Source organism: Copidosoma floridanum, unplaced genomic scaffold, assembly GCF_036245765.1.
Source record: "Copidosoma floridanum isolate Cflo_tuat_1 unplaced genomic scaffold, Cflo_Japanese_pri ptg000004l, whole genome shotgun sequence".
Classification (NCBI taxonomy): Eukaryota; Metazoa; Arthropoda; class Insecta; order Hymenoptera; family Encyrtidae; genus Copidosoma; species Copidosoma floridanum.
In genome coordinates this window covers 18,726,940-19,181,570 of record NW_028321881.1, presented here as the reverse complement: position 1 = coordinate 19,181,570, position 454,631 = coordinate 18,726,940, and the positions used below count along the sequence as shown (strand labels likewise).

The 454,631-nt window shown below is 33.6% G+C and overlaps 1 protein-coding gene and 1 non-coding gene across 3 annotated transcripts; one reads left to right on the top strand and one right to left on the bottom strand.

Moving 5' to 3' along the window:
* The first annotated feature begins 116,292 nt into the window (after positions 1–116,292).
* Positions 116,293–426,991, top strand: ProRS-m (prolyl-tRNA synthetase 2-like protein, mitochondrial). 2 transcript variants are annotated; one of them, XM_014352307.2, is made up of 5 exons: positions 116,293–116,703; positions 250,146–250,397; positions 343,234–343,677; positions 373,449–373,664; positions 426,390–426,991. In XM_014352307.2, exons 1-5 carry the CDS (start codon positions 116,533–116,535, stop codon positions 426,687–426,689), a joined length of 1,383 nt encoding a protein of 460 aa, XP_014207793.2. In that variant the 5' UTR covers positions 116,293–116,532; the 3' UTR covers positions 426,690–426,991. The 2 variants fall into 2 exon arrangements, with proteins under 2 accessions (XP_014207793.2, XP_014207794.2); XM_014352308.2 differs by lacking the exon at positions 373,449–373,664.
* On the bottom strand, positions 172,652–172,724 carry TRNAT-AGU (transfer RNA threonine (anticodon AGU)). The gene has a single exon. It is a non-coding gene; the product is annotated as a tRNA-Thr (tRNA).
* Positions 426,992–454,631: the final 27,640 nt, after the last annotated feature.

Here is a 454,631-nt window from a genome sequence, read left to right as displayed (position 1 = left end):
ATATTTAGTTTTCATACGTCTAGGAATACGAGGACAACTTTAAGAGGGTAAAAGTATTATTAGGTATTATTACCTTGGACTATATTTAGAATTGAATTAAAAGTTAAGAGTTCTACTAGACCAAAAGCGTTATCATATGCTGGTGACAACTTGATAGTTAGAAAATATTATAGTTGAAACAGATAATGTACCTAATACACTAAGTGTCGTAATGAATCGTTTTAAAAGATTTGTCAATGACCAATATTACATGAGTATCAATTAAGTATACATTTATGGGGCATTCTTTTTTGTATGCTGCCCCCTCTCCCCCCCTAAAGAAAAGAAAGACGTACAGACAGTTCAAATTCAAGTTACAATAAGGTGGTACTAATGTGTCCTCAAAAAGCTGGGAAAATAGCTGCAGGACGTGAAATTGGTTCATTTTGTTGTTTTCAAATCGTTTTTGGAAAACAGAAAAATATTTATTTGAGCACCAGTTTTAATTATAAGACCAGACTATATATATAAACCTAATACATTACCACAAGTACGATTGACCAACGCTAACGTCCAAAATATTTGAAATAAAGTGATTTTATAGGGTTATAAGTCCACAGGGTATTTTTGGAATAGTATTAAATATAACGACCATCGAAGTTTTAGCCACAAAAACAATTAACCAACCCTAACTTTAAAAATATGAAGAACTAGCAGCCTCCCGTCTCGGCTTCGATCAAGATTCACTGAACGAAACACCGCAGTGTGTTGACACGTAATGTAAAATATTTTCAGTTAAAAATTTTACATCTATTCCTAATACTTCTCGGAATAAAAACTTCTTCCTTAAAGTACCGAGGTTTCCTTACGCCACAAAATGATTCTTGGCCCAAAAGGGCCGTAGATTTGTCCTTTCTTACATTATAATACATAAAAAGGGCTTCTTGTTAAAACTGTAAGATTTAAAACTGACGAAAAATATGCAATTGAAAAAACATTGTTTTCCCATCTAACAACTTTGTTGCCAGAGTAACAAAGTTCTAGAGCGTCATCTCTCTATTTTTTATCACCCCAATAAATACAAATACATATTATTCTACCTTTTTAAAAAATTGAAAGATTTAAGTGATTACTGTCAGGGTTAATTATAATGAAAAGATATAAAGCAGATAGTGTTTTGGTTAGACGTCTCCTGGTATTACACTAGAGATGCAAGTGTTCAAAATTCCTTTTTATGCAGTGTCAGTGAACGACTCAGGTATTCAGAATTTTCTCGGGGATATTATAAACAGACTCACTTAATTCTATTGCAGGTAGCTTCAATTTTACTTCAATGCCACCGAGCGGATTCTACTAAACTAACTTAAAATGCTAACATATTTTTGCAAAACTTTGAGCTTATTTATTGCTATTGTTAGTAACTTTTTTAAGATAAAAACTATACTAAAACTATCTAGGAAGTTTCAAGAATCAGTAAAAAAAATTTCGGCAAGATCGGTTAAATATTTTTTGGGGTTAGGAACTACAACGATTTTTGCGACTTTGTTTTGTAAATGAGTCAGATAAAGCGACTTCATGCGGTTATGAGTCAGCGGGGTGCTTCTAAAAGTTAAGTTAAAGATCACCGTTGAACTACGATTATAACTTGACAGACTGATAGTCGAAGCTTTGACCACAGAAATTATTAACTAGCTCTACCCTCCAAAAATGTAACAATAAAGCGACTTTTCTGGTTTTGAGTCTGTGGGGGGGATGGTGCACCATTATTTTTATCTTTATACACTATTTGATCGTATGCTCCTATGCACAATGTTAGTAATGTAGCGCAATTTTGAAGAATTTTTGTATTAAATCAAAGAGATTTTTCAAAACTTTTCTAGGAATGCTTTCTGATTGTAATGAGCTTAAAAAATAACTCACGTTTCACAAATCAATTTGTTTATTTTTTTTATTATTTCGTTGTTTAATACATTTATATTATAACAAAAATTAACTGATTTCTTTTAATAATTCAGTCCTGTAAGTTTTGTCAATATGCATTATTTCTATCATAGTTTTTAATACTGATTCGGCAGCCGTCTAATAAGAGCTTATGTCAAACACGATTCTTAGTCATGTTATTTCTCAATATTTGATAATGTTACACATGCTTACAAAAAATATAGATGGATTCAGAATAGTCTAAATATTACTATTCTTAATTTTCATAAGATTCTGTTATTCTTTTATGTAAGTAAGCAACGTTCTCAAGTATCAAAAAAATGCATAAGTATATCGTGCTTTAAAAGTTAGTAAACTCAATGAGGCCAATTTAAGTATTTTTAATGTAGATATTTTTCAAAGTAATCAAAGTTTTATCTACCCATTAAATAATAAATGGTTCAATTTCTTTAATCGACAGCTATTTTTTTCAAATTTCGAGAAGTTTTGATATTCTATGGAAATTATTCTCTTAACTGTACCTGTATAGGTATGTACGATTACTATTTATAAATATGTAGACAAACTAAGATTAGTGAGATTCTAGGGAGTGAGCAGCACAACCGCCGCTATTTGTTACAAAATCTACAATACGTTTATATCTATAAATATATTTTGTAATAAACAACGAGTAGAATCCTGTGTTAATCTTATGGGTTGTGACAGCCAAACAGCTACCGTACCGTGTTTTGCTGCTCACTCCCTTAAAGCTCACTAACTAGGATGTCTAGGTTAGGCCGAGCTCTTTCCCTGTAACATTCCGTCACCATCTTACGCAACGCATTTGCCACACGGGGACTAATGTGTACTAGCTAGGATGCTAACGTAGAAAATTTCTGTTCAAAGTTTTTTGATATTTTTCTAGCACATAAGGTAAATTAAGGTGTATCGGGACAAGTTGAGTAAGTACGAAATTTCATCTTAAAAAAAAAAAAAAAAATTTTTTTTTATTTGGACAAAACAATAATGTTTTTAATGAACTTGCAAAAAAATACCGTTAGGATTCTGTAGCAAAAAAAAATTTATTACAAACATCTGATTAAGCTGTATCGAGACAGGCTTGCAAGCGATTTATGGTTAATGTGGACACCGATTAAGCTGTACCGGGACAAACGAAAATTTTGTATCCTTATTTAATTACGTGGATAGAATCGTAGTAAAGTAACTGGTAAGTACTTAGAAATCTTTTATTAATAAGTAATGAGTATCTGTACAAACATTTGTACTTTTATAAAAAATATTTATGAAACAATGTCATTTAATTATCCACTTACTACATTTTCATTGCTTATTGACCTTATTTTAGTAGGTTACATTTCTTCTTGTTTAATCTTGAGTTTCTTCTGTAATATTTCCATTTCATGCAAGTGCAAAGAACGATTGACCTCTTTGAGCTGACGATCCAGATATTTCAGATTTTCGTTTAATTTGATTTGATTTTGCTTATCCGTTCCTGATTTCACTAACTTTTTGTCTGTTTTATTTGATCAATGATTTTTTTTTTTACTTGCAGTTAACTGCTTCTTTTTTTCTTGAAAACTTTTATTAATTCCCTTTCCCTCAGTTGAACTTTTTTTCTTTGAAGTAAATTTTGGAACAGTTAAAATGTCTTTTATACTTTAAGAAACATCTATACTGCATGAATCTAAAATACATTTTTTATTAAATTTTTTTTTGAATTACTTAAATCGTTAAACTTAATCATAAGCAAAATTTTTATTTACTGCTAGACCCTTGATTTTTGATAACCCCGTTTTTAGAAGTACTATTTTCGTTAGCATACATATTAGGTACTAAAGACTTATCAGCTAAATCTTGAGATCCATTCAATGAATTGAACTGAACAGGATAGTGAGAAGCTTTTGATGAATCGAGAACATCTACAAAAAATATAGTATGAAGTTTATAATTCTTTAAATAACTTATATAAATATTTGGTATACGAACTGTCTGTTGCATCAGCAAAATTTTGTATACCTTCATGCGATGGTTGAGTTGCTGGATCAAATAAGTTAGGATGAAGTACAGCAATTGCTGGTGAAGTAAAAATTTGTATAGATAAGGCAGCAACTGTCAAATCTGCATCGATATTCTGCGGTGAGAGAACTAAAGTTAAAGTAGATTGTTGGTTGCTCAGCACTGCTATAGTTGCGTCTGGGGCATTCATTGAGGCTGGTGAATACTGAATTCTGACTTCAGTATTGCAGAAGACTTGGTGCTGTGATGACTCAGTGGGTATCTCTTGGGTTGTGGACTCTAACGCAGACTGTGATTGAACGACCGATTCATCCAGGTTATTGATGGGAAATGGCGAATTCTCCGTAGGAGATAAATAAAAAATTGAAAAAATGTTTTTACTCAGTTTGAATATTTGCTCATTTCAATATTTAAAGTTGTACCTGTGTACGTCATTCCAATGTGAGCTGCATACTCACTTTCCATACTACCTGGACGTATTTCTACTACTTCTGCCTCAATAACATTTCCCAATTCGTCTGAAAATTCATATTTTTGAGTTTGCTGTACTTCCATGTCTGCTGCTGAAAGATCTTATTATGTATTTATAAATTCGTATTCATCTTCAATGTTGTTAACTAACGACTGCACAGTTGAATTTTTATGACTGATATTTTTTATGATGCTTTGTTCAGGTTGCCCATTTAACAAGCGAGTGTCAACATTATTTGAAGTATTGCAATTAACAGTAGTTTCTTGTACATTTTCTAATAAGTAGATAAAATAATTTTAATATTTTATTCTTAAAAAGTTATAAAAATGATACCTCAAAACTTTTTTTCTCTGAAAATGTATGAAAATTAGAGTAAAAATTATATCCTAATGAATTTAATAATTATCGTTGTTTGATACAAAAATTTGCCTTAGTTAAAATAATTTTAACAACTAAATATTGATTCTTTAAATACAAGTATGTTTTTTCAGCTTGCTCTAAAAGTTAAACAGGCCCTCTTTATGAGTCTCGCCATGCCAAACATTATTAAAGCCATGTTTGTTGAACATATTTACAAGTTCTATAATAAGAACAGTTCTCTCATAATTATGAAGTAATTCTAAACAAAGTGATTCATTAAAAATACTCTTTTTAGTTCTTTGGTCAGAAATGACGTTTTGACTATCACTACTGTTTTTCGCAATCCTTAAAGTCTTAACACTTTTCTTTAAAACATCATACGGTAGTCAGCATTTAAAGGCCACAATCTAGTGATATTCAAGCTATTAACAATACAATCAGATAAATCTATACTATTCAATGTTAACTGCAGAATTTCAGCAAACATTCATTTCGTTACAGAGACTATATTATTATCTATTCTCCATTTTCTAACAACTTTTTTGTACATAGCTTTTAAAAGACGAAAAACTGCCACGTCGAGTGACTGTATAATATGAGTAGTAGGGGCAACGGGTACAGTTGTTGACCCCCTGATAGTGATTGACCGCCACATGTATTTTTAAATGGAGCCTTTATATATAGATATACAAATTATACAGGGGTCAATCACCACCTTAAGGTGTCAATAACTGTACCGTTTACCCCTACTAGGGTATAAAGCTACTAACTCGATTTTGTTCAGTTGGCAAAATTTAATCACTGGCAATGTAAGATGCGATGCATGCCCATCTACAAATAAAATTACAGGGAATTGACAACCGTTATCTTTTAACCAGGTAAAGAAAACATTTTCAATGTACTTCTGGAAAGTTTCAGAAGTCATCCAGCTTCTCTCTGAATATCCTACTCCCCACTCCTTAGGAATTTTCCGTATAGCACTTTTTTTAGGGGTTTTTTTGCATCAAATAAAATCATGGGGGGTAGTAAGCGTCCAGAATCAGCTGCAGTGAAAAGAACGGCGAAGCATGCTTTGTCGTTGTTACTGACGACTTGCTGAAAAGATCTTGCACCTTTTTTAGTGGTCACTGAGTTATCTTTGGGTACAAGCATGAATGCGGATTCATCCAAATTAAAAACTCGATTTGAAGGAATGTGTAACAAATCTTTGCTTTTAAGGTAATCTCCAACTTTGCTAAACCATTGCCTGAGATTAGTCTCTGTTACACTAGCTTGAGTTGTAGTCAAATTTTGGGTTATCCTTTGACTTAAATTTGAATATCTCTGCATAAAACCTTAAATTAGTAATAACCTGGTCTGTTGTTGTGAAAGATAGTCTTTCTTTGTTCCTTCACTAAAAATCTTTGAAGAACACCTAAAAGTACATCTTTTGTCACAGGGAATCCAGATCCTGCACAGTACAAAATCCACTCCACAGTGTCAGATTCTTCAAATTCAGAAAAAACACTTGGAAAACTTTTCTTATAGTCCAGAGGAGTGTAATTATTTGCCTTTGCAAATAGAGTAGATTTTAGTATGATAAATTGAGAAGAGGCTTCTCTCAAGGTCATTCCTTGGCCAATCTAGTTAAGAGCATTTACCATCTGTTTTGATGTATATTTTTTCCCTTATTTTTTTTGGCTACTTGTTTTCTAGATATCACTGTTTTTTTACATGACCAGTATTTTTTAATTGTTTGATCTGTCTCACTAACATCCTTTTTTGGGCAATTGATTCTACATTTTTTAGCTTTTGCCATTTTTTTTCGTTGACAACTTGTAATTATAATGACCATATGTTGCAACTAAATATTAGTTTGAATCAATCTAATAGTAATTTGACCAAAGAATCAGTTTGTTGCTGATTTCCCAATCGATTTCAGTACTGACCTAATAGTAATTTGAGGTTAAGCTGGTTGTTATAGATTTCGCACGACTCCACGCAAATAAAAATCAACTTTACCGAATATGGATAGCTTAACTCGTCTCAAATCTCACATGCACATCAAAGACAAATCATGTAATTACAGCTTTCATTGAACAGACGAATATAAAACTTTTGTTGACAAACATCGTAGATGCATGTCATGATACAGCTCAACAACCACATTATACTGAGGTAAATCAGACCACCTTGTGCCAATACAGCATAACAAATTAATATCTGAAAGTTAATCGAGACACACATTTTTATGGATAAATAAATTTTTTTAACATAATATTCACAGTAAATACCTTTGAATAATGTCATAGTCAACGTTTAAGAAAAATTTCCTTTAGATTCAATGTCATATGTCAAAGTTCTCAATGGTAATACCGTAGTCATATTTTTCATCAATGTATGCACAATCCATCAAAATTTCACTGTGATTGTTCCGCTCAATGAAACTTATTTTATTTTAAACAAATTTTTATTGTTTAAGATATTCTACTTGCTCAGATATTTATCACAGGCATCTCATTTACTTAATACAATTTTTTTTCTTGCGTGAGATACCTTTATATAGTTACTTGAAGCGTTTTTCAACTGCTGTCCCGATTAACCTTACGGATTTCGCTTTGTCCCGACACACCTTAATTTACCTTATGTTATCTTAAAAACACATACCTCAACTGTTTTATTTTCGAGTTCCTTTTCTAATTTTATTTCTTAATTTTTGCGCTGTTCGATGATGCTAAGAAAAAGAAAGAAAGAGAGAGCGCGCGCTTGCTACCGAATATCACATATACACTACTCTCGCTGTTCGGAGAGCATGCGGTGGTGGGGGGACAAACAGGAACAAAGGGGGCAAAAAAAGGTGTGACGCTTATCCCTATTTTCGTCGTGTTAGGACCCTACATAAGAAGCTTCGCTTTAAAATATGTTTTTCTTTTTCACCCGAAACAATCTCCATTTCACATTTTTATACTAAGAAGATGATTGATTTCAAATGTGTATTTTTATTAGTGAATATTATAGGTAAGAAAAAAGCAATTATTAAATTATGTATATATTTTTATATATTATACGTGCACAAGCTTTGTTGTCTATTTACTAAAGACGAGTTAGCATGGAGTTCGAGTAAATAAAATTGGGAGACCCCAGAAAAATTTTAAATTATAAACAAATTTTTATATTTAAAAATAACTCTGTTAACAAAGAAGAAAGATTCACAAAATGATACAAAAAATAATATTAATTCTAATAATATTTTATCATTTTTTGCAAGCGTAATATGTTAAAAAAGCGATGAAAAAGACCTACCTAAATAAGTCCAATAGAGAGAGCGAGCGCTACAACAGATGATCAATGACTCTTCCTATCTCACTTAATGTTACAGGTGCTTCCAAAATGCATTTTTCATTTTTTTTCTCAACACTTTGTTTCTCGAAACAAAAGTAGAGGTGCTTATTGATAGTAAATTTTACACCCTACACGTTGTTATTTTATTTTTTCCGTATCTTAAAACATTACAGGATAGAAGCAAAAGGAACTTTTAAACACGATTTTAACATTATTTGACCACTTAGAAATAACTATAACTATTTGATTCACAATCAGCGGGCTGGATTACATATAATATAAAAAACGCCGAGCTATCGATCAATTTTCTAAATCAGAAGATTCTCAGTTAGTATACATAGGTAATAAGACCAGAGATTAAATAAGCGCTTTGCGTAGCACAATCGATAAAGTCCCCGACTACCAATCTAAAAATTGGGGGTTTGATTCTCAGAGTCAGTATAATTTGAAATTTTTTTTTCCAACACACACACACATACTTATCTATATATATATATATATATATATATATATATATATAAGTTCATGGTGTAATAAATACATAAGGTGGGCTCTTCAGCCACCAAACCGATCTGCCAATCAGGAGGCTTGGAACAAGCGACCTTCCATATTGGATTTTTCACCAATGAGCATTGAGAGCGTGTTGTTCAACAACTTACACTTTATTGCTAAAAATAAATACAACTTACCTCGAAAAGCAGTATTAAATTAAAAACCTCGTACGTACGATAACGTAAATTAGATTGCCAGAGATGAACGAAAAAAATGATTTCTGATGTTAAAAATTCTCATAAAAGAAAAGAAATTGTGAAATTTGTTTGTTGAAATATTTAATATACTGTGTTCATTGTATATTTCATAAATAATGAGATGATTACATAGAACTATATTTATATATAAAATAGTGCACCTAAAAAATTTCAATAACATTAATTATCGATAAAATTTTACACCTCATACACTTGTTTACGTGTAGAAGTAGTTGAACAACGTGCTCTCAACGCTCATTGGTGGAAAGTCCAATATGGAAGGTCGCTTGTTCCTAGCCTCCTGATTGGCTGATCGGTTCGGTGGCTGAAGAGCACACCTTATGTATTTATTATACCATGTATAAGTTAACGCACGCACGCGCAAACACAGTGTGTTTACTGTGTGTGTCTGCGTGCGCGTGTGTGTATTGGAAAAATAAATTTCAAATTATACTGACTCTGAGAATCAAACCTCCAATTTTTGGATTGGTAGTCGGGGACTTTATTGATTGTGCTACGCAGAACGCTGATTTAATCTCTGGTCTTTTTACCTATGTATACTAACTGAAAATTTTCTGATTTGCAATATATATATATGTATACGGTTAGTACACTTTAATTTAGTAATTAAAAAAAAGCTATATATACAGGAGAATATAGTTATAGTTATCATATGTTAGGTATATATAGATATACGAGTTTTACCACGAGTATATATATTTATATATATATATAAAAACATATAGAGAGAGAGAGAGAGAGGAGTGCCCCGTGGTGAGATGAACAGTAACGAAGGAGCGGACCAGACTTTTTTGCATATTTTCTTTCACGCAGTTGTTCACTGACCACCATAAGATGTTTCATATAAAAAAAATGCTGCAATATTATGACAAGCTTATTCGATCGAAATTTTTCATACATGTGAGCATATCATACATTGTGAGCATCTTTCTTGAATATTCAATATATTTTTAATACAATGTCCATGAATATTACTATACAGTTTTTTATCTGTCTCTATTATCGTAAAAAGTTATGAAGAAATGAGAAGAGAAAAACTTTTGATCACTAACAAAAATGTACTAAAACCGACGCCACACTAGTATGATATATACCACTAGCGTGGCATCAGTCGTGTATTATTGTACTTAATTTTAGTATTAGTAGACGTAAGTGACTATGGCTCCAATAAGCTGTATTTTAAAATCATTAGTTCAAAGTTAACATGTGACGAGAAAGTATCGGCCGGATGCAGCCGTCCCGACATCTTGCCACAAAAACTCTTGTTCACTTCTCATCTTGTCTCCACTCACTGGACTTCTCTCCTCCAAGAAGTCTGCCCCCAGCGTTTGGCTCAGGAATACCAAACACTTCTATAAGAAAATCAAAGAGGGGGGATGTAAGACAGGAATTATAGAATAAGCATAATTACTTTTGTAAATTACTCACACACTGATTCACTCGGATAACCCGGGTACCTCTAGCTTCATACCTGACTCTGTTGTATTATACATAGTGCACCTACCTTTACGATATCCTCACGATCACGCTGCGCTACCGAAAGCTCATCCTAGTCTCGGTGGTGGCTCGGTTACGCAGCTGGCTTCCAGTAATTCATTTTGCGGCAGTAGTCCTTTTGTCTATCTGGCTACTAAATTCCTATTATGTTTCTCGCCTTTTTCTTGATACTATTCTCTACCAATTTTTAATCTCTAATCTCTCTCTGCTGTTTTTAACTGTCTTAACTGTAACTTTCCATATACCTCTCACTATCCTTGCACTCTAGTCTCTTCTTATGCACGCTCTCTCTTTGCTCGATACTTGCTCTCTCTGCTGCCTTATTCAATACTGTCTACATTATAAAGTAGCCTTGAATGGGTGCACGCACTCCTCCCTTTACATCTGAAATCCCCAATGCTTTTAAAAACTGACAAATAATTAGAGGTTTTGAAAAATTAGTTGATGACGTGACAACCCGGGCCTTGATTCATTTCAGACATATCGCAGGCTTCCCCATTTCCCTTTTTCTTGTTACACACCTTTACGATCCAATCATACTTCACAAACATTTAACTTCATGGCTCGTAGTCTACGGCACCGGTAACACACATTAAATAACGTGTCGTAAAGATACACACACACACATATGTTTATACGTAGTGACTTATGTGGACTTTACGTGCTTCTAACATATATATTAATAACATGGTAGAATTATGCGGACGTCCACATAATTCCACTTTTGTCCTCATAATAACCCTTACATACACGTGATTGTCCACATGAGTCACTATTCATAAACATATATATTATACACATAGAAAATATACATATCATTATAGGACTCGGTAACCACCGACGACTTGACTAAAAATATAGATATGTAGTAAGGTGATAGCTTTAGCTACAACGTCACTAACCTAAACATGTTGTTTGATACTACAATATTTTACAATTCATAAATTTAAGGAACATAAAAGTAACATATAGCAGTTACATAGCGTAACTTATTGAGTTTATTTATCCAGCTTACAGTTAAGATAAATATAAATATTTGCTGGACATAATGAAATAAAACGGATGAAATGATGAAAAAAAACTGTTATTACCAAAAACAGTTTCTTTGCAACCCCGATTGTTTTAGGGAGGGTTTTTCTGTTTAACCTTCCTCCAGACTCATTCCAGGGATTTTTCCTTGCCCCACAGGTCTTTGGGCTTGGGTGAATGCAAAACAGTGTTAGGGTTATAACCCTATATATAGGTAGGGATTAGCGGATCCGATTCCAGATGCCAGGCAGGGATCGCCAGACTTACCGTCGAGGAGTAGTCCCTGAAAGATGGAGCTTCTCCGGGGATGCTAATTAGCCTGATCTAATGCTCCGGCAGAGAGTGCCGGCTTAACTGGCGAGGAATGGACATTCTGAAATTTGGAGTATTCTTCAGGGAAAGGCTACACAGTGATGAGTGGACTCGATGCACCAATGATGCAGAGAGTGTCAGCTTAACTGGCAAGGTGTTTCACCGAAGAGACTCACACTGCGCCTATGGTATGCTTAGGTTAGATATCAATTAAGAGTTTGGAAATGGGCGCGGCAATATATCCCCACACATAGCTGATGAGCAGGTGGCATTGGTGACTAGACTAATAAACTGCTACGGTAACCAGGTAAAAAAAAAGAAAAATGTTGAACTAATATTTTTTACGAATCTACCATAATAATTGATAAATTACACAAAAGCTGACAATTTATAAATGTTTTTTAGTCCTTTCATATTCTTAACGGTTTCTCATTTACTCATATATTTGTCCTTATCTGTTACATAATTTCAGTAATTTATTCTTGAAGCAAAACATTCACATTTTTCTCAGTTCATGTTAAAACTGTACTTCTTGAATACTTTCAAAACTTCTAATTTTTACCGAAGTTCCGTAAAATTCTGTGCTACAACTTAAATATTATCTAAAAAAAACTTCAACTTCTGCTGTATCTTGAAATATGCTATCGATTTATTCTTGCCACAGCTATTCTAAAATCTTGCTTATTAAATATAGTACAGCCCGACATATCTGAGAAAAGGTCATCTATAGTAGGTAACAAATGTTTATGTATTTTCAATTGCAGATTTAATGTAACCCTATAATCACCCCATAATCTCAATCAATTGTTTTTCTCAATCACAGGCACTATTAGAGTTGCAAAGTCTGAAGATTCAGTTTTTTTAATACCTTTTCTTTTACTAGTAAATCCATTGTATTGTTTACCAAGGATATTAATTCAATAGATAACGTTCTGGGCTTAAGAAAAACAGGTTCGTTTCTTTCTTTGACGTTAACGTTGCTTGAGGTCGCACTAAAGTTTCGTAAATGTATTTACATAATAATTCTTGAGCTGTTATTTTTTTTGCACGTCAGAAATTTATACTTGTAAAATTAAGCAAAATACTACATCAGTACATGTTTCTTTCAACTTTTTTGTTATTCATTCAGGACCTTATAATAGCACTCGCTCCATATCCGTAATAGATATATATTCCGTACTTTAAACATTTTTTCATTATATTTTTACCGTAATATACCCAATAACATTTATTATTTCCTTACCATAAGTAATGAACTGTAAATTTATTAGAAATACCGGCATTCCAGGGAAAAGTTATTTTGCTTGCTCTCTTCCCAGTAGCGTAACCACTTTTCCCACACCCATTTCGAGGGTGATTTACTTGTTGTTTATATAAAAAGTTGAAAAAAACTTTTTTCGTCCGATTTTCGCTTCGCCAGTTAGTACCCTAATGCAATCCATACACCTATATGCTGTGTCATCTTGTTTCATTGTGTGCAGCGAATTTTTTTTTTTAAGACATGCTTATGCTAAATTTCCTTGTTTACCACAAAAATTTCACTTGATAGTCACGAGAAATATACGTGTATTGGCATAATGATCTACACCACACCAATAATATTTGAAATTCCTTGAATTTGAATCGCTACCCGTAGTCTTGTTATTTCTTACGAGTATAAACTTGCTCACCTTGCTTTGGATCGACTTATGTGGTGACGTACATTGCTTCTAGTTAAGTGTACTTGTCTTGTACAGTTAACTTGTGCTATATCTTGATGTTTGTGTTTGCCTCCTTTTCAGAAAGTTCTGTTGTTAACATTATTTGTAAAGCCTTTGTAAATGTAACCTCTTCAGTTTCTAAAAGTCGATCATGAATTCAGCAACTCACAAGACCCTTACAAACTGATTTCGTAAGGCGATTTCTAGAAAATTTCTGAAATCACATGTAAGACTCATCTTTGTAAGAGTGTTTGTCTATGCAATTTCACCAATATGGAATAAAAAAAGAGGCAATGTTTTTTCTGGTGTTAACTTTATAATTGTAAGAACTTCTTCCAGTCGCTGTAGCCATCTGCCTTATTCTGAATTTCCCAGAACAAAAGGCTCTACGTGTAATGATGGAGACTGTTTGTTCATAATAGCAGATGTAGTTGTAGTTTTATTTGTAGGTATCATAAAATATCCCGTTGTAGTTATTTTGGCTCGTAAGACGAGGTATTTTTAATTCAATTACACTAAAAGAATAAAACAAAATAGCAAACCGTGCGACTGCGAAGATGCATGGCTTAACATAAAAAATTCACCACACTGTGTTAGCACTTTGTGCTGCCACGATACTTGAACTCGTATTTTTACTCTGAATCTCGCGCACTTAACACAATGCCATTCTCGTTGCTATTTTTCGAAGTATTTACTAGGAAAATAAACAAGAGAGTAACACTGTAGATATGTAATCTTTATTTTCGATTTATTTAATACTTCTCATCACATTTATGCGCTAGTAGACAGTTATACACAGATTGATTGCTGTTCACTCGCTTTAAATACTTTTGACCATCAACCTGTACTGTTTGCACTTCTACACTAAAAATTATACAACTGTACAAACCTATACGCACACACTCTTCCGTGCTCGCTTATATGTGTGCGCAAGCATCGACTCTCACCTAATAAGAAGTAAAATATCTTCGTACTTTAATAACCGTAGCAATATTAATATGAGTTTACTATAAAACTTGTAACGAACATTCCTTATTTAAAGCCAATGGCCCTCTATATCTTAATAACGATGCTGCGCTCTTTATTAGGTAGAGGAGCAAAGCCTATAGAATGCGGCTGAGCAGCTCCCAGCTGCTATTTGCTGGCTGCGTAAGCTGCTCCACTGCTCTCTTGCTTTCTTCTAAGTTCGGAATCCGAACAGTGTGGATGTAGAGACGCACCTCCTGCTAGTGTGGCCTTTTTATTTTAGAGTAGTGGCAAAAAAATTGGTGTTAATAAAAATTAATTACTACAATTTAACTGCCAGTGACATGGATCTCTCACGCGTGCCTCTATCCCGATGTTTCACTTGCCTAAACCTATCGCGCTCAGCCCTAGCTAGCACCCCTTCATCACTTACAGTGTAATAAAGTACGAAAGGGTCGCACATTTTATGGTCCTTCGAGGTAAATTTCAGGCAGTCTAGGAGACAACAGACGCGGGGGCAAGGAGGCTTCATACAACGCAGCCACGAGGTTTATTAGTACGCAGGCCATCTTAATTGATATAAGGTTCGAGGGAGTACGCTATCTTGGATACATGAGTTTACATTGTCGTTACGCCAAATGTTCGTCGTTGCTGCTGTGTTTTGTCGTTCATACACATGTACATATTACTCGTTGTTGCTGCTGAGTGCCACCGTTCGTACACATACACGTACGTACTCGTTGTTACTGCCGTGTGCCGTCGTCCATACGCACACACACATATACTCTTGTTAACTGATGTGTGCCATTGCTCACACACACACACGCGCACGCGCACGCACGCACGCACGCACGAACACACATACACATTCACAGAGAAATGCGCGCACACGCATGCACACGTACTCGTTATTGCTGCTGTTTTCCCTTGTTCATAAGCACACACACACACACATACACACACACACATACTATTTCGTTGGTGCTGTAGTGTTACTGCTCATATGTACGCACAAGTATAAACACACCTCTACTGCCTCTACGTCTTGCTGCCTTAATAAACATACATACCCACGTTTTGTGCTGTCATTGTGTCGTCACTACATAGTTTTTCACCCAACGTACAGTGTTTATGTTGCTGCAGTGCCGATACCATGCTTTTCGAGAGCACGCACGCACACGTACGTGCCAACGGCAGTCGTAGAGGTAGGCATCTTTGTACTTAAGGTACATTCGGCACCAAGGTCACACACAATTACACGCATGCAGAGAAGCCACCTCGAACCCACCACATAAAAGAAAGTGGGAATTCTCGTGCTACTGCACCAGTACCCAGCACTTCAGCTTTAGCAGACGGGCTCACATGCCAACTACCTTAAGCGAGTCACTTCTCACGCGTTATCATGCCTGGCAACGGTGACATTTCTGATGCAGGTAACGAAGCTTATCAGGCTCGTCAAAAAACTCCGCCAACATACAAAAAGATTTGTATCGTTAATACAAGGAAATCTAAGGCAATCAAACAGCTCTCAGTTTTTTATTTAAAAAACAGGGTAAAACTTCTTCAAGGTTATTAGAACAAGTTCGAAAGCAGCGACATGAAGCTCTGCTTGTGGGCAGACGACTTAAAAATCAACCTTACCTTAAGGACGAGGTGCTCAGCAAACCCCTCATCACACTGCTTTGCCAATGGATCAAGCAGAGCAGCCAGTCTCTTGAGACTGACAAAATCGAAGATCAACCTAGACTAAAGATAAGTATCAGACTTTCTTAGATTCCACAAAGCATACGGCTGCGCTTTCTACTTCCACTAGCAACACTAAACTGTTGTCCATAGCTATCATATTGCTGACATCGAGTACTGGTTGCTTTGATTAAGCCAGGGCCCTATTGGACTTATACTTAGAAGAGTCGTATCTGTCTGACCATGTTGTCAATACACTCAGTCTAAGGGTCACTTCGACCTGCATTGTAGTCAACAGTCTGGGCAACTCAACCTCAATAGCCAAGGGTTGGGTTAATCTCTCTTTTGAATCTCCGTCTGATGATAGTTTTGATTTGAAGTTTAAGGCTTTAGCGGTGACCAAGCTTCCATCAAAGCTTTCTTCTGGCAATGGCAACCTCAGAAGCTGGAACCACTTCAGGACCTTAAATGTGGCCGATCCTTTCCGCGGCACCCCAAGTCGCATTGACTGCCTGCTAGGTTCTGAAGTTTTTTTTTCTCGATGGAGCATGGAGAGATAGCTGGCAGGTAATCTGGCACTTCTACAGGACTACAATTCGTTCATGAAAGATTATGAGAGTCTTGGACACATGTCACTGGTCCCCGTCGGCCAAGCTGAACAAGAGCCGGTAGCCTACATTCCGCATCACCTAGTGGTTCGTGACGATTTCTACGAAAAATGGACATAGTCTTAAATGCGTCAAGCAAGGATCATCACGGTTATTTGCTCAACAGTTTCATGTTTTCAGGCTCTAATCTTTTCGAGGACATTCGCGTCATCCTAATTAAATGGGGATTGGGACGTTTTACGTTTTCATGCAATATTGTAAGGATGTTTCGTCAATTTCTAGTAGATACCACGACCATAATTGGCAATGAGTTCCATGGTGTGAGTCCCCAGACGTCTCGCCAACTTTCTATAGGCTAAACACTGTCACTTATGGAACTGTTTGGCCTCCATTTCTTGCTAACACTTACATGCTAGAGCTTGCTGTCAGAGCTAAGAAGAAGCCAAATCGCTGCGAAAGATCTCAAGAGCTCAAAAGCGTATTGTTGTCAGCCAGCATGGAATTAGACAAATGGGCATCTCACTCGCCCATGCTGTTAAGCCAATCCAGCTTCAAGACCCTTCTATTTTTTGAGCTTTTTATGACAGAGGATATACGTGCATCAGCTTCAAGCAGACTCTGGAACCCTGGGTTTGACACCTTGCAGTTTAAAGTCACAACTTGTGAAGGCATGAAGCTCATCTCCAAGCGTCATGTGCTATCAAGTGTATCAAGCTAGGCTTTACGGTCCCGTCGGTTGTCTGGCTCCGTTTGTCATCAAGGCAAAGATTTTGCTGCAGAGTCTATGGCTCCGCAGTCTAGACTGGGACCAGCCACTACAGGTGTCCACCACACTGCTCTGGCAAGAGTTCAAGTAGAAACTACCAAGAGTCAGTCAACTACGCATTTCATGATGGCTCCAAGCGGACTGTTCATCTCAGGGGGAGTTACATGGGTTTTGCGATGCTTCTGAAAAGGCTTATGCAACTGTCGTTTATACCGTTGTGCACAACAAGTACTCCTTCCACTCAAGTCTTATTATAGCAAAGTCCCGAGTCGTGCCCCTCAAGACTCTGAGCATAACCGCGTGTACAGTTGTCCGCTGCTCACCTTCTCGCACCACTCATGAAGTTTTTTGAGAACAGCATGTAAAGGATTCCTTCAAGCTTACGTTGCTGGTTCGATTCGGATATCGTCTTGGCCTAGCTTCGCAGCCACCCATCGCGTTAGAAAACCTATGTCGCCAATGGCACTAGCGACATTTATACATTGCTGCCTCAGGCAACCTGGCGTCGATTGGCATACAAAGATAACCCAGCTGATTATGCCTCAAGATTTGCCTGAATCAAAACTTTAGAGGCTTCGGCACGCTGGTGGCTTGGTCTTCGCTGTATTACTTGGTCATCAGACACCTGACCAGCCATGCCCCCCAGCCCCCCTCTTACATAATTGGAAAAAAGAAGCACAGCAGCATTTTTCATTATCAATACTGAGGATCAAATCGACTGGAACGAATGTCTCGGCCGACTTTTTATTTGAGCTAAAAGCTCATCCGCATCTTTTTCTACGTGCTTCGAGTAAAAAAAATGCCCTTAAATCATTAGAACGCCGGTCAACTTGGCTTTATGCCAGAGAGATCATCACGTGCCAAGTTTGTTTATGGCGTTTAGTTTAAAGACTTACCTTCCACGATAGGATTCAATCTCTGAGAAGTTCAAACGAGGTAAAATCGTCGTGTTACCTCAGTTGACTTAACTGATACCTTGATACAGATAGCTTGATCAGAGTAGGCGGTCAACTTCGCGAGGCCATCCTGACAGAAGTCCAGAAACACTTCATCGTGCTGCCTGCAAAACATCATGTTGTTCGCCTGCTCGTCCAAGAAACCCATCGTCAAACCCTTTATACAGGTCTTTTACTGATCCATAGCATGTTGAACCACCAATTTTGGATCTTGTGTGGGAGGAATCTCGTTCGAGGAATAGTTCGAATGTGCAACATATTTGCTCGCTCCAAGGCAAAAACATTGCTTGTTGTGTTGCTGGCGTGTTGCTTTTTGCTGGCCTGCCAATCAAATAGTAGTGCTCTTTTTATGTGTTTGTTCGCCTGTCTCTCATAGCTGATCGGACGCTTGTTGTACAGCTATACCAAGGCTCGAGTTGGCGCAGGGGGAGATACGACCGTACTGCACTACATACAGACACACATATATACATACGAATGCATGTGTACAGGCGGGCAGGCGATATGCGTGCCCTTTTCTCTGTGTGCGTGATGTTACGGTGCAGTTTGCTGTCTCTTTCTCTCTCGTTCTTTTTTCCACTTCGATCAAATGAGTTTTCGATGGATATTAGCGCTAATTAAAATATAGATAGATAAAATCGTAACGTTACGTTTAAAAGTATTTTGAGTTCTTACCTGACTGAATTTCAGTGTTCGACTGAGGATTGCCTGTTTTTGTTTAGTTTTGCGACAGATCGACGCATTAATGAACTTTTATCACATGATACCTGAAGCCAAACAAACAAATCGGACTGGAGAAGTTGAGATGATCAATATGAAGGACGAGATTATATTCATATCTGGTGGTATACGACTGTTCAAAATAGGTGCATCGTAACTAAACAAACTTGGAACTCGTGAGATTGTGTTCACGAGATCCTTTTGATTACTGCCAGTTAAAATACTCATTATCAAGTTATTCAAAATTAAATCCTTCGCCTATTAGTACAATTAATTAATTTTTTTAAATTATCAAATTTGTGTTCAATATAAGTTCGTTTTTTTTATTGTTAAAAAGCTTTGGCTTGTACTGTGGTGCTTATTGAAATGTCTGCTATTTGGAATTTTAACTTTTGCCTATGTTCTCGTGGGGCGACCTAGCGTTAAGGTTTTGGACCACAAGAATACTAAAACGTTGCAGATAATATTTCAGAAAAAAGCCTAGAGAATGAGGTTAACTTTAAAATCTTGAAGAGTGCCATTGAAAATTAAAATGGTGTAATAAAAATTCCTGGAAGTACGGAATCAGGCGAAGACTGGACCGAGAGTTTTGTACGACCCAGACCTGAGTCACTGTTCAGGATCCGATCCACACAAATATGTCGGAAATTAGTATTGAAAACAGTAAAAGTATGATGCGTACAATGACCGCAAAAAATCTGCAATTTGAAAATAATTATTCCGCGTTGGAAACTTTTGAAGTGTCGACAACAAAGTCTGACTTACAAAATTCCATGCAAGTCAAATCTACGGACAAAAATGTGGTAGCTGTTCCGAAAGAAATAAATGTAATTGGCTGAACAAAAATCTGGTCAAGCCTGCATCTGCTGAGTATAGGAGTAGCGATAAGCAGTATTCAAGCATATCTTTATCCAATTTTAATGACTTAAAAAAACGAGTAACAGACCTTGCAAATGAAACTGCTGCTACTCTCTCTGGACTCAGTAAAGAAGAACTTGAATAAGAAAAAGTCAAGGAATGACGTGAAGTTAAAATTTTACATTAAATAAATGGAAAATAACAATTGAAAGAAATTTCTGATGAATTGAAAAACATCAAGAGTAATACGAGAAGTGAGGATCCTATGGTGTTGACAGGATAAGCTTAGCTCAACTCTACCTTTGCAAGTTCTCTTAGGCATCATGAAGACTTGGATTTATGTTAAGAAAAGAACTTGAGAAAGACAGTTTAAATTCTCTTTACTTATCCCCGACAAACTTGACAGCTTCTTAAATCACGAATCAGCTACAAAGTCAACTACATAGAAATCAGCTGAACACGTATAACTATGTGCTGACCCCCAAACTAAATTCGAATTGTTTTATGACCAGCCGGTCTCTGAAAAGGTCTGCTTCGTATCATCGAGCCCTCTGCCATTCTAAACAACTTGATCCAAGATCAATACACATTGGCAGATGATAAAGTCAAGGTGAGGGACATCTTGATAAGACGTCTAGAGGACATATATCAGTTATGCGTATACAATATCAAGGATCCTCTTGTCTTGTTAAAATGATTGAAAGAAAAAAAAAGTTAAACGCTTCTGACAACAACCTCAATCCAGAAAAAGTTATACGAGATGCGCTTTAATCCGAAAAGAATCTGCTGGGCAAATCTTTGAGCGTTTTGAAGATTTGATAAGAAGCTATGACCTCATTGAAAAAAATATTTAAATGACCGAAGAAGAAAAACAAGAAGTTTTTTACCCATCACTGCTTCAAGCGGTCCCGAATATTCAGTCAAGAGACTTCATGGTGCAAAAGATCTTTAAAAAAGGTACAGGTCTGTCACATAATGATTTGAAGAGTTTCGTTATAAAAGGCGATTCTGAAAGGGTGGCGGATGGCGGGCACAAAGCACCCCTTCTGATCGAAAGAAAAACAAAAATTCGCTACTATGAGTACGATGATTATGGTCACGTGTCTGCAAAATGGCCAAGGAAAGGACAAGGCTTAAGGAAACGTTTCGGCTGTTAGAAGTTTGTCAATCTCAAGTCGCACAAGAGCAAGTGTCCCAGCGGAAAAGGCAAAAGAGGGAGAGATGTTAGAGGCAGCCACAACTCTAGAACATGTTACAACAAAAGGAATAACGAAAGAAATGACGGCAGTGAAAATTCTAAGCGACCGAAAAACGATCAGGATCAAAACAAAGGAAATAATAGCGACGGTCAACGTGGTAATCAAGGCAATAAAGGTGAGACCTTGTTTTCTAATGAAAAATTTAATATTCTTTTCTTTTCGTCTTCAAAGCTGTCAAGTGACTTTCAGTGAATCAGACAATGTTATTAACTTCATGGCTGATTTAAGTGCTACATAGCATTTTCTTAAGTCGTATCTGTGTTTTTCAAAACTCAATAACAACAGTAAAGCATAATTAAATGTGCCAATAGTAACGGCTCTGCGTACTTAAGAACTGAGGGAGATAGTGTTATGTTTAGATAAAATAACGGAAACATAATAAGACTGAAAGATATAATTTGCGCCAAAGCTCTCTCTCTCAGGATCTTCTATCAATACGATAGTTCGTAGATATGGGTATGTCTATCTATTTAGATAAAGAACGACTTGATATCTATGACCCTATCTCGAATGAGATCTTCATCTTAAGCATTTACATTTTGGGCAGTAAGTCTTGATATTGTCAAAAGAAATGATTTTAAGCAAGCTCCCTCGTAACACTTCCCGAACCAAGACCAGATGAATTTAATAGTAAAAAATCTACTGAATCCAATAAAATAATTATTTATATCGCTTACCTTGCAAAATTTCGAGATATTATTAATTTAATGTAGCGCTTTCTAATACGTATTCTTATGGTGGAGCTCGCACAAGCGATAAAAACAACTTAAAAACTTGAATAAATCAACAGTTCCCGTAATAAAAGCGCACACGTTTTGTAGAAAAAATCTCCTCTTTCAAATGACGCCTGGCAAAGTGTGTTACCCTGGAAAATTTCAAGATTTTGTGTTAAAAATTAATCAAATCATTGTATTTCCACAGGTTAGCTGTGTTCCTTTGCGCCAGTGATGCCAACTATAACTGAGTTTGCGAGAAAATTCGAGACCTACGACGAGGGTTGGCATTTCTGCACGAGGGAGCCTCCTTAATGAAAACATTCTAAATAACAAAGGTTTTTATTGTTACAATACTGAGAGTATGGGTAAACGGAGATACTCAATGAGAAGAGCTGCGGCGCAACTTAAGAATGTTGAAAAATCAGGACGTGTGACAATTAAGTAGAAACGAAAGAGTGCATGTTCATTCAGTTGAAAGTTCAATCGGTAACGGTGACTCTGCTGTTCATGACATTGATCAGACATCAGATCCCGTTGAAGTTAACGAAAAAGAAAGTCTGTATAACGAAAAGTATAAAAAGTTTGCCAGAAATAACAAACCTGCGTTGTGGCGTGTTAGGATAGGTCATGCTTTAATCCCTTACTTAAAAGAATTACAAAAGAAGTTTCCAAATATTAAAAGTCCGAAAGATGCTATCGTCGATGGATTCATTTTCTCGTGTAAAGTCTGCCTAGTTTCAAAATTTTGTAGACTGACCTTTAAATCCTTGAGAACTTGGGCAACAAAACCACTTGAATAATTTATGTTGTTACCATGGGTATAATAAGTCCGATCTTCTACCCAAATCATTATCGTTTCATCCTAGTTTTCATAGACGATATGTTAAGAAATGCCAAAGCATATCTCATGAAAGCCAAGAGTGAGACTGGTCACTGCGTAGAAGTCTTCAATAAATTTGCAGAAACTTGTTAGGTGAAGACGTCAAAGTTAGTTATTTGAGAAGCGACCAAGGTACTGAATTTACTGGAGGCTACACGAAGGCAGTACTTGGTAAACGTGGAGCAGAGCTGCAACTTGCCAGTCCTTAGGAGTACAATGGTGTGTCTGAATGTTTTATCTAATAATTCAAGATAAAATGTGATCGTATGTGTTTGATTCAGTCTTGCCTGAAAATATGTGAAATTTTGCGCTAAGTACGGCTGTATATGCTTACAATTGCACACTTTACAAGTCAAATGGCATGCAAATACCTCTCAAGTTATTTGCGCCAAAACGAACGTTTGATTTGAAACAAGTCAAAAGATTTGGATGTGTAGCGTACATAAAGGTACATAAAAAGACTGAACCAAAATTCAGCGTTGAAGGTATAAGGGCTGTCCTTGTTGGTTATACGACCACGGAATACCTTCTATTGAAACCTGAAGATGGTAAATTCTACGAAAGTAGAATCATACATTTCAACAAACGGCTCGTATACAAAGATAAATATAGCAGAAACAGTATTAAAGACTGGGAAAGAGTAAAAGTTGACATTAAACAAGACGAGTGGGTTGTGTCAATTGAAAAGGAATCGTCTGAAGGGACTACAAGAACGGAGGAAGAGTCAACTCTCAGAAAGAAAGGGAGACCCCAAAAGAATATAATATCCTTAGATCTTGACGAAGTGCCATCTACTTCAGTAAATGACACTAGATTCTCTGGTGTCGCTTCGTAGCTCAACAAACTGATCACTTCGAGCGATGACCATAAAGAAGAAAAGGACTGTTTGTTGGCTGGAATTGAAGATGAAACTATTCATGCTCCTCTTGCAAACATCAACGAGGACCCGTCTTCATATGCAGAAACCATGGCACCAACATAAAGAATGTCCTAGAAAGGTGCTGTTAATGATGAACTCGAATCCATGGAGAAAAATAGAGTCTGGGTAATCGTAGACCGACCCACTGATCTAACTAACGGTAAAAAGCCGAATGTAACTGACTCTCATTGGGTTCTTTAGAAAAAAATAATTGATAATAAGGATGTGAATTACGGAGCAAGACTATTGATGAGAGGTTTTAAAAACTGAAACATCTATGATCTGCAGAAAATTTACAGTCCTGTATCAACACTAGCCTTGGTTAAAACTTATCTTTCCATTATAAATAAGTACAATCTGAAAACTAGTCAGCTTGACGTAAAAACAGTCTTTCTCAATAAAATTTTAGAGGACGACATCTATGTGGAAGTTCCAGAGGGAGTAGCGTGTTTAGAATGCGACCGGAAAACGAAAGTACGTAATTTGCAAAGAGCCTTGTATGGATTAAAAATCAGTTCCAACCTCTGGTACGAACGTTTTACGAAAGTTGCTGTAAAGATAGGGCTTGTTTCTCACAGTCTAGAATCTTGTCTGTTTACTTGGAATAGTGGTGATAAGTTTCCGATCTTGATCCTTTATAAAGACAACATGCTTGTGGCTAGTAATGATGGAAACAAGCTGATGAGTGTGAAAAGCCAACAAAAAGACTTTGAAATGACTGATATGAAAGATACCTCGACTTTTATTGGTGTAACCATTCAACGAGACCGCAGTAAGAGAATCGTCCAGTTAACTCAAGATGGAGATATCGATAAGACTCTTGTTACCGTTCAGGGTATTATTTTGTAATTAATTGTAATTTTATTAAAATAATCAATGTCTTTAAATTTGATCAATTACATTAATTTGAATTTTCAATCCTCGCGCACCGCTCCAACTTCAAACTTTGTATTTAGTAGTACTATCTACCGCTCACTGGGTGGCCACTGTTAGTTGCAAGTAAGAAAGAAGCAAAGAGTGCATAAGAAAGACTGAGCAGCGACTAAACGAGATCGGTTAGATCATACAAATACGTGTGTTGTATGCATCTCAAACTCTTCCAACTGTTCATAATTCCAAAAAGCAGTGGTAGAGAAATCGTACATATTCAATAAATATCACTGTGTGTAAAAACTCTCTCTCTCTCTCTTTTTTTTCTCACCCATCTTTCTCTCACTTCGTCTTTTCCCGATCTTGGGTGCTCATTACGTCCTTACCTCTCAATCAGGAGTGGAGACAATTGACTCCAGGTCAACGCATTGACGAGTGTCTCTCCCAGGGGTACATCGCTGTCACCTCCCTCGAATTCCTTCCCAGAAAATCTACCCGAGACGTGGCTGTACAATTTTCGGAGGACTTCTTTGAAGTTACCTCCACACATTCTCCGCATCTTATAAGGAGTGACCCTACCCAACAGGTCAGAACCACCCCCACCAACCCGAGTGCCTTTGCACCAAGAACGCCTCCTCCTTCAAATACCCCTTCGCTAGCCACTAGCCCCAAACTGATAGAGGGCCCTAAATTGCTACTACGAAGTGTGGTCCAGGTATTGCCGCCACTACTAGATCCTGAGACATCCAGGCAGCGAGAGGAGCATCGGGCCGAGGTGAAGCGATCCCGTCGAGGTTAAGATGTTGTATGTGTGATTATAAGAAATAAAAAATAAATAAATAAATAAATAAATGAATTTAAAAAAAGTAATAATCACCAAGGTCTTCGAGCTCATTTGTCCGTCAATTCGTCAGTTTCTTCGAAGCCACACATTCAAAACCTACGCAGATTTTCTTACCATGGTAGTCCAGTTAGAAAAAGATGAGGAGGACCTAGCAAAGACTCGTGTCAAGAAACCTGGCATTGAAGCCAAGAAAAACCCAGTTACTACCTCGTCTGGAGAAACTCCTAGCACATGACCACCCAAGTGTGACTTCTGCCTAAACAAGAATATCAGTCCTCTTTAACTCCTCCTCTCAGTTATAGGCAGCCCCCCCTCCTAGAGGCCGCTCTGAACACTCTCAAAAAATTTAGTTTTAGTGAATCACAACCGACTAAAACACCTATGGTGACTAATCAAGTTCTGAATCAGCAGAGAAGACAGAGAGAAGAAAATAGATGTATCTGTGGCTAAAACTCAAACACCTGAGAATGTACCTTATCGTGAAGCTGTTGGTAGCCTCAGCTGTCTTGCTAACACTGCAAGACCTGAAATTGCTCTGGCAGTAAACGTGTTGAGCCGACATTAAGTCGGGCAGAAAAATGAAGACTGGAACATGGTCAAAAGCGTGTTTCGGTACTTAAATGGTACACGAATGAGAGATCTTAAATTTGTTAATTCCAGTAACAAACTGGAAGCTTTTACAGACACAAGCTTTGCAAACTGTAAGGGAGCCAAAACAACGTATGATTTCGTCATTAGACTGCTTGGCAACACTAGTGCTTGCTAAACTCACAAGCAAAACTACGTAGCTTTGTCAACGTGTCAGGCTGAGTATGTTGCAATGAGTGAAGCTTGTCGAGAACTTATGGCTCTAGATAATTCACTCAAGATCATGCTGAACAAGTCTTTCTGTCCTACCAGCCTGTGGTGCAACAATCGTGCTGCAGAAGCTAGTGCCATGACGGGTGTCGGTACTAGACTTAGGCATATAACTGACGTGCACAAACACTGTGTAAAGAAATGTGTAACTTTAAAACAAGTAGAAGTTTACTAGGTGAATCTACAAGAACAACTGGCTGATATTTTTACAAAGCCGCTACCGATTGAACTACACGAAAAATTTGCATGAAAAGTTATAAATGAAATGTGATAAAAGAATGAATCACATATCTACTATGTGCTATAATCTGAGACAGCGCCACCTGCACGGTAAGAAGGAGGCGATGCTGGATAACACGATTACATAGCCCGTTATTGGTTGCCAACATTGTTAATTGTTTTTTATAGTTTTAATGCATTTTTGATACTTAAAGTATTGATTTTTAGTGTCAAGTATTCAGTGTCAAGGAACAGATAACAATTACTGTCTTACAGTTGAAAAAAAAAAAAAAAAAAAAAATACGTAAATAACATAACAAAAACTTGTTTTCTGTTTAATACAAATTCTGAACACTGAAAATCCATACTTTAAGTATAAAAAATGTATTAAAACTACAAAAAATAGTTAACAAAGTTTGCAGCCAATAACAGGCTAAGTAATCATGTTATTCAGCATCACCTCTTTTTTTGTCGTGTAGGTGGTGCTGTTTTAGATTACTGCATACAGCAAATACGACCGAGACAGTAAATATATTTCCACGGATTTTAGGAGGAAAACAGAACTGACCATGAATAACTGATGGATGACTGACCTGTTGATATGTATTTTTTTTATATTGCTTTTCTTCTATTTAACGAAAAGTAATCACTTTCTTGTTATTTTGAATTTGTTCGAGATTTACATCGATGCAATACGGGAGAGAGAGCTGGATATATACAGTTTTACATCATATAACTAGACCTAACAGTCATTTGTATGCTCATACATATATGTGTGTGTATGTGTGTATGTGTCGCTCACGTTGCACTCCCCGCATTGCAAGATACCTAGCCTCAACTGCGCGCCAACCAGATTTACTCGAGCCGCTGACAGTTACTGACGTACGCGCACACACCGATGTATGTAACGAGTGATGATAAAAATACGAGTGTTATTTTGTAATTAACTATTGTGTCTGTGTTCTTTTATTTTAACAATAGTTCCTCCGCACATTCTGCCCACCGTATTATAAATAACAAAACTTTGACGCTATTGTAAAACAGAAAAAGCGTTCGAATCAACATGGTGAATTACTTCAAGATAGTATTCAAGCATATTCTGTGATCCATCCAAATGTGTTCAAACTAAAACAAACAGTCTACTAGCACCAGTTGTAGACCCCAATTGACTGAGATTTAAAAACGTCTATTTGTACTCAGTCGCTTAATCAGCCAAAGTATAAGTTTACAAAAGAACTTTTAGAGCCCGTAGATGACATCCAATTCTTTGCATTCAGTAAATACTAAGCAGTAGTATCTTTAGCTAATACACTATGTAACTTTATTAAGATTTTTGATGACATAGATTGTGACGAGCACGATTTTGTATGAGCTTTCAATTATATGGAAAGACACAAAAATGTGGACTGTTTCTATTTATGATAGTCATAAAAATAAATACCAAAGCACCTTGTGAAAGACAATGTTCATTTTTTGTCGCTATTTCATAATTATAATCTAAATTTAAAAAAAGAGTATGATTACGGAAATTCGAACGTGGCATATACCTAGTTAAAAGATTTCTGCACAAACGGCAACATCAACATGCACATAGGAGAAAAAGACGTACTTTATCAATTAATAAAAGTTGGAAAAGCCGTAAAAGAATCAATAATATTTGGAAAAAATAAGGTGAAAAAGTCCTTAATAAGACATTTGAACCTGTTACTGATCTTCTTCTAAAAATCATTGCTGATACTTGGACAAAAAAACCATTCTGTAATTTATAATAAACTGTATATCACCGAGTCACTACCCATCAAACAAATAAAAAAAGAAAAATACAGTGATGAAAATACGATTTTTGAGTCTGCTGTTAGTCAAACTAAAAATGATCATGAAATGAATGTTCCCGTTTAACTTCATGAACTTGACAATCTACTTGCAAATAAAGAATTTTATTCGATTTGGTTTAGATAATGCAAAAAAAAGGTGGATTATACAAGCTTGGCAATTCATTAAAAAATTTCGAAAATAATCAATTTAAGATGGATGAGTTACACTGTCCAATGAGTGATGGGTTGATTAGGCTACTGGTGAAAAAGCATCCTGACCTTACATGACGGAAAATGATTTGGACAAATATTACATGCTTTTCAATTCTTTAAGCGCCAACAGAACTATAAGAACTATAGCCCCATCAGGACGCATAGTAGTAATAAGCTCAATAAAATTATGGCTCAAAGATTCGATACGACTGCTATCAAAAAGGGTAGATCATTGTTACTTCACTTAAAAACTGCTAAAACAATGCATCAATTACCAGCCGTCATTAGAAAGAATCGTAAAAGGGATTTTGTTGTGAAAGAGCTTCACAAACTAGCTTGTCGTAACTATCTATGAAGAAAGTATGATATCTGAAGTTTGTATAAAAAATGTCAGGCCGATCTTGTAGAAATAATGCCGTATGCTCACAGAAACAGAGATCATAGGTACATTCCGATAGTGATAGATATATTTCAAAATTATGCATAGGCTGTACTTGTTAAAAAAAACTGCTGAAGATGTTACAGCAGCAATGAAATCAGTGTTATGAGATGGTCTAGAACCAAAAAATCTGCTTGTAAATAAAGTCATGCTCCAATAACCAATTTTTTATACTGTGTTATTATTATTATAAATATATTATACTTACGTATTATACAAAACTTCTTCAAGCCACTTTTTCTTCTTCAGCCCTTTTACTCATATCTTCCTAGCGTTTTTCATAGAGTTTTGTAGGGTGAAGATTACTTTATTATAAGGTATAGAACCAGATGCTCATGGAATCCCATGCTAATGGGATTCTAACCATTGATTAGTCTGGCGTTCACCAAGTGATAGCTTTCACCACTTGCAAGGCACTTGAAATTGGTAAACTGTAGGTGTAGCACTTTCTCAGAGTGTCATAATTGCTGCCTCCTTTAAGATAAAAATATTGAAACACCTTTTGAAGTCCTGCAGGTCAACAACGTAGTCCATCGGGCTCGGATTTTTCCTGTGTTGAAGACTTGTTGTTTAGAACTTTAGCTGATTTTCATCTAGAAGACTCTTTCGGTTCGACGACTGGTCGACGAATGACGTCTTTGTAGCTTGCAACCTCCTTATGTAGAGGTTCTTGGTAGTTCCCACCTCTCTCACTCACATGCACATGCCTACATTACTCCCACTCCAGACATACGAGGATATAAGGTAAAGCTGAGCATCGGAGAAGTCATTCTTTGTTTGGAGTCAATCGAAAGCACATCAGCAGTAAACAGATACTATGAGCTTCAAGACGCCTGCGCAGAGGGTCTCCACGATTTCCCACTCCAACTAGACAAAGATGTAAGGCAGCACGAAGCTCGGAGTCATTCTTCGCTTGGTGTTCGTCGGGTCCACATCGACAGTAGCAGAGAGAACGAGACTCAATACGCCTGCACAGTTAGTCTTTTCGGTTTCCCACTTCAGCGAGAGTAGATATCTACGGCTTCTCCACTCTAGCAAGACTGATATAAGGTGTAATTGAGCAGAAGAGCAATCATTATTTGCTTGGTGTTCGTCAGGAGCACATCGGGCACTTTCTAAGAATCATTTCAGCTGAATCCAGAATCTAATATAGCATGGCTTACAATACTTTAAACTGACAGTGAAAATGTTGCTGCAGTCATTAAATTATGCAGCTGGTATGGATGTAAATGATTCAGACTTATGTGAACGGCTGCAATTATCTTCAGAAGCGATTGCTACACTAGAAGACTTACTTACTACGTCAAAATTAACTAGAACAAAAAGTCTCATGTATAGCACTAACAGCTAATTTAGGGTGCCTGTACATGGGCATCTTACAGTCTTAAGCCTGTAAGCCACACCTATGGCGGTTGATTTAATTCAAACTGATGTTAACTGAATACCGACGATAAAAAATGATTTAAACAAGGAAATAGACACTTTATTCATAATAAAACTATGTAACGTGATTAGATTATAAGGTTAGAACGTCTTTAAGGCATCCAATATAAAATTTCTACAATTCATGTTAATACAATAATTTTGTCAACATAACCTCTCTTTTTAACGACTCAGCGTTAGCAAAATTTTTTTTAGTTTTGGTGGCTAAATATCTTTCCAATATTATAATGCAATCACGTAACATAGTTTTGTTACAAACAGGATGCCTATTATCTTGTTTAAAACAATTTATATCAGTATTCAGTTAACGTCAATTCGAATTGAATCACCCGCCATAGGTTTGGCTTACAGTCTTAAGACATTCAGACAGCCATGTACAGGCTCCCTTAGTAAGCATTAAGAATAAGCTAACAAGATTTTCATATAACTGGAGGAGAGTTAAAAGCACAATCGGATCCATAACTAATACCTAGAAATACTGTGCCGTGGAATGATGTTATGTCGGCTTTTGATAAACGTATAAGATCAGGTATTATTGCGAATCTTGTACACCTAGACATTAAATCATTTCTAGATGATGCACAATTTTCATTTAAAAAAAATATTATGACAGCTCTGGTAGAATACAGTGTATTAAAGGTGAACGCTGAGCTCTCAAGTGAATATGTGCTACATAAAAATGACTCTGAGAGTAGTGAAATTAAATACTTTAGTACTAAAAATGCTCTAATTTATAAATCAACAAATCTTAGTGAGTGAGCCATTGAAATAACAGATAGAAGAGTTCGAAGAAAGAGATTCAGGCTTGTCATTGCAACAGATTTTACATTAAGTGATAAATATTAATAAGTTTAAACTGATGAAAAGAAGTTCGTACATTGAATTACCGCATGTTATTTAGAATAAGAGAGCTTGTGTTAATGTAAAGAACAATGATGAGAAGTGTTTTATGTGGGCATCATTGTCTGCTATTCATCCAGCAGAAACGCACAGCGAACATATCAATCAGTACATGCAGTATCAAAATAAACTTAACTTTAATGGTATAAAGTTTCCAGTATCATTGAAAGATATTGTAAAATTTGAAGAAAAAAAATTCTGTATATGTGAACCTATACATCCTTCAAAAACTTGGAAATAATTACAACTTTGCTCCATGCTAAATAACTTCGGTGAAAAAAAAGAAGCATACGAATTTATTACTCAATCAAAATTACTATACTGAAAAAAATGAGGAAGAACATGATGAAGATGCTAGTAAAATGAGTGTTCCAGAACTTAAGATCTACCATGTGTGGATTAAAAATTTATCACGTTTAGTTAGAAGTCAATTAACAAGTCATAAATGTAAGTGCTTCATTTTTGAGGGATGTTTAAATTTCTTTGACACTAAATATAAACTTCAAAAATACGAAATCGACTGTGCAGCAGTTAATAAGTGTCAAGTAAAACTTCTAACTAAAGATCAAAGTGTGCTCCAATTCAATAATTTTAATTATAAAGGAAAAGGTCCTTATGTTAGACATGCTGACTTTGAGAACCTTTGATGATGATCGCAAATTTCAAAAACATCAAGCTTACAGTGTAAGATATTATATTTTGTGCAGTTTTGAGGGTGTACTCTCAATTTATCATAGCTACAGACAAGAGGAAGAAATCAATGGAGCTAATACTTCTGCAGAATAATTTGTGGATAACCTCAAAGCTCTCGCAAATGAACTAAGCCAAATGTATAAGGAACTAAGGACAATGAATCTTACGATAAGCTTCGCATTAACAAGATTATGTCATACTTGTGAAAAAACCTTTTGAAAAAAAGAAAAAAAGTGACAGATCATTGCCATTTATCGAGATAATTAAAAGGAGCCGCTCATTGAAGATGTAACATTAACTATAAAAATTCAAGATATTTACCTGTTGTATTTCATAATCTGACTGGATATGACTCATACTTCATAATACAGAAAATAGCGACAACTGCAGACTTCAAAGGTCGTGTCACACTTATTGCTGAATATAAAGAAAAAAACATATCTTTTACAAAATTTATTGATGGTAGTAATATCAACTTCAGATTCATTGACTCATTCAGATTTATGCTGTCATCGTTGGAAAAGCTAGAATCTTACTTGGATCAATACGATATAACTTTGAGCGCGTTTCTGCAGGATGGTTACACTCAAGAACAAATAGGTTATTATTAAAAAAAGGTATTTTCCCGCATGATTACGTTAGTTCCTCCGAGAAGCTCGAAGATGTTCGATTTCCGAGTAAAGGAGACTTTTATAGCAAACTTACCGAGAGCGACATCTCTGATTATGACGATCACCGTGCTGTATATGTATGGAAAACATTCAGTGTCAAATCTTTTGGTCAAAACCTAGATTAATACTAGAAGACTAACATGTTACTGCTTGCGGATGTTTTCGAAAATTTTTGTACAACTTATATAAACATACGGACTTGATCCTACACACTACCACACGACATCTGGTTTAACATGGGATGCCATGTTGAAATATACACAAGTTAAATTAGAGCTTCTCACCAATACAGGTATGTTATTATTTATCGAGAGAGATATTAGAGGTGGTATAAGTTAATGTTGTAACCGGTTTGCAAAGGCAAACAATAGGTACATGAACGAAATACATAATCTTGTAGAAGAAGAAAAATTCCTTATGTACTACGATGCAAATAATCTCTATGGTTGGACTGACGCAGACTTTACCATGTGGTGGCTTTGAATGGTTGAGTAATCTAAGTAGATTTTATTTTTTCTATGTTTCGGACAATCACTTTTACGGCTATATATTGGAAGTCGACTTGGAGTATCCTTGGAGCTTACACGATGACAACAAAGATTTACCATTATGTCCTGAGCATCTGACACCAACCGGTACAAAGCAGAAGAAACTAATGACCACTTTATACAACAAGGGACATTACATCGTACACTATTGAGCTTTAAAGCAAGCTTTAAAACGTTAATTAATCTTGCGTAAAATAGAGCATTAAAATCCAATCAAAGTACATTGTTAAAGCCCTGTGTTGATTTGAATACTGAGAAGAGAAGGAATTCTAAAAATGAGTTTGAGAAACTCTTACACAAGCTATTAATTAACGTGGTTTACGAGAAGACAATAAAAAACAAACGAAAAAAAGTCAACGTTAAGCTTATTAATAAATGGCATGGGTGCTATAGTGCAAAGACCCTTATTGATAAACCGAACTTTTACAGTAGTACATATTCACTGAAAATCTTGTGGCCATACAACTAACACGAACAGATATCACAACATACGATGGGCAGTGTTTTGCAGATATGTGCAAGTTATCATACACAGACACTGATAGTTTCATTTATGAAATTCAAGATAAAGACATTTATAAAGTAATAGGTAAAAATATCGATAAATTCGATACATCAGAATATGCAGACGATAATCGTTTAAATTTACCTCGAAGAAACAAGAAAGTGATTGGGCTCATGAAAGATAAGTAATGTGGTAAAACTTTGCTCGAATTTATTTGTCTTCGTAGTAGAATGTATAGTATTCGTGTGCAAAACGATAAGTTAATTAAAGAAGCAAAAGGTGTAAAAACATCCGTCGTCAAGACAAAAATAAGATTTGAAGTGTATGAAGATTGGTTATTTAATAAGTCTGAATTGACATGCTTGCAAAATCTCATTCGTTCCAAGCACCATGACGTTAACACTGAAAAACGGGAAAAAAAGCTCTGAGTCTGAAAGATGATAATCGTTATCAGCTGATAAACTCTACTGATACACTGCCTCAGGGGCATGAACTCATAATGGATGAAGAAGATATAGCATTCTTTTAAGTTCTGATACTAAAAGACGAAAAAACAGAAGAAAAAGTCAGAGAGCAACAGCCAATAGAGGATGTTGGAGTGGGAAAAGCTTTTAGAGAGGGAATATCCCTATATCAAGAGTTACCTCAGCCTGTGGAGCTCATTCAAACGCTGGATGAGTCAAAGAGAATATTAGGTCCTTCTCGAAGTAAAAGACAGAATCTAGATCTACATAAAGAGGTGTATCAGCCTGTGAAAGTCATTCTAATTTCAAACGAGCTAGAGAGCACATCAAGTCCTCCTCGAAGCAATATACAAAGATTTTAACTCTTCTCATCTATTAAGAGATTGAATTTAACTTCATCGCTACTTTTACTTAATATACTGCAAACTATAGCACATAATGATTGAATTTTCGATTTGCCATGTTACTATTATTCGAATAGGTCCATTCTGGCTAAAACCCTTTCGATGTGCACTTGCAGTTTCCAAAAGTACATAATACTTACCTAAATCATCTTGAGTGATGCGAGTTATGTCAAGACGTTTTTCTCAAGTAACTCCATCAAATCAACTGTTGTTTGAGATCTTATCTCATTTTACCCTAATTTTATTGTTATCTAAATTTATTGGTGAATTTCCCAACTTCTTCTATTTATCTTATTTTTAAAGCCCATACACCAAATCTAACGAATTTTTTTATTTTTCATTAACTATTTTAAATTATGAGATATTGAAAGTGTTTTCATTATCATCATCTGTCTCATTTCAAATGGTAACATTCATATCACCATCATCAACATTGACATCATCGTTATTCTCACTTTGACTGACAGTAGAGTCATGCATCGTATCTTCATCATCGCTGTATTTTTTCTCCTTTTTTATTCGTTTGATAAGCAGTTTTGGTATAGGAGTATTATTAAAATCATTATTAATCACGGAATGACTCCTTTTATTCCCTTTATTTATTTGCGTCACGATTTGTTGTAGAGGATCGGTGATTAGTTTTCAAATCTCACTTTTTTCAAATCTTACTTTTCAAATCTCAAAGTACTTTTTCAACCTCATCTTTTCGAAATTTTAATAATTTATATTTCTTTTTTACAGCTTGTCTTGCCTTCACTAGCTGATGAAGAACGTTTTTTTCTCTATTGTACATGTTGACGCTTTGACGTCTCAGAGTAGACTGATTAGTTTGCGCTACATAGGTCTTGCATTTATAGCAAAACTGTCGAAACCTTTACTTTAATCCTTTGCCTATCCATGTGAATAACAACAAAACTATATTTATCATCATTCCAACAGCTTGAGCATAGATCTTTAAACTGACAATAGGACATATCAGAATTGACGTGATCATCGTACACATTCTTTAAATTAAGTTCATCTTGACGAAATAGAGATAGAAGATTAACGTTATCTCTTTAATGGTGCTTCAGTACTTGGGCATATGATTGACAGAGAAAAGCAATCGATATTTTTATGTCTTTCTATGCAGTAAAAAGCTTTCATATTATCCTGTTTTTTGCATGCGATATCATCAAAAATTATAATAGAGTTTTGTTGAGCATCATCTGGAAACACTACTGCTTCATGTTCACTAAAAGGAAAGTATTGCACGCCATCTATAGGCTCCAAAAGGTCTTTTAAGAACTTGTATTTTGGTTGGTTCAGCGACTTCAAATACAGATAAATATTTTCAAACTTTAGTCAACTAGAATGTACAATTAGCGCTATTAAACTGTTTGTCTTACCACAATTAGATGGACCGCAGAAAACAGCTCGAATACTATTCGGTAGTAAGTCACTATGTCGACTGATGCGCTTTTCCTATTTTTACAACAGCATCGAAGTAAGGAACGTGCAAATTTACGGAGTACTATTTAAATTTCATGTCTGTACTGTACAACGGTTTGACAGCGATTGACGTCTAGTCTATGAAAATACTGCTTATATACTCTCGTGGTTGCACACTTTCAGGCTAACTGACTATCTATCAATACCACGATTTCCTTCTGTAGAGCTCAGTCGTAATCTAACCTCCGAAGAGTGATGATCATACATGATAAGAGAGGACGTGGTCTCCTGAATAAGATTATAGGCACTTTACCCGTGGAACTTCACATATCAGGCTATCAGTACTGAGGTCCACGTACTAAACTGGTGAAACGTCTTGCTAGAGGTGTACCAGGTATAAGCCCACTAGAGGAAGCGTGCAAGGAGCACGATATAGCTTATTCTCAGAATCAAGATAACATCGAAGCAAGAAGCTCAGCAGATAGAGTATTAGCCGAGAATGCTTGGCAAAGAGTCAAAGCCGGAGATTCAAGTATTGGGGAACAAGCAGCATCTCTAGCTATTGCGAGTAATATTAGGCTTAAAAGTAAATTAGGTATGGGTATAAAAAGTAAGAAGAGACCGTGCACTTCCTTGCGTAGAGTCATTAAGGCTGCATCGTGGAAAATAAATACCAAAAACAAAGATGCACACAAGGTTATTACTTCGGCTTTGAAAGGGGCACGTAGTGCAGTAAAGAAAGCAGGTGGTAATGAAAGTGTAAAAATACCACGTATCTTACCTCTCCTTGCTCGAATTGGCGGTGTACTACCTTTAATACACTTATTTGCTGGTTTGAGTGCAACTAGTGCACTAGCTAATGGTGTAGCTGGAATATTGGAAAGTATAAATGCTAGTAAAGTTGCAAAACAGCAGCTGCAAGCAAGCCAAAGACACGATAAAACTATGGAGACTATTGCACTTAGAAAAGATCTCAAACTTCGACCATATAAGACTGGATTAGGTGTTTACTTAAAGCCATTATGCTAGAAGTGGTTTAAGAAAAAACTCAATTAATTAAAAATTCCTAATCGGGCTTTAACCAACATTGATTTACTTAAATATGCTAAAAAACTGAAAATTCCCATTTTTCGTGGGGCGTCTATGCGGAACAACTTACCTTCAAATGGGCCACGATCTTGTGAAGCTGCTATTGTAAAACTTAACGATAAGGATGGACCTGGAACTCATTAGGTAAGGTATCGAAAATGTGGTGATTTTGTTACATACTTTGACAGCTTTGGTGATCTGGAGCCACCTTTAGATTTAATGCTATACTTAGGAGTCAACAAGGTTAAATATAACTACCAAAAATATCAAGACTTCAATTTTTTGAGTGTGGTCATGGATGCTTGCTATTCTTATCGAGGAAATTGCCAAAAAGTATATAAGGAAGCGTCATAATCAGAAATTATTTATTCGCTCTTCAGCAATCATTGAAGAAACATTGACACTTAGACTGTCTAGTACTTTTTCTGTATTAGAAATGCAGTATTTTCCACCTATTAAACTGTCCAAAAAATATAACTATGTTCTTGGCTTAGTGGAACTCCTAACATATAATTCGATTCCAAATATTGACGACGGTAATAATAAATTTTCCATAGGTAATCAAGTGGTCGTTTTTCCAACAGATAACTACGAAATTCAAGATATCGAGTCATTTTTAGTGGACGCATTACAGCCTAACGATATAGCTATTGATATCAAACTCAACAATAACACTCATAGTGTAATTATCTGTAGCCATACGATTGATTTCAGACCAAAAGATTATATAGGCCGTCTCTTGCGTTTCACTGAAAGAGTTTTAGAAAATAATGTCACTCATAACTTAGACTTACCTGTGGGTTTTCTTAAAGTAAATGCATAATGAGTTGAGTGCAATATAACTACTGGAGTCTATATAAACAAAAAAAAGGTTTGCACAATTCACGAATTTTTTTCAGCCATCCCACCGGCATATAAAATTATTGAAGTTCCTTCACAAATAATTCATTTACCGATCGTTGGGTGCACTATTGATCACATACAATTACGTATACTTGACTAGGATGGAGAATGAGTCAATTTTCGAAGAGAGGTCGTAACGACAAGGTTTTATATAAAACCCTCACAATAATGGGAATCATGTACAATCATAAAAGGTGTATAAGCAGCTCGACATACATTCCTGCGCTCAGTCAACAACGAGCATCCGAACCGTCAACACGTGAACGGAGAAAACTGCTGAAACGTCAAAAGCTAATGCAATCACAGATGATGGCTAATGGCAACGCTAACGCAGTACGAGTCTGGGAAGAGTTCAAGATAGAAATTTTGAAACTCGAATGGCATATGCCCTATGTAGTGATGTCAGATTTTCAAAAAATTTGACTGCTTAATTATTTACAGAAGGATAAGTTCATATCTTTGAGTTTCCGAACTTGGGAGCTCTATGAATATCCACTCTTGACCACAACATCAGAACATATTTGGACAGTCAAAATGTCCAATCAGTCGGAAAAACCACGCTATGTCATTTTAGCTTTTCAGACAAACCGTAAGAATCGAAGAAGGGTTAATGCTAGTGTGCTTGCTCATTGAAACACAAGAAATGTAAAAATCTATTTAAATTCACAACTTTATCACTACGATGATTTTAATCTCGATACAGTAAAAAATCAGTTTTCATTGTTGCATGATTTGTATGCTTATTTTCAGAATTCGTATTATGATAAAGATCATGCTCCGCTGTTAAGTTAAGTCCAATTCCTATCACATTTACCTTCCATCGTCATTGATTGCTCCAAGCAAAATAAGTCGCTTGACAATGCTCCAGTTGATGTACGTTTGGAATTTACATACCACGATAATTTTCCCGCCAACACATTAAAGTTCTGCTTAATTCTGCATCATCACATTGTTTAATACAATCCAATAAGTGGAGATGTAAAGAAATCATGTCAAGTAGTGATGGGGGTAGTTGGTGGTAGAGGAGATAAGACTATAAAGGCTCGTGCCTAGCTCTCTTAACATCATTCGTCTTTTAACCATCACAGAGAAAGGTCACAGCAGCAGCAGCAGCTGGAGCAGAGAAGAAGAGAACAAGCGATGACAAGGAGAGTGGGAAAAGTTCATTGACAGGTATGTGAAGTGCACTGAGCAGAATAAAAATAAAGAATCAGAAAAAATAATGAAGAATAGTGATCCATTAAAGAGGATAGCATCAAAAAAGGTCCTAAGCACTTGAGACTAATAGATTACATAGTTGATAAGCAAGGTTTTAAACAGCCTGTTTACGATTTAGTTCTCAAGGAGACAGCTATACTACCACTTTGTTGATGGTAAACCTATAGTGTTTCTCTTCAAAGAGCTGTTTCCATGGCAACGACTCTAAGACAAATATAGACGAGAAAACTTACGGTTGAGACGCTTTTTTCATGGTATAACATGGGAGGCGGACAATTTTTCGTGCAATACTATAGAAACAATTCTTCGAGAACATCTAGACAACGCAAGGAAATTGCATGTATTTGGCTCATTCAGGTAACAATGGTGGAAAAGATTTAAAGTCATTGTTCATGATATTACTAATTTGGGCTATCCTTCAACTGATAAAATAAAACTAGTCACTGCATGCCTGCATCACAATGGGGCGTACGAGGCCAACTGTGCGCATCATACCGTTAAACTGTACAAAAAGTTTCTCCTAGATTTGTCTGAGTCCATGGAATGAGTACAAATAATATTTATAAAACTAAAATAATTTACTTTTATTTTTAAATATTCTGTTTAGTAAATAATTTTTACTATGGTTCAAATTTTCTTATTAATTTTTTTTCCCATTTAATTATATGCATACATTTATTTTCCAACCTCGACACCCGGAAGCAGCAAGTTCAGCAGTGGAACTGCTGTGCGACAACAGCACCTACGTGCAGTTTGCTGCTACTGCGCAGTGATGTATGCAGAAAAGAGTGGAGGTACAAGAGTGCCACGGTGAAGAGTAATAGGGACCCTAGTAACATGCGCAAAAGAGAGAGGTAGTAGAGTAATGGGACACAACGCAGTAGCACTCTCAACGCAGTAGCATTGCGGACGCCAGGACAATAATCCATTCTAATCGAGTGGAAAGGATAATCTAGTAAGGTAGACCAGATGTGAATCTCAAGACACCCGGCAGAAGTAAAACTTCCAACTCAAATGTAATTAAACTCGGTATAGCAAAAGCTGGGAAAATTAAATTACACCCAATTTCAATGGGTGTTTAAGAATCCAATATTAAAAAAGCAAAAATTTAATTACAATCAAGTATTCGAGCACGCACGTGCAGAAAATACCCATACTTAAAAATACCACTTATATTACACGTGATTCACTCAATCAAAGTACTTTCATATTTGCAATGATATATGTATTAATATATGTACGAATTGTTGGTTATATTATGCAGAACGTAACAAAAATTTTCAACATACAGCGACAAAAAAGTTACTTTTGTCCTATTACGCGGGACAAAAATTTTTTTTATTAGATACTACTATTCGTACATTTGATATGACATTATATGTATACAATCAATTCTTGTTGGAATCACTGTATCCGACAAAAAAAATTTTTTTTTTAATTTTGGCTACCATACAAGTAAAATAATCCACCCTATCTGATTGTTATTAGGTAAAACAATAAACATGTAACTATTTTCTATTGATAAGTTGTAATTTTTTATTAAATTCGTTCTCTATGATTAATCATAATTTCATATGAAAATTTACTCGTGCTTATAACTCATTTTGATTTATTTCAAATTAATAATAAGAATATAGATTTTGGTCACGTGACAATCATTCTTATAATACATGATAGAGAAAGAAAAATAAATGAATTTATAGCTAGGATATGTAGGATGTAGCTTTGCTTTTGAGGTATTACTTATTATTTATAAAGTTATAACAATTGTTTGTATAAATCTGTGTCACATATATTTGTTCACCTTGATAATTATTTTCTATACATAGAATTATTGTTGGTCTATCTGGCTCCCCTTTTGAGATACAACTGTTCTTATAATTTTGAGAGGTTATGTTGTAACCAAATTCTTCGAAGATTTGTCAGCATCCGTATTAATGTTCCAAACATGCTATACTGAATAAAAAAATTTTTTTGACTTAGTCTTTTCAAAATACAGTGGCAAAACGAGAGAATTGAGATTATGATTGTGCATAGTCATAACTTTTTCTATTCGTGCACCTCGATCATGTAGTTCTTTTTTAGAAAGCACGAAAAAATGTTGATTTATGGTCTATGAAGCTTTATTTTTGAGATATGACTGCTTTTTAAATTTCGAGAGGTAACATTGTGACAAAAATTTACCGAAGATTTTGTGAATGTCCATATTAGTGTTTAACACACAATATCGAAAAAAAAAATTCCTTTTTTATTTTTTTTTTTCAAGATACAGTCAAAAAAGGAAATGATTGAGGTTATAATTGTGAAGAACAGAGAGACGCGTGCATAAGAGCGCCTAAACGGTTGATTGAGAGGAAAATGTTAGGGTCGGGGAAGAGAGCTTGGCGGACGTGACCACTCGAATCGCAGACAAGTCGATGCATCCAGGGTGGTCGAGAGTTACAGTGCTGCTAGTTGAGGGGAACGTATCATGTGTATGTGTGTAATCGAAGTACTCAAGTATTCGAAGAGTCGTCTGAGCCTCGGCAGTCAGCGAGGGCCCGTCAGTCCGTTGCAATAAGATAAAGAATGTGTGTGTGTATCCGAAGAGTCGTCTGAGCCTCGGCAGTCAGCGAGGGGCCTTTTGTCTGTTTCAATAGGACTTATTAGAGAGTGTATGTGCGTGCAAGTTTACAGCGTCGTCCGAGACTCGGTGGACCAGCTGGTGAGGCCGACGGTAAGACTTCCTGCGATAATGTGTGTGTGTTTTTACAGCGTCATCTGAGACTCAGCAGATCAGCTGGTGAGGCCAATGGTAGGACTCCCTGCGGACAAATGAGATGATGTACAGTGTGTGCTTTCATCGTCGACTTGATGCGTAAGGTAGCTCGTGATCGAAGGTGTTGCGCGGTGACCGGGTATTGTCACGACCAAGTCAGGTTGTCGTTACCTTAGAGTTGGTCGTTTTCTGGGTCGTATGTGTGAATATGTGTGGATGTGTACAGACTCGAGAATGGAGATAGACGAATGTAGGCAAGTGTGTGTGCAGATGTATGAATGTGGGATGCAGGAGTGCGTATTTAAATCTGCGAATTGCAAGTTAACGCCGTAGGTAGTGTCGAGTCTCTTAAATATTTTTCATCTTATGTAAACGAATAAAATAGTTTTAAAGTGAATCCTGAGTTACGTGTACTTATTCGTATGTGTCTTCAATGTGTATCCTGGTTATTTCCCTTGGAAACTGTCCGCTTCCTGACGGACAGTCGGCGAAAGGGCTTCCTCTAGGTAAAGAGTTTTCATCGGGCGAGCAAAGCTGAGCCAAACAGAAGTATCGAAGAGTGTGTTGGATCAGAGTGTTTCAAAGTTTTAGGTGGTGTGTGATGTGTTTGAAAGTGTTTTAGTGCGTTCCATCAAGACAGATTCTCGTCAACGTGAAAACGTTAACAGGGCTGGAAAAATGCAACGTTACACTGTAAAGCTAATTACTTATTGAAGTGTTTAATCGTAACCTCTTTCTTAAAATTCATCTATCTGATGCATAATAGATTGCTTTATGTTTCAACCATTCATCATTGTCTATGTTAGTTGATCTGAAGACTTTAGCATTCTTAGTGTTAAGATACATCTGACCGATGACTTCAGCAACACTTTTTTGAATAAGGTACACTCTGGTAAGCTCAAAATTAATTTTTAGAGTATTATAATGTTCTAGAGCACTTGTAACTATAAATATATCAATAACTTTTGCATCATCTAGGGAGATAGCAATATTTATCTGCCCACGATTGATTATCACATCAGTTGCTGTACGATTCTTGAATACTAAAGGTAAATCTTTCCACTGCACACTCGACTATCCATACTGTTTTGCTTATCAATATTCTTTTGAGCACTAAGACCATCTGCACTGATTTTTTAACTGTCACTGTTCTGCACATTGTTTTGCCTATCATTATTGCTTAATGCACTAGGATCATTTGCAATGTTGTGTTAATTTTAAACCTTTATCCATCCACCCAACTCTCTAAATAAGTTTTACAGAAAATTTCCTTACTATTTGATGAACAGTCAGCTTCAGAAGGGATTTATTACAAATGAACGTAGCTCTGACTCCCACTTTACTACTTAAAATGACGAAGTACAATGATGACCGTTAGATAACGCTAATAGCTCTACTCTCGTCAATTTTTTTGTACCAGCTGAGCCTTTCTGCGTTTTCTCACGACTTATTATACTCACTACTTACCCTCACTCCTCAAAGTGTTAATGGGGGCGGAATATGAACAGCCTTAACGTAGCTGTGACTCAATTACTGAATCAGATCTACATAGTAGGGGTAAAGAGTGGGAATAATAGATAGAGAGAGAAAGAGAGAGAGAGAGAGCGAGAGAGAGAGAGAGAGAGAGAGAGAGAGAGAGAGTAAGTAGGAGATGAAGAGCTCAGCCAGTTGCTAAATACCGCTGAGGGTACCCTGTCTGCGATCATAAGGTGTATAAGGTGAGATATCAGGTAACTATCTCATGCCAAAAAATCGGCTGAAATCTCAACTGAGATATTTAAAAAAATGTAAGCTCTCTTACCAATGCTCTGTGTTCATGTCATGCTCATGTAGAATACCTTTAATTACTTTGAAGCAGTTCAATCAGCCTATTCAGCACGAATCAAACTGAAAAAGAGTGGAGGAAATTTTTTGAGGCAATCCGCAATTCGCAGCTCTTATCTGCAGACGTGCGATAGCGGCCTACGCGTTAACGATGCACTAAATACTCTTGCAGGATACGAATAGATTGGTGGTAATAGGAAAATTTTTTTTGACAAAATTCACAGCTCTTTTCTGCAGACGTGTGATCGCGGCCCATGTTAACAAATACATAACCTTCGAGATGCGATGTATATATATGGGGAACGAAGCGAGGGTAAGGCTCTGGTAGTAACGAGGTGCCTCCGTGTCCAGGTACGGGAGGAGCACTGGGTCGAAAAAGGAAACTCTCGACAACGGTAACAAAACTTTAATCTCATCAACAAGTACAAAAGGCGTAACGTCCGTCTCAGGGGACGGCACAGGCTAGAAGGAACGATAAAGTAAAATGCGTGAACTCGACGCCGCTGCTGCTTGCTCTGTCTCTTCCTTCTCCCGCAGCTGAGGCGACGAATGGTAGGGTTGGCTTGGCTTATGCTGCTTTGCAGTTAGAAGGAGACACGAGGTGTCAGCAGCTGCTTGCGCCTTGAATGTGCAGCTTGCACACATTGCTGAGTTGCCACATAAGCACATACACACACATATGCACACACATTTATATGTGTATACACACATGTTCTGTTAATTTTCTTTTTGTTTATGCTTATTCATTATTTTTCTTTGTATACACATTAAACAAATTATGAGAAAAAAATTAAACGATTAAAAGCAAAAATTCTGAGAGTGCACAAATTTTAAGAAATAAAAAAATTAGGCTTTGTATACAGTACAGTAAATATGTATCAATATTTATGTACAGGTAATTCTGTCGTAAGTAACACCAATGTTGTGTTCAGAGCTCATGCTACTACAAGAAACTGAAATTGAATCTTCAAATTGCGTAAAGTAATGTTACAAATGATAAACTTTCAAGCTTATGTAGTGACTCCTGAATGAGATAACTGAGAAAATTTCGTCAAAATGTCACTTCCGTACCCTGTTTCAATCTCAATTTTGCACCCAAAAGCTACTAATTGGAAAAAAAGCTCTTTTGACATATTCTTTTATATACATTATCTACAGTTGTTGTATGTTACATTCATGCCATAATAACATTACTTTTCAATCTATAAGTAAGAGTTTCTATTAAATACGATTTGTACTGAATTGTCGGTTATAGCGGAAACCACTATAAAAACTACACTTTTGCATTTCGTAACACCTTTCAATAGTCACTTTTCGAGTCACACATCATAACAAGACAAACGCACAAGCCGAAGCTCTCAAAAACTTTAATCGCTGTAATTCATACTTATTTTAATTTTCAATTTTTGTGAGTACACAAATTGCAGTCACTTCCGTTGACCTCTAGACCCACTACTCTGTTCCTCATACATGTAAGTGAAATTTTTTTCTTGTATTATTTATTAAGGACAGGCAGCATGTTATGTTCCAACCTTGTATTTTGTTTACTAGTTAATTTTAACATTCTTGCAACGTTGTAAGAAATGAACCATAAGACCTTCTTCTTGAATTTAATGGTCGAACTAATCAACTACTTGTACATCTGTTTTCCGTTCTATTTTTTTTAAGATTAATAATTTGTAAAGTTTAACTTGTAAAAATAGGCATCGTTATGATGAACTAGTGGACAGTAGTCAAAGTTGGAATTACGTTTCGGAGTGCATGAAGCACGACTCCTACGCGTGAGAATAAGCCCGTTGTGTCCATGCTTGTTTCCCCTTGTGTCTATTCTTTATGATTTATGTCTAAGTCTGATAAGCCCGTAGCACCTATGTAGGGCTTACCAGGCAAGACCCTTGTCTAAGTCGTCGGATCATTTCTTGTCGAAGGGGTGCACTGTGGGTACACTTCTTTTTGTGATTAGTCGGTCGGTCGATCGGTTGCTCTAGGATGTCTATCTATATACACAGTGAACATAGATATATTATCTTGAGAAATGGAACTGATCCACCGTCGGACCGACCACAAAAAAAACGTACCCATATTGTAATGTTATTAGGTCATAGACTGTAAGCGTAATACGGTAAAACCATCAATAAAATACCTCTGATATAATAACGGTGTAAGATATAACAGGTGGTCCCATTGTTTATATAACCTGCAGTAAATTTTTGCGAACATTTTGTATCATTTTCAGTTTCTCGCACCAAGTGTTGTATAGGAAATAAGAACCGAGCAAACGTCCCCCTAGAGCCAGTAAACATTTTAAATGGGAGAAACAAAAATAATAAATGTGATTGAAAAAATGTATTTCAATTTGTATTGATTGATGTAAACATAAATTAATTAGAATAGACAAAAAATGTTGTGTGAAGGACTGTAAAAGTGGCTCAACATTGCTAAGTGCGTAAAAAAAATGACGAAAGTTTGTTGGAGGTGTTAATATTTCACCTAATTGTCAAATCACCTCATGTATGTCACAATGACTAATATTAAATATTTTGCCTAAAATTTATGTTAGTTTGACAAATATTTATGACATTACGACTAATCAAAAATCTTGTTTCAGCAAGCAAAATTTCAAAACTTTTTTTTGTGACATTTCGCTTAAATACTGTGTCATAATGAATAAGATTGTGACGTTTCGCCTAATTAAGAATTTGTTCAAGTTATTGTAACTTACAAATCCTTTCTCATGACATTTCGCCTAAAAGCTATATCACTTCGACTAAAATTTTGTCGTTTCACCTCATCAAAAGTTTTATTTAAGATATCGAAACTAAAATTTTTCTTCGTGTCATTTCGCCAAGAGGCTTTGTCATTTTGCGTTTTTATATATATACTATGATAGAGTTAGCTTCAAATCGATTGAAATTTTGTGAAATTAATAGTAGCATGAAAAAATTACCATCGCTAGTTTTTTGTATTCATAACAAATTATACTACTTTCAAACACCTAAAAAGTTCAGCATAGGGCCAAAAAAATGGTAAAAGTGGCCAAAACAGGTTTTTTGTGCCTAGAAAAAAAACTAAAAGTCGTACAAAAAAAAATGTGATACAAAAAAGTTGTGCAATTTTAAGGTAAAAAGAATAAAGCGTGTTGAGCTCAAATCGGTTGAGCCGTTTTCTTGAAAATTGCAAAAAATTGTCACTTTTGGCCATTTTTGAGAATTTAATAACTCGCGTTCTAATTAATATTCAGAACTACAATCTCAACACAAGGTAGATATCATAGCCCTAAACATACACACAAAATTTTAGCAAGATTGGTTGGAAACTTTTCACAAACCGCTAAGGAAACTAAAAACAGGTCATTTGTTAAATGGCCATAAAAAAGTTTTGGTGCAATGTAGCTTAATTTTTAAAAATGCTTTTGTTCGTCAAGAGTTCATCTATGAAATCTCCAAATGCCATTTAATTTAACCACGAGCAAGTATGTTAAACATTAATGGTAAAAAAGCGGTCCTTTCGCTCGACGCATTAGGCTGGATAGTGGGGTGTCGGCGGCTCACCCGACTGAGCTGCTTAGTTTAGCCGTGGCATTGTACAAAGACCTTTTTTTAGTTTTTTTAGCAGTTCGCGAAAAGTTTACAACCAATCTTGCTGAAATTTTGTGTGTATGTAAAGGGTTATGATATCTATCTACCTTGTGTCGAGATTTTAGTTCTTAATACTAATTAGAACGCAAGTTATTGAATTTTCAAAAATGGCAAACAATAACAGTTTTTTGCAATTTTCGAGAAAACAGCTTAACCAATAAGAGCTCAACGCGGCTTCTTCTTTTCGTCTTAAAATCGCGTTCTTCTGATTTTTTTGTATACGCGTATTTGCGTATAGGCGGAAAACTCACTGTTTTCCAAGCCTGGCGGCCTTTCACGGCTTGGAAAACTTGCAGGTATCGTGTATAAAACTAATAGAAACACATTCTATTAATTTTCAAGGCGGCACAAGAGCCAAAAAAAAAGTTATGAATTTTTTTCTGATTTTTTCGTATACGCGTATTTGCGTATCGGCGGAAAACTCATCATTTTCCAAGCCTGGCGGCCTGTCACGGCTTAGAAAACTTGCAGGTATCGTGTATAAAACTAATAGAAACACATTTTATTAATTTCCAAGGTGGCACAAGAGCCCAACAAAAAGTTATAAATTTTTTTCTGATTTTTTCGTATACGCGTATTTGCGTATAGGTGGAAAACTCACTGTTTTCCAAGCCTGGCGGCCTTTCACGGTTTGGAAAACTTGTAGGTATCGTGTATAAAAGTGATAGAAAAATATTCGATCAGTTTACAAGGTGGCACAAAAGCCCAAAAAAAAGTTATAAATTTTTTTCTGATTTTTTTGTATACGCGTATTTGCGTATCGGCGGAAAACTCATCATTTTCCAAGCCTGGCGGCCTGTCACGGCTTGGAAAACTTGCAGGTATCGTGTATAAAACTAATAGAAACACATTCTATTAATTTCCAAGGTGGCACAAGAGCCCAACAAAAAGTTATAAATTTTTTTCTGATTTTTTCGTATACGCGTATTTGCGTATAGGCGGAAAACTCACTGTTTTCCAAGCCTGGCGGCCTTTCACGGCTTGGAAAACTTGCAGGTATCGTGTGTAAAACTAATAGAAACACATTTTATTAATTTTCAAGGTGGCACAAGAGCCCAACACAAAGTTATAAATTTTTTTCTGATTTTTTCGTATACGCATATTTGCGTATAGGCGGAAACCTCATCATTTTCCAAGCCTGGCAGCCTTTCACGGCTTGGAAAACTTGCAGGTATCGTGTATAAAACTAATAGAAACACATTCTATTAATTTTCAAGGCGGCACAAGAGCCCAAAAAAAAGTTATAAATTTTTTTCTGATTTTTTCGTATACGCGTATTTGCGTATGGGCGGAAAACTCACTGTTTTCCAAGCCTGGCGGCCTTTCACGGTTTGAAAAACTTGTAGGTATCGTGTATAGAAGTAATAGAAAAATATTCGATCAGTTTACAAGGTGGCACAAAAGCCCAAGAAAAAGTTATAAATTTTTTTCTGATTTTTTTGTATACGCGTATTTGCGTATAGGCGGAAAACTCACTGTTTTCCAAGCCTGGCGGCCTGTCACGGCTTGGAAAACTTGTAGGTATCGTGTATAAAACTAATAGAAACACATTCTATTAATTTTCAAGGCGGCACAAGAGCCCAAAAAAAAGTTATAAATTTTTTTCTGATTTTTTCGTATACGCGTATTTGCGTATTGGCGGAAAACTCACTGTTTTCCAAGCCTGGCGGCCTGTCACGACTTGGAAAACTTGCAGGTATCGTGTATAAAACTAATAGAAACACATTCTATTAATTTCCAAGGTGGCACAAGAGCCCAACAAAAAGTTATAAATTTTTTTCTGATTTTTTTGTATACGCGTATTTGCGTATCGGCGGAAAACTCATCATTTTCCAAGCCTGGCGGCCTGTCACGGCTTGGAAAACTTGCAGGTATCGTGTATAAAACTAATAGAAACACATTTTATTAATTTTCAAGGTGGCACAAGAGCCCAACAAAAAGTTATAAATTTTTTTCTGATTTTTTCGTATACGCATATTTGCGTATAGGCGGAAAACTCACTGTTTTCCAAGCCTGGCGGCCTTTCACGGTTTGGAAAACTTGTAGGTATCGTGTATAGAAGTGATAGAAACATATTCTATCAATTTTTAAGGTGGCACAAGGGCCGAAAAATAAGTTATAAATTTTTTTGTCATTTTTTTGTATACGCGTATTTGAGTAGAGGCGGAAAACTCATCATTTTTTCAAGCCTGGCGGCCTGTCACGGCTTAAAAAACTAATTAGGATCGTATATAAAAGTGATAAAAACATATTCTATCAATTTCCAAGGTGGCACAAGAGCTAAAAAATAAGTTATAAATTTTTTTCTCATTTTTTTGTATACGCGTATTTGAGTATAGGCGGAAAACTCATCATTTTCCAAGCCTGGCGGCCTGTCACGGCTTGGAAAACTAATAAGGATCGTGTATTGAAGTGATAGAAACATATTCGATCAATTTTCGAAGTGGCACAAGAGCTGAAAAAAAAGTTATAAATTTTTTTCTGATTTTTTTGTATACGCGTATTTGCGTATCGGCGGAAAACTCATAATTTTCCCAGCCTGACGACTTTTGACGGCTTTAATAAGTTGCAGGGATTGCGAATGGGAGAATCGCAACTATATGTAGCGTTTTTCGAATGGATCAGGACAAAAAAAAAAAATTTTTAGCCCCGGGGCCCCTGAGGTCTGATTCGTCCTTGGTGAGGCTGCTCCGGCGTGGGGCTAGTTTCAGCTCCATCGTACCCAAGAGCGTAATTTATTATTAATAATACTGAAAAACAGTTGGGTTTTTAATGAACCATGTATGTGTGCCAATAAACTTATTTAATTTATTATTGATACTCTAAAACCATGGGATTTATAATCACTGATGCTTAATCGTCTAATAGCTTATTTTAATTATATTTATAATACTCAGAAAATGCTGCGCTTCTTATATCTATTACTTACTCATCAAAGAACATATTTTTATTGTATAATACTAAAATATTTTTAGTTTCTTACTTCTGATGCATGCACACGTAAGATCGTATTTTATTAATTAATTATACTAAAAAACTATAAGGTTACTAATCGCTGATGCTTACTTGCACAAAAACGTATTTCAATAATTTGCAATACCAAAAAACTACTAGGTCTTTAATTACTGATGCATGCTCGTCGACGACCTTATTTGATTTATTGATAAAACTTAAAAAACTGGTGGATTTTTTTTATTAACGATGCATGCTTGACTTAATGCTAGTTTTGTTTAGAAATAATACTAAAATCTGTTGAGTTCGTTATTGCTCATGCTTACTCGCACAAAAACACTTTTTATTTTTCAATAATACAATGAAACTATTGGATTTTTAATCGCCCATGCTTACTCATCTAAGATCGTACTAAAGTTTTTAATTAACTATACATGCACGCCTAGGAGCTAATGTTATTTATTAGTAATACTAAAAAAACCATGGAGTCTCTAATTACCGATATTTGCTCATCTAATAGCTTATTTTATTATTGATAATATTAAAAAAATTTTGGATTTTTAATTGCTACTGCTTACTTATCTAAGAGCAAATTTTACTTGTTAATAATACTTTAATCTTTTCATTTTCTTACCACTGTTGTATGCACGCATAAGAACTCATTTTGTTTATTAATGATACTCAAATCTATTGGGTTCCTGACCACTGATGCATGCTCGTCTAAGTGCTTATTTTATTTTATAATAATATTAAAAAATCGTTGGGTTTTCAGTTTCCGATTCTTTTGAGCCTAAGATCGTATTTTATTTATGAATAATTATAAAAAACTGTTGGGTTTCTAATCACCGATGCTTAAATGTCTAATAGCGTATTTTATTCATCAATAATAATAAGAAAATGTTTGGATTCTAATTGTTGCTGCTTGCTCGCCTAAGAGCATATTTGACTTATTCATAATACCAAAATTTGTGGGGTTTCTTACCTCCGATGCATGCTAGTCTAAGAGATTATTTTATTTATTTAAAATACCAAGTAACTGTTGGGTTTCTATTTACTGATGCCTGCATGTCTAAGAGCACATTTTAATTATAAATACATTGAATAACTGTTGGATTTTTAATCGTCGCCACTCACTCGCGTTAAGGCATGTTACATTAATACATAATACTAAGAATTAGTTGGGTAGCAAATCGCCGATGCCTGCTCGCCTAAGAACATACTTTGTGGACGAGTTGCGTCATGATTTATAAACTCAAACATATACAAAGAAAAAATTTAAATTTTTTAGAAGGTACAAATAATGGAGTTGCTCAGTTAATCAAGTTATCAATACAATTTACATGCTTATTTAAAAGTTACCATTTTAGGCCATATTTTTATTCTATAATTTTTATTTGTATAATATAACCAATAATTCTACAAAATATTTTCATTATTCTTACAGTTGAAGCTAAGTAGTAAATAGTATGTTCGAAATAATAAAAGAAATATAGAAAAATTATTAAAGAATCGTTAAGAGGCTCAGAGAAAATAAGTTGTGCAAGAAAGATGTCGACAGTCTTGGATAGAAACTAGTAGTAGAGAAAGAGTACACAGAGAACCAAGCCTGCGTCGAACAAGTCAAGCTACATTATCTGCTTTCCCCTACCGTCAAACTTTATTTTCTTGTACGTTCGCTCTCTTCCTACTAACTAGCTTTGCTGTCGCTCTGCTGACAACTTTTCTTCGCTACTCTTGATTCTCTTACATATTCTTCGTCCTCTAAACAACTTTTCTGTTTCTACAGCACGCTATTTTCACTTTCTAATTATCTTACTAAGCTGTGAGAACTATAGAGCCTAAGGAGGTTTAGAAGTATCATTCAGAGGGGTGAGGAACGGGGGGTTTCCCTGGCCCGTGCAGATGTACCCCTTTTACTGCGCACCTCTTCTTGCACTCAACAACCTTCAAACTGTATGACTGTAATTATTTATATTTCTTTTAAATGCCTGGCAAGTCGTGATTTTTTTAGTTCAGCATCTTTTTTTTGTACTAAAATGTCTATGAAAAAAATTTTTTTAATGTAACACATTTATAATGTGCCCTAATTTTTAATTGAAAGGTAACTTAACTATGTTCTCTCATAAAAAAACGTGTAAAACTGTCAATATTTAATACTTATTTTCTCAAAAATCTCCCCTAGTTAAAAATCTGAGAAAATTCATGTGCAGTCCTAATATGCTCAAATATAGCATATATTTTTTGGCACTACTCTACATTTTTAACTTTTCTCCCAAACCTCCTTAAGAGTGTATGAAAGAGAACTTGAGAGTTTTCAGAGAGTGCTAAAAAAAATTCAGGAAAAATTTCGGGAGTATTTTAGGGGGCAGTTTCTTTGTGAAGGCTATGCAATATATACACGAAAGTTAATACCCTACCGACTACTCTACTTTGTAAAAGAACTTATAACTTTTCTTTTTTGATTTGCACTGGATTACAAAAAATTTTAGCTCGACAAGTTCCTAAAAGTGACCAGTTAGCAGCTCTTCTCATTATTTTACGTACTATTTACATTCACATTCAATTTACATATTATGTTACATCCCGAGTTGATATAGACGAATCATATGATAACTAAAAAAAAAAGCTATCCGTTCGTCAAACTCAGACAAGACGTATTATGAATACATAGCAAGCTCATATCACAAGAGGAGCTTATACGTCACTTATATGCGTGTGTGTTATAGCTTTAAGATGAATGTTCAATAATATACTGACATATAATACGGCCAGCCTCTTTGTAAGAATTCACGTATGTTTTGAAATTATACATTATATGTATGAATGCATAAATCGTATTGTATGTACGAATGAATAATTTACTTGCGCATTGATTGTCCACTTCTAATAACGTGTACCAATTTTAAAATTTGTAATTAACACATTATTTCATTTTATTCAAAATTTATTGTAAAATCCCCAAAAGTATTAATTTCAAAATTTGTAACCTTACTGTCACACTTTAACTTGTATTTGGCGTTATTTTATTGCTGATGCGAGCTTTCATCAGCACTGACCCAAAAAAACTTAATCGAGCTTATCAGAAAATGCGATTGGTTCTGTTGTATTGTTATTTCCTAATATATAAAATCATAAAATGTAACATCATCGTGCAAGCCTACTGTTTTGCTGCCAACGCAATCTGCAAGAATATCGCTTATTGGTTGACCTACTTCAACCAAAGGCCTCTTTTACTCGCTCTGACGCTATAAAAACTCACCATCAAGAGGAAAAATCGCTCTTTTTACGTCTGTCACCTGTCTTCTAAGGTTTTAGTCTACTTTTGACTCCCACGACTCTCGAGTACCTTATAAACGTAAGGCACAACGTGTTGGCAGAGGCAACTCGGGTGCAGTTCGAGAGTATCAATAATATTAGACTACGCTAAGGAGCGAGGTACAACGAAAGAGGCCCGCCGAAAGTAATTCCAGCGATAGCAGAGAAAACAGAAACCGCAACCCCTTATAGGCCACGAACTCATTCGTGTAGTAAAAGTAATCACTGGGAATTACTGCACGAAACATTAGGGAACTCTGAAGCAGCAGTTACAACAGTCAGTGATAGATGTAAGTTTTTTATCAGTAAAATAATTAATATCAAAATCTGTGAACACATACAAATACATCAACGTTGCATATCATATATGGTAGATTTTAATAAAGATTAAGGTGGATAGGTATTATTAATGACGATTTCAGAACCAAAAGAAGTTTTTACATCAGGCTCTCTTTCTCTTTCTATTTTTTCTTTGTAATAACTAAAACGTGCACATAGATGCATGAGTCTTTTTTTTTAATAACTTAAAATGACCGACGGAACATTATTTTATGAGTCATTGAATACGACAGTAACTTAATAATGATATGAACCATTACATTGTTAGAATTTACAAGTAGTAACTTTTCTAATGATGCGTTTATTCTTAAAGAAATAAATGTAGCTTGATTTGAGTTCTTCTTTTATTTTCAACAGATAATTGTGTAGTAAATTGTTAACTCCTGCAATAGAACGAATTCACATCATCCTTCGTAAACAATAAAAAATGTCTACCATAGAGTAGGAACGAATATTTTATAGCATCACACGACTAATATAAAAATTAGATCGAACGCTGGATGACTATTTAGAGCTTCCTAATTCATAAACGATACTTAAATTGAGTTGAGTAAAAAGTCTATTTTCAAAGCCGGGAGAAACTAATGATCCAAACTCAGATGTTAATTATTAATTTTTTATTCAACACGTGCTTTTCACAGAAGAATAAAAACTTGTCTAAATTTTGTATACTCCCATTGCAAAGTAAATTTTGCTTAAGTGACCACTAATGCATTCATAGAAATTTTTATAGTCAATATGTATTCTATTTCACAACATCCAATTTTGCCCGTTAAGTTTTTTTCGTGATTGGTCCCAAAAACGTAGTGTGTTACATAATACGATGCAGACAAACAAGACTTAAGTTTTTACACGTTCTTTACATGCCGCATCTGATGATACGTTAATGATGTAATATTAAAATAAATGTTGAGTAGTTAAACTTATTTCGACGGTAACAATTTAATTTGTCAGTCTATTTCATTTGATGACTCATGAAATATACATAAACTATCCATACAAGTTAACGGAAGAAAATTTAAAGTTGAAGTTGAAAATTTAAAGGATTTACTAAATAGTCTCGTAACTATGGCAACTTATTAATTTATTATCCTTTATTTTTATTAGTCGAATTATCGATCCTACTAGGTATTTTTAATTTGTTTAAGATTTTCGTGGATGGGCACAGGATTTGCTGAGAGCTGGTGAGAAAGAAGAAAAACTTCAAGATGCTTAAAATATTGAGCAACAAGGAGTTATGATTGGGTTCCTTACCAGCGTTCTACATTTTGTGTGCCTTTGAAAAAAAATCTTTAACTAATTTATTTCCTATAATATTAATACGCATACATGTACTGATAAATTTGTTGTTGCTTTTATTTATGTATATCGACCTCCAACTAATGACGAGGGATTGGACCACGTCCATCATCATAATCTACGCGACGAGGGTGATGTCTGTCCCAACACTTTCTTCACCATAAGGCTGACTAAATTTTTTATACTACACTGCATTACACCATTATGCATGACTTATTTGTTTTTCTAATTTAGATTCTATTTTTTATCTTTAGGAATAATTAAGAATTGTATTTTACTGTCCGGTACGCTTATAGATGAATAATTAATATTCCAGCATTTGTCGTAATAATTATCCATTTTCTTCACCGAAAATTTACAATCCTGCAAAATAATTCGGACGAGTAAAAATCTATTTTATCCCTACAGGATATTAAAAAGCATCGAGTTTTACCGGCTTCGAAATCGCACCCATGCGGCCAGCCAACTACTAGTGGAGATCATTCACATAGTAGGGCAAGTCAAAAATACTGTTTATTCATAATATTCCTATAAATATATATAAATTTAACTAGATCATGCTGAAATCTAGAGTTTTTATGTTAACAAACAAAATATTAGTTTTTGTGTGCGCAATAATTTATTGTATCGTGACATTTTTTAATTAACGTGATGTTGAGCATAAAGCTTTTTATCTGTTAAAATTTTCACAAGTATTTCAATTTTACCTGTTTAGAATTGTTTCAATTTTCAGTTTTTTTATGAGTTTTTTTTCATAAAAAAATACTTTTGTCCGTTGAAACACAATCTTATGTACAATTTTCAAAATAACATGCAGTTAATAAAAACAGTAAGTTATCAAAGAAATGGATTTTCATTAACACATTTTATATTGAAATTATGCTTAATCAACAGTACAAAAAAAAAACAGTTTCCATTATAAATGTTTTTTTAGTACTTTAGAAATGCTTGAGCAGGTTGTCCCTAAATTTTGTACAGGCATAAGTAGAATAAGCTTGAAGCAATATTTCAGTAGATTGAGTAAGTCGATGCTTCACCATTGTTAGATAAGCCGTGTTGCCATGTGTGCAGCAACCACACGTACAAACACTCACATGTCTGTGGTTTTCTCGCTGCTACTGTCGGTGGAATAGTGGGGGAACTGCTGCATGCAGGGGACTCCGTCGCTTTCTCTGTCTCATTTACTATTACAAGTTGAGTAAAAAATCATCTTTGCAATTTTTTTTCTCAAATTTTTGTGATTGTCCAAACAATTCAAATAGACCAAATCAATGGGAAGTTTTTCGCTCAACACGCTAGTGTTTCTATTTTTACTGTAGCTCTTACCGTCACTGAGATATAAGCAAAATAAAATTTTAACGCGATTTAAACATTAATTCACTACTCAAAAAAATTTTCAACTATTTTGACTATAATCAGCGGGTCAAATTACGTAAAATATAAAAAACGCTTTTTTCTCCAAGAATATTCTAATTTAGATGTTTTTCGGTTGGTCTACACTGCACAGTTCAGGGTTACATGAGGATAGCCATATATACGAGTAAAAAAGTCGCTGAATCTTTAAATTGATATTAAAAAGGACATTTCCACTCTTTAGAAGTAATTAACATCACTGATTGCAGGAAAAATATTAAAAATTTCAAAAAGTATGTCTCTTGACGTCAAATGGCGTCTAAACCTTGTTTCACTAATACATCAAAACGATAAAACATAGGATAAAAATAAATATCTTAGCGTGCAAAGCGGAAATTATTATATCAATAAGGTCTTTTACCTGTATTCAGTTAAAATCAAAACTTAAATTTAAAACAGGTATTTGCGTAATATGCTACGAAAGTGAGAAAAACAGAGCGCAAGGTCTAGCAGACCACGTATGTATCGGTGCAGGGAGAAAAGCAAGAGAAGAGGCAGCAGACAAGCAGGTAAACAAGTTTTTTTTTCGTCTTTTAGGATTTTCCGCTAATCAGGCATGGTCTCAAATTAGGTTTTTTTTTATTTTTTTAACAAAGAAAATCAGGCAAATTAGTTGGTTTTCACGCCTTATAGTAAACTAAAAAAGATGAAATAATAGTTTTAAATTCACACAATACTAAAATGTGGTATTAAAATACTAGTTAACAATTATTCATCATCAATGTACCGCGGAAAACAAAAAAAAATTCCAAAATTTTCTGCAAAGGAAATATATTTTGCGTAAATCAATGTTTTGATTTAAATATCTAGGATATGACTGACAATATAATACTCAGGATGTTCTGTGAAGATATAATAAATGAATAATTGAAACAACAGCATCTGTACAACTGTTGTATTCTTTACCAATCAAGATTACGTTTAGCATACCTTAACGTCATTATTTAGATAAAAAATCATTAGAGTTTTCTTACTTAATTAAGAAAAATATGAAATTTTATTTGTTCTGTAAAGTTAATACTAAATAATTATTTATAAGATTTAAATTTTGTAAAATTACTTGCGTGGCTCGATTACCACCGGCTATTTGCAGCACCTGCAATTTAGATACTAAAATGGGTTCTAAACACATGTAATTGTTTCGATAATGTCGAAAAAGAACAGTTCTCAAATCTGACATTTTTTGGAAGGTATACTAACCATAATAAGTGTTATCATCCGTATGATAAAATAAAATATAAGGGCTTCAAGAATTTGTTGATAATTTTTTTACTTGAAGTAACGAAAAAAAATTATTTTTATTTCTAAATCCTTTGAAATACTTGTTGAATATTGATTGTAGTGGACTGTATTGCGGTTGGCGTGGCTGAGCTTTAAAAGCTCATTACAGTGATCTGGGTAAGGTTTGTGAATAGATGCTCTTCGTGCACTCGAAAGCACACGAAGAAGCAGCAAAAATATGGAGGAAGACTGTGATGTAATAAAACTGTTGGAACTATTTAATTACAGACTATTTTACAGATTGGAAACCGCGGTCTATATGTATATGCAAGGCGTCGAGTCTCGAGCCTCCTTACATATAGCAAGCGAGTACTGTGAGTTGCTTTAGCTGTACGCGCCGAAAGCAGACTGACTCATTAGGCTGCTTCGCAGAGCAGTGCGCGAACAGATATGTATTTGTTAGCATATATGTGTACTGCTACGCAGAGCAGTGGCTCGTGTGAAACTAAAATATTGGAAAACAATAGAAAGAGAAAGAGAACTTAAGAAAACATAAAAATTGTCTGTAACATGGGTAAAAGTCTTTGTTTACATTTGCAGTGTGACTGCTCGCAGAGAAATAAAGATGTACAAGTCAAGGTGAATTTCTAAGAATAGGTTTAATGTATAAACGTGGACTACATTCACTTCAATCCTGAACAATACTTAAAGCCTTTAGTTTTATTAGTGTATGTACCGTTGATTGTATTAAGCAAAACGACTAATTAAGAATCCTTTGAAAAAATTTTTATTAGTAGATAAACTATGGCGGTTCTAGCACAGCTGTGCTAAAACCACCTGGCGGTTCTAGCACATCCCCTCATTCGCTGCCTTAGAGGCCTGATCATTCGGGTACTAGCGTCTGTCACTCATAGCGATGTGAGGGCGCTAAATTTTAAAATTTTGCTGACGTGGAATAGAAAATAAGAGCAAATAATAATGTGATAAATATTGAAAGTTTCAACTGCAAAAGCTTATTAAATGTTGCAGGTGTGGAATTGTAAGTTAAAATGTTAGTGCAAATGATAATGTAATGAATGAGTATTATAAGTTTGAACTGCAAAAATTTAATAGAAAAATTTTTAGCACTGCTTTTTCGCACACAACTTAAATCTGCGGAATCTTGCGCAGCTTGTGCACTTCATGGATATATGGATATATGCATTTTTCTGTAAGCGAGCCCGTTGCATGATAATGTGGGATGTGGAGCGGTAGGAAAAGAAATTGTTAAACATTTTTGTTTTTTTATGTTCAATCAGTATATTCAAACGAAAAAAATGTACAAAATGATTTTGTGAAACATCTTATTCTTGACATACATTTTCCCAGCTCTTTATTACAATCATCATCGTCGTCATTAACATCAACCCATTCCATATTTAAGTAAAATTTTTTATTCGCTTGACATAGATCTGTAGGCACCGTTATGATGAGCACAAGTAGTAACTAATCTTGGGAGTTCAAACGGCAGGTAGTCTGTCATATCAGTGAGTTTAGAGCCAAATCTTTCAAGCCACTTTTGTTTCAAATCTCTAATATCAAGTATCTTTACAGCATTTTCAAGATTTTCCCATAAAATATATCCTATACCCGTGTACTCAATTTTTCTTGAGTCCCCGGTTAGGCCGTGATGGTAAAGTTCAAGGTATAAATTTTCATGTTTATACTTTTGTGGCAATTTTTGCCATTCATTTCAAACTCGATCTTTTTAAACCTGGCATGTCTACAAAATACTTAATTTTTTTCGTATTATAATATTTATTTTTTTATCTTTTCATTACCTTCATTTTTAGGACAAGACCCGTTGTTCGTTAAATACTTATCGATGATGTTTTTCAGCCAAGATTTCTTATTCTTATCATCATAATTGTCCTTAATTGAAAGTTTTTGATAATTAACATGAGAAGTAAAATTGTTTGTACTCGGTTTATGAGACGTATTAATTAAAGTATTATTAAACAAACTGATTCTTTAAACAATTACACAGTCTTAATCTTCCAATTTTCCCACAGATTTTGTTTTTTCAACCTTCACATCTTTCTTTTGGTTTCTCTTTTTATCGTCGTTCAGTTTCTGCTTCTTCTTTACTCCAACTGTTGCTTCAGCCGTTATCCATGATGGCTGAGAATAAACTGATGTTCGCAGAGCCCATGAATCGGCTTTATACAGCTTTACATGAGTTTCTTGACATCCCGACTCATTGGACTGTACTAAACGATACGGTCATGCAAAATTAAGCAATAAGCTAACGTATTGGCAGGGAAATTTTTATGCAACTCAAATTCTAGCCTTACATCTACTGTAGCGTTGTTTAATGACTCGTTTTGATTGGAACAATCGAGAACGATTATAAGTATTCGATTGAGATAGTGATGCTTGCCTAATGTAAGCGTACAATCTTTGCCATAATATGAATTTTGAAAATAAGCATACATATAATATAGCAATGCACACTGATTACGCGTTAGATTAAGATTACGATCACCATAGGGATAATATTGTGAATTTATATAGAGTTTCACATTTCTTATACTGCAGTGATCAAACATACTAGCGCTTACATTATTCTGATTTTTTTGGTTAGTTTAAAAGGCTAAAATAACATAACGTAGCTTTTCCAAATGATCAGATGTTTTAACTTTCCAGATATGTTTTCAGGTGTTTGGTAAAAGGGAATACTCATTAAATTTCCAAGTTCGAAAACTCATACATATAACTTGTCTTTTTGCAGATAATTTAAAAACAAATTTTATGAGAATCTGACATTACCACATAGAGTATAAGCCACTCAAGCTTCAACATTACTATTTTAAAGTCTTCCCAAGTTGCTACTGCCGCAGAATCAGCAGCATTGGCATTAACTGGAGTTTGCAACACGGCATTTATATCGTTTCTTGACCTTGTAAGTATAACCTCATGTTTTACATTAACAACTATCTTACGATAATCTTCAGCAAAACCTAAAATCATATTCAGTGGAAGTATGATATCAAAGTAGCCGTTATTATAAGTCAGACTATCATTTTCTTCGCCAAATCGTCTTTTTCTCCAACGCTAAGCCAACCAGCGTTTATCACAGATTTTGTTTGATCGGGACAAAGCGATAGCCAATTTTTCATAAGGGTTGTTAGTCCAACATTTTTGCACTTGTCTACTTCTATAGCATTTATCTCATATCTTACTTCTTTAAATAAGTGGCAGATGGCGTTGTTTATCAATGCGGTATTTGTTACTGCCGTAATTTCATCTGCTTTGACCAATCTTGCGTAAACATGTAAAGAACTTCTGGATAGTAAAAGACACAAGTCTTGATGTTAAATTGGATTTCATCGCTGTTACCATATGTTGACGATGCATACGGCTGATGAGCATGGATCTCATAGTGCGCAATAGATTTATCAAATACGACTGAAGACTGAATACTTAGAATCTCATCCATTTTGTATATAATAAAAAAGTATCCAATTTAGTTTACACCAGGGCTTTTTATTTTTAGACCGAGACTTTTTATAAACTGTATGTTTTGATGAGTTACTTTTTGATGAGTTGGCTGTTTTCTTGAATATCTCAATGCTTTAATGGACTTTTTACTCTGATGTCTCAACGCTTTAAGAGCTCATCGTTGACTGAGTGCTGGAGTGCATATTGAGCTGCCTATATAATTTGTTTGATTTTAAATGATACCCATTATGAAGAGGGTTTTAAGTGTAATCTTATAGTTATTACTTTTCCACGAAAATTGACTAAATCACTATCCTGATCTACTATGCGTATTTGTATATGATCAATAATGCGCCCAATAATCGGTAAGTAAATTACTTCTAAAGAAACTTCAAGAATTTCGTATCGAGGAGGTACAGCAGGAAAAAATTCATGAATCAAGTGAACTTTGTGGCTGTTTATTTAAGCTCCACTCGTGATGTTACATTCAACTCTTAATGTGTTTATCTTTAAAATAGCTACAGGTAAGTCTAAAACATGAGTGGTATTATTTTTTATTAGCGATAGCTTTCATAGTTTGATTATGCCTCTGACTTTCTGCTAGTTACTTTTTGGCCGACTTAGCAGCCTTAATGCTCTCCGTAATTTCAACTGTTCTATTGGCTATCTTACTAATGTATAAAGCAAAGTCGTTAAAACCGTTGCAATCGCTAATCACGAAAGCTACTGAACCGATTTGACTGAAATTTTACATACCGATTCTTAACACTTCCTAGATGGTTTTAGTATAGTTTTTATCTTAAAAAGGTTGATAACAATAGCAATAAATAAGCTCAGTTTGCCAGCTTTTCAAGTTAGTTCAGTAGAATCCGATAGGATGCGTCGACATAAAATCGAAGCTACCTGCAACAGAATTAAATAAGTGTGGTTATAATACGCCGGAACGTCTCGAAAGCTTCCGCATTCGTCTACTGGCAGTTCATGCATCTGCATCGAAAATGTAAATAAAATTCGAGCATCTGGTTATCCCAGATACCGACGACACTCTTCTCCAATCGGCAAGTCACCTTGGTCTGTTTCCATCCTGATCCTCCAAGATTGACGAACGCCCCCACTAAAAAATAATTCCAATCAATAACGTCTTCGGCACAGTACCACAAGACGTATCTAACCAGTGCACTACCTGCTCCAACACTTCAGAATTATATGACTGGTTCCACCATCTAGCCTGCTGCCGTCAAAGAATTTTTGACTGCAAATAAAAGCCAAGGAAGACAGCCCTGAGGAGCACAGGCAGCTACAACGGCTTTCTTCTCAGTGGTCATCTCAACGTCATACCCACAGAGAAGTTATTCTCTAGGCCCACTTCCCCATCTAACGGTGAACGGTCATCCGAGAAACGACCTGAAGACGAGATATGCTTTGGTTAGTGGCGTACCTTCTTCCTGAACGGTCTCCGTACACAGAGACTCTAGGGGTAAGAGTCAAGCTACCCGCAGCCAGCTCTTCATTATCAAGAATAATAATAGAAAATAGCTTGAAGTTTCACCACTGGCGCTTTTCAGGGCCATTATAAGTATTTATGTTCCCCACTTAACCATCAATCTCTTTTAAGGGCCACCTCAGTTTAAACTACCTTGCCAACAAATACATTTTTACTACCATTTCTGGAAGCGATTCATTGACTAAAAGATTATGTTAACTAAAAACGTCCACTATTAAACTGTGTTAGCCATTCACTGGCAGACGTCACGAGCGGAGTTGTTTGTCGCAAGGCTGGAAACAACGGTGACCGACGACCCTATATTACCCTCTCGACTCTAAGTATTTAACCAATAATCACCGATCCTCTTCAAGGTCTGTGCTGGGTGAACCTATTACAGCTATGAAGAAAAAAAAAACTTGAGCCAACGGGCAAGATCAAGAACCAATCTCCCCATCTTAGATCACCAAAACAACTAAGTCTACAAAAAAAAAGGTGGTTTATACACTAATGTCTTCGACGTTATACCAGGAGACGTTAGGAATGATCTCTACAACTAGCTCTAAAGCTTCGGACTTTGTAATTTTTCTCCTGATCAGTCTAGGGCTCTAACAGCAGACCAGAGAAGATCACTCTGAGGTATCCAGGCAGTCACAATTGCTGTAAACTTCAGTCAAAAGAATTTACTTAGGAGTTCATCGGTCTTTTTTACGGCCATTAGACGTCGAACTACCTTGCCAACATATATATTAGAACTTTAAAAAGTTGACAGATAACAGTCTTCAGGGGTCACAAAAGTCTCAACCTTGCCAAATGTCAAAAGAAGGCGAATTCAAAGGAAAACTTCAAATGTCTGTAATAAATACAATTTTAGGTGTCAAGAAACCAACGCAGAAAACTTATCGAGATTAGAACAGCATCGTGAACATCGACAAATATAGAGTCCATTACGTGAGAGTTCAGCTTTTCTTCGTACCCTTACAGTAATATCTTGAATCTTTCAGATTTTTAAATAAGTAGAAAATGTATTTGTATTTTCGTGGCGATAAAAAAATGTAGAGATTAAGCTCCAGAACTTTGTTGCTCTGGTAATCAAGTGAGATAAGAGAAAGGAGTTTTTTTTTTTAAATATATTTTTTGTGAGTTTTAAATCCTAACAACTCTAAAAAATAGCCCTTTTCGGAAATTATACGGAAAAAACTGCAAATCAACGGCCTCTTATGGCCAACGATTATTTCATAGCATAAGGAACGCACGGTACTTTTCAGCATAATCATATTTATTTTGATTTTTACAGCTCATTATTTGACCAAAAAAGCTGTGTCAATTCCGAATAAATATGTTTGTAATTAGAAAATGTTCGTTTTGAGAAGTGTCAAGAATAGATGTAAAATTTCTAACTGAAAACATTTCACATTACATGTCAACACACTAAGGTATCCCATTTAGTAAGTCTCGGACGAAGCCGTGACGGGGGGGCCACTAGTGTATATATATTACAAAACTTTAACTTTTTGCCAAGCCTCCTGAGCTAAAATTTGAGCTGCGTCGTGTCTGGATTTTAAATCTTGTCGATTTTTTGAGTACGCTATACCATACTCTTTGCATGCTGCGTCCAGCGGATTTACTCTGGGGTCCCCTCTAGCAAGACGTTTAGCAAGCTTAGTACCTGGACCGCAATACCGATAGCCTGGCAAATAAAGTTCTACTGGTAAAGAATTCATGATTCTATTTACAAGACCGTGCCCTCTCTTACAATGTATGATGATGATTAGTCTTCAGAAGTTGGATCATGACTAATCGTTCGAGAAAATGAATAATGAATTTATAGTAGACAAATTCATTGACAAATAAAGAGTTCAAACTATATAAGTGTTGTACTATTTCATTAAAAGATTAGTTGTAACTGATTATTCACACAGTATAGACATTAAGTTCAAAGAGCAATCCATAAAATTAAAAGTGCCTATTTTTGACAATATTATTAAACAAGAAAAGCGTTCGAATCGACAGGGCGAACTACTCCCTGACAGTATTCATGCGGTATTTTGCGGCCCATCTAATTGTGGTAAAACTAGTAGCTCATAAGCTTTAATTGTGCATCCCAATGGAGTTAAGTTCGAAATTGTGTACGTGTATTTAAAATCCCTACATCAACCAAAGCACAATTTTGAAAAGAACTATTGGAGCCTATAAAGGGTGTGAAATACTTACCTTTCAGTGAACACGAAACTATAGTCTCACCAAATGATGTTTTACCAAATTCTATAATGATTTTTGATGATATAGCCTGTGAAAAACAAGATAATGTAAAGGCCTTTTTCTGCATGGGTAGACATAAAAATGTGGACTGCTTCTATGTTTCCCAATCATATGCTCAAGTGCCAAAGCATCTAGTAAGGGATAGTGTTAACTTTTTAGTTTTATTTCGTCAAGATGAAGTTAACTTGAGGCATGTGTATGATAACCATGAAAACTCAGACATGTCATACATCCTATTTAAAAATTTATGCTTTAATTGATGAAATGATGATAAACATAGATTCGTCATTATAAACAAGGATAAGCAAATAAAAAATGGTCGCTACAGAAAAGGCTTTGATAATTTTGCCGTACATTTAGGACATACCTAGCGCAATCGTTATAGCCTGTTGCAAGACATTGCATCATCATCATTATTATATATCAACAAGAGAAAGAGGTTTTACGCCAGTTAGTAAAGGCATGAGACGCAGTAAAAGAAAAGTACAGGCTGTTGAAGTTTGGAAAAAATGAGGCTAAAAAAGTATTTAGTGGGACTGTAAAACCAATAACAGGCCCTTTAATGGAAATTGTTGCCGAAACAAAAAAAACCCAAAAATAAGAGTAATAATTGTGTTACTCGCAACTATAATAAAAACGGAGCGGCGTTGGCTCAGTAGCAAGCGTGCTTGCTGCTGATACAACGCTGTTCTAGGGGTCGTAGGTTCGATTCCCGGTAAGTGCAGATTTTTTCAAAAACTGTTTTCACCGGAAAAAGTTCCTATGTAACCCCGGCTGTTTCGGGGCGGGTTTTTCCGTGAAATTTTCCTTCAGAGTAATTCCAGGGTTTTTTCGTTGCTCCACAGGTCTTCGGGCCTGGGTGAATGCGAAACAGTGTTAGGGCCTAATAGGTAGGGATTAGCCAGCCCGATGCCAGGCAGGGATCGCCGGCCTTACCAGCAAAGAGTGGCCCCTGAAACATGGGGCTTCTCCGGGGATGCTAATTAGCCTGGATCCGATGCTTCGGACCCAGGCTACACATTGGCGAGTTGACCCGATGCACTTCCCCCCGGTGCAGAGAGTGTCAGCTTAACTGACAAGGTATGTTACACCGGAGATACTTCCAATGTGCCCATGGTATGATTTGTATGGTATCAATTAAAAAGAGAGGATTTAATAGGTGTGGCAATACACCCCCACACATAGGTGGTGAGTGGGTGGCTCCGGCGACTGGGCCAATAGGCTGTCGCGGTAACCCGATATAAAAAAAAAAAAAAAAAAAAAAAAAAAAATAAAAAAAACTATAATAAAAACGATGAAGAAAGTAGTAAAGTTGATGAAGTAAATCAACAAAAAAACAGAGAGAAATTCAGTGAAAGCGATTTAACATTTAAGTCTGGCATTAGTGAAAGTGATGATGATGATACCGATTTAAATGATACTGTTCGAGATACATTTTTTTATTCTATTCAAGTCAGTAAAAATTCATCAAATAATTTTTATTTACAAATGTTTAATCAGATTCAGAATGATTAATTAGATTTAAAGCATGTAATACAAAAAGAAAATGAGATGTACAAGCTGGGTGATTCGCGAATGGACTTTGAAATTATCCAATGACTCTTGGATTAATGGAGTTATTAATCAAAAAGCATCCTAATAATCTCTGTTGACACGGGAGGATTTTGAAAAATACTACATAATATTACAAACTTCAAGTGTTCATAGAAAAAGGTTTGAAAAAAACGGAGCTATAAGAACCCATGATAGTTATAAGTAATAGAAGTTTCTAATCTTGAAAATCCTTTTCCATATTTGGTACAAATTTGTTTAATTTCACATTTACTGTGAATTTTTATGTGTCTATTTAAACGTGTTGATCTTTTAAATTTTGTATTACAATGTATGCATGTGAATCTTTTTTCTAAATTGTGTTCCTTTTAATGCCTAACGAAATTTTGGTTACAAAGTAAATAAAATTTTACAAAAATCACAAACGTATAACAATTTTCGATGTGTCTTTTTATGATCTATTAATTTTTCAGGGTTCGAAAATTTTTATGTAATAAGATTATGTATCAAAAACGTAAAAATTCTAAAAATGTATGTAAACAAAATGATTTGGAGAATCAATCAAACTTTGAAAATATTGTATGGCAGGAGATTTTTTATCGTTCACGGATTAATTAACTTTTTGTCAAAGTTTATTCTTTATAATTTTTTCTTTTTTTTTTTCGTAAAAAATTTAGTTTCGAAATAAATTTAAATTCATTTTAAAAATTAGACTTCGAACAAGTGAAAACAAAAAAAAATTACTTATTAATCACGACACTGTATTTTTAAGCAATTAAATTGAAAAAAATAGAAATACTCACACTACAAAAATTTTTGTGTATACTATAACTTTGACCTTTATCTTAAAAATCTGAAAGTTGAAGTAAAAATTAATGTTACAAAATTAAAGAAGAGGACATTCTTCAATTTTGGATTCAAAATTTTACTATTACAAAAATCGTCGTAAATTTCAAACGCAAAATTTATAGTAATAAAAATTTCATAATTTTGTTTTCTGAGACAAACACAACTTTGCTGCTATAAAATTGTTTCTATTTTTGTATAAATAACTTAAGACTTAGTCAATTGTGTAGACCGTGTGATTTTCAAAAATATGAATATTGTGAATCTTATTTTAAATTACTTTTTGTAATCTCATATACAAACAAATTATAGTAATTATAATTTTTAATATTAATGAAAGAATATTTTGATTTATATTCTCATACACACATGTACATTCTGCTATCACAAAAAAGTCTTTATGATAAAATTTCTATCTCCGAATACTTGAACTCTAAATCTATGTTGTATTAACCATATAATAAAATATAATTATACAAAACTATACATTGTATGTATATTTTAAATCAATTAAAAGATTGGCAACATCATCAAGAAAAGTAGAACAAACTAAGTAAAAGAATTTTACAGAGGTAAATAGATAACTTGTTACACGCAAAAAAAATGCTAGCTCTCAAAGCCTGTTTATATACGCTACCAGTGTTCAAGTGACGTTAGGGCTCTTACTGCATGATTATTTGGGTCTGCTTGCGTCAAAGATCACTTCGTACGGGCACAAATAGGTGTTGAGCTGCCATAACACAACGATAAGTATGTTGGAAGATATATTTCGGATGTGTACAGCGCGCCATAGCGGTGAGCTATTAAAGCTTGTTAGAAAGAGCTGCGAAAGCCGGCCGATCGGGCTTCCACAGCACAATGTCAAATTTCAATGTGCAGACTGCTTCTTAAAGCTTCCTAGTGCTTAACTTTGGTCTCTAATATTCATTGTTATTTTTGAAATGTGATTCCTTAAAAGACTTTAAGAATTTTAAAAATTATGTGTTTATGAAAAAATAATATAAACACATAATTGATGATTGCTAAGTCGTGAATTTTTTGATTTATTTAATGAAGAGGCTATAAATTTGGCAATTTTTTTTTAATGAAATTTATCATTATATGAATTTGTAGATTGTAGTAAGCAGGAATTGATATAAAAGCTGGACTAGTTGATTGGATCAACAATGAAATAATTAATAATTTCTATGCATGAAAAATTTTCCATTGAATGTATTTGTATTTGAAATATACATAAATTGTTATTATAAATTTAAACATCGTACCTAGTCGCAACATAAAATTCTTTATTTCTTTCATACAGCAAACAAGGATCTATATTTGGCAAATTCTTTGCACTGTACAATAATTGAGAATTATTATTAAAATTTACTTTATATACATACAGATGATGATGAAAATAGATCGTGTTGACTTCTCTTACTAAGAAATATGCAAAATTATTTAAATTATAAATTTTTTCAATTTTGAAAAAGCATGGACCATTGTCATTGATTTTATGCACAAGAACCGAGTGTATCGAGTGTATTGAGCAGAGTGTATCCGAAGGAACATCAATCAATGCTGTCGAAGTAGCTTGAAGAATGTAACCTAAATAAATGTGTAACGATACAATAAATATGTATAAATGATCTACCTCAAACCTGTAAATAGATTTGTAATGCAATTGGATGGAATGATACAAAATTGAAAATAGTTCAAAGTAAATGATAACAAGAATTTACCGGATAACCCACTTTGTTAATTTGGATTCAGATAACTATACATTTCACCTGAATTTTGTTGACGATCTTGGAGGTGCACTCACACATGAAATGTATACTTGTTTATCTAATGTTGGATGAAATTATACATCCGTAAAAGTGAGAAGGTTGGTAATCAAAGGACAATTGTAATGTATGAAAAAAATTTGGGTTACTTCTAGGTTAAACGATCAAGCACGAAAAACTGTAAGCATTCGTATCTTAAACTATATTATTTTTTGTGAGTTTTAAATCCTAACAACTCTAAAAAATAGCCCTTTTCGGAAATTATACGGAAAAAACTGCAAATCAACGGCCTCTTATGGCCAACGATTATTTCATAGCATAAGGAACGCACGGTACTTTTCAGCATAATCATATTTATTTTGATTTTTACAGCTCATTATTTGACCAAAAAAGCTGTGTCAATTCCGAATAAATATGTTTGTAATTAGAAAATGTTCGTTTTGAGAAGTGTCAAGAATAGATGTAAAATTTCTAACTGAAAACATTTCACATTACATGTCAACACACTAAGGTATCCCATTTAGTAAGTCTCGGACGAAGCCGTGACGGGGGGGCCACTAGTGTATATATATTACAAAACTTTAACTTTTTGCCAAGCCTCCTGAGCTAAAATTTGAGCTGCGTCGTGTCTGGATTTTAAATCTTGTCGATTTTTTGAGTACGCTATACCATACTCTTTGCATGCTGCGTCCAGCGGATTTACTCTGGGGTCCCCTCTAGCAAGACGTTTAGCAAGCTTAGTACCTGGACCGCAATACCGATAGCCTGGCAAATAAAGTTCTACTGGTAAAGAATTCATGATTCTATTTACAAGACCGTGCCCTCTCTTACAATGTATGATGATGATTAGTCTTCAGAAGTTGGATCATGACTAATCGTTCGAGAAAATGAATAATGAATTTATAGTAGACAAATTCATTGACAAATAAAGAGTTCAAACTATATAAGTGTTGTACTATTTCATTAAAAATAGATCGTGTTGACTTCTCTTACTAAGAAATATGCAAAATTATTTAAATTATAAATTTTTTCAATTTTGAAAAAGCATGGACCATTGTCATTGATTTTATGCACAAGAACCGAGTGTATCGAGTGTATTGAGCAGAGTGTATCCGAAGGAACATCAATCAATGCTGTCGAAGTAGCTTGAAGAATGTAACCTAAATAAATGTGTAACGATACAATAAATATGTATAAATGATCTACCTCAAACCTGTAAATAGATTTGTAATGCAATTGGATGGAATGATACAAAATTGAAAATAGTTCAAAGTAAATGATAACAAGAATTTACCGGATAACCCACTTTGTTAATTTGGATTCAGATAACTATACATTTCACCTGAATTTTGTTGACGATCTTGGAGGTGCACTCACACATGAAATGTATACTTGTTTATCTAATGTTGGATGAAATTATACATCCGTAAAAGTGAGAAGGTTGGTAATCAAAGGACAATTGTAATGTATGAAAAAAATTTGGGTTACTTCTAGGTTAAACGATCAAGCACGAAAAACTGTAAGCATTCGTATCTTAAACTATATCATTTATACTATGTAAAATAGTGTGCCGTATGTTTTCTGTTATAAGCTACCAGATCTTAAATACATCAATCCAATACTCATATGATTATATCGATTACTCTTCAACTATTTATACTAAAAACTCCAAGAAAATCCAGAGCAGGGCACATGCTGTGTTGCCAATTGACGTCCGCTGATGCTCACTACTTCCGAGCCTCGACTTTGTGCTGTGGAATCCCGATCGGCCAGCTTTCGCAGCTCTCCCTAACAAGCTTTAATAGCTTACCGCTATGGCGCGCTGTACACATCCGAAACATATCATCCGACATACTTATCGCTGTGTTATGGCAGCTCAGCACCTATTTGTGCCCATACGAAACGATCTTTGACGCAAGCAGACCCAAATAATCATGCAGAAAGAGCCCTAGCGTCACTTGAACACTGGTAGCGTATGCAAACAGGCTTTGAGAGCTAGAATTTTTTTTGCGTGTAGTTATACTCGATTATATAACAAGTCCATTATTCCATAGATTAAGTTAATAAAAGGCTTGGGGGGTTGGCGCGCAGAGCGCACAGGAGGGCAGAGCCCCACGAGTAAATATATATATATATATATGTGTGTGTGTGTGTGTGTGTGTGCGCGCGCGCGCGCGCGCGAGTGCGTGTTTGTGTGTTCAAAAATTGAGTGTTATTTTGGTTATAGTTTGTATATATATGGTCAAAAATTAGGTAGGACCAAATGCGGTAGCGTAGGTCTTCCTGGTATTAGATAGGGGAACGTGCGGCGGAGGTGGGCACCTTTTTTTCATTATTTCACTGTGACAACAATTTTGAGTATTTTATTATTGTCCAAGCGTTATTGACACGGTAAGAACCTTAACTTTACCGTGCCATACTTTGCTAAACTTTAATCTATGTATATAAATTTTTTTATGCTGAAGAACGAGAACATCCAAAACTGCTCACTCGTGCCTCACCATAGGGTACGGGTGAGCAGGGGGTGGGGCGCGGATGGGCACGGATAAATAATGCACCCAGTATGAAAGTGTGTAGGTTTTGAAACTGATCTTAAATCTAAGTTTATTTTGCAGTACTTACAGTATTCGTATTAAAAATATTGTAACAAATAATATAATATACACAATTTTTAAGTATTAATCTCTTGTAATTTTAAATCACATTTTAATCACAATATTATCGCATTTCTTTGGATTGATTCATGCTAATACAACACTCAAAAGTAATATATTTTGAAAAATAATTAAAATAAAGAATGAGATATCGTTTTGAAAAATAATTGGTATATTTTCAATCGAGATGCAATCTTCCTCGATGCAAATATTTAAGTTAAGTACACTATATTCCATTGTTGATGCGTTTAATGGCAATTTCCACATCACCATCAGTCCAAGAACGCTTTGTGCTCTTTGAACAATAGTTTCGAACCATCACTCTTACTTTATAAACTATTTGAAAAACTACATAAAAAATCAACAAAAATAAAAATAAATAGCCTAACCTATAAAGTATGACAGGTAACAGCTAACCACATACAACTGGTATACCTATACCTACAAATAGCAGACGCTCGATGCGGAACTGCTTTCTTGCTCGGGCCCATTTGCGCCCCACCTTGGTGCCCATTCCCACCCTCGCAACACATATTTTTTATTTATTAATAACTCTTTTATTACAAGTAAAAAAAAAATAAAAAAAATAGCCTGTCAAAGTTAAAGATCTAAGCTTTCGAATAATATCATGAATAATTATGTAGGTCATATATAATAAATTTGCCAAGTGATTAAAAATTTTTTTTTTGTAGGTTATCTTCGACTAAGAATTAAATCAGCTCGTAGTAAAAAAAAAAAAGCGTTTAGTCCGGTAAATTTGTTTGGATGGAGAAACTATTGATGTTGTATATGTATATTAAAGAGGATTAAGCTAAAAATATGTTCTTATTTTTAAATATTTGCATGCCCATTTTATCGGCTATGCCCACCTCCGCCCCACGTTCCCCTACAAAGTCACGGCAGATGGACAGTATGACTTAGATAATCAAAGACTGTGCAATGTTGGAACACCAAAACAGCCTCAAGATGCTGTAAATTATGCTTACTTGATTAAAGTAATGAAAAAACTTGAAAAAGAAATAAATAGCTTCAGAATTTTTATGTTCAACCAATGCCAAAAATTCAACATACGTGTCTTAGACGATACTTGGCAAGCAGATCTTATAGAGATGCAACCTTACGCTCGTGAAAACAAATAGTATCGGTAAATGCTCACTGTAATAGATGTTTTCTTTAAGTATGCAGGGGCTGTACCTGTCAAGAAAAAAACTGGTGAAGAAGTAACTGCAGCAATGCACTTAATATTGGAAAAAGGACGGGTGCCAGTTAACATGCAAACTGTTCGTGGCAAAGAATTCTATGATGCAAGCTTCCAAAATCTCATGCAGAAATGTAAAATAAATTTATACTTAACGCAGAGCAATCTCACAGCGTTTATTTGCAACCGATTCAATCATACTATTAAAGATTTGATGTACTAAAAATTCAGTTTGCAAGGAAATTATAAATTGCTGAATTTGTTTTAAACGTAAATTTAATTTTATAACAATAGAAAACATCGAACAATCAGTTTGAAACCAAAAGATGTTGAAGCTGAAAATAAAGCTTAAATTTTGGAGAAGTTAAAAAGAAAATGTGAAAATAGCAGTAAATCTAAGCCTAAATTACAAATTGGTGATAAAGTACAAGTGAGAAAAACCAAACAAGCATTTGAAAAAGGGTATACGCCAAATCGGTCGATGGAAATAGTTGCAATCACACGAGTAGCAACAATAAATCCACCAACGTATAATTTTAAAGATTACCAAGATCAACCTATTTCTGGAGATTTTTACGAGCAGGAGCTGCAGAAAACAAAGCATCCCGATGTTTACCTCGTAGAAAAGGTTCTTCGAAGACGTGGAAATCAAGTTTTTGTTAAATGGTTGGGGTTTGACTCCAGTCATAACAGTTGGATTGATAAAAATAAATTTTGAAAAATATCCAAGTAGAGAAATTTTTTTTTTTTAATATTATGAGAAGAAAAAGATTTTTATTTTTAATAAATAAACATTTTTAATTGTAACATATACAGTTACTTATTTTTCATAATATTTACAAACTTACGCATATGAAAATATACTATGATTACCATTGTTCATTACGAACAATTTAAGCTTATTTACTGCTTCTAATAACTCATTAAAAAACTCTTCATTTTTCAACTAAACAGTACACATCTTGATGGGTAGAAAAATTTGGAATTTATCCGCCAGTTCAGCGACTATCTTCAATCCATACTGTGTTTTCACTTTTTCAAGCTAAGTAACCATTTAATTCTGCTTGGGAATCGTATCACTAACTTTCCTAGTTAGACAAAAGTTATTGCTAGCAATCCTATTCAATGCTGTAAGATCCATCTGTAACATGTATATAAAAAAGAAAAATGATTGGCTAAGACAATGATGCAAGTGTTTTTCGCGAAAGCGTCTGTTTACTAACTTTTGATATTTCGTGGTTTTTAATACAATGATTCACTTGAAGAGACACGTAGTAAACATAATATCAGCTTCTGTTTACTAAGTTCAATCCTATTTTAACCTCTGCTGGCGGGTGAAATAAGCTCGCCTGGTCTGGACTATAATGGGCTATCCCCTCTTTCAGCTGTAATCCATCGGTCGACCCTCACTCTACAATTGTTTGCTGAACTATCTGATTGGATCCCTCCTCTAGCGGTTCTTTCCTCTCATTGGTTGCTTCCACCTCTAGTATGCTAAAATGACCCCACGAGGGTATCTGTATGACTGAGTTGTAAATACCGTTTGTCATCATGCACACTTATAGCGATTTTGTTTCTCTCTCAGTTAGAAGCTGATAGTGGCATGAACTAATATTTTTTGCTGACACGTCAGACTAGTGTTTTCACACAAGCACGTAATATAATCATGAAAAGTTGTCGTAGCTTTCACAACAGAATTTTTAACGACTTCGGCTTTTTTCACTGGATTTTGATCTTGCATCTTCATACTATACATTTTGCTTCGTAATCCTAGGAATTCCAACATAACTTTCTCATCACATTAATCCTTCATTAGACCAACAATTTTTTTATTCACGAGTGGTATATTTAATTCATTCTCTGAATGAAAATCTGAGGTATCGAATTCCTCAATATTTTCTCGCATAACATTATTAAAATCTCGGTTAGTTATTTCATACACAAGACTATCAGGGTCTGAATACAAGAGTTTACAATCATCATTCATTTTACTTCTCATAAAATCAAAACGAAACTTATGTACAAGTGTTTTTGACAAATACAATACACTCAATCCCATATGTATTGGTTTCTTAATACATATATCAGTAAGCAACAAGTGTGTAGCTACAAGATCTGTGTCAAATATGTCGTAACTATAAAAATTCGGTCGTGCAATGTGAGCCTCAGCACCATATCTACTTCTATCTACCAATCTAAATCTACCATTCCTCTTATTGACAAGTTTAACATCAATGCATTTGCGTTCATTTTCCATCGTTTTTCATACACGGCATTCTTGAATAACTTATATAGCATCTTCTTAAACTCATTTTTCGCATTTTCACACTTTTTACTGTTTAAATCCATATGTTTTTTTACCTATGAACTTTGATTTAACTGTAGTGCTCTATGAATTTTTGTTATGCAGAGCCCATGACTTACAGCTTGCTTAAGCGCACAATAATGGATCCCAGAACGTTTTTTATTATACACCGTAGTCGCTAATTTCTTTTGTTTAGAACCTGCAGGTGACATATGCTTGGCACAGAATGGTAAATCCTTGTGAGCATTGTGGAAAGTCTTAGGATATTCAAGATTAACTTCGAGTATATGGGTCATTCTTTTACAAACCGAACGGATTTTGCTGAAAAAAAATCGTTACCTCTCCGATTCAGCTGAAAATTTTTTTCCAATTTCTATATTGAAAAATAAGAGATACGTGTCCAAGAAATTTCTTTTTATCGCCTATTATCGATTTTATAAGTTATAAAAAATTTCATAATAGTTGTTGGAGACTCATTTTAAACTATGTATAGCTCCAAATCCTTAGAGCTGAAAAATTTTTACCAATTGCACTTTTGTAGCTAAAGAGCTTAACTTTTAGTGAAAAAATTGAAAAAAAAAACTTATCAGCAAATTAATATTGTTATTAACAATTTATATGTTTTAATCGATTTTAACAGTTGCCCCCAAAATGAATCGAGTTTTTATTATAACCACCGTATTCTGCGTCGAATTTTACGTAAAAATCATGTTCTTAAAATATAGAGACTTTTCAATTGTTATTGTTAAAATATTAATTTATGTAGCGCGTAATGAAAAAAAAAGTGTTTTTTGAGTATAAAATGATATCTGTACCTCGTATCAAAAAAAGTTAAAACAAAAAGTTGTAGATAATTGAAAGATCTACAACTTTTGTATTTGCCATTTGTCAGTATAACCTCAAAATTTTGTATCATCATGCAAATAAGCGAGAAATCACCATTTTATCATTTATTTAGTATGAATTTTCATTAAAATTGAATCGTGAATGATTTGTTTCCCAATCTAATCTCCTGAATGATGAAAAACGAATTTCTATTAGAGAAAAAAAAAAAATATTAGCCACACGACAAAAAAGTAATAATAACAATGCTCGACGTAACATCAACACGTAAACTGTTTTTTGTTCTTAAAATTTTTTTATTGCTACTTTGTTTTCTGTTGTTTTATTAATTATCTGCTTTTATATAAAAAATAGATTTTTTATCTCTTTGATTTTTAGGAATTGTAAGATTTTGCGGGGAAGCCTGCCTACAGTACAATCAACGATTCAAAGTGTTACCCACGCTGCTCGCGTAGATTCCTTGTACTACGCGTTCGTTGGCTTTTGGATCAGCTGCGCGTTTATTTTGGTCCGCTACCAAGGCATATTCTTACTCGTAATTTAAAGTTAAATAATTTTTACATTACAACAAAAAATTTGTTCTTCTTGCCGCTTGAAGTAAAAAAACGAAAACCATCGTCGAAAAGGTATTTAGAGGAAGAATCAAATCAAATATCGTCCGTAATTAATAAAAAAAATTTTAATTTGAGCCAAGATGATCCAGATGATCTTGAAGCAGATGACGACGAGTCCTCGATAATAAGTGCTTTGCAAGAAAGTTTCAATACTTCGGCCGACCGCGTTCATAAAATAAAAATTTTGACTATTTTTTGATCCTGGTCTTATAAAAAAATTGAGGACACATTTCCTTCCGCAACTCGTCACATGATAGGCATAGCAAAAAATGTTGCTCGAAATAAGGGATTAATTGGGGATTGAAACTCAAAACAACATCCATCTCTAGATGATAATGTTATCGATACAATTCTTAGCTTGTACCAGTCTGACGACTACACTCAATATATGCCTGGAAAAAAAGATTACGTTTCAATAAAAGTAGACGGCAAATCGGTACCAATTCAAAAAAGACTAAATAATCTAAGAGAATTGCATAAAACTTTAACTAAACGTATCCAACTATGAAATGTAGTTTCTCAAAGTTCGCTAGCTTAAGGCCGACATATTGTGTTTTGGCAGATGCTTCTGGTACTCACTCTGATTGTGTATGTCCTATACATGAAAATGTTAGTTTATTAGTGAGTGGTGCCAATTTTAAATCACTAACTTCTGAGCTGTCTTTGATCAATTATAAGGATTGTTTAGATCGTATGGTTTGCAAAAACAAAACGACTGATTGTTATTTGAATTCTTGTAAGAAGTGCCCAGGCGTGACGAATGTTATTGAGCAAATAGAGGAAATTTTTGAAGAAAAATGTATTGAAATTGTTACCTACAAAAATGGGTTACGGTTGAAAGAACCTCATTGCAGACCCTAATATCTACAGTTGATAAATTTTTACAAAAGTTAAGTGAAGGTTTGCAAAAACTGTTGATTCATTCATTTTTGGTTGACAAAGGGATTTTTTCAATGAGATGAAAAATAAACTAAGAGAAAACGAGTGTATCGTAATTTGCAACCTCACAGAAAATTATGGTTTCATAATTTAAAATTCGGTTCAGGGTCTACATTGGAACAACGATCAGGCAACCGTACACCCGTTTTAAGTTTATAATAGGAATGACTTGGATGAATTAAAAATTTCAAGTTTTGTTTGCATTTCTGAATACCTACATAACGACACTATTGCCGTACATCTATCAAAAGCAGTTGATTGAATTTAGTAAAACAAATTTACCGTGTGTTAATAAAATAATATACATGTCTGACGATGCAAGTGGACAGTATAAAAATAAAAAGAACTTCATTAATCTCACTCATCACTTTGAAGACTTTGAAATAGCAGCAGTGTGGCATTTTTTCCCCACTTCACATGAAAAGGGGCATGCGATGGAAAAGGCGGGACTGTAAAACAACTAGCTGCGAGAGAAAGTCTTCAGAGAATTAACAATCCTATTCGAACGCCGTGAGAACTTTTTAAATGGGCCACAGAATCACTGCCAAATATTACTTGTCGTAATTCTACAAATGATGATTACGAAAAAGGAAGAAAATTAGTTTCAGAGAGATTTTTGAGAGCAACGACGATTAAGGAAATGCTAAAATATCATAGTATGGTTCCACTATCTCGTCAAGAATAAGAAGCGAGGCAATTTTCTTAGCACGAAAAAACAAATGTTGTAAAAGTTTTCAAGTGACATAATTTTGTTATGGAACTGTAAAAAAAGTTTGACTTGTACATGAAAATTTTGTTATATCTATAAATAAATATTAAGTAATTATAAAGTTTACTTAGTTTTTTATTACACATTTTCATTAATTAAACAAAATATAATTTCTTCAGTTATTATTGCTCATCTCCGTTTTACGAGTAAAAAATTACTCTTAATAATTAATAAAATGGTGATTTCTCGCTTTTTTGCATAATAATACAAAATTTTGAGGTTATACTGACAAATAGCAAGCAAAAAAATTGTATATCTTTCAATTATCTACAACTTTTTAATTTAACTTATTTTGATACGAGGTACAGATATCATTTTATACTCAAAAAACACTTTTTTTTCATTACGCGCTACATAAATTAATATTTTAACAATAACAATTGAAAAGTCTCTATATTTTAAGAACATGATTTTTACGTAAAATTCGACGCAGAATACGGTGGTTATAATAAAAACTCGATTCATTTTTAGGGCAACTGTTAAAATCGATTAAAACATATAAATTGTTAAAAATAATATTAATTTGCTGATAAGTTTTTTTTTTTAATTTTTTTACTAAAAGTTTAACTCTTTGGCTACAAAAGTGCCATTGATGAAAATTTTGTAGCTCCTAAGGATTTGGAGCTATATCATTGTTTAAAATGAGTCTCCAACCACTATTATAAAATTTTTTTTAACTTATAAAATCGAAAATAGGCGATAAAAAAAAATATCTCGGACACGTATTTCTTATTTTTTATTATAGAAACTGGAAAAAAATTTTCAGCCGAATCGGAGAGGTGACAATTAATTTTTAGCATATCCGTTCGGTTTGTAAAAGAATGATCCATATACACCACAAATCGCCGCGCACGTGTGCAACAAAACGCAGTTGAATTTGCATGGGTAATTGATACTATTGGATAAACACTATACACTTATACAGTACGACTGTAGCAATATGAACTATGTATAGTTTACAGAATACAAATTGACACATAACAAAAAGCTATATACCAATATAGTACGTAGTTACCCATAGTTAAATTTACCTCGGTAGCTCGATACCTGAGTAGTTGAGTACCTGACTTAATAGTTACGTACACCATCAACCCATACATATGCAGCGTTAATCGAAATTCAAATGCACACCATGGTGACTGCGTTGCGGCTGCCGTTAGACAAGGATAGAGTACTTAGGCCATATGCATACCCGCACTACCATACCTCACCGCACTCAGCCGTGCCACCAAGCTACTCTCTCCTTCTCTACCACCGGCTAATACAGAGTGGACTCTCCCTCTCCTTTGACTCCCCTCGCTGACACTTCATTCTCTAGCGCTCACACACGACTCTGCGCGGATTGCCTTGCTTTTAAATGAGAGCGATCTGACGCGAAACCAAAGAATATAGAATACATCCTCTGTAAGTATAGAAGGCCAAAGCGGCCCCAGTTTCTTGATGCTGAAAGCTCACGTCCCTCAGCTGTAGTAAACCCTCCATAAGGCAGGTGGCGTTAGCTTCGATGCAACAGTTACCAATGTTACCATAAAATAACGGTAATTATCATGCTAACTGACAGTATCGATATTAATTTTTGTAATAATAAGAAATACCGAGGGAAACATACTAAAATAATAATCTTCTGTTAAAATGTAATTAAAACAATAAAGTTTGAATAAAAATCTCCAATTTTAACTAAAGCTTTCATAGCTGGTCAAACACTTTATGTATGGCTAAAAAGTCTTCTCCATATTAGTTGTGAGGGGTAGTGATATAACATAAAATTAGTTTCATACAAGTCAATGCAGTTAATAATTCAATAAATAATATTTACACGTGTAATAATAATAATTGTAATAATAATTCGCAATGTACATGGATAACTTTTAGTACCTAAAAGATTGTAATTAATTAAAAGAAAATCTTATATGTTTACAAATATTACGCCCAATAAAATTAAAAAATTTAAGAATAAAAATATAATATAATTAAGAAGGATAATTTTTGTTGGTTTCTTAGGATAGTTTGACGTTTAATTTTTGAAGCTTAGCACACGGTCTTGATGATCTTGATGAAGGAGTACATTTATTACTATCTCAAGCGTCTCTCGAAATCCATTTTAAGTTTTAAAAAATGTGCATTCTAACAAATAGTTTAAGTATGTAATCGCGATGATCAGAACTATCTTGAAAAAAAAATCTTTGTATTTACTTGATATAACAGTTTTAATAGCTAAATGTAGATTAAACGAGATATTTTTTCCGCTAAAAGACTTTTGAATTTAGAATTGAACACCCGATATGCAGTAAGAACAATGCTTTAAAATTTATCTGAAGGCACTTTTAAGTTTCCAAGATCTTTTTCTGGTACATTGTAGGCTTTCCAAAATAGAACAGTATCACTTTGATATTTGTACTTTTGATCACCTCTACTTAAATTTTTTTAACACTTTTCACAATGAAACTTTAATACAGTTTTCTGAATTAAATATCTAGTTACGTATTTCATAGTTGATGTTTCTAACGTTACTTGTATTTCATTCAGATTTCTATATCACTGTTTTCAGAGTCAATACTTTCAAGTTCTTGGTCTTCCGAGTTAATAAATTACTCTAATGCCCACGATCTAATTTTAGTATTATTTTCAGTCATCTGAATTATTATTTTTGTAAAGAATATCTGAAAGATTAAACAAACGTTTAAATTGATCTGGTTCACAATTTGTTCCAGCGGGGGGACACAATAAAGTTATAACAACAGAATGCTGGAAATATTTACGGAATTGTAAAGCGGTTGGATGATGATTCGATCCACACCAAGCTCTAATAAAAGCGAAAAATCTTTCCAGTAAATCTTGATTTAATTTTCCCGTTAATAAATAATATTTGTTTTTCTTTCACAGTACTCCCCATGGTATCAAAAAACTTTTAATTGTTACATGTAAATTAACAAAACAATCGACAACTTTGAATTTATGACTGTCAAAAATAACAATTTTCTTTCTACAGTCAGTAGCTTCGCGTAAGGTTATTTCTACTTTTGGATAGTCATTGCTTAAGCCACGTTTCAAAGGATTTGAATCTTTTGGATGACGCGCATTCAAACAATCAAATATGCTATTCAAAATTTGTAAAAAAATTTCTGTAGCAATACAAAAAGGGTATTTTAATTCCCCAAGGTTCTAACCTGATAGCATTGCTCTGGAAACAGATGAGCTTAATACTTGAACCGCAAGCTCTACATTCATTTTTCAAAATTATTGGGATCTAAGTGTCTGTCCGTCAATTTTGGTGCTGCTTTACAAGATCTTAACCGTTCAAGGTCACATAATTCACGAATGGCGCTCCGAGATATCCTATCTGATTCTACCATGTAATCATTACTTATTAAATTATTTTGCCAACATTTCATTGAGTGTGGAGGGTCACACACAAAAAAAATTTTTCGACGTAGCGCGAATTTTAAGACCCACTTCCTCAACCGCATCAGTCATATCAAGAATAATAAATTTTTACAATTCTCCTGTTATTGACCCACTAGAAAAGAAAAAAGCTATGGCTTGCTTCCACTTGTATGATAATCCCGAAATCATGGCCACAAAAACTGAGCTCGCCATACTGTCAGATCGTCCGAATCTCCCCAAGTCCACGAGTCCTTCTGTGTAATCTTTGCGCACGTTGTACTCTAAGTTAGGTTTAATTGTTATTTCATCCCACACAGTATGCATTCTTTTTCATTTTCTGTCATGGATTCAGATTTTGTTTTAATTAATTTGAAAAGGTCAGAATGTATACCAGGACTCAATGTCAATTGATTTATCCACTCTTACATTAACGAAACAAACGGCAACGCGATTTTTTTTTCGTCACGTAAAAATTTATAGGCTTTCGGGGTTTTCAACACGATCACAATCAGCAATTCTACTTGCATGCGCGCTATTATATTGAACGATGTGTAAGTGAATTTTTTTTTAAGGCAATCCGAGATACCACTTGTTAGTGAAAAGTCATTTAAATGTGTGGAATTCGTTTCTTGCACAAGTGCACGATTAATATTGATAGGAAAAGAGCCATTCTTTAGGACTTTTTTACCAACACCATAAGTCTGAAAATGAGAATTTGCAAAATGTACACTACAATTACGCTTATTATACATTATACGCTTATTTTGCAGTTGGTCCTCATCCAAGCCTTAACTACATCTCCGAAACCATTCTTTCAAGCCATATACAAATAAAATATAATACATATCACTAGATGGAATAAAAAATAACTGCAAGTTGTTTTAGCGAGTCCAAAATGTAAGCATATTCCAAAAATTTTAAACAAGAAGCAGATATAAAAATAGGACAATTATAAAGTAAAAATTAATAAATAAAAGGACGTCTACATATCGAATTCTTAAACACATTTCTCAAATAACTATCTCGAATATTTATTTAAAAATACATAAACCATGAAATAATTTAAAAAACGGTTAGTTGCACACATGTCTTTGTTCAACTTTTTTAAATATATTAAAAAATTTTGAATTAATTGACGTGGACACATAATGCACTACATCTATATTAGTAACAAACGTAAATAAATATTAGCAGTTTAACAGTAATATTGAGTAAAAATTAATTGTCAAACCATTTAAGTCGAGAACCACTTCATTGCACCTAATACCTTAGGCTACAGGATTTTTTTCCTATGGGCTACTATAGGAAATATAGTATACTGTTATCCCATAATACACAACAAGTACAAATGTTATTATAGTAAAAAATTTTCTTATAAGTACTTTACAGCTAACTATTTTCATGCTTCGTAAATTTAGAGTGATGCAGCCCACCATACAATTATTGTCTGCTAAGTTGCCATACCAACAGGCATTGCTTGACATATCGCATCAGAATCGCTGTTCTGCATTTTTTCCTAAAGCAAAAAAGGGTTTTCTGTGCATTGCTACTGAATCAAATGTATCGATCACTTAATCGAAAATAAAATGTAAAAAGCATCCTCATTAAAGTACACCACGTGTTTTGGTAAAAGTAAATAATAATACACTGATATTTTTATCACAAGAACAAATCAATGTACGTAGCCCGTACTGTGGTTGAAATCGTAAAAATTTACTTTCATATAAAAATTACAATTACGAAACTTTGTCCTTAATCGGAAAACGATGAAATGACAGGTCAGGGTTGTTCGTCGTTGAATGCATACAATTCATGTAAGAACAACTTACTTTCGGGATCTTTGCAAATCTTACGTGCCCACCACGGCTCTTACCGATAAAAAAATTACCTCAACTTATAGTAACGAATAATTATTTACTGAATGATAGAGTATACGTCACCTTAAAACGCGCTGAAGCAGCGATAACTCAGTGACTGTTGGCTAATGATTAAAGGGTTATGGTTAACGAGAAAAAAACAAACATCAGCTAACTGACGCGCGAATGTGCGACTTTTTCATTAGCGCATTGCGCAACATTTTAAATGTAGAAAAAAGAAGTCACTTGTGTTTCGACATCCAAAATGTAATATACATACAAAAAGTATTTACACATTTTTACATTAGTTTTTTTATTAGCACTAGCCAAGAGCAGTTTTTTAAATCTTATTATTACAATGAAAAATCGTATAAAATAAATATATATAGAAATACATAAAAAATTATAAAGAAATGAAATGTAATGAAATACATATTATGAAAATATATACCTGCAAAAAAAAGAAAAATAAAATAATACCATCTTTCAGATTCGAAACCCAGAGCCCAAAAACAAATCTTGCGATCTTGATCGCTCGGCCATCGGTGAGATACGAAGAAGGAGATTTATAAGCCATACATAAAGTGTTTGACCAGGTATGAGAACTTTAGTTAAAATTGGTGATTTATATTTAAACTTCGTTGTTTTAATTATTTTTTAAAGGAAGATTATTGTTTTAGTGTGTATTCTTCGGTATTCCTTATTACAAAAATTAATATCGACACCGTCAGTTCGCATCATAATTACCGATATTTTATGGTAACATTGGTAACTGATGCATCGAAGCTAAAGCCACCTGCCTTATGGGGGGGGGGGCTACTACAGCTGGGGGACATGAGCTTTCAGCATCAAGAAACTGGGGCCGCTTTGGCCTTCTATACTCAAAGAGGATATATTCTATTATCTCTGGCGAAACCTAGAATTTTTCCCCATCCAAAATCGTCCAACGCGCCTAAAGAAGTTTTCACTAAAAAAAAGAAGGTATAAGTATAGGTTTTTCTGCACGTGCATGCTTGAATCTGATACGGTTAGTACTTGGATGGGTGATGACCATTCAAGTCTCGCCGTGGACACCCTAGATTGTTCCTCAGTCTCTCCGACATCATAAGCGGGAGGAGTGCCAAATTTCTGCCCCAATGTCTAAGTCTGCAGCTTAGACACTATGGTCAGAAATGAAGCAGATACGCCGGGTTCTTCTAGACCAGGTGTTTTCTACGGAAGATTTCCTGGGGTTTTCCTGATCCACAGGACAATCGTCATAGGCGAATGCGGAGTAGTTATTAGGGCCCTCCCCCATTCCAATCCAAAGTGCTATGTGTTCTAAGTAGTGCCTCTACAAGAGAGCCGGATGCAAAGCACTGTAATATAAAAAAAAAAAGTATGTCATGACTCATGAGGCCTACTTACACAACACTGACCCCCAAAGAATTTAATGAAGAATTTTACAACATATAAAAATTTGTAAACTTGCCTACCTCAAGTAATTGCTTACAAAATCTGCTTCTGCACTCTTGAACGTTTTCTACGTGATAAAAAGGAGATATAAATAATAAAAACTGAAGCCCATCGTAGTAGTGTCAATTCCTTTAAAGACGGGATGTTAAAGAATCAATGTTTTTCATAGACAATTATAGACAAATGAACCAAATGATTGTTTGCTATATCAATCATTACTATCATATATTTTCTTAAAACTAAACTTAGGTTATACTCTATACATGACACCAATGCTACTTTGAAAAAAAAATCTGCCTGCTTCAGTAAACAATTAACTATCAGTCAATAAAATACTGGTATATTTTTTATACGGAAAAAAAATATACAATTATAAAGACAAATCAAAGCTTACTTTCTAAATAGGTGGAGAAAAAACAGACATCTGATTTCTAAATGTAAGACTTTTACTCAAATTTTAAAAGGTAAAATATTAGATTATGTTGTCCTTCACATCTCTAAACAAATATTAAAATTATGAAATTTTAAGCTTAATGATGGTTCTCCATTGATTTGCTTCATTTGTTTTATCTATCACACTAACACATTGTTTTAGAATATCACGGATCATACATTCTTTTTCTAGAGGCACTCGTTGTACTTTATCTTTAAGGTTTACTAATGAGGTAATGAAACAAAATTTGCTTTGGTATTTAAACATTAACATCTACTGTATACAGTAAATTTTAATGATCCTTGCTTATACAAATAACAAAACTTGAACGTAACTTTGTAACCATTAATGACTGATACATTTAGATTAATAATATTCGATCATTTATTTATTTATTTATGTGATTTAAGTGGATAATGTGAATATCCCCGCGATCCCCGCAATGCTCTAAGCCTGATGTAGAAGTAGCCATGTAAAAAATATTGGGATCGGCCCTTGAGATCCTACTCTCGAAACTTCAGAATCCCGCCACAACGCGTAAGGATATGAAAGCTGATGGCGCTGACAGCTGACAGTCACAAGCCTTCTCTCCAATAGAGATATTTTAGATAGAGTCATAGACATATAAGAAATAAACTGGTCGTTCTTAGGCTGCAGCAGCGTTGGGTTAGGCGGATTCATTATCGGAACTTTTTCCCTAGATCGTATATATAGCTGTACGATCTAGGGAGAATGTTCCGTCGAGCAGACAACTCAGCAGTGAAGGGGCATTGCCAAAGACACGCGAAAATTCAAAATTGTAATATTAATAACACAAGTGCCTATCACCCAATGACCCGGGGCGCTAACTGGCCACTCTGTTAAATAAATAATTTTTAATAACACAAGCGCCTATCACCTAATGACCCGGGGCGCTTACTGGCCACTCTTTTAAATAAATAATTATTAATAACACAAGCGCCTATCACCTAATGACCCGGGGCACTTACTGGCCACTCTTTTAAATAAATAATTATTAAAATAACACAAGCGCCTATCACCTAATGACCCGGGGCACTTACTGGCCACTCTTTTAAATAAATAATTATTAAAATAACACAAGCGCCTATCACCTAATGACCCGGGGCACTTACTGGCCACTCTTTTAAATAATTAATTATTACAATAACACAAGCGCCTATCACCTTATGACCCGGGGCGCTTACTGGCTACTATTGAATAATAAATTATCAAGAAATTATAAGAGCGCCATTTAAAAAGATCTTTGTCGTACTAGATAGGCAATCAAAATTGTGATATGTTTACATATGTTATCGATCAACTTTTTATTATTTAATAGTGTTGCAAATAAGTGTCCTGAATCATCAGGAAAAAGGTGCTTGACATATTTATTAATAATTATTTATTTATTAGATTTGCAATTAGCGCCCCAGGTTATACGGTGATAGGCGCTTGTGTTATTTTAATAATTATTTATTTAAAAGAGTGGCCAGTAAGCGCCCCGGGTCATGAGGTGATAGGCGCTTGTGTTATTTTAATAATTATTTATTTAAAAGAGTGGCCAGTAAGCGCCCCGGGTCATTGGGTGATAGGCGCTTGTGTTATTAAAAATTATTTATTTAACAGAGTTGCCAGTAAGCGCCCCGTGTCATGAGGTGATAGGCGCTTGTGTTATTTTAATAATTATTTATTTAACAGAGTGGCCAGTTAGCGCCCCGGGTCATTGGGTGATAGGCACTTGTGTTATTAATATTACAATTTTGAATTTCCGCGTGTTTTTGGCAATGCCCCTTCACTGCTGTGCTGTCTGCTCGACGGAACATTCTCCCTAGATTGCATAGCTATATATACGATCTAGGGAAAAAGTTCCGATATTGAATCCGCCTAACCCAACGCTGGGATGCAGCCACATAGAGCGCAATAGAGCGTGCAGGATAGAATTGTCCCATAAGCGGCTGTGTTAAGTCTGTTGCGCTGCAGCATAGACCTATCGTGCGGCGCAATAGACTTAAGGTGGTTCTTCGCGATGGTGCCGTATCAAAGTGAGTCTCACAAAATAAAAAGTGTTTTCGCGTAGCTTACCAAACCACTATATTATTATGTTTTTTGGGTCGCTGATTCCGAATCCGAGGTCAGACCTGCGTGGCGACTAACGTCCATATGCGTGGCCCGGAACGGCCGGAACTATATCCCATCGCTGATGCACGCTCACCCATGAGCCTTACCCCACCCTCCGTACGGCGGTAGCAGAGATAAATAAGGAGATTGCTGACCAGTGTTGGGTGAGGAGGATATGATTTTGCATTTTAATCACTAGGACCTATATATAGCTACAGATCCTAGTGAGAAAAATGCAAAAACTGAATAGGAGGGGGGAGGAGACCAGTGGTTCTCCACAAATGTGACTGGCAAACTTGTGGAAAATTCAAATTAGTTATGAGGTGCAAGACGCAAATATCCAGATAACTCGATACAATTACATGCACAATAACTTGATGAACTAATCCCAAATTATTTAACCCAATAACCCAATGGGCCTATAAGCAGCCTCATGAGTTTAAATAAATGATAAAATTCATTAACACAGCAAGCGCCAATCCCAACACGACCCAAGGCACTTACTGGTTGCTTTAATTATTTATAATTAATTAAATAATACCGCAAGCGCCTTTCCCTACACAACCAGGGGAGCTTACTGATCGCTTACTTAATTTACTATAAATAAAATAATAACGCAAGCGCCTATCCCCACGCAACTAGGGGAGCTTACTGGTTGCTTCAATTATTTATGATTAATGAAATAATAACGCAAGCGCCTATCCCCACACAACCGGAGGACAGGCGCTTGCGTTATCATTTTATTTATAGTAAATTAAGTAAGCAACCAATAAGCTCCCCCGGTTGTGTGGGGATAGGTGCTTGCGTTACTACTTTATTAATCATAAATAATTAAAGCAACCAGTAAGCTCCCCCGGTTGTGTGGGTATAGGCGCTTGCGTTATTATTTTATTTACAGTAAATTAAGTAAGCAACCAGTAAGCTCCCAAGGTTGTGTGGGGATAGGTGCTTGAGTTACTATTTCATTAATCATAAATAATTAAAGCAACCAGTAAGCTCCCCCAGTTGTGTGAGGATAGGCGCTTGCGTTATTATTTTATTTACAGTAAATTAAGTGAGCAACCAGTAAGCTCCCAAGGTTGTGTGGGGATAGGTGCTTGCGTTACTATTTCATTAATCATAAATAATTAAAGCAACCAGTAAGCTCCCCCAGTTGTGTGGGGATATGCGCTTGCGTCATTATTTTATTTATAGTAAATTAAGTAAGCGACCAGTAAGCTCCCCCGGTTGTGTGGAGATAGGCGCTTGCGTAATTATTTTATTTACAGTAAATTAAGTAAGCAACCAGTAAGCTCCCAAGGTTGTATGGGAATAGGTGCTTGCGTTACTATTTCATTAATCATAAATAATTAAAGCAACCAGTAAGCTCCCCCAGATGTGTGGGGATAGGCGCTTGCGTTATTATTTTATTTACAGTAAATTAAGTAAGCAACCAGTAAGCTCCCAAGGTTGTGTGGGGATAGGTGCTTGCGTTACTATTTCATTAATCATAAATAATTAAAGCAACCAGTAAGCTCCCCCAGTTGTGTGAGGATAGGCGCTTGCGTTATTATTTTATTTACAGTAAATTAAGTAAGCAACCAGTAAGCTCCCAAGGTTGTGTGGGGATAGGTGCTTGCGTTACTATTTCATTAATCATAAATAATTAAAGCAACCAGTAAGCTCCCCCAGTTGTGTGAGGATAGGCGCTTGCGTTATTATTTTATTTACAGTAAATTAAGTGAGCAACCAGTAAGCTCCCAAGGTTGTGTGGGGATAGGTGCTTGCGTTACTATTTCATTAATCATAAATAATTAAAGCAACCAGTAAGCTCCCCCAGTTGTGTGAGGATAGGCGCTTGCGTCATTATTTTATTTATAGTAAATTAAGTAAGCGACCAGTAAGCTCCCCCGGTTGTGTGGGGATGGGCGCTTGCGTTATTATTACATTTATAGTAAATTAAGTAAGCGACCAGTTAGCTCCCCCAGCTGTGTAGGGATAGGCGCTTGCGTTATTATTTTATTTATAGTGAATTAAGTAAGTGACCAGTAAGCTCCCCTGGTTATGTGGGGATAGGCGCTTGCGGTAATTTTTCATTAATTATAAATAATTGAAGCAACCAGTAAGTGCCTTTGGTCGTGTGGGGATTGGTGCTTGCTTTGTTAATTAATAAATTTTATTATTTATTTAAACTCATAAGGCTGCTTATTGGCCCATAGGTTTGTTGGGTTAATTAGCTTGGGATTAATTTATCAAGTTATTATGCATGTAAGTGTGTCGAGTTATCTGGGTATTTGCGTCTTGCACCACATAGCCAATTTGAATTTTCCACAAGTTTGCCAGTCAAATTTGGGGAGAACTACTGGTCTCCTCCCCCCTCCTATTCAGCTTTTGCATTTTTCTCACTAGGATCTGTAGCTATATATAGGTCCTAGTGATAAAAATGCCAAATCATATCCTCCTAACCCAACACTGTTGCTGACTGCCATGCTACGGAGTGTGCCCACTTTTTTTCAGTGGTTCGAGCGCCCCACCACGGCCAAGCGGCCGAACCAGGCGCACATTTTTTTTTTTATTTGAGAAGCACGGTAGGGGTATGAGAAGAGTGGATTCGCGTAAAAATGTCCATACAGGCGCACATTTTGGAGAGGCGTGGAAGGGGTATACCGAATGTGCGCCTACGAGGAGAGGAGTGGAAATGTCGGCTATATAGTGTACTAGCAGCCCCCCGTCTCGGCTTCGCCCGAGACTAACTAAATAAAACACCGTAGTGTGTTGACATCTAATGTAAAACATTTTTAGTTAGAAAATTACACATATTCCCGATACATCTCAGAACAAAAATCTTCTTAATAAAAACATATTTTTTTGGAATCCATATAGTTTATTTGGTCAAATAATAAGGTGTAAAAATTCAAAAAAATAATTATGCTGAAAATTTATGCCATAAAATAATCGATGGCTATAAGAAGTTGTTGATTTAGTTTCTTCTGTGTAATTCACGAAAAGGGCTATTTTTTAAAGCTGTTAAGATTTTAAACCCCCAAAAAATTTGTATAAAAAAAAAAATGTTTTTTCTCATATCTCACAATTTTATTACCAGAGCAACAAAGTCCTGGACCTTAAACCCAACATTTTTATTGCCACAAAAACACAAATACATTTTCTACTCATTAAAAAATCTGAAGTAGGATCTTTAAAGATTTCAGAGATTGCTGTGAGGGTACAATGAAAAGCTGATCTCTCACGTAATGGACTCTTTAGTTGACGATTTTGACGCTGCTGTTTCAATCTCAATAAATTTTCTGCGTCAGTTTCTTGACGCCTCAAATTGTATTCATTAGATACATTTGAGGTTTTCTTTCCAATATACCCTTTTGCGACTATTGGTATGCTTACGACTTTTATGACCCCTAAAGGCTATTTTCAGTCAACTTTGTTAATTTTAATACATTTGTTGGCAAGGTAGTTCGACGTCCAATGGCCCTAAAAAAGACCGGTGAGCTTCTTAAGTTAACTCTTTCTTGACTGCAGTTAACAGCAATTGTGACTGCCTGGATACCTCAGGGTGATCTTCTCTGGCTTACTGTTGAAGACCCAGACTGATTAGGAGAAAAATTACAAAGTCCGAAGCTTTGGGGCTAGTTGTAGTGCTCTTTCCCAACGTCTCTCGGTATAACGTCGAAGACGTTGGTGTCTAAAGCACTTTTTTTTATTTGCAGATTCAGTTGTTTTGGTGATCTTAGATGGGGAGATTGGTTAGTGATACTTTTCCAGTGGAAGCTGTCCCGTTGGCTCAAGTTTTTTTTCCTACATAGCTGTTATAGGTTTGCCCAGTGCAGATCTTGGAGAGGATCAGTGATTCCTGGTTGAATGCTTAGAGTCGAGAGGGTAATATAGAGTCGTCGGTCACCGGGTTTTCCAGCCTTGCGAAGAACAACTCCGCAGGTGACGTCTGCCAGTGAATAGCTGACTTGGTTTAATAGTGCCCGTCTTTAGTTAATATAGTCTTTTAGTCGACGAATCGCTTCCGGAAATGGTAGTAAAAATGTATTTGTTGGCAAGGTAGTTTACACTTAGGTGGCCCCTAAAAAGAACTGATGAAATTGATGGTTAAGTAGGGAACGTAAATACTTATAATGGCCCTAAAAAGCGCCAGTGGTGAAACTTCCAGGCTATTCTTTATTATTATTCCTGATGATGAAGAGCTGGCTACGGGTTGCTTGATTCTTACCCTGGGAGTCTCGATGTACGGAGACTGTGATGGAGGGAGGTACGCCGCTGACCAAATAATATCTCATCTCGGGTCGTTCCCCGGATAACCAACTGCTCAATTGCTCATCTTTAGACGGGAACATGTGGGTAAGCGCGTTGGGGAACGCGACGACCAAGAAGGTAGCCGTTGTGGGGCTTCCCGTGCCCCTCAGAGCTGTTTTCTCTTGCTTACATTTGTAGCCACAAATTCTCTAACTACACCAGGTGGGAAGGTGGGACTGCCACACAACTCTGAAGAGTTGGTGCAGATTGTGCTCTGGCTAGATATGTCTCCTGGTAATTCTGGCAGAGACGGCATCGGTTGGAATTAATTTATTTTTCTTTGATTGCACTCGTCGAGATTCAGAGTGAAGGGACACTTAGGTCCCTGCTCCCTTAGAGAAGAGTGTCGTCCGTAAAACCGGGATATCCAGCTGCGGGAGTATCACCAGCATTCTCTGAACAGCTTGTTGAGCTGCCGAAGCTCGCCTATACCACTATCGATACGCTCCGGCCTATTATAACCACACTTATTTAATTATGTTGCAGGTAGCTTCGATTTTATGTTAACGCCACCTAGCGGATTTTACTGAACTAAAGTGAAAAGCTGGCGTATTTTTGCAAAACTTTGAGCTCATTTTTTGCTATTGTTATTAAATTTTTCAAGATTAAAACTATACTAAAACCATCTAGGAAGTATCATGAATCAGTGTGCAAAATTTCAGCAAAATCGATTCAGTAGTTTTCGCGGTTAGCGATCACAACGGTTTTAGCGACTTTGCTTTATATATTAGTAAGATATATCTGAACGCACAGCCAAAGCAAAAGTGACGATACGAGTTTTTCTTTTTTGAGAGTCCTTTGACTCTGCAACCCAGTACATGCTATGTAGGTAAATCTTATTCAATTAAATTGTGGAACTGAATGCTTATTAATTATATACACAGACTATTGATTTCAATACATTATATTTTAACTCTCTCGTACTCTTAAGATTCCTAAATCCATTTATGTTTTGAAAAAATATGTAGCTTCAACTATTTTTCAAGGTTTTCAGTACAGCTTTAACCATTAATTTATTAATTTTACACATCTTAACTGTTGTAAACTGTAAGACAAGCTCCGGAGGATATCCATGAACATATGTGACTTCGAAAGTGATATCTCTTGTTCTTCGGATAGTTAAGATGGTTAAGGCTTATGCCCCTTATAGATTGTTTTGAACTTAAGGGTTCGAATCTACTTCATGGTAAATATTTTTTTTAATTTTTTTTTAATTTAATTTATCATTTTGCCTTCATTTCTTTTATTTATGTTTCGTTAAAAAAAATGTATATATAATATATATATATGGGTAATTCTTTTACAAATCGAACGGATTTTGATGATAATTAATCGGCACCTCTTCGATTTGGCTGAAACTTTTTTTACGGATTCTATGTCGAAAAAAAAGAGATACGTGTCAAAGGAATTTTGTTTTCTTTGCATATTTTCGATAATAGAAGTGATCGAACATTTGAGAATGGCAAGTTTTTTGGCTCGGAGACTTATTTTCTGAAATTCATAGTTACGAATCTTTAAGAGCTACAAAATTATCACCAATTGCACTTTTGTAGCTGACGGATGAAACTTTAAGAAAAAAATTTTTTTACAAAAAATACTAACAAATTTAAATTGTTATTAACAATTTAATTGTTAAAACCGATTTTTAACAAACGCCCCCAAAAAGAATCAAGTTTTTAGTAGTTTCATCGCATTCTCTGTCAAATTTTACGTCAAAAACATGTTTTTAAAATATGGTACCATTCCAATTATTATTGTTAAAATATTAATTTATGTAGCGCGTAACGGCCAAAAAAACGATTTTTTGTTAATAAATTGAAATCTGTTCATCGTATAAAAAAAAGTTAAATGTAAAAGTTGTAGATAATTGACAGATCTACAACTTTTGTAAGAAATTTTTTTTGACATAACCTCAAAATTTCAAATTAAATTGCAAAAAATGTAAAAAATCAGCTTTGTAATAATTATTTTTTGGCAATTTGTATAGAAAATAATTTATGGAAAATTTATTTTGAATCGAATCTCCTGACATGTTAGAAAACCAATCTTGATTGAAAACAAAATTATTATCTAGCGTTGAAAAAAAATCTATCCAGTGCGTAACTTTGACATGTGGGATTTACTTCATATTTTAAAATTATTTTTGTTTTCGGAACTTCGTTTTTTATCATTCATAACACACATAACAAATTTATATTGTTATTTTGAGACTTCTTGTTAGCAAGGCAATTCCATAATTTTATAATAACAAAATAACTTCTAAGGATTTTAACATAACTCCTTAGAAATTACGAACATCCTTTTCACGACAAAAAAAAGCCGAAAGCAAAAGAAAACTTATACTTTTACTGCGATTATATCAAATATGATCTTTACCAGTAAAGTACAACTTACATCCAATTATACGTGAATATTTATCTACGTACATATATTATATTTTTGAGCTTGTATTTACATTCCTTATTAATACCTTGTGGTTAATGCATTGACAAAATTCGTACTACATATATATATACAAACATGAAAGTAGATTCTTTAGTCTTTATAAATAGTGCGTATTTTAGATTAAAGAGTCTAACAGAAACTGAACAAAGCTTTTTTCATTCAAGACATATAAGTTTCAACCACTTGTAACTCGGAGTATGGATTTTAGAAAAAAAGTTGTATTTTGTACAAACAATTAACCTTTTACCAATTAACTTTTTACCTACAATAAATTGTTATTGTAATTTTTCAGAAATAGTTACCAAAATTTTTTGACAGTGCGTAAATCATATACAGTTAACCAAAATTTTTTCCTCTGTTTTGAAGGTAGCACTATAAATATTTTTATAGATGAATAACTATAAAAAATATCAAAATTTCACAATTTAAATTGCTTTTTTAACTATCACAATCGATCAATTAATTTTATATTTTATGCAACACACAATGATTCGCATAAATTTATTCGATTGTTTGTAGTTAATAAGATAGACCATCAAAAAACATCTCTAGCCATACAACGCAAGGCAGCTAATTTTTTTTTTTTTTTTTTGTAGTTATAGTAACAGTCGTATTATCGGTATCTTTAACCACGCGACATGAGTTGCTTTTATTAAAAAGCTCGCTGAACTCTCACGGCGAGTAGCTTAACTTGAAAATCTTTAAAATGCCTTTTTCATAGCTCCACATACTAATTTTTGAGAATCATAGCTGAATTAATTTATCATAAAGAAGTATGTACTTAAATACAGTAAACAACAATAGTTTGAATACTTCACGATTTTAAGAATAAACTGGAAAACTAGAATAAATAATTGGTCGATTTTTTCAGAAAGCTGTAGATTTTTTAAAGATTTTGCACTACAAATATGTATGTTGATACTATTTTGAGGGGGTTGTCGTGGTACAGTCAATTTCAAAATTGAATTTTCGTGTTAGAAATGTCTTTGATGTGATTATTCTTAACAAAACAGGTAAATAATTCAAAATTTTATGCCCCTTTTATAGATTGTTTTGCACTTAAGGGTTTAAATCCACTTCATGGTAGATCTTTTTTCATTTTTTATTTTATTTAATGTATCATTTTGTCTTCATTTCTTTTATTTATGTTTTGTTAAAAATATATATTTATATGTAAGTAGTCAACATTTTTTTTCGGATACATTAAAAGAAATTAAATTAATATTGTTACTTTGATACAAGGCAATTCTATAATCTTATAATACTAAAATAACTTTTAAGGATTTTAATATAATTTGTGTATTCTAAAACTCCTAAGAAATTGTGAATATCCTATTTATGACAAAAGAAAGCCGCCCGTTTACTGCTATTTATTTAATGTTGAAATTTTAATCAGTAAATAAATTTGATGAACACAATACAAAATAGTTTTGTAAATATTTTAAAATTGTTTGCAAATCTTTATTAAGGTGTGCTACTTTTATTTATTTTTAGACAGCCAGAAGAACAATAATGAATGAAACAGTTCGATGAATAAGTAATGAAATTTATTCGGCAAGATTCTGAGACTAAACATTTTTTATAATACCGCAGTATTTTGTTAAAAGCGAAAAAAAAAAAAGTAATTACCTTCAAGGGTGATGATTAAAATAAACATATTTTTAGGCTGTAGATTATAACGGAAGTTTAATCATTCATCTTGAATGCAGGGAAAGCATCGTAATACTTTTAACAATGATACAATCGGGTGAGTGCAAGAAAGAGTCTTTTTAGAGTAAAAGTCAAGAAAGAGCCTTTTTAAATTTTCGGGCAGAATAAAGTCCTCTTAAACTGAAAGAAAAAGCCTTTTTATACAGAGGTACACTCGCACTGAGGTGTTGGCGTCGATTGGTATGATTGAGCCCAACGAATCATCGCTCAAGATTATTCTTCGACATTTTTGAGATCTTATTTGCTCCTCACCCAGCTTTCGGTTGGTCTCGTACCCCTGTACGAATCCACACATTTATTCTATACTGGAGAGCAAAACGAGGAGTTCAACAAAAAGATATCAATGCCTTTTTAACTAATTTGTTTACTTCTATTTTAAGGTAGTAAGGTATATATTTTTACTGATCAATTATATATATACACACATAAATGTAGTACCAACTTACAATCGGAGAAATAAAAATTAAAGGCTCTTTCTTATATTGAGTTTGAAAAGGCTCTTTTACGCCTATTACTCTAAGAAGACTCTTTATTATGCTAACGTGATTAATTATTTAGAATCAGGAATTGTGAGAACTAAAAAAAATTTTTAACTACAAATTTCTATATTAGTAAAAACTGAGTCTGGGTCTATTTCTGCTAGCAAAAACTTCGATTAAAAGTTAAGGAGGATGTTGTGATATTTCATTGATTTAAGAAATTTTTGAAAAAATTTGTATAGGTATGTTTCAGTATCATTAATAACATATTAAAATTTTAAAGAGCCTAGATTAACCGTTTTGAAGGAATAAAATCGCGAAGTTGGCCACTTATACACTTGCTTTTAAGAAGGACTTGTCGGAAAAAGCACGTTTTTACTCATAACTCTTGAAATTTTTTTAAAAATCTTTTTTAAAATTAATATGTTAGGGTTTATTATAGTTGAAATAAGTATACTAAAATTGGGGGAGCCTAGCTTCACCGTTTTTAAAATATAACAGTTTAAAGTCCAGTTACAACGTTACTAGAATACCTATATAGTGGTACAGTCCGAGGCGAAAGTTAGGTTAATTTGTTGTTTTAACGTTTGTGTTTACTTTCCTGAGCAATTTTCTGATCCATACACCTAATTTTTAAATTATTTACCTGTTTTCTTAAGAATAATCACAACAAAGACATTTCTAACGCGAAAATTCAATTTTGAAATTGACTGTACCACGACATCCTCCTCAAAATAGTATCAACATATACATTTGTAGTGCAAAATCTTTAAAAAATCTACAGTTTTCTGAAAAATCGACCAATTATTTATTCTAGTTTTCCAGTTTATTCTTAAAATCGTGAAGTATTCAAACTATTATTGTTTACTGTATTTAAGTGCATACTTCTTTATGATAAATTAATTCAGCTATGATTCTCAAAAATTAATATGTGGAGCTATGAAAAAGGCATTTTAAAGATTTTGAAGTTAAGCTACTCGCCGTGAGAGTTCAGCGAGCTTTTTAATAAAAGCAACTCATGTCGCGTGGTTAAAGATACCGATAATACGACTGTTACTATAACTACAAAAAAAAAAAAAAATTAGCTGCCTTGGGTTGTGTGGCAAGAGGTGTTTTTTGATGGTTTATCTTATCAACTACAAACAATCGAATAAATTTATGCGAATCATTGTGTGTTGCATACGATGTAAAATTAATTGATCGATTGCGATAGTTAAAAGAGCAATTTCAATTGTGAAATTTTAATATTTTGTTAAGTTATTCATCTATAAAAATATATATCGTGCCATCTTCCAAACAAAGGAAAAAAAAATTTTGTTAACTGTATATGATTTACGCACTGTCAAAAATTTTGGTAACTATTTCTGGAAAATCACAATAACAATTGATTATAGGTAAAAAGATTAATTGTTTACACAGAATACAAATTTTTATTTTCAAACCATACTCTGAGTTACAAGTGGTTAAAACTAGTATGTGTTGAATAAAAAAAGCTTCGTTCAGTCTCTGTAAGACTCTTTAATTTAAAATACGCACTATTTATAAAGACTAAAGAATCTACTTTTATGTTAGTACATATATATGTAGTACGAATTTTGTCAACGCAATAACCACAAGGTATTGATAAGGAATGTAAATATAAGCACAAAAATATAATATATGTACGTAGTTGAATATTAACGTATTATTGGATGTAAGTTGAACTTTATTGGTAATGATCATATTTGATATAATCGTAGTAAAAGTATAAGTTTTCTTCTGCCTTCGCCTTTTTTTTTGTCATAAATAGGATATTCACAATTTCTTAGGAGTTTTAGAATACACAAATTATGCTTAAATCCTTAAAAGTTATTTTAGTATTATAAAATTATAGAATTGCCTTGTATTAAAGTAACAATATTAATTTAATTTCTTTTAATGTATCCGAAAAAAAATGTTGACTACTTACATATAAATATATATTTTTAACGAAACATAAATAAAAGAAATAAAGACAAAATGATACATTAAATAAAATAAAAAATAAAAAAAACCTACCATGAAGTGGATTTGAACCCTTAAGTGCAAAACAATCTATAAAAGGGGCTATAAGCCTTAACCATCTTAGCTATCCGAAGGACGAAAGGTGATTCTTCCGAAGTCACATATGTTCATGGATATCCTCCGGAGCTTGTCCTACAGTTTACAGCAGTTAGGATGTGTTATATTAATAAATTAGTGGTTAATTTTTCGAAAACATAAATGGATTTGGGAATTTTAAGAGTACGGGAAAGTTAAAAAATAACGTATTGATATCAAAATTCTGTGTATATAATTAATGCGCATTTAGTTCCACGATTTAGTAAAATAAGATTTATAGATAACATTGAAGCCAGAGCGAGAGCAAGTCAGTTAAATATATACATAGTACTCGGTTGCAGAGTCAAAAGACTCTCAAAAAAGAAAAACTCGTATCGTCGCTTTTGCTTTGGCTGTGCGTTCAGATATGTACAGCTATATAGCCGACATTTCCGCACCTCTCCTCGTAGGCAGAGATTAGAAGGGAGATTGCCAGCGCCTATGGCCTATGGTAGAGTGTGTCGCTTTTTTTCCACTGTTTTAAGCGCCCCGTCGCGGCAAATCAGCTGAACTATACGCACGTTTCAGCAGCGGAGGAGAAGACCAAATTGTGCGTACGATAGGGTCGATAGGTACCTAGTAGAGGGGGAAGGAATATGTGCGTATACACGGGTATAGCTATATATGTTTTGTATTCTATCTCGGCTGACTCGGCTCCCGGCTCTCGCAGCTCGCAGCTCTCGCATGCATGCGTATACCTATATTTATTCCTGATGTGATGTTCCCTCAAAAGCGGTTTTGAATGTTGGACAATTATATGTCCGGTCATATACTACTCATTAAATGTGTATTAAATACTTGTACAGCTAATAACTGAGTTTTCCTCGTATAAAATAAAAAATTGAGTAATAAAAACGTAAGCCCCGATATTTAATGTAACTTCTTGAAACTTGATCTCTATAATATAATCATTTTTAAAACTTGAATAATTTATGTTTTTATAGATTTATAAAAATTTAGCACATTAAAAATATCAGAATAATATACACACGCTTCACTTTGATTTTTAAGTTTATTCAATAGAGAATGACTTTTTCTGTAATTCAAATGTCATTCTTCAACACATGTAACTTTTCTAATAAGAATAAGTAATTGTGAAAATATTTAGAAAAATAATAATTCTACTTGTAGGTCAAACTTTAACACAATTATCAATATAAAGAAAAAATAAACTAATACTTAAACTTAAACCCTGAAGCTTTACGACAAACATGTGTCACTTTAAGTGCTTAGGGAAACAGTGCGTTGGTAGTCGAGGTAACTAAGTACCGCATCGTGTACTTTTGCTTTGAGCATTCTGGGGGTCAAATCTCGCCCACAGCAGAATTTTTTTTTTTTTTTTTACGATTTCTTTGTTTTTTGTTTTTTTTTGATGGTAGTACAAAACTTTTTTTCGATAATAGTATTTAATTTTTATGTATATGTTGCGTAACGACTACGCTTTGTAAATTCATTCCTTGTAAAGTCGGGTGATTTTGTTGGAAATTTAAATTTTTTAATAAAAATGTAATATCAATGGTGGGGAAAATGCTAATTACCATTTCATCCTTTTTTAGATAATAATAAAACTATTATTGATGACGTTAAAAATCATCCAAAAGTAATTTAATAGAACTAAGTTATTTTACACTATTCTAACAAAATGGTTATGATCTCACTTCGATGAGGATCACACCTTTTACAACCTAATCAATAATTGTGTAAAACTTATTCAAAAAATTTATTAAACTATATTAGAAACCAGGAAAATTTTTGAAAACACTTTTTATCAAATGATTTTTCATTGCTATTCCAAGTTAAACACGAGTTTATTGATAAAACGCTCAGTTAACTGGAGAGTAAAGTATGGCATCGCTTAACATAAAGGAAACCATGAAAACATTAGTAAAATAAAAAGCAAGGTATTAAATATTGAGGACTTAAAAATTTTTTTCCTATTTTAGAACTAAATTTTGCCTATTATATAGATATAACTTATGTTGTACAAGTTCTTAGATTAATTTTGATTATTCAGATCAAAAAATTGTTTTTAAATCCATACGGCATTTACCAAAAAAATTAAATTTACAGTACCTTATAATTTTTTCAGAGCCATAATTGTGCCCACTTATTAATCGTCTATATTTTATTTAAAAAATTTCTAATCTAATAAAAGGGTAGTCTGAGTATGTCTCATGGTGTATACATGTCATAAAATGTATGTAAAAAAACGTATTGCGGAAAAACTGGTTTTTTTTTTGTCCATGATCACTGCACTAAAAATGCTCTCAAAATTTTACGCTTTGATCAAACTTGTCTGATTGTAAACCCTCAGCTGAGACATTCAGCCCAAATCTAACAACAAAATTGCGGCCTATTTAGATCATAACTACTTAAGTTAATCATAAAACTTGATAACATGCATATGCGTCCGCGTTCACAGACAGAGTTCTATTTCTCGTCAAAATTCAACTTTTTTGTACTGTATGTTTTGCTGCAGATAGCAATAAATTTATTTCTGTAACAGATACAAAATCTTTTTTGACTGTTTTTATGTTTATTTTGCATTATAAAGCGTCTGCATTAACTGTTATCTGCAGCAAAACATACAGTACAAAAAAGTTGAATTTTGACGAGAAATAGAACTCTGTCTGTGAACGCGGACGCATATGCATGTTATCAAGTTTTATGATTAACTTAAGTAGTTATGATCTAAATAGGCCGCAATTTTGTTGTTAGATTTGGGCTGAATGTCTCAGCTGAGGGTTTACAATCAGACAAGTTTGATCAAAGCGTAAAATTTTGAGAGCATTTTTAGTGCAGTGATCATGGACAAAAAAAAAACCAGTTTTTCCGCAATACGTTTTTTTACATACATTTTATGACATGTATACACCATGAGACATACTCAGACTACCCTTTTATTAGATTAGAAATTTTTTAAATAAAATATAGACGATTAATAAGTGGGCACAATTATGGCTCTGAAAAAATTATAAGGTACTGTAAATTTAATTTTTTTGGTAAATGCCGTATGGATTTAAAAACAATTTTTTGATCTGAATAATCAAAATTAATCTAAGAACTTGTACAACATAAGTTATATCTATATAATAGGCAAAATTTAGTTCTAAAATAGGAAAAAAATTTTTAAGTCCTCAATATTTAATACCTTGCTTTTTATTTTACTAATGTTTTCATGGTTTCCTTTATGTTAAGCGATGCCATACTTTACTCTCCAGTTAACTGAGCGTTTTATGAATAAACTCGTGTTTAACTTGGAATAGCAATGAAAAATCATTTGATAAAAAGTGTTTTCAAAAATTTTCCTGGTTTCTAATATAGTTTAATAAATTTTTTGAATAAGTTTTACACAATTATTGATTAGGTTGTAAAAGGTGTGATCCTCATCGAAGTGAGATCATAACCATTTTGTTAGAATAGTGTAAAATAACTTAGTTCTATTAAATTACTTTTGGATGATTTTTAACGTCATCAATAATAGTTTTATTATTATCTAAAAAAGGATGAAATGGTAATTAGCATTTTCCCCACCATTGATATTACATTTTTATTAAAAAATTTAAATTTCCAACAAAATCACCCGACTTTACAAGGAATGAATTTACAAAGCGTAGTCGTTACGCAACATATACATAAAAATTAAATACTATTATCGAAAAAAAGTTTTGTACTACCATCAAAAAAAAACAAAAAACAAAGAAATCGTAAAAAAAAAAAAAAAAATTCTGCTGTGGGCGAGATTTGACCCCCAGAATGCTCAAAGCAAAAGTACACGATGCGGTACTTAGTTACCTCGACTACCAACGCACTGTTTCCCTAAGCACTTAAAGTGACACATGTTTGTCGTAAAGCTTCAGGGTTTAAGTTTAAGTATTAGTTTATTTTTTCTTTATATTGATAATTGTGTTAAAGTTTGACCTACAAGTAGAATTATTATTTTTCTAAATATTTTCACAATTACTTATTCTTATTAGAAAAGTTACATGTGTTGAAGAATGACATTTGAATTACAGAAAAAGTCATTCTCTATTGAATAAACTTAAAAATCAAAGTGAAGCGTGTGTATATTATTCTGATATTTTTAATGTGCTAAATTTTTATAAATCTATAAAAACATAAATTATTCAAGTTTTAAAAATGATTATATTATAGAGATCAAGTTTCAAGAAGTTACATTAAATATCGGGGCTTACGTTTTTATTACTCAATTTTTTATTTTATACGAGGAAAACTCAGTTATTAGCTGTACAAGTATTTAATACACATTTAATGAGTAGTATATGACCGGACATATAATTGTCCAACATTCAAAACCGCTTTTGAGGGAACATCACATCAGGAATAAATATAGGTATACGCATGCATGCGAGAGCTGCGAGCTGCGAGAGCCGGGAGCCGAGTCAGCCGAGATAGAATACAAAACATATATAGCTATACCCGTGTATACGCACATATTCCTTCCCCCTCTACTAGGTACCTATCGACCCTATCGTACGCACAATTTGGTCTTCTCCTCCGCTGCTGAAACGTGCGTATAGTTCAGCTGATTTGCCGCGACGGGGCGCACAAAACAGTGGAAAAAAAGCGACACACTCTCTACCATAGGCGCTGGCAATCTCCCTTCTAATCTCTGTCGTAGGCGCACATTCGGTATACCCCTTCCACGCGTCTCCAAAATGAGCGCCTATATGGACATTTCCACGCAAATCCACTCTTCTCATACCCCTACCTTGCTTCGCGAATAAAAAAAAAAATGTGCGCCCGGTTCGGCCGCTTGGCCGCGGCGGGGCGCTCGAACCACTGGAAAAAGTGGGCACACTCCGTAGCATGGCAGTCAGCAATCTCCCTACTAATCTCTGTCTCTGGCGGTCGTAAGTCCAGAGATTATAAGGGAGATTGCCAGCGAAGGCAGAAGAAAACTCATACTTTTACTACGATTATATCAAATATGATCATTACCAGTAAAGTTAAACTTACATCCAATTATACGTGAATATTTAACTACGTACATATATTATATTTTTATTTAATTAATATGGAATTAACAACCTTTTAAAGCTCAATATCTTTTTAAGTGCGAAAAAAAAATAAAAACAAGATTCCTCCTATAAGACCTGTGTTATTTCTCCTCTATATTAGTCATATATATACTGAGGTCACGTGGTAGAGGCATAATCCCAATATCAGCCAATGTACATACATCCATCTAATTTGTTTGACAATCAACAATAGATAAAAAATGTTGTTTCCTATCGATTGTATATTTTGTTTAGACAGTAACTTAAATCTTAAACTATACTCACGGAATTTCAAGTTGGCTAGTTGTACATTAATGCCAGTGATCACCATGAATCCTCGAGCAGTTAACATATATATACTTCAATTTTGGGAAAAGATAGGGTATTACTTCATGTAACTGGAACAAACAGTATCCATCTCTTACTTAACTCATATATTGAGTTACATACTCAGTAAATTTATTCTGAAATATTATTTCAACTGCACAAAAATAATGTTATACTCACAAGATTATTGCTTCCTCAAAATTTCAAATGTTTAATCACCTCTAATTATAAAAATTTTCCATGCATGCCCATTTTTATCTTGTGGACACTGCGTTTCCAATAATTGCAATAATCTAAAACAAAATATACGTACAAAACACAAAGAACCAAAGTTTTAAAAACTATTTTGAAAAGAACGAGGGTTAAAAGACTCATCTGAATATTGAGGGTGACGTTCCTTGGTTGATTTTATCCTGTGAATTATAATATTATAAAGATAAAAAAATACTTCATCCCAACCAGAGCATTGGTGATAGGAATCAGTTCCACGATTCGCTAACCTCTTTTCTAGCAGGTTAGTCGACTATGTATGTTTTCAGCTCTTTTTTCATAAAAAAAATAATCCAAAGCTATTTCCTTTCACAATGATGCTAAATATTTACTTTTAATACACAAAATGATCTTCAACAGATAGATCTCATAAATTAAATGGAGTGAAATCTTTGTTTACAAGTACCTACTTGCAGAAAGTCAAACTAGATAACAGCTGTTACCTAAGTAGGTCGGTAAGGTAGAATAAATGCATGCCTATGAGTTGTGACTGATGCACATTATAATTATATATGTTATTGTTGCATCTAAGAATTGTTGCAGAAAGAAAATTCTGATTTTTTTTTATCATAAATTTTGTATACTATAAAATATTTGTCATTCTATGAACGCGCAGTTCATTTATATAACCGAAGAAGCACATTCCACTATATTTTATTCATCACGATATGCAATTGCAGGAAGTATATATAAAAGTAAGTAATATGCAACATGCTCAATGCGTAACGTATTATTGGATATACGTATAGCATTAATTTAATAATGAATAATAATGATAAGTATTCATTATACTGTCTGCTCCAAGTTCCGACTCCGAGCTCCGAGCACCAGCACACTTCACTTCACCAGTACAGAACATATATCCCTAACAGCACCGAAATATTTTATAAATATTTTAGAAATGTTTTATTTCATTGTGAAATATTTAAAAAATAAATTCAAGCATATTTACAAAATATTTATAAAACATGAAATGTCCTAGGTAAAAAATATTTTGATGAAATGTTCCATAATAATGTTTTAAAATATTATTAAAAATATTTTTTAAATATACATGCAATATTTATAAAATATTTAGTTTAAAAGTTTTAAAATATTTTTCATAAATATATTTATACATATTGTAGAAATATTTTAAAACGTTATTATAATATATTTTATAAAAATGTTTTTTACCTAGGACATTTTATGTTTTATAAATATTTCATAAATATACTTGTAATCAATTTAAAAATATTTCACAATGAAATAAAATATTTCTAAAATATTTCTAAAATATTTTAGTAATGTTTCGTTTCATTGTGAAATATTTTCAAAATGATTTCATGCATATTTTTAAAATACTTATAAAACATGAAATGTTCTAGTTAAAAAATATTTTGATGATGTATATCATGATGTTTAAAAATATTTCAAAAGTATTCCTATAATATACTTAATTATTTATTTATAAAATATTTTTAATATGTTTTCATACCAGGAGAGTACACAAATGTTTTATTGTATTAACCTTTTAAACTTATTTTAAATTATGTGTGAATCTCAAAATGTTTGATGGGATGAGCTATTTCGTAAAAAAAATATTGTTAAACATTTGTAAATTATTTCTAAAATATATTTTAAATGTTCAAAAAGAGTAGTTAAATTTGTTATTACAAGTATAAAATTATTTCATAAAAGTCTATTTTAAAATAATTTTAATATTATTAGGAAATAATTTCGTCGGTCCCTACGAAGAAACACGTTATTCAGATTTTTGAAAAAATGTCATTTTTCTGTGGGACATTCCAGTAAAACCAATAGTTTGAAATAATTTTTGAACAGATATGTTGTTTTTTTAACTCTCAAAGAAGATCCTATGACTACGTTTGAAGAATGAAATGTTTTAAATTTGGTAGCATGGTGCTGAAAAAAATGGCATTTTTTCAAAAACCTGAATAACGTGCTTCTTCGTAGGGGCCGATTTTTATTTAGATTTAGATACTTATGTGACATCTTTAATTACCGTAGCACAGGGTCCAGCGAACACAAAGTCTTAGGGTGCTCCAAGGCAGTGTTTGAGTGTTTCTTATAGTTTTCTTGTTGAATGCGATCCAGTATCAAACACTGTCTGTTTTATATTTGCAAAATATTCTCTCAATAAAAGTATTATATTAAATATTATTTGTATAATTATTGTATTGTTGTAGTCTTTCATTGATAATGATTTATAGTAGGAGATAATAAGGTCTGACAAAATTACATTTGAAGATGATTATTTCAATTGTAACAACAAAGATAAAAATGATTTACACAAAGAAGGCACCAAAAAAGGAAAAATAATTCCAAACATGTTGAATCATCATTATTTTTATAAATCATTTTATTTAGCAAAAAAAAAGTTTTTATTACAAGTATTATATTAATGTTACTGTTAACGACTAAACATTTTTCAAAGTTTTTTAATATCCTTTTTCTTCACGTCTCAATAATCGAAATTATTAATACTTTTAATTTTTTAAATCCGACTAATCATGTAATAATATTAATTGTCCTTAAATAATAGTTCAAATTTAACCATACAGCTTTCCTTACTACTTAGTCGCGAAATTAGAAGATTCTACATAAAACTTATTGTTTTTATGTATCTGTTTTCAGAATTACACGTGTCGTAAAAAAAAATGATTTAAAAAAAAAATCTCCTATGTACTTGTAATGATAACATAAACACATAAAATAGTTTTTTGAAAATCAATCGATTTAATTGTTTTGCAATCCAGTATTCTCGAGCTGAAAAGATGATAAAAAAAATTGATTAATACTTAAATAATATTTTTAACATAACATTTTTTTTTTTAATTCCATGAAAATTTTGCAAATGTTTTACGATGACAGATGAAAGAGCAAAAAAAAAATATAATACATCAATCGACTCTGTTTTAGTGAGCTTCAAGAGAGTAAGCGGCAGAACCGCCGCTATTTGTTGGAAAAGCTACAAGCTTGCAGATCTATAACTAAACTTTGTAATAAACAAACAGACGATATGCTGTGCTAATCTTATGAGGCTCTGACAGCCAATCAGCTACTGTCCTGGTTTCTGCCGCTTATTCCTTTAAAGCTCACTACTCTGTTTGAATAAGAATTTTTTTCTTCTAAACAAAAAATATTTACTAATTTATTCCACTACTCTGATTTTCAAAAATTTTCAATTAGCATTGAAATGTAAGGATACAAAAAATTCACCTTTTTCTTATTTCGATCAATTTTTGCTTTCCGACCAGCCAGCCAAAATCCCATCTGAGCTTTTATGTCAGTTTCAGTGTAATCGTTAGCGCACTGTAACATAGCTTCTGAAAGTTAAAATGAATTACTCACTCTTTGGATAATCCCATTAGATTTTGACGAGTCAACAAGCAAAGGTTTCTATTTTGAATTTAAAAAAACTTAAAGAAGTTGAAAAACTTGATATAAATATTAAAGTGTTTGAACTTGAGATTCTGCCACACAAATCGCAAAATAAATAAAAAACTAATAAAGAAACAATAAAACAATAACTAACCTAATATTGCTTTACCAAGTTCTACAGACATTAATGACTCCTTTCCTTTTTGGCCTTTCGTGCTGAATTTCGAGCCTACATGATCGCTTAGTAAATTTTCCATCATTGTATTGACTTTGATTCTATCATCTTTTCCGCCTAGGCACTTTAGCATAAAAATACATTAAGGGCTTCAGTTCTTTAATACACTATCTCAAATAACAAAAATCATAAAATAACTTACTAATGCATTTTTAAGCTCCGAATCACTTTTAAGTTTTAAATCATAACTTTTTATCTGGTCAACATCATTTAATGGTAAAATGTTTGACCATTCTACTTCATGTGATTTTTGGACTCTATTTTTTGTAGAAATTATTTTCCCATGCTTCAAGGCTTTTTTTATTTCTTCAATTTCAATGCCCTGTTTATTTTGTAAGTAAATAATTTCTTCTAAATAGGCTAATGTGAAGAATTATTAAAAAATTTCATGAAGCTAAGTAAAATGTAACTTTATTAAATTATTTTGGCTGTTACCTATAGTCAGATCGTTGCCGCCATCACTAGTTTTTCGAACTTTTTCCAAACTTTTTTGATGCATTGCATCTATTTTATCATCGACTGTCGATTTTTGCATGTTGACATTATGAAGACCAGTGTCATCTGTGAACTTGATCATTTCCACATCTTCATGCAAGTGATTTGTTGTAGTAGAAGCTGTCTTAATACCTATACATAGTATTTCATATTTTAGTATACGCTAAATCTTGCAGTTCTATGTTAAATGTCAATTGAGTCTATTATAGAATACTGGTCAAGAGGTTTTTAGATCTGCTAATTCAACCAGTAAACATATTGTGACGACTATAGAAATGATTAATTATTCAATAGATGTTTATTAAAGTTTTAAAAATACTAGCCGGCTCTACACGAAAGCCCCAAAACTGAAACGTTTATTTTATTTTATTATTGAGAAAAGGTATACGATTATCTTTTATAAAACTGACAATCTCTTAATATTTATTTACTTTACAATTTAATTTTTCTATTTTTGTTTTAAATCTACTTTTGAATTATCTACAACATTGATTAGAACCATATGATCAGTTTTAATTAATCGTGCAATGAATAAAAAGGCTTTGGTTATGTGACAATAAATATTTTACGACATGGTTCTTCAAAAAATTAGACAATATGAATCACTTGGTCCGTAAAAGAAATAAATGTAAAGGACCGGACTAACATTAAAAAATAATCATAATGGAAATTTAATATACTTTTTTTTAAAATATTTCATAATCCATTAATATGAAATATTTTCTTTAAAGTTTTATAGAATATTTTAAAAATATTTTTTAATATTTTAAAAATATTTTATAACTCAAAATAAAATATTTTTTTGAAACATGTAAGAAATATTTTAAAAATATTTGTGAAAAATATTTAAAAAATTTTTTTAAAGATATTTTTAAAATATTTTAAAAATATTTATAAAACATATTAAAATATTTTAATATTTTAAAATATTTCATGCTGTTAGGGATATAGGTATACATGCGACAATGAGCCAAGACACAGTTACCAACGTAACAACTTTTTTGTTTATTACGTTAGTGCAAACGATGTTTTTTTTATTATTCATTAAAGTCTGGACCTGACGTCGAAATAAAATGATGGAGAAAATTCGAGCAAATCGAGAGGAATTTTTTTAGCCAAAAATCATCACCAGATAAGGTTGCAAGGGGGCACTTCTATTACCTGGAATTTATAATACACGCTTTACATTTATATTTACATTCTTCTATTTATTATATTTTCTTGTAATAAACAATCCGTCTAATAGACAATTCAATAGTACACATTTTTTATACAAACACATATTTCATTTTATAAAAAATTCCTATTTAAAAATTCAAATTTGAACACCGCGCGCGGGGAATGTGCGTCTAGTACGTTAAGAAAACGCTAGAGCGCGTTCACCCAAAGAATGGAAAACCTGCTACTCAAAAGGAAATAATGTTAGCTTAAGAGGCACCAGTGCGCAATGCAAAAAAGAGTTCCTTTTCCAGCGAGCCTGGGACGCGGTATGTCCGTTGCTCACCCAGACCTGGAACTTTCCCGTGCACCGGTACAATACCGCGACGAGCACGAAGGGAGAGAAACAGACAAAGTACGAAGGCCCATAGCTGAAAAGTAAGTGTGTACACCACCAACAAGGTAACACTTCCACTAACCGGTACCTACTTGGACTTTCGGTGCTCGACCGCTTTAAGCGTGGAGACGACGCATCCCCAAGTAGTCGAGGCACTAGGGTTAGCGACCACGTTCTTAGGCGAAGTTCCTGGGTTGACGACTTGAGCGGTGCTCAAGACGCCCAAGGGCCCTGAGAACGACCTAACCTTACGTGACTTGGTCGGATAGGTAGTTACCTAACACTAACTTTCCGCGGTTGTAATAAAAATTCGCATTAGTCTAACCTAACGTGTTTAAGCAGAGATATTAAGGAGGCAAAATTAAAATTGTCATTTATGTAAAATTCTCTATTAAAAAAGCGGATAAATTTTAAGTTAATTATCGAGTATATTATATATTTTTTTTATTATTAACGTAAATAATTGCGATTACTCAAATACAATTAATACATGTAAAAATTGAAGATATAATTTCCTTAGAATCATATGATTGAATACATATAAGATAATTAAGAATGAATTAATTGTACTTATTTAAGCAAACCTTCCCCTCCACGTAAGATTGCGAGTTCCTTTTTATAATATAAGATAAAAACTAGAAAAATAGCTGTTAAGATTTGAAATCGTTTATATAAACTGAGAATATTATCTGGACCCCAAAAAGGGACAGAAATAAATTAAAAAAAAGATATTGGATTAGAAAAATATTGAATAAGTTAAAAAAGATTTTAAATTATTAAATTAATTAAATTAAGGGAATATTCAGGAGAATTAAATAAAGTAGTAATCAATAAGCAACTGCTGTATATGGTGCAGGAATTAATTGATTATTCAACAGATAAATTTTGAAACTTATTTAATAATAATTTTTTTTTTTAGTATTGTATATAATCGGCAATCTGAGCAATTTTGCTCTTTTACACAGGGCAACGAACCCGCCCTCCGACATATAAACACAATCATTGTTTGTTTGTTGGTTCCTAATCTTAGAGTTTCCTCGGTACAGATAATATTCTTAGCCGATTGTTACCACCACCAATTAACCGGGGTTATACTCAAAGAAAGGGAAGTCGTTAGGTATATTTTTAAGTTGTTGTACTTACTACAAGTATCAGGTTTTGTTACTTATATCTTTTTAAATAAAAGAGAGGTAATTATGAGATATCTTTTATTATAAAGAGGAAATGAAAATACGTTGATTTGAGCGATTTTTTAATTTTTTCAACGTAATTGCTTCGGCTGGGGAAGGGAGAGTGACACAGCATCCGACGTGGATATCTGTCTCTCGCACATTCACACCCTTGGCAATTTGCGAGAGAGGTAGATACCCACGTTTAATGTTATGTCTTCTTCTCGTTGTGCTTCAGCACCGCACATAGGAACGAGTAGTCTATTTTTCTTATATGTCTATGACTGCAGCTTAAGACGTAAGCCTAAGCCTAAGCCAAAGAACAGTGTACTTAAGATCAGACCAGCGAATCCAGCGATGGGATATAGTCATAGAGATATTATAGATAGAGTAGGCAAGCCACCGATTCTTCTGTAAGTGGCAGCGTTAACACGATAAAAAGAGATGCAACATTGAGCTACCTTTCCATCTCTCTCTGTGCTCGCTGCTGATTGGCTACAGATGTTTTACGTACATGTGGGCATAGGCAATCAGTAGCGACCACAGAGAGAGATAGAAAGGTAGCTCGATGTTGCATCTCTTTTTAACGTATCAACGCTTGCACTTCCAGGCTTGCTTACTCTATCTATAATATCTCTATGGATATAGTTCCAGCAAAATTTGGGAATTCTCTAGGACCCAACCTCTCTGACGTGGGAAATCACTAGATCAAAAAAAAATAGTACCGAAGGTGACGTGCAAGATTCAAATAAGGTCCAATAACACAAGCATCCATCACCTGACGACCCGGTGTGCTTACTGGCCACTCCGTTGAATACATAATTATTAATAATACAAGCGCCAAACACCCAATAACCCGGGGCGCTTACTGGCCACTCTGTTGAATAAATAATTATTAATAGCACAAGCGCCTATCACCTAATAACCCGGGGCGCTTACTGGCAACTCTGTTAAATAAATAATTATTAATAACACAAGTGCCTATCACCTAATAACCCAAGGGGCCTACTGGCCACTCTGTTAAATAAATAATTATTAATAACACAAGCGCCTATCACCTAATAACCCGGGGCACTTACTGGCCACTCTGTTAAATAATTAATTATTAATAACACAAGCGCCTATCACCCAATGACCCGGGGTGCTTACTGGCCACCCTTTTAACTAAATAATTATTAATAAATAACACAAGCGCCTGTCACCTAATGACCCGGGGTACTTACTGGCTACTATTGAATAATAAATTATTAAGTAATTACGAAAGTGACACTTAAAAAGATCTTTGTCGTACTAGATAGGCTATCAAAATTGTGATATGGTTAATATGTTATCGATTAACATTTTATTATCCAATAGTGTTGCAAACAAGTGTCCTGGATCATCAGGAAAAAGGTGCTTAACGTATTTATAAATAATTCTTTATTTACTAGATTTGGAATTAGCGTCGCAGGTTATACGGTGATAGGTGCTTGTGTTAATAATAATTATTTATTTAAAAAAGTGGCCAGTAAGCGCCACAAGTCACTGAGTTATAGGCGCTTGTGTTACTTATTAATAATTATTTATTTAACAGAGTTGCCAGTAAGCGCCCCGGGTTATTGGGTGATAGGCGCTTGTATTATTAATAATTTTTTTTTTAACAGAGTTGCCAGTAAGCACCCCGGGTCATTGGGTGATAGGCGCTTGTGTTATTTATTAATAATCATTTATTTAAAAGAGTGGCCAGTAAGCGCCCTGGGTCATGAGGTGATAGGCGCTTGTATTATTAATAATTATTTATTTAAAAGAGTGGCCAGTAAGCGTTCTGTGTCATTGTGTAATAGGCGCTTGTGTTATTAATAATTATTCATTTATCAGAGTAGCCAATAAGCGCTCCGGGTTATCGGGTGATAGGCGCTTGCGTTATAAATAATCATTTATTTAAAAGAGTGGCCAGTAAGCGCCCTGGGTCATGAGGTGATAGGCGCTTGTATTATTAATAATTATTTATTTAAAAGAGTGGCCAGTAAGCGTTCTGTGTCATTGGGTGATAGGCGCTTGTGTTATTAATAATTATTCATTTATCAGAGTAGCCAATAAGCGCCCCGGGTTATCGGGTGATAGGCGCTTGCGTTATAAATAATTATTTATTTTACAGAGTGGCCAGTAAGCGCCGGTGATTATCGGGTGATGGGCGCTTGTGTTATTAATAATTATTTATTTAACAGAGTTGCCAGTAAGCGCCCCGGGTCATTGGGTGATAGGCGCTTGTGTTATTTTATAAATTATTTATTTAACAGAGTTGCCAGTAAGCGCCCCGGGTTATTAGGTGATAGGCGCTTGTGTTATTAATAATTATTTTTTTAACAGAGTTGCCAGTAAGCACCCTGGGTCATTGGGTGATAGGCGCTTGTGTTATTTATTAATAATTATTTATTCAAAAGAGTGGCCAGTAAGCGCCCCGGGCTATTACGTGATAGGCGCTTGTGTTATTTTAATAATTATTTATTTAACAGAGTGGCCAGTAAGCGCCTCGGGTTGTTAGGTGATTGGCGCTTGTGTTTTTAATAATTATTTATTTGAAAGAGTGGATAGTAAGCGCCCTGGGTCATCAGGTGATGGATGCTTGTGTTATTGGACCTTATTTGAATCTCGCGCGTCACCTTCGGTACTATTTTTTTTTTTTGATCTAGTGGTTTCCCCATAGAGGTATAAGAATAGAGGGGAAAAGCGCTATACTAGCCCATTAGCGGCAGCGACAGCATAACTAATTGTAACGGGGCATCTGTCCTTGTTGCCAAAGCCACGTTATTGGCTTCTTCTTCGTCCTGAATCCTACAGTTGATTTAATCTCATGTATGACTCGACCAATAACATAACTGCCAGACAAAGACAGATGCCTCGTTACGTAGCGAATTCTGCTGTCGCATATCACGCCCCCTTTTCTCCTCTATTCTTATACCTCTATGGGTTTCCCACATCAGAGAGGTTGTGTCCTAGAGAATTCTCAAATCCGGCCGGAACTATATCCCATCGCTGGATCAGACAGGAGCGGTACCATATAACTCTTTCCGCTATGCGGGCCTATGTTTTAACGTAGGCCCGCAAAGCGAAGGAAAGTTAAATGGTATGGACTCAGGTGGTTGGAAAAAAGTTGGGCGCCCTGCGCCACCGAATACAGTCACGCCGTGCACTCACTTTCTTGGTCGCGCCGCATGCCTGTTTTGGGCGCGCGGCGCACCCAAAGTACCTGGCGCGCGGGACAACTAAAATTTAGATCTAGCAGCAGCGCATCTAAATTTTAGTTGTCCTGCGCGCCAGGTACTTTGGGTGCGCCGCGCGCCCAAAACAGGCATGCGGCGCGACCAAGAAAGTGAGTGCACGGCGTGACTGTATTCGGTGGCGCAGGGCGCCCAACTTTTTTCCAGTGTACGGGTACTACAAAGTACCATCTTTAACGGGTTGCAGTTTTGTAGCAGTACCGATCGCACTCGTCAGATGGCGTATGAGTAGAAAAGTGTGGGGACCCTCTCACACACATTGACACATGTACACTTCAGGCTGAAGCTTTTCGGCTCTCCATCCTTCTCCAACCATCCGGTAGGTGTCTAACCATTTTACTTGACCTTCTCGCAAGTGCCCGGATTTTATGTTGGTCAATATATAAGGGCCTTTAAGATTGAGCTAGGGTATCCCCACCGATATTGGTGTCTAAGGCAGGGAGCACGTCATTAGCCTTACTGATGAATCCTGGATCCTGGCGTGCTCCTGGTCCTGGGACGAAACATCAAACAATCTTTTCTCTCTTTTCATGGCATCACATGATAACCATAAAGGCACAATATATGGATACAAAAACTATATGATATGATCGTAACTCTATTTATTTACAAATCTTACAATTTACTACTGATACGTAGGATAAGATACAATAGAGGCAATAAATTACTGAATTATAAATTAGGTTGAAACCAATTTCAATAATTTTTTTTTCTTTCTACTTTGGTTTAAAACATCTTTATTTCGTATGTTAACATACTGTATCATTTTCATGCTAGTGTAATGATAGATAGATTTAAGTACTGCATCCTCCTTATGTAATCTACAGGGGAACTGAAATTTATTTTGCAAAAGATTTTCAACAACATATTTGTAAACATTGACAAGCTGATTATTTATGGTTTTCCTAAAATATTTTTTTATTTTATAAAAGAGTTTGTAAAAAAGAGTAATTGCATGGATAAGTCCTCCCCTATTTTGTAAGTAAATCAATAATGCTTCTGGTTCAACAGAGTTTCTGGGATTACTATTTAAAGTAGTTTGACATGCGGTGCATTTTTCAAATTTTTTTTGTAGTTTTCGACAAATAAAGCCAGTGACGTAATAAGTATACAACTTATCGTGAACCATATTGTGAGAAATGTTAGAGTTTGTATTTACACTTTGGTGCACCTTTTACGTTACAATTGGTTTCTCGTCTGCTACTGCCATTTCGACACCGATCCTGCTAGTGGTCAACTTTGGTACTGCTAAAAAATTGGAACAGACGAACAGACCGCACAAAGCATAGAAGTGGTACTTCGTAAAATACGCGCACCTCTCTCTCACTCTAGGCCTACGCAGTCAAATTGACATAAGGTGCACAGTGCACAGTGCACAAGAATAACATTGGTTGATATACCTATATACATAATGCACAACGCGTTGTGCTTTACGTTTTCACAGATATAGATATACCAGCTAATGTTATTCTTGTGCACTGTGCACTGTGCACCTTATGTTAATTTGACTGCGTAGGCCTTCTCATGGGCTCAAATGGTTACGCGGCACGCGTTACGCTCTCTATGTGTCCGCGGCCTAAGAGTAACCTATGACTGCACGTACGCGTTACCCTAACACAAGTGGTTACGTTCTGCTAAAAATAATTTTATTCGAAAATCTTTTATTTGAACGAATGCATTAATAACAAGTGATAAATGATCTAAAGAAATAAAATATATTGTATAGGTACTTTTTGACAAACAAGGATGTTACTGTGTGTTATAACAGTTTTAGTAATACCTCATCAAACAACAGTATGATTTTTATTTCTTCAGTGGCTGCTTTATTTAAAAAATTTTATTGTTGGTTTCGTGCTTTCTACACACACTTTATTATGAATTCGGTATCACGTTTGTTCCAACCTTGCCATATTGTTCCCAAAGATAGTTTATTTAAGACATCAGATATTTTATCAAAGAGTGTGAAGGTAACAAATAAGTACTTTTGTTCAGTATTTACATAACGTGTTAAATCTATTGAAGTAGAAGTTAACAGACAATTTTATAAGAATAGTGGCCCTGAAAATTTTGAAGTTTTTTTCTTGTGGTTAAAGAAACTTAAATTTAAAAAAACGTGGTGTATCTCCAAACATGTCAGAAAATGTTCTCATTTCTTTTTATAATTACGTTACGTTATACAGTTCAAATTGAAGTAATAATTTGTGTTAACTGATAAACTCTTGTTTTTTAGCAGGCTTGATACTTCATTACCTCGAATAAAACATTGTATTTAATGACAAAAGATATCACTCAATTTTTTTTTATTTTCTAAAGGTAGTTGTTATTATGGATGGGTAGATAATAAAGCGTTACTTAGAAATTCTCCGCGACTACGCCGAACATAGTTGGAGTCGCTTTATTATTTTGGTTAGAGTAAAATAGAATATAGTTTAGGGGCATTATCCTGTCAGCCTTTTACGTTGTTAAAATAGTAGTAAAAATCAACTGGATTTTTTCTATGAATATTGTGCTTACAATTTTTTGGCGTATTTTTCAAAAATAGCTAAAGATAATTTAATTTTTATTTTTATTTAAAATGTCACTTTTGAAACACTTAATTTAAGCATTATTGAATAAAAATTCCCTCAAATTTATAATTCGACACCTCCAATAGTGATTGTACGAACTGAAATGTAACGGAGAAAAATTTTTAACTGTTGATTCAACTTATAACAACTTTTTTCTACTTTTGCAGGATTTATTTATAATGTATAATATAATACAATAATTATTATATACATTAACTACAATAAAACAAAAAAATGGGTCACAGGACCCATGGAAGAAGCAAAGCTTTGATAAGGTTTTTTATAAAGAAACTGTTTCTTAAATCAGATAATTTTTGTCCATTTAATATTATTTTATCTAAAAAATACAAAATTTAATACTGCTTATTCGTTATTCTATATTAATAAAAATGTATCGCGCGTACTTTTGCCGTCTTGTTTTATATACTTTCAGATTTTTGCGCCGTTTTGGAACGTCACGTTTACATATATTCCCCATCGGAAATTTCAATGAGGCTACCCAACTAAATAATCAGTGACAGAATTCCCTGCATAATTACTTTAGGAAAGCCATACGTCATTCCATGTGGTTTACGTATGGCTTGCCAAAAGTGGGTTTGGATTGTCAGTGCCATATGTAATGCCGTTCGAAAAAACACATGAAATTACAAATTAAAAAAAAAAAAAAATTGTAATCTGCAGAATACTCCAATCGACCATACCTTAAAGTTTGAAGTGTTTTGTTATTATTTGAATTAATAGGGTGAGTTCTGGAGGACGTTGCCTAGTTAATGTGTTTTTGGGAGGTAACTACACTATCGATACCTTGAATAAAATAGATGAGTGTTTCCGCAGATTATCACACACTGGTTTGCAATTCTCACATTCCCATATGATAATCTCTTCATCGGACATGGTCCTCGAACCACATGCCTCTTCACTGATGCTGTTGCTCTCCCAAATTCTCTATAGCCACGGTGCAAGATAAGAAGTAATTCGTACCACCTCTATGTTTTGTGCTGTCTGTCGCAATTTTGTAGCAGTACCAAGTTCTCCACCAGGTGGATTAGTGTCAAAAAGGTGAATATATATATATATATATATATATATATATACATTTGTATATACATATATGTATATATACATGTTGAAACGGTTACATATATATATACATATGTATACGAATACATTCTATATATATATACTACCTTTTCGACACTGATCCATCTGGTGGAAAACTTGGTACTGCTACAAAATTGTAGCTCGGCAGAGGTGGTACTTCCTACCACCTTATCTTACATCGTGTCTATAGCCCAACTCGTCGTTTTTATCCTCGTCACCAATTGTCGTATCCCCACGAGGTGGTTCATAATGAGACCCGAACCCAGAGTATGATCTAGTTCAATTTATTGCTTGTAGAAGTGTATATCCGCTAAGCTCAGGAGACGCGTGTGCTCACAAGCATGTCTGCACGTCGACTGGCTCACTCGCTTGGTACACAGGAGGCAGTTTAATTCATTGAGCTAGAAGTATAAAATTTACTATGAAAGAGGTTATGTGATGGAATCAGCTAATGGGAATCGAATATTTGAATTTCCTGCTCAACGAATTGAACTGCCTGCAGTGAACATATTTTAGCTTACCTGCTTACACGCAGGTGGCGCGATCTTATTGGCTATAACGCAACGCACGTACATCACAATAAGCGTAGCAAAATACGTATCTAATGAGTAATTTTTAAAGGGATTTTAATCATTTTAATGCTGACATCTGTTAAAAGTCTTATCACATGAGTTGGGTTGGTAATATTCATGTATACGTGTGAGTGAGTGTGGCTACTCAGGCGTGTATGTTTGAGATTGGCCCTGTCGTGTGCCAGACTGTCGTGGGTGCTTCTGTGTATGTGTGTGTACATGTGATTGTTGGGTCAAATTTGCAAGGTGGGAAGATCCCTTTTCGATGGAAATAAAAGTAGTAGCTCTGCGAATCCCGAGTCCTACACGCTGCTCGTGATGTAACAATAAGTACTATATATGTTAGACTAAGGTGACGTACCTGTATACCTACATCTGTGCTTAAACAATAAAAACGTAATATATCATTTGGACATGTATATACATATACATAAAGTGATTGCGTTTATTCCACTGTCCAATCCAACCTACTCCACGGAACCTCCTGACCGATATAAATACTTTATTAGGTTATGGGCCCAGTGAAAATCTCAGTGTAAGTTTTTTTTTATAAGACTGGTGAAAAAATTTTTCGTGACAAAATGGCTGATGAAATTAGTATCAAGAACACAATCAAGTTTGACGGAAACTACTTCTAGATTTGGAAATTTTAAGTAAAACAGGTGTTACGAGTGGTGGAAATAGAGGATGTGGTAAATGGAAAAGAAATCCGCCCTGATCCTGAAGAAAAATCCGAGGAAGCAGAGGCATGGGACAAGGTGAACGAGAAGGCCATGGTTGTAATATCCTCAGTTCTGACGATCGAGCAATTGGAAAATCTTCTTACATGTAACACAGCGAAGGAGATTCACAAGCTCTTATTCACAAAGAGAAGTTGAAAAAAAATTAACACTTCTGCAAAAGTTCCACCAGTTAAAGATGTATGCACAAAGAAAAAAGTAAGAGTAATCTTTGAAGGAGAACAAGTTCAAGAAACAAATACTAATGAAACAGTAGCACAGGGATACAAGTGCTACAGGGATATATATTGCTTATCGATAAGAGTCAAAACGTGCGAAGCCAATGTGATTGAAGTTAGTTCGAGAGAAATGCATGAATCTATGGGCCACGTCAACAACAACAAACTGAAAAAATGATAAATTAAAATAAAATCAAAGGAGTAAACAAGATAACAAATGACTTATTTTTAGGTAAATAATATCACCTTGGTAATGCCAGCAGACTCTCGTTTGCCAAGATCTCGGGTTCAGTAAGAAAATATGTATTTGGACAGTGCATGTATGTGGACCTCTGTGGACTAATGTCAGAGTATCTGGGAGATACAAGATATTTCTTTCTTATTAAAGACTACGCATCATCCTATATGTTTGTATATTTTCTTAAGTACAAAAGTGACGCGACTGTAAAGTTCCATGACTTTCTTAACCCGGTAAAAGCAGTCAACAAAAGCGTCAAGTATCTAAGGATTGATAATGGCAAGGAGTTTTGCAACGAGGGCTTTCGGGATCTGCTGAGAGTACATGGAATTCAACTGAGGAATTATGTACCTTACTGCCCTGAACAAAACGGCAGGATAGAACGGGAGAACCGTACAGTGGTGGAATCTGCAAGATCTATGTTGTGTGCACGAGATTTTCCGAAGTTTTTGTGGGAGGAGGCTGTAAACACGGCAGTCTATGCACTAAACATGACTTTGAGAGCGGGTCGAAATGTCACAAGCTACGAGTTGTGGCATGGTCACAAGCTGGATATTTCCCACATGAAGCCATTCGGTTCCGTAAGATACATGCGTACTCCAAATCAATTCAGGAAGAAATTTGGCGTGAAGAGCCAGAAAATAATGCTTGTAGAATATCAAGATGATACACAAAATTATAGAGTATTTAATGAAGAAACAAGAAAAGTGACAGTTGGTCGGAACATAAAATTTATTCAACAGCAAGAAACGAATTTGAGTATCAAGATAGCAAGCCCGGCAGAAGCGAAAATACGATCCCAGACACCACAGATAGAACACCAATAAGAAGAAGGAAATCAAGATCAGCAACAAGAACAAGAGCAGGTGGACGTAGAAGAGGTGCATGAAGAAGAGAGAGGGATGGAAACTGAAGAGCAGGAACAGATACAGCAAAGGGAGGTAATCCGAAAATTAATGAAAAGACCTATCCAGTGAACACTTTATGACATTCTCAATTTAAGGGATAGACCAAGTATAAAGAAGCCGAGAAGATTCATAGAAGCAAATACTGCTGAGGTACTGGAACCGCATAATGTTCAGGAAGCCCTCGAGGGCCCCTACAGACATGAGTGGGCAAAAGCCATCGAAGAAGAGCTTAGTTCTCATCACAAAAACAATACTTAAAGTATCATCCCCAGAAAGAGGGTTAGATTTTTTGACACCAAATAAGTGTTCAAAGTTCAAGAGGACTCAACTAGACAAATAAGGCGTTTTAAAGCAAGACTATGTGTAAGAGGACATAAACAAAGAGAAAGAAAATATCACAAAGAAACCTTTGCCCCAGTTATCAAGTATGAGGTACTGAGGATATTACTGGCGGTAGCAGCATATCAAAACCTTGAAATCATGCAGTTCGATATAAAGACTGCGTTTCTTTATGGTGATCTCGAGGATGAACTGTACATGGAAGCAGGGTGTGGACCGAAGAACAATGATATGCAAGTTTAACAAAGCAATATATAGGCTTAAACAAGCTTCTTATTGCTGGAACAAGAAATTCTTGAAAGTGTTAAATCAGTGTAGTTTCAAAACAAGTGAAAGTGAATTGTAAATATAGACATGTAAGAATAGTGGGGACAACATTTATTTGGCTTTATTTGTAGATGATGGGTTGCTGGTAGGTAGAGACATTGCTGCGTTACAGAATTTTATAAAAATGTTAACGAGACATTTTGAGATAAAATTGGAACCCGGGGGCATGTTTATTGATGTGCAGATTGTCAGAAATAGAAAAATGAGGAGTTTGTTTCTACATCAACAAAAATGTACAAATAAAATCATTGAAAGGTTTAATATGAAAGATGCACACTTATGCGCCATGCTGGTGGATCCCAATAATATTATAGTAAAACCTGTAAAAGATAAACATATCAATTTTCCATTCAGTGAAGTGATAGGTTCATTAATGTTCCTTTCAGTGGTGTCGAGACCAGATATATCTTTCAGTGTAAATATGTTAAGTAGACATATTTCTTATTTTGATAAGTCATGTTGAGGCAGTTAAGTGAATTTTTAAGTACTTAATTAACACTAGTCATTATAGTATAACATATGCGTATGGAGGCGATGAATTTTGTATTAATGCGTACGGTGATTAGGGCTTTGCGGGTGATAGAGACGAAATAAAACCGACTAGTGGGTGTGTGATAAATATAGGTCGGTGCTCTGTTATCTAGTTCTCGAGGAGACAGGCTGTGATAGCAACAAGCTCCACCGAGGCCGAATACATAGCTGCTTGTCTAACATAAAAAGAAATAGTATGGGCTAAAAGATTAGTTAAAGTCCGTACTATACGCAGACTTTGAATGTTTGTTACAACCTGTTAAGCGTGATCATGTTTTTCAAGAGCACAAGGCATTTAGCATTGGATTTTTTATTAAGTGTACTTGTGATAATCGTAAATCACAGTACAAGTGTTACAGACAGAATTGTAAAGAAGATGAAGCACCTGCTATGCGGTTTGTAAAGAGCTTACATGCTTTAGCAATTCAATTATAGTACTTACTCGATAATCCATGCAAAATGATAAATTTGACAAATCAAAAACACGATGAATTTGGTCATGCCTTCTGTGTCATATTTGTAATAAGTCTTTCAAATCAAAAGCAGAGAAGGTTCGAGATTATTGTCACTTTACTGGAAAGTAAATCTCAAACAATTAAATATTACTTTATGGTAATATTTTTATTATGTAGACAATTTATTATGTATAAAATATATTTCAGGTATCGAGGTCCTGCACACAATAAGTGTAACCTGAATTACAAAGACTAAAGAAAAGTACCGTAATCTTTTATAACTTAAGTGGTTATGATTCACATTTGTTTATAAAAGAACTTATAATGAGCTTTCTAGGCCAGGTGCAACTTCTCCCACAAACAAAAGAAAAATAAATATCTTTCACTAAGTGTGTTGAAGGAACCAACATAAATCTTTGTTTTATCGACTCCTTTAAATTCATGGGTTCTTCCTTAGATAAATTATCATCATATCTGGATAATTTTGAAATGTTAGAAAGAATATTCATGAACGATGAAAAATACAGTATTGAGCAAATCGGATTATTAAAGAGGAAAGGTGTACTTCCTTATGACCATGTTTCTTCACTTAAAAAGCTCTTAATAGATAACAGTCTTCCCTCAAAAAATGATTTTTATAGCAGTTTATACGAAGCACATATTTCTGATCAAGAGTATGAACATGCCATAAATATATGGAACATATTCAATATTAAGACAATCGGACAATATTCCGATTTATATTTGAAGACAGATGTTTTTCTACGTGCAGAAGTGTTTGAAAATGTTCGAAACGATTGTCTTGAAGCATATGAATTGGACCCAGCTCATTATAATACTTCACCTGGGTTAACCTGGGATGTAATGTTGAAATATACAAAGGTAGTGATTCTGCTTTTAAATACAAAAATTTTTTATCGATAAATATTATAAATTATGACTTTTTTTCAGATTCAATAGGAATTATTAACAGATATTAAAATGCTTATGTTTATTGAACGAGGTATACGAGGAGGCATTAGTCAATGTAGCAATCGTTATGCCAAATGGTTTGTTAGTATATATCTGTGCCCTCCGGTGAATTTGGAAATTCAAAGTGATCAGTGATCCGTTGGGGGTGAAATGTGAGAAAATAAGTAAATACAAGTAAAGTGTATTAAAATTTTCTTGCGTTGATTTATTAATGCGCAACGTTTCGCTGACAATATGCGTCAGCCTCATCAGGCGCAGGTACGCGAGAATTCGTAAGTTTAGTTGACTTACTCGTCACCTATCGTGCTATCGACTGACAGACCCCCCAACGGATCACTGATCACTTTGAATTTTCGTTATGCCAAAGCTAATAACCAGTATATGAATGAAGGTTATCAACCTAACGAAGATGAGAAATATCTTATGTATTATGACATCAATAATTTATATGGGTGGGCTATAACTCAACCATTACCTTACAGTAGTTTTAAATGGACACAAAATATGAATCCGGTGGGTATGACAAACATGAAAGATGATGCTGAAATTGGTTACATTCTCGAAATAGATCTTGAGTATCCAGAAACGCTACACAATGCACATAAGGACTTACCATTTTGCGCTAAACATAAAACACCTGTAGGATCCAAACAGAAAAAATTAATGACTACTTTATACGAAAAAAATCGCTACGTCATACATTATCGAGCACTTCAACAAGCATTGAAGCATGGTCTCTACTTGAAAAAAATTTATCGAGTATTGGAATTCAAACAAAGTACATGGTTAAAGGAGTATATAGACTTGAATAGTTCAAAACGCCAAAATGCGAAAGACGAATTCGAGAAAAGGTTGTTCAAACTGTTTAACAACGCAGTTTATGGAAAGACGATGGAAAATGAGCAAAAACATATAGATGTAAAACTCGTTAATAAGTGGGAAGGACGATATGGCGCAGAAGCACTTATTGCTAGACCGAACTTTCATAGTTGTGATATCTTTGACAATCAGCTTGTTGCAATAAAGTTGTTACGTACTAATATTTGCATTAAAAAACCTGTTTATGTTGGATTATGTGTCTTAGACTTATCAAAAATAAGTGTTTATAGATTTTACTATGACTTCATGAAAAATTATATAGGGGATCAATCTAAACTACTCTATACTGATACTGATAGTCTTTTATACGAAGTAACTAACACCAATATGCATAAAGTCATGAGTGATGATCTTGAAGAATTCGATGCATGGAATTATGCTGAAAACAATTCATTTAACATTAAACGAGGCAATAATAAAATTGTTGGCCTCATGAAAGATGAATGTAATGGAAATATCATATTTGAATTCGTGTGATTAAGGAGCAAGATGTATAGTATAAAAATACAAAATCAAAAGCCATTAAAAAAAGCAAAAGGTGTAAAAAACAATGTAGTACAGACTACAATCACTTTTGATGATTGTATTAAATGTCTATGTAAAAATACAAGCATCTCTCGAGAGCAGAAAAGTATCCGATCACGTCATCATCAACTCTACTCAGAAAAAGGAAATAAAATAACCTTGAGTGCGTATGACGATAAGCGTTATCTACAGTATGGTCAAACAGATATCCTACCCTGAGGCCACTATAGCATCATCCCAAGACTTCTCAATGAAGAAAAAATCACCTATCAGAGAAGCGAACCTGGAGGAAAACCTACTAATCAACAAGTCGAATTTCTGTCAAACAAAGAAGGGAGAGCCATATATAAGGAGCTGCAACAACCGACTGAGCTTAATCTGTCGACAACTCCAAGGAGGATTAACATTGAAAATTTTACAGACAATACAGTGCGTTCTAGTAGGATTGCACACTCATCTAACTTTGAAGGTTGTGACACCATCTTGAATAAAAAGCTTAAATTAACTGAAGGTTAGTAAAAAATTCAATGTACCTTTTTTGTTAAAATAATGCATGCACTGATAATTCCTTAAACGCTTTAAGCTGCACAGTTAACACACTATCAATTAATTTTTTTATTTTACACAAGCTTTTAAATATTTTGTTTTGTGTTACAGATGAATCTTGATAAATTGAATCGTATTGCGAGTGGTCGATATCTCCCCACTAAAAAACTGATAGAAGTGGAAAATGATCGCGTTTTCATGCTCACAAAACTGAAGAAAGTCAATACGCAGTATGGGATGAAGATTGTTGCCGAATTGGACGATGAATTCCAAATGTTTCTTCCAAAAATGATTGTAGATGCGTTACTAGAAGATGAAAATTATTTAATGAAATTGCAAGTAGATGCGAATAAAATGAGATTATTTATGTGTGTTAAGGGAAGTAAAGTTATATTTTCATGTTCATAATTATGTAATAATTTTAGTGTAAAATAAAAAACAAGTTCAATGTAAATTTGTGTATATTATTTATTTACTTTTGATACAATTAACACTAATTATTTTAATTCTCTGCAAATTTTTTTATATTAATATCAAGTTTTGGAAAAAAACGGGATAAATCTTTTTTATTAATCAAACTATTTTGAATATTGTCGAAACCCAACCATTTAACAAGAACGCAATTTTTTCGACGACTTATAATTTTTTCGACAAGATTAGTATTTGGGTATTTGGTTTTCTGGAGTTCCTGTTTATAGAAACTTTCAGAGATTGGTTGCTCTTGATAATCTTTTAAATGGTAAGTTGGTGGGCTAGTAGGAGCTACTTGTGCTATTGTGATAATTTCAGTAGACCAGTTTGGTGTACATCCTTTTTCAAACATTCGCTTGATATTGCTCACTCGTACTTTATTACCCAACTTAAATTTAGGTTTTTTCCTTTCTAATATTTTTTTAGATATGAACATTTTAATAACATTATTTGAATTAGCAGCTGATACATCCATTTTTATAGCTATCGTTCGGTGCTACCTATCATTGTAGTCTGCCAATAACTTAGGTAAAATATTAATCCACTTATAGCTACCTCAAAAACTGAATTCTCTCCTCATAGCATGCTTCAGTGTACGATTAAATCGCTCACATATGGATGCTTTGAGATTGCTATAAGCAGAGTACAAATTAATTTTGTACTTTTGCATGAGACTTTGAAAATTCGCATTGTCAAACTCTTTACCACGATCTGTTTGTAAATTAGTTGGAACTCTCCCCTCTGTTAATATCGACTTCAAAGCTGCAGTCACATCTTGACCACTTTTACTTTTTACAGGCACAGCCCATGCAAACTTTAAAAATACATCAATGACTGTAAGCATATATTTATAACCTTCATTTTCTTGAGCATAAGGTATCATCTCTATAAGATCAGCTTGTCATGTTTCATCCAAGCCACGGACATCAAACTCTCGACGGAGATAGTTGCGTCTGGCAAGTTTATAAAGTTCTTTCACTACTTCTTCTATCCCTCCTAAATGTCTTCTCGAGTTGTATTAGACGTTTGCGCCACAACTTTCTTAACTGTGTGTATTTAACGCTGCAAATTTAGTACTGTTTCTGAGAATACATCATTAACATTACTCCATAGTTGACTTATTTTCTCTTGTTCATCTAAAATGAAACTTTTTTCCTTCTGTAAAGTAGTGAGATTTACAGCATCGTAAGGTTGAACAGTTGATGCAACATTGCACAATCTTTTATTTTCCGAATCAAATTGACCATCTGTGGCAAGCTTATACCCCAATCCTCGAGGACCTCGATTACCACTTTTCGACTTAGCTGATTCACGTCCGAATACGTCGATGTTCATTTTGATACTGAAGCCAAATTGATAACTAAGCTCGATATATATTATTAGCTTCACGAAGCTCCTCAACGATTGAATTTATTTCATTTATATGACTAAGATTACCAGCTGACTTTTCTGCCACTAGTAATCTAAGTCGATTGACCAGTTCGTTAGGGTCGTCCCAATAAACGTAGTCCAGTTGTGTGTTGAGCTAAGCAATTTTGAACGAAGGTATGGATCCACATTTCTTTTTTACTTGTGTGAAATTAAATAAAGGGGCAATAACATTATTAAATTTGTTACTGTTGTTTGGGTGAATCGTCTCATTTTTGTCAAATTTTCTTTAATGCGTACTCGAAGTTTCCAAGATTTTTTGGTATTGAGCTTAATTATCAGGTGTCATGTACTTTTTAACCAGGTGTTTTTTTCATAAGTAACTCCATTAATCCATCAGTCATTGGGTATCTTATATCTTTTAAGTGAATTTGACTTTTTTTTAAATATGTGGGTGAATTACCAAGTATATGTTGTCCGTCTCTTTCTTTTTTTATCCCATAAATTCGATCCAATTCCGGCTCATTTCTATCAAGAATTTGTGAGTATGGGTTCATGAATAAATTTTCATCGATATGATGCGCTGAATCATCATCACTTTTTTCAACAACGGTATCATAGTTTTTGATAGTATCATCCAACGAAGATGTATCATCTTCATCATTACTATTACTAGTTGCTAACTGGAACGTTGATGTGTCAATATTTTTAATTTTTGGCTTAAAAGGCTTGAAAGGCTCTCCAGGCGGAGATTTGAAGCTTGGTGAAAGGTTTTTTTTATTTTTTTTGTCATAGATAATTTTATCAAGCGGATCAGTAAGTAATAGGCTTGAAAGTCTCCCCTATCTGTTTTTCAAAGTTTTCTCTGCCTGACTTTAATAACGTCTAACAGCTTCTTTTGCTTTTTCAACTTGACGGAGAATGTGTTTTTCCTTACGAAAATCATCCATGTTGTCCGCTTGATGGTTAACAATAGACTAATACACACTTAATCAGCATGAGTAATATTTGTAGTAAAAGCGTCAAAACCTCTTTTGTATCTACCATTATCCACATCTCTTTCCTTGTCTATTGCAATAAACCAATGTTTTCCAACTCACCAACAGCTTACACATAATTTTTTGAATTCATTATACATCATGTCGGTATTAACATGATCATTATAGATGTGCTTCAAATTCATATCATCTTGTCCATATCACTTAGAGATTCAAATTATCTCTGACCAAATGCTTTGGAACTTGAGCATATGATTGACAAAGATAGAAGCAATCAATACTTTTGTGACGTCCCATGCAGAAAAAGGTTTTCACATTATCTTGTTTTTCACAGGAAATGTTGTCGAATATCATTATGGAGTTGGGTAGTGCTTTATCGGGAGATATGACTGATTCATGATCACTAAATAAAAAATACTTTACACCCTTTATAGGCTCCAACAGTTGTTTTAAAAATTTTTACTTTGGCTGATTCAGCGATTTTGAGTATAGTGTTACGTACGATAGCATATAGCTATGCGCGTGCGCCTCTGCTGGCTTGGGCCTGAAAGGTTGCTGAATAGAGAAGAGAGGTGATAAGAAAGGGAGGGAGAAGGGACAGGGAGATCAGCGAGAGACGCGAGAGGGCAAAGACGAAGTCCGTGAGACGAGAATACACGCACAACTTCCCTCAAATATAAGTAATTTTAATAAAGCAGAAGTTGACAACAAGTCACGCTTCTATTTATTCCCGCACCAAGAATCTCACATAACAGCTAGTGTCAGAAACGGGATACAGATAGAAATTTTTAAAGGTCTGTCGCGTGCGCGAAAATCACTTAGTCTTGCGGAACAAGAAAAAAATTTTTTAATTAATTTTTTCTCGACTTAATTGACGTAATAAAATAAAAGAAAATAAAAAATATATTGCTCGTCGCAAAGAAAAAAAAGTGTCAAAAGTGCAAGACGCCAAATTCAGCGTGTTAAGTGCCACAATAGAAAGGAAACAGAAAAGTGAAGGAGAATAGGAAGATATAATCGGATAAATCTTCGATACTGCAAGGATACCAGACAAGAAAGAAACTGCATATCAAGCCAGTGGACCAATATACCAGGACACTAGAGGCAGCTACCGTTCACTAAACACAGGAAAATACAGACAAAGAAAAGAAAGTACAGTACGCCAAGCCCGGACTACAGCCACAGAGGGAATACGGGATACACGGCACAGGAGAAGAGAACAACGAGCGAAGGCAGAAGCTGAGCAACTCCCGGAAGGATCAAGGAAGGGATTCATAAGTATGTACGGGATTATCGTTATGCTGACCACCGTCACGGTGATCTGGTAAGTGAATTTTAATTACTCGTATTTACTATACTCATAACCCCCAAGAGAAATACGCAACTGAAAGAAAAAAAACTTATGTATCGATATTATTTCTAAATTACAACATCCAAAGACCTTAGTGGCAACCCATAATTGCATGCACAAACATATAACTGATATACAAACGACAAACACCCCATACAAAATTATTTTAATTAGTTAATTAATACAAGGAGTAGCTAACCGAAATCAAAAACAAAAAAGACTATCGACTAACTCTCAATAGAGTGCGCGTATCTGTCAAGCTAACACAAAATACACAGAAACGACAGCGTCTTACGATTAGAAAAAACATATATACGAACTAGAAAAGCATAAGACGAACTACAAAAAAAAAGAGACTTAAAAGCAACACTATGAGTGACGTAGAAACAAATAATACACGGGGAAGGGGAATGCGGGAAGTCGTGAGGTGCACAGATATACACGAAACAGGACCAATTAACACAGATTACGAAGTAATACAAATTAACCTAGAAAACAATCCGGAATCATGGACAGAGTGGCAGGCCAGCAAAAATCAGAAGCTTTTTATGATGAAAATGTTAAGGAAATTAACGCCAAGCATAAAACGCGGACAGCTCATAGACAAGACATAAGCGATAATAAAACTGATGCACCATCCCCCACAGAAATACATAGACCCCCCGTACTTGAAAAATCAACTCCCTACACCGAATGTGAAAATGCAAGAACTAACATGAATCGACGAGTCACTAATCCACCTAGCGATAAAAAACGAGCGAAACACGACACAAATCTACACGAAATAATAAAAGAAGTAGAGGCACAAGTGGTGCAACAATATACAAATCAAATACTTACACTTAATCAACCAAAACATCCATTATAACAACAGATGTACGGAGAAGTTACACGGCGTCAAACACAAATGCGAACCCCAGTAGCTCAAGGCGAGCAAGAAATCAAGAACGATGGCATCACTCACAACACAAACCACGACAATAATTATTACAGACAAAACACAGCGGCACCACTCCATTCTGCAGGAAAAGACGAGTCAGGTTGGGTAAATAGAAATTACTTAAACGCCCAAGACCGATTTATAGTACCCCTACGTTACACAGGAAATTTTGATTACGAACGCCCAATTCAGAACACTCTGTCGTCACTAAGTCACCTAGCAGCAAACATACCGATATTTAACGGCGAGAGATATGGACGATCGTGCGCGCAGCCATGAGCAGGCTGAAGTATGCGACACAACTGATAAAAATAAAATAACAGGGGACTATCAATATTGCTCATATTGCAATGAATACGGGGAGCATGCTACAAAAGTATGTATAAAATTAGCAGCAGACGCAGCGAATAAAAAAATTTAAAACCCAAACATAGAAGCAAATGATCCACCAGTGCAGGTGTCACAAGATAAACAAAACGTAAGAGATAAAAATTGCGCTTACTGCAAACTCAGGGAGCACTATACAATTGAATGCCGCACACTAGTAAGAGACGCAGAGAATGGGAGATTAAATCAAAGCGACGGACGCGAACAATTCAACAATGATAACAGGAAAAATACGGAAGGAAATTTTAACTACCAATTATAATTACCCCCCTTATACGTATAGCCAAAACTATAACAACGATTATAGAAGGAACCCATATAAAAATACAGTCTACAACAGATATAATAACTACAGCAGAAACGCTGATTACTCAAGAAATAATAATAACAATTACAACAACCAGTACGGTAACTACAATAATTGTAGAGGAAATTATAATTATAACAGAAATTATAATAGGGATCAAAATTATAATGACAGAGGACCTCCGAATAAAACAAATGATGCACCTGATGAAAAAATATCCACGCGTAGCACGGAACATTTAAACTCGCAGGACGCTTGTCGTGCTTCCTAAGCGCCGAGCAGGCCCCGAGAATAGAGAAGGAAATAAAGCATAAAAAGGAAACGGAGTCAGCTGAAGAAAAGGAGCAATTGGAGTCAAATAAAATACGCATCGGAGGTAAAGCTAGCGAGACATAACGTAAAAAAAAGTATACGAGAAAAGAAACAATTGAAGCATCGCTAGAAATAGACTCCGAACAGGCTCCTCAAACGGCTGAGAAAGCTGACAAAGAAAACAGAATTGAAACGGAATTCATAACTAGTAGCCCTTCAGCTGGCGGAAAAAAAATCTGTGAAAGCATGAACCTACCTCTCCGTAAGGTAAATACATCGAGTACTGGAAGCACACCACCATTAGTAATATTAAATAGCAATCAGCTGCAATCTTATAGCGTAAAATTTTACGCGGATACTGGTGCCTAAGTATCAATTATAAAAGAATGCTGTCTCACGACAGACACACATATAGAAAGCAGAGAAAAAGTCCGAATAATTGGCGTCACACATGGAGCATGCTGCACGTTAGGGACGACTAAAGTACCTCTTAACGGTATAATAATGAATCTGCACGTAGTTCCTGATACCTTTCCAATAGAAACGGAAGGCATTATTGGCTGGGACGCTTTTAAGTTGTATAATGGCCTCATAAGCGCCAAAGAAAATTATTTAGAATTAAAAGGCATCAGAATCCTATTAATAAAACCGAAATACTTTAAAATCCCCGCAAAATAGAGGAAAGTAATATTTGCGCGTATAAAAGATAATAGCAGCCACGTACAAGTCGACTGGGTCCCTCTACAAAATATAAAGGAGGGAATTTTATTTTGAAATTTTATAGGAGAAAATAAAAACTCAAAAACATATGCGGAAATTATAAACATAACAGACAAACAACTTGACGTGCCAGTACCGGAAGTAAATGTTTTCGAATGTGAAACCCGACAAGGGGCGGAACCATTCAGCATCGCTGGGGACGATGCTACAGGGTTAAACAAAGCCATGGATGGGCTATTTAACACTTAAAAGTCAGATGGAAAGGTGAAAAATAATGAAATTATAAAAGAAAGAAATACCGTAATTGGTAAAAATAATGATGATATAAAGAGTAACATTAACAATTTTGAAGATATTAAGAAATCGGATATAGCGGCTAGAGTAAGCAAAATATGGAAATCGTTGATACATCTGGCTGAAACATGGAGGAATTAAACCACATTCATGATCTCGTAGAGTACAATCCGTTCGTATTTGGCCTTGACGGCGAGCCACTAAAGGCTACAAACTTACTTAAGCATCGAATAACAACTGCAACAGAGAAGCCAATAGTTGACAAAAGGGTACGCTATCCAATAAAACTAGGGGAACAAATGCAAGTAGAAATAAATAAACTACTGCAGCAACAAATAATTGAACCATCGACATCCCCATACAACTCAAATATGTGGATTGTCCCGAAAAACGTGGGACCAAACAAAGAAAAACGCTGAAGGGTCGTAATAGATTTCTGGCTATTGAACGGAATAACAGTCGGTACGTGCTATCCACTGCCATTCCAGAATGAAATTTTGGAAAATTTAGCAGCTGCAAAATATATAACCGTGGTAGATCTGAAGAGCGGGTTTTTCCAAGTAGAGATTCACGAGGAGGATGCTCATAAAACGGCGTTTTCAGGACCAAACGGACATGACTAATATAAACGAATGCCGATGAGATGCATAGACTCGCCAAGTACATTCATGCGAGTAATAACAGTAGCCCTAGCAGGCTTACAAGGACGTGAGATAGAGGTATATATGGATGACATCATGGTATTCGCAGAAAACTTGAAACAACACAAGATAAGATTCTAAATGCTCTTAAAACGGCTAGCCGATGCAAACCTCACAATAGAAACAAGAAAACGCCAAACCTTAGAAAGGAAGCTAAAGTGCTCGGTCATATTGTAGGCAACGGCCAGATTAAAGCAAATCCGGAAAAATTTAAAGCAGTAAAAAGTTTTCCTTAACCAACAAATGCGGGGGAAATGAAACAATTCCTCGGGTTGGTGGGGTATTATTGACGCTTCATTAAGGATTACCCAAAAATAGCCCAACCTCTCTCAAAGTTACAAGAAAAACAGCCAAATTCAAATGAGAAGAAGAACAAGAACATGCATTTATAAAACCTAAAAACGCTATGTGCAGTGAGCCAGTGCTGAGGGCTCCAGATATAAACGAACCCTTCATCGTAACAACCGACGCATTCGACTACGCCATCAAAGCAATTTTAAGCCAGGGAGAGATAGGTGAAGATCACCCTTGCGAATATGCATCCAGATGCTTAAAGGCCAGTGAATTACGATATCCGACATATGACAAGGAATAATTGGTGATAGTGTACGCCAAGGAGCAGTTCAGGCCATATTTACAGTCATAACTGACCATGAACCACTCAAACATTTCCACACATCGAAGAAACCGGACTTGAGTTCCACAAGATTGAAAGCAGAACTCCGTGAATATGAGTTCGACGTTGTCTATAGACCTGGGCAGAAAAATAAAACACCGGATGCTCTTTCTCGCAATCCAGTACTCAAAGAAGGGGAAGAAAATCCAGAACCACCACGCCGGGAGCTGTATGAGCTTCCGGAAAAACAGGAAAGGAACAATCACGAAGACATAAATGCACCACCAGCACGAATATATGAAATGTGTACAAGGAGACAGAGGAATCTAATACGAAAGAACAGGAAAATCAAAATAGAAACGTCTGACTCAGACGAGCCAGACGAGAAGGCAATTTAAAAGAAGCCCAGAAAACTTAAAGGAAGCGAACAGTTATTAAGTACCCGCAGCTGCAGTAGTAGAGAGACAGGATTAGAACAAGAAATGACGGAAAAACTAAAAGATAAAGCAGATAAAAACACTCTTACAGCGGTAAACGACAAAGAAAAAATTTTGTCGCAAGGATCAGCGGACAATAAACTGGCGTACTTGTGCAAATAGAAAAATATGGAAAAAGGGGTAAAAACGACGGGCACACCATTAATCAACAAGGGTGTGACAGAGAAAACACAACACAGAACCCGTAAACGGCAGTTGGATACTCTACATAGGAAAATCGCAGATTTTTCTAACACCGCCGAGCAACCGCACAACTCAAAGGAAATTATTATCGCGCATTGTGATACACTGGCAGCAACGCAGAGGGAAACGAAGCAAGAAAAACATTGGGGTTACCAACTAGCGTGGAATAGCAAGGCAGCAAAGAAAGAAAGAGCGGAGAAAGAGAGAGAGAGAGAGCGGAAAGCTAAGAAGGCAATAAGGGAAACGGCAGCAGCAAAACCATCTGACAGAGACAAAGAAAGTGAAGAGAAATCGGAAAATAAAAGAGGGGTACATGACCAGAGAGAGAGTAGAGCTAAAGGTAGACAGCAAGTAGACGAGTGGAGGACAGAAATGACCGAACAAAGCCGAACGGCACTGAACGAACATGAGAGCCAACAACCGCCAGATACACAAGAACCCAACGGCGGAAACAATAAGTATGATAATAACAAAGGCCAAACTACCAATTTAAGGTCAATACTTGACGAATCAACCAATCGATTTTGAGCAAAGGTCTCAATCGATGTTGAGAAGAAAGACATCATAGGAAAAGAGGGCATAAGAATCGATGTATGGGAAAGCGATAACACACCAATCGCAATGAACGAAGAAGAGGATTCAAAAATTTGAGTATCGGGGACCCAATGCACAGAACCTCACAGACAGCTAGTAATGATTGATGTCCCTAGAGACGGAAGTTGTCTGTTCCATTGTCTCAAACTTCTGTACGGTTTGACAGAATCAACAGACGAGCTGAAAGAAATTCTACTTGGGTCAGAATGGATAAATGAATGTAAGGACCCAAAAAGAGCCAAACAAATATTAAATAACAGCCATGAATTCGGCGACAGAGAATGTGCTTTTATATTTTCACAAGAATATGAAGCAAACATATGTATACACCTACAAGTATCATCCGATAAAATAGTATACCAATAATTCATGGGGGGGAAAGACGCAGAATTTAAACACATGCATCTTGGAAACGAACACTATCAAGCCCTTGTAGAAGGAACTAGCAGTGATTACTCACCCAAATATAATAATGAGAATCAAAACGACGATTCCGATACCCAGGAACCTCGAGATAACACAGAAGGAAATTTTGAAGAACTTAGCAACGACCAAGCCGTAAACAAACAAGATGAAGAGAACGATGAAGAGGACGCATGAGATACGGAGAGCGAGGAAAAGAGTGAGAGAGAGAAAGAAAGAGTGTGGGAGCCCAATGAAAAGCGCATAAGGCCCCCACCTGAACCACCAACCCCACCAGACCCTTAAAGCGACTGTAAGCCATTAACTGAAAAGAGTAAAAGGACGATAGTTATAACATATTTATAATGTTAACAATAATAATGATAGTAATATAATAATAATAATAATGACTGAAGCAATACAGAGTGTTAGAGTAATAAAGATAGTATATTGATATAGTATATCGTATAGGAAGACAGGATACACAGAAACGTACGTGTGTAAATATATATAGGAAAAAGCGTTATTTTTTATTAATTTGCGGCCCTCGGACGAGCCGCGAGTGAACAACAAATTATACGAAGAGAAAATATAAAATAATTAATAACTACTTAACTAACAGACATTCAGACAATTTACACCCCCCTTTCCTAAAAGAACAATACTGATAAAATACAAAAAAAAAACTTTTTCTCGTTGTGACCTTTGGACGCACGCGCAAAATAAAGGCGAAGAAATAAAAATAAGAAGAAGAAGAGTATACTTATGTGAAATTTTCTTGGCTGTACAACATCAAACTTATAGAAAAATTGGTATTAGGCTAAAAGATAGAGTTATGATATTTTGCAACCCTTAAAAAGAAAAAGCATTGTTAAAAAAAAAAAAACCAATAAAAAATATTGTTTGTTATAAGAATATTACATGTTTATACTCGATACCATAGAAAAAGTATACTAAGAATAATAATAAATAAGTAATTAATAATAATAATTATTGTTTTTTATAAGGAAAAAAAATCAATCAAAAGAAAAATATTATTAACAATACAAAAAAAAAGGGGATTTATTAACAAAATATTTACAAGTACAATTACGATTCAATGTGACGCACTTTAGAATAGTGTTATGAGTAGATTTTAAAGGACGTGAGACATGCAAAGTTTCAACAACAAAAAAAATCTTATTTTCAAATTATTTTGATTTGAATTTAAAAAAATACAGCTGCAATTGAAAAATGTTTACCAATCGCGCACTCAGCTATAATTTGTCAAGTACTCTATTCATGGTCAATCCTGATATTCCTTACCTATTATCAAAATCAACGGTTATCAGAGGATGACAACAACTGCTGGAAATTCTGAAGATTCGTTTACATAACGAGACTAAAATAAAACCAAACAAGGGAAATACTCACACACATTTGGTTTGGAAGCCATATAAGATAAGGTTTCCTCCACTATGTAAGGGATCAAAATCACACTTAAATCTGAGACAGCATTTCACCATGACAATGACAATAGCATCTCCACGCATAATAATACAACATAGCAGAGCCTGTAGGGGATAGTTCTCAACAAAAAAAAAAAAAAAAAAAAAACATATACATACATTACATATGTACATACATACGTATTTAAATGCGAAAAACCCTATAATACGAGTCATCAGTTTCATAAACGAAGCCAGAACATCCCAAGCAAACACCTGTGATAAAATTCCTCAAAATCTACACTGGACATAAAACATCAATTGCCAGAACAATGGAACAACCCTGCTACTGAACCACTACACAATATTATTAGTGAATGCTAGCACTACCATGGCAGAAGAGATACACAACAGTAAAAAAAAAAAAAAAAAAAAAAAAAACAGCTCGATTATGACAACGTAAAGGGAAGTCAAAAACCTTCGTATCGTCTGACAAGAGTATGTATCCAGTGAAAAAAAAAACCAACAAATTGCCGCCGAAATACCAACAAATTTCCTATAAATTTTTCTTTCAACAACGTACACGGTCACTAATCAGAGAAAGAAACAAATATGTATTATAGCTGAGAAATATTTTAAATTGACATCGGACGAAAAAAACAAAAACAAAAACATTTCATATATGATTGAATCGCATATGCAATCAACATATTCTTCAGAGCTCACTAATGTAAGCAATGAAAAAAAAAAAAAAAAAAATGTTATATTTAATAAGAAAATTAGTATAAACATTTTGTACAAAAAAAAAAAAAAAAAAAAAAAAAGAGTTGTTGAAGAAAAATAAGAATTTAACATGAAGCCAGAAAAATATATGCGTAAAAGGGGTGCAAAAAATAAGTACTTAATGGCAAAATCTATTAGCATATAATAAATATTAAACAAATCATTTTTACCCTGTTATGTTGGATGCAAAGATTCAGCATATTTACTCAACTTGCCTTTTCTTTTTTATCACAATGGTCGAATTTAAGTGCTGTTCCCACGGAGGGCCCCTGCTACTGACTTGTTATAGAATGATTTCAGGTAACAAGCGAAAGAACACCAGTCGGAGAGCCAACAAGACGTCACTGGACAATAGTTGGCATTGAAACCAGCAATAATTTTACAGGAAGATATCAAGACAAATCTAAGTGGCGTACTGATACAAGGGCAATAATTGTCCAAGCAACCAAAACGAAGACAAAATTTATTAATTATAAATTTAATGAACGCAGTAAGACCTTGACCCTCCACATCCTTGACATAAAAAAAAAAAAATATGAAACTGACAATTGTATTAATTATTATCCAATGCAACAATAAATTGTTATTGTAACCCTGTATAGTGCATATGCACATAAATAAAAAGAAATAAGAATTTAGTTAAGCGGTTATATAATATAAGTAACTAAGCGAATTCTAAAATAAATTTTTTTGTACAAGGGAAACGTGCAAACAATAAACAAAACAAAATGTATACACATAAAATACAGCAAATTAAACCAGTAGAGGAAATAGGGATGAAGCGCTTCAAACCACCCTCTTTCCTCTAACCGGAAAATGCTATACAAAACAAACAACATAACACAGACATACACATCAAAAAGAAAATCGCCGCCGAGGACGTCGGCGTTGCGGCCTCGGACGTGTTACGTACGATAGCATATAGCTATGCGCTCGTTTGCCTCTGCTGGCTAGGGCCGGAAAGGTAGGGGAATAGAGAAGAGAAGTGATAGGAAAGGGAGGGATAAGAGACAGGAAGATTAGCGAGAGACGCGAGAGGGTAAGGACGAAGTCCTTAAGACGAGAATGCACGCACAACTTTCCTCAAATATAAGTAATTCTAATAAAGCATAAGTCAACAACAAGTCACGCTATTCCCGCACCGAGAATCCCACATAACACTAGATAAACATTTTTAAATCTCAATCCGTTAGTATAAGTAATTAAAGCAAGTAAACTGTTTGTATAATGTATATATCTTATTCCTGCGTTTGCTGGCTTAAGTGCCTTAGGTGCTATTACTAATGGTGTAACTGGAGTTATCAAGGTATTAATGATGCTAAAGTCGCTCGAAAACACCTAGATGAAAGTGAAAGGCATACTAAAGAAATGAAAGCTCTCTTACTTGGAAAGGGGCTCTCTTTAAAACCATATAAGAACGGCTTAGGACTACATTTTAAAACTGGAAAAGGCTTGAAAGATGGAAAAAAAAAATTTCTATGTAAAACTGCCTTACGGAGCTCTCACAGACCATAATCTCATCAAGTATGCAAAAATTTTTTAAATCCTACATTTTTATGGAGTTTTTCTGAGAAATGCTTTGCCAGCCGATGGCCCACGTTTTTCCGAATCAGCAATAGTCAATCTCGATGATAAAGATGGTCCTGGTACTCACTGGGTTGCCTATAGAAAACGAGGCAATAACGTGACGTATTTCGACAGTTTTGATCTAATGCTTTATCTTGGGGTTAATAATGTCAAATAAAATTATCAGAGGTAACAAGATTTTGGTACATGCAATCGCGGCCATCTTTGCTTAAACTTTCTTTGTGAAAAACTCTATCGTCAGCCGATATAAATGTATCTCAATACTCAAGTAACATTAGTCATTAAAAAACTGCCATGGGAGCATTATTGACATTAAGTTTATCGAGAACATCATCTATTCTTGAAGTGCAATATTTTCCACCTATTGAGATGTCATCAGCACATAAGTACGTTCTTGGTCTAGTAGAACTTCTAACTTTAAATTCAATTCCAAATATTGACGAAGGTGATGATAAATTTTACGTAGGCGATCAAGTGGTTGTTTTTCTAACCGGCAGCTACGAAATTGAAGATATTAAATCATTTCTGATCGATGCATTACAACCTGACGATATAGCTATTAGCATCAAACCAAATATTAATACTCTTCGCAGCGTAATAACGTGTAGTCATACTTTTGATTTCAGACCAAAAGATTCTATAGGCCGTCTTTGAGACCTTACTGAAAGACTTTTTAGAGACACCACTACTCATAACTTGGATTTACCTGTTGCTATTCTTAAGGTTAATATATTGAGAGTTAAGTGCAATATCACTACCCGAGCCTATATAAATGGAGAAAAAGTTCATACCATCCACGAATTTTTTCCAGCTGTACCACCAGGATACAAGATTGTCGAAGTTTCATCGCAAGTAGTTTATTTACCCGTTGCTGTGAAAATAATAAATGATTTTCAAGTGCGCATTATTAATCAGGACGGTAACTTGATTAATTTTTGTGGTAAAGTTATAAATATACAACTACACTTAAAACAACTTAACTAAAAATGGGCATAGTATACAACAACAACAACAACAACAACAACAACAACAAAAGTAAAGTTGGATGAGGTTATAAAAATAAATTAACGAGCGTAAGAACAGTTCGTCATTTACGAGCCACCAAAATTAGACGAAGCTATAAAAGTAAACCAGAGCTCGCGGTGGCTCAGTCGGCTAGGTCGTAGATTGGCACGCGGGAGACCGTGGTTCGATTCCTAGCCAGTGCGACATTTTCGGGCAAGTAACTCTGTGAATTTTCACATGTGTTTTGTCACCACGCAATGCTCCTCGAGGAGGGTTTAGGTGACCTTCTCGCAGCATAATTCCCTAATTTCCCCCTACCCCCCTCCCATCCCCCTTCCCTTCCTTCTCCAAAGTGCTAAGTGCCCTGTGTAATGCCTTTTATAGGAGCCGGACGTAAAGCACTATAATATATATATAAAAAAAAAAAAAAAAGAAAAAATAAACCAAAATGGATAAGACAGAATGCCTAAAGCGTTAATACGTTTAAACGTGCAATTCTTCAAAAACTTGGGCATGAAAGTAAGAGCTCCTGGTGGCAAATAACTTGTGCTTTTTTTTCTGTCTGCAAACAAAAAAATGTCGAGATGAAAGAAATTCTCAGCATTCAGTCTAGTGTCGTATTCGATGAGTCGGTTGCGCACTACGGAATTCATGCAGATTGACCACATATTGCATCAGCATTTTATAACAGTAATGAGATCCGAACCTTGATTCAACGTCAAGATTGATGTCTCTTGCCTTCTTAAAAGTCCTAACGTATTGATGAGCCACAAACGCAGATATCAAGTGTAATGTAATATCATACTTCCGATCTCACTGGTATGGACGTGGTTCACTTACTTGCTAATTTCTACACACTATCGTTGACGGAAGTTGTCCATAGTACGCTTACTTACGTTACTCGATAGAGATGAAAGAATAAACGTGCTCGACTCGATACTGTGATCTCTGATTGTTTTACTATTTGCAACAAATTGCTGTTAATATAATTAATAACTATTTACCATTTATTCACTAGATTAATTTTTTTCGTATAGTAATAACTAATTCGTAGGTTTCAATCGTAAGGATATCATGAGGAAAGGTTACTTAAATGATAATAAAATCTTTAAATTTAATAGATTTATTTGAAATTTAAATAAATATGAAAAAAAATTTATGGCTCTTGTTAGGGCCAATTGTTTTACAGAATATTATTACCTATTTTTAATCATTTCGTAACCTTTTTTTTGGGACATGATCGTATATTTTCAGAATCATAATTTTTTTGACTTCTGGTTGAGATGACTCAACGTGTTTTTCTAAAAGAGGTTTCCGGCTATCTCCATCGTCTTTGGTATGACAACTCTTGCTGCTTTCCTCCGACTTATTCGGTTTATTAAAGTACAGACCCATTTTGATGTTGACTGCTTAATAGATACACTTCAAATGAAGCTTAATATTATTTTATTTATTTGTAAGAAAGTAAATTTCAATTTTGGTTTTATTATTTCACCTCTTTATCAGAGTCAGTGAAATCTTCCCACTCCATACGAAAGTAGAATTTTTTCATTCAATTTACGTTGTGGACAGCACACATGGATCTATATGCACCAGTATGTTGGGGACATGCAGTAGCCAATGTTGGAAGCTCAAATGGTGGGTAATCAGTCATATTAATAACTTGCAACTAACTTGCATTAAGCCTTTTAAGCCACTTTTTCTTCAATTCTCCAATTACAAAAATCTTTTTTGCATCTTTGAGATTTTCACGAAGCACATAACATGTAGTCAATATCACCTGATTTCCAATCTAATCCATGATAGGCCAGCTCAAGCCACAAATTCTCACGTTTGTATTTATCATTTAGTCTGCGTCAAGAAAATGGTGGCTTGAAGAGAAATACTTGTGGCTCATCATCCCCATGGAGTGAAAGAATCGCCAACTCTTTTAGCACATAATCACAGCCAGGTTTCTTAAAGCCCTGCATATCTACCACGTACTCATCATGTTCAAGACTGCGAATATTTTTCAATTTCATGGACGTGATTAAACAAGTTTTCTTACGTCACAACTTATAGGATTGTCCTCTACGATACGATCATGTTGAATAAGACAGTAAGCAGATACATTTTCCCGAGAAATTCTTTCGTGCTTCAAACTCTAAGCGTACGTCCACTGGCGCGCTTTTCAAAGCTTTATTTTGCTTAGAACAGTCAATTACAATGAGAGGCATGCGTGTGATGAAATCTGTTTTATTTAACATAGGTTCTGGTTCTCTCCCATAATAGGCTGCTTGAAAATTCTTATACATATTTTATAATATTGAAAACTGATTTTTATTAATATCAAGATTGAGATTTCCATAAGGATAATAGTGTGAGTTTAAGAAAAGTTTTACATTGCTGATATTACAATGATCAAAAAGACTGGCATTAAAGGCAGGCTCATTTTTTTCGTTTTTTTTGAAAACGCAAAATGACAAAACGAGGCTTTTCCAACTGATTAGACGCTTTGACAATTCAAACATGTCTAGAGGTTTTTGGTAATAGAGGGTACTCATACAACTCCCAATTGTGGAAACTCATAGAAACAGGCTTGTCTTTTGCAATAATATCAAGCAAACGAATTTTTCGTCTATCTGATGCAGTTATTTAAGGCACAAGCCACTCAATCTGAGTCAATGTAAGCTTACACTTTTCGAAATTTTGATTGTTAGCTACTTGTATAACGGCGCTAACATCATCTCTTGATCTTGTAAAAATTACTTCATGTTTTGCATTAACCACAACTTTGCGATAGTTCTCAGCGAAACCAAGCATCACACTTAATGGTATTGACACTTCAAAATAAGAATGATCATTGATAATAGATTTTTTCTCTTCAATGTCAATCTAACCAGCGTTTTCAAGCATCAAACTCTTACTGGGTAAGAAAGATATCCATCCTTTCATTAAAGTTGTTAATCTAACATTTTTACACCTGTCGATTTCTATACCATTTAGTTCATATCGTATTTCTTCAAACATATCGACGGCTCGTACGAAGAAAATCACAGTAAATTTGGCTTCGACAAAGAAAAACACATCTCATTTAGTTGAACGAAAAAAATACCAACTTCAGGTTTTTCACGAAGGCTATGACGGCTTACGAAGTCTGGCGAAGACCAATTTACACACTCGCGCTCCACCGAAGACAATCACGCATAGCAACACTCTTACGAAAGAAAGCATAGTATGCGTAGTCGGACGAAAAATATCACAGCTAAGTGCAATATGACGAAAACAATCACGGCTTACCATACTCCGACGAAGAAAATCACACCTTCTAAAGTCTAACGAAAAATATCAAGACTTACTACGCTTTAACGAAAACTATTACGGATAGCAATATTCTTACGAAATATATCACAGTTCGTAGAGTTAAACAAAAAATATCACTACTAACTGCTATCCAACGAAGACCATCACGGTATCTTTTAGCCAACCGAAAAGCTTTACAACTCGTCTAGTTGAACAAAAAATAGAGCACGTCTTACTACGCTTCAAGGAAGAAAGATATATTAATATTGAAGATATTCTTTGCCATTATTATAAATGTTATGTTAAAAGGGTACAATTAAATGTTGAACATGCCAGTTATTCAATGGGAAATCTACGAATCAACTCGCTAAACAGCACACCCCATAGGTAATCCATTTTTATGCAGAAAACGTTATTTTTACCTAATATCTAGAGGTATACTTACATAAATTTTAAAATATATACAAATATAAGCAACTAAATTAATTTATCGATAAGTAAGTATTAATGCGAGTAATTTAAAATTAAAATAGAAGGTGACATTTTTTTAATTGCTGCGCATGACAATTCTTTGACAAACTAGTCGTTTTAACTAAAAAAATAAAATAAAATAAAGTTGCCTGTGCATATTTGTCTGTTATAGAAATTTTGCTAAATTAAATAACTCACATAGGAACAAAAAAATAATTTTGAAATAATTTTGAGAACCTAGTACAATCAAAATATTTTTTTTACAGAATTACTCTTTCACACTTTCTTCGTTTTACTCTTTCTTCGTTTTCTTTTGGGACATTTTGTTTTTTTTGACAAAGTTTCTTAATCTTTTAAGCTTATTATAAATTCCTACCCCCCTAATTTGTAAAAATTCTTATATTTACTTTACATTAAAATAAGTGGTATAGAGATATAATGATAACAGCTTTTCTAATATTCCATTTTTACTTACCATTTTTTTTATGTTAATAAATTTATGGTAAAAAAAAATTATGTGCCCATGATACAAATAAGGATGGACAAAATTGTTTTATGAACAAGTGTACTGTGTATTTTTGGCTTGACAATATCCTAATTAAATTATTAAAACTATTATATTTTAACTATTAGATATAATCAATAAACGGCAGAGATTGAACTACAAACGTAATTTTTACTAATATACTTAAACATCATTTTATATAGCACGGATCATCTTTACAAGATTCATTTCAAGATTTGTTTATACTCAATATAAAATCTCAAAATCTGTACACGTTTTCTCTCCACGTAAAAGAGTATTCCTGTACAAAAGTATTACGATTTTACTTAGTTCTCAATGTAATTTCAATTAAAGTAATAAATTAAAGATTATAATTTTTCTTAGTATCGTTTGAAGTCTTAAATATGTAACGTATTCTGTACGAAACTAGATTATCTGTGGGATATTCTCTTTAAAGAGTTGATTTGTAGATTTTCCGTTGAATAAGTGCAAGTTCAAAATTGTTAGACTTAATGACAATAACGTTATAAAAACGAGTGACTTACAAAAATATTTAGACGATTTTATTTGAGTAATATTACATTTTTAAGCAAAAATCTACGCCAAGAAATCAATTTGAGATCGAACACTAAGGTAAAAAAGTACTGCATTACTTGACGATTGATGAATCAGCAGGTGCCAATATGAGACCGTCTTCCCGTGTTACAGCATTATTTTTAATCTTCTTGAATAAGTTTCATTTTGTTTTTTATTTTTTTTTCGTAGTGATTTCATGGTCAAGAATAAAAATTTTCTATTTTTGGTACACTCAATAGACTTAAATTTTTAATTTCTCATGCAAAACAATTGCAATAATAATTATATTAAAAAATAAATGTTATATCAATTGAAAATTCAATTCAATTAATAATTGGAAAGTTTTGAATTTGTAAACAAAATTTAATTGATTAAAGTTAGTTTTAATTACGGTTGATTAAAATTATAAATTTATAAGTACTTCGATTAACATCTAAATTTAATCATCTTCTTGTGTACAACTCAAACGACTTTTATTTTTTCACCTATTCGCAATTTCATTAATCTTAAAAAGAATTAATCGTCTGCAGAGTCCAGTAATAATAAATATTCAGTTTAAATTGTCATAATATATATAATAAAAATACTTTATCGATAAGATTTAATCGAACATTTTAATTCACAATTCAATTATTAACTAAAACTAATTTTAATTAACAATAAAATAAAATTCTTAAAGAAAACTATTTAATTTAAACCTGAATTAAATTGCTATTTAAATAACAAGTAAACGAAAAGAAAAGTTAACGTTTTATTGCCATTTACGGATTAAGATTGACTTAAATTATTTGAAACCTTCGGTATAATATAAAACTCGCATCGCCTGCTATTGCATATGTTGACTACTATTGTGTAACGTTTTGCTTTGTGCGAATTATCAAATCTGAAAATCTATACACGTGTGCTTGATATTTGAAAGAGTAATTCTGTAAAAAAAATAATTTGATTGTACTAGGTTCTCAAAATTATTTCAAAATTATTTTTTTGTTCTAATGTGAGTTATTTAATTTAGCAAAATTTCTATAAAAGACAAATATGCACAGGCAACTTTATTTTATTTAATTTTTTTAGTTAAAACGACTAGTTTGTCAAAAAATTTGTCAAACGCGATTGTTTTCGTCATATTGCACTTAGCTGTGATATTTTTTCGTCCGACCACGCATACTATGCTTTCTTTCGCAAGAGTGTTGCTATGCGTGATTGTCTTCGGTGGAGCGCGAGTGTGTAAATTGGTCTTCGCCAGACTTCGTAAACCGTCATAGACTTCGTGAGAAGCTCTTAGATGTTATAGTTTTCGTATATATCTGCAGTGTGATTCTTTTCGTACGAGCCGTCGATATGGCAGATGGCGTTGTTAACTAGTATTGTGTGGGGACCCGATCCTGCTGCGCAACCTTCGGTAAAAGAGTAGGCTCCTTAGCCTTCCTCCGCTTCTCTTTCCCCCGCGTCTCTGCTCGTCGTGCAGGTCGCTGCGCGAGCAGAGAAGTCTCAACCGTCATTGCGAGCACACATTTTGTAGCTTCCTTGAGAAGCCTTTTCTTACTAGTGAATATTAAACCTCTTCTTGTTAATGTTAACAGGCGTTTAATTACTTCACCTTTCTCCTCAACTCCTGGACACGGCAGCCATAAGACTGCCACCTCAAGCCGATTCATAGGCCACACACACATATCCCATAGCTGTTTTTAACAAAGCACCATCTTCTTCATTTGTTATACGTCCAGCAATACTTAAAGAACTTTGAGAAGGTAAGAGGCATAAATCTTGACGTTGAATCAAGGTTCGGATCTCATCACTGTTATGAAATGCTGATGCAATGTTGGGTCGATGTGCATGAATCTCGTAGTGTGCAACCGACTCATCGAATACGACACCTGACTGAATGCTGAGAATCTCTTTCATCTCGACATTTTTTTGTTTGCAGACAGAAAAAAAAGCACAAGTTATTTGCCACCAGGAGCTCTTACTTTCAGGCCCAAGTTTTTTAAGACCTGCACGTTTTGACGTGTTAACGCTATGGGCATTTGTCGACAACTGATCCGTCTCATCCATTTTGGTTGAGTTTTATAGCTTCATTTAATTTTGGTGGCTCGTGAATGACGAACTGTTTTTACGCTCGTCAATTTATTTTCATAACCTCATCCAACTTTACTTTTGTTGTAGTAGTTGTTGTTTTTGTTGTTGTTGTATACTATGCCCATTTTTAGTTAAGTTGTTTTAAGTGTAGTCGTATATTTATAACTTCACCACGAAATTTAATCAAGTTACCGTCCTGATCAATAATGCGCACTTGAAAATCATCTATTATTTTCACAGCAACGGGTAAATAAACTATTTGCGATGAAACTTCGACAATCTTGTATCCTGGTGGTACGGCTGGAAAAAATTCGTGGATGGTATGCACTTTTTCTTCGTTTGTATAGGCTCGGGTAGTGATATTGCACTTAACTCTCAATATATTAACCTTGAGAATAGCAACAGGTGAATCCGAGTTATGAGTAGTGGTGTCTCTAAAAAGTCTTTCAGTAAAGTCTCAAAGGCGGCCTATAGAATCTTTTGGTCTGAAATCAAAAGTATGACTACACGTTATTACGCTGCGAAGAGTATTAATATTTGGTTTGATGCTAATAGCTATATCGTCAGGTTGTAATGCATCGATCAGAAATGATTTAATATCTTCAATTTCGTAGCTGCCGGTTAGAAAAACAACCACTTGATCGCCTACGTAAAATTTATCATCACCTTCGTCAATATTTGGAATTGAATTTAAAGTTAGAAGTTCTACTAGACCAAAAACGTACTTACGTGCTGATGACATCTCAATAGGTGGAAAATATTGCGCTTCAAGAATAGATGATGTTCTCGATAAACTTAATGTCAATAATGCTCCCATGGCGGTTTTTTAATGACTAATGTTACTTGAGTATTGAGATACATTTATATCGGCTGACGATAGAGTTTTTTACAAAGAAAGTTTAAGTTTATAAGCTCTAGTAGTGATATTGCCCTCAATCCTCAAACCTTAGTACCTCTCATAATTATATTTGACATCATTAACACCAAGATATAGCAATTGATCAATTGACGGCTGCAGATGCTACAACTGTTGAAGTACGTCACGTTATTGCCTCGCTTTTTAGGGGCAACCCAGTGACCAGGACCATCCTTATCATCGAGATTGACTGTTGCTGATTTGGAAAAACGTGAGTCGTTAGCTAGCAAAGCATTTCTTATAAAAACTCCACGAAAATGTGGTACTTTCAAAATTTTTGCATATTTGATGAGATCATAGTCTGTGAGAGCTCGGTAAGGCAATTTTACATACAAATTATTTTTTTTTTTAAGTCTTCTGACTCTCTTTCAGGTCCTTAATGTAGACCTAATCCGTTCTGATATGGTTTTAAAAAGAGCCACTTTCCAAGTAAGAGCCCTTTCACTTCTTTATTATGCCTGTCACTCTCATCTGATAGTTTTACAGCCTCATGAATAGCCTTGAAAACTCCAGTAACAATATTAATGATAGCACCTGAAGCACTTAAGCCAGCAAATGCAGGAATAATATATTGTAAAAATCCACCAGTTATTTGCAGTACAGGCAATGTGCGAGGTATTACAAAATTTGTCTTGCTACCAACTTTTTTCACAGCTTCCTGTGTTCCCTACAACGCCGAACTAGTAACTTTCCAAGCACAACTGCGTAGAACCATAGACTTGGAAGTACTTCGAATCAAGCTTTTCAGAATAGTTTTCTTCTTCTTCTTCATTTTATTTTTACTCACTTTACTAGTACTTGTACTACGAAACGATCCCATGCCAAGTTTGGATTTCAATTTTATGGCGTTGGTAATAGTAAAAGCAACAGCTTTTGACCCTAAACTAGCGTCTTTGAATTTGAATCTTCACCATGCCTGTTCAGCGATAATCTTGTCAGCAGTGTTTCTTGCCGCTATGTCTCCTCAATTCTGAGAATACACTGTATCGTGTTGCTTACAAACTTGATCTAATGGGTTGGTACCTGGGTCTCCGCAAGCTAATCTCTTAGCTAATTTAGTGCCTGTTCCGCAAAACTGATATTCTGGTACGTGCAGTTTTACAGGCACTTTGTTGATAAGTGTGTTTATAAGTCAACAGCTTTTGCGATATTGAATGATCATCACTTTTCAAGTGCTTAGCGACGAATGAGCTTGAAAATATGAGTAGAGCACTATTTAGAGTTTTATATTTTAACTGAGTCATTATACTGTCGACGTGAGCTTTGGAGAACAGAATATTAAACTTTTTTTCATCAATTTTAACTAACTGATCAGCAAGATTGAAAAATATGATGACGAATGAGCTTGGAAGTATAAAGGCATACTATTTATAGTATTATGATTCAGTTTCAGTTGTCAGCATTCAGCAAACATGAGCTTCGTAGAACAGAATATTAAATTTCCTGTCATAAATTTCGACACAATTGTTACGCAAGATAAGAAAATAAAACGCCCTGGTGATTTGCTACCCGATACTATAAGAGCTGTTCTTTGTGGTCCATCGAACTGTGGTAAAACAAACAGCTTGGACGCTTTGATTGATCACCTCAACGGATTAAGATTTATGAATGTTTATCTATACTCAAAGTCGCTGAATCAGCCAAAGTATAAATTTCCAGAACAACTGTTAGAGCCTATAGATGGTATAGCGTATTTTTTATTTAGTGATCATAAATCAGTCATATCTGCTGATAAGGCACTACCCAACTCCATAATGATATTCGACAACATTGCCTGTAAAAAACAAGATAATGTAAAAGCCTTTTTCTGCATGGGACATCACAAAAGTGTTGACTTTTATTTTCGTCGATCATATGCTCAAGTTCTAAAGCATTTGATCAGAGATAATTTAAATCTCTTCATAATATTTTGTCGAGGTAATATGAATTTCAAGCCCATTTATAACGATCATGTCATTACTGATATGGCGTATGATAATAAATTTTGAAAATTATGTGTAAACTGTGAAAGGGTTCGAAAACATGGGTTTATTGTAATAGACAAGGAAAGAAATGTGGTTAATGGTATGGACAGAAAATGTGTTGACTCTTTTGCTATAAATTTCACTCATGCTCATTAAGTGTGTATTAGTCTATTTTTAACCATTAGGCGAGCGAATACATCATGCTTTTACGGAACACATAAAGCCTACGTAGAACAAAATGATCACTGGCATGAACATTTACCGATGTGCATGCACTTATACATTTTTTGACAAGATTTCAACAGTCTCCTGCGATTTTCTTGGGCTTCTAACTGATCCACAGTGGAACAGAATAAAAGAATTCGTCTGGAAATTAAATATCTCCAAATAGATACTGGTTAAAGATACTTTTTTTTAAATTAAATAGAAGTCTGAGTAGATTTCGTAAAAACTGTATCCTGTGATAAATAGTGTCACTAAGGGTAGGAATTACCAACGAATTAAAAAATTGTGTAATGATGAAAATTATTTTTCTTTTTGTGAGTATAACTGTTATCTTTAAATGACTGGTAACAAACTAATATCATTAAAAATTATCTAAAAATTATTTTAGTACTCACAAAACGAAAAAAAATTTTTATATCCCTATTTGTGACAATTAAACCTAAAGATATAATGTTCAAGGGTGATTTCTCTCTTACCTGACAATATTTATCACAGGGCAAAGCTTTTACTATTTCACTTTGCTACCCCCAGGGAATCTAACCGTACGTAAACACATACTTATTTTTAATTTTCTTTTCACACTACCAAGAGCCAAATCGATGGACTTTGTGATGGACACGTACTCTGTAACTGATAAACTAGTCATAAAAACAGGAAAGGTTCTAAGGATTTGATATTATAGGATGAAAATGTAAAAGTATTCGTGATGGTCGGTTACTTTCGTACCACTGCCCGTAAAAGTTTAAAATTATTTGAAATTTATTAAAAACTATTGGTCTTTTTAAAATATTGGCATAAGTGTGCATAATTAACATTGTTAAGCTGAGGTGGTTGATCGTTTATATTGTAACGTCAGCAGCCGAATGTTCGAAATTTTTAAATTGTCAGATACACCCACTCTTTTGCACCATCCTTGCTCTCTACTACTCCTATCCATCCGCTCAAACAGCACTAATAGGGAAAGACATTTGACGTTTCTTATCGCCTTTGATAAGAAACTGTTTCAAAAAAGTCATACCCGAATGCAGTGCACCTTTATTGCTCTAGATAAAAATTTCCGTGAGAACCCGAACTCTGCAAACACTCCAACTTATGAAAAAATTCCAAGATATGACAAACACCAAATGTTGTTTTTAGTTAAATAGAAACGAAGCCACACACCTCATCGGCCATTGGTGCCCTCCTTACTCCCGCACTAGAACAAGCAACCCCATGCCACTACCACCCTGTACAACTACACAGCCTCTTTTTTCCCTTTCCCTCCCACTCTCAATAAAATTAACAGTACATTAAAAACATGATTATTCATAAACATAAATAAACGACATAAGAATAATTGCTGATAACATTTATACTTAGGTTGGTGAACAAGACTCACGAAATTACTATCATCAATACTAACGTTGTTACTATTACTATTACGTTTATCATTATTATTATTATTATCATGATTATCATTATTATTATTATTATTATTATTATTATTATTATTGTTATCATTTTTATTATTATCATTGTCACTTGTACGGTTACTATTACCACTATTTTTATTATTAACTATATTTATAGTTATTAATAACTACTACCACTACTGGAAGTATTGTTATTATATTTGCTATTATTTTTTTCATTTTTATTATCACCGCTACTGCTAGAACCATTATTTTTATAACTATTTGTATTACTTCAATTGCTACCATTATTATCATCGTTACCAGTAAATACACTTTCATTTCTTTTCTTCAATAAATAAGTGTACTTGCTCTTTTATTAATAACTAGCACTACTTAAGCAATAACATTAGTTATAAGAAATGCTAGCTGCAAAGAGAGACGGGAGGAAAAAGGGATATTGTCTCCACTCTCTATAGTGTGTTAGATTGGGAAGAGGATTTTCTAAAATTTTGCAAACCATCACGTGCTCCAACCTGAGTGGCGGCCCCGAATTATGCAAGGTCGTGATCTAGAAACCAAGCTTTTCCATTTGATGATCGCTTTCCTAGTTCGCACTCAGTACCTCTTCCCAATACCCCAACTCTTCGTGTACACATGAACGGCACCCCTGATTTGACCCATATGAAACCGTGTACCAGGCTCGAAGCCTCCTACACCAGCTAGTCTCAATCAATCGATCTTACCATCTTTGACTTTCTTTTGGTCGAGGTCCTCTGCTTGACTTGTCTTGGTCAAGTTCCCTATACTGCTGCTCTCAATTGGCGGCACTCTTCTAAATCACCCTTGATTCCTTCAGTCAAAATATCGGTCGATTCGGGTTGCCTTTAGTATTAGCAGACAATAAAATCAGGTAGTCACAAAGAAAACAAAATAATTCTTTTCAAGTTCCGCCTACGCACCCATCCTCACGAGGAACCTTCCCAAACCCCTCGGGCTGATTGTCTTTGTGCAAAGTAGCAAGCAGATTGATCTGCTCACGGGTACCTTTGCACGGTTTCGCGAGAGTGGCTGGCGAAGGGTTCCACTTTCCTTACGTACCTTAATGCCTTGCATCGTGGCCTATGTTCGTCTATCTGACTACCTGAACAGGAGACATAAGCAAAAATAATCCTGAACAACAACCGAAAGCTTAGCTCAAAACCCTATACGTTAGGCCAACGTAACAATATGCTACGATAACACCTGACAAATCTCAAACCTCTTGCGTTGGTTTTTTTTAGCTCTTTCTGTGATTCTCATATTTCTGTCGTCCAATCTAAGTTTTCCACAAGTAAATTTCAAATTTTATTTGTAGATAAGTCCTTTGGCACCCTTGCTCTCCTACAATATTGATGCCCTTAGAAAAAAATTGAACTTAATCACGGGTAATGACTTCCTTTAGCAACCGATCTCGAAGCAGTTGTTGTCAATCGTGAAACTGTAACTTATTTCAGAATCGCATTAAAAGTAACAGTAAAAGAGAATCAATTGAAAGTTGACTTTGTTACCATACTTAACTAAGTAAAAAAGCAAGCTTCTGCAAGGGCAACTGGTCTTATTGATCTGAACCGAAAAAATAACTCGTCCTTGCGTGTAAGATGCGAATCGAAGGAACAAATCTAAATGCTCCGACATTCGTAGTATAAATAGTAGCAAAAATTTTATAATTGATAGAGGAGCGAAAATTTTCGCAATTCCTAAAGTAGAGATTTCTAAATGCCTTAAACGCTTTAACTCCAGGTTTAACGTTCTTAATTGTGAGTTGAAAAATAAGAAACAATTTTTCTTGGTCATCTTATAAATTGAAATGGCTTCAAACCTTGCCAAAACAAAGTACATACTATAATTTATTATTTAAAAAACTTGGATGATGTAAACAACCATCAACTTATGCATTAAGCACTAGATTAAATGAATGAATTAAGTACAAACAAACTTGGTAATAAGGGGAGCAACATTCCTTATTTTTTAACATCCGACGTTTCGTCAAACCTCATCGATCTCTTTAAAGACCAATAAATAATATTAACAGAAGCATTAGTCACAATATTAAGCTGTACTAACCAACAAACAGAGTCACAAATACGTATGCATGCACATACATACTGTTACAAGAAGCGCCTCCCCGACCACTTCATGATGATAACAGTTGTATGTTGACTAACAAATAAAATTTATCATATAATAACATATAGTGATAAGTTTAATAAAAAATCGTCAAAACTCTCATTTGTACATTTACGGTCGTACCGAAAAATCCACAGATCACGACCGCAACTAATGAGGTACATAACACTGACTAAACTGTAAGTGAGAAAAACTGAGGGTCGCTAAAAATACAGTTATTAGGAAATTACGTATGGAAAAACATAAACAGATTCATATATGCATATGAAATATTCAAATCAGGGTTATAAACGAAATTTCTTACGGATATATTGAATGAAATTTTTGTGACAAGCATTAAGATTATTAATTTTGGTTTTATTATTAATATTAGTTTCATACCAAATTATATTCAGTATCTCGAAAAATTCTTGTTCAAACGTTTTTTTTCTCTTTCTAAAATCTCAACTTTTTCAAAATCGAAACAGTGAGAAACCTCACAGCAGTATCTGGCCAAAACAGATTTATCTCTTTTTTCTTTTCTATGTCGCGTTCATGTTCACAGATTTTAGTTATTAAATTACGTGAGGTTTGTTCCGTGTAACTGACATCTCCTTTACAGTTATTCTTATATACAACTCCCGAAGTCAACCTTCTATTAAGTTTGTCCTTACCCAACTTAATGAAAGATTCTGGATATCCATTAGTTCTTAACAGATTTTTTTTAATACTAACTTTTAGGTTGAAATTGTAAATCATATTGTAAAAAAATATTTATCTACTAAACTAAAAATAATAGCCATTTTGACAGAAATGTTTTTATGTGAAAAAAAGTTTAATATTCTATCTGAGGCTGAGCTTTTTCGATGTATAGAAACCATCTCAGCAAATAAAGGACTACAACAACCTTCCGCAGGGCAACCTAAGACCTGCTGAAAAAATTTATCATTAAATTTATAATAAGTAGAATTGACCAAAAAGGAGACACCGTCGAGGAACTTGGCTATTAGACAATTTTTGGGATAAACCTTGTAAAATTAGTTCGGAAGGTAAATTAAAGAACAAAGAGACCACATCAAAGGAAGCCAATATATAACCTGATGGAACACTAATATTCGACGAAGATTCTTTAAATTCCAATGAATTTTTCAAACTAAATTTTATTCTTGTGATCTTTGGTTTCAAAACGTCTGATAGCCATTTGTCGAAGACATAAAAAAAACAAGTTTTGGGATAAAATTGTCAAGGATACTCCAGTTTTTCCACTTATTTTCAAACTTTTTGCAAGCGTTTTTTAGTTTAGATGAAGGGTCTGATTTTAATTGCCTGTAATGTACAGAGTCTGACCGAAGTGTTTTAGTCTTGTCAATATATTCTGCGTGGTACATAATGACTGTACTATTACCTTTGTCAGTTTTAGAAACTACCAATTCCTTACTTTTTAGTTTTTATTTATTTATTAATTCTTAGCCTGTTGGCCCAAAAAACGGACTCTGTTTACAAAAAGCTGATTGACGGCACACTTAAATATTACGTTATCAATACATTATTTAAAATGATATACAGGAGCTTACATACAGATATTTCCACAAATAAAAATTAGTAGACGCTATTCACGCTTCCCACATACACTGTACTTTTTTGTTTACCTTCTTCAATAACTAGAGACCAATACATAACACTGTCGTTAGAGCATTACAAAAATACTAAGTTCGACTAGCATTCCTTATCGTTGTACGAGGCGTATGCATTAGCACACACTAGGCTCGGATAGGGTGATTGGGAAAACACAATAAAATTAAAAGGCATAAAAATAACAACTTTTAATGTCACTCACAGGCCAATAAAACACAGTTAATATTCACAAAAATTGTAAAGGTCAAATTTATACCGGAGAAAATAAATACTGTCTATATTCTTAAAGCAATGAACTATTGAAATATATAAAGGTGAAGAATGTAGAAAGAAAAGAGTCAAGTTGAATAACACGATATGTAAACACTCACTGTCCTTGAGCTCGCAAGAGATTTTGAAAGTTCCTCGAAATAAATGTGAAACTGAAAGCACTGATAGAGTATAACTGATTGAACTATTGAATAACTATAAATCACTGTCTGTTAAAAAATGCACAACTACTGTCTGTGGAAATACACTACAGTTTCACTGAGTCTTGCTGTTGATAATCACTGGTAGTTCGATGAGATTAACTATTTGAGCTGGTCTGCAAATTATGCAATGAGCAACTTAAACAAAGCACTAAGTGCACTGCACTGCACAACTGAGTTTTGTCTACTGTATAGCGAGAGTTAATCAGAAGATTTACACTAGCATTTAAGGTGTTGTATGCACCTTTAAATGCTAGAGTTTGGCAACGTAACTTAAGAGAGTCTTTCTTCAACAAGAGCTGAGTATAATCTGGCGCTTACAGTATACAAAGCTTGCCGCGTGAATACGCACACACACAACTGCAGCGCGCCAAGTCGACCAAGCGCACACGCACAGAGCGTTGAGCCGACAGAGACTACAAGTGTACACAGTGTACACAAAAGCCGGGCCTACTGTCGATCGCTCTCATTTCCAACAATCGTCTTACTTCTCCTTTTCTTTAATTTAGATTCCAATCATTTAAGAGTCTTAGCTTCAAATTTAGTATATCCTATATTACACAATAAGTTTACGATTTCTATACCAGCAAATTCAAGGCTTAACATACATCCATCCTCACAGCTTTCACAACTACCTAACATATGCTCTAGGGTTCCAGAATCTTTTTTGCACAAAGCACACACCCTCTCCTCCTCTTTAAACCAATATTTACCAGACGTTACAAAATTACCACACCTTGCCGTCGCAATATAACTTATATCTACACCTTTTTTACAAAATCTCAAATATTCCGGTACATCAATAGTCGCTATATCACGATACCGCTTGTTATACTTCGGTACATTAATTTTTGCTTCACATTCTTGCTTTTCGATATATTTTTCTTTCACGTAACTTATTACAAATACTTTCACCTCTGCTTCTAATATTTTTCATTTCAACTGCGCTGTATACCAAACTATTAAAAAACCTTTTTCTGTCCACACTCGACTGCAACCTAGACACTCCCTTAGATATTTCCTAAAAGCATAGCTTTATGAGCCTGTCCTCTTCAAGACTGGATACCTTATTTTTCAACTTTACAGCTCTCGTTCCAAAATTAATTTTCAATTTATTAACCCCCGTCTCTTTCAAAATCAAATATCATAGAGTTTTTATCCACACAAAAAGGTCCGCCTTATAGCTCATAACACTTTTTACCAGATAGTTGTACAACATCATTCTTATACCAACGTCCTCTTTATATTTTCTCTTTCCCAGACTCCAAGCTACTTTAGTTGCTTTTACCCCCTTTTTCTTTAATTTATCTATGTGATCCCTGAAATCTACCTTACTGTTAGAAATCAAGCCTAAATATTCAAACTTATCGACTTCCTCTATTTTATCATAATACCAATACCAGTCTCTTTCTTTGTTTCCCATCCTACTGTTAAAGATAACTATTTTAGTTTTAACACAACTCAGTATTAGTTTTCTTTTAACTACAAAGGTTTTTAATCTTCCTATGCACCTTCTCAAGGCCAGTAGTAATATGTACGCAAATAAAGAGGTAGACTCAGTAGACATCCCTGTCTTGGCCCTTTAGTTATCCAAAACTCGTCGGTTGTGCCTTCACTACCCGTTACTCTAACTTTTCTTTCCCCGTATATTCTTTTAATTCTTTCAATTAAATATTTACTTATCCCTACTTTTTCTAACCCATCCCACATAATATCCCTGTCTACAGTATCAAACGCCGCTGTAAAATCAACAAATAGCACGTAGATCTTTTCTTTTTCTATTTTTTATTTATCTTTTTACTATATACTTTATCTACTCATTATCTACTTTATCTACTTTTCACATAACAGTGAAATACCTCTATAATTCTGTTGTTTCTGTCCCGCTTTCTGAAAAGAGGAACCAGAACCGCAATATTCCAATCCTCCGGTATCTCTTCACCCTCCCAGACCTTTAATATAGTTCCCGTCAGTCTTTCAATAATTTCCTCCCCTACATAAATCCATGCTTCGCTTGGTGTTCTATCAAACTCAGCTGCTTTTTTTTAACTTGATTATTGTTATCCTAATCTCCTCTTTACTTAGCGATGCTACGCTTGGTGCTTTAGCTATTATTTCTTCCCTGCTTCCAACCTTTTTTGCTACTTCACCGCCTAACAACAATCTGTAATGTTCCCGTCATGTATCTAAGCCACGAAGTAAGAGAGAAGGAGATGAAACTCTGCCCACTAAATTTTCACAATTAATAGGATGATGTTCTTGGAAAGTGGCAACAAGTAGTGCCCAATGGGCAAAAACTGAAAAAATCTCATTTAATATGTGAGTTGCACTTCAATCGTGACAATATTCCAAAAGAATTTCAGCATATTATACCTGATGGCAGTATACATCGTATACCAAAACAGAAGCCATCATTAAAAAAGGGTGCCGTGCCATGTATTTTTCTAGATGTTCTACATCAAACTGAAGTAGATAACAAATTAAAGTATCTTCAGTGTATGTAATATCGATGAGGGCATGCGTTATTTACAAGTTTTAGCTTTTTGGTCATCTACCTTTTGAAAGTCATCCGTTGTGTCCTACAATAAACATACACAGCCCAAAAGTCAAAAAAAATTTAGTTTAACGTGTCCCCAAATAAATTTTGATTTCCCGTTTATGTAGTACACGATTTTTAAATGTCAACTTTGTTTATTTTTTTTTTTACCACTCTAGGTATTTTTTCTGCATTTTTAAATCATACTATTTCATTTTATATTACTTGGAGTTCAACAACATATTTTTTAAAAATTATATAAGCTTTCTAAACTTTTTGTTCTACAAGATTTCAATGGCAAAAATCGAAGTTTTCTAAGTTGCTTCTTTTAGCTGGTACAAATTGATTGGTAAAGTTATAATAATATTAAATCAACTGTATGATTAACAAATCCAGAAAAAATACCTTGAGTGGTCGAACAAAGTTAACAAAGTTGAAATTAAAATATCCTATGCTATTGAAACAGGAAATCTAAATGTTTCTGGGGGCCCGCGTTTTCTCTAACTTTTTTTGTTTTTTAGGCTATAGTTTTCATTCCAGAGTACAACGAATAATTTGAAAATGATTAATGATCAGAAAGTTGAATTTGGTAAATAACGTCACTCTAATATTGACAACTTTTTTTTTAAATTCATGATATAAGTCCCTTGTACAAAACGGCTAATAAAAGTGATTTCTTTGTTTTGGACTGTACTACAGTTTCCGTTTAGTAACAATCGTTGTTTTAGATGAATCCAATAGTTTGTTGCAAGACGTACTACTCGAAATAGATTCCGTGGAAGGTAACAAGTCTGAAAATTCGGTTACCAATAAAGAACGTCAGTTTGTCGACATTTGTGAGGAGATTCATAAAAACAACGAAATCCTTAAGTTGCCTCCGAACTGAATTCCTCAAGTTATCATGTCGGGCGTTCAATGCATTATGTGGACCCTTTGGAAAGATAAATTTTCAGCCATTAAAAAAAGAGTGGTTCTGTTTTTATGCAGGTGGCGATTACAGTTGTTGGCTGTAGTTTTTACTAAATTTTCATGCCCAAACAAATCGCATAAACAATATTATTAGGCATTAATTTTTGAGTATAGTTGGCATATAATTTATCATACATTGAGTTACAGATATACTTGGAGGAGAAATTTGTCGACATGGGTTTTGAAGCAGTTACTAGCATACATGAAATTACTCAACTCATTGCATACTTGTCTACAAAAGTGATTTCGTGCTCATCACTAGGAGACTACAGTAACAAGTACGATTTCTGCATAACTACTACTTTTTACAATGTTTAACAAAACAAAATATAATTTTTAACATATTTAGTAAGGAGAAGTGTGTGGGATACTTACTAAAAAAGAGTGAGACAATACCAGGTCCCCAGGCACAAAGATGTACATTATGTACAGCGGAACTTGCCGAAGAAAGAAAAAAATCTGATACCAAAAAATATATAGACAGACTAAATGTTAAATGCAAAAAATACGTAGCCATCAATCAAAATTTTAATAGACAAAATCTTCGATTAAAAGTAAAAGTAAATTCTTTTCACATAGTATTATTCATGTAGTCGATCTTGCAGTAACGCATTTTAAAGTAACGAACATCTATTTCTTATCAAGATTAGTAGACTTAAAAAAAAACTCGGACTACTAGAAGCAGAATGCACACAAAGTGATAAGGAAATACTGCAAAGACGTTGCCAAAGTTTACCAGAAGCACAACAAATATCCTTAAAGCATGCTTAGATTCGTCGAAGGTAAAAGATACGCGTGGAGTTCGATATACTAATCAGTGGATGTATAAATGCATACTTTTGCGAATTAAAAGTAAGAATACCTACAATCACTTAAAAACTCACAAGATTCTAGCTTTACCGTCCATAAAAACTTTAAATTCCTACATAAATGGTACTAAAAGCTCTTACGGTTTTCAACACAGTACGTTTGAACTTATTAATAAGAAAACATGTAATATGGATACGCATGATATTCGAGGTATGAGCAGAACTTTCTTGAACTGCGAGTTACTGTCGACAATTAACTGTGTTAACACAAAGAGGATACAAAATTAAAAAACCGAACTTGCCAAGCTTGGGCTGACTGAATATTTTAATTAGTTTTAGTTTTTTCCCGTTGGCTTTAGCTCAAATTTATTGACGTTAAAGATGAGTCATTAATGTTTATATACATAGGTAAATTTTTGTCTTAATTTCAGGTATTCTACTTCTTGATGAAATGGAGTTATCTGCAATGCTACATTTTAGTAAACAAAACTTGCGGGTGGAGGGTTTTACTGATCTACGAATGTATACTCTCAAACATCAGAAAAGGAAAAAAGGAGATCATGCCCTCGTACTTATGTTTCAACCACTTAAAGAAAAATGGGTTCAGACATTAGAATGTTTCTTTAGTAAAGGGAGTACGTCGGGAACCGTGCTGCATCAAATACTTATATAGGACGATGTGGGATTTATTTCGATTGAACGAAGAAACCGTTAGTGTCCAACAAATTGTCGATGAAAACCGTCGTTTGTGATTTTTTTCCGATTTTCCACACTTAATCAAGTGTCATCGAAATTTTTTTAATAAACATAATAAAGAGCATTAAATCTGGGTACATATTACGTTTATTTTTAAAATTTTTTGGTGATTGCTATAAGTACAACAAGTAGTGCCAACGAAAAGTGGCAGTATTTTGCGTTTTGGGAGGTCTGTTACATACCAACGTACCTACGGCAATAATTTAAAGATAATACTTAAAAGTTTGTAATGCAGTAACTCAACATACTGAACAGCACCTATATACTTCATTATGTGCGCTTCGCTCGATTTTTCATATCTTATTCCATTAAATTCTCATAGCGAATACTGACAAGCATATAAGAATAAGTTAATTATAGTATAAAATGTTACGAAGGTACAAACTCAAATTTATTCTTTATTATACTTACTAAACGAATGTAACTCATTCCCATACAATAACACATAGTATTTTTTGTAGACACCAGATGCCTGTGTTTCTTTGAAGTATTGGTATGCACTACTGGATTTTGAAAATCCAAAATCTTTTGGATTGAGGGTCAATCGTAATTTAAGACTGGATCATACAAAATCATAGTTTTATCAAGAAATGAATGTATCTCTAGCATTTCAGGTAAATTGGAAATAAAAATTTTATTGCTGGTTTGAGCAAATTTCTATAGTTCAAATTATTTAGTACAATAACTTGCAAAACGAGTACACTATATACGTATAACTATTTTTTTTTCTGGAAAGCGTAATTTGTTAAAGAACAGTAATAATTGGAAACACGCCTATGGGTCATGACTATTTCCTTCTATGTACAGCTAGGAGTATAAAAACCATTCGTGAACGTGCGAAAATATTTAGGTAATTTATTATTTCAGCTTTCTTTGAAAAATCAAGGAAACAAATGCAAAATTACGATAAGCTTAAATATATGGCACACTCTTTTATTCAAACATTTTTTTCCACAAAAGCTAAAGCAATTCTTTGAAAAATAAGTGAAAGTGCTTCAACCTCATTCTTGAAAAGTTTCAAATGACAATCCTTTCAAAATATACGGCTAATTGAAGTTTGGGCAAAAAACTTTTATTTAAAAGTCCAATATTAATTATAGTACATTCAGAAAAAAGTTACAAGGTGTTTAATATTACTTTTAAAAAATTTCAATCTTATCAAGTGGGCGTTTTTTTACAAATCTTCAAGTAGCCGCATCTTTTGAAGAGATTGGCATTTGAAACTTTTCTGGAGCTCAAATGACGCTTATTGAAAACACTTTCACTAACTATTATAATAATTGATTTAGCTGTTGTAAAAAATGTATAAGTAAAAAAGTATGCTGTAAATTACTGCTTATTGCAATTTTTCAAATATCCCCACAATTTTTCAATAAAAGCTTAAAAGTAAATCACAGTAAAATTTTTGTGTGTTAACAAATTTTCTTACATTCCTTGTAAGTAAAAGAAATAGAATCATGTCCTATATGTATTTCTCAAATTCTTTTTCTCTTAAAAAAAATGGGCTTTCTAATTAAGAAAAAAATGAATAATTGCACAAATGTATATATGAAGTCAATTGTGGAGTGCCATACAACTAATTTTATCAAAGTTTTAACGTTTAAATGGAAAAAAATTATGAAAGCGTGCAAAACAAAATATTTTGTTTATTTCTACAACTTTCTGATAGTACAAAAAACTGCCTTACTTATGTTGAAATTACCTGTTTGTATTATTGATTTGTAAGTATATAGGTATGTCTCTTTGTTCACAGTTTTTTGGTGTTGCTGATGCTATAGAACTATTTAAGGGAATACATCACGATGTAACTGACTGCTCTGAATCCATACAATTTTGTCAAAGAGTTAAATCACTCATAAAGTTTAATGCTTTTTGTAAAAAAATTCTGTAAATAAAAGTAAAACATACTACAATGACGATGATAATAACAGCAATGATAATTGTAATAATAATACATTTACGTAGGCTACACAATATTTCTTACAATATTTATGAGACTGGGAAAATACAGTTAAAAGAAGTAATAAAAAGCCAGAGTTTATAACTCATCAAACATCGTGTGGTTAGAAGGTGTCTTTCCAGGGTGCACTGGAAATATTTCAATTTTCAGTCGAAAAATGTAGTTACAAGTACTTGATGACCACTAGATTAAACAAGAATAGTTTGGAGGTAAACATTTATTTTTCTAATACAATATATAATTAAACATTTTTTTTTGTTAAAATGTACGTGAATTGAACTTATTCCTGTAATCATAGTTTATAATTTTGTAGTGTTTTTTTGGGATGATGCGAAATGTATGCGGTTCAAAGGACCATCCCAATTCATCACTATTTATACAAATGTATAAACTAATTTCCACGTACTCTTTCGTGAAAGATCCAAAAGGTTCTAACGTTTCAAAAGACGATAAGATAAAAGTATTATTAAATATTAATGATATACAGGATTCCGTTGAAAGAAAAAAGCAGTGGACTGCACAGTTGGATATGATACTTGATAAGGGCTTGAAGGTTAAAAATCTTAGCAATGCTGCTACAATTTGGGAACAACATAATTACTTTCAAAATACAACTTCTGACTACGTTTTGACGTACGTTGCCGGTTTTGTTGCTTGCAAAGGAAGTAGATTCGCAAAATTTAAGGATGACAATCGATTTCTAATTAGCGAGTCGTGTCGCTCAAGCCTACACCTACCAGATGATGAAAAAATGACTGAGAAATACCGATTCATCGAATTAAAATCATGAGTCTGAAGCTAGCGGCCAGTTCGTGTAAAGCAGTGGTGCTCATCTTAAAATAGTGTTATCTGACGGCTTACTAAATTCGTAAACGAGTCAATACATACTGAAAGCTGAAAAACAGCTTTCAATAGCTAGTTATAAACAAATTATATACCTTTTCCAATTTGCCAACTCGTACGTTAACTTTTTAAATCTGTAGCCTTCAAAATAAAAGTTTTCTTTATATAAAAACTGTTTTAATACTTGACCCACGAGTCTTACTAGTGGCTCCAAAAATTTAGATAAAAAATGCACTCAGAAAATAATTATAAATTAATCAAGGAGCTTTTTCATCTCGTCGAATCGATCGTTGACTGTTTAAAATTACCGTAGCTCCAAAACCAAGGTTGTTCTTTTTACCAAAGCTAGTAAGATAATTTATGTAGATGCCTCAAGGATATCTACCAAGTTTCAACAAAAGAACATCGTTTGAAAACAGTTATAAATAAATTAAGGAGCTTTTTTATCTCGTCGAATCAGTCGTCGACTGTTTAAAATCACCGTAGCTCCAAAACTAAGGGTGTTATTTACTGACAGAGAAATGAGTAATACAAGTTTTATAAAAATTTAGCAGCATGCACTATTTTACACAAGAAATCTGAGGATAGTTTAGAATTTATGAGCAAAATAACCCATATTAAGAAATCTTTTACCAAAAATCTGGTTGAGTAGTCGTTTGTTAACATACGAGCCTTTTGTTACTTATTAATGACCCTACAGCTGATAACAAGTAGCCTATGTATAAAAAAATATTCTTTTTTATCATTGTAGTAACACTTGTAGATGTTTATCTTCTCTTATCCAAGTAAATATTAGCTATTACAAATAAAGCTCTTCTTTAGTTTTCTTTTTAAAAAAAAAAAAGTTAGAATTTTTTACCAAAATTTCGCTGTTAATGGCCAATAAATGACTTTGTGTGAGTTTACACATGAGAAATGTACGTTTTCTTAGAATAAGTTTGTAGTATTACACAGTTACCTCGTGCACAATTATTTTTTCATTATAAGAGGAGAATTTCCGATACATTTCAAAGGACTGGTCTAAAATGTACGTCAAAGGAAATTAAACTTCTCTCAAAACTTTATTAACATTTCTACGGTTTATTAATACTAGAATATATTTTATAAATAATTTAAAAAGAGTTATTGTTACATGAACTGCTGGTTATTGTCTTATTACATAATTTATTTTAGTACATTGATTAACAAGATAAAGTTTTGGATTCATTCATAAATAACATTATAAATATATATGTCCTGTCGTAATGTTACGTAATTACTATTTAAAGTTTGTATAGCAAACTTCTTTAGCATGCAAGAAAATCAAAAATTGCTGTAGCATTTTCAGGTGATCTTCTCGATATTTTAATTTTTGTAATGTCGACGTCTTGTTATTTTTTTCGTTTAGCTTTCGTGTCTGAATCTTGATTGAAGAAAAAGCTTTCATCGGTAATACTTATTTTAGATGCACTCATGATCGTGTTAAAAATCCACGCTCGTTCTGAAGACATATCCTCTTTGTTGAATATTAAATAGTTGTTAGTAAAAATAATGTATGCCCAAACGCAAACATAAACACCGCAGTTCACTCTTACGACACTATTACGTATTTGGGATGGTACGTCGTCTGGATAGTGAACTGTCCATTCCTTCTAATTAAACAGTACTTTTGTCAGGAATGCGCTTTGGACAAAACCACACAGTCATTTATTTACGTTTTCGTCTTTTCGTGAATGTAAAGAGTCGAAGTATATAATACACTTCAACGGAAACATCACCACTATTAAAGTCTAGTGTTTACCTTGACAGTTTAGTAAAATCCAAATTTTGTACTTCCATGCCTTTTTTTAAGAGCCCATTTGACGAATTCACTTTGGTTGTTGTCACTCAATAACGAAAAAAAATAAGGATTCAATTAGTAAGACCTCTTTGATCGCATGCTAATGCTGTGTTATTTTCAAAAAACCATTGACAACATTGTTGTCAAGCATTTCATTTTCTAAAAGAGTGGTTTTGGTCATCAATAAGCCTGATATATACAAATTTTTTTAATTTTCTAATTCAGAGCAGTTAACAGTTTTAATGGTAACTACAGACCATGGTTTAATAAAATTTATCAAATTAGTTAAGTCGTCAAATTAAAAATTTCTGTTTGTTGCCTGGTTGTCAATGTTGCTTTCTATGCCCATTTTTTCAATATTGTTCTCCGTTATTTTGTTAATACGTTTTTCTTCATTGTATGCTGTTTTCGATAATTCCCAACTTAGGTATGATTTTTCAAATTTTTTAAAACCTCGAATATTTTTGTGACCGTTTCCATGTTTCTTTACATAAATCGAAATTCATGCAATCGTCTTCCATAAATATTTTTGATTTTAATGAGTTGTTTTTGTCTTTTTCTTTTGGTTTTGTTTTTGATTGTTTGTGTGTATTTTTGATGCTATTTTCACTTACTTTGCTAGGTATGTTTTCATTTAATTTTTTAGAAATAGTTTTTTCGTAATTGTCTTCATCGTAAGTTTAATTTAAAAAGTTGTAATTAACAGATGAGATTTTTTGCTGACTAACATTATCTTCTTGTTTTATTTATCGATTTTCTAACGGTCGAGAGGTCAGTTGCATTTGAGTTGCAGTGCATTCCGCAAATTTTTATAAAAATTCCAGACCATAATGCATCATAGGGAAGCATCTCTTTGAGGAGGTGAGTAACAAAATCAGGAGCGTACAAAGGATTAACGTCTTCTCTGCAACTAATACCATCCTTTGATTTTTCTAACGTTTCCATAAAAGTTTGATCACACGGCGATTTTTCTCGTTGCGTAGCATTACGCGCTGATACGAATAAGTTATCACGCATACACTCGTTTTCATCTTCATTAGTCTCATTTTCTACTTCATTATAATCCAAGCTTTCTATATCCTTTAATTTTTTCAGATCAAATTCATGATCATTAGTTTTAAATTTATTATTGAATAGACGATTAGTTAGTAATAAGGCAGTGAGTAATTCTGACGAATGTATAAATAATGCAACAACAGATCTCATGAGATTCTGAGAGATTTTGTCAAGAGAGAAGGTTTTTATGCGTTTTATTGCTGCTTTAATAACATGGCTTGAACAAACACGAATGATCGTCAAATTCATCTTCGCAATTGATTTTGTAAGAATTAAACCATAAACTTCATTTAAACATAAAATAAGGTCCATATTGTTAAAAGATTTGCAAGACGCTTGTATCGTTGCCTCACTGAAATCCGTTTCAATAATATTGACAAACGGCCAAAGTTTTAGGGCGTATATTTTTAACTTTTCAGCTAAAATATCTAGGCATGACTGAATACTTCGGACAGAATGATCATCCGTAATAAACTCTATGACAACAATCGATGGACGCTTTTCATCTCCTTGTAGTACTGTGCAATAGTAAAATACTTTGGTTTCTGACTCTGGAGGAAGGGCAAAAATTGATCCAGTTGTGTCGAAATGAAGGCAAACCTACTTCTCTTTTCTAGAGTCACTTAACAACAATGAAATTTGATCTTCCATAAAAAGTGTTCTGTTGAACGTCGGGAATATAGTTAATCCATGTATGAATCAATTTATATGAGTCCCTTTAAGCTCTTCCTTTTCGTTCGGCTGTTTTTGCAACTTCATCAGGTAAATATAAAAGTTTGAATGTAGATCGTTGCTCTTTTTCCAATCAGATTTTATTTTGTGCAATGTTTGTGCTGAAAGCAAAAATTTTTTCCGACTAGAACAACAGTGGGTGTGTTTGTCAACTCTTTTGCCAGTTCCATTTTGATTTCACCACTAGCGTTACGTCGTTCATATGAGTTTTCACAGTGACTGTAGCAACCAATGTACTAAATACAGACAATATTTTGTATGTTTAACGCTAATAGCGTGGACATCGTGAAATTAAATTTTAAGCTACCTTCAAATTTACAGTGCGCATAAATAGACAAAAAATTCTTGTGCTTTTTTCTGGATGAATATCTAAGTTTGTGAGTATCTATGGACAAAACGCATTTATTATACACCGATTCCAAAAATTTTGTAAATTCAGGTACCCACCCAGGTTTAAATCTTACAGCGTCTCGTGTCAAATATTTTTTCAAAAAATCTTGAGTGAGGATAAAGTTTGTAGGATTTTTGTTATTTAATTCTACTAAACTAGTATTATCAGAAGTGTTGTCTTGTAAACCACTACATTCAATACCATTTTCACATTCGTTTGAAATTTTCTCATCTTCAACAATAGCACGTATGTTTGTTTTAGGATAACTCGATTCTCTTAAAACTTTATCATCATTTTTCATCGTAACTTCACATTTTTTTTGTATTATTTTTTACGTCATTAGTAACTGCATTGCCATAAGATTTATTAAAGAAATAGCAAGCTGTTGAATCTCTATTATTATTAAATGATTTAAACTGTTGCAACTTTTGAGCAATATTATTTTTATTTAATTCAAATTTTCAATACAAAGACAATGAATTTATGTAGCTATTCAATTATTGAGATATTTCACTCCAAACCGGATCGTTACGCTTGCGTAATTCATTATGATCAATATAAATACTTGAGCTGCTTACAGCTAAGAGAACATATTCTTCTGTTACCTTCATATCAGAAGCTTAGAATTTATTTCGTTAAAAAATAATTTAATGCGGTATGAGCATGAACACCATGGGTCAATACGATTATATTAAGGTAAATGCCCCAGTAGTTGGCCACCATAGTAAATCTATACAAAGAATTCCCGTGTACAATTACAAGAGAATGTTTATTTAATAATTTTCTATCTCTTTATGAAATCTGAGGATCCATTCACTTAATGAAATTAATATGAACCCATTTTACAAATTTAATAAATAGTTAACACATATTGTGTTCGTATTTTAAATGTCCCAGTACTTGGCCAAGCAAAATGAAATTCGTCCAGGTGGCCAGAATTTCAGTCCCAGTTCTTGGCCACTCCATTAGCTTTAAAAGACAATTTAGGAGATCGCCGTTTTTAAATAATAATTTAACGAGCGTTGTTGTACTTGAGTTCTAAAGTGTAAAAATTAAGTAAAATATCCTTGTTATTTGGAAAAGTTAAAGCTAAACAAAATACAAAAGAAAGTTGTCAATGATTAAAAAATTCTTATCTAAATTTGACTTTTTCGCAAAAGGCAACTTTGTGTACTTGCACGAACAGAAGGCAAACTCCTAAAGTATACAAAATGCAGATATTATTAAAAGAAGAGATGCATTATAAATAAAATAACAAATATACATATATATATATGTGTATTCATAGAGTGGCAAAGACATGACAACCGTGGCTGTTTAAGATAACTGGAGCGTTGGGCTTGAGTCAAGTGGTGGCAAGACGACCTGGACCGCGGGCGTGAGCTGGAGCGTTGGGCTTGGGTCAGGTGGTAGCCCAACGACCTGGGCCGCGGGCGAGAGCCGGAGCGTTGGACTTGGGAGAGGTGGTGGCACGACGACCTGGGCCGCGGGCGAGAGCTGGAGCGTCAGGCTTGGGTCAGGTGGTGGCACGATGACCTAGGCCGTGGGCAAGAGCTGAAGCGTTGGACTTGGGAGAGGTGGTGGCGCGACGACATAGGTCGGGGGCGAGAGCTAGAGCATCGGACTTGAGAGAGGCGTGCACTGTCGCGATGATGACGCGACACCCTGCACTGTTGGAGATGTGTTAAGTTGGTGGCTTAGACAATATTGTTCTGCTCGCTCTTGTCGAAGTGACTGTACTGTCGTTTTTTCCAGTGGGTCAATATGATGTATATTATTTTCGATAATTGTCTCATTAGCTTCCGGTTCCCTCACGTCTATCTGTAAGTGCGAAGCGTTCTCTTCAGATCCTTGACTCTTTTGTATCAGGTTTAGCCCATTGTGACTATTATTACAGAGTGCAATACCTACATCCATAATAAAAAAGTTTTTAGTAATGCAGTATAAAATAGAAGTATAATCATGCCACAATGAGCCTATTTCAAATTGTATTTTAGTTTTAAAATTATAACAAATAATTATCAAGAAATAAAAATTTTGTTGTAACTTATACGTATACTAAACTTATTTTAACCCTATAAATGCAGCCAATATAAAAACAGGCCCTCATTTTTATCGTCACTTGGTTGAAAAGTTCCATTAGTGACGCATTCTTCAAAATATTCCAGTACTTCTGACTGTAGATAACTATCCAAACTTTTTTGAATTGATAAAAAAAAGTTATTAGAATCACTGGACTCGGTTTCTTGGCCATTTGAAGTCTCTTCATCATTCTGTCTTGGATTAGATTGAATGTTTCGTTCCTTTTTTCTCAAAGGATTCATATTGACTGCATGAATATCAGAAGAATGAAGGCCACGTGATCTGGATCCATTTTGTATAGTAAGAGGTAAATTTTCCACCTGGTCAATCGCCTTTTTCAATAAAGGAGCAAAGTTTTCCCTTTTCATCTTTTGCATTTCGTTTTCGGCCATCCTCCAATTATTAACAGTTTTTTTCCATTTACTTTTTAATGGATGAAAAACAGCCACATCAAGTGGTTGAAGAATGTGTTGCATTTGGGTACAACGATATAAGTTCAATACCGTTTGATGAGCAAAACTGGGCTAAAGGTAACGTTAGATGCGAAGTGTGTCCATCAATGTACAATATAACTGGCAGCTGAATTTGATTTTCTAAAAGCTAGGAGTGGAATTTCTTTGTTATGTAATTAAAAAAAAGCTCACCAGTCATCCAACCCTTTTCTGTATTACCAATAAACCACCCTGATGGTGGCACGACGTGGTATTGGTTACACTTGCTGGGATTCTCTCATACCAGTACAACACCAGTGGTGGAAGCATTGTACCTGCAGCATTCACTGTAAACAACACAGTTATAGATTCTTTTTCGTCACCATGTACTCCCTTGTACACAGCCTTAGAACCTTTTCGTGTCAACACTATGTCAGCTTTGGGTACAAGAAAAAAATCGCTTTCATCCAAATTAAAAATGCGTGATAGGAGTATATTTTTTAATTTTAATTTTTCCAAATGATTACCCACTTCAATAAACTTGTTTGTGAGAGCTTCTTCATTGGCAGCTACTCTGTGGGTATCCCAAGTTTTAAGCTACTCTTTTGCTTATGCTGAGGTGCCGTCGTAAGAAGGCTTCATACCAATGCCTGCCAGGTACATTGTTTTTAAAAGGCGTTTCACGTTCAAGTTTTACAACTAAATTTTGAACTCATTGGATAAGCATGTCTTTCGTTATAAGGAAACCCCTATCAAAACAGTAAAAAATCCAATTAACTGTAGACTTCTCTTCTTCAACAGTAAAAAATGGGCTTGGGTTAATTATTAAATAATATGTAGAGAACGTAAGTACGACAGCCCTGTCACGCACAGCTCAAAGGCCAACTACTGGAACAAAGGGTTATGTTTACGCAAGACCTAGTACTTGGCTGGGTGGCTAGTTACTGGTCGATCTACAAATTCATTTACTATTGATTAGCCACGAAAATTTGAACATAAAAATAATATATTATAATTTGGTGAGTATTACACGTTATTAAGTAAACAGTAAGCTTCCTAAAAATACATAATTTAACAACAATCCAATCTTTCTAAGTAAATTACAACTTAAGAATCACAACGGTCTTCTTAACCAACTAGCTAAGAAACGTAATGCATAAGCGTAGTGCCAGCACGTATTCTCATTTTGGACATTTTTTGACACTATTGTTGATACAATATTGATGAGATTATTTTGATTTGGTCCCTAATTGCACTTCGAATTTGAATCCATAAAAAAATTTGCTTTGGGATCGCAGTAATTGTTATAAATCGTGTTATTTTGTTAGTGGCCAAGTATTGGAATAAAAAACCGGACACTGTTTTACATATTATCCTATCAATATAAGTTCGGCAAAATTTACGCCCTTTGATGTAAGAACCATATTTGAAACAGATCCATCGACTGCAAATGACGCCCTTTTTGAAACGTGTGAGCTAATCGCAGTGCTATATTTGAAACTTCTAAATCTGCTTCATGACTTTTTTGGATCACCATTTTTCTAGGTCAAAAACACTCCTTACACGGTAATTTAGTTTTTTAGTGGCTCGTACGTTGAAGAGTTATTTCACAATATTTTACTACATCGATATACTCATTGATTCACTTTTGAAAAATTCGAGAAGACTTGATTATCGCGTATGGTGCTGATATTAATTCGATAAATTAAACTGATGCTATACTACAATCCTTAAAATGTGTGACTGAACAAAAAGTCAAGGCAACAAATAATGAATAAGAATTCAATACGTCCAGTAGGTATACAAGCGAACGTCGATACACTTTAATCATTGTATCGATAGGCGCATATGTATAGATGGCGGTACTGTTCATACAAGCACTCTCTATTACCATCCATACATGCCCTTTCTCAATATATAAGATATAGAAAATACTTGATAATACAAATCCACATAATTTCATTTTCAAGAAATTTTCCTTTGGAGAAATAATTAAGAACGAGAAAAAATCCTCCCCGGGTGTGGATCGAACACACAACCTCCTGTTTACTAGACAGTTGCTCTACCACTTGAGCTACCGAGGAGCCGTGCATTCACTCGCACCATAAGTTTAGATAAGTTCTCGTTCTCAATTCTTAAGCTGTCTTTCACCTAAGCTCGATATTGTAGGCATGTGACTCTAATGCTTGTCAGTAAATTAGAATTCAATACGTCCAATAGGTATACAAGCGAACGTCGATACACTTTAATCATTGTATCAATAGGCGCATATATATAGATGGCGGTACTCTTCATACAAGCACTCTCTATTATATTGAGAAAGGGCATGTATGGATGGTAATAGAGAGTGCTTGTATGAACAGTACCGCCGTCTATACATATGCGCCTATTGATACAATGATTAAAGTGTATCGACGTTCGCTTGTATACCTATTTGACGTGTTGAAATGTTCTAATTTACCGACAAGCATTAGAGTCACATGCCTAAAATAATGAATAGATAGGAGTACTGGGTATTCACGACATGCTCAGGGCTTGGTCATCAATCTCCTTATACTTGCGTAAAAACATGCAGCAAGGTAGTAAAAATGTGAGCCCTTAGACAAATTTCTTATTGTAACACTGATCCTTCATGGAACTTTTATATGCAGCTACGTAATAAATACTGACCATTCCTGTAATAGCAGTATCTTGTAAATTTTTAAACCAAAAACAATTTAATAACCACGTAAAACTTCATGACTAGATCCATAATAATACGTATAGTAGTTAAGTACCCAGCAATAAACAAGTAAGTAGACCATCTTAGTACAAAACAACAACACATAAAGAGCATAAGCGTATTAATGCAGTGCAAGTGTCAACACTGTCAACACTACAGAGGCTTGTTCGCACACAGGCGTTTGAATTTACATACACAATCTTATAGAAAAAATATTTAAGTTCGCCAGTACAATAAGTACATATATCGCAATATTTTATGTAGTTGTGGTTGGCAGCGCCACCCGTTTACTAAAAGACCGCGCACACTTCTGCGCAGCTACAAGCTAATTAGTGCACGTGATTGCGCGCACTCTAAATACAAGCAAAATATCAACACCTCCTTATCCCAAGTGCACTAAATCTAATTAAATCATCATATCTCTTTAAAAATAAAGTATTTAGCGTAGAAGATATTAAATTAACTCTATCATCTACGACTACAAAATCCCTTATCTTCAATATAATAATTAGTAATTACGATAAACGAAAAAAAGGTGCCTTAATTCTGAATAACCCAGAGCTGTCAAAGATTTTTTTTCCAAATAAAACAAATCAATCATCCAATTCCAAGACACCAAGAGCGCACAAAGAATATATATAACAATCAAACAAAGCGTAAATGTCATTCCAAATAACAGAGCGCATTATAATTGTATTTAGTAATCGAATACAGCAAGCACATCACACGTAACTGAAAGTGCTAGAAGATTTCGTTAATTAATCCCGAGTAACACAGAGCAAGAGACTATTACTTTAACTGGAAAAAAAAATATGTTTGACTAAAAGACTAAGAGCACCCGATGATTTCAGCGCTCTTAGTTACTTATAATAAAAAAGTAACTTAATCATCTATTACTTAAAAAAAAAGTTTTCTCATTATAAATCTTCAAAGGGACCCACACTTGACAAAACTATGAAGATATGTAATAGCTTAATTTGTTTATTAAATTACTCCACAGTCTACTCTGATGCTACCACATTATTTAAACACTTTCTACACTTACATGAATTATGAGACAATTTTAATAAAAAAAAAAAATATAAGATTTCATGCTATCGTGATTTTGAACAGTTTACGGCCAATTTGACGAGACGAAGAAGTTTCTTAATTTATTTATAACTTTTTCCTAAAAAATAATATTTTGTTGAACTTAAGAAGTATCCTCAAGACCCCTACATAAATTATCTGACGACTTTTAGTTAGAATAACACCGTTAGTTTTGGAGCTACAGTTATTTAAATCACTCGACGACCGACTCGATTAGATGAAAAAACTCCTTAATTTATTTATAACTTTTTGTTAAACGATATTCTTTCTTTAAAACTTGCTAGGTACCCTCCAGGCACCTACAGAATTTACATTACAAGTTTTGGTGAGAAGAACACCCTTGGTTTTTGGAGCTTGGAGTAAAAAGTTGACGATCGATTTGGCAAGATAAAAAAGCTCCTTAATTTAATTATTACTTTTTTCTAACAATAATAATTCCTTAAAACTTAGTAGGTACTCTTAAGCAACCTACATAGATAATCTGACTAGTTTTGGTGAAAAGAACACCCTTAGTTTTGGAGCTAAGGTACTTTGAAACAGTTGACGACCGATTCGACGAAACTGAAAAAGTCCTTAATGTATTATAACTTTTTCTTTAACGATGTTCTTTTGTTAAAACTTAGTAGATACCCTAGAAGCACCTACAAAGAATAACTGACAAGTTTTGGTAACAAAAACACCTTTAGTATTAAAGCTACAGTGATTTTAACCAGTCGACGACCGATCTGACATGATAAAAAAGCTCCTCAATTTATTTAAAATTTTTTTTACTCAAGGTTTTTTGTTTGATCTTAGTAGGTACCCTCGTGGCACCTACGTAAATTAACTGACAAGTTTTGGTGAAAAGTACACCCTTACTTTGATGGCTACGGTGATTTTAAATTGTCGATGGCCGATTTGACGAGAATGGAAAGGTCCTTAATTAATTTATAACTTTTTTTTAACAATTTTTTTTTATTATAACTTAGTTGGTACCCTCAACGCACCTGGATAAATTATCTGCAGTTTTTGTTAAAAAGAACACCCTTAGTTTTGGAGCTACAGTAATTTTAAACAGTGGACGACCGATTTGACTAGATAAAAAAGCTGCTTAATTATTTTACAACTTTTTTTTACCAATTCTTTTTTTATTTTAACTTGGTAGGTCCTCTTGAGGCACCTACACAGATAATCCGGCTGGTTTTGGTAAAAAGACCAGCCTTAGTCTTGGAGCTACAGTAATTTCGAATAGTAGACGTCTTATTTAACGAGGTAAAAAGTTCCTTAACACATTTATATTTTTTTTTTAAACAATGTTCTTTTAATTATACTTCTTAGGTACTTTTCAGACACCTACAAAAATTGTGTAACGAAATTTGGTAAGAAAAACATCCTTAATTTTAGAGCTACAGTTATTTCAATCAGTCGACGACCGATTGACGAGGTGAAAAAGCTCCTTAAATTATTTATAATTTCTTTGTAAACACTGTTTTTTTGTTGAAACTCAAAAGATACATTCAAGGAGCCTACGCAAATTATCGAACTAGCGTTGGTAAACAAATCATTCTTTGTTTTGGAGCAACAGTAATTTTAATCATTCGACGAGAAATAAAAAACTCCTCAACGTAATTGTAAGAGTACTTTAAACAACGTTTTATTATTTTAATTTAGTATGTTCCCTTAAGGCACCTACAGGAATTATTTCAAGAGTTCTCGTAAGAAGAACACCCCTAGTTTTGGAGCTACAGTTAATTCAATCAGTTGACGACCGATTGACGAGGTGAAAAAGCTCCTTAATTTATTTTTAACTCTTTTTGCACGAGGTTTTTTAATTAAACTTAGTAGGTACCCTCGTGACATCTACATGAATTATCTAAAGAGTTTTGGTAAAAACTGCACCCTCAGTTTTGTATCTAAGGTGATTTGAAATAGTCGACGGCTGGTTCGACAAAATAAAAAAAATCTTTAATTTATTTATAATTTTTTGCGAAAGATGTTTTATTGTTGAAACGTGAGAAATACCCTCGAAAAACCTCCACAAAGAACCTAACCAGCTATAGTAAACAGATCATCCTTAGATATGGAGCTACAGTAATTTTAAATAGTCGACGGCCAAATCGACAAGGTCAAAAAGCTCCTTCACAAATTTATTATTTTTTTTACAATGTTCTTTTATTTAAACTTTGTTAGTACCCTCCAGGCACCTACAGGAATTAAACGAGTTTTGGTAAGAACACCCTTACTTCTATAGCTACAGTAATTTTAACCAGTTGAAGACCGATTCAAGGAGGTAAAAAAGCTCCTTAATTTCTTTTTAATTATTGTCACACATGGTTTTTTGTTTGAACTTGGTTAGTACTCTTGTGGCACCTACATAAATTATCTGACGAGTTTTCATGAAATGTACACCCTTACTTTAGTAGCTACGGTGATTTCATATTGTCGACGGCCGATTTGACGAGAATAGAAAGCTCCTTAATTAATTAATAACTTTTTTTTAACAATGTTTTTTTTATTTTAACCTTGTAGGTACCCTCGACGCATCTAGATAAATTTTATCTGCAGTTTTTGTTAAAAAGAACACCATTAGTTTCGGAGCTACAGTGATTTTAAACAGTCGACGACCGATTTGACGAGATGAAAAAGCTCCTCGATTTGTTTATATTGTTTTTTAAATAATGTTTTTTTGTTAAGACTAAGAAGGTACCCTTAAGGCACCTACATAAATTAACTGGCTAGTTTTAGTAAAAAAAACATTTTTAGTTTTTGAGTTACAGTGTTTTTAAATAGTTTTTACTTTTTTTGAACGGTATTTTTTTGTTAAAACTTTGTAGGTACCCTCAAGGCACCTACATAAATAATCTGACTAGTTTCGGTTAAAAAATACCCTTATTTTTAGATCTAAGAGGACTTTATACAGTCGATGACTGATTTGACAAAATAAAAAAGCTTCTTCATTTATTGATAACTTTTTTTTAACAATGTTTTTTAATTAAAACTTTGGATGTACCCTTATGGCGCATCCATAAATTATTGGACAAAATTCGATAAAAGTAACACCCTTAGTTTCGGAGCTACAGCGCTTTTAAGCAGTTGACGACCAATTTGACAAGATAAAAAAGTTCTATAATCTGTTTATAACTTTTTTGAGATAATGTTCTCTTGTTAAAACTGATGCGGGTTTCCTTAAGGCGCCAACATGAATTAATTAGCTTGTTTTGGTAAACAATACCTTTAGTTTTGGAGTTACAGTGATTTTAAATAGTCGTAATTTTTTTTTAAACGATGTTCTTTTGTTAAAACTCTGTACATACCCTCAAAGCATCTACATAAATAATCCGACTAGTTTTGATAAAAAGAACACACTAAGTTTTAGAGTAAAGGTGTTTTAAAACAAGCGACGGCTGATTTGACAAAACAAAAAACTCTTCAATTTATTGTCCACTTTTCTTACACGAGGTTTTTGGATTAAACTTGGTAATTGTCGAGGTAAAAAAGCTCCTCTACAAATTAACCATTTTTTTAAATTAAGTTCTTTTATTTAAATTTCGTACTCTCCAGGCACCTACAGAATTTATATTACACGTTTTGGTGAGAAGAACACTCTTAGTTTGGAAGCTACAGTAATTTTATCCAGTTAACGACCGATTCGATAAGATAAAAAAGCTCCTCAATTAAGCTTTAACTTTTTTCACACAAGGTTTTTTGTTTAAACTTGGTAGGTACCCTCGTGGTATCTACATAAATTATCTGTACAGTTTAAGTAAAGAGAAACCCCTTAGTTCTAACGCTAAGGGCATTTAAAACAGTTGACGACCAATCTGACGGAATTAAATAACTCCTTAATGTGTTTGTACTTTTTTTTTAACGATGTTATTTTGATAAAACTTGGTAGGTACCCTCGACTCACCTACATAAATTATCTGACAAAATTTGGTCAGAATAACATTCTACATTTTAGAGCTGAATCGATTTTAACAGTCGACGATCGGTTTGATAAAATAAAAATGCTCCTCTATTAATCTAAAACTTTTTTTTAAGCAATGTTCTTTTGAAAAAACAAAGGAGGTACCCCTAAGTCACCTACATAAATTAACTAGCTAGTTTTGGTAAGAAAAACACCTTTAGTTTTAAAGCTGCAGTGATTTTTAATAGTCGGTAAGCAATTTGAGAACATGAAAAAGCTCTTTAATTTATTTATAATTTTTCTTTATCGGTGTTGTTTTATTTAATCTTAGTAGGTACCCTCGACTTACCTACATGATCCGACGTGTTTTAGTTAAAAGAACACCTTTAGTTTTGGAGCTACAATAATTTGAAACAGTCGACGTCCGACTTAACGGGATAAAAATACTCCTTAATTTATTTGTAATGTTTTTTGTAAACACTGTTTTTTTGTTAAAACTTGGAACATATCCTTGAGAAACCTACACAAGTTATAGAACTAGCGTTGGTAAACAGATCATCTTTAGTTTTTGAGCAATAGTGTTTTTGATCATTCAGTGACCCATTTGACGAGACAAAAAAGCTCCTCAACGTATTTATAACTTTTGTTAAACAAGGTTCTTAATTTAAACTTTATAGGTTTCCTCAAGGCTTTTACAGAAAGTGTATGACTAGTTTTGGTAAAGAGAACTTTTTTAGTTTTGGAGCTTCAGTGATTTTTAATAGTCAACGACCGATTCGACGAGATAAAAAAGCTTCTTAATTTATTTACTTTTTATTCAAACAATGTCATTTTATTAAACTTCGTAGGTACCCTTGAGGCCCCTACACAAATTATGTGATGAGTTATGATAAGACGAACACCTTTAGTTTTGGAGTTACAGTGATTTCAAACAGTCGACGAACGATTCGACGAGATAAAAAAGCTCCTTTATCTAATTTTAACTTCTTTCTAAACTATGTTCCTTTGTTAAGACTTGGGTGGTACCCTTGAAGGACCTACATAAATTATCCAACTAGTGTTAGTCAAACAAACAATACCCCTTTAGTTTTAGAGCTACATTAATTTTGAATAGTCGACAACCGATTCGATGAGGTGAGAGCTACTGAATTCATTTGTCACTTTTTTTCAAACAATGGTCTTTTATTGTAACTTTGTAGGTACCCTCAACTTACTAAAATAAATTATCTGTCAAGTTTAAGTAAGAAAAACACCCTTAGTTCTGGAGCTGCAGCGATTTTAACAGTTGGCGACCGATTTAACAAAATAACATATTTCCTCAATTTATTTATAACTTTATTTATCGATATCTTGTAATTGAAACTTTGTAGGTACTATAAAGGCACGTACATACATTATCTAACGAAATTTAGTAAGAGTAATACCCATAATTCAAGAGCTACAGTGATTTCAAATAGTCGACATCCTTTTCGACAAGATAAAAAAGCTTCTTAATTTGTTTGTAACTTTTTTTTGAATAATGTTCTGCTGTTGAAACTGCGAAGGTACCTTTAAGGCACCTACATATATTAACTGGCTAGTTTTGGTAAAAAAAACACCTTTAGTTTTGGAGTTACAGTGATTTTAAATAGTCGCAGCTTTTTTTATAACGATGTTCTCTTGTTAAAACTCTGTAGGTACCCTGAAGGCACCTAAATAAATATTCCGACTTTTTTTGTTAAAAAGCGCACTCTTAGTTTTGGAGCTACAGTAATTTAAAATGGTCGACGGCCAAATTGACTAGGTGAAAAAGCTCCTTATAAAGTTTATTATTTTTTTTAACAATGTACTTTTATTTAAACTCCGTAGGTACTTTCCAGACACCTACAGAAATTATATAACGAGTTTTGGTGGGACGAACACCCTTAGTTTTGGAGCTACAGTTATTTTTATCAGTCGACAACCGATTCAACGAGGTGAAAAAGCTCCTTAATTTATTTATACTTTTTGTTCAAACAAAATCTTATTCAACATAGTAGGTACCCTTGAGGCACCTACACAAATGATCTGACGAGTTTTGGTAAAAACGGCACCTTTTGTTTTGTAGCCATGGTAATTTTAAATATTAGACGGTCAGTTCGACAAGGTCAATGAGCTTCTTGATTTATACATAATTTTGTTGTGAAGTATGTTTTTTTGTTAAAACTTGGTAAATACTCTCGAGGACCCTACATAAATTATCTAACTAGCGTTAGTAAATAGATTATCCTTAGTTTTGGAGCTACAGTAATTTAAAGTAGTTGATGGCCAATTCGACGTGATTAATAAGTTCCTTACTACATTTATATTTTTTTTTAACAATGTTTTTCCATTCAAACTTTGGAGGAATCTTCTAAGCACAGAAATTGTATAATAAGTTTTTGTACAAAGAACACTCTTAGTTCCCGAGCTACAGTTATTTAAATTAGTCAACAACCGAATTGACGAGGTGAAATAGTATATTACGTACGAGTTTGCAAAGGCTTTGATTTACGAACCGAGAGGTTTACGGCACGAGCCGAAGGTCAGGGCCGTAACGAGGTTAGTCAAGAAGCATTTTCAAACAAGTTTTGTAAACTATTTTTCCCCCTGAGGACCCAAAATTAAGCGGCGAAGGTGCTATTTTGAGGTTAGAAGGCGGAAATAGCTTCTTAAATTATATAAAATTTTTTTGGTGATCGATGTTTTTTTGATAAATTTTGGAAGTTACTCTTCAGTAATCTACTTAAATTATCCAACTAGCGTCAGTAGAAAGATCACTTTTATTTACGAAGCTACAGTGATTTTAAACAGTTGACGATCGATTTGTCGAGATGAAAAATCTTCTTATTTTGTTTATAACTTTTTTTTAACAATGTTCTCTTGTTAACACTGAAAATTTTTCCTTATGACACCTACATAAATTAAATTGCTAGTTTTGGTAAAAAGAACACCCTTAGTTTTTGAGCTAAGTTGATTTAAAACAGTCGATGGCCAATTTGAAAATATAGAAAAGCTCCTCAGTTTATTTTTAACTCCTTCCGCACAAGGCTTTTTGATTAAACTTTGTAGCTACCCTTGTGGCACCTACACAAATTATCTGAAGAGTTTTGGTAAAAATTACACCCTTAGTTTTGTATCTACGGTAATTTAAAATATTCGACGACCGTGGCTGGTTGGACGAAGTGAAAGACCTCCTTAATTTGTGAATAACACAGCCCCACAAAAAAAAATTTTCTGACCTGGGGGTCTCACTATGCTTACTATACGTTTTTGGGGTTACTGAATCCGAATTAAGGTTATATATAGCTTCATTGGGCTTAGGTTTAGCCATAACCTCAAAAAATAGGCCCAAAACTACCTGAAAACATGAAATATCTACTAGTTAAGCATTTGTAACCCAGGTAATCCTTGAATACTCATAACCTCATAGTTCCCATACTCCATACACACTAAAACCCCATAACCTAATAATTCCATACCAGATAACGGTCGAAACCAGATAAGCAACAGAGATTGGGGTTTCGAACTCTAGGAAATCATTGAAAAAAAAAATTTTTGACTTCTGGATCTTACCATGCTTACTTTATGTTTTGGGTTTACTGAATACGAATTAAGGGTCTTTATAGCTCTATCGGATCTAGATTTAGCCATAACCTCAATAAAAAGCCGAAATGGCGGTCAAGGATGCTAACCTCCCAATCAAACTATCCTAACGTATTTGGTGCCGTAAAATCTGTAATGACCTTGTTTTCGATGCATACATTAACTTATCCCATATTTATTTTTTATGTGAATTAAACTTACCATCGGTATTAGCGTTACCCGATGTACACCGCGAAGAGGTTGCGTGATCGGATTTAGTATATAATTTATCCCTGAGAAGGGCTGTTTGATAAAAATGTGGCTACTGTAGCATAAGGGGCTAACTATTTTCTTTCTTACTGCTATAACGTGTTCTTTTGTCTTCAAATGAGCGGTGTTAAGGCCTTTTTTACGTTTTTTGCTACGCTGCGTATCTCTCTTGAGCATTCAACAGAAATCTGCCATCCTGTTTACATTCCATCGACCTTGATAATGAGTTTCCGCTATTTTAAGGTCTTGATGGAAACGTTCCCCCTCATCCTCGGTAAAAAGTCCTAGGTTATCAGGGAATTTATCTATATGGGAGTCGAAGAAGTAAAGTGTTAAGTTCATTAAACAGCCAAGTTTTTTATAGTTTTTTATTAAATCAGTAACGAAATCTTTATAAGCTGGACTTCTCCTGTTTCCAAGAAAATTTTGTACAACTGAACGAAAACTAAGCTATGCTGTTCTTTTGAATACATTTATGTGATTGGTGAAGTGAATATCTTTGAAAATTTTCCTGATTTGGGGTCCATCAAACACTCCTTCTTTTATGTCAGCCTCTGAAAGTTTAGGAAATTTCGTTTGCAAATACTGAAAGCAGTTACCTGTTTTATTTAGAGCTTTGACAAACTGCTTCATCAGACCAAGTTTAATGTGAAGAGGAGGAATTAGGATTTTTGTTGGATCTACAAGGGAATCATGAATGATGTTACATGACCCAGGGTATAATTTCGTTCTTACTAGCCATTTTTTTACGTTGTTATGTCTCTGTCGATCTCTACTATCCCATAAACATAAATAACAAGGGTACTTAGTGAATCCTGACTGTTGCGCCAGTAACATTGAAATGATTTTCAGATCTCCACATACTTGCTATCTTGCATTCTCACCCTGATCAGCCGCTGATACTGGGTTACCGAATTCCTGCATTGTAGTTCTACTTCGTGTGTTTGCCATGACTGCTCAGATGCCGTTATACAGGGTCTCTTCTGGATCACGGAATTACTCCGTTGCCCACTGTGAACCATGTGGAGGTGCCCTGGATTGCTAACACACGAAGAAACACTACATCTACATTGAGATCTGCATATGCATCGAAAACTAGGTCGTTAAAGATTTTAGGGCACTGTATACGTTAGGCTACTTCGATTAAGAAGGTAGCATCCTCGACCGGGAATTAGGCTTTTTATTGAGATTATGGCTAAACCTAGATCCGATGAAGTTATAAAGACCCTTAATTCGTATTCAGTGAACCCGAAAACATAGAGTAAGGATAGTAAGACCAAGTAGTCAGCAATTTTTTTTTTCAATGATTTCCGAGAGTTCGAAACCCCAATCTCTGTTGCTTATCTGGTTTCAAGCTTATGGTATTATTAGGTTATGGGGTTTTAGTGTGTATAGAGTATGGGAATTATGAGGCTATGAGTATTCGGGGTTACCTGGGTAACAAATCTTTACTAGTAGATATTTCATGTTTTTAGGTAGTTTTGGGCCTATTTTTTGAGGTTATGGCTAAACCTAGACCCGATGGAGCTATATAGACCCTCAATTCGGATTCAGCGACCCCGAAAACGTATAGTAAGCATAGTGAGACCCTCAGGTCAGAAAATTTTTTTTTGTGGGGCTGTGTAATTGGTTGTGAATGATGTTAATTTGTTCAAACGTAGTAAATACCCTCGAGGAACCTACATAAATTATGTCGCTAGCGTTAGTAAAAAGACCACCCTTAGTTTTGGAGCAACAGTAAGTTAAATCAGTCGATGGTCAAATTGACGAGGTAAAAAAGTTCCTTTACATATTTATTTATTTTTTTTTTACAATGTTCTTTTATTTGAACTTCGTAGGTACCCACTAGGCACCTACAGAAATCATATAACGAGTTTTGGTAAGAAGAACACCCTTAGTTTTGGAGCTACAGTTATTTCAAGCAGTTGACATCTGAATTGACGAGGTTAAAGAGCTTCTTGATTTATTTCCAATTTTTTTGTCAACACTGTTTTTTTTTTTTAAATTTACCTCGTGGAACCTAGATAAATTATCTAATACTTTTTGGTGGGGAAAACACCCTTAGTTTGAGAGCTTTAGTAATTTTAAACGGTGGATGACCAAATCGACGATATAAAAAAGCCCCTTGATTTATTTATAACTTTTTTTCGAAACAATATTCTTTTATTAAACTTTGTAGGTATCCTTGAGGCACCTACACATATTATTTGCTGAGTTTCGGTAAAACAAATACCTTAACTTTTGGAGATACAGTGATTTTAATCAGTTGACGACTAATTAGACAAGATAAAAAAGCTTTTTTATCTATTTATAACTTTTTTTTAAACAACGTTTTTTTTTGGAGACAAGGTAGGTACCCTTAAGGTACCTCAATTTATGTATAACTTTCTTTTTAATGGTGTTATTTTGTTGAATCTCAGTAGATACCTTCCGACACCTACATAAATTATCTGATGAGTTTTAGTAAAAAAAACGTATTTGCTTTTGGAGCTACAGTAATTTTAAACAGTCGACGACCGATTTAACGTGATAAAAAAACTCCTTAATTTATTTAGAACTTTTTCTTAAATAATGTTTTTTTCTTAAAACTTGTTAGGTACTATTAAGGCACCTACATATATATGTTACGTCGGCGCAACGTATTATTTGAGCCTAAGCTTTCGCTTAATAACTCGGGACTCGCACTGGGCGCGTAGGTGGGACGCGGGGCTAAAGGGTAGTTATTTTTTTTGTCTGAGTATTTGAAAAGGGGCGAGGACGACCGATTTGATTAAATCGACGCGCTTTAAGAGCAATAATGCGATGCACTCGTTTGCGGCGTGCCTCGGATTCATCGAGGATACCTAGTGTGATGTGTCGAACCGTATCCCGTTCGCGATCTAGAGGTTACCAGTACCGTAACGAGCAAAGGTAGTTACACTCTAAAGGTTACGCAAGGGGGTAAAATTGCTTAAGTTTGTGACTGGTCTAGGATCCACCAGTACCATCTGGAGTAAATGTGGTTTCCCTAGACTTTACGTGAGGACTAATTCGTCTATTTAATTTCGTAACGTAGTATTTACCGATACCGAATTTCAAACTCTAACAAAAACACGTCCGCGTTTGAAACTGGGAGAAAAAAAAAGAACTTATTACTTTGTATTTGAATTCGAATTACTTTTATTTGTTGATATACAACGTACAGTGCAGTGAACCAGCGTGAGGTGTCCGAGATCGAGGATTGAAAACCGCACTCGTGGAGGACCGTGAAATAGCACAGGCAGACTCAAGCTACTTAGTCAACCGTTCGAGGGTGAAATTAAACTGTGTTTTTCTGTGCCTTCAGGCCCTTTTTATAAGGAGTAGTGGACCTCGACCACGCGCTGGCTGGAAACTGACGCAGGTAAGCTTGCCGCCGAAAATTTTGGGGGAGAAGACAATAGCCGAAGATCTAATTGGCTGGAGTTGCTTTAGTTTAGTCACTTAAAATTGGCACTCTCCACCTTTGGCTAGCTTTCCTACATGCGTCAAGAGAGGGGAAGGTGATTCACTCACTTGCACCCTTCCTTTCTCTTTTACATCAAGATTTTACAGATTTTCCAATGTTATTTTATATTAACCTTAGGATAACATATTGCTAGAATTTACTTAGACTAAGCATTGTTCGTTTCTTCAATCAAATTTATTGCAAAAAGAGCGGTGAAAATCGCCCAATATTTCATGTAGGTATTGACTGAATAATCATTCACTGCGTTGCTGTATTAATAATAGGGTTAGTAATAATAATTTTTACACATTAATAATTATAACAGTTGATAGAGTTGCCAGATACATTAATCGAACAAGTTGATAGTTGGAAAGCGTAATTGTTAACAGCGGTCCAACCATTCAACTCTGAAGCAGCTGTAGTTGTGGTCCAAACACTAATCAGGTGCTTGTCGTGACCCATTGTTTGTTAACTTAACGAAGCTTGTCGGTCGTTTTAATTTATTGTTAGCTACGAATATATTTTGAAATGTTAGTAGTGGGATCAATTCTCATTTCCTCTTTTGCTTACTCTTTGGAGAGGATGTCGGCACGTGGTGCCCTGGGAACTTGAAAATTCCGCTACTTATATTGGCTCATCGCACGACCTCTCTCTCGACATATCTAAGTCAGGAAAAGCGGAAGGAGCTATTGTTGACTGTTAACTCAACCTCCCGCTTTCCTTTACATATTGAAAAGTAGCAACATTTGTCCGGATTACAATAATTAGGTTTTTGCGACTGGTATAAAAATTCTATGGTGTAAGAGGGTAGCTTGGCAACTCATGTATCAAGAACGAGCGAAAAACTAATAATGTCGCTTTGTTAGGTTTACAGTAGTTAACATTATTATTCATATTGTAATTGCTTATCAACTATTTATTAACTCTATCTTAGTCTACTTGTTTTAGTTCTTATCTACCGGCGCAACTGTTCCTGGCTAGCCTTTTGCATCTGTTAGTTCTTTAAAGTTATTTTATTATTTTACGCTTTGAAAAGTATTTCATTTGATTTCTTTTCCAGTCAGCATGGGCCAGCGTGCATATATGTGAGTCATGCATGGTCGTAGTACCTTAGCTACCAGCAATCTTGTAGGTGATTCACCTCTTTTCAGATCCACATTGGCCCTGCGTTTAGTGTTCTAAGATCGGCACGGAAAGTTTTGAAGAAAGGGGAATAAAATTAATGTGGATACACCGATGTTACAATAATCCGACTAGTTTTGATTAAATGAACACGCTTTGTTTTGAATCTAAGGTGATTTTATATGGTTGACGGCTGATTCGACAAGATAGAAAAGCTCCTCCATTTATTTATAACTCTCTTTTTAATGGTGTTATTTTGTTGAATCTCAGTAGGTACCTTCTGACACCTACATAAATTATCTGATGAGTTTTAGTAAAAAGAACATGTTTGCTTTTGGAGCTTCAGTAATTTTAAACAGTTGACGACCGATTTAACGTGATAAAAAAACTTCCTAATTTATTTATAACTTTTTCTTGAATAATGTTTTTTTCTTAAAACTTGTTAGGTACTATTGTGGCACCTACATAAATAATTCGACTAGTTTTGATTAAATGAACACCCTTTGTTTTGGATCTAGGATGATTTTATATGGTTGACGGCTGATTCGACAAGATAGAAAAGCTCCTCCATTTATTTCCACCTTTTTTTGCACAAGGTTCTTAGTTCTAACCTAAAAGGTACTTTTGTGGCACTTACATAAATTATCTGGTAAGTTTTTGGGAAAAAGACACCCTCAGTTTTGTTGCTACGGTTATTTTAAATGGTCGATAGCCAGTTCAACGAGGTGAAAAAGCTCGTTAATTCATTAGTATTTTTTTTGCAAACGATGTTTTTGTGTAGAAACTTGATCGATACCCTCGAGGAACCTAAAAAAATTATCTATCTAGCGTTGCTAAACAGATCACCCTTAGTTTGAGAGCTACAGTGATTTTAAACCTTTGACAAACGATTTGACGTGGTAGAAAAACTCCTTAGTTTATTTATAACTTTTTTTTTAACAATGTTTTTTTTATTTTAAACTGGGTAGGTCCTCTTGGGGCACTTACATAAATAATCCAACTAGTTTTGGTAAAGAGGACACCCTTGGTTTTTGAGCTAAGGTGATTTGAAACCTCGATGGTCGATTCGACGAGATAAAAAAACTCGTCAATTTATTTTCACCTTTTTCTACACGAAGTTTTTAGTCCAAACTTAGTAGGTGCCCTCGTGGCACCTAAACAGATTATCTGATGAGTTTTAGTAAAAAGTACAACCTTAGGTTTGTAGCCACGGTGATTTTAAATAGTCGACGGCTGGTTCAACAAGGTAAAAAAGCTCTTTAGATGATTAATATTTTTTTTAAAACAATTTTCTTTCATTTAAACTTCGTAGGTATCCTCGTGGCACCTACATACATTATCTGAAAAGTTTTGGTAAAAAGTACACCCTTAGTTTTGTATCTATGGTGATTTTAAATAGTCGATGGCCGGTTCTAACAAGTGAAACAGCACCTAGATAAATTATCTGCAGTTTTTGTTAAACAGAACACCCTTAGTCTCGTATCTACGATAATTTTGAATAGTCGATGGCCCGTTTAATGAAGTGAAAAAGTTCCTTTATTTATTAATAATTCGTTGTAAAGGATGTTTTTTGTTCAAACGCAGTAAATACATTCAAGGAACCTACACGAATCATCTTACTATCGTTAGTAAAAAGATCACCCTTAGTTTTGGAGCTACATGTATTTAAAATAGTCGACGACCAAACTGACGAGGTGAAAAAGATCCCTTTATTTATTTGTAACTTTTTTCTAAACAAAATTTCTTTATTTCAACTTTGTAGGTACCCTCGACTCACCTACATAAATTATCTGACGAGTTTTGGTAAGAAGGACACCCTTACTTTTGGAGCTACAGAAATTTTAATTAATTGGCGACCGGTTTGACGAGATAAACAAGCTTTATAATTTATTTTTTAATTTTTTCCATACGATTTTCTTTGGTCCAAACTTGGTAGGTACTTTTGAGGCAGCTTTATTAATTATCTGACGAAATTTGGTAAGAGGAACACCCTTAGTTTTGAAGTTGAGGTGATTTCAAATAGTCGATGGCCTGAACAATGTAACTTCATTCAATTTTTGTGGGTACTTTTGGGACACCTTTATATTTTCTGACGAGTGTTGGCAAGATCACTTCAAGTTTTGGAGCTACAGTGAGTTTAATTAGTCGACGACTGATTTTCAGGGTGGAAAAGCTTCTAAATTTATTGATATTTTTTTTTTTTTAATATTGTATTTAATTTTTGTAGGTTTTTTCGAGGCACCTACATTAATAATCTGACTAGTTTTAGTAAAAAGAACACCCTTAGTCTTGGAGCTACGGTTATTTTGAACAGTCGACAGCCGATTCGATGAGATACAATAACTTTTCAGTTTTAATGCGAGTAGTTGAATGTATCGACATTTCCCATGAAATACGATATTGCTAAGGTAACTTCTTACTTTACTTTACTTCTTACCGGGAACGTGCGTTACCAATTTCGCCATCGATGTCTCGGTGACTGCTTTTCTCAATCGCTACATTTTTATACTTTTTCGGCGATTTTTCAGTCCAACGCCTTGCCCTTAAGGTATGTAAGAATTTTAGAATTTACTCTAATTTATCGATGGGTAAGTATTAAATGCGAGTAATAGAATTTATTGACATTTTTCATCCAATACGATATTTTCAAGGCAACTCGACTTTTTCAGTTAAAACTACTGTTTGTAGAAAATTGTCATACGTAGCAACTGAAAAAAAGTGCCACTTTAAATTTTTAGTTTATTCATATCCTGTTTTAAAACAACGTTTTTTTCTTAAACAACGTCCCATGGTGGTACTGTCAAATTTTTTATTTATTAAAAAACAAAACGACGTTTCAGTCGTTTTGATAATGGCCTGGCCCTAATCATGTACAAAAATCTATGAATAATAACAAATTCTTCACAATACCAATGTTGGCAAATACAATAGACGCATATTACGTGAAGTGTAGAACATACAAAAGGGATGTAAAATCGTAATGTAGTCAGAGTTTCAAGTTCAGTTGCTTTTATACCTTGCATATACACTAATGACATAGTATACGCACGTAATACAATCAAATAAGAATCGCAAGCAGTTCCTTGAGAAACGTTATTTTGTTTTTCAATAAATACAAAATTTGACAGTACCACCATTGGACGTTTCAAAGTATTCACGAACTGTTATTGGATGTCTTATTTCATTATTTTTGGACGCTGGAGGACGTTGTACGTCTTTTATATTTACATCTGCATATACACTGTGCTGCCATGGAGAACACTAGATAGCAACAACTACTTATCATCCTTACTAGTAGAAAGTTTGAATCGGTTTTAGGGGTGCTTGACTTCATAAGTGCATGCTTCGATAGAAATGAAAATTTTAGTTTTTATAAGCTTAGTTGTGTTCAGAAGCAATTAAAGAGCAGTGAGTTCAAGTGCAAATTTTTGATCAAATGTAGGACTTATAACATTTTTTCAAGACATATCATACAACGTACCAACAAACTTAAATATGTTATCTTTTTTAGTTTCCGATAAGTTAGATAGAAAGTTTAATGCCTTTTTTGTCACATGAAGAATCCAAGCGCAAAGATGCATACGATACACTTCCAGCTACATGTGTCAGTGACCCTGTCCCGGTTTGGTGCCCTGAATTTGTTAGCAATGGAGGCAGAAGTGAAATAAAAGAAAACTGGCTATGTAACCTTTCTAATACACCGCTATCGGATGGTGTCTCAAATATATTAGAGTTGAGCGATGAATTTCATTTTGATTCTAATGTTTGAAATGTGATTGTCATTTTTTTAAGAATATTGATCATTCATTCAAATACTCAGAAGAGTTTAAGACAATTAAAAAAGGACAACTTAATATTATTAGTAACAATAGACATAATGTATCTACTTGTCTTTCTTTAAATGATGGAATTCTCCAAGACAGTTTAAAGCGAACACGAGTCTTCCTTAATATAACAAACATATTTTAATTACTAAAGCAGACAAAGGTAATGTCAATGTTGTCATTGACAAAAAAACTTACATTAATAAAGTAGAAGAATTATTAAGTGATGATGAATATTATTTACAGCTAGAAAATAATCCTTTGAAGCAATTAGTTGAAGATCAAAAAATTTTGTCAGCAAGTGGGATCACAATGGTGTTTTTAATGAATTAAATAAGTTTGATAAAGAAATTCATGGAAAAAAACTTATCTAAATGCTACGAACTGATAAAAATACACAAAAAAGACTTTCCTATCCGTTTCATTATCTCGACACTGAATTCACCTACTTACAGTTTTTCTAACTTTCTTTTTGATTTTTTGTTTAAGAATATTCCGCTGGCGAAATTACACATAAAAAATTTTCAAAAATATCTTATTACATTTATGATTAAGGTTTCACTAGTATTAGTAAATAAACTAACGACATCTAGACTAATAAGAGTGTAACCAGGTTTAGAGGACTGAGGGGCATAGAGGACAGAGTGTCTGATTGACACGTGGAGGTCCCGTATTCATACTTTGGACGATCTACAAAAAATTTTTTCGTAAGACAACCAATATCTTCGTTTTTCCATCATTAGTAGAAGATAATACGTGATTCGTATAAAACATTTAAAAAAATTGCTATTAATCGAGTGATGTCACTGAATGGGCGTGAGAATTTAAAAGTGAAATTAGACTCAAGAAATTCTAAAATTGAACGGGTTGCGTAGAAATTTTTAAGATAGACTATGAAGTCTGTCCGGAAAGTATTGGGCCAACCTTTACAACTTCACGCCGTAGTGTTTGAGCGACCTCTGTGGTGCATAAACGTAAACAGTAAAGCCTTACGAACTTAGAGGTTGTTAGTTGATACCTTTTGGACACATAGTTCAAGTGCGTCTTTGTTTACAAAGTTATTTTTGAGTTTGGTGGATTTCGTGATTGTTGAAAATGACTGAAAAGCAAGATCAACGAATTTGCATTAACGTCGTTCATTACAGTTAGAGGGGAAATGTAGAAAGTGCAGTGAGGGGAGAGCGAGCATGCGACAGCGCCGCTAACTGTTTTCCATGCATTTCTATACCTGTATATAGGCGTCTGACACTGTTTTATTTATTTCATTGCAAAATTAATTTGTCGATCTCTCTGAAAATTGATTATAATACCAGTTTTATGGTATTGCGTCATGCAAAAAAAAATTGGAAAAATTCTACATACCGTTTTCTTATAAATTCCATTTGTATATGACTCCTCCATAAGGTTACGTGTGAAATTGAAGTTTTTTCAACATTTAATATCTAAAAAACGGTGTTGTAAAACGATCTCAAATTTTACATGTGGCTTTCTAACATTATTACGAGCGTCCTAATGAAGTTTTAGGAAGATTGTACCCAAAACGCTTTGTGTAATGAACGTCCTTTAATTTTGCTTTCAGTTTGAAAAAACGAGTTGTGAAACTATTCAGGTGATGCAGAAGACTTTTGAGAATCAGTTTGTAAGCAAAACACGAATAAAAGAGTGGTTTAATCGTTTCAAAGAAGGCCGTACTTCTGTTGATGGTGATCCTTGTTCTGGCCGACCTTCGACAACAAAAACATTGCTTAGAAAGTTTATTACTCATGACAAGTCATGAGTTTATGGTTATGATCCTGAAACGAAGCAACAGTCTCCTCAGTGGAAACACTCTGGATCACTAAAAGCATATCAAAGTCAAAGCAATGTTAAATCAATGTTGATTGTTTTTTTTTTTTTTTTTTTTTTTTTGATTGAGAAAGTGTTGTGCACCACAAATACGCACCAACAGATCAGAAAATCAATAAACAATTTTACATTAAAGTCTAAAAACGTTTACGTAAAGCTGTGAGAAGAAAACGCCTGAACTTTTGGTCAAGTGATGACTGGTTCCTTTATTATGATAATGCGCTAGCGCATTCATCGAATCTTGTCCAATAGTTTTTGACTAAACACAGTGTCGTATTACCGCGACAACCTTCGAGAAGTTCTGACATAGCCACCTGTGACTTTTGGCTGTTTCCAAAACTGGAAAAACCACTTGAAGGACAGCGATTTGATGACTAAACGACGGTTGAGAATAATGCGACGAGAGGACTCAAGGGCATCCGTAAAAGTGAGTTCCAAGACTGTTTTGATAAGTGGAAACATCGCTGGAACCGAGTTGTTCAATCAAATAGAGATTACTTTAAAGGATGCCATGCATCGGATGATCAAGAATAACGCTAGCGTGGAGTTTTAGAGGTGGGCCCGATACCTTGTGGACAGACCTCGTATCAAAAAAATATATTTAACCGTGTAACGTGTTACCAAATTGCTTAAAAATTTGAACAGTTGAAAAACTTTTGCCTTTCAAGTATAACAAGTGCTAATGTTGGTGAGAGTTTAAAAGGAGAAATTTGTCAATGTAAATGTCTCGTGCAAAGAGACAAAGGGGTAATTATTGTAGCTACTTATATATCACCTAATACTTCTGTTAGCAAAATAATTGAATTTATTCACGAACGACTATTTATGTATACAGACCAGGGTTATGTATTACTTACAAAGATTATAATAAGATTCTTATAGTGATAAGTAGAAGTTTTAATGTTAACTTCTTTCCGAAGCTACCGTACAATTCATTCGAGTTCGGAAAGAAAATTCAACTGAACTATAATTAACAATCTATTGCAATCGACCTTTAAATATGGAACAATCATTGATTCCGTCTTTGTTCGTTATTTTGGTAAAGTCAAATCATCGATTTATATTTTATATTTTTTGTTACACAAGCCCATGGTTACTTCTGTTGAATGCTGAAATGAGTTTTCGGTGGCAATGACAGAGTGTAAAGATGAATGAGCATAACAAATTTTGTATTTTTTAAGTAAAATAATGTTTATAAACTATTACCAAAAATTGTAAGTAGATAAACTATAGCAGTTCTAGCACAGCTGTGCTAAAATCGTCTGGCGGTTGTAGCACACCTCCCCCCCCCTTCACTGCCATAGAGGTCTGATCATTCGTGTACTAGCGCTGTGAGCGCGCTCAATTAAAAAATTTGCTGATTTGAAATAGCTAGTCTAAATATAAAAGCAAATAATAATGTAATAAATATTGGAAGTTTCAACTGCAAAAGCTTATTGAATGTTGCAGGTGTGGAACTATAAGTTAAAATGTAAGTGCAAATGATAATGGAATGAATAAGTATTTAAAGTTTAAACTGTAAAAATTTAATAGAAAAATTTTTAGCACTGGTTTTTCGCGCACAACTTGAATGTACGAAATCTTGCGCAGCTTGTACACGAGATGGATGTATGCATTTTTCTGTAAGTGAGTGCGTTGCCTGATAATGTGGGATGTGGAGTGGTAGGAAAAGAAATTGTTTAACATTTTATCTTTATTTTGTTTAATCAGTGTAATGAAACGAAAAAAAATGTACACTTACAAAATTGGACATGTAAAAATACGCATAATTTACGGAAAGATCTTGTCAATCATCATATTTTTGAAGTATAATACATTCATACAGCCCTTTATTAAATAATTATTTTAGTCAAATGAGAGCTTACCACATACATTTTTTTCTTTTGGTCCACTTAGAGCACTCTGGCGTCTTTTTTTCTACTAATACATATCATCTCATTCACAATTTCTGAACTATTATCAAGGATAATGAGCTATGTTGAGCAGGTTGGGGCAGGTGTTGCTATAAGATCCACAACAGGTATTGAGGGGCCAGCGGACGATGTTGAGCAGGTTAGGATAGGGGATGTTATAGATATGGTTACAGTAGGAATCGATAAATCGATGACTGCACCTATCGATGATTCAACTGACTAGTAAATTGGTGAGCCCCATTCGACCGTGCTGAGTGTCTCAAACTCTTGTGTACGTGAAAAAGTTTGAGATGTTGCCAGTGTCCCCGATTCTTTAATAAAAGAAGGATGTGGTGAAGAAATGGTGAACTTATCCTATGGAAAATAATTTTTATTTTGGTTAGAAGTGGAAAAAAACTCTAAGTCCATTAAAATTTTTGAAAGAATACTAACCGAAAAAAGTTTTCATTATTGATGGTGGCAACTCATCAAGTGGCAACAGTGATGGTTATTGTACTTGCCTCTTCGTTTCAGCAGTACACATAGACCATAAGGAGTCAGGGATAAAATCATTCTCAAAATCTAAAAGATATAATAAATCAGGATCATCATAAGTATTTGAGTTTAAATTTAGCTTTTATTTTAATAAACACTTACTCGAAAAGCTAGCCATTTCTGATGGATCGACTGCTGACACTGCTTCCAGAGAATTGGCTTCCACTGCAGTGAGCGTCTCAAACTCTCTTGACTGCGATAAAGCCAAAGATTGGGGCAATTCATCTATAACGGCAACGATAGAGCCATGCGGTTGTGGAGGAAGAGTAAGAAAATTACCCTCAGAATCTAAAAATATTAAAAAATTAGAATTTTTAACTTATGATTTGAATTTTCATTCAAATAAGTACTTAGCAAAGAAGGTAGCTGTATCTAATGGTGGTTGCCCGATTGCTTGCCTTTTCGTTTCATCAGGTATCGAGTCAAACATCGCCGTACACAAAGACGTTGGTGATACAGATGATGAAATGGTTGAAAAATCTTGCCATGGTGATAGCGGAAAATGATCATCTTTATCAGAATCCCGTTCAAACATCACGTTAGTTAAAGAAGGCAAATCCTCCAATTCCAACCATACGGCATTACTCATAGATTCTTCCATCGAATGTGTAGCGCCCCTTTTCAATCGACACTGAGATTTTCACTTGATATATTTAATCACGATAAAACTATTTTTCAAACTGATGTTTTCTGAGCACAACTCGCCGTTGTAAGATGTTGAAATTTCACATAGAGTATGGAGAGAGAAACTGCACTGCGCATACTCCTTCTTACGTTAACTCATATTTTCTCAATATTAGAATAATTGTCTAAACCAATAGAGAGCTCTAAAAAAGGCACAATAACCCTTTCTACCATACCTATTTCTAAACTACATTCTTCCACTCTATTACATTAGTTACTTCAACCATGAAGAAAGTTAGAAAAAGACGACAATAATTTCGGTCCCTCAATCCACTTTATGCAAAGTGAGGAAAATTGAATCCATTCTAGTGCGCATACAGAATATTTTCTGCTGTACGTCAACGACCCCGCCCTTCTTAGCCAATATGATAAGGAGAGTCCCAAAAACTTTACCTCGTGCCATAGTCACACTTTCACATTAGCACCAGTGGAGGATCCAACAAGGAGTACAATGCACCGGTAAACGCTTTCAATTTTCAAGGTATTTCTTAAAATCTTTCGTTTCTGTAATCGGAAATATTTTTCTGTTTTCTCCTCACGAATTTTCATACCATAAATCTTTACTTTAATTCTAATTTCAAGACGCAGCAATGATGTCTTTACTCGAGACGCAGCAATGATGTCAATTGGATTTTTTTTTTTTACTTTTTCCGCAGAAATCATAGAAAGAGTTCTATAATCATTTACTTTTCTTTCATTCCTTTTATTTATTAGTCTCATGTACATTTTCACGCTCTTATAAATCTAGTGTTACACAACTTAATATTTTCAGAAAAACATGGTGGAAAAGAAAACGAAGGGTGATATCAGAAGATACCAGGAACGTCTTCTGCGCAGAGCCTCAAATAATTTTGTTACAAGTTTGGAACCATCAGCACCCGAAATGGATAGCAATGTTATAGCAGTACCAGAAAGTTCTAGAGATTGTATCGTACAGGTAACACCATTAGAACCCGAAACGCTGAATGACACTATGATGGTAGCAGCAGTAGAAAATGGTAAAATTTGAATTTTTCACTTTCGTAAAGTGCATATTTGAATTTCTGATTTTTTTCACATAGTGCATGCAGGATTTAACTTTTTGCTCACCATGCAAGCCGATTATTTTAAATGTGTGGAAGAAAATCGGCTTCTTTCGTGTCACTGCATGTGGGGAAGAAGTCGCTTTCTCCGACATATCCCATGAGAGTAAACGAAAAGTCTATCAAGTCACGTACATATCGCCTCAGGCGTTAACCGGCTGTGATCTGAGACATTCTTTACTTTCCTTTCTTGGTTCAATTTAGTATTTACCTTTATGTAGCGTAAATGAATATATTCATTGCTTTGACAATTTGGCGCGTGTGAAAGAAAATAAAAGAAGCCTGTAAAATTATAGTTATACTGCGCTTGTTTAATTTTCCTATGTGCACCAATGCAGCCACCCCAAAATGAATGGTTAGACTGCAACATTGATTTCTCTGCACCATTTTCACCATCAGTATCATAGCTGCTAGATAAATGGGGTGGATGATTAGAGCCATCACCAAAAGAAGCAGAAATAACTAAAAATTAAAAAGGTATCTACACCAGCTTCAACCTTGAGAGTTGAAAACATACCTCTTCCATTAAATACACCATCAGAAAATAGTTTTTTTTTCTTTATCTAAAAATTTGGATACTTGGTCGGAAGAAAAAAAAATGTAAAGAGTACAAACATTTTAAAAAAAGAAGAAATAAAATCAACAGCCAGGGAGAAAAAAATTCTTAAAGTTTCAAAAACAAAAGGCTCTGAAAAAAAAAAAAAAAAAAAAAAAAAACTGAAGGTGATATGGACAAAAAAAAAGAAAAGTGGAAGACAAAAGAAATAAAGAGCAAAAAGCTGCTTTATTAAAAAGAAAAGAAGGAAATGAAGATCCTACTGAAAAAAGTGTTGAATGTAAGTTCCATAAACGTAAAAATACAGTACCACAGAAATTGCTGATTTTAAGAATCATGTTACGGTACAATGTAAATACGATTTTTAATAACTACCTTTTTGTAGGCTACCTATTGTAATAGAATAAATACATTGAATTAAGTTGTTTTACATGTGCAAAATAATAAAAGAATTTTTCTAACAAATTGTTTGTTTCTGAATTTGTTTGTGAATCAAGACATATTTTGGGCGTACATTAAAATTTTCACAACTCCATTTTATACAAGGTCGTTTGGAGAAATAATGCAACAAGTAAGTTTTTGACAAAGGCTCACTTGGTGATTGAGATAAAAAATTAAAGGTTACAGGGATACGATATAACAACTTTTATTAAAAGTGATCAAACGTCTCAATAATGTGATTTATTTACTCCGTAGCTTTCCTCAAACTTATGTTCAAACTAATACGTTAACTTTTGTTGAACAATTTAAAAAGTGAAATCAAATGTATACAGAAATTATCAAATAACGTTGAACAACATTATTTCTTTGTGTACAATAGTTAAATATAATGATAATTAAAAATTTATTTGTGTGCAAAAATTTTTTTTATTATAAACAAATTTCAATGTTCATTTTGGTATCAATAACGAATGACATTAATTATTAACGTTTATACGAATGAATGGTCCTATATGTAACATTTAAAATTTCGTACTTGGAATTATTTTGGATCCATCTTTTATTGCGACTACATTCTTAACAGCACAGTTTGGGTCTATGTGAAAGCTATGAAATTGACATTGTATGTAGTCACGTGTAAGATTTTCCAGAGATGGACACCCATGCTACTCGATATTGGTAACTCTAAAATAAAATATGCAAGAAATTTAAAATAATACTCAATATATTTTTTATTTGTAAGTGATTTTAAAAGACATACTTGCATGATAATATTCTTTGTAACCAATTTTGCTTTTCATAACCTCTTCAACGTCAACCAGCATGCGTTGAAAATTATCAAGTCTTCCTTTATAAGAAACGTTGTGAAAATTCTATCATATACCATAAAAATTAGCCTCCAATTATTTGTTCAGGCCTTAATTTTTTTTTGATAAACATTCTAACAGATAAGGTGGTTTGATCACTACAACAGGCAAAGCGTCTTTCTTTAACTGGATGAAAGAAATCTCCTTAAACATAAAAATTTTGCCAAAGCTCTGAAAGCCCTGGCAGTCCACGATGTACTTCATTTTAATAAAAAGAAAGTTGACGTTACTCAGTCAAGCACAATCAAACGACTAAATCCTCTAGCTAAAAGACTTCACATCATTTACTTAAAACGTACACGTTCAACTTCTCCCCATCCCATCTCTGTCCAATCAGAAATAAGCCCCTCCTCCCTCCCTCCATATTTCAAAACTTTCAGGATCTTAGGAGTTGTATTAGCTTGAGCAGCTCACTTCTACACAAATGTTATATTAGTAAACTTCCTCGCGAGAGTTTTAATATGGCTTCTATTCAATATTTTAAAGATACGACTCATTGCATTTGGCAATCGTATCAACAAATGATCAACAGTGAAGTTGATACATTTCACATACAAAGACTATTTGACCGTAGCCTTGCAATTCTTAAAGATACTGATTTTTCACTCGAAGAAATAATTTGACAACGTCAGAAAAACAAAAACTACAATCTATTGTGGTCTTACTAAAAAGTTTTATACAGTTACTTTACGATCGTTTAGAAGTAGTAGAGGCAATAAAAATAATTAGGAATAAATCTGAAGTATTTATATCAGACAGTGAGAAAGAAGTGGCAGTGGCAGTCAATGCTTTTAAAAATAAATCAGAATTTATTGTACCAGCGGGTAATCAAAAAGTCGTTCTGGATCAAGGCATAGCCACAGCAGCAGCAGCTGTAGTTCCAAATGTTAAGAACATTGAGTCTATAAATCTAGATGATGTAAATACTGCATTTGAAAATCGTATGATATCGGCTGTGATTGTGAATTTAAAGCATTTGTATGTGAAAAAATTCCTCAAAGATGCTAAACAAAAATTTATTTAGTGGATTCATCAGTCTCTTAAGGTTCATCAAGCATTGAAAGTAAACACAGTGTTAGCAGCTGAATATGTGATGATTAAAGATAATGTTGAGGATGCTGATTTATAAAATATTTTAATGCAAAGTCGTAGGCTATTTACCAGACTACTTATCTAAATGAGTGGTTCGAGATGAATGTGCAACAGCCTATAGAAAAAAATTTAGACGATTTTTAAGATAGAGAATCTAGCTGGTCTCTGCGCTCGATTTTAAATTTAGTTGTAAACATAAATAAACTAAATCCTATAAAAGGCAGCTCTTATATAGACTTACCAGACTATATAAAAAAAAGCATACTTATGTAAGTATAATAAATGCAGATAATCGATGCTTTAAATGGGCTATTTTGTCAACAATACACCCAGTAAAAAAGAAACTCAAATCGTGTCTCTAATTATATTCAATATGAAAAGGAGTTGAATTTTAATGGTATCGAATTTCCTGTGAACCATAGAAAAATTTTTCATTTTGAAAAGCAAAATATCATTTCAGTTAATTTATATTGCTTAAAAAAAAAAGGTAGCACTTATGATGTTTTTTTTAGTCACTTAACAGCTAAGAAAAAAGAAAATCACGACAATCATTTACCTGTCGAAAATTTTCATCTAGATAGAGAAGAAGAAGATAATACAAATAAAATGATAAACAATGATGATATTGAGTACAAACATAATTATGTATGCATAAAAAATTCATCTCGTCTAGTACGTACACAGTTATCTGGACATGAACATGCAGCAAATATATGAGATCGCTGCCTTCACTATTTTTGGTCCAAGGAAAAGTTATAAGCACATGAAATTAATTGTAAAAATTTAAACAAGAGTGAAATTACATTACCTTACAGAAATAATAATGAGCGCATATTTGAGTTTAAAAATCTTCCACACAAAAACCGTGTACCCTTTGTTGTATATGAAGACTTTAAATGCTTATTGTAACCTATTAAAAGTATTTGAGCATATCAATGTCACAAAGCATTTAGAATTGGTTATTTTATTAAGTACTCGTATGAAGATAGTTAATCAGAATATAAAAGCTACAGATAAAATAAAGAAGACAAAAAAACACCTGCTCAGTGGTTTGTTCGGGCTCATTATTTTCTTGCTCTGAAGCTAGACAAATCATATAAAAATCCACTCAAAATGATTGATTAAACTTTTGAAGGAAAAACTAAATATGACAAAGCATCGTCATGTCATATATGTGACCAATCTAGCTTGAATGATGTAAGAGTTCGAGATTATTGTCATTTTACTAAAAAGTAAGTGTAATTAATTATTATTATAATTTTAGCTCGTCATATATAATTTTTTGTATTAAGATATCGTGGTCTTGCCCATAACAAGTGCAATATTAGCTATCAAGACTCAAGAATGATATCTATAATTTTTTATAACTTAAGTGGTAGCCAAGTGTTTTCCCGGAAGAGTTCAGCTTTTACCGCAGACAAAAGAAACATATATTTAGTTTTAAAAATACGTGGGGGTACTAATATAAATTTTTAATTTATTGATTCCTTCAAATTTATGACCTCGTTTCTTGAGAAATTATCATCTTATTTAGACGAACTAAAAATACTAGAAATGTATGTTTTGGAGATGATCAGTATACAATAGTGCAGATAAACTTGTTGAAAAGAAAAGGGGTATACCCGTATGATTATACTTCTTCTCTTGAAAAGTTGAAAGATAATGAGCTTCCGTCAAAACAAAATTTTTACAGCAGCTTATAGAAAACCCACAAAACTGACGAAAAGTATGATCATGTTAAAAATATCTGGAATAATTTTAACATTCATACTCTCGGGAAATACTCTAATTTATATTTAAAGACTGACGTACTGCTTCTTGCTGAAATATTCGCAAATTTTTGTAATGATTCTATTAAGACGTATCAATTAGACCCAGCTCATAACAACACAATACCTGGGTTAACTTGGAACGCTATGCTAAAATATACAAAGGTGAGTAATTGATACTTTTAACTGAAAGCAGTAAATAAATATAAATTGTTTGTAATATACAATGGTGATCACACTGTATTTTCATATGCGTAAGTTTTTAAATATTATGAAAAATAAATAAATATATATTTTACAATTAAAAATGTTGATTTATTCAATATACATATCTTCTTCTCCTTATAATATTGAACAAAAAAAAATTTCTCTACTTGGATATTTTTAATAATTTATTATTATCAATCTAACTGTTATAACTGAAGTCAAACCCCAACCATTTGACAAAAACTTGATTTTCACGTCTTTGAAGAACCTTCTCTACGAGGTAAACATCGGGATGCTTTGTTTTCTGCAGCTCCTGCTCGTAAAAATCTCCAGAAGTAGGTTGATCTTGATAATATTTGAGATAATGTGTTAGTGGATTTGTTGCTGCTACTCGTGTGTTTGTGAATATTTCCGTTGACCAATTTGGTGTACACCTTTTTTTAAATACTTATTTGGTTTTGCTCACTCGTACTTTATAACCAATTTGGAATTTAGGCTAAGACTTGATGCTATTTTCACATTTTCTTTTCAACTTCTCGAAAATTTGTGCTTCATTTTCAGCTACAACATCTTTTGGTTTAAAACCGATTATTCGATATTTTGTATTGTTATAAAATTTAATTAACGTTTGTTACAAATTCAGCTATTTATAATTGCCTTGCAAACTGAATTTTTTCCAGATTAAATCTTTTAAAGTACGATTGGATCGCTCGCACATAGACGCTTTGAGATTGCTCTGCGTTGAGTATAAATTTATTTTATAATTATGCATGAGATTTTGGAAGCTTGCATTATAGAATTCTTTGCCACGATCAGTTTGCATGTTAACGGGCATCCGCCCTTCTTTCAATATCGAATGCAATGCTGCAGTTACTTCTCCACCAGTTTTTTTCTTGACATGTACAGCCCATGCGTACTTGGAGAAAACATCTATTAGAATAAGGTTATACCGATAACCTTTGTTTTCAGGAGCGTGAGGCTGTATCTCTACAAGGTCTGCTTGCCAAGTCTCGTCTAAACCATGTATGTGGAATTTTTGGTGAAGATGGTTATACCTGGCTGCCTTATGGAGTTTCTCAATCATTTTTTCACGTAATAATTGTCTAGGTTAAAGTTTTTTGAATCAGCTTGAAGAAATATACATTTTTTGTGCAAGTTTTACATAAAAATTCGAAAGCTATCTAATTGTTTTCCAAGTCTTCCAATTACTTCAATCAAATAAGCATAATTTACAGCATCCTAAGGCTGTTTTGGTGTTCCAACATTGCACAGTCTTTTATTATCTAAGTCATACTGTCCATTTGCGTTAAGTTTGTATCCAGTACCAAGAGGATCACTGCTACCACCTTCGGTCCTACTCAATTTGTGACCGAATACATCGACACTCATTTTGATACTGAAGCAATAATTACATGCATCAAACTAAATATATCCTCCCTCACGAAGCTCTTCAATAATTGATATAGTTTGATTGCCATGACTTGTATTTCCTGCTGACATTTCAGCTATTCATAAGCGTAAACGATCTGCTAACTCATGAGGATCATTCCAGTGTGTATAATCTACTTGTTGTGTTATTTTAACAGTTTTGTCATAAGGTAGCAACGATCAACCTTTTTTACGAACCGTAAGATTGAAAATTAAAGTAATAATTTCATTAAACTTATAACTACTATGGGTTCTTGTAGCTCCATTTTTTTGAAACCCTTTTCTATGAGCACTTAAAGTTTGTAATATCATGTAGTATTTTTTAAAATCCTCCCGTATCAACAGAGATTCATTAGGATGCTTTTTGATAAGTAGCTCTATGAATCTGGGAATCATTGGATAATTTAAATCGTTCATTTTGATAAGATTTTTTTCAAAGTTTATACGCGAATCACCAAGCTTGTACATCTCATTTTCTGTTCGTACTCCATACTTTGAATCGAAAAAATCATTCTGATTCTGATCAAGTATTTGTAAATAAAAATTATTTGATGAATTCTTACTAACTTGAATAGAATCAAGAGATTTATCTCGAATAGTATCATTCAAATCGGTATCACCATCATCACTTTCACTAATTGCAGACTCAAATGTTAAATCACCTTCACTGAATTTTTCTCTGTTTTTTTGTTCATCCACTTTATCAACGTTATTACTTTCTTCATCGTTTTTATTAGAAAAATAATTATAGGTAACAGAATTATTACTATTATTTTTGTGTTTTTTTGTTTTGCCAACTATTGCCATTAAAAGGTCTGTTATTGGTTTGACAGTTTCACTAAGTATTTTTTCAGCCCCTTTTTTTCCAAACTTCAACAGTGTGTACTTTTCTTTAACCGCTTCTCTTGCCTTTACTAACTGACGTAGAACGTCTTTCTTTTGTTGATACATTATGATGATGATTCAATGTCTTGCAACAGACTGTAACGATTGCGCTAACTATGTCCTATATTTACGGCAAAATTATCAAAGCCTTTTATGTAGCGACCATTATTTATTTGCATATCCTTGTTGATAACGACGAATTCGTGTTTATCATCATTTTAGCAATAAGAGCATACATTTTTAAATTGGATGTATGACATGTCTAAGTTTACATGATCATTGTACACATGCCTCAAGTTAACTTTATCTTGACGAAATAAAACTGAAAAGTTAACATTATCCCTTACGAGATGCTTTGGCACTTGAGCATATGACTGGCAAAGATAGAAGCAGTCCACATTTTTGTGTCCACCCATGCAAAAAAAGCCTTTACATTATTTTTTTTTTACAGGCAATACCATCAAAAATCATTATAGAATTTGATAAAGCATCATTTGGTGAGACTACGCTTCGTGTTTGCTAGAAGGTAAGTATTTTACACCCTCTATAGACTGCAATAGTTCTTATAAAAACTTGAACTTGAGTTGATGTAGCGATTTTGAATACACGTACAAATTTTCGAACCCAACTCCATTGGGATGCACAATTGAAGCTAATAAGCTATTAGTTTTACTACAATTAGATGGACCAAAAAATGCTGCACGAATACTGTCAGGGAGTAGTTCGCCATGTCGATTCGAACGCTCTTCTTGTTTAACAATAGTGTTCAATTTAAGCACTTGTAATTTTATGGACCGCTATTTAATCTGCATGTCCATACTTTGTGAATAATTAGTTTCAACTAATCTTTTAATGAAATAGTACAATGCTTATATAGTTTTAACTCATTATTTGTCAATGAGTTTGTCGACTACAAATTCATTATTTATTTTTCTATAACAATTAGTCATGATCCAACCTCTGAAGACTAATCATCATCATACATTATAAGAGAGGGTACGGTCTTGTAAACAAAATCATAAATTCTTTACCAGTAGAGCTTCATTTGCCAGGCTATCAGTATTACGGTCCAGGTACTAAGCTTTCTCAATGTCTTGCTAGAAGGGACCCTGGAGTAAATATGCTGGACGCATCATGCAAAGATCGAGATATAGCGTACTCAAAAAATTGACAGGATTTAAAAGCCAGACATGACGCAGATAATATTTTAGCTTAAAAGGCTTGGCAAAGAGTTAAAGCTTTGGATTTGAGTATTGGTGAAAGAGCAGCAGCTGCCCTGGTGAACGGCGCTATGAAATTTAAATGTAAATTTGGTACAGGGTTGAAGCAGGAGAAAAAACAAGGTGCTAACAAAAAAAAAAGAAGGATGGGTTGGTAAAAGAAAAAACAATGTAATGCTTTCAGTGCAGTTATTAAGGCTGCCTCGCAAGACATAAATACTGAAAGCAAAAGTGTTCGATACGTCATCAGTGGTGCTTTGGAAGGTGCTCGTAGTGCAGTTAAGAAATCGGGAGGTAAAAAATATGTTACGATTCCGCACATCTTACGCCTTCCTGCTAGGATTAGTGGAGTTTTACCTTTGATTCTCTTGTTTGCTGGTTTGAGTGCAACCGGTGCTATAGCCAGTGGAATAGCCGGAATTATGGAGAGCATTAATGCTGTTAAATTGGCTGAAAAGCAGCAAGCAGAAAGTCAGAGACGTATTTAAACCATGGAAGCTATCGCCCTTAGAAAAGGTCTCTATCTCAAACCGCACAAGACTGAATTAGGAGTCTCTTTAAATCTACACGCTGGAAAAGGTTAAAAAAAAAAAATCTTTAAAAAAAAGTATAAAGTTCGAAGAAATAAAATTACCTGATCGAACTCTAACGAACATAGATTTGATAAAATATTCTAAAATATTTTCCATTTTCGGGAAGTATTCATGAGAAACAATTAATTTGCTGATGGTCCATGGTTTTGTGAAACAGCTATAGTAAATCTTGATGATAGGAATGGACCTGATACTCACTGGGAGGCTTATCGAAAACGTGGTCATAATGTTGTGTACTTGAACAGTTTTGGAGATCTGCATCCATCGACTGACTTAATGGTGTACCTTAAGGTTAGTAAAGTAAAATATAATCATAAGTGATATCAAGAATTAAACTTTCACAACTGCGGTCATTTGTGCTTAAAGTTTCTTTATAACAAATATAACTTTCTTACATGGGGAGAAACTACTTGGTTCCACCTTAACAACCATAGGAGAAACATTAACACTCAGCCTCTCTAGTACTTGTTCTGTTTATGAAGCACAGTTTTTTCCACCGACTAAGTTATCGTCAAAATATAGCTACGTTCTTGGCTTAATAGAACTTTTGTCATTCAAATCGATCCCAAATATCGGTGTATCTAATAAAAGTATCTAGTAAATTTTATGTTGACAATTTAATTATTGTATTACCAATAGTTGTACGATCGAAGATATTAGGTCATTTTTAATTGACGTATTGCAACCTCGCAACATAACTCTCAATATTAAACCAAACAATAATATGCATTGAAGTGTTATCAAGTGCATTCATACTATTGATTTTAGACCTAAAGATTCTATAGGCCATCTATTAGGATTCACTCGAAGAGTTCTAAGCAAATAATACTACTCATATTTCAGACATACCTGTAGCTATTCTATAGATAAACGCGTCATGAGTTAAATGTAACATCACGAGTGGAGCTTGCATAAACAGCCACAAAGTACACACGATTTAATAATATTTTTTTGCTGTACGACATAAACATAAAATTATTAAAGCTCCTTCACAAGTAATTAATTTACCGATTATTGAAAGTATCATTAATCATATACAACTACGCATTTTGGATCAGAATTGTGATTTAGTCAATTTTTTTGGAGAAGTCATAACTATAAGATTGCATATACAACCTGCTACATAATGGGACTTATTTATGATCAAACAAAATATATAAGCAGCTTAATATGCACTACAACACTTAGTCAACAACGAGCTCTCAACCCGTTGAGACGTCAGAGAAAAAATTCCATCAAAGCATCGAAACATCCAAGAAAACGATTGACACGTCAGAAGCTAACTCATGAAAACATTCAGTTTATAAAAGGTCTCAGTCTAACAATAAAAAGTCCTAGTGAAAACAAAATTGAATACTTTTTTGTTGTATAAAAAATGAATGAAATTCTAAGTTTTCAGTCTCCGGAATTAACGAATCTATTGCTCACTGTGAGATTTATGCTCATAAGCCGTATGCATTATCAACATATGGCAACAGAGATGAAATTCAAATTTCAATTCAACATCCAGACTTGTGCCTTTTACCACCCAGGAATTCTTTACATGTTCACGAGAGATTGGTCAAAGCAGATAACAATACAGCAGTAACAAATATCACATTGTTAAACACCATCTGCCACTTATCTAAAGAAATAAGATATGAGATAAATGCTTTGGAAGTAGACAAGTGCGAAAATGTTGGACTAATAACCCCTATGAAAGATTGGCTATTGCTTTGTTCCAATCAACAAAATCTGTGATAAACACAGGTTGGCTTGACGTTGGAGAAAAAGATGAGAGTCTTACTAATAATATTTTTTAAATAATGAATCGTAATTATTTAACTTTATCATCCGGTGAAAGCTGGATGTTTGTGGACTTAAGTTTCACGCTCCCTGACGGTCCGCGGAACCAGCAGTATATCCAACTATTAGGTTGTTTACTTTCCTTAATGTGATGTGATTTTTGGTTTATTTATATGTATGTGTGTGTATTAAAATGATAAAAGATCGAATACCTAGTTTTATTCTCCTTGGTTGTATTATACTTCATTGTTGTCAATCCGTCGTCCGGTGGTTCTTTTCTCCATTTATTAATAGCCACTTCAGGTAAATCAGTTTAATAATTCAAATCGCTTTCACTTTATTCGATTTGTTGTTCATTAATTTATTTCTATTTAATTCAGATACAAATTGATCATACAAATCGATGAGGAGAAAAAAAAAACAGTCAGTCACTTTTTAACAAAAATGATTAGCAAGCTACCTGTTTAATAAAGTACTGCACTCGATAAGCAGCAGCGGGCTACTTACTAAAACGCCGCGCAAAGAAATGCACCTTGCACGAAGTTTTAGTTTAAATATCTTCGTCTTACTTGCTATGGGGCCGGTACTTGCTGACTTCATGTGTTTAGGCTTAGCGGCTCGCTTTGGTTGTCACTTGACACTTCCAAGAGCCACGAAGTACACAGTCAGCTTTGTTGGGCTACGATTTTCGTTAAGTACGACTTTTTTAAGAGTCTTAAAATTTTATCATGGGAACAAATATAATATAAAATGAAATAAAAATATAAAATTTATTTATTTACGCAAGTCGGCACTTAACAATAACGGCTACTTTGATATCATTTTTCCACTGAATATGGTTTTAGGTTCTTCTGAAGACCATCGTAAGATAATTGTTAATGTAAAACATGAGCTTGTACTTACAAGATTAAAAAACGATATAAGTGCCGTGTTACAAACTCCAGTTAATGCCAATGCTGCTGATCCCGTGGCAGTAGCAACTTGGGAAGACTTTATAACAGTAATACTAAAATTTAAATGGCGTATACCCTATGTGGTAATGTCAGATTCTCATAGAATTCGTCTATTAATTTATTTGCGAAAAGACAAAATTATATCTATGAGTTTTCGAACTTGGAAATTATATGAGTGTCCCCTTTTACCAAGCACCTCAAAACATATCTGGATAGTTAAGACATCTAATCAGTAAAAAAAGCCACGTTATGTTATTTTTGTGTTTCAAACTAACTGAAAAAATCAGAAAAATGTAAGCGCTAATATGTTTGATCACTGCAATATGAGAAATGTGAAACTCTATTTTAATTCACAATATTATACCGATGTTGATCTTAATCTTCATATAACGCGTAATCGGTATGCTTTGCTACATAATATGTATGATAATTTTCAAAATTCATACTATGGCAAAGATTTTACATCTTTATTAGGTAAGCATCACTTTCTCAATCGAATACCACTAATCGTCCTCGACTGTTCCAAATCAAACGAGTCATTAAAAAATGCTTTAGTAGATGTGAGGTTAGAATTTGAGTCGCATAATAATTTCCCCGCAAACACATCAGCTTATTGCTTAATTTTGCATGACCGTATCGTTCAGTATAGTCCAATGAGCGGGGATGTCAAGAAACTCATGTAAAGCTATATAAAGCCGATTCATGGGCTCTGCGAGCATCAGTTTATTCTCAGCCATCATGGATAAAGGCCGAAGCAACAGTTAGAGTAAAGACGAAGCAGAAAATAAACGACGACAAAAAGAGTGGGAAAAATTTATGAAGTGACAGGAGCAGATAAATGTGAAGGTTGAAAAAACAAAATCTGTAGGAAAATCTAAAAATAAAGGCTGTGCAATTGTTTAATAAATTAATTTGTTTAATAAGACTTAAATCAGTCTGTCTCATAAACGAAGTACAAGCAATTTTACTACTAATGTAAAGTATCAAAAACTTTCAACCATAGACAATGATGATGATGAAAACAAGATATCTTGGCTAAAAAACTTCGTCGATAAGTATTAAACCAACAAAAGGTCCTGTCCTGAAAATAAAGGTTATGAAAAGATGAAAAAATAAATATTCTAATCGCGATCAAATGTAGTATATTGTGAACATGCAAGGTTTCAAGAAACTGGGTAACAATTTCGTGCTCAAATAATTGGCTATTCCTCCGCTCAGTGCTAATGATGCAGATGTACAAGTATTTTTTTTCAAAGCACCCTTTACCTGGCAAAAATTACTACAAAACTATCAACATGAAAATGTATACCTTGAACTTTATTATCATGGGCTCACCTGGGACTCAGGAAAAATTGAGAACACGGAGATAGGAAACATTTTACGGGAGAATCTTGAAAACACTGCAAAAATACTTGTTCTTGTAGATTTGAAACAAAAGTGGCTTGCATGATTTGGCTTAAAAGTCACCGATGTGACAGACAATCCGCCGTTTGAACCCCCAAGATTAGTTACTACATGTGCTCATCACAACAGTCCCTACAGATCTATGTGTGTTCTTTATAATGTCAAGCGAATAAAAAAGTTGTACTTGAATATAGAATGGGTTGATGTTAATGGCGACGATGAAGATCTTATGCGATTGAAATGTTTAACAATTTCTTTTTCTACCACTCCATATCCTACATTATTATGCAACGGACTCGCTTACAGAAAAATGTATGTATCCATCATGCGCACAAGCTGCACAAGATTTCGCACATTTAAATTGTGCCCAAAAAACCAATGTTATAAATTTTTTCTATTAAATTTTGTAGTTCAAACTTTAAATACTTACTTATTACATTATCATTAGCACTTACATTTAAACTTATAATTCCATACCTGCAACGTTCAATAAGCTTTTGCAGTTAGAACAATCAATATTTATTACATTAATTTTTGCTCTTATATTTGGACTTGCTATTTTACATTAGCAAATTTTGAAACTCAGCGCGCTTACAGCGCTATAAGTGACAAACGCTAGTACCCGAATGATCAGGCCTTTATAGCAGCGAAAGGGGTAATGTACTACAACCGCCTGGCAATTTCAGCACAGCTGTGCTAGAACCGCCATAGTTAATCTACTATTAAACACTATGAATAACGAGTTTCTTTATAAAAAAAACTTCAAGAATTGGGTCCCGTGACCAACAATTTTTTTTATTTTAGTTTTTTTTATTCATTTTCATTTTATATAAAACAGAAAATTTATTTTTAAACTACATTTTTGATTCCCGAATCATTCTAACGTTCAATTTGCATAAAAGTTTTATCTTTATTTTTGCATCTGGATAATGCCACGTACAATTGACAACGAGAGAGTGAAGTTTCCTTAGGTATAAATCTACATTGTGAAACTTTGACTTTGAGATTTATTAATAAATAATTATTAAAAATTTTAAGAGTGGAGGAAACTACTTTTTTGTATAAATTGAACGGTAATGAAGATGTATTTCCTGTATTTAGAGTTAATTTTGGATTAAAATCTTCATGTCCGATTTTTTCTCTAGCTATGATTTCTGCTTTAATAGATTACTATAATGATTTAGTAGGATTTCACCTTGTACTGTTAAAAAAACAATTTTTTAATGCAGTTTGAAGGATAAAATGCCTTTACGAATACTGTTTAGAATTTTAGTAGGAAAGTTTATTTTAATGTTTTCATTAGATCTGTCAATACTTTTATGTGTAACATGATTTATGCTGTACTAAGTTCTTACACCTGCTTTTAAATAGTTCAAAATTTTATTATTTGAAAAGGAATCGTATGTGTGTGTTTACAAAGTGCACCTTTTTCAGTGTTACAATTTTACTTAGAGTAGAGAAGTAGAGTTACAGAGCATAGTATTTTTTTTTGAGGAAAAAAGTACTTTCTAGAATAACTTCTAAATTTTTTCATACATCATGACCTCAATTGTTCTATGAAAATAAAAACTACGCAAAAAATTGTTCTATTTATAAAAAAAGCAGAACTAGCATTTCTTGTGAATTTGAAATAAAGCGTTTTCTTAACCAAGACCCCTGATTTTTATAAAAATTTTTTTCTCATATATTTTTAATGCTATTTTGATCGCAATAATAATTATTATATATTGTGGACCTCGAAACGCTTTTTATAGGTCGAGAGCGTCGTAACGTCGTGAACTAGGAAATACCCTTTCCTTCAGCTAGGAGAGGATACAAAAAGTATACGTTGATCGACGCTGCATTAGTAAGTGGTGACACTAGCATCTCTAACTCAAAAAATCGCGTATGGTACCATGTATCACTTAATAGTTAAATTGAAACTACAAGTAAAACTTGGAAATTAACAGACTAATAAAAACCTTATAAATACATCATAAAACTAACGTAAAAGACGTTAGATTCAGTGTAGAAATAAATACTGATACTTATATAAATAAACTGTATTAAATCTCATTTTGACTACATACACTACGGCTGCAGTTACGTAAATATATTGATAGATACCTTCAACCACAAAAAACTAAGAACCATGGTTAAATTAAAACATAGTATGCTTACGTTGTAAACTAACTTTGAAAATGTCCATAGATAAGTAAAAGATAGACTGGTTATTACAAGCAAGGGGTCCGTGGCCCTAAGCTTTCTAAAAAACGAAGAGGAGTTGAAGGCAAATAGGCAGTACTTGGAAAATTATGTTATGAAGGAGACTGAGTGAGTACCTAACACATAAGTGTAAATGTCTTATTGGAAGAGAGTGACAGAGAATGAAAAGACCTTCCATCATCCCACCTCCAAGTATGGAAACTTTTAAAGTATATCTATATAGAGAGAGAAATCTCATTTGCTCTCACTTTATACTGACAAGACGCGTTTTCAGTTGACTCTCCTACTCTATTAGTAATATCTCTATGGGCACAATACAGGTGGTGCATTTATTATCGACCTCATTGTTAATACAAAATAAAGAAAAAAAAAATTGAAAAAAATTATTACCGCGTAGTAAAAAGTATTATGATAGTGCTGTTATATTTATGCGGTGTATATAATCAAAGCAGTGCATTTTTCATGAGATAGTAAAACAACATTGCATTTTTTGATTATTTTTGGAAAGAGATTATACGAATACTATTGTTCAGTAATGCAACCTTACTTTTACGTATTAATCGCATTAAGGTGTTACTGATTTAAACTTTTCGAGCTTTGTAGGCTTCATAATCTAAAAAATTCATAGAAAAGAAAAAAAAACAGTTAATACGTATACATTAACCTCTTATTAATATTTCTGTAACTATAGCTTAGACCCTCAATAATTGCGACAGGCTAGATAATAGGGTCATTAACCCCATTTGAGCAGGAACTGTCTCATTGCACAGATACATTTTCAATGTAAACATATTCTGATCACCTGAAAAAACATAAAATAACAAATAATTGTAGGGATTGGCGTGTAATGCGCGCAAAAGTGTAGAGCCCCACACTAACCCTCCACATCCCCCTCCTAGTAAATTAGTTGGCCCTTTTACAACCCCCTCACTACCCTCACAAAATTTTAGAATATTTCAAGAAATTTCATGACAATCCTGTTTTTATAAAAATATGTTTAAAAAGGTACATATAAAGTGATTTGCCCATCTCACAGCCTTCCCTCACATCTTCCCACAAAAACTGAGAATGTATTGTAAACATACTTTGTCACAGGGTAATTAATCAATACTTATCTCCTCAGCCCCTCTACACCCCTTAAATTAACTTGTGATTTTTTGTAAGATTACTTTATGATAAAGACAAGAGGATTTGCCACCCCCTTTCATAAAAAAATTGGAATTTTTCGTAGATGTCTGTTATTTTGATATTTGTTGACACCTCACCTCCACTGTACAAAAACTTCAATTTATGTTTCTAGTATTTCATCAGTTTCTGCCTAAACAACAAAAAATTCAACAATAAATAAAAACTTTCCAAACAAAGGTAGTTGACAAGGTAGTTTTGATCTGAAAGTCAAAAGTGTTGCTTCAATTATGAAAATATTATATTTTTGAATGTTTTATCTTGAAATTCAACGCGTTAATAGTTTTAATGAGAATACTTTTTGATAAAAAATTGTTAATGGAATGAAAATGAGAAAAGTTCTAATTGTATTAATCAATTCCAAATTGGAAATGGGGGGTTAGCGTGCAAATTGCGCCGAGAGGCTTATCGCTACTTGTATATGTATGTATACGTGTATGTGTGGGTGTGCGTATTAGTGTGTGTCTAGCTACTTGTGTTGGGCATTTCACATACCCCCCCCCCCATAGCCCCCACAAAAATAAGCTATAATTCAACCGTTTTCACGGTTAAATGACATTTCTCACTTTTTCCTGACACCCTTCACAGCCCCCCCATACAATTTTTTTTGCCCCTTTACAGCCTTTCGACACCATTTTTTTCCCCTTAAAACCTTTTCTATTGAGTATAAATCACCTCTATTTACAATACATTGAATTTTACTTAGTTTTGAAAATAATTATTTTCATCTATTTTTCCACACCGCCGAGAAACCCAAAAGATGAACTTTATACATATGGATGAAACATAAAATCCATGTTCAATTATGTAATAATGTTAATAAATAATTTATTAAAAATCGTAGTATGCTGATCATCAAATTGTTTAAATTAACTAATAAATATACAGTTCTCGATGCACTTAACTTTTCTTGTGTTACTATAATTTTAAAACTATGTCACATTTACTATTTCTTACATGTATATGTATGACATGATAAGTCCTATAAACAATAAATATTAATTTTACTTCGATTTAAAAATAATCATTTTCATCTATTTTTCCACACCGCCAAAGAGGCAAATAGATGGACTTTATACATATGGATGAAACATAAAATCCATGTTCAATTATGTAATAATGTCAATCAATAATTAATTAAAAATCGTAATGTAATGATTATCAAACTGTTAAAATTTATTGATAAGTATAAAGTTCTCGGTGCATTCAACTTTTTGTTTGTTACTATTATTTTAAAATTATGTCATATTTATTATTTTTTACATGTATATGTATGACATGATACAACCACATATACAAATTAAAACGTTACATAATTATAAAATAAGAATAACCGTGGAAGCATCGCCTAATTTAAAAACGCTGAGCGAATAACCAATAAAATTTAGCTGTATCATAACCACGAAGAGACAGAATTCGCCGCACCCAATTGAAAATTAGAATAATATCAATAATCTACATATATAATCCCAATTTAAAGAACCCGTCTGTCTCTTACCTATTCCTTCGACGTGTACGTGTTGTAGAATAATTATTGATGTATTTTAATTGTGTAAATCAATAAATCAAAGTTTAAGTTTGTAACTGCAATTGAAAATATTAATGAAGATAAAATTGACTAAATGTTTTAAAAACAGCTATAATAATTTTTTTTATACGATGTATACTAACCTATTATATTGTAATAAATTTTGTTAAAAATTAGAGATTTTTTAGTCTGAAAAACTCAAAATTAAATTTTTTGAATTAAAAAGTATTATCATGAAAAAAAAAATACATTATGTCACGTATACTGGTTATATGATGAAATATTCATAAATATAATAACTTTTAAATTATTGCCATAAATAATGGCATAAAAATTATCGAGTAAAGTCAATTAGTTATGTAAAAATCTCTTTCCAACTATATGTTCTATTTCTGTAGATAAAGCCACAGACAATTGACCATGAAAAAATGAGGGTTTTCTTAAATTCAAACCTACATTATCGAAATGTTGACCTTGAGATTCGTTTATTGTCATAGCAAATACCACAACCATCAGAAAGTGTTAACGATACAAAATAAAAGGTAATGTTGAGGTGATTCCTGTGTCTAAAGTTAATCTTGGAATGAAGACTATTTTCAACTTTTTCTCCAGTTATTATTTTTTCTTTCTTCGTCATACTGTCATGATTTCGCAATTCGTAAGCGCGTTTCATTACATAGTCCATCTCATTTACTTACATTTCTGAGTAACATCACTATTGTACCAATTTTTCGATATAGTTCGTCAGGTGATAATCCTTCACAATTATTGTTGAACATTTCCACCAGAAAATTGAAAAAAATATTATCGTCTAATTTATCAACTCCTTCATAAGTTGTGTTGTCTTAATTATAGTAAGTTTTAATTCCTCCAGTTAATTTTTTAAGAATTTAATTATTTAAGTAACAGGTGTAATTAATGTTATGTTAGTGTAACACTATTCATCGAAAAGTTATAGAAATAAGAAACTATTTGAGAACATACATATTTAATATCCAATGTTTGGGAATATTAAAAATTTTTATTTTCCCTTTTCTAATTTCCAATAATAATTTTGGAAAATCCTTTATCGTTAGAACGAATATTAATTCCTAGTTTTATAATTTAGAATGAGTTTCATAAAAAAGAAGATTTAAAATTCGTTCAATTATAGTTTTTCTATGACCGTTTTTTATTACTGGGAGAATCTAATGAAAATCACATGAAAACACTTAATTTGTCTCCAAAATTTGTTTTAATATTACATAAATCTCTGAACATTCATTCAATTGTTCCCAATGCTTTTTCTAGAATCATTAAAGCCTTGTCACAAATAATTAAATCAACTTTTCTTAATTTTTTTTTTATATGACTTGAATTTCAAAAAGGTGCACTTTGTATTATTGACTTTTAAAGGAGGTCTAAAAGTTCTATGACTTTCCGTCCCCTTTGGAAGCAAAATTGATGCGATGTCAGTCCATGCTATTAATATAATTTTTTTATTTTGGGAAAATAAAAATAAATTAACGTTTCATATAAATAAGTTCTTCCCGACCCTCCTGGACCATCTGTAAAGAAAATATTATTCCTTTGTTCGCAAATAATATGAAATATTTTTATCTGGTCATTATTTAAACTTTGATACATCCAGTTAAATATTTCTGTACTAAAACGTATTTCTTTATCTATATCTTCTTTTTTATTTTCCATTTTTTTAGTGTAGGTGAGTTAAAGCATTTACGTGATTTATCTTCTGATTCTAAAATTTAGTCAATATGTAAAAGAGCTAAATTATCTTTAGTATCAGGCAAATCCTCCGTAAAAAATTCTTTGTATTTATTCTATATTTTATTGCCTTCAACGTTTTCTGAAATTGAAAATCAAGCAAAAAATTGTTTTAATTGATATGAAAGTATAACAGCAATTTTAAAAATTTTAAGGCTTTTTTAAAAATGTCATTCATTTTTTCATCATAATCTATTATACCCATTGCAATTGCAGTATCTTTGAAAGTCTTATATGTTATTCTTTGATGTGTTCTGATATCTTTTGACGATGTTGAACCGGTTACTTTACGTAATACAAGTATAAAAAAAAACTTTTATGATTTTTTGAAGATACAATGTTAAATCTACCTATTACAGTATTTTTTTTTATATTTTCTTTGCCAAATTTTTAATTTATTATTAAAAATGTAGTACTCTAGAATGTTAACATGCTTTAAGGGTTTTGCAAAGTCATAAGGTTTATTCAATTTGAACCGAGCTGTTAACTGTGATTCGTAGTTTTCTATAACAGTTTTGAGTGAACAGCTAAATTTACAACTGTATGTCTTTAACCAAAAATTAAAAATTCTTGTAATCTCCAAACTGTTTCTATTAGACTTGTTTATTTAGTATCAACGTAACTATTAATTTTATCAAACATTTCTCTGTCTCAGTATTTTAATTCTGGAATTTTGATGTATGCTATGTTACTGACTTTTTGTACTTAGTCATAAATATATTTTATGCTTTAAATAGATGCCCAGAATTCGACGTTGATATGACATTCATATTTCATTAACAAAACGTTATTATACCGTACAACCATTGAAGTATCTACTTAAATGTCTTCTTTTTTCTAAAGTTAATAAACATGTTGTTTGGAAGTATTAGTTTTTCTTCTTCATTCAGGGTAACCATTGGATTGAAATAAAGTTACGTTTGTAAGAAATCGTATAAAATTTTTTGTACATTTTTTATCAGTGACTCAAGAACTTTGTACTGTATAAGGTCTAAAAAGCAAGTGTTTAATTACTAATTTTGTAATATATTTTTCTATATTATATAGTTCTAAGAGCGGAGCTTTCCACACTATCCCTTGGCATCCACCTCGCTGCCCCGCCTCCACCCCCTCCCCCCTATAAAATAAGAGAAAATTTCTGCTGCTATTAACGTTATTTTAACCCATTAAAATAAGAGCCAAAGCCCACTAAGCCCCCCGCAGCCCCCACCACACAATTATTAATCCCTCAAGACCCCCCAGAACCCCCCGAAAAATAAGGGAAAATTCCATTTGTTTAATCGTTATTTTTACCTATTTAAAATCTTTATTACTTTTAGTGACTCCCCCACGCCCCTTCATCACCCCCTGCTTATTTTGAAGTACCCCTCCCCTACCATCCCTCCCACTCCCACTGTATTCGAACCAGTGTTTTCTTTCTTATGTTACATAATTGTATCAACGGGGTCTCCCACTCTTCTGCACCCCCCGCTACCCTCTATAACCCCCCCCCCATCCCGAAAAATAAGGAAATATGGTGTCTATCAATGACATTTAAACCTAATAACTCAATACACCAAAATATTAGCTGGAGCTCACTAAGCCCCTCTGTAACCCCCCGCTTGTATAAGGGGAAATTTCGTTGATATAACCGTTATGTTAATCCATTCAAAATCTTCATTTGGGTTATTGTTAGCAATTGGAGCGACCATCACTGTAGCCAGCAGTCGCAAGTGGCAGTACCTGTTACTCACGATTAACGCTTACTAAGCTGCTTATTATTATCTATTTTTTCCACACTGCCGAGGAGGTAATAGATTGATTTTATACTTATTAACAACGAGTACAAAAAACATTGAATACATTTATTACGTCATATGAATTTTGATAAGTATAACATCCGACGCGCGTTGACCTTTTTCGTTGTTTTTGGTATTATTTATTTCATACATTGAGTTTTAAATAATTATTCGTAATTGTATGACATGATATAATAACACACATTTATTAAATCTCAAGTAGTAAAAAAATAATAGAAACCGTGGTAGTCATCGCCAGGAGCCCTACGAAACCACGAAGAGACAGAACATTTCAAAGCCCGATTCCAAGAACAAAATAATCGCAATCAATTAATACCTTAATATGTGTACTTATTATACTTATTATTAGTTATAATAGTTTATACATAATACTATGCATTTGCTTATTATTGATTTTTTTTTTTCTGTGAAAACGCGTCTGTCAAAATTTGCTTTTTTCAAATTATAGTTCCGAATACGTATACAATGTAATAACGAAAATAAACCAATCCCGCTAAACAAAATTAAAAGAATAACTTCATTTAAAAAAATATTATTAATAGTTATTCTGATTCAAAATTTTAACTTCAAATATTTCTAACAAAACTGTTACGTAATAAAACATCAACGCATTATGTCATATGCTAATACTGAATAATTTTGTTATAATTTATGTGATTGCTTTTGATTTGTTGATGTTTTTTCTTTAAAAAAGGTATATTTTCTATTCCTTGAACAATTTCTTTCCAAACAATATTTTTTAACTCCAAATTATTTTTACGATCACTTTGCATAAAACCTTCTTTAGTTTTTCATCTTAATAACAATACGTATAGTTGTCCATGAGAAAATAAAGGCTTTTTTATGTATAAACCCACTTTATCGAAACTTTGCCTTTCAGATAAGTTAATTTTTATAGTGAATGCTAACACTAAAGGAAAAAGCTTTCTATAAAGTATGAAAGGTAATGACAAAGTATTACCTGTATTTATTGTGATATTAAGTATAAAGACTTTATTTCCCAGTTTTTCTCCTGTGATTATTTCAGCTTCAATATTATACTTAAACAATTTTTTAATCTTTAATCGTGTGCATTTGTACAAACCATCGGCTATACTTCAATTTCTTATTAATGTAACTATTGCCTAAACTTTCAAAAATAGTTCATGGGGTTGCAATTCGTGAAGAATTGCAACCCTATCAACGAATTGTTTAGTATTTTAATAAGAAAATTAAGTAAATGTTATCGTCCGATTTATCGACACCTTCGTATTTAGCATGATTTATGCTATAATAAGTTGTCGTATTTTCTTTTGTTAGATTCCAAACTTTGTTATTTTTTAAAAGTGTGTATTTATTATGCGTGTCAGAATTGCACTGTTTAATAAACATTTGTTATTTTTACTAAATATTTTCAAACATACTTCGTTCACTATTAATTTTCCAGAAATTTTCAGTGATTTTACTTTTCCTCTTTAATTTCTAAAAGTAATTTAGAAAGATTCTTATTAACCGCACAAATGTTTGTATTTAATTTTGAAATTTAAAAAAAACGACGTTTTCAGTAAACTTGCTCGTAACATAGATAAACAAATCTCGTTGTAGTGGCGCCACCAATGCTTCCGTTAACGTTGATTGCGTTAACGGAAGTTTCCAACCTTTTTTGAGTTCAATTCGTATAGAAAATACTAACGGGACTGCGTCAAACAAATTACACGTAATGTGCACAAGCGCCGAGAGAGCATAGTTTACATGTAGTTAAATATAGGTGTAATGACGCACTCGGCTTAACAAAAAAATGGGCATATCTCATTTTCTACAATCCGAGCGTGTTTCTGTATGATTTAATCAGTTGTTTGCTACGCTTGACAATACGTTTTAAACAAAATCTTATAATTTTTATTAAATAAATATCTTTAATTAAAAAATTTTAAGCTTTTGCTACCTGATTTTAGCGTTAAATATATACACGATATACCTTTCCTAATACTACATAAGTAGTTTATAGCCATTAGCATGTTAGGAGTATTATAAAAAATTAAGGATAGACTGCTTAGTCCAATCGTAACATTCGTGAGTATACAGACGACCTCTTCAGTAAAACTTACTCGTACCATGGATAAACAAATCTTGTTGTGGTAGCGCCACCAATGCCATAAGAGTACAAGACCTACCTCCGAATGGAAATTTAAAGAGGTCGAAAACTGGAGCCAAGCTTGGCTGCCATGCCGCTTACGTTAGCCGCAGTTACGCAATTTACCTGGCCTACAAAAGTCGTAATTTAATTAATAAAATAAAGTAGTTATATAAAATCACACAACTCTTATTTCAAGATAGAGTATTGGGGGGTTGGCGCGTGATACGCGCAGGGGGTGAATCCCCACTAGTGTATGTACATATACATCTCCCTATATTATATAGTTATTTGTGTGGGGCATTCCACATATTTCCCACACAGCCTCTTCACAGACCTCCCACAAATAAGCTAAAAATTTGACAGTTTCTACCTTTTAATCGATGTTTCTCATTTTTTCTGAAAACCCCCCACACATTTTTTTGTCCCGCCCTACAGACCCTCACTACATTTTTTTTGTCTCCTAAAGCCTTTCTACACCATTTTTCTTGTCTTTTTACAACTTTTTCTATTAAGTATAAATTACCCCTATTAACAATAAATATTAATATTACTTAATTATGAAAATAATTATTTTCATCTATTTTTCCACACCGCCAAGGATGCAAATAGATAGACTTCATACATGTAGATAAAATATAAAATCCATATTCAATTATGTACTAATGTTAATAAATGATTTATTAAAAATCGTATTATAAGAATAATTAAATTGTTGAAATTCATTGGTAAGTATAAAGTTCTTGGTGCATTCAACTTTTTTTGTGTTACTATTATTTCAAAACAAATTAACATTTATCATTTCTTATATGTACATATATAACATGATACAACTACATATACAAAGTAAAACGTTACATAATTATTAAATAATAATAGCAACCGTGGAAGTATCGCCTAATTTAAGAAGGTAAAGTGAATAACGTATTAAATTTAGCTCTATTATAACGACGAAGAAACAGAACTCCTCACACCCAATCGTTAATTTGGATCATATTTATAATGATACACATGTATACTTGTTTTATGTATATTATAAATTAATACATGTTTTAAATGTATCAATATTTTGTATGTATATTTATATATATTATCTCGATTTGAAGAACCCGACTGTCTCTTACCTATTGCTCCAACGTATACGTGTTATGAAATAATTATTGTTGAATATTAATTTTGTAAATCAATAAATAAAAACTTAACTTTATAACTACCATTTAAAAAATTGATGATGATAAAATTAACTATTTTTTTTTTATAGCTAAAATAATTTTCTTTTAAGATGTATACTAAGCTATTGTATTTTAAAAAATATTGTTGAAAAAATTAGAGATTTTTTATGCCGAAAAATTAAAAATTGAATTTTTTTAACAAAAATTATCATAACAAAAAAATATACATCATGGCCAGTTCACTTGTTGAATGATAAAATATTCATAAATAACTTTTAATTTATCGCCATAAATATTGCCGATTTATACATAAAAATCATCAAGTAAAGTCAATAAATCATATAAAAATCTCTTTCCAAACAATGTTGTCTATTTCTGTATTTTTTTGCCTTTCTACTTAAATAAATAAGTTATTTTTATCTTTGCATCTTGATAAACCCACATATGATTGACCATGAGAAAATAAGGGGTTTTTTTAAATACAAACCTACACTATCGAAACTTTGACCTTGGAATTTGTTTATTGTCATAGCAAATGCCACAACGATTGGAAATTGTTTACGATACAAAATAAAAGGTAATGTGGAGGAGTTTTCTGCTTTAAAAGTTATTCTTGAATTGAAGACTCTATTTCCAATTTTTTTCCAGTTATTATTTCTCCTTCTATATTATACTGTAATAATTTTGTGATTCGTGAACGTGTTCCATTACAGAGTCCATCTTATATACTTAAATTTCTCAGTAACATTACTATTGTACCAATTTTTAGATTTAGTTTTTTAGATTTAGATTTAGGTTGTGATTTTTGACGAATATTGTTTAACATTTCCATTGGAAAATTTAAATAAATATTATTGTCCGATTTGTCAACCCCTTTATAAGTTGCGTCATCTATATTATAGTAAGTTTTAATTCCTCCAGTTAATTTAAAAAAAAATAATTATTTAAATACGAGGTGTATTCGTTATGTGATGTAAGTATAACACTATTTATCGAACAATCGTAGATATTAGAAAATATTTGAGAACATACATGATTAGAGATCCAATTTTTAGGAATGTTGAAAGTTTTTATTTCCCCTTTCCCAATTTGTAATAATAGTTTTGAAAATTCTTTATCGTTGGAAAAAGTATTGATTTCTAATTTTGCAATTTGAAATGAGTTCCATGAAAACAAAAATTTCATAGTTTGTTCAATTATAATTTTTCTATTACCGTTTTTTATCACTGGGGAAATCTGACAAAAATCACCTCCCATAATAATTAATTCATTTCCACAATATTTTTCGGTATTAGATACATCTCTTAACGTTCTACTATTTCCAATGCTCTATTGGGAATCATTGAAGCCTTATCCCAAATAATTAAATCAACTTCTCTTTATTTTTTTTATCCGACTCGAATTCGAAAATGCACTCTCTATATTATTAAGATTTAAAGAAGTTCTAAGAGTTCTATGACTGGTCATCCCCTTTTGAAGCAAAATTTATGCTATGCTAGTCCATGCCATTGGCATAATTTTTTCATTTTAAGAAATAGAAAAAGAAATTAACGTTTTATATAAATAAAATTTTTCCGACTCTTCGGGACCATCTATAAAGAAAATATTTTTTTTTGTTTGCAAATAATATAAAATATATTTTTCTGGTCATTGTTCAAACTTTTACACATTGAGTTAAACATTTCTTTACTGAATCGTATTTTATCAGCTATACCTCATTTTTTACTTTCCATTTTTTAGGTGTAGGTAAACTAAAGCATTTACATGATATGTCTTCTGATTCTAAAATCTGGTTAATATGTAAAAGAGCTAAATTACTTTTATCATTAGGCAAACCATCCATAAAAAATTCTTTGTATTTATTCCATATTTCATTAAAAACCAAGCAAAATATTCTCTTAATTTACCTACCTATCGTAATATTTTTTATGACATTTTTTCTTCTTGGCCAAATTTTTTATTTATTATAAAAAATCAAGTATTCTGGAATGTTTACATACTTTGTGGATTTTGCAAAGTCATCATTTTTTTTTATTTTTAACTAAGATGTTAACTGTGTCTCATTATTTTCCATAACAGTTTCAATATATTTTTATTCTAATACCAGTTTATGTTTGTTTTTGAGGTGAACAGCGAAATTTAAAACTGTATGACTTCTCCCGCAAATTGGGAATTCTTATAATCTTCAAGCTGCTTTCATTAGACCTACATATCTGGCATCAACGTAAATAATAATTTTATCAATTTTTTCTTCATCTTCATCTCTTAATTTTTGAATTTTGATGTATGCTCTGTCACTATCTTTATATATAGTCATAAATATATTTTATGCTTTAAATAGATGCACAGAATTCGACGTTTATATGTTATTTGTATTTTAACAATAAAAATTTATTATACGGTACGACCATTGAATTATCTACTGAAATTTTATCTTTTCTCTAAATTTTATAAACATGTTGCTCGGAAGTATTATTCTTTTTTCTATATTCAGGATAACTATTCGTTCGAAATAAAGTTACGTTTGTAAAAGATTTAGGGAAATTTTTTGTACATTATTTATCAACGATGCAAGGACTTTGTTCTGTATGAGGTCCATGAAGCATGTGTTTAATCACTAATTTTGTGAGCTTCATGATACCAGAAGGAATTTCAGCCGAAATAATTGCATCAATTTGTTCAGGTGTAACAATATTTTTATCAGGATGTAAAGTTATTTAAATATGTGCATGAGGTAGACCGCGTTTTTGAAATTCGATGGTATAGACGTATGCTAATACTTTACCGAATATATCGTTTTTAATGTCATCTAAAACTGACATTTATTTCAAGTGAAATAGTCTAGCAGTTAAGTTTCCAATATCATTTAATGTTATATTTTTAGGAAATTTTGATAAAATTAACTTAAATTCTTTCCATTTAGGAATTGCATGTTACTGTCATAAATAAATTTGGTCCACCACATTTTCTCATTATAGACATTGCATCTTGATAATGTTTTTGCATGTATCTTGAACGTCCAATGTATATAGATGGGAGCTTAAAAATGTTTCCAATTTTTTCCTTTGTCTCGAAATTTTTAAAAATGTTGAATGCACTATTAACAATTGCGTCTAATAAACCTTGATAACATTCTATTCCTAAATTTTTTTGATTATATCTCAAATAATTCAAATGGTTATATTCAATCATCATGTAAGAATGAAATAAAAATTGTTGTAGTAGCCGTCTCCCGTATAATTATGGATTAAAATTTATTTGATTTGGTCTGTAAGACAGTCTGTAGGAATAATGTTATAACATAGTTAGTTTTTCGCCTTTATTTGAGTTATTTTTAAAATAACCGGTACTCCATTTTAAATCTCCTAAGGGAAAAAATTATGGAAATACCATGATATCAATAAAAAGAGACAGTTTTTAAAAAAATGTTTCTTTAGGATAAAATCATGGGTAATTCTTTCGGGTGTACACAAAGATCGAAACTTTCTGGTAGTCCAAAGTCTGAAACTATAATAGCACTGCATTTGCTGTCAATGGTTTATTGTATGTATGTTTTTGATGGCCGATTTTTCTTAAAAAAATCATTGAATGATCTAGTAGTTTTTCTACATTCGTGATTTAATGTAAATGCTTGTACTTCTTTGCTATTGAATTATCTTTCATAATTTTTGTCAAAGTTTCGATATATTTTTTAAGAATTTTACTATTATTTATAGATTTCAACCTTGGATTAGTAACAATTTCATCATCGTACATATATATATATATATATATATATATATATATATATATATATATATATAGCTGACTATTTTTTGGTTTTTTATGAAAATCGGAATTCGATGTGTTTTGCGCAACTAGAAAAGTTTTCCCTTGAATTTTAATATTATATATACCTTCTGATTTTTGTTTTATTTTGCTAGTTATCAAAGATGACAAACTAAACATATTATTGTAGTGTATAATTAGTATTCTAAAATTATTATTATAAAGTAAAAGTTCTTTAAATTTTAAATTATATTTACTTAACGGACTAAGACGTAACAGCACCTTGATTTTTTTTTCTGACCAAAATACTGCTGAACAATACATGCACTCACAACTCATTTCACCATAGACTGCATGATTTACTAATAAATCATTATTTTTATTAAGAGTAAGACACAAAAATTGATTCAAGTTTTTATTGTTAAGCGTATAACTACTTTTTTTATATTTCGTAGTTTTTTTTTGATACCATTATTCATTATTTCGATAACACAATAACTTTAATGTACCTGAATTCACACTTCCTGAGAAATGAATGTTCAGTTTCAAATTATTTGAACAATCACCAAAATATAACACGTTCATAGAGTTCTGAATAACAGTTTTAATGTGTATATTGATTATATCCACAAAACTTTGTACTTTAGTTGACGTACCATAAGTCCCCGAGTTATTTGTTATTTTAAAATAATTATCTGAATTCTTTACATTTTTGAAATATTCATTTCCAAAAATAAAATCAACATAAAAGTTTCATTTTTTTCATGCCATTTTGAACTATCATAAATCTTGTTTTAGAATGAAAATAGTCTTTATTATATCAAAAAAGAGAAAAAAGTTTGAGCAATCCATTCCCATCTGTTTTATATAAACTATTATCTAGTAAGTTTTTTAATTATTTAGACTCAGTATGATTAACTATTAAGTTATCACAAAACTTTTTTTTGTTTCATGTTTAACGTATTACTTATTGAATTGTCAACTTCCGTTTATATATTATTTTCATTCTTTAAGGATTTGAATTTCTTATTTTTAGAAAAATTTTCTTCTGAATAAAAACAACAATTTATTATATAACATGATTTATCAGTAGTTTTTCCATTAATGTCGTTTTTCGGAGATGTATTATTGTTCAGAAATTGGTTTAAATTTCTTTTTTTATCAATACTTTCATCATTATTACGACAGATTTCTTTTTGTTTTCTGAATGATTTTCGTAAGTTATCATCAATTAAACGTTGATTAGGATTCTGAAAATCTAATATTTTATAGTGACCAGAATCAATGTTTTCAAAAAAAAATAAATAAATTTAGTTGAAGATTACTATTTAAATTTCCATATGTTTTAATATCGTTGTTCGAGAAATTAACTATAACGTGAATATTTAATAAATCTGAAAATCTTTTAATTTTAATACTTGTACCATAAGTCCCATTTTTTGACATTATGTTAATATATTTATCACTACTCTTTACATTTTGATATCAATCGTTCTCCACTATAAATTCATAATAATTTTGCCATTTATTTACAACATTATTGGTTACTAAAGAACGAGCTCTCATGTGGAAATCTTCGTCACTATACAGAAAATGAGAAAAAGTTTTGAATAAACAATTTCCGTTCCCTTTTACGCTAACTTTTAAATTGTTTATTTTTAATAATATAAACACATTTAGTTTAATTTTAAATTTAATTTTAATAGTACAAAGTACAAACAATTTTTCCCGTTTATCGTGTGAAATACTGTGAAAAAATTATTTCCATATTTGTCATTGAATGTGAAAATAAAAAATTTTTTCTAACCACTTAAATCAATTGATAAAATATAAAATGCATAACAGTTACAAAAATAATATCAAGTATACGTTACATAAAATTTTACGCCGGGGTTAACGTGCGAAGTGCGCAAAGGGACGGATCCCCACTAGTATATATGTACACAAAGTGACATGTTTAAGTGAGACAGCCTTTTGTAAGTTGAGTAAGTAATGATACCATAGCAAAAATGTGGCCTTAGGGTACTTTTAGAATGCTCTTTTTAATGAAATTCGTAAAAATAATGTGAGGATCCTAGTTGAAAAAATAAAAAAATAATTTTCACGAATATTGACCAAATATTAAATTGGTTATGTTTTTCATGTTTTTCGTTGAATTTTAACGCGAGATAAACTATATTATACCTATTTAAATCATTACGCTTTTGCAAAGAGTTGATTTAAAAAGCCCACAATGCACAATCATCGAATCGTAATGGCAGATCATCTGCAGTCGTACCATAACCAAATCATCGATCAATAAGGTAAGCCGTACGTACGTCGTATTTCGTCATGCTTTAAAATATGGCAGGGCCATCTCATTAAATGCAGTAATTTATATTTATTAATATTGAATTTTATCTTAAAGCAAAATGCAATGACAATACAAATTGATAAATAATAAAGCCAATTAGGCGATTGTTACTGCTTGAAAATTTATAAGGTCGCTCAACACGAATACCACGTTAGCGAGTGTCTCCGAGTCACCTAGAGGCAAGGATAGACAGTGTCTACGTCATCTACTGGAGTTGCAGAACAATATGCCAGATAAAGATAATTTCTCATAGGGGTTGTAGTGTAACTGATCACGAATACCACGGCACCGAGTATCTTCGGGGTACTTAGAGCTCAGGATAGACAGTATCGATGCCATCTCCGGGAATTGCAGAGCAATACCGGATATAGGTACTTCCGTGTACTGTTTTAAGTTTGCTGATCACGAATACAACATTAGCAAGTGTCTCTGATGTCAAATTTATGTGTCTCTGTTGTTACAGTTCTTTTCGTCGTGCAGCCATTCGAAGCAACTTTCTAATTTTTTTTATACGCTGACAATGACGTCTAAATTGATTTAAAATACTGCTCTATTTTAGTGTGTACTTAGAAGGCACTGAAACAGCGGTACTATGGTGGTACTTGAAAAGTAAAACTTCGACGGTACTAGAAAAGCACTTTACCAGCGCCATGGATGGCCCTTGGGCGGTTCTTGGGCGGCTCTTGAGCAGTGCTTTTTTGGCGGTACTTGAGCAAGAATTGAGTTTCGTGACTTAAGGGGTATTCGCCAGCACAGAATCAATACTTGGGTGGTACTTCGACGGGACTTGGGCGGTACTTGTACAGCATTAGTGCAGCAGGACTTGGGTGGCACTTGTGTTGCAGTACTTGGTTAACACAAGTGTTGCGGCACTTGCGCAGTACTTGGTTAACATAAGTGTTGCGGCACTTGCGCAGTACTAAGGCTGTACTTGGGCGGTACTTGGGTGGCACTTAAGCGGCATTTCGACAGAACTTGGTTGACACTTGTGTAGCATTAGTGTAGCGAGACTTCGACGGCACTAGTGTGGTTGTACTTGAGCAGTACTTCAACGGGACTTTGGCAGCACTTGTGGGGCTTTAGTGTAGTGGGACTTGGGTAGCACTTGGGCACCAATTGAGCAGTAATTCAACGATTCTTAGGTGGCAGGACTTAGATGACACTTGAGCAGTACATTGATAGGACTTAAGCGGCATTTGTGTAGTATAACTTGGGTGGCATTAGTGTTGTAGCACTTAGGTTGTACTTAGGCGGCAAATGGGCAGCACTTGGCCGGTACTTGGGTGACACTTGACGGTACAGTAACAGGACTTAAGAGGCAATTCTGTGGTGGTCTTGGTTCGCATTTGTGTGGTAGTACTTAGGTGGCATTGGTTATACGGGCACTTCGGCGGTACTTGAGCAGTACTTTCACGGGACTTGGGCGGCACTTAGGTGGCACTTGGGCAGTACTTCGACAAAACTTGGTGGGCACTTGTGTTGCATTAGTGTAGCGAGACTTGGACGGCACTAGTGTGGTGTGGCTGGCATTAGAGTTGCAACACTTCGGTGGTACTAGGGCGGTACTTGGGCAGTGTTCAGGTGGCACTTCAGCCGTACTGTGACGGGACTTGGGCGGCACTTGTATGACATTAGTGCAGGAGTCTCTTTTAAAAACTCTATATTTATATTGTTTTGTCTCGTCTATTGCTTCTGCTACATAAGAAACTGCTTGATGTAGCTGATACGATCCTACAAATAATATTTTCAGTTCTCTATCAGTCAGTTCAGAAAAATTCTCCAAGTCCCGAGGTATCAGTTTACTAAATTTACTCTTTCTATGGCACCATCATCTTGACTCTGCTTCTTTGGCCTAAGTATTTTGTTAATTTTTATGTTTTTGTACTTGAGATAAAACTTTAACAAATATGTCACTATTTGCATAAAACCTTTTACCGAATAAGTTATGTAAAAATCCAGCTATTTGACAATAATTTGAAGCTTGAGGAAGCATTTTATTATCCAATTGAACCCCCCTTTTTTCGTTCTTTCTCTCTCTCTCTCTCTCTGTCTCTCTTTGTTTTACCTAGCCTTCCTACCTATTTTATTTCATCGACTGCTCTCGCCCTCTTTCTCTAACAACAGGTGAACCACGAACAGAATTGAATAGCATATTTCAAATTCACATGGTGTAAAAAAGTACTTCTTCTTTACAACATATGAATGCATACAGTTTTATGATGGAATCTGACTAACTATCGGTTTCCTCGTGTTTCCCATCATCAAGTACGTCATTTTCTTCAATAAAATGAGAAAAAACACCCTTAGTGTTAGAGAAATGTTATTAAAGCACACTTCATTGTGTGATTGAAGCTCGCTCCACTTGGATGTGAACTGAATCCATTTTGTTTTTTTTTCAATTTTCCATCATTTTATCAATCGTATAAACTTTTTTAGGATACTTCTTTATTATACATCTGTATAAGAAAGGCATCTGGCATAAAAAAATGGTTTTGAGACTATAAGTTACTATAGTGTTATTTTATCAACTATTGGTGCCATATTGAAGCCGTTATATTGGAAAAATCGAGAAAAATGTCAAAAATAGCGTTTTTATTTTTCTTGTATACGTCCCCAGGCTTGAAAAAATCTAAAAAAATTCATGATGATAAAAAAAAATATAATAGAAGACATTAATTTTTTTCAGCGCTGCACCCAGGCAGGTATTTGAAAAACGTCCTTTTAAAAATTTCGAACGTCCCCCAAAACTTGAATTTGGCGCCAAAATTTTTAAAAAAATTCATGTTCATTTTAAACAAAAAAATACACCTTGACGAATTTTTTAGGTTTTCCCATGCTTCCAATACCGAGAAAATTGAGAAAAACCGAAAAACACGTTTTTTGCCCCCCAGTGACCCCATAACGGTTTTGGGATCTAAAAAAAATTAAAATTTTTTTTTTTTACATTTGTTGACGTAAGTTTTTTCAGAATTTTTGGAGCTAAGGCACTTTTTACTTTTTCATATGGCTAAGCCCTTTCATTGGAAAAATAAATTAACTTGAAAAGGCAGTCTGGCTCAGTTTTAACGACGTGGTCAAGAATTTTTTAGGTAATACCAAAAGTTTGCAGTATCAAAAGATTTTAGCTAAAATGGTTGAAGATTTTAGAAAGCTTAAATGTCTAGTGAATTTAAAATTGCACTTTTTGCATGCACATCTCGACAAATTTCCAAAAAATCTTGGTGATTTTAGTGAAAAACAAGGTGAACGCTTCCATAAAGATATTAAAATCACGGAAACTCGTTATCAAGGAAGGTGGAACAAAAATATGATGGCAGAGTTCTATTAGATGCTAAAGCGGGATATACTGAAAGAAGATAGAAAGCGTAAATAATTGCATAGATCATTTGATGAGAAAAGAACTCGGTACAGTACCGAAAGAGAAACTAAAATTAAAAGTTAAATTTTTTGATCGTCTATTCCAATCGTTTAGTTCGAAGTTTGCTCACTGTAGTCCCTTAATTTTCATTTTAGTTATTCACTCTAATAATAAAATTTTCATACCACTTCTTTACTCTAGTTATTCAATTTCTATAAAAGTCATCTACCCGAATCATACTATTTCTATTTTATTCGTTAATTCTAGTCAATCACTACTATTTATAGTCACTTACTGTAGTCAGTTATTACCATTGGTAATGATTCTACTTACTTTTGATGTACATACGATTTGTTCATTTAAGCGTTCATTTGTTCTTGGAAAGTATTCAAAAAATTTTAACTTTACATACAAAGCTCTTGATACACAACATCAAGTCGTGCAATTTTCTTGCGGTGTACATTGGGTGCCGTTGGGACCTCAGATTTAAAATCAGCGACTCCAAAAACATTTAGTATGCATTGTCTGACTGTCAAAATGGACAAAAAATTGTTTGAGTAAAACAGATTTTTTGAAGTTACGTCAATACTCAAAAGTGCAGGAATATTTTTGACTCCAGATTTGAATTCAGCGACCTCAAAGTATATAGTACGCATAGTCTGACTGTCAGACTCGACAAAAAGTTTTTTTTGTGTGGTTGTATTATTGTGTCAGTTATGACAGTCTTCCTTATATCGTTCTCAATTGTTGTCATCGCATCCCGTTACGTGTGAAACAAAGCTGATCAAGACATGTACAGGTCTGCTGTAGAAAGAGAAGAGAATTTGACAGCTACAACACGTGCATACTCTGAAAAAACAAGTTCCCATTAGTCTTCAGTTGGTGTGTTGTACTCCTTTACTCGTAAATTTAATACTTTTTATTTGTTAGTTCACATTCTAGTTCATTTTTTTCTAATACAAAATGGCAAGTATATGTAACTGGTTGTATGATCCATTAAAAACTGATAGTTAATTAAAACATCAAATAACATAATACAGTTAAAGTGCAACGAAGCTTGGAATCAACTAAAAAAAGAAAACCAAACCTCTGTTGGTTAAAAACGTTTGACGGAAGAAGAAATCACCTAACTAAAAAAAAGTTAGTGCACACAGAACAGCAAGTCCTTTGAACTATTTTGCGAAGGTACATATAAAGGTTTAATAGTTTCAGTTGTTAAAGCTACGTTTACGATTAAATGGTGTATCATATCTATAAATGACTGTGATGTTATTTCTCATCTTGGAAACTAACCTTAAAAAAGGTGTAATTTAATCAAGAAAAGTTTTTCTTGAACTTGAAACTGAACGCTTAGTAGCGTGAATCATTCGTTTTAACCCATACGTATCTCAATCCCATAGTCTAGGACTGAAGGTTATGTATGTTGGCTGTATTGCAGTGAAAACAAGTACTAATCAGGCTTTTCTAATACAGCTTTTTGTCAAATATAATGATAAAAAAGCAAAGTGATATTTGACAGAGACGAAAAAATCTCTATGGAAATAAATTTTTTTTTTTTTTATGTATTTAGAAAAAAAAACTATGAAGAAGTTATTGTAATAAAGTCTGTAGCATGTGATTTTTATAATAAACCCACATAAATATTTTAAAAATAAAATTAAAATCTTATAAAGCAAACTAAACGGCTTGACCACAAATTGAAATGCTGATTTTTTTTAGACGAAACAACTGGAAAAACTATTGGTAAACTAAAAAAGATTTAGAAAAAAACCAGCTTGTAGGAAATGGAGTCTCCCGGTGAAAACGAAGTTCTCGCATGGATGTGAAAATTACATGTATTATTTATACTGTAAAATAAAAAGTTCGTAAATACATAAGTTCAATATGTCTTTTTTTATCGCGGGTTACGGTGGTACATGCCTTTCCTGTACATTTGTCACGTATGAAAGGCTTGAGAACCCATCAGCCAGAAAGCAATAATTTTTATTTTTTTAACCAAATTATAATTCTAATAGTTCATTAAAAGTGACGATTATTGAGTATAAAATATGTCATTTGGGTAATAAAAACGAGAAACAAATGATGAAATATGCAAGAAGTAGTTTGTTAAAGCATTTGTGAAAAATTTGTATATTGTTGATCAAAATCTGTCCCAATCTTATTGTATTTGATCTTTTGGGGCAAGAATTAATACACACATTATACCGTACAACGTTTCGGCAACTGTTGTGCTGCCCTCATCATCAGGTTAACGAAGAGAAAGTTTAACAAGTAACATTAGGCAAGGGGTCGTACTGTCGACTAAAAAAGCGCTCCTTTTTTTTGGAATAACATTGATTTGCATAAATTATTTTTGCATTCGACTCGTTATCAAATACTCTTTAATTTGACTTCTTTTTAATTTTTTTTTTTTTTTTTAGCTAGCGAAAATGGAAGTAAACGCTTTTTTCTTATACTTTCTAACTGATGGGTCCCTGTTTCGAACCGTCCTTATAGACAGGAAATACATGAGAAGTATATATCCCATTGTAACCCGCGATAAAGAACTTTGCTCTAAAAATTGTAAAAAAATGAAAATATACAGGGTTTTAGCAAAAATAGTATAGGAAAGAATCAAGAAATCTTGTTCAAAATTAACAAAGAAATCAAACAAAATTTTCAGATGCTACTTACCATCAATAAATGACGTTAACCGTCCAAGATTAGAAAAAAGTCAAAGTGGATTATTGCAAGCAATTTGTGACTTGGTTTTACTCTCAGATTCAGCCAATAATAAACGTCTATCAGAGCCACTTAAAACATGTAAAAATCTTCAGTTATTTAAATGAAGAACTTCAATTATTGGGATTCAACTTATTGAGATAAACTACTTATCTAAATTTAAACTTTGTAGAGCTGAAAATAATTCTCATCAACATTACAAAGATCAATATTTTTGTAAATCTTCTGTACATAAACCTAAGGAAATTTCTTCCATTCTCGGACCTCAACAAGTTGATATTTTGTGCTCTTAGGAAAATTATAAAAAACGTATACGTCGTATATAATTTAACCAACTTTTTGTTTTTCAGCTGTAAGGTTTATTTTACCTTTCAAGATGATAAGGCTAAAGTTCCACTTGGATTGACAGCAGCAAAGCTCAAGCCCTAATTTTGATGTATTAAGAATACAGAGTAAGACTTCCTTATCATGATTGGGTGGTTGCTAATCGGCATAAGCTTGAACCATCGGTGTATGCTGGGATCAACATCAAAGAAGTGATTATGAGTACGTCATTATGGGGAAAAAAATCTGTTACCCACTCTAGGCCAACGTATAGAGCGATACGAAGTTGTAAACATAGCAGCTCCACTGCATCTACTCATATAAAATATTTCAAAAGGCATTTTGAGCTCAAAACTTTTCAGCCTGTTTTAAAATGCGGAGACAAATACATTAAGCTAATATTGATGATGTCAGTTGATGGTGAGCCTGATAAGATTTCTTGGTATGGAAAAGTTATAACGCACGCAATAAATCATTCCAAGACTTACGATTACTATGCTGTGTTTAGTTTTACCAACGCACCTAAAAGATTATTATTGAATTGAGTAGAACATCGAATGGCACTTTCAAGCAGAGCTCTATCAGGTGTTACTCTTTTCCACGATAAATACGATAAACATTTGGATAATAGTGGAAATATTGTAGATAAAAAGATAAAAATCAAAAATTTTTAATATGCCGTAGAAGTTCTCGCTAAAATTTGGTCGACATTGAACATATACAGTGATGATATGATAATATAGCTTACATATTATCAGCTTAATGTAACAGAACCAGATATCTCTGCTGACATATTTAGTACTATAATCATGTTCGAGAAAGCAAATATCTGCTCTGCGTAAACTTTAATATATAACTGTTTAATACATTTGATTTTCACAATACTTTAATACTATATTATTCTATTATTCTATAGATCATCAAATGCGATGGCTTGAATTGCTGTTCTCTACATCACAGTAAAATAAGAACCCTTTTATACCAAAGATTTTTACCTGCTTCTAACCCTTTAGTTGTACACATACTCTATTACATTTTCTTTTCCGTCGGAACACTTGACTGAAACATTCTGGGTGCTCTTTGGCCACACTCCCCTTTTACCGTCTCTCAGTGCAACTACCGCTTTGCGCCTTCTATCCATAATTTGTGTCCTTGTAATCAGTTTTGTCCCATGCGTAGAATGGTACATTACGTCACTAGGGCACAAAGTACAATGTGATTATTGTATAATAGTGTTCGAGTCGCGTACAATGTTTTTCTTACCGACGGCGCAAAGTGCAATTTTGTGCCTGTAGGCACACTTTGCGCCCGGTTGGTCATTTTGGGTCCTAGGGCAGAAGAGAACTTTGGGCCTGGAGGGTGCAAAAAACTTTTTTCCCGTGGACCCAAAGTAATTCCAAGGGCGCAAAGTGTGACCCGAGGGTGCAAAGCGGCAGTTGCACTTTGTGTCTATGGTAAGAAAAAGTTTTTTTCCCACCTCAGGTGTTTTTGAAAGGCTGATGTGCCCTTGATAGGAAAAATAGGATTCGCCACATAAGCGCCATCGCTCTATAGCTACCTTACGTCCTTCGGGCTCTGCTTTGCAGGTCCCTTGTGCACCAAAATTGCCCCGGAGACGACGGCACTTATCCGACGAAAACTACTATTACGCCTCCAGATCCATAGTACTCATCTGCCCTAGGGCTCAAAATTATTTACCAGGCACAAAGTGTACTTACTTTTGGGTGCTTCGTAAGAAAACCAACATATGTGACTCGATCACAAACATACAACTGCGCCCTTTATGTGCTTATGTTTGTAGTTTTCATCTTAGTGACGTGATGTACTATTCTGGTGTGCAGCAGAGATTTTTTCATTTTCTCGTGTGCAAAACTCATTTCTAGTGTGCGGAAAGTATTGAAGATTTTATCATACACTAGAAAATTTTTTTGTAAAATTAATAAAGTTTTTTAAAAGTTGCCACACGTTATTTGAAACAACAATTTAAATGTAACCAGTGAGCTGTCTTTTCGACACGCGACAAGTGTTGAGTAATATATCCATTCAATATATAATATCATATGGGTACAGCAACCTGTAGTATCTCGCTCTTTGACTCATACTATAGGTTTGTATATCCACTACCTAATAGAATATTTATTTTTCAAGCTTTAGTTTCAAACGACTGAAAATTCAAAAAATTCGAACATCTTGAATACAAAGTAATTTAATTATTCACAATAAACGTACATTGATCATGCACAAAGAAATCAGATCGGTATCTGCAACATCAATAATCATGTAGTGCTTTCTACAGTAAAATTAAAACTAAAATGTCAATTATACAGATAGGTGATACCGGTAACGAAAATTTTACGGATATCACGAATGGCATCTTGATATCAGCATATTATACCATCATAATATTTTGTATTCAGCGTTTTCTGCTTGTGCGTGATAGTCATTAATAGGTAAGGCCTTTGTGATATACTCGCATGTCATCTTTTGGATTTGAACAATGAATGTATCCAATAAAAGTGTTAAGTATCAATGCCATTAGATACTTGTCAGTTTAAATTTGTTGTGTAGTGTTGGCTTTTCTCAAATGTTCTACGATTTGCACGGACTTTTGAGTGACCCTTCTTTTGTCAGAACCATGCTTTTGGCTAAGAGTGTAGATGCAAGAACTGCACAAATCTTTAAGGGCATGTATACCTACATTTAACTTATTATGCATGTTTATACTTACACACACTTTCACAGCGTAAACATAATTCTTATTAACAGAATAAATACTTCCTACGTATTTATTGTTTGCATCATCAAACATTGTTTTTAAAGTCAAATTTTTGGTAAGATTATCTTCAAAGTATATTTTTTGAATCTTCTTTCTAATAAGAATTTTTATCATACCTTAAATAGAGCACTGAGTTACTTAACTTACATTTGACAATATTTTTGGTAGATTTTTATAATTACAAGATGTACTTTGACCATATTTTTGAAACAAAGCATGTTTGGCCTCATAAATAAAACAGCTTAAATGTCTAAAAGGTCCACTTTTATCACTGCAAAATGGATAATGTTTTTAATGATGTAGTTTATTAATTTTATTTGCTTCTAGTAATAGTTGACGGAATTCTTTATCATAGTATTGTACTGATTCAAGTAAGTATATTGATAAGGTGTAGAACAGTCCTGGAGCCAATATTAATGCGTTAATTGTATTTACATTAATAATGTGTTGTAAGCATAGATCCTATGGTGACACTTTGTCATATATGAAAAACGGAATAGAATGTTTTGCATCTAGTGAACGAGGTTATAAATTTTACAGATTCTACGTAAACAAATGTAAAATCTAAGACAGTTCTTAACCTCTAAACATGGTGAGTATACGATTTTATGTGTCCTAGTGTCCAGAAAGTCAAAATTGCCGTCCACGCAGCGAACGTGAATGTTCACTTTCCGTGTACCAGACACGTAAAAACTCTTAAAAAGCACCACGTTTGGGCTGCTCGCTCCTGTAGTTTTATAGTATGTTAGTGTATTTTTAATACTACTGTGAGTTGAAGTTGAGGAAGGTTTGTTACTTACTTCTACAGGCCCATAGTTCGAATTACTTATTTTGTTGTTTAAGAGATCTACATGTATGTCATAGTCTTTATTTAATACAAAATATTTCAAAATCAACTTTAAATCATACTTAAAATATCAACTTTGAGAACTTTTTGAAATTTACAGACAACAGCCATCGATTAAAAAAATTAAATAATTTATTATGTAGTGGGTGGATGAGACTTTGATCATTTGGAAAAATATTTACTTGAAAAACACTTTGATTATCCTCATTGACTCCAATTGTTTTTAAAGCACAAAATACTTATGCATTTTTTTGCTAGTCTATCCATATTTTTTCTAGCGTGTGTTATAATATCACATATTGAGAACTGACACGATAAAAAATCGTGTTCAACATAGACTCTTATGAGATGGCAAACGTAATTCTGTCACTCATTATTCAGTTGGGTAGCCTTGTTGAAATTTCTGTTCGGAAATATATGTAAACGTGACGTTCCAAAACAGCGCAAAAATCTGAAAGTGTATAAAACAAGACGGCAAAAGTACGCACGGTAAATTTTTGTAAATATAAAATAATGAATAAGCAGTAATAAATTTTGTATTTTTTACATAAAATAAGGGTAAATTGACAAAAATTATATAATTGAAAAAATAGTTTCTTTACAAAAAACCTTATCGAAGCTTCGCTTTTTCCATGGGTCTCACGGCCCATTGTTTTTTTTTTTTTTTTTAAGCTCTTACTGTATTACAGTTGTTATAGGCGTAAAAAAAATAAAAACTGATTTTTTCCCATTATTTCTCCTACCTCGGCTATGTATATAACGATGGATCACGTAACGTTTTGTGATCCTAATAGTATTTATCTTGAATCTCATAGTCATCATTGGTTTCAGAATAAGTTCTTATAAAGCTAAAAAAGGCAGCATGACTCTGCTCTAGTGATCTGCTTGTTTGAGAATGATAGGCTGATGTAGTTAGATGATTGGTCCTAAGGGTTATTTAGGTTATTCCAATAAATTAGACATAAATATAGCATATCTGTTTGATAAAATAGCTCTAGTTGCACCGTAAATTAAGATAAGATTTTGTACAAGTTTATCAGCAACTGTGATTAATCGGAAATCAGATACAGGGACAAATATGATGTACTCAGTCAAATTTTACTATATTGTTAACAAGTGGCAATTTAGTGTCATACTCAATTCACCGACGGTATTAATGGAAACTTTGTCAATTTACTAGGTGTGTCTGTGAGCACCAAGGGTTTTCTTATTATTCGTTAATTGTTTTTCTTGACATTTTCATACTTACTTACTTAATTGAGAATATTATCTTCGATTTCAGGTCAATGAAATGGTTTTTTTAATTTTACGATAAGTTTGATTTATTATTTAATGCCCTCCAACACTGCTGTCGTGTAGTATATTTTATTACTTTGCTAAACTGGAATTTTTGGAAAATTAACCTTCCCGTAACAGATGGTTATTTGAATAGGTGTCTTGTCGAATTTTTTAAATAATATTAGAGTCTTAAGTATAAGTTATAATTTATCTGTAAGATCTCCCCTTGTTGGAATATGAAACATTTTCAACTCTCGTCTTATTAATATTTACTTAAGAGATTTAAAAGCTTTTAAAAAATTTTCTGTAGTTACTAGATCAGTAGAGGTTTCACTTATGATTATTTACAATATAATGTATCCTCTGTGGGATGTCACTTGTATTTGGCCAACCTTTAGTTTCATTTGATTTTGAATAAGTAAAGTCTAATGGGCCTACCACTCTCAACAGTCTTGGAATAGACATGACTGGCTGGCACTTCTTACTAGTAAAATGTACTGTATTGCCTTTTTTATACGTGAAACAATGTTTGGATAGTGATCACATTATTTATGAGCTTTGGCTTACTTTGGAAATCATATTATCAGTATTGCTGCTACTATCGCTGGGACTAACACACACTTTTTCACGTTATTTTTCGAATTGATTTATTAGTTGAAAAGATTTGTAAGTCTGATAGCAGCATAAAGTCAGGCGCAGTCCCTTGATTCATTAACTTTCTATTATATTGTTCATTAAGGTTGCGTTATCTGCATTCAAGCTCTCCAGGGGGTAATTTTACTGTTTTCTTCAAGTTGGGTATTTGGATCGTCTGTCCAAAAACTGTGTTGTTGTGCTTGTTGTGGTGAATTTTTGTAATATTTAGTCTTCGTCTAATAGAGGTTTAAAATCTGCTGTATTCCTTAATATTCCAGCAACTTTATTATTCAGAATAGAATCATCAAAATTGTTTGGATTATAAGTATCTTTTTTATTAAGTATGTCATGTAATGACCTCATATGAAGTATTTATACTGGAAATTTATTACATCTCTGACTAGTAATTGTGGCATTTCTCCATTTCTAGGACTATTTTATTGTATTCAGATGATTTGTGAATTTGTATCGCTAGCGTATGATGTTATTGATTCTGAAAAATTTACTTTTAATGAGCTAGAGTCTTCTGATGTATTTTTACCTTTGAAAATGTTCTTATTCAAGTCCTATGAGCAATCACACCATGATCTAATTTTAGCCATTTTTTTCTGAAACGAGGGGTCGTCTAAGGGCCCTGGCCAATTCAGGTAAATCTGTTCCTGAGTACGTCATACTCTTCGTTTTTGTTATTTCTACTGCTTACTTTAGGGTTTTTGGTAAAATTTTAGGTTTGGTAATCGTTAACTCGAATTTTTTTACCGTTCCTTTTCACTGACCTTGTAACTCTGTTTTCCTTTTTTTCTTAATTATTTTTTACCCATGATTATTACTCTTAACAAGCAACGAAAATGATTCATTGCATATAGTGCATCCAGGCATTTTTTTTTAGTCGTGAAATAATTTATTGGAGGTTCATTTAGAGTTCTTGAAAGATAAGTGACAGGATAGCCAAACCTTTCTTATTCTCGACTCAATACCGCTCCAACAGCGCATCTGTTGTTAACTTAAATGATTCACTAAAGTCGTAAAAGTGTAATATAGGCTTTTGACATATATGGTTCTTTAGTATTCGAAAAATTTTTTCTTGTACTTTGATCCATTCGAATTTTTCTCCATTTTTAAACAAATTTGACAGTGACTTTTCTATTTTTGAAAAATCTTTAACAAATCCATCTTTATATAACCGATTTCTTGTACCGTCGCATGTATAATTTTTCTGGCGGCCCTACTATAATTTAAATATGCTCATCATAAGAGATTTGTTGTTGATTTTCATCTTTATGATTGTTTAACTTTTCATTTACATTAAATATGGTGGCTCAATTTTGGTTTTCTTGAGCTTATTCTGTAAGTTCTTTAGTGGTTTTTATTTAGCTCTCCAATCTTGAAGCATAATCAAAGAAATCTGGTAAAGTAAGGTATAGTAAGAGCTGTCTCCAGTTGGTCAGAACCACTACAGCCGGCTAATTAACATAAATACAAATAAAAAGTTTTTACTAATTCAATTGTTGCTTGACAGTTATGTCAATCCAAAGTTCGCAATTTCACTTACTAACATGCATAGAATAAGTCAAAAAATGATTGCATAGAATGCATCAGCACAATCATTGATAAACTGTGTTGCTGAAGAACCATGCAAACTCTTACGCTGACAGAAAAAAGGTAGGGAGATACTTTAAAACTGTGGTAATCTCATCTTACGATAATTTCAACATTAATAATGTAGAAGTTCTATGATGCTTAGATTAGAATATCTTAAAAACTTGACGTCATAGAAAAATTCTTAGTCTAAATTCAGATTTACCGAGTCAAAAGCCATAAGGAAAGTATAGTAGAGTTTCAGTTTTAAAAAATAAATAAAATTTTGTTCCTAAGGTGTCTCGCAAATTCTAGGGTTATAGATGAGTTTGCCAGCTTGATAGTTAAAAAGGGTATTTACTAGGAGTGCAATTTTATTTTTATATTGATTGAATGAGAAGTGAGTTGGTTTGATGAGCAAGTCTGTTTGAGTTGTAAAATTTATGTTTTGTATAAAAAAAACTTTTTTCATCATGATCTTTAAAATTGGATTAATTATTCAGCTTATAAATAAAAAAAGATATTTTCTAGGAGTTAGTTAAGTTTAGGAAGTACAAGGTCAATTGTAAGTTACAATACTGCATAACTTTCAAAATGGCCAAAAACTGATATTTTTACACTTTAATGTAATTCGACAAGACACCTATTCAAATAACCATCTGTTACGGGAAGGTTAATTTTCCAAAAATTCCAGTTTAGCAAAGTAATAAAATATACTACACGACAGCAGTGTTGGAGGGCATTAAATAATAAATCAAACTTATCGTAAAATTAAAAAAACCATTTCATTGACCTGAAATCGAAGATAATATTCTCAATTAAGTAAGTAAGTATGAAAATGTCAAGAAAAACAATTAACGAATAATAAGAAAACCCTTGGTGCTCACAGACACACCTAGTAAATTGACAAAGTTTCCATTAATACCGTCGGTGAATTGAGTATGACACTAAATTGCCACTTGTTAACAATATAGTAAAATTTGACTGAGTACATCATATTTGTCCCTGTATCTGATTTCCGATTAATCACAGTTGCTGATAAACTTGTACAAAATCTTATCTTAATTTACGGTGCAACTAGAGCTATTTTATCAAACAGATATGCTATATTTATGTCTAATTTATTGGAATAACCTAAATAACCCTTAGGACCAATCATCTAACTACATCAGCCTATCATTCTCAAACAAGCAGATCACTAGAGCAGAGTCATGCTGCCTTTTTTAGCTTTATAAGAACTTATTCTGAAACCAATGATGACTATGAGATTCAAGATAAATACTATTAGGATCACAAAACGTTACGTGATCCATCGTTATATACATAGCCGAGGTAGGAGAAATAATGGGAAAAAATCAGTTTTTATTTTTTTTACGCCTATAACAACTGTAATACAGTAAGAGCTTAAAAAAAAAAAAAAAAACAATGGGCCGTGAGACCCATGGAAAAAGCGAAGCTTCGATAAGGTTTTTTGTAAAGAAACTATTTTTTCAATTATATAATTTTTGTCAATTTACCCTTATTTTATGTAAAAAATACAAAATTTATTACTGCTTATTCATTATTTTATATTTACAAAAATTTACCGTGCGTACTTTTGCCGTCTTGTTTTATACACTTTCAGATTTTTGCGCTGTTTTGGAACGTCACGTTTACATATATTTCCGAACAGAAATTTCAACAAGGCTACCCAACTGAATAATGAGTGACAGAATTACGTTTGCCATCTCATAAGAGCCTATGTTGAACACGATTTTTTATCGTGTCAGTTCTCAATATGTGATATTATAACACACGCTAGAAAAAATATGGATAGACTAGCAAAAAAATGCATAAGTATTTTGTGCTTTAAAAACAATTGGAGTCAATGAGGATAATCAAAGTGTTTTTCAAGTAAATATTTTTCCAAATGATCAAAGTCTTATCCACCCACTACATAATAAATTATTTAATTTTTTTAATCGATGGCTGTTGTCTGTAAATTTCAAAAAGTTCTCAAAGTTGATATTTTAAGTATGATTTATAGTTGATTTTGAAATATTTTGTATTAAATAAAGACTATGACATACATGTAGATCTCTTGAACAACAAAATAAGTAATTCGAACTATGGGCCTGTAGAAGTAAGTAACAAACCTTCCTCAACTTCAACTCACAGTAGTATTAAAAATACACTAACATACTATAAAACTACAGGAGCGAGCAGCCCAAACGTGGTGCTTTTTAAGAGTTTTTACGAGTCTGGTACTGTAAATTTAAAAAAGTTCTTAAGTTCTACGGAAAATTCTTCTATAAACTGTACCTATATAGGTATATATATTTACTACATATATGTATATACAAACTAGGATGTCTAGGTAGGACTGAGCGTTTTTTCCGTAACAGCACGCCACTACCTAACACAATGCATTTGCCTCGCACGGACCAATATATGGCAGCTAGAGTGCTTACGTAGAAAATGTTCGATCAGGGTTTTTTGATATTTTTTCGGATCATATGGTATTTTAAAAATTTGTACTTTACCTGTTTTTATTTTTAGTTCCTATCTAATTATACTTTAAAATTTTCGCGCTGTTTGGTGATGCTGAGAGAAAGAAAGAGAGAGAGCGCGTTCGTGTCTGCTACTGTACAGTAATATATATACTACTTTTGCTGTTGCCAGAGCATACGATGTTGGGGAGACAAACAGGAATGGAGAGGAGAAAAAAAAGTGTGACGCTTTTCGCTATTTTCGTTAAGTGAGGGCTCTACATAAGAATTTCGCTTCAAAAAATATGTTTTCGAGAGAATTAGGTGCTGTAACTAATTTTTTTTCGAACCTAATCGTTTTTAAAATATTAAAACTTTACTCTAAAAGTGCGAAACACACATTTAATATATACCAATCACTCCCACCACTGAATATATAGAGGTACGCAAACTGGGCTCATTTATTATTTAAACCTTTACTTTATTACAATTGTTGTTGGCATAAGAAATAAGAATCAATTAGTACTTATAACGTCAGTATTAATTTTTCTAACTCGACGATACATATCGAGGTGGATCACATGATGTTTTAAGATCGCAATGAAGATAGTTAAGCCTAAAAGCGTAAACCTGACAATTCTTATAAAAATCGCACTTTACTGACTCAGTCAATCCTCATAGAAGCAAACAATTAGTTTTGGTCATGACGTAATGAATGAAAACTCAGATTGGACTGGCAGTCACAATATTAGTATGACTTATAAGGGCGTTTTTCATGTTCCAGTTTTTCAGTACGATTTTAGTTAGATAAGATTAAGATAGTTGTGAATTTCGTACATAAATTTATACTTACAAGATCAAGAAATTGTTTAAATGCAGTTTCTTAACAGGCAATTCTTACCGTAGAACCTTATGCAGCACTATTTTGAAAGGAGTTAGCAATAGTAATATCAATTACGTATGCCTAACGTTGTAGTTTCAAAGTCATACAAATCTCAGCTCAGTTATCTACAAAAGGTTTTATTTATATCCATGAGTTTTCGAACTTGAGAGCTGTAAGAGTATCTACTTGTATTTACTACATCAAATGATATTTGAACATTCAAGACATCCCATCAATTTGAAATATCAATTAATACCATGATATGTCGTTTTAGTTTTTCAGACTTACTGCTAAAATCTAAGAAGGCTTAGTGTTAGCCATTTCAATAATTGCAACCTCAAAAATGTAAAAATCTCCTTGAATCTTTAATATTACTTATTTGACGATGTGATTCTTGTCACAGCATATGATCCATCTGTTCTGTCATATGATATGTATGTTAACTTTATAAATGCGTACTGTAATAAAGATCGCATGTTTGTTTTAAGTAAGTTTTTTTTACCACACTGGATTTCCGCTTAGAATGTAAATCTTGTAATAAAATTTTAGGCTTTTACGTTATTGCAGTTGTTATAGGCATACAAAAAATAAAAACTAATTTGTCCCAATATGGCTGGTATTAATTTTCCTGCCTCGGCTATGTATATTACGATGGATCACGTAACGTTTTGGATCCCAATAGCATTTATCTTGAATCTTATTACTTCTAATAGGTGACAGATGGCATTGTTTACTAATAAAGTGTGTGTTACTGCTGTGTAACCATCTGATGAAACTTATTTTTGATAAAGAAATGTGTTCAGAGTACTGGAAGACATTTTAAGATGCTGTGAGAGTCGTGTTTATACATAGATATTTTGATTAAAATTAATTGTATACTTTTTCAATAGATTTCTTATATGTGACGTCATATATTCATGGCCATTCATTTTTGGCCATTTTTGAAAATTCAATAACTCGGGTTCTAATTAATATTTAGAGCTCAAATTTAGACACAAGGTAAGTATCATAGCCCTTAACATACACACCTCAGCAAGATCGATTGAAAATTTGTCGCGAACCACTAAGAAAACTGAAAAATGATCCTTTCGTAAAATGTCCATAAAAAATTTTTAGCGTGACGTAGCTTCATTTCAAAAAGTGCTCTTGTTCGTCAAGAGTTCTGAACTGAGCCGCTTAGGTGAGCTGCCCCCACCCCACTACTAAGCCAAGTGCGCCGAAAGCGAAGGACCGCTTTTTTACCATTAATGTTTTACATGCTTGCTCGTGGTTAAATAAAACGACATTTGGAGATCTTATAGATGAACTCTTCACAAACAAGAGTGTTTTTGAAAAATGATGCTACATTGCGCCTACTAGGTGTCGGCTATCGATAGTACCAGATAAGTACAGTTAGGACATGAAGAATGTGCAGCTCTGCTTTCGAAAGTTGAAACACGTTTGAGTCCAAGTATACAAATTCATGTATTTATAGTCTGCTGATTATGGGGCTGACTATGTAAATACGTTTTTTTTTTTATATTATAGTGTGTTCACCTCTCGTGAGGTATTCACACTGATGTATATATACGTGAATGTGCAAAAAAAAGGAGTAAGTAGGGTATAGGTGTAATGTAATTCGTGGATGTTAGTGTTTAAATGTGTACGTGTACGTTCCAACGTGTTTATCGGGGAGCGTCCTAGAAATTTATGCTCTGATGTATATAAGACCACTGATATTTCACTTGAATTTGTATGACCACAGGTCGTAGAAATGTTTCTCCAGCATTATAATAGAGTATTAAGTAAACATTCAAAACTTTGAAAAAAATTTTTAAATGATTATGTGCTCAGGGAATGAGTTTTTTTTTATTTCATGCAGCCATTAAATCACAAGTCTTACTTTTCAGAGAATTATTTTCCTGGCATGAATTAACTCTAAAATATAAAAATAACAATATTTATCTTGAGCTGTACTACCATGGACTTGTTCGAAATGTAGGTAATATTAGGTATATCAAAATAGACAATATTTTTGAGATTTGCTAACGGATGCTTCCAAGACTTTTGTGCTAAAAGAACTAAAATAAAAGTTGCTTGAGAGATTTACATTTTAAGTTACTAATGAGATACGCTATCCACTGCTTAAACTTCCAAGATGGATAACCAATTTTCATTATAAAAATGGGGTCTACAAGTCCATATATACTCTGTTTTATGTTGGATACATAAAGTAGTTCTACTTTTATACATGAAATAAAAAAATGTTAGTTTTGATAAGGAGCAGTAAAAATTTTAGGTGATGCTTTAATTACGGATGGATGAAAATTATTAGTTATACCTCATTAGTAAGGGCGTATATTTAAGGCTCCTGTGAGGTTGTCATCAACATACCCATTTCAAGATCTTAGTTAAAAAGTGAGTATTGAGGTTCAATTGGTCTTCATTAAAACTTACATTACTTTTCGAATATTTTGTAATAGCATCTCTGTCGAAATACCACGAAACGAGTCTAGCCAGAGCACAACCTGCTTCAACACTTCAGAGTTTCGTGGCCGTTTAACCATCCGGCCTGGTGCCGTCAGAGCATTTTTTACTATAAATGCAAGCCAGGGAAGACAGCCCTGAGAAGTACGGGCAGCCACAACGGCCTCCTTCTCAGTGGTCATCTCAACAACATACCCACAGAGAAAGTATTCTCCAGACCTACTTTCCTGACTAACGATAAGTGGTTGGTTATCCGGGAAACGACCTAAAGACGAGATATTCTTTGTTCAGCAGCGTACCTCCCTCCAGCACGGTTTCCGAACACAGAGACTTCGGCAGTACCTGCAGCCAGCTCTCTATCATCAAAAATAATAATAAGAAATAGCTGGAAGTTTCACCACTGGCCCTTTTCAGGGCCATTATAAGTATTGACGTTCCCTTCTTAAACATCAATCTCATCGGTTCTTTTAAAGGCCACGTAAGGTTAAACTACCTTGCCAATAAATACATTCTTACTTCCATTTCCGGAAACGATTCGTTGACTAGAAGACTATATAAAGCAGGTCACTATTAAACTAAGTTCAACCATTCACTGGCAGAAGTCACGAGCGGAGTTGTTCGTCGCAAAGCTGGGAACTCCGGTGACCAACGACCCCGATTACCCTTTCGACTCTTAACATTCGACTAGAAATCACTGATGCTCTCCAAGGTCTGCGCTGAAAGAAAAAATAAATTTGAGCAAACGGGACAGTCTCCAACGGGAAAGCGTCACGAGCCAATCTCCCCACTTTAAATCACTAAAACAACTGAGTCTGCAAAAAAAACAAAGCGCTTTAGACACCAAGGTCTTCGGCGTAATACCAAGAGACGTTAGAAAAGAGCTCTACAACTAGCCCCAACGCTTCAGAAGTTGTAGTTTTTCTTCCGATTAGTCTGGTGCTACAATAACAGGCCAGAGAAGATTATCCTGAGGTATAGAGGCAATCACGTTTGCTGAAAATTTCAGTCAAGAAAGAGTTTACTTAAGAAGCTCACCGGTCCTTTTAGAGCCATCGGACGTCGAACTACTTTGCCAACGAATATATTAGAACTTAACAAAGATGAAAGAAAAGCAGTCTTTAGTGCTCACAAAAGTGTTAACTATGTCAAAAGTTGCAAGAGGACGAATTGGAAGAAAAACTTCAAATGCATCTAATGAATACAGTTTCAGGCGTCAAGAAATCGATGCAGAATATTTATCAAGATTGTAACAGCAGCTTAAAAATCGACAAATAAAGAATCTATTGCGTGAGAGATCAGCTTTCAGCTTTTTATTGTACCCTCACAGTACTCTCTTAAATCTTCCAGATTTGTAAATAGGTAGAATATGTATTTGTTTTTTTGTGGTAATAAAAAATGTAGAGATTAAGCTCTAGGACTTTGTTGCTCTGGTTATAAAGTTGTGAGATAGGAGACAAATTTTTTTTTCTATTATATATTTTTTGTGAGTTTAAGATCTTTACAGCTTTAAAAATATCTCTTTTCGTAAATTATACGGGAAAAACTGTAAATCATCAGTCCTTTAGGGCCAATGATTATTTTGCGGCATAAGGATCGCATGGTACTTTTCAAAATAATTAAATTTTTTTCACTTCTCACAGCTTATTATTCGACTAAATAAATTGTACGAATGATAAAAAATAAATTTTTTAATGAGAAGATTTTTGTTGAAGTGTTAGGAATATATGTAAAGTTTTTAACTGAAAATGTTTTACATTACATGTCAACACACTACCGTGTTCAATTTAGTGAATCTCGGGTTCTAGTCGGGGTGTAAACCGGAGGAATTAGGAAAAAAGATTCTTAAAGTTATCCACAGAATAGAACATAGCTTATTTTGTTTCGTTTGTAGACAAAGAACAATCTTCAGAAATTAATCCTATATTGGAGGTGCGGAGCATTATCAAATTAACGATGTTAAGTACAAACATCGCTGTAAATCGAATTTTTGTGATTTGCTTCAGACGTATTACAAATAAAACAATCAGACTTTTATTAACTTGTAAGTATGAATAATTTAAAGAGCTAGAGACCTGTTCAATTTAAATGATATATTTACACAATGGTTATAATGAACAATAGATACCTATAATTTTGAGCGTTGATTTTATAAATAAACAAAAGGTGTCATTAAAACAAAATTTTTCGATTTCTTAAGCGATTTTAATTTTGAAAAATATATTCATAGGTCGCCATTTTGACGGTCTGATGATAAAAAAATCACTGTGCCTATAGAATTATCGAAAAATATAGGTCTTGATAAAAAAAATTAGCTCTTGATTGATCATTTTTGTTGACCCTAACTTTTACAAAACCATTCAATATTTAATGCTATTTTTTTCATAAACAATTGATATTTTTCCTTGCGTACAAACGAACAAAATCAGCTATGTTTCAACCTGTGCGTAATTTAGTACAAAAATACCATTCTTTCGTCTAATTCCTCTGGCCTAAAATAACAATGTTTCAGGGCCCAAAAAAAAATATAATCAATACATGTTTTTTAGGTGCACAAGTATTACTTAAATATTTACACGAAAAAAATTTTTTTCATTGAAAAGAAATTTAATTTGTAACAAGAGATAAATAAATTATCAGTAGCTCAATAGATTTGATTACATGATGACTTAAGGGTCAGTGCCTAAGCACACAATCAGACTCAGTCTATATCGTTAACAGAGCTAGATTTGATTATAGTCTAACATCTAAAATAGCAAACGCTTCTCGTTTAAGATGTTCGTTGAATATGACAGATAAGCCAAAAAATGTTATCCACTATCATAAAGTAGGTAAAGAAACATGTCTAATAGTATAGAATTAGCTAAACACAGCTCGTCTAACAGCACCAGATGAGCCAGAATTGCTGTGGCTTATCTACTAATTTTTTATTTGCTTAAGAATACTAGCTTAGAATGTAAGTTATTGATTTAGTGAGTGATTTTCAATTTTGTGATTTCGATTACACTATAAAAATAATCATGAATTATGTTATATATAAAAATGCATTTGTCTTCTTGTATTTTTAGCTTATGCAAAATGTAGGTATTATCAGCAACTCGAGTAATGGAATGTTCACTTTTCTCCCTCTGGGATTGAAAGTTTTAGCAAAACTATGTAATCTAGTAGATGAGGAGATGAAAGTAATTGGTGGTCAAAAAATCCTCTTACCGTCTCTCACGCCATCATATTTGTGGCACAAAACTTCAAGACTCAAAACAGCTGAAAATGGATTGTTCTCTTTAAATGACCGACAAGGCAAACATTACATTTTGAGCCCAGTAAGTAAAACACTTCTCCAAAGAATTTTTAATATTGTATCTAGTTACCTCTAATGTTTATGAAATATATTATCATTTTCTCCATTATTAGTCATGTAGTGAAATCAAAAAACTCTTTAGATAATTTCTACGTTGTTTTTGAAGTATAAGGTATTATGTTCGACTAAACCTATATTTTGAGCACACAACTTAGCTCAAACGATATACCAACATATAATTTTACGCTTCCGCGTAAATAAAATAATCATCTTAAGGGTTGTTAACTATAACTGGTTAAGATTATCGAAATTTCTCTACTGTAGATATTTATTTTTTATAATCTATTTAAAAAGGCATATTTCAATATCCCTTTGGCCAAATTTTCAGCTCTTTACGAGGTAGTGGGGTGCTACTATTGTAAAAACAGTTTTTTTTTTGTTTCGTAACTTCTTCTGCCTTACTGTAAGTTCTAAAAAATGTATGGTTTTATGTTAAAGAAAAATAAAATGTATTAGTTTCCAATTATTTTTAAGGTTGTAAGGGTCATATTTCGCTACAATTCAAACAAAGATTTTTTATGTATTTTTTCTGTTTTATGAAACAATGGTACTATTTTTTTACATTGTTGAACCAAAGCATGTTGAAAATTAAAAAAAAAACTGGTGTCCTTCATTATTTTTCAAGATTTCTGAACATAACTTAAAAAGTTTGTAGTTGCATAGGTGCTAAATTGTTACAAAATTCTTCTAGATAATTAATTTCTAGACAAGCAAATTTATTCATATCCATTTCAAACACTAGTCAACGATAAATGTATTGTTTTGATGTATGACCTTGTGTCAATTTTTGAAAGAATTATAATTTTGTCACTATAGAACTTCTGAAGTTTCTGGGCACCAAACTAAATCAAGTGATTTTCGCAAGCCTCTTTTAAAGCCAACTTTACACCACTCTTAGAGTTTTTCGCACTAAAGATGTATGTGGTCTAGCGTTTTCGTGATGACAAACAAACAACACCTTGCCAATTGATCAATTTTGGCCATTTTTTTTTCATCGCTTGCTGTAATCGCATCATTAGTTGTTTAACAGTAAAGAGTTGAATTAATTGTTTGACCAGATTCAAGTAGCGCATGATGAACAATTCTTTTCCAGTCCCATCAAATACTCAGCATTACCTTACCATGGCGTTAATACAGGCTTTGCAAACATCTGTGAAGCTTTTCCGAGCTTCGACTACGATCTTTTTTACACAAGAGTATTGTAAACAACTAGTACTTTAAACTGGTAGTTAGAGAGAGAAAAAAAGGGAGGGCTAAAGGAGAAGTTCTTATAGGCGTTAAAAAGCATGTTACAAAATATTAGGTGGATGAATGGAATTTTGAACTGGCCACAAGAGGATTGAAAAGAAAAAAAGTTTGCATAATTGGGTTATGCAATAACACAAAAATAGAACTCATTGTTAAAAACTAGGGGATGTAGTAGATGGCTGTATTAGTGAAAGAGAGTTAGTCTTGATTATCGGAGATTTTAACGCGAGAATAGGGAAGTGACAGGGTAATAGCGAAGAGGAAAGGCAGTGGAGCAGAAATTCCGCAGACAAAACAGTAAATATAGAGGGGGGAAAACTACTAGACTTCTGCGAAGAAACAAGCTTAAACATTAAAAACGAAGCAATAAAAAAAAATTGCAAAGAAATGGATACATTCATAGGAGACAATAGCAGCTCAGTCCTCGATCTAGAACTAGAGCTAAAGAGTAATCAAGGGAGTATAGTAATAAATTAAAAATAACTTTGTGAACTTAATTGGATCACCTTCCAGTAGAAATAAGTATAACAGTTGCAAATAAGGTTAGAAAAGTTGAGACTGAGATAAGGGATAAATCAGACAGTTGGATGACTTTAAAAGGATATAAAAGCTAGAATATTGAGTATTGTAATGAAATAGAGAATAAAGAACTAGAAGCAGACTTAGTGAGCGTGAACTTACAAGAAAGATGTGCCATCAATACAGACAAATTTGGGAGGTGGGAAAAAAACTCAAAATGATCAAAAAAGCAAGAAAAGTATGGTCAGTCGAACAAGACAAAAAGGTCAAAATACAAAAAGTACAAGTATGAGAAACAGTAAAAAATAGGGCAAAATAGAGAGAAGAAGCTTAGAGAAACCTGGAGGAGATAATATGAAGAAGAACGAGACAAAAAATGGAGGAAAGTAGAAAATAGCAAAGAGATGGCAGAATTGTAAAGGGTAATAGGCCGATTTCGGCTAAAAAAAAGAAGGGAACAGGCATAAAAAGAGAATTGGCTAGGGCACTTTAAAATTTTTTTAGAGGCACACGGTATACAAAATTCAGAACAATTGAACATGAGAACAAAAGATAGAACTGAAAGGCCGTTGGAAGATGAAAAAGTAGACAAGTTGGGGGGGACGCTTAATGCAAAAATTACAGGAGAAGGAGTGCTGAGTGCACTCAAAAGAATGAAAAATAATAAAGCTGCAGGAGAAGATGGGATACTGGTAGAGTTTTTCGAGGGGTTATCTTCATCTTGGATTAGGGAACTAGTGGTAGTCTAAGATGAAGTATTTCATCAGCAGAGCTACTCAAGGAGAAGGAAGTGGCATGAATATTTTAAAAAAGTGTAACGGTAGTGAATTTTGCTTGATTCTCCCCTTTTTACCCCATACCCCGTGACAGTTTTTAAACAAATTTCATTACATCTACTTATAATGTGGTTTTTAACTTATTTTTAGTAGAAAAAAACAAATGTTTTCTTTAATGAACTGATTTTTTAGTTAAACATTTTTTTCGAAAACTTAGAAGTTAGTATTCATTATTAGAGCAGATTTTCTTTGTATTAATAAACATTTCTTAACTTATCGTTAGATTGTTACTTTTAAAATAAATAAATAATTGTTTATATAAATTTTTACATTTTTTTTTAATTTTCAAAAACTAGAAAAAAAAATTTTTGTACTGCATAAATAAAATAATTTGTATGGCGTGTACTTCTTTCACAAGTTTTCTTTTGTGATTAAAGTGATTTTCTTACTTCAGAACATTCATCACATAGTAAGTAGGGAAAAAGTTCAGTTCCAAGTTCAAAAACGCTGGAGGAGCGCAAATATATACAGCACCGCTGGAAATTACGGTGTTTGTTGAACGTGCCGTTCTGCTCCCAATTGTTTCCATGATTTCTTGAGGTTTTGTGCATAAGCACACGATCAGTAAGAGCTAATTTAGGAGTGAGAATAAAAACTCCAAAGTCAGGTGTTAGTTTGAGCAACGTTTCGTTGGTCTTAACGCCAACCTCATCAGGCTCAGTCTATATCGTTAAGACGATCGTTACAGTCTTCGTAGACAGTCTGTAACGATCGTCTTAACGATATAGACTGAGCCTGATGAGGTTGGCGTTAAGACCAACGAAACGTTGCTCAAACTAACACCTGACTTTGGAGTTTTTATTCTCACTCCTAAATTAGCTCTTACTGATCGTGTGCTTATGCACAAAACCTCAAGAAATCACCGCTGGAAATTATTTTTCTCAAATACTTTTGATGCTTGAATAATATTTGTCAAAAAAATCTATGTGTGATTAGGGTCCTGAAGTGACATTTACTGGCATGTATTACTATGCGATTAAAAAAAGTGGTACTACTGGATGGTTTATCTAAATTTTTGGGATACAATTATATTTAAAATATTGAATATGAAGTAGGAATAGGGGTGTGAGTGTGACGTTAAAAATGTAATCAGCGTAAGTGGTACGGAGTTGTTTTCAAATGATTGGAAGATTCGATAAAACTGCGTAGTCTTATACTGGCTAGCCTGCATATTGTTTATATTGTATTTCACCATAATAGATTGTTTATAACTGTTCAGTTATAAAATATTAAAATTTTTATTGAAACTACACCTAACTAACGTAGGTATACTCATTCCATCGATAATTGCGCCACCTTTGTACACAAAATCGTATTATAGAAGTTATATTCATATTTATAATTGTATTATCTGCGACATAGATTTATAGAAGTGTAACTTCTTACTTGGGTACCCAAGCACCTACTGTCCACTGGTTTATTTTCATCTCTATAAAACAATTGCAGTAACGTAATTTTTTGGTTTTTGTCAAATTCTTTTAAATTTTTTGGTCCCCTTTTATTCTAAGTCACTTTTTAACGTCTCTGCAAACTTACTTGGTCCCTCATTATCGAATAGACCTTTGATCCCCATTTCATCTTCAAGCTCTTCAAAGGTCGCCTCCACTGATTCAAACCATTCGAGGCTTTATTCATTGCATATCTTATTTTCTCTTAGGCAAATTGTCGGCCATCTTATATCTCCCACTTTCGCTATTAGCAGCATATATTTTTCCGCCCTTCTCATTTTTTCTACTGCCAAGCTTCTTCTGTAAGCTTTGATTTACCATGTATACTCGGATATATTTAAATTAATGCCTAGAGTCATTTTAACAAGTTTTCCTTGCACTTACTCTAGCTCTTTCCATTTTTTCTACCCCATATAGGCACCCGGCTTTTACTATAGTATCTAGTAGATATATACTCCTACTGTTAAGCGGATTCTCTGTGAGAAGGGATCGGCGTGGAGCTTATCAGATATTGAAACACACAACACAATGGCAATATGAAAAGATATAAATGTATTCAAAAATATCAGAGAAAAGTCAGAAACATATCCACAAGAAAGTTTATATTAAATTAAATTAAATTAAATAAAATTAACTGTACTGCAATTAATAAAACAAAGGTAATTAAATGAAAACACTCGCGTTTGAAGATGATACAAAAATAATTTGAAAATAGTCTATGGTTTGAGAAAAGTTTGAACAGTACTGTAACTGAAAGTTACGTAACTTATATAGGGTGAAATAAAGTCTTGAAAGTCAAGCACTAGCACAACATACATATAATTCTCAACGTCCTGAAAGAAGGGGCTTACTCTGCGTTGTCTGATGTAAAAAAACACGGTGCCTGGAAATCAAGACAATTTGCGAATGCTTTTGGGTGAGACTGTCCTTGTGAGATGCCTATTGAGAACTCTGCCGCACACGAGTACTTCTATTAGCGCGCACTCGTGAACACCAACAGAAAAACTACGGGTGGTGAAATCACTCCGCATTAATTTGAGATGTCAAAACACAAACCACTGCAGTAAGCAGCATGTTATTGTAATAATAACGAGTGTACTGTATGTTTGAGAAAACTTCGTATCAATAAGACGCACCAGAGAAAATCCAATCGTTCTTCTACTACAAGCGATAGATGCGAGTAGCTCTCTATGATCAAAACTAAACAAATCAACGGCTCGCTCAACATTCAGCGGGCACCAACCAAGCAGCGGCTTCCTAAGCGCCGCGCGACTCGGCAGTCGGCAGTGGCGCTGACCGACAAGCACACACACACACGGGCGCGCACACAAACAAGCCAACACAGCTGAGATGGGACGGTCGTTCTCTAGCTTGATCCACGTAAGTTCTCAAACACCTACTAAGCCTCTCAATGTTAGCTCTTATCCATATTCGCCTTATAGTGTTAATTACTTTTCTGGCTTCTTTTGCCGTTTTAGTTAAATGGTGGCTAAACATTTTTTTTTTGTAAACTAAAATTCTAAATAATTGTATTTATTCACTACTACTATTCTTTCTTCCTTTAAGTGTCATTTTTCCCCTTCTAAAAGTCCACCTCTGTTCCAGAAAACGACGATTTTTCTTCTTTATATCAACCCCTCATTTATTTTTATCGTTGTAACCTGTTAAGTTGTTATGCATGCTTAAGTGTCTTTCCTTCGCGTCCGAAACTACTGCTACATCATCTTTAGTGCAGAATGAACCTATAGAAGTATAACTGTAAATGAACCCGGAATTGAAAAATATTGGAAAGATAGAGAGATAAAAGGAGAGACACAAGGACGATGGGCAAGGTTGAGACGTGGGAATGTAAGAAGGACAGAAAATAAGGGATTCTGGAACGAAAGTTGCAGGGCATGTGAGAAGAAATCAGGAAAAAATGAGCTTATACATATATGCTAATAAGAGCTAAAGGAAAGAATTAGTGACGGGTAGGTTAAGGAAGTAGAAGAATAAGAGTTTTCAGGCACGAATCAGGAGACAAGAAAAAATTTTCTTTAATTACTGACAGGAGATCCGATCATCAGCCTATGTAAATTTATCAAAGAACTAGAAAAATTAAATGTATTGAGAGCTGAGAGGCCAGTGAAATAGAGATTTAAAGAGAAAAACTACTCAAAATGTAACTATGGATAGCGTTACCCAGTAAAATACTGCGGACCATGACAATTTTAGATCAACGGGTATTACAAAGGATTAAGCAGGTGCATGTAAAGATATAAAACAGAGAAACAGCAAAAGACGACCTGAGCTAGGAATGATTACTAAAAGTGAGAGATGTAGATAGATATAGAGGAAAACAACTCTACATCCAGCAGTTTAGTTTTTTACTTTCGTTGTAATCAACCAAGTTTTTTACACAAACGCCAAACGAAGGTGTCTGACTCTAATTAATTACCAATGTCAATGCTATGTAATAACAATAATAATAATAATAATAATAATAATAATAATAATAATAATAATAATAATAATAATAATAATAATAATAATAATAATAATAATAATAATAATAATAATGATAACAATAATGGTTATTCCAATATTACAGGAGATGTACTATTGCAATTATTAAACTTTTTAAAAACTTAAAAGGTAGGTTTATTGATTACAGGACTTCCCAAGGATTTGTTAACTTAATTAAACATGCATTGTGACGGTGAGATACCGTCCAGCCATCATCGGTAGGCTAAGACAGATAGGGAAAGAGGGAAAAGAGGAAAAACGGAGACGGCAGATTAGCTTGTACTTTTAAAGCGTGTAAAGCGAGATTTTTGGTGTTCACGCGAGAAGTGAAGTTGTTTGTTTTGTATGCGAGAAGCGTCTTTTGGGAGTTTATTCCTTTTGTGGTGGTTTGCGACTGTGCGTCCTCTTGTCATTCTGGAGCTCGAAGTGACTCCCTGGAGTAGCCATTTGGTGCGAGTTGGCTCCTGGTCCTGCTGGGATAGCAGGTGATACCGGACACGAGGTCATCAAGGCCAACACCGACGACCTCAGCCTTCAAACGCTGTTAGTAGGGACGCCTACTGGCCTCAGCGTAACCGTTTCACGATGCCAGTGTGACCTCGCTGCAAGAGGCATTGTCAAGAGTTGACACTCGCGACAACTGTGAGTACTAGTCACAAGATGACCGTTTATTGTAAAGGGCAGTGGCCCTCGATTAGCCCACGTGAGTCTGCCCATGACGCGATTTTGCGCCGCGAGCTCATCAAGCATTCGCGCTCGACGTGCGTACACACACACGAATTCAGACACATTTTGTATATTTTAGTATATTTCTTGAATATATTCCTTTTATTTACAAAATACCATTCCCGAGTGTTAATTTTTAAGTGTGTCCCGCGTTCCTCTACGAGAAGCGATGACACCTGTAGCTGCGATACTGGGCCCCAGTGGTGTTTCAACGGACGAGATCCACGTATACATATTACAGGGAGTGTCGCTGAGGGTACCCGGGCAACACAGGCCTCGCCGAGGTTGAGAATTCCGCCTCGTAATTCCGCATCGGTTGTACTCATTAACATTGGCACCTGACACAATAACCTACGGCTAGTATCGCGCGACGTCGTCTATAAGGTAGACGACATTTACTATTACTGTATATACAGTCACAGTAAAGTAGGAGCTGTAGCAGTAGCTATAGCAAAACAAAATAGATCGCGTGTATAACGCGTATAGCATACGCGAGAGACACTGGCAGACTCGAGTAGGTCGCGCGTGTAAACAAAGCAGCGGCTTTGTTTACGTTCACAATTTTGAGTTGTTGCTGCTTTCCAGCACTCTAAATTTTCGTATACACGTGCGAGCGAAATAGAAAATAATATTTCGAGACGAAATATTATTTTCAACAGCCAACAAGCTTAGCCTGTGAAATCGGATTTTCACAGGCAGCGAACGCGGATCTACAGCCCGAGTAGTATATACAGTGTGTATACACCGGTATATATATATACACGGCTGTTGACTTACCATATAAACTGCCGTATTACCATAACCTAAACCAAATACACGGCTGTGCTACTGTTGGCTGTGCGTCGATTGTTGGACAGTAGATTGGCTGCTGTGTCTTGATTGTTGGGTTACCTAGATTTAATTTGGCATAAGTTCTGAGGCTCACAATTTTTGCCTGGTTTTAAGGAGGTATTTATCTATATGTTTCATTCGCCAAAATTGCTGTTTTTATCATCTTCTGGACATGTTAAGAGCACCAAGCATTTTCGGGGCTAACTGTGTGAAAACTTTGTGTATATTTATTATCTGCCGATATATATCTAATATGCTTACTAAAGACATTAGTCATTACCGGTACTTATGGTCGATAGTCTAGAGTGGATCAAGTACACTATAGTGCGCAAAATTTTAATACCATAAACACAGATTAGCTTGTCGACATGGTTCTCTATTATAATAGCGCTTATATCTCTTATATTAATATTGATCTATCTGTTATTGTTTACGTCCTGTCTCTGTACATTAAATTCTAAGTTTACTTATAAGATAGCTCTGTTTTTATTTTACTGATATTTTATTGTCATCTGTATTTTCTTTATTGTGAAATTTTAAACATTGCGTTTTTTTCTTTTTTTTTCTATACTTATTGATTCAGGCCTTGCTAAAATACGTATAAAATACGTATTCTACCTTTGTTAACAGCTTGGCGTTAGTGTCTTTAGCAGAACCGAGTATTAAAATTAAATGAGTGAAAATAAGCCATTGCGTGCAAAGTATTCTAGAGCTGTTTTCCACGCTGGTAATCGCTGTTCGTCTTGTCAGCAAAATTTTTACAAGCGTTGTCTTTTGGATTATTTGGTAAACAAACTGACGGATAACTGCTGTGTTAGGACATTTCATGATAGCTTGCGTCGTGCAAAAGACGTTCCCCCGCATGTCAGTTCGCAATCTCAGTCGCAGTCACGAGCGTAAACAATTGATTCTGTGAGAGGCATTGAAGTTGATCAAGTCATGATTGGTGCTTCCGCTTTTGGTGGTGATGCAGGACCTGACGGTACAGACTTGAAAAACGATAATCATGCGCGCTCAAATTTGGATATTGGAGAAGGGGGTCCAACGCCTCCAACAGATGAGCCTGCTATCGGGGTAAATGGATTGCCTATTGGATGGGAGAACTTTACCATTTCACTGCAGTTTGCAGCATTATTTAGGGAATTATCCAAGTCAAATACAGTTTTTAAGCAACGTATAAATCACCTTGAACATAAAGTATCGACAAATGCAGCCGAGATTTGTGAGTTAAAAGCAGAAAATGAACGCCTGAGAACTGAACTTGATCACACTAGGGATGTTCAGAATAGTATAGCTCCTTCATGTTAATTTAATATTACCGGTGTGTCCGCTCACCAACATATAAATCATCGTGATTTTATAAAAAAATGTTAATTATATTATAGCTGCAAAGGCTCTTCGCGGATGTTTTGAGTATTGATCCAATTTGACTTATAAATGTTGCGGGGGAAGACTCGAGAAAACTCGCAAACCCAGGGTGCAATTAGTCGTACTAATTCCATAATCGTTACTTTGAAGTCAGCCATGTCTCTTAATTATATCTAAAAAGCAAAAAAGAGCTTTGAGAAATTTCAATTTTTCGCTATTTATTCCAATTTTACTGGGAATAATTAATACAATTATATAAGTTGCTTCCTCGGTCAACCCATGCGCTTTTGTTAAAAACTAAGAAGAAAGCCAATAATTAAGGATACAAGTTTGTTTAGGGCCGAGGAGGGGAAATTCATGTGCAGTGAGATGGAAAGGCTATGCGTCAGCGTATTTTTTCAGAGTGCAATTTTAAGTCGTTACAATGACTAGAGGCTGCGGTGCACCCAGCGAATATTAACTTTAAAGATACTGGGCTCCTTCGCGTTGCGCATTTAAAAGTTAGTTCGCTGTGTGAACATATAGAAGATGTTCGGTACCTTATCCAATACTTTGATGTATATGTAATGGCATTAACTGAGACCTGGTTGAAGCCAACGCAGTGTTCTTCCCTATTTAATATACCAAACTATAAGTTAGTATGAAATGACAAAGGTTTAAAATCAGCGAGAGGTGGGAGCGAGTTTGTTCAGAGTGGAGGTGTTGCCTTCTATTTGCGTGATAGTAAATCACATCGAGTCATAGCATCTCCCCAGATCACTAGGCTGAGTGAGACTGAGTATCTATTGTTGGATGTCAGGGTTGGAGAGAGCGCGAGTGCTGATTGCATCGGTGTATCATCGACCAAAGGGGGACGTGCTTACGGAGTTTTTTGATGTATTTCAAAAAACATCAGCTCGTTTTTCAAAAGTAATAGTTGCTGGAGATTTAAATTCTGACTTACTAAGTACTGAATATTACTTGTCCCACTTACGTCAGCTTATATTAGAAAACTCCTTGTACCTTGAGCCTTTCGGTGCGACGCATCACCGTGAAAGTACTTATACTTGGCTTGATGTTATTTTAACTAACTCTGAAGAATGGGTTGTGTCGTCGCGGTTGCCTGTTGCACCATGTATAAATGGCCATGATTATCTGTTGATTGACTTGAGGATTGCAGGGGCACCTCGTATGCCAAATTGTTTTCGCCGTGATTCTCACCACTTCTCTGTTGAGACTTTTTGATCTGACATTAGGGCTTTTTTCCAGAGCTACTTAATACTCAGAAGGGTACTGATGTTAATTTGTTTTTGATAAATTCGAAAAAGTTGTTCTTCATAACTCAGGTATTTATGCACCGATGAGGGACCACCGGGAGAATGGGCGTAGGCCTGCACTGTGGCTTACTAAATCGTTGAGAGAACGTTGTCAACTACGTGATTGGATGTTTGCTTTAGCTAGGAGAACTGGTGATTCGGATCGACTAATGCAGTATAGACAGATGCGTACTGTTCTTAAAAGGGATATACGGGAGGCTCGTAAGAGCTTTTAACTCAACGATAGTCCGTCACAGCTATGACCCCTAGTCCTAGCAGTACAGTGCATTACGGTCTGTGCCACCTCAACACATGTAACTGGCAAAAACGAGAATCTTGATTGAACAATTGGATAACCAGAAATAATCTCATGTAGTTGAACGTCATTACACACAGGATGAACACACGTGATAGCCGAGAAATGATCTGCCAAGGAGTCTGCCGATATGATGTGTAATTATGAACCACGCATCTCTCCAATCAAACCATATTTACGCATGAGATCCCAGCAATGAGACTGATCTTGTTCACACTGAAGAAAGCTTCACAAAAAACTCTTACAAGCCTCTCGTATATCCTTTTTAAAAACAGTACACATCTGTCCATACTGAATTAGTCGATCCGAATCACCAGTTTTCCTAGCTAAGGCAAACATCCGGTCACGTACTTGAGAACGTTGTCTCAACGATTTAGTAAATCACAGTGCAGGCCTACACCCATTCTCCCGGTGGTCCCTCATCGGTGCATGAATATGCTCTTTAAAATTAACGTATCTAGTTAAAACTTTTTTAGTTTCAAGTAATATTTTATACGTAAAAAATTTTACTATGACAAAAAAATTAAAATTAAGAACAAGAATTGTTTTTTAGTTAAGTTTAAGTAATACTCAGCAATAAAAATAACGTTATTAGTTGTCAAAGAAACGTTCATGTTAAAAAAACGATTGACAAAAGGTCACATATTTGAGAGGCCGTATATTACTGTTTGTTAGTAAAATATTATTGTTTATATTGTAGATGGTCAAAACATGACATTAATGTCCGCAAAATACGTATGTACTTTGGAGATCAAAAATATTATTCCTCAGCTGTTTTCACTGTTTATTTATGAATGATAAACATATTTTTATGTTCGTTCTGTATGTTTTAGTATCGCAAGAATTAAAAACTATTTTATAAATCTTTTTAGTAAATTTAAAGATGAAAACCAACCAACTGGACTGATTAAATTATTTCAAAAAAATTCACTTACTTGAGGAAATGTCTCACAGATAGAAAATCCTGAAAAAAAATTAACTTAAGACATTTTTAACGTTAAAAATTCTATTGGACTTTGATAAAATCTTAAGCGCTGCACGTTTAATGAGCAATATAGTACATATACAATCTATTCTAGTGCGTGCTTGACTGTCGTCTTTCCTGTAGCCTCTCTCTCTGCTATCATGTAAACTTTAATTTTTATACTCGCATTGCATGTGGTAGGGCATGAATTATTTCCACATTTTTTTTCTCAAGTTCTTCTGTATTTTTAGTTTCGGCGTGTTCAACTTCTTTTCGTTTTTAACTTCAGTTGTAAATATACACAGCAAATGAAGACTGCGCGAGTAAGATGAACTGCAGATAAAATCCTGGATTATTCATTGAATGAAGAAGCACCATAATACGGAAGCCCGTAAATGTGTTACTTGACTGCTATCGCGCTAGCACAAGCAGGACTTTCTTTCACTGCTGGGAGTATGGTGGTTTGGTTAGCAGTCAACAGCAATACCTAATCACACTGCTGCGTATTCGTTGAGTGGCGATTTTTTTTGTAGTGCTGCGGATCCAATGAGCCAATTTTAACTCAACTACAAATAAGTGTAACTAATTTTTTTTATTTAAATTCAAATACTTGCAATACAGAACGAAGAGAAACAGTTGTTGACGAAACTTTCGGCAGAACCGTGGACAGAATGCAGGCATACAGGCATCTTTATCTCACAACATACAAAAGTTCGCACGGAAGGTTAAACGTCACAACTGATTTTTCTTACAGCTTGCTAATATTTAATGTACTTACTTGTATCTGTCAGTATTCTTTATCTTAAAGTGTACAGATCAAGTCCTGCACAAGTCACGCGCAAGTACCTCGTAAGTGCCGCACAAGTCCCGCTCAAGAACCGGTCAAGTCTCGTACAAGTTCTGCACAAGTCCCGCAAAAGTATCGATCAAGTTTTGCTCGAGTCCCGCTCAAGTGCCCCACAAGTCCTGCATAAGTCCACGCAAGCACCGCACAAGTCCCACTCAATTCCCGTGCAAGTACCGCATAACTATCTTCCCAGCTTAACGTGGTTGAAGCTAGTGATGAAAAAATATCTAGCATGCTTGGACTGAATCATTGTGATTGTGATGTCCCTTATACGCGTTTTATCTACTGACTTCGTACTGTTATTTTTCCGCGTATGTGTGGACACGCTTTCAACAAATATACGTGTAGCAATTATTCATTTAATGTCATTTTTATTTTATTATCCATTTACACATTAATTTACTAATTTTATTAAAGTGACTAATAGGTTAGCCTATCCCAAGTAATTAATCAAGATTTGCATAGTTGTCCTGTGTGATATCGCTATAAAATTGTTGAATACCATTAAATATTGTACTCAACTTTAATTGACATGCTGTGATATGTTAAATTGTACTTCTTATATCACGTTAAAAAGCCGTACATAGATGTAAATTTAGTATTATTGTACTTAATTCAGCTACACCAAGTTTATTATTATCGGCATTGCCTTTTTTTATATTTGTTGCTATTGTTATTGTTTTAATTATTACTGTTAATATTACAAACAGAAATTGCACATTAAATTTTGTACCTGCGTATGGATAAAGACTTTCTATCTATCTAGAAATCTATCTCTCAAGTTCTGCGCAAGTACCGTGCAAATACTGATCAAGTCGCGCTCAAGTCCCGCTCACGTCCTGTACAAGTACCGCTTAAATTCTGCGCCAGTACCATTCAAGTCCCACTCAATTGACGTCCAAGTTCTGTGCAAGTACCGCGTAGGTCCTAGCCAATGTATTACTGTTAGTTATTGACATTTTTTTTCATGCAGATGGCGCTGTTTTAAAATACTGCATGAAGTTAACAAACGACTTGTTGGCTTGAACTAACAGTACTGTAGTAATTCGTTATCAAACAATTTCTAATTTAATGTATCTTTCTATTAAAACATTGTGCTTCTAGGATTTTGCTCCCAAAAAAGATCATGTAAGCAGTTTCAGCCATTAATTGGTCTAATATCCTCATCCAGTTGGCAGAGAAAACAACTCAAGTTTTGAATTGGGGCAAAGCTGTTGCGATTATAGTTTAATGAGTATATGCGTTCCAGGTAAGGATGCATCGAAGGTCAAGAAGAGATCTACTAATACATTTCTTTAATTACCAAGGTTCAAAATCACTTTTTATGAAATTAATAATGTTGTTTTTTTTTGCTACAGTATCTTGTTATTCAATTACATTCAATGCCTTGGTGGTAGTCTCCGCAAGGGATGTTAGATCATTGTAATGATATACAGTTTTAAGGGCTGGAGTTGCTAAAATGATGTTTTTTGGGAGTCAAATCTGGAAAGCAAAATATTCAAAATCGTTTATAACAAATCTACAATAAAAGCATTAAAATTTGAATGGTAATTATTAAACTTATTTTATTCAATAAGTCATCTTTAATGTAGACTTTTTCAAATATCATATCATATATCAAAATATATATTTCATATACATTTCAAATATCATAATGTACATTCCTTTGAGGTTTATGATTTTTCAAGTTACATTATAAACGACTTGTCGAATAAAACAACAAGTGTTGATATAAATAGTAAGTGAACAGCTTGTGAGTCTACGTTTGTTTCTAGTGATATATCTCTGTAAATGACAAAATTGTCAATCACTTACTATTTGAAAGACAGGTCTTAAAGGCGACTCACTGTGTAAATCGCTGCCTGCATTTCAAATTTTTATCGGTTCCAACTATAGAGCTGTGTTTCATAGGAGATGTCAAGTTAAGCCGTTTTAATTATTAAAGAAAGACTGATGGATCCAAAAAGTATTCGCTAATTTAAATAATAAGATCCTGCTCAACGAATCATCACTAGTAAATAAAATTCAAAAGTACGTATGTCAAACGAATGGCCTTAATCATTGTAAGAGTATAAAACTGGCCCGTTTGTTGACGTTTCAGAAATGTTTCATGTTTAATCTATCGTTAAGGATTAAAAAAAAAAAATTACAAATTTTGACTTATGCACTATTCCTTCATGCTGTAAGACTCTTTTACGAAAATCGAAACGTACTATGTACATATCAAGATAAATCACAAAATTCTTCGGAACCAACTTGAATCATCAACAATTACAAGCAGTACGATTTGATTTAACAAAACAAAAGATTAAGCCTTTGTGGTTTGGTTACTGTCTCCCGTAAGCCTACACGATATTCTGAATATAAATTTGGAGACAAATAAATAAGATGACTTACGAAGTAATGACGACGACGACGACAACATTCTCTATTCCTGTGGATAAATTTTTGTTTTTGAAACCTTTTAAGAACCGCAGTAGAGAGGGTGAGGGGCGAGAAAAGAAAGCGGTTGGTCGTATGGCTATGCATCGTCTTCATTAACGTTCTATCTACGTTCCTCTTTTTCTATATCTACGCTCATGCACATATATGTACCTGAAAGGTGATTTACTCAAATATGACGCGACCCAATGCATTACACCATTCAAGAACCGTGTGCTTATTTTCAGCTGTGAGTGTGGCACTCTCTTTACAGATGTGTATTTCCTATCTTATGTTGCAGCATACGCTGTACAGTATACATGTATCTATTCCTCGCTGTCCTACTACGGCTATGCTTCCTTGTTGCTGCATGCTTATTTTTTTTTTTTCATTGATTTTTTTTTCCTAATTTTTTTCTTTTGTATTTTATCATTCTCTTCGATAAAATCAGTACACCTTATCAATATACTTGATTATTATTATATAACAACAGAGGCGAATTCGGATAGATTGTTAATGTTGTGCCAGAGGCTCGATAGGCTTATACTAGTCTAGTCCGATTTTCTATTCGTAAAATTCTCCTGCTTCCTTCCTTCCTTTCTTATCTGCCATGGATGAAATGGAAATTATGACGATGCTGGTACCCATTTACTGCAATTATTGTTTTCCACTGTCCCCTCTGCCTTTTCGCTAGCTTGTATTACGGCTTTTCGTCAATTTGTACGCTTTATTTTGCGTGCCGTAGCCACTATGTGTTCCTGGATGGGCGATTACTTAACCGCCTTTCCCATCTTTTTGGTTTTTTTTTTTTCTGCATTATCCTAGTGATTTGCCGCCACCGTAATTTCCCCAGGTCTTTAGTGCGTCCCAAGCCCTGAGGTGCTAGGCGGGTTTAGAATAGCAGGAGTTGTTGGTGTTGTTTTCAGCAACGTTGTTGGTTATTTCTTAAACGCCACCATAGCGTTCTGGTGATCTGTGACCTTGATTTTTTTTTATGGATTTCATTTCGTTGCTTGTTTTGTACTTTCCCGGATACTAGTGTTAGCTAAGGAAGTCATTGTGCAGTTCGTGGACCTCCGTCGGGTTATGAGAATCGCTTATGATTGCTCGAGGTTTGTGCCGGAAGGATCTTTGTGGAATTGTTGGGGGCAGTGAGGTGTTCTTAGGTTATTTTCGAGAAAAGAAGGGGTGGCCTTTAAACGCCGTGGATATGATTGCTTTAGGGGATCACTGTGCCCAGCAATAACGGCAATAAGTTTGCGTTACCTGATCAATTTTGTTTTTGGACACCTCTCTATTTTTCAATTTTTTTTTTTTTTTCGTCTATTTGACATTGCATGTTCCATGCTTCCAGCCTAATTTTTGTCATGTTTATACGTGTTATATAATTTTTTGTTAATTGTAGCACCTCGCTTTTAATTTGGCCTACCTGTTTATTATCTTATGGTTATTATTATAATTATTGTTACATAATTTTTATTATTGTTATTCTTACTATAAATTTTTTTGTCACACATTTCGTTAGAGAATGCCACGCGCACATCTTTTATGCTTTATGTTTTGTTCCCATATCGCTTGTATGTTACTGTTATAATTCTTTACCTTCACCAGTGTGCATCTATGTGTTTCCCTTTTTCTTCGGTCCTAACGTTATTGTTTATTTACCTGCTGTTATCAATGTCATCTTTTTTTCGCGACGCGTCCGAGGGCCGCGAAAAAAAAAAAAAATTTTTTTACGTATTTTATCAATATTGTTTCTTTAAAAGGGGGTGGGTTTATTATCTTAATATCTGTTGGTTACGTAGTTATCAATTACTTGATGGTTTTTTCCGTATAATTTTTTGTTTACTCGCGGCTTGTCTGAGGGCCGTGAATTAATGAAAAATAACGCTTTTCCCTATATATTTATACACGTATGTTTCTGTGTATTCTATCTTCCTATACTGTACTATATTGGTATACTCGTTTCATTATTCTTATATTCTGTATTGCTTTTGTCATTATCATTATTAACATTATTATTATGATTACTATTATTAATATTATAACTATTGTCGTTAGTTAATGGCTTGCAGTCGCTTTACCAGTCTGGGGGTGGTGGTTTTTCAGGTGGGAGCATTATGCGCTTTTCGTTAGCCTTTCCTCGCTTACGCTGAACTGTTCTTTTGTCTAGTTCTGGCTCACTCGTGCATTCTCCACGTCTCTCACTACTACTGCTATCATCGGTATGTGAATCACTTTGCGATTTTGTGTTGGAATTTTGTGTTAGGGATATGTAAGGGGTGTTCTTGCTGTTACCTTCTAGATGTAAGTGGCCGACTTCTGCTTTGTCCGTTACAATATAGTGCGTATAAATATAACTTCCCTAGTTTAATTTGAGGTGTACACACCCGTTTTTTTTCAATTCTTGCAAAAATATGTATATAAACTCACCATTTCCATATTCTGTACGCGTCTTTGGTATATTTTCTGTTTCCTCTCGCTCTTTACACCTTTGCAGGTATTCTGAATTTCTTAATATCATTCTTAGCTCGCCAGTTAAGAGGTTAAAATTAAATAAAAATATTTGGCTATAAAATAGGCAGTTTTACAGTGGGTCGTGCGGTAGTTGTGACACCTAAGAAAGTATTTTAAAAGGTTGAATGCATTCGCTCGTTTCTCTTTGTGTATTATCGTTAAGATACTCTAGCCACTTGTCTGTCAGTACATTTGTGTCTGATGCTAAGTTGGACTCCTTTACTGTTTGATCCCCCGGTTCTTTAAACTGGACTCGTTTAATAATTTGACGTAACGTTGGGTTTAATTTTTCCCTTTTTTCCTGTGACGCTTTTTCCTCAGGTATGTTTTCGTTGGGCTCTTACGGGTGAATCCTCATTCTCGGCCTTCCTTCTACATCTCGCCTTTTTACGTAGATCATAACTTGCACCCGCAGTTCGTCTCATCTTCCCTTCAATAAATAGTGTACGTCCGGTGCCTTGTCTGCCTCTGTTGTTGGAGTAAAGTTTTTTTCTGTGCTCCCTGAGGGCTTCGCTGACCTACCTTTCTCTTCTTCCGTGTTTTGAGCCATTGTACTATTTAATGTTTGTGGCGTGTTACAATTAGCTATTCTTATTTCCTTTAAAGGACTCGTTATTGACGGTGTAATCGAAAAATTCGGCTTTTGTCCGTTTTCGCTTGCTTTCCTCTATCAGTACTGCTGTAGGTGTACTCGTCGTTTTGACTCCCCTTTAAAACCCTGGTTCTTTCATAACATAACCTAATTTTCTGTCTGTCATTTTTTGGGAAAAAAGATCATCCCCTGCAGTACCGATCGGTCTCGCAATTTTTCTCGCCAATTTTTGCTTCATCGTCTGATGCATCCAAACCTGTGCATTCTATTTCCATGTTACGCTTATTTTTATTCTGTCCCTCAAATAATTGTTTTTTCCTTTGCTTCCTTTTATTACATTTATTAGAACCGTCAGTTAACGGCTTATTCACTGTATGCTCGTACTGTGGTGAGTCTTCTTCTCTCTCTTCTTTCTTCGATCTCTCTCAAGCGTGATCGGCTTTCTCTAATACTTCGCCACCTCTGTCTTTGAAGACACCTTTTCCAGAGGTTTTGATGCTTCCTGCTACCTCGTCTGCTTTTGTTAATTCTCGGTTGCCTTTTTTTCTCCTCGCCTCTTCGGCCGCCAAGCTTTCTTGTATCAGCTGACAGCCCCAATCATCAAGTCCCGTAGTGTGATTTTTTGATTCGTTATTCATTATAAATGGTGTTCTGCAATGTACTACAATAATATCCTTGACGGGCTCTCGTTAAGTTCTATAATAGAAAACGGTGCTTGCTTTCTTGTTAGTGTATCTAACTGACGCGTACGAGTTTTCCGTCCCTTTGGTACGGCCAAATTGTTAACTTAAACTTTAACACTTTTTACTTATTTCTACATTCTCCTTGGATTCGAAGTTACCTTCACCATCAGTTTGTCCATCTATTCTCATAGCACATTTACTTCCATCTCATCCATAAAAATTTTGTTTTTTCTTATGTACTTTTTTATCTGAATCCTCTGAATCAGTGTAAATAATTTTCCGTTTTTTTAGTATTTTCCTGAATACGCTGTTCACGGGTTGCTAGTGTTTTAAAAATGCGCGCCGGAGGCCCATCGCTATCAGCTAGTCCTTCTTTTTCTTGTTCGTTCACTAGCTGATACAGTTCTTAGTGTGGCCGCTCAGTGTTTATTTCTCCTTCTCCTATTACTGGATTCCGAGAGAGTGCATCAGGTGCTTTGTTTGAGATGCTTGACCAATATACTACGTCAAACTCGTAGCCTCGTAGTTCCGCTTTCAGCCTATTAAATCTTATGTCGGGCTCCTTTGACGTATGATATTATTTAAGTAGTTCATGATCTGTGACCGCTGTAAATTTTCGCCCAAATAAATACAGCTGAAACTATTTTTTTGCGAACGCTATGGTCAACAGTTTCTTATTATACGTCGGGTAGCGTAATTCGCTCTCTTGGAGGCATCGTAAAGGAAATCCACACAGTTTATCTTTTCCCAGTTTGCCTTGGCTTAATGCTGCATGCTTGGGTACGATCCACATGTTCGAATTATATGGCGACTTCGGTGGTTCAATTATACTTTGTTCTAGAAACTTTTCTGTTTCTTTTTTCATTTGTTTCCTTAGTACCGGCGGATACCTACAGCGCTTAGCTGTCACTGGTTTATTAGTTGTAGTCTTGATTCGATGCTTCAATATGCTAGTGGCTTTTTATGATTCTCTATCCAGACGAAACACAAAGGGATTATGTTCTATAAGTTTACGAACGTGTAATTTTTTTCTCCTTGTAACAGCTAGACACGTCTACGAGTTTCAATATTTTTTCCACTCTTGCAATTTTATTTTCATCTAACTCGCTGTCAAAATTATCATTCAATGTCTCTTTTTCTTCTTTTGTTTCAAACAGCCTTATAATTGCTTAATTCAAGCTCCTTGCGTCGTCCCCTTCGACGCTAAACGGTTCAGCCTCTTACATTACTTTCGCGTGACGATATTTTAACCGTTTCATATTTTGTATTGATGCACTCTGCATAGACCTTTCCCTCATTCTGTGCGGCTATGAAATTCCCGAATAGTACGCCTTCTTTATCCATTCCTGCTAAGGGACCCAATCAGTATTGACATTTTTGCTTGTTTTCTTTACACGAGCATATACCACTTGCCTTGTTCTGGCAGGAATTTTAAGCATCTCTGGCTCTAATTTCACATTCATGCCTCGCAAATGCAAAATATTTTTCCGGGCACATATGCGGCTATTATATATTTTAAAAATATCCCAACAAATTATACCTTCCATATCTATCGGGAAGTCGAGTGGGACCACATGTAATGTACAAACGAGGCCATTTATTGGTATTTCTACTATACCCAACTTGCTACGCTCGCCGTGCGTAACTGTAACAATTTTAACTTGGGTCCCTTTGTCAACGAAAATGTCTAGACTAAGGCTATCTTCTTTTACAATTAATTTCTCTGCCCCTGTATCGGCGTAGAATTTCACTTTACCATTTCGTAGCCGAGCGCATTTCATACATATTGAGGGGGGAGGGGTCTTACCTGCTCTAAATATATTTATGGTTCTACAAGAGGCTTCGTATCTACTATCTTCTCGTTATTTGTCTTCCGTTCGTAGGCTATTTTGAAGCGAATTATTTTTGCTCGTCATTCTATCGACATAAGCACTCGTAGCCAATGGCTCTCTCACTTGAATATTGACCTCACACGACTTACTAGTAACTTCTGTTGCGGGCTCTGTTAAGCTCGATGTACTGCTATTGAGCTACCCTGTTTCTACCTGCCATGTGTATGCACCCTCGTGCGTTTTGTTATGTACACGTATGCCTTCTGCCCCTCTATCACTAAGCGTGCATATCACCTTATTGCCTATTGCTGAATGCTCGATGTTTAGGTAGCGCATCGACCATTGTTAGAGTTTGATTTCTCCGCACTTATTTTGGTATCTTACGACTCCTTCCTGAAATTCGTGGTGGCCTAGTTTTCTTGTTGTTGGATCTGGCTATTATAACCTATTTGATAATGATACTGTCCTCTTTAACCATTACCCCCATTTGTACTATTATATCTGTTTCTATTATTCCAATTTTGATTTGCTCCGTTTAGCCTATTATAAATACCTGTACAACCATTTTGTTACCGTTGGCTGATGTACGGATGGTTATTATTATTGCTATTATAGTCACTATTATTATAGTTATTTTTATTGGGGAGCCTGTAATGACCATTTTCGTATTGTTGTTGTTGTTGTTGTTAATAATTATTATTACTATTGAAATTGAAACCCTTTTGCCAAGTAACATAGAATGAGTTGTTATACGCAGTTCCGCTCTTGTTTTTCCCTATGGCAGATTCTTTGCACGGTAGGTCAGGTGGTTTATCGAGATGTGGTAATTTCTCAGTTAATGCATCTTCATACAGCTTTCTGCATTTCTTAGTAGAGTTTCTGTAGTATCCTCTACAATACGAACACCATTTATCGTTTGTGTCAAACCCACTCACGACGTACTCTGTGTCTGTGCTTTTTATTGGTGCATTATTGGTTGCTAATGCACCTATTTCTGAATACCTTGCTACATTAATGGTGTAAGCCTAGCTACATTTCAACTTTATGGTGCCGTAAGGCTTTACATCGTTGTTTAGCTGCTACCCCATTTGAATTTTTTTTTAGTATAGTCTTTTCTTTTTTTTACAGGTGTGGATTTGAATCATAGGTCATCATGTTTCTATTACATAATCTTTGTGCTCGACTGAAATATTGTGCAATGGATTCACTTGGGTACTGAGTTAACATTTTGAACTTAGCTAACAGCATCTCCGCGAGCCCCCTGCTTACAAATCGTTGCAAGAGTGCTAGTAAAAATTCATTGATCGTATTGAATAGTAAAAGCTGCGCACGAAACTTTAAAATATTTTTCAAATGGCTGTGGGATTGTTGTTTTCGCTATCTGTACCATCTTTTTAAATAGCGGGAAGTTGATTGGGTTCCCGTTAAATATTGGGATGCCTCCCGATGCGCTGTTTACATGAGCTAGTATGTTGTGTGCATTCGGAAGCTGCATGTATTCGGCTTGCTGGTCTGCCATAGGGCTAGTATGTACCATACCTGGTTGAACTGGATGTTGTTTGTGTAGAAGGAATTTCCCACTTATATTATTGCCCTGCCAGGGAAAATCAAATAACCGTGCCCGTTGTTGGTATTCTACACTTTGGTTTTGTACCTTTATCAGTTCGTTGACAGGTCCCGAAATACCTAATTGCTGGGTACGTGCAAATCTTCCGTATCCTTATGCAATAAACTCTTCGGGAATCTGTGGTGAGTCTTGTTATGCTTTTCGTTAAGTATTAAAATTTCTCAGTGTGTTTTCCACGTGTACTGCCCGGCCGTGCTGTTTGCACTGTCGTTGGGGTGACTTTTTCTCTCACAATACTTGGTTTAATTTTTTTCAAAACTTTTAGCATTAAAAGGCTCTGTTTTTCGTTCATTTTTTCCCAATCTTTTAGGATTCCGAGTTTCGAAAAATGGTCAGCATCTCTGACTCGTTTTTGGATACGAGGGGATTTCGTCCTTCCTCCACGTCACTGCGATTCGTTAAAATTTTCCATTGTTAGTACTTTATTATTCTTTTTCGTTATCCTTTATTTCCTACCTGTATAGAAGCGCTTAAAAACTTATAAATTCCTTTACGATTCTTTGCATTATTTCACTATGGTGAGCCTGCTTTATTTTAACTGTTATCGCGTATCTAATTTTATTATTATTTATTCGTTTATTATTTTCTCGCTTTTAACCCGATCAATTTTCTTTACGATCCGAGATCTTTCTGACACACGATGAAGTACTCTAGTGACACGCCACTGATGTTATGAGAAAGATATCGAACGCAAAATAAATAAAAAAACAAAAATAAATTCTTTTCAAACTAAAAGTTTAAACAGAACCCCTGGGAAAGTATAAATATATTCGTTTATTTATAATCTTAAGTGCTTACCATATGCTCCTGGTTAGAACAATAGCAACTACAACCCTTAACATCCTTGTTTGCTCGATCTTCTAGTGTAGTCCCTGGTATTCTTTAGCCTTGATCCTTGATTTGAAGTTGCTTTTTTCCGTACTTCAGTAACTCTTTGTTTTGCCGATCTCTTTCGTAGCAGTTCCTTATTTACTTCATGGCACGACACTATGTGTGTTTCCCAAAAATCGCGAGAGTCGATACTTTATCGTTGATAAAGACCGAAAAAAAAATTTTATTTTCATTTTATTTAATCGCGATGACCATCCCACTTTTGACACCAAAACTGTGACGTTGGGTTCTATGGTCTTAAGGTGCGCACGAAGTAAATAGTTGAGGAACTAGTATCAACTTCTTTATTTATCCAAAACGAGAGAAAAGCGTGTCGCGTGCGTAAGACTTTAATCATTGCCTGTTCCAACTACACAAAAAGCTCCCCTTAGCATCCTATCGACTTACCCCTCTGCTCTCTTTCACTATAATTGTCTTCAGTGGGCACAAGAAAGAGTAGGCGCACGTACGTGTAGCTACAATACCGTACTTGACACGTCTGAGGCCGCGACGCCGACGTCCTTGGCGGCGATTTCTCTCTGATTTGTATGTTTGTGATAGAGTAGTGTTCGTGTGATGTTGCATGTGTTGTATATTACTTGAAGTTAAAGAAAAGAGGGTGGTTTTAAGCTCTGTAATCCTGTTTTTTCTGCTGCTTTATTTTGCTGTATCTGATGTGTATACATGTATGTTTGTGTTTGCCCTCTTTCCATATACAAAATGATTTGTTTCAAAATTCTCTTATTTACTTATGGTACATAATCGCTTACGTATACAATTCTTATTTTTATTTACATATGAGCTATACAATGAATTATGATAACAAGTTTTTTTTGCATTAAATAACAATTAATCCCCATATATTATTATAATTGTCCATTTCATACTCTTTTTTATCTTTTTTTTGTTTCGTGGTCGCGGATGTCAAGGGTCAAGGGCTGCAGAGAAAATTTCATTTGTAAAAAATTATTTTACTAACCTATTTACCTGCAGGCACTGGTATGTAATCCTCGCTCCAAAAATACTATCATATTCGAGGTTATGCATTTGCCCATCTTGCAAGCAATTATTCACTTTTAGCTTTATTTTTTATCTTTTAAAAAACGATGTACGTAGGATCCTTTTTTAAATTTACACGGGAGAACGCTGCACTAAAGCGTAAGTTGTTTTTTCATTGGACATCTAACTTTTTCTCCAACAACTCTTATCTCAGACATGTCATTTCAGTTTGTTTACCCACCTCTCGTCAGTTTCATTGATTATCACGAGAGTGGCACTACATGCGGGTTCACATCGCGGATATTATCTCGAAAAAAACGTCTTTTCCTTAAAAACAACGAGATAATCAGCAGTTCAAAATAAGAATTTAACTTCAAAATTTTTTTAGAAACCTACAGTAACGTTACTCATTACTATTTTTAACCTTCATTCGAAACTGTTATTATCTATTTAAAATTCGCTTCATCATCTCGAAAAAAACTTATTTCCATTAAAAAAACGATACAATTACAATTTGACATTAGTCTTTGGCTCCAAGAATTTTCAAAAAATTTACAGTAATGTTACTAAATACTGTCTCCAATCTTCATTGAAAGTTATTATCATTTATTTAAAATTCGCTATATTATCTCGTAAGACAACATTTTTTTTTAAAAAAAACGAGATAGTCAATGGTTTAAACTTTAAATTTTGCGCTCAAAATTATAAAAAATGTGTAGTAATAATATTTCTTATCATCTTCAATTTCCATCAAGAACAATTGGGATCAATGGAAAATTCGTAAAAATATCTAGGAAAAACTAAAATTTCATCAGAAGTCTGTGTATTGACATACTATACATATAAATATAATTTAGATATAATTCAAGTGACTTGATTTCTTATAGATCATGATATAAGGAACAAAACGATTTTTCAAGCTTCAGTTCTAGTGAAACACAAAATTTTGCATTTGTTTTTCATTTGGCAACACTGTGCGGCTTATTGTTACTATCCGAGTGGACTTTCTTATGACCAAGTCTCATTAATATTTCTATCAACCAAGCATTTTTAAGATTGGCTCCCAGATTAGAAGCATCATAAAAAATTTAGCTATTTTTGGAGACAATTTTAATACTCTAATAAAATATCCGTTCTGCTCTATGAAAAGAAACCATACAAATTTTTTCATTTGAGTTTTGTTTCAAATATTAGGATGGTTAACCCATATACCATAAAAGTAGGTAAACCATATAGAAGTTAACAACCCATGTGGTGGTTATTAAACCATATGGAAGTCAGTAAATTTTAAGTGTTGTCATATTCTTATATTATTAATCTTACTCACGAGAAAAAAGTTCTGCTGTCAATAAGATGCAGATAAATAACAGGTATATTAATTAGGACACACGATATAATTAAAGCAATTTAACCTGCTGTCTTATTTACTTTTTGAACTGAGACTATCATTTCATGTTTACAAAATTTTTAAGGAACATAGCAATAGTTTTTTGTATTGCGTATAATACCAGTGGAAACTGTAATATACGGAACATCATCCGCTTAATTCATTGTATTGTAAAACATAAAAATAAAAAATGAAGTTCGTGCTTGTAATGTTAATTGTAGTCCTAACAAAGGTTTGATATAAAAAATTTTTTTCTATTATGTCAACAATATAATGAAGGGTACTAAACATAGCTAATAGCTCAAAGAGATAATAATAAAAAATTTAAGGCTACAAAACTTTATCATTTATTATTAACATTATTATTTTTTTTATTATTATTATTTTTGTTGTTATTATTATTATTATTATTATTATTATTATTATTATTATTATTATTATTACTATGATTATGATACACACGATTTAACGGAAAAAAATACTTGTAATAAGATTTTTTGTTCACGTCAAACTATTTAAAAGCAAATTTTATTATTTATAAGAATGTCACTATTCATAATTCTATCGAGTATTATTCTTTTAAACATTGACATTATTCTTTAGTTATCATCACTTCTGCTTTGAGCCAGCAGAGTTCTAGTCAAGCCGCCGTAGGCTCAAAACTCTGGAAAAGTAATGGTTTATTCAAATCTGTACAGTACCAAATTGTCTTTACATGAATTAAGATATGCATCATAGATTGTTCAATTAAGTGTTTAAAAAATTTCGAAAATTAGTTTTCATTTTTCCTACAAGCGAAAAAGTCATAAAAACGAAAAGTTAAAAATTCGCAAAATACATGTTAAATTGGTTTAAATTCGCTAAAAGTTGGATCTGTTGCAAACATACGTCTGGTTAACACTGAATGCTAAGTCTTATTGTGAAATTCTAAAAGAAGCGACCTGTTGAGAAATTGTTAATTAAAAATTTAAGTTTTTTGTACAATTGGTAATATAATCAATCAAGATGGGCTTTTATGGAATCGGTGGGTACCTTAAATATCCTATCCTCCGTGGATCCTAATCTCATAAATTGTGTGAGCAGGAAGTTTCTCCCCAATGCTGCCTGTCACAAAAAAACCAATAGTAAAAGCATGTTTTATACCTAAGACTATAAGATCCTTATTTACATAAAAATTTTTTTTGTTATTTTGGTACTATCTATCAATATTTATTCCATGGATATGAATTGTGCGAAATTATTACTAATGATTCAGAAAGGACATTATAAAATATTTAAAATTCTTAGATTTTGAGTAATCAATAACAATATTCGTCATTAATTAAGTCGTACAAACTCCTTATAATATATGCTTTATTCCTGTAAGTTTTAGGTAGTATTTATAAAGATATTCTTGGACCCTCTAAGCTTTACTTTAAAATTGCTTTATTATAATATAGTTATGTAGATAAGAAATTTGAAATATGTGACGGATTGTACAATAGTAAGCGAATGCAAATCACAAAATCATTTCGGAATAATATTAAAGCAAAAGCAATAACTGATCGACAACTATGGAAAAAAATTTTTATACCTAAAAAAACTTTTAACACAGGTAAATTATTATCCAAATCTTATGTACCGTCAAGAAAGCAATTTTTTTGGTTACAGCATTTGTAATGGTAGTTAATAAACTATTAGGACAAACTTCGACAATGTTGGTTAATATTTTTAAAAAATTTTTGTTAGTCCACCAACAATTCTATGTTGCGTCATTGCTCGGCAAAACTAAAAATAATTCATGTACATAAATTAAAGGATATAATAGTAACGAAACGGAAAACATTTTGTGTAAACCAGTTTTACGTTGAAATATAAATAAAAAATATTTTTTGTTTATAAATGTTTATTACATAAGCCATTAAACCAGTTTAGTAACATAAAACATTAATAAAATTATAACTATATTACTAAAATATTATTCAAAAGGATGGCGTATAAACATTAATAGAACTTATATTGCTATGCAACTAAAGGGAACAATTTGAAAATTTAAAGAAAACATAAAACATGTTTGAGTAAGTTAAATACAAATTTTAAAATACTGTTTAAAATGGACTGTATTTCTTTGATTTTCTTCTTTTTTTTTATGAGGAGCGAATGACTCAGGGAGCCGGATACAGGTTGAGGAGACAAGGAAAATGTAGAAGAAATGCGGAGAGAGAACGACGAATATCGTTTCTCTGTAATAGAGCATGCACGAGACAAATGTTTAAAGTTCACTATGCTATATTATGAAAAAAAACAAAACACTCGATTTGAGTTGAGAAGTCTTCGCGAATAATTACAGTTAACAATAGAAAAGATCGCACTAACAAAGTTCATTAAATTGAATTGAACGAGGAGTACAAATCACTGTGACTGATACACAAGGTGACGAGAATTTATGGCGACTAAAGTAAAGTACGCCTATATGAGGCACAACACTAAAGGCAACTGGACTGCACTGTGCGAGCGACGAGGGCGAACTACTGTCGCTACCGCCTCTGGGCTTATTTTTATCTTTCCTGCATGACTCACTCGAGCACTCATTGGCTAACGCTGACATCAGTTGATACGAGTGTCTCGAACACCGTGAGGCGCGTGCGCCGCACCATATCAATCCTGAACATACTCCCTCCTTGATTTATCGTATCAACGAGGAGAGAAATCAAATTTCAAAACTAACTAAGAACCGCTGTCTTTTTAAAAGAAAGTAATTATTAAAATAGTTAGACAATAAATAAAAAATCTTTAAACCGAGCTATGGCATAGTTCTCATCACATTTGAGTTTGTTATCTCTCAACTGTTTTCTGGTAAGTAATAAAACTAATTAACTATGGGTCTGGTAAACGTGGAATTTGCAGTTCTCAACTTGACTACTCGAATCAAACCGCCTGGACCCGAGTAAGTTCTGACGATCAAAGCTAGTGGCCATTGTCCTGGGGGAAAATGGGAGTCCTTAATCAGAACAAGATCACTAACCTGCACAGAAGGTCTCTTGTGAGGCCACTTCTTCCGAGCTTGAAGGCTCTGCAGATATTCGGTAGACCAACGCTTTCAGAAAGATTGAGTTGACTGATAAGTTTCCATTTATGGAGCGTTGGAACTCGTTCACCGGTACTATCTACCTCGGGCAACAGAAACGTAGGTCTCATGATTAAGAGGTGTGCCGGGGTTAAAGGAAACGAATCAGTGAAATTTAACGTTAATGGAAGCAAAGGGCGAGAGTTTAAACAAGCTTCAATCTTACAGAGTAAAGTGCAAAACTCTACAAAGGTGAAGATTTGTTATCCCACAATTCGTTTAAGATGGAATTTCACCGACTTAACGGCTGCTTCCCAGACACCCCCAAAGTGAGGAGCATGCGGCGGGTTAAAGTGCCAGTTAGTCTCTAATGATATTAGACTTTGAGCTAATTCAGATTCTTTCAATAGGTTTTTTAGAGCTAAATCCAATTCCTTTGCAGCCTTCACAAAATTGGTGCCACAGTCGCTAAAAAGATCAGAACAATGCCCGCGCCGAGCTGTCATCCGTTGAAAGGCTGCAACGAAGGATTCAGCAGTGTAGTCCTCGACCACTTCTAAATGGAGAGCCTTAGAGCTGAGACAAATGAACACAGCTATATAACCCTTCGTGGTCCCCCTTCCTCGAGTCTTGAAGACAATCTGATGGCAAATGGACCTGCATAGTCCACACCGACTTTACTGAAAGCTGGAGCTGGTCTTACTCGTTCAGCAGGCAGGTCACCCATCTGCTGAGTTAAATTGGAGGCTTGGAAGCGACGACATTTCAAACACCTATTGACACAGGACCAATCACATTGTCGACCGTTTATTATCCAATATTTAGCTCGCAATGTGGTTAATGTCAACTGAACGCCACCATGTAGAGTGACCTCGTGGATAGATCTAATAATCAAATTGGTGAAATAATCGTGCTGGGCCAGAATGAGAGGATTTTTCATCTGATAATCTAAAAGTGAGGCTGCCAAGCGTCCACCAACTCGGAGAAGTCCCTTGCTCAGCACAGGTTTTAAACTGGCTATTCGACTATTAGAAGGTAGGGAAATTCCCTCAACAAAAGGTTTAGACTCCTTACTATTAAGAAGGAGCAATTCAATTGGAAAGTGTAAACCTTGATGATAGCTTACCCAAAAAAGAGTTGCATTGTTTAGTGTCTAAGATTTTAGTTGACGATTGAAAGTGAGCCGAAATGTCAAGGAATTTTAGTTTACTCAATTCATTCACTTGATCATAAGGGTACATTGAGACGTTCAGTTTCGTCATTTGATCTTTGACACGACACTGGAACACGAATCTTAACCCATAAGCTGAAACAGCTAAAAGTTTCTTCAAAGCTGAGTACCTGTGATACAAAAACCACGGTTTTTGAACGACTTTATCATTGGTTTGCACCGCAACACAAGCGTGAGCGTCCATTCGAGTAGCTAATTCAGAATCTAGTCTGAACGAAGGGTTAAGTGGTTTAATTTCCTGTAGGAACGAAAGTCCCTTCACCCAATGCTCCAGTGCAACAAATTGGCTTGGTTTTACTCCACGAGACGCAACATCTGCGGGATTGAGCTAGGTCGAAATATGATGCCAGTGAGCGGAGGGTAGTAAGGTGTGTATGTTAGAGCACCAATTAGCCACAAAAATGGGCCACCGTGACGGTACATCCTGTAACCAATACAAGACATCTTTAGAATCGGACAACAGATGGACTGAATCAGGAACACGAGTATTGTTGTTCAAATAATGATTCACCAATTTGGCTTCCAAATGAGCAGCACACAATTCAAGTCGAGGAATACTCAAAGTCTTAAGTGGTGCTACCTTTGTTTTGGACAAGAGCAAAGCGACAATGACCTCACCGTTATTATTCACTACTCGAGAATACATTACCGCTGCGTACGCTGTTTTATAAGCATCGGCGAAGCAGTGTAACTCCCATTTAACCATATCGTCGGTAACACCATTCCAGCGTGGAATTTTTACTTTATTCAAGGCAGGAAGTTCCTTATACCAGGCAAGCCAATCTTGAACTATGAGCTCTTGAATCGGTTCATCCCATGACAGCTTTAAGAGCCAAAGAGATTGCATGAATGCTTTAGCCGAAATCACAGTAGGAGCTAACCAACCCAATGGATCATAAAGTTTTGATATCTCAGAGAGAATCTTTCTTTTCGTCCAATTATCTACTGGCACTTCAGTTTCAATCAACACCTTAAATTGAAAAAGATCCAGAAGGGGGTTCCAGCTAAGACCCAAAACTGAAGTAGCCATAGCAGAATCTTTAAATTCCAATAATGAACTTGCGAGCAGAGAGGGTGGCAAATCATCTAGCAGTTTTGGAGAATTGGCACTCTACTTTCGAAGAGGAAAACCTCATGATTCAGTCAATTTCAACAATTCGTCCCTACGCTGAATGCTTTCAACCAAGCTGTGACCTCCGAACAAAATATCATCCATGTACTTGGATTTCAAAAGAGTTTCGGAAGCTAAAGGGTACTCATTCTTGCAATCCAAAGCTAACTGGTTTAGAGTTCGAGAAGCCAGATAAGGCGAGCTAGCTAGGCCGTAAGTTCCAGTAGTTAGAAAGTAAACACGCAGAGGTTTGGACTGATTATCTCTCCACAGTATAGCCTGATAGAGTTGATCATTTGGATGGAATGACACTTGCCGAAACATTTTGGCAATGTCAGCTGTGAAGACATATCTATAATTTCTCCAATCAGCGATTAGATCAACCAGATTTACCAATAGATTAGGTCCTATGTGCAAGTACTCATTAAAGGAGGGACACAAGGAAGAACGAGAGGAACCATTAAATACCACTCTCAATTTCGTAGTACTACTCGACTCCTTGATAACACCATGATGGGGTAAAAAACACTTAGCCTTTTCAAAAGATCCTTCGACCATATGCCCTGATTCCAGATGTTCTTCCATGAATTAGACATACAGTTCGCGAAATTTATGATTCTTACTAAGTTTAGTCTCCATTGATTTGAGCATAGCTTGGGCATCTTTGAAGGATGTTTTTTTAATTACTTCGGGTAGTTGGTCCTTGAAAGGATAACAAACAACATATCGACCTGAAGTATTCCGAGCGTGATTTTCAACAAAATGCTGTTCGCATTGAATCTCTTCAGGCAACAGAGGTAATACAGAAGTGAAGGGTTCTTTAACTTGCCAGAATCGTTTCAAAACTTCGAGAACTTTGTCATCCTCAGAACACTTTAACGAGTGAGATACGTTCTTACTGTTTTTAGTGGTAGTTTCAACCGGGCCTGAAACGATCCATCCAAGCTGTGTATCAGATTCTATGGGTTGGAAAGAATTTCCCTTAACAACTTCTCCCTTGATAATAACAGCATGAACAGTTGATCCTAGTAACAGATCTATTTTGCGAGTTTTAGTGAAGCGCTTATTACTGTTGTAATGCTCAAGAAGAGTATTCCAAGCCCTGACATAGTTACCTTCAACTATACTGATATTTTTAATCAGATCAAGCGCATCTCCTTTGACATGGGTGCGTAAGTGTTGGAATTTAACTAAAGCAGAATACTTCTCCCTGTTGTGAACTAAAGCTTTAAACAGGTCGCGGAAAGACTCCCAATTGGCGCATGAACCGTCGAAATCCGGAAGGTCTAGTCGGGGCAGACTAAGATAATTCGGATTTATACTTGGATTTATAGGAGCCGGTGATGGCCGAGGATCGTCGATCGGGGCTATGCGACTTAAAAAATCACAATACTCTCTAATCTGACTATAATAAGCCTCCTCGGTCAGATCAAACAACTTCGATCTGAAATAAGCATGATTCAGATCAAGATCCTCCGATTCAATGATCTCATCATGGATTCGTTTGAACTGTCCCAATAAGTTCTTCAACATATCTAATCGAGCAGATACTTGACCTGCGGTCATCTTTTCTGGTTTCCTTTTAAAATTATCGAAAGAGTTACAGATTTTTTCATAGGTCGAATTTTGTTTATCATAATATTCATCCATAGTGATAAGGAAGAAATCCAACAACCAGATCGAATATTAATAACTATTTACACTTAAAAGAAGTCGAGAACTAGCTATCAGCTCGAAGTTACAAAACTAAGATAATTATGTACAGAGACTTTACACTAATACGACTATATCAAGATGAGAACAAGGTTGACAGCTATCAGGCTATGCTTGAGCCTGCAACTTACTATGCGAAGAAACTATCAAGACAAGAAAACAATATGAAAGGTCATCAGGCAATTTTAAACCAACTTCTCAAGTCAGGAGAAACTGTTTTGAATCGAGAACTAAAAGATTGACAGCTATCAAAAGTTTTGAGCCTGTCACTCTAAAGCGAAGAAATTATAAGCGGGAGAGACTATAAGCGGGTGTACTATAAGCGGATGTACTATAACGAAGCAAAGACTAAAGAGTTGACGGCCATAAACTACTCTTGAGCTCGTAACTCAGCAAACAAAGTATGTGTAGACCACCAACTAGTAAGTTAAAGTATCAGGGGGCTAAGTAACTATATATGAATGAGAACTAATCAATGCAAAGAGAAGGTAAACGAGAATAAAATAACTATTAAACAATTTAACTGAGGTAGTGATTTTGAACAGTAGCTAGATCTATAGAGGTTATAGCAACGTACTTGAAGGCAACGATAAACAAAGGCGCAGCAAATGCAGTAGTGTATCGACAAACAACGAGGAGATACAAGTAACGATTACTAATGCCATACAGTACATTTACCAGACCAGATTTGATAATGAATATAACTATGATTGAGTCCAGTGACTAAGGTATCTGCAACTGAGAGATAACAATTACTCTTACAAATAAATAAGGTTTGTCTACACACTAAATCGAATTTTATCTATCAATTCAAATTTCAAAGCGGGTTCGCAAATTGACTATTAAGTTGATTTATCTATAATTTTCAAATTTATCTAACATGTGTTTGAATTTCGCAAAACTATAATCAACTAATTGTAGTTATCAAACTATTTCAAAAGAGGTATGTTATTATAATTAATTTTATGAGTACTCAAGTTTGTAAGCGGGATACTAAATACTATAATTGAAATTAAGTTTCAAATTCACGTGAAATTTAATTAACTAAACTAATTATTAAAAGTCAATTGTCTATTTTCACTAATCACAACCCTTTCGCGAGCACTGGTACTTATCTGTGAGATATTCATACAACGCTGCAGCAACTTAGGAGAGCCGAAGATGTACAGCAATCAACAATCAGCACTTAGCGGCAGCTGGGCTCGTGGCTAGCATCTCCTACCAGACGTGGCAGTATGGCGTGCGCAGAAATTCCAGGTACCAGCTCGGACGAAAGGCCGTTGTTGATTAGCATCGAGGTGATGGTCGTAGGCTAAAATTTACGTGACACGCACGCCGACTTTAGTAAACATTCAACTAAGGTTAACGTGAAGAGTGCGCGTACGCAACCTCCTCATGTGTGTAGGAACAAGGGAGAGAAAATGAGTCAAACAACAAGGCTCGGAGTCCACAAGGAGAAAGAGAGTGGGAGAGGGGGAGAGAGAACACAGAGCCCCGAATGCTCTGCGGCGTTCGCGCTCTCGTCGCTCAACTATATGTATGCTCTCTCCCTCTCCCACGCGACTACGCGTGAAGAAGACAATATGGCTGCCGAAAAGGCATAAAAGGAGCGTGCTACTCTAATGGCGCAACCAGCACGGCACAACTTCGTGGGTCTCCCAACCGTATCCGACTCGAAGGACAATGTTCAAAATGGACTGTATTTTTTTGATTTTCTTCTTTTTTTTTATGAGGAGCGAATGACTCAGGGAGCCGGATACAGGTTGAGGAGACAAGGAAAATGTAGAAGAGATGCGAAGAGAGAACGACGAATATCGTTCCTCTGTAATAGAGCATGCACGAGACAAATGTTCAAAGTTCACTGTGCTTTATTATGAAAAAAAACAAAACACTCGATTTGAGTTGAGAAGTCTTCGCGAATAATTACAGTTAACAATAGAAAAGATCGCACTAACAAAGTTCATTAAATTGAATTGAACGAGGAGTACAAATCACCGTGACTGATACACAAGGTGACGAGAATTTATGGCGACTAAAGTAAAGTACGCCTATATGAGGCACAACACTAAAGGCAACTGGACTGCACTGTGCGAGTGACGAGGGCGAACTACTGTCGCTACCGCCTCAAGGCTTATTCTTATCTCTCCTGCGTGACACACTCGAGCACTCATTGGATAACGCTGACATCAGTTGATACGAGTGTCTCGAACACCGTGAGGCACGTGCGCCGCACCATATCAATCCTAAGCAAATACTAACTATGAGGTGGAGAAGGCAGAAGAGTAAAGAAATTTTTTTCACTGTTATTGCAAGAATTAAATTGAATTAAAATAATTAATTTATATTTACATATAAGAAATAAAGTAAAGTTAATCTTTTTTTTTACTTTGAAAAATATGAGGAAAAAAAACCATTATGCATTTATAAATATAATTATTTGACCAAATAAACTGTACGGGTTCCGAAAAAATATGTTTATAATAAGAAGATTTTTGTTCTGAAAAGTGTCAGAAATAGATGTAAAATTTCTAACTAAAAACGATTCACATTACATATGAACAAACTACGGTAATCTATTTAGTAAGTCTCGGGCGAAGCCGAGACGGGGGGCCGCAAGTTAGTTATAAAAATCAGATGAGTGATTTTTCGGTATTCTGAGTACTCATTTCATCAGAAAAGCCAGATAAAGATATCTCGATAATTTTCTACAGGATTCGGATCCACTACCCATCGAAAGTATCTCCGGCTAGTAAGCTAGCATGCTAACCACTATGCCACTGAAGCTCTATACATATTAAATGAATGTATAGATACAATAAATAGAAGAACGCCAATGCCGTAGAATTTAGTATTTTTCTTCAAACGGCCTTTTTAAAGATAGTGCACAAGACTGACTAGTTATGACTACCACGGTTGTTAGTATTATGTCATTATGTAAATTTTATATTATCAATCATATGTGTAAATCATGCCGCATACTTAAACGGATTAAACCAGAAATTTCTATACTAATAGATAAATAATCACTACAACAAAAAGTTAGCGCACCTGTCTTTTAGCCTCATGGGCAGTGTGGAATAGATAAAGAAGTTGTTCGGTTTTTTTCCAGCAATTCTATAAAAGTTGATGCAAATTATGATGTTCTTAGTAACAATATGTATGGTACCATACAAGTTTAAAAAGAGGTGAAATAAAGTAGGGTGTTCTACAATATACAAAAGAATCAACCCAATGAAAAATTGTATTTTTTTTCTCGTTCTGTGGTTGGCATAAAAAATAGTAGGATAAGACGTTTTTGAAAAGATAGCAGGAAAGGAGTTGGAGACATACACAGTAAAATTAGTAAATAGCATAGAAAAATTTGAACGTGATGTAATTCAATATACCATTGAGACTTTCAACCTCATAAGCTACCTTTGTTCAAAAAGTTTTTATTTATAGTTACATGTTTCATTTTTTAGACAGAATCTGATGAAACACAAGGAACACAAATTAAAGTTATTGAACAGTGGAGGTAAAGTGTAGACAAACATAAACATAACAAGTATCTAAGATAAATTGTGATTTTTCGATGACGGAGGTCAAGGGATGAGCCCCTTTTGACCTAATCATGAAGTAATCGCACAAAAAGTTCTAAGTTAATGTGAGGAGGGGGGGGAATGTGACACGAAAGAGAGTTTTTGATGTTATTAACGTCAATCATAGCTCCATTACGTACATATCACGTAATAAGTCGTTTGCACGTGTGTTACAAACTTATAATTGAAAACATTGACGGTATAACTGTTTTGAACAAGAATATAAAAGCAACCTATGCGCTCTTTGAGTCATCAGTCATCATCAGAGACATATAAAGTACAAACAGAGCATCTGTATAACGAGTATGAAGCTCGAGAAAAATTATTTGAATGACTTATGTAGGCTATCTATCTTTTTTCATCTTCACTCTGATTGGTTATTCATCAGCACTGGGAGAAGGCCTGCTATACTTACTATGTAAACATGAGAGGGGTACGTACCCTCTATAACTCACTCAACTGAATTATCTCAAGCTTCATTGTTATAGCATTGGATCCTTGGTCTACACTTGATATTCTATTAGTCACGATTCACTTGACAACACTGATCAGGGGCATTACAATGTTAACTTTGGTAAAGTGTCTAAGGCTTTTACATAGAGTAAAGATGAGCGTTTTTCTCGATTTTTTGAAAATGAAACGATTTCGGAAAAGTAATCAAATATTTTAGAACGAAGTCCTTTATGTCGCGTACTGGGGGAGGGGCGGGGGGCTGGAATTTGAAAACCGACAGATTTAATAAAACGGAAGTGGCTTACCGGAAGACACTTCCTCCTAAGTTTCCTCCTTTACCCCGTCACCCTCACCATCAGTTCCCTACACACTTGCCCTCACCCCACCATATATCTTCCAACCGTGCAGCGCTACTCTCCTGCACACCTTTGCCTATTATCCCCCTTCACACTCCAAAGCAATTAATTTTCAAACAAATTTTAATTTTATTTTCCCACAATAATTTTTATTTAACTTAGAAATTTTTTCTTCTATAATTCTTAAAAAGAAAAAAAAAAGAAAAAAAAAAACACTTTCCAGTAAAGAGATTTGAACCCTCGACCTCCTGCAAATGAGTCAGGCACCTTCCCCACTCTGCTACGAGCGCTGCCGTCTGTAGAAATTCGGTTTCTTGTACTTATCGTGTGGTTCGTAACTTATTTTACATTTTCATGTGCATTCATTGATAATACATTCAATTAATGATAAATTATTTATTTGTTTTCTAAATAATAAATTTAAAATTATTTTGAATTCGACAAACTAATTATGTTACAATGTCACATAATTATATAAATATAGTCATTTATAAAATCGATAAAATCAAACATAGGGAATGAAATCCGAAAAGACATTAAAAAGTGAAATGAAACGAAAAAAGAAATGAAAAAGGAAATGAAATAAAAATACAGGAAAAAAATTTGAAAAAATAAATGAAACGAAAAGCATTAAAAAAACAACAAAAAATGAAGATAAAAACACATGAAAAAATACAGTGGAATGAAAAAAAGTACTCACGAAGTTCAACCATCTTTCTTCCTACGGGTCTGGCAACCACCTTGTTACCTGAGAAATTGTGTCTATACTCATCTCATGTTTAAAGAACTTCGTTCTTACCGTGAGTCCCATGACCCATTTATACCCCCTGGTTTGTTTCCCTATTAGTTCTAGGTGGATTGTCTGCAAACAACATTACAGTACAACAAGTATACAGTACTTTACAAAAGGCTTGTGTTGTTAGAATTTAATCTGCTCTATACTTCTCATTATACCTAAGGGCCTTTATTCGTAGAGGTGATATCAATTTTTATTAAAGTGTAACTTTTAGACATTTTAACGCTTTGAGTGAACAAAACACCGTCTTAAAACTACTGAAGTATCGCAATTTATGGTCGCTTCACAAGAGGTGAGAAACAGACTCTCACGCTACTCTTGTACTCTACCTCAGGGTAACTTGTCTACAGATCTAGACAAATCAACTCTTCTCTTAAAAGGACTTTTTTGAAAGAAAAGCTTGGTTGGTAATAAGTTGTAGAAAAAATTACGTTCAATGGCGATATAAAGTAGTGGAGTTTGTGTCTAACAAAGCGATTCAATTATATCTTAAAGACTAGTGCAAGAGTGCATCGTAATTACAAAAAGTCCAGAGACACGGAACTTTCTTTACGCTAAGTCTTAACATGAATCCTATCCCTGAAGTTCTAATATCTGTTTCAGAATAGCGAGGAGTGTAAAAGGACTACCCTTAGAGCAGTTGATCAAGAGCTTTTATCAGACTTCGGAAGGTCTTTCTGGGATAATTTCCGGAAGGAAAACTTCAATTTTTTCGTACTACTATAGGTTCCGACTTACTTTTAATCGTAATCACGCGAGTGTCCTCAGGATCTAGACGTTATTTTTCAAAAAGAACTTTATCAAGATTCTCTTCAGGATTCCTATGAAAATCACTCACAAGCCAAGTTTATCAAGGCATAAGGGGGTCTTCCATCCCTATTTTCGGGAACCAAATGAACTTTCCAAAAATCACCTGGCAGCTAGGGTATAATTTACTAACTTCGTAAATATTTTCTTTTAGACTCAATATTTTTCAAAAAAATTATATGAAAATTGTTTCCATAAAAAAGAACTTATTATTAAAGTAAAATTTGACACTCAGGGTTGCATTTCCTATGTATTAGGGGTTGAAACTATGTTTTTTAGATAAGTTTTTTTTTCTTAAAATTCTGAAATTCGATAAAAATTAACCAAAAAAAGATTTTTGCATGTAACATAATGTGTTAAGATAACCAATATTTATGTTTTTCTTGAAATAACCCCTTTAAATGGTAAACTACCCCTATTTAAAATAAATTATTTGAGCCGTTTACGACAACAGGTCAACAAGTCAAGCATGAATATTGATATACGGGGGTTTATTGGGTCGCTGATTACGTATTCGTTGTTAGATTTTGGAAATTAAAAATGATAAATCCATGCCGGAACAAAGATAAAAATTTAATTTATTAGGGACAACGAGGGACTCGAAATTAAAATTTCTAATTGATTTCTATACATTTTAATAATTTATTTATGAATTTTCTTGGGAAATACAAAATAGATAAAAAATGTTTTATATCAAAAACATCATTTGTTTCTTCGTAGTTTATTAAACAAAATCCTCCTTCAAAATGTCTTCACTATCTTTTTTATTTCTTTTTTATACTTTACTCACATTTTAAAACGTACGAAAGCTCTTTTTTTCTGTACAACTATATAATGGATAACTTTACATCACTGTTTAGTGAGTAAATCAAACAAGAATTTCTAAAATTCGTTTTGAAAAAGAGATATTCATAATCAGAAACAATTCAAATTTATATACAATCACTTGAGTGTGTACTGATATCGTATAAAATTATTCCTAACTCAAAAATAACTACGTATAAAATTCTAATCTATTATTTTATTGACGAAACCAATGTTTGCTGAGAAAAGCATTGGCATATAAATCGTCTAGATGCTAAGGTTGATCTCGTTGCCAAAGGAACTCCCAAAATTAAACAAATTTTATCTATATAGTTTTGCCTTCTAAACATAAATAACAATGGTATTTTTTCTAAATCTGCTTCGAATAATTTTTATTAATGAATTTTGTTAAAATTATAAAAAAAAGTTTTTTAACAAAATAAAAATTTGTTTCAATTCTTTAATTTATTTTAACTGTAAGTTAAGAAGGTAAATTCTAACTTTTTATGGAAACCCATTGGTTCTCCCAAAAAATACACCAAATTTTGGAAAATGCTTTTTTGCGGATTTACGCTGCATGTTGAACAATTACTATTTAACGTTATGACAGCAAAATAGTGCTAAAAATATTCATTGAACCTTGTTCTTTAATGATACATTAATAGTTACCTGCTGAGTACATCTGATTTGTATCTAGTAAGCCTCGAACGTACGCGGTTTTTTATGTGTTTAACACGTGTATACCCAGGCGCTTAGGTTCATTACATATAAAGGTATATATTATACGTATTGTATGCACGTAAAAACTCCGTACGTTCAAAGTTTACTGGTTACAAATTAAATATATTTAGTGGGTCATAGTTGACGTAAGTATTGTTAAGTTACAGGGTTCAATAATTGGGATGGTGCATGAAAAACAATTTTTTTCTATTTGGTCCATCTTGTAGAGTTTTAAAAAAATATCCAACACGTATTCTTTCTACAAAATAAAATTGTAAAAGATACAGTACCTTACAGTTATAGTTTTTTAATAGTTACAAAAAACGCCATGTATGTATACGTGACGTTGTAAAGCATACATTACACATGTATATTTTACGATTAATTACAAAAAAATAAGATGCGGAACATCAAAATGGGTTTAAAATTTTCCAAGGTACAGCGATTTAAGAAATGTAACAAACGTTGACCTAACCTAAAATAACACGGAAACGACTAAATAAAATTTGTTCAAATTAAACTATATCAACATAATATCAAATCCAAGTATTCCTAAAAATTTTGAGAAAAAATATTTTCTTTTACTCAAGTTATCGAGTAAAAACGAAAAAGTATGATATTTACTGTGTACATTTTCACATTTAGAGAAAGTATACATATAGCTATGAACAACAAAGAAACTGTAAGGTGCTATATCTTTTCAAGTTTTTATTTTTTAGAGAAAAGAAGAAACACGTGTCGATTATTTTTTTTAAACTCAACAAGACTGTAAATTTTAAATTTATAGCTACGTACATAATGTTCATGAATCCGAGAAATATTTTGAAAGTACTAAATAAAAACTTTAAGGATCCAATTTTTGATGTAGAATCCGTTACAACAAAACAAGAAATATCATTGGCTCTTCACCTAGGAAATTCGATAAAAGATGCAGTCAATTGTTAAGTATTTGTTGATACTTACGATAGTTAATGCTTTAACGATTGTAGTGCAGAACGTGAACTTGTTGCAGTTAAAGATGATGAAGACAATTACTTTGTTCATGATTAATTTACTTTGACAAACAGATTAATCTCGAGTGTAAAAGAAAAGCAAAACAATTTTGGCATTCAGGAAAAAAAAGAGAAGAAGTTTTGAGTCAGTACAACAAAAATTTAAGAAAATTTTAAATCAGAGAACACTGTATAGATGGGAAAAACAATTCAACGAAGGTGATAGAAGAATTAATAAATTGTATTATGTATCACAGCACGTTTTGGAAAAGTTCAATGCAGCATCTGACAAATCTGTCGCTATACATGATATCGATTAAAGGCAATGGGCTTATAAAGCCAGAGAAGATGTTGGGCTATCTGCTGATTTATTTAAAGCGATATCTAAATGGTTGCATACATTTAAAATACAACATTAAATCGTATCTAGAAAAATTGATTACATTCGTAACACAAAAACAACTATTGAATAAAGCCAAACTTCGAGAAAGTCCTTCTAAATGTGTAGGACATATAAAATTGGAGATATTGTGAATCGGAGCAGCAAATGTGTACAACACCAATAAATTAGATTTTAATTTAGAAATACACGCAGGTTGTACACTTTCAGTAAAGTGTTCTTTTAAGATCAAATGTGTCGCACAATCGTTAAGATCTTTAACACACAGTTTTACAATCCAACCTTTAATAAATGCAGATCGTAAGTTGAAATCACCTTTACACATCGTTCTGCAAGAGACAAATGGTAAGTTCGGACCAATAGTCGAGAAAAACATATGTCAATCTGAAAGTATTGACGTTTACCTCTTCAAATCAGAAAAATAAATCTCTGATCTAGACACTAAATGGTTCAAAAAGGTATTTATATCAACAGCCAGTAAGAGATCGATTGTGTGTTTAGACTCTTGGACGGGTCAATAAGAGAAGATATTTATGAACATTGAGAAAAACGATAAAGAAATGAAAGTTCTTACTTTACCAACTGGATCGACTGATATATACAACCACTTAGTGTATACACTAATATATCCTGGAAAAACTTTATAAAGTTTTTTTTGGATCCCATCCATTTGTATAATTACAATATTGACTTGCACTTGAGACATAATATTCTGAAAATTAAGTCGCTTATCGATAATCAGTTTTCTTTTCCTTGATTCATAAAAACATTTAAATATGCAAGGTGGAAGAGCGGTTACATTTAAGTTAAGCGTGGTCCTTTTAAAACACCCGTTAATTTTTGTTTCAAAAACACTGGTACAAACTGTATGTTGTGCTACAAAATTGTAATCATAAATTGCTCGTGGTGTACTGTGTCATTGTACATACAACACTTCTTTGCAGTAGAAGTTAAGAAAAATCTACCATATTATTGTAATCAGTAAAAGGAATACTAAAGAATCATCATTGGTAACTAAAAAACTGATATTTTTCTACTATAAAATACGTATATTTTTCTTTGCCAACCCCTCACTTATCGTTGGTGATAGTAAAAAATTATCAGTCGTAAATTTTAACTTCTAATCCCTCGCTGTCCCCAATGTGTTGAATTCTTATGTTTGTTCCACCATATTGGATTTATCATTTCTAATTTCCAAAATTTGACAACGAATCCGCAATCAGCGACCCAGAAAACCCCCTTGTATCAATTTTTATGCTTAACGTGTTGTCTTAAGCAGCTCAAGTAATTCATTGTAAAAAGGGGTAGTTAACCCCCAAAAGGGGTTTGTTTAAAAAAAAATACAAATATTCGTTAACTGCACATATTATGTAACATGCGAAAACACACTTTAAGTCAATTTTAAACAAATTTCAGAATTTGAAGAAAAAAACTTTTTATAAAAAACATAGTTTTAACCCATAAAACACAGGGGATACAACCCTGACTGTAAAATTTTACTTTTATTATAAGTACTTTTTGATAGGCACAATTTTCATACAATTTTTATGGAAATTATTAAGTTTAAAAGAAAATTTTAGAGAACATGTTTTTTGAGGGTGAAAATTTAAGGGCAGATTTTATCCCCTAGAAACCGTTCTCTACCGATGAAAAAAAAACATGTGTCAAGTGTGCTGAGATCGTACTGAGAACTCGCGCACACTTGTGCGAAGCCAAGTTCTGATTGGCCAAGCGTTTGCGCGTCGTTTGAACGTCCGAAACTCGAAGACACAGCGCGCAAAGACCGAAAACATAAAATCCCAATACCTAATCTCCCATAACCCACTGCGTTAAAAGTTTTTTATGCTTTTTAGTGTAAAATACAACTTTTATCTAATTTTAAGTAAACAATCACAATTAACCAAATAAAATTACTGGTATTTAAAGAACATTCTACCAATAATCACTTGAATTCTAAGCAGCGTATTCCCAGTATTCACTGGGCTCGCTTCTCTGCAGTTTTATTTTCTTGTAAAACCAACAAACTCTCAAGCCAGTATTCCTTAACGACCCAACGCACTCGCTTGTCCGTGCTTTTGTTTATTACCTAATCAAACAAAATACAAAGCAGCTCATCCTTAGTTGTCCAATGCAATCGTATACCTGGATTCATTATGAATTTAAACATAAATGAAAACTTAACAAGCTAATTTCTAGAGTCCTGCCGCGCTCGGAGGCTCACACTAAAGAGCTTTTCTTCAAAAATTAAGGAAAACTGAAAAATCCAAGTAAGTACAATTAATACAAAACTAAAAATTTCAATGGAATCAATAAAAGCTCAAACAAGTAAAGGTTAAACTCCGGTACCTACCATAAACACATGTAAGTTTTAAGGTATACAGATCACATTGAGTGTTAGCTCAGTTGGATGTGCGTTTTTTTTTGGACCCGAAGACCATGGGTTCAAGACTAGGAGTCGAAATTTTTTTTTTTTTTTTTTTCATTTCGTATTTTTAAGTATCTTGATTTTTATTCATTCAGAAGTTATTAAGTGCAGTAAATTATGCATGAATAAAGAACTCACTTCCTTATGCAAATATGCAAGGTTCACTTATTTTTAAATACGCTCATGATCTACGTTTAAAATAATTTAGTGCTAGCTACCCAATACACTCCACTTCCTCAAATCTTATCTTTTTCATAATTAAACAAAATTTTAAGCTTAGCCACGTTTTTTTTATCTAATAAGTATTTTAAGAATTAAGAGTTTTGTCCCAAGTAATTGTAAGCTCTCGCTTCACTGCGCTTTTATTTACTTAATAATTACTTAAAAATTTTGGAGCCTCATCCCAACTAATTTCGAGTGCTTGCTTGTGCGCCTTCATGTATCTAACAAGTATTTAAAAATTCAATAGCTTTATCTCCAGTAATTTCGAGCACTTGCTTGTACGCTCTGTGATTTATGAAATCATAACTTTAAATATTGAGAACCGCACACTGAGATACTGTAAGCGCTCACTTGTATGCGCTATTATTCAGTTCATCAGTATTTTAAGTAAATCATAATGTTGCTAATCATTCGTTTAATCAGACGACTTGTTTTTTATTATGGATGTAAAATACTAAGTTTGACAACGGCAGCGAAATTTTTATTTCTGTATTTAAAACTTTTATTTAATATACAGCATTGTTGTCAGTTATGTTCAATTGTTGTCGAATTATTGAATTTTTTTGGATATTTACAAAATGCGATAATTGATCTGATGTGCCGTGAGATTCGCTTATTATTTTTTAAATGTGCAACGTTCTTACTGCTCATTCAACGCAGATATTTCTTGCAAATTGCAAAAAGTCTATAAGTTTAAAATCATTACCTCCCTAAATTGCGTTATTGTAATTCGCGCCTAAAAAAATGAATAGACTCTGCACGTGCAGAAGCATGCTCGTGCTCGTGTTAACTGTCAACACACGTCAAAGCATAACAAACAGCTATGCCTATATCTCTTTTTGATCTGTATTTCTTCGTGAAGCAGCTGCATCTTCGTGATTCTTGCAGTTTTACAAGGTATTTGGTTAATTTTTGTATAAAAGTGTGTTAAAAACACACCCGTACGTGTGTGGTGTGAGTAGGAGTTTTGCTGGGTCGTGTAAACATTTAAAGCATTGTCTGTATATTCTATTGCACTACGTAATTTTTCGTAACCTCCGTTTGTAAGTTTGTAATCTAACTTGTTTTTGTTGATAGCAGAAAGTGTATCGCTATGAATTTCTCAATGATTGTGTACCCCCTTTTTTCATCGTAATACTTTTCTTCACGATTTTTTTTAGTGCTTTTGTTCCTAACCTTGACGATGTCACAAACAATAACAAACGAACAAAGGATAGCGCAACGGGTACAACAACAAAAAAATGGTCAGCTACTGCGTTATAGGAAGACTGGTTACGCGACCCGGTATTGAAAGATTGGCTTCTTAAACACGCGACTGATAAACAAATGGCCCGCTGTTAAGTTTGTCAAAAATATTTCAAGTTTTTCAGTAAAAGAGACTTGATGGCTCAAAGCACAACTTCTACTGATACCGATAATTTTAATGCTGCTATCGATTCAGGTACCATCGTAAAAGTCATAAATAAAGGGCTATCATTACAAGATAGAATTCATGCCGTTGAAATGCGTGTATCAATGTTTATTGCACAAAATTCTGTCAGTGTTCAGATAGTCAATTAGTTAGTTCGATTTATCAAAAACCTTGCAGAGGATTTTCTAGCTGTGCAAATATTTGTATGAAAGAGGATAAATGTGCAAAAGTAGTTGATAACGTTTTGTTCAAAAATGAATTTAAAAATTTAAGGAACATTGTAAATAATTCATGACTCGGTTCTTGTTGATAAAAGCACTGACATTAATAATAAAAAATTGCTTTGTGTTTAAGTACAGTATTTTTCACAGCAAACAAATTCTGTTATCTAACATTTGTTACAATTAATTGAAACCGATGCTCAGAAAGGTAGTGCATACGAGCTGTTTCTCGCATTAAAAACATTTTTTGATGACAATTCAATTAATATGAAAAATATAGTTGCTCTCTCGTGTGATAACGCTAGTGTTATGGTCGGTAAACATAACAGCTTTCAAAATTATCTTCGTGATTATATTCCTCATTTCATTGTCCACAATTGTATTTGCCACTCGGCCGCGATCGTCGCAAAAATTGTTGTAGTATGCTTCCGAAGGAAATGTTTTCTTCAAAATGACAATATTATCAAATATTTAGATTTTCTTCATCCACAGGTAGTATTAAATAAAACAGGACGACAACGATATCCAGATTTAAATAGTATTGTTTTAAAGTATTTTCCATTATTAAATGCAGAAACTATTGCCGTGGAGTTGCGTAATATTTTCACAAAATTTGACGAACAGGAAAAGAATTTATTAATAAATCTTAAAACAGAAACTTTTTGGAGTAAAATTATGAATTTAAAAAATCAAGCAAATGAGTGTTTTCACCCCGCGTTAACTTCTTTGGTAAAACAAATTGTTGTTATACCCTACTCAAACACGGAACCTGTGCGAATTTTTTCTGCTGTAAAATAAATTACGAATAAAAAAAGTAATCAAACTAGTGTTACCTTACCTAATAAGCGATGCTTCGTAAAGTCATAGAGAAAGGCGTATAATATTGATTGAGAAAACTTGGTAATAACGCAAAACCATTTTGATAAGTTTAATAGTGCTAATATGTACTTTAAGTGTACTTTTTACCCACTTAATTATATTTTATTATTTATATTATACTTATATTTCAAATTAAGTTCTTACTTGATAAGAGAGACAGTATTTTTGCAGTAAGTTTCAGTTGTTTTAAGGCTTCAAGATCTTTTTAATTTGAAACTAATTACTAGATATTAAACAACTACTAACTAGAAATAACAGTATCATTGTAAAGTAACTAAAGAATCAGAAATAAGAGAAATATAAAGAAAGGTCCCTTGGCGAGGGAATACCACTATTAGAACTAATACGTAGATGAACACAATTCAATTTTTTTACTAACAAAATATTTTAGTTAATTTATTATCATTCAACTATCAGAACTCTACTGTTTTTACTGTAACACTTCATCAACAAACACAACATTTTCAATACAAATCCAACGCACCATAGACAGTACCTCTGGGGTGGTGTAGAAACCTGTCTAATCAATAATAACATACAAAAACGTGACAAACGTGAACAACCATAAAATAAAATTAACACATTTGTCACATGATAACTTTAGAATAAATTTTTTATTTTAATACATATTTCAGTTATAATCATATTTACCTAAATGTATGCATAGAATTAATAAAAGCGCGCACAAGCAGGCGCTTACAGTATCCCGGTGTGCGGCTCTCAATATTTAAAGTTATGATTTCATAAATCGGAGCAAACACAAGCGAGCGCTCGAAATTACTGTAGATGAAGCTTTGAATTTTTAAATACTTGTTGGATACATGAAGGCGCACAAGCAAGCACTCGAAATGAGTTGGGATGAGGCTCCAAAATTTTTAAGTAATTATTAAGTAAATAAAAGCGCAGTGAAGCGAGAGCTTAAAATTACTTGGGATAAGACTCTTAGTTCTTAAAATGATTATTAGATGAAAAAAACGTGGCTAAGCTTGAAGTTTCATTTATTAATGAAACAGACAAAATTTCAGGCAGTGGAGTGTATTGAGTAGCTAGCAATAAATAACTTTAAACGTAGGTTATGAGCGTATTTGAAAATAAGTGAACCTTGCATATTTGCATAAGGAAGTGAGTTTTTTATTCATGCATAATTTACTGCACTTAATAACTTCTGAATAAATAAAAATCAAGATATTTTAAAATACGAAAAAAAAAAAAAAAAAAAATTTCGACCCCTAGTCTTAAACCCATGATCTTCGGGTCCAAAACAAAATGCGCATCCAACTGAGGTAACACTCAATATGATCTGTATACCTTAAAACTTACATATGTTTATGGTAGGTACCGGAGTTTAACCTTTACTTGTTTGAGCTTTTAATGATTCCATTGAAATTTTTAGTTTTGTATCAATTGTACTTACTTGGATTTTTCAGTTTTCCTTAATTTTTGAAGAAAAGCTCTTTAGTGTGGGCCTTCGAGCGCGGCAGGACTCTAGAAACTAGCTTGTTGAGTTTTCGTTTATGATTAAGTTCATAATGAATCCAGGTATACGATTGCATTGGACAACTAAGGATGAGCTGCTTGGGATTTCGTTTAATTAGGTAATAAACAAAAGCACGGACAAGCGAACGCGTTGGGTCGTTGAGGAATACTGGCTTAAAAGTTTGTTGATTTTTCAAGCAAATAAAACTGCAGAGAAGCGAGCGCAGTGAATACTGGGAATACGCTGCTTGGGATTCAAGTGATTATAGGTAGAACGTTATTTAAATACCAGTAATTTTAGTTGGTTAATTGAGATTGTTTACTTAAAGTTAGATAAAACTTGTATTTAACACTAAAAAGCATAAAAAACTTTTAACGCAGCGGGTTATGGGAGATTAGGTATTGGGATTTTGTGTTTTCGGTCTTTGCGCGCTGTGTCTTCGAGTTTCGGACGTTAGAACCTGGCTGCGCACAAGTGTCCGCAAGTTCTCAGCATGATCTCCGTACACTGCACGTGTCATTCATTTTTCGATTCTCTACCACTATTCAAAGGTTTATCAAAATTGAGTGACACTTGGGTAAGTTTACTTTAAATGAAAAGACGATTTCCAATGATTATATGGTCACTAGAATTTTACTAGAACAAATAAATTATTAAGACAATCACTGACGCTTCTTCATAAGTGAAAAACCTATTCAAACGTCTGTAAGACATCTTCAAGGAGTATGATCAACGGTTTTACGACTTCTTCAGTCCCAAATTGGTTTGTCAAATGTGAAAAAGCGTCATCTCACATTGTGAGAAGCCTGACAAAGTGAGTTTATTAGTCCCCTAGCACTTGAGTTCCTACCATAAAGACACTCTATTAAAAAAACCATGTACATTTTTCATACGGGTTTTGTTGAAAAAACCATATGGAAGTTGAGAAACTATGTAAAACACAATTAACGATATGAAAGCCAGTAACTTTTATTTTGTTGATCTTTTCTAATGGAAACCAATATAAATATGCTCCATTCTATTATGATCTGAGAATTTCCAATAAAAATACTTATCTTTTTTCATAAGTATTTCATTGGGGTAGTTAATTTTGCATCATTTTATTATTTTCATTGTATAAAAAATTTTTAGAAATAGTTCTATTAGTTTGTATACATAGAATTTTATACAAGCGCTATAATATTTTACGTAAAAAAGTGTAATATATTTACACTTTATACTACATGATTTCATACTATCGTTTATTTTTATAAGTATGTATTTGAATTTTCAAGATGTCTACCATTTACGGTTGTTTGAAAAAAATTTGGACCTTTTATTGGAGCATTTAGTATTAGATAATCCCTTATTCTAGATTTTTCTGACAAAACCTTATACTGACTTATACCAACAAAATACCATGGTTAATATTATTTTTTACGTATTAAGCTGTGCATGATTCTATTCGGAAATACGGGTAAAAAAATCGATTAGAATCAGATAGACATACAAATTCTATTGAGTTATGTTTGTTAAACCCAATAGGTTTATTTACCTGGACACTTTCATTTTGTTGTATGCATACCTAAAAATAATCATTAAAAGTAGAAAATTCTTATGTACTTATATTTCAACTTTCCGAGTGATGTAAGAAAAATTTAATTGTAAGATACAGATAAAACTTCTTAATAATTTACTTATGAAAAATTATATATCCACTTTTTTAAGTTTCATAGTTACTTTATCATTAATTAAAGCATCAAATATTCATAAAATAACTATAAAATTGCGAAAAGTTCGAGTTATTACTAAACTAATGATTCATTACGCATTAATCAGAAATTATTCACAAAATTTCGATTCCTCACACAATTGGCAAACCACGATAAATCAGGACCTACTTTTTATTTATGAGTAAGTACTAATCATATCCTTAATCTTTTCAAAATTTAGATTTTTAAATAAACGAACAATGAAGTGGTTTAGCAAAAATTAGTAACCGAGGACCGTTTTTTCGTAAATAATGCTTATTTTTTTTGTAACTTGTGGCATTCGATTGCAGTTATTTTATAAATAAATTTAAAAAAAAAACATTTATTAGGTTAATAGAAGCTGAGATACGATGCTTTGACTTTTTGACTTTTTACATCGCAGCAGCCACCCATAACATTTTTTGACTTCGGACCGAGCTTGACATGTTCGTGAATGCTTGATATCTTTACTGTTACCTATTCATACGTAATGATTCAGCGTTTCGATGGCACTGTCTATTTTGCCATATCTCCATTGCAATTTACCTTAAAATGAATTATTTCGATGTACAATGCGTATAGGCGACACCAGGAGTTTTTTTACGTTTAAACATTATGTTAACGTTATAATTCATTTTTCATAAGCAGTCATGATTGCTGATAGCTAAAAAATCCTTAAACTTCATATCCATATCATGAACTTAAAGATTCAAAAAAATAGACAGTATTATTAAAAAGCTCATGAAAAATTAGATATGCGATAGCGCATCCACATAGATAGTTTTTGAATCGTGCAACTAATGGTTTGGTTAAATATCTGAAACTCTAAAGGGCCGCGCTTAGATATAAATGAAGCTTCTGTGCATGCGTGCCATACTACTGGCATTGCGCACTTCATAGCAGCAAAAAGCATACAATGTTTTGCTACCTTTATAAGTCGACTGAGCTAAGACTTTCGACCTAATTAAAACGAAAAAATTATAAAAAAAAATTATTTTTATTTTGAACTGCTGCTAATCTAGTTTTTAGAAATTCAAAGTGATCAGTTATCCGTTGGGGTGAAATGAAAGAAAATAAATAAATACAAGTAAAGTGTATTTAAATTTTCTGCGTTGATTTATTGATGCGCAACGTTTCGCTGACAATATGCGTCAGCCTCATCAGGCTACAAAATTAAAATTAAAAACACACAATGAGTGATCTGGAAGGCTCAAACACAAAAATACAATAAATTTTTTTGTAAATTGTTACCGCAAATACGCGAGAATTCGTAAGTTTGGTTGACTTACTCGTCACCTGTCGTGCTGTCGACTGACAATAAATTACAACCACAAGCCAGCACTTATATAGGCGGAGCCGTAAAGGTAGACGGTAAAGGGCGATGAACTCGATCGGGACATTTAAACTTTCGTAGTAAAGGAAGGTATGCTCTATTAAAGGAAAGCACATCCTCCTTTCTATTGATGTTGTGTTTGTCGAGTTTTATATAAAGCATTTCGGAAATAATTCTTTTTTTACAATTGGATTCTTTGTCAAGGATTTTAAAGTTATCCCAATCGAATTCATGGTCAAAATTATGGAGGGTAAGTGTGAATATTGTAGGGTTTTAACATGGTTGAAATTTTTTAAAAATTATTGTCAATATATGGTATGCCAATTTTGCAGAGAGGGTAGGTGTTTGTAGTGCTTCTGTTATGATTACTATATTTGTGTCTTTTTAATCTGACCTTTATGTTTTTATTAATAAAGTTAAAAGGGTAATTGTTTTTTATCAACAGGTTTTTCACCCTAGCAATATTCACACCGTGAAAACGTGTACTGGCAAGTAAGATCGCCCTATCAACCAAATTAAAAACAATATTTTTCTTATAGCTAACTGGATGACCAGAAAAATAATTTAAGATTCGTCCGGAAGAAGTAGGTTTTTCAAACCAGTCAAAATTAAAATAATTAGAATTTCTTATTATCGTCAAGTCTAAAAAGTTGAGTTTCTTGTCAATCTCCATTTCATATGTAAATTGTAGTTTGGGATAGTATGAATTAAAAATATTTAAGATTTGGTCAATATGGTCAACATTAATAAAAAGTAATACATCATCCACGTAACGAAAATAAAAATATGGAATAACATTATAGTTATTTTTTAAGATGGAGAGACAATCATTTTCCAGGTCGTCCATTACAAGGTCAGCAAACAAAGGTGAAATAGGAGAACCCATTGGCGTGCCGAGAATTTGTTGATAAAAAATGTTGTCAAAAGTAAAAAAAGTATTATTGAACAAAAATTCTGTACATTGTCGAATTTCATTAACCGGGATTCGACATTTATTCATTATGGTCACAATACGTCGATCGATGCTCCGTAGTACAAACTCTAGAGGAATATTAGTAAATAGGGAGCTGACATCTAAAGACATTTGTCTATAATTAGTAGTGGGTTTTATATTTTTTAGTTTGTTTTTCAATTCAAAGCTATTATTAATGTGTGATATTGGAACGTTGACTGACTTCTTGAGTTCATCGTAAATTACTTTTGCTAGAAAATATGTAGGGCTATTGATAAGAGAGACGATAGGACGTAAAGGGGCATCGACCTTGTGAATTTTCGGCAAGCCATAACATTTAGCTAGAGTTGTATCTGTGAGCGACAAAGCGTTGGGATGGTATGTTCTAGAAAGGAAGCCGTTAGAGTTGAGATTCTTTAAAATGTTAGAGGTTCTCTTTTGTAGAGAGTTTAATGGGTTTTTTGAAATAATTTTATACGTCGATTTATCAGACAGTAAATTATGCATTCTTTCCGTATAGTCACTTTTTTTGAGACAAACCGTAACTTTGCCTTTGTCAGCAGAGGTGAAAAATATATCGGGATTTTTGTTTAGAAAATTTTTTGTTGATTTTAAATTTTTTGCATATTGGCGGTCCTTTCTAGAAATAGCTGGCTTTTGTTTACAAGCATTAACTAAATATTGAGATAATTTGTCACGGATTTCGGTCTTTACTCGATCGTTCGTATCGAGGTGTGAGAGACCAACTTCTAGGTTTTTGATAATACATAAAAAATCGCGTTCACGAAAAGATGATGGGAGATTGAAATTCGGTCCGAGAGATGCAATTTCGGCGACATCTTTAGGAATGGCTATATTCGTTAAATTGTGTAATGAATTACTGGTTGTGGTGTTTGTTTCCGGTAAGATTTTTTTAAATTTTTTATGTAACGTATGATTAGATCTTCTGTAGATGGTGTTTTGTTTGATGTTGACAAATTTATAATGTCGTTCACGAATATTGTAGTCTAATTTCAATAACGCGATGTGATCTTTTAAACGGGAAATTGAGTTTTGCAAAAATCTAATATGTGTGTTAATGTCGCTAATTTCAAAGTTCAGAAGTTTCTGACAGAAATGTAAGGTACTTTTGTTGAAATCGGCATGTATCGGTTTGCAACGGAAATTGACACTTGAACACTTATTGTAGAGGTCTTTTATGTGGTTAGGAAGTACCCTCGCGTACCTGCATTTGAGTAAAAATCTTCGTTGTGCCATACTGGTTAATAGTTGTATGTGCAGGTCCTTCCAGCGTTTTAAAGCATTGGAGGTATGAGCCCCAAATCTCCCCGTGATGTTTTGGTAGAAGTGTGGGATGGTGTCCGAGTCTTCCTCTGATCCAAGACTCATGTTAATAATTTGCTAGTATATATCAGTGCCCTCCAGTGAATTTGGAAATTCAAAGTAATCAGTGATCCGTTGGGGGCGAAATGTAAGAAAATAAATAAATACAAGTAAAGTGTATTTAAATTTTCTGCGTTGATTTATTGATGCGCAACGTTTCGCTGACAATATGCGTCAGCCTTATCAGACTACAAAATTAAAATTAAAAACACACAATGAGTGATCTGGAAGGCTCAAACACAAAAATACAATAAATTTTTTTGTAAATTGTTGCCGCAGGTACGCGAGAATTCGTAAGTTTGGTTGACTTACTCGTCACCTGTCGTGCTGTCGACTGACAATAAATTACAACTACAAGCCAGCACTTATATAGGCGGAGCCGTAAAGGTAGACGGTAAAGGGCGATGAACTCGATCGGGACATTTAAACTTTCGTAGTAAAGGAAGGTATGCTCTATTAAAGGAAAGCACGTCCTCCTTTCTATTGATGTTGTGTTTGTCGAGTTTTATATAAAGCATTTCGGAAATAATTCTTTTTTTATAATTGGATCCTTTGTCAAGGATATTAAAGTTATCCCAATCGAATTCATGGTCAAAATTGATTTGGTGTGCACAAACAATGGAATCGGAGTTTTTACTTTTCATATGTTCACTGATGCGGACCTCCGCCGCTCGCTTTGTTTCACCCACATATGACGCAGGACAATTTTTACAATAAAACTTATACACTACATTTGTCTGTTTATGTTTATTCGTTGTATCTTTTCCTAAGCGGACGATATGCTGCAGTTTATTATTAATAAGAGGGTAAGTGTGAATATTGTAGGGTTTTAACATGGTTGAAATTTTTTAAAAATTATTGTCAATATATGGTATGCCAATTTTGCAGAGAGGGTAGGTGTTTGTAAAGCTTCTGTTATGATTACTATATTTGTGTCTTTTTAATCTGATCTTTATGTTTTTATCAATAAAGTTAAAAGGGTAATTGTTTTTTATCAACAGGTTTTTCACCCTAGCAATATTCACACCGTGAAAACGTGTACTGGCAAGTAAGATCGCCCTATCCACCAAATTTAAAACAATATTTTTCTTATAGCTAACTGGATGACCAGAAAAATAATTTAGGATTCGTCCGGAAGATTCGTCTACAATAAGTGTTCAAGTGTCAATTTCCGTTGCAAACCGATACATGCCGATTTCAACAAAAGTACCTTACATTTCTGTCAGAAACTTCTGAACTTTGAAATTAGCGACATTAACACACATATTAGATTTTTGCAAAACTCAATTTCCCGTTTAAAAGATCACATCGCGTTATTGAAATTAGACTACAATATTCGTGAACGACATTATAAATTTGTCAACATCAAACAAAACACCATCTACAGAAGATCTAATCATACGTTACATAAAAAATTTAAAAAAATCTTACTGGAAACAAACACCACAACCAGTAATTCATTACACAATTTAACGAATATAGCCATTCCTAAAGATGTCGCCGAAATTGCATCTCTCGGACCGAATTTCAATCTCCCATCATCTTTTCGTGAACGCGATTTTTTATGTATTATCAAAAACCTAGAAGTTGGTCTCTCACACCTCGATACAAACGATCGAGTAAAGACCGAAATCCGTGACAAATTATCTCAATATTTAGTTAATGCTTGTAAACAAAAGCCAGCTATTTCTAGAAAGGACCGCCAATATGCAAAAAATTTAAAATCAACAAAAAATTTTCTAAACAAAAATCCCGATATATTTTTCACCTCTGCTGACAAAGGCAACGTTACGGTTTGTCTCAAAAAAAGTGACTATACGGAAAGAATGCATAATTTACTGTCTGATAAATCGACGTATAAAATTATTTCAAAAAACCCATTAAACTCTCTACAAAAGAGAACCTCTAACATTTTAAAGAATCTCAACTCTAACGGCTTCCTTTCTAGAACATACCATCCCAACGCTTTGTCGCTCACAGATACAACTCTAGCTAAATGTTATGGCTTGCCGAAAATTCACAAGGTCGATGCCCCTTTACGTCCTATCGTCTCTCTTATCAATAGCCCTACATATTTTCTAGCAAAAGTAATTTACGATGAACTCAAGAAGTCAGTCAACGTTCCAATATCACACATTAATAATAGCTTTGAATTGAAAAACAAACTAAAAAATATAAAACCCACTACTAATTATAGACAAATGTCTTTAGATGTCAGCTCCCTATTTACTAATATTCCTCTAGAGTTTGTACTACGGAGCATCGATCGACGTATTGTGACCATAATGAATAAATGTCGAATCCCGGTTAATGAAATTCGACAATGTACAGAATTTTTGTTCAATAATACTTTTTTTACTTTTGACAACATTTTTTATCAACAAATTTTCGGCACGCCAATGGGTTCTCCTATTTCACCTTTGTTTGCTGACCTTGTAATGGACGACCTGGAAAATGATTGTCTCTCCATCTTAAAAAATAACTATAATGTTATTCCATATTTTTATTTTCGTTACGTGGATGATGTATTACTTTTTATTAATGTTGACCATATTGACCAAATCTTAAATATTTTTAATTCATACCATCCCAAACTACAATTTACATATGAAATGGAGATTGACAAGAAACTCAACTTTTTAGACTTGACGATAATAAGAAATTCTAATTATTCTAATTTTGACTGGTTTAAAAAACCTACTTCTCCCGGACGAATCTTAAATTATTTTTCTGGTCATCCAGTTAGCTATAAGAAAAATATTGTTTTTAATTTGGTTGATAGGGCGATCTTACTTGCCAGTACACGTTTTCACGGTGTGAATATTGCTAGGGTGAAAAACCTGTTGATAAAAAACAATTACCCTTTTAACTTTATTAATAAAAACATAAAGGTCAGATTAAAAAGACACAAATATAGTAATCATAACAGAAGCACTACAAACACCTACCCTCACTGCAAAATTGGCATACTATGTATTGACAATAATTTTTAAAAAATTTCAACCATGTTAAAACCCTACAATATTCACACTTACCCTCTTATTAACAATAAACTGCAGCATATCGTCCGCTTAGGAAAAGATACAACGAATAAACATAAACAGACAAATGTAGTATATAAGTTTTATTGTAAAAATTGTCCTGCGTCATATGTGGGTGAAACAAAGCGAGCGGCGGAGGTCCGCATCAGTGAACATATGAAAAGTAAAAACTCCGATTCCGTTGTTTGTGCACACCAAATCAATTTTGACCATGAATTCGATTGGGATAACTTTAAAATCCTTGACAAAGAATCCAATTGTAAAAAAAGAATTATTTCCGAAATGCTTTATATAAAACTCGACAAACACAACATCAATAGAAAGGAGGATGTGCTTTCCTTTAATAGAGCATACCTTCCTTTACTACGAAAGTTTAAATGTCCCGATCGAGTTCATCGCCCTTTACCGTCTACCTTTACGGCTCCGCCTATATAAGTGCTGGCTTGTAGTTGTAATTTATTGTTAGTCGACAGCACGACAGGTGACGAGTAAGTCAACCAAACTTACGAATTCTCGCGTACCTGCGGCAACAATTTACAAAAAAATTTATTGTATTTTTGTGTTTGAGCCTTCCAGATCACTCATTGTGTTTTTTAATTTTAATTTTGTAGCCTGATGAGGCTGACGCATATTGTCAGCGAAACGTTGCGCATCAATAAATCAACGCAGAAAATTTAAATACACTTTACTTGTATTTATTTATTTTCTTACATTTCGCCCCCAACGGATCACTGATTACTTTGAATTTCCAAATTCACCGGAGGGCACTGATATATACTAGCATATCTAGTTTTTATTTTTTTAATTTTTATTTTAATTTTTATTTTTATTTTTGCAAGAAAGACGTTTTTTAGTGACAGTATAGCGAATTTTAAAAAAATGATAATAATTCTTGATGAGAGTTGGACATAGTCTTAAGCATCATATCAAAAAAATCTTCAAAATTTTTTGGCACCAAAAAGCATAAAAAAACTTACAGTTATGATACTTTACACTATCTTTCACCCTTTACCAAGAATTATTACTATTTATTTGAAATTTACTATAAAATGTTGAAAAATACAGTCATTTCCTTTAAAAAATGAGATATTCAAGAGTTCAGATTTTGCATTGAGCTCAAAAAAATTCTTAAAACATATTCATTCTATTCGATACTATCTCAAGCTATACTTGATACTATCTTTAACCTCTATTTATAATTACTTTTATTCAATTAAAACTCGCCATTGTATCTGCAAAAAAATGTCTTTTCTTCAAAAACGAGATAGTCAGGAGTTTAAAATATGAATTTAGTGATAAACATGATAAAAACCTTATAGTAATAATACTTTTCATTATGTTCTATCTCCATCAAAAATGATTTTAATCAATGGAAAAATTTTGCACGAACGATGGACATTAATGCAGATTTCAAGCCGGGTCTAAAGACAAAAAAATGTTTTAGGCAGCCACTACAACCCAAAAAGTAAAGGCACCGTTTTTTAAAATATTTTTTATTAGAAATAATTAAATAATAAGCAAAGTTGCATGCTACAAGTTACATAAAAAAAAAATGGTTTACGGAAGTACAGTTCCCTGTTATAAGTTTTACCTAAATAACTTTTTTGTTCATTTATTTAAAAATCTATACATATATCCGTGCCATTTGCGGCATTTCCAGTGCTAAATCGGTGATGATCAAAGTGTCTTGGGACGTTGTTCGGGACCGCCCTGGCCGGGACGCTTTACGTGTCACAGGGCGAGAAAAAGCGGCGTCACAATTTTTGCGATATAACACTGAAAATTAATAATCACATTAGTGAAAAATTATTAAAACTTATAACAACTGTATAAACCAAGTAATATCAATTAATTTCTTCTAATTGTCAGTGGCGTGGACGGAGTAATAGTAAATATTTCCTGAATTTCCGTATTTTTCGGTTATTTTCGTGCTATAACACTTGATATGAATTATTTCGAAAGACAATTGTGTGAACCTATATCTATTGTATGAACTCAGTAATATCGATGAATTTCTATGCATTATTAGCGGCATACAGCCTGTAATAGTAAATTTCCACCAAATTTGCGGATTTTTTGGTCATTTTTGCGATATCACTTAAAATCAATGATTTCGGAAGATAAAAATTAATAAAACTCATTACTTTTATATAAACTAAGTAATTTTGATTTATTTCTATGCATTGTTAGAGGCAGAAAGACTGTGATTTTGCACTTTTCCTAAATTTTCGTATTTTTCTGTTTTTCTTTGCGATATAACACTTGAAATTAATAATTTCGGAAGTCGAAAATTCTTAAAACTCATATCTGTCATATGTTATATGTAATATCAATAAAAGTTTATTAGTTATCAGTGGCGTGCAGCCTGTGATAATAAAATTGCCCTAATTTTTCGTATTTTTGGTCGTCTTTACTTTGGCTGCTCACGACTGGTCGCCTGTGAGCATTTAGTCAGTCCATACCGATCGCTCGTGCAGTGAACCACAGTGTGGTCACCGTGTACACCAACCAAGCAGACATTTTCTCGAGTAAATCATTTTAAATAGAAAGAGAAAATGTCTTGTGTAATTTACTCGCGTGACTCAAACAACATCATTTTCAGTTTTATTATTATAGTAAAATAACTGCTCTTCAACTTCGTTCAATATCCTTAAACTAGCGCACATAAAACGTAATTTTGTTATTTACCAAAGTTTTTCATTTTTTTCTCATCAAGTGTTGTAATCTCTGCTGTTAATATACTTTATTATTTTGTTATATATAAAAAGGTGTGAGTGTTAATCTTTCAAAAAACCCAAGCAATTGGCTCCCACTCTTTTCCCTCGCAACCGGTAAATCAAATCATACAGTCCACAATCATTGGGTTTTCAATCCCAAACATTTGTCCTTCGAGCCGCATCAAAAGGGTGAGTGGAGAGCTTCGGCTTATTAATAGCCGCGTGCGAGTTACGAAGTCAGCCATCTTAACCAACTTTTTCTTCACGAGCGACGTGCGGACGAGGTCAGCGCACCTGCGTGTTGGGAGTGTCTTTCTCTCTCTCACACACACTTGCATACAACAAAACTTGGTACCTGCGGTAAGTTCAATGCTTCTTTCTCATCGTACATGAACTCGAGTACATACTCGTTGGCTTCGTTGCGTAGCTTATTGCTACACTTTTCTCGTGCGATTTGTCGCCATCCTTTAGTGCACAGGCCCTAGTACATACTCACTGGCCATCTTGTTCTTTCTGCGTTGCGCAGACAGACTTTTTTTTTGTTTCATGCACTAGCTCGAGTACTATGACTCGTTTGCCACCTTTGGTAAATAGCTTTTAGCTTCATATAAAAGCTCAGCTTATTTTCAGCTGTACTAGCTCGAGTACTATTACTCGTTTGCTACTTTGGTAAATAGATTTTAGCTACATAGAAAACAATTGGCTCATATTTAGCCTTGGCTTTCGTAGCTATATATACATAGTGCTATCTTGCACTCATAAGCACGTGGCTCGCACATAGTCGGCCATTAGTGCCCTCGCTTTTTTAATTTCCTTTGTGTGCCATACTTATAAATCTTCTTGCTCCACAGAACAATAAGGGTTTTATCGGCAGCAGGCTAACACTTACAGTGTGCTCGCGTGTCACTGAAGGGCATCCTAGCACTTGAAAATGCTTCTCATCATAGCTGCAGGCCGCCTGCTGGTTCAACGTAAGCCGTCGTTGTTATTGAGCCACTTCAATGCCTGGATACTCATTGCGTGGGCCTGAATGCCTGTGCACATAATCGTCGTCTTTAAAGTCCTGCATACATTCTTCGCACTAAATTAAGCAGTTAGCTGATCACCTGCGTCGTCTACAGCTGCTCCTTCAACAGGTTTTAAATTGCGATTTCTAGTAAATTTAAATAACTATTAATTACACGATTCAATTTAGCGATAAAAATTAGAAAATTTCAGTTTATTTAAGCACTAGTGCAGGTATTGATTTGAGTTAATTATATAACTATTCAATTCAGAGATTTTCTAATATTTTGTTATAGTATTTTTTTAAACAATTTGTACTGTTAAGAGCTAGCTTGATTGTCACTGCCAGGTGTAGATAACGTTTGGTCACTATGGATGCATATTACTCAACGCAGCTTGGCCTTTATACCAAAATAAAGAATGCTTTCATTAATTTCAAAAAACTTGGCTCGGCCAAAATGACAAAGGGTCAAGCTATGGCTCGACTACAACAAATTAAAGATGCGTTTGAACAATTTAAAACGATTAATACTACTATTATGGCTTTGGATCCTCTTGATAAACAACACGACTATTTTAAAACTGGTGTGTTTGAGGGTGGTGAAGACCTTTTTTATTCGGCCGTTGGGGACTTTGAGGACTACCTGTTCTCGTTATCAACCGATAATCCAGCTCCTGTACCTACCAACTTTGCCCTACCTCAAAATTCTGTGTTAAAGTTATGCCTCGTTACCTTCTATTGATTTACCAGTTTTTAATGGTAACCTTGATTGTTGGGAGAATTTTAGAGATGTGTATAGAGCTTTGGTACACAGGAAGCAGGATCTCCCAGGTATTATTAAGTACCAGCACCTACGTACTCATGTTACTGGTGATGCTTCAAATTTAATTAAAACAATCCCTCTTACTGAGGACAACTACTCGCAGGCTTGGGAGACCCTGCTTGCCTTCTACGAAAACCAGCGTCGATTAGTGTCCTCATATACCAGAAATATTATCAGTGCCCAAACCATAAAAAATTCTTCTTGCACTGAAATAAAGCGCATTTCTAAGGAGATGTTAGGTCCCTTTGATTCTTTGTCAGCCATGGGAAGACACATGGGCAACAATGACATTTTCATTGCTCTCGTGACTAGCAAATTTGATTTCCACACATATAAAGATTGGCAAAAGCATTTAGGGAGCAGTGGCAATGCGTCTACCCTTATACAGTTAAGGGAGTTTATAACTGCTCAAATTATAACTTTAGAGGCTTCCATTAGGAAAAATTCGAATAATCTTGATCAGAAGATTAAAACTAATAAATCTGCTGCTGTGCATCAGACTGCAGCTCAATCCAATCCTGATAGTAATTCACCAAAATGCTTGTTTTGTAATCAGGCTCATCGACTGTACCAATGTGACAGTTTCAAATCAAAGCCTTGGAATGAAAAAAGAGTTTTGTTGAAAGCAAAAGAATTTGTCTTTATTGTTTTGGTAAACATAGTTCAAATAAGTGCACATCAAAATTTAATTGCTTTACATGTCATCAAAGGCATAACACATTGATGCATAAAGATGAGTTTGATTCTCACAAGGGCAAACCTAATAATAGTAAGGACAGTGGAAAGCCTGATCCTAAAGGTAGTTCTTGCTTTAACGTAGGTATTTCTCATGGTGTGAATTTGCCTAAAGCACTCAGGGTGCTTCTTGCTACTGCAGTGGTGTATATAGTTGATTCTAGCGGTTCGAGTATTAAGGTAAGAGCACTAATTGACCAGTGTTCACAATCTTCTCTAATCTCTAAGTCTCTTTGTACTTCATTAAATTTTCAAAGCCGCAGTTTGAACATCTCGTTGTCAGGTATAGGGGATCGAGTTGTAAACGTAAAAAGGTCGGTTCAATTCAAGATTCAACCCCATTTTGAATCCAGTTTTAGTTTGGAAGTTGAAGCTTTGGTAGTGCCTTGCATTACTTCTTATAAGCCTCCTGTTTGTCAAAAAGTAGTAAATTTTGAACACACAAAGGGTCTAAAATTGGCTGATCCGAATTTTTACGGTTTGGAAAAAATAGATTTACTACTTGATGCTTCGGTTCATGCCGCTATAATTAATAATTCTATTAAACGAGGCAGAGTTGATCAGCCCATAGCTTCTTCTTCTTTGAATCTAAAGAACTCAGTGTCTTTGCATATCACAAATTAATCTGGTCTTTCCGATCTTGTTCAAAAGTTTTGGTCGATTGAAGAGCCGATTTCAAAACCCGTGTTTAGTCGTGAAGATGCTGAATGTGAGCGTCATTTCGTTAATACCCACCTTAGGCAATCTGATGGTCGCTATGTAGTCCGTTTACCCTTTAAAACCTCGGTAGACGATTTAACAGCTGCGCATAAAGTTTGGTATCAAGCAGCTTTGACTATGTTCAAGCAGCTGGAACAACGTTTCCAAAAGAACCCTGAATTTTACGGTGCTTAAAACAAATTCATGTCGGAATACCTAGCCTTAGGACACATCAAGGAAAGCTCTGAGTCTGATCGTGCCGTCTATTTTCTACCACATCATGGTGTTTATAAAATAAACGAAGAAACTTCAAGGTTAAGAGAAGTCTTTAATGGCTTATTTAAAAATCGTGAAGGCCTTTCATTGAACTCTGTTTTGTACTCAGGCCCAAATTTACTGAATAATTTGTATAAAATCATTTTAAAATGGCGACTTTATGAGTTTGCGTTCACCACTGATGTGGAAAAAATGTTCACGCAAATACTTGTTCATCCTGATGATCAGTTTTTTCAGGCTATCCTTTGGCGTTCAAAGCAGTCTGACCCTCCAAAAATCTTTTTACTCAACACAGTTACTTACGGCCTAGCAAGCTCGCCATTTCAAGCTACTCGTGTTCTTCGCCAGCTGGCTACTGATTATGCTGAGTTCCTTGCTAGAGCCGCCAAGGTTATTCTGGAGAATTTTAACGTTGACGATTGAATTTCAGGCGCTCATTCGTTAGTTGAAGCACAACAAAAGAGTGCAGAACTTTTAGAATTAGCTCATTTTGGTGGTTTTTCTCTCAGAAAGTGGTCAGCTAATGTTTCTGAAGTGCTCTCTGGCATACCTGACGAATTCAAGGTGAACAAGCCAAAAGAACTCAAGGAGTTTGAGACTACAATTTCTGTTCTTGGCTTGTCTTGGAATCCCCAAAGTGACTACTTTCACTTCCAATTAATTGTTAGCCCTAGCCCTCAAGCTTGTACGAGACGATATTTTTTAGCACAATTAGCTAAGTTTTTTGATCCGTTAGGATGGTTTTCGCTTGTTAATATTTTTGGCAAAATTCTATTTTAGTCCTTATGGCTATTAAAAATATCGTGGGATGATCCTCTGCCACCGACAGTTGTTGCTAAATGGGTCAAGTGGTTGGATGAAGCGCCCCAATTAAACAAAATTACTATACCTCGCTGGAGTTTCTTCTCATCAGGCTTTGAAAGGTTAGAAATATACGGCTTTGCTGACGCATCTAAGTCGGCTTACGCTGCTGTAATTTATATTCGTGTAGTTCAAGATGAAAAGGTCTACGTCACTCTTCAGTTGGCTAAGACCAAGGTAAGCCCTATTAAGACCTTGAGTATACCACGGCTGGAACTCTGTGCTGCTCAGCTGCTTGCTAGAATTGTCAGTCATTTTTTTTATTGTTGCCCTGTCAAAGATGTACCCGTTCACCTATGGACTGACTCATTAAACACATTGCATTGGTTTGATGCACCGCCATCCAAATAGCCTTGTTTCGTTGCCAACAGGTGCTCAAACATATTCGAGCTGATGCCTAAGGCTGAGTGGCACCATATAAGATCTAGTCAGAACCCAGCTGACATAGCTTCTCGAGGAATACATCCAGGTCAAATGAGAGAATAGCGTCTGTGGTTTTCTGAACCAGATATTCTCCACGAGCTCCAGCCTGAGTACCCCAAACTTAAGATTGAAATTTTAGAGGATCCACTCTATAATGTAAACGTCTTGATTGAAACTAAAGGGTTAGATACCTTTGTCACTGAATTGTATAGTCGATATTCCAAATAAGAAAGGCTTCTTAGAGTAACTGCTTATTGTCTTAGATTTGTTTATAAGCTTTTTATTCAGGTAGTTCAAAAAAGGGTCAACATCGACCAAACTGACTCCTACCAGCCTAAGCTGGCTTTTATTTCTGTAAATACCTATTACAATGTAGCCTTAGGCAACCTGTCGACTAAGGAAATCGATCATGCTGCCTCTTGAATAGTTTATACACATCAGCAGAGATGGTTTTCTGCCGATTTATCTGTTCTTCGTAGAAACCAAGGGCTAAGAACTGATGAATTAGAACAGCTTCCATCAAGTAGTCGTTTGCATAAACTAACGCCTGTTATCATCGATGATCTTCTTCGAGTCGGTGGAAGGCTTAGTAACTCTTTTTTAGATGCAAATGTTAAACATCCCTTGATCCTCTATGGCTACGACTGTATCACTCAATTGTTGATTGACTATTATCATCGCAAGGCATTACATGGAGGTGTTGAGATGATTCTTGTGTCTCTTAGGCAAAAATATTGAATTTTGCGAGGTCGTGAAGTAGTGCGTGCCGAACTTAGTCACTGTTTCACCTATAAAAGGTACAAGGGTCGGACTCAGACTCAACTGATGAGCGATCTTCCAAATTGTCAAGTAACTCCTAGTCCGCCCTTTCAGAAGACTGGAGTTGATTATGCCAGGCCTTTTCCAATTCGGTTGTCTAAGAGTCGAGGAAAGGGTACTCTCAAGGGATACGTGGTCGTGTTTATATGTATGGCCACCAAAGCGGTACATCTGGAAGTGGCTGAGGACTACTCGACTGAGGCATTCATTGCAGCATTTCATCGCCTTGTGTCTCGTCGAGGGCAGTGTACTGATCTTTATAGTGATCAGGGCACGAACTTTGTAGGTGCTGACCACGAATTAAAAAGAATGTGGATAGCTCGGTGTCATTCATCTGATTTTGTCGATAGTCTGTCGTCTTCTGGCACTGAGTGGCATTTTAATCTTCCAGCTGCCCCTCACTTCGGTGGTATTTGGGAATCTGCCGTAAAATCAGCGAAGTTCCATTTGAAGCGAGTCGTTGGTAATCAGATTTTGACGTTTGTCGAGTTCTCGATCCTTCTGTGTCGTAAAGAATCGTGCCTTAATTCGTGGCCACTGTGCCCTCTGACCAATGATCCTGAGGACCTTAATGCTCTCACTCCTGCCCACTTATTAATCCTTAGACCGTCCTATATTTTGCCCCAACCAGATTTGACCTCCAAAAAAATCTCCATTACACAGGTGGAAGCTTGTTACACAGACTGTCCAGGATTTTTGGAGGCGGTGGTCCTCAGAGTACCTTAGCACTCTTCAGTCTAAGTGGCTTACGCTCCAAAGATCCATGCAGATAGGGGATTTAGTCCTTATTAAGAATGAGTTGAATCTACCTGGCAAGTGGCCTCTGGGTCGTATAATTGAAATTTTTAAAGATCAGAGGTCCCTAGTCAGGGTCGTAGAGGTCAAAACGTCCAGTACTGTTTTGACTAGACCAATCCATAAATTAATATTGTTAAGTACAAACTCTGAAATTGAAGCTATAAATTCAGATTAAACGTTTTAATGTCTTATTAGTTGCACTTAGATAATCTAGTTATAAAATTAAGAACAGTTGCCGTACTTTTACTAAGTTTGCTATTGTAAGTAGACAAGCGGTCTACATTAATATTTTCAAATTTCAATTTATACGTTATACTTTGTTTATTTTATTTATTTTTCTCTTTCTTTGATGTACATTCGTACTGACTGCTTTCCATCAACCTGGGTAGTATGTTCAACATCAAGTTAGTATTACAAACATTAAGTATATAGAATTTATATATTCGCGCGCTAGCAATTAACTTTAGTATATATATTTATTTATTGATCAGCCTATTGGCCCAGAAAAAGGACTTGGTTTACAAAGAAAATAAATAACTTATCCGATCCCACACATTCCATCCACATCTTACAATTAAATACTCACATGTCCCAGATAAAATCATACAAACATACCTCACATACCCAGCTCTGTGGCTAATTTTCATCGCAATCCTCGCTAACAAAATCATACCGTCCGCTCTCCTTTTTTACATTCCTTCTCATACCTAATGAACAGTTTAATTACCTCATTTATTCCGAGCTCGCTAGTAACATATTTATTGATAATTCTTTTTATTTCCGCTCTGTTTTCATACCAATTCATACACACCTCACACCTATTTATTATATTTCAATCAAGACGTTTACATTATAGAGTGGATCCTCTAAAATTTCAATCTTAAGTTTGGGGTACTCAGGCTGGAGCTCGTGGAGAATATCTGGTTCAGAAAACCACAGACGCTATTCTCTCATTTGACCTGGATGTATTCCTCGAGAAGCTATGTCAGCTGGGTTCTGACTAGATCTTATATGGTGCCACTCAGCCTTAGGCATCAGCTCGAATATGTTTGAGCACCTGTTGGCAACGAAACAAGGCTATTTGGATGGCGGTGCATCAAACCAATGCAATGTGTTTAATGAGTCAGTCCATAGGTGAACGGGTACATCTTTGACAGGGCAACAATAAAAAAAATGACTGACAATTCTAGCAAGCAGCTGAGCAGCACAGAGTTCCAGCCGTGGTATACTCAAGGTCTTAATAGGGCTTACCTTGGTCTTAGCCAACTGAAGAGTGACGTAGACCTTTTCATCTTGAACTACACGAATATAAATTACAGCAGCGTAAGCCGACTTAGATGCGTCAGCAAAGCCGTATATTTCTAACCTTTCAAAGCCTGATGAGAAGAAACTCCAGCGAGGTATAGTAATTTTGTTTAATTGGGGCGCTTCATCCAACCACTTGACCCATTTAGCAACAACTGTCGGTGGCAGAGGATCATCCCACGATATTTTTAATAGCCATAAGGACTAAAATAGAATTTTGCCAAAAATATTAACAAGCGAAAACCATCCTAACGGATCAAAAAACTTAGCTAATTGTGCTAAAAAATATCGTCTCGTACAAGCTTGAGGGCTAGGGCTAACAATTAATTGGAAGTGAAAGTAGTCACTTTGGGGATTCCAAGACAAGCCAAGAACAGAAATTGTAGTCTCAAACTCCTTGAGTTCTTTTGGCTTGTTCACCTTGAATTCGTCAGGTATGCCAGAGAGCACTTCAGAAACATTAGCTGACCACTTTCTGAGAGAAAAACCACCAAAATGAGCTAATTCTAAAAGTTCTGCACTCTTTTGTTGTGCTTCAACTAACGAATGAGCGCCTGAAATTCAATCGTCAACGTTAAAATTCTCCAGAATAACCTTGGCGGCTCTAGCAAGGAACTCAGCATAATCAGTAGCCAGCTGGCGAAGAACACGAGTAGCTTGAAATGGCGAGCTTGCTAGGCCGTAAGTAACTGTGTTGAGTAAAAAGATTTTTGGAGGGTCAGACTGCTTTGAACGCCAAAGGATAGCCTGAAAAAACTGATCATCAGGATGAACAAGTATTTGCGTGAACATTTTTTCCACATCAGTGGTGAACGCAAACTCATAAAGTCGCCATTTTAAAATGATTTTATACAAATTATTCAGTAAATTTGGGCCTGAGTACAAAACAGAGTTCAATGAAAGGCCTTCACGATTTTTAAATAAGCCATTAAAGACTTCTCTTAACCTTGAAGTTTCTTCGTTTATTTTATAAACACCATGATGTGGTAGAAAATAGACGGCACGATCAGACTCAGAGCTTTCCTTGATGTGTCCTAAGGCTAGGTATTCCGACATGAATTTGTTTTAAGCACCGTAAAATTCAGGGTTCTTTTGGAAACGTTGTTCCAGCTGCTTGAACATAGTCAAAGCTGCTTGATACCAAACTTTATGCGCAGCTGTTAAATCGTCTACCGAGGTTTTAAAGGGTAAACGGACTACATAGCGACCATCAGATTGCCTAAGGTGGGTATTAACGAAATGACGCTCACATTCAGCATCTTCACGACTAAACACGGGTTTTGAAATCGGCTCTTCAATCGACCAAAACTTTTGAACAAGATCGGAAAGACCAGATTAATTTGTGATATGCAAAGACACTGAGTTCTTTAGATTCAAAGAAGAAGAAGCTATGGGCTGATCAACTCTGCCTCGTTTAATAGAATTATTAATTATAGCGGCATGAACCGAAGCATCAAGTAGTAAATCTATTTTTTCCAAACCGTAAAAATTCGGATCAGCCAATTTTAGACCCTTTGTGTGTTCAAAATTTACTACTTTTTGACAAACAGGAGGCTTATAAGAAGTAATGCAAGGCACTACCAAAGCTTCAACTTCCAAACTAAAACTGGATTCAAAATGGGGTTGAATCTTGAATTGAACCGACCTTTTTACGTTTACAACTCGATCCCCTATACCTGACAACGAGATGTTCAAACTGCGGCTTTGAAAATTTAATGAAGTACAAAGAGACTTAGAGATTAGAGAAGATTGTGAACACTGGTCAATTAGTGCTCTTACCTTAATACTCGAACCGCTAGAATCAACTATATACACCACTGCAGTAGCAAGAAGCACCCTGAGTGCTTTAGGCAAATTCACACCATGAGAAATACCTACGTTAAAGCAAGAACTACCTTTAGGATCAGGCTTTCCACTGTCCTTACTATTATTAGGTTTGCCCTTGTGAGAATCAAACTCATCTTTATGCATCAATGTGTTATGCCTTTGATGACATGTAAAGCAATTAAATTTTGATGTGCACTTATTTGAACTATGTTTACCAAAACAATAAAGACAAATTCTTTTGCTTTCAACAAAACTCTTTTTTCATTCCAAGGCTTTGATTTGAAACTGTCACATTGGTACAGTCGATGAGCCTGATTACAAAACAAGCATTTTGGTGAATTACTATCAGGATTGGATTGAGCTGCAGTCTGATGCACAGCAGCAGATTTATTAGTTTTAATCTTCTGATCAAGATTATTCGAATTTTTCCTAATGGAAGCCTCTAAAGTTATAATTTGAGCAGTTATAAACTCCCTTAACTGTATAAGGGTAGACGCATTGCCACTGCTCCCTAAATGCTTTTGCCAATCTTTATATGTGTGGAAATCAAATTTGCTAGTCACGAGAGCAATGAAAATGTCATTGTTGCCCATGTGTCTTCCCATGGCTGACAAAGAATCAAAGGGACCTAACATCTCCTTAGAAATGCGCTTTATTTCAGTGCAAGAAGAATTTTTTATGGTTTGGGCACTGATAATATTTCTGGTATATGAGGACACTAATCGACGCTGGTTTTCGTAGAAGGCAAGCAGGGTCTCCCAAGCCTGCGAGTAGTTGTCCTCAGTAAGAGGGATTGTTTTAATTAAATTTGAAGCATCACCAGTAACATGAGTACGTAGGTGCTGGTACTTAATAATACCTGGGAGATCCTGCTTCCTGTGTACCAAAGCTCTATACACATCTCTAAAATTCTCCCAACAATCAAGGTTACCATTAAAAACTGGTAAATCAATAGAAGGTAACGAGGCATAACTTTAACACAGAATTTTGAGGTAGGGCAAAGTTGGTAGGTACAGGAGCTGGATTATCGGTTGATAACGAGAACAGGTAGTCCTCAAAGTCCCCAACGGCCGAATAAAAAAGGTCTTCACCACCCTCAAACACACCAGTTTTAAAATAGTCGTGTTGTTTATCAAGAGGATCCAAAGCCATAATAGTAGTATTAATCGTTTTAAATTGTTCAAACGCATCTTTAATTTGTTGTAGTCGAGCCATAGCTTGACCCTTTGTCATTTTGCCGAGCCAAGTTTTTTGAAATTAATGAAAGCATTCTTTATTTTGGTATAAAGGCCAAGCTGCGTTGAGTAATATGCATCCATAGTGACCAAACGTTATCTACACCTGGCAGTGACAATCAAGCTAGCTCTTAACAGTACAAATTGTTTAAAAAAATACTATAACAAAATATTAGAAAATCTCTGAATTGAATAGTTATATAATTAACTCAAATCAATACCTGCACTAGTGCTTAAATAAACTGAAATTTTCTAATTTTTATCGCTAAATTGAATCGTGTAATTAATAGTTATTTAAATTTACTAGAAATCGCAATTTAAAACCTGTTGAAGGAGCAGCTGTAGACGACGCAGGTGATCAGCTAACTGCTTAATTTAGTGCGAAGAATGTATGCAGGACTTTAAAGACGACGATTATGTGCACAGGCATTCAGGCCCACGCAATGAGTATCCAGGCATTGAAGTGGCTCAATAACAACGACGGCTTACGTTGAACCAGCAGGCGGCCTGCAGCTATGATGAGAAGCATTTTCAAGTGCTAGGATGCCCTTCAGTGACACGCGAGCACACTGTAAGTGTTAGCCTGCTGCCGATAAAACCCTTATTGTTCTGTGGAGCAAGAAGATTTATAAGTATGGCACACAAAGGAAATTAAAAAAGCGAGGGCACTAATGGCCGACTATGTGCGAGCCACGTGCTTATGAGTGCAAGATAGCACTATGTATATATAGCTACGAAAGCCAAGGCTAAATATGAGCCAATTGTTTTCTATGTAGCTAAAATCTATTTACCAAAGTAGCAAACGAGTAATAGTACTCGAGCTAGTACAGCTGAAAATAAGCTGAGCTTTTATATGAAGCTAAAAGCTATTTACCAAAGGTGGCAAACGAGTCATAGTACTCGAGCTAGTGCATGAAACAAAAAAAAAGTCTGTCTGCGCAACGCAGAAAGAACAAGATGGCCAGTGAGTATGTACTAGGGCCTGTGCACTAAAGGATGGCGACAAATCGCACGAGAAAAGTGTAGCAATAAGCTACGCAACGAAGCCAACGAGTATGTACTCGAGTTCATGTACGATGAGAAAGAAGCATTGAACTTACCGCAGGTACCAAGTTTTGTTGTATGCAAGTGTGTGTGAGAGAGAGAAAGACACTCCCAACACGCAGGTGCGCTGACCTCGTCCGCACGTCGCTCGTGAAGAAAAAGTTGGTTAAGATGGCTGACTTCGTAACTCGCACGCGGCTATTAATAAGCCGAAGCTCTCCACTCACCCTTTTGATGCGGCTCGAAGGACAAATGTTTGGGATTGAAAACCCAATGATTGTGGACTGTATGATTTGATTTACCGGTTGCGAGGGAAAAGAGTGGGAGCCAATTGCTTGGGTTTTTTGAAAGATTAACACTCACACCTTTTTATATATAACAAAATAATAAAGTATATTAACAGCAGAGATTACAACACTTGATGAGAAAAAAATGAAAAACTTTGGTAAATAACAAAATTACGTTTTATGTGCGCTAGTTTAAGGATATTGAACGAAGTTGAAGAGCAGTTATTTTACTATAATAATAAAACTGAAAATGATGTTGTTTGAGTCACGCGAGTAAATTACACAAGACATTTTCTCTTTCTATTTAAAATGATTTACTCGAGAAAATGTCTGCTTGGTTGGTGTACACGGTGACCACACTGTGGTTCACTGCACGAGCGATCGGTATGGACTGACTAAATGCTCACAGGCGACCAGTCGTGAGCAGCCAAAGTAACTTAAACGTGGAGCGCTATGATTGGTGGTCACGCAGGACCATCGCATGCACGCTATTGGTTACAAAATACTAAAGTTAATTGCTAGCGCGCGAATATATAAATTCTATATAGTTAATGTTTGTAATACTAATTTGATGTTGAACAGCGGTTATGCGCGAGGCTGCACTAATTGGTGGGCCTAACGCATCACTCTTGTAGTAGCATCCGAGCGAACGAGAGCTTCCGAGTTTTTCGCGTTTTCAGTAGGAATTGAGAGAGAATCGAGAGAGAGAAAGAGAGCCAGCGACCACGAGCAGCCAATTGGACCCGACCTTGCACCGACGACCCAGGAACGATCACCCCCGTCATCCTTGGAACGGTGAAGTCAAGGTCACCAGCTGAGTAGCCGTGGAAGAAGAGTGCGATGGTAAACCCCGAGGTAAAGTAGCGTGTAGGGTCGTTGCGAGAAGTAGTTCGTGGGATCGAGTGTGTGTGCGTGTATCGGCCGCGTGTAGCCAGGGCGAGCCGCGAAGACCGGCCCCTGGGACAGGGATCGTAGAACGAGCGTGGGTGAGAGAGAGCGTGATTGCGGAATTCGTGCCGCGGCATAGCGACGGATCGTGACGAAATTTTCTAGGCCTAGACGCCCACATAAGTGTAATAACAAATAAAGTGAAGTGAATAACACGAGAAATTCGCATTTCGGGTCATTATTTTCTAAGCAAGTGCTAGACAGCGTTTTCTTTCAGGGCGTGGGGCTCACTTCTCCTTGGGAGAGTAACTCGTTTCCCGACGGGCTACCCCCGGCGGGACTTCCTCTAGGTGAGAGTCTCCAGGAGCCGAGCTGAGTTGGCCGAGCCGCGAGCATCGTCAAGCGGTAGTAATTTTGCGTTTCAGATGCCGTGCCATTTGCGGCATTTCCAGTGCTAAATCGGTGATGATCAAAGTGTCTTGGGACGTTGTTCGGGACCGCCCTGGCCGGGACGCTTTACGTGTCACAGGGCGAGAAAAAGCGGCGTCACAATTTTTGCGATATAACACTGAAAATTAATAATCACATTAGTGAAAAATTATTAAAACTTATAACAACTGTATAAACCAAGTAATATCAATTAATTTCTTCTAATTGTCAGTGGCGTGGACGGAGTAATAGTAAATATTTCCTGAATTTCCGTATTTTTCGGTTATTTTCGTGCTATAACACTTGATATGAATTATTTCGAAAGACAATTGTGTGAACCTATATCTATTGTATGAACTCAGTAATATCGATGAATTTCTATGCATTATTAGCGGCATACAGCCTGTAATAGTAAATTTCCACCAAATTTGCGGATTTTTTGGTCATTTTTGCGATATCACTTAAAATCAATGATTTCGGAAGATAAAAATTAATAAAACTCATTACTTTTATATAAACTAAGTAATTTTGATTTATTTCTATGCATTGTTAGAGGCAGAAAGACTGTGATTTTGCACTTTTCCTAAATTTTCGTATTTTTCTGTTTTTCTTTGCGATATAACACTTGAAATTAATAATTTCGGAAGTCGAAAATTCTTAAAACTCATATCTGTCATATGTTATATGTAATATCAATAAAAGTTTATTAGTTATCAGTGGCGTGCAGCCTGTGATAATAAAATTGCCCTAATTTTTCGTATTTTTGGTCGTTTTTGCGTTATATTACTTAAAATAATGAACTTTGGAAGATAGAAATTATCGAAATTTATGACTACCATATAAACTAAATAACAGCAATAAATCTACGTGCATTATCAGTAGCGTGGAGCTTGTGATCATAAATATTTTCTAAATTTTCGTATTTTTCGGTAATTTTTCCGACATTAAACTTGTAATCGATAATTCCAAAAGACGAACATTATTAAAACCCTTTACTTGTATACAAACTAAGTAATATCAATGAACTTAAATGCATTATCAGTGGCGTGCAGCCAATGATAATAAATTTTTTCTAAATTTTCCGTATTTTACAATTTTTTTTGCGTTATAACACTTCAAATCAATAATTTTAAAAGATTAAAATTGTTGGAACTTATAACCATTCTGTGAACTTAGTTATATCAATAAATGTCCGTTTATTACCAGTAGCGTACAGCTTGTGATAACAGTTTTTCCTAATATTTCCGTATGTTTCGGTCATTATTGAGATATAACACTTGAAATTATTAATCCCGGAAGATAAGAATTATCAAAACTTAAGTCCCACATGTACTACGGTATACCACAGAATTTCTCTGCATTATCGGTGGCATGCGGCCTGTGATAATAAAATTGCCCTAAATTTTCGTATTTTTTGGTCGTTTTTGCGTTATATTACTTAAAATAATGAACTTTGGAAGATAGAAATTATCGAAATTTATGACTACCATATAAACTAAATAACAGCAATAAATCTATGTGCATTATCAGTGGCGTGGAGCTTGTGATCATAAATATTTTCTGAATTTTCGTATTTTTCAGTAACTTTTCCGACATAAAACTTGTAATCGATAATTCCAAAAGACGAACATTATTAAAACCCTTTACTTGTATACAAACTAATAATATCAATGAACTTAAATGCATTATCAGTGGCGTGCAGCCTATGATAATAAATTTTTTCTAAATTTTTCGTATTTTACGATTTTTTTTGTGTCATACCACTTCAAATCAATAATTTTAAAAGATAAAAATTGTTGGAACTTTTAACCATTCTGTGAACTTAGTTATATCAATAAATGTCCGTTTATTACCAGTAGCGTACAGCTTGTGATAACAGTTTTTCCTAATATTTCCGTATGTTTCGGTCATTATTGAGATATAACACTTGAAATTATTAATCCCGGAAGATAAGAATTATCAAAACTTAAGTCCCACATGTACTACGGTATGCCACAGAATTTCTCTGCATTATCGGTGGCATGCGGCCTGTGATAATAAATTTTCCCTAAATTTCCGTATTTTTTAATCATTTTTTTAAAATAACACTTGAAATCGATAATGTTAGAAAACAAAGATTATTGTGCCTTAATACTCTGATATGAACTAAGTAATATTAATAAATGTTCATGCATTATCAGCGGCGTGCAGCCTTGGATAATAAATTTTCCCTAAATTTTTGTATTTTTCGATTTTTTTTTTGTTATAACACATAAAATTAATAATTTTAAAAGACGAAGATTGTTGGAACTTATAACTATTATGTAAACTTAGTTAATTTAATAAATTTCCGTTTGTTACTAGCGGCGTAGACCCTGTGATGATAAATTTTCTCTAAATTTTCGTATTTTTTTTTGTCATTTTTGCGACATTAATTTATAATTAATAATTTCAGAAGACGAAATTTGTTGAATTTTATTACTCTCATATATTTCATGTTATATCATTAAATGTTTATGCATTAGCAGTGGCGTGCAGCCTGCGAAAATAAATTTTTCCCAAATTTCAGTATTTTTTGGTCATTCTCACGTTATAACACTAAATAATAAAAACTCCGGAAGACAAAAATTGTTTAAACACATATCTTGTATAGGAACTAAGTAATATTTAACAATTTCTATGCATTTTTAGGGGCGTGCAGCCTGTGATAATACAATTTTCCTAAATTTCCGTATTTTTCAGTTTTTTTTGCGATATAACACTTGAAATTAATAATTTTAAATGAAGAAAATCGCTGGAACTTGTAACTATCATGTGTACTAAGTAATATTAATAAATTTCTGTACATTATTAGTGGCGTGCAGCCTGTGATACTAGATTTTCCAAAAAATTTTGTATTTTTCGGTCATTTTTGCTATAAAATTTCTAAAGTTAATAATTCCGCAAGACGAAAATTGTTGAAATTTTTAACTATCATATATTCTGTATGATATCAAAAAATTTTGTCTATTGCCAGTGACGTACAACCTGTGATCACAGATTTTCCCAAAATTTCCGTTTTTTTTGGTCATTTTTTCGACTTAAAACATGAAATCAATAATTGCGACAAACAAACATTTTTTAAACTTTTCACTTTTATATGTTGTAAATAATATTAATGAATTTACTTTAATTTACGTATTTTTCTGTCATTTTTGCGATATAACACTTGAAATTAATAATTTCGGAAGACAAAAATTGTTAAAACCTATATCTGTCATATGTTATACGTAATATCAATAAATATTTATTAGTTATCAATGGCGTGCAGCCTGTGATAATAAAATTGCCCTAAATTTTCGTATTTTTCGGTCGTTTTTGCGTTATCACACTTAAAATAATGAATTTTGGAATATAAAAATTATCGAAATTTATAACTACCATATAAACTAAGTAACAGCAATGAATTCCTATGCATTATCAGTGGTGTGGAGCTTGTGATAGTAAATTTTTTTATAAATTTTCGTATTTTTCGGTCATTTTTCCGACATAAAACTTGAAATCGATAATTCCGAAAGACGGAAATTATTAAAACCCTTTACTTCTATACAAACTAAGTAATATCAATGAACTTTAATGAATTATAAGTGGCGTACAGCCTGTGATAATAAATTTTCCTCAAATTTCCGTATTTTTTGATTATTTTTTCGAAATAACAGTGGAAATCAATAAATCTGAAAATCGAAGATTATTGTGCCTTATTACTCTGATATTAATTAAGTTGTAAAATTTCTTCTATTATTGAGTATTAATCAATAAAAATTTACTATATAAAAATGGATAATTTATACATCGCCATCAATCCGTACTCACCATGTATGCATTATCTCTCATTTCTGCGGTGTTTGATATGGGTCGAAAATCAGAGATTGTTAACGAACTGGATAATTTGAATATATATATATACATATGTATTAAATAATTATTTCATTACAAAATATTCGCTATAACAAGAGCAGAGTTGCACATAGGGTTAAACGCTACACGTAATGTCCTTTTGTCCATATATTTATCTGTCTTTTATCAACACTAATTTCAAACAAACTTATCTGCCATGAGTGGTGTTGGTAATTCTTGGTCTCTTTCACGTCCCTAAGTTCATTTCTTCGGGTCCCTTCTGGTTTCGATGGTGAGTGTACACCCGACGTCCACTGGTACTCCAAACGGTTCAGACCTCGGTCGAGCGTCCCCGACCGGGCACTTTCTTTCAGGCCTCTCGTCCTCCGGGTAGTCTCACCGTCGACGGGCCTATTTGAATCCGTACCGTTATTCCGTACCGTATACTTATTTATTTTTGCATTTGGTCTACTTTAGCGATCGACCGTCGTTCGATTTTCACCTTGCGTGGCCCGAAAGGGAAAAGAGAGCGAGGGCCTTCTCCTGCCCCCTTTTATACTTTCGGCTGAGCGCTACTATTTAATACGGCAACACTCGAAACTTCGCAATCAATTTATTCCAACTGCCCACTATCCTTTATTGCGGGATAGTCAGGGATAGCGTGATTAACACATCTTACGTTACAAAGTAATATCAATAAATGTTCATCTGGTAGCATCTTAGCCAGAGATGAGAAGAGAGATTGCTTACTGCAATGCTTCGGTGTGAGTATACTTTTTGCCACTCATTTGAGCGCCCTGTCGTGGCCTAGTGGCGCACATATTTCTTTTTTATTTGAGAAGAGAGGAGGGGGTCGGCCGATTGCGTGCCTACGAGTTTGCGTGGAAATGGGAAAGTAGGCACATACTTTGGAGACGCGTGGAAGGGGTATACTAATTATGTGCCTATGGAGAGAGGAGTAGAAATGTGTTGACTACAGCTACATAGCTATATGACCGCGTATATCATAGCAAAAGCGAGCAACGAGTCTTTCTCGCTATACTTACTTACTTCTGAAATAAGATCTTTGAAATTAAGGGGAAATAGAGAAACAAAAGATTTAACAACTAATATTTGTAAAATAAGAAACCTATTCTTTCATTATATAAGTCTCTGTAACATATACAAGTTAAAGAGAGGCTAACCTTATTATTTTTCAAAAATTAAATTATACAAATAAATGCTTACTCAATTGTAAGTTCAGACTTTAAAGGCATTCTTCCCCTACTTTGGATTTTTTCATAGTACGGTGTATCAAAGAAAGTACGTTGACAAAATATTTAGCTTAAAATATTTTTTGAGGTTGACAGTATGACCATAAGCACCTTAAATTTAAATTACTATTTCTACTTATCATTGTCACTATGAACTGAAGGCCAAGCTGCGGAGGTTATGAATGAATATGTGTGACTTCGGATTATACAGTGACTGAAGTTTGAACAGCTGAAATGGCTAAGGCTTATGTCACTGATGACATAGTCTTGCAATTTGAGGTTTAATTCTAATTGCTGTGAGATTTTTTTTTTTAATACAATTCGTTATTCTGTTTTAACTTTTGTTTGAATTTATCAATGTTGTAAACACTTTTTTTTCGGGCTCGTCAAAAAGGTATATTTTCAATACTGAGTCTATTAAATAATATATTACATTAATAGCTTTTGTTTGCAAGGCTATTTCATAATTTTATAATGCTAAAGAAATGATTTTTAAGGATATGAATAAAATTTAAACGTTTTTAAACTTTTAAGTAATTATGAACATCTTGTTAACGAGAGAAAATAGCCCAAGGCCCAAAAATTTTACTTTAGTTTCAATAATTTCATTAGCAATTGTTACCAGCAAATTTATACAATAGTATTTTTTTTAATTCTGAAAAATCGGTGCTTAATATTTTCATGCTGTCAGCACATAAATATTAAAAAATAGTTAATATATTTCACTATTTTTAGAATTCAGGACATAGAAGGATTACTTCTTTATATTGTTACAATAGTTTGGGAAAAACAATTGTCATACCTTTTTAAGGTTGTTGTACCTCTTGACGATTTCTTGATTTTTTTAAGCAGATTGTTGTATCATTCAGGTAAAAAAAATGTTGTTATACATACATTAATTTTACTTAGTAAAAAATTCAAAAAATTATTTTTTTTTTTAATATCTTCATACGTTACACAGTTTCATTTTTAAGAATGAAACAATTTTTTCTTTTGATTCATGCATTCAAGTTAAGTACTTTATTAAGATTGATAAAAAAATTTTTAATTTGTAATTTTAAATAAATTCTTAAAATGATCTTATTTCATACAGTAGGAAGAAACATTATTTTCTATTTTTGCACATTTCGTAAGATTTTTTTTTTAATAGAATAATTTTACTTTAATTAGATGAATGTCATGATTTCCTTGACAGATTGTACTAATCGGAGATCTTAATTTATATGTACATTTAAATACTTACTGTAGCTAAAAAAAATGAATGTTGTTTGGTTTGTTTTTGAATATCTTATACGATTGTTTGATGACATAAAACGTTAGATTACAATAAATAACTAAAACTTTTAGTTTGCTACTCAACATGATTAAATATTGTTAAATAAGTGAAAATTTCTTGAATCGCCGAATAATATCGCTGGGTCAGCACAAGAACGAGTCCTTTCAGAGAAGATGACATGACAGAGCTTTTTTAAATCAAGAGGAAAAAAAGTGTCTTTTTAAGTAAAACTTTTTTTTTTTTAACTTTATGTTGGCAATACAGGTATGTATGTATACATGCGTAAATTAATTAAGCATTACTTAATAACATTCTGGTCAATCTCTAGGCAACATAGGTTACTCATTGGCCACGTTGTTGAATAATAATTAAAACATTCAATAATCATAGAAAATCTTATTACCAAATAATAGGAAGTACTTACGATCTACTACATCAATACCAATTATTGCTTTATTTGCGTCATTATGGGGCAAAAGGCATTCCGCGATACCTTAATAAGTGTTTGTGTTATCAATTACTGCTTTATTAGTTTAATAATAATCAAGTAAGTGCCTCATGTTACCTGCTGATGAGAGTTTGAATTATTAATTAATGATTTAGTATTTTATATGTATAACCACGTATAGTCTGTCACATTGTAATTGGAGAAAAAAAAATTAGTCAAAAATACTCTTTCTTGTCACATAGTTTAAAAATCTCTATTTCCTCCAGAAATCTGAAAAGGTTCCTGATTTCCTTTCACTCTGAAAATACTTTTTCTTGTACTCACCCAAAAAATCATTTTTAAATGCACAACTTTATTTCTGGCATTTGATGTAAGTAATTAAACTTTTATTACAATCTGAAACATGAAAATAGCCTAATTATCACCATCCTAAAAGTTTATAAGGGTATTTTTTTTTAATACTATAATACTATGATATTTCGGAAAATCTTTTGTTTCTCAAAAACTTTTCAAAAACTTTTAATGACTTGTTAATCGAAATTTTTTGGTTTGATACAAATTTCTATATTGAAAAAAAAAAAAAAAAAAAAAAAAAAAAAAAAAAAAAAAAAAAAAAAAACCGAGTCCAAGCGCAATTTTTTACGTAATTTATTGTATTAGAAGGTAGAATATTACAAATAAACAAATTTACAGTACAAAATGTTAGAAAAATCTACACAATCATCTAACACTTGAAGTACCTACCTTGAAACATTTTACTGCTTCCGCAGCAGTAAAGAAAAATCATTTAACATTATTAAATTATGTAAAATTGAAACAAGAAGTTTTTTTAAAATAAACCAAACTACAATTATTTATTTTACTGTGGTAAACGTTTTAAAGTACATATTAGTTACAACCTTAGACTAGTAAAATCTGTTAAGAAAAGCATAATATTTATCTTGTTAGTATAAAATTATTATTTGATGAAAAAAAAAAAAAAAAAAAAAACCATAGATCTAAAAACCTTACGGAATTCAAAAACGTTTAAATTCTATTCATATGCTTAAAAATCATTTGTTTGGTATGATAAAATTATGAAATAGCCTTGCAAACAAAAACTATTAACGTAATAAATTATGTATTAGACTTAGTATTAGAAATAAAATTTGTTTGACTTACCCGAAAAAAAGTGTTGACAACATTGATAAATTAAAACACTAGTTAAAATGAGAAATTAAAACAGAATAATCAATTGTGTTAAAAAAAAAAAAAAAATCTGACGGCAGTTGGAATTAAACCTCAGATTGCGAAGCTATGTCATCAGTTACATAAGCCATAGCCATCTCAGCTATTCAAACTTCAGTCATTATATAATCCGAAGTCACATATGTTCATTCAGAACCTTCGCAGCTTGGCCTACAGTAATAGCTATTATGATAAGTAGAAATAGTAATTTAAATTTAAGGTGCTTATGGTCATACTGTCAACCTCAAAAAATATGTTAAGCTAATTATTTTGTCAACGTACTTTCTTTGATACACCATACTACGAAAAAATCCAAAGTACAAGAAGAATCAAAAAATAAATGCCTTGAAAGTCTGAGCTTACAATCGTCTAAGTATTTATGTGTATGATTTAATTTTTGAAAAATAATAAGGCTAGCCTCTCTTTAACTTTTATATGTTACAGAGAATTATAAAATGAAAGAATAGGTTTCTTACTTTATGAATATTAGTTGTCAAATCTTTTGTTTCTCTATTTCCCCTTAATTTCTAAGATTTTATTTAAGAAGTAAGTAAGTATAGCGAGAAAGACTCGTTGCTTGCTTTTGCTATGATATACGCGGTCATATAGCTATGTAGCTGTAGTCGATATTTCTACTCCTCTCTCCGTAGGCACATGTTCAGTATACCCCTTCCACGCGTCTCCAAAGTATGTGCCTACTGGCCCATTTCCACGCAAATTTGTAGGCACACAATCGGCCGACCCCCTCCTAACTTCTCAAATAAAAAAAAAAATATTCGCGCCTTGTTTGGCCACTTGGCCACGACAGGGCACTCGAAACAGTGGCAAAGAGGGAAATCGCACCGTAGCATTGCAGTCAGCAATCTCTCTAGTAATCTCTGTGTTTGCTGTTGATCGTAGAGATTATAAGGTCAATTACCTAAGGCTTATTTTTTTAATTTTTTTATTTTTATCACAATAATTTTTCTAAACTTTTTTTTTAAATCTATTTTGTGCTTACTATCTGATTAAATAAATAGGTCTAAAGTTATTGAATATATAACGAGATACGTCCACACATTTTCTCTTAATTATAATTAAAACGTGTTTGTAGCAAACTTTACTCATAAGCATTGAGTAAAAAATTTATATATTTATTGTTTTTGGGTAAAAATAAATTACGAAACGCTTAAAAAAAACTTGTATCCAATACGAAACTTGTATTTTTAGTTTTCTTAATGTAAAAAAAAAAGATTTCTAAGTATTAGCATTCTCTATACATACACTTTGAAACAAAAATTTTGGTTTTTATTACTAGTGTTTATAACTATATTTTACTCTCCCACAGGAATTTTATTCCCAATAAAACTTTAAAAGCTCAGAATTTAAATATTTGAAAACTAAGAATTATAACTCATCACTCTCAAGCTCTAAAAAACACTAAATGCAACAAAACGAACTTTTACATAAATAAATAAGTTACAAGATTCATTTAACCATAGATAAAAAAATTTAGTAAAAAAAAAAAAATTTGCGAGTAAGCACTAGAGTTGAGTAGCCCAACTGTTTTTTACCTTCGGATAATAATTAAATTTATTCTGAAGCAAGTAATAGCTGTTGATAAATATAACTAAATTCAATTTTAATTTTGTGTAGTTATTTCGTGTACTCTTTGGCGATTGAGCACTGAGTAGCCCAGTTGGTTTTGTACTTTTTCAATTAAACTAAATACATTCTTAGGTTAACAAATGTTAGATATAAGTAACATTGCTAATTTTTACTTTTGTACGATGATGAAATTAATTCTTAGATAAGTTGGAGAGGAAATACCGTGATAATTCACTCTCGTACGTCTCTACTCGATGATTCGCGCTCTCGACTCTTTTTTCACTGGATCTATCTGAAATGGGGATTCGCGTCTAGGTCAAATGAACGACATAGAGTGACTTTGACTTTACTTCACGTATTTATTACAATAACTAAAACACCTCTCTTCGGTCCCAATTACACTTCCGTAATTCCTCGATCGCAACCACGACGCCAGTGGTGCGCTCAAAGAGACACGATGTTCGCTTACGCACACCCACACACACGCACTCTTACACTCTCTTTCTTTACCACACGACTCTCAGTTGGGGCCAGGCCCCCTCAACGCGGCTAGCTGCACGTGCACACACACACACACACACACCCTCACTTGGCCCGATCTCTAGCCCGCAGAGTAGGTCGCCGTCGCGGCCTGTAAAGACCAGGGTGATATCCCCCAAGAGGTGCCTCCGGCGTTTGCTCCCCGTCTATGCCCCCGCCTGTACCCTCTCTCCTCTTTCACTCCCGATCCTCTTCCCTCCCTCACACACCTTGCCCGACGCGTCCGTCCTCACGTCTCGATGGAGGCCCGACCGTGACACGCAAAAATCACTGCCCTATGCCCCGATCCTTCTGCTCCTGCTCTTGCGTCTATCACTATTGCTGACGATTTCACCCGCGTCCCCGCGTAACCTGCGCACTGTACTTTGGTGTATCCCGTGCTTCCTCACTGTAAGACGAGTCTACCATGAGTGTCGAGGGTCGCAGTCCGGGAAGTCGACGCTGCGTGGTACCTGGGCCTCTCTCGCCTGCTGTCTGGTACACCTCTCTCCTCGGGCTCGGCTCGGGTCGTCACGGGAGGACACTTCGTCTCAATATGGCCGCCGTTCAGGGTCGGATGGGTCGGGATCAGGCTTATTTTTCCGGATCCTTCTTCACGCTCACTCTCTCACTCGATCTCTCTCTCTCTCTCTCTCTCTCTCTCTCGCACTTAGAACTTGCTATACTCTCGGCTCTCTGGCTCCACGCTCTCTCTCCTACACTTCACGCGCGGTGGTCTCACACCCACTGAACTCATCAGTCGCGTCCGTCCCCAACTCGTCGCTCGGTAGGTCAACTAACTATCTTTTGACCTACCTAGCCGGTCCCTAGATTGTCATAAAAAAAATAGATACAAAAATTATTAAACTTGATAATAGTAGTCACTACAGGCTTTTCGTGGTTATCCTGTCCTCCACCTCTTATATATTTGACACTCTTTATGGATCTTGCCATTGCGTAATAACTGTCTGTGTATAAGTGCTGATATCAGAGTCAGATTCGTGTACGGCTAAGATCACTATCACGCCGTACTGAAGAGTTCAGCTAATGGTCCTTTTTTCCTATGATTCCTGCTTTTCCTTTACCACTATGTATAAGCGCTAAGTATAAATTTAGCGCGTAAAGCAAAATTATACTTAGGCCATAGTATGCACAGTGTGCGTCTTGAGTGATAAACTTGTGAAAAATCTTAGTAGGTTTTTTACTACCACGCCAAACTAAACTTAGTAAGTATTACATTTTTATCTACGTTTCATTTATAAGTTAATTGGTTCGTACAAAATTAGGAATGGTCTCATAACTTATTAACTGAATCGACTCTCTTCCTAATTAATTTGTTTTTTATTCGAGGTTAAAAAACGCAACTGGCCACTTATCACTAGCGCTTGTTTGACTAAGAATCAACTTTATTATCGTAGGGAAAAAGAAAATGAGTGGACTACTTATCTCTAGCACTTTTTTGCCTCAAATTAAGTTAAACTATCATCTGAGACTAAAAACCAAATAAGCGAACTTATGTTTGGCCCTAGTTGCCTAAAAGCATTTTTAATAATAACATAAATATGAAAAATAGTTGAGATACTCATCGCAAGCGTTTACTTGTCTAGGAATGTAGTTAATTATTTTTTCAGTCTGAAAAACTGCTTAGCTAATGATTGTCAGCGCATACTTGCTTATGAGTTTAACGTTTAATCGTATATACAAGATTCAAAAACTGTTTGGTTTCTTATTGCTGCTACTAACTTGCTCAGGTATTATTTAAATTATCAACAAAAAAAACTAGTGGGCTGTGAGTGCTTGAGTACCCAAATAAAAAGTTATACTTCTATAAAGCTATTTGGCAGATAATATATACATACCTCCTATGAAACGATATTGCGTACAAAGGTGGTTCAATCATCGTTGGAATGAAAGTACGTACGTTAGTTGGGTGTGGTTTCAATAAATATTTTAACATTCAATTACTAAACCATTATAAAAAATTTATTGTGGCGCAATACAGTATAAACAATATGGAAGATGCCCTCCTGACAAATCTCACCCGAGATCTCATGCCAAATTCTTATCTAAGATCTTAGGTGAGATTTCTGAAAGAAAAATAAATAAATAAATTTTGTACAACGATTATAATTTATACATTAATAGAATGATTACCTAAAATGTCAACAGTTATAGGAAAAAAAAACAAAAAACAAATTCGGCTAATATGGGACACGAACTTGAGCCCCCAAATTATCAGGCAAGCATCTTACCGCTTGGCCAGAGTGGATGAGATACTAGTCCGACAATTTACGTCTATATAAAGTATAAGTATCATGTGTTATTGTTTTTCTTATTCACTACTGAATCATACAATTATTAATAGATATAATTTTTCTCAATCTTAGTTCTAATAGTTAACTCACTAGATAATATTCAAGAACATTACTGTCTTTACAAACAATATTTTCTCTTTTAAAGTTACTCTTGAGGGGGCTTTATATCTAAGTAAGGCATAAGTTTTTAATACTTATTATAAATGTTTATTTAAATGTAATAATAAAGAAAAACTACAATATAAAACAAGGGGACTTGATGTGTTGTGAATAAATTATTTTTAAAAAATCAATGATTTTGAAAAAGCACTTATAAAAGTTGGAAATCCATACAGCTTTTTATGTTATTTCAACTTTTCAAAGCATATTATACTCCGTAAATAATTACAGATGAAGTCATCACTAAAAATTTGTTGATACAATTCATGTTTAGTGAATTCAATGTAATTGTTTTCCAAAAACGCAAATAACGAGTGAAAACCTACAGTTTTGTATAAACAATTGCACCAAACTCATTATACATGTATTGTATCAAAAAATTTACAGTAATTACTCCATCTAAAATTCTTCAAGGAGTATAATAAGTTTAAAAAGTTGGAATAACATGAATAGCTTTAAGAATTTTCAACTTTTATAAGCGTTTTTTAAAAATAAGATAATATAAACGCAAGCAATTTGGACTTTTTTATTTTAAAATAATTTATTTACAACACATCAAGTCCCCCTGTTTTATATTGTATTTTATTTTCATTATTAAATTTAAATAAACATTTATAATAAGTACTAAAAACCTATACTTTACATGGATATAAAGCCCCCTTAAGAGTAACTTTAAGAGAGAAAATATTGTTTGTAAAGAAAATAATGTTCTTCAATATTTTGTAGTTAGTTAACTATTAGAATTCTCTCTGAATTTTGAGCTGAGCTTTTCCCCTTATTAACTATGTGATAAACGTCCTTGAGTCAAAAATCACCTTAATCCCAAAGAAAAAATTGTAAAAGAAGAAAACGCAATAAACATCAATTGTTGTATTAATACAGTACAAAATTTTCTTTTATAATAATAAAAATTATAAAAAAAATGTTAAAACATTACATTATCAATTACTTATTCATTTTAAGAGTAACAAATTAATAATAAGTAAAAAAATGTTTATCATTACATAATATAAAAGGTGCTCTGCTAATATATATAGTAATTTCAAAATTTTTGAAAGATGTACGTAAAAAATATATTTCATTAAATGAAGTATCTAATTATTTAATTTATAATAAAACTAAATACAATAATACACAGTGAATAACAATTTGTATTAAAAATGCGCAATGAGCTGTACGATAAGATGAAGTAATCAAACTGCATATAGTGGGCATGCTAATAGCAGAATGGGTAAAGGTTTAAGCCAATATGCAAGAGGTTGGGGGTTGAAATGTTATTGGAAATTGTTTTTTTTTAATTTTTTTTTTTTCTTTTTCTAATTTATTATTTTTTTTTCAAAGAAATTAATTAAAAGAAAAAATAAGTAAAATAAAAAGTGTGTGGTGCAACAATGATGCGTGGCGTGGTGTGGTGGGATGATGTTGTATGGTGTGGTGCGATGATTTTGGGTTGTGTAAGCGGACCGGAAGTACGTCAAAAAGGGTAGGGCAGAGGGGGGGAATCAAGCGAAATCCACTTATGTTACAGTTTTGTTCAAGATCACCAATTTGAAATCGCTGATTGACTATGTAGGGCAGAACGTGCCTATAAAAGTATAACTTCAAAAAACAGTAAGGCTACATGTCACCGACACTTGCTTATCCAGGACACAAGATTGTTTTCAGACTCCTGTGTATTTACCTAAAAATTATTGCAATCACATACAAGTACAGAACAGTTGGGCCACTCTGGGCTGGGCTGGCTATTATTGGTCTAGGTGGCTGTATAAAATTAAGCGGCCCTCAAACACACACACACACGCACGCACACACACACACACACACACACACACACACATATATATATATATATATATATATATATATATATATATATATATATATATATATATATATATATATATATATATATATATAAAGACACAATAACAAAAATAATTTGGAAATATGGATATATATCTATGTGTTTATATAGTGAACCAATTGATGTATCCATCATTTTTATAGCAGAACCAGGAAAAAAACATAAGGGCTAATTCTCCTTTAGAAATAAGTTGTTCAGAGTTTATGATATTTAAGCTTGTGTTAAATAACGATTAATGTCATTTAATTTTGTTTTAAGCTTCAAACCAAAAACTGTGGACTACAGTCTCACGCTCCTTCACAGGCTGCTGGAAAGCAGATAGTCCAACTATTTGTTTGTTTAAAAAAAGAAGGAAGAAGTAGAGAGTTGAATATAATATCCAGGTTAACTGACCTTTCTTTCCACTAGAAACTAATACTGGCAACTCTGCTTTATATATTAATTCGGATGACCAATTCGGATGACTTGTACTTCTTCTTTTCGTTGGACTTATAATTATTTATTTTACAATAACTTAAATTCTTTTTCTAATAACTCTTGTATCACTTTATTTTATGTTGCTTGTATATACATTAAAAGAAACAGAGGAAAGATGGAACGTCTGGTCAATCTTTTAAAATTAGTTATTAACGTCTGCACTTGATAAGCGGCAGCGGGCTACTAACTAAAACGCTGCGCAAAGGAATGCACCTTGCACGAAGTTTTAGTTAAAACTTCTTTGTCTTACTTGCTATGGGGCCGGTACTTGCTGACTTCATGTGTTTAGGCTTCATGGCTCGCTTCGGTTGTCACTTGACACTTTCAAGAGCCACAAAGTACACAGTCAGCTTTGTTAACAGGATAAAATAGAATCAAAATAAAAATTTATTCATTTACGCAAGTCGTCACCTAATAGCTTGATTGAATTTAAATCATCCCACGTATGGTGAGATTAACCATGGCAGACTTACCTAGTATTGCGTTCAACATGCTCCTCCTTTTCAAAAGACCGGAGTTAACTACGTTGGTCCTTTCCCCGTCAGACTGTCTAAAACAAGATGAAGGGGTACCTCTAAAGGTTACGTAGTTATGTTGACATTTATGAGCACTACAGCTGTCCATTTGGAAAAAGTAGAGGACTATAGTACCGAGGGTTTCATTGCCGCCTTTTAACGGTTAACGGTTCGACGGGGTAACTGCTCTGTTTTATTTATTGATATGTAATCTAATTTTGTTGGGGCAGGTTCTGAATTTCGTCGACGGTGGACTGAACTTTGAAAGTCTCCTTTAATGGCTGAAAGGATACTAAATTTAAAGACACATTGGCACTTTAATTCTCCTGCTGCTTCTCACTCTGGTGGAGTTTGGGAAATTGTAGTAAAGTCAGTAAAGTACCATCTTAGATAAGTCGTAGGAGCTCAAGTTCTCAGCTTTGTAGAATACTCTACTTTGCTTTGTCAAGTGGAGGTTTGTCTGAACTCTCGACTCATATCTCCCGTTAGTGAGGACCCATCAGACCTTAAACTGTTGAGTCCAGCCCATCTAATTAACTTAAAACCTGTTTTCATCTTACCAGAAAGTAATTACTCAGATACTAAAACTCCTTTAATACAGCGCTGGAAGCTTATTTTTTAATTGGTGTCAAGTTTTTGGCGTCAGTGGTCGCAGGAGTACTTGACTACTTTACAAAAACAATTTAAGTAGAGTAAATCTCAAAGCTCTATTCAAGTGAGTAATCTTGTTATCGTTAGGTCTGAAAACTCTCCACCTAACTTTTGGCCTCTAGCTAGAGTTGTTAAGATAATGCCTAGTAAAGATTCTAAAGTTCGAATAGTTCAAGTTCGTTATACTAATATAGTTTTGTCAAGACCAATTGCTAACTTAATATTGTTACGCACGAACCAAGAGTTAGAAGAAGGTCCATAGAATATCCTTTTTTTATCCCATGTTTTTTCCTACTATAAGGTTTATAATTTCTTTCTTCCACTCTTCTTCAAAATTTATTCTATTGCTCCACCCTTCGTTGGAGCAAGGGTGGAGAAAAATTTTCAGAGTTTATGATATTTCAGCTTGATTGAATTCAAATTATCCCTTGGTTGGTTAGTTACGAGTGGTTATGAGCCAATCCCAAAGCGACTCATTGTATTTCGACACCCAATCATGCTTTTGCAATGTAAAGTGAGCAGCGGCTCAGTGCGAGAGAGCGTTGCCCATAGACAGTCCCTGCCCGATCGTTGAGCTCCTAGCACTAGTATTCGGCGTAGTGATAGATACAAGTGTTGTTAGTATCTAGCTCTACTTGTCGAGCAACTTTATCTACCTAGAATTGTACACTCGTAACGCATACTGATTGTTGTTATAACTTGTAAGTTTATAATAGTTGATTTGAAATTTGAAGGGCTCTATTCCTCACGAATCCTTCAGGTTCGGACCTTTATTAAATACAAGTTGATGTAAACTTTTTTTCAATTTGATCATATAATGATTCTAAATAACTTTTTAAGAACGTACATCAATTCGCGTTTTTATTCTAGAAAATTAAATATATTAAAAATTAACTATGTATTACCCTTAAATTTTTACTTTGCAAAAATGATGTGTTTATCATGGTAATGACTAAATAAGGTACCTCCGAATAAGCTATGATAGTTCTAGAAAGCTATTATTGTTAATTTGCTGCATTGGCAGACAAATGTTTCTTACTAGATCAAAGTTATCGTTGTTGAACTACCAATGATTATCTTAGGCTTATTTATTCTTGTTGAAGTTAAAAACTAGTGCCAGTTTCTTGGTACAAAGCTTCTTAGTTCAATAACCCAAATAAAAAGTTATACTTCTATAAAGCTATTTGGCAGATAATATATACATACCTCCTATGAAACGATATTGCGTACAAAGGTGGTTCAATCATCGTTGGAATGAAAGTACGTACGTTAGTTGGGTGTGGTTTCAATAAATATTTTAACATTCAATTACTAAACCATTATAAAAAATTTATTGTGGCGCAATACAGTATAAACAATATGGAAGATGCCCTCCTGACAAATCTCACCCGAGATCTCATGCCAAATTCTTATCTAAGATCTTAGGTGAGATTTCTGAAAGAAAAATAAATAAATAAATTTTGTACAACGATTATAATTTATACATTAATAGAATAATTACCTAAAATGTCAACAGTTATAGGAAAAAAAAACAAAAAACAAATTCGGCTAATATGGGACACGAACTTGAGCCCCCAAATTATCAGGCAAGCATCTTACCGCTTGGCCAGAGTGGATGAGATACTAGTCCGACAATTTACGACAGTGACACTTACTATGAAGAGAGAGGATTTCTTTACCCATGCTGTAATAATTATAAAACATTATATGAACTCGGAGTTAAATTTTTTTGCATGTATTTAAGCTATATTTTAGATTTATACGTATAGTTTGATGAAAAACTGAACATTTTCATTAATTTTCGCACGTTCCGTTCCATGTTTATTGTCGGTCAAAATGTATATTAAAAGGAACAGCCAAAATAACGCGTTCCTCATTACCTGCGTAAACAAGACATCTTGTACCCATCGTGAAGCACACTTTACTGGTCGTTATTATAACGTATTGAACAATTTCGCAGTGTTTAAAGTACTATTTGTTTGTTTAATAAGATCAGATTTGTCATTGCTCATCTTGAATTAATTGGTAAGTAATGTTAAATCACAATAACTTGAAAACATAAAACTTAACCTTAAAACTCTATTCAACATAAAGTATCACTTATTTATTTCAGATTTAAGTATACAAAAATGGCAAACACGGGTGCCAAAAAAACAAAAAAAAAATAAGCAGAGCCTTCAAATTTAAACTCTCCTGAGATACAGTTGCATATCGACGCCTCGTACGAATACCAGCACAGTTCAGATTTTTCAATGTTATTTTAAACGAGAAAATCTGAACTGTGCTGATCTTCGTACGAGGCGTCTATATAATATTGCACCTTAACTTGGTATTATAAACCCCTACAAATTATTTTTAATAATCGCACAAGATTTTCAAAAAATATTTTTCTCTCTGTTTCTCTTACTTTGTTTCAAACACTTTAAAATAATCCAACATACACGAAAGCAATAAATCTTCGGAAGTGTTTAACAACATTTTTACACCGCCTAAAAAGTGTTTGCCAAAAAAAAAAGGAAAAAATTAAAGGAAAAGTAAAATTTGCCGCTGCATGCAAATATGATCCGTGGTATAATATCCATAAACAAAAGGAAGATAAGGAAGCTGAATTAAAAAGATACAAGAAAAGAAGAAAGATTTAGTTGTTAAAAAAATAACAGATATAGACATCAAGGAGATCGAAATCAAAATATTACAAAAAACAGGTGATGGGAAAAAAAATTGCAAGAAGAAAAAAAGTCTTAGAATGATAAAAAGGAAGAGTTAGACTTACAAATTAAAACTATTTTATTAAATATCAAACAAGAAAAACCGTAGATAGTTTATTATAATTTATTTCAATCTAAGATATTATATTAAAATGTACCCAAACTGGAAATGTTTTATATTTACCAAAAACTATAATAAAAAAAATTTTACTAATGTAAAAAGGTGATAAAAATAAACAATAATTTTAAGTAGCAAAAATAAATAAATACGAAATTTATAGAAAAAAAAGTAAATCATATATATTTTACCTTGTCTTACCCCCTCTCATTTATTATAACATAAATAATTTGAAAGTTTTATGTATATTGATTTCAAGTCATGTTCCGCGATAGGGACAATGACTGCGGAACAGTGCTGCCTAACTACTGCAGACGTTCTGCTTAATGTACATTTAGATCACCTTTTAATTTATCACATAAATTTTTTAATTCTGCTTAAATTTTGATATAAAACAGCAACCTACGTTCAAAAACAGATAACCCACCATTATTGATCGAAATTTTATGATTAAACGTTAAAAAAATTTTTTCATCTGTAATAAAGGTAAATCGATACCAAAATTCGTTCCGTGGTAGGGACATTTACCTTAAGCAGTGATAATTATCCAATGATAATTCATAATTTCTTAAATTACATAATAGTGATCTATTCTCTTCTAAAAAGCGAATAAATCATAAAAAAGTTACATTGTAAACCATAATTTTATTTGTTATAATATTGAATTTCACAAAAGTATTTTGGAATTAGTATATTTTTATGTGTATAATCTTCATTAAAATGAATAAACTATTTTTTACAGACATTTGAAGAGGCAATAACGAACATGGTATCTCAAGTGGGACCTTTGACGAGGTATCAGTTGCCACTAAGACTTTATCAAATATCAAGCAAGTGGCGTGATGAATTAAAACCTCGATGTGGATTACTTCGTAGTCGAGAATTTATTATGAAAGATATGTACGCCTTTGATGTCGATTCAGAAACTTCTCGATTATCGTACCAAATTATTAGTAATGCGTATGAAAATATATTCAAACGGATAGGCATACCTTATAGAAAATTCGAAGCTGAGAACGGAATGATGGGAGGCTCTATGTCACATGAATTCCATTACACATCAGATATCGGGGAAAATGTCATTTACTTATGTGAAGAATGTAATTATTATACGAAATTCATATGCGGCAAGAATAATATATGTTTCAAGTGTAAGCACACCTTATGTCGACAAAATACTGTGGAGGTAAATCTGTTATTCACAAAGTTAACGTCATTATAGCAATAAAAATGAACAAAGTAGTTTTGGATTAACGAACGTTCAGAACCACACTGAAAAGCGTAATAATAATTATAATAAAAAAAAAAGTAACAAAATAATGTAAAATAAGACTATATTACATAAGGCGTACTATTTTTGACAAAGTTGAAGTAATTAACAAAACAAAAAAAGAAATGTTACAGATCGGATGATATGAATGAAAAATTACATTTACAGTTTAACTAAAGTAAAAAATTATGTATAAGTGTTAAAAAAAATATTATATACGTGGATTTCACTAAATTAGGAGCCCTCTTCAACATAATGTTTGAGATATGAGTTATATGGCGCTGTTGTATTCGGCCCCCAGGGGATGTCTGTATACTTGTAGGCTTAAAATAATTTTCACTTAAAAAGTCTGCCTTTAGCTCTAAAGCTTTTTGTATATTATAAAATTAGTCAGAAGAAAGAAGTCATTATAATATTTATGAATAATTTAAAAATATATTTACTAAATATGCTAACTTACAAATCGCTTCAATTTATTTTTATTGCAATACGTCTTCTAACTGTATAAGGTTGCTTTGACTTGTATATTTAGGCTAATTCGTCGGTTCTATTATTATTGAAGTAATTTTGCGCTGTACTATCATCAGATTTGATAAGTAGTGGGAGTTTAATTGCTTATCCATGATCGTAAGCTGTTATAATTTGTTGCTACCTAATTCACCATGAACTTTCTCAGTTTAGTTTTTATGTTACTTCGAGTTGTATACTTTGCAGTCACGTTTCAGGTTTTTGTGCAACTGAAACAATTCTTTTGAATACACTGGCACTCTATTTAGAGTCACCCAACTGGTTTTAAAAACGTAACCGTTGATATCCTTATTGTCACTGAGGTGAACTATTGGCTTAAACAAACACCAAGCTTAATGAAACAGTGACTGTGTATCGTAAACGTTAAGTTTTAGTACACAGATGTAGTAATAAAAATAATTACGTTCAATAAAAAAGTAGTAAGTAAGGTGCGAAGCAAGTAGAGAATAGTACATCCTCGTAAGAATAAGGATTTTCTTAGGGAAGTCCGAAGGAATGTTACTGTAGATGTCCTAAAGATATTAATTACGTGTTTGTAGTATTGTCGGAGCGTTACGTCGTCAAGGACGTGATTCATCAGCACATACTAAAAACAAGTTGTAAAACAGTAACATGAAATACGTATTTTGGTTTGCTCACATTAAATGAAACTCTAAGACAAGATGTAATTTATTTAACTTTATGAGTTTTCAAAGTGTTTGATTACAAAACTGATCTTCTATCAATAAAGGAAGCGAACGTATGGCTAGAGATGTACTTATATATATTATTTTCGGGACCTTCCACAATGGACCAAAATCACTCATTAATAGACAAAACGTGACGAGTTATTGATAAAAAATATTTTGAAAAACAATTTTGGAAAGAACTGTAACAGTAGAAAACGAAAAGTTGGGCTCTTTTTGATAATGTCATCAAACCACATAATGCTTAGCGCTACAAACTTGCTGGCAGAAAATAATATAGAGACTTTTAACACCATTTTTTTAACGAAGTGTACTCTAATAACATAGTTTTTAAAAATATAAATAATTTTTTCAATATTGTTCTTTCAGTGATAATGAACATAAATATCTGTTTTTTTTTCAATTTGAGTTGCAGATATAATATGACAGACCTAACTAAAAAATATTTTTTCATATATACATATATACACTAGTGGGGCTAATGCCCCCCTGCGCGCCACCCCCCCCACTAACAGATTGAGTAAACAAAATAACGAACGACATTACTCGTGTATTGATCAATGCAGGCTGAAAATTAGTTCACAACAGCAGAATAAGTGACTCACAAAGGAGTTGATAAAACATATGATTAATTTAACATAATTAAATTAACATAAATATTAATTTTCCAACATTATTTTGAAATAATACTAGAGAGGGTCTTCCACCACACGAATTAAAATTAAAAATAAATGCTATAGTAGTGTTGATAAGAACTTCGAGTATATTAGACGGTCTCTGTTGAGGCACAAGATTAAAAATAACAAAATTATTTAAGTATAATATAGAAGCAGAAATAATTATGGGAGAAAAAAAGCAAAGTTTATATTCCTAGATTAACATTTAATTCTGGCAACTTATTATCATTACCTTTTGTCTTCTATAGAAAACAGTTTCCCTTTGTACTAGCATGTTCTATATTTATTAACAAATCAGAAGAGCAGAGTTTTGATTCTTTAGGATTATGTATTCAAAAACCTTTATTCTCTTACGGACAATTATACGTTGCTTTATTAAGATGTAAGAATCCAAAAAGAATTCTTATTCAAATGCATCCGAGAATGAATCAGAAATTTAAAATATTGTTTAGCTAGAAATTTTTCAGTTATTCAAAAATATGTGAGTTTGAAGATCGTCACATTAAAACAGACGTATGTTAATTCATAAAAACCATGAAAAACAAATATGTGAAAAATGTGGAAAGAATTTTAAAAGAACAGATGGGTTAAAATGACACATAAAATATCACAACATTAAGCTAACAGAATGAATTATTATTTTAAAAGCTTAATTGTGTTTGTCTATTTAATTATACCTCCTCCTGTATTCTGTCTATTACTTAATAAAGTCCTCAGGTAATCAAAAATTTTATATTTGTGTAAAGTAGACATGGACCAGAAAGAAATTTGAAATGTAAAAGTTCAATTAAGTTAAACAAGTACTGGTACTTCAGAGACACATAAGAAGTAAGGGGAAGCGAATAGACAGAGGGGGACCTATGATCAGTAACTTTAAAAACCCTAAAAACGAGGTATGACTTAGGTACTAAATTGCGTACATTTTTTAACATTTACGATGGTAAAACATTAGATAAATAAGTATTCTATTGGAGGGAAGGTGAAGGAGGAGCTGAGGGGGAGCTGAAGTGTAGTGGGGGGGAGCTCACTCAAATATAATTTGATTAAAAATGCTGTTAAAACAAGCAAATAACTACGTAAATCGAGGGGGAGCGGGGGGGAGCAGGAGGGGGCTGAGACTCACTTTCGTCAATACAACTATATAATATAGGGAGATTCATCATATGCATATATATCTTATCGATAAGTAAGTATTAGCAGTAATTAAAAAAGTACCATCTCGATGAGGTCTTAAATCTGGATCTCTTTCTTGCCAAGAAAGTGTGTTACCATTTTTTTTTGTATAGATCTTGTTGACTGCTTTATTTTGATTGCAACACTTAAAATTTTGACGATATTAGTGTACGCCTATCATATATATATATATATATATATATATATATTTATATGTACATGTATATATATATTTAGAAACGGTGACTTATGCAGACTCTACGTGTTTTAAAGATACATGTTAATAACACGGTAGAATTATGCGGACGTCTGCATGATGCTTAATTTATCTGCTTAATTATCCCCCCCCCATGCATATAATTGTTCGCAGAAGTCATCTTTAATAAGCATATAACATTTTATCTATATATCATATAATATTATCAACGGGTAGGTATTAGTGAGAGTTACTGAATTTACGGACCTTCACCATCAATCACGAGTTTAGCCTAGGCAACTCATTGTGCAGTTAAGACTACGAGTTCTGTTAAAAAACTGTCAGGTACAATTCAACTGCACAAGGAATAACAGTATATTGTACAGCTTTTTTAAAATAAAAGTAACGCACAACTAAATGGTATAGTAACTTCTTTTTGATAGATGGATACAGAGTACCGTTATCATTTTTCTTCACTACACCCAAAGTTGTCGAAATTTTTGTGGAAATTGCAGGAGCAACCTGACGAAATCTGAAATATGATACATAATATACTGCTTTGTTTTAAAATAAATTTAGGAATACGTTTTATTTTTATCTTTTGATACTATATAGAAATTTTTTGCGGGTTTGGTAATAATCCCCCTATCACTTCCGATACCGCCCAATAACCCCGTTAAAACAAAGTGAAATTAATTCAATTTCTTTTATGTTTTAATTAGGTTCAATTTGTACCCCACACAATCTCCCCTTGATTCTCTAAACTCCCCACGTGCCCCCACAAAATAACAGAAAAATCATTAAATTTTTTCTTTTTACATGGTGACTCTAGCTTCGCACCAACATTCAAGCACTTCATCTTATTCACAAGGTGTCCGCGCTGTTACAAGTCTCTTTCTCATAAGTGCACAGAAGTAGCTTTACTCCCTACATAAGCGTGACTAATCTTATTATCAATGCCACAGCTAAGGTGTCTTAGAGAGAAAGCACGTCACGAGCATTACTGATGAGTCTAGGCATGCTCTGGGGTTGAAACATTCTTTTCTCATTATGTAGGGATCGTGTTGTCTACAAGAATGAGAAAAGAATTTTTCGTCTCGAGAGCATGCCTGAACTCATTAGTAAGGCTGGTGACGTGCTCTATGCCTTAGATACCTTAGCTGTGGCATCGATGATAAGATTGGTCACGCTTATGTCATGAGTGGAGATGTTTCTGTGCTCTTGCAGGAAAAAGACTTGTAAGGTCGAGAACATCTTGCGGATCAGACAGAGTGCTTGGATGTTGGTGCGAAGCTAGGGTCACCACATATAAATTCAAGTTCAAATGTCATAATATTCCCTACTACCCCCACCAATCGTTTATCACGATCTAATTCCTGCACACGAACAGACAAACCCTCTTTAATTTTTTGGGTTATTGTCTATGAACACCTACCCATATCCTTTCCTAAATGAGAAAAAATTTGTTTTATTTCTTGCTTACTTCGATTGAGTTCGATTTTCTACTATCCTCCCCCCTCGTCATTGTTCTCCCAATAATACTTACAGTATCTTTCACAAACTTTGTTACATACTTGTATACTATAGAAATTTATAAAAATAAATACTAGCTTTTTATACATGTTTGTCGCAACTGCTTTGTTTTATCAAATTGAATTTTTTTAAAATTATTGTTACTTTTACACATAAGTTTTCCTGAATGATAAAGGATGTAAATAATTAATGTAAATATCACTTTTGTTTCATTGTACTTGTATGTATCAACAACCCTCTAGTATCCCTATAAAGTTCTAGAATAATCATGAAAGTTTGCTTTATACTGTCATAGACCAAAACTGAAATAATCATCTGTTAGGTTTCTGCAACTACTTTTGTGCAGTCAAAATATCAAATACCTTTAAACCTTTATGTGGTTTAGAATAACTAATTTTTCATAGTCGAGTCAAAATTAAACAATTAATTCTGATTCAATTACGTGATTAATACAATAAACATTCTATCTTCACTTTTGCATCTTGAGACAGTGACTATGAGTGATTACATGAGAATAAAAATTTTTTTTATTCAAAGTAACCTTGTCAAAACTTTAACCTGGAAATTTGTTAATAGTCATGAAAAATGCTGAGATAAAAAGAAATTTTCTGTAAGTAGAGACATTTTTTCTATAAAAATGAAAAAAATTTTTTTTCTCATTTTATAAATTTAACTTTTATGCTGTATTTAAATACTTTTATAAATCTTAGTATTGTGTTATCTCATAAGCTATTAGCAATACTTAAATTTACTTAACTGTTTAAAATAATAATTATGAGCATAATTATTGCTCTAACTTTCAAAATTACTTGTAAGGTGATAAACCTTAACAAATATAGTTTTATATTTCAGTTAAAAAATTTATCTAAACACATTTCTAAATTGCACACCCTGTGCTGTAATGAATTTTATTTCTACAAGTATGTTACTCAAAATTTTATTGCTTAAAAAATCCATGTACTCATTATACGATGTTAGTATAATATTATTTATTGAACAATAAATATTTTAACCAAAAATTTTTGAGGAGCCATCATTTGTTTTTTAACATATCAGAAACCTTAGAGTATTTGATTTTTTTCACTAATAGCTTTAACAATTTTTTATCAGTAGAACTAATAATAATAGTTCTTAATTTTTTGATTACTAAATTTATTAAGAAGAAATAAACAAAGCTAGAAAATAGGTGACCTGCTTTGAACAAGGCTTTATTTTATCACCGTAAATTTTATCTGATAAAGGGTAGGTAATCAAAGTGCAAGGGGGGTCGAGCCCCACCTAGTATGGCAGATTAAAGTTTATCTGGATGTTCCTCTGCTTTTTGTTTAAGTTGAGCTTTCACAATTTCTGCTTCATACTTCTCTTTGTTGAGTGCTTGTTTATGTGGTAACACATCTGGTTCCTTAAAAACATATTTTCCTGTCTCAGTGTCAGCAGTAACTACTTTAGCTGTATGATGTTTCTAATGCAAACAATTACAATTCCAGTTGACTCTTGTATTACGTCGTCCAAAATGAACGTATGCTTACTTTTGAAGTATTTATTTGATACTAAGAATTATAGATAAGTCAACCAAGTAGTAGGTAAAATCAAATAAAACAACGAAACATATAATTGCAAAATAAACGTGCAATTAAAAAAACGATACAAAATGTACTACATAAAACAACTAATTGTTTCTTATTGTTTCTGCGCATAAACAAATTCACAAATGTATTACCATGACAACATACTTCATTGTTAGAGAGTTTCAGTATTCGAGTAAAAGACTGTCAGGCAAACGTAATTTGGAAAAGTGTATTCGGGCAGACGTCCATCGGGATACTATTCACTGGGATAAAAATTTGTTGGCAAAATTTGTTATTTGGAAAAATGTTTGTTAGAGGACTTAAATAAAAAAAAAATGGAAATCATATAATGCGCTTCTAAAACCGAAATATTGTTACGTCATCAGGTATTAATAACGCTGGACTGCAACTTACATGAAAAACTTTTACAAGAAAACGTTTATGCTGGACACTCTAATTTTTCCCTCACCAAATTTTATTTACGTTGACCGTGATTTAATTTAGTTAAATCATATACGGAGTGAGAGAGACACGTTAAATATGAAGTTTACTATAGATTTAGATATCGACATACGTTTGCTCAATCGATTCTAAAGCTGCAAAATTTAAATTCTTTTATTACTTTACAAAACTTAGAACCATAAGCACAAAATAAATGTTGACACCCGTTCTTATTAGTTCTTTATATACTAAATTATATTATAAGTAGATCAAGAAAACTGATAAAAAATTTTTTTTTAAAAAGAAAAAAATAGATCAGAACGTTGGATGGATCTTGATTTTTAGAATAAACTAACGAAAAATAAAAATTGAACTGACACCTTACTCTTTACACATTTATAAAGGTAATTTCTTTTTAGGTCTATTTCATATTTTAATACGTAGAATGTGAAGTTTTTAGAAAAAAATTTTTTTAATCACGAATGGTGGTTAAAAACTTTATAACATTTACTCATGTGCCAATTTAGTACTACTATTTGTAAAGTACCTTAAAAATTTTACCTATCAAAGCATTCTAATGGTCGTCTATTATTCGAACGACTATCAACAATTCTCAGATAATATATTAAGTGATATGTTCGTCAACATATCAACTTAAAAATTATCTGAATTTTTTTTCCAAAGTTAGAAATAAGAACCCCTTCATAAATATTTTCTGGATAATAGCTTTCAATTGTTAAAACATTTACACATTTATCTTTATTCGTACTAAGAAATAATTCAGCGCGATATCATAAAGATTACCTTATTAAAAAAATATAGAATTATTTAAGTATTTTATTTTACAAACTTTTGAATGACTTTAATTTACTTAAAATCAAATACTATTAGAATATTAGTAATTCTCATATGTTAGGTGTTCAAAAATGTAAGATTCATGTAGTTCTACTAGTTTATAGTTTACTAGACAGCTCATTTGAAGCAATGTCGATCATTTTTCTCTAAAACTACACAGTAGTTATTTTGTGTAGCATAGAAATGTAATATAAGGTGAGAGGGACGGGCTCTCTGCTATAGGATTAAGTTTGTTGATATTAGTAACTAGATTCAGAATGAAAAGTAAAAACTGACTTGACTCTTTTTTTTACAGAATTATGTTTTTTTATTAATTAGTTGCAGTATATTTTAAACAAACCATTGACTTACAACTGAAAATTGGTTTGATAAATATCATTACATGTTATGATAAGATAATTAATGCTGATTCTATTGTTTAATAATGCATTACACCATCTTTCAGAAATACTTAAAAAATTAAAATTTTAAATCTTAGCAATCAATAGTTCTGCTATGGTTTTAAAAAACGCATTTAACGTCCCCCTCACTCCAATACGTAAAAATATTTTGTTAATTCTTAAACAAATTCAAATAATTAACAAGTTAAATAGTAGAGTTTTCAACCACAACCACAGCTGCTTATGATTTCTCATTAATAGTCAATCCTAACCTTGACTCAAGACATTAGCTTTCCAAACAACTTGCTTTATATATTAAACACTCTCCTTTTTTGTGAAAAATTTACCTTCATATTTATAAGTTCTTTTACCACCGTGAAAGTTATCAGCTGCTTCTTCAAAATAGTTTGAAGAAAGTTATGACTAAATCCACTAAAGGCAGAATAAAAAAAAAAAATCTGATCCCTTTGCATAAATTATAGAGAAATCTTAAATTAGTTTTAAAAAAAAAATATTTTTTTTTGTGTAGGAACAACTAGTAAGTTGTTGTTAGTATTCTGTTTGCATCTAGAGTTTTTAGAGTTTTATTTAGGTCTTGAAGGGGCATAAGACATAATATTATTAGGTTGAAATTTAGTGAATTTGTAACCTTATACGTATCAAACTATATATTTCAATGTATAAAAATGTTTTTACTGCCAAATAAATGGTATTTGGAAAATTAATGAATAAATGATATAAGTACAGAATCTATAAATTTTTTTTTATGTCTGAATAATGTTAGTATTAGAAGTTTTATTCCAATCATTTTATCTGACATAAAGTAACCAGTACAATCATAAATGCAGTATTTCTAGTTTTTTACAGCATTCATATCTTACGTTTTCTCCTTCGTAGTACCTCTGTCATCCAGAACTTGCAAGTCTAAAAAGAAATAAAAACAAAGACGAAGTCTGCCTTCGCCCTGGCATTCTGAGTGACATATCTACCTCATACCTTTAGTGTTTTATTTAAAATTGTGATGCCAGGGGTCGTGAAAAAAAATATAATTTGTAGTAGTAGGGCTCTGCCCTCCTATGTGCTCCGTGCTAACACCCTGCTGATAAATTGTAATCTTTTGTATGATTATAGGCCTCAGGATAAAGGGTAGGTCTTAAAAGTTATGGTGGTATCTAAGTATAACTTACTAAGTATTATCAGTAATGCAGTCAATTACGTGAATCATATAAGTAATACTAACTTCATAAGAAAATGTAATAAAAGCCTTTGAAAATGAAATCAATATGGTTGTTTTAAAAAAATCAGCTGTCAGCTTCATTTAATCAGTCGATAAACAATAAAATTATGGAAAAATGTCGATACTTAATATAATTAACAAAAATTATATTTAAAGGAAACAGTACTTAAATTATGAAGAACAATTATCGAATCTTGTTTAAAATAAAATAAAATAAGTAAGTTTTCTGTACTAATAAGGTACTCAAACATTTCGGAACAATGCGTTTTTAATCATAAAATTAGAGTTCTTGTAGAAAATAAAAAATCAAATAAAAAATACTGCAATTTGTAGATTTAATAAAGTATACATTATGAATATTTTTTTTTGAAAAGTCATATTAGAGGTTGAGAAGAAACTTATTTATGGAAAAAATTAATTCGTGATTTTATTGCTAAAGACAAAATTGGTCAAAAACATTGGAGGACAAGAATTATCGTGTAAGGGACAATGGAGGGGAAGTCTACTCAATGATTATAGGGTTAAAATAACAGAGAAATAGAACGAATGTTTCTTTTATTTATAAGTTCTTTGGGAGGGGGGTCTGCAAGAGGGTTCTGCAGACAACCCTACACATTTACTACAAAATATAGAAGTATTTCTACATCTTCCTATAATTTACAGGAATTTTAAAGAGTCATTCTAGATATTTCCCTCCATCCCCTCTCAGCACCTTCAAAAGTAAGGTAGAATCCTTTAAATTTATCCGTTATTTTAGTTGAATTAAATATTTAATTATCTTTCCTTAACTTCCCCCCACCTTTCCTCAGCACCTTCACCATTTAAAGATCCCCTCAGATACTTTTAATGTGAGAAAAAAGTTGTTGAGTTTGTCTATGGTTTTATTGGGTTCAATTTTTGAAAGAACCAGCCTCCTTTGTGCACCCAAACCCCTCTTATTTTAATAATACTCATGCCTTCTCCACCTATCTTATGTTTTTATAATGACACTCAATCTATTCTCAGCCCCCTTAAATGTTAATAACCCTTTCCCTTCTTAGCCCTTGCCAAAATTAGTATAAACTACTTAAGATTAATTTTAATTTCAGCTCCTACCCCCTAATGCAAATTGACACCTACTTAGCCTTGATTAAGCTACTATAAATATAAGGTAAAACTATTACAGTTATTTTTTATTTTTGTTTTACTGATTTAGTACGTATTTTACTTTCTAAAACGTACAAACAAAATTTTATTCTTTCTTGCGCTACTTAAATAGTAAGATGTATTTTGTCAATTTTATTTTATTTTAGTACAAAAATTTAAGACACTATTATCTGTTTAATTTTCGTGTTAAAATACAAAAATAAAATAAACGAAGTTGTTATTAAATATTTATTTTGACGATTATGCTGTAATATTTTTTCTTAAACCAAGAAGTGTTTAAAAAAAAATTTTTCCTCAAAACAATTAACTTATTCACTTAACAAATTTTTGTATTATAAGATCACCTGTAGTCTCTTCTTATATTTTTGAAGCTTTTTTGTAAAATTATAGAAGCCTTATTTCATATTACTAGATCTACTTTTTCTTACTCTCGTTTTTTCTATTCATTGAATCTGAAGCTAAACAAAAAGTTCTGTTCATGATCACACTTTTCGGAAGTTGAAAGCATGCAATGCCAGTATAGGCCTTCTATACGATTTCTTTTGCTTGAAATATAAAACTATTACTCAAGTTTCTATAAGGGAACAATTTATTTGGGGCATTGATACGTTTGATAAGTGATAAAATTTTTCTTCTAATTTAAGAATTTTACCTCTACGGAAAAGCTTACAACTTTTATTATTCATACCAAAGTCTTGAGTAAAACGATTTTTATAATTTTTTCAATTGAAAACCAAAGATTGTTTTAACTAAAAAAAGCAGTATGGCTAGTTTTTCTGAAAATATTATTCAACTGTGATATCTTATGTTATATACTTAATAATCATCTCTTTGAAACACCTAGCTCTGTTTAAAAATTATAAAACGTGAAAGTTCAACAATTTTTGAACATCGAGCTGTATATCTGCTTTTGCAATGGTACGACATTTAACTTTCTTTTAATTGCGTATAGAATCTCCAAACAATCTTACGATGCGTTCATTTTACAAGATCAATTTGCACTTATACACGAAAAAATGTTAACAATCAACAAATCAGCATTTATTACTGCGTATGATCCCCAATGAATATTGTACACGATTTTAACATCAACGTGTACAAAAATATGAAATCTAAGGGATCAACATTTCGAAACAGTAATTTTTGTATAATTGTTGCACTACGATTGTGTTTGTGTCAATCAAGAGTAATTAGATTAAGCTCTGGTTGATCGTTTTTATACCTAACCTGACATATCCTCTTTGAATGTGAAAAATATAAGAATTCCTTGCTAAAAAATGTGCCTCTCCACTTTCTTCAAGAGCTTTAAAATAATTGTAAAAGTTGGAGAGTAAGTTAAGGTGTGTCTTTAAAGCAAATGTAAGACTTAATTTAGTGATTAAGTTGCGTGTTAAGAGCGTCTATTTCAAGCAAATGTAAAACTTAGTTTGGTGACTAAGCTGGGTAAGAAAAACTAAAATAAAGAGAAACAAGAAAGAAATTACCATCGATTTGAATTCTGACGTTAAAAGTATCTGTCTGATCATCATCATCACCACAAATAATAATCAATTTTAAATTAATTAATAAACAGTTAATAAACATTAAAATAAAAAAAAGTTACGATACACAATACAAGTAGAAGTCACCGATTTCTTCATATCGGGACTTCTCATAGTAGAGCGTATAAGGTACTTAACTCACGTTTAGAAGGTCGTTGGTTCAAATCTTGAGGAAAACTTTTTTTTTCTAGGAGAATTAGTTAAAAGTAAAGAAAAATTTTAAATTCACTTTGTTCACACACGTGTGCTTATTTGGCGTTGTGTAAATGGTACTGGCGTAGTATATCAGAGAGGGGTAAAGGAAGATACCAAATGAAAAACTCACTTTCGACGATATTCATATCTTTAATTCATATTTCTGGAAGTCAGAATTCTAAAATCAATTATTTACTTTTTGTAAGAATGTGCCTTCAAAAATGTAACATAAAAAAAAAATTATACGTGTTCGGTAAAAAAATCTTTTTTTTCTTTTTACAGTTTTGTGGAACGAATTCACAATTTTACATTGAAAAATAGTTTATCTATTATATATAACAGTATAAAATAATTTGGCGTTTTTGTAAAGTCCAATATTCAAAGTTAAGTTTGTTTTGTCACTTCTCATAAAAATTTGTATAATTTCATTAAAATATTAAAATTCAAATACAGCGATATTTAAAATATTCAAGTATTTAACTATTATCTTGTAGTTTATCATAATCTGGTATTGGGGAGTTCACGCTTGAAGTGCGCAAAAGAGTGGAGCTCCATTAGAGTAAATATAAATTTTAGTGGGTTCGCTCCTGCACGCTTCACGTGCTTACCCCCACAGTTATTTATTATTTTATCCTTTTCTATGAGATAAAAAAAATGTTTACATATAAAATGTATTTACGGTTTGTATTATTGTATAACTAAGTGTAATTAATGTATGTATTAGTATCTGTTATACAAAAACATATAAAAAATAAATTTTTTTACAAAATTCATCACTAATATTAGATAAAAATGCTTTGGGTGCCAGGGACTTTATACTCATATAATAATTAAAATAAAATTAATATTTATTGACCCACTATGCTTTGTCTGTTTACTGTAAATAAATTTTTCTTACTTGCAGAGTTCTTTTTGGTCTTTTAATTACTTTTTTTTCAAGCTTAGTTAAAAAGCCAGTAAGTGTATATTAAAAGAAAAAAATTTTCTTGCACTGACGGATAATTCACTTGTAGTCATTGTATCATCTGATTTTATTTAGGAAATACCATTTGTCTAAAAAAAAGGGTGTTTTTAGTTAAAACATTGATATTTTCTTTGAAGAGTTCTACATCAGTAAAAAAATATTTTTATTAACACTAGGATATTTAAAATATTCTATGCTCTGCCATTCAAATCTTGGATTAGATGGCTCAATTACGTGAGTTTTCATTCATGGTTGTTCAACCTAGTAAGATAATTTTTTTTCTTTAACAATAAACTTTGATCCATTTAAAATAGAATAGATAGGCTTCTATATTAGTTACTGGCGATACAGTACCTCAAAGAGACTTAATGATGATACCGTATTCAATTTTGGTAATGAAATTAAAACAACAAGTAAAATTTCTTACAAGTGTACAGACTATGATGTAAACCTTTATTATCCTTGAATCTGTGTACATTATTATCCTGAAACATTAATGATGTTGGATGCAATGTGAAAAATTAATAATGATACTTGAAAAAATGCTTTTGTATGGAATTTTATCCCATTTCCGCTCTAACTAAATATTTTGTAACATAATTTGAAGGAGTTAGGACGAATATCACTCAACAATAAGAATGTCTTGAAAAAAATGTTAACGTAGATACAGCCATAGAGTATGTGGAACATGGGGATCAAAATCCATACAATGAATTTATGGATGTTATACTATTTTTCCCTGCATTCAACATCATAAATGTTTGAAGATAATTATGTATACAGGTTTCAGGATAATAAAGGTTTAAATCGCAGTCTGTACATTTTAAAATCTTACTTATAGTTTCAATTTGATTATTAAAGTTAAATATGGTATCTTAGCGGTACTAGTGTTGCCACTAACTAATGCAGGGGTTGGGGATTCTACGATTCCTGCGGCGACAGTAAGTAAGTGTTGTTTTCGATAAAGAACTTATTAAGGATTATGGGAAGAATAATTAAAAATTATATCTTGATGCGTTTTCGAGATATTTCGACAGTACAAAAATTCGAGTTTTACATTTAGATGCAGAAAGTAAGGTATTAATTAAAAAAAATATGAAGATGAATTACTTAAATATAATAATTTTTACGCAAACCATCAATCATTACAGATTATTTTTATAAATTTTTTTTTTATTAATTCCACACATATGTGGTTGGCTACTCTACTGTCGGTACTTCGTCGAATTTGATTATTTTTTACAACGTGAGTGAGTGAGCGAAACTCGTGAGAGAGCCATTACTGATTACATTATCTAAGTTGTGGTTTTTTCGTACAGGCTATCGATGTACTGATTAAGTAGGCGTATAATAACCCTTACGTAAATATCGTATCAGAATTCGCTACCAAGCTGATAAGAATAGAGAATATACTTTGATATGTACCAGTGTGTTGGAAAGCGATAGTAAAATTGAATTGAATTACATAATTTTTAAATTAATGAATAATACGACTGTTTCTAATGTTTTTACATGAAAATTAAAGATATATGAAACTTAATTTTCGACTTGCGAGACGCAACATCTTGAAAAGTAAGCAAGTATTTATTTTTTATTATATTTTTCTCACTTTTTCTTATCAAATCAGCAAGAAATCACCCTGATATCGCATTTATACGTAAAATGAGTATTTCGTACTTTCAAGTTCGATATCTTGAAGACGGATCGAGATAGAATCTTTCAATTATTTTTTAATTATTAGTCATAGAAATCGTAGTCTTGCCCAGGGGTTTATCAACTGTATTTTAAATGTGTTGAGACTTACCGGTACGAAAAGAAAAATTATCTTAGAGGAAGAACCATTTATAAAACCACACAATACAAAACCATACCTTACAAATATACTTTTCTTCGGGGGGGAGGGGGAGGAGGAAGAGCAGAGGTTAACTAACTAAAGTTTTACTGGGTTGAATTTCACGGGCTTAACAAAGGAAAATTACCTTATTTAGGGACGAAGTTCTATCGTATTTTCTTTGTGTATGTATTTTTCTATTTTTCATACAATCAAATTAGATTGTCAGAACTTACGATAATGTACAAGTTTTGACAGCTCTGCTTTAGCGTCTGTGTGCTAATAAGGTAGAATATAAACCTTGGAATAATTCTGCTAGTTGTAAAAACTTAGTTCTTCTTGTAATAAATATGAAATACCTACATTTTTAAAAATTAAAAATTGATAGTAGTAATGATTATTCATCGATCGATGGTCAAATCGGTAATCTCTCGGATCTTACGTTTTTTCTTGAACTCTTAAATTTACATTTACTAATATCAAAATCCCGATATTTTTCCTATTCATGATTTCTCACTAAAATAGCATTATATTTTCTTAAGAAGAACAATGTCACGTGACTGAAGCTTCATATTCATGACGTGATTGGCTGAGACTGACTTTGAGCTGGTTAATTTTAAAGTTTGGTATTTAAAAAGTTGTGATTGCATGTTGAAGAAAACTGGAAATTCTATGCTAAGTCACATAAGTTCTGTAAGATTTAATTATTTTATTTAGATTTAATTATTATTAGATGTATATACAATTAAAAATCAGGGGTTGAAGCGTAACGTGCGTAGGAGATGTAGCCCTAGTAATATAAGAAAATAGGATGATAGTAAGATCTTAAGGTGAAAGAGAACACTTGAGAAACACCGAGGATCTGGAATGAGCCGTTATCAATTAGTTCAAAATTAAAGAAAAACTACATAGTTACTATATAAGTTATTTTAAGAGGAGCTGAGAAAGAGCCGAGGAGGAGCAAGAAGTTTTGATAAAAAATCTCTGAAAAACTACGTTTTTGTAGTAGAGTTGAGGAGGAGTGTGAGGAAGAAAGGATGAGTGAGGATGAGGTGAATGACGATTTAGTCCCATATAGCTACATAAACGTTGGCTCACCTCTCGCTGAGGGATTTAATGATGATGTCACTGCTTGCAAACGTGTTTTTTTCCTTCTTCTTTCTCCCTTTAAACATTTTGTGTCTTTAAGTATACAGAAAATATTCTATTTAAGAGGTACATGCAGGATTGTAGTTGTCAGCTCATCGAAAACATTATTGACTTCTATATCATGTACCCCTTAACCTATGACACTTATTAACACACAATTTTGTGTATGAATTTCTTACGAGTATTTCAGTTTTTGAAAATGTGCAGTACAATGCAAACACTTTATTTTTTTATGCTTCTAAATAATCTATCTAGACAAGAAAAGTAAGAGAGTGGTTCAATAATATATTTGTTTCGCAAGGTACTCTAAGTGTTTTTGACCAATTCACAAGAAGTGGAGGAGTAGTTGTTGGTAAAAAATATCTTTTTTTAAATATTAATGTGCATTTTTAAATAGATCCTATTAATAATTTATTCTTATTCTACTGCCGTAGCCAAAGTAGTAAATAATTGTCTATCTGTTTTTTCAAACTTTCCTTTAATTTTGTATTGTTTAACCTGAATTATCAGTTCTTAAACAAATTAATAATACATTTTTATTTTTAAATACAATTTTCTTTGTCATAATACTATTTAATTGTTAATTAACATGTTAACTCAGGGCTTCAATATGTAACTTTTAAACCCTTGATTTAAAAAACAAAAACTTTTATTACATTCATCTATAACTTCAAGATACTAAAACAGTGCTTAAGTTCAGATTGCTTGTAAAAACAATCTTTGCTATAGGAAAATTCAAATATATAGACTTTTTTGTCGAGAAGTTGCTTTACAGTTAAATAAAATAATGCAAGACTTGGACGAGGCAAAGGCAAAAAAATCTGAGTTTGACGAAATGAAAACTTGTTGTGATATACCAAGTCATATACTCAATAATTATTACTTCGAAACACAGAGTTCCATTTTTAAATTATAAAAAGAAAAAGCTCAGCGATCTCGAAACATTGAGTGGCATACTGCTTCTGCAATCGCGTGACATATAACTTACTTCTTTTGAAACAAGCTATCGTCTCAAAACTACGCGTGCAACGTCCAATAAAAGCGCTAATCTTGCAATATCAATTCGCAGTGGTACATCCAAGAATGTGAATAATCAACAAATTCAACATTCTTTACTGCGTAAATCTACAAGAAATATCATACACTATTTCGACAGCAACTTATACATAAAATAAAATCCGAGAGATCAATAGTTTAATCATCAAGTACTGCGAAATTATTGCACCGTGACTGCTCGTGTCAGTCAAGGGTAATTAAGTTGGGCTCTGATTGGTCGTTCGGATCCCCAACTTGATGCGTCCTCCTTAAACGCAAGAGTATAAAAACTCCTTGCACATAACAATATTCGCCTTTTCTCTTTCATCAAGTGCTCCAAAGTAACTATAGAAGTTGGAGAGTGAGTTCTGTTGCGTCTTTGAAGCGGATGTAAGACTTAGTTCGGTGATTAAGCTACGTTTTAAAAGTATGCATTTCAAGCACATGTAAGACTTAGTTTGGTGACTAAGCGGTGTGAGCAAAACTCGAGAAAACTAGACCACTGTAGACTGGCCTAAAAAGTGAATCAAGGAGGAGCAAGAATGAAAGGACCGTTGACTTGGGTTCCGACGTTAAAAGCAGCAGCCTCATTATTGTCATCGTCACGAGTACTCTCGTGTAGGATTAGGATCATCATTGCGGTCAACCTTGTAAGATCTTGTGACTGCGTTCGCGCAAGCAGCAGCTAACCAATAATGATAGAAGTAAGTTACATTAAGAAAAACTATAAATTGTATAACATTGTTAATGCGAATCTGAAACTTCATTATTTATACTGTTTGTAAAATCAACTATTTACGGCTTTTCTACATTTTTTTAAACACCAGATAAGTCACAACTTGGTTGTTGATTAAATTACTTTCTTAAATAAAAAGCATTCTACTGTCTAGATGATATGAAAAATTTTATGATTCAATATTCTAATTGATTGACACATCATTCTTACCTTGATGAATAAATTGAATATCGAGAAAAAATTAAATAAACAACGCATGACAAAAACCTTTACAAGGATTTGAGATAAAAAGATGAATAAGATACGCTTCTACCCTAAGACATAAGACATAAATTCAAACAGTAGGTCAACGTCAGCTTAGCGTACACCACTCCATACATATCGCTCGGTGAAACCTACCACCTCAACGCCGAGTTAACGATTTAAAAGAAAAGTATACTGTAAGTAAAAACAAATAAGGTCTTTGGGCTGACGGCTGGTTCCTGACGAACAAAAATTAAATTTATTTGTTTGTAAAACGAATCTACGAGTGCCGCCCTTCACTTATAGAAGTTCCAACGTAACAAATTGTTACTAATCAATGTTACTGTTTATCAAAGCTGTCTAGACAGAAATAAACAAATTGCATGGAGTCTCTTCGTTATTTTAAAGCGATTACATGTTGTCTGAACAAATGACATTGATTATTCAACCGTAAACACTGTAGACGATTGTAAAGAGTCAGTAGTGGAAGCTACGTAATTCAAATTCAAATAAATCAAGTGAAACCAGTAGACTAAAGCCCATCTCCTTGTGCATGTACCTATTTATATACTTACAAATAAATACATATTTATAATTCGGGCCTCAGTTTGTCCTAAACATAAAAAATTATACATTGATACGGACGTTTACACTGAAACATCCTGAACATCTACTGCAAAAAACAATGTCATATAAACACTTAATTTTTTGACATTTTTTATAATTCAGGTTGTAGAGGAAGGTTTGCAGTTAATGTTAATGTGTTGTAGAGTATAAAAACATCTTTTTTTTGGACTTCTGTAGAGCTCTGAATTTTAAAAGAATACATTTTTCAGAATTTTAGGAATTTTTCACTCAAAATTGTAGGGTTTAGGTAAATGCATACCGATTAGTTTTTTGGTCTTAATGTGCAAAAGAATTTAAGAATATATTTCTAACACTACAGAAAACTTTAACAAATTTAAAAAAAAATTGGTTTAAAAACACGTGGATGGCAAGATGAACTTGAATTGTACAGTACCACATTTTGAACTAGAATGCACAAAAAAGTTTTTGTGCCAATAATTTTTTCCGATGTATTACTGATTGAGTCAGGTCTATAGTACGAAGCGTATACTTTAAATGATCTAATAACCCCCTCTTCACTGATTATTCAGAGGAAAATTCAGTAGACAACTTTGTCACGTCATGCAGCATGTCTCGCACTCATAATTTAATTGTTTGGAATTGAACATAATATTTAGTGTGCATTTCTTATTTATTTGCTATGTGAAGTAGTTAGTTAATAAAAATTTTATAACAGAAGTATTTCAGCGTGTGTTTTTAATGTTAGCGCTTTCCAAGTAAGGAATTTTATAAAATAAAACTGTTTGAAATAGTGAACTTAGTATAAAACAGAATCCTGTATGTTCAAAAGTGTAAAAATATGGTCTCACACTGGTGTGAACAGTAAAAATTGAAAAATTTTTTCAGGTAGGGTTCTTTTTTTTTAAAGTGGAAACTATCATTTTCGAAGTTACGCTTACTGATAGTTTTTTGGTCAACGTTTATGAATAGATAACTACTTTTTTTCTACGTGGAACAGTACTTTTAATTTGTTAAAGTAGAGTAAACGTTTTATTAAATTAGATAGGAAGCTGAAGATAGTTGTAATAATAAACTTTACGTCTAATGGTTGTAACTGTCAATTTTTTTTAGCAAAAAACATACAATTTTTTACACCCTTACGGCCGTTTGTAAAATAGTTTTTGGTCTTGATTTATTTTTGAATAAAACAGGAAGTATTCTATACTTTCCATTAGAAAAAATTAGTAATCGATCAAAAGCCTCATTTTGTGATGTATACTTTAATTTAGAACTTACTTGATATATTGTCGTGTTTGTACCGTGTTATACCGTGTACGTACTAATAGAGCTATTTAAGGGATGTCAAATCAGCTATCGCTGTTGACCATCGATGTATGCCCTGTGCTAGAGAGGTTCTGTATGTGATAAGATCATGCTTTCGTTAGATTCTGAGCTGAAGTGGGAACAAATTACATTTTCAGCTGAGAAATTCAGGCTGAGCCACAAAAAATTTCTTTGAATAAATCTCGAACCCGATAACAAACGCAACTGCATAAGGACTAAAAAAATGTCAGCAGTAGGTCCAAAGAAAATGGTAAATATGGCCAAAACAAGTTTCTTGCTTCTACCAAAAAGACCACAATTTAGACAGATAAACGTTAAGCAAGGAAAAGATACACAATTTCAATATAAACAAAATGAGCCCTGGTGGGCCTTAATCGGCCTTGCCGTTTTTCCGCAAATTGACAAAAAATGCCCATTTCATTTTCGATGGTTCTAACTGGCGTTATAATATTTTGACTTAACGTTACATCAGAATACGGGTGTTGTGATCCTTAACAACTCCACAAAATTTTAAGACGATTGGATTCAAACTTTTTACAAACCGTCAAATGAACTAAAAAAAGGTCCTTCCGAAAAATGGCTCTAAATAAGTTAGACCAGATAGAGCAGTTTTTGAAAATGTCTTCTCTTAATTAGCTGTTAATTTAACAATGGTTATATTTTATTACCTCTAAGTTTTTCGTACGTATCCTAAAAATTTATTGAATAATCTAAAATTGACAATTTTTTTTAATATGAGGTAGCTTGTGATAGTTAAATTTTTTATACAGTAGAAAAATGGCCTAGTAAAAGAACATTCGGTTTGCAGTGGCCTGTGTAGAGGAACGTGTTGGATCGAAAAAGCGATCATTAAATATGAACTAGCCAAAAGTCAACAATTTGCTTAATCGTTTCATTTCTACGTGTTAATTTGTAATTAACATTTACATTTAAATACTATATCTTTTCTTATAAAATACTCTGTTATACAAGTAATTTGTCTATTCTGAACTATACTAAGCTTTTAGAACCATTAGAAACATTGTTCGAATCGGTATTAAGTAGCTAAAAATTTTAAAAATAGCTATGCTGTTGGTTAGGACAAATTTTTAATTATTTTTTGTTCTCCTTAAGTATTTTTATGTCATCGCGTTAAAGTCACTACTAGCTTATTGAATTCAAAAATTAAAAGTACAATAATTTTATTGGAATTTTGATTTTTTTATGGGCCTTTCATTTCGAGCATCAATCAAGCTTTCTATCTTTTCTCCTTCACTTTTTATACTACTGTTTTCTTCAAGTTCTTCTTCATTGTCCAGTTTAGTATCATTTTATCCATATTTATTTAACAGTGAGTACTATCATCATCTTCGATATCCTCAAAACTGCAAATTTTGTCGTACAATGATTTTTTAGCATTACGACACTTATCTAAACCGTGTTAATTTAAGTATTAATTTGTGCATTTTAAGCCATGTTTATTACACCCACACTTGTTACTACGGTATCCTGTTCCTCAGCTGCAGTAAACAAGTTTCAACAAGTTTTGAGAAATTATTTCTTGGTCTGTAAATGTAGGTACGATTCCGTTAACATGATGTTTTCATTTCCAGTCTGTTGCTGTTAACTGGTTACCAAGCCAACTTTGTACTTAAAATTATACCCTATAAGAATCTAAATTCTCCCACCACTCGTATATTGCTAAGAATTTTTTCTGTCTCAAACCAGATTGACCCTGGTCTATGGGAATAAAACGCAATCTAAAAAATACAAGTCGTAAATCATAAAAACATTAATTTCAGTTATTTATTATTTAAAACCAGCATGCATGTACGTTGAAATCACAAGTAGTGACAAGTAGTACAAAGAAATATTTAGCTTACATTAAAAGTAGTAAGAAATAATACATATAAAAAATAAAACTAGCTGAGACTGAAAGAAAATGTATGTGATACTTAACTTGTTTTATTTTGCTTTTATAAGTACGTTCATTTCTAGTTGCAACAGAGTCAAAAATTTTTTAAGTGGGCTGCCTGAAAATCTTAAGTTCAAAAAATATAAAATAATTTTTATTTCGTAATGATAGTTTAGAAAATAAAAGTCTTTTTTTTAATTTTTAATAATTTTTTAGTTAGTAATAATATGGTTTTTTAATACAATTTGGTAAGCGTAGAGTAAAGAAGTTTTAGTTTGTATGCATATTTTATAAATTTATGTAACACTCAGTTTATTTACAGAAATTAACTATACTTATAGATATTTTAAGATAAATCATGCTTATCAATCACTTGAAAAATGAAAAAAAAAAAAAAACGAATTTTGATTCATTGTTAAGTAAGGAAAAAATGAGGCGAAGAAAAGTTGGGGACTTGCATTAGAGAAAGAGCAACGGTAATTTCTTTACATTCATTGTTGACGTGCAGTGGCGCGGGCACTACTCTGTGCATCGCGTCTGAGCTTTCATGAGATCAGAGCGCTTTGACTTGCACAGGACTGGCGCTTACTTTGCGAGTATGTATACTCTTGCATATAGGTTGTAGTACTATTTCACCAGTCGTTTGCAAGTTATCATTTCAAAATGTCAAGAGCAAATTTGTGTTGTAATCCGTATAAAAAAGACAAGTTTCATTGTGTGTATAAAACGTTGTTCAAGTCAATGATAAATGGAATCCGAAATTTTAAAATTTAGTGGGTCGTATCGTTAGTCAATCGTGCAAGAGGCAAGTAAACAGACAACCAGACACAATTACATTACTAAAAGCCTTACATGAAAATTAAATTCAGAGAAGTTCTCCGATTTTTGAAATAGAACGTAGCAATGACAGTGATAAAACGAACGATGTCAATGAAGATTTTGATTCCAATTATAAGGTAATCTATTTTGTAATTATAATGTGATATTCATTATTTTCATTTTATTAAATTAACGTTGTTAAATTTACTTATTCAACGAAAATATTTGAAATTTCAAAAGTATATTGTGCATTAAGTTTTAATAAGCAATTTATTTTAACAAAATCAAGGAATTTAAATTGCTGCAGAACTATTTCATTGACTCATACTCCTCATACATTACTGTTTCTAATTTCTTAAAGAACTGTAAAGCGATTATTACAAGACTATAAATTGTCACCTCCAAAAAAGCCACGACACGATTCATCATCCGTTAAACAAAAATCTTCTTGAGGTGTATCTGTTGATGAAAATTGGGTTACTAAATAAAGATTAGTAATTGCAAGCGAAACTACTCATTCAGGTAACATCAGTCTTTTTACCACTGTTTGAGTTGGAGCATTCGTCAAATGAAAAAAGAATTGAATGTATCGTGTCGAGCAGCTTTGTGTGTAAAAAAATTTCACGTGTCTTTGGAATATGGTGCTCGTCTTCAGCCAAAAACCAGTAAACCCATAAGAAGTTCGACAGTTGAAAGTCAGAGAATTTTTTTATCTAATAAAGTAAGTAGATGGATGCCGAGTATGAAAGATTGTATATCGGTCGTGGAAAATGGTAAGCGGCAACAAAAACAAAAGAAACTTTTTTTAAATAATCTTGATAATGTGCTCGAATAATTCAAAGAAAAACATCGAAAAGTAAATATTTTGCTACCTTCATTTCGAAAACTTAAACTACGAAATACGTTTTAGCTGGTCAAACAGGAACTCACAATGTGTGTGTTTGTAAAACACCAATATATAAGTATAATTGAAATTTTAAGGGGTAAGAAAACAATTTATTAATGAAGGTAACAGTTTTAATTATACATTTTGTGATGCTATTACAGATATGCTTTTTAAGAATCCAAAATCAAATTGTCATTTTAACGAGTGTAATAAATGCCCAAGTACTAATGCCACCATCGATAAATTACAAATTATGTTTGAAGAATGTGAAATCACACAAATATCATTTAGCCAGTAGACAAATACAGATAGGTGTGGGGGTATCAAAATCAATCTCAAAAAAATACTTCCTGACCGCCTTAAAAATTTTTTTTTTCTGATTTAGTAAGGCACAACTTTCTAGCGATAGCTCAAGCAGCTTTCTTTCGAAAAATGAAAAATTCTGTTCAAGAAGGCGAACTAGTTGTGACTTTAAGACTTCGCTGAAAATTATAATTTTGTAATATTTTCAGAAAATCTTCACCGATTCTAATTCCGTATTTTTATTTAACTCAAAGTTAATTGCTCATTTAAAAAAATTGTCAGTATTGCTAACATGAAAAAAATTTTTATTTTTCGGATGGTGCTGGATCTCAATATAAAAATAAATTCAACTCTATTAATTTAATTCATCACAAAAAAGATTTTGGTATCAAAGCATTGTGGAATTTTTTAGCCATTTCCCACGGTAAAAAGGCTTGTAATAAAATTGGAGGTACAGTGAAACGACATCCATTCCGACCTAGTTGGCAGTGTGTTGATGACCAACACATCACGTTGCCAAAACTTTTATATAAATAGGCGAAAAATTTTTAAAAAAATATTAGTTCTGATTTTTGCTCAGAAAACAAACATAACAGAAACAAAAAATTTTCAAAGCCTTGATACGCCATGGCTAAAATACTAAAAAACACTCGTCAGTATCACTGTTTCACACTAGTAAGTGAAAATCAAGCTGAATCTAAGAAAGCTGTCACTGAAAGTATTATGAAAACAAAGAGTTCATGTCAAACTTTAACTTGACAGAAAATGAAGATAAAGCTCTAATTATACATCGATTGTATTTAAATGAAAAAACATTTACAGTGATTTGTTTGAAGAAATTCGAATTCGTAAAAAAGTGTTGTTTAGTTAGTAGAATGTATTTATTATCTTAGGCATTCAAGTTCTACTTACCTGTAACATGCTTGATACATAGTAGATTTATGTACAGCAAACTGCGAGTTATTTATTGCTGCACAATAAAGATAGATATAAACAAATTAACGTCACTCTTTCCTTGATGCAAGTCCCTAACTTTTTTTACCTCATTTATTTTTTATGTAACAAGGAATCGAAATTTGTGTTTTGTTTAAATGTTTATAAGTATGGCTAATTAGTTTAAATAAATCATGTGTTACATAAATTTAAAAAATATTTATAGAAAATACAACTACTTTACTTCATGCTTACAAATTTCATTAACATTCATTAAACCCGTCAATAGAGTGGCGTTGGTTCAGGGGTAAGCGTGCTCGTTATTGATACAACGCTGTTCTAGGGGTCGTGGATTCGATTCCTAGTGATAGCAGATTTAAAAAAAACTGTTATAACCGGAAAAAGTTCCTATTCAACCCCGACTGTTTTGGGGCGGGTTTTTCCGTGGAATTTTACTTCAGAGTAATTCCAGATTTTTTTCCTTGTCCATGGGTCTTCGGGCCTGGGTGAATGCAAAACAGTGTTAGGGCTACAGTTAAGCATTACCAGAGCCGATGCCAGGTGCCAGGCAGGGATCGCTGGCCTTATTGGCGAGGAGTGGTCCCTGTAACCTGGGGCATCTACGGGGAGACTAATTAGCCTGGGTCTGATGCTTCGGCAGAGAGCGCTGGCTTAACCGGCGAGGAGTAGATGTCCAAAATATGGAGTCTTCTCCAGGAAAAGGCTACACAGTAGCGAGTGAATCTGATGCACCATTGAAAAAAAAACATTTAAAAAAAGTCGTCAATAAAAACCACGTTTTCTGTAAAATTGCATTAAAAAACAATATTGTTAATAATTAAAAAGTAAATACGAATTTCGAAAAAAAAGTGTCTTTTATGTTTTAAAATATCATTGCACAATATGAATTATTTAATATTTTTTGAAATTCCAATTTTTAAGTATTCAAGAATTTGGACTCACTATTGCTCTATCAATGTCTTCTAATTGTTTTAAGACTCAATTTTAATTTTTCATCTGCTTATTAATCTCGTTTTTTTCTCTGTCAATTTTTTTTGCTCAGTGAAAAATTTATTTAGATTTTTTTCTTTTTTTCTCATTTTTGTTTTTTGTTTTTTGTGGCTCGTCTGACAATATTTGTTTTTCTCATAAAACCTGTACATCCTCTTTTTCTTCAAGTGTGTGGAGTACATTTGATTTCTTATTCTTTTTGTTAAAAACAAGCACCGTAACGCATAGCTTTATGCTCGATGACAAATGTAACTCATCTAAACTAGAACCTACAACGAATGTATTTAATTATTTTTCACCGTGAAAATGATAACTTGCGTAAAGTAGAGCTTTAATCAAGCGTAAAATAAATATAATTTTTTATACACTCACTCGAATTGTTGTCAACTATTGATACGTTTTCTATGTTTTAGGTAGCTGAATTTAAGGGCAAGTCTCGTACGTTTATGGCTGTTTCATTATTTATTTTTTATTTTTTTCTTGGCTCTTATTTGTTGATAAATCAAAGACAGAATTTAGATTTAAAATATGTTTATTTGATCTAACAACTTTAACTGTTTTTGCGTTATACATAAGTAATAACTCACCGGTAAGTATACTGGAATCACTCATAGTAGGCGACATTTTGTGGTGAGAAGTACTTTATCTATTGATTTTTTTGTGCATTTTCATATGAAATGTTTTTTGTACTCACGTGTACATCATCTTTTACTTTTACAGCTGATGCTTCATATGCAGTAGCTTCATTTGCGCTCAAAGCCAATACTTATCCTGGGAATTTTTTCAGTCAACTCTAAATAATACCTAAGTTTTAAGCAATAACTATTTTTTGGCGTACCTTGTGGCTTATTCAACAAAAAATAAAGTGCTTCATCAAAATGTTTATTGTTAATTTCAACAACAGTAACATTTTCACATTCTTTCCCAATGTTGTTACTTGGAACCTTTTTTTTTATGCCTTTCTTCTCTACAGATGAAAAATCAAACTGATCGTCATCGATACAACTAGCTTCACCTATCAAATTTGATGACTCCTCAGAACTAAAATTGCTTACGTGTACGAAGTCTATAGTAGCTATACTTTTTATAATTTCTACATTAACATAATCGTTATTCGCTTTAACTAAAAATGAATTTTCTCCCTCATGCTCATTACTATTGGTTATCATTACCGAAGTTCAAATAATTAAAATTATCATACAATATATTTACAAACACATAAATATATCTGGGAGAAATTTGAAAAAACTGTAAAAAATCATCGTATTGCTAAATTAAAAATATTGTACACTTAAGTTAGGATGCTTCTTCAAAAAGCTCTGATACAAATGCTTTCCTGGACGATCATCAAACTTATGCAGGGTATCGAGGAGCATTGTTTTGGTCACGGGAAACCCTCTTTCCGCACTGCATATCACCCACTTGACTAAATCATCTTCCTCGCTCAAACTAAGCACAGTCAGTGGACCTATTTTGCAATCCCTCCAGCTATCGCATTAATAGCTTCCTAAATGATTTCCGGTGTAAATGTTGATTTCTATTTGCTTCTCATTTTAATAATCCTTTTGAAACAATTTTTCCCTCCCACTTTTTGTTTTGATTTTTTTCTCTTCTCGATGATTTCTGCCTTTTACAATTTTTTTTCTGGTTTTCTGTTTTCTTCTTTGAAGTCATTGTCCTGTACATATTAATGCAATAAAAGTAACTTTTTATTATTACTTAGTTTAGGACACACGTTTCATTTCTCTGTCAGAAAAGTTTAAAAATTATGAGCTAATATTCTTGTTTTTAAACAACGTACACGTAACGTATTTAGGTTATAATTTTTTTTTGGTTTAAGTACATTTTTTAAACATACTGACAAAAACAACATAAATATATATGTATATTGTATTCGATGACTTGAAGTTTACACTTATCAATATTCACGTTTTGAGCAATAATTTGTTTTAACGAAGTGTTTTCACTGTACCTCTATAGGTGCATCTGCCGAGACACAGTAGATGTAACGAAACCGATGCTATCCAACCGTTCCTCTATTGGGAGCAAAATTCAAATAGGCTGGTTAAGAGGAACAGCAAACAAAAAAAAGTTTCATCATCATAACTTGTTTGAATGTAGTAATAGTACGTATAGCTATTTTTGGCTTTTTTAACGAGTTGTGCATCAATAAGTCTAAGTTATTCATTGCTTTACAAGAGTACTTGAAATTGATTTTTTTTGCTCAAAGAAATAGAACGTTTACATGACTGAAATATTGAATGATATTCTCCAAACCTTGCTGAATATAAAATTATTTTTTATTCATTTCTTTTATGTTTTACTGTAACTGTTCCTCTGTTGGTACTTTAGTTCAAGTTGTTCCCCAACTGGGTATTTTACCTTAATGCGCTACAGTCAATATGAGCCCGTAGCCAGTGTGCTAGATGCCAGATTCTCTCGGTCGTTGGACAATAAAGCCAAGGAGTGTAGGTGATGGTTAGCAAGAGTGGTTAAAAAAGAGAGTCGACACAGTAAGATTTCAAGTGGTATTATACGATAGTGTTTATTGCATGTAAGTAATGCTTTTACCACTGCCATAGCGTAGGTTTCGTCGAGTGAGCGAAGACCTAGTATTGGCTAAAGATTGGGTGATCTGGGACAATTATCCGGTTTCAATACTTTTGGTGTACTTCAGAAACTAGTAGTTGCCATCTGGCGAGCAGTAGGTGGTACCATCAGGTGTGAAGCTTAAAATTTGAGCTGTGTGCGATGTTGAAAATAATTAATAAAACAGTATCTTGGATGGTAACAAAATTCTTATCTCCATTTATTCAAAAAAGTCTTTTGTTGGTGTATCAACTTTTTGATCCACTTCTGACCATGAAAATAATTTTTACCAATACAAAAATGTCCTCAATATACGTTACATTATTGAAGCAAAGTCAAATGTGACTTAGTCTGTTTTTTTTCTTAAGAGTGGAGATAACAGTTTTTGACTCTTAAAAAAATTAAACTTATTTCAAACTAAGCTTGCTGTTTTAAAGAGTATGATTTTAGAGAATGTTTTCAGAAGACTTTTTAATTAACTTTTGAGATCTATCTTTGTAAGTAGTAAAATATCAAAATGATAGGCCTTATGAAAAATAAATACATGGCTTTACTACTATGATAAGTGTGATTATAATAACTTATAACTCCTAACTTCAATTTTTATACACTTGACTGTATCATAATTAGAAATTTGTGCATAGAGTAATTTAACCATTCGCAACATCAAATTTTAATTCTTGTTATAATTTTCTAAAAGCAAAGTCTTATGTCAAATGTCATTCCTTTGTATATTCATCTATCAATTTATAAATTTTTTTTCAACTTAGCTTTAGCAACTGACACCCTTAGAATAAAAACAAGTTTTTGACAATTCTTGACGCTTAGCATTTTCTGCTTTTTGATACTTCCATTTCAATAATATTCAATCATCCTTTAACTTTTTGGATGTGTTTCAGCCTTTGTTAATATACATTTCAAATTGCGTTTTTTCGTCGTTCATCCTGATGGTTATGATGAATTGGGCGTAATATAAACCAAAGTCTGTGAACTTGTATAATTTTGAAAAATCTTTAAGTATTGTAACTGCATAACTACGCAGTCAAAACTAAGTTTATTTGAAATGAATGATAGTTTTTTATAAATAGTCTTTTTCATTGAATTACTATGTATTATTATTCCCGCCAGAAAGTGTATTACATACACATTGAAGTAAAATTATATTTTTATACCTTTATTGATAGTTGTATCAAATGTATGTCATTAAAGTTGTATTCATAATTTTAGATAGCACACACGTTTTTATTGGGTACAAAATATTCTAAACCCCTTAAAGCTGATTTTACTGACAAGACGAATTCAAAAAAGTTTTTGGAAATGGGTTGTTATGGCATTGGTTTAACACGTCTTATTGCCGTAGCTGTTGAAATTTTATCAACTAATGAGGAAATACGATGGCCACGAATACTAACCCCATTTGATGTTTGTATTCTGCCTCCGAAGGTAAGTAAAAAAATTGATTAATAATTAAACAACTTCAGTTTACCTACTGCTCCTGCACACCAATGTATTTAGACATCCCGAAAACCGTTAGGCTCTATTAACATAATTATGAATTTGTCAATATTTTAGGACAAACAATAAGCACTTGGTTTTTTTAGCGACGTTTCGTTGACTGGTACGTGAATTTTTTCAGGCATTATTAGAAACAAATAGAATTTTTTTTACAAATGATTAAAGTCGCATAAGAGATACACATAATGTTGATAGACAATCGTAGTACCTTTTTTGAAAATCGTCAAGAAACAATTTATCGTACAGAGCAAGTAACTCGCACTAAAGTCAAACTGGCCAAAGGTGTCAACGGTGCAAGGTACATAGAATTTATAGCCTAGTACACAGATGAACACTTACAACTTTGCACAGTGCGATGACCCAACTTTGTAGTTCAACTACTTTACAAATAAACAAGCCATTCTAAGATTTTACATAACCTATAGAAGCGTATGATTTAAAGGAACTTTGATGGGCGCGACTGAGATTATTTATTATATCTTTTTCATTTATAAATGGCAGTTATCGTACAGCAAGTACCATATAATATTTTGGGGGCCATAACAATATCACAAAATACAACCTTTAAAACTATTTCTTAAAGCCTATTACTAAATTGCTCATGAATTTCAAAAAGATATTGCCTTTCTTGCATATCGTTAATCATTATTATAAATTGTGAAGAATATAGTAACTTAGTGACACTCATAGTAATAATATATTAGTATAAATAGTGTACATGTACACATACATACATCTTCTTACATTGTATAGTTGTATGGTTTCAAGAAACTGACTAGCTCTCTCATGCTTCCTCCAATTCTGCTCCTAAATAAGGAAATTTTTCATTATTATACCCGTGAAATTTAACCCAATAAAAATTTAGTTGATTGCCCTCTACTATCCCTGCTCCCCCCCCCAAAAATAGTTTCAGTTTCTAAGGTATGACTTCGTAATAAGTGGTATTGATAATGGTTTTCTCTCTAAGTAAGAAAATTTTCCTTTTTTTACCGATAAACTTAAACCCATTTAAAATAGAGTTAATAAACTCCCGCATAAGTTAGTGATGACACTAGCACCTCTTACAAAGAGGCTTAATGATGAAACCATATCTATATTTAGTAATAAAATTATAACTATTAGTAAGATTTAAAAAAAAAATGGGTCGTGGGACCCACGATAGAAGTGAAACTTCAAGTATTAAATATTTAACTCATTTTATACAGAAAATTATATGAGAAGCAATCATATGTGTTTTTGCTTCGAGTTAAATAAGTAAATTTATTTCAATAACATTAAACAAGTAAAAAAAATTTTGTATTGGAAATGGCTGAAAATCATGTTTTCATCAAACCGAATTGTACGCTTCGATTGTTTTTTCCCCTTTAGTAAACCCATGAAAATTGGTATTTTCGACTTATGTTGCTTCTGCTTCGAGATATGGTATTTTTTCTAATTTTTTGAGGTTATGTTGTCATGAAAACACTTTAAATTTCTTCGCGCACATCTGCATTAATGTTTAAAGTATACTGCAATTTTTTCGTAATTTATAACTCCAATTTCATAAAGATAGACCGCAAATACGAATTTAAGGTTATGTAATCATAACAAATGGCACTTCAATTTGTGCGTCTCAATATTTTATTTCCCCTTTAGGATACCCGTAAAAAATCGGTATTTTTGGCCTATTTTGCTTCTTCGTCAAGATATGACGATTTTTCTTATTTTATGAGGTTATATTGTTATAAAAACACTTTTAATTAATTTGTGGACATTTCTATTAATTTACAAGGTATACTATAATTTTTTCGCAATTTATAACTCATATGTCAGAAAAGTACAACTAAAATACGAATTTGAGGTTATTTAATAACAAATAGTACCTCATTACACACACACACACACACACACACACACATATATATATATATATATATATATATATATATATATACGTAAAAATTTAAGCATGTAGTAGCAAGGAGAGTGAGGCAGAGAGAATGAGAGAAAGGGCGTCCCACGTCCCACTCTACGCGTACATGCACTGCTCTGGTGGCAAGGGGGACGAGGCAGAGAGAGAGAGAGCGGCTGGAGTGGTGGGTGGCTTAGAAATTTCGTGTCGCTCGAAAAAATTCGCAATGTGCCATAAGAAGTTTTACTTCAAAAATATAGACTGTGATTTAAACCCTTATTCTTAAATCTATATACATTATTACCCTTTAACATTTATGATGTTAGATGCAGTGTAAAAATGAATAACCGTACATGTGAGTGATTCTGCCGGTACTTGCTCAGATCGACTAGAAAAATTTTTTAAAAAGATGTTGGTTAAAAAAAATTTTTTTTATGGTATTTCTGTTAAGTGATGACTTGCGTAAATAAATAAATAAAACTTATGAGACAGAACAAATACACTGTCCCTACCCTGAATCTGCTAACTAGAGCTGTTCATCCCCATTAGTCCTGCTGAAATAGCGGACATTCTTTACCCTAGATCTGCTACTTAGAGTGATCCATCAAAATAACAAATACATATACGAGGCATTTCACGTCAACTGTCCTAGCGCGATCCGCGAGCACCAAAACATGTACTTTTCAACTCGCGATTGCGGTATTATAAATAACTGAGAAAAAATAATGAAAACATAAGATCGACGTGTTTTTTCCTCAGCTTTTCGGTGATGCAATCGGTTTTTTGAAAAAATGACGATTCAACCTAGAAAAAACACAAAATGTGTTATATCTCAAAAACGGAATTTAAAAAATTTTTTTAACCAGTGCCAATCGAAAAAGCAGGATTTTTTACGTAGGTATGGCAATATCCTGAGAGTACTTTTTTCATTTTAGCGAGATATTGAATGCCAAAGTTGGGTGCAACGACACAGTGGCAGCGGCTGCTCAACTCGCGTGATGGTATGCTATATATATATCGCCAAGCGAACATGGTTAGGTTGCGCTGTTTTGATTCGACTTTTACTACACAACAAAATAAATAATTATGTTATTTTAATGAGTTGCCATTAAAAAAGAATAAAACAAAATTGAATTTAACAAAACAAAAGTATTGAAAATGTATTTATCAATCCAAAACTGACAGAGAGATAAAATAAACTATTTACATCGTTTCATAATTACATTGCAATAAATTATTTACACCGTTCGATAACTCTGTAATTATATTCCTCACATAATGTTTACAATAGTTACTTAGTTTTTTTCTTCAGTAATATACATTTTTTCTTCTCAATACTCGTCACTTTAAGATTTTCTTTCTTCACTTTAGGAAAATTTTGGTTAATAATTATTGTTCAGAATTACATTGCAATAAATTATTTACACCGTTCGATAACTATGAAATTATATTTCTCACACAATGTTTACAATAGTCACTTAGTTTTTTTCTTTGGTAGTATACATTTTTTCTTCTCAATACTCGTCGTTTTAAGATTTTCTTTCTTTACTTTAGAAAAATTTTGGTTAATAATTATTGTTTATAATTACATTGCAATAAATTATTTACACCGTTCGATAGCTATGTAATTATATTTCTCACATAATGTTTACAATAGTCACTTAGTTTTTTTCTTTGGTAGTATACATTTTTTCTTCTCAATACTCGTCGCTTTAAGATTTTCTTTCTTCACTTTAGGAAAATTTTGGTTAATAATTATTGTTCAGAATTACGAAGCAATAAATTATTTACACCGTTCGATAACTATGTAATTATATTTCTCACATAATGTTTACAATAGTCACTTAGTTTTTTTCTTTGGTAGTATACATTTTTTCTTCTCAATACTTGTCGCTTTAAGATTTTCTTTCTTCACTTTAGGAAAATTTTGGTATTTTGTGGCTAAAGATGTATTTTTAAGCATAAAATATTTGTTATCAATAGGAATGATTGCGTGATAATTTAGTGTCCCTGGGATAGCTTTGCATTTTTTAAACCTACTTTTTAAAAATAATGAAGTTGCTTCATAATCTGATTTCGCACTAAAAAAAATTTCAGTTTCTTTGCAGTGACTTTTTGCCCAATCGTATAAAGCTTCAGCAGAGGTAATGTGCTTTTCCGACGTCAATTGCAAACTTGCTCTTCTCGCGCCTCGTTTTAAGTTTGCTCGAATGCCATTACAAGCACTTTTGCGATGTGCAGTAGCAAAGAAATGCCATTCAGCTGGTATACCGAAATCTGTTTTGTGGTATAAAAGATTTTGGAAATTACTTTTGTTTTTAAAATTTTGGCCAGCTTCATCGGTGAAGTAAAAAATTTTTTTCGAGTTAAAGTTCTTTTTTAAATAATTGACAATAATTTTTTGATACTCATACATGGCTATGATATCATGTGCTAAATTATCGGAAATAATGGCAATACTTTTATGTTTTACTTCATCTCCTTCTTTATGATAAATAACTATTGTAAATACAGTTGTCTGATTGTTGTTCCAATAAAACGATTGGGTCGAGTTTTGCACTACGAACGCGTAGTTCTTCGCGAAATCACAACACACGATAAATTGGCCATCTTCCAAGTTACTTTTGAGGTTTTGAAAATACTGTGATTGTTTTTTCGAGAAATGATCATGGGTTTTTAACTTCATTAACTTTTTACAGAGTAAAGCAGTGAATTCGTGAGCATTAAGCGTTTGTTATGCTATATTACACCGATCAGTTTGAAACCAGTTCTGGAATTTTACTTCACAAATATCGTTGTTATTAAATACTTGAATTAAATGATTTTTCAATTGAGCTGTATTCAGGCAATCAAGATAGTCTCCCGTGTAGCATTCATCTGACGGATTATCGCATACTAGGGCTGCAATGCAATCATGGTAGTTGTTTAATTATAATTTGCTAAGTTTTGTTAATTCGGATACGTCAGCCCCTTCCATCATCAATTTAACATTTTCATGGTGTACGCAAACACAAACCGTATGCGTTCCATTGCTTCCAGCTAGGATGCAGTGGACGGGCTGAAGCAAAGTAAATTTAGTAAAACCAATCTCGATATTTTCGTGTTCTTTTTTAAACTGTAGAAATAAATCATTTAAATCGGCAAGTAATAATCTTTTTTGTACGTGAATCCTTTTACGATCTTCTTATTTCACCGAAATAAAATCTTTGAAGCCAGGCATAAGTCGACTTACATCATCACGTAAATAAAAATTTTTAACTAAATTTTCCGTTTCAAGAGGAAGTACTTTGCCTCGTTTTTTTTTGGGAGCTGTTAATATGCCGTTTTCAGATAATAAAGTTGTAGCTTGCCTTGCTTCTCGTTCTGTACAGTTAAATTCTCTTGTTATGTCATTACTCCAGAATTTCGGAGACAGAGTAAGTAACAAAATTCTTTTATCTCTACTACTTGAAAGAGCAAACTTTTCTTTGATTTGATCAAGGATGGCGACACCAGCTTTATGATAGCTTTCATCGCAAGTTGCTTCAATTTTTGCTTTTTTTGTTCTTGGGACGGGAATCAGAATTTTGAGATTTCAGTTTGTAAATTTGAAATCTGCACTTTGTACAAATCTTTGATCCATCACAAACAGCAGGGTATACCTCTCAAAAATCAGTTGGAAAGTTTAAAAAATTCTTGAATATACTGCTGTGATTGGACAACCCCAAGGGATTACAGCACTGAGACGAGAAAGCCATTGTCAAAGCAAGCAAAAAGCATATGATTTTTCAATTTAGTAGACACGACGACGTACTTTAATTTCACCCTAAGTTAGGCCTCACCTACGTAAAAAGAATCGAATTAAAATATTATAAACTATCTAAAAAATATCCTTCATAAGCATTGCAGCGAAGTAATGCTCGGCAAGTAAAATCATTAGCTCACATTTCATCTTCTGCGTGCATAATAATGTATTTAGTTACCAGTTGATGGAACCTCGTAAACGAGCAATAAATGTAATACACAGCTCAAAATAAACTATCAATCTGTCGATTCCTCTTAACTTATGTGGCAATAAAAACAACTTTATTTACAAATACACTTAACAAAAACAGTATGCGATCCAACCATCTAAATTAACTAATAATTTACTAATAATTCGAGACTTCTTATAATTTTCTCTTGCCTTATTCATGATTTATAGGCACATAAATTGCGTGTTGCACATACAGAACATTTGATATTATCCTGTATTAGGTCGCAGTGCATATATTTTAGTAATGTAGAACCATAGTAAATACAAAAAAACAGGACCCAACACCTTATATAAGCAAACATATCAGTTTTGTATTGATACATACAGTATAATTGGCATTAAGGCGTCAGCGCCTGAATTGTCACATGCTCGCATAAATGCGTAGAAATATCAACACAGATCCATCCATTAACAATACGTATACTAGTCAGTGGTCGAGAGTAGATATAGTGATAGCATATTTAAACGTGCTAAAAGGCGAATACTTTTATTCAACGAAGAGAGTTTTTAAATCACGCCCTACGTTATGCTGGCGTAGCAATTAGGGTATATAGCTGCACAGGCCATATGAGAAATCCCTGCGCTGTATATTACCTCGCTTGAAGCAGATGATATCATACAAGCGCGCTTGATTACACTTTCTCACTTTAGTTTCCGGGCATACACATATTACACTTATCTTTCCGTCGGCAGACGTATACTTATAAAAATTAAAGCAAACTCAAGCAACGCACATGCATGAGCCAAATAAACACTCGTATTAAAGACGTATACATATACGCATATATATATATATTTATTTCTTTTTTACTTATGTCTTCTGCGATAAATGTCAAGGATTTAATAGAATAATTTTTGGAAACAAAGAAAGAAAACAAAATAATAGTATAATTTTTTTTTTTTTTTTCAGTATGTATTATTATACGCAGTTATAGAATATAGGATAAAAATAAATAAAAAGACAAAGAAAAAAAAAACGCACGTCAAGCAATTTATACAGCTAAGAAAATGGCCAATGAATACGATGACGCCGATATGACAGTAGCCGAAGTGCTGATGAAGTCCCTCAATGCCAACTTCTCATTTCAGCATGCAATTAAATCTATCTCTGTATTCGATGGGAAAAATATTTCGCTGAAGGATTATACACAAGATCTTAGAAACGGAGAAAGCTGTGTCAGAGATGATCAAAAAGATTTATATAAAAGAGCAGTATTACAGAATCTACGAGGTGCCGCACGCATAAGCGTAAGCGGCCAAGATTTCGAAAACCTCAAAGCATTTATAACCCATTTGAACAAAAGATATGCGACGAAAAAAACCGTTGCTTATTACCAAACTCAGCTGTAGAAAGTGCGCCAACGACAAGATCGATCACGGTTGGTCAATTGTATGATTACGTAAACCTACTACTGAGTGGTGCTGAAAAGGCCTTGATGGAAGATAAAGGCAATACATACAACGCGCATATAATGACCCCTATAAAAGATATGGCATTAGATATGTTCATACAACGACTAGCACCTATGACAAGCCAGAAGGTAGATGCGAAAGAACCTGCTTCTCTAGCCGATTCCTTCGAGTATGCATTGAGATTGGAGAGCTGAATGAGAGTGGGTATAATTCCGGACACACGATACCAAGGACTACCTCGCAGTGATTTTAGAAATGATCTTAGTGACCCATACCCATGATAGAATAGGTACCCTGAACAGCCATTTTCATCACATCAAATACCACAAGTTAATGAACAACAGATTGACAATCAGAATCATCACGCTAATAAGCAGTACAATAATGATCAAAATAATAATAGACAATGTCAACAATAAAGTAATGAATAAAATTATCGTGGAAATTATTAGAATCAGGGAAGGGATCAGAATTTTCCAAATCAGGCGAGAAACTCTAATTATTATGAGAATAATTTTAGACAGTATAGTAACGAAAATCCTAACGATTATTACACTCAAAGGAATCCTAATTTGAACCCTAGGAATAATCAAGCATACCGAGGCAGAGGTCAGAATTATAATATATACTGCCAAAATAATAATTATAATGGTTATAACTAATGAAGTTTCAACCCTAATTATCAGAATCAGAATTTTTAAAATCAGTACCAATGAGGAAATAACCGTTTGCCGCATTATTTAAACTTCCAGACGGCTTATCCCAATCGTCATTCGGAGGTGAGCCCCCAAAGACAGAATTCAATCTCTACAACGAATGTTTCAGCATAAGTAATGAACATAGCAACAGAATCGAAACCGTCCACATTGGTACGTGCCAGGGACTTGGCGTAGACGACGAGCCTACAAGCATGAGGTTGTCAACCCCAGAAGGGAAAAATCGCTTTATCCGATCATGCTCGATGATGGTGCCACCCCAAATCTGGTTAAATTAGATCAGCTGCATCCATATTCACGTGTAGAGACTAGTGAAATTATTAATCTTACCGCAATTACACCCCACTCAGTTTTAACTAAAGGAACAATGTATATGACTTTACAAGGAAAACCTACAATTTTTCATGTGATCCCTAACGATTTTCTGATCGAAGACGGCGGTTTATTGGATCGAAACTTTTGTAAAGAATGACGAGCCACATTATCGTATTATCACTATGCTATAGTATTAGATGATGATGTAACGAACCCCATTTCTTTTTTTAAAACTCTTGAAGAAATAGAGCGATTGGAAAGGGATGGAAAATAACAAAAAGCATTAAAACGTTAGAAACAAGCACAGAAAAATCAAATGTTAGCTACCACTCTTACAACTAACAAAGAGATGGAGAGCCTTAGGAATAAAATTGGCCAACTAAATGACTATGATGAATATATCGTCGGTTCACCCGAAAGGTCAAAAATACCTGAATACGAAAAGTTTGGAGACATAAAAGCTGATTTTCATTTTCGAGATGAATTTGATAAATTGATTTTATCAGAAATCTTACTAATATATAAAGCAAAGTCGCTAAAACCGTTGTAATCGCTAACCGCGAAAACTACTGAACCGATTTTGCTGAAATTTTGCACACTGATTCATGATACTTCCTAGATGGTTTTAGTAAAGTTTTAATCTTGAAAAATTTAATAACAATAGCAAAAAATGAGCTCAAAGTTTTGCAAAAATACGCCAGCTTTTCACTTTAGTTCAGTAAAATCCGCTAGGTGGCGTCGACATAAAATCGAAGCTACCTGCAACATAATTAAATAAGTGTGGTTATAATAGGCCGGAGCGTATCGTTAGCTGTATAGTCGAGCTTCGGCAGCTCATCAAGCTGTTCAGAGAATGCTGGTGATAGTCCTGCAGCTGGGTATCCCGGTTACGGACGACACTCTCCTCTAAGGGGGAAGGAACCCAAGTGTCCCTTCACCCTGAATCTCGACGAGTGCGATCAAAGAAAAATAAATTAATTCCAACCGATGCCGTCTCTGCCAGAATACCAGGAGACATATCTAGCCAGAGCACACTCTGCACCAACTCTTCAGAGTTGTGTAGCAGTCCCACCATCCCGCCTGGTGCAGTTAGAGAATTTTTGGCTACAAATGTAGGCCAGGGAAAACAGCTCTGAGGGGCACGGGCAGCCACAACGACTATCTTCTTAGTCGTCGCGTCCCCAACGTGCTTACCCACATGTTCCCGTCTAAAGATGAGCAATTGAGCAGTTGGTTATCCGGGGAACGACCCGAGACGAAATATTCTTTGGTCAGCGGCGTACCTCCCTCCATCACAGTCTCCGTACATCGAGACTCCCAGGGTAAGAATCAAGCAACCCGTAGCCAGCTCTTCATCATCAGGAATAATAATAAAGAATAGCCTGGAAGTTTCACCACTGGCGCTTTTTAGGGCCATTATAAGTATTTACGTTCCCTACTTAACCATCAATTTCATCGGTTCTTTTTAGGCGCCACCTTAGTGTAAACTACCTTGCCAACAAATACATTTTTATTACCATTTCCGGAAGCGATTCTTCAACTAAAAGACTATATTAACTAAAGACGGGCACTATTAAACCAAGTCAGCTATTCACTGGCAGACGTCACCTGCGGAGTTGTTCTTCGCAAGGCTGGGAAACCCGATGACCGACGACTCTATATTACCCTCTCGACTCTAAACATTCAACCAGGAATCATTGATCCTCTCCAAGGTCTGCGCTGGGTAAACCTATAACAGCTATGAAGGAAAAAAATACTTGAGCCAATGGGACAGCCTCCACTGGACAAGTATCACTAACCAATCTCCCCATCTAAGATCACCAAAACAACTAAATCTGCAAAATAAAAAAGGTGCTTTAGACACCAACGTCTTTGACGTTATACCGGGAGACGTTGGGAAAGAGCACTACAACTAGCCCCAAAGCTTCGGACTTTGTAATTTTTCTCCCAATCAGTCTGGGTCTTCAACAGTAAGCCAGAGAAGATAACCCTGAGGTATCCAGGCAGTCACAATTGCTGTTAACTGCAGTCAAAAAAGAGTTAACTTAAGAAGCTCACCGGTCTTTTTTAGGGCCATCGGACGTCGAACTATCTTGCCAACAAATGTATTAAAATTAACAAAGTTGACTGAAAATAGCCTTTAGGGGTCATAAAAGTCGTAAGCATACCAATAGTCGCAAAAGGGTATATTGGAAAGAAAACCTCAAATGTATTTAATGAATACAATTTGAGGCGTCAAGAAACTGACGCAGAAAATTTATTGAGATTGAAACAGCAGCGTCAAAATCGTCAACTTAAGAGTCCATTACGTGAGAGATCAGCTTTTCATTGTACCCTCACAGCAATCTCTGAAATCTTTAAAGATCCTACTTCAGATTTTTTAATGAGTAGAAAATGTATTTGTGTTTTTGTGGCAATAAAAATGTTGGGTTTAAGGTCCAGGACTTTGTTGCTCTGGTAATAAAATTGTGAGATATGATAAAAAACAATTTTTTTTTAGTATAAATTTTTTGGGGGTTTTAAATCTTAACAGCTTTAAAAAATAGCCCTTTTCGTGAATTACACAGAAGAAACCAAATCAACAACTTCTTATAGCCATCGATTATTTTATGGCATAAAGAACGCACAGTACTTTTCAGCATAATTATTTTTTTGAATTTGTACACCTTATTATTTGACCAAATAAACTACATGGATTCCGAAAAAGTATGTTTTTAATAAGAAGATTTTTGTTCTGATATGTATCGGGAATATGTGTAAAATTTTCTAACTAAAAGTGTTTCACATTACGTGTCAACACACTACGGTGTTTTATTTAGTAAGTCTCGGGCGAAGCCGAGACGGGGGGCTGCTAGTGTGTGATAATTTTATATAGCCCACTAATAATAAAAGTGATGAGAGTTGGATACACAGTGAAAATAACGAATCAAACGACCAAGATGCACTCCAATCCCATGTCATTAAACAGAGTAAAAATGCATCTAGTGTAGAACAACATTGCCATGACGAAACGAAAAACCACTAATAAACCAACTAAGTATACGATCAAGCCTCGAACACGTCAAGTAGTCATAAATAGTTCAATTAATACTAATTTGACTGAAGGATACTCACCACCAGTCGACGTAGGGCGTGATGACGTATATTTAGGAGAAGGAATAGTAAAAATGAAAACAGTCAATGTAATATTATGGAGATAAACACTAATAAAGATGATATTACGATCGAAATAGATCTAAGAGAAATTCTACCCTTCGAATATATTACACCTGAATTCGATCCCAAAACTAGTAGCGAATATGAGAGACCACTTATCAAAAACAAACATGATAGAATAAAAAACCTAAAAGAACTTGTGTGTACCGGTTATTTAAACTTGGAAGAACGAGACTAAATTTATCGACTAATTTCCGAATTTTCAGAAATCTTTTTGTTACTTGGAGACCCCTTACCCTGTACTAATCTTGTTGCACATGAGATCATAACGGGAAATAATATTCCTATTAGCACTAAACAATATAGTCACCCGCCGATACATAGAAAAGTTTTAGAAGAGCACGTAGCGAAATAACTCAATGATAAAATAATTGAGCCTTCGTCATCATCGTATAATTCACCTCTTTGGATTGTTCCAAAAAAATCTGATAGCCATGGAAATCCAAAATGGAGGGTAGCGATTGATTTCCGAGAACTTAATGAAAAGACCATTGGTGATGCATATCCATTGCCCAATATCACAGATATAATGGACCGGGACGCTGATATTTCGCCTAGTTGTCAAATCGCCTAACTCATGATGTATCGCCTAATTTTTGACATTTTGCTTAAAATTTATGTCACTTCGCCTAATATTCATGATGTTTTGCCTAATTTCAAAATTTGTTTCAGCCAACAGAACTTTTGTATTTGTGCACATGACATAACGCCTAAAATATATGCCACTTGGCTTAATAATTGTGACATTTCGCCTAATTCAAAAATTTTTTTCCAGCTATTGAAACTCAAGATTTTACACAGGACGTTTCGCCTAAAATTTATGTTACTTCGCCTCATATTCATGAGATTTCACCTAATTTTAAAATTTCTTTCCACACCAACAGAACTTATACATTTTCACAGATGACATTACGCCCAAAATGTATGTCACTTCGCCTAATAATTATGACATTTCGCTTAATTATATAATTTTTCTGATGGATTTTCTAAGGCGATTCGAAACTCAGTTTAATTAAGGACTTTTATCACAGTTAGTGAGGCTAGCTAGAGAGCGTTAAGGGGGAAGTGAGCATGCAGGGATCTGATCCCGATCACACTTTGATATAACACCCAATGTCATTTCATAGATCGCAAAACTTGTGCTTTAATTGGTTAGTTTCTTAGAGCAAACAGTTAGTTAAAAGCAATCTGACCAATCAGATCGCTGCATCGAACGTTATCTGGCTATATCGAAAAGTGGGAATCAGACCTCTGCAGCACCGGCAACTGTTTTTCATAGATGAGTATACTTCTATATACATGCATCTAACCATGTTTTTTTTATTGCAAAAATAACTCATCAATATCTCTGAAAATTTATTGTAATATTTCTTTTGCGGTATTGCATCATGCAAAAAAATTGGATGAATTGAATTGATCATTTCCGTATGGATTCAATTTTCATGCGACTCCTCCATTAAGTTACGTGTTAAACTGAGATTTTTTAAACATTTAATATCTAAAAAAAATGGTGTAGTGGAACGGTCTTAAAATTTTACGTGTGACTCTCCAACATTATTATGAACATCCTGTTGAAATTTCAGGAAGATCCTACAGAAAGCACTATGTGTGATGAACGTCCTTAAAAGAGCGATGGTGTTGCCATTTTCTTAACTAAGTTGACTTTTGGAACCAACCCATTGCCGTTGAGCATAACTTCGGAATTCGAACGACTTTTACCAGTATACCTTCACGTTTATGTACTTAATTTACGGCTATTACGGAAAACCGTCACCTAAATGCGAAGTAAGTGGTACTGGTAACTCTGTGGCCCAAAGATCAGGCAACGTTCATTATCTACCACATAATGGAACTATTTATTTTTGTATCCAAGAAAAGACCATTTTGTGACAGTTTCTATAGTTACCACAGTATTGAAATACTACCTGTCTCATCACAAAAATAAGATAACATCTTGTTCCCCCCAGGTAAAAAAATTTGTGTATTTATCTTCAACGTATCTGTAAATATTTATAATCCGAACAAAATTAACATGTCCATCTCTAAAGAAACTGTAACTTATATACCAATCATCTGACTATCATAATTGGATGTGCGTATCTAAATATAGAGACAAAATGCAGTCACTAGGTACATTAAATTGCTAACATGTTGTACATAGTTCTATAGTTAGAAACATAGTCTATTGCATTAAATAAATTTATTATACAGTTTATTAAGCATTTATACTTGAATTACGTTTTTTTTATCTTTGCCGATGTTTGTAACTGTATCATCAACAATTTATTTGAATTCAAACTCAAGCCACAGCCCGTGTTTTGTCCTATGCGCACTGCAAATGGTTACCCTTGGTCGACCACATAGTCGCAGGAGAGGGGTGCAGATGGGAGCGGAGAGCTGCTACTAGCTGTCACCATACGACTTTCTTGATTTTTTAAAGCTACTCTTTCCATGGAATTGATAAAGTAATCCAGCAGTGTTACGTAAAAATACATTAAAATAATAAACAAATTTTTTCGCAACACAAAATTGTATGATGAGTCTGTAATTGCAAAAAGCGTCGATTTGTTGTATCTCGACTTCAGAGTATAAGCTAGAGCATTTTTTTTAAATTTGTGTTTTTTTTTTATGATAAATACAGTGCTTTTTGTTGGAAAAAAATTGCAAAATTGACTAATAAATTTTTAAATGTTTAAGTTGCAAATTTAAATTTTTCTTGGCGAAACGTCAAAAAGTGCAAAAAATAAGTTTTTGTTTTAATTAATACCATTATTAACATTAAATATGATGCTTCTTCCTCAGCCAAATGCCGATAAACTGACAATTAAGTTTGTCATAGCACTTCAAAACTTTAAGTTTCACTTTAAAACTTTAAGTAACAAAAACTAATAATGATCTTATTATTTTACAAATACATTTTTATTAGGCAACGTAATATGTATGTTTTATCATGGTTTCGTATTGAAACTGACATGGTATCGCTTTTTTTCTACGTCAGTCGAAAGTTCTTCGGTATAAAAAAAAAATTTTTTTGCACTGTTTTGCCATTATTGTATTATAAATAATAAATAATGCATTTGCAAAAGTGTCTATTTTATTAGATTTATTTTATTTTTTATTATTTTTTTTTTTTGTATATACCAAAAAATGCAAAAAGCTACAAAAAATAGTACTTTTCGTACGTGGTAGCGCATGTCGCCAGGGCAAGCACCAGATCCGAGGAATACTGCAAAGTATGGCCTTGGTTAAATGAGCATTAATATGTGTGCACACATGTAAACTTAAATCATTAAACTTCATGATAACACATTATAATAACTTACCTGAATTGGACTTATGTAGTCACCGATGTAATGTTCACCTAAATACTCTGTATATTGTATATTTCATAAACAAAAAAAAAAAAATTAACAATTATACTTTTGGTCACATAAATGTATGTATACTTCTTCAGATATATAAAATACTCTGTGATGATAATACATATTTGTTTTATAGAATAGCAAAATACTTGAACAAAGTGCATTGCTATTTATGTATCCATAAGAAAATTATGATGTTGCCATTAAAAATATAACAATAGTTGCTTTATATGATCATTATTAAATTTGAAATAACTATTAAATATTATTTGTCACATAGGATATGTCGTCAGTCAACTTTTTACTTTGTTTTTAATAAAGAGTATTCTATTAATCACTATTGTACACTGCTGAATAACATACAGTTTTCAAGATTTATATAATAGAGAAAAATTATTTTTCGTAGCAAATATGTACTCAGCAATAGTTATTTTGCTATCTAGTTTCCTGTAGATTGTAAAACAGTAACGTCCGAGTTAATATCAATTAACATCGTGGGTAATGTATTGTATTACTGGTTAAATAACGTTTAATACGCTAGTTCAGAATAAGTAGACAACATTGTACTATGATAGAAATATGTCATTAGTATTTTTTTTCTGTGTCTACAATTTTATCCATTAGTCCTACTTTTTTTTATATAAATAAAAGCTGTGTTTGATTACGTTGGAAGACAGAAAATATTGCTAGTCCACTTAATTATAACGGAATGGGCCGAAATACTCTTTGTTTCAGATTCTAGTTATACTTGTATTTTTGTAAAAAACTCAAAATGTAAGAGTGTTCTTAAAAGTTACACAAATTTTTTTTGTAAAAGGTTATTTCATAAAATGTGTAAGCTCACACGACTATAAGACGTGTTCATTAGTATATTGCATGCTATATACCCTGCAACGTTATATAAAAAATTTTTGGGAAAAATGTCATATGCAAGAACGGATAAAATCTGTTGGCAGGAACATATTTTATGATCTGGCGAAATGTCACAATTATTAGGTGAAGTGACATACAGTTTTTTTTTTTTTTTTTTTTTTTTTTTTTTTTTTCTATTATTAATCATTGCCCTTAGGCTCAGACATGGCTTTTTTACACAAACACACACTGAGAGAAAAGTGATGTTAAAAAAAGTATTATAACTATTCTAAAAATTACTATGTTTTTAGGAAAGCAGAGATATACTCACCTGTTGACGCAAATTATTACATTGATATAAATTTTTATTATATTTTAAATTATTATTATTATTATGTAGCAGCCCTACAAAAATTATTACATGTCATAATAAAATCTACAATGTCTAACATAGTAAATATTGTGATAGTATAATTTTTGCTGTGCAACATAGTAAATTTTATTGTAATCGTTTTAAAATGTCCAACATTCTAAAGTAGAATTTGCTATGTAATCCATTCCACTGCATTGCTATTTAGTATATTAAAAATCACTATGTTCGAAACTAATTTTATACGATGCTTATAGGCATACACGCCTATAGAGTTTTAAATTTGAGGTTATACTAATATAATCATTACGAGAAACATATTTTTTGACTTATAAGGGTTAAAAATTGATACGTACGGACAACTAATTTTGAATGGACTAATTATCCGTTCACACCGTAATCTACAACCCTTTGGTTTTAACTTTATTGTGTACCATAAACAGTATACGTTCCCACAACATGTACTTTATCCATGCTTGAGCAAACATAATATACCGTGGTATAGTGGTTACGGAGCCCGATATGCGAGCCAAAGAATGGAGGTTCAATTACCGGTCAATGCAGACCTTTTTTAAAATAAAATGATTTTTAAAATACATGAATATCTAGAGTTCACAGTGGCTTAAGTGATAGAGCGCTTGCCCTCCGTCTGGAGGGCTCGGGTTCAAGACCCCGCTCCGTCACTTTTTCGTGGATACCTCTGTGGTTTTTTTCCATACGTTCCAATCACTGTGGAACTCCTCGTCAGTATAGTGTAATGCTACCGTGCCATCTGAGAGTAAGGGAAATGGTGCCTGGCTCTGCGGTGTAATGCACACCATGTCATGGAGCAGTAAGAATGAACGGTGCCTCGTATTATTAATTTTCGAGTATACAGTTAAATACACATAACAAAAAGATTTAATATAGCATACCGTTGTCACAACAGTGACACAAGGCCAACCACAAATACAAAGACAGAGACATGAATATCTTTAGAAAATAAAAATATCTATACATCAATACAAACTATATATTTTAATCTTTTGTTAGTTATACATTTATATTGCCTGCGTAATATAGTATAAATATATATTTTTCTTCTCTTACTTGAATGTAAAAATTATTTCTGAACTAAGTAAAAGTTACTATGTTATATAGAAAATTTTGAGAAGCGGCGTTGGCTCAGTGGTAAGCGTGCTTGCTACTGATACAACGCTGTTCTAGGGGTCGTGGGTTCGATTCCCGGTGAGTGCAGATTTTTTCAAAAACTGTTTTCACCGGAAAAAGTTCCTATGTAACCCCGGCTGTTTCGGGGCGGGTTTTTCCGTGGAATTTTCCTTCAGAGTAATTCCAGGGTTTTTTCCTTGCTCCACAGGTCTTCGGGCCTGGGTGAATGCGAAACAGTGTTAGGGCCTAATAGGTAGGGATTAGCCGGCCCGATGCCAGGCAGGGATCGCCGGCCTTACCGGCGAGGAGTGGCCCCTGAAACATGGGGCTTCTCTGGGGATGCTAATTAGCCTGGATCCGATGCTTCGGACCCAGGCTATACAGTAGTGAGTTGACCCGATGCACTTCCCCCCGGTGCAGAGAGTGTCAGCTTAACTGACAAGGTGTGTTACACCGGAGATACTTCCACTGTGCCCATGGTATGATTTGTATGGTATCAATTAAAAAGAGAGGATTTAATGGGTGTGGCAATACACCCCCACACATAGGTGGTGAGTGGGTGGCCCCGGCGACTGGGCCAATAGGCTGTCGCGGTAACCCGATATAAAAAAAAAAAAAAAAAAAATATAGAAAATTTTAATATAATCTGGTTTTACTATGTAGCATAGTAATTTTTATAATATGGCGAGTATGTCTCAGCTTTTTTAAAAAATATATTGACTTTCATTATAGTTATAATACTTCCTCTAACACCACTTTTCTCAGTGTAGTATTTTTCAGCTATTGGTGCAAATCTAGGTAATGACCAGATGTTTATACATATAAACACTAGGACTTACTTAATCTCACCCAAGATTACGTTGACGAAGCGTAAGGAAAACAGTTAATCGACCCTCGAAAATCAACAGCATAGGCGAAATGGCGAGACTTGAACGGACACCCATCTAATTACTCATCGCACTAAGAGCGGCGTTGGCTCAGTGGTAAGCGTGCTTGTTACTGATACAACGCAGTTCGAGGGGTCGTGGGTTCGATTCCCGGTGAATGCAGATTTTTTCAAAAACCGTTTTCATCGGGAAAAGTTTCTATGTAACCCCGGCTGTTTCGGGGCGGGTTTTTGCGTGGAATTTCCCTTCAGAGTAATTCCAGGGTTTTTTCCTTGCCCCACAGGTTTTCGAGCCTGGGTGAATGCGAAACAGTGTTAGGGCTATAGGTAGGGATTAGTGGACCCGATGCCAGGCGTCGGGCAGGGATCACCGGCCTTACCGGCGAGGAGTGACCCCTGAAACACGGGGCTTCTCTGGGGATGCTAATTCGCCTGGATTCGATGCTTCGGCAGCTTAACCGGTGAGGAGTGGACGTCCTGGAATAATGGAGTCTTCTCCGGAGAAAGGCTACACAGTGGTGGGTAGACCCGATGCACCATCGGTGCAGAGAGTGTCAGCTTAACTGGCAAAGTGTTTCACCGGAGATACTCACACTGTGCCCATGGATTCAGGTAGGATGCGAGGAAAAAGGTTTAGAGATTGGAGTGGAAATACACCCCCACACATAGGTGGTGAGTGGGTGGCCCCTGTGACTAGGCCAAGAAGGCTGTCATGGTAACCCGGTATAAAAAAAAAAAAAAATTACTCACTGCACTAAATGCTGCGTAACCTTGGAGATCGATGGAACTGCAACTCTACCGCTGCGCCACCGTGACCATGTGACATATAGTCTGATCGAAATGTTAGAATGATATGACAATAAGGCATAATGTCATGAATATTAGGCGAAGTGACATACATTTTATACGTAATGATATGTGCACACATACAAAAGTTCTGTTAGCTGAAACAAATTTTGAAATTAGGCGAAACGTCATGAATATTAGGTGAAGTGACATAAATTTTAGGCGAAATGTCAAGAATTAGGCGATATGTCATGAATATTAGGCGAAGTAACATATATTTTAGGCGAAATATCAAAAATTAGGCGATGTGTCATGAATTAGGTGGTTTGATAACTAGGCAAAATATCAGCGTCCCTATGGACCAGTTGGGAGGATCCGCATATTTTTCAGTTTTTGATTTAGCAAGTGGATTTCAACAAATTCCTATGGTTGAACATGATAAGTATAAAACATCATTTACGACACCCCATGGACATTACCAATACAGATGGATGCCCGAAGGTTTGAAAAATGCTGCCACGTTCCAACGACTAATGGATCTCATATCAAGAGGTTTATTAATCATTGAAATATTAGTGTATTAAGATGGTATTATTACTTACGCAAAAGATTTAGTAGATTATGATCTTAAAGTTAGGTTACTTTTCAGATAAAGCTTAGTTTTTATGAAAAGAAGTAATATTTCTTGTGCATATAGTAAGTCAACGAGGAATTGAACCAGACCTTAAAAAAATACAGGCCGTTAGAGAATTTTTCCAACCAAAAACTATAAAAAATTTTAGACAATTCTTAGGATTAGCAGGATACTATGGACGCTTTATTAAAGATTTTTCAAAAATAGCTAAGCTATCATCAGATTTATTAAAAAAGGGAGAAAAATTTTAATGGACTGAAGCGCAAAAAAAGAGTTTTCAATGCATTATTTTTGTTCGTATTTATTAGAAAATAGATTCGTTCTTGTAGCTGATGATGAGCCCTTGAATTGGATCTATACAAGAAAAGATCTGGGTCAGCGTTTAATGTGCTAGATGTTGAAATTTACCGATTATGAATATACTTTCAAATACAAGCCAAGAAAACTCAATACCAATGCTGATGCACTGTCTAGAAATCCAAGAGGACCATTTCTTTATGCGCAAAACAATATAAACAAAGGATTACCATTACTATGAGTGATGATGATAGGTCGAAAAAATTAAAGGAAAAAAAGAAAATAGAATTACATAATCAGAGGAATGAAATAGTAAGAACATTCAATTTAACGACTATCAAACCTAAAACACTACCAAAAACCTTGTAAGAGACAGTGGAAATGACAAAACCTGGGAGAGTGGCCAAATCAGAAACAAATGTACCTAAGTTGGCCAGAGGTCGTAGACGACCTCTTGGTTCAAGAACAAACAAGGAACGGCCAGAGTTAGATCATAGCGTGATTGCTCAAAAGACCCGAACGAAAACATTTCCACAACCACAAAAATCATCTGCATCTCGATCGAGTATATTAAAAAACGTCACTAAAAATACATCAAAATATTCTCGCTCATTAAAAGTGAATTGTTCGAAATCTATAGCTTCAACATCACACGCTAGCGATACGAATACAGAAACCATCGAATAAAATCCTATTAGTTCCACAAATGGGAAAATGCCACAGTTTCCAGTCAGAGATATCATTAACCTTGGTGCATCGTCAAGGACAAGTATATTTTCCGAGAACAATCCGAGTGACGCTAAAGAATCGTCAGAGGAAGATACACAACCACCAGTATATGACTCTCGACAAAGTGGATAACGGCAAGAATCAACTGAAACGGAAGAAGACTTAAATACAGATACTGATTAAGACTCAGACGTGACAAATACTGAAATCTCCGTTACACCCATTTCACTCAGTGAAGATTCAAATGACGACGTCTTTGAAGATCAACCTTAAACTACAACCAGTAATATTAATGAGGTTACCCATCAAGAAATACAAAAGTTAACAAACAAATTTAACCAAAGTCTTCAAGAATACGTAGACAATTCTAATAACGATGATGAACCCGAGCAAGCTGATACGGATTTTTTATCAGTAACTAGATTTTCTGATGGAGATAAGCTGGATCCAGAAATTCAGGACATATTAATCGAAATGGACACCTATGATCCCGATAATTTTGATGATTCTGTATTAAATGGAAAAATTGCAGATCCATCCAGACGTACAGCGAACTTGGAATCGCTTTTTGATGAAGATGAAATTTTAAGAAAATATATGACGAGTTGAAAATTATCAATTACCCCTCATATTCAAGAAAATATACCCTTAAGTTCTAGCACACCAACGCACACAAGTACTTCTATTATTGCACAAAACAGACGGTCTAAAGTATCGAACTTGGGACGAATAATAGAAGAAATCCCAGATTACTTGAATTAAAACAACAATCAAATGAACTGTAATACAAACAAATTAACAAATCGAAGTATTGCATCTGATTTTATGCTACCATCAGATTTATACCCTTTCTCACCAACCAATCGATACAAACAACAGTTCGGAAAGGTGTATGTAAGTCTGAGTGATAATAGCAGTAGTAGTGACAACTATCAGAACGTAAATAGAGTCAAGCTACAAAGAACGTTATTACCACCAGACATTGTCTGACGTACAAAAGGGATAATAAAGTTCATTTTATTAGCAAAAATTGTCAACCAGTCACATCTGTCTCGAGACTGTTGAGATCGATAGGTGCACTAGACTTTAGTTATTTGAAATCGAAGAAACCAAGAGTTGGCCAATCATTAATAATACCTTATGTAAGGCATAATATACTGTCAATCGTTATTAATGAAACATCCATCGATTTAGTAACTTCAGAAAGTCTAAAAAAGCTTTGAAATTACATAAAAAATATTGTTGAGACGAAATTTTAGAAGTTTACGAACTTCAAGATTGGGAGATCTTGCAGACAAATTAGAACCTGGATTGATAACAGAAATGTTATTAACAATTTTTGATAAAACACCTATACAAATTACTGTTTGTTGTAGTGAGGTCGATTTTCCAAAAATTCAAGAATGTAATGAAATAATACAAACACTGCATGAAAGCCCTATTGGAGGACACAAGAGATTAAACCAAACTTACCGAAAAATAAGAGAACGATTTTATTGGCCTGGAATGAGGAATGATATTCTCAATTTTGTTCGCAAATGCAGCAAATGTCAAGAGAAAAAAATTAAACGAATAAGAACAAGAGATCCCTTGGTGCTTACACATACTGCTATTGAAGCTTTTGATAAGGTTTTCATTGACACCATCAGTAAATTAAGAATAACGCCTAATGGTAACTGCCATTTGCTAACCATACAGAGTAATTTGACTAAGTACCTCATATTAGTCCCTATACCAGACCTAAGATCAAGCACGCATGCGGATACACTCGTACAAAATCCAATATCAGTTTACGACGCACCTAGAGCAATTCTATGAGACAGACACGCTACATATATGTCTAATTTATTAGAACAACTTATGAGAACCCTAAAGACCAATTATCTAACTACATCAGCATATCATTCTCAAACAAACGGATCACTAGAGCGAAGTCATGCTGCCCTAGCTGACTTTATGAGAACTTACTCTGAAACTTATGATGACTGGAACAGTTCAGCCAAATTTGCAGCCTTCACGTACAATACGAGTGTACATGCAGCAACAAATTTTACTCCCTATGAATTAGTATTTGAGAGACTAGCCAGGTTGCCCTTAAAGATACCTAAAGACAAAAAGTTACGAACCTATCCATTGTATTTACAAGATTTTATTAAGCGACTTCAAAAAATGAAAATTGCGGCAGGAAATCAACAAATAAAAATGAAAATGCAAGCAAAGACAAGATTCGATGAAAAATTAAAGCCTCTAAACGTTAAACCAGGAGATTGCATTTGGGTAAAGAAAGAAGTATGTTCCTATAAATTTGATCGCTATTATAATGAACCCTTAAAGGTTAAAACAGTTTTAAAGGAAAATAATGTGTTACTTAAAAAAACCAATGGTGAAATCATACGAAAACATACAGATAAATTAAAACTAGTTCCCCAATAATAGTATCCTTGTCAGAAGTGTATTTTGCATGTCTTATAGAAAGGAAAGAACACAACGATGCGGATGCTATTGGCCATCTTAATGACAATAGTGCTTGAAGGTTGCGAAGATCTAAACTATGCTAGCCATGGTAACTATAGCATAGAACCACTAGAAATAAACCCTGGAATGTACTATGAACGAATTGGTCTTACAAAAATCAAAAGAGCTGATTGGAAGATAGTGATATAACTTAATATTAATAAATTTATATTGAAACACACACACACACACTCAAAGATTAAATGAAACCTTTCGATATAGTATTGCACAGTTTAGTTATCCTTATTGTACCCATTATATGGAAATGGACCTGTTGAATATAAAAATAAAGCGACTGACAAATCTTAAAGCAACATTATTGAACATAATAAATACTGTGAGAACTCATGCAGGGGATAATATTATTCCACCACCCAGCATACGAACAAAAAGACTGACACGTTTTGGAATTATTGGAAGCATTGCTAAAGGACTTTTCGGTTTAGTCACAAAAGACGATATCAATGGTATGAACACTAACATCAATAATTTGCATACCGATCAAAAGGGATATATTAAATTGTACGAACAAAATAGCCATATTTTCGTGGCTGCATCCAAAGAACTATCTAATACTACGAAAAGCCATGAGCATATTGTAAAACAAGTTGCTGGAATATTTACTTTAGGACAAGATTTTACTCTTGACAGATATCTGATACATTTATCAGCTTATACATTTAAAGCTATTTTCTCCAAACATTCTTAGAACTGTAGCCCAGGATGGAAGGAACCTAGCAAGAAATCTAGAATTTGTAGTGCCAATAGAGAATCTTCATGCTAGTGAAATAAGCACTCTAAGCAAATTAGATGTTGTGCATCAAGATAATAGAACCATGGTAATATTACATTCGCCACTTGTAGATCGAACCACTTACAATATTTATAGACTACATTCAGTCATAATACTTCAACCTGGACAAAATTGATCTGCCTATATAAAACTATCATACCCTTACTTAGCAGAAGCAGCAGACCGTAATTCGTATTTACGATTAAACGAAGTTACATTTAATCAATGTGATGAAACCGTATACGGTTACATATGCTTGGCTTTGGAACCGTTGAAAGAACCCTATTCTATAAAAGAATGTTAAATTCTTATGTTATTATGACCTGGAATAATAGTATTTAAATACTTTTAAATTATATTTACACTGAAAACCGAAAGCCAATGGATTAACTTACCAGCTGATAGTTCATGGTTATTTTCGACACCTAATGAAAAACAATTGAATGTTATACATCCTAATAAAATGAATTGACCAGAAAGTGTAAAAGGTATAGGTTTTTTACGAATGAATGATGGATGTACGGGAAAAACACACAAACTAACCTTAACCAGTGAACATTAGATTGTCACTCAGATACAATATACCTATCAAGTAGAAGTGAACTTGAGCTTAACTGTTCTACATGAATCCTTAAAAGACACCAATGACTTCCATAATGTTATAAAATCAATTCGAGAACTAAACCTTAATGAACAAGCGTGGATAGATGAAGAATCAAACGTACAAAATATAATCAATAAAATGGAAAAAATATGAACCCGAAAGTTGGAGGAGAAACAACTTTTTTTTTTTTAATACGTAACGTCATTGAAGCTATTATTATTATTATTCTTATTTTTATAACTATTCTTATTACTATTATTATTACTATTTTTATTACTATTATAGCAATACTTATCAGCAAAACAAGAAGCTATTTCAAGAAGACTATGAAACGTAGTATCTCGGAAAAATTAATAAAACGCACCATCAACCCACTGAACGCTGAACCCCGAGTAACTATAAAACAAGAACTAAGAGAACACGAACTGACTGAGCTTTATGTCGAAATTGAAGGAAAACAGAAAATACCCAAATCATCTAAGGCTAGACCTATAATGAAGACACGGAGCTTGATACTCCCACGCCATACATCCCAAAAGTTAAAAATGGACTCATAAATCAATAGCAATTTGATAATATTTTCCTTCCAGGCTGCACGATGAACCCTGATTATGAAATAACAATAAAGACTAGAGTTAACATGAATCAACCTTCGCATGAAGTCATTTAACAATTAGAGAATAAAGGAAACATTAAGGAAATGCACATACTTCTGGATTTACATAGTTGTACACGTCGAGCTATAACCGCAATTTACAATAGTGATACAGTTCATAAACAATCCGATGAAACTCTAAAAATAGAAGAGGGAGCTCAAAGATTTTCTACTTTTAAGATGAAATCCACTATTTATCAAGCAAAAAGGATTTCTTCATCAACATCACCAAAAAACGACAACGACATACCAAACATAGATCCATAAAGACTTGTGTGTCTTCTACCATGGGATATAGAAGAATCGAAAACGGAAAAAGATTTCTTTAATCATTTCTTTTAATTTGGTACCCTAGAATACTGTTATGCCGTTAGAAATCGGTGAGAAAGATTATCCTATATATATATATATATGATATGTTAGATACATGGATCCTGAAAGCGCTATTCTATCATTGCAGAACGATGAACCCAAGTATCGCACGAAATACGCTGAACCAATTAAAAGGAGTGCAGAATACAAAGTGGTCAAAAAGTTGACTCACTCAAAACGTCAAAAACAAGTTGAGTTTATGACTAATCAAAGACATGTAATTACATGCAGAAGACAACGCTGTACACAAACTTCAGAAACAAAGTCAACCTGTGCCAAAATCAGCGATCTACGCAAAAGGATCAAAAGTAGCAGAATATGAAACCAATAATTGAACCCTACCATTCAACTAACCACATTCTACATCGAAAAACACATCAATTAGCTCTAAGATTTTAATTTTAAGCTTTTTAAAATCAATGAGTGAACTACATTAAGATAATTATCACCATCCCATATGCAAACCATATTAATAAGCGCAGATATCACGTAATCCTTTTTCTTAATTGCACTTTATTGTTTAATTTGATCTCTAAGATTTATATGAAGTACGTTTGTTTTTAGTTCTCGCATGTTGAAAAAAATATATATATGTATGTATACATATATGTATGTATAAAAGGGCAAATACAAATAAAGAAGTATAATAATAAAAATAATTATTATTAGGCTTTAAATTTAAAAAAGTGCATGCTGTATTTTATTACAGTTGCATGTTCCTCTATTGTAAAAAAATTTTTTCTCTAATACTAAGCTTTAGCATGTATTAAAACGACTTATTCCATTGCATTGTGAATCCGCAAATATTTCAGTATAGCATGATAAGTAATGATTGTATCTATCCATTTATTCCCTACCCATTATCCAATAGTTTCATAAACCTGATTTTATTTTTATTTTTACATTCTACATATAACCTACAAATCCTTACAACTAATAACAGCACTCATACATCTACAGTATTAACCAATAATCACCATAACACCCATCATATTTACGCTTACAGATTATATAAAATGACAAAGATAATTGACACCATCGTCAATGGACGTTGCCTAAGCCTTATGATCAAGGGCCCTATTACCAAGCTAGAACTGAAACAGTTATTACAACAATACGGCACAGTTCAAGCCTTACAAAAGCAGCACTGTGTTGTTCCATACACAAGCCATGAAGCCATATACTATCAACCTTCAGAGACTGCAACGGCAGCCACTTGTCTGACAAACATAGAAATAACCCGAGTATATAATAATTCGGAAAATGGAAGACGAATGGATGTAATGATTAAAGAACCAATAAACACACACCAATTAGAGACAATCCTAAATAAGTTTAGCCTATTGGTATTCTTTAAAGAACAGCCATGTATCACACCCTACACTGGATACAAGGCCGTGTATCAGCAACTGTGTGATGCTGCAGTTGCGGCAGCGACCCTAAATGAAACCCCAATCATAGAAACAGAAGAGGGTCACCAATAATTATTACTAAGGCCGAAAATCGACATGACCATCCATGCAAAGAATCCAAACAAAATAATTGAGGACCCCAATATGGTACCGATAACCCAAGCAGCAGCTACGGCCCTTAAATCAGTGGAAATAGCCCTCAAAATTGAATACACACCTTCGAAAGACCTATCGACTTCCATGCGTGAAATTATAGGAATGCCAACCTCTATAAAACGCAGCCACCCCAGTAACGAAACTGCCGAGATAGACTCAGAGACCTCTTCACTACAGTTACTCAGAGTTAACCGTAATGGTAAGACAATACACGTTTTGTTAAAAAACCCTTTCAACACAGATAACGTGACTAGGTTCCTCAAAAGCAGATTTGGAATTGAAGACATCTACTTTTCAAACAGGAAACAAAGTAATAACATGACACCAATTCATATATACTATGAAAATGAACAGGAAGCCGAAGAAATGTGACAAATAGTAGTATACTACATTAAAATACAAGGTACTAAATCCAAACTTGTAACAACAAAAGAGAATGTCGATCGTGCTTTACAACCACAATTGATGTCAAAAATGCCAGTGAGCAAAACAATAGATTAATAGAATAAATGTCTAATGAACTTTGTCCCCCTAAACGACATAACATACATGAGTCTACCAATACGACGGGCAGATGATAAAACTATGTATGTGACGTTCCACACATACTGCAATGAACCGTCAACAGAAAGAGCTTTGGAAGGATTCCAAGAACATGGTGTGAGATACGCCCATAACTCTGCCACTCCAACACAAATAAAAAGCAATATAATAATACATGATACATGTGGCAATAAATATTACAAAAGTGATTTACATAAACATATTAAACTTTGTAACATACACAGTAAAACCTTGATCACTTGTAAAAAATGCAGCCATCACATTCCAATTACAAAATATGATAAACACCAACAAAGGTGCATTTGAAAAAAAACCATTAATAACATAGTTCAAGGATAGATATTAATAATAAAACAACAATAGATCTGACATTTCTTCATGTGGAACATGAGATTCGAGTGTGGGACTTACCGCCACCCTTGGAACCTAGTTCCTCTTGAATCAACACATAGGATGAATAGATTACTATTACTACTAATATTTTAAATTCACTTTACATATTATGTATCACATCGACATGTACCTTTTTGTTATACTCCATTTCCTTTTGCACAACCCTAAATACATGTAATGATATTATACATTAATCATCGCATTATATTATACACAGTAATATCATTATTCATTATAGTACTAATATTTAAAACAGATTTTTTTACCTACGGTTGAAATAGATTTAATAACAAAGAGTTACATTAAACTCTAATTGCTAATATATATCACTGAGGACGGTGATGGTCTTAAGAAGAGGAGGCTGCTAAGTGACGACTTGCGTAAATAAATAAATTTTTTTTTTGTTCCGTTTGATAGTATATTTATTCATATGATAAAATTTTAAGACTCTTAAAAGAGTCGACTTAACGAAAGTCATCGCCTAACAAAGCTGACTCTGTACTTCGTGGCTCTCGGGAGTATCAAATGACAACCGAAGCGAGTCGCTAAGCCTAAACACTTGAAATCAGCAAGTACCGGCCCCATAGCAAGTAAGACAAAGATATTTCAACTAAAACTTCGTGCCAGGTGCATTATATTGCGGGGCGTTTTAGTCAGTAGCTTTCCACCGCTCATCGAGTGTGGTTCCTAAATATTAGTTCAATATTTCAATTTAACTTGTTATATTGCTCTATAAACTCATAGTTGTTATTGTAATTTATTGTAAAGGCAAATAAAATTAAAATAAAAAGCATACCTGACTGTGCAGGACATTTTATTTGTTGAAATTCAATAAAGATAATAATCTCAAAAGAAGTAGAACTGAGGAACCATATAAAATCAATAAAAAAAAAAACAAGAAAAGGTATGTGGACATTTACATTTTACAAAACGTAACGCTCTCTTTCTATATTTTTATTTTCTGCTTTTCCTTTCCCCAATATACAAACGAACAAATAGTTGAACTATCTGCTGTTCCGCAGCCTGTGAAGGAGCGTGAGACTGTATTCTACGATCTTTGGTTTTAAACCAAAAGCAAAATTAAATGATGTTAATTATCATTTAACAATTTCTACTGTACATAACATCAGTAACAAATATCTAAAACGTTGCAACTATAAAATTTGCTGGTCAAAAGTTATACAAAATTTTATAAAAGTCAGTTTTCATCGATTTTCGAAAAATTTTATCACTTTCTATCACGTGTAGCTAATCTCTTCCAACAGTTAGAGTATTATTACTGGGCTGAAATAAAAAATGGGATCAAGACCTATCGATTGAAAAAAAATTTTGTTCGATTTTGTGCCTCTATTCAAAAGTTACAGCTGTTTCAATTAGAGCGTAAATATCGCTAAGAATGTGATTTTGGCTAAAATCCAGTATTTTTCATAAAATCACTACAACTTTTCATTCGGGGCATGAAATTAAAAGATTTTTGTTTTAATTATATAGACTATGCTTTTGTTTTTATTTAGGCCCAGATAAAGCCACTTAATGGAGTGCACCACTTGGCTACCTACGTTGGAAGCAGCACTACCGTTTTTGCACTTATGTAGCGAAAAAGGACCAATTGGACGAAACCCTGAGACATATATCTCGTCTTTTAATCCAACAAAGATAAAAAAAGAGTTTGGCTAGGATTTATTGCTCTAAAACAAAAAAAACAACACTTTGAGGTGATGTAGGGTCGGAATGGAAAAGTTTGGAATGGAATTTTCAAAGTTTGTAATGCTCGCACGACTCATATACGTATTACAATGACTTGTCCACCCATAATTTATTTACTAGCCTCAAATGCAATAAGAAACTGTAGTTTGCGTACCTGAACACGCACACCAAGTGATTATTCCATGGGGGTCGGAATGAAATCAAATGTTTGTACGCGCGAAACACGCAAAAAGAAGGGCTTGGGTATTCGAGAGGTAACAACTTCAGGTACTACTGTCGTAAGAATTTATTTATTTTAGTCCTGTACTTTGAAAAGTTACTATTGGTTAGCAGTTCTAATCCAAAAAGTTACTAGTTTGAACTAATTTTTGTTAAAACGGTGATTATGGTGTGAATACGCGGACAAAATGTATGCAGTAGAAACTCACTCATCTTTGTCAATTTTTGGTGGGGCTAAGGTACAAATCCTATCCCCAATAGCTAAGTTATATAATGCTTACACACCCAAATGGCAGATAAGCCTTTTTTTCCGGTGAAAGTTTTTATGAGTGAAATTGAGTTGCGGACATTGGTCGGAATGAAAAATTGGACACTAAATGATCCATTATCTCAGTGACGGGATGAATATATTAGTATAAGATAATATGTCAAGTAAAATCGACAACATTTAACACAATTTGACGTTTTTAAAGTTTTTGATTTCATTACGGCATGTGAGCATGAGTACCGGACACGATCTGAGCAAGTTACAGCAGAATCACCCATATACTAATGCACTGTATGGAATTTTATCCCTATGTTGTACATACACTATGGCTGCAGCCACTTTAATATTTTGTAACATAGTTTAAAGGAGTTCAAGTAGAAATAAAGATAAGAATACCTGGAAAAAAATGTGTGTATTTGTTGAGTTGTTAAAATTACGTTATCGACGGATGATTCATTAATATTACTGGATATTTCAGTATACATATCGTGGTCTTCCATTTTTCTAGACTTTCATATGTTCTAATTTCATATCCTCTAATTTTCACTTCAAAGAAGAACATTTTTATCAATCAAACGTATGTTAGTTCTTAATTTTAAAATATTTAAAAATTACTTACACTTTAAAGTTTGGTATTTTTTAAAATTAAAATATTTTTATTTGCATTCTTAATAATAGAAAGAATGTAATAAAAATAAATATCTAAAATTATTAATCTTTTGTCAACCGTACGTTTTTACTAGTTAAGTTCTGTAATAATGGCACTTTCAACTTTACTCAAATAAAGAGGTTATCTAAAAGACTGATAACTAGTTGTCTCTTTAGGAAGTAGAATGAAGGCGATGTATATCCATGGCATAGATAAAATATTCCGACCCAGTGAACCGGAATAATAAGTCAATCTTGTACACGAAAATGTTTTACCACAATGTCCGGAACCAGTAATAAAACATTTTTTCTATCAGATCTTATAATCTCTTCAGTGTATACTTAGTATCAGTTACATCTGTCTCAGCATTTTGAATTTCCTACAACGCTTAGTTGTAGTCGGTAAGGCAGATACAAGTGATAGAGTTTCGTATCTGTCAGACAACAGCAGAACAGCTTTTGTATAGTCAAGGACACTGTAAGTAACGTAACCTTTTGTTATGTTCACATTATTTGTCAAGTAGGAAAATTTATAAGCAAATGGTTAAAAAAAATAATATAAAAACATAAGCAGCATTTCAGGGAAAAACCTTGGGTGGTCACAAGTTTTTATACAGAGATATCAAAGTTGTTTGTAATTTTGACATAAGTTAAGAGTTACACATATATCTGTACATTTTCTTTATCCTGGTAAATTTTCTAATCTTGTTAAATTAAAAAACCATTACTCTAGGCTTTCAGAGCAGGGTGCTGTAAGCTGATGTTTAGTTAAGGTAACTCTAAGCTTTTAAATTATTTGTCCCCTGAAAATGTTTTAAAAGTAAGTAACCCTGTAAGCAGGCTTCGAAGCAGACGAGTGCTATGAGCTGGTTATGGAATGGGGTCACTTTGAGCTTTTGGATCAATTGTCTCCTGGTGAGCTTCGCTATTGCAATGCATGTGCAAGTGACAATAGCCAAATCATATAATAAGTTCGACACCGTATGCATCATCACTAGAATAATCATTGACTGAGATGTATCCCAGGAGCCTGCGCTGATACGTTGCTGTTTGTTTGAAAAATCAAATGTGATATTAATATTTTATTGCAAATAAAAAATAAAAAAAATAAAAAAAACCGACTTGCATAAACTTTCTTTGTTATCTGCAGATGAAGCTAAAATCAACAAGTCAAATGATCGAATGATGCTCAACGATAAAACATGGAGCAGCTGCTTCGGAGGTCTCCTGTAAACTGACTGTCGAAGAAAATTTAATGAACAGATTGTTGAAATAGTTATCTACTCCTCTGCGTATTTTAATCAAACAAAACAAGCATGTGTACTCAGTGCTTTAATGAACGCCGATAAAAATAAAAGTTTCCTTTGATTGGTATGATATTTATCTTAAAATTTTTTTTTTTTTATGTATATTATTAATGATTGTGATTACTTTTAGGTATTCTGAATAGTCGACGCGTAAACTTTTATAAAATTTCAATATTTTAAGTTTGTGAATTAAATCCAAACATATATCACTTGATCAATTTTCTTTTTAAAATATTAAATCATGCAAGCAATAGAGACTAAGTTTAACATATATAAATAGAATTTTAAAAGAGACATTTATGATTAGTATCAAAACACATCTAACTAACGTTAAATTATTGACATGTAACAAACATCTCACTAGATATTAAAATTTGAAATTACAATCAGAAAAGTAAATATCGATTTTTGTCACCACCAATTAAAATTGATATCGTCTGGACACCTTAAAAATCAATTAGTAAGTACTGAATAAGTTGATTTAAACAATCAAAGATAATTTTTCTACATCTTTATAAATGTTATAGTCTTCATGTGTAAGCTGGTAGGGTTTCACATCTTGGCTCATTTTTTTGAAAACTTCATAGTACTTCTAGATGAGAGCATCGTTAATTTTTATGATTAAGCTTTTTGTCAGATACAGATAATACAAATAAAATATTTTTCTTATATTTAATATTAAAAATTTAAAGTGCTTGACAAAATAAAGATAATGTATCCAATTTATTATGATAAAAAATATTTGTCTTTTACTCATCACGTAATGAGTAAATACGTCAGTTTGATCTCTCATGTAGAATTTCACGTCCTCCATGACAGCACTGTATAAAGCTCCATTGTCCGTCCATAATATGATTTGAGGCACCTTATGTATTTCTTTTTGAGAGCAATTGTAACAGCAGGAAAGATGAGTGACTGAATAGCCAACTTTTCATTCTCAGACTAGGTGGACATCTTTAAAAAAAAAAAATCAAATTTTACCTTTTATATTAATGAGCAGATTTAATTTCTTCGCTTAAATTTATTTTCCGTACTTAACAAAGTATACAATAAATTAATCTATAATTAAATGTGACTTTAAAATAATATCCACTGAGGGACAAAGATACTTAATTGCCGTTATTATTTGAATAATTTAAGAAATAGGTGTAATCGATGCTGATGACAAATGCTGACGAAAAAAGGTTTCTATTTTTGCATGCAGTACAAGTTAGACTGATTGTTCTTCATCACCTCTACACCTTCCTCTCGCTTCCACTTGTTTCCCGTAAAGCTGATCGCCATTTTTCAGTTAGAGTCCTTACTCTATGCCCCTTTTTTCTGGTGATCCCTCTCTCTTCCTTTTCTAAATATATATGTATATGTTAGGTATAGACAGTCAGTTGTTTTAGCAACTATCATAAAACAAGCATGGGATGGCCACATACTGTTAGCACCACTGCCCTATGAAAATCTTTATTAGGTGGCAATTTTTAAAAAAAGTGAGAGAAGGTTCATGAATACCAGTGTTATCAGCGATTTTTACCTCATACATATTCAAATTGTAAATCACCGAGTGAAGGCTGCATGCAGTCTATCCCAATTTGTTTAAACAACCTTGCGTATTATTACTTATATAGGGAGTACCCAGAGCGAAAAACTTAAAAGCAGCTTTTTAATTAAAAAAGTATTTTTGTGTTATTAAAATGCCCTTTCGACCGATGATTTTTAATTTAGGACAAGTAAAAGCATTGCTTAATATTGGAAGAACTCCAATACAGATTAGTGTTCAACTGCAGTGTCACAAAAAAACTATTGAAAGATGGAGAGTAGGCTTTTAGGGCGCTAGCGAAAATTTCGATGCTGTGCGAGATCACAGAACTCAACGACCAAACTGCTAAGTAAAACTCCATAGAAGAGTTATCAGACAAACGAATTATATCCTGCAAGTTCAGCCTTTTGTGCCTGCAACAGTATTACGTCGCCAACTTAATTTAAACGTTCATGTTAACACTGTGAGAAAAATTCTAAAAAAATCTATAAATTTACAATATTGTAAGGCTGCAAAAAAAATTGCATTTTGTTACAGTAACGAAATGAGAAGGCTAAACTTTGCAAAAGAACACGCTAAATGAGAGGCTGATATCTGGCGACACGTAACTTTCATCGACGAAAAGACTTTTTCATTGCATAAAGACGGGCGGTTAAAATTATGGACATGTAAAAATACCAGGTAAAGGTATAAAACAAGTGATTCATACAACAGAGTACCTAACTTCATCCTAACAATAAAAAAAAAAAATAACGGCTAAAATTTTTTGTTATTTTAAATTGTTTGGCAGATATAACCACATTAATATCATTCCAAATCATTCAAGTGGAAGACGTGGCACAGCTTTTTTACGGTGGATTTCTGGAGATGGACCAGGATCACTTGTACAGATCCAGAGAAAGCTTAATGCTGCTTAATATGTTCGAATCCTGGAAGATCACCTACTGCCAACTGTTAATGCTCGATATCTAGGCGACGAGATTATTTATGTAATCGAACGTAACAGCCCAATTCGCTCAGCACGAATCGTTCAAAATTGGTACGCTGAACATCCTCGTTTTCAAAGGCAACATTTTCCTCCAAGCTCACCCGATTGAAACGTTATTGGAAATATTTGAGCAGAGGTTGTAAGAGATTAACAACAAAAAAAAAATACTAAGGCCATCTTGTGGATCAAGTCTGCGGAAGATGGGAAGCCTTGAAAAACAAACCGGAGTACTTTTTGAAACTAAGTGAATCCATGCCTTAGCGTCTAAAAGCTGTTATTTATGGCCATGGATCTTACGCGCGTTATTAAAAAATAGTCAATTCATAATATACAGTTGTTTGACAGAATTATAGAAATCAATATTTACTTTTCTGTTTATAATTTCAAATTTTATTATCTGGTGAGATGTTTGTTACATGTCAATAATTTAACGTTAGTTGGATGTATTTTGATACTAATCATAAATGTCTCTTTTAAAATTCTATTGACATTTGCTTAGCTTAGTCTCTATTGCTTGCATGATTTAATATTTTAATAAAAAAATTGATCAAGTGATATATGTTTGGATTTAATTCACAAACTTAAAATGTTGAAACTTTATAAAAGTTTACGCGTCGACTATTCAGAATACCTAAAAGTAATCACAATCATTAATAATATACATAAAAAAAAAAAAATTTCAAGATGAATATCATACCAATCAAAGGAAACTTTTATTTTTATCGGCGTTCATTAAAGCACTGAGTACACATCCTTGTTTCGTTTGATTAAAATACGCAGAGGGGTAGATAACTATTTCAACAATCTGTTCATTAAATTTTCTTCGACAGTCAGTTTACAGGAGACCTCCGAAGCAGCTGCTCCATGTTTTATCGTTGAGCATCATTCGATCATTTGACTTGTTGATTTTAGCTTCATCTGCAGATAACAAAGAAAGTTTATGCAAGTCGGTTTTTTTTATTTTTTTTATTTTTTATTTGCAATAAAATATTAATATCACATTTGATTTTTCAAACAAACAGCAACGTATCAGCGCAGGCTCCTGGGATACATCTCAGTCAATGATTATTCTAGTGATGATGCATACGGTGTCGAACTTATTATATGATTTGGCTATTGTCACTTGCACATGCATTGCAATAGCGAAGCTCACCAGGAGACAATTGATCCAAAAGCTCAAAGTGACCCCATTCCATAACCAGCTCATAGCACTCGTCTGCTTCGAAGCCTGCTTACAGGGTTACTTACTTTTAAAACATTTTCAGGAGACAAATAATTTAAAAGCTCAGAGTTACCTTAACTAAACATCAGCTTACAGCACCCTGCTCTGAAAGCCTAGAGTAATGGTTTTTTAATTTAACGAGATTAGAAAATTTACCAGGATAAAGAAAATGTACAGATATATGTGTAACTCTTAACTTATGTCAAAATTACAAACAACTTTGATATCTCTGTATAAAAACTTGTGACCACCCAAGGTTTTTCCCTGAAATGCTGCTTATGTTTTTGTATTATTTTTTTTAACCATTTGCTTATAAATTTTCCTACTTGACAAATAATGTGAACACAACAAAAGGTTACGTTACTTATAGTGTCCTTGGCTATACAAAAGCTGTTCTGCTGTTGTCTGACAGATACGAAACTCTATCACTTGTATTTGCCTTACCGACTACAACGAAGCGTTGCGGGAAATTCAAAATGCTGAGACAGACGTAACTGTTACTAAGCGTACATATTTTGAGAGCTTCGTATACCAGCACCACTAACACTTTTGCCATGAACTACCGTAAATATAAATACTAAACTTATGCGGTAGATGGCTGATTACTAATCCTATCTCTGAAAAATCTTTCATGTTCTATTGATAGACACGTTGAAACATTATCAGATGTGACAGGTGATTTGGTTTTGAATAAGAATTTAAGTTTTGGTGACATCTAGATGGTATGTTGGTTAATATACATGTATTAGAATAGATTAAAGTATGTTTATGACTGTAAGAGTTTTTAAAGTCTTAATCATCAAAAGTTAAAGTATAGAGTTACAATAAAAGTGTTTATGTATGTATAATTCACTGTTTTATGGTTTTGATATTAATCCCTTATAAAAATTTAAAACTGTTGCGTCGACATATTTCGTCGATTACTGCTAAGCTCCAATATTAAAATAATTTCAAGCTGAATCCATTTAGAAATTATCGAGATGATATAATAATAATGGTTGATCAGGAATGTGAGAGAACAAAGTGCGAATATCATAATACTGAATTAGATATTAACAATTTTTTCTTAGATCCCTCATCGGAATTTAAAACATTTACATCACTTTGAAATAATTCTATGTAACAACTTGTACATTTTGTACCAATATATTTCCATGCATAAAAAAAATACTGTTTAAATTTTTACCATTTTCTTATTAATGTATGATTTGATAATATTATTCACGTGTGACTAGTGAAATACATAAAAAATTATCTCAAATTACCTAAACATACGAAAACATTTTTTGTAATGTGACTTTTTAATATCATATGTTTCTTTAGCTATTCCGTTTAGGCTGTTTTCCACTAAATGAGACCTAATTTTTTATAAATTAAGCTCGAAAACACTTCTTCCCCTGACCAAAAAGGGCTATCTAAACTTACTTCATGTACTTGAAATTTTTTTAAATGAACAATATAAAAGTTAGTGTTAAAGAGGACGGAAATCGTTTATTCAGAATTTTTTCTTATTTTCTGTATAGTGACGAAGATTTCCACATGAGAGCTCGTTCTTTAGAAATCAATAATATTGTAAATAAATAGCAAAATTATTATGAATTTATAGTAGGACACGATTATTATCAAAATGTAAAAAGTAGTAATAAATATATTAACATAATGTCAAAAAATGGGACTTATGGTACAAGTATTGAAATTAAAAGCTTCTCGTGTTTATTACATGTTCACGTTATAGTTCAATTCTCAAACAATGATATTCAAACATGCGGAAATTCAAATAGTAATCTTACCCTAAAAATTAATCTTAAAGGTAAAATATAATAAAAAATATTGCAATTGGTCGATTAAACATTGTATCTCCAAAAGATCATAAAAGATTTTTTTTTAAACTTGTATTAAACAAAGTAACTGGTTCGACATCGTTCAAAGACATTAGAACATATAAGGGAATAACTCATAAGACTTTTAAAGATACTGCAATTGCAATGGGTTTAATAGACTGTGACAAAAAAGTCGATGATATTAAAAAAAAGTAATTATTGTTATGTTTCCATATTAATTCAGAGACTTTTTTGCTTGGTTTTTAATTTCAGAAAATATTTAAAGTTATAAAATATGAAATAAACACAAAGAATTTTTTACGAAGGGTTTGCCTCATAATAAAGATAATTTAGCTCTTTTACATACTACCCAAATTTTAGAATCAGAAGATAAATCATGTGGATGCTTTAATTTACCTACACCAAAAGTGGAGGGTTAAAAAAAAGATATAGATGATAAAATACGTTTTAGTAAAGAAATGTTTAGCTTGATGTATAAAAGTTTGAATAATGACCAGAAAAATAGATTTCATATTATTTGCGAACAACAGAATAATATTTTCTCTATAGATTGTTCTGGAGGGTCAGGAAAAACTTATTTATATGAAATGTTAATTTATTTTTTTATTTCTCAAATTAAAAAAATTATGTCAATGGCATGGACTGGCATAGCATTAATTTTGCTTTCAAAAAGGATGACCAGTCATAGAACTTTCAGACTTCCTTTGGATCTTAATAATCTAGAGAGTGCATTTTTACAATTCGAGTCAGATAAAAAAATTTTAAGAGAAGTTGATTTAATTATTTGGGATGAGGATGGATCCTTTCCTTGTCCCCTTCCAAAGTGTCGAGTGCCTTAATTAGTGGACCCTTGTGGTACCCTTTCGTATAATACTTTAACATACATCTATATATACTAAAGGAATACTGCCCCTCTGCGCGCATCTCGTGCTAACCCCCTGCTCATAAATTGAAATGCTTTACATAACCGTAGACCTTGGGGTGGGAAGCAAAAGATTTTTAACTTAAAAAATTTTTTTCGTTTGTTGAAATATGCTGGCATATTAAATGAATATTCGTTTGTCTGTCTGCTAACGCTGATTACAAACTATACTGACTGTAGACTGTCACACAGCAAATGTCAAGCAAGTAAGATGTGTTCATTAAAGTAAAACTCATACGAACCAATTCTACGATCAACTCTGGCCCGTGCAGTCAAGCACGAGATCCGTCTCTCTGATTTATAGGATAATCACATACTTAATTTGGAGTTGTGAGATGTGTGTATATGGTAAGCTCAGTCAAAAGTCTTTCCATCAGGATCTAAAAGTGGCTTTGGAGATACTTGATTTAGTGCACTCTGACATCATCACATGGTAACAGCAGATATTTTATAACTTTTACAAACGATTATTCAAGAAAAGTATTTGTTTACCTGTTAAAAAATTTAAGTGTTGCTACAGTGATTGTAAAAAATTTTATAAATCTTTTTGAAAATCAAATTGGCAAAACAATTGAACGATTCTGATCTGACAGTAGAAGCGAGTATATCCGTAGAGAATTAATAGAGTTTTTTAGAAACAAGGGAATTATTTATGAATTTTCAATGCCATACACTCCTCAACAAAACGGACATATTGAGAGAACGAATTGGGTGCTCCGTGACAAAGTGTGAGCTATGATTTTTGATGCTTTTTTGGATGAGTCGCTCTAGTGTAAAGCAATAGAAACAGCTGCATATCTGGCGAACTTATCTCTAAGAAGAAGCTTAGACTTTAGAACACCACAGGAACTCTGGACTGGAAAAGTAGAGCACGCAACGCATTAAAGAGTATTTGAGTGCAAAGCACTTGTGTTTGTTCCAGAATTGCAGCGTTTCAAGCTTGAATCCAGATCAGTAGAGTGCATTATGCTTGGCTATGATGTAAGTCACAAGGCTTACAGACTATGGAACACAAAGGAAGATAAGATTAGAATAGCTGGCAATGTCATTTTTTATGAGGATGTGTTGAAACCAAAACAAATGTTCTCTCCGCCTTTCCATTAGTCATCTACATAAAGCAACCCACAGGTTCTATCGGATGTGGTGAAGAAAATAAATTGTGCCTATTGAAGAAAGCATTGTACAGTCTGACAACAGGGCAACAGAAAAGGAAATACCAAGCTTGATATGTTTTGAAAACTGTAGGTCTAAGGCAAAGTTGGTTTGATGGGTCGCAGTTTTCGTATCAGAGTGCAATTGGTTCTTTTTTGTATCTCTCATAACATGCAAGACCTGATTTGACATTTTCTCTAAACTATTTAAGTAGGTTCATTAACTGTTATAGTCACGAGCATTGGTCAGAAATCAAGTCGATCATGTGTTATCTGAGTGGTACGCAAGATCTCAGATTAATGAATGGTGGTAAGCAATGTGACATGCCTGTTGGTTACAGTGATTTTAGTTGGGATAGAGATCCTCATAACTTAAGATCTGTATCTAGCTATTTTTTTATCTGTTATAATGGCCCCATCAGCTGGAGCAGCAAGAAATAAGAAAGCACGGCTATTGGCACAACTGAGGATGAATACGTGGGTCTGACAATGGCAGATCAAGAGGCTGTTTGGATTAGGAATTTCTGGATAGAATTATTTTTGATAATTTTAGATCCTATTCAGGCTAATTGTGAAAACAAAGGAGCTATTCAGCTGACTATAAATGGCAAAAAGAACTCCAGGACCAGGCATATCAATGTGAAGCATTTTTTCTTCACTAAATTAATTATGAGTAAAGAAATCAGCATAATAAATTCAAGATCTAGTGACATGGTTGCTGATGCTTTAAACCATTAGCAAGAGCAAAACTCAGAAACTTCTTAAGTGACTTTTATTTGATCAGTGTAAAACCAGAAAAAAGACTAAATGTACATAAGTAAAAGATTGATTAAGGAATTTATTATATTGTATTTGTTTTATGAAACAGACATTACTTTAAATAATTTTTGTAAAAATGGACACATTTTAATATGTAGCCTAAAAAAGGCTGTTAAAATATGCTGGTATACTACATCTGTATTGGTACATGTGTCTGCTAGTGCAAACTACTATACTTGACTATCGACTATACTTGCAACAACTACAGATCATACTTACTGTTGGCAGTCTCACACAGTGAACAACTTATATGATACACTATAGCTCGTGCAATCAAGTATGAGATCCTTCCCTCCAACTTATAGACTGATAACATAATTATTTCAGTATTTTTGGTTGAATAACACGAATTATAAGAGTAATAACAATAAATGCATAAAGATATAATAAATACCTTTTACAATAAGTTAATTATGCTTGTTGTGAAAAAATCAGCTGAAGTTGGTCCGTGGCAAATATTAAAAAAATTTCGTAATAAATGTAGATGAAAATGATTATTCAACTGAATTTGCACGTGGTTGCTGGAATAAATAAAAGCGCAACTTGTGGTTAACTTATACTTTATCAGGACTTTTTGTATTCGGCTGTTATGATGATGTTAGTTATAATGATCAGTATATATTATAAGATTGTTGTCGAAGATACCCTGGTCAAGGTCAGTTGACATAACGTGTCTGAAAGTTACACAATACATACGGCAAGTTGGATTAGGATTGAAGTCGTCTAACTTGACACTTTGAATTACAATGCTTTACGTTTTCTTCGTGGTCACAAAGACTAGTTGCTATCTTGAAATCTGGATTGTTTAACTCCACCTTAAGGTCTTCAAAACATTGAAATAAATAATTAACAGTTGAAGATAAACTATTGAGGTGGTCTACCATCTGTCTCAAATTTTCCACGTTTACACAAGCGTACCGAATGTATCGTCCCATTTTTAGACCATTGCACAAACTATTCGAGGCGCTTTTAGATTTCCGGTTGAGATGGGAAAGCTGGCGCTTTTGTTTCTGTACATAGCGTATTTTATGAGAATTACATGCATCAATTACTTTATCCAGTAATTTCACAAACTCAGCCAATTTCTTTCACGTGTCCGATATCAACCCGTTTTTATCACCTGTTCTACTAACTTCACCAGCAGTTCTCATACCAGCTGCCCATCGTCTTATATGAAATTAAAAAGCTAATTTTACTTCTATACTCTTAAAGTTTTTTGGATTAAAGTGTCTATCACTCAAAAATGCTAGTAAATGAGATAAAAAATTTATTATGTCTGACTTATAAGTGTCTAATACATTTTTCCAAGACATAAAAACTTTGTCATGTATAAAAATATATCCATACATTCTCAACTGATAAATCAAACGTTTGATCAGATGAAGCCAATTAAAAGTTGCAACAATTTTTTTGCCTTCATGCTCAAAGTATGGTCGTTCTACGTCTACTTTCAAAATTTTTTAAACAATGACTGGTTATTTGGATCTTAGTCATGCACAATAACTTGAATGATTAACAATATTTACAAACAACTGAATGCTTGTATACTCAGTTACTACTACACATACAAAGAAATTTTGTGTTTGTAATTTGTACACTGTGATGTTTGCTTTTTCTTAATATTTAATCCACTCATTTTATTAAAATGGTTTATTGATCATTGCTGTTATTTTGAATTTTTCATACTACTGTAAAAGTGTTTCTTAATGGCTGTTTTGTTACGAAACTTGTTAGAAAATTGGTTGTAAAAAATCTACTCATGCACACTAACACGTTTGTCATGAAACAAAAAAAAACTTGTGCTTAGATTTTAAAAAACAAAACAAATTTTTCCCAAAGGAAAGCAGTTTCATAGCTGCAAATTAAAAAAAAAGTGAGCCAACAGGCATTTGAACTCTTCTCATCTGCAAAAAGATCCTGTGATCCCGCGCTCTATTCAACTCTGGTAGGGACGCATTCAAAACCGGGGAGTTTAAAGTTGCATAAGTTTTTACAAAAACTTTGTCTTAGAATCTACATTTTATAATTAAAATTAAAATTATACATTAAATCAATAATACATTAAGTGAAGCTGCTACATCAAAAAAATTTTCACAACAAAAGACGGAAAATAAATTTTTATGAAGTGTTGTACTAATTTATTACGAGCGGTGTTTTTTGTTCATAAGTATTTTAAGCGGTTTTAATGGATAACTCAAAAATGTGTTTTTTAATTTAAAGATCATTATGATTGTAGAGTTGGATAAAAATATTTTAGTTTAGAATAGTTTAATCATTTTGGAACAAAAAAAAACGCTTTCTTAATTAATAAAAATTACGTATAAGCATACCAGTAATTTATTAAATCTATCTTCCTCTGTATATAATTTATGTACCATAAAAAGATTTTGGTAACTATTTGTATAGAATAACAGCCATAATATATGGTAGGCGAAAAAAGTTTAATGTTTCTATAAAATATATAAATTTTTTTTTTTTTAATCCATGCTGTAAGTTACAAGTGGTAAGAACCACGAGGTATCAATAAAGAGTTTTAAATACAAAACGAAAAATATAATATATGAATGCAGATGGTTACTCATGTATAATTCAATATATGTTCTACTTTGCCGGTAATGATCATATTTGATATTGTTCTTATAAAGGTAAGTTTTCTTGTGCCTTCGGTTTTTTTTTTTCTTACATTGAATGTTCATAATTTTTTGGGAGTTTGTAAATGTAAGAACTATACTCATACCTCTAGAAATTATTTTATTACTATAAAATTATAAAATGGGCTTCCCTAAAAGAAGTATCAACTTGACAAGTTATTTAATCGAATGGGTATTAGAAATATATTTATTTCGAGGAATCAAAAAAACAGTGTTTCAACATAATATACAAATTCAAATGAATCAAAAAATAAATAAATAAATAAATAAAAACAGAATGCATAAAAAACTGCCAATAGTTAGAATCAATCCCATGATTGTAAAACGATTCGAGAAGCGGATTTATGTACATCATAAATGTAATTTACATTGTGCATCATGACACAACATGTCATTAATTCAATTTATGTAAATACGTCTTATAACTTATTGAAAGATGTGTGTGCACCTTTAGTTATCTAGTTCTTACATTTTTCAAAGCTACAGTTTAATGGCAATTCGTGCGTGCTGACTGCTGATAATTAAAAATTAAAATCGTTTGCCAAGATTTTTTTTTTAATGACATATAGTGTACTCTAATAATTTTATTTTTATCATACTATAATATTGTTATTGTGAAGTTAATTTATTTATTTAAAAAAGTCTCTTAAAGAATTTTAAAAGAACCAAAAATTAAATAATAATAATTACAATAATTATAGTAATAATTTGAGAAAGGTTAAAAAAAGCTGACGATGATTTTTAATTAAAGTTGAATGTGTACACACTTTGAAATAGAAATCGTTTTTGCGTGATTCATAATTTTAGAAATCCATCAAGTACTTGATAACTTATTAAATCAACTGCATCACCGGCTCAATCAGCATCAACATAACAATCAATAAGATCACCACCATAAAGTGATTTTTAATCTTTTATTAAACATAAATATTTCAAAATTCTTAACAAATATTTCAATTGCGTCTTATCATAACTTTTTTGAAATTTACTCAAATAATTAACACAGTCACTTGTATCAGACTTGGTTTCTAAACTTATAAGCAACAGGGCTCTAATTCGGTTTCAAAACTTATTTTGTACACATTCTAATTGTGGTAGCTCTAGTTTTAAATTTTGTTCTATCAGAACTGCATACAATTTTGAATTTTTAATATCATACTAATCTGCTAACGTTTCAATAGATCTTTTTTAATCAAGTATCATTTGTGTTGTAATGTATGTCAACAAGCGTGTGGGCTCATACGAGCTCGCGGAAAAGTACCAAGGCGTTTTTGGGGCCTCGATACTTTTGTACAAGCAAAGCTACGCCAGTCGTACGCCTGCCTGCGCACCGAGCACAAGTATCTGTTATAGCAATTCATCTAAGTATATCAAATAACTTTACACTTACATCATATTAACTTGTATAATTTATTATAAACCCCTTATAATATATAACTATATAATCTAACACATATAACAATTTTCCCTTTTTTATAATCGTAATTAATATTTATCAATCATTCTTACTTCTTACAAATCCTAATTCTTCAACCTACTTTGTATCAAAACATTTATACTAAGCTTTTAAGCCTTCTACTTTATCTAATTTTAATACCTCGTTAAAGTCATTCTCATAGCCTTCGGGCTGTTTTACATAAACGTTAGATTTGACTTTCCCGTTTAAAAAAGCTGTCTCAACATCCATATTTCTCCATTTTTTCCATGATTAAATTATTCTGACAAAAAAACGGAAGTATAATTTGTACAGTTCGTATTTTTTTATTTGTGAATAGATACCGTCAGTCAAATCATTTTACTGGTATCCTCCTACTACTAACCTAGTGTTGGAATGAGTGTGATTTGTGAGTCGTTGCTCTAGTGATAATACGGTATGTGCATATGCAATGCAAATAAATTAAAAAGTTGGTAATTGAGCGTCAAAAGTTAGTGGAATATCAGGAGAAGATCGCGGGGTGAGTCTTGATACGATGAGTGGCGTATTGGAATAAACAAGTTTTTAAAAGAAATACTTGATGTCGATATGAACCTAGAGCATTTGAGAAAGGGTGTAAGCGTGTTCGTAATGAGATTCAGCAAGGAAGAGAATAGGAATTAACTTTGGCAAAATAAAAATAAGTTGCTTCATGTCGCATTTTTCATACAAAACAGTACGAGTCATGAAGAAAGCAGGAGACAAGAGAATTTGATAAAGTGGTTAAAAAGGAAAAATGAAATGTGCTTCCAAATAGACAGTAAATTAGGTGAATTCTTGCTAAATATAAGATTATTCAAGTAGCTAAAAAAGTAGGCATCGCATGAAAAATACAAGGAAGTCCTGCATGTGAGTAGCAATAACGTTAGGATGGTTGAGCATAAGATAATGCAAGGTGAGAAAGGGGAAGATGCAGTAACGAAAGATAAGTGCATGTAAAATTGGTATTCGTACTAAAAATAAGGTGTAAATTTCGACATCAAAACTGTCCGTTATTAACTTACTGTTATAGGAAAAATTAAGTATTTAAAACAATTTTTACCTTTCCATAATAAAAATATATTGGAAGAAAAAAAGTTAAGGTATTTTTCGATAGCCAAACATCTACTTACCTGTTAATCAAAGTATTTTTGATTTTTTAAGGAACCTACAAAAATATTAATTCTTGCTAGTTCTGACAGAGTAAACAGCTTTTTCTGTTGTTTTAAGGTTACAAAGTCATAAAGTCTATTCCAAAATTATTATTATTCGTTTATATACGCATCATAAACGTGCTATATTTTTTAAGAAAATTTTACCTCACTTTTCGTGAGATGCAGCCCAAATATTGAGGTTATGTTATTAAATGTATGAGGTATTCAACAGTGAAAACATCTTCACTCGAGTGCCTTGATAACTGCTTCTATTTAGAAAGTCGCTGAAAATTGTCATCATTTGCCAACTTGTCCTACTTAAAATTAAATTATTTTTTTTAGTTTTTAAGATAAAGTTATCATGAGCGCGCGGTGGCTCGGTCGGTTGGTTTGTGGAACGGCACGCGGGAGACTGTGGGTTCGTTTCCCGGCCAGTGCGACTCTCGAGGTGGTCTATGTGACATCATCACCGCACTAACGAACTACAACTGTATCTAATTGTGAAAATGTAACCAATAATGTAACATGTAACCATTACTTGTAATATCTAACAAATATAATGTACAATGTGCCTTACTGTACCAAGGCTATATGTACTCGTTTGCAATAAAGCTTAAAAAATAAATACACTACGTTAGTAGGTATTTACTTTTTAAAAAAAAAAATAAGAATGATAGTAAAAAAAATTAAATTATCATAATTACCCAGAATTTTATATCCTTTAATTGTAATATTTTGAGCGCTTACTATGCTTAGAAAATTTGTACTAGAATTTTATGTACATGTGTGTAATGCGTTTCACGTCAACTCTTCTAGTGCGACATACAAGTGGTAAAATATCTACTTGTTTGCTCACGATTTTAACATTAAAAGTAATTTACAAGGTGATTAAAAAGTACAATTGCTATGTATTTTTTTTTCTCAGATATCCAATGCAATTATTAGTTCTTTCAAAAAATAAGTTTTTGACCTTAAAAGTTATAAAATACGTTACATTTCAAAAACGGTATTTTCAACATATTATTTGATAGTATGGATCCAAAAAGCACTTTTTTACATCGAAATAATTGCTTTTCACAAAAATGTTTTTTGTTTTTGAGTCTAATACGTCGACGAACAATAGGTGCCATGACGCGCGTCAGAGGTCGTCTATCACCATGTATCGGTAGTTCAATTAATGTACGTGTGGTACACCGTAAAGTCGTATCATCTTGCGACTTTACTTATATTAAAGTATTATGTATAAAAAAGGCTAGGTTAAATAAAGATAATCGTAGGTATATGACTCTAATAATGGTAAGTAAGTAAGAAATACATTTTTATCATCGTATCAAGAAGCACATTTGTATAGATGGCGGAAAATTTTTTTATATGAGCACTTAATATCATCCATACATACCCTTTCTCAATATCAAATATACTTAAGATTCCTAGTACTAATCCACATAATATTATATCAATATTTGATTGTATACCTATTGGTTGTATAAAATTTCTAACTTACCTACAAGCATTAGAGTCATATACCTACTATATCGAGCTCAGGTGAAAGACAGCTTAAAAATAAGGAATGAGAGCTTATGTAAATCGACGGTGCGAGTAAATGTACGGCTCCTCGGTAGCTTAAGTGGTAGATCAACTGTCTAGTAAACAGGAGGTTGTGTATTCGATTTGTATCCGGGGAAGATATTATTTTTCTTATTCTTATTTATTTCTTAAGAAAATTTCTTTAAAAAGAGACGATGTGGATTAGTGTTATAAATATAGTATATTTGATATTGAGAAAGGGCATGTATGGATAATATTAAGAGTGCTTATATAAAAAAATTTGACGCCATCTATACATATGCACCTCTTGATACGACGATAAAAATGTATTTTTAACTTCCCTACAAGCATTAGAGTCATATACCTACGATTATATTTATTTAACCTTGCTTTTTTTATACGTTACTCTTCAATACAAGTGACGTCGCAAGACAAGCAAATATTGACAAAACATTATGTGGATTAGTATTGTGAATCCTTAGTATATTTGATATTGAGAAAGGGCATGTATGGATAATATTATAAATGCCTATGTAAAAAAGGGGCCGCCATCTATACATATGCGCTTCTTGATAATGATAAAAACGTATCAGTATTTGCTTGCATACCTATTGGAAGTATAAAATATCTAAGTATGATCGTGTTTATTGGTTTTTACGTTTAATGTAAGATGCAAGTCGAGTTAGTGAAGTGATTCTTAGTGTTAGAGCTGAATTGCTGCCATTTTCCGTAATATTGTCATAGTTATGGTAAATTAGTTTGATTTATTTGCACAATCATAAGATGATATAATAATTTTGTCTGTCAAAAAAAATTTCTTTTCACCGTTTATGGCAAACACGCAGTTAATGGCATTGGTGTCAATTTAAAAGGAAGTACGTGGAACGCAAGCTTTCAGCTAACTTCAAATCACTATATTATCTCTGCTAAAGCTTTGTATTCGTAGTCAGAAAATAAGTGTCAGAAAACCAATACTGTTTTCAGTAGAAAACTAAAATGTAAATTAATTTTCTTCGAACTAAAATCTCGGCTCTAAAAATGCATAACCTTTTCAGGTTCCTTAAATTGTAATACGATTAATTTAATGGATAACAGCTATTTTATGATTAAAAATACATCTTTATCTGCCACTTAAAATATGTTTCCAAAGGTAAAAAAAAATTCTGAAGTAATAAAAAGTACAAAAAAATCTGTATGCGTAAGTAGTACAAAAGTAAAAACAAAGAAATTATGAGATAAGCCTCAAAAACGTTAGCTGTATGATGTGGTTTAGGTATTTCAAAGTAATATATTGTTTTATGAATAAAATATTTAATTTAAAGACATATGAATATAATTTTAAATAGACTTTTATTTGCAGATTGGTTTTTCTCGTATTTTTCATTACTCTTAAAAATCATTAGTATGCGTATTATGTATACCTTTTTTTTTAATTTATTTATTTCCTCTGCAATGCAACGATGAAATCAAAACCATAAAGTATAAATGTTAACCTAACCTCTTTCTCATATACTTTAGTACAAGTGACGTCTCAAGACGACACGCCTTTTTGGTGTATCGCACGTACGTTGATTGAATTGAACTCATTTTTTGAGAGAACTGATATTTACAATGGACAGCTGACAAAAAAATTAATCTTAACCGTATTTTGAAAACATATTTTAAGTTAGTTTCAATTTCGAAATCGTAAGGGCTAAAAGGTAGATGTTTTGGCACTCGTGAGCCGCGCTAAGAAAGTTTTTTGATAGGAAATAAAGACTTTCTAATTACATATGTTAGTGCTCCTCTTAACGATCATTACAGTTAGTAGGGAAAAATTTTAGGGAAGTGAGAGGAGCGTAAACACACTGCAACGCTGGCAATCATTTTGTTCGTATGAACATAGGGATAAGTGTACCTATCACTCTACTCTGCCGTATGACTGTGGATTTTTAAAAGCTGACAATTACTTGCTCAAAATAAAGAGTTGTTGATGTAAAATAAATTTTCAATTTGAATAATTAAGAAAGACGGAAATGTGGATGCAATTCAAACATGAATATTTATGGATTTATTAAGTAAGTAATTTATTAAGAGAAAAAGCTTTGAAAATACAGCAAAAAATTTTTACATTGGAGTAAAACAAATGTTCTATGGAGAATCAATTACCAAAAACAAAAAACAAAATTAACACGAAAAGTTTGATTAAAAAACTTCCACGGCAAATCATACCAGAGAGTATTGAAAAATAAAGTAATTTCTTATCAGACTATCCTATCATGCAAAAAATAAATATAGGAGAACAATACGGATAACTTTCTGACATAGACATTCTAAGTGATTCTTTCATAAGATTACATGTTCAATTGAGATTTTTTTTTAAATAAGATATTTAAAAATAGACATAGTGGAACATTCCAAAATTTCGTATCTGATATTTTCATGATGTTACGAATATTCTTTTCATGTTTCAACATTATTTATCAGAAAAACTAATGTGACATGAACATAAGCTTGACTTAAATACCTCTCGCTAATTACCATGGTCTCTTGTGAGTTTTGTACATGTTTATTTATTATGAATTTCCTTATTTTTATTATGAAATTAGTACTGCTGCTAAAAAAAACTTAGAAGCTTTATTTTAGCCTCAACCCCGCATTACAAGAGAAAGATTGTACATTATTACTGTTATTTATGTTAGGAATAATTTTTTGTTCAGCCCCAGCAAAGTTAATACAAATCCCCTGTCTAGTTAACAATTTGGTTCAACACAAATTAGGCTGTTAAAGTTCCTAATTTTGATTAATTTATGAAACTTTATAAGTACACATACTTCTTTACAGTACATATGTATGCATAATAATCTATTTTTTAAAACTCTATAAAGCAAATAAATTCCTATAATATTTATGAATAAGACAAATATGCAATTTAGATAATATTATATATAATATTCCATCCGATACTTTCAATAATTAAGTTCAACTAACATTGTTATACGGACTTAACTTTTGCCCCCATCGCACACAGCCTCAGCCCTCCCTTAATGTACGTCTCTATTCGCTCATTTTTTATATATTTTGTGATTGTCATGTGTCTTAGCCCTCTCCTCTCCCATAATTCTTTGACCATTTTCTCCACCTTTAATGTTTTTTTTGAAAGTTAAAAATGTAGTCACTAACTACTGACAAAATTAATTTATGTTTCCATTTGACCTGGAGACTAGAATTTATTCCATTTTTCATTTTGTAAGTGCCGTGGGACAACTTTTCAAATGTAAATAAAAAACTTCATAGTACAGATTTTATAAACATTACGCCAGTCATAGAATTAGATGTGTATGTAGCTTTTTAATTATAAAAAATATGATTAAATGTTATCATTTAAAAAAAATGGTATAAACTCGTATTTATCAATTTTTAATCTTGCACTGATAACTGTTTACTCAAAAATTCTTTAATTTTTACTTTTATTAAATTTATACTTATCAAACTACTTGTGGCAGAACTTTTTATTTAACTGTTCGAAAATTGATGTTCTTGTAAGTATTTTTAGCCCTTTGTTAAATGTAATGCAGCCTTTACACAAAACTACTCATTTACTTTAAAATATTTCAAACTGTTACATTAATTTGGGAAGGATTTATCGATAATGCTTAAAGCTTTTCTAACTATCGTAAAAAGCTTCTTATAATTCAAATAAATTTACTCGTCTGAATTTATTTTTATTGACAGAAGAGCAATGCCTTTGTTTCTTTTACAGCAAAATTATCGTCAGTAAAATGTTGTTAAAAGTTTTTATTCGGGAAAGACGTGTTATTATATGTGATACAAATTATACGTATGAGACTTTGTACCTTTAAAACTTTGCAACTTATAAGGAAAAATCAAATGTTGTTATACAAGTCTCTAAATACATGCACAATGTAAACTTTATAAGGTATCAAAAAAAAAATCAAATTTAGGTATATGATCTGATTGCGTGACACCTGATGTTAATATATTTATTCAATAATTTAATTGTAGTATAAATAATATGATATTGAGGAGTTTGGGGGGCCAAAGTCAGGTTCGTACAGCTCCAGTCTAGGATTACGATGCCACTTGGGTTATTGGTGCATTTTTAGTACACAAAGATTATTCTTGTTAATACTTGTAAAGGCATGATGATTCGTCACTATTTCAAAATCGCTACTAGGACAAACTGCCTAGAAAATTAGTCAATGCAACGATTTCTAACCTAAAGAATCATACTGCCTAAGAGATCCGCTAATTACAAGTCTTGTGTTAACAAGATCACTGGTGAATGAGATAAGCTACAAGACATGCAATTGTCTTGTCGCCACCTATCTTATCTTATCAGTGTTATTAGTTAAAAAGATTAATTGTAAATAAATATATCAATAGTATCATTTATTTCGAACACGTAATTGTAACAGAGCAGAGCTCATGCAGTTATTATAGACTCAAGCTTAAGCCTAATGAATAGTGGCTAGCTCATGCTGGAGAAGGCTTTTTATACCCATCACATGGCGCTCAAGCTCCGCTGCTTGGTGAGAAGAGCTACAAGGTGGAAGCATAAGGCGTATCTCCATTTTACACCTTGAGTATGAAAGCGCGTTTATACTTTTTAATGGCACTTGGTTTTAAATTAAAAATAGCTCAGGTTTGGCGGTATGTTTAAATATGAATTAGGAAAAATATATTAAAATATACTCACACTCTTATAACATTTATAAGATTAAGTTAGAGTGAGAGTGTGAGGCTGTTTCCTATCACTTATTTTTTTGTAATTGTGAAAAGATGTTTTCTTAAGGTAGTTTAAATGCTAAGATACATAAATATCATAAGCTCTCTCATGACTAGATATCTATTTTTAATTCAGTTTTTCAAGGTTTCATGCGTTTGCTTGTCTAAGAAAACTTATGTGGGTAATTAATGCCATGCGTCTCATTAATGCAATGCAGGTATGCAATTCTAAGAGACATAACGGCAAGTATTTAAATGTACGTTCTGGGTACGAAAATTTATAGTAAAATACATTTAAGTCAGCTGCTGACATGTCTTTTAAAATGATTTCTATATCAAGAAAAGTATTTTTTTTTAATTTAAATTTAAAAATGTCATTGATGTAACTTTAATTTTTTTTAGGCGGGCAGTCATGAGGACATATCATCTCGATTAGCTTATGATTTATACGATCAACTTCAAAATCTCAACATAGACACTATCATGGATGATAGAACTCAAATGACGATTGGAAAACGTTTTGTAGAAGCACGAAAAACTGGATATCCCGTTGTGATAATTGTTGGCAAAAAAAGTTTGGAATTCAAACCTTTGATAGAAGTTCATGACGTATACCATGAGACTTCAAATAATGTTGGATATGAGAGCACTGTTCAATTTGTAAAACAATTAATTGAGAGCCACAAGCCCAGTCTTGCTTAAAAGTCAATGCATCTTCCCTACGTTTTGATTTGTGTTCTTAAAGAAGATTATTCTTTTCTCAAGTAAAGTTTTAATCTAAAAAAGTTAGTTTCAGATGCAAGCTATACAACATTTTGTCAAATATGCCGTTTAATCTAGCAGAAAGTTATGTATACGTCAAAACTTGGTTTATTTACATTTTCACCTATTGTTTTTACATTCGTTTTTTTCTCACACTTTTAGTTCATGTTTTAATACCATACTATAGATCATATGTTCTATTGCAATTGAGCTAATATAATGGATGTACAACAATGAAATTATTAAACAACTATAGGTTATATGATTTCGTTCTGAATCTTCTATCTTAAATTTTACAAAAGATAAATTTATAAATTAATAAAATATGCTTCACAAACCTTTTTACTCTTGATACAGTGATTTTTTTTTTCTTTGTTTCCACTTCAGAAACTAATTTTTTATATAGATTTAAAATGTTAATATTAGTCAATCAATGTTATTTCAACACTGAAATTAAGGGTTCATTCAACGTTTATTTCATGATGAATTTTTTTATATGTTTCAGATCACTATATCTTTTTTCTGTTTATGTACTTATTGATCTATATGTTAAAATATACTTACTTCTTGTGTTTAATTTTTTAATTCTTACCGCAAACTACATCAAAAACTGTTACTTCTGTTTATGTTAAATCAACAATGATTCGTCGTAGATTTTCGTTAATTCAACATTGATTCTTTGTTGTTATTAATGTTGATTTACCATCATAACTAAATTATTTAAGAATGTTATTGGTATTCCTGGAGTTCAAACTAGATGTCTAGGTATATAAACATGAGGACTGACTCAGATAGTGTACCTCTGAACTACATTGCTAAGGCATGGGTAAAACCATCTATTTATTTTTAAAATGAATAAAAACTAAATTATTTGCCATATGGGTTGTTAGGAAGAAGGGGGGGACTAGCGCCACAAGTCACTTTTATACGTGTGGAGTGAAATCCAAGTTCCAGAGATAATTAAAAATAAATTATATTTTTCCGTTGGGTCAATCGCAGCTAGTATATAGTATTTACTATACGGCACTTTCATATACAATGCTTACTCATCATAGGAAACCGATATCACGAAAATAGTTTGGATCTCTTCAAATTGTAAGGTTTCTCAACGTTTATAATAACTGTGGCTGATGTTTTTTATTTATTAGTCCTTTTATCTCTTTCCTTAATTATTTAAATAAATATTCAAATATACTTAGTTCTTGTGCTTCATTATTACGTATTTTTACTTAACACAGTATCGTTAATTTTAGATTTCGTTACTGTTGAATCAACGATGATGTACATTTCCGTTAAATTAACGTGAATTGATTGTTGTTATTAATGTTAATTTAATAGAAATCTTGAGTAATTTATTTCTGCCACTCAACTTATATCTTGTTCTCAATTGGTATTGCAAAGATATGATAGGAATGTTAAAGATATTGTTGAAGGTCTAAGATGATGTGTATATATATCGGACATTCCACGTCAACCGGGACACCTAAATAACCAGAAATCATCGAGACCTAGAAAATTATTTTTGGGCTTAAATTTTTAGTCCATTTATTCGCTTCAAATATTTACCTGACGTTTTTAAAAATTCAAAGTGGCGGATCCAATATAGCCGCCAACTTTTCAAAAGTAAACGAATTTTTAATAAAAAAATTACCACGATATTCTTCGTGTAATTCTAAGAAAGAAGTGTCTCTTACTAATTTCTTAATAAAATTGTTGTTTTTGAGAAAAATTCATAAATTATTTTGAAAAATTTTGCCTCATAAAATCTTTGATATTGGTCTTACATAGGAAGAAATTGATAATCAGCAAATCAGGCAAGTTTATGAAACACTTTGGTATTAGAACGTGGCTAGTGACAAATACAACGTCAGATGTTAGAAATTCAAAATGGCGGATCCAATATGGCCACCAAATTTTCAAAACAAATTTTCAAATCTTAAAAAGTACCGTATCATTTTCAACCTCTTTTATAATAAAACTTATCTCTTTAATCGCAATGACACGCTCGTAACTCCATAGCTAGGAATCTAATTAAATCTCGATCAGCATGAAGTTTTTTTGGTACGTCAGTAAAGAACAAGTATTATGACAGTAATAAGATCAATGAATGAGGATTTATATATCTACTTCAATGTAAATTGTAATTATATAAATGTTATTCTTATAGTTCTGAAAAAACTAACGAGCCAAATCTTACTAATATATAAAGCAAAGTCGCTAAAACCGTTGTAATCGCTAACCGCAAAAACAACTTAACCGATTTTGCTGAAACTTTGCACACTGATTCATGATACTTCCTAGATGGTTTTAGTATAGTTTTTATCTTAAAAATTTTTATAACAATAGCAATGAATGAGCTTAAAGTTTTGAAAAAATATGCCAGCTTTTCACTTTAATTCAGTAAAATCCGCTAGGTGGCGTCGATATAAAATCGAGGCTACCTGCAACATAATTAAATAAGTGTGGTTGTAATACGCCGGAGCGTCTCGATAGTGATGCAGTCGTGCTTCGGCAGTTCACCGAGCTGCATAGAGAATGCTGATAATAGTCTTGCAGCTGGATATCCCGGTTACGGACGACACTCTTCTGTAAGGGGGAAGGGACCTAGGTTTCCATTCACCCTGAATCTCGACGAGTGCGATCAAAAAAATATACATTCCAACCGATAACGTCTCTGGCATAATACCAGGAGACATATCTAGCCAGAGCATGATCTGCACCAACTCTTCAGAGTTGTGTAGCAGTCCCATCATCCCGCCTGGTGCAGTTAGAGAATTTTTGGCTACAAATGTAGGCCAGGGAAAACAGCTCTGAGGGGCACGGGCAGCCACAACGACTATCTTCTTAGTCGTCGCGTCCCCAACGTGCTTACCCACATGTTCCCGTCTAACCATGAGCGGTTGGTTATCTGGGGAACGACCCAAAAGCGAGATAATCTTTGGTTAGCGGCGTACCTCCTTTCATCACAGTCTCCGTACATCGAGACTCCCAGGGTAAGAATCAAGCTACCCGTAGCCAGCTCTTCATCATCAGGAATAATAATAAAGAATGGCCTGGAAATTTTACCACTGGCGCTTTTAACGGCCATTATAAGTATTTACGTTCCCTACTTCACCATCAATTTCATCGGTTCTTTTTAGGGGCCATCTAAGTCTAAACTACCTTGCCAACAAATACATTTTTATTACCATTTCCGTAAGCGATTCGTCGACTCAAAGACTATATTAACTAAAGACGGGCACTATTAAACCAAGTCAGCCATTCACTAGCAGACGTCACCTGCGGAGTTGCTCTTCGCAAGGCTGGAGAATCCGGTGATCGACGACCCTATATTACCCTCTCGACTCTAAGCATTCAACCAGGAATCACTGATTCTCTTCAATATCTGCGCTGGGCAAACCTATAACAGCTATGAAGGAAAAAAAACTTTAACCAACGGGACAGCCTCCACTGGACAAGTATCACTAACCAATCTCCCCATCTAAGATCACCAAAACAACTGAATCTGCAAATAAAAAAGGTGCTTTAGACACCAACGTCTTTAATATTATACCAGGAGACGTTGGGAAAGAGCACTACAACTAGCCCCAAAGCTTCGGACTTTGTAATTTTTCTCCCGATCAGTCTGGGTTTTCAACAGCAGGCCAGAGAAGATCACCCTGAGGTATCCGGGCAGTGACAATTTCTGTTAACTGCAGTCAAGAAAGAGTTAACTTTAGAAGCTCACCGGTCTTTTTTAGGGCCATCAGACGTCGAACTACCTTGCCAACAAATATATTAGAACTTAACAAAGTTGACAGAAAACAGCCTTTAGGGGTCACACAAATTCTAAGCTTGCCAAAAGTCGCAAGAGGGTGAATTGGAAGAAAAACTCCAAATGTATCTAATAATTACAATTTCAGGCGTCAAGAAACTGATGCAGAAAATTTATTGAGATTGGAACAGCAGCGTCAAAGTCGACAAATAAAGAATCCATTACGTGAGAGATCAGCTTTTCATTGTACCCTCACAGCAATCTCTGAAATCTTTAAAGATCCTACCTCAGATTTTTAAATAAGTAGAAAATGTATTTGTGTTTTTGTGGCAATAAAAATGTTGGGTTTTAAGTCCAGGACTTTGTTGCTCTGGTAATAAAATTGTGAGATATGAGAAAAAACAATTTTTTTTTAATATAAATTTTTTGGGCGTTTTAAATCTTAACAGCTTTAAAAAATAGCTCTTTTCGTGAATTACACGGGAGAAACTGTAAATCAACGGCTTCTTATGGCCACTGATTATTTTATGGCATAAAGAACGCACGGTACTTTTCAGCATAATTATTTTTTTTAATTTTTACACCTTAATATTTGACCAAATAAACCATATGGATTCCGAAAAAAATGTTTTTAATAAGAAAATTTTTGTTCTGAGATGTGTCAGGAATATGTGTAAAATTTCTAACTGAAAACGTTTCACATTACATGTCAACACACTACGGTGTTTTATTTAGTAAGTCTCAGGCGAAGCCGAGACGGGGGGCTGTATGTAATATTATAACTTCTTATCGCAAAAGAATATTACACTAATGATAGTACACACAAGCTCCTATAAAACACTGTACAGTCTTAGCCAAGTAAGACAATAATCAATCATTTCGAGGATTGATATACCCATATTTTTTATATGTAAAGAATGTTAGTAGTGGCAAGTAATGCAAAACATTCATTATGTACAAAGAATAATGTTACTGTGTTATTATGTCTTAGTTAAAAGAAAAGAGTCAAATAGCTCGTTATTTTGATAACCCCTAATACTGCATAATACTCATTACTTCCGAGGCTGTGGAATACCATAAAATGTTCAACTTCTTATCAGGATTCACTATGAATGCATGTACTTTAGATGTATCTGTTACTGCTGGAGCTGCAGAAAACCTTTTAGCCAGAAGTCTTCGAATCTTTTTATGCTGCTTTGTACTATAGTAATAAAAATTTATATTGTCAAATTTTTTCACTGCCCGTTCGAATAGCGATGTGGATGTAAGCATTGCTTTTGTCCAATCAACTTGAAGGTTAGTCCGATATACTTCTCGTTTAAAGATAACTCCAACGCCATCACAAGCGCCCTTACCGTGTGCAGTATCATGAAAATGCCATTCAGCTTTTGTACAAAAATCTTTTTCATGGTTTACAAGATTATTCATCTGATACTTTTTTTTGTAATGCTGCTTTGCTCCATCACTAACAAATATAATTTTATTAAGCTGTGGGAAAAACTTCTTTATTTCAGGAATTATCTGTTGCTGCATTACATATATTGCAGTGGCATCATGTTTAAGACATTCCTATAGTAGAATTAAACTTTTATGAGTGATAGTATTTTTTTCTTTATAATAAATAAGAACTGGATGAACGGTGCACTGAGCATTATTGTAGTGAAACCCCTGTGATGCATCTTGTGCAACGTATGCATAGTTCTCCGAAAAGTCTGTGTGTATTACTACCTCGCCTTCGTTCGAATTATTCTTTAGATCAAATATATATTTAGACTGCTCTTTAGAAATAAAGTGATGTGGTGATAAAATTTTAAATTTACTAATATAATTTATAAACAAAATCATCGACTAAAAGACACTCTTTCTTAAGAGTGCAGCGGTAAGTTGTTTGCCAAGTAGAAAAAATATCTTTTAATCCGTTTTTTTCAAAAACATCTGAAATAAACCTGGAAAACTTCTCAATATCTGAACAATTTTTACAAGAGCCTAAGTAACAAGATGCCAAATGGGTTATCATACAAAAAAATTTTGAAAGAGTCTGTGAGTAAAGATACAGAACTAGTGTAGTCCTGAGTCAATCGAGGTAATTGAGTTGCATCTATCATTGACTTAAAATTTTGGTGCAGTACTCAAACGCATACACTATGAGTACCGCTAGCGCCAACTACCACACATTATTTCAGCCGAAGCTCTGCAAATTTACTTAGACCAGCTGCAATTGTAGGATTTTGATCTTTAAACTGAGTATGAAGGACCTTAATATAAGACAACAACAATATCTTCTGCATTTTCATTTTAGTATTATCAATTAAAACTGAGAAAACATCTTTTTTACTGGGCATAACTCGGCTATTTACATCACTCTCATAAATCTCTAATTTTTTTCACTGTATTTTTCTACTGTCTGACGAACACTCGAGCTAATTATAGCTACAGTTCCAATCGCTTCACGTAGAGGATCGGTCATTGGTAGACTTGAAAACTTTCAGTTTTTCAAACTTTTTAACATTTGTTCCAGTGCGGTTTCTCTTGATAGGCAATTTTTTTTGGTTGGTGAGAGTCTCTCCTCATCTGAATTTTTGTTGGAGAAAGAAAGTCGTCTAACGTAGTATCTATGCTATGTACTTCTTCAGATTTGTTTAATAATTGTTGATTCTTATAATGTCATTTTCTGCAACTTTGACAGATTTTAGCATGCAGAAGTATAGTCGGAAATACTTCATACATACTTTTAGTAATATTTCTTAAATCTCTGCCTACATGTCCTTTAATATTATAAGGATTCATACATTTGTCAGTATGGACTGCATTTTGAGTTTTGGATGATTCTGACTATATACTGCTTTATATATCAATAAGAGTGTGGAGGAAAAAAATAATGTTTGATCTCATATAACTCACTTTTGATTTGCATCTAAATAGTTAAATTTGATTCAAATTTCACAGAGCTGCACTGCAAAAATTTCTAAGGTTATTATATAAATAAAAAAATTGACTGCTACTGTAATGATAAACATTGAACTATTAATTGTCTGCAATGACAAAGATTAAATGGCGTATATGCAACAAAAATACCTAAAGATTATTTATTTTTTTATAAGTTATCAACTGTTTCAATCAGTGTATTTTTTTGTCTGCGTTGATTCTGATTTCTGTTTAATAATACGCTACACTTATTAAATAAACTTACTGCAACATTCAGACTTTTACACGTATTTGTTGAAAAGCTGTACAATAAACATAATACGCGTGAGCGTTTGATTATTAACGTTCGTTTGTATAGCTCGCTTGTTTGACACTAGCGTGGTGTCAGTTTAGGTATATGGTTGGTACGTAAAAAACTTTTTTTATGAAGTACATAATATTATAAAGTTTAAATTAGTACTATTTTATACAAATACTCCTTTAATTTGGTCCTATTTTTTTAAATAATCGAATAATTCTTATAAGATGCGTCTTTAGTAAATAGTTTAGACTGTAATAAGCAAAAAGTAGTACTTTTATTGAAATAATGTACAGTACTTTGATTTCAAAAATAATATATAAAACAAAATCTATAATGTCACTTATCTTAGTACAATTATTGAAGTTCATACCAGCAAAATAAACGCTTATGACAGTTTATACAGGTAAGATATAGCTTGCATTATGTCACAGACCTATAGTTTTAATAAATTAAGGTTACTTAATGTAATGATTTTAAACAAAAGATTTTTTTACTTGTCTTATACATTTTGAATTTTTGACATCTGACTTTGTAATTGTCACTAGCGACGTTCTAACACCTGAGTGTTTTACAAACTTGCCTAATTTGCTGATTGACAATTTCTTCCTATATAAGATCAATATCAAAGATTTCATCAAGCAAAATTTATTTTAATAATTCATGAATTTTTTCTCAAAAACAGCAATTTTATTAAAAAATTAGTGAATAGCATTTCTTTCTTAGAATTTTACGCAGAATATCGTAGTATTTTTTTTATTGAAAATTCGTTTACTTTTAAAAAATTGGCAGCCATATTGGATCCCACCATTTTAAATTTGTAAAAACGCCAGGTAAAATTTTGAAGCGTATAAATGGATCAAAACTTTAAGCCCAAAAATAATTTTCTAGGTCTCGATGATTTCTGGTCATTTAGGTGGCCCGGTTGCCGTGGAATGTCCAATATGTATTCATACCATATATATACTAGTAGGGCTTACGCTCCTCTGTGCGCTCCGCGCGCTAACCCTCCATTAGAAATAAATTACTTAGTTAGAGGTGCTTGTGTTGCCACTTATGTATTCAGAGGTTAATTAATCTGCTTTAATTTGGTTTACTTCAACTTAACTATGATCTGGTAACAAAGAGTCAGCGCACGAAGCGCGCATGAGGGTAAAAAAAGTATAGTTGTATAATTTTATATCTGCTTAACTCTTCCGACGAAGGTTTTTTTTATAGTTAAGTTTAAAAATATTGTATTTGATGTGCTCATCTTGTATTGGCTGAAATTTTAGAGCAATACGCGAATGTTGAGAACTGAATATATTTACTTATTTATTAGAATAATTATCATAAAACATCATAGGTAAGTATTGTTGATTTGCACAATAATTTAACAGAATCAAATTTTAAGATTCTGTACTAAAAATCTTATCTTATGAAAATTAGAATTATGTATAAAAAAATAACTTTTACATATGATACGGTTGTTTTTTGATTCGCATACATACAAAGCAATAGCTTTGAAACAGATGGGTTTTTCAAGAAAAAAAAATTACAAGCTTATGTATAGGAATGCGAATAAAGTTTTATTTAATTACTAAATGCATATATTGATGGTTTTTTTTCTTTAAATCGGGCATCGGGAAGTACGGTCTCTTTGAGGTTTCATAGGGCTTCTGACGATGACTACCACGGTTTTTATTATTTTCTTACTACTCGAGTTTTAATGAATATGTGTGATCATATCATGTCATACTATTACACGTATTTATTCAAAACTCAATGTAAGAAAGAAATAATACAAACAAAAAAAAGTCAACGAGCCTCAGATTTTATACTTATCAACATTAATATAAAGTAATCACTACATTTGGTGTTTTTTGTACTGGTTGTTGATAAGTATAAAATCGATCTATTTGCCTCCTGGGTGGTGTGAAAAAAATAGATATCGTTAAAATGTAGAAATCTCTACAAATCCATATCCTTGCTTATTATTCATTTCAATGTCACGCTCTTGCATTAGTTTAACAGTCTCTGATTTTTTTCATTTTTGGTTTTTATTTCTTTCCATTGTGGGACCAATAAGGTGAACAATTTTTCCCGATGAAAACTTTACCACATACAACTGTCCTAGCTAAACATAGATTATCTCTATCATTTATCAATAAATTGTTTTTTCTTCTTAAATTATTTAATATTTCTTCCAGCACACCCCACCCTTGAGGGGATTTGACGTATGTAACCTGAACTTCTGAAGTTTTTGCGATGTCAATAATTTATTTACTCTGTTTGATTTTTTCGCATATATCCGAAATATCTTGAAAATTTAAAATAGATACCGACCGATCGCATTTAAAGCGGTAAACGCTTCTGAGTGCAAGTCTATCCCCTCAAGATAATAACTCGTAGTGTAATTTTTTTTGATAACTGTAATAAATTTCCAAAAAGCATTCTTAAGCCATTCCAAAGTATTCACTGTATCCGTGGGCTTGTTATTTTTAAATTTCAGTGCAACAAGTTTTCTAAATGATTTTATAAATTTATTTTTTTTCGATTTTTAAAATGATATATTTTGTAACTCTTGATTTGTTCGGTTCATGCTCGGTCTGCACAGTGCGCTTGCAACGCGTCTTCCATCTTGATGCTGGTGATGAAACGGGGGATGCTTTTGGGGTTTTTTGATAGGAGCACTCCTATTTCTATCGACACATCTGTAAAACAAAAAAAAGTTAAAACGAGAATGCAATACAAAGCTTCTTAAAAATATAAAAATAAAATTTTTTAGTTACCTGTGTTGGTGTCACGCGTCATAGTTGCTCTCGACGGACTGCTCGTCAAATACCTCCTCCAGCAGACAGTCAGGCTGATTTTCTACGCAATATTTTAAAACAAATTCTTGAAAGCCAAATTGATGATAGAAAAAAGACATGTCCATAAATATTTGAATTTACCTAAAGATAATTTTTTCTTGTAAAAAGTTCTACCCCTGCCAGTCCAGGCATACCATCGTTCAACGGGTCCTCCTGCTTTCTTTTAAGTGTACCATCCACGTTTGGAAGATTATGAGAATATTCGAAACATATTCTGGCAACCAAAGAAATGTTTCGTTTAATTTTTTCTTCTATCATGCAAAATTTTGTAAGCATAAAATTTTTTGTAAAACTATGATATATTACTTTCCAACTTTATTGTATTCCTTGTACATTCCCTTTAATATCCTGTTGTTCCTAGCACTAGGCGGTAGACACTCTACCACCGTTTGGATGGCTATAGGACTACGAGTTACAAATAAAGGGTACAACACAACCACGTGCACCACCAGCAGGTAAATCAGAAAGAGCTCCTGCAATACTCCTATTTATTCTTTAATAAAGTATGTAGGTTGTACGTCCTTGAACCACTTTACAGAGTGCACTTTACGTGCATCTTCTGACACTATGGTCGCGTATCGCGCACAAGAACGTACGACCCCAAACAGAGCAGTGATCATGGATGCTTCCAATTTTCCTTTTTTTCATTTACGTATAGAAAACTAAGAAAAACGGTGTTGATACCAAAAACTAATGCAACACAATAGTAGATATACACTGTTACAGAACTCAAACAAGTTTACGTCAAACGCAAAAATACACAAACTAAGAAAAACGGTGTAGCCAGAAAAACTAATTGAATGCAACAGTAGAAACAAACTGTTACAGAATTCATACAACTTTAAGAAAATGCAGAAAATAAACTGTATAAAACTTTCAAGTTAATTGAGAATGGAAAAGACTTTGAACAAAATGTAACATGTAAAGTTATTCCAACGTGATAACTAAATAAGAAACTGTTTCTCGAAATGTGGACACTTTCAAAAATTAAGTTTTATTTTCTTTAACAGTGCTTCCTCGACACTAGGATTCAGTCGAATTTTGATTGTCGTCAGTGTTCAATTATATGAAAGATGTATTTCGATACTTATTCTATGTATTTATATTTTACAAGTTTTTTAATCGGAATAATAAAATTTTGTAATCGTCAATTAGATAAATATTTTATACACAAAGACGTAGAAAATGTCATTTTACGTAACCGCATGTCTGCAGATAGAAGGATTCGGAAAAAAAGTGTAATAATTTTATAAATAATAAAATTAAGTTGTGGAGAGTGTTTTTGTAAAATTTTCGTGATGTTATGTGGAATCCCGACCAACAGTATCACAACTTCGCTACGTTCGGCGATGTGTCTTAAACATAGAAAATTGAAGGGAAAAATGTGTGTGGAGTACCACCTTTATTATATTGTCAAGAATACAGAAGGATTTACGCCAAGACATAAAGATTTTCTCTGGTCTTTTCTGAACTACTGTTACGGAAACTATTTTTATGTACGTTTATATTATCAACTAATGTTGAACACACAGTTTAAAAGGCTACTTTAAAGTTTTGGAGCCATCACTTTTGTCTCCATAACGGAAATATACTTAAAGTAAGATGTAAAACAAAGGGGTGTGAAGAAAAGTTCCACGAGCCTTAAGAGTCCTTCACTGCAGATGATGAACTTGTTATATGTGTACCAAAAATATGTTGGAAATGTAACTTTTTCGAGTAAAATAAGTAAGCTAAGAATAAGATGCAAAATAGCACATTTTTAAATTTCATACGAGCCAGTATGATTTTTCTATTTTTCAATGCTAGTGTGTTTGATCACTGTAACATAAGAAATTCTGAAACTTTATTTAACAATATTATCCTTATGGTGATCTAAATCTGAATATAACGCGTGATCAGCATGCATTGCTATATCATATATGTATGCTAATTTTCAAAATTCATACTATGGCAAAGATTGTGCACCTTTATTAGGCAAACATCACTTTCTCAATCAAATACCTTCAATCGTCCTCGATTGTTCCAAACAAAACGAGTCATTGAAAAATGCTCCAGTAGATGTGAGGCTAGAATTTAAGTCGCATAAAAATATTCCTCTCAATACATCAGCTTATTGCTTAATTTTACATGACTGTATCGTTCAGTATAGTCCGATGAGTGGGGATGCCAAGAAACTCGTGTAAAGATGTCTAAAGTCGATTCAAAGCTTTGCCAGCATCACTTTATTTTCAACTACCATGGATAAAGGTCGGAGCAAGAGCTGGTGTAAAAAAGAAGTAAAAAATAAACGACGCCAAGAAGAGTGGGAAAATTTGATGAAGAGAAACGAGAAGAAAGACACACAGGTTGAAAAAACAAAATCTGAGGTAAAAATGAAAGATAAAGACTGTAAAATTGTTTGAAAATTAATGTGTTTCATAAGCTTTACTTTAATCAATACGTCACATAAACCGTGTACAAGTTATTTTACAACTAATGTCCAGTATAAAAAAATCTCAACTAAGGATGATGGTGATAGAAATCAGAAATCTGGGCCAAAAAACTTTGTTGATAAGTATTTAACCAACAAAGGGTTTTGTCCTAAAAATGAAGGTTGATAAAGAATTTTGTAGACATACAAGGTTTCACGAAATCGGGTAACGATTATGTGCTTAAGGAATCGGCTATCCTTTCATTTAAAACGAACGATAAAGAAGCACAAGTATTTCTTTTTTAGAGCACCCTTTACCGGGCTAAAATTACCACAAAAGTATGAATATGAAAATTTGTAGATTGAATTTCACCATCCCAGACTAACTTGGGACTCAGGAAAAATTAAGTATGCAGAGATAGGAAATATTTTACGGGAGAATCTTGGAAATGCTACAAAGATGCATGTTCTTGGAGATTTAAAAAAAAAGTGGCTTAAAAGATTTGGCTTCAAAGTCACTGAAATGATGGACTATTCACTATTCAAACATCCAAGATTCGTAACTACGTGCATACATCACGATGAAGCTTACAAATCCATGTGTGCTCTTCATAATGTAAAGAGAATGAAAAAATTTTACTTTAATATGGAATGGGTTGATATTGGTGATGATGACGATAGTAATTTAGAGCTGTAAGAGTGAATTGTATTGTATTTTATTTTAGGAATAAGATTTATAACAAAATAATTTGATAAATTATGTACACTTTTTTTAATACAACAATTTTAAAAAATAAAACAAAAAATGTTTAACAATTATTTTTCTACAATTCTGCATCCTAAATTATCATGCAACGCGCTCACTAGCACAAAAAGTGTTTTGTATGAATATAACTACCACGTGCAAAAGCTGCTCACGATTTCATGCATTTGAACTTTATACTAATAGGATGGTTAACCAACTGAGATATTGAGGACTTGCATATTACAAAGCAAAAATAAGATCTACATTCCACAAGAACGGCATGTACACATACACATTTTTTAACGCCAAGCTATGTTGCTGTGTGTACAATAATTCAAGATTATGAATATACTAATTTAACCTCGAGTAAGCATGCGTACGCTTGCGCATGTACGCGTGTGTGTGTCCAAGAGTAACTATAAGCATGTGTTACATCCCGAGTTGATACGAATTATATTATAAATAAAAGCTATCCGTCCGTCAAATTCAGATAAGACGTATTGTGAATATAAAGCAAGCTCATATGACAAGAGAAGCTCATACGTCATTTATATGCGTGTGTGTAATAGCTTTAAGTTAAATGTTTAATAATATGCTGACATATAGTACAGCCAGCCTCTTTGTAAGAATGCACGTATGTATTAAAATCTTATTATATATATGAACAAATAAATCCTATTATATGTATGAATAAATAAGTTACTTGCGCCTCGATTGTCCATCTCTAATAACACCGATTTTAAAATTTGTAATTAATACACTATTTCATTATATTTAAAATCGTTTGTAAACTCCCCAGAAGGATTAATTTCAAAATTTGTTAACTTATTGTCACAATCGAACTTGTATTTGGCATTCTCATATTGCTGATGCGAGCTTTCATAATCACTGGCCCAAAAAACTCAATCACACTTGTCAGAAAAATGCGATTGGTACTGTTGTATTGTTGTTTTCTAATATATGAAATCATATCATGTGACATCATCATGCAAGCCTACTATTTTGCTGTCAACGCAATCTGCAAGAACATCGCTCATTGGTTGACCTAATTCAACAAAAGGTCTCTTTCACTCGCTCTGACGCTATAAAAACTCACCATCAAGAGGAAAAATTTCTCTTTTTACGTCTGTCACCTGTCTTCTAAAGTTTTAGTCTACTTTTGACTCCCACAACTCGCGAGTACCTTATACACGTAAGGCATAACGTGTTGGCTGAGGCCACTCGGGTGCAGTTCGAGAGTATCAATAATATCAGACTACGCTAAGGAGCGAGATGCAACAAAAGAAGCCCACCGAAAGTGGTTCCGGCAATAGCAGAGAAGGCAGAAACCGTAACCCCTTATAGGCCACGAACTCATTCGTGTAGTGTAAGTAATTACTGGGAATTACTGCACGAAGCATTAGGAAACTCCGAAGCAGTAGTAATAACAGTCAGTGATAGATGTAAGTTTTTCATCAGTTATATAATTAATATTAAAATCTACGATGTGATTTGAATAGACTGTATCTAAGAGAATACCTGTTTTGAATTGTTTTAATAAAAGAATAAAAAATTAAACTTTGATTAAATTATCCATATTATTTAAATAATTATTTTTACTTGACTAAAAAGAACAAGTAAAGCTCACGAGCTGAATCCTAAGAGACCCACGAAGAACATTAAAATAAAAAGATTAAGACCATACTTTAAACAAGTCTGGTCATAACACATGCATATTATTCCGTATGAGTGTGCAGGTGTATACGCAAGCGTGCGCATGAAAGATCAAATATGTATACGTACATACACATTCATAGAGCGCTTGTACCCTGGTCTAATAGTAGGAGGAAGAAAGAGAGAGAGTACTCTGCAGAGCAATATATATATATATATATATATATATATATATATATATATATATATATATATATATATCGCTCGGACCCCGTCTAATAGCTCGTCTGTAGTCCTCCTTTCCTCTGGTGCAGTATTGCACTATTCCCACCACTACGCTTCCCAACCACCACGTTGGGAGTAAGAGAGAGGTAACGCATGGACCCTTGTCCAATAGCACAAGGAGAAAGAGAGAGCACTCCGGAAACAGTGTGTATATATATATACATATAAAACGCCCCAAGCCCGTCTATTGGCTTGTCTTATAGTACCCTCTCCACCACTGGCGCTAATATTAATCTCCCATACCACCATGGCCTGATGCCCCCGTACAACAGCGCAAGCTGCGCTCCTCCCACTACCACTCTAGAGGGAGCTAGGGTGGGTCCAGAACCCCCATGGTCTATCTAATTTGATTTTTGGATAAAAAAGAAGCCATCAGAAGTACAAAATTTAGATGCTGAATTATTCACCTCATGTTCTTTTTCTCGGGTAGAAGTGTGGGAGAAAAAAAATGTATGCTTCATTTATTTTATCGAAAAAACAAAAATAAGAAAGAAATGCTCGTTTTGGTTTTCCTTCTCACCTACCACAGGCAAAATATATCGTTATGTTTATAAAATCATAGCTAACTCAACTTTATTTATCGAATCTACTTTAGCCAATGAAGGCTACTGTGGTTGGAAGCATGCTTCAGAGCGTTTATCTCAATGTGAAGTATCAAAAAGTCACGTGGACGCACTTGTGGCTTTTTCCAGAAGTTCAAACGAATCAGCTCGCATTGATCGTGTACTACAGGACCAAGTAACTTGTTATTGCAAGATAATTATAAAATGTAAAAAGTTATAGTGAAGCCTTGTTTTCTTGCATTAGATAAGGAAATCAACTGGGTATTGGAAGAAAGTGCTGAAAAGAGTTGTCAGTATATAAATTTATCTGTGAGCGTGGTGCGACAACGAAGTTATTGGCTCGTAACTAAATGGTAATTTCTTAGAGATTCTTGAATAACTATCAGAATTTGACCTTTTTCTTACGACGCATATAAAAGAATACGCCAAGTTTTACAGGAGACTATTAAGCGTGTTAAGAAAGCAAAATATTGTTCTACCTTAGTAGACTCTTCTTCCAGGGCATATCGATCATTCAACCATGGTCATTAGGTACATGGAAAATTTACACCCAGTCGAATGATTTTCAACTTTCATTTCCAAGTGCGGTCATACAGGTTTCGATGTAGCAGATACTCTTCTTTAATATTCAAACGATCAAGATATAAATCTAGATAATTACCGTGGACAGTCATACGACAATGTGGCAAATGTGTCTGGTAAATGTTAAAGTACGCAAGCTATGTCTCAAAAAAGGAGAACTATCCTTTTACTATTTATATACCCTGTATCATGCATTGGTTGAACTTAAAATTAGTTGGAAAAACAGCTGCAAATAGTACTCTAGCTGCAACTCATTTCTTTGATTTGATAGAAAAATCCTTCGATGAGTCTTTTAACAGCATTAAATTTATTAACGTCACTAAAGTCATTCGTTGAAGGTGAAAGAATTCAATTTGACTTTTACGAGACGGCAGGTAAAAATTTATCCGTGACCTAAGAATACGTTTCTAATCACATTCGTCGGGAAAATGTACGGTTGCAAACGTTTGAATCAACTTCGACTTACGCCAAGAGATAAATATCGAGTTGATGCGCTTTTCCCTGTTTTTGACCGATTAGTAAGTGCATTCGATCACAGGATTTCAGCGTACAATACAGTATACGAAGATTGGTTTTCTATCAGAATTGGAAACTTTATGCCACGATCAAGTTGATGTATTAGAGTTAAAAGCGAAAAACTTAGTTAAAACGTATCCCGATGATTTGGACAACACGTTAGTAAATGAATTAAAACAATTAGGAAAAATTGTAAATGAATATGAAAAAAGATCTGATGAATTATATAAAAGCTTTTTGTATAGAATTACACACCAAACAGAGAATCATAATTCTGATCTTGAGTTTGGAGTAAACTTGAAGAGTGCTTTTACAAACTGCGAAGTGGCTATAGGAATCTATTTAATACTCATGATAATTGTTAGTGAAGATGAAAGATCATTTTCAAGGATAAAAAGAATCAAAAATCGGTTAAGAACCAGCATGACAAATGATCGTTTGGTAAATCTTGTTAGATTAAACATTGAAAGTGATATCATGCACAGTATTGATTTTGATAGTATTATGAGCGACTTTGCACTTCAGAAATCACGGTGAGTTTTAATACTTTAAGATAATATTTTGAAATCAAAAAAATTTTTTTTTGCTTCGATTTCTTTTTCGATCTTATTATATTAAAATTATATACTTTCAATCTTCTTTGGTTCTATACAGGTAAACATATCAAGATTATTCTAAAGCATGTTTCCATTTTGCACTTTAAGCCCAATATGGAGGGTAGATTTAAATATATACTCTCGTACCTTCTCATGACTATATTTTTAAAAATTTGCTATACCAAAAAGACAGAGTAGGATTAATAAATAAAAATAAATTTTGACTTACTTCGAGATTCTTCATTATTTAAAAGAATTTTTTTTATTTTTTTTATTTACTCACTGCATCTTACACAATAAAATTTTTCACAGGTATGAGATCAAATTCTACCATGAGTATAATAAAATATTTTTAATTTTGTCGTATATTGAAGAGATAGTTTATTTCTCTCTATATTATTATAAAGTCATGAGTATGACAGCTACACGCAGAGATATTATATAAAATTTTGCAGAATTATCCATTGTTACTCTGAGATACCATTATTAAAACGGTGTTGTGCATGACAAAAGAACTTTCTTTTGCAAATCTGTTAATATATATAATTTTACAATATGACATTTACAATTTGAAACGTGGCTACTCAATCGACATTTATTTAAAAAAATTAACATAGTAGTAAAAGTATATTTGTACTTAATATATTTACACAGCTGAAATTACACATTATCCTTCATTAGAAACAAATAATTTGTTTTGTTCCAAAAGACTTCTCTTCTGAATTCCATGATCACTCAAAAGTGTAATAATTAATGAAAATATTTGTCTTTTCTTCATTCATAAATAACTTTTTCTTTGTCGAAACACTTGCGTAAATATGCAAGATACTTAATTCAATATTAATTTTTATACTCTATAATACTTTAACTCATGTATTGAAAAATAATCAATATTCGTAACTACAACTGCAACAAAGTAACAGTGTTTCAATTTTAGTTAAAGACAATTTTACGTGATTCTATTCACAATATCAGCTTGAATCAATCAGATCATTGATACAATGATTTGTCAAGTTAGTTTAAAAATAAGTAATTTTGACTAAATTTTTTACTGTGGGATCTAATATTATATTAAGAACTATAACAACAACAATAATAATAATAAAAATAGTAATAATAATAATAATAATAATAAGTATAAATTATTATGAATAGCCAAAACGATGTAGTTTTAGGATGATACACTCAACTGCCTACACAAACATGTACCTAATTTACAAGCAGGAAACATCCCATACAAAATTTTTTTTTTTAAATTAATTATTACATAAATAAAAGGAGTAGTTAACCAAAAGCAAAAAAAAAGAAAAAAAATTGACTAACGCTAATTAAAAGTGTACATATCTATCAACCAATCCCAAAATGCATAACAACGAAGGTGTCTTACGATTTAACACAATATACGAACATACGAATATACGAATAAAAAAAAAATATACGAATCGACAAGACTAACTATGTACGAAAAAAACCGAAGTGAACAGAATGAGTATCGCGGAAGCGAACGAGATTTTAGAGGAAGAAGGACGAGAATACGATGGACACACGAACATACACGAGATAAGACGGGACGATATGGACGACGACGTGATACAATGCCGCTTAGAACATGATCTGGAATCATGGGTAAAGTGGTAGAAAGGCGAGTAAGAAAAAGAAGCTGTTTATGATAAAGATAATGAAAAAACTCACACTGAACATAGTAAGACAGAAAACGAATCCGGGAAATCAGGGAGTCCTCACGGACGCAGTACAGCGAGAAATTTCTCCCACCACGGAACATGGAGCAATTCCTAAAATAGATTATACATTAGCCCCATTAACTCGCAATAACAAAAGTAGCACTATGAATGACTTGGCAACGACGGCAACCCGCAAAGAAATACGGGCTGAAACAGATACTTGGGAATAACTCCCGTTCACTCAAAACAATGATACAACAATTAGGGATAACAATTTTACTGGAAATCATAACATACATCATAGAACAGATACACATGATTTCGTAGACACACATTATACACACTAAACAGCCGACAAGTACGAACGCACGTATAATCACGCCCTAGAGCTGACAGCATGCTTTACAGCAAACTCACATATGCGGGTTACAAAACTCCCTAGCCCCATTAAGCGATCTTGCCAACAACATACCGATATTGGACGGTGACCCAGTAAAACTCCCGTGTTTTGTTCGAACGAATGACGAGAATGGTAGCCTTCACAGTAGGACCGCTAAATGAAAAATTTCTCATAGGAACCGTAGTGAACAGATTACGAAGCCAGGTGAGCGAGTTCGTTCCCCGATTGGCACAATTTTCGACGATAGATGAATTTTTGACAGAATTAAAAAAAAATATACTTGCACTGACAACGCCACCACCTTATTGGCAGAACTAAGAATCATGTCACAACAGCAAAATGAGCCGGTTGAATCGTACTGTGACCGAATCCAAGCAATACACGGACAAATAATAACCCTATGTGACATTAGCCCAATTTATTCACCAACACTGAGAATGTTGCTAAAAAAAGACGCAAAGGGAGAGTCAGTATGGCAATTTTACTATCGGCTACAGGCTCTATACAACTACCAGGTAACTTGCCGCAACCCACTGACACTAGGAAAATCAATAGTGATTGCGCTAAAAATAGACAGCTAAATAAGCTTACGCTGCGACGTACTAACGTAGCGAAATGCGCGCGTAAGGATGACACAAGTAGGAACAGAAGACACAGAGAAAAGTGCGTACATGTACGACCGAGCGGAAGTAGTAAACACGCCGGAATGGTACCCAAACGAGACGAACTATGATCCCTGTGCATTGTGCAACGAGCACAACCATGCGACAAGACAGTGAAAAATATTCTAGCTGACGATGGAAGCCAAAAAGACAGAAGATTCAGATAAAAGCGAACACGATACAGCGGTAAGGAACGACACATAAACAAATCCGACTACAGAAAATAATAACGGAAACTCGATTTTGAGTTGTGCGTAGTGTTAACGAAAGGGACACAGCACGAGCAAGTGCCACAAGTTGGTGAGAAATGCCGAGGGGAAATAATTTGGTGCAATTCGCGGGACCAATACAGTTATTAAAAGAGAGGAGAAAATTTTTACGACAAGCAAAACTTGCGCGGGAAAAATCGGAACGGTCAAGACTACAACGGGAGCAACGGCGGATTTCATGGAAATAGTTATAATAACGGCAACGATTACAAGCCTAACAATAACTATAGTAAAAATAATCATAACTACAATGATAACAGGCCTAACAACAGAACCTAATAAAAATTATTATAATAACTGCAACAACAGGCCTAGTGACGGCTATAATGGAAATAATTACAATAACTACAACAATAACAGGACTAACAACGGTTATAATAAAAATAATTACAATAACTACAATGATAACAGGACTACAAATAATTATAATAACTGCTATAATAACAACAACTAAGGCAACCAAGGTTACAACGAGGGAAATAATAGATTCGGCAACAAATATAATGGTAATAACAACATAAATAATGACAATAGGTTTAATCAGGGCAACCAAAACTACAACAGGAATGATGGAAGATTTGGTAGGAATAATTATAATAATAACGGGAACAATTAGAACAATCGTAGCTACAAGGGAGGTGACGATAGATTCAACAGAAACAATTACAATAATAATAACAATAATAAGAACTACAATGGAAATGTTAATTATCGAAACAGAGGACCTTCGTACAAAATGAATAATCAGCCTAAGAATTAAACGAAAAACCCGCGTACAGAGCCTTTAACTTTGCAGGACGCTCGTCGTGCTCCTTAGACGCCAAGCTGAACACAACAGTTAGAAAAAGAGGGACAAGTATGCCTCAGGAAGAGGTAGAGACATCAGGTAGCGGAGAGAAATCGCCAGGAAAAAGACATGATGAGCTGCACGTTACGAACGATACAAACGCGAGCGTTGAAGCGCATATACATAGCACAAAGAGAGCGCAACGTAAGCCAGACACTTACACCACGGGCATACAAACTAATAGTAACTGTCTCAAGCACACATCGCTGACATAAAGCCTTAAAAGTAAAGATAAAGAAGAAGCCCTTTGCAAAGTAGAAATAAGAATATCAAAAGCAGGACGCACACCACCTTCAATACTTTTAAATAGCCCTCAACTATGGGTAAATAATGCAAAATTTTACGCGGATACCAATGCCGAAATTTCGATTATAAAAAATATCTGTCTCACAGAAGACACGCTCATAGATGTGAATGGCAGAGATAGAGTTCTAATAACTGGCGTGACACATGGCACACGCTGCACGTTAAAAATAATTGAAATATCTCTGAACGGTATTAGGGTAACTCTGCATGTAGTCCCCGATAACTTCCCGATCGAAGCGGAAGGCATAATCGGCTGGGACACGTTCAAATTATATGACAGCCTCATAAGCGCTGGAAGTGAAGTACTAATATTAAACGGCACTGAGATTCCGCTATACGAGTGGAAATATTTTGAGATTTCGGCGAGAACGAGAAAAATAATATTTGCGCGCATAAAATAAACTAAGGACCATTGTAAAGACGGCTGGGTTCCCTTACAAAACACAGAAGAGGGAATCCTGTTCGGAAATTTCATAGCAGAAAATAAAGAGGGAAAAGTGTATGCAAAAATGATAAACATAACGAACGAAAAAGTAAAGGTACCAATACTGGAAGTAGAGTGAATATAATGTAAGGATGCGCGAAGGGCAAAACCGTTTGGCATCAAAGAGGACGATGCTAGAGGCTTACGAAAAGCGATGATAGGACTTTTTAATTTAGAATTAAGCGAGAACTCAAAAAAAATCAAACAGGGGTTAACCACGCCGAATCACTGGATGTTCAACAAAATGAACATTGGGCAAAGGGGGGAGATAAAAAGAATAATGGCGATAGGGGGGCACAGTATCCTAGCCAAAGAACAAACATGGGCGCACGGATCGATGAGGTAATGAAACTTATTGACACATCAAGCTGAAACGAAGAAGAACTATGGCACGTATGAGAACTAATAGAATTTAACCCTCTCGTATTCAGCCTAGAGGGCGAACCGCTAAAGTAACAACTTTATTGGAACATAGAATACAAACAACGACAGACGGACCCATTACTGCAAAAAGGGCCAGATACCCTGTAAAATTAAGGAAACAGATGCAGACGAAACTTGATAAATTATTCAAGGACGGTGTAATCGGGTCATCAAAATCGCCATATAGCTCTAACACAGAGATTGTGCCAAAAAACCCAGGCCCAAATGGGAAAAAACACTGGAGAGTTGTCACAGACATTAGACTATTAAATGAGGTGACGGTGGGCTCATGCTACCCGTTACCATTTCAAATCGAAATTTTAGAAAATTTGACGGCCACGCGATACATAACGGTAATAGACTTGAAGAGTGGGTTTTTTCAAGTAGAAATATACAAGGATGACGCACACAAGACCATATTCTCAGGTCCAAAAGGACACTAACAATATAAAAGAATTCCGATGGGATGTTACGATTAACCAAATACCTTTATGCGAGTAATAACACTAGCGCTCGCAGGACTGCAGGACCACAAAATTAAAGTATACATGAATGATATTATGGTGTTCGGGGAAAACCTCGAAAAGGACGGCATACGGTTCAAGAGATTGTTGCAAAGGCTAGTGGATGCTAATTAAACGATAGAGCTAAGAAATGCCAATTTCTCAAGCGTGAGGCAAAGGTACTGGGATACATCGTTGGGAACGGAAAAATATAGACAAACCCACAGATGATTGAAGCCATAAAAGAATTTCCAAGACTAACAAATGCCAAGTAAAAAAAAAAAAAAATCTTGGGCTTTCGAGGTACTATAGACGGTTTATAAGGGACTATGCAAAAATAGCCCAACCACTTTCGAAACTGACAAGGAAAACTATTGAGTTTAAATGGAGAGAGACAGAGAAACAGGCATTAATAAATCTAAAACACGCTTTATGTAGCGAGCCGATGCTTATAGTCCAAAACATAAGTAAACCATTCATAGTAACAACCGACGCATCCGACTACGCCATCAGAGCAATTTGAAGCCAAGGAAGAATGAGCTGAAAAGATCACCCTTGTGAATACGGTTTTCACACATCAAAGTAGCCGGACTTAAGATTTACGAGGTTGAAGGCAGAACTTCAAGGATACGAGTTTGAAGTTGTTTACAGACACGGACTAATAAACAAGGCACCAGATGCCCTGTCTCGTAACCCAATGATAAAAAAAGGGGAGGAAAATCTAGAACTGCCATGCCGGTAGCTGTACGAGCTCGCGGAAAAACAGGAAAGGGACAATCACGAGAGCATTAACGTGCCACCGGTACGCATATATAAGATGCGTACAAGAAGGCAATGGAATATAATACGAAAGAACAAGAAAGACAAAGTAGAAACATTTGACTCAGACGAGTCAGACGAGAAAGTAATTAGAAAAAAATCCAGGAAACTTGGAGCAAGCGATCAAATTTCAAGCACCAACAGTTACAGTAATAGAGATACAGAACCAGAATGGGAGGTCACAGTAAAACCGAAAGATAAGACAGATATGAACATCCTTATACCGGTAAACGACAAAGAAAAAATTTTGTCACAAAGACCAGCGGACAATAAACTAGCGTACATGCGCAAGGAGAAAAACATGGAAAAAGAGGTGAAAACAATGAGCACACCGTTTATAAACGAGGGTATCGCAGAGAAAATACAACACAGAACTCGTAAACGTCAATCAGATACACTACATAGGAAAATCACAGATTTTTCTAACACCACCGAGCAACCACACAATTCAAAGGAAATTGTTATGGTACACTGTAATTCATCCGCAGTAACGCAGAAGAAACCCGAGCCAGCAGAGCATTGGGGATTCCAACTGATGCGTAATAGCCAAGGCAGCGGAAAGAGCAGAAAAAGAGAGAGACCGAAAAGATAGGGAGGTAATAGGGGAACAGCAGCAGCAGTAGCACCTGGAGTAGACGAAGAAGATAAGAAAAAATCGGAAGATAAAGGGATGGTACATGAACAGAGAGAGAGAGCAGAGCCAAAGACAGGCAGCAGATAGATGAAAGGGGGACGGAAATGACCGGACCAAGCCGAACGGCACCGAACAAACATGCGATTCGGCGACCGCCAGACACACAAAAACTTGACGGCAAAAACAAAAATTATAATAAAAATAGAGGCCCAATTACCATTTTAAAGTCAATACTTAACGAATCAACCAACCGATTTCAAGCAAAGGTCTCAATCAACGTTGAAAAGAAAGACATTAGGGAGAAACAAGGTATAAGAATCGATGTATGGGAAAGCGATAATACACCTATCGTGATGAATGACGAAGAAGATGCGAAGACTCGAGTATCGGGGACTCAATCGCAGAACCCCACAAACGGCTAAGAATGATTAACGTCCCTAGAGATGGGAGCTGTCTATTTCATTGCCTAATACTCCTGTACGGATTACTAGAATCAAAAAACGAACTTAGAAAAGTGCTATGTGAGTAAAAATGGATAAATAAATCTAAAGACGTAAAAAGAGTAGAAAAAATACTCAATGACGGCCATGAATTCAGCCACAGGTAATGCCCTTTCATATTTTTTGCAACAGTATAGAGCAAATATATGCATACACTTACAAGTGTCACCCGATAAGACAGTATGCCAACACTTCATGGGGGAGAAAGACGCGGAATTCAAGCACAAACATCTTGAAAGCAAACACTACCAAGCCCTCGTAGAGAAAGCCAGTAGCGAGACCACACCTAAAAAGAATAATGAAAATAAACATTACGATGACCTTAATAACCAGGAACCTCAAGATAACACAGAAATAAATCTCGAAGGAGACAACAACGAACAATTTGTAAACAAACGAAGCGGAGAAAATGATGAAGAGGAAGCATGTGATACGGAGAGCGGCGAAGAAGGCGAGAGGGAGGAAGAAAGAAAAACAGCTGATGAAGAGTGCAGCATGCCCCTACCTAAACCTCTACCACCACTGAACACTAACACCAAACGAGGCTCTCTCACCGGATAGGGACCGTGGCCTAAATAATAATAGAAGAAAGCGATGATATTCCCGGCGGGGAGAGGAAAATTTTTGACAAAGCGGGAACAATGGAAAAGTTTAGAGTATGTAGGACACGATTGCCACGCGACATACCTTTATGGGCCCCACAAGGCAACGCAGATCCTAGTCCGTTTTAAAAAATAGAAAAAGTTGAAGATCACCTGTTCAGATATATCGATAACCTAGCGTTTTTTACGATAACGGACGATATTCCGGGCACAGAGATCATGAACGCGCTATACGAGCAAGGCTATATAATTACAGTAGTCATAAAAAACGAGACAAAGGTGGTCGGTGACATTATGCTATCCAAAATAAGGAAAGCACGCGTTATTCGGATGTATCCGAAAACTCACTTCGAGAATTCAGCACTAAGATCCGACTTTAAAAAATGTGCGATAGCCCTTGGATCACTAGTAATGGTGAACAAATTGAAAAGAATAGTATTGCTAAGAGATTTAGCGATACTAAATCTTGACCAATGGTCATACGTAGTTGAACAATAAAAATTACATAGGAACAGTAAAATATAGAGGAATAAAAATTAGTGCTGCGTTATACACAAATACATGAGTACTGCCAACAATAGATAAAAGATATATGCTAATAAGAGAATATCGAATCAGCGGTAGGAGGACACCGTGGTATTAAAAAATCATTCTTTTATGGGTCAGACGTAAGGCAGTACGTACTCGGCTGCTCGTCATGCCAAACAAAGAAGCTAGTGCAAGTAAAATCAGATCATCGAAATCAACAAGGCTCCATCATAATTTCTTTTCCATGCACAACGAAAGGAAGGGAGTGAGAGAATTTTACGAACAGGAAATCGGACTTGACCAATTTAAGCCAATTGAGCCTCTGGCATAAGATTGACAATCTTTCCGGACTCACCTCTGTTGGAGTGTAAAAATAATTAAATATATTGATAAGGTGTACGTATTTAATTACCAAAGAGTATAAGGAAATATAAAAGCAAAAAAAAAAAAAAAAACAGCAAATTAGAAAAAAACAACGAATTGGAAAAAAAAAATAACGAAAAAGTAAGAAAAAAATTAAGCATACGGCAACAAGGAAGCGTATCCGTAGTAGGATAGCGAGGAATAGATATATGCATACTGCATAGCGTATGCCTTAACCTAAGATAAGAAATCGACATATGTAAAGACAGTGCCGCACTCGCAGCTGAAAATAAGCACACGGTTCTCGAATGGTACAATGCATTGGATCGCGTCATATTCGAGCAAACCACCTTCCAGATACATATATGTGCATGAGCGTAGATACAGAAAAAGAGAAACTTAGATAGAACGTGAACGAAGACGACACATAGCCATACGGCCAATCACTCTCCTTTCTCGCTCTTCACTCTCTCTATGGCGGTTCTTAACAAATTACAAAATCAAAAAATATACCCACGGGAATAGAGTAGAATATACGAAATAAGAAATCATCACGGTGGCGCGTATCACCAAACATACGAATTCGAGGTAGTGCAAATAAATTGGGAGCTGTCAGATTGGAAGAATTACCCGTGGATGGCGACGGAAGTATTATTAGAAGCTGCTGCAGGATCGTTCGGGTTTTTAAAAAACAGCGGGCCCCCATTACTAATGTGTTATTGATTGTTTACAGGTAACAATCGGCGCAACTGACAATGAGCGGTAACGAAGACAACATCGGAGAACAACACCGCTTTGCAGCTGATGGATTAACTTAAAATATCAATGGCAATAAACAAATACGGGGAATAGCTATAGTAATAAAATTATACTTAAATCAGCAAATGTATGTACAAATAAAACCAATAATAGTAACAACAATAATAATAAGAATGATGATAAATTAGGCCAAACACAGTAGAATTTGACCAGTACTTCCTCGACAAAAATCATAAAACATCTATTAGTCACAAGTGCTAATATTGTTATTACCACATTAAAATAAATAAGCAGAAAAAAGGCGATTCTTTTGTAAATTAAGTATAATAGTAAATATATTCTCATTACCGAAATATTTTCGAAGCGAAATGTATCGTAAAGTATAAGCAGTTTATGATAAGCGAAAAAAAAAAGTGAAAATTTTTGTATGTAATAAAAATAGCGATGGGAATAACTGAAACAACGATGAAATTTATAGTAAGATTAATAACAAGACAGACACTAGTGATCATATAATATAAACAGGTTAAAGCATAAAGCCCTTGACCCTTGACATCCTTGACCACGAAAAAGAAAAAAAAAACGACAAAAAAAATTGAAATCGACAATTATATTAATACATAGAGATTATTATTTAGTGCAAAAATAATATATTTGTTATTATAATTCATTATATAGCTCATATGCAAGTAAAAAAAAAAAAAAATCAAGAAAAATATATGCAATCGATTATGTACCATAAGTAAGTAAAAGAATTTTGAAATAAAATTATTTTGTATGAGGGAAGAACGCAAACATAAACAAATACGTACACACATAAGATACAGCGAAATAAACCAGTAGGAGAAACAGAGATAAGACACTTGAAACTACCCTCCTTCCTCTCAAAAGTAATATAAAACACAAACAACATTACACGAAC

What these genes read in the sequence shown, in the direction of transcription:
- ProRS-m (XM_014352307.2), top strand. Translation starts at nt 116,533, where the DNA reads ATGATTTTTATTTCTTCAGTGGCTGCTTTATTTAAAAAATTTTATTGT. An exon ending in TTTTATCAAAGAGTGTGAAG is followed by an intron (nt 116,704 to 250,145) that starts GTAACAAATAAG and finishes TTGTATTTTTAG; the next exon opens with CTTATGCAAAATGTAGGTAT. An exon ending in AACATTACATTTTGAGCCCA is followed by an intron (nt 250,398 to 343,233) that starts GTAAGTAAAACA and finishes TATTTTTTACAG; the next exon opens with ACATTTGAAGAGGCAATAAC.